We start from the raw sequence: 576,716 nt of genomic DNA, 5'->3' as shown, positions 1-576,716 counted from the left end.
TGTAAACAGCTCATCACACATCTATTGTGCCACAACATGAGGAGACATGTGCCACATCACTGCCTGACACACCTAGGCCCTGCACATGAAGGACTGCACTGACAATGACTTGATGTACAGCTTTGTGCGAGTCTGACACCTCCATTCCTTTCGTGTGTGCCTCCTATCACCAGTAAGCAGTGAAACGCAGTACACATGCTCTGAGGGCGTGTGTAGGGCCCGTACTCACGCGTGTACGGGCCCTACACCTGTGAGTACGTGCCGTTTCGCTCGGGCCTACGGTACCCCCAACGATAGTGATAGGCACGTACTCACGCGTGTATGGCCCGAAAACGCGTGAGTACGTGCCGTATCACTAGGGCCTATGGTACCCCCAACCATAGTGATAGGCACGTACTCACGTGTGTACGGCCCGTACAAGCGTGAGTACGCGCCGTACCACTGGGGCCTACGGTACCCCAACCATAGTGATAGGGACGTACTCACGCGTGTACGGCCCGTACACTTGTGAGTACGTGCCGTATCCCTAGGGCCTACGGTACCCCCAACGATAGTGATAGGCACGTACTCACGCGTGTACGGCCCGTACACACGTGAGTATGTGCCTATCACTATCGTTGGGGGTACCGTAGGCCCCAGTGATACGGGCCATACACTCGTGAGTATGGCCCGTATCACCTTAGTGATGGTGCCCTAGGGGTACGTGTGAAAAGCGCCGTACCTGTGTGGGGATTTAAGATTTACAATGGGGAGACATGAGGGACAAGTATTAGGGCCTAAATGCATGCTGGTTGTCATGGATACCGAGTTTCAAGTTCAAATTTTTACACCATGTGATCTGGAAAAATCAGTTGGCCACATTTAACAATGTTGCAAAGTGGTTGTTGACTTGACATGATGCTGCTAAATCGAAAGATGCAAAGGCTGTCACTGGTGTATGTTTAAAGGGATTGGAGGAAACGTAGGATGCAAATGAGTCTGACCAATCACTCTGTACTCCTGTATATGAAATAGGCCAGCAAGGCAGATATAAGGCAGGCAGAACCCATGAGAGGGCACTTGCCTGCACAGCATCTCAGTCGATACCACTGCTGCTGTATTGTCTCCCTCTGGCACCATGTCAAGGACTGTGGAGAGGGCCCAGCCTTTCACCCAGGAGGAGAACGAGGCCCTGCTGGATGTGATCCTCCCACAGTACCCCATGCTGTATGGTCGACCAGGGGAGCAGGTGAGTGCTGACTCCAGTACCTTTGCCTGTGCACCTTTATTGTGTCTGTCACTTCTGGCATTGTGGCCAGGTGTGACAGACATGCAATGTTGGGTGGAGTGGGTCCCAGGGGGGGTGGAATGGCTTATGTCTCTCATGCAGGGCTTGATGTAGTTCATGTGTGCACTCCTCACTCGCATTGTGCTTACTGTGACATTCACTGCATAGTGCATGGCACATTCCGCCAGTCAAATCCTCTTGGGCATTCTTGTTCTGTTGTCCTGCGTTGATTCAGTGGTCACCCCAGTGTGACAGGTGACTGCACCCACAGAAGTGTGTGAGAGTTGAGCGGAGCTGTGGTGAGAGTGTCCAAATGATGTGTACGCCCCCTGGACATTGATGTGTGTGAATGTTTCTTGTCATGTGGATGAGTGTCTATGTGGAGTGTTGCACCACAGCTGCATGGAGGAGGCAACTGCTCAATCCATCTGATGTGTGAAGTACGCCGTGCTGTGTGTCTGACTTGCTGACCTAGCCCCACACCTGTGACCCCCCCCTGGCAAGTGGCACATGTGCAGAGTGAGGTTTGCATCCGCTGTTGCCAATGGCAGGTGATTGATGTGTGCCTGTGTGTGTCTGTGTACTCTGCTGAGGTTTCGTCAGTGGCCTGGCGCATGTGACTGCTTAGCATTGCTGTCCATCAGCCTTGTGTTGCTTGGGATGCACAGTGTGTGCCATGATCAGGGATTGGTTCGCACCCCTCATGCCACCTGTGTACTTACTATGCCATGTAGTGCATTGCTGCGTCCCCAGTGGAAAAAGTCCCTATGACTGAGGTGCTATTACATGCCAGCATACTATGCCCTGGTCCACAAATCTAAGATGTTCAACTGTGTGTCTCTGTGACATGGTGCAGGTGTAGTGATGTTGTCCCACTTTGTCATCCACACAGGTATCCCCCTACCACAAGGGGAAGATCTGGAAGGACGCCGTCAAGGCCGTGCAATCGGTGGAGGGTCGCAGTCAGCGCCTGCCACAAATGAGGAAGAGATGGCAGGACATCCGGTGCTGGACCCGGAGGATCGCCCGGGTCATGCTGAAGGAGGAGGCTCCTCGCAAGCATGGCGGGCGCCGGCGCCTGACCCACTAGATGCGGCGTGTCCTGGCGGTGGTCTTCCCTGACCTGGATAGGCGGATACGGGAGTTACAGCAGCAGGAAGGGGGCAGGTACATGTGTGTTTGTTGTGTGTCGACAGCTTTTGATGCTGCTCAGTCGCCTGGAGACACTGCCAGGGTATATATATCCTGTTCCCCCAAAGTCAACCTGTGCTGTTCTTCCTCCCATCCCCTCCTTGACATGTGTTACCTGGTCTGTGTGTGATCACTATTGCACATGGTTGTTGGACTTGACCCTTTTTGCAGGGTCATCCCTAAACTTTTTGCCTTCCTCCTGTATTTTTTCTGACCTGGTGTTGGCTGTTTTATGACTCTGGGCACCTTACCACTGCTGACCAGTGCTAAGGTGCATATGCTCTCCCTATGGTAAAATGTATTATGTGAATTGACTTCCATGTTTGGCTTATTTGGTTTACTATCAGTCCTTAGTAGAGTGCACCAGGGGTGCCAAGGGCTTGTATATCCAAATGCTGCTAGTGGGCTTGCAGCACTGGTTGTGCCACCCACAGAAGCAGCGGGGTAAAATGTGTCTAAGGTCTGCCATTGCAGAACCTGCATGCAGTCTGGTACTGTCATGCTGACTGGGCAAGTGTCCCCACTTGCCAGTCCCTAAACCTTCCCTTACCTTCATATTAGTCACCTCTATGTTAGGCCCTAGGGCAGGGTGCATTGTAAGGATAAGGTAGGACATTCCCTGAGGTGTGTGGCATGTCCTAATAGTGAATTACAGCCATTTTCGTTTTTCACTATTGTAAGGCTACCTGCTCTCCATAGGCCAGAATGGGCTGCTAGATTATAACACTCTATAATCCTAGAAGGCTCAGGAAATTCGTGTTTAGTATGCCTGAACTCAGAATAATAAAATACATCTTTTAGTAAAGTTTATTTTAATATCCTGTGTTTGCAAATGCTACTTTTAGAAAGTTAGCATTTGCTTACTTAACCATTTCAGTCCGCCTCTGGAGGGGAGGGCTATCTTCTTTGTGTGTAGCTTGAGTGACAGGGCTGGGAAGTTCCAGAAGACAGGCTGGGGCTGCCAGGTGGTGAATAGAAGGATTACACCAGAATGGGTGGGAGGAGTGCACCTTGACTCTGAATAGGACAGTGCTCTGCCTCCACAATGCTGGCTCCACCCCCTGGGGAACATCTGACGTCTCTGCCCTGCCTGCTGAAAGAAGAAACCAGAGTCTCAACAACAAAGTGCTCCTCACTGAAAAGAACTGGACTGGGATTATGCAAAGGCCCCCCTGGCCTGTAAAGACAAAAGAAACTGAGTATAAATGTAGGAGCCCTGCTCCTAAGAAATCAGATCCTGATTGAACCACAAAGGAACTCTGCCTGACTAGAAGACCTGGAAGAAGCTGAAGGAGGGGTAACTTTCCCTGACCTGGGGGATTGGCCTGCAGTTGGTGCCTTGCTGAGAAAGGAGAGGAAAAGACTGAAAGAGACTTTGCAATTTGTTTTTCAACTATCTCCAAGGGCTTGGAAGAAAAGCTTGCCCCCTGAACTGAGTCCCAGGACCATTGGACTCATCTGCCTTCTAAAATTGAGTTGCCTGGACGATCTGTGCTTGTTTCCCACTGGATTTGGCCCCAGTACACCTCGTACTACATCCGCCGCGAAGCCGTGTCTTTGCCGCCCGGCACCGTGCGTCTACGCTGATCCAAAAGCGTTAGTTCGCACCGTATCCCTCCCGGCTGCATTGCACCTAACCTTCCCCGCCGATTCAAGACGTATAACCCTGGCTGCCGAACCCTGTACGTCAGACCCAAGCTCCATCGTCCCGCAGGTACGGTCCGTACGCTGCTAACGTACTGCACCGTGCCGTACTCAGAGCCGAGAAGCCGCAGTGTGCTGATCCTCCCCGTACGCTGTACGGCGCCGAGAAGTGTTGCCGCCGGACCGCACCGAAGGTACGGCCCGCACGCCGACGCCACGGACTCTGCAAGCTGATCCGGATCATCCGCACGTATCCCTGAAGGTCCCGTACCAACGCCGCGTCCCGACGCCGTGACCGGACCAGACCGAGTACGCTGCCAAACTACGACCCGGACCCATCAACTTGTCCTGCACTGTCCGTCGCGGACCCCATGAACTAAAGGTACTTTGTTCAGTTCGCACCGCAGTGTGCACGTCCCGGACACCGGAGTACGCACCGATTGTTTGACTCGTACTTTCTTTGTTTTAATGCTGACGAGTCGTACACCCAGGGACGAACCATACAAGGCCTGAAAAGAAGCAGAATTGAGTAAAAGAAGCCTATTTTTGCATTTTAAGCCTTTTTACAAGAACATTGAACTTTGAAATAATACTGTGGTCATTTCTAAACGTTATTCTGGTCTTGTGCTAAGCCATATATAAAGAAAACTATTTTTGATACAACCTTGACTGGTGTCCATTTGTGGTGTGTCATTGCATTACTGTATGTGTTCCCAAATGCTTAACCTATAGCGCCCTGAGAATAGTCTTGACTGCTTGCGCCACACTACCTAAAGGGTGAGCAGGGGTTATTTGAAAGGGTGATCCCCTTATCCTGACTTAGAATTGAGAGTCCCTGCTTGTCACAAGTGTATACCTGTGCCAACTAGAGACCCCCATTTCTAACAATGGTCATCTAGGCTTCCAATTTATCAAGGTGCACACTGCTTTTAGCATCATGTGTGGGGGTGGTCTGCCTGTGCCCTGTCCTGTACAGTCATTAGGGGGTGCATATTTGTTGCCACTGATGCTGAGTCCCAACACAGGAGTGTGAGGTTTCAAATGAACAGACTTGCTGCATGCATTACCAATGTTGTGGCCTCAGACATGATGTGCATGAGTGGGATATATGCATAGTGCCGGGACGGTTGCTCCTGTAACAGTCAGCTCATTCCAGGACCATGGTGCAGTGTGCACACTACAGTCCCCTGTCACAGCCTGCCTTCCTACTCATGTGTGTCATCCAACACTGTGCACATTCACTGTGGGTTCATAATGGCTCTGCCTCTGTGGCATTGTTCCCTGGCCTGGGTAGTAGTTTTCACATTTGTGATACATTTGCCCACTGGACAAGGATACAGCAGTTTGCTTGTGCATGCTCACACTGGGCAGTGCCTGTGTGGCTATTCACAACAATCTGTTGATGTTTGTTTGTGACCAATATGTTTTTGCAGCCCTACAAGGTGATGTCGTGTTAATGAAGCTAGTTTTCAAGCACAGTTATTGTAACCCTGAATAAGAGCTCTCACTTCTTGATTGGTATCAGTCACATTGACTCAGGTATGGGTGGGTGTGCGCGGGAGGGGCGTACATGTTCAACCCTGATGTTTCATTGCCAGTTCTGACTTGTGTGTGATGATTCGCAGTACAGAAAGTCATCGTGCAGTGCCCCCGTGATGTTGGCCAGTGCTTGCTGTTGGTGCTTCATTGCCTGTGTCAGTTCTTTGCAATCATGTATCCTGCTTGGACATTTTTGGCACCCGTTGTGGTTCAGATTCTACACAGTTGTGACTTTGTGTGCTGACATCTGTGGGTACATTCTGGCTTGCCATCTGGGGGAACCCACAGTACAGCTAGGCTTTTTTGCTAAACAATTGCAGGCACATTGGCTCATGCATTGTCCTGGGTGTGGACATGTGTGCCACTCCAGATGACAGTCAGTAGGTCATATGTGTAGCCATTACCAACTGTGTGATCAGGTGATGGATAGCCATGTGACAAATGACAATATTCAAGTTGTTACTCTGGGAAACTGTCCATTGGCACTCACTACACCTGTCAACAAGTCTCAATGTTTCATATGCTTGACCTTGTTGTTTGGTTGTGAAGGACAATGATGTGCCTGCATGACAGATGTCTCCCAGGGAAGTGCACAAGACACCACCTTTACACTTTCCAGGGACACGCTGGCACATTTAAAAGTAATGCACAGTTTGGACAACACTTGTTTGGAGTTCATACATATACATGTTCCCACAGTGTGCTAGCATTTGGGTTAGTCCTTAGTTGTTGCTGATACAAGTGTCAAGTAATCCAGCCACCCTGGTGCCATGTATATGTACTTACTGCTACACGATTTCTTCCTAACAGTGGCTGATTTGAATGAGTCTGGCAGCTCAGACAATTACCGTGTACATGTAGTTTGGTGTGCACCTCCTTGTGTGACTTCTGCTATACAGACACATGTGTGTTGTGTTCACAGAGTGCCATATTCACACATGCTAGACATGTCCATTTTGGAAAGGGTTGTGATTCTCCAGGAGTCACAATGTATTTCTTTGGGGTGTCAAAAGTACTCACAGGTCTCTGAGTCTGTGGACACCTTCTGCATTGGCATGTGGTATTTGGCCTTGGGTGCGACAATACTGTTTGTTTCCCAGTGAACAATAGGTGGCATGCCTTCATAGTCTTGCTGTGCTCAACTGATCCCAGACACTAGCTTCTCATGATCTTGAGAATTCAAGTCATTTGCTGTTGTGTCCTAATTTTCATTGTTTGCAAGTGGCATGGTACGTCAACCAACTGGGGAGTGCAGGGCTTACATATGTGGGGAGTATCCTAGATGTTACTCCTGATGCCTTTCCTGATATGCACTGTTGACTATTTTGTTTGGACTCATGTGTCAGATGTACACAGGTGACTGATTTTTTCCTGTCTCTTCACCTTGCCCACAGCATCATCGGAGGACACCGAGGGAGACACCGGCACGGACGTGGAGGAGGGATCGAGCAGTGGTGCCACCACTGCTGAGGAGTCGGCGGAACCAAGTGGCACGGAGGGCGAGGGGAGTGAGGCGGAGGACCTGCCCAGTACCAACACAGACTACGAGGCAGACGGGTCTGAGGCTGAGCTCCCAGAGGGGGCGGAGGCTGCTCCCAGAGCTGAAAGCAGCAGTACATCTCTCGCCGCCCCCTCCATTCCCATCACCGCCCTCCCACTTGCTCGGGTCCCTTCTGCCCGTGCTAGGCCACACCATGTCTCCTTCGTGCTAGGCACCACACCCCCTGCCCCTGTCCCCCCTGCTGCCCTCGCTGCAGAGTCTGTGGACATTCAGTGGCAGTTGCAAGTTGGGCAGACATCGATCCTGACTGTCCTCCATGGCCACACCAGACTGCTGACCCAGATGGTGTCGTACATGGAGGGCATGTCATCAGCGATGTCTGACCAACGGATGTTGCTGAGGTCCCTGGACTCGTCACTGATGGCAGTAGCAAGTCACCTGCAGCGCTGCCTCCCCCCCTACCCCTGGCCCATCCACAAGTCCAACACCCATGCCTGTCCCAAGCACACCCAGACATCCACACACACGCACCCCACCAGACACAAACTGCACACCACCATGTAAGGGCAAGCACACACCTCCTGACATGCACAATCAGGGGGTAGCAAGCACACCCATTGGTTCTGGGGCACACAGGCAGGCACGCAGCCACAGTCCTCGTCCACATGACTCACTCCCCAGTCCCTCCGATGTCACTCCCCTTGACTCCCCTGCCCCAGATTCTGAGAAGGAGGCCTACTTTGCTGGGCTGGGCCTCAGCCCCACTAGTTCACCTGGACGCAAACGGTCAAGGCACTCCACGGGTAGGGGAGTTAAGTCCCCCAGCCCGTCCACCACCTCCCCCAGTAGCACTGCAACCCATCCCTCCGACACCCCCCCCCCCCTCCTTGGGGCCTGTTGTTTCTCCGGGTGCAGGGGAGACGCTTGAAGAACTGGCAAAAGTGTGCAGCGCCGAGCTCGCCTCCACCTTTGGTGCTGCCCCACCCCCTGTGATGGAGTCGTCCGTCTCTGCACCCACCACACCTACCCTTCCCCCTCCTGTCCCTGCGGTGCCTGGTCCTTCCCCACATGATGCCCCCCCCTCCAGTCGATGAAACACTCTTGTGATGTGCAGGTAAGCTAGGGGAGACGCATGGCCATGTGTCCCCCCCCAAGGACTGCTGATATGGACTGGCCATTGGCCTTTGTTTACACATTATTATAATCATGCTGAATAAAGCATTTTCTTTTTCTTTGTAAAAGTCTTACATTTCAGGTATTGATGTTGATGCTGATGCTACAGGAGTTGGGGTTGTGGGCATGTGTTATGTTTCAGGGATATGTTGTGGTCTGCTGCTCATGGGGTGGAACCTGGTATCTGCGTGCCATCACGCGATCTCTGCAAAGATTCTTTGTCGTGTATGCTCTTTGTGTTTGGAGACATTGTCCCAAGGGGTGTTTCTTCCTCTGTGGCACCTGACATCTCCCCTGCAGAGAGTTGCACAATTGTTGTGTTGCCCTGTGTCTACATGTCCTTTGTTGGTGAAGGATCCCTTCAACTCTGGGCATGCCTGCTCAGCAATGTGTCCGCCTGCATTGTCTGTGCCATCCTTGGTACTCACTTACTTGAGTATTTTGCCATGCCTTCATGGATAAATGGTCCCTTTTCTGCACAATGCATGTGTGTAATCCCAGCCTAGTACACATATGGTACTTGTTCTGCTGGGTATTTGAACACCTGACTCACAATTGTGGGCATTTTGTCTGTGGGAACTCCACACTGTTCCTTCCATGACAGACAACATCTTGGTGGCTAGCCCAGCACCTGAACATTCCTATCAGTCCTGGGATGTGCGTGACAGTTTGTGTTCTCTTTGGCTCTCTTAGTTTGTTAGGCAGTGACATGACTATACAGTCTTGTGGCATGATCTCAGTGTGTGTATTGTGCTGCATCTGCCAGGGGTGGGTATGCATGTGTTATTTGTCCTCACACCCACATGTGGTGTGTCATGCAGTGGGGGTTAGACCTCCTTCCTCCTGGGAGTGGGACAATGCTGTCAGTTATGTGTTGTTATGGCACTATCCTCATTGTCCTAAGTTAGGGATACGTACATTCACCCATGGAGCTGTGGTCATCTGATTATGATGTACACCCCCCATGTCTCTGTCCACTGCTGGGAGTCCTCTGCACCCACCCCTCACATGTCTGGGCACTGCTGGGAGTGATAGGCACCCACCCCTCATATGTCTGGGCACTGCTGGGAGTGATAGGCACCCACCCCTCACATGTCTGGGCACTGCTGGGAGTGATAGGCACCCACCCCTCATATGTCTGGGCACTGCTGGGAGTGATAAGCACCCACCCCTCACATGTCTGGGCACTGCTGGGAGTCCTCTGCACCCACCCCTCACATGTCTGGGCACTGCTGGGAGTGATAGGCACCCGCCCCTCATATGTCTGGGCACTGCTGGGAGTGATAGGCACCCACCCCTCACATGTCTGGGCACTGCTTGGAGTGATAGGCACCCACCCCCATGTCTCTGGGCAATGCTGGGAGTCCTCTGCACCCACCCCTCACATGTATGGGCACTGCCGGGAGTGATGGGCACCCACCCCTCACATGTCCCTGTCCACTGCTGGTATTCCTCTGCACCCACCCACCCACCCACTTGCGCCCTTGCTGTGGTACACTGCTGTCCTGGGCATACACCACCCCCAATTTACAGCTGATGTGCTGCAACAAGCCGTACACCTACATCCGTGGCGTGTATACGCCTTGTATCCATCATGTGTTGGGGCTGTAGGGATACGCGTGTACAGGCCGTACCCACGCTCTGGGTGCGTGGGTACGGTCCATACACGCGTACCCCTACCTCACCACTGCAATGGTGGTACGGCCCGTACCCACGCTCTGGGGGCGTGGGTACGGTCCGTACACGCGTACCCCTACCTCACCACTGCAATGGTGGTACGGCCCGTACCCACACTCTGGGGGCGTGGGTATGGTCTGTACACGCGTACCCCTACCTCACCACTGCAATGGTGGTACGGCCCGTACCCATGCTCTGGGGGCGTGGGTACGGGCCGTACCACCATTGTGGCGGTGACGTAGGGGTACGCGTGTACGGCCCGTACCCACGCTCTGGGGAACGTGGGTACGGGCCGTACCACCATTGTGGCGGTGATGTAGGGGTACACGTGTACGGCCCGTACCCACGCTTTGGGGAACGTGGGTGTGGGCCGTACCACCATTGTGGCGGTGACATAGGGGTACGCGTGTACGGCCCATACCCACGCTCTGGGGAACTTGGGTACGGGCCGTACCACCATTGTGGCGGAGACGTAGGGGTAAGAGTGTACGGCCCGTACCCACGCTCTGGGGAACGTGGGTACAGGCCGTACCACCATTGTGGCGGTGACGTAGGGGTACGCGTGTACGGCCCGTACCCACGCTCTGGGGAACGTGGGTACGGGCCTTACTACCATTGTGGCGGTGATGTAGGGGTATGCGTGGTACGGCCAGTACCCATGCTCTGGGGGGCGTGGGTACATCAAGTACCACCATTGTGGTGGTGACGGGTACGCGTCCCCGTCCACTTCCGTTGTGGCGGGACGTGGGATTGGTGGACACGCCCCCCGAAGTGACCAGACCATGGAGGTAATGAATGTGCAGGATGGATTAGTAATTTGTGGGGTGTGGGTTATGTTTCCTGCCCCTTGCACCCCCCTCTTTGCCCCTGGGGGTTGTTCTGACCTTCTGCGGCGTCTGCGTCGGTTTCTGTACACGAGGTGGTAGGCTATGAGGGCCAGGATGACGCGTAGGTTGGGGTCCATCGCTGTCCGTCGCGTGCCGGGGCTCCTTATTCGCATCGTCCTCAATTTCCCGGCAGTTTTTGGCTCCCATAAAAAATGCTGCGTGCGGAGTGACGTCGGCACGAATCGTACTTGCTGGTCCGTAGAACGCTGCCTGACTCCGTCCGGACGTCGCATATGCGCCGTCCAGATTCAGATTTGTATGTATTTTTTTGCCGGTCGGTGTTTTTTACGACTCGTACGGAAATGGTATTTCAGTGCGAATCGTACTTGCGAGTTTGTAAGCTGTTTTTCCCGGGTACGAGTCGGACGGAAAAATCGCTCCATACGACCATTCGTACCCGGGTTTTACCGGATCGGAATCGGCACCTAAATGTAACGTTCCTGAACCCTATGGTTTTTTTAGTGAATTCCTATGTTTTTTAAATGCTAATTTCTAACTATAACGTACTTGAAACCTATGGTTTTTTAGTGAATTTCTATGGTTTTTTAAATCCTAATTTCTAACTATAATGTGCCTGAAACCTTTGGTTTTTTCAGTGAATTTCAAAGGTTTTTTAAATGATAATTTGTAAGTCTAATGTGCCTCAATCCCATGTTTTTTTTATTTTCTATACATATATATATATATATATATATATATATATATTTAAAAAAATAGTGAATAATTTTTAGTTAGGAAAACCATATTCTTTTTTGTTTTTTGGAAGATTATACAGAAGTCGCGCCACCCTTCGCACATCCTACACAATGGCTGCTCGCATTCCGGTAGCCATTTTGAAAAGTCACGCTGTGGTCGCGACGTTGGCATAGTTTGTAAAGTATGAAATATCTTTAAATTAATATAAATAAGAGTTTTCTTTTAAGTGATTGTCTAAATTTATTAATAAAAGTATTCTTAAAGTATTATTTTTAATATAATTTCGACGAAAGTAAATTTGCAAAATGCGCGGTTTAGCTGCTTAATGTGCACAACATCCCCCACGCGTATTTCCGGGGTCGTGCCATGATCGTGCTGAGATCAAGCCAAAGTCGACACTTCGGCGTACTTTTAAAGTTGAAAAATGACTATAGAAGTTTTGAATATGATATTAGACTGAACAGTTTTGCTAATATACTTATTAAAAGTTTATAGAATTTTTTATTTATAGTGTATATTGATATATATGATTTTCGCAGGTGCGCGAAGGGTGCGTGACGAGTGTGTGCACCCTACGCGACTTCATGTCAGCAAAAAAGAAAGGGAATCTGATTGGTTGAAATTAATTTTATTGAGAAAGAGGGAGGATCCATCCTTCTGATATTTCCCTTTCATTTTGTACTTGATAGAGAGAAGACCTGTTTCTTGCTTCTCTTTATATTGATATACCTTTGTTGTGTGTTTGTTTATTTTCAATACAACTATGGCTTCTAGTTTTGCCGAAGTTGATCCACTTGCAGTAGAGGATAAAGAACAGGTGGTGCAGCAGAAGAAGAAAAGAAAGTAAAGCATCATTTGGTGCTTTTTTAGTGTACAAAAGGACCTGCGATAGATGTCGCTTCAGCCTCCCGTAACCTAGAATGGCACAGTACGATCAAACTGAGGTGGGACGCACACTCGTTGACCTCTCATGGCACTGTTCCACACTTCGGGGAAGATGCTTTCCGTTAGCTGTGTTTTCTAATGGCGTGTTGTGCCAGCCCCGTCCAACAACAGAACTCCTTTAGATTGAAACAGACTCTTCCACTCTCTCACCGGAAGTGAAACCAGGCCACGCGGACACTATAACAATACAACAGCCAGGAATGCACTTTTCAGTAAAAAAACACATTCTTTCCTCCTAATCAAATAAAAGACTCACTGAAGAACAGGGGCCAGCTTCGATAGGTAAACAGCTGTTACAATGACTTTTTTACTTCGCAATACCCTTACAACGCATGCATTACCATGCATGCGTTGTACATCGCAAAGTCATTAGTACACATTTTTTTACAACGCATGATCATTTACCACACATGCCTTTACAACGAATTTCTTTGTAAAAGTATGTATGGTAAATGACCAAGCGTTCTAAAAAAATGTAGACGATTCACGTCGTTGTAAGGAAACATAGGCTGTTCCGTTTCCTCACAACAACATGCCCCGCCCCTCAGAGACGATGTGAAGCAGGAACCATGAGGGGTGACAGGTAAGGGGGATTGGGCATGCGGTGGGGGTTACTTTTCCGGGGTTTAAGGTAGTGCAGTGGTGTTTGGGTAATGTAGGGGGTCGTGGTGAGGGTAGTGTTTTAGGGTTGGGGTAGTGCAGTAGTGTTTTTGTAGTGTAGGGGGTCGTGCTGGGGGTAGTGTTTTATCGTTTAGGGTAGTGCAGTGGTGTTTGTGTAGTGTAGGGGGTCATGCTGGGGGTAGTGTTTTAGGGTTTAGGGTAGCGCAGTGGTGTTTGGGTAGTGTAGGGGATCATGCTGGGGGTAGTGTTTTAGGGTGTAGGATAGTGCAGTGATGTTTGGGTAGTGAAGGAGGTTGTGCTGGGGTAGTATTTTAGGGTTTAGGGTAGTGCAGTGGTGTTTGTGCAGTGTAGGGGGTCATGCTGGGGGTAGTGTTTTAGGGTTTAGGGTAGCGCAGTGGTGGTTGCGTAGTGTAGGGGATCGTGCTGGGGTAGTGTTTTAGGGTTTAGGGTAGCACAGTGGTGTTTGGGTAGTCTAGGAGATCATGCTGGGGGTAGTGTTTTAGGGTTTAGGATAGTGCAGTGATGTTTGGGTAGTGAAGGAGGTTGTGCTGGGGTAGTATTTTAGGGTTTAGGGTAGTGCAGTGGTGTTTGTGCAGTGTAGGGGGTCATGCTGGGGGCAGTGTTTTAGGGTTTAGGGTAGCGCAGTGGTGGTTGCGTAGTGTAGGGGATCGTGCTGGGGTAGTGTTTTAGGGTTTAGGGTAGCACAGTGGTGTTTGGGTAGTCTAGGAGATCATGCTGGGGGTAGTGTTTTAGGGTTTAGGATAGTGCAGTGGTGTTTGGGTAGTGAAGGAGGTTGTGCTGGGGTAGTGTTTTAGGGTTTAGGGTAGTGCAGTGGTGTTTGGGTATTGTAGGAGGTCATGCTGGGGGCAGTGTTTTAGGGTTTAGGGTAGTACAGTGGTGTTTGGGTAGTGTAGGGGGTCGTGCTGGGGGTAGTGTTTTAGGGATTAGGGTAGCAAAGTGGTGTTTGGGTAGTGTAGGGGATCATGCTGGGGGTTGTGTTTTAGGGTTAAGGATAGTGTAGTGGTGTTTGGGAAGTAAAGGAGGTTGTGCTGGGGGTAGTGTTTTAGGGTTTAGGGTAGTGCAGTGTTGTTTGTGTAGTGTAGGGGGTCGTGCTAGGAGTAGTGTTTTAGGTTTTAGGGTTTAGGGTAGTGCAGTGGTGTTTGTGTAGTGTAGGGGGTTGTGCTGGGAGCAGTGTTTTAGGGTTTAGGGTAGTGCAGCGGTGTTTGGGTAGTGTAGGGGATCATGCTGGGGGTAGTGTTTTAGGGTTAAGGATAGTGCAGTAGTGTTTGGGTAGTGAAGGAGGTTGTGCTGGGGGTAGTGCTTTAGGGTTTAGGGTAGTGCAGTGTTGTTTGTGTAGTGTAGGGGGTCGTGCTAGGTGTAGTGTTTTAGGTTTTAGGGTTTAGGGTAGTGCAGTGGTGTTTGTGTAGTGTAGGGGGTTGTGCTGGGGCAGTGTCTTAGAGTTTATGGTAGTGAAGCGGTGTTTGGGTAGTGTAGGGGATCATGCGGGGGGTAGTGTTATAGGGTTTAGGATAGTGCAGTGGTGTTTGGGTAGTGAAGGAGGTTGTGCTGGGGGTAGTGTTTTAGGGTTTAGGGTAGTGCAGTGTTGTTTGTGTAGTGTAGGGGGTCGTGCTAGGTGTAGTGGTTTAGGGTTTAGGGTTTAGGGTAGTGCAGTGGTGTTTGTGTAGTGTAGGGGGTTGTGCTGGGGCAGTGTTTTAGGGTTTATGGTAGTGCAGTAGTGTTTGGGTAGTGTAGGAGGTCATGCTGGGAGTAGTGTTTTAGGGTTTAGGGCAGTGCATTGGTGTATGTGTAGTGTAGGGGGTTGTGCTGGGGGTGGTGTTTTAAGGGTTTAGGGCAGTGCAGTGGAGTTTGGGTAGTGTAAGGGGTTATGCTGGGGGTAAATGTAGGATTTAGGATAGTGCAGTGGTGTTTGGGTAGTGTAGGGTTTCGTGCTGGGGTAGATTTAGGGTTTAGGGTAGTGCAGTGGTATTTGGGTAGTGTTTGAGGGTTTATGCTGGGGTAGTGTTTTAGGGTTGAGGGTAGTGCAGTGGTGTTTGTGTAGTGTAGGGGGTCATACTGAGGGTTTAGGGTAGTAGATTTAGGGTAGTACAGTGGTGTCTGTGTAGTGTAGGGGGTATTGTTTTACGGTTTAGGGTAGTGCAGTGGTGTTTTTGTAGTGTAGGGGTCATGCTGGGGGCATTGTGTTATGGGTAAGGGTAGTGCAATGGTGTTTGTGGAGTGTAGGGGGTCATGTGTTATGGTTTAGGGTAGTGCAGTGGTGTTTGGGTAGTGTAGGGGGTCATGCTGGGGGTAGATTAAGGGTTTAGGGTAGTGCAGTGGTGTTTGGGTAGTGTAGGGGGTCTTGCTGGGGTAGTGTTTTAGGGTAGTGCAGTGGTGTTTGTGTAGTGTAGGGGGTCGTGCTGGGGGTAGTGTTTTAGTGATTAGGGTAGTACAGTGGTGTTTGGGTAGTATAGGGAGTCGTGATGGGGATAGATTTAGGGTTTAGGGTAGTGCAGTGGTGTTTGTGTGGTGTAGGGGGTCGTGCTGGGGGTAGTGTTTCAGGGTTTAGGGTAGTGCAGTGGTGTTTGGGTAGTGTAGGGGGTCGTGCTGGGGTAGTGTTTTAGGGTGTAAGGTAGCGCAATGGTTTTGGTGTAGTGTATGGGGTCGTGCTAGGGATAGTGTTTTAGAGTTTAGGGTAGCGCAGTGGTGTTTGGGTAGTGTAGGGTGTTGTGCTGGGGGTAGTGTTTTAGGGTTTAGGGTAGCGCAGTGATGTTTGCATAGTATAGGGGGTCGTGCTGGGGGTAGTGATTTAGGGCTTAGGGTACCGCAGTGATGTTTGGGTAGTGGAGGATGTCGTGGTAGGGTAGTGTTTTAGGGTTTAGGGTACCGCAGTGGTGTTTGGGTAACGTAGGGGGTCATGCTGGGGGTAGTGTTTTAGGGTTTAGGGTACTGCAGTGATGTTTGTGAAGTATAGGGTGTCGTGTTGGGGGCAGTGTTTTAGGGTTTAGGGTAGCCAACTTGTGTTTGGGTAATATAGGGTGTCGTGCTGGGGGTTGTGTTTTAGGGTTTAGGGTAGTGCAGTGGTGTTTGTGTAGTGTAGAGGGTCATGCTGGGGGTAGATTTAGGATTTAGGGTAGGTCAGTGGTGTTTGGGTAGTGTAGGGGGTCATGCTGGGGGTAGATTTAGGGTTTAGGGTAGTGCAGTGGTGTTTGGGTAGTGTTTAGGGGGTTCGTGTTGGCGGTAGTGTTTTAAAGTTTAGGGTAGTGCAGTGGTGTTTATGTAGTGTGGGGGGTCGTTCTGTGGGTAGTGTTTTAGGGTTTAGGGTAGTGCAATGGTGTCTGTGTAGTGTAGGGGTAGAGTTTTAGGGTTTACGGTAGCACAGTGGTGTTTGTGTAGTGTAGGGGTCATGCTGGGGGCATTGTGTTATGGGTAAGGGTAGTGCAATGGTGTTTGTGGAGTGTAGGGGGTTATGTGTTATGGTTTAGGGTAGTGCAGTAGTGTTTGGGTAGTGTAGGGGGTCATGCTGGGGGTAGATTAAGGGTTTAGGGTAGTGCAGTGGTGTTTGGGTAGTGTAGGGGGTCTTGCTGGGGTAGTGTTTTAGGGTAGTGCAGTGGTGTTTGTGTAGTGTAGGGGGTCGTGCTGGGGGTAGTGTTTAGTGATTAGGGTAGTACAGTGGTGTTTGGGTAGTATAGGGAGTCGTGATGGGGATAGATTTAGGGTTTAGGGTAGTGCAGTGGTGTTTGTGTAGTGTAGGGGGTCGTGCTGGGGGTAGTGTTTCAGGGTTTAGGGTAGTGCAGTGGTGTTTGGGTAGTGTAGGGGGTCGTGCTGGGGTAGTGTTTTAAGAGGTAAGGTAGCGCAGTGGTTTTGGTGTAGTGTATGGGGTCGTGCTAGGGATAGTGTTTTAGAGTTTAGGGTAGCGCATTGGTGTTTGGGTAGTGTAGGGTGTTGTGCTGGGGGTAGTTTTTTAGGGTTTAGGGTAGCGCAGTGATGTTTGCATAGTATAGGGGGTCGTGCTGGGGGTAGTGATTTAGGGCTTAGGGTACCGCAGTGATGTTTGGGTAGTGGAGGGTGTCGTGGTAGGGTAGTGTTTTAGGGTTTAGGGTACCGCAGTGGTGTTTGGGTAATGTAGGGGGTCATGCTGGGGGTAGTGTTTTAGGATTTAGGGTACTGCAGTGATGTTTGTGAAGTATAGGGTGTCGTGTTGGGGGCAGTGTTTTAGGGTTTAGGGTAGCCCACTTGTGTTTGGGTAATATAGGGTGTCGTGCTGGGGGTTGTGTTTTAGGGTTTAGGGTAGTGCAGTGGTGTTTGTGTAGTGTAGAGGGTCATGCTGGGGGTAGATTTAGGGTTTAGGGTAGGTCAGTGGTGTTTGGGTAGTGTAGGGGGTCATGCTGGGGGTAGATTTAGGGTTTAGGGTAGTGCAGTGGTGTTTGGGTAGTGTTTAGGGGGTTCGTGTTGGCGGTACTGTTTACAGCTTAGGGTAGTGCAGTGGTGTTTATGTAGTGTGGGGGTCGTTCTGTGGGTAGTGTTTTGGGTTTAGGGTAGTGCAATGGTGTCTGTGTAGTGTAGGGGTAGAGTTTTAGGGTTTAGGGTAGCACAGTGGTGTTTGTGTAGTGTAGGGGGTTGTGCTGGGGGTAGTGTTTTGGGGTTAAGGGTAGTGCTGTGGTGTTTGTGTATTGTAGGGGGTCGTGCTGGTGTAGTGTTTTATGGATTATGGAAGTGCAGTGGAGTTTGTGTAGTGTAGGGGGTCGTGCTGGGGTAGTGTTTTATGGCTTAGGGCAGTGCAGTGGTGTTTGTGTAGTGTAGAGCTTGTGCTGGGGGTGGTGTTTCAGAGTTTAGGGTAGTGCAGTGGTGTTTGGTCAGTGTAAGGGGTCATGCTTGGGTAAATATAGGATTTAGGGTAGCGCAGTGGTGTTTGGGTAGTGTTTGGGGGTTCGTGCTGGGGTAGTGTTTTAGGGTTGAGGGTAGTGCAGTGGTGTTTGTGTAGTGTAGGGGGTCATGCTGAGGGTAGTGTTTTAGGGTTTAGGGTAGTGCAGTGTTGTCTGTGTAGTGTAGGGGTAGGGTTTTAGGGTTTAGGGTAGTGCAGTGGTGTTTGGGTAGTGTAGGGGGCCATGCTGGGGGTAGATGTAGGGTTTAGGGTAGTACAGTGATGTTTGGGTAGTGTAGGGGGTCATGCTGGGGTAGTGTTTTAGGGTTTAGGGTAGTGCAGTGGAGTTTGTGTTGTGTAGGCGATCGTGCTGGGGGTAGTGTTTTAGGGTTTAGGGTAGTGCAGTGGTGTTTGTGTAGTGTAGGGGGTCGTGCTGGGGTAGTGTTTTAGGGTAGTGCATTGGTGTTTGGGTAGTATAGCGAGTTGTGCTGGGGGTAGATTTAGGGTTTTGGGTAGTGCAGTGGTGTTTGTGTAGTGTAGGGGTCGTGCTGAGGGTAGTGTATTAGGGTTTAGGGTAGTACAGTGGTGTTTGGGTAGTATAGGGGGTCGTGCTGGTGTAGTGTTTTAGGGTTTAGGGTAGTGCAGTGGGGTTTGTGTAGTGTAGGGGGTCATGCTGGTGGCAGTGTTTTATGAGAAAGGGTAGTGCAGTGGTGTTTGTGGAGTGTAGGGGGTTATGTGTTATGGTTTAGGGTAGTGCATTGGTGTTTGGGTAGTGTAGGGGGTCATGCTGGGGGTAGACTAAGGGTTTAGGGTAGTGCAGTGGTGTTTGGGTAGTGTAGGGGGTCGTGCTGGGGTAGTGTTTTAGGGTAGTGCAGTGGTGTTTGTGTAGTGTAGGGGGTTGTGCTGGGGTAGTGTTTTAGGGAGTAGGGTAGTGCAGTGGTGTTTGGGTAGTATAGGGAGTCGTGATGGGGTATATTTAGGGTTTAGGGTAGTTCAGTGGTGTTTGTGTAGTGTAGGGTGTCATGCTGGGGGTAGTGTTTTAGGGTTTAGGGTAGTGCAGTGGTGCTTGGGTAGAGTAGAGGGTCATGCTGGGGTAGTGTTTTAGGGTATAGGGTAGCGCAGTGGTTTTGGTGTAGTGTATGGGGTCGTGCTAGGGATAGTGTTTTAGGGTTTAGGGTAGCACAGTGGTGTTTGGGTAGTGTAGGGTGCCGTGCTGGGGGTAGTGTTTTAGGGTTTAGGGTAGCGCAGTGGTGTTTGGTGTAGTGTAGGCTGTTGTGCTGGGGTAGTGTTTTAGTTTTTTGGGTACCGCAGTGATGTTTGCATAGTGTAGGGGGTCATGCTGGGGGTAGTGATTTAGGGTACTGCAGTGATGTTTGTGTAGTGGAGGTTGTCGTGGTGGGGTAGTGTTTTAGGGTTTAGGGTACCGCAGTGGTGTTTGGGTAGCGCAGGGGTTCATGCTGGGGGTAGTGTTTTAGGGTTTAGGTTACTGCAGTGATGTTTGTGAAGTGTAGGGTGTCGTGCGGGGGCAGTGTTTTAGGGTTTAGGGTAGCCCACTTGTGTTTGGGTTATATAGGGTGTTGTGCTGGGGGTAGTGTTTTAGGGTATAGGGTAGTGCAGTGGTGTTTGTGTAGTGTAGGGGGTCGTGCTGGGGGTATATTAAGGGTTTAGGGTAGGTGAGTGGTGTTTGGGTGGTGTAGGGGGTCATGCTGGGGATAGATTTAGGGTTTAGGGTAGTGCAGTGGTGTTTGGGTACTGTTTAGAGAGTTCGTGTTGCGTGTAGTGTTTTACAGTTTTGTGTAGTGCAGTGGGTCATGCTGAGTGTAGTGGTTTAGGGTTTAGGGTAGTGCAATGGTGTCTGTGTAGTGTAGGGGTAGTGTTTTGGGGTTTAGGGTAGCACAGTGGTGTTTATGTAGTGTAGGGGGTTGTGCTGGGGGTAGTGTTTTGGGGTTAAGGGTAGTGCCGTGGTGTTTGTGTAGTGTAGGGGGTTGTGCTGGTGTAGTGTTTTATGGATTAGGGCAGTGCAGTGGTGTTTGTGTGGTGTAGGGGGTCATGCTGGGGTAGTGTTTTAGGGATTAGGGCAGTGCAGTGGTGTTTGTGTTGTGTAGGGGGTTGTGCTGGGGTGGTGTTTTAGGGTTTAGGGCAGTGCAGTGGTGTTTGGGTAGTGTAGGGGGTCTTGCTGGGGTAGTGTTTTAGGGTAGTGCAGTGTTGTTTGTGTAGTGTAGGGGGTCGTACTGGGGGTTGTGTTTTAGGGATTAGGGTAGTGCAGTGGTGTTTGGGTAGTATAGGGAGTCGTGATGGGGATAGATTTAGGGTTTAGGGTAGTGCAGTGGTGTTTGTGTAGTGTAGAGGGTCATGCTGGGGGTAGTGTTTCAGGGTTTAGGGTAGTGCAGTGGTGTTTGGGTAGTGTAGGGGGTCGTGCTAGGTGTAGTGTTTTAGGTTTTAGGGTTTAGGGTAGTGCAGTGGTGTTTGTGTAGTGTAGGGGGTTGTGCTGGGGGCAGTGTTTTAGAGTTTATGGTAGTGCAGCGGTGTTTGGGAAGTGTAGGGGATCATGCTGGGGGTAGTGTTTTAGGGTTTAGGATAGTGCAGTGGTGTTTGGGTAGTGAAGGAAGTTGTGCTGGGGGTAGTGTTTTAGGGTTTAGGGTAGTGCAGTGTTGTTTGTGTAGTGTAGGGGGTCGTGCTAGGTATAGTGTTTTAGGGTTTAGGGTTTAGGGTAGTGCAGTGGTGTTTGTGTAGTGTAGGGGGTTGTGCTGGGGGCAGTGTTTTAGGGTTTAGGGTAGTGCAGTGGTGTTTGGGTAGTGTAGGAGGTCGTGCTGGGGGTAGTGTTTTAGGGTTTAGGGCAGTGCAGGGGTGTATGTGTAGTGTAGGGGGTTGTGCTGGGGGTGGTGTTTTAAGGGTTTAGGGCAGTGCAGTGGTGTTTGGTTAGTGTAAGGGGTTATGCTGGGGGTAGATTTAGGGTTTAGGGTAGTGCAGTGGTATTTGGGTAGTGTTTGAGGGTTTATGCTGGGGTAGTGTTTTAGGGTTGATGGTAGTGCAGTGGTGTTTGTGTAGTGTAGGATGTCATACTGAGGGTTTAGGGTAGTACAGTGGTGTCTGTGTAGTGTAGGGGGTATTGTTTTAGGGTTTAGGGTAGTGCAGTGGTGTTTGTGTAGTGTAGGGGTCATGCTGGGGGCATTGTGTTATGGGTAAGGGTAGTGCAATGGTGTTTGTGGAGTGTAGGGGGGCATGTGTTATGGTTTAGGGTAGTGCAGTGGTGTTTGGGTAGTGTAGGGGGTCATGCTGGGGGTAGATTAAGGGTTTAGGGTAGTGCAGTGGTGTTTGGTTAGTGTAAGGGGTTATGCTGGGGGTAGATTTAGGGTTTAGGGTAGTGCAGTGGTATTTGGGTAGTGTTTGAGGGTTTATGCTGGGGTAGTGTTTTAGGGTTGATGGTAGTGCAGTGGTGTTTGTGTAGTGTAGGATGTCATACTGAGGGTTTAGGGTAGTACAGTGGTGTCTGTGTAGTGTAGGGGGTATTGTTTTAGGGTTTAGGGTAGTGCAGTGGTGTTTGTGTAGTGTAGGGGTCATGCTGGGGGCATTGTGTTATGGGTAAGGGTAGTGCAATGGTGTTTGTGGAGTGTAGGGGGTCATGTGTTATGGTTTAGGGTAGTGCAGTGGTGTTTGGGTAGTGTAGGGGGTCATGCTGGGGGTAGATTAAGGGTTTAGGGTAGTGCAGTGGTGTTTGGGTAGTGTAGGGGGTCTTGCTGGGCTAGTATTTTAGGGTAGTGCAGTGGTGTTTGTGTAGTGTAGGGGGTCGTGCTCGGGGTAGTGTTTTAGTGATTAGGGTAGTGCAGTGGTGTTTGGGTAGTATAGGGAGTCGTGATGGGGATAGATTTAGGGTTTAGGGTAGTGCAGTGGTGTTTGTGTAGTGTAGGGGGTCGTGCTGGGGGTAGTGTTTCAGGGTTTAGGGTAGTGCAGTGGTGTTTGGGTAGTGTAGGGGGTCGTGCTGGGGTAGTGTTTTAGGGTGTAGGGTAGCGCAGTGGTTTTGGTGTAGTGTATGGGGTCGTGCTAGGGATAGTGTTTTAGAGTTTAGGGTAGCACAGTGGTGTTTGGGTAGTGTAGGGTGTTGTGCTGGGGGTAGTGTTTTAGGGTTTAGGGTAGCGCAGTGATGTTTGCATAGTGTAGGGAGTCGTGCTGGGGGTAGTGGTTTAGGGCTTAGAGTACCGCAGTGATGTTTGGGTAGTGGAGGGTGTCGTGGTAGGGTAGTGTTTTAGGGTTTAGGGTACCGCAGTGGTGTTTGGGTAACGTAGGGGGTCATGCTGGGGGTAGTGTTTTAGGGTTTAGGGTACTGCAGTGATGTTTGTGAAGTATAGGGTGTCGTGTTGGGGGCAGTGTTTTAGGGTTTAGGGTAGCCCACTTGTGTTTGGGTAGTGTAGGTGGTCATGCTGGCGGTAGATTAAGGGTTTAGGGTAGTGCAGTGGTGTTTGGGTAGTGTAGGGGGTCTTGCTGGGGTAGTGTTTTAGGGTAGTGCAGTGGTGTTTGTGTAGTGTAGGATGTCATACTGAGGGTTTAGGGTAGTACAGTGGTGTCTGTGTAGTGTAGGGGGTATTGTTTTAGGGTTTAGGGTAGTGCAGTGGTGTTTGTGTAGTGTAGGGGTCATGCTGGGGGCATTGTGTTATGGGTAAGGGTAGTGCAATGGTGTTTGTGGAGTGTAGGGGGTCATGTGTTATGGTTTAGGGTAGTGCAGTGGTGTTTGGGTAGTGTAGGGGGTCATGCTGGGGGTAGATTAAGGGTTTAGGGTAGTGCAGGGTGTTTGGGTAGTGTAGGGGGTCTTGCTGGGGTAGTGTTTTAGGGTAGTGCAGTGGTGTTTGTGTAGTGTAGGGGGTTGTGCTGGGGGTAGTGTTTTAGGGATTAGGGTAGTGCAGTGGTGTTTGGGTAGTATAGGGAGTCGTGATGGGGTATATTTAGGGTTTAGGGTAGTGCAGTGGTGTTTGTGTAGTGTAGGGGGTCATGCTGGGGGTAGTGTTTTAGGGTTTAGGGAAGTGCAGTGGTGTTTGGGTAGAGTAGGGGGGTCATGCTGGGGTAGTGTTTTAGGGTGTAGGGTAGAGCAGTGGTTTTGTGTAGTGTATGGGGTTGTGCTAGGGATAGTGTTTTAGGGTTTAGGGTAGCGCAGTGGTGTTTGGGTAGTGTAGGGTGCCATGCTGGGGGTAGTGTTTTAGGGTTTAGGGTAGCGCAGTGGTGTTTGGTGTAGTGTAGGCTGTTGTGCTGGGGGTAGTGTTTTAGTTTTTTGGGTACCGCAGTGATGTTTGCATAGTGTAGGGGGTCATGCTGGGGGTAGTGATTTAGGGTACCGCAGTGATGTTTGTGTAGTGGAGGGTGTCGTGGTGGGTTAGTGTTTTAGGGTTTAGGGTACCGCAGTGATGTTTGGGTAGCGCAGGGGGTCATGCTGGGGGTAGTGTTTTAGGGTTTAGGTTACTGCAGTGATGTTTGTGAAGTGTAGGGTGTCGTGCGGGGGGCAGTGTTTTAAGGTTGAGGGTAGCCCACTTGTGTTTGGGTAATATAGGGTGTTGTGCTGGGGGTAGTGTTTTAGAGTTTAGGGTAGTGCAGTGGTGGTTGTGTAGTGTAGGGGTCGTGCTGGGGGTAGTGTTTTAGGGTTTAGGGTTTAGGGTAGTGCAGTGGTGTTTGTGTAGTGTAGGGGGTCGTGCTGGGGTAGTGTTTTAGGGTAGTGCATTGGTGTTTGGGTAGTATAGCGAGTTGTGCTGGGGGTAGATTTAGGGTTTTGGGTAGTGCAGTGGTGTTTGTGTAGTGTAGGGGTCGTGCTGAGGGTAGTGTATTAGGGTTTAGGGTAGTACAGTGGTGTTTGGGTAGTATAGGGGGTCGTGCTGGTGTAGTGTTTTAGGGTTTAGGGTAGTGCAGTGGGGTTTGTGTAGTGTAGGGGGTCATGCTGGTGGCAGTGTTTTATGAGAAAGGGTAGTGCAGTGGTGTTTGTGGAGTGTAGGGGGTTATGTGTTATGGTTTAGGGTAGTGCATTGGTGTTTGGGTAGTGTAGGGGGTCATGCTGGGGGTAGACTAAGGGTTTAGGGTAGTGCAGTGGTGTTTGGGTAGTGTAGGGGGTCGTGCTGGGGTAGTGTTTTAGGGTAGTGCAGTGGTGTTTGTGTAGTGCAGGGGGTTGTGCTGGGGGTAGTGTTTTAGGGATTAGGGTAGTGCAGTGGTGTTTGGGTAGTATAGGGAGTCATGATGGGGTATATTTAGGGTTTAGGGTAGTTCAGTGGTGTTTGTGTAGTGTAGGGTGTCATGCTGGGGGTAGTGTTTTAGGGTTTAGGGTAGTGCAGTGGTGCTTGGGTAGAGTAGAGGGTCATGCTGGGGTAGTGTTTTAGGGTATAGGGTAGCGCAGTGGTTTTGGTGTAGTGTATGGGGTCGTGCTAGGGATAGTGTTTTAGGGTTTAGGGTAGCACAGTGGTGTTTGGGTAGTGTAGGGTGCCGTGCTGGGGGTAGTGTTTTAGGGTTTAGGGTAGCGCAGTGGTGTTTGGTGTAGTGTAGGCTGTTGTGCTGGGGGTAGTGTTTTAGTTTTTTGGGTACCGCAGTGATGTTTGCATAGTGTAGGGGGTCATGCTGGGGGTAGTGATTTAGGGTACCGCAGTGATGTTTGTGTAGTGGAGGTTGTCGTGGTGGGGTAGTGTTTTAGGGTTTAGGGTACCGCAGTGGTGTTTGGGTAGCGCAGGGGTTCATGCTGGGGGTAGTGTTTTAGGGTTTAGGTTACTGCAGTTGATGAATACCGGCCCCAGCTAGGCCCGCAGGACACAAGGGTTCGCTCTCCTGTAATGGAATCTATAAGGAAGTTGGCACGGAAACTGCAAAGTACAAAGACAGCATTTATTAACCCTTAATGGTGGTCCTACAATCCACACAACACTCTTCAGTATTGCATAGAGTAGCACAAAGAACTTACGTACATGGTCCCCTTTTATACACAATAGAGGGGCTCATAAGTGGGTGGATACAACATGAGGCCGAAGAACATTACCATTTATGGTCATTTTCGATACTGAATCAATATGTGGGCGGAGCTAACACACTCCTTGAGCCCGCGAAAACATGGTCAAGCAAGGCTAACTGATAACAGATGTGGTCAAGTCTGGGCATGCGCCAGATGGACAAAGGAGCTATTTATAGACTGTTACTAGGCAGATTACAAGAGCAACTAACACAGAGGTTGGACTCTTCTCGTGGGAAACACGTGGAAGCATAACAATACAAAATGGAGTCCGAACTTCGGTCAACATAACAGAGAAAACATGATCTCAGTGAGGGAATTAATGTCTTTAGTAAATGCTTAATCACATCGTTGTTTCAGTTTACAACAGACGACCCTTTCAGCATTTACTGAAGACATCCGGTTTGTTAGGATAATCATCATATATATCAATTGTCATCATTTCTTCGACTTCTTTAGCTAAACGTTTCTGATGAGCCACATTGGCAATAGCTTTCTTATCAGGGATACAAAATGATACACATACAGAACAGAGCAAGGGACCACACTGAACACAGATACAGCACGAGAACAGAACTGCTACAATAATACAGAGACCAGTTAAAACCTTCCATCCCCAGGCAGTAATTAACGCCCAAAACCATCCAGAAAAGGACCAAGTGCCGTTTTCTGTATGGATTTCAGCTGCGATTTTATGCAGTTTATTGATGGCATTATAAACTGATGGCGTATGATCAGGGATAAACACACAACAGCTACTTCCAATAATTTTACATGCTCCTCCTCTGTCAGCTAGCATAACGTCTAATACCATACGATTCTGCAAGGCAACAATTCTAGTAATCTGCAATTCCTCCGTAAGATTCCCAAGAGCAGCAGCAGTCTGATTTGTCACAGCCTCTACCACTCTTGTTAATCTTCGGATCTTCCTACTGTTCAGGGCAGCTCCAACAAAGAAAAACAGTCCTAAGTTAAAATCAATATACTGTTGCAGACTGGTATCAGTCTGATCTACATCATCAATTGATAAAGTACGTTTATACCTATTTACAGTCACATTATTCAATAATTTCAGATCCTTATGATAAGATGCGGGTGCTAGGAATACAGGAGGTAATAGGAATGATACATAGCATACCCCAGACCACCCAGCCGGCAGACGGTAATAACCTTTATTTCCACACACAAAGTACGTATTATGGGAGGCTAAAAAGGTACTATTGTTCAACCCATCAATGTTCAGAACAGTAATACAATCACTAACACCAACAGGAATAAAACCCACACTCTGGACACCCAGGTCCGCTTGAGCTTGTGCTACTTGAATCACAAATTTGTCCTTTCCCACAGTGTCTCTTGTGTTCGTGAAGATGTAGGGAATGGATTCATTGTCTGGTCGGTACTCTTCCCACTCCCAAATTGTCCCATTCGCTTGCGGATACCCATTCTTATCTTGGTGGCATTCTTTATTGAGTCTGAAGAGCAATCGTCCCACTGTCGGTTTCCGAGTGGCAAAAAGCAAAGTATACCATGCTCTACAAGAGCCATTATGAGAGAAAGGAAGTGGTATAAATGGCGTTCCTCCTTTCTTCTGATGGGCTGGCATCATCCCACATATCCAACAGTTTGTAGCGTTCGTGGCAACGTGGGTATGATGCAGCATCTGGATGAAAGTGTTATTCAAATAAGACTGTCGATGCTTCAACTCTTGATACGGTAATGTATAAAAGTAGTGCTCCTCAGGCACCGGAGTTGTCAACACAAGTATTTTCCGAGCGGGAGTTACATCCTCCACAAACCATGTGGTTATCCCAACAATGGCTACTGTCAACATGAACCCTAATGCACAAAGGATTTTCTTTTTCTCCATGTCAAAAATAAAAACCCAATATCTTCCTGAAACTAAAAGTCTGTCAGAACTCTTCCCCTTGGGCAGCGGTCGATTTCTTCACCAGCGGGCCAAGACGGGTGTCGCTACACTAATGCAGGGCTGATCCCCCCCCCTTGCCTCATCGGCTCTCCGTTTCACTAACCCAAGGGCCGTTCTGACAGTATGTCCCGGTACTGGAGAACTCACTTCCTTGGCCGGAGATGATATCGCCTTCCTCCAGGAGTTGCGTGGTCCGGAAAGAGCTCCTCAGTGGCGTTTGGCTCCGCAGCACGGCCTGTCTCTACAGCCAAAATTTCTCGTTGATCGGTCAGCACGGCAGGTTCCACCAATCCGGGCGGCACCTTCCTACAGTGCAGGGAATGGATCCAATTCTTTCGGTTGGAGACTCGCACAGCCGTCCTCGTTGCGAGGAGGACCTGCTCAGGACCCACCCATCTCGGTTCCAAGCTGTTTGTTCTGTCAAATATTTTCACCATCACGTGGTCACCAGGTCGGAGACCATGTCCTTCACCGGTGGACCGATCAGGGAGCGCCTCTCGGACCTGTTGATGAATAGAAACCAAGTTATCCGTTAACTGTGCCAGATAATCGTTCATCATTACACAAGGTACATCATACACAGTTTTAGGTTTTGGTGGACCCCAAATATTCATTGGGCGTCCAAAGACAATCTCATACGGTGTAAGGCCAGTTCGAGTGTGTGGTACCGATCTAATTGACAATAACGCCAGCGGTAGAGCATCTGGCCAAGTCAAAGACGTCGAAACTTGAATTTTAGCGATCTTGAGCTTCAGTGTACCATTATACTTCTCGACTAGTCCCGCAGACTGAGGGTGGAATACCGCGTGAAACTTCTGGGTGATGCCCAGGCCCTTCAAGACATACTTTATAACATCCGCTACAAAGTGAGGCCCATTATCACTCCACAGAAGTCTACAGACGCCATATCGAGGGAAGAACTCTTTCAGCAGCAGCTTCGCAGTAGTCATTGCAGTATTGTCTTTCGTAGGGTAGGCCTCAACCCATTTGCTAAAGGCACACACCACTACTAGGACATACTTCAAATTGTTACAACGCTCGAGCTGGATGTAATCCATCTGCAAAACCTCAAAGGGTGCAGTAGGCGTTACGAACCCTCCTGCTGGGGTCCGAGTCCCCTTTCCTGGGTTGTACCTCAGGCAAATCATACAGGTCTGTACCACCCTCTTTGCCGTGCTAGCAATCTCTGGATGCTCCCAAACTTGGGTAAGCAATTTTACAATTGCGGAAGCTCCAACATGTGCTAGCCCATGTGCCATCTGAACCATAGGTTGTACAAAAGCTGTGGGTAATTTCCATCTATCCATCTGCTTATTTCTCCAGCAGCCCTCATCATCCAATTCTCCCTCACTGGACCATTGCTCCCGTTCTTTGTCAGAAGCGGTCCTCTGTATTTCTCGCACTTCTTCCTTCGCATCATGCCATCTTTCTACTTGTGACTTCACTACATACATGGCAGTAGTACCGGGCTGCATCGCAGTCTCTCGTGCTACTCGATCTGCTAACGCATTCCCTTCTCCAACTTTGTCAACTACTTTCCTATGGGCGCTACACTTAACAATGGCAATTTTCTTCGGATATGTCAATGCAGTTAAAAGATTATGAACTAACTCCCCATGCATTATTTGTACTCCATGCGACGTTAAAAACCCTCTCTCCTTCCAGAGTAGGCCGAAGTCATGCGCTACTCCAAAGGCATAGCGGCTATCTGTATAAACATTCACACATAATCCTGTACTGAGCTCACATGCTCGTGTTAATGCTATCAGTTCCGCTGCTTGAGCTGATTTCTGTGGTATGCGTGCAGTCTCCACTATCGTTTGCAACGTGGTAATTGCATACGCTGCTGAAGTCGTACCATCTGGTAGCTTCAGACATGATCCGTCCACCCACAGTTCTCCATCTACATCTGGAAAGGGCGTATCCTGGAGATCAATACGACCCTTTGTTTGTTCCTCAGTCACGAGAATACAATCATGTGTTCTCCGCGCCTCAGGCTGGGTTTCGGGGTATGGCAACAATGTTGCCGGGTTTAACGTTACGCACCTTTTCAACGTAATATGAGGAGCCAAAAGCGTCAACTCATATCCCGTTAAGCGGGCACTGGTCAAATGCTGCGTCTTTGTTTGATTAAGAAGGGCATCGACAGCATGGGGGACTAATACCAACAACTTATGAGATAACACAATTCCCTCACTTTGGCGTATTGACACAGCTGTCGCCGCAACCGAGCGAAAACACCCTGGTAATGCTCGGGCGACAGGATCAAGTACAGCCGAAAAGTATGCACAAGGGCGCTGCTTGTCGCCGTGCATCTGCACTAAAACTGACAATGCACATCCATCTTTCTCATGCACATACAACGAAAAGGGTTTTGCATAATCAGGGGTCCCTAACACTGGTGCTGAACAAAGGGCCTGTCGTAGTTGCTGAAAAGCAGTATCACACTCATCTGACCAAGGGATTGGGATAGGCGTGTCCTTTGTCAAGAGGGCTAACAATGGCTTAGCTATGTGTGAAAACCCCAATATCCACTGTCTACAAAAAGAAACAAGGCCCAAAAATGCACGCACATCCTTCTGTGTGGACGGTCTCGGTGTGTCCAAAATTACTTGGATACGATCCGGTGTGAGTGCACGCCCCTCCTTAGACAAAAGGTGACCCAAATAAGTCACCTTTGGTCTACAGAATTGCAATTTCTTCCTAGATACCTTATGATTGTGGGATGCTAAAAAGGAAAGTAAGGATAACGTACTTTTTTCACACAACTCCAGGGTGTCAGCCGCCAGCAAGATGTCATCGACATATTGAATGAGGTCGACCCCCTCGAGCAGAACAAAGGAATCCAATTGTCTTTTCAAAGCCTGACTATAAATGCTAGGGCTTTCTGTGTAGCCCTGGGGGATCCTACAAAAACGATAAGATCTATTATTTAAGGTAAACCCGAAAAGATATCGGCTATCAGGGTGAATGGGAATGGAAAAGAAGGCATTCTTCAAATCGATCACTGAGAACATAGTCGTAGGCGGAACCAAAGTAAGCAACGTCGTGATATCGGAAACCACTGGGTACTGAGGTATCACAATCTTGTTTACTTCTCTCAAATCAATTATAAACCGATAAACTCTGGCATCCGTATCCTTTTTCAGTATGGGAAGAATCGGACTGTTACAGATGTTGTAGGGAACTTCCTCCACTACCCCTACCGCAATCAAATCCTGCACTATCTGTATGAGAGCCTCCTCGCCCTCCTGGGAAATACGGTACTGTGGGAGGCGTGGTAACACCGCCCCCTCCTGGACACTAATGTGGACCGGTGGGATCACCATTTGTCCCACATCAGTATCCGACGTTGCCCACAAAGCACGAGGGAGGGTAGCTAACAGCGCATCCTCTGACATCACACACATCCGTGCAGATCGGGGGTAATTGTCATTCAATATTACCCGCACACCAGCAGGGGAGCAGCGGATCGTAGCCCTAAAATGCTTTAACATATCAAGGCCCATAATGTTGTCCGGTGTGTACGGGGCAAGCAGAAACGGACAGGGTGCAGAAAAAGAATCAACCTTAAACATGAGGGGCTGCGAAAGAGGGCTTCGGGAGAGTGTACCGTCAAACCCTACCGATGTGACCATTAAGCCGGATGGGGGAGCCCCCGGAACCAATTGCTTAGACAGCGCACTACGTGTCGCTCCTGTATCCACTAGGAACTGATCAGTAGAGCCCAAAACCTCAGCCGATACATAAGGACCCTTCTGATCGACCGGCACCTCAACTGATTCTAACCCCCATCCAACGCATTCCTATGCATGCTGAGAGTCATGGTACCCCGATCGGTCAATCCCCGACACTTGATACTGATGCTGGCGATCGAAAACATTTGATCTATCTCGGTGCTGCCCAGCAGAGTCAAAACGAGCCTGTTCGTTAGAATTCCCTCTAAAGTTCGAGAAACCCCCTCTACCTCGCGGGCCACCCTGAGTATGCCCCTGACGCGATGCATGCAACACCGGGCAGTCCCTAGCCCAATGACCCGATTGCTTACAATACGCACATTGGTTCCTATTCAAATCAGATCGGCCCGAGGGAGGACCATAAGATCCTCCCCTACCTCTATTACTACCCCTTTGGGGCGGGCCATATACTTGTGCCAACATCACCTTTGTTTTTAAATCTTTCGATTTCTTTTCCTCCTGGCCCTTTGCTTCTTGCTCCTGACGCTCATAATACTGGGCGATAGTCAGGAGGGCCGTCGGTGTTGCGGAAGACCAAGAACTTTCGCTCGCTTTTAAACGGGCCGCAACTGCCGGCAGCAGATTAGCCACATATTTATCCGCAAAGAGGTGGCGACCCGTATCATCAGTAAGCGACTGGCCACTAAAATCATGAAACGTCTCCTCAAAACGCGTAAAGAAGTCCGCAACTGACTCGTCAACTTTCTGTTTACATGAAGCTAACATATTCCAATCAATCTTTTTAGGGGGGATAATTGTCTTCAACTTAGTCAGAATAGCAGTAGGGAGGTCTAAGATACTCTGGGGTGGTTTCTGCGCGGGCTTCCGTTCCCTATCCTCATCCTCAAGTTCAGACCACCGAGCCTTAAAGGCAACTATATCATCTACCTTGCGGACAGATCGCCACATATCCGGTGGTAGAATAAGGCCAAAGAACAGGTCTATATCTGCTAAGGTCATAACGCAAGAATTCAAGGCCCCCTCGACTTCTTCGTAGAAAGCCGCTGGATTCTTGCGGGGATCAGGCAACGCATTCTTTAATGCCATGACGTCAGCCCTGTGCCAAGGAGTATAAACCCAATTATACACAAAATATCCCTTAGCATCGGCGGAGGTAATATCCGAGCTAGTCCCCGCTCCTTTAGGAGGAACATACAAAGGCGCCGCCTCGCGCATTGGTTTAGCATGCACTGGATCGCTCTTATCTGATTGCGAGGTGGATGAATGGCCGCCTCCAGTACGCAAATCCGACCGCTTTTCCTCCTCAAGATGTTGGCGCGCTTTCTCTTTAAGGTCTGCTGCCTCATCCCGCAACGCAAACAGTCGTCGAACCGCCTCAGGCGCCTTAGAGGGAGAGAAAACACCATTACGCAATGCTTTAGAATCTGATACCACATCAGCAGGTTCAAAGACACTGGAATATTTCCGAAAGGCAGTAATCACTTCATCAGAAAAGTGTCCCAAGAAATACAACCTTTCCCTATCCTGCCACGACTCCCAAGAAGCCAACAGTTCATTAAAGGATAACTTGCCCTTACATGCACGATAGGAAAACTGTCGAAGCTCACCCATTCGCTCGGCCGATAACATGGACCGCGTGTCTACCTTACTCGAACCCGATCCAGAATCTTGTGGCCTCGGGGCAGACGCGCCGACATAAGGAGGCGGAGAACGATCTAATAAATAAAAATCATTGTCATGATTATTAAGGACAGGATAGAGTGGCTGACGAACAGCATATTGACCCGAGACTTGTAACCTATGTTCTTTCTCTTGCTTCTCCGCCTGTTCTTTGTCCTCCCGACGCCTCGCTTCCTGTGCTCGCACATGATCATTCTTCCGTTGTTCTTTATCGAACAGCGCTCTCTCACGCTTCTCTCGCTCACGCACCTCCTTCACCCACAACCGCACACACTCAAACATATCCTGACGAGCACGCCGCTTACACATACACTGTTCCACATACTCAATCTTACGTATATCAAACGATCCATACAAAGGCCATCGTAACTCAGGATCTTTTTTTGTATATTTCCTCCATACTGTGCTGTACATTATGGAAGAAAGACCATGCTTCACATACATATCCCTATTAGGAGTCCCCTCTGGGGGAGCCGGAGCAGATTCCTCGAGGTTCAACCGGTTTCCAAAGCAGCAACACCACTTACGGAGTGCGCTAAAAGCAGGCATGCTCAGAAATAATGCAAAATATGCAATATTATAAAGAAAATGGCACTTAATCGTTGCGCCGTTCAAGGTTACACAGCTCCGGAGAAATCTCTCCACATTACCTGCCTATATGTGTTGCAACGCATATATTTTCACAAAGACAAATACAAAATATGACTAGTCATCACAAATCAAACTCAAATAGCCAGACCAGGCTTCAAAAACTCGGAGCAAGTACCGTACAACGGTTCTTACCAATCAAGAGTCCAGATTCCAACTGCCAAGCTCCAAAATCGCCCAAACGGCTTTCACGGCAGGACCGACAGAAGAGGTCTCAGTCGAGGACCGGCGCCACCCAGACGGTCAGCTCGGAAGGGAAGGAAGAAAAACCTCGGGATGCCAGGGCTAAGACGCCGCTGGCAGTGATCACGTCCCTGGCCAAATTCCTCACCTTCGTCGCGACCAGTCCTTCGAGCATCCGAGTCGCCGAAGAGCCCCACGTTGGGCGCCAATTGATGAATACCGGCCCCAGCTAGGCCCGCAGGACACAAGGGTTCGCTCTCCTGTAATGGAATCTATAAGGAAGTTGGCACGGAAACTGCAAAGTACAAAGACAGCATTTATTAACCCTTAAGGGTGGTCCTACAATCCACACAACACTCTTCAGTATTGCATAGAGTAGCACAAAGAACTTACGTACATGGTCCCCTTTTATACACAATAGAGGGGCTCATAAGTGGGTGGATACAACATGAGGCCGAAGAACATTACCATTTATGGTCATTTTCGATACTGAATCAATATGTGGGCGGAGCTAACACACTCCTTGAGCCCGCGAAAACATGGTCAAGCAAGGCTAACTGATAACAGATGTGGTCAAGTCTGGGCATGCGCCAGATGGACAAAGGAGCTATTTATAGACTGTTACTAGGCAGATTACAAGAGCAACTAACACAGAGGTTGGACTCTTCTCGTGGGGAACACGTGGAAGCATAACAATACAAAATGGAGTCCGAACTTCGGTCAACATAACAGAGAAAAAATGATCTAAGTGAGGGAATTAATGTCTTTAGTAAATGCTTAATCACATCGTTGTTTCAGTTTACAACACAGTGATGTTTGTGAAGTGTAGGGTGTCGTGCGGGGGCAGTGTTTTAGGGTTTAGGGTAGCCCACTTGTGTTTGGGTAATATAGGGTGTTGTGCTGGGGGTAGTGTTTTAGGGTATAGGGTAGTGCAGTGGTGTTTGTGTAGTGTAGGGGGTCGTGCTGGGGGTATATTAAGGGTTTAGGGTAGGTCAGTGGTGTTTGGGTAGTGTAGGGGGTCATGCTGGGGATAGATTTAGGGTTTAGGGTAGTGCAGTGTTGTTTGGGTACTGTTTAGAGAGTTCGTGTTGCGTGTAGTGTTTTACAGTTTTGTGTAGTGCAGTGGGTCATGCTGAGTGTAGTGGTTTAGGGTTTAGGGTAGTGCAATGGTGTCTGTGTAGTGTAGGGGTAGTGTTTTGGGGTTTAGGGTAGCACAGTGGTGTTTATGTAGTGTAGGGGGTTGTGCTGGGGGTAGTGTTTTGGGGTTAAGTGTAGTGCCGTGGTGTTTGTGTAGCGTAGGGGGTTGTGCTGGTGTAGTGTTTTATGGATTAGGGCAGTGCAGTGGTGTTTGTGTAGTGTAGGGGGTCATGCTGGGGTAGTGTTTTAGGGATTAGGGCAGTGCAGTGGTGTTTGGGTAGTGTAGGGGGTCTTGCTGGGGTAGTGTTTTAGGGTAGTGCAGTGTTGTTTGTGTAGTGTAGGGGGTCGTACTGGGGGTTGTGTTTTAGGGATTAGGGTAGTGCAGTGGTGTTTGGGTAGTATAGGGAGTCGTGATGGGGATAGATTTAGGGTTTAGGGTAGTGCAGTGGTGTTTGTGTAGTGTAGAGGGTCATGCTGGGGGTAGTGTTTCAGGGTTTAGGGTAGTGCAGTGGTGTTTGGGTAGTGTAGGGGGTCGTGCTAGGTGTAGTGTTTTAGGTTTTAGGGTTTAGGGTAGTGCAGTGGTGTTTGTGTAGTGTAGGGGGTTGTGCTGGGGGCAGTGTTTTAGAGTTTATGGTAGTGCAGCGGTGTTTGGGAAGTGTAGGGGATCATGCTGGGGGTAGTGTTTTAGGGTTTAGGATAGTGCAGTGGTGTTTGGGTAGTGAAGGAAGTTGTGCTGGGGGTAGTGTTTTAGGGTTTAGGGTAGTGCAGTGTTGTTTGTGTAGTGTAGGGGGTCGTGCTAGGTATAGTGTTTTAGGGTTTAGGGTTTAGGGTAGTGCAGTGGTGTTTGTGTAGTGTAGGGGGTTGTGCTGGGGGCAGTGTTTTAGGGTTTAGGGTAGTGCAGTGGTGTTTGGGTAGTGTAGGAGGTCGTGCTGGGGGTAGTGTTTTAGGGTTTAGGGCAGTTCAGGGGTGTATGTGTAGTGTAGGGGGTTGTGCTGGGGGTGGTGTTTTAAGGGTTTAGGGCAGTGCAGTGGTGTTTGGTTAGTGTAAGGGGTTATGCTGGGGGTAGATTTAGGGTTTAGGGTAGTGCAGTGGTATTTGGGTAGTGTTTGAGGGTTTATGCTGGGGTAGTGTTTTAGGGTTGATGGTAGTGCAGTGGTGTTTGTGTAGTGTAGGATGTCATACTGAGGGTTTAGGGTAGTGCAGTGGTGTTTGTGTAGTGTAGGGGTCATGCTGGGGGCATTGTGTTATGGGTAAGGGTAGTGCAATGGTGTTTGTGGAGTGTAGGGGGTCATGTGTTATGGTTTAGGGTAGTGCAGTGGTGTTTGGGTAGTGTAGGGGGTCATGCTGGGGGTAGATTAAGGGTTTAGGGTAGTGCAGTGGTGTTTGGGTAGTGTAGGGGGTCTTGCTGGGCTAGTATTTTAGGGTAGTGCAGTGGTGTTTGTGTAGTGTAGGGGGTCGTGCTCGGGGTAGTGTTTTAGTGATTAGGGTAGTGCAGTGGTGTTTGGGTAGTATAGGGAGTCGTGATGGGGATAGATTTAGGGTTTAGGGTAGTGCAGTGGTGTTTGTGTAGTGTAGGGGGTCGTGCTGGGGGTAGTGTTTCAGGGTTTAGGGTAGTGCAGTGGTGTTTGGGTAGTGTAGGGGGTCGTGCTGGGGTAGTGTTTTAGGGTGTAGGGTAGCGCTGTGGTTTTGGTGTAGTGTATGGGGTCGTGCTAGGGATAGTGTTTTAGAGTTTAGGGTAGCACAGTGGTGTTTGGGTAGTGTAGGGAGTCGTGCTGGGGGTAGTGGTTTAGGGCTTAGAGTACCGCAGTGATGTTTGGGTAGTGGAGGGTGTCGTGGTAGGGTAGTGTTTTAGGGTTTAGGGTAGCCCACTTGTGTTTGGGTAGTGTAGGAGGTCATGCTGGCGGTAGATTAAGGGTTTAGGGTAGTGCAGTGATGTTGGGGTAGTGTAGGGGGTCTTGCTGGGGTAGTGTTTTAGGGTAGTGCAGTGGTGTTTGTGTAGTGTAGGGGGTTGTGCTGGGGGTAGTGTTTTAAGGATTAGGGTAGTGCAGTGGTGTTTGGGTAGTATAGGGAGTCGTGATGGGGTATATTTAGGGTTTAGGGTAGTGCAGTGGTGTTTGTGTAGTGTAGGGGGTCATGCTGGGGGTAGTGTTTTAGGGTTTAGGGAAGTGCAGTGGTGTTTGGGTAGAGTAGGGGGTCATGCTGGGGTAGTGTTTTAGGGTGTAGGGTAGAGCAGTGGTTTTGTGTAGTGTATGGGGTTGTGCTAGGGATAGTGTTTTAGGGTTTAGGGTAGCGCAGTGGTGTTTGGGTAGTGTAGGGTGCCATGCTGGGGGTAGTGTTTTAGGGTTTAGGGTAGCGCAGTGGTGTTTGGTGTAGTGTAGGCTGTTGTGCTGGGGGTAGTGTTTTAGTTTTTTGGGTACCGCAGTGATGTTTGCATAGTGTAGGGGGTCATGCTGAGGGTAGTGATTTAGGGTACCGCAGTGATGTTTGTGTAGTGGAGGGTGTCGTGGTGGGGTAGTGTTTTAGGGTTTAGGGTACCGCAGTGGTGTTTGTGAAGTGTAGGGTGTCGTGCGGGGGCAGTGTTTTAGGGTTTAGGGTAGCCCACTTGTGTTTGGGTAATATAGGGTGTTGTGCTGGGGGTAGTGTTTTAGGGTATAGGGTAGTGCAGTGGTGTTTGTGTAGTGTAGGGGGTCGTGCTGGGGGTATATTAAGGGTTTAGGGTAGGTCAGTGGTGTTTGGGTAGTGTAGGGGGTCATGCTGGGGATAGATTTAGGGTTTAGGGTAGTGCAGTGGTGTTTGTGTAGTGTAGGGGGTCATGCTGGGGTAGTGTTTTAGGGATTAGGGCAGTGCAGTGGTGTTTGTGTAGTGTAGGGGGTTGTGCTGGGGTGGTGTTTTAGGGTTTAGGGCAGTTCAGTGGTGTTTGGGTAGTGTAGGGGGTCTTGCTGGGGTAGTGTTTTAGGGTAGTGGAGTGTTGTTTGTGTAGTGTAGGGGGTCGTGCTGGGGGTATTGTTTTAGGGATTAGGGTAGTGCAGTGGTGTTTGGGTAGTATAGGGAGTCGTGATGGGGATAGATTTAGGGTTTAGGGTAGTGCAGTGGTGTTTGTGTAGTGTAGGGGGTCGTGCTGGGGGTAGTGTTTCAGGGTTTAGGGTAGTGCAGTGGTGTTTGGGTAGTGTAGGGGGTCGTGCTGGGGTAGTGTTTTAGACTTTAGGGTAGTGCAGTGGTGTTTGTGTAGTGTAGGCGATCGTGCTGGGGGTAGTGTTTTAGGGTTTAGGGTAGTGCAGTGGTGTTTGTGTAGTGTAGGGGGTCGTGCTGGGGTAGTGTTTTAGGGTATAGGGTAGTGCTTTGGTGTTTGGGTAGTATAGCGAGTTGAGCTGGAGGTAGATTTAGGGTTTAGGGTAGTGCAGTGGTACTTGTGTAGTGTAGGGTTCATGCTGAGGGTAGTGTATTAGGGCTTAGGTTACCACAGTGGTGTTTGGGTAGCGCAGGGGGTCATGCTGGGGGTAGTGTTTTAGGGTTTAGGTTACTGCAGTGATGTTTGTGAAGTGTAGGGTGTTGTGCTGGGGGCAGTGTTTTAGGGTTTAGGGTAGCCCACTTGTGTTTGAGTAATATAGGGTGTTGTGCTGGGGGTAGTGATTTAGGGTTTAGGGTAGTGCAGTGGTGTTTGTGTAGTGTAGGGGGTCGTGCTGGGGGTAGATTTAGGGTTTAGGGTAGTGCAGTGGTGTTTGGGTAGTGTTTAGGGGGTTCGTGTTGCGGGTAGTGTTTTACAGTTTAGGGTAGTGCAGTGGTGTTTATGTAGTGTAGGGGGTCATGCTGAGGGTAGTGTTTTAGGGTTTAGGGTAGTGCAATGGTGTCTGTGTAGTGTAGGGGTACTGTTTTAGGGTTTAGGGTAGCGCAGTGGTGTTTGTGTAGTGTAGGGGGTCGTGCTGGGGTTAGTGTTTTGGGGTTAAGGGTAGTGCCGTGGTGTTTGTGTAGTGTAGGGGGTTGTGCTGGTGTAGTGTTTTATGGATTAGGGCAGTGCAGTGGTGTTTGTGTAGTGTAGGGGGTCATGCTGGGGTAGTGTTTTAGGGCTTAGGGCAGTGCAGTGGTGTTTGTGTAGTGTAGGGGGTTGTGCTGGGGTGGTGTTTTAGGGTTTAGGGCAGTGCAGTGGTGTTTGGTCAGTGTAAGGGGTCATGCTGGGGTAAATGTAGGATTTAGGGTAGTGCAGAGGTGTTTGGGTAGTGTTTGGGGGTTTGTGCTCGTGTAGTGTTTTAGGGTTGAGGGTAGTGCAGTGGAGTTTGTGTAGTGTATGGGGCCATGCTGAGGGTAGTGTTTTAGGGTTAAGGGAAGTGTAGTGGTGTTTGGGTAGTGTAGGGGGTCATGCTGGGGGTAGATTTAGGGTTTAGGGTAGTGCAGTGGTTTTTGGGTAGTGTAGGGGGTCGTGCTGGGGTAGTGTTTTAGGGTTTAGGGTAGTGCAGTGGTGTTTGTGTAGTGTAGGCGATCGTGCTGGGGTAGTGTTTTAGGGTTTAGGGTAGTGAAGTGGTGTTTGTGTAGTGTAGGGGGTCGTGCTGGGGTAGTGTTTTAGGGTTTAGGGTAGTGCTTTGGTATTTGGATAGTATAGCGAGTTGAGCTAGGGGTAGATTTAGGGTTTAGGGTAGTGCAGTGGTGTTTGTGTAGTGTAGGGGTCGTGCTGAGGGTAGTGTATTAGGGCTTAGGGTAGTACAGTGGTGTTTGGGTAGTATAGGGGGTCGTGCTGGTGTAGTGTTTTAGGGTTTAGGATAGCGCAGTGGTTTTTGTGTAGTGTATGGGGTCGTGCTGGGGACTGTGTTTTAGGGTTTAGGGTAGCAGAGTGGTGTTTGGGTAGTGTAGGGTGTCATGCTGGGGGTAGTCTTTTAGGGTTTAGGGTAGTGCGGTGGTGTTTGGGTAGTGTAGGGGCTCGTGCTAGGGGTAGTGTTTTAGGGTTTAGGGTACCGCAGTGATCTTTGCGTAGTGTAGGGGGTCATGCTGGGGGTAGTGTTCTAGGGTTTATGGTACCGCAGTGATGTTTGGGTAGCGTAGGGTGTCGTGGTGGGTTAGTATTTTAGGGTTTAGGATACCGCAGTGGTGTTTGGGTAGTATAGGGGGTCATGCTGGGGGTAGTGTTTTAGGTTTTAGGGTACTGCAGTGGTGTTTGGGTAGTGTAGGGGGTGATGCTGGGGGTAGATTTAGGGTTTAGAGTTGGTCAGTGGTGTTTGGGTAGTGTAGGGGGTCGTGCTGGGGGTAGTGTTTTACAGTTTAGGGTAGTGCAGTGGTGTTTGTGTAGTGTGGGGGGTTGGTCTGTGGGTAGTGTTTTAGGGTTTAGGATAATTCAGTGGTGTCTGTGTAGTGTAGGGGTAGTATTTTAGGGTTTAGGGTAGTGCTGTGGTGTTTGTGTAGTGTAGGGGGTTGTGCTGGGGTAGTGTTTTTCGGATAAGGGTAGTGCAGTGGAGTTTGTGTAGTATAGGGGGTCGTGTTTTAGGGTTAATGGTGGTGCAGTGGTGTTTGGGTAGTGTAGGGGGTCGTGCTGGGCGTAGATTTATTGTTTAGGGTAGTGCAGTGATGTTTGGGTAGTGTAGGGGGTCTTGCTGGGGTAGTCTTTTAAGGGCTAAGGGTAGTGCAGTGGTGTTTGGGTAGTATAGAGGGTCGTGCTGGAGTAGTGTTTTTGGGTTTAGGGTAGCGCGGGGGTGATCGGGCAATGTAGTGGGTTGTGCTGGGGGTAGTATTTTAGGATTTAGGGTAGCGTAGTGGTGTTTGGGTAGTGTAGGGGGGCATGCTGGGGGTGGTTTTTTAGATTTTGGGTAGCGCAGTGGTGTTTGGGTAGTGTAGGGGGTCATGCTGGGTGTGATGTTTTGGGTTTTTGTGTAGCGCAGTGGTGTTTGGGTAGTGTAGGGTGTCGTGCTGGTGGTAGCGTTTTAGGGTTTAGGGTAGCGCATTGGTGTTTGGGTAGTGTAGGTGGGCATGCTGGGGGTTGTGTTTTAGGGTTTTGTGTAGCGCAGTGGTGTTTAGGTAGAGTTGGGGGCATGCTGGGGGTGGTGTTTTGGGGTTTAGGGTATGGCTTTGATATTTGGGTAGTGTAGGGGTCGTTCTGGGGGTAGTGTTTTAGGGTTTAGGGTAGCGCAGTGGTGTTTGGGTAGTGTAGGGGGTTGTGCTGGGGTAATGTTTTAGTTTAGCACAGTGCTGTTTGGGTAGTGGAGGGGACATGATGGGTGTAGTGTTTTAGGGTTTAGGGTAGTGCAGTGGTGTTTGGGTAGTATAGGGAGTCGCGCTGGGGGTAGGTTTAGGGTTTAGTGTAGTGCAGTGGGGTTTGTGTAGTGAAGGGGTTTCGTGCTGGGGGCTATGTTTTAGGGTTTAGGTTAGTGCAGTGATGTTTGGGTAGTGTAGGGGGTCCTGCTGGGATAGATTTAGGTTTTAGGTAGTGTAATGGTGTTTTTGTATTATAGGGGGTTGGCTTGGGGTAGTGTTTTAGGGTTGAGGGTAGCACAGTGGTGTTTGTGTAGTGTAGGGGGTCATGCTGAGGGTAGATTTAGGGTTTAGGGTAGTGCAGTGGTGTTTAGGTACTGTTTAGAGGGTTTGTGTTGCGTGTAGTGTTTTACAGTTTGGGGTAGTGCAGTGGTGTTTGTGTAGTGGTGGGGGTCATGCTGAGTGTAGTGGTTTATGGTTTAGGGTAGTGCAATGGTGTCTGTGTAGTGTAAGGGTAGTGTTTTGGGGTTTAGGGTAGCACAGTGGTGTTTATGTAGTGCAGGGCGTCATGCTGGGGGTAGTGTTTTGGGGTTAAGGGTAGTGCCGTGGTGTTTGTGTAGTGTAGGGGGTTGTGCTGTTGTAGTGTTTTATGGATTAGGGCAGTGCAGTGGTGTTTGTGTAGTTTAGGGGGTCATGCTGGGGTAGTGTTTTAGGGATTAGGGCAGTGCAGTGGTGTTTGTGTAGTGTAGGGGGTCATGCTGGGGTAGTGTTTTAGGAATTAGGGCAGTGCAGTGGTGTTTGTGTTGTGTAGGGGGTTGTGCTGGGGTGGTGTTTTAGGGTTTAGGGCAGTTCAGTGGTGTTTGGGTAGTGTAGGGGGTCTTGCTGGGGTAGTGTTTTAGGGTAGTGGAGTGTTGTTTGTGTAGTGTAGGGGGTCGTGCTGGGGTTAGTGTTTTAGGGATTAGGGTAGTGCAGTGGTGTTTGGGTAGTATAGGGAGTCGTGATGGGGATAGATTTAGGGTTTAGGGTAGTGCAGTGGTGTTTGTGTAGTGTAGGGGGTCGTGCTGGGGGTAGTGTTTCAGGGTTTAGGGTAGTGCAGTGGTGTTTGGGTAGTGTAGGGGGTCGTGCTGGGGTAGTGTTTTAGACTTTAGGGTAGTGCAGTGGTGTTTGTGTAGTGTAGGCGATCGTGCTGGGGTAGTGTTTTAGGGTTTAGGGTAGTGCAGTGGTGTTTGTGTAGTGTAGGGGGTCGTGCTGGGGTAGTGTTTTAGGGTATAGGGTAGTGCTTTGGTGTTTGGGTAGTATAGCGAGTTGAGCTGGAGGTAGATTTAGGGTTTAGGGTAGTGCAGTGGTACTTGTGTAGTGTAGGGTTCATGCTGAGGGTAGTGTATTAGGGCTTAGGTTACCACAGTGGTGTTTGGGTAGCGCAGGGGGTCATGCTGGGGGTAGTGTTTTAGGGTTTAGGTTACTGCAGTGATGTTTGTGAAGTGTAGGGTGTTGTGCTGGGGGCAGTGTTTTAGGGTTTAGGGTAGCCCACTTGTGTTTGAGTAATATAGGGTGTTGTGCTGGGGGTAGTGTTTTAGGGTTTAGGGTAGTGCAGTGGTGTTTGTGTAGTGTAGGGGGTCGTGCTGGGGGTAGATTTAGGGTTTAGGGTGGTGCAGTGGTGTTTGGGTAGTGTTTAGGGGGTTCGTGTTGCGGGTAGTGTTTTACAGTTTAGGGTAGTGCAGTGGTGTTTGTGTAGTGTAGGGGGTCATGCTGAGGGTAGTGTTTTAGGGTTTAGGGTAGTGCAATGGTGTCTGTGTAGTGTAGGGGTACTGTTTTAGGGTTTAGGGTAGCGCAGTGGTGTTTGTGTAGTGTAGGGGGTTGTGCTGGTGTAGTGTTTTATGGATTAGGGCAGTGCAGTGGTGTTTGTGTAGTGTAGGGGGTCATGCTGGGGTAGTGTTTTAGGGCTTAGGGCAGTGCAGTGGTGTTTGTGTAGTGTAGGGGGTTGTGCTGGGGTGGTGTTTTAGGGTTTAGGGCAGTGCAGTGGTGTTTGGTCAGTGTAAGGGGTCATGCTGGGGTAAATGTAGGATTTAGGGTAGTGCAGAGGTGTTTGGGTAGTGTTTGGGGGTTTGTGCTCGTGTAGTGTTTTAGGGTTGAGGGTAGTGCAGTGGAGTTTGTGTAGTGTATGGGGTCATGCTGAGGGTAGTGTTTTAGGGTTAAGGGAAGTGTAGTGGTGTTTGGGTAGTGTAGGGGGTCATGCTGGGGGTAGATTTAGGGTTTAGGGTAGTGCAGTGGTTTTTGGGTAGTGTAGGGGGTCGTGCTGGGGTAGTGTTTTTAGGGTTTAGGGTAGTGCAGTGGTGTTTGTGTAGTGTAGGGGTCGTGCTGAGGGTAGTGTATTAGGGCTTAGGGTAGTACAGTGGTGTTTGTGTAGTGTAGGCGATCGTGCTGGGGTAGTGTTTTAGGGTTTAGGGTAGTGAAGTGGTGTTTGTGTAGTGTGGGGGGTCGTGCTGGGGTAGTGTTTTAGGGTTTAGGGTAGTGCTTTGGTATTTGGATAGTATAGCGAGTTGAGCTAGGGGTAGATTTAGGGTTTAGGGTAGTGCAGTGGTGTTTGTGTAGTGTAGGGGTCGTGCTGAGGGTAGTGTATTAGGGCTTAGGGTAGTACAGTGGTGTTTGGGTAGTATAGGGGGTCGTGCTGGTGTAGTGTTTTAGGGTTTAGGATAGCGCAGTGGTTTTTGTGTAGTGTATGGGGTCGTGCTGGGGACTGTGTTTTAGGGTTTAGGGTAGCAGAGTGGTGTTTGGGTAGTGTAGGGTGTCATGCTGGGGGTAGTCTTTTAGGGTTTAGGGTAGTGCGGTGGTGTTTGGGTAGTGTAGGGGCTCGTGCTGGGGGTAGTGTTTTAGGGTTTAGGGTACCGCAGTGATCTTTGCGTAGTGTAGGGGGTCGTGCTGGGGGTAGTGATTTAGGGTACCGCAGTGATGTTTGTGTAGTGGAGGTTGTCGTGGTGGGGTAGTGTTTTAGGGTTTAGGGTACCGCAGTGGTGTTTGGGTAGCGCAGGGGTTCATGCTGGGGGTAGTGTTTTAGGGTTTAGGTTACTGCAGTGATGTTTGTGAAGTGTAGGGTGTCGTGCGGGGGCAGTGTTTTAGGGTTTAGGGTAGCCCACTTGTGTTTGGGTAATATAGGGTGTTGTGCTGGGGGTAGTGTTTTAGGGTATAGGGTAGTGCAGTGGTGTTTGTGTAGTGTAGGGGGTCATGCTGGGGGTATATTAAGGGTTTAGGGTAGGTCAGTGGTGTTTGGGTAGTGTAGGGGGTCATGCTGGGGATAGATTTAGGGTTTAGGGTAGTGCAGTGGTGTTTGGGTACTGTTTAGAGAGTTTGTGTTGCGTGTAGTGTTTTACAGTTTTGTGTAGTGCAGTGGGTCATGCTGAGTGTAGTGGTTTAGGGTTTAGGGTAGTGCAATGGTGTCTGTGTAGTGTAGGGGTAGTGTTTTGGGGTTTAGGGTAGCACAGTGGTGTTTATGTAGTGTAGGGGGTTGTGCTGGGGGTAGTGTTTTGGGGTTAAGGGTAGTGCCGTGGTGTTTGTGTAGTGTAGGGGGTTGTGCTGGTGTAGTGTTTTATGGATTAGGGCAGTGCAGTGGTGTTTGTGTAGTGTAGGGGGTCATGCTGGGGTAGTGTTTTAGGGATTAGGGCAGTGCAGTGGTGTTTGTGTTGTGTAGGGGGTTGTGCTGGGGTGGTGTTTTAGGGTTTAGGGCAGTGCAGTGGTGTTTGGGTAGTGTAGGGGTTCTTTCTGGGGTAGTGTTTTAGGGTAGTGCAGTGTTGTTTGTGTAGTGTAGGGGGTCGTACTGGGGGTTGTGTTTTAGGGATTAGGGTAGTGCAGTGGTGTTTGGGTAGTATAGGGAGTCGTGATGGGGATAGATTTAGGGTTTAGGGTAGTGCAGTGGTGTTTGTGTAGTGTAGAGGGTCATGCTGGGGGTAGTGTTTCAGGGTTTAGGGTAGTGCAGTGGTATTTGGGTAGTGTAGGGGGTCGTGCTAGGTGTAGTGTTTTAGGTTTTAGGGTTTAGGGTAGTGCAGTGGTGTTTGTGTAGTGTAGGGGGTTGTGCTGAGGGCAGTGTTTTAGAGTTTATGGTAGTGCAGCAGTGTTTGGGAAGTGTAGGGGATCATGCTGGGGGTAGTGTTTTAGGGTTTAGGATAGTGCAGTGGTGTTTGGGTAGTGAAGGAAGTTGTGCTGGGGGTAGTGTTTTAGGGTTTAGGGTAGTGCAGTGTTGTTTGTGTAGTGTAGGGGGTCGTGCTAGGTGTAGTGTTTTAGGGTTTAGGGTTTAGGGTAGTGCAGTGGTGTTTGTGTAGTGTAGGGGGTTGTGCTGGGGGCAGTGTTTTAGGGTTTAGGGTCGTGCAGTGGTGTTTGGGTAGTGTAGGAGGTCGTGCTGGGGGTAGTGTTTTAGGGTTTAGGGCAGTGCAGGGGTGTATGTGTAGTGTAGGGGGTTGTGCTGGGGGTGGTGTTTTAAGGGTTTAGGGCAGTGCAGTGGTGTTTGGTTAGTGTAAGGGGTTATGCTGGGGGTAGATTTAGGGTTTAGGGTAGTGCAGTGGTATTTGGGTAGTGTTTGAGGGTTTATGCTGGGGTAGTGTTTTAGGGTTGATGGTAGTGCAGTGGTGTTTGTGTAGTGTAGGATGTCATACTGAGGGTTTAGGGTAGTACAGTTGTGTCTGTGTAGTGTAGGGGGTATTGTTTTAGGGTTTAGGGTAGTGCAGTGGTGTTTGTGTAGTGTAGGGGTCATGCTGGGGGCATTGTGTTATGGGTAAGGGTAGTGCAATGGTGTTTGTGGAGTGTAGGGGGTCATGTTTTAGGGTTTAGGGTACCGCAGTGGTGTTTGGGTAACGTAGGGGGTCATGCTGGGGGTAGTGTTTTAGGGTTTAGGGTACTGCAGTGATGTTTGTGAAGTATAGGGTGTCGTGTTGGGGGCAGTGTTTTAGGGTTTAGGGTAGCCCACTTGTGTTTGGGTAGTGTAGGGGGTCATGCTGGCGGTAGATTAAGGGTTTAGGGTAGTGCAGTGGTGTTTGGGTAGTGTAGGGGGTCTTGCTGGGGTAGTGTTTTAGGGTAGTGCAGTGGTGTTTGTGTAGTGTAGGGGGTTGTGCTGGGGGTAGTGTTTTAGGGATTAGGGTAGTGCAGTGGTGTTTGGGTAGTATAGGGAGTCGTGATGGGGTATATTTAGGGTTTAGGGTAGTGCAGTGGTGTTTGTGTAGTGTAGGGGGTCATGCTGGGGGTAGTGTTTTAGGGTTTAGGGAAGTGCAGTGGTGTTTGGGTAGAGTAGGGGGTCATGCTGGGGTAGTGTTTTAGGGTGTAGGGTAGAGCAGTGGTTTTGTGTAGTGTATGGGGTTGTGCTAGGGATAGTGTTTTAGGGTTTAGGGTAGCGCAGTGGTGTTTGGGTAGTGTAGGGTGCCATGCTGGGGGTAGTGTTTTGGGGTTTAGGGTAGCACAGTGGTGTTTATGTAGTGTAGGGGGTTGTGCTAGGGGTAGTGTTTTGGGGTTAAGGGTAGTGCCGTGGTGTTTGTGTAGTGTAGGGGGTTGTGCTGGTGTAGTGTTTTATGGATTAGGGCAGTGCAGTGGTGTTTGTGTAGTGTAGGGGGTCATGCTGGGGTAGTGTTTTAGGGATTAGGGCAGTGCAGTGGTGTTTGTGTTGTGTAGGGGGTTGTGCTGGGGTGGTGTTTTAGGGTTTAGGGCAGTGCAGTGGTGTTTGGGTAGTGTAGGGGGTCTTGCTGGGGTAGTGTTTTAGGGTAGTGCAGTGTTGTTTGTGTAGTGTAGGGGGTCGTACTGGGGGTTGTGTTTTAGGGATTAGGGTAGTGCAGTGGTGTTTGGGTAGTATAGGGAGTCGTGATGGGGATAGATTTAGGGTTTAGGGTAGTGCAGTGGTGTTTGTGTAGTGTAGAGGGTCATGCTGGGGGTAGTGTTTCAGGGTTTAGGGTAGTGCAGTGGTGTTTGGGTAGTGTAGGGGGTCGTGCTAGGTGTAGTGTTTTAGGTTTTAGGGTTTAGGGTAGTGCAGTGGTGTTTGTGTAGTGTAGGGGGTTGTGCTGGGGGCAGTGTTTTAGAGTTTATGGTAGTGCAGCGGTGTTTGGGAAGTGTAGGGGATCATGCTGGGGGTAGTGTTTTAGGGTTTAGGATAGTGCAGTGGTGTTTGGGTAGTGAAGGAAGTTGTGCTGGGGGTAGTGTTTTAGGGTTTAGGGTAGTGCAGTGTTGTTTGTGTAGTGTAGGGGGTCGTGCTAGGTGTAGTGTTTTAGGGTTTAGGGTTTAGGGTAGTGCAGTGGTGTTTGTGTAGTGTAGGGGGTTGTGCTGGGGGCAGTGTTTTAGGGTTTAGGGTAGTGCAGTGGTGTTTGTGTAGTGTAGGAGGTCGTGCTGGGGGTAGTGTTTTAGGGTTTAGGGCAGTGCAGGGGTGTATGTGTAGTGTAGGGGGTTGTGCTGGGGGTGGTGTTTTAAGGGTTTAGGGCAGTGCAGTGGTGTTTGGTTAGTGTAAGGGGTTATGCTGGGGGTAGATTTAGGGTTTAGGGTAGTGCAGTGGTATTTGGGTAGTGTTTGAGGGTTTATGCTGGGGTAGTGTTTTAGGGTTGATGGTAGTGCAGTGGTGTTTGTGTAGTGTAGGATGTCATACTGAGGGTTTAGGGTAGTACAGTGGTGTCTGTGTAGTGTAGGGGGTATTGTTTTAGGGTTTAGGGTAGTGCAGTGGTGTTTGTGTAGTGTAGGGGTCATGCTGGGGGCATTGTGTTATGGGTAAGGGTAGTGCAATGGTGTTTGTGGAGTGTAGGGGGTCATGTGTTATGGTTTAGGGTAGTGCAGTGGTGTTTGGGTAGTGTAGGGGGTCATGCTGGGGGTAGATTAAGGGTTTAGGGTAGTGCAGTGGTGTTTGGGTAGTGTAGGGGGTCTTGCTGGGCTAGTATTGTAGGGTAGTGCAGTGGTGTTTGTGTAGTGTAGGGGGTCGTGCTCGGGGTAGTGTTTTAGTGATTAGGGTAGTGCAGTGGTGTTTGGGTAGTATAGGGAGTCGTGATGGGGATAGATTTAGGGATTAGGGTAGTGCAGTGGTGTTTGTGTAGTGTAGGGGGTCGTGCTGGGGGTAGTGTTTCAGGGTTTAGGGTAGTGCAGTGGTGTTTGGGTAGTGTAGGGGGTCGTGCTGGGGTAGTGTTTTAGGGTGTAGGGTAGCGCAGTGGTTTTGGTGTAGTGTATGGGGTCGTGCTAGGGATAGTGTTTTAGAGTTTAGGGTAGCACAGTGGTGTTTGGGTAGTGTAGGGTGTTGTGCTGGGGGTAGTGTTTTAGGGTTTAGGGTAGCGCAGTGATGTTTGCATAGTGTAGGGAGTCGTGCTGGGGTAGTGGTTTAGGGCTTAGAGTACCGCAGTGATGTTTGGGTAGTGGAGGGTGTCGTGGTAGGGTAGTGTTTTAGGGTTTAGGGTACCGCAGTGGTGTTTGGGTAACGTAGGGGGTCATGCTGGGGGTAGTGTTTTAGGGTTTAGGGTACTGCAGTGATGTTTGTGAAGTATAGGGTGTCGTGTTGGGGGCAGTGTTTTAGGGTTTAGGGTAGCCCACTTGTGTTTGGGTAGTGTAGGGGGTCATGCTGGCGGTAGATTAAGGGTTTAGGGTAGTGCAGTGGTGTTTGGGTAGTGTAGGGGGTCTTGCTGGGGTAGTGTTTTAGGGTAGTGCAGTGGTGTTTGTGTAGTGTAGGGGGTTGTGCTGGGGGTAGTGTTTTAGGGATTAGGGTAGTGCAGTGGTGTTTGGGTAGTATAGGGAGTCGTGATGGGGTATATTTAGGGTTTAGGGTAGTGCAGTGGTGTTTGTGTAGTGTAGGGGGTCATGCTGGGGGTAGTGTTTTAGGGTTTAGGGAAGTGCAGTGGTGTTTGGGTAGAGTAGGGGGTCATGCTGGGGTAGTGTTTTAGGGTGTAGGGTAGAGCAGTGGTTTTGTGTAGTGTATGGGGTTGTGCTAGGGATAGTGTTTAAGGGTTTAGGGTAGCGCAGTGGTGTTTGGGTAGTGTAGGGTGCCATGCTGGGGGTAGTGTTTTGGGGTTTAGGGTAGCACAGTGGTGTTTATGTAGTGTAGGGGGTTGTGCTAGGGGTAGTGTTTTGGGGTTAAGGGTAGTGCCGTGGTGTTTGTGTAGTGTAGGGGGTTGTGCTGGTGTAGTGTTTTATGGATTAGGGCAGTGCAGTGGTGTTTGTGTAGTGTAGGGGGTCATGCTGGGGTAGTGTTTTAGGGATTAGGGCAGTGCAGTGGTGTTTGTGTTGTGTAGGGGGTTGTGCTGGGGTGGTGTTTTAGGGTTTAGGGCAGTGCAGTGGTGTTTGGGTAGTGTAGGGGGTCTTGCTGGGGTAGTGTTTTAGGGTAGTGCAGTGTTGTTTGTGTAGTGTAGGGGGTCGTACTGGGGGTTGTGTTTTAGGGATTAGGGTAGTGCAGTGGTGTTTGGGTAGTATAGGGAGTCGTGATGGGGATAGATTTAGGGTTTAGGGTAGTGCAGTGGTGTTTGTGTAGTGTAGAGGGTCATGCTGGGGGTAGTGTTTCAGGGTTTAGGGTAGTGCAGTGGTGTTTGGGTAGTGTAGGGGGTCGTGCTAGGTGTAGTGTTTTAGGTTTTAGGGTTTAGGGTAGTGCAGTGGTGTTTGTGTAGTGTAGGGGGTTGTGCTGGGGGCAGTGTTTTAGAGTTTATGGTAGTGCAGCGGTGTTTGGGAAGTGTAGGGGATCATGCTGGGGGTAGTGTTTTAGGGTTTAGGATAGTGCAGTGGTGTTTGGGTAGTGAAGGAAGTTGTGCTGGGGGTAGTGTTTTAGGGTTTAGGGTAGTGCAGTGTTGTTTGTGTAGTGTAGGGGGTCGTGCTAGGTGTAGTGTTTTAGGGTTTAGGGTTTAGGGTAGTGCAGTGGTGTTTGTGTAGTGTAGGGGGTTGTGCTGGGGGCAGTGTTTTAGGGTTTAGGGTAGTGCAGTGGTGTTTGGGTAGTGTAGGAGGTCGTGCTGGGGGTAGTGTTTTAGGGTTTAGGGCAGTGCAGGGGTGTATGTGTAGTGTAGGGGGTTGTGCTGGGGGTGGTGTTTTAAGGGTTTAGGGCAGTGCAGTGGTGTTTGGTTAGTGTAAGGGGTTATGCTGGGGGTAGATTTAGGGTTTAGGGTAGTGCAGTGGTATTTGGGTAGTGTTTGAGGGTTTATGCTGGGGTAGTGTTTTAGGGTTGATGGTAGTGCAGTGGTGTTTGTGTAGTGTAGGATGTCATACTGAGGGTTTAGGGTAGTACAGTGGTGTCTGTGTAGTGTAGGGGGTATTGTTTTAGGGTTTAGGGTAGTGCAGTGGTGTTTGTGTAGTGTAGGGGTCATGCTGGGGGCATTGTGTTATGGGTAAGGGTAGTGCAATGGTGTTTGTGGAGTGTAGGGGGTCATGTGTTATGGTTTAGGGTAGTGCAGTGGTGTTTGGGTAGTGTAGGGGGTCATGCTGGGGGTAGATTAAGGGTTTAGGGTAGTGCAGTGGTGTTTGGGTAGTGTAGGGGGTCTTGCTGGGCTAGTATTGTAGGGTAGTGCAGTGGTGTTTGTGTAGTGTAGGGGGTCGTGCTCGGGGTAGTGTTTTAGTGATTAGGGTAGTGCAGTGGTGTTTGGGTAGTATAGGGAGTCGTGATGGGGATAGATTTAGGGATTAGGGTAGTGCAGTGGTGTTTGTGTAGTGTAGGGGGTCGTGCTGGGGGTAGTGTTTCAGGGTTTAGGGTAGTGCAGTGGTGTTTGGGTAGTGTAGGGGGTCGTGCTGGGGTAGTGTTTTAGGGTGTAGGGTAGCGCAGTGGTTTTGGTGTAGTGTATGGGGTCGTGCTAGGGATAGTGTTTTAGAGTTTAGGGTAGCACAGTGGTGTTTGGGTAGTGTAGGGTGTTGTGCTGGGGGTAGTGTTTTAGGGTTTAGGGTAGCGCAGTGATGTTTGCATAGTGTAGGGAGTCGTGCTGGGGTAGTGGTTTAGGGCTTAGAGTACCGCAGTGATGTTTGGGTAGTGGAGGGTGTCGTGGTAGGGTAGTGTTTTAGGGTTTAGGGTACCGCAGTGGTGTTTGGGTAACGTAGGGGGTCATGCTGGGGGTAGTGTTTTAGGGTTTAGGGTACTGCAGTGATGTTTGTGAAGTATAGGGTGTCGTGTTGGGGGCAGTGTTTTAGGGTTTAGGGTAGCCCACTTGTGTTTGGGTAGTGTAGGGGGTCATGCTGGCGGTAGATTAAGGGTTTAGGGTAGTGCAGTGGTGTTTGGGTAGTGTAGGGGGTCTTGCTGGGGTAGTGTTTTAGGGTAGTGCAGTGGTGTTTGTGTAGTGTAGGGGGTTGTGCTGGGGGTAGTGTTTTAGGGATTAGGGTAGTGCAGTGGTATTTGGGTAGTGTTTGAGGGTTTGGGTAGTATAGGGAGTCGTGATGGGGTATATTTAGGGTTTAGGGTAGTGCAGTGGTGTTTGTGTAGTGTAGGGGGTCATGCTGGGGGTAGTGTTTTAGGGTTTAGGGAAGGGCAGTGGTGTTTGGGTAGAGTAGGGGGTCATGCTGGGGTAGTGTTTTAGGGTGTAGGGTAGAGCAGTGGTTTTGTGTAGTGTATGGGGTTGTGCTAGGGATAGTGTTTTAGGGTTTAGGGTAGCGCAGTGGTGTTTGGGTAGTGTAGGGTGCCATGCTGGGGGTAGTGTTTTAGGGTTTAGGGTAGCGCAGTGGTGTTTGGTGTAGTGTTGGCTGTTGTGCTGGGGGTAGTGTTTTAGTTTTTTGGGTACCGCAGTGATGTTTGCATAGTGTAGGGGGTCATGCTGGGGGTAGTGATTTAGGGTACCGCAGTGATGTTTGTGTAGTGGAGGGTGTCGTGGTGGGGTAGTGTTTTAGGGTTTAGGGTACCGCAGTGGTGTTTGGGTAGCGCAGGGGGTCATGCTGGGGGTAGTGTTTTAGGGTTTAGGTTACTGCAGTGATGTTTGTGAAGTGTAGGGTGTCGTGCGGGGGGCAGTGTTTTAAGGTTGAGGGTAGCCCACTTGTGTTTGGGTAATATAGGGTGTTGTGCTGGGGGTAGTGTTTTAGAGTTTAGGGTCGTGCAGTGGTGTTTGTGTAGTGTAGGGGGTCGTGCTGGGGGTAGATTTAGGGTAGGTCAGCGGTGTTTGGGTAGTGTAGGGGGTCATGCTGGGGATAGATTTAGGGTTTAGGGTAGTGCAGTGGTGTTTAGGTACTGTTTAGAGGGTTCGTGTTGCGTGTAGTGTTTTACAGTTTGGGGTAGTGCAGTGGTGTTTTTGTAGTGGAGGGGGTCATGCTGAGTGTAGTGGTTTAGGGTTTAGGGTAGTGCAATGGTGTCTGTGTAGTGTAAGGGTAGTGTTTTGGGGTTTAGGGTAGCACAGTGGTGTTTATGTAGTGTAGGGGGTCATGCTGGGGGTAGTGTTTTGGGGTTAAGGGTAGTGCCGTGGTGTTTGTGTAGTGTAGGGGGTTGTGCTGGTGTAGTGTTTTATGGATTAGGGCAGTGCAGTGGTGTTTGTGTAGTGTAGGGGGTCATGCTGGGGTAGTGTTTTAGGGATTAGGGCAGTGCAGTGGTGTTTGTGTAGTGTAGGGGGTTGTGCTGGGGTGGTGTTTTAGGGTTTAGGGCAGTTCAGTGGTGTTTGGGTAGTGTAGGGGGTCTTGCTGGGGTAGTGTTTTAGGGTAGTGGAGTGTTGTTTGTGTAGTGTAGGGGGTCGTGCTGGGGGTAGTGTTTTAGGGATTAGGGTAGTGCAGTGGTGTTTGGGTAGTATAGGGAGTCGTGATGGGGATAGATTTAGGGTTTAGGGTAGTGCAGTGGTGTTTGTGTAGTGTAGGGGGTCGTGCTGGGGGTAGTGTTTCAGGGTTTAGGGTAGTGCAGTGGTGTTTGGGTAGTGTAGGGGGTCGTGCTGGGGTAGTGTTTTAGACTTTAGGGTAGTGTAGTGGTGTTTGTGTAGTGTAGGCGATCGTGCTGGGGGTAGTGTTTTAGGGTTTAGGGTAGTGCAGTGGTGTTTGTGTAGTGTAGGGGGTCGTGCTGGGGTAGTGTTTTAGGGTATAGGGTAGTGCTTTGGTGTTTGGGTAGTATAGCGAGTTGAGCTGGAGGTAGATTTAGGGTTTAGGGTAGTGCAGTGGTACTTGTGTAGTGTAGGGTTCATGCTGAGGGTAGTGTATTAGGGCTTAGGTTACCACAGTGGTGTTTGGGTAGCGCAGGGGGTCATGCTGGGGGTAGTGTTTTAGGGTTTAGGTTACTGCAGTGATGTTTGTGAAGTGTAGGGTGTTGTGCTGGGGGCAGTGTTTTAGGGTTTAGGGTAGCCCACTTGTGTTTGAGTAATATAGGGTGTTGTGCTGGGGTAGTGTTTTAGGGTTTAGGGTAGTGCAGTGGTGTTTGTGTAGTGTAGGGGGTCGTGCTGGGGGTAGATTTAGGGTTTAGGGTAGTGCAGTGGTGTTTGGGTAGTGTTTAGGGGGTTCGTGTTGCGGGTAGTGTTTTACAGTTTAGGGTAGTGCAGTGGTGTTTGTGTAGTGTAGGGGGTCATGCTGAGGGTAGTGTTTTAGGGTTTAGGGTTGTGCAATGGTGTCTGTGTAGTGTAGGGGTACTGTTTTAGGGTTTAGGGTAGCGCAGTGGTGTTTGTGTAGTGTAGGGGGTCGTGCTGGGGTTAGTGTTTTGGGGTTAAGGTTGTGCCGTGGTGTTTGTGTAGTGTAGGGGGTTGTGCTGGTGTAGTGTTTTATGGATTAGGGCAGTGCAGTGGTGTTTGTGTAGTGTAGGGGGTCATGCTGGGGTAGTGTTTTAGGGCTTAGGGCAGTGCAGTGGTGTTTGTGTAGTGTAGGGGGTTGTGCTGGGGTGGTGTTTTAGGGTTTAGGGCAGTGCAGTGGTGTTTGGTCAGTGTAAGGGGTCATGCTGGGGTAAATGTAGGATTTAGGGTAGTGCAGAGGTGTTTGGGTAGTGTTTGGGGGTTTGTGCTCGTGTAGTGTTTTAGGGTTGAGGGTAGTGCAGTGGAGTTTGTGTAGTGTATGGGGTCATGCTGAGGGTAGTGTTTTAGGGTTAAGGGAAGTGTAGTGGTGTTTTGGGTAGTGTAGGGGGTCATGCTGGGGGTAGATTTAGGGTTTAGGGTAGTGCAGTGGTTTTTGGGTAGTGTAGGGGGTCGTGCTGGGGTAGTGTTTTAGGGTTTAGGGTAGTGCAGTGGTGTTTGTGTAGTGTAGGCGATCGTGCTGGGGTAGTGTTTTAGGGTTTAGGGTAGTGAAGTGGTGTTTGTGTAGTGTAGGGGGTCATGCTGGGGTAGTGTTTTAGGGTTTAGGGTAGTGCTTTGGTATTTGGATAGTATAGCGAGTTGAGCTAGGGGTAGATTTAGGGTTTAGGGTAGTGCAGTGGTGTTTGTGTAGTGTAGGGGTCGTGCTGAGGGTAGTGTATTAGGGCTTAGGGTAGTACAGTGGTGTTTGGGTAGTATAGGGGGTTGTGCTGGTGTAGTGTTTTAGGGTTTAGGATAGCGCAGTGGTTTTTGTGTAGTGTATGGGGTCGTGCTGGGGACTGTGTTTTAGGGTTTAGGGTAGCAGAGTGGTGTTTGGGTAGTGTAGGGTGTCATGCTGGGGGTAGTCTTTTAGGGTTTAGGGTAGTGCGGTGGTGTTTGGGTAGTGTAGGGGCTCGTGCTGGGGGTAGTGTTTTAGGGTTTAGGGTACCGCAGTGATCTTTGCGTAGTGTAGGGGGTCGTGCTGGGGGTAGTGTTCTAGGGTTTATGGTACCGCAGTGATGTTTGGGTAGCGTAGGGTGTCGTGGTGGGTTAGTATTTTAGGGTTTAGGATACCGCAGTGGTGTTTGGGTAGTATAGGGGGTCATGCTGGGGGTAGTGTTTTAGGTTTTAGGGTACTGCAGTGGTGTTTGGGTAGTGTAGGGGGTGATGCTGGGGGTAGATTTAGGGTTTAGAGTTGGTCAGTGGTGTTTGGGTAGTGTAGGGGGTCGTGCTGGGGGTAGTATTTTATAGTTTAGGGTAGTGCAGTGGTGTTTGTGTAGTGTGGGGGGTTGGTCTGTGGGTAGTGTTTTAGGGTTTAGGATAATTCAGTGGTGTCTGTGTAGTGTAGGGGTAGTATTTTAGGGTTTAGGGTAGTGCTGTGGTGTTTGTGTAGTGTAGGGGGTTGTGCTGGGGGTAGTGTTTTTCGGATAAGGGTAGTGCAGTGGAGTTTGTGTAGTATAGGGGGTCGTGTTTTAGGGTTAATGGTGGTGCAGTGGTGTTTGGGTAGTGTAGGGGGTCGTGCTGGGCGTAGATTTATTGTTTAGGGTAGTGCAGTGATGTTTGGGTAGTGTAGGGGTTCTTGCTGGGGTAGTCTTTTAAGGGCTAAGTGTAGTGCAGTGGTGTTTGGGTAGTATAGAGGGTCGTGCTGGAGTAGTGTTTTTGGGTTTAGGGTAGCGCGGGGGTGATCGGTCAATGTAGTGGGTTGTGCTGGGGGTAGTATTTTAGGATTTAGGGTAGCGTAGTGGTGTTTGGGTAGTGTAGGGGGGCATGCTGGGGGTGGTTTTGTAGATTTTGGGTAGCGCAGTGGTGTTTGGGTAGTGTAGGGGGTCATGCTGGGTGTGATGTTTTGGGTTTTTGTGTAGCGCAGTGGTGTTTGGGTAGTGTAGGGTGTCGTGCTGGTGGTAGCGTTTTAGGGTTTAGGGTAGCGCATTGGTGTTTGGGTAGTGTAGGTGGGCATGCTGGGGGTGGTGTTTTAGGGTTTTGGGTAGCGCAGTGGTGTTTAGGTAGAGTTGGGGGCATGCTGGGGGTGGTGTTTTGGGGTTTAGGGTATGGCTTTGATATTTGGGTAGTGTAGGGGTCGTTCTGGGGGTAGTGTTTTAGGGTTTAGGGTAGCGCAGTGGTGTTTGGGTAGTGTAGGGGGTTGTGCTGGGGTAATGTTTTAGTTTAGCACAGTGCTGTTTGGGTAGTGGAGGGGACATGATGGGTGTAGTGTTTTAGGGTTTAGGGTAGTGCAGTGGTGTTTGGGTAGTATAGGGAGTCGCGCTGGGGGTAGGTTTAGGGTTTAGTGTAGTGCAGTGGGGTTTGTGTAGTGAAGGGGTTTCGTGCTGGGGGCTATGTTTTAGGGTTTAGGTTAGTGCAGTGATGTTTGGGTAGTGTAGGGGGTCCTGCTGGGATAGATTTAGGTTTTAGGTAGTGTAATGGTGTTTTTGTATTATAGGGGGTTGGCTTGGGGTAGTGTTTTAGGGTTTAGGGTAGCACAGTGGTGTTTGTGTAGTGTAGGGGGTCATGCTGAGGGTAGTGTTTTAGGTTTTAGGTAGGGCAATGGTGTTTGTGTATTGTAGGGGGTTGTGCTGTGGGTAGTATTTTAGGGTTTAGGGTAGCGCAGTGGTGTTTGTGTAGTATAGGGGTCATGCTGGGGGTAGTGTTTTAGGGTAGTGCAGTGGTGGTTGTGTAGTGTAGGTGGTCGTGTTTTAGGGTTTAGGGTAGTCCAGCAGTGTTTTGGTAGTGTAGGGGGTCATGCTGGGGGTAGTGTTTTAGGGTTTAGGGTAGTGCAGTAGTGGTTGGGTAGTGTAGGGGGTTTTGCTGGGGGTAGTGTTTTAGAGCTTAGGGTAGTGCAGTGGTGTTTGGGTAGTGTAGGGGATCATGCTCTAGGTATATTTAGATTTGTGGGGTTGAGGGTAGTGCAGTGGAGTTTGTGGAGTGTATGGGGTCATGCTGAGGGTAGTGTTTTAGGGTTAAGGGAAGTGCAGTGGTGTTTGGGTAGTGTAGGGGGTCATGCTGGGGGTAGATTTAGGGTTTAGGGTAGTGCAGTGGTTTTTGGGTAGTGTAGGGGGTCGTGCTGGGGTAGTGTTTTAGGGTTTAGGGTAGTGCAGTGGTGTTTGTGTAGTGTAGGCGTTCGTGCTGGGGGTAGTGTTTTAGGGTTTAGGGTAGTGCAGTGGTGTTTGTGTAGTGTAGGGGGTCGTGCTGGGGTAGTGTTTTAGGGTTTAGGGTAGTGCTTTGGTATTTGGGTAGTATAGCGAGTTGAGCTAGGGGTAGATTTAGGGTTTAGGGTAGTGCAGTGGTGTTTGTGTAGTGTAGGGGTCGTGCTGAGGGTAGTGTATTAGGGCTTAGGGTAGTACAGTGGTGTTTGGGTAGTATAGGGGGTGGTGCTGGTGTAGTGTTTTAGGGTTTAGGATAGCGCAGTGGTTTTTGTGTAGTGTATGGGGTCGTGCTGGGGACTGTGTTTTAGGGTTTAGGGTAGCAGAGTGGTGTTTGGGTAGTGTAGGGTGTCATGCTGGGGGTAGTCTTTTAGGGTTTAGGGTAGTGCAGTGGTGTTTGGGTAGTGTAGGGGCTCGTGCTGGGGGTAGTGTTTTAGGGTTTAGGGTACCGCAGTGATCTTTGCGTAGTGTAGTGGGTCGTGCTGGGGGTAGTGTTCTAGGGTTTATGGAACCGCAGTGATGTTTGGGTAGCGTAGGGTGTCGTGGTGGGTTAGTATTTTAGGGTTTAGGGTACCGCAGTGGTGTTTGGGTAGTATAGGGGGTCATGCTGGGGGTAGTGTTTTAGGTTTTAGGGTACTGCAGTGGTGTTTGGGTAGTGTAGGGGGTGATGCTGGGGATAGATTTAGGGTTTAGAGTAGGTCAGTGGTGTTTGGGTAGTGTAGGGGGGTCGTGCTGGGGGTGGATTTAGGGTTTAGGGTAGTGCAGTGGTGTTTGGGTAGGGTTTGGGGGTTCATGCTGGGGGTAGTGTTTTACAGGTTAGGGTAGTGCAATGGTGTTTGTGTAGTGTGGGGGGTCGTTCTGTGGGTAGTGTTTTAGGGTTTAGGATAATTCAGTGCTGTCTGTGTAGTGTAGGGGTAGTATTTTAAGGTTTAGGGTAGTGCTGTGGTGTTTGTGTAGTGTAGGGTGTCGTGCTGGGGGTAGTCTTTTAAATGCTAAGGGTAGTGCAGTGGTGTTTGGGTAGTATAGGGGGTCGTGTTTTAGGGTTAATGGTGGTGCAGTGGTGTTTGGGTAGTGTAGGGGGACGTGCTGGGCGTAGATTTAATGTTTAGGGTAGTGCAGTGGTGTTTGGGTAGTGTAGGGGGTCTTGCTGGGGTAGTCTTTTAAGGGCTAAGGGTAATGCAGTGGTGTTTGGGTAGTATAGAGGGTCATGCTGGAGTAGTGTTTTTGGGTTTAGGGTAGCGCGGGGTGATTGGGCAATGTAGTGGGTTGTGCTGGGGGTAGTATTTTAGGATTTAGGGTAGCGCAGTGGTGTTTGGGTAGTGTAAGGGGGCATGCTGGGGGTGGTTTTTTAGATTTTGGGTAGCGCAGTGGTGTTTGGGTAGTGTAGGGGGTCATGCTGGGTGTGATGTTTTGGGTTTTTGTGTAGCGCAGTGGTGTTTGGGTAGTGTAGGGTGTCGTGCTGGTGGTAGTGTTTTAGGGTTTAGGGTAGCGCATTGGTGTTTGGGTAGTGTAGGTGGGCATGCTGGGGGTGGAGTTTTAGGGTTTTGGGTAGCGCAGTGGTGTTTAGGTAGAGTTGGGGGCATGCTGGGGGTGGTGTTTTGGGGTTTAGGGTACGTCTTTGATATTTGGGTAGTGTAGGGGGTCGTTCTGGGGGTAGTGTTTTAGGGTTTAGGGTAGCGCAGTGGTGTTTGGGTAGTGTAGGGGGTTGTGCTGGGGGTAATGTTTTAGTTTAGCACAGTGCTGTTTGGGAAGTGGAGGGGACATGCTGGGGGTAGTGTTTTAGGGTTTAGGGTAGTGCAGTGGTGTTTGGGTAGTATAGGGAGTCGCGCTGGGGGTAGGTTTAGGGTTTAGTGTAGTGCAGTGGTGTTTGTGTAGTGAAGGGGTTTCGTGCTGGGGGCAGTGTTTTAGGGTTTAGGTTAGTGCAGTGATGTTTGGGTAGTGTAGGGGGTCCTGCTGGGGTAGATTTAGGTTTTAGGTAGTGTAATGGTGTTTTTGTATTTTAGGGGGTTGTGCTGGGGGTAGTGTTTTAGGGTTTAGGGTAGCGCAGTGGTGTTTGTGTAGTGTAGGGGGTCATGCTGGGGGTAGTGTTTTAGGTTTTAGGTAGGGCAATGGTGTTTGTGTATTGTACGGGGTTGTGCTGTGGGTAGTATTTTAGGGTTTAGGGTAGCGCAGTGGTGTTTGTGTAGTATAGGGGTCATGCTGGGGGTAGTGTTTTAGGGTAGTGCAGTGGTTGTTGTCTAGTGTAGGTGGTCGTGTTTTAGGGTTTAGGGTAGTCCAGCGGTGTTTTGGTAGTGTAGGGGGTCATCCTGGGGGTAGTGTTTTAGGGGCTGATTCACAGAACTAACTTAAGACAAAATCCTAAACTTCCTACTTTTGGTATTCACAGAAGTTAGGATTTTGTCTTAAGTTTGTCTTAAGACAAACTTAAGACAGACTTAAGACAGACTTAAGACAAACTTAAGACAAACTTAAGACTGACTTAAGACAGACTTAAGACAAACTTAAGACAGACTTAAGACAAACTTAAGACAAAATCCTAACATCTGTAAATACCAAAAGTAGTAAGTTTAGTATGTTGTCTTAAGTTAGTTCTGTGAATCGGGCCCTCTGGGTTTAGGGTAGTGCAGTAGTGTTTGGGTAGTGTAGGGGGTCGTGCTGGGCGTAGATTTATTGTTTAGGGTAGTGCATTGGTGTTTGGGTAGTGTAGGGGGTCTTGCTGGGGTAGTCTTTTAAGGGCTAAGGGTAGTGCAGTGGTGTTTGTGTAGTGTAGGGGGTCGTGCTGGGGTTAGTGTTTTAAGGTTTAGGGTAGCGCAGTGGTGTTTGTGTAGCGTGGGGGTAGTGTTTTAAGGTTTTGGGGAGCGCAGTGTTGTTTGGGTAGCATAGGGGGTCGTGCTGTGGATAGTGTTTTAGGGTTTAGGGTAGCGCAGTGGTGTTTGGGTAGCATAGGGGGTCGTGCTGGGGGTAGTGTTTTAGGGTGTAGGGTAGCGCAGTGGTGTTTGGTTAGTGTACAGGCTTGTCCTGGGGAAGTGTTTTAGGGTTTAGGGTACTGCAGTGGTGTTTGGGTAGCTTAGGGGGTCATGCTGGGGGTAGTGTTTTAGGGTTTAGGGTAGCGCAGTGGTGTTAGGGTAATGTAAGGGGTCATGCAGGGGTAGATTTAGGGTTTAGGGTAGCGCAGTGGTGATTGGGTTGTGTAGATGGTCATGCTGGGGGTAGTGTTTTAGGTTTTAGGGTAGCGCACTGGTGTTTGGGTAGTGTAGGGGGTCGTGCTGGGGGTAGTGTTTTAGGGTTTAAGGTAGCCCAGTGGTGTTTGGGTAGTGTAGGGGGTAGTGCTTGGGATAGTGTTTTAGGGTTTAGGGTAGCGCAGTAGTGTTTGTTTAGTGTTGGGGTAGTGCTGGGGGTAGTGTTTTAGGGTTTAGGGTAGAGCAGTGGTGTTTGTGTAGTAGAGGAGGTCATACTGGGGGTAGTGTTTTAGGGTTTAGCGTAGTGCAGTGGTGTTTGGGTAGTGTAGGGGGTCGTGCTGGGTGTAGATTTAGGGTTTAGGGTAGCGCAGTGGTGTTTGTGTAGTTTAAGCGATCATGCTGGAGGTAGTCCTTTTGGGTTTAGGGTAGCGCAGTGGTGTTTGGGTAGTGTAGGGGATCGTGCTGGGGGTACTGTTTTAGGGTTTAGGGTAGCGCAGTGGTGTTTGGGTTGTTTAGGGGGTCATGCTGGGGTAGTGTGTTAGGGTTTAGGGTAGCGCAGTGGTGTTTGTGTGGTGTAGGGGGTCGTGCTGGGGATAGTGTTTTAAGGTTTAGGGTAGCGCAGTGGTGTTTGTGTAGCATAGGGGGTAGTGTTTTAAGGTTTAGGGGAGCACAGTGTTGTTTGGGTAGCGAAGGGGGTCGTGCTGGGGGTAGTGTTTTAGGGTTTAGGGTAGCGCAGTGGTGTTTGGGTAGCATAGGGGGTCGTGCTGGGGGTTGTGTTTTAGGGTTTAGGGTAGCGCAGTGGTGTTTGGTTATTGTACGGGGTCATCCTGGGGGTAGTGCTTTAGGGTTTAGGTTACCGCAGTGGTATTTGGGTAGCGTAGCGGGTCGTGCTGGGGGTAGTGTTTTAGGGTTTAGGGTAGTGCAGTGGTGTTAGGGTAGTGTAGGGGGTCATGCGGGGTAGATTCAGGGTTTGGGGTAGCGCAGTGGTGTTTGGGTTGTGTAGATGGTCATGCTGGGGGTAGTGTTTTAGGTTTTAGGGTAGCACAGTGGTTTTTGGGTAGTGTAGGGGGTCGTGCTGGGGGTAGTGTTTTAGGGTTTAAGGTAGCCCAGTGGTGTTTGGAAAGTGTATGGGTAGTGCTTAGGGTAGTGTTTTAGGGTTTAGGGTAGAGCAGTGGTGTTTGTGTAGTGGAGGTGGTCATACTGGGATAGTGTTTTAGGGTTTATCGTAGTGCAGTGGTGTTTTGGTAGTGTAGGGGGTCGTGCTGGGTGTAGATTTAGGGTTTAGGGTAGTGCAGTGGTGTTTGTGTAGTGTAGTGGGTCGTGCTGGGGTAGTGTTTTAGGGTTTAGGGTAGTGCACTGGTGTTTGTGTAGTGCAGGGATTCGTGCTGGGGTAGTGTTTTAGGGTTTAGTGTAGTGCAGTGGTGTTTATATAGTGTAGGGGGTAGTGTTTTAGGGTTTAGGGTAGTAAAGTGGTGTTTGTGTAGTGTAAGGGGTCATGCTGGGGATAGCGTTTTAGATTTTAGGGTAGTGCAGTGGTGTTTTTGTAGTGTAGGGGGTCGTGCTGGGGGTAGTGTTTTTCGGTTAAGGGTAGTGCAGTGGAGTTTGTGTAGTATAGGGGGGTCGTGTTTTAGGGTTAAGGGTGGTGCAGTGGTGTTTGGGTAGTGTAGGGGGTAGTGCTGGGGGTAGATTTATTGTTTAGGGTAGTGCAGTGGTGTTTGGGTAGTGTAGGGGGTCGTGCTGGAGTAGTGTTTTAAGGGCTAAGGGTAGTGCAGTGGTGTTTTAGTAGTGTAGGGTGTCGTGCTGGGGTTAGTGTTTTAAGGTTTAGGGTAGCGCAGTGGTGTTTGTGTAGCGTAGGGGGTAGTGTTTTAAGGTTTAGGGGAGCGCAGTGTTGTTTGGGTAGCATAGGGGGTCATGCTGTGGATAGTGTTTTAGGGTTTAGGGTAGCGCAGTGGTGTTTGGGTAGCATAGGGGGTCATCCTGGGGGTAGTGTTTTAGGGTGTAGGGTAGCACAGTGGTGTTTGGTTAGTGTACGGGGTTGTCCTGGGGGAAGTGTTTTAGGGTTTAGGTTACTGCAGTGGTGTTTGGGTAGCTTAGGGGGTCGTGCTGGGGGTAGTGTTTTAGGGTTTAAGGTAGCGCAGTGGTGTTAGGGTAGTGTAAGGGGTCATGCGGGGCTAGATTTAGGGTTTAGGGTAGCGCAGTGGTGATTGGGTTGTGTAGATGGTCATGCTGGGGGTAGTGTTTAAGGTTTTAGGGTAGGGCACTGGTGTTTGGGTAGTGTAGGGGGTCGTGCTGGGGGTAGTGTTTTAGGGTTTAAGGTAGCCCAGTGGTGTTTGGGTAGTGTAGGGGGTAGTGCTTGGGGTAGTGTTTTAGGGTTTAGGGTAGAGCAGTAGTGTTTGTTTAGTGTTGGGGTAGTGCTGGGGGTAGTGTTTTAAGGTTTAGGGTAGAGCAGTGGTGTTTGTGTAGTAGAGGAGGTCATACTGAGGGTAGTGTTTTAGGGTTTAGCGTAGTGCAGTGGTGTTTGGGTAGTGTAGGGGGTCGTGCTGGGTGTAGATTTAGGGTTTAGGGTAGCGCAGTGGTGTTTGTGTAGTTTAAGCGGTCATGCTGGAGGTAGTCCTTTTGAGTTTAGGGTAGCGCAGTGGTGTTTGGGTAGTGTAGGGGATCGTGCTGGGGTAGTGTTTTAGGGTTTAGGGTAGCGCAGTGGTGTTTGGGTTGTTTAGGGGGTCATGCTGGGGTAGTGTTTTAGGGTTTAGGTTAGCGCAGTGGTGTTTGTGTGGTGTAGGGGGTCGTGCTGGGGATAGTGTTTTAAGGTTTAGGGTAGCGCAGTGGTGTTTGTGTAGCATAGGGGGTAGTGTTTTGAGGTTTAGGGGAGCACAGTGGTGTTTGGGTAGCATAGGGGGTCGTGCTGGGGGTTGTGTTTTAGGGTTTAGGGTAGCGCAGTGATGTTTGCTTATTGTACGGGGTCATCCTGGGGGTAGTGTTTTAGGGTTTAGGTTACTGCAGTGGTGTTTGGGTAGCGTAGCGGGTCGTGCTGGGGGTAGTGTTTTAGGGTTTAGGGTAGCGCAGTGGTGTTAGGGTAGTGTAGGGTGTCATGCGGGGTAGATTCAGGGTTTATGGTAGCACAGTGGTGTTTGGGTTGTGTAGATGATCATAACATAACATAACACGTGTATTTGTAAAGCGCACGTTCACCACTACGGGTATCTTGGCGCTGAATAACAGATGTTTATTGGTACCCAACTCAATGGTACTCATTTTATCGACCTCAGATGGATGAAAGGCTGAGTGGACCCGCCGGGATTTGAACCTGTGACCATGAGGTCGAACACAGGCCCCTGCAGCAGACGCATTAGTCCACTGAGCCACCAGACCCGGATCATGCTGGGGTTAGTGTTTTAGGTTTTAGGGTAGCGCAGTGGTGTTTGGGTAGTGTAGGGGGTCCTGCTGGGGGTAGTGTCTTAGGGTTTAAGGTAGCCCAGTGGTGTTTGGGTAGTGCTGGGGTAGTGTTTTAGGGTTTAGTGTAGTGCAGTGGTGTTTATATAGTGTAGGGGGTAGTGTTTTAGGGTTTAGGGTAGTAAAGTCGTGTTTGTGTAGTGTGAGGGGTCATGCTGGGGGTAGCGTTTTAGATTTTAGGGTAGTGCAGTGGTGTTTTTGTAGTGTAGGGGGTAGTGCTTGGGGTAGTGTTTTAGGGTTTAGGGTAGCGCAGTAGTGTTTGTTTAGTGTTGGGGTAGTGCTGAGGGTAGTGTTTTACGGTTTAGGGTAGAGCAGTGGTGTTTGTGTAGTGGAGGTGGTCATACTGGGGTAGTGTTTTAGGGTTTAGCGTAGTGCAGTGGTGTTTTGGTAGTGTAGGAGGTCATGCTGAGTGTAGATTTAGCGTTTAGGGTAGTGCAGTGGTGTTTGTGTAGTGTAGTGGGTCATGCTAGAGTAGTTTTTTAGGGTTTAGGGTAGTGCACTGGTGTTTGTGTAGTGCAGGGGTTCGTGCTGGGGTAGTGTTTTAGGGTTTAGTGTAGTGCAGTGGTGTTTATATAGTGTAGGGGGTAGTGTTTTAGGGTTTAGGGTAGTAAAGTGGTGTTTGTGTAGTGTGAGGGGTCATGCTGGGGGTAGCGTTTTAGATTTTAGGGTAGTGCAGTGGTGTTTTTGTAGTGTAGGGGGTCGTGCTGGGGGTAGTGTTTTTCGGTTAAGGGTAGTGCAGTGGAGTTTGTGTAGTATAGGGGGTCGTGTTTTAGGGTTAAGGGTGGTGCAGTGGTGTTTGGGTAGTGTAGGGGGTAGTGCTGGGGGTAGATTTATTGTTTAGGGTAGTGCAGTGGTTTTTGGGTAGTGTAGGGGGTCGTGCTGGAGTACTGTTTTAAGGGCTAAGGGTAATGCAGTGGTGTTTTAGTAGTGTAGAGGGTCGTGCTGGGGTAGTGTTTTTGGGTTTAGGGAGCGCAGTGGTGATTGGGTAATGCAGGGGTTGTGCTGGGGGTAGTAATTTAGGGTTTATTGTAGCGCAGTGGTGTTTGGGTAGTGTAGGGGGGCATGATGGGGGTGGTTTTTTATGGTTTTGGGTAGCGCAGAGGTGTTTGGGTAGTTTAGGGTGTCGTGTTGGTGGTAGTGTTTTAGGATTTAGGGTAGCGAAGTGGTGTTTAGGTAGTGTAGGGGGTCATGCTGGGGTGGTGTTTTGGGGTTTAGGGTACCGCTTTGATATTTGAGTAGTGTAGGGGGTCGTTCTGGAGGTAGTATTTTAGGGTTTAGGGTAGCGCAGTGGTGTTTGGGTAGTGTTAGACCTGACATCCTTGGCGTGGGTTTTCCCCTATCTTTTGCCTCTGCTACCTGGATTTTTTATGCTGTGCTGGATTTCGTTTTTGCTGGTTTAGATGCTTTGGACACTCTGCCACTGCTAATCAGTGCCAGAGTGTAAGTGCTCCCTGTATAAAAATATCATATTGATTGGATATACCTGATTGGCATATCTGTATCACCACGAAGTCCCTAGTAAAGTGCACTGTGTGTGCCAGGGCTGGTGATGACAGATGCTACTAGTGGGTCTGCAGCGCTGATTGCGCCACCCACCTGTGTAGCCCTAAAATGGTGTCTCAGGCCTGCCACCGCAGGCCTGCCTGCAGTCCCCGGACTGCCATGTCCTCCTGGCCAGTGTCCACACTGACCGGGCCTAACCCTTCCCTTTTTATACACGTCAGTCATCCCTATGGAAGGCCCAAGGTACCCCCCTGGGCAGGGTGCAGTGTATGTAAAAGGTAGAGCATGTACTAGTGCAGGTAACATGTTCTGGTAGTGAACAACGGCCATTTTGTGTGTTCACTGCTGCAAGGTTATCTTGCTCCATAGGCTAACATGGGGGAGGCTGGTGCCAATGGCCATCCGCCTATCTTCTCATAGGAACAAGATAAGACATGAGTGTTTGATATCCCTGAGCTCAGCATTTAATAACACATCTTTTAGGAGAGGTTGTTTTTAAATCCTGAGTTGGAGAATAGTACTTTTTAGAGAGTAGCTGTTCTCTTGTCTGACCCTTCTGTGTGCCTGGGCATGCTTGTGGATTGACTGTCTGGCTTGAGAGTGACAGGGGCTGGGGATCCCCCAGGAGGTTGGCTGTGTCAGCCCTCTGCTGAATGGCGACATTTGCAAGGAGAGTGGAGGGAGGAGATAGCACCTGGGAGTGAATAGGGCTGTGCCTGCCTGCCACACTGCTGGCTCCACCTCCTGCTGGGCGGCTGACCACTCTGCCCCTCACTCTGAAAAGAAAGCAGAAGCCAGGAAAACAAAGTGCTCCAGCAACACCCAGAACTGGATCAGACCGGGCTCAGGACCCACTTGCACAAAGACTTCAAAGACTTTTAGGGGTATAAGTACAAGACCCCTGACAACAGATTGGTAGATTCTACCATCAAGAGGAACCTCTGCTGAAAGACGGACCGCTGAAGAACTAAAGGAAGATTGCCTTGCTGTGTGCTCTAAGGGCTGACCTGTTCTGCTGTACAACTGAAGCTGAGGAGGAGAAGGGGTCTTGCTGTGTGCTGACCCTACCCTCTTGACCAAACAAGACTTTGCTGTGTGCTGTGTCTTAAACCGAATCTCCAAGGGCCTGAGAAGAGCTGGCCTCCTGTTTCGCAACCCAGGGATAGAAAGGTTGCCAAGAACTCAAGACCCTGCGGTGTACCCCCTGCGCTGCTGTGTGCTGCAGGGACCGGGGACTGTTCTACCAAGCTTCTCAACATCTGCCTGTGAAGTGGGCCGGCTGCTCTCTGTCTTGCTGGAGAGTTCCGCGCTGACCCGGGCCTGACACCGGTTGCCGCATCAAGAAGACCGACGTGCTCATCGGCACGTGCCTTGCCGCGACCCGGAGGCCTGAAGCAGATCGAGAGTCATACTTCCCTGCTCTACGAAGCCGCGCTGTGAGTGGCTGACTCCGGTGACGTCGACATTGTCACTGGGGGCTCGTCGAGGGAGTTGTGGAAAGCTTGCACCGAACAGCCCGAGGAGCGCTTTTACAACGAGTGCAGCGACACCGCCGGAGCAACGTAGCTGCCTAAACATCAAGAGCCTACAAACTGATTCATTCTCAGTGAGTATCGAATCAGACAAGAGACTAGAGACTATCGTCTTACGATCCCGACCAACCAAGAAAGCGAATATTGTGTAAACCTGTGATGCTTGATTTCAACTGCGGAAACTAGATAAAGATATATTAATTTTGATATAACTCACCTGTGTGGTCTAAGTTTGTGATGTACGGAGGGGGGATCATTGTGGTGTCCACGTGCAAATACCTTACACATTGCCTTGGGGATAAGCCTGTCTGCTCGAGCCGAGCTACCTAGAGGGTGAGCAGGGGTTATCTACCGTGAGTGTCCCTGTACCCTGACTAGAAGCAAGGGTCCCTATTTGGTCTAAGGTGTATACCTCTGCCAACTTGAGACCCCCAGATCTAACAGGTAGCATAGGGGGTCGTGCTGGGGGTTGTGTTTTAGGGTTTAGGGTAGCGCAGTGGTGTTTGGTTATTGTACGGGGTCATCCTGGGGGTAGTGTTTAGGGTTTAGGTTACCGCAGTGGTGTTTGGGTAGCGTAGCGGGTCGTGCTGGGGGTAGTGTTTTAGGGTTTAGGGTAGCGCAGTGGTGTTAGGGTAGTGTAGGGAGTCATGCGGGGTAGATTCAGGGTTTATGGTAGCGCAGTGGTGTTTGGGTTGTGTAGATGGTCATGCTGGGGGTAGTGTTTTAGGTTTTAGGGTAGTGCAGTGGTGTTTGGGTAGTGTAGGGGGTCGTGCTGGGGGTAGTGTTTTAGGGTTTAAGGTAGCCCAGTGGTGTTTGGGTAGTGTAGGGGGTAGTGCTTGGGGTAGTGTTTTAGGGTTTAGGGTAGCGCAGTAGTGTTTGTTTAGTGTTGCGGTAGTGCTGGGGGTAGTGTTTTACGGTTTAGGGTAGAGCAGTGGTGTTTGTGTAGTGGAGGTGGTCATACTGGGGTAGTGTTTTACATTTTAGCGTAGTGCAGTGGTGTTTGGTAGTGTAGGGGGTCGTGCTGGGTGTAGATTTAGGGTTTAGGGTAGTGCAGTGGTGTTTGTGTAGTGTAGTGGGTCATGCTGGGGTAGTGTTTTAGGGTTTAGGGTAGTGCACTGGTGTTTGTGTAGTGCAGGGGTTCGTGCTGGGGTAGTGTTTTAGGGTTTAGTGTAGTGCAGTGGTGTTTATATAGTGTAGGGGGTAGTGTTTTAGGGTTTAGGGTAGTAAAGTGGTGTTTGTGTAGTGTGAGGGGTCATGCTGGGGGTAGCGTTTTAGATTTTAGGGTAGTGCAGTGGTGTTTTTGTAGTGTAGGGGGTCATGCTGGGGGTAGTGTTTTTTGGTTAAGGGTAGTGCAGTGGAGTTTGTGGAGTATAGGGGTCGTGTTTTAGGGTTAAGGGTGGTGCAGTGGTGTTTGGGTAGTGTAGGGGGTAGTGCTGGGGGTAGATTTATTGTTTAGGGTAGTGCAGTGGTGTTTGGGTAGTGTAGGGGGTCGTGCTGGAGTAGTGTTTTAAGGGCTAAGGGTAGTACAGTGGTGTTTTAGTAGTGTAGAGGGTCGTGCTGGGGTAGTGTTTTTGGGTTTAGGGAGCACAGTGGTGATTGGGTAATGCAGGGGTTGTGCTGGGGGTAGTAATTTAGGGTTTATTGTAGCACAGTGGTGTTTGGGTAGTGTAGGGGGCATGCTGGGGGTGGTTTTTTAGGGTTTTGGGTAGCGCAGTGGTGTTTGGGTAGTGTAGGGGGTCATGCTAGGTGTGGTGTTTTGGGTTTTTGTGTGGCGCAGTGGTGTTTAGGTAGTGTAGGGTGTCGTGCTGGTGGTAGTGTTTTAGGGTTTAGGGTAGCGAAGTGGTGTTTAGGTAGTGTAGGGGGTCATGCTGGGGGTGGTGTTTTGGGGTTTAGGGTACCGCTTTGATATTTGGGTAGTGTAGGGGGTCGTTCTGGGGGTAGTATTTTAGGGTTTAGGGTAGCGCAGTGGTGTTTGTGTAGTGTAGGGGGTCATGCTGGGGGTAGTGTTTTTGGTTTTAGCTAGGGCAATGGTGTTTATGTATTGTAGGGGGTTGTGCTGTGGGTGGTATTTTAGGGTTTAGGGTAGCGCAGTGGTGTTTGTGTAGTATAGGGGGTCATGCTGGGGGTAGTGTTTTAGAGTAGTGCAGTGGTGGTTGTGTAGTGTAGTGGGTCGTGTTTTAGGGTTTAGGGTAGTCCAGCGGTGTTTTGGTAGTGTAGGGGGTCATGCTGGGGGTAGTGTTTTAGGGTTTATGGTAGTGCAGTGGTGTTTGGGTAGTGTAGGGGGTCGTGCTGGGGGTAGTGTTTTAGGGTTTAAGGTAGCCCAGTGGTGTTTGGGTAGTGTAGGGGGTAGTGCTTGGGGTAGTGTTTTAGGGTTTAGGGTAGCGCAGTAGTGTTTGTTTAGTGTTGGGGTAGAGCTGGGGGTAGTGTTTTACGGTTTAGCGTAGAGCAGTGGTGTTTGTGTAGTGGAGGTGGTCATACTGGGGTAGTGTTTTAGGGTTTAGCGTAGTGCAGTGGTGTTTTCGTAGTGTAGGGGGTCGTGCTGGGTGTAGATTTAGGGTTTAGGGTAGTGCAGTGGTGTTTGTGTAGTGTAGTGGGTCGTGCTGGGGTAGTGTTTTAGGGTTTAGGGTAGTGCACTGGTGTTTGTGTAGTGCAGGGGTTCGTGCTGGGGTAGTGTTGTAGGGTTTAGTGTAGTGCAGTGGTGTTTATATAGTGTAGGGGGTAGTGTTTTAGGGTTTAGGGTAGTAAAGTGGTGTTTGTGTAGTGTGAGGTGTCATGCTGGGGGTAGCGTTTTAGATTTTAGGGTAGTGCAGTGTTGTTTTTGTAGTGTAGGGGGTCGTGCTGGGGATAGTGTTTTTCGGTTAAGGGTAGTGCAGTGGAGTTTGTGTAGTATAGGGGGTCGTGTTTTAGGGTTAAGGGTGGTGCAGTGGTGTTTGGGTAGTGTAGGGGGTAGTGCTGGGGGTAGATTCATTGTTTAGGGTAGTGCAGTGGTGTTTGGGTAGTGTAGGGGGTCGTGCTGGAGTAGTGTTTTAAGGGCTAAGGGTAGTGCAGTGGTGTTTTAGTAGTGTAGAGGGTCATGCTGGGGTAGTGTTTTTGGGTTTAGGGAGCGTAGTGGTGATTGGGTAATGCAGGGGTTGTGCTGGGGGTAGTAATTTAGGGTTTATTGTAGTGCAGTGGTGTTTGGGTAGTGTAGGGGGGCATGCTGGGGGATGTTTTTTAGGGTTTTGGGTAGCGCAGTGGTGTTTGGGTAGTGTAGGGGGTCATGCTGGGTGTGGTGTTTTGGGTTTTTGTGTAACGCAGTGGTGTTTGGGTAGTGTAGGGGGTCATGCTAGGTGTGGTGTTTTGGGTTTTTGTGTAGCGCAGTGGTGTTTAGGTAGTGTAGGGTGTCGTGCTGGTGGTAGTGTTTTAGGGTTTAGGGTAGCGAAGTGGTGTTTAGGTAGTGTAGGGGGTCATGCTGGGGGTGGTGTTTTGGGGTTTAGGATACCGCTTTGATATTTGGGTAGTGTAGGGGGTCGTTCTGGGGGTAGTATTTTAGGGTTTAGGGTAGCGCAGTGGTGTTTGGGTAGTGTAGGGGGTTGAGCTGGGGGTAATGTTTTAGTTTAGCACAGTGCTGTTTGGGTAGTTGAGGGGGTCATGCTGGGGGTAGTGTTTTAGGGTTTGGGTAGTGCAGTGGTGTTTGGGTAGTATAGGGAGTCATGCTGGGGGTAGATTTAGGGTTTAGTGTAGTGCAGTGGTGTTTGTGTAGTGAAGGGGTTTCCTGCTGGGGGCAGTGTTTTAGGGTTTAGGTTAGTGCAGTGATGTTTGCGTAGTGTAGGGGGTCATACTGGGGTAAATTTAGGTTGTAGGTAGTGCAATGATGTTTTTGTATTGTAGGGGGTTGCGCTGGGGGTAGTGTTTTAGGGTTTAGGGTAGTGCAGTGGTGTTTGTGTAGTGTAGGGGGTCGTGCTGGGGTAGTGTTTTAGGGTTTAGGGTAGTGCACTGGTGTTTGTGTAGTGCAGGGGTTCGTGCTGGGGTAGTGTTTTAGGGTTTAGTGTAGTGCAGTGGTGTTTATATAGTGTAGGGGGTAGTGTTTTAGGGTTTAGGGTAGTAAAGTGGTGTTTTTGTAGTGTGAGGTGTCATGCTGGGGGTAGCGTTTTAGATTTTAGGGTAGTGCAGTGTTGTTTTTGTAGTGTAGGGGGTCGTGCTGGGGATAGTGTTTTTCGGTTAAGGGTAGTGCAGTGGAGTTTGTGTAGTATAGGGGGTCGTGTTTTAGGGTTAAGGGTGGTGCAGTGGTGTTTGGGTAGTGTAGGGGGTAGTGCTGGGGGTAGATTCATTGTTTAGGGTAGTGCAGTGGTGTTTGGGTAGTGTAGGGGGTCGTGCTAGAGTAGTGTTTTAAGGGCTAAGGGTAGTGCAGTGGTGTTTTAGTAGTGTAGAGGGTCATGCTGGGGTAGTGTTTTTGGGTTTAGGGAGCGCAGTGGTGATTGGGTAATGCAGGGGTTGTGCTGGGGGTAGTAATTTAGGGTTTATTGTAGTGCAGTGGTGTTTGGGTAGTGTAGGGGGGCATGCTGGGGGATGTTTTTTAGGGTTTTGGGTAGCGCAGTGGTGTTTGGGTAGTGTAGGGGGTCATGCTGGGTGTGGTGTTTTGGGTTTTTGTGTAACGCAGTGGTGTTTGGGTAGTGTAGGGGGTCATGCTAGGTGTGGTGTTTTGGGTTTTTGTGTAGCGCAGTGGTGTTTAGGTAGTGTAGGGTGTCGTGCTGGTGGTAGTGTTTTAGGGTTTAGGGTAGCGAAGTGGTGTTTAGGTAGTGTAGGGGGTCATGCTGGGGGTGGTGTTTTGGGGTTTAGGATACCGCTTTGATATTTGGGTAGTGTAGGGGGTCGTTCTGGGGGTAGTATTTTAGTGTTTAGGGTAGCGCAGTGGTGTTTGGGTAGTGTAGGGGGTTGAGCTGGGGGTAATGTTTTAGTTTAGCACAGTGCTGTTTGGGTAGTTGAGGGGGTCATGCTGGGGGTAGTGTTTTAGGGTTTAGGGTAGTGCAGTGGTGTTTGGGTAGTATAGGGAGTCATGCTGGGGGTAGATTTAGGGTTTAGTGTAGTGCAGTGGTGTTTGTGTAGTGAAGGGGTTTCCTGCTGGGGGCAGTGTTTTAGGGTTTAGGTTAGTGCAGTGATGTTTGCGTAGTGTAGGGGGTCATACTGGGGTAAATTTAAGTTGTAGGTAGTGCAATGATGTTTTTGTATTGTAGGGGGTTGCGCTGGGGGTAGTGTTTTAGGGTTTAGGGTAGTGCAGTGGTGTTTGTGTAGTGTAGGGGGTCATGCTGGGGGTAGTGTTTTAGGTTTTAGGTAGGGCAATGGTGTTTATGTATTGTAGGGGGTTGTGCTGTGGGTAGTATTTTAGGGTTTAGGGTAGCGCAGTGGTGTTTGTGTAGTATAGGGGGTCATGCTGGGGGTAGTGTTTTAGAGTAGTGCAGTGGTGGTTGTGTAGTGTAGTGGGTTGTGTTTAGGGTTTAGGGTAGTCCAGCAGTGTTTTGGTGGTGTAGGGGGTCATGCTGGGGGTAGTGTTTTAGGGTTTATGGTAGTGCATTGGTGTTTGGGTAGTGTAGGGGGTTGTGCTGGGGGTAGTGTTTTAGTGTTTAGGGTAGTGCAGTGGTGTTTGGGTCGTGTAGGGGGTCATGCTGGGGGAAGTGTTTAAGGGTTTAGGGTAGTGAAGTGGTGTTTGGGTTGTGTAGGGGGTCGTGTTGGTGGTAATGTTTTAGTGTTTAGGGTAGTGCAGTGGTGTTTGGGTAGTGTAGGGGGTCATGCTGTGGGTATATTTAGATGTTAGGGTAGTGCAGTGGTGTTTTGGTAGTGTAGGGGATTATGCTGGGGGTAGATTTAGGGTTAAGGGTAGTGCAGTGGTTTTCATGTACTTTAGGGGGTCATGCTGGGGGTAGTGTTTTAGGATTTAGGGTAGGGCAGTGGTGTTCGGGTAGTGTAGGTGGGCATGCTCGGGGTAGTGTTTTAGTGTTTATTGTAGAGCAGTGGTGTATGGATAGTGTAGGGGGTCATGCTGGGGGTAGTGTTTAGGGTAGCGCAGTGGTGTTAGGGTAGTGTAAGCAGTCATGCTGGAGGCAGTCTTTTTGGGTTTAGGGTAGCGCAGTGGTGTTTGGGTAGTGTAGGGGGTCGTGCTGGGCGTAGATTTAGGGTTTAGGGTAGCACAGTGGTGTTTGGGTTGTGTAGATCGTCATGCTGGGGGTAGTGTTTTAGGTTTTTGGGTAGCGCACTAGTGTTTGGGTAGTGTAGGGGGTCGTGCTGGGGGTATTTTTTTAGGGTTTAGGGTAGCGCAGTGGTGTTCGTGTAGTGTAAGCGGTCATGCTGGAGGTAGTCTTTTTGGGTTTAGGGCAGCGCAGTGGTGTTATGGTAATGTATGGGGTCATGCGGGGGTAGATTTAGGGTTTAGGGTAGCGCAGTGGTGTTTGGGTTGTGTAGATGGTCATGCTGGGGGTAGTGTTTTAGGTTTTAGGGTAGCGCATTGGTGTTTGGGTAGTGTAGGGGGTCGTGCTGGGAGTAGTGTTTTAGGGTAGCGCAGTAGTGTTTGTTTAGTGTTGGGGTAGTGCTGGGGGTAGCTTCAGAAGGACCACGACTCACCATCACCCGCAGCCAGTCCCCTGTAGGAGCTGGAACAAGATCACCTCTGACCAGCTCTCCACATCCCTGAACCAGAATCCTCCCGCCAGCTCAACGGACCCCAATCAAGCAGCCAACAACCTCACACAGTGGATCACCAACTGCGCTGATGACCTCGCACCCCTGAAAAACCATCCCAGCAGGCCCGGCAGCAAGAAGGCTTCCTGGTTCAACGACGATCTCAAGAACTCCAAGAAGAACTGCCGCACCATCGAGAAAGCCTGGCGCAAAGACCCGACTACAGACAACATGACGGCCCTCAAGCACGCCACCCGCAAACCCCACCAGCTGATCCACACCACCAAGAAGACAGCATTCAAGGAACGACTAGACAACAACTCATACAACAGCAAGGAACTCTTCAGCATCGTCAAAGAGCTCTCCAACCCCAGCGCCGAAACCACCGCCATCACCCCCTCGCAAGAACTCTGCGACTCACTCGCCTCGTTCTTCCACAGCAAGATCGCCGACATACACAACAGCTTCGGCACACAGCCCACGCACCCAACCACCGAACCGACACACCCCACCACCACCCTCCGCGCCTGGAACCCGGTCAGCACCGAAGACACCATCCACACAATGAACACCATCTACTCCGGATCACCAACCGACCCATGCCCCCACCACGTCTTCAACAAGGCCGCCTCCGTCATCGCACCCCAACTCCGAGACATCATCAACTGCTCCTTCAACACCGCCACCTTCCTGAAGAGCTGGAAGCACGCAGAACTCAGCGCCCTCCTGAAGAAACCTTCAGCAGACCCCACCGACCTCAAGAACTACCGCCCCATCTCGCTCCTCCCTTTTCCTGCCAAAGTCATCGAGAAGACCGTCAACCGACAGCTTGCCGCCTTCCTCGAGACGAACGGATCCCTCGACCCCTCGCAGTCCGGCTTCCGTGCCAATCACAGCACCGAGACCGCCCTCATCGCAGCCACTGATGACATCCGAGCCCTGCTTGACAACGGGGAAACAGCGGCCCTCATCCTCCTGGATCTCTCTGCAGCGTTCGACACTGTCTGCCACCGCACCCTAGTACAACGCCTCAGCAACGTCGGAATCCAAGAGAAGGCTCTGGAGTGGATCATCTCGTTCCTCGCCGGAAGACCCCAGAGAGTTCACCTCCCCCCGTTCAGATCCGAGGCCACCAAAGTCATCTGCGGCGTACCACAAGGATCTTCACTCAGCCCCACCCTCTTCAACATCTACATGAGCCCTCTCGCGGCCATTGCACACCAACACAACCTCAACATCATCTCCTACGCCGACGACACTCAGCTGATCCTCTCCCTCACCAACGACCCAGCCACCGCCAGAACTAACTTACACGAAGGGATGAAAGACGTAGCCGAGTGGATGCAGAACAGCCGCCTGAAACTGAACTCAGACAAGACGGAAGTCCTCATCCTGGGACCATCTTCCTCCGCCTGGGATGACTCCTGGTGGCCCCCTGCCCTGGGCAGCGCACCCAAACCATCAGACCACGCACGCAACCTGGGCTTCATCCTGGACTCCTCTCTCTCGATGACCAGACAAGTCAACGCCATCTCATCTTCATGCTTCAACATCCTACGCATGCTCCGTAAGATCTTCCGATGGATCCCCACCGAAACCAGGAAGACGGTCATCCAGGCACTCGTCACCAGCCGACTGGACTACAGAAACACCCTCTACACCGGAACCACAGCCAAACTACAGAAGAGACTCCAACGCATCCAGAACGCCTCCGCATGACTCATCCTGGACATCCCCCGTCACAGCCACATCTCCAGACACCTGAGAGACCTGCACTGGCTCCCCGTCAACAAGAGAATCACGTTCCGACTCCTCACCCACACACACAAGACTCTCCACGACCTGGGCCCCAGGTACCTCAACAACCGCCTGACCTTCTACACTCCCACCCGCCAGCTTCGATCGACCAGCCACGCCCTCGCCGCCGTTCCACGCATCCGAAGAACCACCATGGGAGGAAGATCCTTCTCCTACCTGGCAGCCAAGACTTGGAACTCCCTCCCCATCCACCTCCGCCAGACCCAAGACAACCTCTCCTTCAGGAAACAACTCAAGACCTGGTTGTTCGAGCAGTAGCAGACCCCCACCCCCCCAAGCGCCTTGAGACCCTCCGGGTGAGTAGCGCGCTTTATAAATTTCTTGATTGATTGATTGTACTGTTTTAGGGTTTAGCGTAGTGCAGTGGTGTTTGGGTAGTGTAGGGGGTCGTGCTGGGTGTAGATTAAGGGTTTAGGGTAGCGCAGTGGTGTTCGTGTAGTTTAAGCAGTCATGCTGGAGGTAGTCTTTTTGGGTTTAGGGTAGCGCAGAGGTGTTTGGGTAGTGTAGGGGGTCGTGCTTCGGGTAGTGTTTTAGGGTTTAGGGTAGTGCAGTGGTGTTTGGGTAGTGTAGGGGGTCATGCGGGGGTAGTGAATTTAGGGTTTAAGGTAGCACAGTGGTGTTTGTGTAGTGTAGGGGGTCATGCTGGGGATAGTGTTTTAAGGTTTAGGGTAGCGCAGTGGTGTTTGTATAGCGTAGGGGGTAGTGTTTTAAGGTTTAGGGGAGCGCAGTGTTGTTTGGGTAGCGTAGGGGTCGTGCTGGGGGTAGTGTTTTAGGGTTTAGGGTTGCACAGTGGTGTTTGGGTAGCATAGGGGGTCGTTCTGGGGTTAGTGTTTTAGGGTTTAGGGTAGCGCAGTGGTGTTTGGTTATTGTACGGGGTCGTCCTGGGGGGTAGTGTTTTAGGGTTTAGGTTACCGCAGTGGTGTTTGGGTAGCGTAGGGGGTCGTGCTGGGGTAGTGTTTTAGGGTTTAGGGTAGCGCAGTGGTGTTAGGGTAGTGTAGGGGTTCATGCGGGGTAGATTCAGGGTTTATGGTAGCGCAGTGGTGTTTGGATTGTGTAGATGGTCATGCTGGGGGTAGTGTTTTAGGTTTTAGGGTAGCGCAGTGGTGTTTGGGTAGTGTAGGGGGTCGTGCTGGGGGTAGTGTTTTAGGGTTTAAGGTAGCCCAGTGGTGTTTGGGTAGTGTAGGGGGTCATGCGGGGTAGTGTTTTAGGGTTTAGGGTAGTGCAGTGGTGTTTGTGTAGTGTAGGGGGTCGTGCTGGGGATAGTGTTTTAAGGTTTAGGGTAGCGCAGTGGTGTTTGTGTAGCGTAGGGGGTAGTGTTTTAAGGTTTAGGGGAGCGCAGTGTTGTTTGGGTAGTGTAGGGGGTCATGCTGGGGGTAGTGTTTTAGGGTTTAGGGTAGCGCAGTGGTGTTTGGGTAGTGTAGGGGGTCATGCAGGATAGTGTTTTAGGGTTTAGGATAGTGCAGTGGTGTTTGTGTCGTGTACGGGTTCGTGCTGGGGATAGTGTTTTAAGGTTTAGGGTAGCGCAGTGGTGTTTGTGTAGCATAGGGGGTAGTGTTTTAAGGTTTAGGGGAGCGCAGTGTTGTTTGGGTAGCGTAGGGGGCCGTGTTGGGGGTAGTGTTTTAGGGTTTAGGGTAGCGCAGTGGTGTTTGGTTAGTGTTTGGGGTCATCCTGGGGGTAGTTTTTTAGGGTTTAGGGTACCGCAGTGGTGTTTGGGTTGCGTAGGGGGTCGTGCTGGGGGTAGTGTTTTAGGGTTTAGGGTAGCGCAGTGGTGTTTGGGTAGTGTAGGGGGTCGTGCTGGGTATAGTGTTTTAGGGTTTAAGGTAGCCCAGTGGTGTTTGGGTAGTGTAGGGGGTAGTGCTTGGGGTAGTGTTTTAGGGTTTAGGGTAGCGCAGTAGTGTTTGTTTAGTGTTGGGGTAGTGCTGGGGGTAGTGTTTTAGGGTTTAGGGTAGAGCAGTGGTGTTTGTGTAGTGGAGGGTGTCATACTGGGGGTAGTGTTTTAGGGTTTAGCGAAGAGCAGTGGTGTTTGGGTAGTGTAGGGGGTCGTGCTGGAGGTAGTCTTTTGGGGTTTAGGGTAGCGCAGTGGTGTTTGGGTAGTGTAGGGGGTCGAGCTGGGGGTAGTGTTTTAGGGTTTAGGGTAGCGCAGTGGTGTTTGGGTAGTGTAGGGGGTCATGCGGGGGTAGTGTTTTAGGGTTTAGGGTAGCACAGTGGGGTTTGTGTAGTGTAGGGGGTCGTGCTGGGGATAGTGTTTTAAGGTTTAGGGTAGCGCAGTGGTGTTTGTGTAGCGTAGGGGGTAGTGTTTTAAGGTTTAGGGGAGCGCAGTGTTGTTTGAATAGCGTAGGGGGTCGTGCTGGGGTTAGTGTTTTAGGGTTTAGGGTAGCGCAGTGGTGTTTGGGTAGCATAGGGGTTCGTGCTAGTGGTAGTGTTTTAGGGTTTAGGGTAGCGCAGTGGTGTTAGGGTAGTGTAGGGGGTCATGCGGGGGTAGATTTAGGGTTTAGGGTAGCGCAGTGGTGTTTGGGTTGTGTAGATGGTCATGCTGGGGGTAGTGTTTTAGGTTTTAGGGTAGCACAGTGGTGTTTGGGTAGTGTAGGGGGTCGTGCTGGGGGTAGTGTTTTAGGGTTTAAGGTAGCCCAGTGGTGTGTGGGTAGTGTAGGGGGTAGTGCTTGGGGTAGTGTTTTAGGGTTTAGGGTAGCGCAGTAGTGTTTGTTTAGTGTTGGGGTAATGCTATGGGTAGTGTTTTAGGGTTAAGGGTAGAGCAGTGGTGTTTGTGTAGTGGAGGGGGTCATACTGGGGTAGTGTTTTAGGGTTTAGCGTAGTGCAGTGGTGTTTGATAGTGTAGGGGGTCGTGCTGGGTGTAGATTTAGTGTTTAGGGTAGTGCAGTGGTGTTTGTGTAGTGTAGTGGGTCGTGCTGGGGGTAGTGTTTTAGGGTTTAGGGTAGCGCAGTGGTGTTTGGGTAGTGTAGGGGGTCATGCGGGGGTAGTGAATTTAGGGTTTAAGGTAGCGCAGTGGTGTTTGTGTAGTGTAGGGGGTCCGGCTGGGGATAGTGTTTTAAGGTTTAGGGTAGCGCAGTGGTGTTTGTGTAGCGTAGGGGGTAGTGTTTTAAGGTTTAGGGGAGTGCAGTTTTGTTTGGGTAGCGTAGGGGTCATGCTGGGGGTAGTGTTTTAGGGTTTAGGGTTGCACAGTGGTGTTTGGGTAGCATAGGGGTCGTGCTGGGGGTAGTGTTTTAGGGTTTAGGGTAGCGCAGTGGTGTTTGGTTATTGTACGGGGTCGTCCTGGGGGTAGTGTTTTAGGGTTTAGGTTACCGCAGTGGTGTTTGGGTAGTGTAGGGGGTCGTGCTGGGGCAGTGTTTTAGGGTTTAGGGTAGCGCAGTGGTGTTAGGGTAGTGTAGGGGGTCATGCGGGGTAGATTCAGGGTTTATGGTAGCGCAGTGGTGTTTGGGTTGTGTAGATGGTCATGCTGGGGGTAGTGTTTTAGGTTTTAGGGTAGCGCAGTGGTGTTTGGTTAGTGTATGGGGTCATCCTGGGGGTAGTTTTTTAGGGTTTAGGGTACCGCAGTGGTGTTTGGGTTGCGTAGGGGGTCGTGCTGGGGGTAGTGTTTTAGGGTTTAGGGTAGCGCAGTGGTGTTTGGGTAGTGTAGGGGGTCGTGTTGGGGGTAGTGTTTTAGGGTTTAAGGTAGCCCAGTGGTGTTTGGGTAGTGTAGGGGGTAGTGCTTGGGGTAGTGTTTTAGGGTTTAGGGTAGCGCATTAGTGTTTGTTTAGTGTTGGGGTAGTGCTGGGGGTAGTGTTTTAGGGTTTAGGGTAGAGCAGTGGTGTTTGTGTAGTGGAGGGTGTCATACTGGGGGTAGTGTTTTAGGGTTTAGCGAAGAGCAGTGGTGTTTGGGTAGTGTAGGGGGTCGTGCTGGGTGTAGATTTAGGGTTAAGGTAGCGCAGTGGTGTTCGTGTAGTTTAAGCGGTCATGCTGGAGGTAGTCTTTTTGGGTTTAGGGTAGCGCAGTGGTGTTTGGGTAGTGTAGGGGGTCGAGCTGGGGGTACTGTTTTAGGGTTTAGGGTAGTGCAGTGGTGTTTGGGTAGTGTAGGGGGTCATGCGGGGGTAGTGTTTTAGGGTTTAGGGTAGCACAGTGGGGTTTGTGTAGTGTAGGGGGTCGTGCTGGGGATAGTGCTTTAAGGTTTAGGGTAGCGCAGTGGTGTTTGTGTAGCGTAGGGGGTAGTGTTTTAAGGTTTAGGGGAGCGCAGTGTTGTTTGAATAGCGTAGGGGGTCGTGCTGGGGGTAGTGTTTTAGGGTTTAGGGTAGCGCAGTGGTGTTTGGGTAGCATAGGGGTTCGTGCTAGTGGTAGTGTTTTAGGGTTTAGGGTTTACGGTAGCGCAGCGGTGTTTGGTTAGTGTACGGAGTCTTCCTGGGGGTAGTGTTTTAGGGTTTAGGGTACCGCAGTGGTATTTGGGTAACGTAGGGGGTCATGCTGGGGGTAGTGTTTTAGGGTTTAGGGTAGCGCAGTGGTGTTAGGGTAGTGTAGGGGGTCATGCGGGGGTAGATTTGGGGTTTAGGGTAGCGCAGTGGTGTTTGGGTTGTGTAGATGGTCATGCTGGGGGTAGTGTTTTAGGTTTTAGGGTAGCACAGTGGTGTTTGGGTAGTGTAGGGGGTCGTGCTGGGGGTAGTGTTTTAGGGTTTAAGGTAGCCCAGTGGTGTTTGGGTAGTGTAGGGGGTAGTGCTTGGGGTAGTGTTTTAGGGTTTAGGGTAGCGCAGTAGTGTTTGTTTAGTGTTGGGGTAATGCTATGGGTAGTGTTTTAGGGTTAAGGGTAGAGCAGTGGTGTTTGTGTAGTGGAGGGGGTCATACTGGGGGTAGTGTTTTAGGGTTTAGCGTAGTGCAGTGGTGTTTGTGTAGTGTAGTGGGTCGTGCTGGGGGTAGTGTTTTAGGGTTTAGGGTAGCGCAGTGGTGTTTGGGTAGTGTAGGGGGTCATGCGGGGGTAGTGAATTTAGGGTTTAAGGTAGCACAGTGGTGTTTGTGTAGTGTAGGGGGTCATGCTGGGGATACTGTTTTAAGGTTTAGGGTAGCGCAGTGGTGTTTGTGTAGCGTAGGGGGTAGTGTTTTAAGGTTTAGGGTAGCGCAGTGTTGTTTGGGTAGGGTAGGGGTCGTGCTGGGGGTAGTGTTTTAGGGTTTAGGGTTGCACAGTGGTGTTTGGGTAGCATAGGGGGTCAAGCTGGGGGTAGTGTTTTAGGGTTTAGGGTAGCGCAGTGGTGTTTGGTTATTGTACGGGGTCGTCCTGGGGGGTAGTGTTTTAGGGTTTAGGTTACCGCAGTGGTGTTTGGGTAGCGTAGGGGGTCGTGCTGGGGTAGTGTTTTAGGGTTTAGGGTAGCGCAGTGGTGTTAGGGTAGTGTAGGGGGTCATGCGGGGTAGATTCAGGGTTTATGGTAGCGCAGTGGTGTTTGGGTTGTGTAGATGGTCATGCTGGGGGTAGTGTTTTAGGTTTTAGGGTAGCGCAGTGGTGTTTGGGTAGTGTAGGGGGTCGTGCTGGGGGTAGTGTTTTAGGGTTTAAGGTAGCCCAGTGGTGTTTGGGTAGTGTAGGGGGTCATGCGGGGTAGTGTTTTAGGGTTTAGGGTAGTGCAGTGGTGTTTGTGTAGTTTAGGGGGTCGTGCTGGGGATAGTGTTTTAAGGTTTAGGGTAGCGCAGTGGTGTTTGTGTAGCGTAGGGGGTAGTGTTTTAAGGTTTAGTGGAGCGTAGTGTTGTTTGGGTGGTGTAGGGGGTCGTGCTGGGGGTAGTGTTTTAGGGTTTAGGGTAGCGCAGTGGTGTTTGGGTAGTGTAGGGGGTCATGCTGGGTAGTGTTTTAGGGTTTAGGATAGTGCAGTGGTGTTTGGGTTGTGTAGATGGTCATGCTGGGGGTAGTGTTTTAGGTTTTAGGGTAGCGCAGTGGTGTTTGGGTAGTGTAGGGGTTCGTGCTGGGGGTAGTGTTTTAGGGTTTAAGGTAGCCCAGTGGTGTTTGGGTAGTGTAGGGGGTCATGCTGGGTAGTGTTTTAGGGTTTAGGATAGTGCAGTGGTGTTTGTGTAGTGTAGGGGGTCGTGCTGGGGATAGTGTTTTAAGGTTTAGGGTAGCGCAGTGGTGTTTGTGTAGCGTAGGGGGTAGTGTTTTAAGGTTTAGGGGAGCGCAGTGTTGTTTGGGTAGTGTAGGGGGTCGTGCTGGGGGTAGTGTTTTAGGGTTTAGGGTAGCGCAATGGTGTTTGGGTAGTGTAGGGGGTCATGCGGGATAGTGTTTTAGGGTTTAGGATAGTGCAGTGGTGTTTGTTTAGTGTAGGGGGTCGTGCTGGGGATAGTGTTTTAAGGTTTAGGGTAGCGCAGTGGTGTTTGTGTAGCATAGGGGGTAGTGTTTTAAGGTTTAGGGGAGCGCAGTGTTGTTTGGGTAGCGTAGGGGGTCATGTTGGGGGTAGTTTTTTAGGGTTTAGGGTAGCGCAGTGGTGTTTGGGTAGCATAGGGGGTCGTGCTGGGGGTAGTGTTTAGAGTTTAGGGTAGCGCAGTGGTGTTTGGTTAGTGTATGGGGTCATCCTGGGGGTAGTTTTTTAGGGTTTAGGGTACCGCAGTGGTGTTTGGGTTGTGTAGGGGGTCGTGCTGGGGGTAGTGTTTTAGGGTTTAGGGTAGCGCAGTGGTGTTTGGGTAGTGTAGGGGGTCGTGCTGGGGGTAGTGGTTTAGGGTTTAAGGTAGCCCAGTGGTGTTTGGGTAGTGTAGGGGGTAGTGCTTGGGGTAGTGTTTTAGGGTTTAGGGTAGCGCAGTAGTGTTTGTTTAGTGTTGGGGTAGTGCTGGGGGTAGTGTTTTAGGGTTTAGGGTAGAGCAGTGGTGTTTGTGTAGTGGAGGGTGTCATACTGGGGGTAGTGTTTTAGGGTTTAGGGTAGCGCAGTGGGGTTTGTGTAGTGTAGGGGGTCGTGCTGGGGATAGTGTTTTAAGGTTTAGGGTAGCGCAGTGGTGTTTGTGTAGCGTAGGGGGTAGTGTTTTAAGGTTTAGGGGAGCGCAGTGTTGTTTGAATAGCGTAGGGGGTCGTGCTGGGGTAGTGTTTTAGGGTTTAGGGTAGCGCAGTGGTGTTTGGGTAGCATAGGGGTTCGTGCTAGTGGTAGTGTTTTAGGGTTTAGGGTAGCGCAGTGGTGTTTGGTTAGTGTACGGGGTCTTCCTGGGGGTAGTGTTTTAGGGTTTAGGGTACCGCAGTGGTATTTGGGTAGCATAGGGGGTCATGCTGGGGGTAGTGTTTTAGGGTTTAGGGTAGCGCAGTGGTGTTAGGGTAGTGTAGGGGGTCATGCGGGGGTAGATTTAGGGTTTAGGGTAGCACAGAGGTGTTTGGGTTGTGTAGATGGTCATGCTGTGGGTAGTGTTTTAGGTTTTAGGGTAGCACAGTGGTGTTTGGGTAGTGTAGGGGGTCGTGCTGGGGGTAGTGTTTTAGGGTTTAAGGTAGCCCAGTGGTGTTTGGGTAGTGTAGGGGGTCATGCGGGGTAGTGTTTTAGGGTTTAGGGTAGTGCAGTGGTGTTTGTGTAGTTTAGGGGGTCGTGCTGGGGATAGTGTTTTAAGGTTTAGGGTAGCGCAGTGGTGTTTGTGTAGCATAGGGGGTAGTGTTTTAAGGTTTAGTGGAGCGTAGTGTTGTTTGGGTGGTGTAGGGGGTCGTGCTGGGGGTAGTGTTTTAGGGTTTAGGGTAGCGCAGTGGTGTTTGGGTAGTGTAGGGGGTCATGCTGGGTAGTGTTTTAGGGTTTAGGATAGTGCAGTGGTGTTTGGGTTGTGTAGATGGTCATGCTGGGGGTAGTGTTTTAGGTTTTAGGGTAGCGCAGTGGTGTTTGGGTAGTGTAGGGGGTCGTGCTGGGGGTAGTGTTTTAGGGTTTAAGGTAGCCCAGTGGTGTTTGGGTAGTGTAGGGGGTCATGCTGGGTAGTGTTTTAGGGTTTAGGATAGTGCAGTGGTGTTTGTGTAGTGTAGGGGGTCGTGCTGGGGATAGTGTTTTAAGGTTTAGGGTAGCGCAGTGGTGTTTGTGTAGCGTAGGGGGTAGTGTTTTAAGGTTTAGGGGAGCGCAGTGTTGTTTGGGTAGTGTAGGGGGTCGTGCTGGGGGTAGTGTTTTAGGGTTTAGGGTAGCGCAATGGTGTTTGGGTAGTGTAGGGGGTCATGCGGGATAGTGTTTTAGGGTTTAGGATAGTGCAGTGGTGTTTGTTTAGTGTAGGGGGTCGTGCTGGGGATAGTGTTTTAAGGTTTAGGGTAGCGCAGTGGTGTTTGTGTAGCATAGGGGGTAGTGTTTTAAGGTTTAGGGGAGCGCAGTGTTGTTTGGGTAGCGTAGGGGGTCATGTTGGGGGTAGTTTTTTAGGGTTTAGGGTAGCGCAGTGGTGTTTGGGTAGCATAGGGGGTCGTGCTGGGGGTAGTGTTTAGAGTTTAGGGTAGCGCAGTGGTGTTTGGTTAGTGTATGGGGTCATCCTGGGGGTAGTTTTTTAGGGTTTAGGGTACCGCAGTGGTGTTTGGGTTGCGTAGGGGGTCGTGCTGGGGGTAGTGTTTTAGGGCTTAGGGTAGCGCAGTGGTGTTTGGGTAGTGTAGGGGGTCGTGCTGGGGGTAGTGGTTTAGGGTTTAAGGTAGCCCAGTGGTGTTTGGGTAGTGTAGGGGGTAGTGCTTGGGGTAGTGTTTTAGGGTTTAGGGTAGCGCAGTAGTGTTTGTTTAGTGTTGGGGTAGTGCTGGGGGTAGTGTTTTAGGGTTTAGGGTAGAGCAGTGGTGTTTGTGTAGTGGAGGGTGTCATACTGGGGGTAGTGTTTTAGGGTTTAGGGTAGCGCAGTGGGGTTTGTGTAGTGTAGGGGGTCGTGCTGGGGATAGTGTTTTAAGGTTTAGGGTAGCGCAGTGGTGTTTGTGTAGCGTAGGGGGTAGTGTTTTAAGGTTTAGGGGAGCGCAGTGTTGTTTGAATAGCGTAGGGGGTCGTGCTGGGGTAGTGTTTTAGGGTTTAGGGTAGCGCAGTGGTGTTTGGGTAGCATAGGGGTTCGTGCTAGTGGTAGTGTTTTAGGGTTTAGGGTAGCGCAGTGGTGTTTGGTTAGTTTACGGGGTCTTCCTGGGGGTAGTGTTTTAGGGTTTAGGGTACCGCAGTGGTATTTGGGTAGCATAGGGGGTCATGCTGGGGGTAGTGTTTTAGGGTTTAGGGTAGCGCAGTGGTGTTAGGGTAGTGTAGGGGGTCATGCGGGGGTAGATTTAGGGTTTAGGGTAGCACAGAGGTGTTTGGGTTGTGTAGATGGTCATGCTGTGGGTAGTGTTTTAGGTTTTAGGGTAGCACAGTGGTGTTTGGGTAGTGTAGGGGGTCGTGCTGGGGGTAGTGTTTTAGGGTTTAAGGTAGCCCAGTGGTGTTTGGGTAGTGTAGGGGGTAGTGCTTGGGGTAGTGTTTTAGGGTTTAGGGTAGCGCAGTAGTGTTTGTTTAGTTTTGGGGTAATGCTATGGGTAGTGTTTTAGGGTTAAGGGTAGAGCAGTGGTGTTTGTGTAGTGGAGGGGGTCATACTGGGGGTAGTGTTTTAGGGTTTAGCGTAGTGCAGTGGTGTTTGGTAGTGTAGGGGGTCGTGCTGGGTGTAGATTTAGTGTTTAGGGTAGTGCAGTGGTGTTTGTGTAGTGTAGTGGGTCGTGCTGGGGGTAGTGTTTTAGGGTTTAGGGTAGTGCAGTTGTGTTTGTGTAGTGCAGGGGTTCGTGCTGGGGTAGTGTTTTAGGGTTTAGTGTAGTGCAGTGGTGTTTATGTAGTGTAGGGGGTAGTGTTTTAGGGTTTAGGGTAGTAAAGTGGTGTTTGTGTAGTGTCAGGGGTCATGGTGGGGGTAGCGTTTTAGATTTTAGGGTAGTGCAGTGGTGTTTTTGTAGTGTAGGGGTTCATGTTTTAGGGTTTAAGGTAGCCCAGTGGTGTTTGGGTAGTGTAGGGGGTAGTGCTTGGGGTAGTGTTTTAGGGTTTAGGGTAGCCAGTAGTGTTTGTTTAGTTTTGGGGTAATGCTATGGGTAGTGTTTTAGGGTTAAGGGTAGAGCAGTGGTGTTTGTGTAGTGGAGGGGGTCATACTGGGGGTAGTGTTTTAGTGTTTAGCGTAGTGCAGTGGTGTTTGGTAGTGTAGGGGGTCGTGCTGGGTGTAGATTTAGTGTTTAGGGTAGTGCAGTGGTGTTTGTGTAGTGTAGTGGGTTGTGCTGGGGGTAGTGTTTTAGGGTTTAGGGTAGTGCAGTTGTGTTTGTGTAGTGCAGGGGTTCGTGCTGGGGTAGTGTTTTAGGGTTTAGTGTAGTGCAGTGGTGTTTATGTAGTGTAGGGGGTAGTGTTTTAGGGTTTAGGGTAGTAAAGTGGTGTTTGTGTAGTGTGAGGGGTCATGGTGGGGGTAGCGTTTTAGATTTTATGGTAGTGCAGTGGTGTTTTTGTAGTGTAGGGGGTCGTGTTTTAGGGTTTAGGGTAGTGCAGTGGTGTTTGGGTTGTGTTTGGGTCGTTATGGTGGTAGTGTTTTAGGGTTTAGGGTAGTGCAGTGTGTTTGTGTAGTGTAGGGAGTAGTGTTTTAGGGTTTAGGGTAGTGCAGTGGTGTTTGTGTAGTGTAGGGGGTCATGCTGGGGATAGTGTGTTAGGCATTGGTGTAGTGCAGTTTTGTTTGTGTAGTATAGGGGTCGTGTTTTAGAGTTTAGGGTGGTGCAATTGTGTTTGGGTAGTGTAGGGGTCATGCTGGGGGTAGTGTTTTCGGGGTTAGGGTAGTGCAGTGGTGTTTGGGTAGTGTGGGGGGTTGTGCTGGTGGTAGTGTTTTAGGGTTTAGGGTAGTGCAGTGGTTTTTATGTAGTGTAGGGCGTCATGCTGGGGGTAGATTTAGGGTTTAGGGTAGTGCAATTGTGTTTGGGTAGTTTAGGGGTCATGCTGGGGGTAGTGTGTTAGGGTTTAAGGTAGTGCAGTGGTGTTTGGTTAGTGTAGGGAGTCATGCTGGGGGTAGTGTTTTAGGGTTTAGGGTAGTGCAGTGGTGTTTGGGTAGTGTAGGGGATTGTCATGCTGGGGGTAGTGTTTTTGGGTTTAGGGTAGTGCAGTGATGTTTGGGTAGTGTAGGGGGTCCTGCTGGGGTAGTGTTTTAGGGTTTAGGGTAGTACAGTAGTGTTCGTGTAGTGTAGGGGATCATGCTGGGGTATTGTTTTAGTGTTTAGGGTAGTGCAGTGGTGTTGGTGTAGTGTTCAGCGCATGCGCTGTGTCACTAGGCGAGACCTAAAAAGCATTGCACCAAGATGGCTGCCAACACTTCCTGGATTGAAGTATTGGCAGCCAATTAGAGCCAAGCTTGTGTAGTTAGGACCCGCCCAGATATATAAAGATATTTTTTCTTTAATATCTCAAAAACTACTGAACTGATTTACACCATTTTAAAAAAGGATGCTTTCTGAACCAAGCACTACCTTTTTGCCAAATTTGGTGTAATTCCGTTCAGCAGTTCGAGCAGTAGCCGTTTCTAAATTTTCCTATGGGAAATGCATTTTTCTACTTCTTTTTTTATATTTTCTCAGGAACTAGTGAACGGATTTACACCATTTAACAAAAAGGTCTCTTTCTGAACCAATGGCTACCTTTTTGCCAAATTTGGTGCAATTCCGTTCAGTAGTTCGAGCTGTAGCCGTGTCTAAAGTGTCTTAAGGAAAATACCATGGAAAAAACACGTTTTGGGACCCCCTTTTTTCTCGGCCCCTGCTTTGCAAATCACCCCGAAACTTTCAGGGTAGGAGCTGACCAGAGCCGGCCATAAGTTTTGAAAATTTCGCGAAGATTCGTCAACCGGCGTCAAAGTTATTGGGAAACAAATAATGCTTTTCCTATGAAAACTCGGACCTAACTATAACTATCTACTGGCGAAAGGGGGTATGGTAGGAACATGCTGACCCCCTAGGACTGCTTACGTGGTCAAAAAAGCATTTGTTTTAAAAAATTTGGTGTGATTCGCGTTGGATCCACGATTCCAGCCAAATTTGTTTTTAAAATGAAGTGCGGGCTTCGGCGCTTCATTTTCTTTTAGCCCCCAGATGGGCTAGGTCATGGGGGCAATGATTAAAATAGATTAAAGAAACTCCCCAGGACTATGTATATCAAATGCGGGGGGAGCACGCGGGCCCCACGCAGCATCGGGGACTGCCACCTCCTTAGGGCTAATTTATTGTAAGGTGGGGGCTATGCAGCCACCCCGCAGCCCGGGGACTGCCACCTCCATGGGGCACAAATTAGGTAAAGGCGTGGGTCCGTTGTTGACCTCCAGCCCCACAGTCCACCACCTCCCAGGGGCTACAATGTGGATGGGAGGGGACCGCGTGGTCCTCCTCAATGAGCCGTTTATGGTCCTGGGGACCGCCTCCCCCCATGATCGGCTCCAGCATTGTCACAGGGTGCCCACCCCCGGGACTTTGCAGTTTGCTATGGTTTGGCAGGAGCACTACTCCCGCCAAGCCCTAGAAAACTCTACTTCACTTCATGGAAGCGAGAGCAGGAAAAATGCTCTTGCTTCCATGAAGTGAAGCAAAATTACTTTTGGGCAGAGGGAGATGCATGTTTCCAGCTCCCTCTGCACAAAAGCAATGTCGACTCCCGCAGGTGGTGGAGAGCCGGCAGGGACCGCAGGGACCTTGAGACTCCCCCTGTAGTCCCTAAGGACCTGGCCATGCCCCAGCAGATGGGGTCCACATGACTATATCAGCCTGGGTAGGGGGTCTTGAAGGCCCCGCTACCCAATTTTCTTTTTTTTAAAGGATAAGGCCTGGCCTCGGGTGATGGGTCCCGGGCCGAAAATGGCCTGGGGGAGGGAGGCCGATCGGCCCACCTCCCTTAAAACAACATTAAAAACTTGACCAGGCCCGGGTGATGGGGTCCCTGGGGGCCGAAAATAGACTGGGGGAGGAGGACCGATCATCCCACCTCCCTTCAAAAAAATTAAAAACTTGACCAGGCCCGGGTGATGGGGTCCCTGGGGGCCGAAAATAGACTGGGGGAGGAGGACCGATCGTCCCACCTCCCTTCAAAAAAATTCATTAATAAATTGGCTGGGCCTCTGGAGGGGGGGCACACAGGCATTTTTCCTATATTAAAAAAAATTAAGCTGCCAACTCACTGGAGGCCCTGACCCCTTTCTGCACTACTCTTTAAATGCACCTAAAGGTGCTCTCTTGGTTGGGGGATGAAGTCCCCTTCACTGCTGAGGGTTCTTAGGGGCCAACTAGCCTCCCTGGTGCCTCCAGTAAGCCCCACACAGTGGGATTGCTGAGAGGTGGTTGAAGGCCATGCCCCTTTTTACAACACTCTGCAGACGCGAATCTTGGTGCACTGCTGGTGGGTGGATGTGGTCCCCTTGTGTCCTGAGTGCACTTCATCCCCCAATTAGCAGTGCATCAGGAGGCGCATTTGCAGAGTGGTGGAGAAAGGGGGTGTGGTCACTGACTACCTCTCAGCAATCCAGCTGTGTGGGGCTTACTGGATGTAACAGGAGGGCTAGTTGGCCACCAGGGACCCTCAAGAGGCAAGGGGACTTCATTCCCCAACCAAGAGCATGCCCGGAGGCATATTTGAAGAGTGGTGGAGAAAGGGGGTGTGGCCTGTGATCACCTCTAAGCAATACCACTGTGTGGGGCTTATTGGAGGTAACAGGTAGACTAGTTGGCCCCCAGGGACCCTCAAGAGGCAAGGGGACTTCATTCCCCAACCAATAGCACACCAGGAGACACATTTTCCGGGTGGTGGAGAAAGAGGGCATGGCCTGCGACCACCTCTCAGCAATTCCACAGTGTGGGGCCTACTGGAGGTAACAGGTAGGCCCTAAGGACCCCCAGCAGGGAAGGGGACTTCATCCCCCAACCAAAAGCTTGCCAGGGAGCAGAGTGGTGGACAAAGAAGGTGTGGTCACCTATCAGAACTAAGCAATCCCGCTGTATGGGACTGGCGGTAATAGAAGGGGTAGTTGTCTTCCAAGGATGTCCTTGGGGGCCAGCTACCCCTCCTGGTACCTCCAGTAAATTCCATACAGTGGGAATGCTAAGAAGTCTTTGGAGGCCACACAACCATTGTCCACCATTCTACAAACGCACCTCCTGGCACACTACTGGTCGGGGGATAAAGTCCACTTAACTCCAGGGGGACCTTGGGGGTCAAGAAGCCCTCCTGGTACCTCCTGTAACTCCTATGCAATGGAATTCCTGAGGGCTGGTCGGAGGCCCAGACCCCTTTCTCCACCACTCTGCAAACATGACTGCTAGTTAACAAACCTTGGAAATTCATTGGAAAAAAACACAGGGTTCAGGGATATTATGTTAGAAATTAGCATTTAAAAAACCTCAGAAATCACTGAAAAAAACGAGGTTTCAGGGACGTTATTATAGTTAGAAATTAGCATTTAAAAACCCTAAAAACTCTCAGAAAAATCTGAAGATTACAAGGATGTTATAGTTAGGCTAACATTTCACTCATACAAAACCAAAGAAATTCAGCCGTTATAGTTAGCCGAGTTAACTATAACTTGAGCCCCCGCAATGCATTGCTTATGACATCACATATTACATCACTCATCACATGGTCAGTGACATCACTGATGACATTACTCGTGACATTTCAAATGACATCACTGATGACATTAGTGATGACATCATCCACTGACTTTGAGTGTTTATTAAAAGTTTATGAGTGTTTAATATATATATATCAAGGTGTATTGGTGAATCAGTGAGTGTATAAGTGACTGTATGGGTGACTCAGTGGGTGCGTGACATAATGAATAAGTGTGTGATTAGTTGTCTCAGTGAATCTATGGGTGAGTGACTGGTTGTGTGAATGTGTGTACCTGTGAGTTGATGTCTAAGTGGGTGTATGAGTATGTTAGTGAATACGTGAATGGCTATATGGGTGATATATTGCGTGTCTGACTATGCCTATGGTTGTCTGGGTGTCTGTGTTTGTGGGTGAGGAGGTGTGTGACTGCCTTTATGGTTTAGTGAGTGGGTGAGTGGGTGAGTCAGTGGCTGTATGGGGTACTGTTGCATGTTTGAGAAGTTGCATGGGTGAGTGAGTGTTCGTATGGCTGTGTCAGTGACTGAGTTCATGTGTCAGTATGGTTGAGTAACTGAGAATGTGAAAGGCAGTATACATGAGTGACTGGCTATATAAGTAATTGTATGCATGAGTGAGTAAATGTGAGAGTGGCTATATAGATGAGTGCATGATTCTGTCAGTGACCATATAGTTGTGTGAGTATGTGTTACTATTTATATGAGTAAGTAAGTGGGCGGGTGTTTAACTGGGTGAGTAGGTGGCTGTGTGATTGACTGTATGGGAGAGAGTCTAGGTGTGTGAGTAGTTCTATGGGTGACTCACTCAGTGTGTGAGTGCCTGTATGGCTATATGAGTGGATATGTCAATGGCTGTATTAGTTAGTAGATGGGCCTATGAGTGGCAGTATGGATGGCGAACACCCATTACAATGATGTGCTCTCATCGCGGTGGCATTACAATGCAAATGTTACTTCTCGGGAACGTTTACATAGTATGCCTCTACAACGCATGCTCTTACATCGCATGGTTTGGCACATTGTATTCTATTACAACGCAGGTTTGGAATACGTGGGGTTGCCAAATAAATATAAAAAGGGAATATAAAAATAAGATAAATACACACAGCTGTGACGTATAGTGACGTAACCTAAATAAATATAAATCTCAATGGTACTGAGAAGCTGCACGGACTGCTAAGTTAAGGCAGGGGGGGCACACTTTCTAATGCATATCGTGGTGTGGATTGTTTGAATACTAAGTGTGATTTTAGGTTTATGGCCATTGCGTGAATAATAACATTGGTAGAATACATGTGCTTCGTGCAACAGTAAAGCAAATGTGCGCTTGTAGTATCGACATCTGCGATGTTAAGGCAGGACACTTTGTAATACATATGTGGGGGTAGGACACTTTCTAATGCATATCATGGTGTGGATGTTGTTGGATGGACATTGCTTTGAATTATTTGCACACGATTATGTTTATGGGCATTGCTTGAATACTAAATGTGATTTTAGTTTTATGGGCATTTCGTGATTAATAATATTAGTAGAATACATGTCTCATGTATTTAAGATGGCATTATGGACAGTGCGTTTTTTTATATGAGATCGAACAGTACAACACAGCATGGGATCTCATACTCCTACACTTTCCTCGGGGTCTTCTCATTACGTTACCGGACTACTTTATTGTTTAGCTGATTTACAGAATGTTGACATTTGTTGTGTGTGTGCTTTGTGCAGCAGTAAAGCAAATGTGCACTTATAGTATCGACATTGCATTATTTTATGTTTATAAGTAATATTCTGACAAGAAATGAGTCAATTATTGCATATTGCTTTATGGATATTGCGCTTTTGCATCTTTATGGACATTGCGTTTTGGGAGGTTATTTCCGGTTTTTATGACAATCCTTTTTAATTTTCACACATAGCAGTGACATTCAATACAGTAATATTAAAATCTGCAGATTATGAGGCAGACTGTAGATTATGAGGCAAATGTGGGAAATCTACAACAACGCGAAAAATGGCTGGAGCCGCACAATCACATCATTCAAGTGATACTGGCCATAACTAATATGCGCAATGTATCATCGAAAAACAAATCAGGACCAAGCCTACTCCTGTGGCTAGACCTAAAAAAAACGCCCTTCTCTCCCTCGTCCTGAGCCTGGCTCCAACACTGCCTATTCGCCTTTCCCTTTCTCACAGATAGACAGGACAGATGCAGCCCTAATGAATTGTGTACATTATTCAAGAAACTGCTTTTTATTTTAGACACAAATGCAGATAGAAAGCCAGCCTCTCTCTGTCCATTATAATACTCCTAGAAAGGCTGCCGCCTCGCGGGCAAGCCGCTCCAGCCACGGCACTCATTAATTGACACAGGTGGGCTCTCGCGCACGTGGGCCTGTGCACTTGAACAGTTGTGCAGTAATGTGGAAAGGCTTTGGCGCAGTAATGGACAGATGCTACGGCACAGTGAACGCCACTTCTACTTCCTGCCTCTTCCATGCAAAGTCTCCGCGTTGTAATGGTCGCGCAATGTATTTGTATACGTGGTAATGCTTTGTTCCATGGGGGAAACATATTGGCATTGAAACGACATGCGGCGAAAAAACACGCGATGTAATAGTAATTGCGATGTAGAAACAGTGTGGTAAAAGCACACGTTGTAACCGTTTGCGATGTCGGATCATACATCCATATCGGTGAGCAAGTGGACGTGTGTATTGATCAATGAATCAGTGAGTAGGGGTGTAAGTACTGTTATGGCTCTGTGAATGGGTTTGTGAATGGTTGTGTGGGAGTGGCAATGGGTGTATAAAAGATTCTATAGGGGTGTGAGTGGGTGCTTCAGAGACGCTATGGATGATGTCATCACTGATGTCGTCAGTGATGTCATTTGAGAAGTCATCAGTGATGTCACTGACCATGTCATGAGTGATGTAATATGTGAGGTCATAAGCCGCGCATTGCAGGGCAAAAGTTATAGCTAGCTCAGGTAACAATAACTGCTGAATTTCTCTCGCTTTGTAAGAGTGAAATGTGAGCCTAACTATAATGTTCCTGTAACCTTTGTTTTTTCATTGAATTTCTAAGGTTGTTTTTCATTCTATTTCCTAACTAAAACGTCCCTGTACCTTTGGATTTTTTCAGTGAATTTTGATGATTTTTTAAATTTAATTTCCTAACTATAACCATCTGGCTCAACTTGTGATTCTCTTGGACCCTCGAGCCCAAAACGAGCTGTACTTTCACGTGGCTCTGCCTGCTACCAATGCGCTAAGAATTAAAGCCAAAGCATTAACACTTTAAGTGCGCCCGTCGGCCAACGGCCGTCGCGAGCACTACCTCGGTAGTGCTGTGCACGTCCTTTGGCCGACGCAGCCCTGCCCACTCAATGGAATGCCCAGCTCCGCGGTGGAATTTCCGCCACGATTAAGGTGTTAACCTTTGATGGAAAACAGGAGCGAGAGAAATAAACCTGGTTTTCCTGCTTGGCCAGATTGTGTGATCCTAGGCAAATAATTAATTTCATAGGGCCTCCTTATTCTTCACCATTGCACATTAGAGCACCTTGAAATGTGTGAGTTCAGTATGTGCACTAAACAAAAACCTGTCTTGTATGTATTTTAATATAACCTTAGAGCTTGACGCAGTGGCCTCTACCCGCCATTAAATGTGCGCTCCAGCATTAAAGACCTATGGCAAGGGCCTTTAACAAGGGAGCAGGCCTTTAATGGTTGGAAACGCCTGCTAAGGAGGGCTCTAAGGCTATAGGAGAATGGGGCAGAATGTTCTAATTTGTAAAACCAAGGCCTCACAGAGCCCGAGGAGGTTGAAATCCCCTCTGGCTCTGTGAGGCCTTTGTTACACATTGGAATTTGGATACTCCGGGCTTCAACAGGCCATTAGAAACCCGGAGAACTCCATTGTTTTCAGTGTGCTCAACATTCCAATGTTCTAATAGACCATAATGTTCCTCTCTGTATAATAAGAATCAAGGTCATGCATAGAGTGCACATGAGAACTGACTTGGCTCTGTGCACTTAGGGCATTGTTGTCAGGGCGGGGGTTGAGGCAGGAATGTTGAACTCATGTTTAAAAACTTTTAATAAATACCTCTCAAAACAGTGCTATAATCTGATGCACTAAGGCGTAACGCTTGTGCAATGTAACGGAACACTTTTTTGAATTTTGAAGAGTAGTTGTCATATTATTATATGCTGTTTGCTGCTGGCTGTTCCTGTTAACTTGCTGTCGCGCCCACCTGTACTTTAAGGACTGTTTGATGGTATTGCTTTTCAAATGGCACAAAAAGAAGCGAGAAAGCTAAGTGAAATAATTCTGTGAGCAGCCGTGCCTCCCACCTGCGTAGCACCCTGCCTTCCTTCTGCCTTGTTGGGCTGGCATACGTAGCTCGTGGGCAGTGTGAGGTGGGAGGGAGGATAGCGGAACAGATAGAGTTGCCGCGTTAGCCTCGAGAGCAGGTTTCCCAATCACCAGTGCGCCTCCTGCACTTCCCTCCCCTTTCCCTCCTCTGCCGGACTCTTCTCTGCCGTGCTTGACGGGAATCCGACCCGAGAGTCCCACAGGTACGAAAGGTGGGACCGTTTCCTGGTTTGGGCTCCATGGTTCCAGATTTCTTGGTGGATTTCAGTTGCTTTCTGTTTTTTGGGCTCCTCCGACACTGCATCCATTGCCTTGTAACCCATCGCCCTGTGCCCCCTGTCCTAGATGTCTGTGGAATGTGCTGGTGAGGGGGATGTTGTCGGCCGGCAGGGGCTGCTACTGGGCTGAGACTTCAGCGGAACGGACCACTTCACGCCGGCGGGGGACCTTCACATAGACTCCGCGGTGGCAGAGCCAGAAGGCCACTCGGTAAGACTTTTTGACCCAAATACATTTTTATAAAGCAAAAAAGAGTGCGTTTTGGTGTGCCATTCGTGCGTCAGAAGTTTGACAAAGGGTTGAATGTCTTCAGTGTCAGAAGGGCTGGTAAAGAGACAGACACTTCTGAGAAATGATAATGCACGCACTCGTGCTGAAATCAAACTCTCAAAGTATCTCCCAACTTCCTTCATAGCAATGCTGCGTCTGGGCTTTCCCTCATTGTCTAAATAGAAACTACAAGAGGAACTGAAAACCAGTGATTTCCGGAATAGTTGCTTTTGTCCACTCGGATATCCAATCTAGGGCAAAGTAATCTGACAAGTGAAAGCGTTGAAACGTTAAACCAACTGCGGACAATGCTGGATTTGTTAGGAAATGTGGGTTCTTTAAAGTAGAGAGAATATTGGTGGAGTTGGGACTCTAATGCACGGACTAATGTACAGTAATGTACTAATGTACATGTAATACAATGTCCTGTAATGCAATGTACTAATGAAACTGTATAGCGATATTATAAATGACCTCCGAGTTCTGGGCCTTACAAGGCACGGGTCGCAGGAAAACGTCTTCACCTGGGCCCGGATTTCGAAAGACTTGCTTTTGCGAGCAGGGCTGGCTTTTGCTCTGGTGGCGCCCTGTGCGAGAATCTATTTTGACGCCCCCAATAACATCCTTCTTCGGATTCCCTCACTACAACCCTCCAACAGCGCTCTGTCTCTCCATAGCCCTTATTTCGCATGCATTTCTTTTGTTTTAAAGCACTACTCACACAACTGTAAGGCATGGAGGACTTAACATCATACAAACAGTATGTATACACAGACAAAGAATCGTACACGTAAATAAGTCTATACAAAATGTTATGTAAGATAGTGAGGGTTGCAAGATGTAGGAATCACAGTATACCTTTCAGTTTGCATGCAGCGCTTTGATGACAGTTCATAGGTCACTGCGCTATTTTAGGAGTGTAACCTGTGAACTGCAAGTAACAAAAGGATCTCTGCGACAAAAGCAGTAACCCACTGTGCTATCCTCATAAAATACAACTACATGATGTGCATGGTATAAATTCTTTGCTGCAGGCATATTAGCCCCCTGCACTACCTTGTGATGACTCAAAACTGCCACTAGACCAAACCCCTATCTCTCTTCAGCAGGAACATGAATCTCCATAGATATCTTGACATTTTTACTGTTTCTGAAATCTACTGGACATACAAGGAACTCCGCAGCAGGCGTTTTTAAACGCATAAGTTATTTCTACACACAGCGCCCCCCAGGATGGCACCAGGTGCGGCTGTGCCGGTTGCACCGCCCTAAAGCTGGCTTTGTTTGCGAGGTACAGGTGCTTGTGGTGTGGTGTACTAGGGGATTAGCTTTGCCTAAATGTTTATGTAATGTCCCTTAGGAGGTGTGTGGAATTTTATAAAATATCTACTTGTCCATAGGACAAGATGCTTCAATAGTGCACTTGTCTTGTAATGCAATCCCCTTGTCCCTTTAGATGCCATGCATTAATGTGAGAAATTATGCAGGTGTTCTCATTATATCAGAACTCTGGTAACAGCCTCTTTGGTTATGCCAGGGCTCACACTGCATCAGGTATTGGATTCTAGCAAGGCTCTGATTTTGCCAGCTTTCTGAAAGTTTATAAGGAAGGGAAGGAAGTAATCAGAAGGCATTAGATCCATGCCTGGAATGTCCTGTGAATCTGCGCAGTGGAATGCCCGTGAGTTTGAGCACAGCTGCAGACTTACATGTTTACCAAATCCTCTAAAATCTCCTCCACACTGGAAAAGGTCGAAACCTACTCTTGACAAATCCAGGAGTACATTTTTTGTCAGGGTGAGAGAAAAAAGGTGTGAGTGTATGGAAAAGAGTTTCTCCGTGGGGGAAAATATTTCTTCCTGGAAAAAAATATTTTTTAAAAATAGTTCTGCAGAGCCTTAGCAGAATTTTGTATGAAGAAATATAGGCATCTGATTTCACATTTCTTTATTCATTTACAACTTGTAATCCAGGTTTACAACACATTCGCTGAAAATATTCCAAGTGTGAAATCTGGAGCATTAACAACTATTATTCCAACATCCATACAGTATTCAAGCCAAGTTGCTCCAAGGATGTAACCATCGACAATAAACCTCATGGGAAAAGGAAAGGATGGGCGAATTAAATGAAGAGGAAGGAAGAGAGAAAAGAGCACCCTACAACTATGGATCATAAAAAACCTGTTTCCAATCCTGCTCAGCCCAACAGTCGTGGCACCCGTATTACTGGGGGCTTCACCAACCCTATGCACCCCGTATGCCAATCATCAGACAGTAGGAACTGAGACAGTGCATTATGCCAAGATAAAGATGATCAGATAAGTTTCACATGACAGACTATAGACTCCAGGAGCCCACACTGTGAAATAAAGTGCCAAAAAGGCTCCTGTTAGAGGTTGGGAATGTGATATCCTCGTTTGCGTTGCACTTCTCTATTAATTTAAATTAATAATCCAGGTATACCACAAGTAATGTCCTCAATGTCGAAAAAATATGTTCTTGTGTGAAAAAGGAATTCAGAAAAGGTGCTCCCAGGACTATTTGTGTAAACTCTTCTGATTTCCCGAAAGTCACACATTTGCACCAGTTGAAGGCCTTAGGCCTAAGGACTTTTCAAGATGTCCATAATGGTTTTACACTGATTCTTGAAAACGAATCTTTTTTTTTAGTATTCTCATAGATATAACATAGTTTTCTTAAACATTACCTTAGAGAAATGGTATTTCAAGTTGCATAGGTTTATCATTTTTTCTTCAAATTGCTATTTATTATATACATTTTTTTAAATGGCTTCAAATTGTTACATTTTGCAAAAGTGTACACTTTTAAATTGGAGCAACTGTCAGTCATGCAAGCTGAGCTTACAGCTCATTGGATATCTTGAGAGGCCTCGCCCATATAGGGTTTGCATTAATGAATCACATATATAAATAGGAATTCTTATCTATGTGGATATACATTTTCTCTTAGTGGTGGACGATTCTCTTTCTCACAACATTCTGTGGTACTATAAACTGGTAGCCAAAGTGCTTGTACTAGAGATGGTCGAGGCTGACCTACTTGTCCACTGGACAAAGTAAATATGGAAACTTGGGGGCAGATTTATGTTCCCTGGAGCATCCCTGCAAATCAGCATGGATGCGCCAGGGAAGATGCGTCACGCAAGTTTGCCCTTGCGCCACCGCAGATGCGCCACATTTACAATGCGGTGCATCGTGGCGCAAGGACAAGCAGATACGTGACGCATCTGCCGGCGTAAGGTTGGCGCAGTGCTGAAGTTGCGTCGCAAGCGCGACGCAACTCCAGCACTGTTCCAACCTACCCTATCCCTAACATGGTGCGTCAAGCCTTACGCCTGCTTCAAGCAGGCGCAGGGTTTTGATGCATCAGCGTTGGGAAAGTGACTCAGTGAAATCTTATAGATTTCACTGAGTCACTTTTCAGGGGCGTTCCTACGACGGAACGCCCCCCCTGAGTAGAAACGCCCACATGAAACCTGATGCAGGTTTCATGTGGCGCAGGGCTTTACACCGTGACGCATCTCCATAGATGCGTCACGATGTAAATGAGGCGCAACATGGCGCAGGGTTTACGCCGCCGCTGCGTCACAAAAGTGATGCAACGGCAGCGTAAAAGGGGCGCCTGTCTGATATAAATCTGCCCTTTGTTGTCCATAACCCTAAACTACATGTTCCGGTTAACGGGCTAGAGGAACTCCTTCCTAAGAGTGAAAGAAGTTCAAGGTTTAGTATTGTTTTCTTTGACAGTACATAAAGACGATACAGCGATGATGGGACTCGCATGTGGATTTGGCGATGTGGTAGTGAGGGTTCTGCTTTGAGTGTAGTGTCATAAAAATCAAAAGACTTTCCAGTGCATTCAGTTTATTCAAATAAAACAATTTTGATTTGGAATGATATCTTCATGAGCAGTGTATCATGTTACCTATCTCAAGATATTTTATCAAAAGGCTTAAACACTGAGTAGGACCTGCCAGGACTGCGCAGCATCAACATCTCAGTATTTACTCACAGTGCTTTATGCTTCTTCCCACCACGTATATATAATCTTACCATGACACTGAAGGAATTGACTCCGTCATGTACACATTTTTGTTGGTTTACTCACTAGCTGCTGTGATTCCTTCCCGGATCACACTGTCAAGCACCAAAGTGAATATAAATGTCAATATTTTATAATGGCCTTAATGCAAGATTTTGTCTCTATATCCATTAATATTAGGCAGATGAGATGAATGAAGAAAATAGAGAGGGAGATGTTTCCAGGATAACATGTTTGGGTGTAATAGGGAATCCTATATTACAAGTCTAACTGTATTGTGACCCTTCCAACGTTATTTGCAATATTACTAAATTAGATATAACTTTGAATTGATGGATCAGGCCCCAGCAGGTGCTTCCATCATAGCATTCTTGGAATTTAGTGGGGTGATATCTGCAGCAATTCCAAAACCTGATCTATAGTGAAACCAAGGAGGGAAATTCACTATTATGGATTGAATATTACATGGACTAAGAACTGTGAGTCTATGTTTAAAAGGCACATTCCAAATCTATGAATTTCCCTTTGCAGGTTTTACAAAATCTTTGTTTTTCAAATGTGGAATCTGCGACAAATTCAAGAAGTATTGAATTTTTTAAAGTGAGAAGGGGTAAAAAGTCGAGCAAAAAGTTTATTTTGTTGGTAAAAAAACTTACAAGACCTGCTTGTAGACGAGTTTCCAGCAAAATTATTTTTGAGATAGAAACTCTGGCCCACATGAAGTTTTTCAAAGATAACAAACTTCACTGCTTAGACTATCGTTTAGATAGCTTGTAAAGAGTTCAAAGTGTTTTATAGTGGGGTGAAAGGACTACTGATGTAAGTATGCTTTATGTACTTATGTATGTGTATTTGTATAGTGCAAACCTACCTTTGAAGGAGAGTAACATTGTAAAATGGACCAGAGTCCAGTGTAACAATTAATGGTTGTTACAGCAAGCTAGGTGACAGATGGGTGCCTATTTTGTTTGAGAATAGTGTTGTAACAAACCTGACTTTTCTGCAGTGTCACCCCAGTTTTTTCACATTTTCACATTTTGCTGAATCCTATTTCTGCTGGACTTAGTATTCTGTGTACTTTATGCCTGCCAAAGAGGAGTAAAGTGCCTGCATGGTTAAATTGGCTTACCCCGATTGACATATTTAACTTGCCTATAAACCCTACTATATGGTGTAGAAAAGGCACTCTGGACCTGGCCGTTAGATGCCACCTGTGGACTGCAGCACCTACTGTGCCATAACCAGGTTTGGCCTGTTAAAAATGGATTTTGGTCTACCATGTGTAGCCTACCTGCAGCAGCTTAATAGCCTGCTGTCAAACCTGTCAAAACAGCCTTTTTTGACAAGTGAGAAACCCTGTAAATGTTAAGTCACACCTATGATTACCTACTTGTCCACAAAATCTGGTCTATACCATTTAAATATAGAACATGTGCAGAATTAAAGTTCACATGTTCATACAGTGACAAGCTCCCAAGAGCTATTTTACTGGCAGAGTTGAAGCTGGATCCTAGAAAATGTCAAAGTAATGATCATAAACTCAAAGCTATAACCTTTGACAGGAAGCAGCTAGAATAGTAATTCAAAGACTGTCTTTCATATGTATTAAAAATCAAATTCATGTGTGAAGTTGGATTAAAAAAATATATTTTGTTTTCCTGCTTACATTTTTGTTGTCTGAAGGTCCTGGACGCTGATTTGCATTAACCTGGCAACAACTGCCCAGCCAGTGCTTTGTCCTTGATGAGGTGTGGACATTTCCTAGCCCTGATGACAGGATGAACTGAGTGTGAGGCATGTGGTCCCTAGCATCTCAGGAAGGAGAGCTGGGGAGGTTCTAGGAACTTCATTAACTTGAAAGGGACAGAAGTGAGGTCTTTCTGTTCATTGTTTAATATATAGTGAGCCCTGGAGAAGGGAAAACCATTATTCCCCAGACACACACTAGCCACAACAAGTTAGAAGCAGACACAGGGGAGAGAACTGTTATTTCCGTCCCATTCCTCTAGGTGGACAAAAGGGCTTTGCACAAGGGAGGAAGGGTGCCCCCGTTTTGTATTTCAGGAGTAAGGAGCACTGTGGGTTTGTTTGCAGCAGGACAAACAGGAACCACTGAAAAGTGACCAGGTATACCCCTGGGAACTTTTACCTTATAGGTTAGGAGAGGCGAGGAGTCACCCCACACACTGGTTAGTGCAAACACTAAATATGGCACCCCAAGAAACCCTCCTGAGAACACTTACTTGACATGTGGAAGATTTGAAGAGGACTGAACCCTGTTTGCTGTAACATGAGAGGAGCTCTGAAGGACTGGACCTTGTCCCTCTTAAACCCAGGACAAAGATGTGGACGTCAAGGGTCAGTTGGCTGACCTACTATATCGCTACAGGAGCTGCAAGAGGTATTTTTCCCTGTAGTGACCAGTTGATCATTACCAAGTAGACCAGGATTGGACCCTGCTGGGGACCTTTGCTGGAGTGAGTCCTGGGCTCTAAGTGCTAACCCTAAGGTCCTGGGAGACATACAAGTGACCCAGAGGAACTGCTCCAGAAACCCCAAAAAGTTTAAACGTTGAAAATGTTTGAACTTCCTAGACCTCCAGAGATTCATGACAAAGCCATTCAATTAATATACAACTTTAACAGGAACAGCTTCAGGCAGGCTTGCCCCTTTAATAGATGTGGAGGTTTATATAAAAAAAACAAGTAAGAAGGCAAAATCTTAGACTGGGATGAACTTGCTTGGTTTATCAGACTATGTTTAGCACCTTTTGCTTTTTGGGGCTATTTTTACTTCAAATTTAAAAAAATGAATAGCTCCATTTCTCCTTCTCGGATTTTAATTGTTTTTGTATCATTCTTTTTGTTGAAATGTGTTCTATCTTTCTAATTTAGTTTGGGATTTTCATCACTTGGTGTTTTGACATTTATTACTGTTTTGGTATTGCAAAAATGCTTTAGTCATTGCCCTAAGTTAAGCTTGTCTGACCTGTACCACAGCTTCCAGGTGGTTGAGCTCAGGTTAATTTAGTGACTTTTGGATGAGCACCCACCCTATATCACAATCCACTTTCTTAAAATTATGCTTTGAAGTGATGTGTTTTCCATTTCCTTATGAAAGGCAGGAGGAACGGTGCGTTCTGCTGTTGGAGGGAAGGCTATTCCATATCTGAGGAGGATAGACAGACATGTCACGCCTTATGGTTTTCTCTTTCATTCAGACTCACATTTTCATTTCCAGCCTGGTCCAGTGTTTGCTGCTGGTATGGTGCTACATTGTTGGTTAGATTTCAGTCTAGGCAGGTAGGGCTGTTGTTTTAATTAGTTTTGTAAGTGATGTAGCTGCTGTTAAAAAGTGATGCAGGCTTAGAGAGGGCTATTAAGTTCTTTCAGCATTTAGGTTAAGTGGTCTAATGTCTTTAAGCCCTTGATGAGATATTCTGGAGTGTTTAGGTTGTCTTTGAGGGTTGACAGAGTGATGTTGAGTACCCAATGGACCAGAAGGTTACTTTTGTCCTCATTTAAGACAACCAGGGTTTGCACTGCAGTTTTGAAAGTTTTCTGAAAGGCAGAGTTTCACTTTTTTCAGGACGGAGAACCGGTACAAAGTTATCAATGTTTTATTGATAATGGATTGTGTGAAGTGACGTCTGCATTTAGTGTGTATTATATTAATTTGACAAAGGTTTGTTTTAGCATTCGGTTGAACACTGTGTGACAGAGTAAAAGAGGGGTTTTATTTCACTGGGTAAGGTTCATAATTAAACTGTATTTAAAATGTGGACTGACTCATTCTTTCGTTATTCAGAAGTTGGCCAATTGAGTCCCATTAGATGAGGTAATGGTAATCCCTGTTAGTTGGACGTTTAGAATCAGAAGTATGATATGAAATGCAATATTAGAACATTATCATTATATAGAAAAGACTACAAACTAAATTACATTCAAAGCCTAAATAGTTGCTTTTTATTACCCATTTGAAATACACCATATTCATGACCCTTGGAAAATGAAAGGCTAAGTGGGCTCTGTTGGGTATTATCTTGTGGCCTGCTTCTGAATGTACTATTCAGGTCAATTCTGTGCAGGTAAGTGTGCCTCCTTTTATTTGTAAAACATATCAAACGTTTTCGAACCACCTACCTTTGCACTGCATGCCCTGTGCCCTCCAAGGTACAACGGACACCTTTTCCTGCAGCCATTAAAAAACTATTGCTCCCACTTCTCCATCCACTTGTCTACTCATTCTGGGCAGTGGGAGATGCACCGTAGACCATGCTAGGGAGCTAATATTTTGTAGGCTGCAAGATTTTAAAGACAGTTTAATGGAACAATGGGTTTTTATTAAGCCTTGGCAAATGAAGGCAAAGCCTGCGGTGTCTCTAGAGGGGGTGAGATGGGGCCCCAACCCCAGGTATACTTAATCGGTGGCCCCACCAGTTTTATTTGTGGTCCAATGTGTGCCCTGCCTAAAATTCCCTTCTAGAGATGCCACTGTGCAAAGCAGTTGGAACAAGGAGATGCTCTGGGGAGGTGGCGAGGGGTGGAGAGGAGTTGCTCTCCTGTTTACACAGGGTGAAGCAGGACTTTGGCCCATCTGTCTGTATTTGCACAGTGACAATTTTTCTTTTTAACGTTTCATGGCTGTACGAAATAAGAGGCCTCACTTTTGTGTGTGTATCTGTGCAGAAGACATTTGCTCTTATAGGAGCACTGACCAGAAGCAACATGTGTCTACACACATGCATGTGGACAGTGTATGTGATTGTGTACCCACGTGTATGTTTGTTGCAGTGGTCTCCAACCAGTAGCTCATGAGCTACTGCTGCTTTCCAGCCACCTCTGGGTAGTTCACCTGTGTGAAGCCCAGCTTATTAAATTAGAAAGCTTTTGCTTGGTTGAATTAATATGCATATAAAAATTCACCGTTTTAAGCAGCATAAGGAGGCAACAATTACCCTCTTTCACCGCACCTTAGCGCGTGCGACACTCAAACAAGTCAAGTACAACACACTTTGTCTTCACAAGCATACTATCACATAGGTCCTGAAGAAAGCCAGCATACGTAGTAGCCTGGCTGAAACATGTAGACCTGACCTTTTTAATATAGGATATTAAGAGAGATAACCTAGACACATATCCTACTCCTGCACCATTTTTTAACACTGCCAAAGGGCCCACCATTAAGCATGAAGCATGACACCAACTAGGTTGGTGGGTGAGGGTTTTCATAAAAAACCGAATGGTTTTTCCACACATAGATATTCTAGTTCCTAAATTTGTGAGCCAATTCTTCTAGATAAAATAGACCCCCATCTCAAAACAGACACCCAAGACTATATGGTAGTATCAGCCTGCTTCTTCCATGTGCAAAATGTAATTCCCATTCATCCCCCCTATTTTATTAGGCAGAAAAGTAATGATGTCTGCATTGATTGGCTCAATATTCAACTACTGCAATGCCCTCCACTACAGCATTAATAAATATTCTATCCAACATCTTTATATTACTCAAAATTATTTGTCAAGACTTGGGTGGCCAGTACTTTACTTTTTGTGGCAATAAAAATATATGGCCCGATTCACAACAGTAATCTTAGACAAAATCATAACCTTACGAATTTCGGAATTCACAAATGGCATTTACGAGAAGTAAAGTTGGGAATCCTAACTTTACTACTCCTAAATGCCCTTTGGGAATATTGAAAGTCGTAAAGTTAGGATTTTGCCTCAGATTACTTTTGTGAATCGGGCCCATAGTTTCCTGTTACAGTCAGAGAAACTAAAAAGGGGTTTATCCAGCTGTTCTAAGTGCACATGCCAGGTAGGAAGGATCCAAACAATTAAAATTGTGTAAATTGATATTTTTTAAAATTAAAATTGTTGTTGCAAGCACATAGCACCATATTTAGTCTGTACGTTTCTTCCTTTTTATTTGTTAGCATATCCTTGCAATAATACAAAATTAAACATCTCTCTAGCTTCCCAAGACCGGACCTATTGCCTTTGCCAATGCTGTATTTCAAGTATTCACAACAATAAAACATGAAAACAAGTTTTGTATTCTTAAAATTGTTTCATTTTATGATATATTCAAAAGAGTGCTACACTGATGAATGCATTTATTTCACCAAACAGAAAGTTGTATGTCCCAGTGGGACCTGCAGAACGAAAGCATTGTTCATCAGACAACTGTACACCTTCAGTTCTCGACGCTGCTATTGTCACCCTTCAGCCAAAGGGATGCAAAGGCAGAGTTAGGGGTTGCAAGAGGCAAGCCAGCTGGTGCAACTGTGACCCCTGGTCACATCTAATTGAGAACCTTGGGGCATATTATCAAGAAACGGCATTAAAATTATCGCCGCTTTAGCGGCAGAAAACTGCAGCTAAAGCGGCGATAATGGGCTTGATATAGGCTCTTGAGAATTCCCATAGAAGCCCATGTTCTGGTGTCAACATGGGCTTCTATTGGAATTCTCTGCGGCATATTATCAAGCCCATTAACGCCGCATTAGCGGCAGTTTCTTCCGCTAAAGTGGCGATAATTTTAACGCCATGCTTGATAATATGCCCCCACGTTACTTCTCTTAAACATTTGGAGCTACAAACCACAGCAATTCTACCAAACTTAAACCAAATTCTGACATAACATACCACCATTCAGCAAATCTCTTTTTGGGGCAAGATCATCTTTTTTACGTACTGGAATACACTACCCCAACACATTAAAATCTTCACCTTTCATACTTTATTTAGCTGAAGATCCTTCTTTTTACCAAAATGTACCTTTTGCTGTATTTTAGTTCCCGGTGCAGGAGCTCTTTATAAGTTCTCTTTAGCATAACATATAAAGATATAAAAACAATGTGTGGTAATATCTAGAATGCTATGATGTAGCTATGATGCAGAAGAACTGCATCACAGCTGAGATTCTAAATGTAACCAGTATCAGACTGTATGCTGAAGGTTGGTGCAGCTATATTTGTAACTCCAATAAAGTTACTTCAAGATTATATTGGACTCATTTATCCTGATTACTACAAATTTTGGCGACGAGAAATTGCGCAAAGGGCATCTGAAAAGCACAACCTTCACCTCTGGAATGCCGCTAAAAATAAATTAGCGCTATTGAAGAAGAAGAAAATTCCAGAATGTGTTTTTAATTCACCTAACTGTAAGTGTTTACCTTCTGCTATTTATATATATAATAGCTATTTTAGTTTGGTTTTGGAAATCTTAACCAAAATTTACAAACTATAAAAAGTCTAGCACGTGGCCAGTAGGTTTTAATGATCTACTCTATTTGTTTGACCATTACTCATAGAAATGTAATTCAACAAACAGCATTCTTTGTATTAAAGACTGCGTGTTAAGCAAGCTAAAGATTTGTCTGCTTAAGAATTCACTCGCATTTATAAAAGACTGTTGCAGGCATCTTCTGAATGTGTCATCAACCTGCATTGCTGTATTTTAATTGAATACTATTTTCAAGCGTGAATCACACCAAGCGCGAAGGCTTATTTTTAGAATAAACAAACCCTGCTGAACACGTTAAACGAAGTACGCGGTCATTTCTAAAGTGAATATTGTTTTTTGAACGCGTCTCGAGTGAAACGCGAAGGAAAGCTTGCTGCCGCTTCAAAAGTAAACAATACGCGCGTGAAGTCAAGCTCGAGAAAACAGTAATGTGTTAATGGGCATTTGAAAGATAAACAAACCCTGCTGAGCGCGCTAAATGAAGTACGCGGTCACTTCTAAAGTGAATACTGTTCTTTGAACGTGTCTTGAGCAAAACACGAAGGAAAGCTTGCTGCCGCCTCAAAAATAAACAATGCACGTGTGAAGTCAAGCGAGAGGATTGCTGCCGCTTCAAAAGTAAACAATGCACGCGTGAAGTCAATGGGCTCATTTGAAAGATAAACAAACCCTGCTCAGCCGTCTCGTTTTAGACGCTGAATGACAATCAATGCTTCGCTTTTCATAATAAAAAACCATACGAGAGTGAAGTGAAAGCAATAAAGAAAATGCACTGAAGGGGACTTTCACATGAATAAATAGTGCTTGTTCTATTTACCTATTTTCCCCTGTTTTAGGCGAAGCTGAAGGTTAAACACATCTTTCAAAGGGTAAACACATTTTTGGAGTATAAATTATTGATTCTACCATTAGTCACAGTTTTAAAGAAAAATAAGAATGAATTACCGTTTCACTTGGATTTTCCTCAAATACTCTCACTGGAATCAATTCTCAATCTGACTGAAGATAAGGAAATAGAGAAAGGACTATTAAAATAACCTCAAGCTTCCTCTTTAGGAAATAAAGAACAGACTATTCAAAAACCATCTACTAAGGAACTAAATTTAATTATTTTAACTAATTATTTTAGATTGTTATTTAAGTATATTACATTAGGTAATTGTGTTAGTTAATTAGTTTAGATCTTTATTTTAGTTTCTTGTTTGAGTTTTTAATTGCAGGTATGACTTATGAATCTATGTCTGCACCTCCAAAATGTTTACCTGTTCTGGGAGAACCTTCTATTCCATGGAAACATTGGAAAATATATTATTTACAAATTTATTAGCAATTGGAGGAGACAAGTATGGTCCAGTAAGGAGACAAGCCATACTATTGCACCATCTTGGAGTGGAAGGAAGGAGGATATATGACGACTTACCCGAGATATTATTGGGTATGGGGGATGATCAACCAGTGAATATCTATGAGATGTCTTTACAAATGTTAGAGAAACATTTTACCCCAAAAGTGAATATTGTTTTTGAAAGGCATACATTTTTTTTCACAGTACAAAAAAGTGATGAAAAAATTATGTCATATGTAGCATCCTTACGTGGTTTAGCTGTTACTTGTGAATTTCAGGGGTTGTGTGATTCTTTAATAAGGGATCAAATTGTAAGGTGCACCAACAACAAAAGGGTCAGAGAAAAGTTATTATCTAAGGACTCAACTTTAGAACAGGCCATTCAAATTGCTAGAAGCATGGAGAACACTGATCATTGGATCAAAGAGATTGACAAAGGAAAAAGTACAAGTGAAAGTCCAATGGTGGTTAGTGGGAAGGAATTTCCTACGGAGGTCAAAGAAGTAAAGAGAGAAATATTCAAGAAAGTAACAAATAAAAGTAATGGGAATGTAGCCATTAAAATTGGAGTAAGACGACCCATTATTTGTTATAGGTGTGGTTGCCCTGGCCATGTAAGTTCAAGCTTTGCATGTGGTGCGAGGAATGCTAGGTGCAGAGCTTGTGGGAAGAAAGGTCATCTAGCAAAAGCATGTAGATCAAAAGGTAGTAGTCAAATTACTAGTGTCAAGGAAGTAGAAAATAAGGATGAAGAGGGTGATGAATTGTTTCTAACCATAGATGGAGTGGAATTACATACATCTCAAGGGAGAGAAACTCTAGAAAACTGTGATTCTGACTTTGTGGAGAATGTGGATAGTAATTGTATAAATCTAAAAAGAGAGAGTACAGAAAAGTTGGAGAAACCACATTGCGAGATAAGATTAGGAAAGAGAACAGTAAGGTTGTTGCCAGATTCTGGGAGTCTTTTTACTCTTGTTTCAAAAGAAACTTTCCAAGGAAAAATGAAGGAACTATTACAAGCTGATGTAAGAGCAGTTGGGTATGGTGGATCTAAAATTAATATTTTAGGAATGCAATGGGTGTATATCATCTTCAAGAATAATGGAGTTTACGGAAGAGTATATGTGACACAAGAAGGATCAGATTTACTAGGGTGGCGACACCAGAAAGATCTGAACATTATACTCAATCCTAATGCTGTGGAACCAGTTATGGTTGTTGAACCAAATGTAGAAAATTTATCCAAAAATGTTGAAGTGGACAAGGGGTGGGGAAAGACACTAATGGAGAAATATTCTCAAGTTTTCTCTGATGATTTAGGAATGTTGAAAGGGTTTGCTCATTGTATTATTCTAAAGAAAAATGCCAAAGCTATAGTGCATAAAGTCAGAGCAATACCGCATATGATGAAAGAACTACTTTGTAAGGAATTAGAGAAACTGCTGGAAGCAAAGGTCATAGATCCTATAGAATCATCAGAGTGGTTATCTCCGATGTCGTTGCTCCAAAGGATGATAATAAAATCCATGTATGCATTGACTTGAGAGATCTTAATAAAAACATTTGGGTGGATAGACAACCCCTACCGAACATTGGAGAGATGTTGGGCAGTATGGGTGGGGGGGTGTTTTTAGTGTATTAGACATGTCCTCAGCCTATCATCAGATAAATCTACATCCTGAATCACGTCACTTAACCACATTTGTGACACCATTAGGTGCATTTAGGTATTGTAGAATGCCTTTTGGATTGGCATCAGCTTCTGCTGTATTTCAGCGAGTCATGCAGAACATATTCAATGGAATGGAAAGAGTGTTATGTTTTCAAGATGACATAATGATTGTAGGGAGATCTTTTGATGAACATGATAAACTTATAGAAGAAGTTCTAGAAAGGATTTCTAAATATGAGTTGACAATCAAAAAAGAAAAGTGTCAATTAAGGTTGAGTGAAGTTAACTATTTGGGTCAGCAAATGGAATAAAACCAAAAGGTAGTATTGTGAAAGCTGTCAAGGACGCACCTTGTCCAACTAATAAGGACCAGTTGAAGTCCTTTTTAGGTCTCACCGAGTACTGTTCAAAATTTGTTCCTAAGTTTGCAGACTTAGTAGAACCAATGAGACTTTTGTTAAAGAAAGGGGCTGTATTTGAGTGGAATTCTGAATGTGACAATGCATTTAATAAGGTGAAAATGTGTCTTTCCAGTGCTCTGTCATTAGGTCACTTTGATACTAAAAAGAAATCTATATTGGTCACGGATGCGAGCAATGTTGGAATTGGAGGTGTTTTATTGCAAGTGTCTAATGGATACGAAACAATTAATGGTTTTGCTTCACGCAGATTACAGGGTGCAGAGAAAACATATTCTACTATTGAAAAAGAAGCCCTGGCATGTTGTTTGGGGATGGCACATTTTAGGTACTATTTATGGGGTATACCTTTTGTGGTCAAAATGGATCATAAACCTTTGATCCATATCTTTAAAGGTGGACGTGGATTAGATGAAAGTGTGACTCCTCGCATATCAAGGTGGTTACTGTCTGTCTTGGATTATAACTTTGTAGTTGAGTATGTACGTGGAAAGAAGAATGTCATTGCTGACTGTCTTTCCAGGATGCCAATTGTGGATGATTCTTGTGTGGAAACTTTAGAGGATTTAATTGTAAATATTGATAGTGAATTCGCTATCAATCAGGAGGAATGGAGGGAAGCAATAGAAACAGATAATGAGTATAAGAAGCTGAAGGAGCTCATTATGAATTGCTGGAATAGTTCTATTGGAGTGGAATCGCATAAGAATTATTTGGCAGTAAAATATGAGCTTAGTGTGCAAGGAGATAAGGTTTTGAGAAGGAATAGGATAATTCCTCCGGTACAGTTGAGGGGAAAGTTGCTGAGGATCGTACATGAAGGACACTTAGGTAGAAGCTTGACTAAGAGAAGATTGAGAGAGTCTTTCTGGTGGCCTGAAATGGACAGGAATGTTGAGGGTTTGATGAAGGATTGTCACGCACGTAGCAATAGTGATAAGGTCAAAATTACAAGAGAACCACCTTTGAAATATGTAGAATTACCAATGAGACCATGGGAGAAATTGTCATTAGATGTGTTAGGTCCAATTGATAAACTAGGAAGTAGTAATCAATTTTTGGTTGTACTAGTGGATTATCATAGCAAGTGGTTTACATGTAAGTCTATGGGTCAGGTCACAACTACTAATGTGATAACATTTCTTAAAGAGGTCTTTCTGGAAGAAGGTGTACCAAAAAAACTAGTGACAGACAATGGAGTTCAGTTAATCTCTTCTGAAATTAGTAGTTTTCTTGACAGTCTTGGAATTTCTCATGACAGAGTTGCTTTATTCCATCCACAAGCAAATGGACTTGTGTAGAGGGTAAACCGTATTGTCATGGAGTGCATTCAACTTTCGCTATCCAATGGTTTATCTTGGAAAGATGAGTTACAGAGAATGATGTGGGCCCACAGGATTACGCCACATTCAATGACAGGAATCTCTCCTTTTATTGCTTTAAAGGGAAGAGAACCAGGCACTAAGGAATCTCCCATGTGGTTGAAAGAGAAGAATCAGGTTTGGGTCGATAGAGATAAGATGAAGTCAAGGGCTGCTGAGTGTCAGCGGCGCAATAAGACAGCTTTTGACAATAGAAAAGGTGTTAAGGAGTTGGTATTTGTGGAAGGTGATTGGGTTGTGATAAAGAGATTTGGATTTGTGAAGAAGGGAGAGAGTAAGTTTTCTCAACCACATAAAGTGATATCTGTCAAGGGTTCTGTGGCTAAGTTGGATGATGGGAAGAACTGGAGTTTTGGAAACTTATGTAAAGTCTCTCATTTATGAAAGGTTTGAAAAATTTGTGTAAAGTATACCATTAATGAAATGTTTTGTTCTTCAATTTGTGATATACAAAATTGTTAATGGTTTTATTATCAATGTTTACATTTCACAGTTTGCACGTTTATAATTTGTTCTTCTTTTTATTCTTTGTATTCTATAAGGTGGGAGATATGTGGTAATATCTAGAATGCTATGATGTAGCTATGATGCAGAAGAACTGCATCACAGCTGAGATTCTAAATGTAACCAGTATCAGACTGTATGCTGAAGGTTGTTGCAGCTATATTTGTAACTCCAATAAAGTTACTTCAAGATTATATTGGACTCATTTATCCTGATTACTACACAATGTCCTGGGTCTCTCTTGGCATCTTGAGGATGTCTGTAAGAAAGCATATGGGCATCTTCATACAACATCCTACAACCATACATATCCTCTATCACACTACCTTTGACACATGACTACATGACTGCACCCTCTTATACTTAGGACTTCTTGGTGGATTGTCACTGCAAGACGGGATAAATACCTGCTTGCAGGTTTGTCCTTACTCGCTATACAAAGCCTTGTCCCTATAGCAGTGTCTGGTGAAAGCATTGAGGCAATGGTAACCTGACTAAAGCCAGAGATTCCTTTAATAGGGGCCTGGATAGAAGACTCCTTTGCATTCATAATAAGCATTCTGGAAGGCCATATTGCAGATTACATGTTTCCAATGGCACCCTCTTGGTGACAAAGAATTATTGACTCTGAGGTTTGCAAAACACACTAGAGGGCTAAGGGCAATTTTTCATGATAAATTATTAAAGATGATAAACAAGCTTTGGATTCTTCCACTGGATAAATGAGATACTATACAAAAACAAGGAATACCATAGGGTACCTACTGGAAATTATGTGAGGTGTACTCCCAGAATTTTGCCTCAACTATATTTTCTGGCTGTAGAAGTCTCTGCACTTTATCCCAGCTAACCAAAGTTAAAGTGCCTATGCGCCCCCTTTCAACATGATGAAATTGACATACCACTAATTGGCATATCTAATTTACCTATAAGTCTCTATTATATGGTTCAAGGTATATCCTCTCCCTGTAAGTTAAATGTCACAAGTGGAATGCAGTCCCCATTGAGCCATCCGCTACAGAGTAAACATGACTGCAGGCCTACCTTCTGTAGCCTAGCTATGCAGTTTTAAGACTGAAAATTCAACCTGACAAAATAACCCCTTTTTACATGCCTAAGCCTTCCTTTTAAATATTATTAAGTCACACCTAAGTAGGACTTACTATACGCAAGGCAGGGTTCATGGTATAAAAAATTAGGGCATGTAAAAGTTTAATGTTGAACATATCCTTACAGTGAAAAGGACCCAAAGCTATTTTCATTGTAGCATGGTTGTTCAATAGGACATCATTGGGATACAATATTAAATATAATAATGTTGTCACCTGCTCAGAAGCAGCTACATATTTAATTCTTGGTGTCTGAAATATTTAATAAAATCCCAATTCACTGGTGAAGTTGGATTTACAATAAATGCTTAGAAAAGATACTTTCAGCAAGTTATCTTTTCCCTGTCTAACATCTTTGGTGGCCCATTTGCACGAGCAGCAGGATATAAAGTTACTCTGCTAAAGAGGGTAGTATCCCCCCAGCAAACTTTGACCCTGTTGGATGGTGAGTGGCCAGGACTTTTACCCTATTCACAGGCTGGTGCCAGGCAAACATGTGGTAACTCCAGTCTCCTTCTTAGAACACTTTATGGACATGTGGAAGAGCAGAAAAGGACTGAACCTGCTGTCAGTGACAATAGAGGAGCCTAGGAGACTGGACTGTGCAAATGATTCAGGTTGCTCACGCTCAAAACATTTCCACAACAGCAAATCCAGTTCGTTTGGACCTCATGCAGAAGGTATCAGGCCCCATGGAGCCCCCTTTGACTACAGCCTGAACTATTGCCCCGTTTAAGAATCTGAATTTTAAACAAGTGACTAAGTCTGAAGGTAGAAATCTTCACTGGGTGAAGGTGCCAAAATTATCCAGCTGGTGGAGTACTTTCTTTGGGCATGAAATGTATGTTTCTCTTACTCTAAGATTTCCCGACAAACATCAGCGTGTTCACCTAGACTTCTTTCAGTGGCTCTCTGATAAAGTGGAGTCCTCTTTGGCCACAGTTCCCCTGAAGATTTTTGAGTTCTATTTCAGAGGTTAAATCTGAAGGTAAAGTTTGCGAACAGGTCGAGCTTGGTGTCTGTATTTAACCTGCACTACACCGCGGTCAGTTTTAACTTGTGTCTAGGTACCAGTCAAGTGCAACCAGATCACCATGTTTGCGCCTAATGCTTTTGAGCTATATTTTTAAAGTACATTTTAACAATTTATATCTCCAGTTACATTTATTTGTTTTTTGTTGTTTTGATGTCATTTAATTCATTACAATTTACTCTATCTTCCTAACTTGGTTTAGGATTTTTCTTGTGTCTTGTTTTGATTCTATTACTGTTTTGAAACTGAATAAATGCATTACACATTATCTCTGTGTAAGTGTTGGAAATGGGGGTCTACAGTTGGCAGAGGTAGGTATCTTTGTCCAAATAGAGACCCTTGCTTCTAGTCAGGGTAAGGGGGATACAGACTTTAGATAACCCCTGCTCACCTCCTTGGTAGCTTGGCACGAGCAGACAGGCTTATCCCAAAGGCAATGTGTAAAGTTTTTGGACCAACACTCACAGTAACACAGTGAAAACATCACAAAAGGACACCACACCAGTTTAGAAAAATAAAATACCTTTATCTAAACTAAACAAGACCAAAACAACAAAAATCGAACCTATACCGTTAAAAATATGACTTTCAAAAGGTTTCAAGGACTTGTACCATAGGAAACTATTAATGCATGACTTTTCACCAAAGTACCTGTAGTTGCATCAAAGTTCACCAAACCAAACATCTGCAGCATCGGAAAATAAAGAGATGCGACACTCCTGAGACCCTGAGGAGGCGATGCGACAGTCCTGCTGCATGAAGAGGAAGGGTTGTGTCGATTCCTGTCTGTATGGGGAGTGATGTGTTGATTCTTCGTGCCAGCTCTGGTCCACAGGTGATGCGTCGGGAAAGCGTGTCGCACAGGTACAATGCTTGGATCTTCGGAATGCGTTGGCGATCGCTTCAGCGGCATTGCGCTGCACTGTGCTGCATCGGTCCTCTTCAGCCGCGATCCCTCGGTGCATCGATTCTTGCAGCGATGACGGGCACTCCAACGGTTTTCGCAGGGGCATGGCGATACGTGGAAATTCTTCTCGTGCCACGAAGATGCGTCGGAAAAACAGCGGCAAGAAGAGCGATGCTTCGATTTCTGTAGTTCTTTGAGTTTCTTCTCTCTTCCAGCTCCCAAACAGCAGCAACAACCTCCAGAGGCCCAAAACTGGCACAGGGACCTCAAGGCAGGTTAGAACTCACAATAGCAGAGTTCAGGGGGCTAGGGGTGAAGTCTTTGTGTCCCTGAGACTTCTGAACAGGAGGCCAGCTCACTTAAGGCCCTTGGAGATCTCCTTCAAGCAGGGTACACAGCACACAGCAAAGTCCTTTTCCTTTCCTTGGCAAAAACAGCAACTGCAGGCCAACCCCAGACACACAGCAAGGGCAGTACTTCTCCTCAGTCTCTCCAGATCTTCTCTTTGGCAAAGGTTCCTATTGAATTCCAGGAATGATCTAAAGTGTGGGGTTTTAGGTCTGATACATATACCCCAAAATGTCTTTGTTCTCTTTGTGCAAGGGGCTCTGAGCCCAGTTCAAACCAGTTCTGGGGGGTACTCTGCAAGTGCACAACAACATCCATTGTCAGTGTGAGCCTTGGCTACAGATACACCACTGGGGGGTAGAGCCAGCATTGTGAAAGGCAGGCCCAGCCCTATTCAGGTACAGGTGCTACTCCTCCCACCACTCCAAAAGCAGATCAGTCCTATTCAGCCTAGTTCTGACTCATCCAGACTCCTGGAACCACGGCACCTCCCCAGCCCCTGTCACTCCAAAGCCAGACAGTCAATCCACAAACAGGCAGAGGCACACAGCAAGGTTGAATAAGAAAATAGCCACTTTCTAAAAGTGCTATGTTCACACACATAATTTAAAAACCATCTTTACTAAAAGATGCGTTATTAAATTCTGAGTTCAGGGGTACTAAACTCCATTTTTCTATCTTATCCCTACATAGACTTTTAATCGTGAAAAATGTTCAGTATTTCACTATCAGGACATGTTACACACACCAGTACATGTCCTACCTTTCACATACACTGCACCCTGCCCGGGGGGTACCTTGGGCCTACCATAGGGTTGCCCTAAATATAAGAAAAGGGGTGGTTAGGGCCTGGCAAGTGGGTGCACTTGCCAAGTCAAAATGGCAGTTAACAAACTGCTCACAAGCACTGCAGTGGCAGGCCTGAGACATCTTTTCAGGGCTACTAATGTGGGTGGCACAATCAGTGCTGTCAGCTCACTAGTAGCATTTGATTTACCAGCCCTGGCACACTCAGTGCACTTTACTAGGGACCTACTGGTAAAACAAATATGCCAATCAGGGAGAACAAATCACAATATCAAATTTACACAGGGAGCATATGCACTTTAGCGCTGATCAGCAGTGGTAAAGAATCCAGAGTCCTATAGCCAACAACAACAGGTTAGGAACAAAATAGGAGGAAGAAGCAAAGAGGTTGGGGATAACCCTGTAAAAAGGGCCATTTCCAACAGTCAGCAGGTCATAACCTTTTGACTTCTGTGAACCCCCACTTAATCATTTCTGGAACCACGAGATCCCCACTGAATCATCATAGGAATCCCAAGTAACCCACTAAGTCATTAGAGGACGCCAGGGACCCTAGATTTTTGATGATTTGAATCGCAAAACAATAAATAAAAATTACAGAAACTAGCATTCATCAAACAGATTCACCAATGATTAAGCATTTTATGTAATTTGCAAACAAAAAAAACAATATTTACATTTTCATAGGGAGGTTGGAGCTTTTCTAAATTCAATTAAGGCCTCTCAGTGTCAATACTGTATTCTGTTTGAGGCACTTGCTCTGCTCCTACAAATAAATCTGAGAATACTAATTTAATTTTTAGCCTCCAATTTCAAATTCTTACACATTTACGGAATGTTTAAAAAAATTCAGTTGTACATTTTGCCTATTTATTTATATAAACTTTATTAATCTTTTAGTGTTATGTAATTTTCTAAGCATTCATGGACCCCCTAAGTAGGCTTCTTGTAACCCTTTTTTGATTTCCATTTATAAATTGATACATGGGGGATCTTTATTGTCATTACATATTTTCTAAACCTCTTGAGGATGTGTCACACATTTGTTTTAGAACTTTCCTTGACAATTTCAGATTAACAAATAAATCTCTTTCAACTCATAATTTATTCACACATTCTCAAATTCTTCATCAAGTCTGCTCAAGTTATCAATCATGTAGGGTATGGGAGAGAATTGCAATACTCCTAACATTCCCATCTTATCTGAGTATGTTTTAATATTCGTTAAGTCCCTAATAAATGCTTGTTATATGGGTATGTCCTCTTGATGACCCACATTTTTTTTCTTCTGGACAAAGCATTGACATTAAATCAAGTGGACTATCATGACAGAGAAAGCCATTGATTGGCTGTCATCCAGATCAATTGTTATTAAATGGCTACACATATATTTTTCTGTCTGCCAGTTGTGTGTAAGTTCACATCTTGTACTATATCACCACTTTTCTGCACACACATTTACTGAGCTCAAAGCCAACAATTCACATTATGATGTCCCAGATGTGCTTCATTATTTAATATATTGTATATAAAGAAGATGTGTATTCTGGAAAATACCATCTTTGGCATGGACATTAAATGGCACCTGTGGACTGGAGTACCTATTGTGACATCCACTGAGTGGGCCTGAAAAAAACATGAATTTAGGCCTACCATGTGTAGCCTGACTATAACAGCCTAATAACCTGGTGTAAAACATATCAAAACAACCTATTTAAAAGAAGATCATGAGTGAAATTAAAGTTGGCATGTTCCTCCTGTGAATTGCCTTCAAAAGCTATTTTACTGGCAGCGCTGCAGTTTCATACAAGAAATGTCAAATATAGATTGTAAACTTTAATCTGTAACTTTTGACAGGAAACAACTAGACTTTTCACTCAAATACTATTTTCTTATTTATGAAAAATCCAACTGATTAATAAAGTTACATTTTTAGGAAAAGTAGTAAGTTACCCTTTACCTGCTTGAAGCTTCTGGAGACTAATTTGCCTGCTTGACTTGAATGAGGTGTGGAAACTTCTCACAGAGCAGGAAAATGGCTTAGACCTGGTGACAAGATGTTCTGGGTTTGCACTGCTCCAATTGGATAATGCAGGCTATTGTGTGCTTCCTAGTTAAAGGTTAACACTCTTTGGTAACAAAAAAATGTACAAACTAAAGCTATTTTTCTTAATTTTCCTTGTTTAAATTACTTTAGATTCATCTTCCTTTAAATGTTGTGATGTTTGGACTGTTTTGTTCTTTAAACTCTTAGGGGCCAGATGCACTACCATTCTGTTTGGCAGGCCGCAAATTGCGATTTTTTGCCACTCGCAATTTGCGACTCGCAAAACGGAATGTACTAATGTGTCTTAGACACATTTTGTGATTACCAATGGTGTCACAAATGACCTGCCTCATTAATATTCATAAGGCAGGTCGCAATTTGCGATCCATTGTGAATGGCCAATAACACAGGAATGGTGGCCTGCTGAGGACAGCAGACCACCATGTCTGTGTTTGCCTTTTTACATAAAGCAACTTTTTTTTTCAAATGCAGCCCATTTTCCTTAAAGGAAAATGGGATGCGTTTAAAAGTTTAAAAGAAAAAACATTAAATTTTTCTTTTTTTTTTAAGGGCAGGCAGTGGTCCCTAGGACCACTGACTGCTCTTAAAAAATATTTTGCTTCACTTTACTACTGGATCCTGGGACCGCCATAGAGAACTGGAAGGAGGATCCCCTTGACCCACACTCCCTCCCTGTTTGTCCATCTCACCTGGGGACCCCATTCCCTGAGCAGAATTATGCTTAAGGGGGCTGGGAACCCGTCGGACCCCGAGCGATTTCCCGAAGTTCTGAAGATGCTCTTCCTGCATGAGGCAGAAGCAGCCCGGAACCCCATCCCAGGACCCCGTACCTATAGCGAGGATGGGAGAGTGCCGCCCCACCCCCCCATGTGGTCCGCTCTCCCTGCCCTTGCCTGGTAGGGCTGGAGGCAGCCACACACTATACATGTTTCCTGCAGGAGTGGGCAAACACAAATGGAGGCTGCCGGCTCCTGCGGCAGCATGCGATCGTGCTGCTGATGGAGGGAGCTGGCGAGTGTAGCTGGGGGTGGGCTCCTCGAGCTGCCCTCCAATGACAGCAGCGCATGGGGTGGCTGGGTGGGACTAGGCTCCCTGGTCCAGGAAGAAAACGTGTTGCAAGGCTGCTAACAAAACATGAAAACAATAGGGAAATCCTAATGCAGTTCCCTCCAGCACAGCGGAAGAGCCACTCTTCTGATATTCACTTCTTCAAGAGAAATTGCCCCATAATGCTTTGTGGGACCTTTTGATTTGAAACACATTTTAGCCCTTTTCTCTGCTTGTGGTAGTCCCAGGATGACAGGACCACCACCAAATCACTCACCGCAATGCAGTCCTTCTTTGAAGGTTAGTTTTTGAGTCCTCACTCAAAGCTGTGTGGACCTCCAAAATTATCACCTCCCCTGGATTGTCAATACCTTTTCAAGTATTCTCATGGTTGGAGCTTTTACTCTACAGCAATGTGCATGGTAACATTTAGTAAGGCCTAAAAGTACACAACTATAATGTCCATGTTGGTATATCTTCTAGCTGACTGTATGGTTGCAATGTAATGGTGATGCTCCCTAGGGGCTGTTTCTACAATTGTAGTTTAATGAAAAACACGCAAAGAATGCACAAACAGAAGGTTTATTCCTGATAAATATTTTATTAGTTAAGCACTAAAATGGGGTCTTTGGTTCCCAGTTAGGGCAATTGTGGACTTCTAATTTTTGTTGTCCATACAACCAATAGCCCAATTTCCAGCACCAGTGCTGAGCAGTGGGAAACATGGTATCCCAGTGTAGGAAGCTGACTTTCTATATAATGTGCTAAAATGAATTACACTGTGCAGAGAGTCCAGTGGATCCCAATAGGTGTGCAGAGGAAAATGATCTTTTTGTGGTAGTGTAGACGAGTAGTTAGGCTTATCAGATGGTAGTGAAATGAATTGTTGTCACACACACAGGCGATAATTGAGACACACACTCAAGAATAAATCTGAGACCAATTGATATAAATAAAGTCGTACATTTACAAATATTTTTAGAAACCCGGTTCTTCGTTCAACAGTGAATAAATGCGTTATATGTCAATTTTTAACCAATTGCAGTTCAAGACACACATGCTTACAAATTTTAAGCAACAGCGGTCACTACCATCAGGCAGAGACCATCGTGGTCAAGGAGAAGAAAAGGTTTAGTTTGCGGAGTACCACCAACACATTTACCATCGCGGTTGATGGAAGCACCACTTTGTCATGGAAATTTGGGGGACAACGGTCACCCCGGAGTTCAGGGAAATTTCTACTCCAGGGGAGTCAGAGTTTTGGAAGTCCCAGGGCTTGGGCACAGCAGGAGGTCCTGAGTTACCTGGGTTGGAGGTGCCAGAGGTCTTGATGATGTAGAATTTGTTCTTCACCTGTAGTATTTGGCTAAAAGGTGTGGAGAGGGCAGTCTGTTATGGTTGAAGCGGTCATGCTTAAGTTGCTGATTTTACTCAGTTGGTGCCACTAGAAAGAGGGGTACAGGCTCACAGGAGCAGAACTGTGTCCAGTGTCTGTCGCAGGTAATGTGAGGATCCCTCTGGCTGGTGGATGTATTAAAGGGGTTGGTTACCGGACTGGTGATCAACAAGCCTTGGCTGATGCAACTTTTGATTGACAAGGTGAATCGCGTTGACACAGTCTGTGCCTTTCTTCACCATTTGGCGGTACTTAGCGGTGGTGTGCCAGGGACTAGTACCACTGGTCCAAAGGGGGGTCCCAGTCAATTGGCTAAGCCTTGCAGGGCTCCACGGGTTCTTGGAGGCTCAACAGGTTTCAAGTAAGGACGACAGGCCACAGTTTTCGAGTTTTGCAATTGGCAGGGTTTTGCACCGGTTTCTTCTGCAGCAGGGTTCAGTTCCTGGATCAGCAGTACATTTCTTTCCTTTGTTTTCTTTAGGTCCATGGAATCTGAGGTTCAGGTTTTAGGGAGCCACCTAAAAACCGAATTTAGGGGTGTTACAAGGGGACACAAGTAATAGCTAATTGGCTACTTATCTTTAGGGTGTCTACACCCTCTAATGACCACTTCCTGTGGGAAGAGGCCCTACTCTATCCCTGATTGGAGGTTTTCTCACCATCTCAAGATGGTGGACTTTTTGGAGAGGGGTTCACCTCACCTGCCCCACCCTAGGGATTGTATAGCCTGAGCGGGACACTCCTCTGAATCTAACACATTTTCCCGCGTTTCCTCCCATCAAAAGTGGAGCAGGAAAGAGGGATGGCCTCCCACACTATCTGGATGTTCCTGGTTCAGATTACAAAGGTGACATTGCCTTTGAATCTTCTGGCCTGGTAAGACCATCCTGTCCTGGAGGAGGTGTTAAACACTTCCGCCTAGTGCAGGTACTATTTCTGTCCTCTGAGAGCGCTGGCTCTCACTCCATGAGGTCAGAAACGTGGTGGTTGCCGGCTGGTGAAAACCAGCCAGAGACCCTGTTAGTTTTTGGTTATGTTTCAAAGGACCTTCTACAAGCATCTCCTGTGTGGATTTATTAATAAATCCAACACTGGCATCAGAGAGGATTTATTAAGACAAGATATTTGTTAGCAAACATCTTAGAAATCGGTGAAGCCATCATGGGGCTAGGTAACTTATGTTGACAAGTGTCCAACCCAGAAAGGACTGGACATTATAGGGGCATATCTGTTCATGCATATATGCCCACACATTGGATATAGTGCACCCTACCTTAGGGTTAAAGACCTGCAGTAGGGGTGACTTACCTGCTTCTTATGCAGTGTATGGGTGGCATGGCTCACAGGGCTGTGTACCATGTCGACTCTTTGGATTGTCCTGCACCAAGATACACAGCCTGTAATGGCAGAGTGTATAACCTTGGTCAGGCGTCCCTGGGGTGGCACAACCAGAGGACCCTCTGTAGTATCTGGAGGGTGGACTATAGCACCGAACATAAGGCTGCCTACAATATAGCACACCAATCCTACAAAGAGGCCATTATAAAAGCTAAAGATATATACCATACTACTAGAATTGAGGCAGCTAAGAACTCCTCTAAGGAGCTTTTTAAAACTGTTCGAGTGCTATCCCAACCCCAACAGGTTAGTATTTTTAAACCCGACCAAGCCTTTTGTGACAAACTGGTGAATTTCTTTCAGGCCAAGGTGCAATTAATTTATGACGATCTCCACAATAAATTGCAGCCTGCTGGAATTGACCATAATTTGGTAGAGGAAGAAATAGCACCTCAGTGCCAACTAGCAATTTTCAGTCCATTTACATCTATAGAAGTCAATAAAATGTTACTGGATATTAAATCTGGTTCCCCGCAAGACCCGCCCGTGTCCACCTATGGTCTTGCACCTAGCTGCTGGGTTAATCAGTACACACTTAACCCCTCTTTAAAACCAAGTGCTTGACTCCAGGATATACCCAATGGCTTGGAAAACTGCCTGCATAAGACCAATCTTAAAAAAGCCTACTCTCGATCCTTTGGAGGTAAAGAATTACCGACCCATCTCCTGTCTGCCAGTTACAGCTAAAATCCTCAAAAGGGCAGTGAATCAGGAGCTTATGCAATATCTAGATATCAATAATCAACTTGACTCTAGTCAGCATGGCTTCCGGTCATGTCACTCGACCGAGACTGCCCTGATTAGGGCAACGGAGGAAATTCACAGACAGGTGGATGGAGGGGGCAGAGCCATTCTCATTCTCCTGGACCTCTCGGCGGCATTTGACACCGTGAACCACATGGTGTTAGTAAGGCGGCTGAGGGCGGTAGGGCTTGGGGGGGTTGGCTCATCTCTCCTCATTCTTGGCCTCAAGGCAGCAGAGTATACATTTGGACAATTTGCAGTCCAAGGCTTTTTGCACTCCATGTGGAGTGCCACAGGGATCTGCACTGTCACCTACATTGTTCAATGTATACGTTGCTCCACTTGCTGCACTCATCAGAGAGTATGGTTTTTAGTTGGTATCTTATGCAGATGATTCACAAATTGTAATTTCTGTATCCAAACAGTCTGAGGCCGTGGCTGCCAGCTTACATGCCTGCATGACTCACATCATGAGATGGATGAGCTGCAACTATCTTAAAATTAACACCGATAAGACCGAGGTGATGGAATTTGGCAAAGGTCCATCACTATGGAATTCCACATGGTGGCCGACAGAGGCGGGTCAATGTCCGGTTCCGTCTAATAAATTTAAGAACCTTGGGGTTCTCTTTGAAGATCAGCTTAACTTTTCGGGCCAGATCAATAGCGTAACCTCCGCCTGCTTCTATATATTAAAGCTTCTTAGGAAGATCTTCCCTTTCATCCCCAGGATCTGAAGAAATCAGTGGTTGTTGCCCTTGTTCTTTCGAGGCTTGACTATTGTAATGCACTGTATATAGGCATCGACAAAGCCCAGAGGTTAAAATGACAGTCGATACAAAACGCTGCTGCCCAGCTATTGTTAAATATTCCTAGGGGACATCCCACTTCTGTGGCTATTAGGTCATTTCACTGGCTCCCCATCCAGCAAAGGACTGAGTTCAAAGCCTTATGCCTAATTCACAAGACACTATTCGGCGGAGGAGCTGGTGACCTTCGGAATATCTTCTCCCGGTACACTCCTATTAGAAACATTAGATCTACTGATGCAGGTTTCATTTGTATCTCCAAAATTTGCAAGGACAGATGGGGAGGCAGAAGTCTGTCACATTGTGCAGCTAAACTGTGGAATCAATTGCCCATTTCTATGAGATTAATGTCTGGTAGGCTTCTTTTTAGGAAGGCATTAAAAACACGCCTCTTTCCACCTTCTTAAATCAGCTATAGGTGCTATGATCCCCTATCTCACCTTATAGCGCCAAGACACCTCGGCATTCGAGCTCTTTATAAAACTATATCATATCATATCATATCATAGTATCCATGCCCTAGGTAGCAGGGGCACCATTTACCATGGACATACAGGGTAGCTCTAGTTGTGCCAATCATGGTACAGTGTTTTGTGAAAAGAGATCTGCATTGGAAACTTGGTCAGCAGGGACAAAGTGCACTTTCAGTTCACAATCACATCAGGTATCAGGCAAAAAGTGGAGGCTAACCATGCAAAAAGAGGCACTTTCTGACACCCAGTCCCTGCACGCATTGATAAAATTAGATAAGTCTTCCATCGGGCCCCTGACATCCTGGGCTGCCAGTCCTCAGCCAGGTGCAGAAGGCGGTTCTGCCTGCAGTGACTCAGCGGTAGGTGAGGTGGGGCCTATCTTAAGTGAAGAGAACCTGTGCTTCGGACTTGGGTGGTATATTCACTTCTGTCTTGGACTGTGACTTTGGCCTGTCAAACGGGCAGCTGTCGAGGACTGCGCCTGTCAGATGTCTATTGGGTGCACTTAAGGTGTGCCGCAGGAGTGAATGCCCCTGGTGAGGGTGTGCAGGAGGTCCTGATGGAACAGGCCCCTGCCTGGGGCATTTTGGGATGTTAGCCTCAGGGTGGATGCGCTAGGGCCCCTCGAAGTTCTGGTTAACCATGCAAGGGCTCAGTATGAGGGGACAAACCCTCTGCTGAATGTGGTGAAAGGAGCCTCAAAGTGGCCTCAAAGTGACCTGTTGAATCTTTCACGGAGTCCTCCGTTGGTCTTCATGGTTGGAGCATGGAAGCTGGGAGGAAGCTTCCGTGGGGCATGATCCACACATTGTCCTACAGCACTACTGTTCACCCAGTGGGGCTGGAGGGAGCTCACAGGTGAGGGATTCCGGTGGTAGGAAATGCCTTGGGGTGACTCTTATCTATGAGCACTCCGTGATTGGGCTAAAGTCCCCTTAGGGGGAACAGTCATCCCGACAGGGTGGTGGCAGCATAGACCCCAGAGTAAATACTGAGGTTGAGGGTCAGCAGCTTGTTCAAGAGGCTTGTGTAACTCAGTTGAGTGAGGGTACTGGATTGTGTGTTCTCCGGAAGGGGGGATCAACCAGTGACCCTGGGGACAGGTTTTAGACCTGTCGGTTGTGTTGCAGTCAGTACAGAGGCCCTGGACCCTTGCCAGGAACAGTCTGGAGGCCACAGCGTTGCGGAACCCTGGAAAAGGGTGAGCTTGGACCTGCTGAGTCCATATAGGTGGTTAGTGTCCTGGATGCATCTGATCTAGAACCAGAGGGTTTATTAGGGCAGTATGGGTTCGCTGTAGGGATCTGCAACCACGGGGTTGAGTTAGGTGGGTGGTCTTAGCATAGGAGAGCCAGTGGAAGTTCTTATTATTGGGGTACAGGGTGTGTGGAAGGAAAGACTGTATGAGGTCAGTTGTTTTCTAGCACAGAAAATTTAAACACACATAAATTAACTTAACAAAATATATCAGCAGTTTTGTAATTCTGAAATGTGATGAACACAATGATTTTAATAGTATCAACACAAATCAAGACCCATTCCTTCATGATGTACAAATGGTAAATATTTGCTGAAACCCAAACCCCACACTTTATCCTTGGTGAGCTATATAGCTTTATCAGTAAAAGTGCATGTAAGTGTAAATTGTTTTGTCATTCAATAGAAATACAGTGCACTGCAACACCATTCTTGAAAAATATATTTGCGCCAATGCGCTGCAAACTGCACCATTCACTACATACCATACCCAACCCACTTTCCTGCTGAAGGCATTTGCTACTGTTGACTAGGCCTGGGCGGTAAATTCTGTTCCGCTCGCGGAATTTGCAGAATTTGGTTAAATTTGCAGTTCCGTGGAGAACGCGGAATTGCCTTAAATTCTGTGCTCCGCGGCTTCGCAGAATTTTTTGCTTGTTCGCATTCTCAAAATGCGTGTTTGTGAGATATTTCCCCCGAGCACACAAACAGCGCATGCGAACAGGAAAAAAACATTCTACATACACAGTGAGAACAGTGTCAGGGTATAAGATGCTGCACCAATTACTTGTGTTCTTGTACAATATCTAATACATATTAATTATTTCAACCAGTAGTGGTCCAACAAATGCCCACCTCCCGAAACCAGCCACCAATTTGGTTTCAAATATAAAACAGATATACAGAAAGAAGGGAGAGGCAATGCTATAATGACCAAACAGTTAATCTATTTCAATCATCACAGACGATGACAGAATAAATGATTTCTGTAGCTGGAAATGTTCTTAGTCTTTTTTTATTTCAGTTTTGTATGTATAGCAGCAAAACAGCCAACGCGTTTCACCCTTTCAGGCTTCTTCAGGGCAACTATAATGTTTCGCAGAGTCTTCGGCTCGGAGTTTCCCGATACTCATTCTAGACACTTTCAAATTTTAGGATATCCACTTTTATAATTTAGTATGAAAGTTACTGTAGGTACATATTCTGGTCCACGTTCCTCTTTCCAATTCAGCGGGTCCTACTACCACACCAATAAGTGAATGCGCTCAATCGCCCAATCTTTCAAAATCAAAAAGTTGTCCTTCTTTGTGTTTGAGTCCACACCCATGGTAAGTCCAAGGACCTCGAGTAATAGACAGTAATGGCAGCGCTCAATCGCTACCCCTATTCAACGTGGAGACTCGCGTTATCGTGACTACACAAATTCCGCCCACCTCTATAGTGTTGACCTTATGGGTCCCCAAGGGACCTCAAACCCTTTGTGCCACTTTGAGGTGGGTCTGAATTGACTGGAAGATTGTATTGACCCAAGCTCCCCTCCTTTTATGGGTTAACATTTGTTCCACACTCCAATAAAAATGTTGTGATTGTCTGTCTCTATGTAACTTTGAGTAAATCCCATGGTTATGTTATGTCAAACGTGTTTTCGGTGACCTGAGCAGTATCGACTTTTTTTAATAATCCAGCTCACATCCCACCCATGGCCAAAGCCCAAAATAAGGATGTTTATTTGGAAAGGGCATTGACCAGACTTCAGAGTTCAATCTCTTGGCATTCCAGCCTGTACATCAGTCCTGGTCATGACCCCCTTACTCCAGTGATGCAATTTTATTGAGCTTATATTTTAAAACCGCAGTATAGGTTCTATTTGACGAGATTTTGTTTGGGCACCACGCACATTCTAGGGGCTTTTCCTACTCAAGGAGGGTGGCTGAAAGATCTTCGTCCATGCCCATGTGAAAATATCGCAAAAAAACCTACAGTGCACTTTCAATTTTTTTTGTGGACATTATTATCATGTAAGAAGAAATTTTATACTCCCTTTGTTGAGATCCCATAGACCTATCTCATTATAGAATGGTTGTAGACTTTTTTATTCACTTGAATCATATGAAACATTCCATTAGGAAACTTTATGGCTTATGATGTTCAAAGTTCTATTGGCTGATCATCCAATGCATTACTGTGACTGTTAACCGTCAATATGTACGACACACTTTTCTTACATTGATTGTTGCCAACATTTCAAGGAAATTTTTTTGGTCTCTGGTTTAATTTATTTTTATCTTAATATTCATGTTGTTATGTATCTATGTATGTGTCTGCTTTTATGATTTATCAAATTGCTTGCAAATGTTGTGTAAATAAATTCCAAGATCCCTGTTCTGACGTTCCCTCTCTTAGCACATTTTAATCATTGATTCCAAACTGGGCCCTAAAACCTTAAATATGCATGAGTGGCAAATATTTAAAAAAGATGATTATATAAGTACGCAATCTAAAGAAGCTGGTGCAAATCTGTTAGACATTAGCAAGGACATATTACATGACTATAAGCAGGACAATTTCCCCTAGCCAGCTCATTCAATTTCCTCCACATCACAACTGTTGATGACTCTGAAGTTTGAGTTTTCCATTTTACAATCTCCCTAAAACCGCTGTCGTACTGCATACTGGTACTGGGTTCTAGACAACAGCTTTCTTTCAGGGATTTATTTCAGGAAACAAATAAAAATATGACTGCAAGTTTCATCTAAAAAAGGAGGAGTAACCCTATTGTTCAAAGTAGGGACTGGGTGATGAAAGCAAGGAAGTAAAACAAGTCCCTAGCCAAGAATGTGGATCTATCTATCTGGAATAACTCCCTCAGAACGGGCTGTTTCCCTGCCAAATGGAAACATGCCTCCTTAGTCCCCATCCTTAAAAAACCCAACTTGGATCCAGACAACCCCAGTAACTACAGGCCTATTTCTCTCCTGCCTGCTCCAGCCAAGATCCTGGAAAAACTGGTACACTCGCAGTTGTCGAATTACATTGAAACCAATGGGCTTCTCCATGACTCCCAGCACGGTTTCAGGTCGGGCCACAGCACCGAGTCGGCCCTAATCGAAATGGCTGACTCGGTGAGGTGGACGCTTGACCAAGGATCGAGGGCGGTGTTGGTGCTGCTGGATCTCTCGGCAGCATTCGACACCGTCTCTCATAAAATCCTGCTGGAAAGACTGGAGGACCTTGGGCTGGGTGGCGCTGTTCTGAAATGGCTCTCATCTTACCTTTCGGACCGCACACAGCAGGTCTTCACTCCTCCATTCACCTCTTCTGCCAGACCACTCAAATGGGGAGTCCCTCAGGGTTCTTCCCTAAGCCCGCTCCTTTTTAATGTGTATTTCACCCCCCTGGCCAAGCTGATTGCACAGACGGGGATTAAATCTACCTCCTATGCTGATGACATCCAGCTTCTTTTCACCTTTGACTCCCCCTCCGCCTCAGCTTTTGATCCACTTAAATCCTGCCTTAGGGACATTTCGAGCTGGATGGATGCTAATTCCCTCCGACTCAATGCTGGAAAAACAGATATCCTCTTTTTCAACACACCATCCCCTCTGGACTCCAGTATATGGTGGCCAGAAGACCTGAGCCTAGCCCCCACCCCCAAAGATTCAGTGAGAAATCTTGGAGTTCGCTGGGACAATCAACTTAGCTTTAACAATCAGGTGCAAACAGTTGCATCCTCCTGCTTTGCTAAGATCCGCACCATAAAACGCCTCATTAACTTCTTGCCGGCGGACTGCCGTAAAACTGTGATCCAGGCATTGATCATTTCACACCTCGATTATGCCAATGCCCTCTACCTTGGTATCACAGCAGGCCTCTGCCATAAACTTCAGACGGTCCAAAATGCCGCCGCCCGGCTGGTGGAGAGCATTCCTGCTAGACACCATATCACTCCACACCTCCGCAAACTCCATTGGCTGCCCATAGCCAAAAGATGTGTGTTCAAGGCCATGACATTGGCCTACCGAGCATCAAAAGGCAGTGGATCGGCACATCTGAAAAACACTCTGCGACCCTATGCCAACTCCAGGACTTTACGATCCAATACCCTCCACTTCCTGGAAACTCCCCGATTTAAACGCTCTCGGGCAGGTGGAAAAACCTTTGAGGTCTGTACCTCTCAGCGCTGGAACAAGCTCCCACTAGCCTTACGCACTTGTCAGTCAGAATCAGCCTTTCGTAAATCCCTGAAAACACATCTATTCTCCTCTTAAACAGTGGAATTCTGACCCCTGACCTCTATTTTTCAGAGTTCTCAGCGCCGGGACGCCCCGTTGGGGCCGCTGCGCGCTTTACAAAATACTCAAATAATAATAATAATAATCATGTGTTGCTCTGTAGTCATATACAATATCAATGGGGTTAAAACACATACAATGATTTAAAGAAACAGTAATTGCGAAATATCACATTAACATATAGTGATTCCAAAGAATTGCAGTGGCATATAGATGTAGTAGAGACAGTAATGCAAAAAACAACGTTTTTAAAAATTACAATTCAGTTTTTATTCATCATTATATTTAGAATAGACACAGATTAAAAAACATATTAGGAAACAATCCATTGTTACAACACACTTGTGTTGATAATTAAAACAAGAAAACTACACAAGAGCCGACGTGGCGTTTCGGTGAGATTAGGATCAACCACCTTCTTCAGGACAGGGTTTTCTAAAAATGTAATATTCAACAATACAATAATGTATTAGTTTATACATCCAAAAACAGTGTTGAATTGTTATTAAAAAAGCATTAGTGTCTATCGACAACCAAACTTGAGACAGAATAGTGCACACTGTACATTATTACATCTCCCCAACTCAAATGAGTAACAGCAATGAGTAAAGACAACACATGATCCTTCCTTATAATGACCTTGCTGCAGATCGGCGCATATAAAATCTCCCTACTTCTACGGACAGAGTAAATCCACAGTCGCACGCACATACACTCATCATACGCTAGGGCCCATCACACTGACATTCATTCTATTACTCTATCCACACTGAATATAAGAGAGAAAACCTAAACCAATCTGCATCTAAAGCGAGGTCAATGCGACCATAAAGAAATTGTCCTGAGTCATGATTTTTAACATAGGAAATACATTTGAAACTCAATAAATGACAAAGAAATAACCACCCGACACTGGAATTCAAACAAATGGTCGTTTATCTAAATTAGTTCAAATGAATGTCAATCAATAGCAAAATCATTATTCTCATAGTTACCTATTCTAGCTAAATGGGTCAGGACAGGTCTCTCAGTAAAGTCTCCCGAGTCGCCGTCCTCACGATCAGCATCGATCCTCATGAACATAGGTTCAGGAAGAAGTGGCCTTAGACCCTCCCTAGTCTAACATTATTTATAATAAAACTTGCAAAATAAAAGTAACAAACAAACTCTGAATGTCCTTTGAGCCGTTGAGCAGAGCGAGCAGGAAAGGATGTCGTTTGGCAACATTTAGAAAACCTCCGCTCAGAAAAAACACAAAAATAAAAACACGGAAGAAGGAAACTCGAGCTGAGGGAACGATACATTTATGAATGCTCTTCCTTGGTACCATAGTGAAGCCACCGCAAGTTATCTCAGTTCATTGTGGCTTTATTCTTTTCCAAGGGCAAATGGAGGCAAGCCCGGGGCTGCTGTCCTCACGGAAACTTTTAATTCAGACAGAGGCTGTGGTCAGGTGACTTCCAACCATGTTCAGCAAGGCCTCTTGTCAAATCTCAGTCACTCGAGTGCAGGCTGTAAATAGCGGCCATCTTGGTTTAGGCCAAAACGGACCATCTTAATTAAAAGAAACACAAAACAACGTTACCACATCGTAATGATTATACAGAGTTAATCCCCACTAATACCCTTATGTGTATGTATTTATCTAGCTGTCTGCAACACAAAGAAGCATTAGAGCACGTTATTTAAAAGCGCAATCACGAAACAAATAGCACCTTTGCGACACTCATTTAATTAATTTGCTCACCAATTTAGTTCACGTATTAATAAAGCAACATATATGCATTCCCGCGTGTAATTTTCTCTTCATTAGTAATGTTGGTTAATCAAGACTTCTAACAAAATTAATAATTAATGATTATAAATTAGTAATTTTAATCATGACATATAACATAAACTGGAGCTTGAATCTCAATAAATTTTCAATAGAAAACCCTGCTCCAGCAACCTACCTATTAAAATGTATCAGATAAATGAATCCCCTGTATGATTCAGATAGGAAACATTCTTCCAGATGATTTTATGAGTAAAATAAGGAATGTCCTAAAATAAAATCAATCATATTTAAATCAAAAATCATGGCATTTAAACAGATGTGGCAGTTTCAGGGCAAGATGTGAAGACATGAACTACATTAGCACCAGCCAACTCGCAGTGAAAACACCGGTCATCCAGCCATAGCTTCATAATAAAGAGACGATGTAAAGTAATCTACCAGTTATTAATACATTTAAGGTGGTGTACCTTGATCCGAGATATATTCAAACTAAATGGGACATTATATTGCTACACCAGAGATCAGCCCGGTGACTTCCGAGTCAAGCCAAGAACTCCACTTATTGGCCCTCTGCTGAGAACCATCCTCAACCATCCTCAACTAGATTATGTGAAGTTGTATACATTGATTTGTAAACAAACCCAATATTTCTCTTACAAGGAGTTTTCCTAATAAGATGCAAGCCCAAATTATCAATGCAGTTCAGGTCCTCTTCCTTAAGGCTAAAAATAAAATGCAGCAACTGTAAATATCTAAAAAAAAAAAAACCCAGACGGAAGGGGAACCTTCTGCGGTAAACTACTAAAAGAAAAGGCATTACCCTCAAAGAGTTGATCTAAGGTCAGAAGAGTGGCCCTTTCCATACTTCTCAGAACCCATCATGAATGTCCTTAGGAAAATTGGTACATAAGTGAATTAAACAGGACAAAACCCATAAATATTCTCCTAAAAGAGCACCAGACCTGATGGAAAACGTTTAAAGTCTTAAATTGAGTATGTTTGAAGTACATTGTGTCAACAATACCGGACATGGGGACAATCAGTACACCCAATGGGAAAACAAAGAAGAAAAAATTACCTTTATTTGATTTGGTTTAAATCACAAAAGGGCAGCACGACTGCAAATGCACATCAAATTCAAAAGCAAATATACCGGTTTGTTGGTTGATTTGAATCTCATTTGAAATTTACAATAAAAACAAGTTAAGACAATATACAATGGTTTCCTACAGTCTTGTTGGTAGCCAGCCATGCTATAAAAGGCAGACTTCTTGTGAGGTGTTGCTTAAGCTATGCACGGCCTGGCTGGGTACATGATCTCTCAGAGAAGCCCTAGGGCAATAGGCAAATATAGTTAACGGTGTTCATTTCATTCAAAATATATGGTTCTAGAAGACAAGGTCTTTGTATCTATATTTCTTTTATAAAGTGCTGTGGCTAAAAACAAGTACAACTTGGTGATCTAAGATGAAGTGCTGATACAGTTGATGATTTCCTTTTATTTCTCCGAGGTAAAGTGCATCATGCTGTAAACAAGTGGACTGCAGAGTGTTCAATTGCACTTTACCACCCTGCATACCCGACCGGCTGTCTGTCGCTCTCTTCTAGTTCATTTGCTGTTAAGCTCAGAAACTTTATTGAGTTGCATGTCAATTGTATTGTCGAGCCTCCTAAGCATTTTATTACTGCAGATCTGCAAGCCCTTATTTGTTCTCTTTTGAGTGTTGGCAGTAGGAGAACTTTCCGTATGGATAAATATGCCGGACAAATGCATAATAGATGGAGCAATGACTCATCTCCTTGTCCACAAAGGCGGCAATCCATTGAGGGCCAGGCCTGTTTCCATTTTGGGAGCAAGACCACTGACTCATTGTCAGTGAAATTGCTCTCCCTCCCTCGCAGCTCCACCATTAAGTGAGGCCTTCCCCCGAACCCCTGCACTCTTGAGTGTTGGTGTTTGAGGCCCTCCTCCACCCGCAGGTTTCACCTGCGCCTCATCACTGGTGGTCCAGTGGACCTCTGTCTCCATTCTCTCGCTCCGCTTTTTCTCTCCTTTTTCACTTGTTTTTTCCCTCACTTCTATCTCCCCCCTTCACTCTTCTTCTGGGTCTTTCCTCCATTTTCTAATGTTTTCCCCTCATTTCTAGCTCCCCTTCACTCTCCTTCTGTGTCTTTCCTCTGTTTTTCACTTGTTTTTTTACCCTCATCTCAATTTCCCCTTTCACTCTCCTTCTGTGTCCTCTGTGTCTTTCCTCTACACTTTCTTGCACTTTTGCTGCCTTATTTGCACTTTTCGCCTTTTTCCTTTTGCCTTTTTCAGACCGTTTTTCCCCGCCACTGCTGCCCCCGTGACCCCTCCCCCCCAGCACGACCAGTGCGACCGGCCCAATCCAGCTCTCCTCCCCACCTCCCAGCTGTCCCGCCACCTAACCCTACTTAATGGCGGCCGCTGCACGACCACGCAGCGTCTGTGCCACCGGCATGCTAAAGGCAAGCCCGATCGCACCCGTCCGCGACCCGACTGTGACCAGCGCCAGGATCCCTGGATCTCTGCACCGCCAACACCATGACCCAGCGGCACTCCACGCTCTCAACTCAGGCCGCAACAACAACTGCAAGCTAGCATCACCAGCCGACACCCACGGAACCTTCAGCTGTCACCGCTGCCGGCACACCTGCAGCACTGCCAAGACCACGGACCCAGTGCAACCTGCCCGCAAGAACACAACCAAACCTAAGACCCTGCAATGCATCTTCCTCAACTTCCGATCCCTCCACAAACACACCCCCGAAATCTGGGACCTCCTCGACAGCACCACCCTGGACAAAGCATTCTTTACCGAAACCTGGACCAACACCACCTCGGGACCGGACATCGCCATCGCCATTCTCCAAGGATACAAGATCTCCAGGAAGGACCGCCCGGTAGGAGGAATCGCCATCGTCCACAAATCCACCCTCCGCCTGAGCACACTCCCCGACAAGCCTACAGACCTGATGGAACACCTTCACTTCAAGATACTGGCCAGCCCTACCTCCACCCTCTGAGGGACCCTCTTCTACCGACCCCCTGGACCCCGTGGACTTTTCGCCAACTCCATCACAGACATCATCTCCCCGCATTCCATCGCGTCCACCAACTACACCCTACTGGGAGACCGTAACTTCCACCTCGACAACCAACTGGACCCCAGCACCACATCCCTCCTGGACAACCTCCAAAACATTGGACTCTGCAAGATCGTGACTGAACCCACGCACTCAGCAGGACACACACTCGACCCCCCTCTTCACAACAGGAAACTCCATCACCTTCAGCCACACCACGAACTCCCATGGACTGACCATTGATGCGTCCACTTCACCTTTAGAACACCCACCATCCACAGACACCAGCACCTGCTCCACAAAAAAACTGGACCAGAATCACCGACGACCAGCTAACCTTATCACTCAGCAACTCCACCCCAACCATCGCGGAAAAGGACGACCCCAACACCGCAGCCCAAACTCTGCACAGATGGATCTCTGACAGCGCCAACACCATAGTCCCTCTCAAGAAAAACAACAACACCCACGCTAAGAAAGCTAGATGGTTCACCACCAAACTTCGAGAGTCCAGACGCACTTGCCGCCGCCTCGAAAAGGCCTGGAGGAATACCAAATCCACAGAATCCCACAAATACTTCAGAGCAGCCACCAACGCCCAGCACCAACTCATCAGAAAAACAAGGAAAAAAACGGTTGAAGACAGACTCTCCACTCATGCACACAACATCAAAGAACTCTTCAACATCATCAAGGAGTTCACCCAACCCACCAGCAAGTCCACTGACATCCCTCCCTCACAAGACCTCTGCGACAAACTTAGCACCTTTCTCCACCACAAAATCAGGAGCATCTATGACAACTTCGACGAAGACAACCAACACACTGAACCCTCACCAACCACGCACGACTCCCCGAAGCCAGCAATCGACAACTAGACAGCCATCACCACCGAAGACACACTGAAGATAATGAAGTCAATCCACTCCGGGGCCCCCATGGACCCCTGCCCCCACCACATTTGCAACAGAGCCGCCGACACCATCGCACCCATGCTCTGCCACACCATCAACCGCTTCCTGGCAACCGCCTCATTCCCTGATGACCGGAAACACGCTGAGATCAACCCCCTCCTGAAGAAACCCTCAGTGGACCCCACCGACCTCAAAAACTACAGACCAATCTCCCTGCTCCTGTTTCCAGGGAAAGTCATCGAGAAAGCCATCAACAGCCAACTCGCCGCATTCATCGAAGAGCACAACATCCTCGACTCCTCCCAATCCGGCTTCAGAAAAAAACACAGTACGGCCCTCCTCTCTGCAACAGATGACATCCGTACCTTACTGGACAAAGGAGAAACAGCAGCCCTCATCCTATTCGACCTCTCAGCGATGTTCGACACAGTCTCTCACCGCACCCTAATACGCAGACTCCACGACGCAGGGATCCAAGACAAGGCACTTGACTGGATCCGCTCCTTCCTCTCTGGCAGAACGCAGCGGGTCAGACTCCCCCTTTCCTCTCGGACCCTTCACCTACCACCTGCGAAGTCCCCCAGGCGTCCTCCCTCAGCCCTACACTCTTCAACGTCTACATAGCTCCGTTCGCCCCCATCGTCAGAACCTACGGACTCAACATTGTGTCATACGCAGATGACACCCAATTCATCCTCTCCCTTTTCAACGAACTCAACACTGCCAGACACAACTTTTGAGAAGGCATGGAAGCCGTCGCCAAATGGATGAAAAACAGCTGCCTACAACTAAACACCAGACACACAATTGATGGACGGAATGCAGAACAAATCAAAACATTCACCCCCAGTCAAGAGCTCTGGGTTAAATCCATCATTCTTTTGCTCACCATGCCACCCCAGTTTAGACCTGGCTATATGCAAATCAGTCTTGACCCAGTGCCTCATGGGAACAGTCCAGCCCGAACTGCCAAGCCAGGTCCTCCCTGGACCAGAAACAAGCATTTTAGGACCGGTTTCGGGGTTTCACCCCTCTTCAGCCAGGATAGCTTGATTCCAGTGGCACAGTGAGCCCAGGACCCATGTCTGGGCATACCTGGCGCACTTAGAGCGAGAAACCAAAAGACACACAATTGATGGACGGAATGCAGAACAAATCAAAACATTCACCCCGAGTCAAGAGATCTGAGTTAAACACCAACAAACCGGAAATACTCATCATGGGCCCAAACCCCGATGCCTGGAACGACACCTGGTGACCCCCCGCCCTCGAAAGCCCGCCCAGCCCCACGGACCACGCACGTTACCTGGGAATCATCCTGGACTCAGAGCTCAAAATGGACCGCCAGATCAACTCCGTCTCATCCTCCTGCTTCCACACCCTCTGCCTCCTACGTAGGACCTTCAAATGGATCCCCCTCGAACACAGAAAGACCGTCACTCACGTCCTGGTCACCAGCCGGCTCGACTACGGCAACGCACTCTATGCCGGAATATAGAAAAACCTCACCCACAAGCTACAGAACATCCAAAATGCCGCCGCAAGACTGGTCCTCAACCTGCCAAGACTCTGCCACATCTCCAGCACCTGCGCACACTCCACTGGCTCCCCATCGAAGCTAGAGTTACCTTCAAGATGCTAACCCCCTCTCACAAGGCCCTCCACAACACCGGACCAGCATACCTTACAGCCGACTCAAATTCCACGCACCCCAAAGGACCCTACGATCAGCCCAGCTCTCCTACGCCGTGGTCCCCCGCACCAGAAAGACCAGATCAGGAGGCCGCTCCTTCTCCTTCCGTGCGGCCAGAGCTAGGAACGACCTTCTGCTCCACCTCAGGCAGATAACATCGCTCCCCATCTTCGCAGGAAACCTCAAAACCTGGCTCTTCGACAGACCCCCTCCTTAATGGACTGGAACCTGCGATCCCCTCACCCCCCAGCGCCTTGAGACCCTTACGGGTGAGTAGTTGCACTTAACAAACGCCTGATTGATTGATTGATTGGGATAAGATCTTTCAATGGATAAACTCCCAGTCTCAATAAAATCAGTTTCCGCTTTTTGCGAGTTGCAAAATGTTGTGACAGGTATGGTTGAGGTTTTAGCGTTTTATATGTTGGCATCACCATCCATTCGTTGGTCTTTGAGGTCAAAGAGGCTTTATCCATTTCCTGGGATTGTTGCTTGATGGTTTTATTGACTATTCATTTAAACCAAGGATAAAATGATATTGTGTGCCAAGCTTCCTCTAGCTTTGGAGCTGCAATAGATTGATTTAAGAATGAGTAAACGGAGTTGCTTAATCTAGATTGCCTTTCAACCTCCAGCCAGCACTAGCATGCCAGGGAGTCTTTATCCACTGCCCTCATTTTCCAAAAGTATTTAGCAAGGGCCCCTTGTCTTGTTGGGATCTGGTTTTTTGGCCCTAATTCCAATCTAATCAGGGCTTGTGAAATGTGTCGTGGAATTGAAAATAGATTCTTGAAGAGACTAGTTTGCGCAGTATTCAAGATTGTTGAGTCCTTTGTGTTCAGGAGTTCCGATCCATACGTGATTGATGGCAAGAATTTTGCTGCCACGACCTTAAGTAAATATGTTTTCGAGCAGTCACTAAGTTTATTTTGCCAGATTTTAAATGCAAATAGTAGCTGCTTTGCTTTGACTTTCCGCAGTTCTAAATATTGCTTATTGTTAAGATGTTGATATAGTAGTACACCCAAATATTTATCTGTTCCCACCTGGTCCAAGGGGTTACTGTTAATCGTCCAGGTAAATTTCAGTTGTTTTTTATGTGAGCTAGAAAAACACATAACCATAGATTATTTGAAGTTCATAACTAGTTGAGCTGAGGCTGTATATTCTGCTAATTGGTTTATCAATAGATGTAGGCTTCGAGGCGTTTGAGGGTCAACACAATGTTGTCAGAATATTGCAGGCTTGATATTCTGACATTTCCCAATTTTGGAGGGTCCCCTAGTATTAGACGGAGGTTATCAGCTAGGTCAGCTGTATAGATGTTGAATAAACAGGGGGCCAGAACACACCCCTGTTTTAAGCCGTTTGTGGGAATAATTTTGTTTGTTAGGCTTTGACGGTCCCCCATTTTTCTTTGGAACCATGTTTTTTAGTAAAGATTGGTTATTGCTTCTAGTAATTTTGGTTGAGCTCCCCAGGATTTCATTTTTGCCCATAACAAGGATCTAGGGACCTTGTTGAAGGCTGCTTTGAGGTCTACAATATGGGCGTGCAAAACTTTTGAGTTAGTAATATCTTGGTTGGCCAGGAGCGTGACAGCGGATAAGTTCGTTAAAGTGCCCATCCCGGCTCGAAAGGCTGTTTGTGTGTTGGGGATCAGTTTTGTGCTATCGACCCAGTCCTCTAGCTGACTGAGACCTTTCTTGGATGTTAGTTAGTATTAAGAATTGAGGATGATGGTCACTGTCTGCTCATATTTTTCATTTTCATTTTTCATTCATTCATTCATTTTATTCATTCCAATGGGAGAAACTCTGAAACCATGCCAGCCAGAGGTCAAGGTGACCACCCCAGCACCAATCAGAATTGTGTAAAGAATGACACCAATAAGTAATACTTAATAATTGGAAGGGATACCAGGTCACTTCAGATACCCCCTCATCTTCCTTGGTTTGCTGTAAAAACTGAATCCTGCATTGACATTTACGGTAGGCCCAGATAAACCCCTGCCATAATGCCTCCACTGTAACAAAGAAAAGCCGCTGAAAGAAAGAGTTGGATACAGCTAAACAAACAGGATAGTCATCAAAATAAGATAACAACTGTAAGCCCTAATTGCAAATGGTTTCACTTAAGAACGACCACCGCTGAGTGCTGATACAGCTTCCTATAATTCCGCTACAAAATATCAGGTTAATTAATTGTTAAACCGACCCCAAAGTAAACCAGGAACTGCACCCACTTCTGATCCTGGACAGGTGGGGCTACATTAGAAAAAATCTGAGTCTTTTAAGATTTCAACGTGCAGCCAGTAACCTCCCCAAATGATTGGGCTGCTGCCACCACTGTCTTTAAACCCCCAATTGGAGATGGTATCAAAACCGCAATGTCATCTGTGTACACAACAATTTTAACTTCATATCATTGAAGCCTCAAGGGTTGCATCCCCTCCTTCCTTTAAGAGATTGAATTAACGGTTCAACATATACTGCAAACAACTACAGGGAGAGAGGGCATCCGTGCCTGGTACCATGGAGAAAAGCAATAGGGTCTAATAGAAAGCCTACGTTGTGAACTCTTGCCTTAAGACCAAGGTAAAGACGCTGAACCCTAGAAACAAATATGGAACCCAAACCAGCAGACTCCATAACCTCCCAAAGGAAGGGCCACGAGACGCGATCAAAGGCTTTCTCAGCATCCAGACAAATCACACCAATAGAGCTACCTGACATAGCGGCCACCTCCAAAGCCGAAATTGCCATATCCCGGCCCAGAATATTACCATGCTGGTTTGGGTTCACCAATTGCAAGATAATTGCTGATAGCCGATTAGTAAGAATGCAGGCCTAGATTTTAGAATTGAAATTAATTAGAGAAAGAGGATGGTATGACCCACAGTGAGCAGCAGGTCGAGCAGATATTTGATAGGGCCCCTGCTAGTGTTACCAGTGATGTTTTTTCTGGGTGGCCTGTCGATAATGAGGCCGTCCCGACCTCCCTTGTAAACTCTCTAAAGGATGAGTTAGGTGTGCTGACATCCCTAGTATCCTCTCTGTCTGCCACAGTTTACCTGCTTTTAGTCCAAAGCAGGCTTCCAGCAACACTCATTTCCCAACAGCTTCAACAATTTACATTCCTGACTGAGTCTTTACCAATCGTGCAGACGTCACCCTTGAATTTCAAACTGCTTCCCTTGGAAAGCTCAGCACCTAGATTAAAGGCTATGAAGGCTGACATGCCAACCAAACATACATCTGTGCATCGTGGACACTAAATATTCATGTACTAGGGAACATGCATCAAACCCAGTACACGCACACCCACATAGAGCTCCCAAGAGAAGATATATGAGAAGCACTACACAACTCGGCATGGGGAATTCACCAACTTTGGTCATGTCGTAATGACCAATGAACCATTTTTAACTAAAAGTTATGCCATGGAGATTGAGGAATCCCTTCTAAATAAGAACATACACTGGATACGCCATGATTGAGGCTGTCTCTCACTTATCCGATAGAACATCTTTGGTGTAACAAGAATAGCAAATAGATTTTCGGGGCTCGATAATGTTGAGTGAACTTTGTGTTCTCTCGTATTGGCTGACAACTTGGTCACGCTAGACGCAAGAACAGCTCTGCCAGGTCTCTCTAAAATGCAGTTTAAATACATGAACTACCATGCTTGTACAAGTACAGTAGGCTCCACTTCTCTCCTCAGTCGTATCGATTGCCTTAAGAAGGCACCCCTTGTACACACAAAGCTTTCCCAGTCTTTGCCATTTAGAATAACTGGTGTACTACCTAGGGAGGATATTGGTGAGACGCGCTCTAATCCCAGCCCCTCCTTAATACACTTTTTTGCCTGCATTACTTCAAAGCTATTCGGAGATACTGCAATGATTGCTTACAAGCCCTCATCTGGCACCTCCGACCTTATAAACTGTCTTCTTCTTATTGCTATAAATAGACCTGCAATTGCCAACTCAACTGACATAGCCTCTACGAATGCCCGTTCTAATCCCATTGTCTTGGAATGGAAGGATCCTGTATGCTCCACAGAAGATGGCACTCCCAAACTTGAATTAACACACCAGTCTGACTTGCCATCCTCAATGAATCATATTCCATTGAATAATTTAGAGAACCCTCTGACACTTATCTCATGGAACATTGCAGGGTTAAAGACTAAATTATATGATGTGGTTTGGGGACTGTATATAGATAATTTCGATATGTGTCTATTAAAGGAAGCATGGGTTACTTCAGATATCTTCAGGCAATGTTTTACTTCATAGAGCAACCATGCCCTTAAACGTATGACAGATAGACTGATGGGGGTATTTATTATATGGTTAAGACTTTAATCGGACTGCACTGTAAAAAGATGATATATTGATTCCCCTGACATATTAGCTCTCAGTTTAATGTCCAAGAGCAGGCCCCTTATTTGGTAATAATTATTTACAACAGAACTACCCCTTTCACACAGGCATCTAATACCCTACAAATCCTAAATGCTTTTCTGGCAGAACAGCCCTCTTTTCAGTGAGTATTCAGTGCAGGCGACTTCAACGTGTGCTTTAAGCCCCATCCACCATACCTAGATCTTAATAAGGAAGAGGACCATCAATGGGGTATTCCATCCCTCAATTGCACATGTAGACAACCCAAAAATAAGTGCAGCAGGATCTCAGATTCCATATATTATGTTTATGCATGGTCTAAGCAAGGGTACGGATGATTTCCCTCAGATCAAGCTGCAAGGCCCACCTTTACTAGAGGGAATTATAAAGTCACATTGACTACATTCTGCTGGACCTAAGAATATGGCATGAGATATCCGACCTGGCAGTTTGTGTTCACCATACAGTAGCCATTTTCAAATTTCTTTTACTCTGGGATAGGATGGCAAGTAAGGGGAGAGGGGTTGTAGAAGATCTTGATGTCTCAAATCCGGTGGTGATTATTAGTAAAAAACAAGTGGTCAAATGGGAGGTCTTCCTCAATTCCGAGGAATTGTTAGGTAATTTATATATACTCATACTAAATGAATTCACTGCACTATTGCAAAATGAGCTGGAGCTGACCACCGTCCCGATAGTGGCACCTCATAATAATTTTTTAGCAGATTAGGCTTACATTTTGTTAAAATGTGCAAGGGGAAAAAGGGCCCGATCTTTGTAAGATCCAACAAATGGTTTGATCATATGTGTAGATCTGGTAAGGGTGTTCTTCTTAAGGCCCTAAAATGCAAGGACAAATTGCAGATTGGTTTAACCAGGAGGGAGTTTGACAGCAGCATAAGGGCAAGCAAAGCCTCATGGAAAGAGGGATTCTGGGAACATTTATTGATGGCAGCATGTACCAAAGACAGCAAAAGCTTTTGGCTGCTCGTATCCCAAAATGGGCATACCGATAAAATGAGGCCTGATTGCCACCTCCCTCCAAAATAATGGGTTCTACATTGTGGGGTTCTTTAAAAGTCAAGTACTCTATTAGTCGATAGTGAAGTGGACACATTAACATCCACCGTAGATCATGGGGGTGAAGATTACGAGGAAGTTTAGCTCGAAGAAACCACACTAGCTATATTAGAGCAGAAGTTAGGGAAAGCACTAGGCCTAGGCAAAATCCTGCTTGACCTTTACGGAAGCGAACAATAGATCTGGGCCCAATATATAAACTTTTTGTCTAATGCTGTGATGACTGGGGGTTGGGTCCCTTATTCTTGCATAGGTGCAATAATAGCACCAATCCATAAAAAGGGAGATAGAGCTATCCCGAGCAACTATAGACTCATAAGCTTAATTGACAATATTTAAAAAAAAAATGTTCCCAGATACTCAATAGGTTATGGGATTGGATTGTGCAAGATAAGACGCTATTTCATTTACACGCTGGTTTTAGGCATACAATTAGCACAACAGAGCAAATCATACGCTTTTTTAGCCATCAAGTGGAGGACTATAGATCTAGAAAATGGGACATTATACTTGGCCTTCATGGACCGTCGATTTGCATTTGTCCTTGTTTCAAGGCCAAAACTATTGGAAACCCTTTGTAGGATAGGGGTTCCAAGAGGCCTGTTGACCCTAATCCTGGCTCTATGCACAGAAAATTTTGCCAGGGACCTGCAAGAGAACTGACAGATGAAATACTAATTCTGATCGATGTGGGCCAACGGTGCGTATTGGCCCCCATGCGCTTCCTCTTATATATCAATGAGTGCTTGGTATTATTGCTGTGAGCAGACCAGATGGCTCTCAAATATTCACCCACACAAACTATTGCATTTCAAGTATTTTCTCTGATTCTACACCACTCCCCATTTAATGGCCAAATTTGGTTCGACCAAATCGCAATTTTGCCCTTGATGCGCAGCAGATCATGCTGACTTCATACACCTAGCCTAGATGGCGCACCTATACTTGTTTATTGGGAAGAAGTGTTCCATACCCTCTCACAAATGATCAAAACCAAACTTGACCCAACTCCCCTGATGGCACTACTGGGTTTTGTTTGATCACTACCGCCTCGGTTCAGGCCCTTTGCTGCCATTGCGCTTGTCCTAGCTAAAAGCCAGGTATCCTTACACCGTGGGACTACATCCAACCCCTACGGTCAAGGGATGTATTTGAGATCTGGTGAACTGCGACCACATAAGTGATACTTATGTAACCCTCCAGCTACCCACGTACAGGCCTAAAAACATATGGCAACCACTGCGTTCCTATTTACAACTATTTCCGCTTGATGACCATGGCCATGATGCTGATTGAAGCATATTGCACTGCACTGACCTGATAGCAAAGAACAGCAAAGTACAGAACAAAATTCGAAGGAAAAAAAGGAAAGGGAGGAAAAAGCTCATATCAAACGCCAACCTTCCCACCAAAAAACAGCTCAACCCACAGCAAGAAGAAAGCATAAGTTTTATAGAAGCAACGGAAATGGAGCCATGCCCACGCACACTGCAACAAGAGGCACAAGAGAGATTACAAGAACAGCTAATCAACTCCTTTCACGCCATAGCTCAAAAGACAACTAGAAGCCCAACCAAGAAACTTCAACCGGAAAAAAAAAAAACAATTACTTGACCAAAAAAACTGGGAACCAAGAAAGATCGACGACCCAATAGCCAAGCTTAACTTTATACAAAAAACTATGCCTATCACAAAGTTCCTTAACAATACAGAATCTACTCAATCATCAAACAGCACAACTAACAGTAACATAACCGAAACAAGAGACGACTCCACACTAAAAGCCCAATCAAATAACCCAACCACGAGCAGTCCAAGCCGTCAACCCCAGTCCAATCAAAACAGTCACGCGTGTCTCCAATCAAATCCCAAAAATACCACCAATCAAGCAAACTCTACTGTCATCCTCTTCGTACCAGAATATACGTCCCTTGGCAGGGATGACATATTGAACAGGGGTAACATCCTTAAACTCCTTCACTCAATAACAAGCCTAGAGAACATCTACTCTTCAGACCTGCTTCAAATCGAATGCATCCCCAGCAATGACACCTGCCACCAAGAGACGACAAAAACAACTTGGAACACTCCCGAGACAGTAAAAAAGATAATGGAAGAAAAACCAATCTTTAAACATTGGGGGATCGACTTACGACTTGCAAAACAACCTCGATACCCGGCACCCTTCCTATTTCCGCCCAGATCACCGGCGCGAAAAAAGACCAACTCTGTGCTAAAAGGAGCAAGGAGTTTCTCGCCGATAGCACATCCCAAACCCGGGACAACAATGGTTAATGGACAGGAACTCATGCAAAACGACCAAAATCTGCCAATTATCACTCAGAAGTGGACATCGATCCAACGAACCATCAACACAGCCGACATTCCAAATTGACAAAGGGGACTGAACACTGAGAGCATTATAGATAAAGCCAAACAAATAAACATTTGCATTTGGAATATCAACGGTCTGGCAAGTAAAAGACACGACCCTGAATTCTTACAGTATCTAAACTCATTTGACCTTCTGCTGCTCCAAGAAACCTGGGAGGAAGAATCATTTGAAATTCAAGGGTTTACATCATGCTTCCTCCCATCCAGCAAAAACTCTACCTTCGGACGCAGATCAGGAGGTCTTGCTATTCTGGCATCCATAGCCACAATAGGAACAATAAGAACCACAGAGTTTTATATAACCCCCCAAGTGGAATCTTGACGGTAAAAATCCAGTTAACATTACAACAATACACTCAAGAGGTCATAATAATAAATACTTATCTCCATCCAACACAAAAACGAAAGGCAGCAAATGAACTGATAAAGGTACTGAAAAAAATCTCTGAAGGAGACCTGTCCGACCAGATCATAGTCGGTGGTGACTTGAATATGTTCCTTATTAACACAGAATATGATAATAACATTCAGCAAGAACTTAGCACCACGTGGGGCGTACCAAGACAACGCATGGCTAAAATCGATAAATCAACAACCAACTCAAAAAAACTACTTCGACAACTAGAAGATCTCAACCTAAGGGCACTGAATGGGCGTTTTGCTGGCGACAACCCACCGGCCCCAACGTTTCATTCTAATAAACATTCTTCCCATCTGGACTACACCTTTACATCCTTAAACATGTTCCCAATGATAACAACATTTAGGATAGTGGTAAACGACCTTAGTGATCACCTCCCCCAAGAAGTCTCTATAAATGCAAGAGCATTACTAAACGTAGAGCCATATACAGGTCTTGTGATAGATACAACATCAAACTTAAGGCGACTCCGATGCAACTCCAACAACATCACTACCATAAGTCTCGACGTAAAATCCATACACACTCAAACAGTAAAGTGCCTAAACACACCATCAGAAGAATGGCAAAATTTCATCCAAAAAGTTACTGTCAAATTATCAAAAGGATCGTCAAAGAAGCTTTCCAACGGAAAGGGGAACCCAATCAAAACATCACTCTCTCCAGGAATGAAGATCCAAAAATGAATAATAAATCATACACTGAGAAAGATACGGAAAGATCCAGATAACAAAGACTTGCAGATAACCCTGAGGGAAGCTAAAAAATCACTAAAACAGAAGAAATGGGAGAAACAGAAAAATAAAAACGATCAACTATGGGCAAAATTATTCCACGAAGCGAATCAAAAAAACAGCTCTAAATTCTGGAGAATGATTAAGGAAATAAAAAATCCAGACCATCGTGGCATAGACTCAAACATCACAGAAGAAGCGTGGACAAACTACCTAGCTAGGCACTTCAATAGTGAGGATACAACCAAAGAGGAAGTGCCAAAAAGCTTGAGAATGGACGACGTGGCGGAAGGATCAGGCTATCATCAAAGAGAAAAAAACAACAAATGTAGTACCCTCCTCTCGAAAACGAACGACTCAAAGAATGACGTAGACATCTCTACAGATTCGGACCCACAGGAATCGACTATTGGGACAGATGACATCAGAAGACAAATAGCGAAAGGAAGACCAACAGGAGCTCCTGGACCCAACGGCATACCACCAGTGTTGTACAAAAACGGTGTAGAGTTCTGGAGCGTCGCCTTAACACCTTTATTCAATTACGCAAAAACAACTCAGATACTACCCGAGTCATGGCATGATTCAATAATTAGTCCAATTTATAAACACTCGAACAAAAAAGACCCCAAAAACTACCGTCTGATTGCGTTAATTGATGTAGAAGCAAAATACTTTGCAGGGAACATACTAGAGGAATTAACCTCATGGGCCACAGAAAACTCAGTAATCCCGAACACCCAAACCGGATTCCGTCAGGGTCAAGGAACAATCATAAACATCATGGCCCTGACTCTACTGATGGAATCAGCAAGAGAAAACAATAAATCTTTATATCTCTCTTTCATCGACTACACTGCTGCGTTCGATCATGTAGATCGCAACATGTTATGGCAAAAACTGGTCAAATGGGGTATACCTGCTCACCTTTTAAATGTATTGATAGCACTACACTCTAGCACCTGGATTAAAATCAAACTAGGTGCAGGCACACACCTCTCAAAACCTATAAAAACAACAAAGGGCCTAAAACAAGGCTGTGTCTTAGCTCCAACGCTATTCAACCTCTTCCTTGCTGACCTACCTGGCGAACTAGACAAAAGCTTCTGCCATGCACTAAAGCTAGGGAAGACCACACTATCCAATCTGCTGTACGTAGATGACCTGGTGCTTATCAGCCAGACACCCATAGGTCTCCAGCACCTGCTAAATACTACATAGGCCTTTTCAAATAAAAACGCTCTGCAAATAAACTTCAATAAATCTAAAATAATGGCAGTAAATTACAAAAAGAAAAGGGAATACAACTGGCACATAAATGGAGAACGAATGGAAAATGTAACAACCTACAAATACTTGGGTGTAATACTGGACTCGAAGATCACCTTCAAACCTCAGCTGGACTCCCTGCGAGGTAAGGGAATGGCAACCTCCCTTGCCTTAAAATCCTTAAAGACAAAACTCCCAGATCTGACCTTTTACCCGTTCCTTCAAGTACTTCGTGCAAAACTACAACCAACACTTACCTACGGGAGCGAACCCCTTCAAGGGAAAGATGGCACCCTCTTGGACATAGTCATATCGAACTCCTACAGGCTCATCTTTAACCTGCCAAAACAAGTTTCCTCTGCACAAATACAACTGGAATTTGGCATCACGAAACAAACTCTAGAAAGATGGTGTGCATACGTTGTTGCCTGGCACAAGATACGCAATGCCGATAAAGATTCCCTAAACTTTAACATCTGGGAAGAGACTCTTCGGTACCAAAAATCATCAGCGAGGAAGTACTTAATTGACTCTCTTGAAGTGCTGGGCCTATCCGACTTGTGGGGAAGCCCAACAGACCATGTGACGTTTAAAAAAACAGCCAAAAAAGTAGTAAGACTTATTTCCACAGTTGAAGATAAGGAGGCCCTGACAAAAAAAGTACACTGCTGGATAATCCTTAATGACTATGGATCAATGCAACCACAGGCATACCTTAATGTTGGCATGAACCTAAGAAAGAAAGAAACATTTTTAAAACTGCGCCTGGGCGTAATCCCTGTATACCCTCACTTACCACCCTGGATAAGGAAAAATCTTCAACCACAATGCCGCCTTTGCAAAGTCGGAAAGGAAGACATTGTCCACGCAGTGTGCATCTGCCCCAAATTGAAAGATCTGAGATGCAAATTCCTGCGAGACTCCTTCAAAACTCACGGGATCCGGACATGTAGACAGGCAGTCAAACTTTGCTTCAACCCCAGCAAAATAAAATTAAACTGTCAGGTCGTAAAAAATTTTGAACTTGCTGGGGCCAGATACATGAGAGCCTGAGGACTGTTGGTTTCAATAATGGTAAACTACAATCTGAATCACATTGGCAAATTCACAGGACAGAGAGAACTTTTAAACATTTTCTGGTTAATTGTCCTTGCTATTTTTAATTTCCTTTTATAACGTTTTTATTCGATTTGTAAAGATTTTAATTAATCATGTACAAATAAATACTTACTTACTGACTTACTCACTGCGATGCAAATAACTATAATCGTATACATAATAGTTGCATTTTCATACCCAACAAGCCAACACCACAGCCCACAAAACTTGCACCCCTGAGGCTGCTTCACTTTCTAAGTGTAATCTGCTCCCGCCTGATGCATCACACATTCTCTTTTGCATTACTTACCTCCCCACTCTCCGGCTGACATTCCTGTCACCATTTCTCTCCTTCCAAGGCACTTTTCGCAATGGACCCCATGTTCTTTCCCTTTCATTTCTTTTTCTCAGTGCTATCTCATCAGAATACGCAATGAACTGATAACCATTTGATGGAAATTGACCCTCCCTTGCACTTGTATACATTTCCATTATTGTTTTGAGAACGATTCCCCCAAGATCACAGATACAAAGACAACATGTTAATTATTTGCTGACGACACCCTGTTATTGTCTAAAAGTCCCCGGGGCTTATCCATATTGCCTGAGAGGTTTTCCCTATACTGTAGAGACTATGGGAGATTTTAAGGGCAAAATATGAAGAACTTTATTATTAAATGGGGAAACCTTTGAGAGGGTCTCTGAGCTTGATAATCTGGGTGTTCGTCTGGAAGACTCACATAGTTGGCCATCTCAGTTGAGGAAGAGCACCCTGTCCCTAAAACAGTCCGCAGGGTCTATTGTAAGGTTTGTGAATAGCGATCCTTCTTTTCCCATTTCTGCTCCTTTAGAAATCTATAGAAGCCAAGCTTGTGGGGCAGCCCTTTACGGAGCAGACATCTGGGGCCACTGTAACTTGGAGATGCTGGAAATTGCAAAGAACAGTTTCCTCAAATCTCTGCTAAAAATGCCCCCAAGCAGTCCCACACTCCCCATTTGTATGGATCTAAATCTGAGACCCAATTCTGGTATTGCAGCATTGAGACCAATCCAGTATTGGTTATGGGTGAGGGTCACAGAAGAACTAGAGCCCCATAGGTAATGGCTACAAGGCTTATTAGAGGGTTTGTGTGTCGATAGGATCCCTTTGTGTGCTTACATAAAGTTCTGGTTACATAAGCTCGTAGTAGGGGGCTTTGGTTAAACCCCCAAGATTTACCATGCAACGCCATTGAGAAGTTCAAAGTTGCCTATTGGGACTATGTGCTGGGAGACAACATTTCCTAGACTTTTTTGGGTAGCCTGACTAACGCTTTTCTCTCATTTAAATGTGTCTTCGAGTTTGACATGTATTTAGATATGGTTACCAAACCCTTTACACAAGCACTTTTGATCAAGTTTAGAATTGGCACACTACCGATGGCTTTGTTCATCTGTCTTTGGAAGAAAAGGTCTGGCATACCAAACATGTGTCCTATGGGATGCGAGGTTCCAGGGTCTACTGAACACATCTTATTTCTTCTGCACGGCATACAAAAAGCAACACACACGCTGGATCAGGCCTATGGGCAAATTTATGGGCTTTAATGATAGTAAACAGCACTGAGAGTATGCAGAATGAATATGAGTGGTCCGGTTGTCTTTTCAATTGGTACTTTTTTAACAGCTACATGGTATCTGCAGTCAAAGAAAATTCTTCTCCAAGAAAGCACCTTAGGGATATTTTAAATTCCTCACATCTCTATGAAGAGAGCTGTAACTTGTTTTTAGCATTTTTTTATCTATAGATTTTTTATATGTGCATGTATGTATTTGGTTTTAGTCTGTTTTATTCATATATGATTGTATATTGTTGCCTTTTATGGTGTTTTTATGAGCCGAAATAAGGGAAATGGATGAATGGTCTCCCCCGGGGTCGAAATATACCTGGGGAGGGGGGCCATGCAGCCCCCTCCCTTATTTGTGCCCGAGTTGATGCTCCACTGCTGTAAAGTACTAATCATTATGGGGCCGATTCACAGAACTAACTTAAGACAAAATCCTAAACTTACTACTTTTGGTATTCACAGAAGTTAGGATTTTGTCTTAAGTTTGTCTTAAGACAAACTTAAGACAGTCTTAAGACAGACTTAAGACAGACTTAAGACAAACATAAGACAGACTTAAGACAGACTTAAGACAAACCTAAGACAGACTTAAGACAGACTTAAGACAAACTTAAGACAAAATCCTAACTTAAGTCTGTCTTAAGTCTGTCTTAAGTCTGTTTTAAGTCTGTCTTAAGTTTGTCTTAAGTCTGTCTTAAGTCTGTCTTAAGTTTGTCTTAAGTCTGTCTTAAGTCTGTCTTAAGTTTGTCTTAAGACAAACTTAAGACAAAATCCTAACTTCTGTGAATACCAAAAGTAGTAAGTTTAGGATTTTGTCTTAAGTTAGTTCTGTGAATCGGGCCCCCTGACTTTGTGCGCATGGCCAATGCAAAGCAAGTGTGTTTTCTCTGCATTTCCACAGTGAAAAGTTATCTGTAATCAGTGATGGAGGTATTTGCATCCTTGCCTTTCTCAAGTGCAATATTTCAAGTAGTGTTTGTGGTGAGGGGATTTCATGTGCTGCTGAGAGCAGGGTTGTGTTCTAAACTTTTAAAAACTAGAAGTATGTAAACTTGCCTAGAAACCCATAGCGGTATGCAATATGTTCCCGCCCTTTTCCCAGGATGATGGACAGCTTACTAATAGGCCCGAGCTTGTTTTCCGCCAATTTTGGAGACTGAGTCTTGATGCCTTTGGAATACGATCATATCTCGACCAAACAAAGAAGCACTTACTTCTGTAAAGTACAACTCATTTAAGTCTGTTTTCTCTGCAGTTCCACTTTATAAAGTTATCTGATGAAGACACTTGACAAACAATCACATTGGCAAAGTTACAGACATACAAGGTCATTGGAGACATTTCCTCTGTATCATTTATTCAGCTGTAGTGTAGGGGACCCACTATTCAGTTACCCAACGAGGTAGCACTTACTAATTAATTAGCAGAAAGTGCTTCTCTTGGGTAGAGGTTTTGCACAAAACGGTGGCCTCTTCTTGGATAAATGCGCAGGACAGGATTGATTCTTGCACAATGCTTATTTAGCTGATATGAAACCTTACAGATAAAAATAAAGCAGGTGCCTGAGTTGAAGCTCCACTTATGTAACATACTAATCATCCTAACTTTGTGCACATGCCCAAGGCAAAGCAAGTGTGCTTTCTCTGCATTTCCACTGTATAAAATTATCTGTAATCCATGATGCAAGTATTTCCATCCTTGACTTCTTCGAGCGCAGTATTACACCTATTGACTGTGATGAGGGGGTTCTTTCTTGTCTTCTGCTGCTGAGAGCAGAGTCCATCGTTCTCCCTTTTAAATGCCTTTAAGTGATGCTCACAATCCATAGCACTTATCACACACCCATTCACAGACACACATACACTCATACACCCACTCACAGATCTATAGCATCACTCACGGACCCAGTCATAGACCAATACAACCACTCTCAGACCCACACAGGCACTCTCAGCCCCATTTACAGACTCACACCCCACTCATAAAACCACACAGGCACTCACACACCCACTCATAGAGCCACTCACAGACCCACTCCCTCTCTCATAGACCCACTCACAGACCCACTCAGACACTCACACACCCACTAACGGACCCACACAAATTCTCACATACCCACCCACAGACCCACACAGGCACTCAAATGCCCACTCGCAAAGGTTACAGGTAACAATTAGGAAATGCAATTGAAAAAACTTAACAATTCACTGGAAAAAACAAAGGTTACAGGGACATTATAGCTAAGAAATAGAACATTAAAAAACCTTAAAACTTCACTGAAAAAACAAAGGTTACAGGGACATTGTGGTTAGGAAATAGAATTTAAAAAAACATAGAAAATCACTGATGTTATATATTTAGGCTCACATTTCACTCATACAAAACCTGAGAAATGCAGCAGTTTGTTAGCTGAGCTATCTATAGCTTATGCCCCCGCAATGCACTGCTTACTACCTCACATATTACATAATTCATGAAATGATCAGTGACATCACTGATGACATCTCAAATGACATCACTGATGAAATCATCATGTAATTGTGAGAGTTTTCAAAAAGTTAATATTAAACATATATACTAAGGTAAGTGGGTGTGAGTGCCTATATAGGTGAATGAGTGGTGCATAGAAGAGTGGGTGGGCAGGTGAGAGACTTTTTATACAGGAGGAGGGTGGGTGCACACTGCCTCACATCACAGCACTCAGTTTGCATCGATACATTATAGTAAATTCAGTGCATTATAACACCTACTTCGGTGACAGGCTTTAGTTGTTCACCCTTGTTAGTGCAGCCAGTGCTGTGTATCTCTAGACATGTGTTTCAGGATAGTTGTCCTTCTTCAGTAGAGAGCAACACATTATTTTTGGGGGTGCTGGAAATTCTGCCTAAAGTCTTCTCAGGTCTCTGTACCACTCGCTGGGTGCAGGTGCATCAACAAGAGCTTGTCAGCTCATATGCTCAAGGGAGCCTTTTCAAACAGGTGGAGGTTGGACATTTTGACCACAATTGAATTTGTGCGCAACCTTTCATGACTGGAGTAGACTCTGGACAGTTTCATATGAGGTACATTAAAGGCAATATACATTATTATAAAAAGGAGCTTTGAACTTCATTTTGGCCATTAGGCCCGAGATCAGAAGGAGGCACAGCTGTTTGAGACAGCTGTTTAGTGTGCTCCGTTATTCAAAAGACTCATGCTAAGGATATTTTCATGTTTGCAGTTTATAAATGTTTTTTATATTGCATCATTCATATGGATGAAATCCAGACATTAACAGGATCTCCTGCTCCCACCACTCAGCCAAGCCTCCGGGGTGCCCAGCTCCAAACATTCTTCACCTCAGCACAAGCCTTCTCTGGCATGCTTTGTGTTTGGGGGCGCGCCTGCCTTAATACTGCCTGCAGTTTGTGGCTTTGCTGGCATACATCTGAATGCTGGTGGTGATTTGAAATTACCCCACCACTAGCGCCAGTAAACACTAAACAGCCACAAATCCCATCTGAGAACGAGTCAGCACTCAAAAGCAGGATATAATTCACAAAGCAAGACACATTTCGGATGAATACCAGCCTTTCTCAATCTAAAAAGTGACATTTTGTCTCGCTCTCAGATGGAGTTTGAGACTGTTTAGTGTTTCCTGTTGCTAGCGGTGGCGTAATTTCGTAGCACCATCAGCGTCCAGGTGCACGCCACAAAGAGTGGCAAAAAGTGCATAATAAAGGCACTGCGCTGTAATTTCTGTGTTGTAAAGGCTGTTTTCCATATGGAGACAGCAAAATATAAACAGTTTAATGCACTACAGGAAAGAATGCAAGGAATGCTCTCAGCAATCAAATGATCCAGCTTCTGTCTAGATGTTCACCCTGTGGTCAGTTCATACGTCCCTAGTACCCACTATTGTGCCTACTTTGTTCTGATGGTAATCTTCACAGTGCCCTGGGGTGCCCATTTTCTCCATGAGCCCCAGTGGTAGTGTCACATCTAGATCACTGTACAGGTTTCTTTAGAACATATAGGACAGCATCAACTTGCCGCTCCCTGGTTATTGCACCTTCGCCACCAGGCCTCACCTCTTTCCAGACACCTCTGTGGACTGCAGACTGGTCCTGGTCAGGCCTAGTTGCTGTTGCAGATCTTCTCAGAGTTTTCATATGACTGGATAAACCTACCACCTAAACAATGAGCGATTCTAGGTGTGTATTTTAGCACAAATTGATACTATACAGAAAGGTGACTTGAAGTGTGAAATAAATTTAAAACAGTTATATAAAGGCCAACGATGATCTTATACTTACTGGCCAGCTTTAGAAAAAAGGAACCCATTGATAAGCAGACATACTTTTTATTTATCTCAACATAAGTAAAAAACCATCAGCGGACCCCACCGAACTCAAAGACTACCGCCCCATCTCGCTCCTCCCGTTTCCGGCCAAAGTCATCGAGAAGACCGTCAACAAGCAGCTGGCCACCTTCCTCGAGACGAACGGATCATGCGACCTCTCGCAGTCTGGCTTCCGGGCCAACCACAGCACCGAGACCGCCCTCATCGCAGCCACCGATGACATCCGAGCCCTGCTCGACAACGGAGAAACTGCGGCCCTCATCCTCCTGGACCTCTCCACGGCATTCGACACTGTCTGCCACCGCACCCTAGTGCAGCGCCTCAGCAACGTCGGAATCCAAGAGAAGGACACAGAGAGTCCGCCTCCCCCCGTTCAGATCAGAAGCCACCGAAGTCATCTGCGGCGTTCCTCCAGGCTCCTCGCTCAGCCCCACCCTCTTCAATGTCTATATGAGCCCCCTTGAGGCCATCGCACGCCAACACAACCTCAACATCATCTCTTACGCCGACGACACCCAGATGATCCTCTCCCTCACCAACGACCCCGCCAGAGCCAACCTACACGAAGGGATGACAGACGTAGCCGAATGGATGATGAACAGCCATCTGAAACTGAACTCGGACAAGACGGAAGTCCTCATCCTGGGCTCTTCACCCTCCACCTGGGATGACTCCTGGTGGCCCCCCGCCCTGGGCAGCGCACCCAAACCAACAGACCACGCACGCAACCTGGGATTCATCCTGGACTCCTCCCTCTCCATGACCAGACAAGTCAACGCCGTCTCCTCGTCGTGCTTCAACATCCTGCGCATGCTTCGTAAGATCTTCCGGTGGATCCCCACCGAGACCAGGAAGACGGTCACCCAGGCCCTCGTCACCAGCCGACTAGACTACGGCAGCTCCCTCTACTCCAGAACCACTGCCAAACTCCAGAAGAGACTCCAGCGGATCCAGAACGCCTCTGCGAGACTCATCCTCAACATCCCCCGACACAGCCACATCTCCGGACACCTGAGAGACCTGCACTGGCTCCCGGTCAACAAGAGAATCACCTTCTGTCTCCTCACCCACGGACACAAAGCCCTACACAACCAAGGCCCGAGATACCTCAACAGCCGCCTCAACTTCTACACTCCCACACGCCAGCTCCGATCAACCAGCCACGCCCTCGCCGCCGTCCCCCGCATCCAAAGAGCCACCACAGGAGGAAGGTCCTTCTCCTACCTGGCCGCCAAGACTTGGAACTCCCTCCCAACCCACCTCTGCCTGACCCAAGACCACCTCGCCTTCAGGAAGCAGCTCTAGACCTGGCTGTTCGAGCAGTAGCGGACCCCCTCTCCCCAAGCGCCTTGAGACCCTCCGGGTGAGTAGTGCGCTATATAAGTGCATTGATTGATTGATTGATTGATTGAGTAATTATCTAGAATAGACTACTTTTTGGCTTCTAGAGCTGTATTGAATATTAATGTAGATAAAGATATAGCATGATGACACTAGCCTGACTATTCCATGTTATCATTAACATTATGCTAAAAAACCCAGAGTATGTTTCATGTGTAAGAAACATTACATTATTAGAAATACAAACACAGCTCTTATCATTGATGTACAGGATGGATTAAAGCACATTTAGGAAATGTAGAAAAGAAAGAAAAGCTATAGAAATACTTTAAAAAAAATCAGTATTCAAAAGAATTTATTACCAGGAATCCAGAATAATGAAAATATATCTCTTAGCCTAAAAAGTGCTAAAAAAGCAGAAAATAGGATTAAGTGCATCAAACAAGAAGGAAACACATTACCCAATCAACTTAAGAGAACTTAGCAATAATACTAATGGAAATTACATCAAGATATTAAGAACATGAAGTTGGTACCACAGTCAGATACCACCTCCTTGGGGAAACCCACACAGGTAAAGATCCCCATCAGTGCCCTGATCACTGCAGGTGCAGTCACAGTCATTAAAGGGATAGCCTTCAGGTACCGGGTGGCATGGTCCACTAAGACTAGGAGGAAGATGTTGCCCATGGTTGTCTGGGGGTCCAGAGGCCCAACAATGTTGATGCCCACCCTTTGACAGGGGGTACAGGAAAAGGTTGCAGGGGGGCTTGAAATTTCACACTGACTTGTCACTGGCCTGGCAGGTAGGCCTTCCTCATCTGATATTTGGATAACAAGCCTGTCAAAGGTCTTGTCCTGCCCCAAATGATCTGCTAAGGGTCCATCATGAGCCAGCTCATTAGGAAGGCCCAATTGAACTGGGGAACCACCAACACACAGGTTGCACCATATTCAGGAGCCTTAGGCTCGCTATACAGGAGACAACTCTCCCAGTATACCAGGTGATTACCGGAGGCATCACCAGCTGCCTAGGCCTCGGTCTGATGCCGTAGACCCACAAGAGTAGGGCATTCCACCTGTGCCTTGCAGAACTCCTCCCTGTTGAAACCCCCTTCCTGCAGCCAGTTGGCCAGCTCAGACAGGTTCTGCAGTTAGGCCACATACTCCCCCTGTAGGCTCCAGGGCTTCTCCCTCTGGGTCAGCCTCCTCCCTGACTGTGGGAGTCTCAGGAGCAGGGTTCCCTCATCCCTTGTAATTCCTCTTCTTGGCAGGCACCAGGGAAATTCTTCCAGAATCCAGGTCCTCGTGACTACCCTATTGGGCTGCCATGGACTGTGTGATCAGGCACACCATCTCAGGCCACCCAAACATCTCAAAGTGGGACCTGGGCACCACATCCCTCCAGGCGGTGTGCTCTAGGTCACTGCCAAGCAGACAATGCGCAGGCACAGATGGGCTCACTGCTGCCCTGAAGAAACCTGCCCCCCCATTCAAGGGAAACCAGAGCCACTGAGTAATGACTCTCACAGTTGTCAGCTGTAACAACTTGGCAGAATACACTAGGGACTACCTACTTGACAACTGTTGCCATGCTGGCTCCAGTGTCATTCAGAGCCTCCACCCTCTGACCATTGATGGAGACCCACTCTCAGTATTTCCTAGTATTACTAGGCATGTGAGTTATCTGCACTATCAGTCTCGTACAGAGAGACACGAGGGTAACCTCTACTCTGTCTCCCACACTATCTGGGACAATCTGCTCCCCAAGCACTACACTAGCCAATCCCAGTGACTGCCAACTGGTGGGGGGCTGTGCTCATTTGGGGCACTTAGTATCCCCATTGAAGTGCCCTTTCTGCTGGCACTGATAGCACTTAGGGGGTGCCTTCCCTGAAGACCTACAACAGGACACCATTACCTCTTCTTTTCAGTTGGGGAATGGGAGTCCTGACCCAAGACACTAGTTTGGGGCCCTCTAGAGAACTCCTTGCTTTTGTTTTTCAGCTCCATTTCCTTCTGATAGGGACCCTGCCCACCCGTGTTGTGATAACCCCCAGTACCTCTTATGGAGCCTGGTGCTGACCTAGCGGTCCACCTCCTTTAGCAAGCTCCCTGGGGTTTCAAAGCTCACTGTCAATCAAGTGTTGACACAGATCTGCAAAACAAAGACTGAACATGTGCTCCAGTGCAATCACATTATACAGCCCATGATAATCTTTTATTTCACTGCCCTTCACCCAACCATATAGTGCCTTGAAAAAAGAATCAACACAACCCATCCAGATCTGTTGGACCAGCTTCTAACTATCCCTTAACTTCTGCCTATACCTTTCTTGGGAAAAAAACATATTTTCTGATAAGGGCCTCTTTCATGGTAGGAGTCCTCATCCTGTCCTCCTTCTCCATGGCCAATACAGTGTCCCTCCCCTCATGAGGTATATGCTTCCACAGACTAGCTCTTCAATCCTCCCTGGGGATTCTGTGCATCCATAAGGCAATCTCATAAGCCCCAATCCACTAATCAACATCATCCCGAGTCAGAAAAAACATCATATGCAATTCAGAAAAGAACTGAAGACCAGGCTTTTTATCCAAGATTACAGTTAGACACGGACTTTCTAAACTGGTGACTCCAAAACAAAACTCAGCGCGAAGAGACCTGTTGGTGAATGTTCACTCTACAAATTTCCAATAAAAAAACATAACATAACATTTGCCACAGGAAAGCCATTTACCAGATCTTTAGGAATGTGGACCCTCTTGTCTCCAAAGGACACTGAAGAATTGCTTCCACTATTACCACTGAACTCCACTTGCTTAGCTCCGATGCCCAGTTCTTTAACACGTAGTTCATTGGCCATACTTATTTACACCATGACTAATTTGTCTTCCTCTAAGGCTCTCTCAGCTTTGTTCTTTTCCAAATTTAACTTGGCCAGCTCCAACTGGAGCTTTCTCTCTTCCATCCTGTCCTCCAGCTTCTCTGGGTACAGGCCTCTGGAAGACACACTGCTCTCTCTCCAGGAAAGGCTGTCCATTCCTGGAAGTAGCTCACCCCGTCCTCAACAGACTGCCTTTCAAGATCCTCCTGCTGGTCCTGCTCCAATTCCTCCTCATCATCCAGTCTTCATCATCTGTTGGGGTCTGGTGGGCCTCTGCTCATGCCCTCAAAGCATTTTGAGTCTCCGCCTTTTGAGTGCTCCTCTTAGTGGGCTGCCCCCTCTCCTAACAAAACTCCTTGAACTGGTCCATGGTGTAGCTCTCCAGGTAGGCCAGCTCAAATTCCATCTTTGCAGATGAGGTCACAGACACAACAGCCAGGTAGAGAGAGAATACATTTGGAAAAATAAAAAAAGGCTAATCAGGAAGAATTTACTCAAATTGTTCCTAGATATGGGCTGGTGGTGTACACCAAATCTTTGTACGGCACTGCACAAACGCAAGTCCTATCCTCATCGCTGATCACCAATGTTAGATATTGGATGACTTGGGGTGTGAACCCTGGGAGGCAGTAATGACAATCCTAATCAGGGTAAGGCGCCAGCAATCCCCAATTTAACGTGTGCTCACATTCTGGTAGCTTAGCACAGAGCAGTCATGCTTAAATTGAAGGCAATGTGTAAAGTATTTGAGCGCCACTTCATACAGTAAAAACTGTGAAAATACCACACACAGAGATCATCCCACACCATTTTAGACCAATACGACAAAATTCTAATCAGGGAAACTGAAGATATTGCATTTTAAAGATTTAGGATAAAGTAGCGCCAAGAAGCACAAAGCACCAAGAAGGAAAATCTGGTTGCACCGGACCAGGACAAAGTCATCTGCGATGGAGCGCGGGGCATGGGGCATGAACAGCAGAATATTTTATTCTACTGTTCATCTCTGCTAGGAGTGAGGGTTAGTCCACTCTAAAATATACAGTCAGTGTGTTTATTTTGATAGCACTTGTGTTTTTGGCAAAATAATTGCCTTTCTCAATGCTTTGAACTCGAAAAGCACACAGCATTCTGGGTTCATAAAAATCTTCAGAAGCATGTTTTCACTGGTAGGTTTACTTACGTAATAATAGAAGAAAGACTTCATTAGTTTCACTGACATCACGATTGCCGCAGCAATAAAAAAACATGTGTAACATATATCATGCAGTTTTTAAAACTTAGATACCACTAATAAACTCACCCCGATTGGTAAGTGTTGTAATTTGCTATGCCTTTAAGCCCACCAGCTCATGCCTAGAATGTTGGGGTCCCCATGGGAGTTCTGGAGAATGGTTATTGTGGCAGGGCTGGCGAGCAATGCAGTCAGTCAGTGGTGTTGATGCTAAAATAAATTCTTTGGAAAGCAACCTGAAACTGCATCTTAATACTGGTGATGATTGCCTGTATGGTGACAGGCGTTTTCCACCACTGATTACACTATCGGACCCACGGTATAAGGAAGCAAGAACAGAAAAGAAGAATCCTCTTCACGACCCTAGAAAAGCAAATGTCTATTTAAGTGTCACAATAGAGGAGGTGAGAGCACATCCAAGCAGCGCTTGTATTCGTTGCCTTACTTTAGCCTATTTTAAGTGGGAGATAAGCTGCTTGACCATTACTCAAGCACCCACTCACCCCATACCTCACGCTTGCTTGAGAATCTCCATTGTCTTCGTGTGATCTTCACCATATATCAGCACCGGCTCTGCTCAGCGCGCATCCTTGTCTCATCACGGTGCTCCGACGGCCGACGCACGGTGTAATGATATCATAGCGGAGTGCCGCCATCTTAGATTTTGTGGAAATTGCTTGCACTAACTCCGGAGCCGACATCGATGTAATACCTTATAGAAGAGCAGCTTTACAAGACCTGTGGTAAGATTGATATTTTATAACTCAAAGAATTTTCCCTTTTGTGGACAATTGTGTTTGTTGCCTTACGTAGATTGCAGTAGAACTAATTATAATATTAAAAAGAAAACAAACATCTCCATAGCAACAATGGCAACCACCACCAGCATGTCACAGCCCCCTGCTTTCCTCTCAGAGAAGGGTGAACCAATTCTGCCTTGGAAAAGATGGAGGAACCTATTCGAATCATACATCGTGGCCATTGGAGGAGAAATATTCTCTGCTTTCAGAAAGCAAGCCAATCTCCTGCACAATCTGGGTGTTGAAGGGAGAAACATCTATGACAGTATTGGTGAGATCCCTGTTTGTAGTGGTGACTGGGTGCCTTCGGATGTATACAAAATGTCCCTGACTATGCCTGAACAATATTTCGGACCTCGCATTAATGTGGTGCTAGAGTTTCACAGATTCTTTACAAGAGTGCAAGAGCCTAACTGAAAGGGTGGGCAGCTATGTTGTGTCTTTGAAGACATTAGCATGTACGTGTGCATTTGGAGAATTATCTCACTCTTTAGTTAGAGATCATTTGGTCACGTGTACCATACAGTGCCAGAGTACAAGAAAAACTGTTGTCAAAGAATCCATCACTGGCAGAAGCTATAGCCATTGTTGAAGAGGTGGAGAATACATCCAGTTGGGTGAAAGAAATTAGGAAAAACTCTGAAGATAAGAAAGATGCACAAAGGGGTATTCCTGCAGTGGCAGATGCTGATTCATGCCAAGCTTGTGGTGATAACAATGCCAAAATTTTCTCCGATGCCAAGGGGAGGAGTCCTGAACGTGATGCACAGCCACATGGTCCTGAACATGATACGCAATCACGTGATCCTGAATGTGACGTTCAAGAGCGTGGTAGTTCAGATTCCCGGAGAATCAGATGTTACAGATGCGGAAGCTTTTTATACTTATCCAATAGTCCAAACTGTTATGCCAAGGGGTCAGTGTGTAAGAAGTGTGGTATTAAGGAACACTATGCTTATGTTGTAGATCAACCAAGTGATGGAGAATACATCAACCAAGTGATGGAGAATACATCTGAGGTGATACACACCATCATTTTGAATGTGAAGGATAGGAATGTGGAAGTGAATTCAGGGAAGATAATAATGCCTGAGTGTGTCATTGAGGTGGATGGCAGAGTTTTTGTGGTATTGGCTGACTCGGGTTCGACTTTCACTATGATTAGGAATAAACAGTGGGATGAAAAATATAACAAGGGTAATGTCAAACTCTTGCCACCGGACATCAACCCAGTCAGCTATAGAGGGACACGTATCAAAGTGCTGGGGTATGTGGTTGCTAACATTGAGTTCAAGGGCAGACAAACTGTTGGAAAGGTATGTGTGGCAGAAAGGGGTCACAATCTTTTGGGGTGGAGACAACAACGTGACTTGGGAATCATCTTAAATCCCAGCACTAGCAACCCAAAAGACCAAGCTATGTTGGTTGACACTATGGGAAGTGGTGAACGATTTTTTAAGGATTATACGGTAGTTTTGGTGATGGGTTGTGACTTCTCAAGGGTTTTGAATATCGGATCCTTCTGAAGAAGGGGGCTAAGCCTTGTGTACATAAGGTGCGCAAAGTACCCAACATTATGGTTGAGTCATTAAAAATGGAGCTTAAAAGGCTTTATGGATTTCTTATAGAAGAAATTTGAGCCTCGGAGGGGTTGGCCCCAGTGATTTTTGAGCTCAAGGATGGTGGCACTAGTGTCAGGATGTGTGTTGATTTGCGAGGGTTGAATGAATGGATTTAGGTGGACCGCCAACCACTTCCAAACATCTCTCATTCCATCAGTGTGTTGAAGGGTGCAAAGGTTTTCAGTATTTTAGACCTTTCATAGGCATACCACCAAGCCACCAAGTGATGATATACCGAGATTCTAGGCACCTAACTTCCTTGGTAACTCCCTTGGGAGCTTATCGTTTTGCAGGAATGTCTTTTGGTCTGGCCTCGGCGGCAGCCTGCTTTCAGAGGATTATGAAGATGTTGCTTGACGATTTGAGTAATGTCCTCTTTATCCAGGGTGACATTCTGGTCTACGGTAATGTGCTGAGGCGTGTGTTGGAGAGGTTGAGCGAAAGGGAGCTCACGGTGAAGAATCAAAAATTCAAGATTGGGGTGACATCTGTTACATACCCTGGCCATGTCATATCAGATGAGGGTATACGACCGAAGTTTGAACTAGCAGACAGTTTACTGAAAGCTCCTACTCCCAGAGACAAGGAGCAAGTTAGATCGTTTAAGGGGCTTGCCGAGTTTTACTTTAAATTTGTCATTTGTCATGGAGTTTGCTAGTGTGCTTGAGTTCATTTGAGTATTGCTGAAGAAAGGAGAGCAATTTAACTGGTCTCAAGAGTGTGAGCAAGCTTTTACAACTATCAAGTCTGAGATTGCAAGGATGCCAACGGTGGGACATTTTAACACTAAGGTCCAAACTATTCTGACCACTGATGCCAGTCTCAAGGGTTTGGTGCTCTCACAGGTTGTTGAAGGAGAAGAGAGGGTGGTCGCCTTCGCGTCTAGAGCACTTAGGGATGCAGAGGTACACTATTCTTGCTTTGAAAGGGAGGCTTTGAGTGTTTTCTTGGTGGTCAGAGATTTCAAATTGTATCTGTGGGGCATTCCTTTCTTAGTGAGGTCTGATCACTGGCCATTAGTGCAAGTTTTCACTTGCCATCATAGTGATCATATGATTTCCAGACTCAAACGTTGGAGTGAAGGTCTCCAGGAGTTTAATTTTCGTGTTCAGTATTTTCCTGAATTGGCCAATAAATCTGCAGACTGTTTGTCACGGTTGCCTTTGTAATGTGAACAGTGTGATGAGGAGGTTGAATGTGTGAATTGGGTCATGGAACCAACCTTGTTGAAGGAAGAGTGGTCGAATAGCATTGATGAGGACAAGGTGTTTTCTGCCCTCAAGTTCTTTATTACCAAGGGATGGCCTGAATAAAAGACCCTGGATCAGGAGTTGAAGCCCTTTTGGTCGATAAGGGACGATTTGACCTTTTGTTAAGGGAATCTCATGAGAGTGGACAGAGTGGTTCCAGATTGTGATTTGAGGGACAGAGTGGTAAATATTGCTCATGAGGGGCATCTTAGTAGGAGCCTCACCAAAGCTCATGTGAGAGAGAGATATTGGTGGCCTGGCATGGACTACATGATTGAGAGGGTGGTTAAAGAGTGTCATCTCTGAGCAACCAATGACAAATCTCATGTCGCCAATCATGCTCCACTGTCTCCAGTTGAAGTTCCTGAGATAGCATACTCTAAATTGTGTTTGGACATAATAGGTCATTTTGAACTTATGCCTTCGAGTGAAAGGTTTGTGCTTCTCATGGTGGATTACACCTCTAAGTGAGTTGTGACAAAGTGTGTGAGTGTTGTCAGCACTAGAATGGTGATTGAGATGTTTTTGTGAGTGAGGGTGTCCCAAAGTACTTAGTCACTGACAGTGGTGTGCAATTTGTGACATAGGAGATGCAAGTTTTCCTCAAGGACTTTGGAATTGTCCACCAGAAGATGGCTCTCAATACACCACAGGGCAATGGTCTGACTGAAATGATGAACAGGGTGGTTAAGAGTTGTGCACACAGTGTTGGAATCTGGCATATCATTTAATTGTGTTGAGGGAAACGTGGTGGGCTCATCGAACTACGCCCAATGTTTTCATGCAGAAGTCTCCTTTTGAGTCTTTAAGGGGAAGGATGGCTAACTCCAAGTTAAATCCGGTATAGTTACCTGCCAAAAGCAAGTGTGGTATTGGTGACGAGTTGAGGAGAACCAGACTTTTGGATTATCAAAAAAAGTATAAACGTAGATATGATGCTAAGATGTCTGCATATGCACTTGAACAACAATGAATATAATTGGGTAAAGACACATCTTCACCCAATTATATTCAATGTTGTTCAAGTGCATATGCAGACTTCTTAGCATCATATCTACGTTTACACTGGCTTATCGTGAACAAGGTCTCGGGTGAGACCGAAATTCTTCGGTAAAGCTTTCGGTCCAATGTATAAAGGAATAAAGAGGAAATTTGAAAACCTTCCTTGAGTGCAACCCGCTTTCTTTTCTTCGGAAAGGTTGTATGGATGTATTAAGGCTGGGCAACTGCTGGGAGCGTAGTGCACCGCATAGAGCGCTGGAAAAACAGTGAAATTGAGCCGTTCAGTGGAGGATATATAGATATATATATATATATATATTATAATACAAAATTTGGGTTACAGGTAAATTGCCCGGCGCTCCACTGTCTCAGACACTGGTCCCCACCATGTTATTCAAATATATCCAACACCAACAAATCTGAGAACTGTATATATTCACAATCTCAATAATACAAGGAGATTCATCACAGTAATGCCAACATGTGTTTCGCGCCCACTGCGCTTCTTCAGGGCTGTCAAATAAACAAAAATTGATATGCTTAAAATCATACAAAAGGTTCAAACAGTTCTTGTTATTTAACATATACATGTTATTATTATGTTCCTGTAGTTTTAAACAAATTATTCCAAAACAAATAATGTTTTATACATGAAGACAAATGGGCTTGCATATTTATGATACATATGGTCTTTGGTTAGACTAACCTTTACATAATTATACTTCAGTTGTTACATAATTCCAATATAAATTTACAATTTTCAATTTTTGCTTAGGACTGGAGCATAGTTTACCTCAAGATCACTTGTCAATCCCATTTGTAGATATATTTCTCAAAGAAAATCCTCCGTAAAGATGTTGGTTCCCCTTGTTTGAAAAAGAGTTCCTATAATGACATATACTTATTTTAAGTTTGTTTGACTATATATTTATCCAAAGTTATTCTCTAATAATATTTTCACCATTAGAATTTTATTGTAGTCTCACCTTAGTATTTATGTATATTCCAAAGATTAGGCTTGTCATCAAAGTAATAATTTGTTTCTGATTTAGTATTTCGGCTAGCGTTCCTTGATGAGATCTGAAAATAATTCAAGATCCAATATTTACACAGTATTCACAGATCAAGTGAGAACATTATTGTGATTAGATTATAAATATTTAAATTTTTAAGTTTGTGATTATCATAAACATATTACTGCTAGATACTGCCTTCAAGTTAAATTGATGTTGGTCATAAGGATCCGATTACGGATCATTTCTCCGAGCTAGATATTAAGACCACATCTACTATACTTCCCTGTTTTCGTAGTGAAGATAATCTCTAAGTATGAATTCTAAAATACGACTAATATTCTCAGAACTATTAAGCTATTGAACAAAGATTCTAACAGAACCAAAATCTAAGTATTGCGGCCTACTTCTTACCGCTAGGCTGTCAGCGTCCTGCAATCGTTATCTCCGTCAAGTTTCGCGGGTAACGCAATGTTGTTTATTTCCGCTTTTTATACTCCTCCCCTAATTGACGTATTCAAATTAAAGGCGGGAAAACGGGAGCATTGTCTAAAATCTATGTGGTTTGTCGTAAATTGAAAAGTCTACTTCTAAATTTATGTGATAAATCTCTTACATAAAAAACCAAATATAAGATTCAAGTTGTTCTAAATTATCCTTAGTGAAAATTGAACGGTTGCAAAGAAAAAATTAAAGAATATTTCGGTATTTAGGTTTTTGTCTCCATACTAGAGCCGAACCCCTAACAAACTCCTTGGTAATACTCAGTTTTAATGCAGTGAGCTATCTTATTTGACGGGCAAGTCTGTTTCATCAACATATTTCTAATCCAATAAAATACTAATTGGTTGACTACCAGCAGTTTTTTTGACTTTAAACATAACAATTAAAGTTGTTGTCAAAATTACATCATTCAAAGAAATAAACAATAAAGATAATACTATACGAATGATTACAAAATATATTTAAGTATTTAGTTTTGGTATTCGCTTCTTGATCTCCATGATCGAAACCGAACCACCAACATTAAGTCCTCGGTATGTGTCCGTTTTAATGCGGTGAGCTATCTAATTTGACAAGTGAAACCCATTCTCCTTAGTAGTAAAATACAAAGCGCTACCCCTATTGACCAGTAAGTCTATTACATCAACACATTTTTCTATTGCAATAAATTACACATTGCACATTACTCATTTGTTAGCTTGATAGCAGCTGTTCTTATACTAAAAAATAGTCTCCAACTTATCACTCAATCAGGGAAATGTACCTTCAGAGTTATCATTATGTTATGATTGTTTCTTAAATACAGTGATTTATTAGACTTTTATACTGTATTAGAACTTCAGTTGTAATTAGAACGCTGTGCCTACTTGTATTCATCACTGTTCTAATTCTACAGGAGGTCGTGATCTATACAGGGTTTTGGATATTCCATGACAAAAATATATGGTAAAAAAGGATGAAAATGTGTTGCATGTTCAATCTATCTAGAGACACCTACAGTCATACTTAACCTAACAATGTATATATTTCACGATCCACATTTAACCCAAATTGTACAGCCTGTAGTTTATTGATCCAATAGGTTTCCCTAGATCTTAGTTTGGCTTCTAGGTCTCCACCTCTTCTATCTGTGGTAACTTGTTCTATGCCCATAAATTGAATATCTCCTAATTCATTCCGTTTATGTTCTTCTTTAAAATGAACAGCCATTGGATATTTCGGATCACTGTTTTTAATTGCTCTAAGATGTTCCATCCACCTAGTTTTTAACTTCCTCATAGAAGAACCCACATATATCTTACTACATAGACATGTCATTAGGTATATACAGTGACTTGTGTTACAATTAATGAAGGACTTAATTTCATATGTATTCCTGTTGGTATGGTCATTAAATATTTGAGTTTTATCTATGACGTATTTACAACAGATACATTGGTTGCATCTATATGATCCTGGTGTTATTTTATTTCTGACCCTTATCTGTTGTTCATTATCTTTATTCTGTACAATGAATGTACGAGTATCACTAGGACTTAAAATATTCCTAAGTGTTGGTGCTTTTTTGTAAACCATTTTAGGTTTATTGCCTAAAAGTTCTGAAATTTCTTTATCTAAGGTTAGTATATCCCAATGTTTACAAAGAGAACTGATCACCCTGTTGTTTCCTTCACTGTATGTGGTAATGTATCTAATCACTTCTTTTTTGTCCCCTTTAGGTCTAGGTCTGTCATTCAGTAATACTTCTCTTGTCACTTTCTGCGCTCTAATTCTGGCTTTATCTACAATTCTTTTTTCATATCCTCTGTTAAGGAATCTTTCTGTTATGTCTTGACTTATGCTTTGGTACTCTTTGTCTTCACTACAGTTTCTTTTGGCTCTTAAAAATTCCCCATATGTAATGTTATCAATCTGCCTTTTTAAATGCCCAGATCTGGCATGTAATATCGAATTCGTCGATGTAGGTTTCCAACAAATATATTACCTACTGGCAGTCACCAGTAGGTAGTTATAGTTAGGACCATTTTCCATAGGAGATCCGCAACATTCTATTCCCAATAAGTCTGGCGCCGGTTGACGAATCCTCGCAAAATTTTCCAAACTTTTGGCCAGCTCCGCTCCGCTCCTACCCTGAAAGTTTTGTGGTGATTCGTCAAGCAGGGGCCGAGAACAAAGGGGGGGTCCCAAAACACGTTTTCCCCATGCAATTTCCCATAGGATCTGTTGTCGCAGCTACAGCCTGAACCGCTGAACGGAATGACACCAAATTTGGCAAAGAGGTAGTCCTGAGTTCAGACGCGTGCCTTTTGCATAAATGGTGTGAATCCGTTCAGTACTTCCTGAGAAAATTAGAGTTAAAAGTACATAAATATCTATGGCCGCGGAGGATCCGCGGACCTTACACGTACCGTACGCGCACCCTCCCCGAACCGAGCACGCACCCTCCCGATTGCGCGCTGAATGCTAATTGGCTGTCGAGTGTCTCTCTACATTCTAAACCAGGACCTGTTGGCGCCCATTTTCTGCCTCGGTAGAAGCGAGGCTGAAGAAGCAAGGGGAATTAGTGTGTAAAAGATATAAAGGGGGCAGAGTGGAAATACTCTGACCCTCTAGAGGTGCTTAGGGGGCCCAATTTTTTTTAAAAAAACAGCAAAATGCGCGCACAGTGCGCACATCCTATCGCATTGGGTACGCGGATCCACAGATTTTTTTAAATAAAAGACAAGAAATCATTGGTTGTATGACTACTTTGTACACTGAAAGGTAATGTGTATATTTCTGTTTTTTAAAGGTATGATTTTTATTGGTTAACAAAAACAGATTGTAAGGAACATTATATATGATTAGCTGATATGTTGAGAAGTGAAGCACACTTCCTCTCTTGTGTAGGAACATTGTGTGCTGAACTTCTGACCTGTGTGCTTAGTGCAGTGTTCCATGACCTGTTTCTATGGTAACAGGCAGAAGGCAGATTGGGAGAAGGGTTGAAATGTCTTTCAGTTGGAAAGGGTTGAAATGTTTAACCAATAGAAATGTGTGTTTGCTTTTTAGTTTATGTGTGAAGGATTGTGATTTGATGTTTACATGTATATGTGTAGAAAATGAAAGGGAAACATTTCCATTCTTTGTTTTTGCTGAGAGGTGCACAGTGCAGAGATTCTGTAAAAGAAAATATGGTGAGTGACTGATATACTTCTTAATCTACAAAAGAACTTGAAAAATGAGTTATTTAATTGTGAGGGGATGTATGTAGACCATTTTGATTTTAATCAGACTAATGTATTTCTCCTGCTAAAGTGTAGGGAGTACTTTTTTCTCTTATTGACAGTGTGTGTGCATGTAGAAACCATTCTGTGATAAGCATTTGTGTTTTTCATGTGTTTGCAGACAGATAACTGTGCTGTTTTTATATTTTGGTAGAATTAGAAACCAGTCATTGTTTATGAATTTGTGAAATGAGTTATGTTATGTTTCTATACTAAAATGTAGTACTACTTCTAGATGAAGAAATGTGTTTTGGTATAGTGCAAGGGATGGTGTTGTTTGTCTAGAATCACACAGTGAGTCTGTGTGCATTTGGGAACCACTGTGAGAGAAGTATTTGGTAACATTGTGTATTTGCTGACAGATAACTGTTTTAACCTGTCATGTTGTGAAGTTTTTGTAGCATTAGAAGACAGTTATGGCTTATGATTTGATTAAATGAGTCAGGCTTTGACAGAAAAGTGCAGTCCTGAAATATGTAGATTGTGTGCAGTTCCCTTACCACTTGCACTGTAGTGAATGAGTTTTGGTAAACTCCTAGGGATAGTGGTGCTTGTCTAAAATCACACTGTGAGTCTGTGTGCATTTGAGAACCACTGTGAGAGAAGCGTTTGGTAACATTGTGTATTTGCTGACAGATATCTGTTTTAAAACCTGTCATATTGTCAAGTTTTAGTAGCATTAGAAGCCAGTCTTTGCTTATGCGTTGATTAAATGAGTCAGGCTTTGACACAACAGTGCACTTTTGAAATATACACATTGTGTGCAGTTCCATTACCACTTCCATAGTAGTAAATACGTTTTGGTAAACTCCTAGGGATAGTGGTTGTTGTCTAGAATCACACTGTGAGTCTGTGTGCATTTGGGAACCAATGTGAGAGAAGCATTTGGTAACATCGTGTATTTGCTGAGAGATAACTTTTTTAAAACCTGTCATGTTGTGAAGTTTTAGTAGCATTAGAATCCAGTCTTTGCTTATGCATTGATTACATGAGTCATGCTTTGACTCTGATGTGCTGTACTTAAATATGTAGATTGTGTTCAGTTCCATTAACTCTTCTAGACTAGTGAATGAGTTTCGGTAAACTCCTCGGATAGTGTTGATTGTCTAAAATCACACTGTGAGTCTGTGTGCATTTGGGTAAGGATTGTGAAAGAAGCATTTGGTAACATCGTGTATTTGCTGACAGATAACTGTTTTAAAACCGGTCATGTTGTGAAGTTTTAGTAGCATTAGAAGCCAGTCTTTGCTTATGCTTTGATTAAATGAGTCAGGCTTTGACACAAAAGTGCAGTCCTGAAATATGAAGATTGTGTGCAGTTCCCTTACCACTTCCACAGTAGTGAATGCTTTTTGGTAAACTCCTAGGTATAGTGGTTGTTGTCTAGAATCGCACTGTGAGTCTGTGTGCATTTGGGAAACACTGTGAGAGAAGCATTTGGTAACATTGTGTATTTTTTAGCAGATAACTCTTTTAAAACCTGTCATGTTGTCAAGTTTTAGTAGCATTAGAAGCTAGTCTTTGCTTATGCATTGATAAAATGAGTCAGGGTTTGACACTAAGGTGCAGTGCCATGTACTATTCTGTTCACTGTGGTAGAACTGAACATTTAAAAGTTTTACCTAAGCACTGTCCTAGAAGTAGTCTGATTATTTAGTCAGTTTCTAAGTACCAAATAGATTGCTTCAAATGTCTATGCAGTATGCATGTAGTGTTCTAACATACTATACACTTGTCTTTTACACCTTCAATTCCCTAGTCAGAATCCATACACTTCCAGGAAACACCCTGTCACTCCCTATGCAGTCCTCTAGTGACCCATTCAACACCATGTACTAATCCATTCAGTGTGCCAAAACCCAAACACTTATAAATTCACCAAGACACTCTCTTTTCAGTACTCTAATGATTCAGTCACTGCCTAAGTATTCATGCACTGAGCCAGGCCTTAGCACACGGACTTCTTCAAACCCCTATCCACTATGCATGCTGTCCTCTAACCACCTATACACTTGTGTTTCACACCTTCAATTCCCCAGTCAGTATCCATAAACTTCCAGCAAACACCCTGTCACTCCCCTTGCACTCCTCTAGTGACCTTATTAAGCATCATGTACTAATCCATTCACTGCGCCAAACACTAATAAATTCACCCTGGCACTCACCTTGCAGTACTCTAATCATTCAGTCAGTACCCAAGTACTCATCCAGATACCCAGGCCTTAGTATATGGACTGCTTCAAACCCCTATCCACTATGCATACAGTCAGTGATGTCATTTGAGATGTCATCAGTGATGTCATCAGTGATGTCACTGACCATGTCATGAGTGATGTAATATGTGACGTCATCAGCAGTGCATTGCCGGGACGCGAGTTATAGTTAGCTGAACTAACTATAACAGGGGAATTTCTAGGGTTTTGTACGAGGGAAATGTCCAGCTAACTTTAACGCCCCTAAAACCTATGGTTTTTTCAGTGAATTTCTAAGGTTTTTTAAATGCTAATTCCTAACTATAACGTGCCTGAAACCTATGGTTTATTCAGTGAATATATATATATATATATATATATTACCTACTGGCGGTCGCCAGTAGGTAGTTATAGTTAGGACCCCTTTTCCATAGGAAAACCTCAACATTCTATTTTGAATAACTTTGGCGCCGGTCGATGAATCCTCGCGAATTTCTCAAAATAGGTGGGGCGCTACGCTCCGCTCCTACCCTGAAAGTCTCGGGGGGATTCGTCAAGCGGGGGCTGAGATAAAAGGGGGGTCCCAAAACGCGTTTTTCCCATGCATTTTTCCATAGGACCTTTAGAACGAGCTACAGCCCGAACGGCTGAACAGAATTACTAGAAATTTGGCAGAGAGGTAATCCCTAGGTCAAGGAAGTGCCTTTTGTAGGTTTGGTGTAAATCTGTTCAGTAGATTCTGAGAAAATAGCCTTTAAATCAATATATATATCTGAGCCCGCTTACGGTACGCTTACCGTACGCTTACCGTAAGCGTACGGTGGCGTGCGCGAGCGCGATTCTGATTGGCTCTTAGATCTTAGTAAACATTCGAATCGGCCGAAACCAGGAAGCGGCGGCCGCCATTTTGTCTCTCGCACTGAGTGTTGTTTATCAAACAAGATGGCCAAAAACATGTTACGGGGCTGTTTTGACAACTCCCTCCCACATAGTCATGTTGAGGGAGTCCCCAAACATCCCCCAAGAGCAAAAACGGTTTTATTTTTTTTTCGGCAATTTCGCCGAGTACGCTTACCGTATGCTTACCGTAAGCGTACGGTAAAAAAAAAAAAAAAAAAAAAACACTATCCACACTTACCCCACCCCCTGTGCTTTTGGTGGCCGTAGGCCACCAAATGTACAGGGCTTATTAATAGGTAAAAAAAACTACATTTTGGCAACATGAAATTATAAAATCGAAATAAAAAAAACACTATCCACATTGACCCCACCCCCTGTGCTTTTGGTGGCCGAAGGCCACCAAATGTACAGGGCTTATTAAAGTTGCTAAAAACCGTGCACGGAACGAACTGCGTTAAGTGGGCGCGCACGCCTCGAATGGCGTAAAGTAACTTAGCATTTAAAAAAACGTACAAATTCACTGAAAAAACCATAGGTTTCACACACGTTATAGTTAAGAATTAGCATTTAAAAAACCTTGCAAATTCACTGAAAAAACCATAGGTTTCACACATGTTATAGTTAGCGGAAATTTTACTGATAAAAAACCAGTGAAATTGCCCCGTTATAGTTAGTGCTGGCAACTATAACTCACGCGACCGCAATCTTCTGCTGATGACATATGTGTCTTTGTGAAAAAAAAATATTTGTAATATATGTATAGCTAAAAATGTATGGAAGAAGACATGGGCAAATAAGTGTCTAAATACAGTATTAGCATCAGCAGAGGATTGCGGTCGCGTGAGTTATAGTTGCCAGCACTAACTATAACGGGGCAATTTCACTGGTTTTTTATCAGTAAAATTTCCGCTAACTATAACATGTGTGAAACCTATGGTTTTTTCAGTGAATATATATATATATATATATATATATATATATGTATATATATATATATATATACATACATATATATATACATACATATATATATACATACATATATATATATACATACATATATATATATTACCTACTGGCGGTCGCCAGTAGGTAGTTATAGTTAGGACCACGTTTCCATAGGAAATCCGCAACATTCTATTTTGAATAACTTTGGCGCCGGTCGACGAATCCTCGCGAATTTTTCAAAATAGGTGGGGCGCTACGCTCCGCTCCTACCCTGAAAGTCTCGGGGGGATTCGTCAAGCGGGGGCTGAGATAAAAGGGGGGTCCCAAAACGCGTTTTTCCCATGCATTTTTCCATAGGACCTTTAGACAGGGCTACAGCCCGAACGGCTGATCAGAATTACTAGAAATTTGGCAGAGAGGTAGTCCTCAGGTCAAGGAAGTGCCTTTTGTAGGTTTGGTGTAAATCTGTTCAGTAGATTCTGAGAAAATAGCCTTTAAATCAATATATATATCTGAGCCAGCTTACGGTGCGCTTACGGTACGCTTACCGTACGCGTACGGTGGCGTGCGCGAGCGTGATTCTGATTGGCTCTTAGATCTTAGTAAACATTCGAATCGGCCGAAACCAGGAAGCGGCGGCCGCCATTTTCTCTCTCGCACTGAGAGAGATGTTTAAAATATAAAGCACAAAAACATGTAAAGGGGCTGTTTAGACAGTTCCCACACACATAGCAATGTTGAGGGAGTCCCCAAAGATCCCCCAAGGCCAAAAACGGAATTTTTATTTTTTCGCTAATTTCGCCAATTACGCTTACCGTACGCGTACGGTAAAAAATTATTAAAAAAAAAAAATTATCCACACTCTCCCCACCCCGTGTGAAATTGGTGCCCGAAGCGCACCAATTGTGCATGGCTTATTAAACTTGAGTTAAACTAAAATATTAAAAAAAATAATAATAAAAAAAAAAATTATCCACACTCTCTCCACCCCGTGTGCAAATGGTGCCCGAAGGGCACCATTTGTGCATGGCTTATAACATATATGAAAAATTAAAATATTACCTTTCAAAACGAAGTGCATCATATGTCCTCCATGTGCGCACGGTGCGCGAAGCGCATCGTGCGTACATGGCCCATCTAGCGTAACGTGGGCACGCCACTAACTGCGTAAAGTGGGCGTGCGGTGCGCGAAGCGCACCGCGTGCTCACTGTGCGCGCACGGTGCACGGTGCACGAAGCTTTTGAACTGGTGGAGATATTGTTTTCCTCATGCAATGTATTTGCCCTCTGGGATGTCCACACTATTGAAAGGTGGATCCTCAATCAAAAAATGTGTTGTTTGGACAGTAGCGTATTTTTGCTTTATGTATATAGGGTTTGTTTTGTAAAATATATGTCTTTTGTATATGCTCAGCAAAAAATGAAAAATGAGATGTGAATTCATACACATATGAAAGGATAATTAAAAGTGTCCTTATTCAAAAATATTGCTTTATTTGTTCCTCCATACCATTTTCTTTACATTGCAAAGAGAGAGTAAAGCAAGGGCGCGAAGCTTGTAGATCCCGTGGGCATGTTTGTGAGCTTGGTTTGGGGGAGATTGGTGGGGGTGGACACTGATATTACTCCTGACCACCTTAGCATAACTGGACAGCGAACAATTAAAAGTGGTTATAACTCTGTAAGGATTGGTATTATTAGCTCAGCAAACCAGACTGCCTAGGATTCTGGCTCCACCTACTGCCGAAGGCCCATATTCTGAAGTTCATTCAGAGTGTGGAATTGGGAAACAAAGCGGAGGCATTTGTCCAAGGGAGCTAATAGTTCACCCCTTCGCTCTGGCTATTCAGGAAGGACTCAATACCTGGGTCTTCAAATGAACAGATCACCACAAAGCAGCTAGCAAATAGCGCCTTGAGTCCCTTACAAGAGATGATATGCTGTACTTTATAAATCCGTTACTGATTGATTGATAGTGTTATTGCCCAATAGCTGCAAGCAATTTACATTGTTAACTGTCATACCTCTAATGATGCATTCTCAACTCCGGCTCTGTGCTTCGTTGCTTCCTGTCTTAGGTTGCACTATACATCACCATTTACATGGTTACACATGTCTGGTCCATAAATGTGTGGTGCACGCTAAGTTATGTCTAATGCCCTCTATATTGGTTGTTAGTATGCCTGGGTGGAGTTTACGGAGTTCTGCGCAGTGACCAAAAACTCTGCTGCACTACGCAGAGTTCAGCAAGCACGCAGAGTGAGTTAGGTCACGCCGTTCGAGTTGATTTTTAGTGCCAGTGTTTGTCTCACACTGGAAAATCAGCACGAACAGCACATGTGCAGCGCAAGCCGGCACTGCTTCTTTCTGTCGCTTGAGTAAATATTCTACTAGAGTGGCAGCTTGCTTAATGCGAACAGATGGTTTCTCAACACGAGTGGACGGGACCATTTGCACCCGCCCGCGTTGAGAAATCTCGCTGGGAGGTGGTCTAGCGTTGGATTTTCCACACTTGCCCTCGGCAGCTTAACGTTGGCGAGTGTGAGCGAGGAAAAAACTCAGCATCAGTTTTTCGGAACTCCGTGTGCTCTGTGGAGCACAGAGTGCGGAAAACCCCTCAAACTCTAAGAATGGAGCGGAATTCACTTCCCAGGCATTGTTGTTAGTCACTGCTGCCATCAGTTGAGGGAAACAACTCTAAATTAACCTCCTTTGATTACCACCTGTATAGGTGAAAATGTCTCATGGGATGTTTGTGTTCCAGTGTAAATGTTGCATTACCTCTTATTGCCTTAGAAATGGGCAAGGTCTTCAAGACTCAAGGTCATTACCACAAGGGAGATCTTACAAATATTAATATTAATTTACCAGCGGCTCGGTAACACAAGACAGATACTGTATTGCTGTGTGCTGGCAAAGGCCGAACCTACAGCCAGACGAAGCACAGGAAAACAACATTTAATTTTCTGTCAATATGTGTTTAAAAGTAACATAAATGTAGTAGAAAATAAAATATGCAAATTTAATAAAGCCAATATGGCTAGGTAAACCCATTTATGCCTGATTGTTGTCTTATTTTAACAGTGCATCTGGGTGATAGGTGGTGTTCACAGTGTATCTGGGCAACAGGGGATGTTCACAGTGCATATGCATGATCGGTGATGTTCGCGGTGCATCTGGGTGATAGGTGATGTTCTCAGTGTATGTGGGTGATGGGTGATGTTCTAAGTGCTTCTGGTTATGTGCATTAAAGTGCATATAGGGCATCTGGGAAGTAGATGGTGTCCACAGTGCATCTAGGTGATAGGTGATGTTTACAGTACATTTGGGTGATAGGCAGTGTTCACAGTGCATCTGAGTTATAGACGCTGTTCACAGTGCATCTGGGTGATAGGTGCTGTTCACAGTACATCTGGGTGATAGGCGGTGTTCACAGTGCATCTGAGTGATAGGTGCTGTTCACAATGCATCTAGGTGATAGGCAGTGTTTGTAGCGCATGTGGGTGATAGGTGGTGTACACTTTGATTGTGGGCAATAGGCATTGTTCACAGTATATCTAGTGGTAGGGAGTGTTCACAGTGAATTTGGTGCAGCTGGGCGATAGGTAGTGTACACAGTGCACAAATAGGGCGATACAGTGTATTCTTGTATCGTGGTGATAGGCAGTGTACATAAACAGAAGCACTAGGGCTGGGACAGCTATCCAGACCCCAGTCCTTAGTGACAGGACGCTAACATTTGTATTCTAAATGCTTGTCTATTGCCAGGTAGGTTGTGTTAGTTTAGGCCTAAAAGAAAGTGCTAACCTTATTACCATACCAACTATATTGTTCTGGTGCTGTGTTGTGTCTGTGAGGGTGTGGATGAAGTGTGTAATGTTTTCTGTTGTATTTTTTGTGTAGGTATGCACAAGAAGAGTATAGTACTGTTATGGATCATCAATTTTCTTTAAACGGATGTTTAATTTTTTCACGTAAGGGTCTCACTGTTAGTGTGAATGATGATTGTTTGAGTAGTGTGTTGTACTGATTTGGTGCAGTAGCTTGTCAACTATATGCCTTCAGTGCATGTTTAACAATCACAAAATCTCATAATTGAAATATGTTTAACAGTCATAATTCATTCAATGTCTCTCAGCGCTTTCCATTAATCAAACACTTGCATTTTGCAATCATATTTAAGAATTACATATCAGCTTTTGGAGATATGTCAATGTCAAACATCAGTTTTACAACTCTACATCTTAGACAGATGTCCTATAATCACTGACTGTTGGACTTGTCAGCCTTAGGGAGGTCGTCCCCCAAACCTTTTGCCTTACTCCTCCTGTGGCTGAACTTGTTTTTGTTGGCCTTAGGGCTCTTAGCACTTTAGCACTTTTAACCAATGCTCAAGTGCTTGTGCTCTCTTCTTTCAACATGGTGAACATGGCTTACACTCACATGGCACATTTATTTACCTTGTAAGTCCATAGTAAAGTGGTACTAAATGTACCCAGGGCCTGTAAATAAAATCCCACTAGTGCGCCTGCAGCATTGACTATGCCACCCACTTATGCGGCCCCTCAAACATGTCTCAGGTCTGCCAGTGCAGCTTTTGGTTTTAAATTGCCATTTTAACCTGGCAAACTAAACCTTGTGTAATGTTAAAACCATCTTAATTAATACATTTAAGTCATCCTTAGGGAAGACCCTTAACAGGTCCATAGTACAGGATGTGTTCTATTGAAAAAGTTGGACAAGTTCTTTTAAGTTTTACATGTCCTAGTAATGAAAAATGTCTCAAATTCAATTTTCACTGTTGCAAGTCCTACCTCTCCTTTAGGATAACATTGGGTTACCTTATTACATTTAATACATGGTAACTTTTGCTTAGGAGCAGGTAGGAAAGTCATGTTTGTTGTCTGAGGAATTATAATTTAAAACCCTCACAGTATTGAAATTGCATTTAGAAAGTTTTCATTCTCTTGTCCTAACCCAGTCCTGCACCCTGTTCCTGGGCCACTGACTAGGTGTAGTTAGCAGTTGGCCTGTGTGCATTCCTCTCAGACAGCATCGCAATAGGAGGACTAGGTTAGGGTAGGATGGAGCATCACTAGCAGGATGGGGGTCAGAGCTTTGACTAACCACACTTGCACCACAAAGGGACTGCCTTAGACCGCTCACAAACTATTTCACACTAGTCTGTTCTGGTCCCAGAGAATATGTATCCAGGACAGGAAGGAAGTAAATTCCAGACATCTGTAGGGGAAGAACTCTAGAAGATTCTCCCACGTGAAAATGGGCACCTGGGTGTAAATATTGAACCCAACTGTTCAGATCACTTCTGGACCTATGGACTCTACAGAAGTAGGACTGCCCAGCTGTGTGTATTCAGCCGTGCTGACCAAATACTGCTCTGCTGCCCAAGGCCTGCTTTGTTGCTCAAGGACTCTTCTGCTGCTGTAGACTGCCCTGCTAAAACCATCCGGAATGTTTGGACCCAGAACTTCCAGAGTGTCTCCAATAGTCAGTTGACTTACCTTCTGTTCTGAGCTACAGTGACATAACAGGCTCCTTGGCACTCACGTAACTTAACACAGGACCACGCATCCTAATTTCTGTTCAGTGGCTTCACAAGGCCCAACCGAGCGTGATGCATCTTGATGCCGACAACTGGCCCAGCGTGACTCATTTCAACCCATCTCAATGCAGGACTTCGTTCTGCGCCTTTTGTTTTCCAGATTAGAAAACATGGTCCCAGAGTAATACATCTCGATCCCAACAACAAGCCCAGCTCGATGCATATTGACATAACTCCTCACAGCACCAGTGGCTTCATAGGCTTTGACACATCGCAGTTACTGTTTGGGAGCTTCACCAGCACTGAACCAGTGCAAAGCATCTTGATGCAGGACCTCACAACGCAGCTTCCGTTGATGGCATCTAGATGCCAACGCAGTGTAGCCCAACAAAGAACTTCACATCTTGAGGCCCAGGACACAAAATACTTTTAATAGCGAACTGAACTCAGTCTTGTACCTGGCCTGTGCTCCATTCTTAATGTAAATTTTCTTCAAAACCTTTAAGATTGCTTTTCTCTGGTTCTTCTGATTTTTGTCATTTTGGAGTAAAGTAATTTATTAAAAGTTTCTCTATTTTTCTAAATTTGTGTGTTTTTTTCTTGTGTTGGGTTTTTATTTTATAGCTGTTTGTGTGCTGCATAAATCCTTTACACATTGCTTCTAAGTTAAGCCTCACTGCTTTGTGCCAATGTGCCAGAAGATTAAGCATAGGTTACTTTAGTGATTTATGTGGATTTCCCTGACCAGTGATGTTACCGTCTCCCTCAACTAATAACCAACTTCTTACAGTGTGTAAAATTGTTTTATTGCTGCAATTGAAATCTTTAGATCTAGCACATGTGCGGAGGAAGTTTGGATGAAAGCTAGCAAGTATAACGAGGTACACAAAATGTAAAGATCTTCACACATAAAGGCTGTCTGAAAGAGAAAAGTGTACCTCCTCGTCTTCAACCTTTTATCAAAATAGCAGATGAGTTAATTATGGAGATCATATTGTATTGAGAGGTGAGAAACTAATACACCCATCCAGTACTCACAAAGATTTGATGCCTAATGCTCATTAGGGTCCGTTTGAGTCCACTATGACTAAGAAGAGAATTAGAGCTGCATTGCCCTGCCATTGATAAGGAAACTAAATCGTTGGTTAAGGGTTCTGTCATTTTTAATTACTCAGAGAAGAAATTCAAGGTGTGTACTCCACCTTTAAACCTAATTGATTTTCCTACTAGACCTTGGAATAAAATAGGGAATACACTGGAAATAAGAATACATTGGAGTGGTTACCCTATTTAATTTTCTTTCTCCACAATACCACTATGCTTTTTTATTGATGGACTATTATAGTAGGTGGCCAGAAATATGTTTTGCATCTGAGCTGACTTCTGAAAAGGCTGCTAATTTTTAAAAGATGTCATTTCAAGAAAAAGCTTCCAGGGAATTCTTAGCTTTAGACAACAGTGTTCAATTTGTGGGTTCAGGTATGCAGAGCTTTCTGACTGATTCTGGTGTGATACATCTTAGATCTGCCTTTACCATCCACAAATTAATAGCCTGGTTGAGCGAATAAATTAACTGAATGACTGTATTATGTGGGTCAGAAATATTGGTTGCGTGATTGATAGGTCAATCAGGTCAATGTGGTGGTTTTACCACACCACCCCTCGTTCAATAACAATGGTTTCTCCTTTGAATTGTTAAGGGCTCACAAGCCAATACCAGTCTTGTTTCTATCATGGATGGCCAAATGGTCTAGAAGATGGAATTAGGAGTCTAGTTTGAATGGTCTTGTGCAGAAGAGAGGTATTGAGTTACAGGATAACCAAATAATTAAATGCAATGCCAGAACAGACAATATGTAGGTTTCCTTTTCTGTGGGAGACATTGTGTGCATCAAGTAATCTGGTATTGTTAGTTAAAAGGAAATGTCTTATGATTACCCCATTACTATAGAAAAGGTGTGTGGCAATACAGGTAGAGTCTGGCGTAGTCAGTGGTGGAATGGGGAAAGAGTCATAAAAGTGTCTTCGAATGAAAATGTTCAAGCAGAGAGTGAACATACGGTGGTTCATGTAGAAAGCGTGCTCCGTAGATCTTCTTGGGTGATTCGTATACCTTGGAAGTTTAGATTATATTACTAGCACAAAGGGATGTGTCTCATATTCCTTATTCACTTAAATAGGGTGTATTATTTTGTATGCCTGCTTTTCCATGAAAGGTTTACCTGGTGTTACATTTTGCGTTCCCATATTTTCTTTGCTCTCTCATGGTTTAGTTGTTGTATTTATTTTTTGTGTTGGTTCCTTGGTTAGGTTTTCTTGTTTCCAATTTAATTCATGTTAAAGTATGCCTTTTGTTTTCCGTGTCAAAAAGGAGATAATGTTGTATGCTAGCTTTGTATTTCACCTCTGTTTTAAAATTAAAAGGTTCTTACTCTATAATTCCATGTATTTGTTTGCAATGTTGTTTGAGCATGTACTGCAGTGGTCACTTGAGAGTTGTTGAAATGCTGAGAAGAACCACAGTGACTCTTCTATTAATACTGGAAACCAATCAATCTTTTCAGGCAACTTCCTTTGTTCTGGCAATGTTACTTGCCATAACAATGTGTTGGTCCTGTGAGTGGAGTCTTATTTGTTGAACGCTGTGCCTTGAATATTGATTGGTGGTTATGTTGCAAAGAAGGAGATGTGTTATATGCTGTCTTTGTAGATTGGATACATTTCCGAACTGTGTTCTTGAATTGTTTTCATTTTGCTGGGCTTCTGAAATGATAGAGGTTTGTTGTCATCAATTGGAATTTGGGTTAAACTGGGGCAGTTTTATTTTTGTGTGGCTACAATGAAGGTCAATTCTTCACATTTACTCTGGACTTAGGGCCTAATTTATATCTTGGTGGTATAAATACTCCATCACAATGGCGGGGCTTACACATACTCCCAAGATAATGGTCTGGTCCCCAAATGTAAAAGTGGGTGGATCTTAGGTCTAATCACTGCAAAGACTGCTTCTTCTCTGCTATGATTAAACCTCTCTGACTGACCAGCAGAGTAAGGGCCATCGGAGGCATATCTCTAATTCTGCCCACCTTATTTGGATGTGTAGATTTAGAGGTCAGTTTTCATTGCCTGTCGCCACCCGAAATCCCTGGAAGTAAGGGGCAGTGAAAACTGCTAAATGACTCCCATGTCGAAGATACCATTTTCCCACAGCAGAGGGAAGATTTTATTTTTTATTTTCCAAAATAAAATCATGCTTTGGGATTTCCTTTTTTGAATCAAACAAGAAAACAGTTTGGTGCACAGCCCCACATGTTGATGGCGTCCCTGCACCAAACTATAAACCGCATTGAAAGGAACCGCCATGATGGCAATTCCTGATAATGCTTTAGAAATGACCTCCAGCTTAGAGGTCATTTCTAAATTTGGCGGGTGGCACCTCAGTCAGAGCGATGGAGTAATTTCTTTGTTGTGTCCCTGATGGAGAAACGGGCCACCCACTGTTATATAAATTGGGCCCTTAGTAACTATATTTAACCAGGCATAGTTCTATGGTAACTACAAGAGATTACAAATTGGCTCTGTAGCCCTCATCAAGGGGCGATGGAAAACAACAGTGCCTTGCAGCTGACATTGGAGCCTCTCTAAAACAATCTATAGGTCTTTCTGTCTCAGAAATTTTTGATTGCAGTCGGCATTTATTGATGAACTGGATACCCAGGGTTCCTTTTTGTTATTATACTTTGAAAAGGTTGGACACAAATAAACGTTTTTAAGCAGCATCATTAAGCCAAACTTACAAACACATTTTAACTCAGAATGCCTAGGACCCTCCCGAAAGGCCTCTCATTGACTGATTTGGTAGTTTGTTTCTTTATGGGAATGGCCCTGTGCAACCACATCTAGGGGAGCTAATGGCTATAGCACCAAGAAACCTAGAAATTATTGAGCATGTGCAAGTACTTTACCTACATCCATATAGAGTATTCAGAAGTTGTTAAAGGGGAGCACTTGCCTCTGAATGTTGACAGGTACACAGTTGTACATGCTTTTGAATACCTCCACTGTCAGGTCGATTAACCAACAGTTGATCAAACCTAGTATTCCTTTTCAGTTGGGATAATTACACTTAAACCAACATTGTTTCTTAGAGTAGATTTCTTTTTCCTTAACTTAGTAAAACATTGACACCTGGTGCCAGATGGGCAGTTGCAGCTTCTCCTGCACTAACAGGGGGTACAAGAAAGATAGCAGCATTGTAGCATTCTGTCTCCTAAACTGAACAAGTACAGCACAGGTAGCATTAAAGCAAGATTATCACAGGTACAACCAGTTCAGTCTAAGTGCAGTCAGAAGCAATACAAGCCTCCCCAATACACACAAACAATAGACATATCATATATGTAATGACAGTTACAGCAAAGGCAGCAAACGTGGCAAGGTACCATCAACCACACAGAACAGGTAAAACATGCATTGCAGTAGTCCAAGATTCTCCCGCACACAAATATGTACAAGCAGTCAGTAAGAGTGCAAGCTTCCCATGTCTTTGAGAAGCTTGCAATTCTTACATTGAATTAACTCAAAGTGGGTAAGCAGTATGACAAGAGTAAAATCAAGAAGTGAAGTGAAAAATGAAAGCAGTGGAAACCCGTGGTTTACAGAGTCTACTTCATTGAGTAGTCCTGGAGTACACTCCTCAGAAATAAAGGCAAAATCTAGATTGCCATATTCAGACCAGCAGCTCTTATCTACTTTGTTTATCTTCTACTTGGTGATAACCATTCTGTTCTGTTGGTATTCCAGCAGAACATCAACTACAGAATATTCTGAGGCAAACATATTGAGGCCAAAGTATCAAAGAAAAAAATATTGTAACAGTAATTAAATATAGGTAAGTATAGATTTTCTATTTTTAAGATTACATCTATGTACCTTGGTGTCTTAAAGATACATAAATATGAAGATGAGAATAGTAAATATTTGGTTACCAAATGCACTTACCTTAATTATATTTTGTTCTTCACGAGTAGGCCTTGATACTTTGGCCCCATGACATTTTTGGCCTTGATTTTCTTACGTACATACCTACTTTGTCAGGTTCTGGGTCCCATCGCTACCTATTTCTTCCAGTTTTGGGGCACCTGTGACATTGTGTGGCTAGTTCTGAAGATCACAAGTGAAGTTCTGTGTTAAGTTCTGAAGCTAACACATGCTTTCACTGTACATTGTACACATTACTGATAATGCCTCATTGGGAGTATCTTCTCACGTTCTGGAGGCGTTCACTTGTGGCATTTTGTCTCCAGTTGATATCTCATCTGAAATACTACCTGGAAAGCTGAGCAACATTGTGTCCATATCTATCATCTTCATGTGGAGTTCAGAATGAAACAGTTTTAAATTTGACATCTGGAGATTTGCTAATTATTGCAAAATCTTGATTCAGTATCCAATTCTTGAGGCCTCAGTTTGGGAACTATCTCAACCTTTAGTGGGGCCAATCATTGATATCACTGTGTCCATTTTGTGCTCAGTTATGGAGACTACCTCTGGCATTTGGGCCCTGCTCTGGATGTCACTTCTACCATGGTGTATTCAGATTAGAGTTTTGCTAAGTTATCAAGTCTGCTGACTTTAATTCTTTTTCACAAAGGATGTCAAGTTTACAAATAGGGGGTAACAGTTCCTTTAGTGGTCATAAATGTAGCAGAAAATAATTCCATGTCTGTGAGAGGCTGGCTCAGTATATGATGTACAGTTATGTAAGCAGGCACCTTGCACTGATCCAGGCAACCCTTATGGCGATTTTAGTGGTCTTATACGACCTTAGAAAGCTCGCAAAGTGGTAGCTGTGGAGAGCAGCCTTCAGGCTTAGTCCAGAAGGAGTGTAAATAGCTTGTTTTACCAGAACATAATCTCATAGGCATAGATTAAGCAAAAAAGAACCACACAGTGTAATTATAAAAATTAGTATTTATTATCAGACACTCACTAACACATGTAAATATCTCTTAGCCAGAGATATACGCAATACACACAATACTTTGCAATAGAAACAGGTAAGTAGCACAGAATACACAGTGGTCCCCAGGGGGGGGACCAAACCATATACTAAAATAGTGGTATGCGAACCACGACTTGAGTCAAGACAAAGGTCGGAGGACGTAGAAGTACTGGCACCCAAGGAACCACCCAAGGTGAGTATCTAGGAGCCACACGGAGGTTGTGTGCAGTGTAGGAACACAATTGCATTCTCCATACAAATCAACGTGTAAGTCGCAGTTGCAATCTTAAAGAAAGAGGACCCTTCTCAGTGAATCCTGAAGAAACCCTGTGGAACACAAGTGGTTGGAGAGCCAAACACCCGTGAATGCCTTAAGAGCCAGGATACCTGCACCAGGGAAGCCGGATGCATAGGTGTGAAGTGGCATCGGAAAACTTTGACGAACTCTATGGGAGACTTCAGAAAGATGCCGCTGCTGGAGAAGGTGAGAGTGTCCAACTCAAAGGTGGATTCAAGGTGAAGAGTACCTGCAAGCTGGGGGGCCAGACTTTATGACACTCAGGAGTGACCAGGAGGCACGGAAGACGAATGCCCACCGATGTCAGGTGTTGCAGGAGAGCTGACGGTGACCTTGGAACGGCAGCTGTGTGGACAAGGCGATGCTGTGGAAGACCATGAGCCGTACATGAGCTGTCCCATGTTAAATGTCGAGAGTTGAGGGGTCGGTCTCCCGCGGGACCACCAATAAGTCTTGGCAACTGCAACCAACATGGAAGTTGAAGTCGGTGCAATGTTGGGATCAGCAAGGTCCAGGAAACTCACCACAAGCAGGGAAGTCAGCGCAGGCCCCGAGCAATCAGGGGATCCCAAAGAATTCAAAGATGTCCCTCAAGAGGAACCACAGGCCGGGGGCACTGGAGTCGTGAGAGGACCTCGAGCAGCTTACCAAAGAAGCAGGTCCACAGGCAAGTAAAGTGGTGGGGATGAAGATCTTGGTCACTGGAGATGCTTGAAGTAGGGGCTACTTGGAGTCCGGAGATCTTGGTGGAAGGAAGCCAACAAGCCTTTGCAACGGCAAGGCGATGCGCTGTACAGGGGTTCGGTTCCTGCAGCTCTGATGAGGGATACTGGCCTCAAACTTGGTGAGAGGACAGGGAAGGCCTTAACGGATGTGAAGAACGACTACCTGTGTTGCTGAGCCTTTCGGAGTCCATAGGAGCCCAGGATCCGCAGACTGGTAAGCTTAGGTGCTGTGGCTGCAGATGCAGGGAAGTGACTTCTTCACTTCAAGAGAGATTCCTTCAGGTGTCTTGGATGTCCAAGGCCCTGGACGGGTCCCTATATGGAGCACAGTCACAGATGTTGCAGCAGACGAGCAGGGCGAGGAGATGAGGAGCAGCAGTAGTCTTCCTGGTTGCAGCCTTGATGCCCAGAGCGAGGTCCATGTGAAGTCCAGAGTGCTCAGACGGTCGAAGTTGAAGTGGTGCCTGAATTGTATTGTGTCCCATGAGGAATCTAGGGACCCACCCACAGGTACGCCCTTAAATACCCTAAGGAAATGGTTGGGACGATAAAGGGGTCCCTCCCTAAGGAGGGCTGGACAAGAGGGAGGAAACTTCCATGTCCTTTGTCCAGTTTCACACCAGAGTGGACTATGTGGTGCTAGCAAGTGCTCCCACAATACACTAAACCCTGTCTAGGAGATGGTCACACCTCACAGTGACAGGATGATTATTATTCTGTCTTCCCCTGCTTGAGATAGGCTCAGCAGCAGGACGGCAGAATTGTGTCTCTGGTCTGCAGCAGCCATACTGTGCTGTCCAGCTATAGAAGACTTGTACCGGGAGCACTGAGGGCCTAACGGAGGGCCTTTACAGTGCTTGGAATCATACCTCCCACACCGTTTATGGATTTGGGGGTATGATACCAACATGTTTGATACCAAACACGAAAGGGTTGTTACAACCAGTTTCAAGATGGTCATTGCGTAATGACGCTGTGAACCTCTATATGTTATATGACTGTCTCACTTACATCCTGGGAGAATGGGCCCCGAAGGCTGTAGGGTTGTCCTGCTCATGCAGGGGCACCCTCACACTTAGAACTGAGCACCCTGCCATCAGGATTGGGAAGGCCTTTTGTAGGGGTGACTTATAGCTTTTATGTGCAGTGACATTAGATATAGGGAAAACTATCTCTTTCGTTAGTGGTGCTTCCACCAGCTTACACATGCTGCAATTACAGGCCTGTAGAGATAGTTTGAATGGGCTTGCATAGGTGGCATAATACATTCTTCAGCCTATGGGGGACCTCTGGGGTACCCATGCCCTAGGTACCTTAGTACAATACACTAGGGACTTATAAGGGTACCTCAGTATCTAATGTGGGATGTACCTAAGTACTTACCATTACAATTTAGGGTAGAAAGCAGAGAGACTGGTGTCCTGATTAGCAGGATTCCAGTCCATAAACAGCATTGCATCAAGCAAAAAGAGGGGGTAACCATGGAAGCAGATCCTACCTTCCTACACAACCCCCCTCCAACCCCCCCCCAATGTAAGGAGATGAGACTAACCTTTACCCAGTTGAGTCTTCATTTTGTAAGTGGAAATATCTGGAGAGTCCATCAGCATTGGCATGGTTACTCCCAGGTCTATGTTCCACTGTATAGTCCATCCCCTGTAGGGAAATGGAACACCTCAAGGTTTGGGATTTTCACCCTTCATCGGTTTAAGCCATAAGAGAGGCTTGTGGTCTGTCTGACCATTGAAGTGAGTGCCAAACAGCTATGGTCTCAACTTCTTCAGGGCCCAGACCACAGCAAAGGCTTCCCTCTCAATGGCTGACCAAAGTTTCTCCCTGTGGTCAACCATATGCAGATAAAATCTAGCGGTTGATCCTGGCCCTCTGCATTAAGTTTTGATAACACAGCTCCTACCCCTATCTCAAATGCATCTGTCTAGACTATGAAAGTTTTGCAGTAGTCAGGACTTTGCAGGATGGGAGCAGTGCACATGGCCTGCTTTAGGTCATCAAATGCCTTTTGACATCTTACTGTCCACTGAACTTTCTTGGGCATTCTTTTTGATGTCAGATCATTCAAGGGAGTCACTATGGACCAATATCCCTTCACAAATCTTCAGTAGTACCCAGTCAGGCCTAAGAACGCTCTGACCTGAGTCTGGGTAGTGGGAGCAACCCAGCCCACAATGGTCTGGATTTTGCTCTCCAGTGGTTGAACCTGGCCTCCACTTACCAGGTGGCCCATGTACACAACCTTGCTGTGCCCTATCTGCCCTATCTGGCACTTAGTGGCCTTGGTAGTGAGGCATGCCTTTTGCAGCGCCTCCCGAGGTGGACCAGGTGATCTCCCCAGGTGGAGCTAAAAACAGCTATATCATCTAAATATGCTGCACTATATGCTTCCAGGCCTGCTAAGACTTTATTCACCAGCCTCCCAAAAAAGTGATAATGCCCACTAGGGGTTGAGAATGCTGTTTTTGGCTTGGCATTCTCAGCAAGTCTGATTTTCCAGTAGTCTGCTGTCAGGTCAAATGTACTCAGAAACGTGGCTGAGGCCAAAGTATCTATGAGCTCATCTTCCCTGGGAATTGGATGAGCATCAGTCCTAGTGACTGCATTGAGGCCTTGGTAGTCTACACAAAACCTCATCCCTCTTTTTCCACCATTGGTGGGAAGATTTGGCACAAGGACTACTGGACTAGCCCAGGGTCTATCTGAAGGCTCAATTACCCCCAATTCTAGCATCTTTTGTACCTCTGTCCTGATGCAATCCCTGAAATGGTCAGGCTGTCTGTAGATTTTATTCTTCACAGGCAGGCTGTCACCAGTGTTTACTTCATGGGTACACTAGGAGGTTTGACTTGGTGTCAGGGAGAACATGTCTGTACTGATTGAGGACTTGCCTGCAATCAGTCTGCTGTTGATCAGTGTGGCTGCCGGCCAAAAGCTACTCCATCTACTGAACCATCGTCAGGGTTCTGAGAGAGGAGATGAGGGAGAGGGTCACTCTCTTCCTCCTGTCCCTCACCAGTTGACATGAGCAAGCCCATGTCAGCCCTGTGAACAAATGTTTTCAGGCGGTTTACATGACATACCCTATGGGGATTTCTTGGAGTACCTAGGTCCACCAAGTAGGTGACCTCACCTTTTTGTTCAAGGACGATGTGGGGTCCACTCCACTTATCTTGGACAGCTGCTGGGGCCAAAGTCTACAACATCCATACTTTCTGGCCTGGCTTGTAAACAGTCAAGACAGCCTTTTGGTCATGCCAAGCTGTTTGAAGATCTTGGCTGGCTCCAGGTTTTTGCTGGCCTTCTTCATGCACTCAGCCATGCGTTCACCCAGGCCAAGGACATGGTCCACAATGTCTTGTTTAAGAGGTTTGAGAGGTACCCACATTCCTGCTTGTGCTTCCTGGACGCCTCTGGGTCTTCGCTGGGACTCTAAATCCCGACCTCCACTGAGTGCAAATGCGGACAAAAAGGCAACGCCGGCCCGCGGTGTGGGACGCACCAGGGCGAACCTCGTGTAGGCCCGTCCAAGCCCATCGGAGCCTGGAGGAGGCTTGGCTGGGCCCCACTCTAACATCTGGATCCCGGGTTTTTCGAGTTCTCTTCCTGAAGGTATTGTCCCATTGTTATTAACTATTTAAGGCATCTTAAGACATACTTTATAACCATTATGATCAAACCTAAGGGCTGTGCTGAGCTCCCGGAGTGTGGAGTAGATGGAACACGTGACGCTTTCATAATGAGGGCTGAGTCTGTCCATACCCAAGAGATTGAGTTAACGGAGCGGCGGCTCTCTTTGGACTCCTTGTTTTCACAGAAGCGCTCCTCCCTTGGCACCAACACTAAGGACAACTCCCCTTTAGTTGCACCCAAACTTCACCTGCCCTACACCTGGCACCACTCTCAAATGTGTCCCCTTCTCCCGTTATATCGAATGGGCCCAAAATAGTTGCCAGGGGCCAGGTTGTAAAATCTCAGCCAAACGATAACATTAGTGAGAAGAAGAAGGGGTGGTGGACTGCCAAAACAAAAGCCTCTGAAAGCATCTTGAACTGGCAAATTAAGAGGGAATGTAGAAGCTGAACCTTGGCTAATCCCTATATTGAAGTCTACTGAACCTGCCAATCTGTCTCCCCGGGCGTATGACGATGATTTCTGGAAAAGAGTTGAGACTTTGGTTACCGTGCTGCTAAACTCTCTTTTACTTAAACTTAGTCAATTCGAGGAGAGACTTTGTTGCATCAATGGCATGGGCTTCAGCAATCCCCCCCCCTCCCCAATGTACAAGTCCCAGCATAGGCTCGGGCCCACTAGTCCACTCGGAGGCGGGGGTTTGCCTAACAGAATCCAATACTGTGAGGAGCCACTCATCTCAGACACCCCATCCAATTAACAACATGAGAACTCTCAAGCCCTCTGCAAGCTTCATCTGCCCTCACGGCCAGAAGCCCCCCTTACAACCCACTGAGTACTCTTCTAATTTGAGGGAACCCACAAACACTTCTCACTTACATGCCAGCACCATTATAAATGGTTCGGTAACCACCTTACAAGCAAAGAAATCGGGGGATGAAGGAAGCGATGACCTTCTAAGGCAGAAAGTACCCATTCAGAGACAGCCTGCTATCACATATCAGTCTCTGCACCTTCCACCGGCTGCATATCCTCTTGAATTGGTCCTGGGCAGTGTCCCTATTTTGAGGGAGGGGCAGGTTGAATCAAAAACCCAATTAATGGATAAAGCCCTCCACTGGTTGTCTCATCATACAACCGGAATGGTCAGGGGGGTGCCCGTCTGGCGGGTCAATTAATAATGGCTAGGAGGGTAGGGTGGTTAGGCTCGTCTTAAAAATGAATGGAGGGTGATTGCGTTGTAATACATTTTAACAATCCTCTTGCATCAAGATCCCTTTTAGTGCAATTACACAGAGCTCCACCTAAGGGCACACAGATTACAGCGCTTCCTCTGGACCACATCTACAGGCCCCTCTCATCGTCAACCACAGAATCCATGGCTTACTCAAGGGGAGTTCCACCGAGGCCTAGTATTGCGGACAATTTTGCATTACCTCTTGGGAACAGAGTTGCTCCACTTTCTGATCTGGAATTCTGTGACTTACTACAGACACAGGCCAGTGAGGGGATGGCCATATTGGGAGCCCCACAGCTGGATACTCAAGTAGCCACCAAAAACAATGAGGTGAAGAAGGGGCATGTCAATACCTTTAAAATAACATCTTGGAATATGGTGGGTATCACAAGTAAATTGGGCGGTCAACAAGGCAAAAACCTTGACAGGATCAAGATATCTCCTGTCTGCAGGAGACATGGGCAACGGAACCCATTTTCATAAATGGGTATTGTTCCTTTCAGACAAGGGCGCCCCGTTAGCATCAGGTAGGGCAAAGGGGGGCCTTCTAACTAGGGGTGGGCAGAATTTGCGAAATCCACTTTCGCAAATTATCGCAAAAATGTTAAAAATTATCGCAAACACGCGGAAATATCGCGCAGATGCAGAAGTTTTTTCCCGCATGTTCGCGAGATTTTCTGCATGGTTGCGGCTCGCCAACTTACCCATGTGGTTGCTCGCGGGCGCGGCCATATTATTTTCAGTTGTCTCGCGGTGCATGATCGCGAGAAGAGAGACGTGATCGCGCGATGCATGACGTCACTGCGGGCGCGAACTGTCGCGAGACAGCACAAATGACTAAAAACAATACAACATCTCATGTAGAACGCGACCGGATCAAGAAAACTTGTCGGCGAACGCAGGGATTCAGGTAAGGCGATCGCGCACACGCGAGAATGTATTATTTTACAGCGCGAGTAAGAAACAAATTATCGCCAAGCTGCGGAATGCGGAAATTTTGACATTTTCGCGCTTTCCGCAGAACGCGAAAATGTCAAATTATCGCAATTTCCGCGAACGGAACAACATTTTAGCCCAGGCCTACTTCTAACCCTGATCCCTAACACAGCAGCAATGAAAGTGAAGAAGTTTGCAGGGAAGAGCCCCTACTTCCATCTGCTCATTCTTAATCTGGCCAGTCAAGGCTCCTGGTTGTTAATAAATTAGTATAACAACATCTTTGGGGCAAACATGCATTTTGCTGTAGATGAGGTTAATAGGACAATCGATGAGGCTATAAAGACAACAAGGAAAAATGAGGCCTTAAATATTTTTTGGTTGGGGGATTTTAATATACACCCATGTAAGTTCAACCAAGACCGAGGTTACGGACTGGAGGACCTGATGTGGAATCCGGTTTACCATTTTTCCCACAGTACCTATGGAAATAGTCTAAATAGGACACTATTTACCAGGAATATGGAATTAATCAGTGATGTGTCTACCATATCGGACTCCCCCCAAAAAACGTCGAGAATCCCAGGAATCAACAATAGACTTTATATTGGTTTTGAATCCTCTTAGTGATAGCTGTAATTATGTATACGCACAATTTCCGAGTTTTAGCGACAATACTATTTTAACTTGTGAGGTACTTCTGACTCCTAGGGAAGTGATTAAGCAGCAGGAAATAGGACTTCCACTGTTAACAAGGAGAAATGGCTACCAATTAAAGTGGTCCCAAATTGACAAGCTCAAATTGATCCCCGAAATAATAAGGATTTCCCATGACAATATTAGAAATTGTCTGGAATTAGGAAATTCCCCCTTAGCCCTGGTATCATCCTTTAGAGAACTGCTAAAACAAATAAAGGTGGCACTTATCCAGAACAAAGCAGATAAAAGTGTAAAGGGCAGGGGTTGGTTTGATTTACCCTGCTTGAAAACCCGGAAGGCCCTCCTTGAAGCCCTGAGAGTACAACCTAGAAATGCATCCCTAATCATCTCACTTTGCAGTGAAAACAAATGGTCAAGAAGGAATAGGGTGAGGGTTATGCGGGAGGAGACCTGGGCTAAATTTGAGCACGCAACAAGCATGTGTAAAGTAGAGGGTTCTGGGACATAATTAATGCACCCTATTTTAAGACTCAAATGGACCCTACTCTAGATACTAACTTGGGAGAGGAAGAATGGGTGGCACATTTTGCAAACATCTTCTCGCCCAGTGCTTCCCCGTTCTACTCCCATAACCATACACCCCACTACCCAGGACAACTTATCATTCTCGCAGACAGAAGTGAGGAGCAGGTTAGAGGCCTGTAGTATTGGGAAGGCACTGGGCCCGATGGGGTGCCAATAGATTTTTTCCATGAGAATAAAGATTTGTGGGTCCTCTTATTGACTAATGTTTTTAACAAGATAGTGATAGTAGGCCCCCCTTCTCCTGTACAACCAGCCTAATAGTTCTGATCCATAAAAAGGGTGACAAGGGAAACCCCCAGAACTACAGGCCTATCTCGCTCATAGATACAATAGCTACACTTATGTCTCCTTTTATCTAGGCTGGAGATTTGGGCGCAGGATAGGAATATTCTAATGCAGACAGAATATGAGTTCCAGTGAGGAAACGGCACCGTAGATCAGTGCCTGAATCTTTCACTAAGCGGTACAAAAGGGGGTGGTGATGGACGGAGTATCAGAACCAATCAAACACTCACACCCAGTCAACAGATCTGTGTTTGATCCATCACCGTTCTTTAGCCCACTCTGCCACCCCAGTTCAGACATGGCCATATGCAAATCAGTCTGACCCTGTGCCTCATGGGAACAGTCCAGCCCGAACTGCCAAGCCATGCCTTCCCTGGACCGGAAACAAGCTTCCCAGGACCGGTTTTTGGCATTTCAGCCGTCTTCAGCCAGGCTTGCTTGAATCCAGTGGCAAAGTGAGCAAGGGACTCACGTCTGAGCATACCCTGCCAACTTATGGCGTACAAAGCGGCACCAAAGGGGGTGGTGATGGACGGAGTATCAGAACCAATCAAACACTCACACCCAGTCAACAGATCTGGGTTTGATCCATCACCGTTCTTTAGCCCACTCTGCCACCCCAGTTCAGACATGGCCATATGCAAATCAGTCTGACCCTGTGCCTCGTGGGAACAGTCCAGCCCGAACTGCCAAGCCATGCCTTCCCTGGACCGGAAACAAGCTTCCTAGGACCGGTTTCTGGCATTTCAGCCGCCTTCAGCCAGGCTTGCTTGAATCCAGTGGCAAAGTGAGCAAGGGACTCACGTCTGAGCATACCCTGCCAACTTATGGCGTACAAAGCGGTACAAAAGGGGGTGGTGATGGATGGAGTTCGGGCTGGACAGTTCCCATGAGGCACAGGGTCAGACTGATTTGCATATGGCCATATCTGAACTGGGGTGGCAGAGTGGGCTAAAGAACGGTGATGGATCAAATCCAGATCTGTTGACTGGGTGTGAGTGTTTGATTGGTTCTGATGCTCCGTCCATCACCACCCCCTTTTGTACCGCTTTGAATCTTTCACTAATCATGGCTAAATATACTAGAGCAAAGGGTGGGAAAATCTATCTATCTTTGGTATTTAATTGAAGGTACGGGGATCGATCAGGCTATAATTGACTTTATTCGCCAATTGTATTCTGACGCTTCCAATCCATTATGGGAAAAACGGAGAATGCACCCGCCCTTTCAAAATCTCAAGCGGGGTAAGGCAAGGTTGTGTCCTCGCTCCGTTCCTATTCTCCATTTACACGAACGGAGTCGAAACAGCCCTTGGGGAGTCAACCCTGGATATCCCTGTGTCTGATTCCCACCGGCTGCCAATTCTGGCCCATGCTGATGATGCAGTCCTGATGACCTGAACGGGGCTAGGTGTCCAATGCCTCATATCGCTTACGCTGCTTTTATGCAATCGCTTAATTTAAAAGATAACCAGTCAAAATAATTTGCAATAATTGCAGGGGTGGGTAAAAGAGAGCAAGCACCACACCTCCTTATGGATTCAGTGAAAATTGATGTGGTCGAGTTGTTCCCTTATTTAGGGGTACTTTTGGCAAAAAACAATTATGGTCACAGCTGGTCAAAGGAAGGCCTATGGGAATGGGGAGGAGTCTAGCGGCGATAAAAGCCTTTTCTACGAAGTTGGGTGCACAGCCTTAGTCCCTATTAAAAAGATTTACCACGCCAAGGCAAAGTCTGCAGCAATCTATGGGGCTGGAGTATGGGATATGGCAACTACTGACTCATCGCAAACTATTGAGAACAGATTTTCTAAATCATTGGTTTCCCTCCCGCAATCTTATTCAAATGATGTATCTCGCATGGAATTGGGCCTGCGTATATCACTGATTCTATTAGATTAGCCACGCTCCTACTGTGGCTCTCTATAAGTCATAGGGATACGGTGACCCTAACTCAAAACATAATAAGAGACAGCCTAAAAATGGAGATCCACAGCAGGATCAGGTGGCTGAACTATGTAGAAGTGGAGCTCACCACTATGCAGTCGAAATACCTTTTTAAGAACCCAACTGACTGCAGAAAGATGTCTAGACAGAGGCTGGGCGATACATTTATGCTGCAGGCCCAACATATCCATAGAGAGAGGAACTACGTAAACAGTTGGTCCTCATGCACCATTTAATTCCACCTATGCTAGAGGGTGGCTACTTTTACCTAGCAGATATTCCCATTTCTCAGCATAAATTAATTTTATTAAGATTACGTTTGAATTTGTGATATGCAATCCCCTCAAAATTATCTCCATTTACTATTTTTCTGTGGTTTTTATCAGAAGGAATGAAAGGAATTCATTGTTCCGATTTTAAAACAGTATAATTTTAAACAATGTCAGGTTGCATTATATTGTTTAAAATCTTTCTGATCCTTTGGGTTTTTTTCATTAGCGTCTTTCTTATGAGCATGCAGGAAAAAAAGGAAACAAATGGGCCCATAATTAGGATGTGGATTTTTTTACCCTTCATCTTGATTTAACTCGAGAATTGGTAACTGCTATTTTAATATACAATATAAATGATCATAAGTGTACATGTTTGTGGAATTTACAATGGATTTTTATTCGGGCACTCTTGTACCAACATGAATTGGGATTGTATACTGATTGTTGCTGCTTTTGTAGTTATGTTTTATGCATTTTTATGATCTTAATTGGAAAAGATTGAATAACTTTTCTAAAGTAAGAGAGGTTGCTTACAACCTTCTTTTCCTAGACTCAATTGACCCCTAACTGGAAGTTCAAATGGACTCTAACCAAAAACCTTCTGGAGAACCTCCCTGTAGGCAAAGAGAAGGCAGGGTAGTAAGGCATCCCGTTTTTACCTAAGCTTTACTGGGAGTCCCATGATCATACCTTTTAGGGTCTTGTTGGACCTTTCAACAAGCCCATTGCATTGTGGAAGGTAGGGTGTGGTAAACTTATAGTTAACTCTAACTCTTTCCATATTGCAGTGATGTAACTTGACATGAAGTTGTTACCTCTCTCAGTTAAGACCTCCTTAGGAAAGCCATCACTGGAAAAGATTCACAGGAGGGCCCTGGCCACTACAGGAGCTGTGGTTCTACGGGGAATGGCCTCTGGGTATCTAGTGGCATGGTCCACCACCACTAGTAGGTAACTGTGCCAAGATGCAGTTGGAGGGTACAAGGGACGCACAATGTCAATCCCTACCCTCTCAAAGGGGACCCCAACCACTGGAAGTGGAATTAAGGGGGCCTTTGTGGTAACACCAGACTTACCACTAGCTTGACAAGTGGCACAGGAGTGACAAAACCCCTTTGTGTCTTCAGAAATACAGGGCCAGTGAAAGTGAGAGACACGCCTGTCCCAAGTCTTGCTTTGCCCTAAGTCTCCTGCAAGAGGAATATCATGTGCTAGGGAGAGTTGGAAACCTCTGAACTTCTGAGGAATTACCAACCGCCTGGTGGCACCAGGCTTGGGGTCCCTATCCTCAGATTATAAGAGTCTATCCTCCCAATAGATCATATGGGACTCACTGGTATTCCCTGCTCCCTCAGCAACAGCTTGCTGTCTGAAGGTTCCAAGAGAGGGGCAGGACTGCTGCTCAAAAATCAAATCTGCCCTGGAAGGGCCCCCTGCCCCCAAGAACTCTCCTGCTCAGGCCCAAGCTCCTATTGGACAGTTCCTTCATAGGGGCGAAGATCATATCCCTCGTGAGACTGATCGTCACTGAGAGTTTGTGAGGAGGGCAATTACTTACACTTCCTGCTCCTTCTGTTAGGTAGCACCTGGTTCATTGCTCCAGGATCCAGTACTTATTCAGTGGTGAGCTGTTTGGCCTGAGCCCTGGTGACAGCAAACACACTGGTAGAGATGCCCATCATCTCTGCATGAGTCCTGAACTCCACTTCAGACCAGGCTAAACTTTCTAGATCATTGCCCAACAAACAATATACAGGTAGGTCTGGAGATACCACAACCCTCTTAGGTGCAGTTACCCCTCCCCAGCTGAGATGCACAACTGCCAAGGAATAGTCAGTCCCGACATTGCTAGCATTGGTGACTTGGTGCACTTGTCCAAGTATGACCTGTTGTTCTGCTTGGGTCTTCGGATCAGATAGAACCCGCTCAGCAGAGCCTCTCTAACCCAGCCAGAACGTTACCCCCTCCCTAGGGCCTATTCACAACAAGTAACCACGTGTATATACCACCTAAGGACAGGAAATTCCTACTATATATATATATATATATATATATATATCCACTCCAACGGTTCCTGGTTACCGAGTATTTTGCAGCGCTCCTCGTGGGTGCGTATCCCTGCGGCCGAACCACGCCGCTAAATATTCTCCAACAATCCCTCCAGCCTGGAAGAAATTGGGACGCACTCTCAACAACTTGATTTTACGCATTTAATTCTCTTAGCTTCAAAAGGGAACAGGCATACAAAGATCTACGCGTTTCGGTATCGCAGATACCTTGCTCACGATCAACTGTTGCTTTGGGTCCACCCCCTATAAGTTCAAATGTTGTTACATCATTTCCTGTTTGTGACCCAAGCTCCCTAGGCATTGTGGAGAATGTAGTGTTCGTGAATTCACACAATTACTTCAATTAACATGTTTATATTGCAAAACATTATGTAGTGCACTATTTACAAAAACAAATGTATTATGTCCTTTGAAAGTCTCTGGCATGAAGCCCTTGTAATGTTTAAGTTCACATTGTCGCCCCTTCGGTGGGGTTTGTTCCCAAATAAAGTTTTAAATCAAATCAAAAATTTTTTTGGGCCAAAATCATTCGCATTGTTTATGCTTTCTTTGCGTTGTTGCCCCTCCAGTGGGGAGACTGAAACTGTTACCTCTTTTGGAAAGCAAAAAAATTGTGAACATCTTAAGAAAAAATTGGAAGATTCTACAACTAGATACAACTGTGAAAGAATTAGTAGGAAAGCATCCCACAGTGACCTACAGGAGGGCGAAAAATTTGAAAGATCATCTAATTCATAGTCATTTCAAAGGAAAGAAGAAGGAAACCACCTGGCTGAAAACAAAAGGCTTCATAAAATGTCACATGTGCAAAGCTTGCCAAATTGCCAAACAAACCAAAGAAATCAAATTGGCGAACAACAAAACATGGGAGATCCGACAACTGATAACCTGCAAAACAGAATACACCATTTATGTTTTGGAATGTCCGTGCCCATTAAAGTATGTTGGGAGTACAACATTTGAATTAAAAAAAGAGGATATTGGAGCATATCCGGGCAACAATACACAAGGACAGATCCAACGCAGTAGCTAAACACATGGAGCAATGTCATCAGGGAGACTGGAAACAGCTAAAATTCTTTGGAATTGAAACCATCCCCAAAAAAGAACGTGGGGGAGATCGGGAAAAACAATTGCGCCGCAATGAATCAAGGTACATTCTCAAATTACGAACATTACAACCGCACGGTCTTAACCAATCAGAAGAGCTTTACATACATCTTTGAATAATTAGATTTTTTTAAACTTCGTAAAGTAAAGGGATATGAAAGCAAACCAATTTATGAAATAATCAACACATTGTAAGCCACCGAACAACACACAGCAACAACATTTGAAATAATACATAATCATGTGATGAAACATTAAAGAAGAAGAATTTGTAAATTACCAACTTGTGGAATAAAGATACACCAAAAAAAGAGGTAACAGTTTCAGTCTCCCCACTGGAGGGGCAACAACGCAAAGAAAGCATAAACAATGCGAATGATTTTGGCCAAAAAAATTTTTTGATTTGATTTAAAACTTTATTTGGGAACAAACCCCACCGAAGGGGCGACAATGTGAACTTAAACATTACAAGGGCTTCATGCCAGAGACTTTCAAAGGACATAATACATTTGTTTTTGTAAATAGTGCACTACATAATGTTTTGCAATATAAACATGTTAATTGAAGTAATTGTGTGAATTCACGAACACTACATTCTCCACAATGCCTAGGGAGCTTGGGTCACAAACAGGAAATGATGTAACAACATTTGAACTTATAGGGGGTGGACCCAAAGCAACAGTTGATCGTGAGCAAGGTATCTGCGATACCGAAACGCGTAGATCTTTGTATGCCTGTTTCCTTTTGAAGCTAAGAGAATTAAATGCGTAAAATCAAGTTGTTGAGAGTGCGTCCCAATTTCTTCCAGGCTGGAGGGATTGTTGGAGAATATATATATATATATATATATCAAGACCTCTTATAATACAAGTGGCGGCCTCGCGATCCCAGACGGACCCAGGACTTCCTACCCAGACGGCAGCCTCAGCCTCGCCGTCCCAAACGGACCCAGGACTTCCTACCCAGACGGCAGCCTCAGCCTCGCGGTCCCAAACTGACCCAGGACTTCCTACCCAGACGGCAGCCTCAGCCTCGCGGTCCCAAACGGACCCAGGACTTCCTACCCAGACGGCAGCCTCAGCCTCGCGGTCCCAAACGGACCCAGGACTTCCTACCCAGACGGCAGCCTCAGCCTCGCGGTCCCAAACGGACCCAGGACTTCCTACCCAGACGGCAGCCTCAGCCTCGCGGTCCCAAACGGACCCAGGACTTCCTACCCAGACGGCAGCCTCAGCCTCGCGGTCCCAAACTGACCCAGGACTTCCTACCCAGACTGCAGCCTCAGCCTCGCGGTCCCAAACGGACCCAGGACTTCCTACCCAGACGGCAGCCTCAGCCTCGCGGTCCCAAACGGACCCAGGACTTCCTACCCAGACGGCAGCCTCAGCCCAAGTTCATCCTATGATTACCATAACATACAACTATTTATCAGATCACACAAGAACTGCCAGTTTTAGCATAACCTGTTCTCTGGTTCGAGGGGCTCCTCTCTCCCTTATTCAGTTACCACTTACCTGATCAGGGTTAACATCGGTTCATGTCAAGTCACAGCTGACTAGAAGAATAGGCTACCCTCTTATACAAGAACACGCAGCACATGTTGATTCACTACAAACTGGGTACTTTATTACTCATTACATACGCAATCACATAACATTACTATGTAACACATAACCTGCAAAGAAAAGTGAAAGATTAGGTTGTACACTCTAATAAGAAAGGGGTCGACATCACCTTAGTCGTGTGTAGCCTGCACTCAATGGTCATCTAGGTTCCCTTCTCGTCTGTGCCTCGGCTCGCCTGGAAGTCACACCTCCGCAGTCACGGATCTGTTCCCTTCTCCCTTCTCCGAGTCACTGGGACCTCTTCCTCATCGGCTACTCTCTCCTCTCTGGCTATTCTGCTAGAAGAGTATCTGTCTCTCGGTTTTTCTCCGCCTTCAAGTTTGTCATCTGTCTTCCCTGGAATAAGTAGTAGCTTTACTGCTAACGGCTAGATGCCGCCTACGGACTGAAGTAAGTGCCAGTATCTGCCTCAGACTTTCACTAATATAGAGGTGCATTTCCTCATGGAAAATTCCGGCCCGTAACCTGCCGCCCACCAAATTCTTGTACCTCCCCGTACCAAGGACACGTTCCCAGCCGGCCGGCCTGATGTAGTGTCTTCGGCATGAAGAAAAATACAATCCTTCGATAAGGGCCGGCCTGAACCGGTTCTCTCCAAGCGAATAACACCTCATAACTAAAACATTACCCTTAACCTAGAAGCATCTCAAGCTGCCGGAGCAGAAAGAAAGATGGAGTCTCTCCCGTTTGAGGCCTACCAGGCCTGAATTCAGCACGGCTCCATGAAATACCCTCACTACAGGACAGGTTATCCCTAATACTAACGAATCTATCCCCTAGGATATGTGTGCAAGCCCTGATCTATGGGGAAGAACACAGGATCATGTCGAAGTGCCTAGTAAATAGGCTCCATTCACTACTCTAACCCTTAGACTTGGATGGTAAGAGACTGAAGTCACACTAGTCACCCTTTAACACAAAAAGGCCGGGAAAATCGAGCAGTACATTTCACCCTTGACTTCAGTCTATTATACATTCATTAAACAGAACTAACATCGGTGGAAGAATAATATGAAACAAAACTAACTGATCTATGTCTAGTACCAAGTGTGCAGAATTGAAGTAGTGAAGGAATACACTGAATAAAGCAACAGATAGAAATCAAAACAGCGATAGTAATCAGAATATCTCCTAATATTTGACGTAACATATGCAAATCAGGTAACCAATTAAAGAGCCAGTCAAACCAGCCCTGGTCAATGTGTTTTCTAACTTCTTCCGTCAAGTCATGTAACTTGTCAATATGAGCGCGAATGGATTGTGTATGATCAGACAAGTTAAAACAACAAAGACCCTCAAAATCAGAACAATCGTGTCCATGTTTAAGCAAAAGATAATCAATGGCCGCTCAATTTTGCAAGATAGCTCTACGTTCACCCTGGGCGTCTAATAGCATGTCCGACAGGACTGTAGAAGTATGATTAATGGATTTCACCATCCAGCAGGCCATTTTCCCAATAGATTTGGCATTATAAACTGCCAAAGCAGGAACACCAATAATTGAAATAGCCAGGCTAAGGTATTCAGACTTGGAATATAAATGCAAAGACGAGTCACAATCCTCCTGTAACATCACTGCATCTCGAATCACACGAGAATTGGCATTCGGATGTGACGAGAACATCAGTAAACTGAGTCTCGTAATGGCACAAGGGCCTCCAGAAATATTTGCGGGGACATATGGCCAGGAAGTTTTACCACATGAGAAAAGCCATCCGGCAGGTAGTAACATCGTGCGATAATGACTGGGGGTAACTACCAAACTCTTGCAAGTCATATTGTTCTGGACAGAAGCACATGTTTTCGGTGTCCTTTGAAAGCACAAAGTTCGCTCATGAAGGGTAAAGGAAGTAGCACCTTTCAATTTTAGACGCAGACATTCAGAAATTGCACTAGGATTACACGTAAGGAAAAAACACAAATCTCCTTGTGTGATATTATAGGTAACTATTTGGGACTGGATGGGGGTATCTGGTCTGGTATTTCAGTACACAAGGGGCAATACATATGGGTAGCAAAATCGCCCAGAAGAACATTGGGGCGAGCCTTTGAAATATTGAAAATATGAGTCAAAGTTTCTAGCGAAGCAGGGACAGCAACCAGACAGGTTGCCAAGATGTCGTGCACAGATCTCATCGGTGTCAAACAGAAGTGAGGGGCATCAGTCACCCTTTTTGCCAGTAAGGTCCAAAAGTTCGATGACGAATCCCACGCAGCGAAGGAGCGCGACACTCGGGTGCGTAAATCATCCCGGGTTGACGGGATCCCTCCTCTCTCGTCGAACCAACCCAAAAATAGTCCGACGCCGACACATCCTGCAGCAACAGTCCAAAGAATGATCTGAAAGAGAATCAAATACAGGCATTATTCATTCTCGTAAGTAACATTTGTCAGCCGGGACCGCTTCCCAGCTATCTTTCCCTGGTCTCATAACTAAAATGGTATTGTCGTGACCGGTGGCAATGACCTCTGCTTGTTCAGGGGGATTCTTAGGCGACTGCACCCAAACCCTGGCCCCAGGGTTATCTGTGGAGCCAAAACCTTTCTGGCCTCGTACAGTTAGCAACGTTGGGGCAGTGCTTTTAGTCATCTCACCACTGAAAACAGGCATTATTAGCAATTGAGCCACTCGGTCAATTTGATGTATCAGTAAGTCAACCTCACTGCTATTCAGCAGGAGCACCTTAATCTCTCCCTGATAATCACTGTCAATGATTCCTCCAAGCACCTGAATGCCTTTTACAGCCAGCCCCGATCTAGGGGCGATTAATCCGAAATTCCCGGCTGGTATATGAACACCAACACCGGTTGCAATGATGACCCGATCTTTACTTTTTATAACGGTGTCATCCATGGCATGCAAGTCTAAACCTGCCGACCCTGGGGTCGCTCTACATGGAGCCAAAGCTCCGGGAGTAATTTCCCAGTACATCACAGTCTCTCTGATTTCATTAGGTTGAGCATTAACGTTCGGAGGAAACAAACGCATAAGTGGAGATTCAGCATTCGGTTATTCAAAATCAATAGCGCTTGGGGCAAAAAGTCTCGCCAATTCTTATACTTGTCATCTGTTAATTTGCGCAGTTGGTCCTTCAGCAAGCCATTCAACCACTCCACAAGACCCGAGGCCTGTGGATAATACGGTATATGGAACACCCATTCAATATCGTTTTCCACACAGAATTCCTGTACCAATCTTCCACGAAAATGGGATGCATTATCAGATTCAATTTGGAATGGCACACCATAATACATCATAATCAATTCCAAGGTTTTAATGGTATTCAATTGGGTAGCTTGCTTACAGGGAAGGGCCACCAACAGGCCACTGTACGTGTCAACAATAGTGCAAACATATTGACAATTCCTACTCATAGGAAGTGGACCGATGTAATCAATCTGCCAAATTTGAGCGGGCAGTTTCCCGCGATGTAAATGACCTTTAACAATTTGGGGCACTTTGCGCTGTCTGATATGCTGACAAACGGGACAATGTAAAATAACATTTTTGATTAAATCTAGGGGAATATAAATTCCTCGATCAGCAGCCCACCTGCTAGTGGCTTTCTCTCCAAAATGTCCTGCCTTCTGGTGGGCCCATTTCGCCAATCCCGCAATATCAGAATCTTGCCTGTCCACCACTGCCTCAGCAATTTTAGATTTCTCATCTGCAATGTTATGAAAAAATTTGTCAAGAGAATCTATCGGGGTGTGAGCATCCACATGGAAGATTGTAACAGTACTCTGTGGGAGCATCTCCCAAATCTCCTGCCATAATTCTTTTCCCCACAATTCTTTTGAATGCAATTTCCAATTATGGGAATGCCAAGTCGGTAACCAAACTGCCAGTCCATTGGCAGTAGACCAAGAATCGGTGAAAATATGACATGTGCCAGGTAACTCTTGTTTCAAAACTTGATAAACAGCATAAAGTTCAGCAAATTGACTGCTCTTACCTTCACCAGTTGTGCTCAGCAGTTTTTGTGTGATCGGATTATAGGACACCGCCTTCCAGTGCCGTTTCGTCCCTATGAACCTTGCTGAACCATCCGTAAACCAGACATGGTTTCAGTCCTCTGCGGACAAATCATCAAAAGGTCTACCCCACTTGACAGGAGACTCCTGTACTAAAGGTACGGAACATTCACTCTCAGTCTCAGTCGATGGCGCTCGCGCCACCTGCTCATGTAAAGATGCAACTCCTTTTTGTCCCACACGCGCCCTGTCTTGTATATACCATTTCCATTTAATCACACTTGCCTCTTGAGCATGTCCAATTCGGTGAGTTTTCGGCGAACTCATAACCCACTGCATGATAGGAATTTCAGGTCGCAAAACTATATCATGTCCCAAAGTCAATTGCTCGGTATCCACCAGAGCCCAATAACATGCAAGTAACTGTTTTTCAAAAGGTGTATAACGCTCACCAGCATCAGGTAACTTTTTGGTCCAGAAACCTAACGGTACTCTACTCCTGCCTTGCTTATGCCACAAACTCCAATTCACATAAAGGCCCTGTACAGACACATTTAAATCCACATCACCATCACGTACGGGCCATAAATCCAAAGCATGCTGAATTGCCTCTTTTGCTAGGTTGAACGCATCTTGCTGTGGTTTATCCCATTCAAATGCATTCTTTTTACGAGTGACACGGTACAAGGGGGCTAATATTTGACTCAAATGAGGAATATGCTGACGCCAAAAACCAAACAAACCAATGAAGCTTTGGGCTTCTTTCCTATTCCTCGGAACTGCAAAATCAAGAATCTTCTGTTTAACCTGAGGGATCACTTCACGGTGCCCTTCATGCCAATTAATACCCAAAAATTTTACAGCCTGGGACGGGCCTTGTAATTTATCCGGGTTGATTTCCCAACCTTTCTCACGCAGGCACTCAATGACTCTGTCCAATTGGGTCTGAACTTCCTCTTGTGTTTCGCCTTGGATCAAAACATCATCAATATAATGACACATCTGAATTTGTGGATGAACCGGTACCTCAGCCAAATGCTCTGCCACCAGCCGGTGACATATCGTAGGACTATGCACATAGCCCTGAGGAAGACTTCTAAACGTCATCTGACGCCCATTCCACGTAAAACTGAACTGTTCCTGACACTCAGGAGCAATCGGAATCGAAAAGAAAGCATTAGCAATATCAATGGACGCATACCATGTACCTGGATGTTTTTGTATTCTTTCAATTAAAGTAATGACATCCGGTACTGCAACAGTAAAAGAGGGTGTGTGTTTGTTCAATTCTCGATAATCAACAGTCATGCGCCAAGAATTATCACTCTTACGTACAGGCCAAACAGGATTATTCCAAGCAGAAGTAACTGGGTTTATAACACCTGCATCCACCAACTCCTGAATAGTGGTACTAATCTCCTCATGACCACCTGGAATACGATACGGCTTCTGACAAACCACTTTTGTCGCCTGAGGAACTTTTATGGGGGGCATTCTTAAACGACCAACCCGTATAGGCCTAGACGATATATAATGCGTAGTTCCAAATTGGTAACATCCATCATCTAAATGCAAAGTCATTCCTTTCAAAATATCAATTCCAATTATGAATTCTAAGAGTGGCACCACTAGTACAGAGTATTCTTTTCTAGGGATTCTACCTATTCTCATTTCAAGTAAAGTTTGAACTGCAGGAGTTTCCTTCCCACCTAATCCGGTAATTGTAAAAGGCTGACCTGTAAACTTCTTTGATTTTCCATGAATAAGAGTGGCCTCCGCTCCTGTATCTACCAATGCTCGGGCCCCTTGGATATTACGATGTCTCCAATAAATATCAATATCTACATAGGGTCTATTATCTCTGTGAGCCCATCTGTGTACTGGAGCTTGACCTATTTCTTAGTCATGCTTACTGCATTCTGTGTACCAGGATAAATCAGGATAAAGACTTTCACGTTTCTTAGGTATCGGTACCTCCTGTTCATATCCATTCCCAGTACGAAATGGATTCGGGTCTTCTGCATTGTACTGCGGGTATCGATCGGCCAAACTATGACAATCCTCTCTCCTCCTCAACTCAGGGGATTGATCCCTATCATCTCTACGTCTGCTGTAAACATAATCATTTCTCCCCCTTTCTCTTACCTCCTCTCTCTCTCCGTCTCTCTCACGACGGGGGGACATATCACGTACATAACGTCGATCATCACGACGAACAGAGCGCCCACGGCGGCCGTCATCACCGCTACCGTCAGAACCACCACGATCACACTCAGTCGTCCGAACACGCCGGGCACCCTCCTTCCGATCCAAGCCACGTTTGCGAAACAACTCCCACAAATGAGCAGTAGTCTCACCGTCAATGTCCTCCCTCCGCACACCATCGGCCAGAAGACCAGAAAATATATCACGTCTAGTAAGTTTATTGTCACCAGGAGTACGAGTGTCAGGCCGGGACTGACGTTCAGGTTTAAACCACTCACCCAACTCACCGAGTTGGCGTACCGATTCCAGTACCGTAGATAACACGTTACCAGTCTGATTAATCAATAAAGTCATCATGACCTGCTTATAGGCAACAGGGGAAGAACGAATGATACGATTCCGCACAGAAGATGTCAACAAACCATCAAGCAACCTGTCAGCAGTACCCAGAAAAATTGCCGTTTTCATCACCTCCTCTTTGAGACGTTGTGCAGCGTCGCGCAAAGTATACCACGGTTTGTCATTCACAGGCCAATCAGACTCAGTAGGATACTTCTGATTACAACCCTCAGTCGCCAATTGAAGTAAAGAAATTTGACCACCACCATTATAGTTACGAAAATGATCCTGTACAGTAGAATCCGAACTCAAGGAACAAAACTTCAAACAATCGCCATTATCTAACATAATGCCAGCAGCGCCCAGTTCATAAAGGCGCACCATCCATGTGAGCAAGGTCTCACCAGCTCGCTGCTGAAATCGCTGCAAAATATCACTAATTTCTTGTTGAGTAAAGTCCTCTAAAGAGTCTAAAGAAACACCCTGCGGAGCAGCGGGAGACTGCTGCAACTTCCGACGAAAAACTGGATGCACTGAGACCGTGGGACGAGCATCACAAGGAGCCCGATCAGTACTCGTAAAGGGACAATCAGTGTACGAGGCATCGACCCCACTCGAAGAACGAGCGCAATCACGGGGTGCACCATCAGAGGTGCGAGAAGCAGGCTTACAATCATGGCGGGAGCGAGAGGACTCGCGCTTGACAAACTCCTCACCCGAGGAACAAGAATCACTCGAGTTCCAGATATTACCATCCCATTCATCAGGATTCCAATCCAGTCCGGCTTTCGCCACGACAAGACGCACCTTTCGCGTCGAAACCCGACCACGCCGATTCTTGTATTTATAACGAGCAATTCGCACAGCCGCCCTCTCGGCAATAGTTTGGTACGTCTCAAGTTTGTCAGCAAGCAACTTATTTTGACACCGCAACAAAGTATGAGAATTCTGAATCTCAACAAAGTGCGCTTCCACATCCTTAAGAGATATCTGTAACTTCAACAACCTCTCATGCAGAATCCTGTACGCAGACAGAACAATCCAACCTCTGCGCCCCAAAATGGGAATCTCCTCACCCTTCGAGACGGGTGCCTTCTGTAAACAAGTAATCACGTTAGCCGGCTCCGCCAGCTCCAAAGAAGAATTCCAATTCTCACTCAAACCAGTAGAATCAGCCCACTCACGGGCTAAGGCTTCATAAGGCGTTGAATCCCATCCGGGAATATCAACGGGCAACTTAAAAGTAGATTTAGATTTTCTAGAAAACATCGTGAAAAAGAAAGAAGAAAAGAAAGAAAAAGAAAAGAAAGAAGAAGAAAAGCTAGACACACAAGTATACCACAAAGAATATACAAACAAAACCACGCACACGCCGAAAGCAAACACGATACAACACGAGGCACACAGGTTTCGAAAACGGTTCGTGACGCCAAATGTTCTGCTTGGGTCTTCGGATCAGATAGAACCCGCTCAGCAGAGCCTCTCTAACCCAGCCAGAACGTTACCCCCTCCCTAGGGCCTATTCACAACAAGTAACCACGTGTATATACCACCTAAGGACAGGAAATTCCTACTATATATATATATATATATATATATATATATATATATATATATATATATATATATATATCAAGACCTCTTATAATACAAGTGGCGGCCTCGCGATCCCAGACGGACCCAGGACTTCCTACCCAGACGGCAGCCTCAGCCTCGCGGTCCCAAACGGACCCAGGACTTCCTACCCAGACGGCAGCCTCAGCCTCGCGGTCCCAAACTGACCCAGGACTTCCTACCCAGACGGCAGCCTCAGCCTCGCGGTCCCAAACGGACCCAGGACTTCCTACCCAGACGGCAGCCTCAGCCTCGCGGTCCCAAACGGACCCAGGACTTCCTACCCAGACGGCAGCCTCAGCCTCGCGGTCCCAAACGGACCCAGGACTTCCTACCCAGACGGCAGCCTCGCGGTCCCAAACGGACCCAGGACTTCCTACCCAGACGGCAGCCTCAGCCTCGCGGTCCCAAACTGACCCAGGACTTCCTACCCAGACGGCAGCCTCAGCCTCGCGGTCCCAAACGGACCCAGGACTTCCTACCCAGACGGCAGCCTCAGCCTCGCGGTCCCAAACGGACCCAGGACTTCCTACCCAGACGGCAGCCTCAGCCCAAGTTCATCCTATGATTACCATAACATACAACTATTTATCAGATCACACAAGAACTGCCAGTTTGAGCACAACCTGTTCTCTGGTTCGAGGGGCTCCTCTCTCCCTTATTCAGTTACCACTTACCTGATCAGGGTTAACATCGGTTCATGTCAAGTCACAGCTGACTAGAAGAATAGGCTACCCTCTTATACAAGAACACGCAGCACATGTTGATTCACTACAAACTGGGTACTTTATTACTCATTACATACGCAATCACATAACATTACTATGTAACACATAACCTGCAAAGAAAAGTGAAAGATTAGGTTGTACACTCTAATAAGAAAGGGGTCGACATCACCTTAGTCGTGTGTAGCCTGCACTCAATGGTCATCTAGGTTACCTTCTCGTCTGTGCCTCGGCTCGCCTGGAAGTCACACCTCCGCAGTCACGGATCTGTTCCCTTCTCCCTTCTCCGAGTCACTGGGACCTCTTCCTCATCGGCTACTCTCTCCTCTCTGGCTATTCTGCTAGAAGAGTATCTGTCTCTCGGTTTTTCTCCGCCTTCAAGTTTGTCATCTGTCTTCCCTGGAATAAGTAGTAGCTTTACTGCTAACGGCTAGATGCCGCCTACGGACTGAAGTAAGTGCCAGTATCTGCCTCAGACTTTCACTAATATAGAGGTGCATTTCCTCATGGAAAATTCCGGCCCGTAACCTGCCGCCCACCAAATTCTTGTACCTCCCCGTACCAAGGACACGTTCCCAGCCGGCCGGCCTGATGTAGTGTCTTCGGCATGAAGAAAAATACAATCCTTCGATAAGGGCCGGCCTGAACCGGTTCTCTCCAAGCGAATAACACCTCATAACTAAAACATTACCCTTAACCTAGAAGCATCTCAAGCTGCCGGAGCAGAAAGAAAGATGGAGTCTCTCCCGTTTGAGACCTACCAGGCCTGAATTCAGCACGGCTCCATGAAATACCCTCACTACAGGACAGGTTATCCCTAATACTAACGAATCTATCCCCTAGGATATGTGTGCAAGCCCTGATCTATGGGGAAGAACACAGGATCATGTCGAAGTGCCTAGTAAATAGGCTCCATTCACTACTCTAACCCTTAGACTTGGATGGTAAGAGACTGAAGTCACACTAGTCACCCTTTAACACAAAAAGGCCGGGAAAATCGAGCAGTACACCTGTTCAGCGGATTCAAGTTTCTCTGTCACCATAGTGACACTGGCCCCTGTATCCCTATAGGCCGTTGCCTCTTTTCTATTGATTAAAGGCTGTTGTCTGTACTTGCCCAAGTTAGTGGGACTGACTAGTAAGGTGGCAAAATCCATGCCACCATCACAGACTAAAACAGCCTGAGTTGGTGTTTTCACTGTGTCAGAACCCATCTCAGTACCCAAGGTTAACCTCACTAATCATCCCTTGTTTGCTATAATACCACTTGTACTAATGCTAGGGGGAGCAGGTGCCTTAGGGGCAGTGGTAGTAGAAGTAGTTTCCTTGGCCTTTCGACAATAAGCATCTTTTGTCCAATGGGTCTTAACTTTACAGAATTAACACCAAAGTTTCTTTTTGCCTTTCTTGGAATTTTGGGACACACCCCCTGATGCAGGATTTTAGGGCCCTTGAGAAGACTCTTTCTTATTTTTGGCTTTTTGGCGTTGCCCCCACCCTTATCCTTATATTTAGAAGAATCTTGCTTCTTCTTGTCACCTCCATTACCATAGTTTTTCTGCTTGACCCTGGTGTGAACACATTTGTCTGCCTTCGTTCCCAATTCTTGGGGAGAGGTCAGATCAGACTCCACCAAGTACTGATGTAAAAGCTGGTTCTGACAATTAGTAAGGATCTGCTCCCTCATAATCAAACTGTACAATCCTTGGTAGTCCTGTATCTTGCTTCCATGAAGCCAGCCTTTCAGAGCTTTAATAGCACTGTCTACAAAATCTACCCAGTCCTGGGTGTGTGTGTCGTCTGGGTGTCTCTGTACTTAATCCTATATGGTTCGGTGGTTAAGCCAAAACCATCGATGAGAGCATTCTTCAGTACTGAGTAATTGTCAGCATCCTCTTCTCTTCTCTAACAGTGAGGAGCTTATCTCTACCTTTGTTAGCAAAGGAGAGCCAAAGATAGCTTCCCACTGCTCTTAAGGGAACCTCTGAACTTTACAGGCCCTCATCAAAGCAGTGATCCCTTTATGATATCACCCCCCTCCTTATAAGGAGGAACTTTCTTGTTCAGGTTCCTATAGTCAAAATAAGTTTCTCTAAGGACACTGTTGCTTCCACCATTGGACTCTAGTCCCAATTTCTTCCAAGCTTTCTGGATTTCTAAAGACTCTTTGTAAAGGGGCCAACTGAACTTGCCTGAGCCTAAGTCTTGCTTTCTCAAGTTCAAGCAGTTGATACTCCCTGTCAAAAGATGTATCCGTCTTACTAGATGTAGAGGTCCCTATAGAATGTCCTAAAGCATTGAATTTTCTAGTGAAGGATCTAGACCTCCTTGGTCTCCTCTGAACCCTTCAAGGAGGAACAAAGGGAGACCTACTTTTGGGGAATCTGAGTTCTCCAGGTGGGAGTCGTGAGACTCCTCCTGGTCAGGGTCAGAATTAAGGTCAACAAGGGTGTTCCCTCCTGACCCATCTTCTGTCCCTGGCCCACCCACTCTGTCCTGTTCATCTGACCCACAATGTTTCTGTAGGTCATCCAAGAGTAATATCTCTAAGAGCTGTTGAGTATTAGGGCCTCTCCCTGTCTTAAGCTTCCTAGAGGAACACAGGGCCCTCAGTTCCTGGAACGCGAGGTCACTGTATCTAGAAGGCATCTCCTTTAGAAGACATACTAGGTGTAGTGAGGCGTTGCACCAACCTAACCTAACCCAGCACTCAACCGACGCACGCCACGACCGCAGGACCTCCACCCACCACCACCCTCCGCGCCTGGACCCCGGTCAACACCGAAGACACCGTCCACACGATGAACTCCGTCCACTCCGGATCTCCTACCGACCCCTGCCCTCACCACGTCTTCAACAAAGCCGACGTTGTCATCGCACCCCACCTGCGGGACATCATCAACACCTCATTCGACACCGCCACCTTCCCCGAGAGCTGGAAGCACGCCGAACTCAGCGCTCTACTGAAGAAACCTACAGCAGATCCTACCGAACTCAAGAATTACCGCCCCATCTCGCTCCTCCCGTTTCCAGCCAAAGTCATCGAGAAGACCGTCAACAAACAGCTGGCCGCCTTCCTCGAGACGAATGGATCCCTCGACCCATCACAGTCCGGTTTCCGTGCCAACCACAGCACCGAGACCGCCCTCATCGCCGCCACCGACGACATCCGAGCCCTGATGGACAACGGGGAAACAGCGGCCCTCATCCTCCTAGACCTCTCCGCGGCTTTCGACACAGTCTGCCACCGCACCCTAGTGCAGCGCCTCAGCAACGTCGGAATCCAGGAGAAGGCGCTGGAATGGATCGTCTCCTTTCTCGACGGAAGAACACAAAGAGTCCGCCTACCACCGTACAAGTCAGAGGCCACCAAAGTCATCTGCGGCGTCCCACAAGGATCCTCACTGAGCCCGACTCTCTTCAACGTCTACATGAGCCCCCTCGCGGCCATCGCACGCCAACACAACCTCAACATAATCTCCTACGCCGACGACACCCAGCTGATCCTCTCCCTGACCAACGAACCCGCCACCGCCAGAGCCAACCTGCACGAGGGGATGAGAGAGGTAGCCGAGTGGATGACGACGAGCCGCCTGAAACTGAACTCAGATAAGACGGAGGTCCTCATCCTGGGCTCCTCGCCCTCCGCCTGGGACGACTCCTGGTGGCCCCCCGCCCTGGGCACCGCACCCAAACCGACGGACCACGCACGCAACCTGGGTTTCATCTTGGACTCCTCCCTCTCCATGACCAAGCAAGTCAACGCCGTCTCCTCGTCATGCTTCAACATCCTGCGCATGCTGCGGAAGATCTTCTGGTGGATCCCCACAGAGACCAGGAAGACCGTCACCCAGGCCCTCGTCACCAGCCGACTGGACTACGGCAACGCACTCTATGCCGGAACCACCGCCAAGATCCAGAAGAGGCTCCAGCGCATCCAGAACGCCTCAGCCAGACTCATCCTCGACATCCCACGACACAGCCACATCTCCGGACACCTAAGAGACCTGCACTGGCTCCCGGTCAACAAGAGAATCACCTTCCGCCTCCTTACCCACGCACACAGAGCTCTCCACGACCAAGGCCCGAGCTACCTCAACAACCGAATCAACTTCTACGCTCCCAAACGCCACCTCCGATCCACCAGCCACGCCCTCGCCGCCGTCCCACGCATCCGCAGAGCCACCACAGGAGGAAGGTCCTTCTCCTACCTGGCCGCCAAGACCTGGAACTCCCTCCCGGCAGACCTGCGCCTGACCCAAGGCCACCTCTCCTTCAGGAAGAAGCTCAAGACCTGGCTGTTCGAGCAGTAGCGGCACCCCCTCCCCCCATAGCGCCTCGAGACCCTACGGGTAGGTAGCGCGCTCTATAAATGTCTTTGATTGATTGATTGGTGGGAACTAAACTGTCTGAGGTTGGAGAAAGGGTTGTGCTAGACCCTTAACTACCCAACCCTAAGTTCAGTAGAACTTGCTTATTCTAAGCTTATATTATGTGTGCCTAATATTAGTGATGGTTTTTAAATTAATCCACACCAAGATTATCTGGTAAAACAATGCAGGCTTGAATCTCAACTGTTGCTCACCAATGTGAGAGTCTGGCTCAGTATATGATGTACATTTATGTAAGTGGACACCTTGCACTGATCCAGGCAACCCTTATGGTGATTTTAGTGGTCTTAGACAACCTTAGAAAGCTCTCCAAGTGGTAGCTGTGTAGAGCAGCCTTCAGGCTTAGTCCAGAAGGAGTGTAAAGCAGCTTGTTTTACCAGAACATAATCTCATAGGTATAGATTAAGCAAAAAAGAACCACACAGTGTATTTATAAAAATATGTATTTATTATAAGACACTCACTAACACATATAAATATCTCCTAGCCGGAGATATACACAATATACACAACACTTTGCAATAGAAACAGGTAAGTAGCACAGTATACACAGTGGTCCTCACGGGGAGACCAAACCATATACTAAAATAGTGGTATACGGACCAGAACTCTAGTCAAGACAATGGTGAGAGGACATAGAAATGCCGGTGACAAAAGGAACCACCCAGGGTGAGTATCTAGGAGGCCTACAGAGGTTGTGTGCAGTGTAGGAATACGACCACGTTCTCCATACAGATCAATGTGTAAGTCCCAGTGGACCCTGAAGAAACCCAGTGGAAGACAAGAGGTTGGAGAGCCCCCCCAACTGTGGATACCTTTGAAACCAGGATAACTGCACCAGGGAAACCGGGTGCATAGGTGTGAAGTGGCATCGGAAACCGTCGTCAAACTCTATGGGAGAATTCAGAAAGATGGCGCTGCTGGAGAAAGTGAAAGTGTCCGGTGGAACCCTAAGGTGGATTCGAGGTAAAGAGTACCTGCAATCAGAGGGGACAGAGTCTATGCCACTCAGGAGTGACCAGGAGGCACGGAAGATAAACGCCCACTGATGTCGGGTGTTGCAGGAGAGCTGACAGTGACCTTGGAACTGCAGCTATGTGGACCAGGCGATGCTGTGGAAGATCAGGAGCCGTATACGAGCTGTCCCACGTCGGATGTCGAGAGTTGAGTGGTCGGTGTCCGGCGGGAGCACCAAAAAGCCTTGGCAACTGCAACCAATGTGGAAGTTGAAGAAGGTGCAATGTTAGGACCAGCAAGGTCCAGGAGACTCACCACAAGCAGGAAGCAATTGAAAGATGACATTCAAGAGGACTCACAGGCCGGGGGTACTGGAGGCATGAGATGACATCGAGCAGCTCACCAAAGAAGCAGGCCCTGATGTGGTGGGGACAAAGATCTTAGTCAATGGAGATGCTTGAGGTGGGGACTACTTTGAGCCTGACGATCTTGGTGAAAGGAAGCCAAGAAGCCTTAGCAACAGCAAGGTAAAGTGGTGGACAGGGCTTTGGTTCCTGCGGCTCTGACAAGGGATACGGGCCTCAAACTTGTTGAGAGCACAGGGCAGGCCTCGAGGGATCTGAAGAACCTCCAACTCTGTTGCTGAGCCTTTCAGAGTCTGTAGGAGCCCAGAATCAGCAGACTGGTCAGCTTAGCTGCAGTACCTGAAGATGCAGAGAAGTGAATCCATCACTTTAAGGAAGATTCCTTCAGGTGTCTTGGATGTCCACAGGCCCTGGACGGGTTCCTGTATGGAGCACAGGCACAGATGTTGCAGCAAACAAGCAAGGGCGAGGAGATCAGGAGCAGCATGAGTCTTCCCAGGCTGCAGCTTTGATGCCCAGAGCGAAGTCCAGCGAAGGCCAGAGTGCCACTGATGGTCAAAGTTGAAGTGGTGTCTGAATTGTATTGTGCCCCTCGATGAATCTAGGGACCCACCCACAGGTAAGCCCTTAAATAGCCTAAAGAAAGGGTTGGGGCGATACAGGGGTCCCTCCCTAAGAAGGGCTGGACAATGGGGAGGATACTCCCCTGTCCTTTGTCCAGTTTCACGTATGAGCGGGAGCCAATGGCTCCCTGAACTGGTTTGAGCTGGACTATCCATGGGGGGCACCAAATGTGCCCTGCACGCAGACTACGTGGCACTGGCAAGCGCTCCGAACCTGCCCCAATAAACTAGGCCTGGGCAAAATTTCCGTTCCGTTTGCGGAATTTGCGATAATTTGGCATTTCCGCGTTCCGCGGAGAGCGCGGAAATGTCAAAATTTCCGCATTCCGCAGCTTTGCGATAATTTGGTTCTTGCTCGCTCTGTAAAATAATACATTCTCGCGTGCGCGCGATCGCCTTACCTGAATCCCCGCGTTCGCCGACAAGTTTTCCCGATCCGGTCGCGTTCTCCATGAGATGTTGTATTGTTTTAGCCATTTGCGCTGTCTCGCGACAGTTCACGTCCGCAGTGACGTCATGCGTCGCACGATCACGTCTTTTCTCTCGCGATCATGCACCGCGAGACAACTGAAAACAAGATGGCCTCGCCCGCGAGCAACCGCAGGGGTAAGTTAGCGATCCGCAACCATGCAAAAAATACCGCGAACGGGCGGGAAAAAAACTTCCGCATCTTCGCGATATTTCCGCTTGTTTGCGGAGATTTTTAACATTTTCGCGATAATTTGCGAAAGTCGCTTTCGCAAATTCCGCCCACCCCTACAATAAACTAAACAATGTCTGGGAGTTGGTCAGACTTCCCTGTGACAGGATGCCTATTGTTCTGCCTTCCCATGCTCGCGCTTTGCTCAGCATCAGGAGGGCAGAATCATGTCTCTGGTCGACAGCAGCTATATTGTGCTGTCTGGTTCTAGAGGACTGGTACGGGGAGCACTGATGGCCTAACGGAGGGCCTTTACAGTGCTTGGAATCATACCTCCCACACTGTTTAGAGTGTGAGAGTATGATTCCAACATGTTTGATACCAAACACGACAGGGTTCGTTACAGCCAGTTTCGAGATTGTCTTCACATAATGAAGCAGTGCCCCTCTATATGTTATATGGCTGTCTCATTTACAACCCGAGAGAATGGTCTCTGAAGGCTGTAGGGGTGTCTTGCTCATACAGGGGCACCCTCACACTTAGAACAGAGCACCCTGCCTTCAGGATTGAAAAGGCCTGCTGTAGGGGTGACTTATATGTTTTAAGTGCAGTGAACTTAGATATAGGGACACCTATATCTTTCGTAAGTGGTGGTAGCACCAGCTTACACATGCTGCAATGGCAGGCCTGTAGAGATAGTTTGAATGGTCTCCCATAGGTGGCATAGTACAAGCTTCAGCCTATGGGGGACTTCTGGGGTACCTCAGTACCATATATTATGGACTGATGAGGGTACCCCAGAATCCAATCTGGGATGTACCTAAGTACTTACCATTAAGGGTGGGTGTAGTTCGCGAAGTAGCACTTCGCGAAGCTATGCAAAGTGAAGTTCGCACTACGCGAGCTACGCGTAGCACTTCACGAACTGCGTAGTAACATGTTCGCACTGTGCAAGATGATGTTTTCAATGATTGCACAGTGCGGACAAGCAACGGGCACTGTGCAATCATTGAAAATGGCATCTTGCACAGTGTGAGCTGTAGTTTTCTGCTGCTCGAGTAGATTTTTACTCGAGCGGCAGCTTTCTCAACGCGAACTGGTAGTTTCTCATCGCGAGCGGTCGCGAGCATACGCAACCCCTCGCAATGAGAAACCTGACCTCCTCGCGTTGGGAATCTCGCCGGGAGGTTTATTTTCCATGCTCGCGATCGCCAACTTGATGTTGCTGATCGCGAACAAGGAAAAAGTCTCGCCGGGATGTCATTTTGCTTGCTCGCGGTCGCCAACTTGACGTTGAGGACCGCGAGCAAGCAAAAAATGACCGCAGCACTACGCAACACTACGCTACGCGTGTTCGCACTGTGCTACGTGCAGTTCGTGTAGTGCGAAGTAGCGCGAACTTCGCAAACTACGCGAGCGTAGCGTAGTGCTTCACCCAGGCTTACTTACCATTACAATTTAGGGGAGAAAGCAGAGAGACTGGGGTCCTGATTAGCAGCATCCCAGTTAGACTAGTCATAAACAGCATTGCATCAAGCAAAAAGTGGGGTTAACCATAGATGCAGATCCTACTTTCCTACACAGTCAGGGCTATATGTGGCAGAGGTTAAATGCAGCAGCGGAGACAGATTTTGATTATCCCTGGGCATAGTTGCTCAGCTATGCAAATTGTATAGTGTGCATAGCTGTTGGCACTATGTGCTTGTCTGCTCTCTGCAATAATTGCAAACAGCATCTATCACAGTGCACGTTATAATAAAATAAGTATCTCTGCCTTTATATGCTAAAATGCATATAGTAATTTCACAAAAGTGAAAATGATAAATTTGCAAGCAGTGAGAGATGTTGATGATTTTGGGATCCTCCCTAACCTAGGGAGAGAACCAAGCAGATGCCTTGAAAACAAAAAGCACATCTTGTTGAACGATTCGGTGGTGGTCCCATCCACTTATGACCACCCCAAGCACAGCTATTGGCAAAAATACAATCCCAACCAAAGGTCCTGCAAAGCATTATGGGACGAGATTAGAGGTGGGTAGTAAATATTATAATATCATAATAATACTACAAAGAGCTGCAGTTCAACTAATCGTTACTAGATGTCCCTCACGAGTCAAATGGAAAAGCTTAATGAAAGGGTTTCAATGCTTTTGCATTTGACTCGTGACGGACATCTAGTAATGACTAGTGGAACTGCAACTTGATGTAATAATAATTTCAATGCTTTTGGATTTGACTCGTGAGGAACATATAGTAACGGCTAGTTGAACTGCAGCTCTTTGTAGAATTATTTTGATATTGGACACTATAATATTCACTGCCCACTGCTAATCTCGTCCCATAATACTTTGCAGGGCCTTTGGTTGGGATTGTATTTTTGCCCATAACTGTGCTTGTGATGGTCCTAGGAGGAAAGTACCACCACTGAATCGTTCACCAGCATGATATGTTCTTTGTGTTCAAGGCATCTGCTTGGTCCTCCCCTAGGTTAGGGGGGGCCCCAAAATCATCACCTCTCTCATTGTAATAGTTTCATTCTCAAAGTTCACTTTTGTGAATTGGTTACATGCATTTTAGCATGTAAAAGTGCTTAATCAAAGCATTTGTGGATGTTGTTCAATTTACTACTATGCTACATGTTGTCGCACAGTTTTTGCTCTGTGCTACATGCATTTTGTGTAGTAGTGCAAACTACACATGTTTCTGAGCATAGCATAGTACTACACCCAGGGTTAGTTTTGATGCCAGAGGGGGCTTAAGGTGCTTTAGTGGGTCATCATTCAGGATCCTTTCTCTCCTTTCAGAAACGATGCATACGTAAGTTTAATGATCACTAAAATAGAAACTATTTCAAATTCTTATGAATTGGGTACACTGTTTTTGAGTATGACACTGCCTAGAGACTTGGCCATGTCCCAAAAGAGCAGTGTCTCTTCAATTCTGATTGGGCTGGGACTGCCATTTATACGTGATGGCCCAATACAAGGATGGCTGAGGGCTTTCACCTGGGTAAAGCTACCTGTTGATTACTGAATGGTTTTTTCGAGAACAAATAGAGACAGGGCTTTAGTCCAGTGAATGAAGAGGCCAGGAGATGCAGTCCAGTAATATCAGTGACCTGTTTAATATGTAAGCCATATTAATTAATTCATTCATTCATTAAAAGGAAAGGAAATTGTGAGGGACATTTAGAACTTGCTTGCTTGGATGCATGGCCTTTTTCTGTGATGAAAGCACAAATGTTCCCTCTCACTGCTGTACAGATTTGTATAGTCCCATCCTTTCACTATTGCCACAGGCACAGAGACTAGTGTTCCTACTTTTCCCTCCACCTATAACCTGCCTGCCACTCATATCTGCCCCAGTTCATTTCCTTTCCTCTGGCTCCTCTCTTCATCCCACCATGCCTGCAGTGGAGAGACAGGCTTCAAGGTCACAGGAAAAAATGCAAATTTTACCATATTTTTATCAGGCAAATGTGGGAAACCCTCAGGCTCCAATTTTGATAGAGTCTTTATGGTGCATTAAACAGAAGCGTGGACAGTAGAAGCTCTAGAACTGCACAGCAGATGTCAAGAAACAATAATATTTATCACCATTACTGTCCCAGCAGGCAGGCAGAGTAGGAAGGTTAATGTTGAATAATTTGGTACTGCACTTGCCTTCAATTCACAGTGCCTGTTATCTCGTAACCATCTTTGGAGCACAGCAAGAGCGCATGTGACGGGCTGAAGAAGTGAGAAGAAGTACTCTCTAAATCATGCATACTCTGCAATACATTTTCCAAGACTTGTGTGGGCCACACACACAGACGGTATGTAGAGGCAAAGTTTTTACTTCCCCAAAGACTGCAAAGAATCCAAAATAATGCAGCTTGACTATTCCTACACTGTTGCCTAACTGACCATATTAGACCAGCTCTTCAAGTGCTTCACTTCCTGCCCATGTACAGGAGCTCTGCTTTGATGGCAGTCCACAGGGGCACCTAAGGCTCGGGTCAAACTTTCATCAAGGTAAAGCTATTCACAGAACTGATGTCCCTCCTGTGGACAACACTATTTGCTAATCACTGTGCCCTACATGAGGCAATGCATCAGTAGAACCTTCTTGAAGCCGGATAGTGAATTTATGGAACTTTATTCCATCATACCACATTCAAGACCACCTAAAAAACATGGCTCTTCCCCAGATAACATATAATAAATGATTGCAAGAGCCAATATAACCTTAATCCTACATTGTCCAGCAGTATAAATTCCACAGGATGCAGTATCATACCCACCATAGAACTTGAACAAAAGTTTCTGCAAGGATGGTAGTTACAACCATAGATGAAGCAATCTTTGACTTATCTTTGCTCCACTCCATGCATAAGTGCAGCTACACATTTGCAGCAACATAAGAACAAACATTTCCAATCATTAAACACACCAATACACTTCCCAAATTCGTCGCTCTCACATTGCCACACTCTTCCAACCAGGCACAGCAAAACCTGATGACCTTAAGCCTCCTATCTTTCATTCCATATCTACTGCACATCATATTTTAAAACAAGAAATCGATACTTGAAAACGGTTACTATTGTGATCTCTTCTACAGTTTATTATCAAAGAGCAGCAGTAAGCCTTTGGGTTTTCTCTTGGGACCACAGTGGTTGACAGGAATAGATCAGTTCAATCAAGATTATTCAGAAAGAGAACAGTGGCCTAAGCCAGGCAGCAGTGATTTGTGATCTACTACAAGAGCCCTGGCTGAGACACAGAAAGGGACTGAACTACTAACTTAACTACTAACTGAACAAGCATTGGCAAAGCCATTAGGTCTTGCCTACTAGAGCTATTGACTTTGTCAATGTTTTTTAGTCATTCTGTACAGCAGTGCAGATGTTTTGTAGTGTCGCTAAAACTAATTTTAATAAAGAGCTATGACGCAGACAGGGCTAATACATTTTTTTTGCATTAGTGCTGGTTCATTATATTTCTTTTCTTTATTACTATTATTTTTAGCCATGCTGCACAGCAGACATGCTGCTATATAGCCTTTCAGTGTGGGGGTAGTTCTGAGCTCTGCTGGCCTGCAGGAGTCAGTCTACAGACCGGTATGTTTGCGGAAGATCAGAACTTCAGTATTGTCCATGTTGAGTTTAAGACAGTTGTCTTTCATCCATGTCACAACATTCTTCATGCAGTTGTGGAAGTTGGTCTTTTTCAGAGATGGGGTTTTCTCAGAGTAATAGGACAAGCTGGGTGTCGTCGGCATAGTAGATAATATAGATGTTGTTCGATCTGATGATGTCTGTGAGTGGTGTCATGTAGATGTTGAAGAGGGTAGGGCTGAGGGATGAGCCTTGGACCCAGTCTGTGGCCAACCCACCTGGAGGCAGCTAACCCCATGCTGTGCATAGCCTGTTGTTGTGTGTAGCATGGGGTTGGCCAGTGGGCTTGGCTTGCAGCCAGACCTTGTGCCCAACTCCCTGCAGGCAGCCACCCAGAGGCAGCCAAAGTCACTCACAGCCTTTGGTTGTGTGTGGTGTGGTGTGGTGTGGTTTGGGGTTAGCCTCAGGGCCTGTGCTGCAGCCAGGCCCTTCCTCCAGCTCCCCGCAAGCACCCAATCATACGCTGTGCACAGCCTTTTGCTATGCCCAGCGAGGGGTTGGTCACAGAGCGTGGCCTGCCCCCAAGCCCTGTGGTCAAAAGCTTACCAGACCACCAACCCCACACTGCACACAGGTTTTGGCATGCGCAGCGTAGGGTTGGCCGTTAGGACCCAGGGAGCCCATTCCCTTCAGCCAAAACATATATATTGAGGGGAGGTTATGTTATACCATTTATAGAGCGTCACGCTGCCCCCTATCCAACACTTAATTCACCCTGGGACCCCATCCCTGGGGCCAAATTCTATTAAACAGGGGAGGAGGGCATACAGCCCTCCTCTCCAAACCTTATTAGGCTCCAGGGACAACATCCTCCTAGGCCAAATACAATAAAAAATGTGAGGGGTGCCATGTGACACCCCTTTCTAAGCCTTCTTGGGTCCCGAAACATCATACCTGCAGGATCAAATATAACACAAATTGAGAGGTAGACCACAACTGTATGACCCCCCCCGAGCCTATTCAGGCCCTGTAAACCCCTATACCCTGGGCCGTGTTTTCTTTTAAAGGGGAGAGGTGCTGTGTGCCCCCCTCCCCGGGCCTCATTAGGTCCTGGGACCCCACACCCCCAAGGCTGTATCTATTTTGAATGGGGAGGGAGCCCGCACTGCCCCCTCCCTAAGTCTTATATGGCCCTGGGGACCCCAACCCCTGGGCCATATCTATATTAAAATTTATATTAAAATGTGAGGGAGGCTGCGTGGCCCCCTCCCCAAGCCTCATTAGGTCCTGGAAATATATATATATATATATATATATATATATATATATATTCACTGAAAAAACCATAGGTTTCACACATGTTATAGTTAGCGGAAATTTTACTGATAAAAAACCAATGAAATTGCCCCGTTATAGTTAGTGCTGGCAACTATAACTCACGCGACCGCAATCCTCTGCTGATGCTAATACTGTATTTAGACACTTATTTGCCCATGTCTTCTTCCATACATTTTTAGCTATACATATATTACAAATATGTTTTTTTATAAAGACACATATGTCATCAGCAGAAGATTGCGGTCGCGTGAGTTATAGTTGCCAGCACTAACTATAACGGGGCAATTTCATTGGTTTTTTATCAGTAAAATTTCCGCTAACTATAACATGTGTGAAACCTATGGTTTTTTCAGTGAATTTGCAAGGTTTTTTAAATGCTAATTCCTAACTATAACGTGTGTGAAACCTATGGTTTTTTCAGTGAATTTGTACGGTTTTTTAAATGCTAAGTTACTTTACGCCATTTGTGGCGTGCACGCCCACTTAACGCAGTTCGTTCCGTGCGCGCACGGTGCGCTTCGCGCACCGTGCGCGCACAGTGAGCACGCGGTGCGCTTCGCGCACCGCGCGCCCACTTTACGCAGTTAGTGCCGTGCACGCACGGTGGGCACGCGGTGCGATGACAAAGCAAGAAAGCACGTCAACAAATCTGTTTCTGCTTTCCTCCGTGACTATGGTATGGGTGCCATTTACCACAACAACTTGCGTTATGACATGCAAGACATTTATAGAGGAGATGGTGTGCACTTCAATGATGAAGGGAACAGAGTCTTCCTCTTGAACCTTAGACTCTGCATCGGTACTTACTTGTAGGTACCACTAAAAAAATGACTTCATAAACACAACAGCTCTTTTTAGAGCTCCCTAATATCTAAACTCTTAAATCTGCTTTTCATTTATTTATTTTTTTTTTTTTACCGTACGCTTACCGTAAGCTTACCGTACGCGTACCCCGTGATTTTTTTTAAAATCAATAAATGTTTTTTTTGTACTTTTCTGTCCTTCTTTGACCCCCTTACAAATGTTAGGGGGTCTGTAACTCTCCTCATTGCCCCCTTTCCTTGTTTTCACTCTTTTTTTTCAGAGTGAAATACACAAAATGGCGGCCGCCGCTTCCTGGTTTCGACCGATTCGAATGTTTACTAAGATCTAAGAGCCAATCAGAATCGCGCTCGCGCACGCCACCGTACGCTTACCGTAAGCGTACGGTAAGCGTACCGTAAGCGGGCTCAGATATATATATTGATTTAAAGGCTATTTTCTCAGAATCTACTGAACAGATTTACACCAAACCTACAAAAGGCACTTCCTTGACCTAGGGACTACCTCTCTGCCAAATTTTGAGTAATTCTGTTCAGCCGTTCGGGCTGTAGCTCGTTCTAAAGGTCCTATGGAAAAATGCATGGGAAAAACGCGTTTTGGGACCCCCCTTTTATCTCAGCCCCCGCTTGACGGATCCCCCCGAGACTTTCGGGGTAGGAGCGTAGCGTAGCGCCCCACCTATTTTGAGAAATTCGCGAGGATTCGTCGACCGGCGCCAAAGTTATTCAAAATAGAATGTTGAGGTTTTCCTATGGAAACGTGGTCCTAACTATAACTACCTACTGGCGACCGCCAGTAGGTAATATATATATATATATATATATATATATATATATATATATATATATATATATAAATATATATATATTGCGTGGGTTGTGAGTTGCAATAAATATCCTACCTGAAGTCCAGCGGGGTCTGAGTTTCCTTCTTCGCCGCCGCTGAGTGGAAGTAGTAGGAATTGGAACTTTTGATATATATATATATATATATTCACTGAAAAAAAACCATAGGTTTCACACACGTTATAGTTAGGAATTAGCATTTAAAAAACCTTGCAAATTCAGTGAAAAAACCATAGGTTTCACACATGTTATAGTTAGCTGGAAATTTTACTGATAAAAAACCAATGAAATTCCCCCGTTATAGTTAGTGCAGGCAACTATAACTCACGCGACCGCAATCCTCTGCTGATGACATATGTGTCTTTATGAAAAAAAAATATTTGTAATATATGTATAGCTAAAATTTAATGGAAGAAGATATGGGCAAATAAGTGTCTAAATACAGTATTAGCATCAGCAGAAGATTGCGGTCGCGTGAGTTATAGTTGCCTGCACTAACTATAACGGGGGAATTTCATTGGTTTTTTATCAGTAAAATTTCCAGCTAACTATAACATGTGTGAAACCTATGGTTTTTTCACTGAATTTGCAAGGTTTTTTAAATGCTAATTCCTAACTATAACGTGTGTGAAACCTATGGTTTTTTCAGTGAATTTGTACAGTTTTTTAAATGCTAAGTTACTTTACGCCATTCGTGGCGTGCGCGCCCACTTAACGCAGTTCGTTCCATGCGCGCACGGTGCGCTTCGCGAACCGTGCGCGCACAGTGAGCACGCGGTGCGCTTCGCGCACCGCGCGCCCACTTTACGCAGTTAGTGCCGTGCACTCACGGTGGGCACGCGGTGCGCTACGCGCACCGCGTGCCCACGTTACGCTAGATGGGCCATGTACGCACGATGCGCTTCGCGCACCGTGCGCACATGGAGGACATATGATGCGCTTCGTTGTGAAAGGTAATATTTTAATATTTCATTATTGTGTGACATGCCATTCACAAATGTTGCCCTTCGGGCACCATTTGCACATGGGGTGGGGAGAGTATGGATATTTTTTTTTTTTTATTAATTTTTTCCGTACGCGTACAGTAAGCGTAATCGGCGAAATTATCGAAAAAATTAAAATTTCGTTTTTGGCCTTGGGGGATCTTTGAGGACTCCCTCAACATGGCTATGTGTTTAGGAGCTGTCTAAACAGCCCCTTTACATATTTTCGGCCTTTGTTTTTTATCCCCCTCTCAGACTGCGAGAGAGAAAATGGCGGCCGCCGCTTCCTGGTTTCGACCGATTCGAATGTTTACTAGGATCTAACAGCCAATCAGAATCGCGCTCGCGCATGGCGGCGTGCGCGTACGGTAAGCGCACCGTAAGCGCACCGTAAGCTGCCACAGATATATATATTGATTTAAATGCTATTTTCTCAGGAACTACTGAACAGATTTACACCAACCCTACAAAAGGCACTTCCTTGACCTGTAGACTACCTCTCTGCCAAATTTCAAGGAACTCTGTTCAGCCGTTCGGGCTGTAGCTGTGTCTAAAGGTCCTATGGAAAAATGCATGGGAAAAACGCGTTTTGGGACCCCCCCCTTTTATCTCAGCCCCTGCTTGACGAATCCCCCCGAGACTTTCAGGGTAGGAGCGGAGCGTAGCGCCCCACCTATTTTGAAAATTTCGCGAGGATTCATCGACCGGCGCCAAAGTTATTCCAAATAGAATGTTGCGGTTTTCCTATGGAAACAGGGTCCTAACTATAACTACCTACTGGCGACCGCCAGTAGGTAATATATATATATACATATATAACCCATATAGACACTCATGTAGGTAGCTACTCACCAACCCATGCAGCCGCTTACACACCAACTGAGAGACTAATACAGACTTTCACACAGTTTAGTCACTAACCCATGCATTCAGTAAGACACGTTCAACCACTCACTTATACAGTCAGTCGCACACCTACTAAATAATCCAATCAGGCACTTGTAAATCCGCTCATTCTTCACTACACCTTGGCATAGATATATATGAAAAATATGTAAACTTTACAGAAACACACATTCACTGGATGATGTCATCAGTGATTCAGTGATGGGGCGTGGCTTGGATGCCGAAGGGAATGGCGGCGTGAGCTCTGAGCTCCGCTCCCGATCCCCATCAACATCCTGAAAGGAGTGAGGAATCCAGCGATCACTGAGTCCCTGTGGCGGCGCTGGGTGCGCAGCGGGTAGCAGGGACCCGCAGGACACCAGCTGGTGCTCATCCGGAGACAATTGACTGGAGCGGGCGAGCGCCGGCCGGACGAGCGACGGAGCCCAAAATGACGGCCGCGACTCCGGCCCCGAGCAGTTAGCGGCGGCCGAGGTTGCAGAGACCCGGTAAGGCCGGAGGAGGCGTGAGGAGGACCCACCCGGGCTGCCTGGACTGTAGCCTGGGGGCTGCGACCCTGGGCCCCGCTGGCGAGCGCTGAACGGGCGGCAGATCGGCCGTATTGGGGAGAGGGGCGGGGATCGCCCCGGCGACCGTTCCGAGAGCTGCGACCTCCTGGTGCGGCGAATTGAGGACGCGGAGGCTGCCCCCAAGCGAGCGCAAAGATTGGCTTGCTCCGCCTGTGGCCCCTGACAAGGATTGCTGGCCTAGTCGATTGAGAGGCGGAGAAGCCGGTGGAGCTGGCGAGAGGGGGTCGGCGATCGAGTGGCTGAGGAGGCGGCTGGAGCCTAGGAAGGCGTGCCGAAGGTGAGCGACCGGGGGGTCTCCAACGCTGAGCTCCCTCGCGCCGAGGGGACCCTGAGGCCCGGAGGAGGGCGCTACTAGCTGGCAGCTCGAGCGGAGACGCGCCCTGGAGGGCGCTGGCGCTGCTGCGGCCCCTGGACCGGCGCGAACGCGGCTGAAGACGGGGACGAGGAGGGGATGCCAGATTGCGTCTCCTGTGAGTGGCGGGGCCCCCGGCAACTGCGGAGGAAGTCGGCCGCGTGGCGCCGAGCGCCCTAGAGGTGGAGCACCGCGCCCAGCGGAGTGAGGGAAGAGACGTTCACCGGAACACGGTCTCTGAGGGGGAAAGCGGGGATGCGCCACGCTGGTCCACGCGCTTGGGTAGTGCCCTGCCCGGGAGCGCTGGCGGCTGGAGGGCGCAGCGGCGGCCCCCCTGGAACCGGAATGGGCCTGCAGGTAGGCGGTGAGCGCCCGTGAGGCCCCCCTCTGGCACGCATAGAGCGAGACCCACCTGGAGAAGGCGCCCCACTGGGAGAGCAACGCGACTGGCAGAAGACCCTGCGCCATGGGAAAGCCAAAGGTTAAAGGCGGTGACGCGGCACCAGAATCGGAGTCGAGAGATGGAGCCACCCAGAGCCCTGCGGATCTACAGCAGATGCGCGATTGCATTCTGGAGGCCATAGCGGCCACAAAAGACGCCTTGCAACAGGACATTGCACAAGTGGCATCTGGCCTGGGACTCCTGCGAGCCGACCACGGCAAGCTGAGGGACAGGGTCGTGGCCGTGGAAGATACGCTACAGGAGCTGGCACCGGCGCACAAATCTGTGGAGGAGAGGCTGGTATAGGCGATGGACCGCATACAAGTCCTAGAGCGGCGGGCGGAGGATGTAGAAAACTGCAGCAGGCGTAACAACGTCCGCCTGGTGGGCTTGCCGGAGAAAACGGAAGGGGACGACATGGTGCAGTACCTGGACGCCTGGCTGCGAACGGAGGTGGCTCCGGACGGACTCTCGTCCTTCTTCACGCTGGAGCGGGCGCACCGGGTGCCGGCCAGACCCCCCAGACCAGGCCAACCACCGCGCCCAGTAGTGATAAAGCTGCTGCATTACAAAGACAGGGACTGGCTACTGCAGCGGGCACGAGATGTGGGACCATTCCGAGTGGCTGACAGCAACGTTACACTGTTCCCGGACTATACCTTCGAAACTCAGAAGCTGCGCGCCTCCTTCTTGCCGCTCAAGCGCGAGCTGCGCGCTGCGGGGCTCCAGTACTCGCTCCTCTTCCCGGCAAAACTGCGAGTGGTGGCCAACAATAAGTCGCTGTTTTTCCCCACAGCGGAAGACGCCTGGGCGTGGTGGGAAGAGTACAAGGCGAGAACGAACGGTGCGGCACCCCGGGAGGCGGAGGAGCAACGATTCCAACCCGTGCGGAAATCGCGGAGGCTCCGGCAGAGGAAGCGAAGAGACGGACGGCCCACGCTCTCGCAAACTGAGGAAGAGAGGAAGGCGGCCCTGCAGGCAGTGGTGGCCTTGTCGGGCACGGCGGCGACCCAATCGACCCGAGGGTCGGGCTCGGAAAGCCGTGTCACCAGCTCGGACTCGGACCACTCTGAACTCACTGGGGCCAGGGGCCCGGTGGTGACTCCGCAGACCTCGGGTGAAATAATTGAAGGATGAAGGAGAGACCCTCCCGCATGACTGGGGTGAAGGGGTCGGAAGGTCCGGCTGCCCCTGAGGAGGAATCTGGCTGCCGCAATGTCTGGATTCTCGTGAGTGACACTGGGGGGATTGGGGGCGGGGGGACGTGATTGTGACTGCCGCCCTTGGTGCCGGGTCGCACCCTAGAGGCCCTTAAGGCCGCCGCAGTGTCGACTGTGGCTTCGGTGGGAGGTCGAGCGAGGTTGCTCTTCCTTACAGTTTGGATGGGAGCTGCTTTTTCGAAGTTAGGTCCTGTTCTGGGGGGGGTGGGGCCGAGAGTAGTTGGGGGGACTCGAGGCGGGGGAGTTGTTGGGGGGGCACGGGGATTTCTTAGGGGAGGGAGGGATAGTGCTACGGACTGCGACTGGACTTGGAGGGGCATGGCGCCCTGGCTCTGGACATGGGACTATGGCTAACACTGGGATGGTGAAATGTGTGACATGGAATGTACGGGGGCTGCACACAATGGCACGACGACATAAGATACACGCTTACTTGCTGCGCAGGGGGGTTCAGATAGCGTTCTTGCAGGAGACGCACTTAACAAAGCAAGAGGGCGTGGCGCTGCAGCGTAGGTGGCGAGGACAGTTATTCAGTACCACGTACTCAACGTTCGCGAGGGGCACTCTGATTTGGATTCGAGCGGGGACCCCCTTCCAGGTCACCAGGCACACGATAGACCCCGAGGGCAGATATGTGGCGGTTGAGGGCACACTTAGGGGCCGAGACATAGTGCTATGCAGCGTGTATGTACCTAACGTGGACCAGGGACCATACTTAGCGAGGCTCTCCGGAGTGCTGGCCAGCTACCTAACGGGTCCTCTCCTACTGGGGGGAGACTTTAACTCCATAGCGGACCCCGTACTAGACAGATCCCACCCGCCCCTGGAGACATCCCCGGTGCACCGGCTGGCGAAGCGCAGGCTTGAATGGCAGGGGAGGTGGGGCCTGGAGGATGCCTGGAGAGCGCGGCACCCGACACTGAGGGACTACTCCTATTATTCATCACTGCATGACCTTCATGTTAGGCTGGACACCTTTCTGGGATCCCCAACTGTACTACCATCCGTTGCACACGCAGAATATTTAAACCGTACACTCTCCGACCATAACCCCTTGCTACTGACGCTAGACTGGATGACCGAGATCTCGCGGGTCCCGACTTGGCAGCTAAGGCCTGAAACACTAGATGACCCACCTTACCGGGCGGCACTGGATGACAGGATTACCCACTACTTTACTGAGAACACTGGGTCAACGGCGCTCAGAGCAACGGAGTGGGACGCTTTCAAAGTCGCGGTTAGAGGGCATTGCATAGGGAAATACGCCGGGGTGAGACGAACTCTGTTGGAGGACTTAGATAAGGCGGAAGGGACATTGAGGGCGGCGGAGTTGGCGCGGCCTGGCCATCCCGAGCTCCAAGAAGCGGTGAATGAGGCGAGGGAGGCGGTGGCAGTAGAGGTGGAGAGGCTCCGCAGCTTCGACCATAAGAACTACGTGGTGAGGGCGCACGCGGAGGGGGACAAGGCGGGAACGCTGCTGGCTTGGTTGGCCAACCCCAACAAACGTGGTCAACCGATCGTGGCCTTAGACAGGGAGGGTGGCGGAGTGGTCACGGCCCAGATGGATATCGTGGAGAGGTTTGGCTCGTACTACGAGACACTCTACACAAGCGAGCCGGAGGGACGGGAGGGGGACATCGACGATTTCCTAGAAGGATTACAACTCCCGAGCCTTGACCGGGAAGACGCTGAGGCCCTAGGCGGTGATATTGACCTCGGGGAGATCAGAGGGGCAGTATCCCGGATGGCCCGCAACAAGACCCCGGGCCTGGACGGCCTGCCAATAGAATTTTATGATAGATACTTGGACAAGCTGGCCCCGCGGCTTCAGGAGGTCTATAAGGAGGCCAAATTGAGAGGTAGGCTGCCCCGATCCATGTGTGAGGCCCTGATGATCCCACTTCTGAAGCCGGGGAGAGAAGGACAAGACCCCGCTTCTTATAGGCCATTGTCGATGTTGACGACGGACTATAAAATACTGAGCACCATACTGGCGGCTAGGTTGTTGCGGCACATGCCGAGACTGATACACAGGGACCAGTCGGGGTTCATCCTCGCGCGAAGCACCACGGCTAACATCCGACGCCTTATTCGCCTGATGGGAGAGCCGCAGGAGAACGCTCGAACGCCGCTCGTCTTATCTGTAGACATTGAGAAGGCCTTCGATAGCCTAGAGTGGGGATATTTATACAAAGCCATGCGGCGATTCGGCCTTGGCGAAGGGTACATCGGGTAGACGAAGGTCCTATACGCCTCGGCGGTGGCAAGGGTGCGGGTGGGACCCCTAGTGTCGCGCCAGTTCCGCGTGGGCCGAGGCACCAGGCAGGGATGCTCGCTCTCCCCACTATTGTTCGCACTAGCAGTGGAACCCCTCGCAGAGGAGGCCAGGACAGGTCGCTACTACAGGGGATTGGATTACAGAGGGGCCCCGCAACTCATCTCCTTGTATGCAGATGATCTGCTCCTGTTCCTGGAGAACGCAGCGGAGGCACTGGACTGAGCGACTCCTTGCGCGATTCGGCGGGCTCTCTGGACTGCGGGTGAACTGGTCCAAAACCTGCTTCTACCCGTTGCGACGCGGCGAGCCACGCCCGGTGCACCGGCCACTGCTTAAATGGGAGCCTGACTGCCTGCAATACCTCGGAGTACACATATACCACTCTGCAGCGGATATGCTGGATGGCAATGTGGGGCGGTGTATCAGAGCACTGAGGGGCAACATGTCCTTCTGGTCCACCCTCCCGCTCTCGGTAGCGGGGCGTATCTCGCTGCTAAAAATGATTGCACTACCGCGGCTTCTGTATTATTTTTGCACGCTCCCAGTGTGGATTCCGTGCTCTGTCTTCCGACAGTTGCGTTCACTGGTGGTCTCTTTCTTGTGGGGCACGGGGCGGCGCAGGGTGGCGCTGGCGACCTTGACCCGGCCGAAGGACGATGGAGGCCTGGCGGTGCCTGACTTCGAACTTTATTACCTAGCAGCGCAGTTGCAGATTTTCACGCAGGAGGTGGCGCGAGTATACCGGGGGCCAGAGCAGGACAGGGAGGGGGGCACCCCTCGCCATGTACTGGCGTATATTACGCTGCAACAGCGGCTGGTTATCGGGGACCTCTCTCTGGAGGAGCGGACGTTCCGGCAATGCTGGAACCGATCGCAACGACGAGCCGGGGTGCGGCGTCCGTATGCGCCAGAGATCCCATTGGGAATGGTGACGGCGCTCCCGCATGGCGGAGACTGGTCGGGACTGCAGATGTGGGAAGAGGCGGGCCTCCAAATGCTGGGTGACTTATACGAAGAGGGAGCGCTAATCCCTTACCGTGTGCTGCAGGAGCGCTTCGACCTCCCGCGGGGAGATTACCTGATGCATGCGGCAGTGACAAGTGCGATGCAGGCGCATTGGGGAGCGGGGCTCCTGGAACCCGCCACATCCGCGGCCTGCCAATACACCATGATGTCTGCTGGTACTTATAAGGCGGTGACTTGTCTGTACTCCAGAATGTTGCGCGAGACTCTGCGGCCGCTCACGGCACTGAAGGAGAAATGGGAGCTGGAAGTGCAGACTGAGATCCCTGACGCTACATGGGCGGGACTGGTGCGGCGCGCTCGGAAAAGTACCAGGAATGCGCGCTTCCAGCTGATACACTTCTATATTCTCCACAGGGCCTACCTTACACCCAGTAACCTTGGGAAGTACTTTGGGGTGGCAGACGCGGCGTGCCCATGATGTGGAATGGCGGGAGTGGAGCTGGGGCATATGCTGTGGGACTGCCCTCACCTACAGGACTACTGGAGGGCAGTTGGGGAAACGCTGACCGAGGTGACGGACAGAGACTTACAATACACTAAGGCGGTTTGTGTCCTACACTGGTTTCCTCACACACCCAAGAACAAAAATACAAGTAGATTCATAGACATGGGCCTCCTATTAGCTAAACGAGAGGTGACAATACTCTGGAAGTCAAAAGCGGGCCCCACGCACGGGAGGTGGGCCAAGGAGCTACAGAAATGGGCGGCGAGCGAAAGCACGCTTCGATACCAATTGGCAACCCGCAAGGCTGATGACAGGGCGCTAGAGGCGGCCGCGGCATGGGAGGGACTGGTGCAAGCCCTGCGAAATAGTATGCTGGAGGAGGACGGGACGCCATCCGAGCCCGAAGGGGCCCCCCAGAGCAATCCAGCCACACAAACACAGTGAATAGCTCTGTACTTCTGAGCGGCACCCAGTCTACAAATAGGAGCCGCGATAAGTCGCAGTTGCGGGAGTGAGCACGGGAGGTGGGGAGGGAGGGAGGGGATCGGGGAGTGGGATGGGGGAGGGGCAGTGTTGGGGGCGAGGGACAGGGAGGGGGGGGAAAACTCTAAAGCGGAACGTAGTTACCCTACCCTGTTAGCAGCAAACGTAAAGCTCGCACTACAGTTCAGTCTGATGATCCCTGACCATCGCTGCCCGGCCTCCGGGATGTGGGCTCATGAGCTGTGTACGGCTGTCTGAATGGCCACAGGATCTGTGGCATTGGTATCAGTGATGCAGGCAAAGTACTAATGTATGCTGCTGCTATTATTGTTCTGCAATAAAAACGGTTTTACAAAAAAAAAAAAAAATCAGTGATTCAGTGATGTCATTTGAGATGTCATGAGTGACGTCATCAGTGATGTCACTGACCATGTCATGAGTGATGTAATATGTGACGTCATCACCAGTGCATTGCGGGTGTGCGAGTTATAGTTAGCTCAACTAACTATAACAGGCGAATTTCTCTGGTTTTATATGAGTCAAATGTCCAACTAACTATAACGTCCCTGAAACCTATGGTTTTTTGAGTAAATTTCAAAGGTTTTTTAAATGCTAATTCCTAACTATATCATCTGTAAAACCTATGGTTTTTTCAGTGAATTTCGAAGGTTTTTTAAATGTTAATTTCATATTTTAATATTTATAAAACCTATATTTTTTCTATTTAAAAAATATATATATTGGAACTCTATTATCCTTTTTTTATTTGAAAAATTATGTAATTTTTAATATCTTCCCCCAAAAGTATGTATATCTTTTTTTTTTTTTTGAGAAAACTGTACCAAGCTCCATCAGCACGCAAATCCTATCCGCTATATTGCAAAACTCATAAAGGATGCGCATTTCGTATCCGACGGCTTCGTAGCACCGCATCCCGCCTAACATCATATACGTATAAGGTCGCGCCAGCTGCTAGTTTGGTATGCGAAGGGTGCGTGGACCAAGCCGTGGTTTATGTCATATACGTATGGGGTCGCTCTGGCTGCGCGTTCCGTATGCGATGAGTGCACGCTGCCAGGCCCTGTGTTACGTCATAGACATATGGTATCGCGCCAGGTACGCCATTCCGTCATTTTTTTAAATGTCATTTTAGTCAATCTATCAATCAAAATTACTTTATTCGATTTCATCACAAGGAAATCATAAAAGTTCAGAATAACATCATGTACATAGGCATATTAACAGTAATCAGGTACAAACACTTCATCGCAATGTTCTATTTACAAATACCCACTAAAAGAGTTAAAATATTAAAATGTGTTAAAAAAAACAATTTACCAGAGTTACATTGTAGCCCATGACCTAATAATTGCTTTCAAATACGTTTTGACCGCCAAGGTCGTGTCCGGTGTTTTCAGCATCTGTAATCTCAGAAATGCTACCCTGCAGTATCTTATGTTCCAACTTTTAAGGATCGGTCTAAGATACCGCTGCCTGGGTATAGAAAAGTATTTACAGAATAAAGTGCAGTGCATTGTTGATTGTTGTGACACATCATCACAAGGGCATACAGAAACTTGAGATGACCAGACATTTATCACCGGAAATAAAACCATTCTGTAAAAAGAACCAAGTCGAAAACGGGCCAAGAGCGTACGGCTAAAGCTATCTTGAACTAGCAACAAATATTGTTGAAGACCCGGGCCGTTCAAGATCAGGTGATTTGCCATAACAGAATACTTTACACTCTCTTGGGACCATCTTTGTTCTTCAAAATATTTCATGCAAAGTATCTTCAAATCTTTCCTGGAAATATCCACCAAGGTGCTAGGGTCTGTAAAATATGCAGGATGCCCCATGGCGTAAGTTATCGTTTTTATATAATTAAGCCACGCCATATCTTTAGCTCTCTCCAATTTAAGGCAATCCATGATTACTTCTCTATTAAAACCTGTCTCATCTGTAACCCACACCTTATGCCACAATAATAGTGGCGCTATCTTGATAGTATCTGATATATAGGAGAGTCCCAATTCCTGATGGCAACTGTACGTGGCAGAAGAAATAAGGACTCCCAAAAGATAGCGGATAAAACCATTTTCACAAATTTGTATAGTGTCTGGTTCTTCAATGCCCCTTAGACCGGCCCCATACAACCCCGTGGAAACACATTTGGCCTTGTAGACTTTCAAGAGTTCTGGGACAGGTCTTCCTCCTATTTTTTTAGCAAAATTAATAACTGCCCCCAGAGCTCTACTAAAATTAAATTTTCTAGCTTTGATAGCTGATTTCCATGTTCCCTTTTTATCAAAGGTAATACCTAAGTAACAGAAGGAGCCGATATTTTCTACCTTTCTGTTATCAATAAAAATATTACATGTCATGCCTCTGCTAAAGCCACAAACCATAGTGAATGTCTTTGTTATGTTCACTCTTAGGCCCCTCTCTCTCATGTAAATAACAAAGCTGTTTACCGCTCTTTGGAGGCCTAGTTGAGTCCTTGACATAATCACCGCGTCATCGGCATAGAGTAAAACAGGGACGGGCTTACCCCCAATAGTCGGATAATCATTTTGATCTCTGTTGAGATATTGTCCCAGACTATTGATATAAAGTGTAAAAAGAAAAGGGGCCAGTATACACCCCTGTCTGACACCCTTTTCAATTGGGAATTTTTCCGAACACTCCCCCTTTTTCCCGTAGCGCACCCTTGCCCCCGCATTCCTGTACATTTTTTTTATAAACAGTATTAAAACCCTGTCTGCTTTAAGATCTGTTCCACAACATACCATGATCAACCCCATCGAAAGCTGAACTCAGGTCAACGAAGGTAAGAAAAAGTTTCCCCCTCTTCGCTTTAGTATATTTGTCTATGATCAGAGCTAGATTCAATCCCTGTTCAATGGTTCCCATGCCTGAACGAAAGCCATATTGTAGTTTTGTTAAGAAACCTGCCTCAATCGCCCAGGTTTGAAGTCTATTAAGAATTATTCTCCCAGCAATTTTCAATAAGACATCCAGGAGTGAAATGGGCCGATAGCAACTAGGCTCGTTCCTGTTCCCCTTCTTAAAAATGGGTACCACTATCGCTTTTGACCACGTAGGGATAAGTTTAAAAGTAGAACAACTATTTAAAACCATTGTTAGTAGTGGAGGCCACAGGTCAATATTTGATCTGTAGACATCCACAGGTACCCCATCCGGGCATGGAGCCTCCCCTGCCGCACTCTCCCTAATTGCCCTTATCACCTCCTCCAGGGTAAAATTCAGACACAGAGGAAAAACATCCTGTGCGTCCGCAACTGGGTTATCCAAAATAGCTCCTGTGGATTTATAAAAATCCCCAAAGAATTCCACCCACCTTTCACCTGTAATCGCCACGTCTATAGCATCTTCCTCTCTATCTTGGTAGAAAGGAGCGTTTACAGCCTTCCAGAAGCTAGTGTTGTCCCTCCTTAGACTGGCCTGGTGTAGTTCTTCCCAGGCTTCTTTCTTTAGCTGGCTTTTACGCTTATTCCGGGCTAGGTGATAAGCATTCCTCGCCTTTCTTATGCTCTCCTTACATTTGGGTACTATGTGTAGGGTCCTTTTAAGGTGGGTATGAGATCTTGAGCAATCACTATCAAACCAGCTCTTTGCGTTCAATCTCCCACAATTATTTTCCCTCCATAGGAGTCTGTGGGCTTCCTCTGATATCTTTAAAAAAGCAGAATAGCCATCTGTAGCGGCACTCCCCTGTGTAAGGCATATATCCCATTCAGCCTGAGTTTTAATAATTAAAGAGTGCAAAAATGCATCAGATTCTACTCTCTCCCATTTTAGGGAATACCCATTTTTTGTCGCCAGACGCACCCCGTGATCATATTGTGCCTGGATCTTACTCTTTATACAATTTGTCTGAGCAGACAACCTTAGGGTTATAGGATAGTGGTCACTCATAGAAATTTCCTCTGTGATGCATTCCAGGATACTAGAAGCATATCGCTTGGAGAACACGACAAAGTCAATCGTTGAGGAACAACCTCTCCCATTAAAAGTTGCACAGAAAGGTGTAGAATTAGAACATAGCTCATTGGCGAAACCTACGTCGAATTGATATAATATATCATTAAACATCTCCCCGCTTTTATTATGCATAAAATATGAGGGATTATCCTCTTTATCTTCCCCCGGGCCACAAATACTCAGTTCACTGTGCACACAAAGAGGACAGTTAAAGTCCCTACCCATAGCAGGGGCATATCCCCTATCATAACATCATCTATGTTTTTTAAAATATTGCTTAGTTCCCTGAAGATGATCTGTTTGCGGTCTGTTGGGACATTATTGTAAAAATTCACTAGAGCCACCTCCTTATTTCACTTTAACCTCAAAGTCAAAATCTGAAAGAACTCAGAAGAATACCTAATCCTCACGTTAGATGCCCCGGCCTCAACTGAAATATAAATACACAGCCCTCCCTTGTTACGACTAAAATTTGTGACAACTGCTGGAGTGTGAAATGTACTAAAACCCTGAATATGGGTTTCCCTCTCCAGCCATGTCGCTTGTAAACATATTATATCATACTTTTCAATATAGAGTATCCAGTCAGTATCATGTATTTTAGATTCTAAGCCTTCTATATTCCAGCTCAGAATATTACAAGAGCTTACTTCTTCCATCTGCCTCATATTTTCCTTATTCAGGTCCATTTGGGATGTACTTAGCTGACCAATATTAACTGTATTAGCAAAGGTACCTAAGTAGTTCTCAATGACCACATTATCACAGTGGGTGCTATCTGTCTCCAGTGATGTCCCTTCAGTATCCTGGGTATTACCAGTTTTCGGATCCCTAATAGCACTGCCAACCTCCCACCATCTATGGGTCACACAACTCGCATGGATTTCTTTTTTCCTCTCCTGATTATCGAGCTGTCAATCCTGATCATCCAACCGTGACAAGAGTTCATAACGATTAGGTTGTAGCCAGTTTGTAGTGGGGTCACTACTTACTCTCCTCCCAGTGGGGGCATTGTCGGCAATGCTCATTGCACTATTTAGTCCTATCTTATCTAATGGATAAAAGGAGCCTAGTGGTAAAATAGCAATTTCTGTGTCAACCTGGCAGTTGATCCCTGCCCTGTACAGGATCTCCCTTGTCAATCTAGGGTCACTAAAGGTCAGAACTATGCAATCCCCATTAAGTTCCTTTCTGCCATTCCCAACCCATGGAACACGTCTGGCCATTTTAAAATGCCAATAATAAATAATAATTATTATTATTATTAAAATGCCTAAATAGAGGGTCACACAGGCCGACCCAATTTCCCAGCCAGTGCAACAACTTGTTACGTAATTCCCTCCATGTTTCCTGGTCGGGTTGGGCCAGCTCTGGGACATTTGCTAGTATGACCACATAAGGGTCGGCTGCCGGGGGTAAATTAAGGCAGGGTTGCCCTCTTGTGTAGCGTTCTTGGGTCCTGCATGTAACTATATTATTATCAGTAAATACCTTTTATTCCTTCACGCTCTTGCCTTCTTCCCCCTCTCCACCCATACCTTGCGCCAATAATTTATTATTGGGAACTCTAGGCACACAGTCTAGGTTTATTAAATTTACGAGAGTATTTGTAATACAATCCTGCCGACTCCCTCCGTTATTGTGTAGCACCTCTGTGCACTTTCCTGAGGGAGCTTTTATACTAGTTTCAATAGCCACCATTCTGACTGATAATGCACCCATACCATCTATAAGGTGGGTTTGAAGGATAGCTATTATATTCTGTAGACTTTCCATTATACTTTTCTGACCCTCCAATATTGCCATGATCGAGTTATTACCCACATTGTGGTTCATTCTAGACACCTTAGGTTTAAAAACCGTTTTTCTCTGTACATTTTTCTCTTTTTTCCCCCTTTATCAATCTGTCCAGTGTCCGTGTCTTGATCAACTACTTCACTTGACTGGCAGCCTTCTAAACGTATAGATGTCTTGCTACGCTTTGGGGGGGGGTATGAGTCCTCACCCATCCCGCTGTGTTCACTTAGAGTTATTAAGTCATCTGTGGTCTTTATACAACCGTTATACAAAGTCCCTTGAGTACCCTCCTTTCGTATAGCTTTGGGGCAGGTGGTATTCCCTTTCTCCATAGTAATTACATCCCCCCCCATTAGTTATTGTTTCTTCCACCATGTGAATCTGTTCTTCAATTTGTCCTATAGCCCCTGTGAGGTATGTCAAAAGTGATTGCTGGCCAGCCCCCTTTTGTTTCGGTATTACGCTGTTCCCTTTCCGTTTAGACATTCTATGGAGTTGTAATCACTATAAACGGTACTCACACTACCAAACCGATCTTAGCGACTACTTCCCAAGCATCACGACTCAAGGGGGGAGCCCTGTCCAGCCTCTTCTGGCCACTGACGGCCAAGGACGGGCCCACCGTTGGCCCGGGCTTTGCCCGGGTGAGCCTGCACGTGTCCCGTGTCGCGGGATGCCCCTCTGCTATTTAAGCGCTGGATGGTGCCCTAAGTGCATGGTTCCTCTCGCAGGGCCCCCTGGGCAATGTAGTCCACTCCAGGCTGTTCGGGCGGTTCAACAAAGATGCAGCAAGGCACTGTGTCCGGGCGTCCCGCAGCGCAGGATGCCCCTCTGCTATTTAAGCGCTGGATGGCGTGCTAAGTGCGTGGTTCCTCTCGCAGGGCCCCCTGGGCAATGTAGTCCACTCCAGGTGGTTCGGGCAGTTCAACAAAGATGCAGGCAGGTACTGTGTCCAGACGTCCCGCAGCGCGGGATTCCCCTCTGGTATTTAAGCGCTGGATGGCGCGCTAAGTGCGTGGTTCCTCTCGCAGGGCCCCCTGGGTAATGTAGTCCACTGCAGGCGGTTCGGGCGGTTCAACAAAGATGCAGGCAGGCACTGTGTCCGGGCGTCCCCATTTTAGTCATTCTCTTTACAGCGTTTGATGAAGGAGACACCTCTTCTGCTTAGAGAGCTTTTTTGAAAAGTTTTTTGCTGTGTATACATATCTTAGAGTACACACAACATGCAATGATCATCTTGATCAATATTCATGCTCTTTACAGTAGCCTTCCACGTTTGATGGCCATGCATCTGAAACGTTACATCAAAAAAACAAATGTGTGTTACACGATGCCCCTGGTGTGTGTGTGTGTGGTGCGCATTATTGTGCTGCCTTTCGGCCTAGTTATTGGTGGCTCGAAGTGGTATCATCAGCCATGGGCAGAATGCACATCCTAGATCACATGTGACAATAAGTAAAGAGTAATGTGGAGATTTGTGTTGCAGTATGCTCTGTTGTCAGGCTTTACCAGTATAGTAGTGTGTCATATGTGAGACTTTCAGATTCATGTTTGACATGCATTGCTTGACTGTAATGAGCATTATCACTGTGTATGACGTAGCCTCACTGCTGATTCTCCCTCCATCCAAGCACATTCACATGTGTGCGCTTCGCGATAGCAACACTTTCAATAATACCGCACACCATTGACGTGCGTGTCTGCGCATATCCAAAAGCTTGACAACGACATGTGATGTTGTCCATTCAATGTTTTCGAACAGCATCTCATTAGCAATAGTTGCCATCCTCCGGTACATGCTACATTAATGTAAAATGCGGATTGTGCGACGTCAAAACTGCAACAGGGACACACACATAAGTACACTTCTTCCCCAGGCAGGAACTGAACAACGCCCAGGTCCCCAGAATAATTATTCACACCCCTACGCTGGCCTGGCGTACGCAAGACCAGCCCACTTTGCGTACGTATAAATAGCATAACAACGACACCACATGTCCCAGTTCTTCCACACTGCCTCAGGTGATATGGCCGCATCCACCTCGCATATCACAATGCGCAATAAAAAAAGGGGATCCATGAGGTCTACACCATCCTGGCAATCAAAACTAGATCTGAATTGTGAACCCTGCTGGCCGTCGTGTTTGGACACACACCAATGACAGCAGGTGAGCAATGGGGACTGGGTGCACAGGGGCTGCAATTGAGCACGGTGCGGCAGGAGGGGTGGGGTGCAACAGCCTGGGTGTGCAGGTGCAAACAAGCGATGTTGCCGTGCGTAATGATGTGATCTCTGACCTCATTCAGTCACATCTCTGTCTCATTTTAAGGACCTGCTGGACCGTACTGTAGGCCTGAGCCAGCGGGCAGCGCTGCCCTACAGACACGTAGCGTTGGCTTTTGGGGCACTGTAGTGAGCTAAGTGTACATGCACACAGGCTTCTCCCACTGCATTGCACGTGTACATTATGCTTCTAGCATGCCCTCCGTTCCTTTGTATGTGAACGTTGGCATTACATATTATTATTAAACCTTGTGTATTCTCGTGCACTCCAACTCCTCTTTGAATCACGATTACCACTAACAGTTGGTAGATTGTACTTCAAGAAGGAAGGATGCACTCAACTGGTGTTCTCTATTAGGCTTGAAATAAACCTTCATTTACCTCAAGACGTTTCCAGCATTATAATACTTTTCCCTTTTCAGACACTGAGTTAGTGGCACCATAATCGGCGGAGCGGATGCTCAGCCCGTAATGAGGCCCTGGACATTCTGACGCCTTCCATCATGGTATCAAGACACCGTCCCCGACCGGAGACCTGCTGTGCCACCCTGAGAGCGGCAACCCGGAGTTGGAGCTCGCACCAGCACGTCGTTGGACACACCAATTGTGGCAGGTGAGCAGTGAAGCCTTGGTACACAGGAGCTGCAATTGAGCACAGTGCGGGGGAAGGGGCTGGGGTGCAGCAGCCTGGGTGCACAGGTGCAGGAAAGCGATGTTGCCGTAGATAATAATGTAATCTTTGGCCTCATTCATATCTCTGTTTCATTTTAAAGACTTGCAGAACCGCACTCTTTCTCGCGGACCCCAGCGTCCCAGACACACGGGTGACAGGAGGTGAACAGTGAGGGCTGGGTGCAGTTGGCCGATGCTCTGTCTCCTCCTCCCTCTGTTCTTTTGACTCTCCCTCCCCTTCTCCCTTCCACCCACTCACTCTCTGTCCCATTCTCAATCTCTTCCTTTCATTCTGACTACCTTTCTTTTTCTCTTGGCCATGGCACACATACTTATGTTTCTTTTTTGTCTCACATGTTTTGTACGCTGCTTCCGGAGGAGTCCCACCCACTTATTTCATGGTTTACTGTTGTTTGTTCGAATAAAGTTGCGTTTCCATTTATTTGTGTTGTTTTAATAAAAGTTATTTTTTTTACCAATAAATAAGTGAGTGTATGGGTCTTCTTTTTCTGACAACACTTGTCTGTAGTTTATTGTGAAAATCGGCGGTTGATAGGAGGTTATGAGGGAAAACATTTTAATTTTGTGGTGCCCCTACCAAATATAAACCAACAGACTATTATATAAATGAAGCCTAGGTAATTCTACAAGTACAAGGGTTCTATGAGTGTATCACTTTATAACACCATGAGTACTGCCCATGTGATTACAGAACCAATAAGGCACTGCCTAGGGCCACCGAGGCTTCAGGGATTATCGATGCCCGCTCTGCAAATTTAAGTGAAGTCCCGAAGGGTGGCGATCCCCAGACTTGAGTTGGCCTCGAAGCCCCCCGACCAATTACTATACAATACTCGGGGAGGGGGCGATCCCCTAGGCTGCGAAACTTCTCTGTGCCCTCCCCCGCCTAATTTAAATGTGAGATTCAGGTCCCCAGTGCTGCAGAGATCCTGTAATATAATAATAGGATAGGCCCTGGAACATTACCCACCAGGGGTCTCATTTAATTGAACAGGTGAGACCCTACTTCATTTTTTTCCCCCATTTTTACCATCCAGATCTGCTTTATTGAAGCGATACGAGGTTTTCCTCCTCTCGCTTCAACGAGGCAAACAAGGATTTGCTATCACAGAGTGGAAGCCATGCTCCTGCCCTGTAATAGCAAACATAAATGTCCCGTGGATGCACACCCCGGGACATAGTATAGGCTGTGCCTAGGACGTGGCGCTCCATAGGGCCATGATGCATTGGTTACTGCATAACTACAGAATTAGTATAAACGCATACTAACACTACTTGCACATGTGTTGTACAGCGACCAGAGTGTAGTGAAGAGGCAGATGAAGCCCAAAATCCAAACATTTTAATCCTGCCAGAGGTTGGAGGGCATAGCTCAATGAGCCGACGACCCTGGGATGAGTAGAAACAGCTTCACCAAGAAAACGGGTCTTCAGCAGAACGCAAGGAAGCTCAAAATATTGGTGAGTGCTGTCTTCTTTTTACCTTCTCCCGCTCGTCACCAAATTGATGTAGTGAAGAGGAAGACAGCAGTGGATCCGATAAGTAGATTTATTGAAGGAAAAGAAGACAGCTTAAACAGCCACCAACAGGAGCAGACAGCAAGGCAACCGTCTTCTCCAGCACCGTGTACAAACTCCCCAAGATTCCTCTCATGACAGCCCTACATTCTAACATTACATACTTACATTCTAGTAGCATTACATACTAACATTTTACTATCACTTACATTAGAATACTACAAAGAGCACATGACTTTACAGCAATGAGCTCATGGTTTCCTCCACGAGTCTTGAGACCGGTAGGGGTGAGTAGTTCGCTTCCCACTCCCTGTATTGTATAAAGGCAAACTAACACTACTTCCACAGGTATGCTACAGCGCCCAGAGCACATCACTTTATAGCAATGAGCTCACGGTTTAATACCCGAGTCTTCAGACCTGTAGGGGTGAGTAGTTCGCTTCCCACTCACTATATAGTATAAACGCATACTAACACTACTTACACAGGTATGCTACAAAGACCAGAGCACATCACTTTACAGCAATGAGCTCACGGTTTCAAACCCGAGTGTAGCAGCATCTCATCTCAGCACCATATCACTCTGAGCACTCCCCCACAGAGGTTACAGTGCTCCTATCCTCCTGTTTCCTACTCTTTTCGCCCTTTTTTCCCCTTACTCGTTTCAACGGAATCACAAAATGGCTGCCAACCCTTCCTAGTTGCAACACCTCACAGCCAATACGCAGCAAGCTCGTGCTCATAACGCCTCAGCAATAAGATGGCAGAATTCCCAAATATCGATATCTGCAAATTTCGATATTTCTCCAAAACTACTGAAGGGATTTACACCAAATAAACAAAAGCGTGCTTTCTAGACCAAAACCTTCTCCCTGCCAAATTTGGGGTAGTACCGTTCAGCCGTTTGACCTGTAGCCTTGTCTAAAGTTTCCTATGGAAATTGCATGAAAAAACACATGTTGTGGGACCCCCCTTTTTTCTTGGCCCCCCCTTGACAAATCACCCCCATACTTTGAACATAGGAGCTGATATGAACAAAGAATTAGTTTGGAAAATTTAATGAAGATTCATCCAATGACGCCAAAGTTATGAGCAAAACAAAAAATGTTCTTCCTATGGAAACTTGGTCCTAACTATAACTACCTACTGTCGACTGCCAGTAGGTAACATATTTACATATATATATATATATATATATATACACACATTACCTACTGGCGGTCGCCAGTAGGTAGTTATAGTTAGGACCGTGTTTCCATAGGAAATCTCAAAATTCTATTTTGAATAACTTTGGCGCCGGTTGACGAATCCTCGCGAAATTTTCAAACCTAATGGGGCGCTCCGCTCCGCTCCTACCCTAAAAATTTCGGGGTGATTCGTCAAGCGGGGGCCGAGAAAAAAGGGGGGTCCCAAAACGTGTTTTCCCCATGCATTTTTCCATAGGGACTTTAGTCGCAGCTACAGCCTGAACGGCTGAACAGAATTATGTGAAATTTGGCAGAGAGGTAGCCATAAGGTCCATGAAGTGCCTTTTGCAGGTTTGGTGTAAATCTGTTCAGTATTTCCTGAGAAATTAGCATTTAAATCAATATATATATCTGTACGCGCATACCGTGCGCGCACTGAGCAAGTCCTGTGCGCGCACCTTGCCGATCGCGAGCGCACTTCTGATTGGTTGTTAGATGTCAGTAAACATTCGAATCGGTGGGAATCAGGAAGCGGCGGCCGCCATTTTGTCTCTCGCGTAAAGAGGGGTTGATAAACAAAGGGGGAGAACTTGAAAAGGGGGCAGAGTGGGGAGATATTGACCCACTAGGCATTGTAAGGGGGTCACAGTAGGACCTTGTAGGGAAAAAAAAAAGATTTATATTTTTAAAAAAATATCGCCGAGTGCGCGCACCCAGCGCGCACCCGAAAAAAAACTTTTTAAAAAAAATAATAAAAAATCGCATCTAAGTGTTTAGATATAAGGTGGCTCTAAAAAGAGCCCTTGTGTTTATTGTGTGTTTTTTGGTACCTACAAGTAAGTACCGATGCAGAGTCTAAAGTTCAAGAGGAAGACTCTGTTGCCTTCATCAGTGAAGTGTACACCATCTCCTCTATAAATGTCTTGCATGTTGTAACGCAAGTTGTTGTGGTATATAGAACCCATACCATAGTCTCTGAGGAAAGCAGAAATAGATTTGTTGACGTGCTTCCTTGCTTTGTCAATCTGCGGACGAAATTGGTTGGACCAGTTCCACTTTTGCCTTTGGCATATGTTAGAATATACGAAGGCAGTTTGTGAAAAAAGTGACATCAATTGCACAAAGGTGTCCTTAATAAGCATTTCCAGACCTACCCCAGTTAAAGTGCCTAGGTCATTTCCACCACAGTGCACAATAATAAGGTTAGGCTGTGGGAGATGTAGAAAGGTTTTCACCAAAGGCATTAATTGGTGCCACTTTAACCCTCTCTGAGCAATCCATTTAATGTCTACATTTGGCAAAGCAAGGTCTCTCACCATACCTCTTTTTTCTGCAAATTTTTCACTCCAGAAGACATAGCTGTGACCTACAATCCACACTGTGAACATCTTCAAAGGAGATCTGGATGCACTCAGGAGGTGTCTTTCAGTAGAAAGGCAAAAAGAAATGAAAGACAGTTGAAAAATGGGGGCACACATACTTTTTTTTATAAAAAGAACTCATTGGCTGTTTCAAACCATTCTACACTAAAAACTAGGCTGTATGTTTAAATTTTATAAAGCATGTATTGTATTGGTTCAGAAAAATGTGTGAACAAAGAACATTAGTTTGGATTTGCTGTTAGGTTTGAAAAGTCAAGCACTCTTGCTCTTTGGAAATGAAACATTGTCTGCTGAACTTCTGACCTCTCTGCTCACACCTGTGTTCCATGACCTGTTGCTATGGTAGCAGGCAGAAGTCAAGTTGGGGGAAGGGTACATTTGGAAAGGGGTTGAAGTTTTCAACCAATAGAAATGTGTGATTTCATTTGAAAAAATGTGGGAAGCACTGAGATTTGAAATTTACATGTATATGTGTGAAAAAAGAGAGGGAAACTGTGCCATTAACTGGTTCTGCTGAGAGGAGAGAGGTGTTCAGCTCAGAGATTCTGGTCTGATAAACTGCTGTGTGACTGCCACATTTCTTTCACAACTAACTAATTTTAAAGGTGAGTTATGAGTTTGAGAGGGGGTGTTTGTGGTTAATTTAGATATAAAAAAAAGAATTGTGATTATTTGTTTAAAGTTGTGATTTACATTTTCTGTTTTGGGAGATATTTAACTGTTTTGAATATGTAAAATATTATGGAGTATGTTTTCACCATAAGTTAATGTATACTGGTAACAATGAGGAATACTGTTTTGTGCCTACCATCAAACCATGAGTCTGTGTGCAGAGAAGAATTGTTGACAGAGATTTAATTTGTGTTGCTGTTGAAAAGTAAGACTTGCAGTTGAAAGAAAAGGACAGCTTCTTTTTAATTGTGATGGTTAGCATTTAGCAGAAATCACTTTGAAAGAAAAGAGAGGAAAATGGCAGCACATTTGAAAAAAGCATTAGTTCTGTTAGAATTGATAACCCAGGAAAGGGGCAGCCTGTGTTTTGTGCCTACCAACACAGCATGAGTCTGTGTGTATATAGGAATTGTTGTCTGAGATTTAATTTGTGAAGTTGTTGTTCAGTAAGAAATGCAGTCCCAGGAAAGGGGCAGCCTGTGTTATGCGCTTAAAATGATGGCATGAGTCTGTGTGCGCACAGGAATTGTGGGCAGAGATTTAATTTGTGAAGATGTTGTTCAGTAAGAAATGCGGTCCCAGGAAAGGGGCAGCCTGTGTTATGTGCCTAAAATGATGGCATGACTCTGTGTGCACACAGGAAATGTGGGCAGAGATTTAATATATGAAGTTGTTGTTCAGTAAGAAATGCAGTCCCAGGAAAGGGGCAGCCTGTGTTATGTGTGTAAAATGATGGCATGAGTCTGTGTGCGCACAGGAATTGTGGGCAGAGATTTAATTTGTGAAGATGGTGTTCAGTAAGAAATGCAGTCCCAGGAAAGGGGCAGCCTGTGTTCTGTGCGTAAAATGATGGCATGAGTCTGTGTGCGCACAGGAATTGTGGGCAGAGATTTAATTTGTGAAGATGTTGTTCAGTAGGAAATGCAGTCCCAGGAAAGGGGCAGCCTGTGTTATGTGCTTAAAATGATGGCATGAGTCTGTGTGCGCACAGGAATTGTGGGCAGAGATTTAATTTGTGAAGATGTTGTTCAGTAAGAAATGCAGTCCCAGGAAAGGGGCAGCCTGTGTTATGTGTGTAAAAGGATGGCATGAGTCTGTGTGCGCACAGGAATTGTGGGCAGAGATTTAATTTGTGAAGATGTTGTTCAGTAAGAAATGCAGTCCAAGGAAAGGGGCAGCCTGTTGTGTTTACACAAATTATGCCTTAGCAAACATGCACTGTTACATATATCCCTGCAGTCTTCATGCAGTTCTGGAAGTCTCTTTGCTCATCTGTCTTGCACCAGACAATACACAGTCTTCAGAAACACACTCTTGGTACACACACAGCAGCTTCTCCAACACTCCCATGTGTAGTACTCAGCTCTGTGTGCTGTTTCAGATAGCACTGTGTAATGTAAACACATTCAACGTCACCAAGGCCTCATTTAAATTGATCTAGTCTAATCACTCACCCTGTAACACATGGTCATGGTCTTAAGGAGCTGTTAGGACATGTGCTGTTTTTTGCTTCTGTAAATGATAAGGGAAATGTGTCAGGCGGTAACAGTAATTTGCTACTATTCAGGGACACTGTTTTGTTCCAAAAAACATAGCATGAGTCTGTGTGCGCACAGGAATTGTGGGCAGAGATTTAGTTTGTGAAGTTGTTGTTCAGTAAGAAATGCAGTCCCAGGAAAGGGGCAGCCTGTTGTGTTTACACAAATTATCCCTTAGCACACATGCACTGTTACGTACATCCCTGCAGTCTTCATGCAGTTGTGGAAATCTCCTTGCTCATGTCTCTTGCAGCTGACAATACATAGTCTGCAGAAACACAATCTTGGGACACACGCAGCAGCTTCTCCAACACTCCCATGCGTACTACTCAGGACTGTGTGTAATGCAAACACATTCAACGTCATCAAGGCCTCATTTTCTTTGCTCTACTCTAAACACTCACCCAGGTTGCAGATACTTATGGTATGAAGTAGCTGTTAGGAAATGTGCTCTTTTCTGCCTCTGTGATTTTCCAGGTAAAATGTGTAAGGCTGTAACAGCAATTATCACTTGATCTATCAGAGTAGTAAATGTGCTTTGAATTTGCAAATCAAATTCAGTTTTCTGCTTAGAAGCACACCATGAGGCTGTGTGCGCACAGGAATTGTGGCCACAGATATAATTTGTGTTGCAGTTGTTCTGTTAAAAAATGCACTTGCAGGAAAGGGGCAGCTTGTTTTTTTTCAACTGTGGTGGTTAGCACTGTGCACAAATTAGTAAATCACAAATGAGAGACAAATGGAAAAACATTTGAAATAAATGAAAAGTAAAAAAAAAATATTTTAATGAATTATAATTACAAAAAGGAATTTTTTTTAGTTCCTTGCAGGTATTGCTGAGCAACAGTGAAAAAAAATGCCTTTAAGGACAAGAAAGAGGAAAGAAAAGCAACAACAAGTATATCTGGACAAAACTGGGAAAAAAAAATAGCAGGAGAAGCTGGTGATGGTAAAAAGAAAAAGTCTACTGGTAAGCAGAGCAGAGATTTCTTAAAAAAGATTTTCAAAAAACAAAAAAATGACAAAAATAACTGAGTTTTATGTACAAAGCAACAACACAGTCAACAGCAAAAAAAAAAGCTAATGTACAATCAGAAGTATGTCAAACTGATTTAACACGAAAATTAGATTTTAAAAACATTCGTCGAAAAATGTTTCATAGAAGAGTGATGTTAAATTTGCTAAAGGATGTGAAAAAATATAGGAAAAAAACAAAATTTTTTAAGAAAAAAAAATTTATAGAAAATATTGTAAGTAAGGCTTTGGAAATAAAAAGAAAACTTTTTATTCTAATTTTGAATAGGATGCGTAGATTAGATAAATTAGTGAATGCAATGAAGTCACAAAGCAAAAGGAAAAGAGAAGTGAAAAAAAGTAACTTTTGTAAAGTGTTCTTGGGAGAATGGAAACACAGTTCAAGTACTGAACCATTTTTTAATGAAGAGAGTTATCTTCAAAGTAATAGTTTGTTGCCTGCAGTTGACACCAAAGGTAGAGCATATAAAGTTAAGGATGGTTGTGTGATGCAAAAAGAGAAAATGGTCCCAAGAAATGAGGAAGTAATGGCTGCTGAGGCTATGGGGAGACGTCCAAAAGCCCCAGTGTACACTTGGAACTGTAGTAGTATTTGTACTGTGCGTCAGGAATCTATTGATAAATTACGTGACTTTCTAAGAGAATATAGTAAAAAGAGTGTAAAACAGAAGATGAAGGTGCTTCAAACACTAGATCCATGCAGAGTGAGAGAAAATACTGGTTTGCAGGGACATTCTCTGGCTTGTCTATCTAGAAAAGTGTGTAAAAGTGTTTTTCATCATTTTAGGATGCTGGCTGTTCATCATACTGAAATGAGAAAGTTTGTGAGAACATTGTATTTTGCTAAAAGTCCAGCAGTAAAGTTGAATGAGTTGAATAATGCTCTGTTCCGTGGATCTGTATCAGATGTAGTAAAGGTTACTGATGAGATTCCGTTTTGTTACTTTGGTCCAGAACAAGAAAGTGCAGAAAAGGACACAGTAAATGAGGAAAATGAGGAAAAGAATGTAGAACTCATTATTACTAAAAATTTTGAGGATGAAATGACAAACTTTACTATCACCTCTAATGAAAGACCAAATATTACTTGTATTTGTTGCCGCAGAAGTCATTATAAAATTCAAACAAGGAATGTTGATCTGTATAAAAAAAGTGAAAATGAAGATAATTATAAGTGGAAGGATTTTGCAACATATATATTTCTTGAAAATTGTTTTGAATTGGGTGAAGATCAGCGTATTTGTAAATACTGTTATAATAAGTTAGAAGAAAATAGAATGCCGACCAGAGCTGTACATAATAATTTAGAATTGGATGCTATTCCTGCTGAACTTTCTGAATTAAATACATATGAGTCTATACTTATTCAATGTGTTCATCCGTTCCAGACCATAGTACGTATGGAGCTCAAAACTAGTAAATTACCTCCTTCTGATTTACTGAGAGGTTTAAAAGGAAGAGTGGTGTATTTGCCCTTGGATTTGAAAAAAAATATGGAAACTATTGATGCAGATACTTTGGAAACTGAACCATTAGTAATTCTGGTTAATGGTGTACCTACAAAGAATAAGAAGATTTGGCAGGAGCTGGTGGATGTACGAAAAGTACAAAGAGCAAATTTGTGTTTGAAAAAAAATAATAAATGGTATGAATCAATTTATATAGAAGAAGAAGAAGAAGATTTACAAGAAGACACAGAAACACCAACTGGTCAAATTGAAAAAGTGGACAAGTCAAAGGAAGAAGAAATTCATGAACATTTTAGCATACATCCTCTTCATTCAAAAGAAGTTATGGGAGACACTATTGATCTGTTTCAGATGAAGAAAGCAAAAGGAACTCCCGTGAGTGTATGGGAGGAGAGCTTGGAAGCTCGATGTTTTCCCCAGCTGTTTCCTACAGGAAAAGGAGGACGATACGATGAACGTCCAGAACAGATTCCAGCTTCTGAGTATCGGACTACGAGACTATATGCAGAAGATCCAAGATTTTGTCAAAGTATTCCTTATTTGTTCCATCTTTTATTTGAAAGCGACTTGTCTGCATTATCTTATGCAGTAAATCACATTTTAAAAAGTGGAGTACATTTACAAAATGTGTTGCTAAGGATTTTATGGAGAAAGTGCAGCACCGAGATGATCATTTGGAAACACAACTGATCAATCTGATGGCTTGTCAGCGTGGGACAAATGAATATTGGTACCGACGCCATGGTGAATTAAAATGCATGTTACGGAATTTAGGAACTCCTACATGGTTTCTAATCCTAAGCTGTGCCGAGTACGCTTGGGATGATTTACTGGATTTTCTACGAGAGGCAAATTCAAACATTAAAAACATTGAATACAAGACAGCTGGAGAACTGTGCTCATTGGATCCAGTTAATGTTTGCAGATATTTCAATCATAGATTTGAGGCTATGATGTCCTTCATCTGCAATAAAAAAAATCCACCTCTTGGAGAAGTAGTGGATTTCTTTTGGAGAAAAGAGTACCAGGCAAGAGGTGCTCCTCATATTCATATGCTGTTGTGGATCAAGGATGCCCCAAAGTTTGGAACAGATACTGATGAAGCAGTGTTATCTTTCATTGATGAATATGCAACATGTGCTATACCTAAAAGCACAGAAGAGAAAAAGTTAAAAGAACAAGTTTTACGTTTCCAAAGTCATCGGTGTGGAAAATACTGTCGACGGAAGTACAAGACGAAAGATAAATTCTACACAAAGTGTCGATTTGGATTTCCTAGACCTGTTCTTTCAAAAGGAAGAGTCAACAGTTTTATGTCAGCTGTGCGACATACTATAACCAGAAAATCTCCCAAAAATACCTACAACCTAAAAAGAAATGAAGAGTCAAAATTTATAAATGACTACAACCCAGTCATTTTATCCATGTGGAATGCTAACATGGATATTCAGTATGTGGCAGATAATTCTATTGCTGTTGCTCGGTATGTGACATCTTACATCACTAAATCTGAGAAAACAGAATTGAAGGAAATGTGGGAAGAGATTTCTCACGAGAAGACTGTCAGTTAGAAGCTGTAATGTTTCAGTTTAAAGATGTTATCGCATCGAGAAATTGGATCCTACAAATGCTCAGATAGGTTATCATCTGCAAGTCTTTACTCGAAATCCAGAAGAATAATTTGGGTAAGCTTAGGCCTTGCAGGAGTGAGAAATCGGGTACTGAAATCTGTTGGAGAAATTTAATATTTGGCCGAGAATGACCCAGAAAGTACAGATATTTTGAAATCAAACATGTTGGACACATATTACCCAAAGAGAAGTCATCATCTTGAGAACACGTGTCTCTATGAAGTGCTGCAGAACTACATTTTTTCACGGAAAGCCACAGAAGACATCAACAATGGAAAATATAAAGTCATTGGTGAGGAAGGATGTTTGGTGAAGCAAACAAAAGGAAGTTTGATAAATCACAGGAAGCTGAGTTGCGACACTCCTGACAAAAAGGAATTTTACTATTTGGCTCTTTTACAGCTGTTTAAACCATGGCGTTCAGAGGACGAACTACTGGGAGAATTTCAAAGCTATGAAGATTCTTTTAATGCCCGCAAAGACAGTATAGAATGCAGTACTTTCACAACTTATGTCCAAATGTTAAATGAAGAAAATGAACAGGAAGCAAAAATTGCAGCTGAAGTAGCTAGAGACAGTTCTCAAGACAGCCAAAGTTCAGGAACACTTAGTCAAGATCCCCTAGGACAACCAATCATAGAAAATGAAGCTGCAGTAGCCATGACTAAAGTAGAAACGGCTATGAATCAAGCACAGGAAGATTCAATCGACTTACTAAATCTGGAACAACAACTGAATGAAGAACAAAAAGAAATTTATGAAGAAGTCATCAAAAAAATTGATCATGGATTACTACATGAAAAGAAAGAGTGCTCATGCACATCATTTGAACCATTTCATTTCATTTTCATTAGTCTTTATTGTCGATGCATTTCATCATAAAAGACATTTACAAAGCATTAAAAAATAAAAGTACATATTTTCAAAGATACAAATTTTTTTAAAAACACGATTTTAAAAGGAAACATAATCAAAATGTTTAAAAATGGGTCAATGTCTTAATGCCTCTTGTTTCTAATAAACCAAACCCAAGCCAAGAACTTAGCAACAGCAATAGCAACATATTCACTGGGCTCAAATCTCAACATTTCTAGGGCTTCTGACCCTTGCCTAGTGCCCAATGTTCGACATAAGGGCTTGAGCCATTTAGCTCGGGGTGCGGCATAGGCGGGACATGCAAAGAAAATATGACCAACAGAATCAATGCAGTCAGGGCAACTTTTACATGAGTCATTAGACATACCCTTCCACTTTTTAGTGAAAAGGTTAGTCTGAAGTGTGCCTACCCTGAATTGATGATAAAGTTTTCTGTCACAAGGTCTAGTGATGGTATCCCAGTATGCCTCGAGGAATGGAGTTCTTTTTTGGGCCAGGAACCTTCCCGTCAAGGACTCTGCAGTAACTGAATTAAAATGTTTCTGCTGCACCATAGACCAGTAGAGACTCTTGAAGTCTTTCTTAGAGGGAAAGGGGTTATTAACCGGGTCGGTCCATAAGTTGCCCAATCCCATAGATTCCAGGAGCTGCCTGGTCTGTTTGAACCATGGTATGTTGCCAGCCCCTAGAATAGAGCGTACATCAAGGAAGGCCTTTGCATAGAGGGCCAGCTCAGGGACAGTCCATAAACGCCTCCAGAAGGCCAGTGGCTTAAACCTCGCAATGTCATCAAACGAATGACAGCCCAGATCCAGCAGGAGAGGTTTAACTGGAGTAGAACATGGAAGGCCCGTGAGTAATCTAAAAAATTTATATTGTGCCTTTACCAAAGGAGAAAGATCTGCAAAGCCCCAGAGCTCAGCACCATAGAGGATTGCAGAGTTTATCCTCGCATTAAAAATTTTAATGGGGGGGCCCATCATTCTCGACTTTGATTGCTTATGTTCTTTAACTAGGCAACCAGAAAGCTGGGCAAATTTTAGAGATAAAACATCAATTTGCGGCCTCCAGTCCAGCTTATTTTCGAAAACTACCCCTAGATAGGTCATAACGTGTGTACGCTCAAGCAGAGCTTTGTCCATAAAAACATGTCCCTTTATGCCTCTCCCTTTATTAAAAACCATATACTTGGTTTTGGACACGTTGACCGCCAGGTCAAAATCGGAACAAAAATGTGTAAAAACATTAAGTGCCGCCTGTAGTCCAGATAGAGTCTGAGAGAGAAGTAGGGTGTCATCAGCGAACATAAGGAGTGGGATTTTAATACCTCCAAGCGTGGGAGCGTCCGTCGATGTATTGGAGTAGTACTTAACAACACTGTTAATGAACAATAAAAACAATGTGGGAGCAAGTACACACCCCTGCCTGACACCCCGATTGACCCTGAACCGTCCAGTAACCTGGCCCTGTTTTCCCCAGCGGACTTGTGCGTAGTTGTTGTCATGGAGCCTAATGATGATATTCAAAAGGGCTGGGGGAAGCCCAAGCTCCGCCAGTACGCTCCAAAGTTTAGTTCTATTGACTAGGTCAAATGCTGACCGAAGATCTACAAAGGCAGCATATAAAGTACCGCCACACAAATAGACCGTTTTCCAGACAATCAGTTGGAATTTGAATGCCTGATCGATGGTACTAGTACACGGTCTAAAACCGGCTTGGAGAGGAGAGATAATATCCTCCTGCTCAATCCAAGCCTGGATTCGTGCCAAGATCATTCTGGCGATAATTTTCTGGACCGAGTCAATAAGACTAATTGGGCGGTAGTTCCCCGGGCGTGAACGGTCACCTTTTTTAAAAATGGGGAGAATCTCGGCCCCCCCCCAAGAATCGGGAATATCTGCCCCTCTGGCTACGGCATTGGCAAAGTGTGCGATGTAGGGCACCCAGTTCACTGTGTCAGATTTAAAGAGATCTGCGGGAACGCAGTCCATGCCCGGCGCCTTGCCACTTGAAACCTTGCTCAAAGCCTGTTTGACCTCAGCGCAGTCAAAAGTTAAAGTTATGGGGAGGAAAGGGTCCCCCGTTATAACTGGGGCAGGCCCCTCGACAACTGTGGGATCTGAAAATTGGGATTCAAAGTGGGTCACCCAGGCTTCCGGGGGAACATGATTAGAGGGGACCTGACTATTCTGGCTGTTACCCCACTTAATAGTATGCCAGAAGAGGGATAGGTTCCGGTGCTTACTAGCAGCCAAGAGGTTGTTCCAGTGATCGTTATCCCACTCCTGTTTGGCCTTGGCCTTTGCCTTTTTATAATTTATCCTGGCCAATCTAACGTTATCTGGTTCTTTATTAGCAATGGCAGATTTTAATTTGCTAAAAGATTCTCGACAAGTTTTATTGTACCAGGACAATGGTTTTGGAGCTATGGATTTCTTGGCCTTACAAGGTTTTAAAAAAAGGGATTTAAGGCCAGAGAAAAGATGATCATGTATGCATGTTGCTTTACCTGTCACATCCTCGGTGTACTGAAGGGACTGAATGTCCGCCAGAGCACCGGATACCATGGAGCTAATCCTGAACAATAATTCAGCATCCATTGCAACTTTGTCCCAACGTACCCGCCGTTGGTCATTAGTTAAGACGGCTTCCGCAGTGACTAATTCTGTTGGTTTGGCTCTCTGGGCTGAGCAGAGTAAGAGACTTAAAACCAGCGGGTTGTGGTCACTCTCCGGGCGGTCTAATATCGCCATATCACTTAGAGTGAACCAGAACTCGATTTTAACTAGAGCATAATCAATTCTGCTGCTACAACGACGGCCGTCTGAGAACGTCATCTTTCCACCCCTGTCAGAGGCAGTCCTCCCGTTGGCGGCCCTGAATCCCCGCTCCAAACATAGTCCCATCCACTGAGTGGCTGACTCTGTCCACCTCTCAATAGGTGGGAGATCGAGGGAAGGAATATTTAAAATTGCGTCTACTTCCCAGGTTAATGAGTCTAGAGTAGAGAGCAGAGGTTCAAAACAACAGTTTAGATCACCCACAATCAGAACATTTGTATACATGTCAATAGTGTCCAGAAACCCGTCTAATAGTAAAAAGGTATTGGTGCCACGTCCCCCAGGGAGGCCTCTATTATAGACGTTAACAATTAGGACTACAGGATCATTGTCATGTTGCAAGGAAATAATTAGTAGGTCAGGGCTATCAATAGCTATTTCCTTGATTGAATACCCAAGGGATTGCTTAACCCAGATACAAAGGCCACCAGACGGGCGGCCCCTAGTGCCACGAATAGCCCCCTTGAAAAAATTCACAAACCCTGGGAGATAGATCGGGTCCACAGCCCATGTCTCCTGGAAAACCAGGATATCATGGGTGTCGACCCAGCCTACCCATTCTTCAGAGGATACCCTGGTACCAAGGCCCGCAACATTCCACGAAACCAGGGTCAGGGGCATAGAACTAGATGGCATTGTGCATGGTACTACAGATGTCGGGGTGATATCGGTATTAATGGGGCCCCTAGTCTCGCTGTCAGTTAGGGAAGGGTCAATGGGGGGGAGAGACTGGCCAGTAGGGTGGGAAAACAGAGTACTGGAAGACATATTTACCAAGCCAACTCGGGCACCCCGGGAACACCCACTCCTTACTTGCACTGGGTTAACTAAACTAAAACAGACTTCCCCCAAGTTATTCGAATCTACCAGGTGGGGTGACTGTCAGTCAACCCCATCTAATGAACTCAAGGGTGTGTAGAAGTTTGACAAGGGGAGATGGAAATCCGGCCTTAACTGGTGATATGAAGACCTTTGTACCCTTTCCCAGACATAGGACGTATCACGTGTAGTGACAGCGGGTTTGTGTGGAAAAAAATATGACAAATCCACTGTAGAAATGCCAGTCCCTTTCAAGGTATTGGAAAAGGAGCAGATATGCCTGACAGCTCTCGGGTCGCGAAAATTTATAATCACACAATCACCCTGCACCTGTTTAACTCTAGTGCCCAACCAACTTACCCTGCGGACGGTCAATATTTCAGTCCGCAGACCAATAGGTAATGGCCTGTTGGTATTTAGCCAATGTGAGACTTTATTCTTTAAGTCACTATGGCACTCGGACTTTGACTGTGGAAGCCGGGGTACATCCAGCAGTATGATGGTATATGGCTGCGACTCAGGTGGGAGATTGATAGACGGAAAGTATTGGTATAAAACAGCTGCCTCTGGGTTGGTATTACAAACAGTTTCTCTCGGGGCTTCAGTGTTAGCCTGAGGACATGGAACGTCTACCTCCTGGACATTGTGTGTCGGAATGCTGGGTATTACTCCATCCAAGGGTGGATGGGCAGTGGAGGCAAGCCTAGAATTATCGACAATGTCGTTGTTAGAGGAGGGTGCATGACCAATAGAAGACACTGCAATCTTTTCTAGCAGGGACGTGTTAGCAGATACCATACCCTCTAGCTTCTCAAGTGCAGAGGCTAGACGCGTAACTCGCTCTAATAATGGGAGGAGTAATGATTTAAATAACTTCTCTATAGGCTTGAGAAGATCGAAGGTAGAAGAGTCTGCGTTAGATTGAACAGGGGGAGGGAACGGGGACTTCAATGCACCAGACGCCAAATGTAAACTAGCAGACATAGCAGGATTTAGGACTTCGCTAGTGGGTACAGATTTGTGTGGATTGGACGCTTTGGGGATTTTGGCTCGTTTCCCCTTAGGGGGTGCTCCCATACGTTTCCTTTTACTTGGAATATGCCTGGGCCTAGGGACCTGGGTCATTGTTCCTGTAATTTGCTGGACAGTGGTAGGTTGCGGGATATCAGTACTGTCAGTGGTTTGGTCGCTACTAGTATCAGGGATACTAGTTATCTCCTGAATATCCACCAACGGGCAATGGTCAAGAGTGTCTGGTAGTACATTTAAAGTATCACCAGACAAAATAGAAGGAATTTGAGGTTGGCTGTTTTCAGGCGAGACAGCCAACATGATATTGCCAAGGGATGAACTTTTGGCAGAAAGTTCTAGGGACAGTCTTTTTTCCGTTAACAAAATTTCGTGTTCGAGAACACGAGCAGCTCTAGTAATAAAATTGTCAAGGGTCCCTGTAACCTGACCCCCAACGCTATTTCTAGCCACCTTCCTGCCAGACCTTAAGGAGGTCATGATTTGGGGAATGAACAAACAGGCGATCAAGCTCACAGAATAGGAAACAGAAGAACCACCGTTTATAACAGGAGGATAAATATCAATAAAAATGTCCAACACACACTACAATGTTTGTACTCAAGAAATGGGCGGCCAATGTTATGTGAGCAGGACACCGGTTGGCAAGGGTGCATGTACTCACAGTACCAGCTGAGTATGTAGCCTGTTCCAGTCAGCTCGAATTAGGGAGGGGGCCCGCCCCGACCACAGCCGCCCACGAACGGCCACAAACGGCCCGCTCTTTGTCCGGTCTTAGCCCGGGCTGCGTCCCGCGCTGCGGGAGTAGAATGATGTTATCAAGCCTCAGGAGGGCGGAAGGGGGGCGGGGCAGCAGGGAGAGCGGACCGGAAGCTCGTTGACGGTCTGGCAGGGACTTCTGGGCAATGAAGTCCCCGCACGCTCGCAGCCCCGCTGCAACCACGCACCAGCCGCAGGTTTCCCGCCTCCGGACTCCTCCCAATCGTTGTCTGTGAACCGCTCCTCAAGAACGGGCGAAGGGGCACCCGCGAAGCGGGTGCGCCGAGTAGTTGATGGGCGACAGGTAAGCTCCTCCGTGAATATCCCTTTGTGCAAAACAGCAAGATGACCCACTTGATTTCGTGGCAATGAGGTGTTTTTAAGCCTCAGGAGGGCGGAAGGGGGGCGGGGCAGCAGGGAGAGCGGACCGGAAGCTCGTTGACGGTCTGGCAGGGACTTCTGGGCAATGAAGTCCCCGCACGCTCGCAGCCCCGCTGCAACCACGCACCAGCCGCAGGTTTCCCGCCTCCGGACTCCTCCCAATCGTTGTCTGTGAACCGCTCCTCAAGAACGGGCGAAGGGGCACCCGCGAAGCGGGTGCGCCGAGTAGTTGATGGGCGACAGGTAAGCTCCTCCGTGAATATCCCTTTGTGCAAAACAGCAAGATGAACCACCATTTGAACCAATCAGGATGTATGTGAGTGGACAAGCTGGAACTGGTAAAAGTTTCTTAATAAAAGTCATCAGAAGCTACCTACAGCAAAAAACAGCTTCAAATTTGTCTTGTGTGGTAACTGCTCCAACTGGGTTAGCAGCCTATAACATAAAAGGAATTACCTTACATCGCTTGCTAATGTTACCAGTGGAGCATGAGAACAAAATAGAATACCACAAGCTAACTGGCAAAGCATGCCTCGAAGTTTCAAGAGTGTTGAAGAAGATGCAAGTTGATGAGGTGAGCATGGTTTCAAATTTAATGGTTGCCTTTGTGCATTTAAGAATGCAACAAATTCTTAAGAGAGACTATGACGTGTTATTTGGAGGTAAACACGTCATAGTTTTTGGAGATCTTTTACAGCTCACTCCAGTTAAAGGACAACCAGTGTTTAATACTGTGACACATGAAGACACGAAGAAGTCATTAGGAAGCATTGGTAATGCGAATATTTGGTCATTCTTTGAGAACAAAGAACTCACTACCAATATGAGACAAGCAAACGACGAAGATTATGCAAATATTCTGAAAGATATTAGAATTGGACTACTCACAGAAGTTGGCAAAAAAGCATTACAGAGTCGGTTGCTACATAATTTATTTCCAAATGAAGAAATAGTTGCAGAGAAAATATACCAGAACATTGCAGAAAAAAATACTGTAATCTGCTTAATGCCAACACTACGTGAGTGCTCAATATTCAATGAGGAACTTTTGAAATTGGAAAAGGAAGAGATTAAGAAAATGGAAGCAGAGGACAAAATTCAGCATGAAAGAATTACTTTTACATTAACAGGCAAACTGAAAAATAAATTGGATTCACTAGAGAAGAACATTTCCAAAACAGCTGGATTAGAAAATAATCTATATGTTTGCATGAATCGTCGAGTGATTTTAAGGAGAAATTTGGATGTAGAAAAAGGTTTAGTGAATGGAGCTATGGGAAGAGTTCTGGGTTTTATTAATTATCAGAAAAAAGAAGGAATTGAATGTTTAAAAATAAAATTTGATCAGATAGAAGAAGTTAAAGACATTTGTCGTTGTTCAGTTCGTTTCATGCTTGTGAAAGACTTATATGTACGTAGGAAGCAGTTTCCGTTTTCTCTAGCATATGCTGTAACTATTCACAAGTCTCAAGGATTGACTGTAGATAGTGCTTTTGTAAACATTGGCTCTACTGTGTTCAAAGAAGGTATGGCATATGTTGCTTTGTCACGAGTGAAAACATTATCTGGTTTATTTATGATAGACTTTGATGACTCAAAAGTTAGTGCTGATACAAACTGTGTAAAGGAGTATAATAGATTAAGAAGAACCTATGCTCCTCATTTAGGTCAGTATCCTGTGATTGAAAAACATGTTGTTTGTCGGAAAAGGAGATTTGAGAATATCTGTAATGTGGATGAACAGAACAAAAAAAAAAGGACAGTGATGTGATAGCAAGGAAAAAGAAAAAGGACAGTGTTGAAGAGGTTGTTGGTTGCCATTTTGAAAATAGCTCTGGTGTCAACTGCTATGCAAATGTAGTGCTGAATGTTGTATTTTATCTTGAAAGTTGCTACAACAGATAATAGTAAATCATGGAAAAAGATTGTGTTCTCTGCTGAGTCTCCTTTATGAGAAGCTGAGTAATGATAAAACTGAAATAGAAAGTGCTACTGATGTTAGAAATCTTTTAGATGTATGTTCTGGTTCTACACAGTTTAAAGAAAATGTCCAGCAAGATGCTCAGTAATTCTTAATATATATTTTGAGTGTACTAGAAGATGAAGGAGTAGAAGTAGAAAACTTATTTGGTGTCTCTTACAAATGGGAACATTGCTGTGAAAACTGTATGAACACATGTAGTAGTAATGTTGATTCAGAAAGGTTCATATTTTTACCATTACCAGAAAGTAAATCAGTGACTTTTAGTAAATTAGTTAAAGATGCCAATCACAACATGGAATGTTCTGGATGTAAATCAGACATGTTTTCCACATTATTTTTACAGAAATATGGTCAGTATGTAATTTTAATGATGCAACGATGTAGAGCTGATGGTTCAAAATTGGACACTTTAATAAAGAAGTTTACAGGACAGCAATTATCAATTTCTGGAAAAACTTTTGTAACAGTTGCAATAATTTTTCATGAAGGACCTACTGTAACATCTGGGCATTACACAGTTTATCTTAAATGTGAAAAAGGCTGGACACTGTGTAATGATTCCCAATTGATTTTCAAGCAACGTTTGTCTTATGATTTACCCAATTCTTACTTAATTTTTCTGAAACCTAAATTTTGAAAACTAAAAACTGCATCTGAAGAAAGCATTTTTTGTAATTTTAAAGGATTATAATTGAAGATATCACTTAAAAAGGATTTTGAAATTACTATTTGGCCTAAAGGAAAAGTAATAAAAACAATTGTGGACTCCTTTGACAGAAATTATTTTGGCATGTGTGCTTTTGCGACAAGGTTTAAAGACGGTTTGTCTAGAAAATTTTTATTCATCTAGAGAAGTACTTGTAATATATATGTAATATTTCTAACAAGGTATATTTTAGTGAGGAAAGTTTTAGGGCTTTTTTTAAACAATCTTTCAGATTGTTTTTTTTTTTGCCCGCTGTTAAATGATGAATACAATTGTTTTCACTATTTTAAGTGAAAAATAAAAAATTCTGAAAACAGAAAAAAAGGGCAAAAAATTGCTTTGTAAAATATGTAAAAACATGTAATGCTTTTTGTAATGTTTGATTGAATATTAATACTTTTTTCTTTTTTTGCAGAACTGGAAAGAAAAAGTAAAAATAAAATTCTGTTCCCTTGCAAAATACTTTTAAAATTTTTTTTTTGAAAAAATTGATTTTTTAAAAAAAATAAGTGAAAAATATTAGTATTATTCAATCCTCCCTTTTCATGCTTCCATTTCTTCACCTCTTTTTGTACATTAAATATATTAAAAAAAAAAATTAAAAAAAAAAACCTTGGGTCCCCTAAAAAAAATTTTGGGGTTTAGTTTATAAGTGGCTCTTAAAAAAACCTTGAGTTAATGGAGGGAAACAGGAAGAGAAAAACGAAAAAAAAGAAAAAACATCTATGGCCTACTGCACTCATGGGCATCAAATTTTCTCTGAATGAGATCAAGACTGGTCTCACACACAGAAATAAGTTTACCGCAATCAGTGCAGTGTGTGGACAACCTAGCAAAACAAGGTGGTCCAAAACGAGGTGTGGAAGAAGGCAAAGGCACCACTGCAGAAGAAGTGCTCGGCTGAGCTGCCGAAGATGTGCTCGGCTGAGCTGCTGCAGATGTCGTCGGTAGAGCAGGTGGAGGGTTTGCTCCAGAAGCTCGACGAAAAGTCACTGGATGCATTTTGTCAACATGCCTCAACATAGTGTGAATGCTAAAAGAATATTTCTTGTTAGGATTCCCACGTGACAAGACTTTTTGACAAAGTACACATGTAACTTTAGGTGCATTTACCTTTTTTTGTCCCTCTGGAAAAGTGAAAATCTGCCATATAAAGCTGTCTTTCTGCTTCCTGCTCCTCTGCCTCTCAAGAGTGTCCTGGTCACTGTCTGAAGATGGTTGCTGTTCCGCCATTGTCTCTCAACAACAGAATAGCTCCTTCTCCAAAGGAATCAGAACTAATAATGAGGGGAGTAGGTGTGGTTTGGGAAGAATCTGGAACTGAAAGTACTTTAAACCAATCAAAAGTGATGATTCTTGATCACATGACTTGTCATGAGGGGATTGGGTGTGGTGTTGAAACAATTAGAAACTGAAAGTAATGATAACCAATAAGAAGTGCTGTTTTATTATGCATAAACCCGAGGTGCGCGCACTGCGCAAGCTCCGAGCGCGCACCTCGTGATTACGTATGCGCGAACGCGTAGGAGCGCATGTGCATACGTCACATGCGCGTACGTAGCGCGCATACGTTGAACACGCGTATACGCGACCGTTATTGCGCGTAATTTTAGCGTATGCGGAAGTAAACCGTCACATATTACATCACTCATGACATGGTCAGTGACATCACTCATGACATCACTGATGACATCTCAAATGACATCACTGATGACATCATCCTTGTGACAGAGTGGCAGACCTCCTCTCACCCTAATATAACCTTTGATACACACATTCAAAAATAGAGACAAAAATTTTCCAAAAAATGGACATACCAATACCAGTTACAACAACCTCTTGAGTAATTCTAAGAACCACATACACATCCACTCATTCACCAAAAGTCCTGTACAGTCACTCATACATGATGTAATAAGTGATGTAATATGTGACGTCATCAGCAGTGCATTGCGGGGGCGCGAGTTATAGTTAGCTGAACTAACTATAACGGGGGAATTTCATTGGTTTTTCACGAGTGAAATGTCCAGCTAACTATAACATGTGTGAAACCTATGGTTTTTTCAGTGAATTTGCAAGGTTTTTTAAATGCTAATTCCTAACTATAACGTGTGTGAAACCTTCGGTTTTTTCAGTGAATATATATATATATATATATATATATATATATATATATATTACCTACTGGCGGTCGCCAGTAGGTAGTTATAGTTAGGACCACGTTTCCATAGGAAAACCTCAACATTCTATTTTGAATAACTTTGGCGCCGGTCGACGAATCCTCGCGAATTTCTCAAAATAGGTGGGGCGCTATGCTCCGCTCCTACCCTGAAAGTCTCGGGGGGATCCGTCAAGCGGGGGCTGAGATAAAAGGGGGGTCCCAAAACGCGTTTTTCCCATGCATTTTTCCATAGGACCTTTAGAACGAGCTACAGCCCGAACGGCTGAACAGAATTACTCAAAATTTGGCAGAGAGGTAGTCCCTAGGTCAAGGAAGTGCCTTTTGTAGGTTTGGTGTAAATCTGTTCAGTAGATTCTGAGAAAATAGCCTTTAAATCAATATATATATCTGAGCCCGCTTACGGTACGCTTACCGTACGCTTACGGTAAGCGTACGGTGGCGTGCGCGAGCGCAATTCTGATTGGCTCTTAGATCTTAGTAAACATTCGAATCGGCCGAAACCAGGAAGCGGCGGCCGCCATTTTGTGTATTTCACTCTGAAAAAAAAGAGTGAAAACAAGGAAAGGGGGCAATGAGGAGAGTTACAGACCCCCTTACATTTGTGAGGGGGTCAAAGAAGGACTGTAAAGTACAAAGAAAACATTTATTGATTTTAAAAAAAATCACGGGGTACGCGTACGGTAAGCTTACGGTAAGCGTACGGTAGAAAAAAAAAAAAAAAATGAAAATCAGATTTAAGTGTTTAGATATTAGGGGGCTCTAAAAAGAGCCGTTGTGTTTATGAAATGATTTTTTAGTGGTACCTACAAGTAAGTACAGATTTGTTGACGTGCTTTCTTGCTTTGTCATCGCACCTCGTGCCCACCGTGCGTGCACGGCACTAACTGCGTAAAGTGGGCACGCGGTGCGCGAAGCGCACCGCGTGCTCACTGTGCGCGCACGGTGCGCGAAGCGCACCGTGCGCGCACGGAACAAACTGCGTTACGTGGGCGCGCACGCCACGAATGGCGTAAAGTAACTTAGCATTTAAAAAACCGTACAAATTCACTGAAAAAACCATAGGTTTCACACACGTTATAGTTAGGAATTAGCATTTAAAAAACCTTGCAAATTCACTGAAAAAACCATAGGTTTCACACATGTTATAGTTAGCGGAAATTTTACTGATAAAAAACCAATGAAATTCCCCCGTTATAGTTAGTGCAGGCAACTATAACTCACGCGACCGCAATCTTCTGCTGATGACATATGTGTCTTTATGAAAAAAAAATATTTGTAATATATGTATAGCTAAAAATGTATGGAAGAAGACATGGGCAAATAAGTGTCTAAATACAGTATTAGCATCAGCAGAGGATTGCGGTCGCGTGAGTTATAGTTGCCTGCACTAACTATAACGGGGGAATTTCATTGGTTTTTTATCAGTAAAATTTCCGCTAACTATAACATGTGTGAAACCTATGGTTTTTTCAGTGAATATATATATATATATATATATATATATATATATATATAATTTCAAAGGTTGCCCTGCCCAGAGCCAGCCCACCTGGGGGCAGGTAATTATTTAAATGTGGGGCTTGTAAAGAGGACGTAATCTCTGCCAGTAACCAGCCGGTCCGTGATCAAGAGGCATGAGCCTTGAAACGCGTAGGACCCTTTTGAATACTCTGAAACGAAAGCCGGTTTTGCAACTAAATAAAGGACCTTTTTGAAATGGAAAGGGGTCCTGCTTTGTTCTTTGAGTGCAACTCCAAGCAAGTGGCAACACAATTTGGATATATATATATATATATATATATATATATATATATATATATATATATATATATATATATATATATATATATATATATATATATATATATATATATATTATCTAGTCGCTTCACAAGAGGATTCGTTTCGGGGATCCATATCCCATTGTCAGGTGGCGTGTTGCACTCGGCCAATCCCACCGCCGAGTTAGAGTCAATAAAGTTTTCTGCTACGATAAGCAAAACACGCTCTCAGAAAGGTACAGCTAGTGGGAGTTTATTCACAAGGTAACGCTACGCGTTTCAGCACAAAAGTGCCTTGATCACACGTTAACCACAAACCAATCAGGAACATCTTATGTACAAACACCAATGAACACCATGTGTAATCAACATAGTGGAAGGACACTGACATTCAAGAAAATGCGTCGGCCATTTTTGACTAGTTCTTTTGTGTTGAATCTCTATTACATCATAGAGATTTAGAAATCAGAACAGTGAGTTCAATTAATACATATGAGAAACCTGAACTCCATCTCATATTGAGTATATAAGAATAACGTATTGTTACGCGCCTAGGTCGTAGCATCGCATATATACAAACATACAATATATACAAAAGAAACAAATTGCACTCGGTCTAGTGCCCGAAAGGAGTCAATTTTAGATTAGATGAGTGATCAGGCTAAATCTCATAGTATCTAGAGTATCCATCCTCCAGTGAGGTGATCAATTAGGTTCTACTAGTGATGTTCCAACAAGGTAAACAGAGTGCATCTAGATCCAAGGATCAAGAAAAGTCAAGAGGGGGGGTTTAAAATAACAAAAGTGAAGGTGTGTATCTTAGCTTATCGTGGTGAGGTGACAGTCTTCTATTCAGTTCAGACATGTGAAGGTCAGTGCAGTGCTCAGGTTTTCTAAGGAGTGACGTGCCCCCGGCTGACTCCTAGAAAGAGGTAACAAGAACAAATAATTAAAAAAGATTAAAAACATCATCATCAATCAGTTTGCAAGAACACTCAGATTACATGTTAAACATCAGGACACAATAAGAATATAATGGACCAATTTAGGAGGCAGCTATGTATAATTACTCCGTGTGCAAATGGGTTGCAAGTTCCTCGTCCAAATTATGTCCCCCAGGAAATTTGGTCTCCAATTCTAATATCCATTTGGATTCTCTAGTTCTGAGGGCATGATGGGGTAAAAAACAGATTTGGGTCTAAAACTAGTACATGCAGCCCTATTCATATTAGTTTCCCTCACACCTATAATAGAATCATCAGGTTGGCTATCTGATGATGTGCCACCCAGTACATACATGTCTAGTAGTAGATCTTGATCATAAATGTTGAGTTCAGGTATATCTGCTACTACAGTGGATTGAGGAGTATCTTTTATAGGTCTTAGTGAATGCCATTTCTGAAGTTTTAGTTTCCTGCCGAATTTGTACATATCTATTCGGGTATCAGAGTGACGATCCAAGATGGCAAACTTATTTCCAAACTCCACAGAAAGGACACCGCAGGCAACAGCCTTCTACATGCCCTCAGCTCCCACCCTGAACCACTCAAATGGAGCATCCCTTATGGGGAGCTCTTGAGAGCCAAAAGAAATTGCACTCAAGAAGCGGATTTTATACTCGAGAGTAGCAACATACTCCAACGGTTCCGTGATAGGGGATATCCCGAGTGGGTACTGACTAAAGCCCTTTCTAAAGCCTCGATTATCCAGAGATCAGAGACCCTGAATCCTACGCCCAAACTTATTGTCTCCTCACAACTTCCCAGAATAATAACTACCTATAACCAAAAGTCCAAACAAGTACAAAAAATAGTGGCTGATAATTGGAAAATTCTAAAATCTGATTCCATCATAGGCCCCAAATTGACCAACAGACCACTCATAACGTACAGAAGAGGTCGCAACTTAAGGGATATGTTGGTGAAAAGTGACATCTCTGATAAAAAGGGCCAACATATCCAAGGACTTAGTGGATTCTACCCTTGTGGGCATTGCAGGGCCTGCCGGTCAAGTGTGATGGTTAAAGAATTTGCAATACCAGGGACCAATACCAAAAAACAAATCAAACAATTTTTGACTTGTAGTTCCACCTATGTGATCTATATTTTGGAATGTCCATGTCACAAAAAATATGTGGGCAGCACGTCGTGCATGGCTAAGAAAAGAGTCCAGGAACATTTGAGGGCTATTAACAACAAAGACCCCAAATATCCCATTGCAAGACATTTCCAAACCGCACACCAATCAAACAATGACCTCTTGAGATACTATGCGATTGAACAGGTGAATGTTGGTAAGCGGGGTGGGAATCGTGAACTTGCCCTCAGAACTAGAGAATCCAAATGGATATTAGAATTGGAGACCAAATTTCCTGGGGGACATAATTTGGACGAGGAACTTGCAACCCATTTGCACACGGAGTAATTATACATAGCTGCCTCCTAAATTGGTCCATTATATTCTTATTGTGTCCTGATGTTTAACATGTAATCTGAGTGTTCTTGCAAACTGATTGATGATGATGTTTTTAATCTTTTTTAATCATTTGTTCTTGTTACCTCTTTCTAGGAGTCAGCCGGGGGCACGTCACTCCTTAGAAAACCTGAGCACTGCACTGACCTTCACATGTCTGAACTGAATAGAAGACTGTCACCTCACCATGATAAGCTAAGATACACACCTTCACTTTTGTTATTTTAAACCCCCCCTCTTGACTTTTCTTGATCCTTGGATCTAGATGCACTCTGTTTACCTTGTTGGAACATCACTAGTAGAACCTAATTGATCACCTCACTGGAGGATGGATACTCTAGATACTATGAGATTTAGCCTGATCACTCATCTAATCTAAAATTGACTCCTTTCGGGCACTAGACCGAGTGCAATTTGTTTCTTTTGTATATATTGTATGTTTGTATATATGCGATGCTACGACCTAGGCGCGTAACAATACGTTATTCTTATATACTCAATATGAGATGGAGTTCAGGTTTCTCATATGTATTAATTGAACTCACTGTTTTGATTCCTAAATCTCTATGATGTAATAGAGATTCAACACAAAAGAACTAGTCAAAAATGGCCGACGCATTTTCTTGAATGTCAGTGTCCTTCCACTATGTTGATTACACATGGTGTTCATTGGTGTTTGTACATAAGATATTCCTGATTGGTTTGTGGTTAACGTGTGATCAAGGCACTTTTGTGCTGAAACGCGTAGCGTTACCTTGTGAATAAACTCCCACTAGCTGTACCTTTCTGAGAGCGTGTTTTGCTTATCGTAGCAGAAAACTTTATATATATTATCTACTGGCGGTCGCCAGAAGATAGTTATAGTTACAACCTAGTTTCCATAGGAAATCTCAAAATTCTATTTTGAATAACTTTGGCGCCGGTTGACGAATTCTGATTGGTTGTTAGATGTCGGTAAACATTCGAATCGGTCGAAACCAGGAAGTGTCGGCCACCATTTTGTCTCTCGCAGTGTGAGGGGGTGAAAAAAAAAGGTGAAAAACCTTAAAAAAAAAAAAAAAAATACATAACTTAGCATTTAAAAAAACGTACAAATTCACTGAAAAAACCATAGGTTTCACACACGTTATAGTTACAAATTAGCATTTAAAAAACCTTGCAAATTCACTTAAAAAACCATAGGAGAACCTGGCTTGGCAGTGCGGGCTGGACTGTTCCCACAAGGAACAGGTTTAAGACTGATTTGCATATGGCTTGGTCCAAACTGGTATTGTATGGTTAGGAAAACTATGATGGATTAAACCAAGACCCTTGTGACTCTGGGTGAATGCGTGCATTGTCCAGCATTCCGTCCATCAATAGTTTCTTTTGCATATGTCACCCTAAGTGGGAAGGGTATCCCCAGACGTGGGTCCCTTGCTCACCACACCACTGGATTCAAGCTAGCCTGGCTGATAAATGGTGATGCTCTGAAACCGGTCCCAGGATGCTTGTTTCCGGTCCAGGGAGGACCTAACTTGGTAGTTCGGGTTGGTCTGTTCCCATAAGGAACAGGGTCAAGACTGATTTGCATATGGTCCAAACTGGAGTGTTGAGGTGAGCAAAAGAATCATGGATTAAACCCAGAATCTTGTGTCTGGGGTGAATGTTTGCACTGTCCAGCATTCCGTCCATCAATTGTTTCTTTTGCATATGTCGCCCTAAGTGGGAAGGGTAGGCCCAGACGTAGGGCTCGTGCTCACCACAGCACTGGATTCAAGCTAGCCTGGCTGATGAAGGGTGATGCTCTGAAATCGGTCCCAGGATGCTTGTTTCCAGTACAGGGAGGACCTGGTTTGGCTGTTTGGCTTGACTATTCCCACAAGGGACAGGGTCAAGACTGATTTGCATATGGCTGGGTCCAAACTGGGGTCGTGTGGTGAGCAAAAGAATGATGGATTAAACCCAGATCCTTGTGACTGGGGGTGAATGTTTGCATTGTGCAGCATTCCATCCATCAAGTGTTTCTTTTAAATAGACAGACACCTCCCCTGGGCTTAATCAATTATGCACGGGGCCCTCCGCAGCCCCGGGGACTGCTGCCTACCCGGGGCTTTTAATTTTAATAAAATGTGGGGGGGCTCCTGCCCCCCATGCTGCCCCTGGGACCGCCACCTCCCCGGGGCATTCAGATATTAGGGGGCCTGCAGCCCCCATAAGCCTCAGGGACTGCCACCACCCCTGGGCTTTACTTAATTATGTGTGGGGGACCTCACAAGCCCCCCAAGCCATGGGGACTGCCACCTCCCCAGGGCTACATACATGATGGGAGGCGGGCCACAAGGCTTCCCTCCTGTAGCCCTCTGCGGTCCTGGGGATAGCCACCCCCCCTGGGCGGGCTCCAACAATGTCCCAGGCATGGCTCCTGCACTGTCATTGCAAACTTCTGCTTTGCTTCGTGGAACCGCGAGCAGGAAACCTGCTCTCGCTTCCACTAAGAAAAGCAGTATTGCTTTTGAACAAGGGGAGCTGCATGTTTGCAGCTCCCCTTGTCCAAAAGCAATGTCAGCTCTCGCAGGAGGCAGGGAAATGGCTGGGACTGCAGGGGCATTGGGGCTCCCGGGGATGGGGTACTCGGGGGCAATAGTGGCCCAAGGAAGGGGGACCACGCGGCCCCCCACCCAGTTGTGAATTATTAATATTTTTTTTTTAAAATAAGGCCGGGCCCCGGGCATCGGGTCCCTGGGGCCCAAATTGGCCACAGGAGGGGGACCACACAGGCCCCTCCAAAATTAATAATAAAAAAGCAGGGTAGGCCTCGGGGATGGGGTCCCCGAGGCCAAAAGTGGCTCAGGGAAAGGGGGCCAAATGGCCCCCCTCCCATAATAAAATAAAATAAAAAATTGAGAAACAGCCCGGGGATGGAGTCCCAGGGGCCGAAAAAGGCTTGGGAGAGCCCCTTCTCCGTTTTTTTAATTTTTGTTTTTTTTAATGGATCAGACCCTGGGGGATGGGGTCCCCATGGCAACACAGCCCCCCTTCTAATAAAAAAAAAGGAGAAGCCAGCATCTCTATGGAGGCCATACCCCCTCCCTGCACCACTGTGCAAACACGCTTCCAGGCGTGTTGTGGATTAGGGGATTAAGTCCCCTTGAATTCGAAGGGTTCTTAGGGGCCAACTAGCCCACTAGGTACCTCCTGTAAGCCCCGCATAGTGGGATTGCTGCAAGATGGTCTGAGGCCACGCCCCTTTTTACAACACTCTGCAAATGCGCCTCTTGGCACACTGCTGGTGGGGCGATGAGGTCCTCTTGTGTCCTGAGGACCTCAGGACTGAAGTGGACTTCAACCCCTGAGCAGCAGTGCCCCAGGCAGTGCGTTTGCAGAGTGGTGTAACAAGGGGGTGTGGCCTTGGACCACTCTCAGCAATCCAGCTGTGTGGGGCTTACTGGAGGTAACAGGAGGGCTAATTGGCCCCCAGGGACCCTCAGGAGGCAAGTGGACTTCATACCCCAACCAAGAGCGCACCAGGAGGCGTGTTTGCAGAGTGATGGAAAAAGAGGGCATGGCCTGTGTCCATCTCTCAGAAATCCCACTGCGTGAAGCTTACTGGAGGTAACAGGTAGACTAGGCGGCCCCTAACCACCCCCAGCAGCATAGGGGACATTAATCCCCATCGAAGAGCATGCTAGGGTGTGCATTTGCAGACTGGTGGTCAAAGGGAGCGTGGCCTGCTATGAGAACGTATCAGTGTTTCTGTGTGGGACTTACTGGAGGTAATAGGAGGGGAAGTTGGCCAACTACCCCTCCTGTTACCTCCAGTAAGTCCCACACAGTGGGATTGCTAAGAGATCTTTGAAGGTCATGCCCCTCTTTCTCCACCACTCTGCAAACATCCCTCCTGGCACACTACGGGTTAGGGGATGAAGTCCTCTTTTCTCCTGAGGGACTTTGGGGGCCAAGAAGCCCTCCTGGTACCTCCTGTAAGTCCCACGTAGTGGAATTCCTGAGCGTTGGTTGGATTCCCAGAGCCCTTTTTCCACCTCTCTGCAAACGCAACTACTAGTTAAAGAAGCATTTGCAATGTCATAGGTTTCGCATTTGTGAGAATTAGAGCTATAGGTGATGTAAATGTACAAGTGTTTTATTAATTTTCCTGGAGTGGAGTGGATGTAGGTTGTATGTAGCGGAATTATGTGGTATGTTGTGCAGTGAAATTATGTGGATAGAAAGTATGTGGTATTTAGTAGATAGGAATTCTGTAGAATGGGATTATGTGTTATGCAGAGTAATTGTGTGGTATGATAGTCTGTTTTGTGGAGTGGTAACCTCAGGTTTAGTCTTCTTCGTTTCCATAGCAGCTAAACTCTGAACTCAATGAGACAAAAAAAGAAGGAACCACTGAGGAGCACTTCTGGACCTTTTCAGAGGTATGAACAGGGCCACTGGAATTATGTGACTGTTTGGCTGCACCCACATTTGCACAATTATACATTTTACGCATTTGCCACATAATCCATCATCTGCTGCATAATCTGCAGATTTGAACAAATAAAAACCTTGTTACTAGCTCAAACAGCGTGGTGGAAGGCCCTTTGCAAACCTAGAATGGTCACCTGTTACTTATTGCTAAAGGTGGGTATTAAATTCAGACTAATGGTGTGCAACCCACTCTTGCTTCTTTCTGCACTTCTTTAGCCTCTTTCTGCTCATCTCTTCCACTTTCTGTACCTCTCTTGCCTCTTTGTGTACCTCTGTTGCCTCTTTCTGCACCTCACTTGCTTCTTTCTGTACCCCTCTTGCCTCTTTCTGCACCCTTCTTCCCTCTTTCTGCACATCTTTTCCCTCTTTCTGTACCCCTGTTCCCTCTTTCTGCACCTCTCCTGCCTGTTTCTCTACCTCCCTTGCCTCTTTCTGCACTTCTCTCGCTTCTTTCTGCACCTCTGTTGCTTCTTTCTGCAGTTCTGTTGCCTCTTTCTGCACCCCTCTTGCCTCTTTCTGCACCTCTCTTCCCTATTTCTGTTCCCCTCTTGCCTCTTTGTGCACCTCTGTTCCTTCTATCTGTACTTCTCTTGTCTCTTTCTGCACCCCTCTTGCCTCTTTCAGCACGTCTGTTGGTTCTTTTGCACTGCTCTTGCTTCTTTCTGCAGGTCTCTTGCCATTTTCTGCACCTCTCTTGACTCTTTCTGCACCTCACTTGCTTCTTTATGCACTTCTCTTGCTTCTGTCTATACCGCTGTTCCTTCCTTCAGCAATTATCTTGCCTCTTTATACACTTCTCTTGCTTGTTTCTGCACCCGTCTTGCGTCTTTCTGCACAGCTGTTGCCTCTTTCCTCACCTCACTTGCTTTTTTCTGCACCCGTCCTGCCTCTTTCTGCACCCCTCTTACCTTTTTCTACACCTCTCTTGCCTCTTTCTGCACCCCTGTTCTCTCTTTCTGTACTTCTCTTGCCTCTTTCTGAACCCTTTGTGCCTCTTTCAGCACCTCTGTTGCTTCTTTCTGTACTTTTCTTCCTTCTTTCTGAACTCCTCATGCCTCTTTCTGTACCCTTCTTGCCTCTTTGTGCACATCTCCTACCTCTTTCTGCACCCCTCTTGCCTCTTTTTGCACCTCTGTTGATTCTTTCTGCACTGCTCTTGCTTCTTTTTACACCTCTTTTACACAGTTCTGCAACTCTCATGCCTCTTTCTGCATCCCCCTTCTCTATTTCTCCACTTCTCCTGCATCTTTCTGCACTGCTCTTGCTTCTTTCTGCACCTCTCTTGCAATTTTCTGTATCCCTCTTACATCATTCTGCACCCCTGTTCCTTCTTTATTTACCTTTCTTGACTGTTTCTGTACCTCTCTTGCCTCTTTTGGCACCTCTGTTGCTTCTTTCAGTACCTCTCTTGCTTCTTTCTGTACCTCTCTTGCCTCTTTCTGCATCCTTCTTCCCTCTTTCTACACCTCTCTTGTCTCTTGCTGTACCCATGTTCCCTCTTTCTGCACCTTTCCTGCCTGTTTCTGCACTTCTCTTGCCTCTTTATGCACCCTTCTCGCCTCTTTCAGCAGCACCTCTGTTGCTACTTTCTGCAATTCTCTTCCTTCCTTCTGCACCCCTTTTTGCACCTCTGTTAGTTCTGTCTGCATGGCTCCTGCTTCTTTCTGCACCTCTTTTGCATATTTCTGTATCTCTTTTACCTCTTTCTGCACCCCTGTTCACTCGTTCTGTACCTTTCTTGAATGTTTCTGCACCTCTCGTGCCTCTTTCTGCACCTCTGTTGCTTCTTTCTGCACTTCTCTTGCCCTTTTCTGCACCTCTCTTGCCTCTTTCAGCACCTCTATTGCTTTTTTCTGCACTTGTCTTGCTTCTTTCTACACACTTCTTGCCTCTTTCTGCACCTCTTTTGCTTCTTTCAGCACATCTCTTGGTTCTTTTTTGCACTGCTATTGCCTCTTGCTTTAACCCCCTTGCCAATTTCTGCATGCCTCTTGGTTTTTGCTGCACTGCTCTAGCTTCTTTCTGCACCTCTGATGTACATTTCTGCATCCCTCTTGCCTGTTTCTGTACTCCTCTTCCCTGTTTCATCACCTCTCTTGCCTCTATCTGCACACCTGTTCCCTTTTTTGGTACCTCTTTTGCCTGTTTCTGAAACTTTCTTGCCTCTTTCTGCAGTTCTCTTGCCTCCTTCTGCACCTCACTTGCCTCTTTCTGCACTTCTCTTGCTTCTTTCCGCACCCTTCTTTCCTTTTTCTGCTTATCTCTTGCCTCTTTCTGCACATCTCGTGCCTCTTTCTGCACATATCGTGGTTCTTTCTGCCCTGCTTTTGCCTCTTTCAGCACCCCTCTTGCCTCTTTCTGCACCTCTTTTGCTTCTTTTTGCACTTCTCTCTCCTCTTTTTGTACTCCTCTTGCCTATTTCTGTACCTCTGTTGCTTCTTTCTGTACTTCTTTTGCCTGTTTCTGTACTTCTCTTGCTTCTTTCTGCACTCCTGTTGTCTCTTTCTGTACTCGTCTACCCTCTTTCTGCACCCCTCTGGCTTCTTTCTGCACCTCTGTTGGTTCTTTCTGCACTGCTCTTGCACATTTCTGCATCCATCTTACCTCTTTCTGCGCTTCACTTGTGTGGGTGTCCACCCCTGTTCCCTTTTTCTGCACCTCTTTTGCCTGTTTCTGTAACACTCTTGCCTCTTTCTGTAGTTCTCTTTCCTCCTTCTGCTCCTCTGTTGCCTCTTTCTTCACCCCTCTTGCCTCTTTCTGCAAAGCTGCTGCTTTATTCTGCCTTTCTCTTGCTTTTTTTCTGCACCTCTCTTGCTTCTTTCTGCACCCCTCTTGCCTCTTTCTGCAAGCTTCTTTCTTCTTTGTGCAGCTCTCTTGCCTCATTCTGTACCTCTCTTGCCTCTTTCTGCATCCCTCTAGCCTCTTTCTGTACCTCTCTTGCTTCTTTTTGTACCCTTCTTCCATTTTCCTGTACCTGTCTTGCTTTTTTCTGCACCTTTGTTGCCTATTTCTCCAGTTCTCTTGCCTCTTTCGGTACCGTCTTCCCTCTTTCTGTACCTCCTTTGCTTGTTTCTGCACTGCTATTGCTGCTTTCTGCACCCCTCTTGCCTCTTACTGCACCTCTCTTAGTTCTTTCTGCACCGCTCTTGCTTCTTTCTGCACCTCTGTTGCAAATATCTGCACCCCTCTTGCATCCTTCTGCACATCTCTTCCTGTAATTCACATGCCTCCGTCTGCACCCCTCTTGCCTCTTTCAGCACCTCTGTTGGTTCTTTCTTCACTGCTCTTGCACATTTCTGCACCTCTCATCCCTCTTTCTGTACTTCACTTGTATGTGTCTCTATCCCTGTTCCCTCTTTTTGCACCTCTTTTGCCTGTTTCTGCAACACTCTTGCCTCTTTCTCTAGTTCTCTTGCCTCCTTCTACTCCTCTGTTGTCTCTTTCTTAACCCCTCTTGAATCTTGCTGCACACCTGCTGCCTTATTCTGCACTTCTCTTGCTTCTGTATGCACCTCTCTTGCTTCTTTCTACACCCCTCTTGTCTCTCTCTGCATGCTTCTTCCTTCTTTGTGTATCACTCTTGCCTCTTTCTGTACCTCTCTTGCCTCTTTCTGCACCCCTCTTGCCTCTTTCTGTACCTCTCTTGCTTCTTTCTGCACCCTTCTTGCCTTTTCCTGTACCTGTCTTGCCTCTTTCTGTACCTTTGTTGCCTCTTTCTGCAGTTCTCTTGCTTCTTTATACACCCCTCTTGCCTATTTCTGTACCCCTTTTGCGCACCTCTCCTGCCTCTTTCTGTACCTCTGTTGCTTCTTGCTGTACTTCTTTTGCCTCTTTCTGCAACCCTCTTGCTTCTTTCTGCACCCCTGTTGTCTCTTTCTGTACTCTTCTTCCCTCTTTCTGTACCTCTCTTGCTTCTTTCTTCACCTCTCTTGATTCTTTCTGCACCCTTCTTCCTTTTTTGCATCCTCTTGCCTCTTTCTGCAGTTTTTTTGCCATTTTCTGTACCTCTCTTGCCTCTTTCTGCACTTCTATTGCTGCTTTCTACGCCTCTGTTGCTTTTTTCATCAATTCTCTTGCCTCTTTCTGCACTCCCCTTGCTTGTTTCTGCACCTCTATTGTGTCTTTCTGCACCTCACTTGCTTCTTTCTGCACCCTTCTTGCCTCTTTCTGTACCCCTCTTCCTTATTTCTGCACCTCTCTTGCCTCTTTCTGCACCTCAATTCCCTCTTTCTGCACCTTTCCTGCCTGTTTCTGCATCTCGCCTGCCTCTTTCTGCACCTCTGTTGCTTCTTTCTGCACTTCTGTACCTTCTTTCTGCATCCCTCCTGCCTCTTTCTGTACCTCTCTTGCTTCTTTGTGCACCTCTCCTACCTCTTTTTGCACCCCTCTTGCCTCTTTTTGCACCTGTTAGTTCTTTCTGCACTGCTCTTGCTTCTTTCAGCACCTCTTTTGTAAATTTCTGCATCCCTCTTGCCTCTTTCTGCACACCTCTTCCCTATTTCTCTACCTCTTGCAGTTTTATGCACTTCTCTTGCTTCTTTCTGCACTGCTCTTGCTTCTTTCTGTACCTCTCTTGCAAATTTCTGTATCTCTGTTACCTATTTCCGCACCCCTGTTCGCTCTTTCTGCACCTTTCTTGCCTGTTTCTGCACCGCTCTAGCTTCTTTTGGCACCTCTGTTGCTTCTTTCTGTACTTCTCTTGCTTCTTTCTGCACATCTTGCCTCTTTCTGCACCTCTTTTGCTTCTTTCTGCACAAATCTAGCCTCTTTCTGTACCCGTCTTGCCTCTTTCTGCATATCTGTTGGTTCTTTCTGCACTGCTCTTGCTCCTTTCTGCACCACTGTTTCAAATTTCTGCATCCCTCCTGCCTCTTTCTCTACCCCTCTTCCCTGTTTCTGAACCTTTCATGCCTCTGTCTGAACACTTGTTCCCTCTTTCTGAATCCTTTTGCCTGTTTCTGCAACTCTCTCGCCTCTTTCTGCAGTTCCTCCTTCTGCACATCACTTGCCTCTTCTGCACTTCTCTTGCTTCATTCAGCACCTTTCTTCCATTTTTCTGCATATCTCTTGCCTCTTTCTGCACCGCTCTTGCATATTTCTGAATATATCTTGGTTCTTTCTGCACTGCTCTTGCCTCTTTCTGCACCCCTCTTGCCTCTTTCTGCACCTTTTGCTTCTTTCTGCACTTCTATCTCTTCTTTATGTGCTCCTCTTGCCTCTTTCTGCACCTCTGTTGGTTCTTTTTGCATATTTCTGTACCCATCTTCCCTCTTTCTGAATTTATCTTGCCTCTGTCTCCATCCCTGTTTACTCTTTCTGCACCTCTTTTGCCTGTTTCTGCAACATTCTTGCCCCTTACTGCAGTTCTCTTGCCTCCTTCTGATCCTCTGTTGCTTTTTTATTCATCCCTCTTGCCTCTTTCTGCACCCCTGTCCTCTTTCTGCACCTCTGTTGCTTCATTCTGCACTTCTCTTGCTTCTATCTGCACCTCTCTTGCTTCTTTCTGCACATTTCTTGCCTCCTTCTGTACTCTTCTTGCCTCTTTCTGCATATCTGTTGGTTCTTTCTGCACCCCTGTTGCAAACTTCTGCATCCCACTTGCATCTTTCTGTACCTCTCTTCCCTGTTTCTGTACCTTTCGGGCCTCTGTCTGCACACTTGTTCCCTCTTTCTGAACCCTTTTGCCTGTTTCTGCAACTCTCTTGCCTCTTTCTGCAGTTCTCATGCCTCCTTATGCACATCATGTGCCTCTTTCTGCACTTCTCGCTTTTTTCTGGACCTTTCTGCCATTTTTCTGCTTATCCCTAGCCTCTTTCTGCACTGCTCTTGCCTCTTTCTGCACCCTTCTTGCATCTTTCTGCACCTCTTTTGCTTCTTTCTGCACTTCTATCTCCTCTTTATGTACTCCTCTTGCTTCTTTCTGCACTTATTTTGCCTCTTTCTGTACCTCTCCTGCTTTTCTTGCACCCCTGGTGTCTTTTTCTCTACTTTTCTTCCCTCTTTCTGCACCCTTTTTGCCTCTTTCTGCACCTCTGTTAGTTCTTTCTGTACCCCTCTTCCCTCTTTCTGCACTTCTCTTGCCTCTGTCTCCCCCCTGTTCCCTCTTTCTGTATCTCTTTGGCCTGTTTCTGCAACACTCTTGCCTCTTTCTGCAGTTCTCTTGCCTCCTTCTGCTCCTCTGTTGCCTTTTTCTTCACCCCTCTGGCCCCTTTCTGTACCCCTTTCCTCTTGTTGCACCCCTGTTTCTTTATTCTGCACTTCTCTTGCTTCTTTGTGCACCTCTCTTGCTTCTTTCTGCACCCCTCTTTCCTCTTTATGCACACTTCTTCCCTCTTTGGGCATCTCTCTTGCCTCTTTCTGCACCTCTCTTGCCTCTTTCTACAAACCTCTTGCCTCTTTCTGTATCTATCTTGCTTCTTTGCACCCTTCTTCCTGTACCTGTCTTGCCTCTTTCTGTACCTTTGTTGCTTCTTTCTGCAGTTCTCTTGCCTCTTTATGCACAGTCTTCCCACTTTCTGTACCTCTTTTGCTTCTTTTTGCACTTCTCTTGCCTCTTTCTGGGCCCCTCTTGCCTCTTTCTGCACCCCCTGGTTCTTTCTGCACTGCTCTTGCTTATTTCTGCACCTCTCCTGCAAATTTCTGCACCCCTCTTGCCTCTTTCTGAACCCCTCTTCCCTCTTTCTTCAATTCTCTTGCAATTCTCTTGCCTCTGTCTGCACCCCTCTTCCCTCGTTCTACACCTCTTTTTCCTGTTTCTGCACACCTCTTGCCTCTTTCTGCACCCCTGTTTCTTCATTCTGCACTTCTCTTGCTTCTCTCTGCACCCCTATTGCCTGCTTCTGCACCATTCTTCCCTCTTTCTGTTCATCTAGTAGGTTAAAAAGTGGGTAGCTTCTTCTGTAGGTGGTTAAATGTTCTTAGTTCTGCTCTGTCATTCAGTTGCACAGGCAGACATGTCTAATGTATATAGGTGTTATAGATCACCTTAAATATACTATTGAATATCCATGTGCCTTGTATTATGAGCAGAAAGAGATACATACACCTTTTTGTACACATATTGACAGAGTATGCTGTTTGAAACACAGTTATTCAAGTATTTGTATGTTTATTTGTATGTAACGGGTCACTAGGTAAAAGCAGAGACACACGCATGCATACCTTCACAAACTTGGTCAGACTTAAAACTGTGATATGCTTAGGATTGCTGTTTTCAATGTGATAGGCCTAACATTCTGAGCGTTCAATGAATATTGAACCTTCAAGAGAAAAGTGAGGTTTAAGACATCTTGGGAGACGGTTTAGTGATTATGCTACTTTTTATGAGTCTGTTGTAAGGTACAGTCAAAGTCGGACTCTTTCTGCACCTCTGTTGGTTCTTTCTTCACATCTCTTGCTTCTTTCTGCACCTATCTTCCTCTTTCTGGACTTCTGTTGCCTCTTTCTGCACTTCTCTTGCTTCTGTCAGCGTTGTTCTTCCTCTTTCTGCATACGTCCTACCTATGTAGGCACAGTTAGAAATTAGCATTTAAAAAACCTTATACATTCACTGAAAAAAGAGAGGTTTCAAGGAAGTTATAGTTAGTGATTAGCATCTTAAAAACCTTAGAAATTCAATGAAAAAACCCACAGGTTTCAGGGACGTTATAGTTAGAAATTAGCATTTAAAAAACCTTAGAAATTCCCTGAAAAAAACATGGGTTTCAAGAACGTTGTAGGTAAAAATTAGCATTTATAAAACCTTTGAAATTCACTGAAAAATCCATAGGTTTCAAGGACATTATAGTTAGAAATTAGCATTTTAAAAACTTTTGAAAACCACTGAAAAAAAAACATAGGTTTCAGGGACGATATAGTTAGAAATTAGCATTTAAAAAACCATCGAAATTCACGGAAAAAACTATAGGTTTCAGGGACCTTATAGTTAGTTGGACATTTCACTCGTACAAAACCAGAGAAATTCGGCCGTTATAGTTAGTTGAGCTAACTATAACTCGCGCCCCTGAAATGCACTGATGACATCACATATTACATCAATCATTACATAGTCAGTGACATCACTGATGACATCACTCATAACATCTCAAATAACATCACTGATGACATCATCCACATGAACATCTGATACATCTCCTCACACCCTAATATAAACTTTGATACACCCCCTCTAAAATACAGGCTACCATTCTAAATGCTAATTTCTAACTATAACTTCCTTGAAACCTATGGTTTTATCAGTGAATTTAAAAAGTTTTTTAAATGCTAATTTCTACTTATAACGTCCCTGAAACCTATGTTTTTTTCCAGTGAATTTCTAAGGTTTTTTAAATAAATTTTTTTAACTATAACATCCCTGAAAGCTGTGCTTTTTTCAGTGTATTTCTAAAGTTTTTTACATGCTAATCCCTAACTATAACTTCCTTGAACCTTCTGTTTTTTCAGTGAATATATATATATGCATGCATATACATATACATTATCTACTGGCGGTCAACAGTAGATAGTTATACTTAGGACCTAGTTTCCATAGGAAAAGCGTTTTTTGTTTTCCCAATAACTTTGGTGCCGGTTGATGAATCTTCACGAATATTTCAAAACTTATGGCCCGCTCCGGTCAACTCCTATCCTGAAAGATTTGGGGTGATTTGCAAAGCAGGGGCCGAGAAAAAAGGGGGGTCCCAAAACGTGTTTTTTCCATAGGAAACTTTAGATACAGCTACAGATCGAACTGCTGAACGGAATTACACCAAATTTGGCAAAAAGGTAGCCCTTGGTTCAGAAAGAGACCTTTTTGTTAAATGGTGTAAATCTGTTCTGTAGTTCCTGAGAACTTTTTTTAAAAAGAGGTAGAAAAATGCATTTCCCATAGGAAACTTTAGACACGGCTACAGCTCAAATTGCTGAATGGAATTACACCAAATTTGGCAAAAAGGTAGTGCTTGGTTCTGAAAGTGTCCTATTTTTTAAAGGGTGTAAATCCGTTAAGTAGTTTTTGAGATAATAAAAAAAAAAATCTTTACATATCTGGGCGGGACCTAACTACACAAGCACAAGCTTGGCTCCAATTGGCTGCCAACACTTCAATCCAGAAACTGTTGGCAGCCATCTTGGTGCAATGCTTTTTACGTCTCACCTAGCGATGTAGCGCATGGGATGCCTACAACACAAACACCACTGCACTACCCTAAACACTAAAACAATACCCCAGCATGACCCCCTATACTACCCAAACACTACTGTACTACCCTTAACCCTAAAACAGTACCACAGCATGACACTCTATACTACCCAAATAACACTGCACTACCCTAAAACACTACCCCCAGCATGACGATACCCTACACTACCCAAACACCACTGCACTGCCCTAAACCCTAAACAACTACCCCCAGTATGACCCCTACACTAACCAAACACCACTGCACTACCCTAAACCATAACACACTATCCCAAGCATGACCCCCTACACTACCCAAACACAACTGCACTACCCTAAACCCTACATCTACCCCCAGCATAGCCCCCTACACTACACAACCACCACTGTACTATCCTAAACCCTAAAACACTACCACCAGCACTACCCCTACACTACCCAAACGCCACTGCGCTACCCTAAACCATAAAAACCTACCCCCAGCACGACCCCCTACACTACAAAAAACACCACTGCACTACCCTAAAATCTAAAACACTACCCCCAGCATGACCCACTACACTACCCAAACACCTCTGCACTACCCTAAACTAGGCCTGGGCTAAAATTTTGTTCCGTTCGCGGAAATTGCGATAATTTGACATTTTCGCGTTCCGCGGAAAGCGCGAAAATGTCAAAATTTCCGCATTCCGCAGCTTGGCGATAATTTGTTTCTTGCTCGCGCTGTAAAATAATACATTCTCGCGCGATCACCTTACCTGACTCCCTGCGTTCGCCGACAAGTTTTCTTGATCTGGTCGCGTTCTCCATGAGATGTTGTATTGTTTTTAGCCATTTGCGCTGTCTCGCGACAGTTCGCGCCCGCAGTGACATCATGCGTCGCGCGATCACGTCTTTCTTCTCGCGATCATGCACCGTGAGACAACTGAAAACAAGATGGCCGTGCCAGCGAGCAACCACATGGGTAAGTTGGCGAGCCGCAACCATGCAGAAAATCTCGCGAACATGCGGGAAAAAAACGTCCGCATCTTCGCGATATTTCCGCGTGTTTGCGATAATTTTTAACATTTTCGCGATAATTTGCGAAAGTGGATTTCGCAAATTCCGCCCACCCCTACCCTAAACCCTAAAACACTACCCCTACATGACCCAAACACAACTGCACTACCTTAAACCCTAAAACACAACCCCTACACTACAAAGACACCACTGCACTACCCTAAAATTTAAAACACTACACCCAGCATGACCCCTACACTACACAAACACCAGTGCACTACACTAAACCCTAAAACACTACCCCCAGCACCCACCCCTACACTACATAAACACCACTGCAGTACCCTAAACCCTAAAACACTACCCCAAGCATGACCCCCTACGCTACACAAACCCCAGTGCACTACCCTAAACCCTAAATCTACCCCCAGCATGACCCCCTACACTACCTAAACACCACTGCGCTACCCTAAAACTTAAAACACTACCCCCAGCACTACCCCTACACTACAAAAACACCACTGCACTACCCTAAACCCTAAAACACTACTCCCAGCACTACCCCCTACACTACCCAAACACCCCTGCGCTACCCAAAACCCTAAAACTCTACCCCAGCACGACCCCCTGCACAACCCAAACACCACTGAGCTACCCTAAACCCTAAAACACTACCCCAGCACGACCCCCTACACTACCCAAACACCACTGTGCTACCCTAAACCCTAAATCTACCCCCTGCCCGACCCCCTACGCTACCCAAACACCATGCGCTACCCTAAACCCTAAAATACTACCCCCAGCACGACCCCTACGCTACCCAAACACCACTGCACTACCCTAAATCCTAAAACTCTACCCCCAGCATGACCCCCTATGCTACCCAAACACAACTGCGCTACCCTAACCCCAAAACACTACCCAAGCACGACCCCATACACTACCAAAACACCACTGCGCTACCCTAAATCACTAGCCCCAGCACAAACCCCTACACTACCCAAACACCACTGTGCTACCCTAAACCTTAAAACACAACCCCAGCATGACACCCTTCACTACACAAACACCACTGCGATACCCTAAATGCTAGAGCACTACCCCCAGCATGACCCCTACACCACACAAACACCACTGCGCTAGCATAAACCCTAAAACACTACCCGCTACCCTAAACGCTAAAACACTACCCCCATAATGACCCCCTACACTACCCAAACACCACTGCGCTACCCTAAACCCTAAATCACTATCTCCAGCATGACCCCCTACACTACCCAAACACCACTGCGCTACCCTAAACCCTAAAACACTACCCCCAGCACGACCGCCTACACTACTCAAACATCAGTGCGCTACCCTAAACCCTAAAACACTACCCCCAGCACAACCCCCTACACTACCCAAACACCACTGCACTACCCTCAACCCTAAAACACAACCCCCTACACAACCCAAACACCACTGCACTACCATAAACCCTAATATCTACCCCCAGCATGACCCCCTATGCTACACAAACACCAGTGCACTACCCTAAACCCTAAATCTACCCCCAGCATGACCCCCTACACTACGTAAACACCACTGCGCTACCCTAAAACTTAAAACACTACCCCCAGCACTTCCCCTACACTACAAAAACACCCCTGCACTACCCTAAACCCTAAAACACTACTCCCAGCACTACCCCCTACACTAACCAAACACCACTGCGCTACCCAAAACCCTAAAACTCTACCCCAGCAGGACCCGCTACACTACCCAAACACCACTGTGCTACCCTAAACCCTAAATCTACCCCCTGCCTGACCCCCTACGCTACCCAAACACCACTGCGCTACCCTAAACCCTAAAATACTACCCCCAGCACGACACCCTATGCTACCCAAACACCACTGCGCTACCCTAAATCCTAAAACTCTACCCCCAGCACGACCCCCTATGCTACCCAAACACCACTGCGCTACCCTAAACCCTAAAACACTACCCGAGCACGACCCCATACACTACCCAAACACCACTGCACTACCATAAACGCTAAATCACTAGCCCCAGCACGACACCCTTCACCACACAAACACCACTGCGATACCCTAAATGCTAAAGCACTACCCCCAGCATGACCCCTACACCACACAAACACCACTGCACTATCATAAACCCTAAAACACTACCCGCTACCTTAAACCCTAAACACTACCCCCAGCATGACCCCCTACACTACCCAAACACCACTGCACTACCCTAAACCCTAAAACACTACCCCAGCACTACCTGAACACTACTCAAACACCACTGCGCTACCCTAAACCCTAAAACACTACCCCCACCACGACCCCCTACACTACCTGAACACCACTGCACTACCCTAAACCCTAAATCTACCCCCAGCACGACCCCCTACACTCCTCAAACACCACTGCACTACCCTCAACCCTAAAACACGACCCCCTACACTATCCAAACACCACTGCACTACTCTAAACCCTAAATCTTCCCCCAGCACGACCCCCTACATTACCCAAACACATCTGCACTACCCTCAACCCTAAAACACGAACCCTACACTACCCAAACATCACTGCACTACCCTAAACCCTAAAACATGCCCCCCTACACTACACAAACAGCTCTGCACTACCCAAAACCCTAAATCACTAGCCCCAGCACTACTCCCTACACTACACATTCACCACTGCACTACCCTAAACCCTAAATCTACCCCAGCACGACCCCCTACACTACCAAACATGACTGCACTACCCTAAACTCTAGAACACGACCCACTACAGAAACACAACTGCACTACCCTAAACTCTAAAACACTACCCCCAGCACTACCCCCTACACTTCACAAACACCACTGCACTACCCTAAACCCTAAAACACTACCCCCAGCACGACCCCCTACACCACACAAACACCACTGCGCTACCACAAACCCTAAAATACTACCCGCTACCCTAAACCCTAAAACACTACCCCCAGCATGACCCCCTGCACTACCCAAACACCACTGTGCTACCCTAAACCCTAAATCACTATCTCCAGCATGACCCCCTACACTACCCAAACACCACTGCGCTACCCTAAACCCTAAAACACTACCCCCAGCACAACCCCCTACACTATCCAAACACCAGTGCACTACCCTCATCCCTAAAACACAACCCCCTACAGTACCCAAACACCACTGCACTACCCTAAACCCTACATCTACCCCCAGCATGACCCCCTACACTACTCAAACACCACTGCACTACCCTCAACCCTAAAACACGACCCCCTATACTACCCAAACACCACTGCACTACCCTAAACCCTAAAACACGACCCCCTACACTACACCAACACCTCTGCACTACCCAAAACCCTAAAACACTACCCCCAGCACTACCCCCTACACTACACATTCACCACTGCACTACCCTAAACCCTAAATCTACCCCCAGCACGACCCCCTACACTACCCAAACACATCTGCACTACCCTCAACCCTAAAACACGAACCCTACACTACCCAAACATCACTGCACTACCCTAAACCCTAAAACATGTCCCCTACACTACACAAACAGCTCTGCACTACCCAAAACCCTAAATCACTAGCCCCAGCACTACTCCCTACACTACACATTCACCACTGCACTACCCTAAACCCTAAATCTACCCCCAGCACGACCCCCTACACTACCAAACATGACTGCACTACCCTAAACTCTAGAACACGACCCACTACACTACAGAAACACAACTGCACTACCCTAAACTCTAAAACACTACCCCCAGCACTACCCCCTACACTACACAAACACCACTGCACTACCCTAAACCCTAAAACACTACCCCCAGCACGACCCCCTACACCACACAAACACCACTGCGCTACCATAAACCCTAAAACACTACCCGCTACCCTAAACCCTAAAACACTACCCCCAGCATGACCCCCTGCACTACCCAAACACCACTGCGCTACCCTAAACCCTAAATCACTATCTCCAGCATGACCCCCTACACTACCCAAACACCACTGTGCTACCCTAAACCGTAAAACACTACCCCCAGCACGACCGCCTACACTACTCAAACAGCACTGTGCTACCCTAAACCCTAAAACACTACCCCCAGCACAACCCCCTACACTATCCAAACACCAGTGCACTACCCTCATCCCTAAAACACAACCCCCTACAGTACCCAAACACCACTGCACTACCCTAAACCCTACATCTACCCCCAGCACGACCCCCTACACTACTCAAACACCACTGCACTACCCTCAACCCTAAAACACGACCCCCTATACTACCCAAACACCACTGCACTACCCTAAACCCTAAAACACGACCCCCTACACTACACCAACACCTCTGCACTACCCAAAACCCTAAAACACTACCCCCAGCACTACCCCCTACACTACACATACACCACTGCACTACCCTAAACCCTAAATCTACCCCCAGCACGACCCCCTACACTACCAAACACCACTGTACTACCCTAAACCCTAAAACATGACCCACTGCACCACAGAAACACCACTGCACTACCCTAAACTCTAAAACACTACCCCCAGCACTACCCCTATACTACACAAACACCACTGCACTATCCTAAACCCTAAATCTACCTGCAGCATCACTCCCTACACTACCCATCCACCACTGCGCTACCCTAAACCCTAAAACACAACCCCAGCACTACCACCTACACTACTCAAACACCACTGCGCTACCCTAAACCCTAAGGGCCCGATTCACAGAACTAACTTAAGACAAAATCCTAAACTTACTACCATTTTGGTATTCACAGAAGGCACTTACTCATTTTGGTATTCACAGAAGGCACTTACTCATTTCGGTATTCACAGAAGTTAGGAGTCCTAACTTTAGGACTCCTAAATGCCTTCTGTGAATACCGAAATTCTTAAAATTAGGAGTTTTCTCAGTTTAGTAGTAGTATAGTTATGACTCTTAACTTTAGGACTCCTAAATGCCTTCTGTGAATACCGAAAGTCTTAAAATAAGGATTTTTCTCAATTTAGCAGTAGTAAAGTTAGGAGTCCTAACTTTAGGACTCCTAAACTGAGAAAAATCCTAATTTTAAGACTTTCGCTATTCACAGAAGGCATTTAGGAGTCCTAAAGTTAGGACTCCTAACTTCTGTGAATGCCGAAGTGAGTAAGTGTCTTCTGTGAATACCAAATTGAGTAACTGCCTTTTGTGTATACGAAAATGGTAGTAAGTTTAGGATTTTGTCTTAAGTTAGTTCTGTGAATCGGGCCCTATAACACTACCCCCAGCACGACCCCCTACACTACCCGAACACCACTGCACTACCCTAAACCCTAAATCTATCCCCAGCACGACCCCCTACACTCCTCAAACATCACTGCACTACCCTCAACCCTAAAACACGACCCCCTACACTACCCAAACACTACTGCACTACTCTAAACCCTAAATCTTTCCCCAGCACGACCCCCTACACTACCCAAAAACCACTGCACTACCCTCAACCCTAAAACACAACCCCTACACTACCCAAACATCACTGCACTACCCTAAACCCTAAAACACGACCCCCTACACTACACAAACAGCTCTGCACTACCCAAAACCCTAAATCACTACCCCCAGCACTACTCCCTGCACTCCACATTCACCACTGCACTACCCTAAACCCTAAATCTACCACCAGCATGTTCCCCTACACTACCAAACACCACTGCACTACCCTAAACCCTAGAACACGACCCCCTACACTACAGAAACACCACTGCACTTCCCTAAACTCTAAAACACTACCTCCAGCACTACCCCCTACACTACACAAACACCACTGCACTACCCTAAACCCTAAAACACTACCCCCAGCATGACCCCCTACACCACCCAAACACCACTGTGCTACCATAAACCCTAAAACACTACCCGCTATCCTAAACCCTAAAACACTACCCCCATCTTGACCCCCTACACTACCCAAACACCACTGCGCTACCCTAAACCCTAAATCACTATCTCCAGCATGACCCCCTACACTACCCAAACACCACTGCACTACCCTCAACCCTAAAACACAACCCCCTACACAACCCAAACACCACTGCACTACCCTAAACCCTACATCTACCCCCAGCATGACCCCCTACACTACTCAAACACCACTGCACTACCCTCAACCCTAAAACACGACCCCCTATACTACCCAAACACCACTGCACTACCCTAACCCTAAAACACGACCCCCTACACTACACAAACACCTCTGCACTACCCAACACCCTAAAACACTACCCCCAGCACTACCCACTACACTACCCAAACACCACTGCACTACCCTCAACCCTAAAACACAACCCCCTACACAACCCAAACACCACTGCACTACCCTAAACCCTAAACCTACCCCCAGCATGACCCCCTACACTACTCAAACACCAGTGCACTACCCTCAACCCTAAAACACGACCCCCTATACTACCCAAACACCACTGCACTACCCTAACCCTAAAACACGACCCCCTACACTACACAAACACCTCTGCACTACCCAAAAACCCTAAAACACTACCCCCAGCACTACCCACTACCCTACACATTCACCACTGCACTACCCTAAACCCTAAATCTACCCCCAGCACGACCCCCTACACTACCAAACACCACTGTACTACCCTAAACCCTAAAACACAACCCCCTGCACCACAGAAACACCACTGCACTACCCTAAACTGTAAAACACTACCCCCAGCACTACCCCTATACTACACAAACACCACTGCACTATCCTAAACCCTAATTCTACCTGCAGCATCACTCCCTACACTACCCAACCACCACTGCACTACCTTAAACCCTAAAACACTACCCCCAGCCCGACCCCCTATACTACAAAAACACCACTGCACTACCCTAAACCCTAAAACACTAGCCCCAGCATGACCCCCTACACTACACAAACACCATTGCACTACCCTAAACCCTAAAACACTACCCCTCACACTACACAAACACCACTGCACTACTCTAAACCCTAAAACACTACCCCCAGCATGACCCCATACACTACACAAACACTACTGCACTACCCAAAACCCTAAAACACTACCCCCAGCACAACCCCCTACAATACACAAACACCATTGCACTACTTAAACTCTAAATCTACCCCCAGCATAACCCCCTACACTACCCAAACACCACTGTACTACCCTAAACCCTAAAACACTACCCCGAACATGACCCCCTACACTGCACAAACACCACTGCACTACCCGCAACCCTAAAACACCTCTTACACTAAAAAACCCTAGAAAAGTAACCCCCACCCCATGCCTAATCCCCCTTACCTGTTACTCCTCGTTGTTCCTGCTTCATGTCGTCTCTGATTGGCGGTGCATGTCATTGTGAGGAAACGGAACAGCCTATGTTTCCTTACAATGACGTGGATCGTCTACATTTTTTTAGAACGCATCGTCATTTACCATACATACCTTTACATAAATTTGTTGTAAAATGTGTGTAGTAATGACTTCGCGATGAACAATGCATGCATGGTAATGCATGCGTTGTAATGGTATTGCGAAGTAAAAAAGTCATTGTAACAGCTGTTTACCGTTCAAAGCTGCTGTTCTTCAGTGAGTCTTTTATTTGATTAGGAGGAAGGAATGTGCTTTTTTCCGAAAAGTGCATTCCCGGCTGTTGTATTGTGAAAGTGTCCACGTGGCCTGGTTTCACTTCCGGTGAAAGAGTGGAAGAGTCGGTTTCGATCTAAAGGAGTTCTGTTGTTGGATGGGGCCAGTGCGACACGTGATCAGAAAACACAGCTAATGGAAAGCGTCCACCCCAAAGTGTGGAGCAGTGCCATGAGAGGTCAACGAGTGTGCGTCCCCCCGCAGTTTGATCATACTGTGCTGTTCTAGGTTACGGGAGGCAGAAGCGGCATCCATCTACAGGTCCTCTTTTACACTAAAAAAGGACCAAATGATGCTTTACTTTCTTTTCTTCTTCTGCTGCACCATCTGTTCTTCCTCCTCTAATACAAGTGGATCAACTTCGGCAAAACTAGAAGCCATAGTTGTATTAAAAATAAACAAAAACACAAAAAGGTATATCAATATAAAGAGAAGCAAGAAACAGGTCTTCTCTCTATCAAGGACAAAAAGTAAGGGAAATATCAGAAGGATGGATCCTCCCTCTTTCACAATGAAATTGATTTCAACCAATCAGATTCTTTTTTTCTTTTGCTTGATGAAATCGCGTAGGGTGCACGCACTCGTCACGCACCCTTCGCGCACCCCCGAAAATCATATGTATCATTATACACTATAAATAAAAATTTCTATATACTTTTAATAAGTATATTAGCAAAACTCTTCAGTCTAATATCATATTCAAACTTTCTATAGTCATTTTTTCAACTTTAAAAGTACGCCGAAGTCTCGACTTCGGCTCGATCTCAGCGCGATCACGGTACGACTCCGGAAATACAAGTGGGGAGATGTTGCGCACATTAAGCGGCTACACCATGAATTTCATAACTTTACTTTCGTCGAAATTATATTGAATATAATACTTTAAAAATACTTTTATTAATACATTTAGACAAACACTTAAAGGAAAAGTTTTATTTATAATTCATTTAAAGATATTTCATACTTTACAAATTACGCCAAAGTCACAACCCAAGTGTGACTTTTCAAAATGTCTACCGGAATGCGCACAGCCATCGTGTAGGATGCGCAAAGGGTTCGCGATTTCTGTATAATATTACAAAAATAAAGAATGAATATAGTTTTCCTAAATAAAAATTATTCACAATTTTTTTAAATATATATATATATGTATAGGAAAAAAATAGGATTGAGGTACATTAGACTTACAGATCAAATTTTCATTTAAAAAATCTTTGAAATTTACTGAAAAAACCATAGGTTTTAGGCACGTTATGGTTAGAAATTAGCTAGGTTTTTTCAGTGAATTTCTAAGGTTTTTAAATGCTAATTTCTAAATATAACGTGCCTGAAACCTATGTTTTTTTTAGTGAATATATATATATATTCATTAAAAAAAACATAGATTTCAGGCATGTTATAGTTAGAAATTAGCGTTTAAAAAAACATAGAAATTCACAGAAAAACCATAGAAGACTTCTCAAGACCTGGCTCTTTGAACAGTAGCAGCTTCCCCCCCAGCGCCTTGAGACCCTCACGGGTATGTAGTGTGCTTTACAAATGCCATGATTGATTGATTGATTGATAGGTTTCAGGAACGTTATAGATAGTTGGACATTTCACTCGTACAAAACCAGAGAAATTCCCCCTTTATAGTTAGTTCAGCTAACTATATCTTGCGCCCCCGCAATGCACTGCTGATGATGTCACATATTACATCACTCATGACATGGTCAGTGACATCACAGATGACATCACATATGACATCTCAAGTTTTTTTCTGTGAATTTCTAAAGTTTTTTAAATGCCAAATTCTAACTATAAAGTGCCTGAAACCTATGTTTTTTTCAGGGAATTATATATATATATATATATATATATATATATATATATATATATATATATATATATATTCACTGAAAAAACCATAGGTTTCACACACGTTATAGTTAGGAATTAGCATTTAAAAAACCTTGCAAATTCACTGAAAAAACCATGGGTTTCACACACGTTATAGTTAGGAATTAGCATTTAAAAAACCTTAGAAATTCAGTGAAAAAACCATAGGTTTCACACACGTTATAGTTAGGAATTAGCATTTAAAAAACCTTAGAAATTCAGTGAAAAAACCATAGCTTTCACACATGTTATAGTTAGCTGGACATTTTACTCGTAAAAAACCAATGAAATTGCCCCGTTATAGTTAGTTCAGCTAACTATAACTCGCGCGCCCGCAATGCACTGCTGATGACGTCACATATTACATCACTCATGACATGGTCAGTGACATCACTCATGACATCACTGATGACATCTCAAATGACATCACTGATGACATCACTGATGACATCATCCTTGTGATAGAGTGGCAGACCTCCTCTTCCCCTAATATAACCTTTGACACACACATTCAAAAATAGAGACTAAAATTTACAAAACAATGGACATACCAATAACAGTTACAACAACCTCTTCAGTAATTCTAAGATCCGCATACACATCCACTCATTCACCAACAGTCCAATACAGTCACTCATACATGTACTCACTCATCATATGTACTCATACACCTATACATCCTGTTACACAATGCCACTCATCCATAGAGCAACTCACACACATAGTCACTCATGCTAATAAAGAATCAAACATACATTTACTTGCATATACAGTTATACACACACCACCACACTTACTTTTACGGAAACTTACACATACTTAGTCTTTTAAACAATCACTTATAGAAACACATACTTATTCATACAGGAACTCTTTCAATCTCTCACATATACTCACATATATACACCAATAGTCACATATACTAGTTTTAAACATATGTAGTTACTCATAAAGACACTATTGAGACAGTCATTCACTCACTAACACACCCATACACACACTCATCCACCCATGCAGTCCTGCACACATGCTCTGTTCAACACATACAAACAGTGAGTCACTCATTCATGCACCTATGCACTACGTAATACCCCCCACCGAACCATGCAGACACTCAGACTGATACTCAAACAACCAACTAATAACCTATATAGACACCCCTGTAGCTACTCACCAACCCATGCAGCCACTTATACACAAAGTGAGAGACTGATACAGATATTTACATATTTAAACATTACTCACTAAGCCATGTATTCACTAAGATACACTTAATCAGTCAGTTATACAATCAATTTTTCAAAAACAAATCATCCATTTAGACACTTATATACCCATTTATTCTTCCATCGTCCTTGAGATATACATATATAAAACATATTTAATTTTCAGAAAAATACACATTCACTGGATGATGTCATCAGTGATGTCATTTGAGATGTCATCAGTGATGTCATGAGTGATGTCACTGACCATGTCATGAGTGATGTAATATGTGACGTCATCAGCAGTGCATTGCGGGCGCGCGAGTTATAGTTAGCTGAACTAACTATAACGGGGCAATTTCATTGGTTTTTTACGAGTAAAATGTCCAGCTAACTATAACATGTGTGAAACCTATGGTTTTTTCACTGAATTTCTAAGGTTTTTTAAATGCTAATTCCTAACTATAACGTGTGTGAAACCTATGGTTTTTTCACTGAATTTCTAAGGTTTTTTAAATGCTAATTCCTAACTATAACGTGTGTGAAACCCATGGTTTTTTCAGTGAATTTGCAAGGTTTTTTAAATGCTAATTCCTAACTATAACGTGTGTGAAACCTATGGTTTTTTCAGTGAATTTGCAAGGTTTTTTAAATGCTAAGTTACTTTACGCCATTCGTGGCGTGCGCGCCCACTTAACGCCACCAAAAGCACAGGGGGTGGGGTCAATGTGGATAGTGGTTTTTTATTTCGATTTTATAATTTTATTATAATTTAATGCAATTTTTTTAATAATTTATGTACTATATCCTGCATTATCGAAAGGTTTTTTTTTATGCATTTTTTTCCGTGCGCGTACGGTAAGCTGACGCTACGCGCTTGTAAAATACGCGTACGGTAAGCTGACGCTACGCGCTCTGGACGTAATTAGTGCAGCGCGCCTACGTGATACGTGCGTGCTGTACGCGTATACCCGGAAGCAACGTCGCGGTTACGCAGGGGCGTGTAATGCGCATGCGCGATACGTGATACGTGCGTGCCGTACGCGTACACCCGGAAGCAACGTCGCGGTTACGCAGGGGCGTGTAATGCGCATGCGCGATACGTGATACGTGCGTGCCGTACGCGTACACCCGGAAGCAACGTCGCGGTTACGCAGGGGCGTGTAATGCGCATGCGCGAAAGTGACGTAAGCGCTGCGTAAGCGCACCGTAAGCGTCACGTGCGCGCACGGTAGGTCATGTGACTTACAAAGAACACTTTTTATTGGTTGAAATTACTTTCACTTCCAGAAACTTCCCACACCACACCCCTTCCCCTCTTTACTGCTTGTAAGAACACTTTTCATTGGTTGATACTACTTTCAGTTCCAGATTCTTCCCACACCACACCCATTCCCCTCATTTCTGCTTGTGATTCTCTAGGAGCAGGAGCTGGATTGACATTGGGATACAATGGCAGAACAGCACATCTCTTCTGAGAGTGAGGCCAGCAGCACCACCATGATCCAGAGAAGGAGGAAACAAAAGACTTCTTTTGTATGGGAGTATTTCACTTTTCCAGAGGGGGAGAAAAAGGTCAATGCTCCAAAGGTCACTTGCATACTTTGTGATCGTGTTTTATCAAGAGGAAATCCAAGTAGGAAATATTCCTTTGGAAATCACTCTATGATGAGACACCTTCAGGACAAACACCCAAGGACCTTTGCTCAACATACTGGAGAAAACTCTTCAGTAAGTCACCAGAGCCCAGCCTCAGATGCTCAGCCGAGTACATCATCGGCAGCTCAGCTGAGCCCTCCTTCGGTTGTTGGAGCATCACCTTCTTCTTTTCCTTTGGACATCAACCCTCGATTTGCGAGTGTTGAAATGAGGTGTACAAAATGTGGTGGTCTTATTGTTTTTGGGGAGGTCAGTCTTCCCCTTATTAACAATAAGATAGACCAGCATGTTTGTAGACGCTCATAATACTCCCATTCTTTCTTTCCTCCATCCCTGTATGAACCCAACGGCTCTTATAAGAGCCAACCTTACCTCACAATTTTTTTTATTTTTTTTTAAGCTTCCCTTTTCGCAAAAAATTTTTTTCCGCGTAATTCCGCAGGTCGCCGTGCGCGTACGCTACGCGCATATGGCGATTTTTCGAAAAAATTTTTTTTTTTATTTTTGCCCTTGAGGGTCCTTCTGGGACCCCCTGACCAAGGCTAGGGGGTCAGGAACTGTCGAGCCTGCCCCCTTTTCACATTATCCACCTTTTTTATTCACCCCCCTGACAGTTCGAGAGAGAAAATGGCGGCCGCCGCTTCCTGGTTTCGACCGATTCGAATGTTTACTAAGATCTAACAGCCAATCAGAATCGCGCTCGCGCACGCCACCGTACGCGTACCGTAAGCTTACCGTAAGCTTACCGTAAGCGCACGGTAAGCGCACCGTAAGCTTCCACAGATATATATATTGATTTAAAGGCTATTTTCTCAGGATCTACTGAACAGATTTACACCAAACCTACAAAAGGCACTTCCTTGACCTGAGGACTACCTCTCTGCCAAATTTCTAGTAATTCTGTTCAGCCGTTCGGGCTGTAGCTCGTTCTAAAGGTCCTATGGAAAAATGCATGGGAAAAACGCGTTTTGGGACCCCCCTTTTATCTCAGCCCCCGCTTGACGAATCCCCCCGAGACTTTCAGGGTAGGAGCGGAGCGTAGCGCCCCACCTATTTTGAGAAATTCGCGAGGATTCGTCGACCGGCGCCAAAGTTATTCAAAATAGAATGTTGAGGTTTTCCTATGGAAAAGGGGTCCTAACTATAACTACCTACTGGCGACCGCCAGTGGGTAATATATGTATATATATTTAATTAAAGCGGAGGGGGCTGCCTGGCCCCACTCCCCGAGCCTATTATGCCATCAGTGCAGGCAGGGAAACAGATTAAAAGTCTAGTCCCAGCTGGTGGGAGCATTTTTAAAGCTTCCGCCGGCTGGGAGCAGGCTTCGTGTTTGCTCCCGTTTGGCAGGAGATAAAAAAATGCTCCTGCCAGATAGGAACAAACACATGTTTTCCTGCTCAAGCTGGCAGGGAAACTACAGTGTGCAGGTTTTTCAGGACACAGCAAGACAGCCAGCCCCAGGGGAAATGGTCCCCAGGCCCATTAAAGGCACAGGGTTGCCGTGTCCCCCTCCCCTTACTTAAGCATTACGGCCCTGGGCTGCCATTTTGTTTTTGTTTTTTCTTTTAGTTCTTATTTTGGCCCATCGATTAATTATAATGTCACTTTAACGTTATTTTTTTTTTCTGAATCTGTATTTTTAAAATGGATATCAATTTATGTTTATCATACCTAATTATAACATCACTTTAACCTTTACTTTTCATCATATTCTAAATTTAGCATCTATAAAACTTTTTTCAGGCAGGCAATCTCATTGCGAATGACCTTGTGTACCACAAGTACAGCATTAAAACTGCTGTATTGTATCCGGGTATCATTGTTTAAAATGTTGAAATCACCGGGATTCTCTAGGCACCCCTTCCCACTATACCCACATGAGGGTGGATAAAGTATGTACTCACCATGCCCTGTAATATGCCTTTGGCGATTATTTTCCAGGACTCCTGTATCAAATCCAGGAGTCCTATAATGACAGCTACAACATTTCATCCCTATATTGTAGCCATGTAATCAAACACTCCTGTACCGTGGTTCCTACTTGTGAATACTGTACCGAATTGGACGATGGAAGAAAAAGCTCCCTCAGCTAATCAGGTTTGATAATTTTTTGTATAATGGAACAGTGGTACTGATACCCCAGTATTCCCACTAATGAATACTAACTCTTTCTGAGTGGTAGCCCTTCTTTCCCAGTCCAAACCCCATTTTAAATGCTTATTTGCTGAAAACGGTTAACCACACTTACACCAGATCATAAAAAGCACGGTTTCTGAGTAAGGTTCTAATTTGATGTCATTTAGTTCTTTTGTTTTTTTCTTTATCAAAGAAATAACGTTCCTCTGGAATTATATAAATTAAAATAAAACAAAAATGTACAAGTGTAAATCTTTTCAAAAAGGAGCCAGAGCAGTGCTTAATTTGAGCCAGTGGTTTCCGGTGCTCAGCACCGACAGTTAATCATCAAACCAACGCTTTTCATGCGTACCAGTTAAGGACACTTTCATTTCTGCCATGCACGGGGTGATTAAATGATTTCTCCCAGATGCTGAGCTGACGCCCAGACTTGAACCTGATTCCCTAGCTCCGAAGTCAGCTGCTGAAGCCATTATGCCCCTAATCCTCAAGTTGGTTCTGTTTTAGCCAGTGCTCGCAGAAGAATTGGGCTGGTGCAAACTGCCTCCTGACAAGAGCCCGGCACTTCTTTCTTTACAAATTAACCACTGAGCTGCCAGAAGGAATTAAATTTGTAGTGAAAGTTTTGTGCATAATCGTCAAATGACGCCATAGCTATTAGGAAAACAAAAAATGCCTTTCCTGTAGAATTTTCAACTAACTATAACCACACTTAGCTAGTATTCTATTTTTTTGTCACTCATTTTGCTGTTTTATATTTCAGCTTCTCTTTACTTAGCTTAAACTTGTTCTTGTAATTTTCTTTATGTGAGAATATCATGAATGTTAATATGGGACTGAAGAATATTATAGCCAAAATATCAATTATCAGAATATTGTCAGTGTAGGTATGTATAAGTAATTATAAATGTTTTATTCTTAACTCCACATCTATATATGTTGACCATTAATGACACATTGAGGATATACACATCGTCAACATACATAGATGTGGATTTAAGAATTGCAAGCAATATTTACTTATATATGCTTACCATGATAATATTTTTGTGGTCGATGTTGTGGCTACATTATTTTTGCTGTACTGTATTACATTTAAAATATGTAGTACCAAACTCTGAAATTATCTACTGAAACATTCAGCTCAGATAAGGTGTTAGAATTCACAATTTTGCCGAGGAAGTTGTGTGAAGGTACTTATTGCAGGAAATTCACAGAATTTCTGTTAAAAGTTTAGAAAGAACATTTGTCACAAAATAGAACATTTGCCGGTAATTTCTTCTGCACAGACTACTTTTTAAGGTATTTTTTCATGAAAATATATATGGTATTTTTAAACAAATAACACCAAGTTAATTAAGTTTCTGAAATTGAGTATATTGAAATAAAATGCTTCCAAAAACTGACAGAAGCTACGTATGCAAACTCTGTACGCCCCATGTTACAAGTGCAAACTTGCATTATTGCACATGAATATTGTATGGGTTTTCTTTTTCGTAAGTCCGAACACTCAATAGAGTTCCAGTAGTATCAGGACGTGGTCAAAATTTTTCCAAGGCTGGAATGTCAGCTCTTGGATGCTGCTGTCACTCACTACCGTCTTTGTTGATATTAGCTGGCAAGGGGCTTGATGACTAAGCATTTTGGAAGTGGACCTTTGGATGGCACTTAAACAAGATGAAAAATGCTTAACGTGTTATTTGGAACAGATTTATATTTTAGTTTCACAACATTGACTATGCTTGGAGTTTTGAGGCTGTTCTCCATTCCATTAAACATGTTTTTATAGTTATTTTTTTCAATTGTGTGAATGCTTCAAATATAGCATAAATCCTCCTGTCTCTGACAATATTTATTCAGTTAGTAAGGGAGAAGCTATAAGGGCAGTGGCGGTGGGCATGTACTGAGGGTGGTGTGGCGGGTGACACAGAAAAAAGAAATACACTAACCCTCCTGCGTGACATGACGTCCTCCTCCTTCGGTCTTTTCACATGGCAGGCTCCAACGTGGGACCAGTCAACTCCCCTAACCATTACTGGTGCTGCTCTCACCAGCATGAGAGCAGTGCCAGAACTGAAGGTAGTGGACTCACACAGTGCTCTCAAGAGCTTTGGGGGTCTGAGCCTTCTCTAACCCAGCTGTCTAAGACAGCTGGGTTAGAGAAGTTTAAAATGCTCATGTTTGGCCGGCTGTCGCAAGACAGATAGCCAAAGTGACATGCACATTTTAAACTTTAGTGAACAGCTCCCTGTTGCCATTCGTCAGCACTGGCCTCCGCCCTGACCTGTGACTTAGTTTGGGACCGGTGGGTTGCTATAAAAAGAAAATGGTAATAAATAAACTTTATTACCATTTAATACTTCAGCTCTGGCCTGGGCCTATTTTTTTGTGGGTGGACGCTCCACCACTCAAACGGAGGAGCCACTCCTTTAAAAGGGGACTGATTTCACTGTTGGTAGAGGGGCTGTTAATATGTAAGAGCATGCTGCACATTGAAAGCAAAAGTTTCATTTGAAAACAGGAATGTACAATGAAGACTACCATTACCAGCCACTATTTATCTTCTGCCACGTCATTGCCTATGAAGGAGCTCCCATCATACCAGTATTCTACTTTAAGGCTATAGCAATTCTAAATGCCTTTTCCTGGACTTGGGCCTATAACAGGAAAGAAGATATTAAATGACTGATTGCTATTCAAACTAACACTCACACAGAGAAGGAATTAATCTAATGTTTCCAATGTTTGTACACATCTGCTGCTGTGAACAAAGGCCTCATGGAGCCAGAGGGGATTTCAACCCCCTCAGACTCCGTGAGATTTTTGATTTACAAATTAGAACATTCTGCCCTCTAGGGGAGGAATGTTTTAGTAGCCTTCGAGCCCTCCGCAGCGGGCTCTACCAGCCATTAAAGGTCCACTCCCTTGTTAAAGACCCGAGCCACATGGAGCGGGTCTTTAATGGCCGGTCGACCCTGCTACGTGGGACTCTAAGGCTATAATATAGCATTCAATGCTAAATCCTTTATCATTGTCATGGCCATCTCTCAGAAATATAGACCCCAATGACCTTTAACAAATGGAATAGCCAAAGGAGGAATGGGTATAATGCTGTTTGACCATTTTACTTATGATGAGTTAAGGCCTTCTGTTAATTCTTTGAAGAGAGAGAGATTGGTATCCCCCTTCTGCCAAAGTCTTGCCACACAGGCACTGTGATTGAAAACAGTTGTTAGACCTGGCATTCTTGGTGTTGTTTTCCCCTGTATTTTTGCCTCAGCCTCCTGTGTTTTTGCTGTGTGCTGGACTTTGTTATTGCTGGTCTACATGCTTTGGGCACTTTGCCACTGCTGTTCAGTGCCAAATTGCAAGTGCTCCTTCTGCAAATTGTTATTATGGATAGGTGTTTCCATAATAGCATAAAAGCGTATCTGACTTACTACTAAGTCCCTAGTATAGGGCACTGCATGTGCCCAGGGCCTGTAAGGAAAATGCTGCTAGTGAGCCTGCAGCACTAATTGTGCCACCCACACAAGCAGTCCTTTAAAAACCGGTCTCAGACTTGCCACTGCAGTGTCTGCATGGAGTTTTTACTGCCATGTCGACCTGGTAAGTGCACCCACTTGCCAGGCCCTAACCTTCTCTATTATTACATGTAAGTCACCCCTAGGGTAGGGCCACGGTATCCCTGTGGGCAGGGTGCAGTGTACATGAAAGGTAGGACATGTACTGATGTGTGTAACATGTCCTGATAGTGAACTACAGTGAATTTTGTTTTTCACTGTTGAAAGGCTATCTGTCTCTTAGGATAGAATGGGAGTTTATTTATAACATCTTATTAATATATCTCTCCTGTGTGTCTGTGTTGGGTTGTGTATTGATTGTCTGGTTTTTGAGTGACAGGGGTTGGAGATGTGCATTCACTGCAGACTGCCACTTGGGGTGTTTCCAGGTGTGTTCTGCCTTGCCTGGATGTGTCAGGGCTGGGCTGAATTGACCAGGGATGCATTTTAAGTTGGGGGAGGAGATCTCCTTTCACCTTAATGGGCCTGGTCTTCCTTACACAATGCTGTCTCGGCTTCTCTGCCACCAGAGAACAAAATAAATTGTAATATAAATGTTGGGGCCCAGACCCCGGACTTTAGATTACTTCTGGACTCAAGAGGACCCTCTGCCAAGGAGAAGTACTACCCCTTTGCTATGTGCTGTCTGGTGTTGGCCTGCAGAAGCTGTTTCTGCCAAGGAGAGGAACTGTGTGTGTATCCTGCTTGAAGGGCGTCTCCAAGGGCTTAGAAGTAGAGCTTGCCACCTGTTCAAGAAGTCTCAGGAACAGCAAAGATTTCACCATCCTTCTGGGCACAATCTCTGGAACAGGGGATTTCAGTTGTCACAGAGGAGAAGAGCAGCAAACTCTGTCACCGAGTCCATCGCTGGATTCATGTCCTGCAGACAGCACAGAAGGCAATGCTGCACTTCGCACCACAACCTTGGTCTCACCATCACCTTTGGACGACCATCTGTGAGCCACTGCTTGCCCCACATCCTGTGGGCACTGCACTCCACAACGCCTCCCTTCACTCTACCATCAGGATCTCACGGACACCGTCGCTGCCTGCTGGAACATCGATCCGCTCCGTCGCCTGCACTGTGACCTGCCAGCACCGCCTCACTCCACATCACAGCCCTGGTCTCACCAACACCGTTCGACAACCGTCACTGAGCCACTGTCAGCACCGCCCCTTGAGGGCACCGCATGCTGCACTGCTTCACTTCGCATCGCAACTACAACGGTTGCCCCGACCGACTCTAACCAATGGGATTGGGCACAATGAAAAAGGTACTGTCTACCAGTCTGTTGACACTGCAGCTGACCTGTTAGACTGTGCCATTTGCAGCATTGCGGTAGCCCCGGACAGAGTTACCGACTCGGAAGAACTGTGTTTTTGAGATATTTCTGCAATTTTAAGGTTATCTTGCTCAGTACCTATTTATAAGTACTGTATGTTGGACTTTTGTCGTTTTTGGTCTTGGCTGGTTTAGATAAAGATTACTTATTTTTCTAAACTGATGTGGTGTCCATTTGTAGTGTTTTCACTGCATTACTGTATGTGCCCAAATGCTTTACACACTGCCGCTGAGATAATCCTGTCTGCTCGTGCCAAGCTACCAAGAGGATGAGCATGGGTTATTTTAGAAGTGTATCCCCCTTACCCTGGCTAGGAAGAAGGGTTCCTACTTAGGCAAAGGTGCAAACCATTGCCAACTAGAGACCCCCATTTCTAACAATAGCTTATTAGTCAAGTAAAACCATAAACATTGCAAAAATCATACATTATAAAATGTTTAGCTAAAAGAATCTTAAAAAACTATTAAGTATCAAAGCAACCTTTGCACTTTTTAACTGGAAGACACTATCACTATTTGCTGCCTTTCGTGGTATAAAAGTGAAAGTACCAGCATAAAAAAGGCTAGCTGGGATCAGATAAGGCACACCAAGAAAAACACCTACCTATAAATCTAAAAGAAATTCCTCATAAGGTAACTTTTTCCCTGATTAACAAGACTATATATACTTGACTGTGATGTTAATGGTAAATCTACCGATAAAGTGGCAGTGTGCAAAGCTATAGGTGTGAAGGCCAATGTGCAGTTCTACATATCGGGTAAAGTGCCCATGTGAAATAAATAACTGCTTCATAGGCAGATATGACCATGTCTTGATGGGATAGGGAACATCTTCTATCGCTTTCCCTAGCAGCCCACCCTTATACGCCAATTTACCCCTTCAAGATTATTAGTAGGGGTGGGCGGAATTTGCAAAATCCACTTTCGCAAATTATCGCGAAAATGTTAAAAATTATCGCAAACACGCGGAAATATCGCGAAGATGCGGAAGTTTTTTTCCCGCATGTTCGCGAGATTTTCTGCATGGTTGCGGCTCGCCAACTTACCCATGTGGTTGCTCGTGGGAGCGGCCATCTTGTTTTCAGTTGTCTCGTGGTGCATGATCGCGAGTAGAAAGACGTGATCGCGCGACGCATGACGTCACTGCGGGCGCGAACTGTCGCGAGACAGCGCAAATGGCTAAAAACAATACAACATCTCATGGAGAACGCGACCGGATCAAGAAAACTTGTCGGTGAACGCAGGGATTCAGGTAAGGAGATCGCGCGCGCGCAAGAATGTATTATTTTACAGCGCGAGCAAAAACCAAATTATCGCTAAGCTGTGGAATGAGGAAATTTTGACATTTTCGCGCTTTCCGCGGAACGCGAAAATGTCAAATTATCGCAATTTCCGCGAACGGAACAAAATTTTCGCCCAGGCCTAATTATTAGCAAGAGCTGACTGGATTAACCAAGCATTTTCATTGCTTTCACCACTACCAGTAACATGCTAAAACCCCACCATGACTAAAGCAGCAGTGGTGCGCACCAGCTCTTAATTGTCTGCTCCAACCCCTTCTTGGCATCAGGACCTGCCATTGCATCCCCCACAGTCCCTACGCAGCCCTGGGAGTGTATGATGATTACATACAATGATAAAGGAGAGAGAGGAAAACAAAGCCCTGCAAATACCTCCTCCCTAATATACTAGTACACACAAAGTGGTATAGCTAGGCTGCAGATATCAAAAGTTTGGCTTGTTACTGCTGTATGCTAGACACAATGATTAATTGTGAAAAGCAGTTTGTGGCATTCATCTTTGCTATGTCTGCTTCCCAACAACAGTCATGTCAGTAAGGGCTCAACCACTCAATGTGAGAGGATCAGATGTAGCAGTTCTAAAGGAAAATAAGATTGTCTTGAAATAAATGTCAATGATGTATTGCTTCTAGGTTTTTCAGAAAAGATTAAAAGATCATGAGCGATTGGAAGAGGGAAATTAGTAACCCACCGTCCTGACTTTAGTTGACATGTTTCCGCCATCGTAGTAACCACTAAAGTTGAAGAGGCTATCATCAGAACTATGAAGATATCTACGTGTCTCAAATATCAGTGAGCTTGGGGTGTAGTTGACCCATACAGTGACAAACAAGCAAGTAGCAGCCTAAACGCGAATAGCAGTGAAATTGTTCATTAGATGAATTTGTGACTTCAAGGAGATAATCTGTCTCTCCACCCCATGAGGTCTCTTGCTCTTAATATCAGCAAAAACCCTGAGATTTGAGCAAGTATCCGTGCTTGTTCTTTTTTCGTCTTTCATTATTGTTTCCTAGTATCCAAGTAGTCTGTTTTACCAAACAAGCTCCTTTGCCATGAATAGCAAAAGATGGATTTACTAGACTGGCCGACCATACATATTTGGCAGCGGAATGTAACAGAAGTCTCTTTTCTTAGAACATCAGCCCATCTTTATTCCTCTTGTAGAGCAAATACAGATCATAACCACAAGTTGTTCCAACAAACATGTTTGGTGGACCTTTCAAACAGACATGTGCCATGAACTGCAGATCCTGTTACACAGGTCAATTAAATACAAATCAACATAGAAGGTAGTGTGTACAGAAAGCACCATGACACACAGACCATGGTTAAAACTAGAGAGACCTTTTAAAACACCCTAGGCCACCAACAATCAAAGCCCATGTTAATTATAGTGATCTTTATTTGTAATGCAGGTCCATAAAACAAGGCCATAACTGAACACATCAACAATCTATGTTTTGTAGGCAAGTCAGGGAAACACAGACGGCAGTAGCCTGAGACTAATAGACATGTTGAACAAATAGTCATTTGTTGCTTGTGACCTCTATTTCTCTTCATTCTTCTGGGCACCTGTTTTTATAGTCATCCACCGTTCAATATATGTCAGCCATTTGCCCTCGTCTGAAGTGACTTCCATGTGATGTACTGACCATCTGAACTGATTCCAGAACAGTTGCCAACACTTTCACCCAACTCTGAAAAACACTATTCCAGTATGGAAGATCTCATGAACAAGTCCATGTTGACAGTCTTACACTGACAGGTGCATATAGTGACTGGAGATTCTTACATATTACCCCAATATGTTCCTGAGAACTGGAATGTGGTTACAGTCAATGTCTTCCCACTTCTGGCGGACATTCCCAGTGCCCATATATGAGAGAGGAAGCTACACTATACACTCCTGCCAAGTATCCCTGCTCTAACGTGACAACCATTTTTGTTGAAACTTACCTGCAACCTTATTTGTTTCCTTCATTATAGTGGAATTTCCGCAATAGATTTGGGGAGGTGCTACCTCCATTTGCTTTGGATGATGATGATTCTACATTGGGAACCCAATACTGTTCCCTTAGCTATTTCATCAGACTTTGTTTCATTTTCCCATTGACTTTCACTCAATTGCATATTTAGTCATGAGTCGAATGTTACAAGTAGTTACAAGTTGAAAATGTTTGGTGAAAATTTACTGTCTAATGCAGGGTTCTCCAAAGTCAGTCCTAGAGGGATGGATCAATGCCGGATATTTAAGATAAATACATTTATCTAAAATGGGTATATGCTGAAAATCTGGCATGGATCCGGCCCTCCAGGACGACTTTGGAGAACCCAGTTCTAAGTAATTGAAGGACAAAAAAGGCCAGGCCAAAGTAAGGAGAATTAAGGGAAGAGCCAGACACCCAAATTATGTACTTTTACAACATAGAGGTGGCATTATCCAAACAAAGATTATGTATAATATTGAGTGGTTTCCCATCAGGAATCTGTACCTGTTTGATTAAAGACCTTGTAGCACATGCATATTACCTTGTAAGCTATCCTTTGCATGACTTGGAGGCAATCTATATATTATTAAATGGCCAGAGAAATGGTATCCATTCCCAAGGGTTTTCAATGTGCATATCGCGCAGATACAATGTACCAACGTAGTGAAATTGAGGTATTTCTCCTTTTGCGCCTCCCTTACGCCTCGGAGGCATAGGAATCTGACAAATTCCCAAGTCTACAAAATCTTGTAAATCAAGGAAGCCGTCAGGTTCCACAGAGGTTGCATGGGAACATCCACAGCAGCCCTCATGGTACACCCCTTTCACGCAGAGTAATGTGTGAAAGGGGTCCATATTTACAAGGCGCAGAAAAGCCACTCAAGGTGGCTTAATGTGGCCTTGTAAATATAGGTAGGCACACTGCGCCACCGGTACATCAAAAAAAGTGACGCACCGGCGTCACAATGGACTTCTAAATAAGCCCCTTAATATTTGATATTCATTAGGTTTTTAGATTGAGCCTAGAACAGCGCATGCGCTGTTGCTCGAATTTTTTGATTTGGGACCGTATTAAAATGTCCGTTGCTCTATGTGACCTATTAGTACACAGGTTGCATCGCAAATTGAAGGGTGAAATTTGCAAGTACTGTTTGCAACCTCTGTGTGCATACAATAACTATGTGTCTAGTTATTACAAACATCGCTACAACTACAAAAAGAGAGCCACATTTTTTTCTTGCAGCACCAATTTAATAAAGTGATTTTTAAAATAGTCATTTAGCACAATCATCAATTCTAATTTATTGTTAAAAAGTCGAGACTCAAGTAATTAGGTTATCAGCCTAGTGCTTATACAAAGGGTTCCTTGCATGCGTCTTTGACTGGAATGAAACTGACGGCTTCTCTTTTTTTTGTCTTTAGAGGTTCATGTGACAGGGTAAGGCAGGATGTCCAAGCCTATTATGGTTTAAAAAACAATTTAACAGCCTTTGTGTTTAATAAGACATACTTTATTGTCTTTACCGAGAGGCTCGGGGGTCGATTCCGATCCTGGAGAAATATTCCCCGTACGAATCGTATCCGGATTTTTTTACGTACGAATCGTACAAGTCCCGTACAAACTGGCAAGTACGATTCGTATGTAAAAAACACCATATGAATGGCATTGGGAATATACCCCGACACGTCCTCGGGTCGGAAAAAGTGTCCGACACATCCCCGGACATTTTTACGTACGACTCGGCAAACCGACGTCCGAACGCGCAAGTACGATCCGTCCCGTCCGTCCGAATCCACAACCGTATGGTAAAAACACCGTGCGGAGCGGACCTCCACAGCAACCATGGAGACGTCCAAACATGTGCCCGCATACGCGCCGAACACCCCCCATGTCCACGACGTCCCCCCAGCCCCCCCGTATGTACACGACGTCCCCCCAGCCCCCCGTATGTACGAGACGTCCCCCCAGCCCCCCGTATGTACGCGATGTCCCCCAGCCCCCCGTATGTACGCGACGTCCCCCCAGCCCCCCGTATGTACGGTGCGGACCCCCACCCCCGTATGTACGGTGCGGACACCCACCCCACCCCTGTATGTATGGTGTGGACCCACACCCCACCCCCCGTATGTAAGGTGCGGACCCCCACCCCACCCCCGTATGTACGGTGCGGACCCCCACCCCACCCCGCACCGTAGATACGGGGGAGGGGTGGGGGTCCGCACCAGACATACAGGGGGGTGGGGGTCCGCACCGTACATACGGGGGGTGGGGGTCCGCACCGTACATACGGGGGGGCTGGGGGGATGTTGCGTACATACGGGGGAGGCTGGGGGGACTTCGCGGACATACGGGGGGCTGGGGGGACGTCACGGACATACGGGGGTTCTGGGGGGGTGTCCGGCACGTACCGGGCCCCCTTTTCCTCACGCTTCGCAGCGTACTTAGCTTTACCGGTACTTTTTGTGTGCCGTAAAAATATAGCCGTCCGGAGTGCTGTCGGTACGAATCATACTTGCTGGTACGTAAAAAGCTGCCTAACTCCGGCCGCATGTCGCGTACGCGCTGTTCCGGATCACATTTGTATGTGTTTTTGTGTCGTCGGTGTTTTGTACGATTCGTACAGAAATGGTGTTTCCGTGCAAATCGTACTTGCATGTTTGTATGGTGTTTTTACCGGGTACAAGTCGGACGGAGAAAACGCTCAGACCGACGGTTCGTACCCGGTTTCTCCAGGATCGGAATCGACCCCTAAGTAGGTAAATTGTGGTAAAATACACTTTAAAACTATCACATTTTTTCAGACAAATGGCAGAAACATATCTTTTCTTTCACACAAAAAAAGCTAATGGAATCTTTTATAAACACACCTCGCCAATAGCTCAACAATTGAAAAAAAGGGTTTTGTGCCAAAAATATATTCGAATATGACAAAAGAATTGATTCTAGGAGAAAAACATATTTCTCACAAACTAAAATCGATGCTTAAAATATACTTATTCCCTGCAACTTTCAGATACATCGGAACACTTTTCAGATTTTAGCCATGTACACGCTAAGTTATTTGTGTGCCTTGATTAAAATATTGAACATCTCAGTTTACAGTGATTTTACAATTTCTTAAAAATTCCTCCTGTAATGCAACACGAAAAATGCATCCCCTTGTTCCAGTGCTCGACCTAGCCCTAGCTGGACATTAGCTCCCTGGGCTGGTACGATTATGCCTCATAGGTGCTGTACAATACGTTTTAAAGTGATGTCAAACAACCAAAGCTATATCTCCACTTTTTTCAATCCACTTGTCACCCACTGAGGTATTTATTTATTATGCATGATTTGTTTATGCCAAACCCATTTGTAGTGGATTCTGCGACCACTCATTTGCAGATATTTTCAAAGGAGAAGCACATACAAATACGTGTGAATGATTTTCCTGTTCTAACACAATTTAAAATTCGCGGTTACCAATGAAACAATAAACGTGTACTGTCATATTAAAGCATAAATAAATACAAATATAGACCTTGAGATCATCCTTTTGAGAAGTGATGACAAGGGAACAGGGCAAAGAACAATCAGTGCTGGCAGAGCGTTCCCACACTGCCCTTTTGCTCATTAACCAGTTTGTTACACTGACGTCAACCCTGGTTCCAGAACAACTACGTTGTCACGGTCCAAGAATTGCCAAGTTTCTAGCAAACCTCCTTAATAAAGTGGTGTTACAACATAAACACATGGATAGATTCTGAGCCTACAGCTTTGGTGCATGGGAATGACACATAATCTTGTCTCTCTTTCTTTTAAGAGTGTTGTCCAAATTCAACATCACGATACCCTGATTCCGGATCGCGACGTCTGCTTCTGGACTCCAGGTGGATCATTAACTTTTACCCAGCAGAAATGGCAGCAAAGGACGGTGAGTAAAGCAAACAGACGGCTGGTGGGGTTCCCAGGACAGGACAATATGTCTCCTCTTTGGCAGGGTTGGCATTAAACATTAACTTGATGTGGGATGATGGACAAGTAGCCTTCCTCCCATGACATGTCCAAGAGGTGATGGAGAGAAGTGGAATTTCCCGAGAGCACAGAACTGGTCCTTCCAATCCCCTGGAACCCAAATGTCTTTCCCGTGGGATAGTAATGTCAGTGTTTAATAAAAACATCCCCTCTGAACATTTCCCTGAAGATAGACAATAATTGTGCATAATATAGTTTGACAAGAATTGAAAGGTTTCCCCAAACACTTGTGTTAGGTCAGTGTGTCCACACTAAATGTCCTGTTTAGAATCCGAGCATGTTTCAGAAAGTGTGTTTCAAAGGCTGGTCAGTAGCAGCATCCGCAGGTGAGACATCATGCAAGCGAATCCTAGACCTGGCGGATATACTCCTTTAGGAGAGTTTGGAGGGTTACATTGGTGCCTTGGGTTTAAGGTTGTCTCACACACACCTATGAAGACACATCATATAAGTCCAAACCGTCATTTCTCCCAACCAGCCTAGATCTCACAGAGAAAACAGACAAGATTAAGATCTTGAGACTGGAGCTCCAAGAGAGATTGTTGTGTATTATATATAAATAGTACTTTCCTACCCCTAATGAAGACCCAGGATTTCGCAGGATGATTCTGCTTTGTTTGCTATGATTGGTGTGAATATTGTTCGGTCAGCAGTGACCAGTGAATAAAATAGTTTGGTCTCTTGCATAAGATCTGGAGGTGAGCTCAAATCATATTGCAGCAGACATGTACCAATGCATTACTGCATAAGCTGAGATATAAAAAAGTGTGAGAGACAAAATCACATATTTAATTTACAAACATACACAGTTTGTGTACTCAGATCAGTTGAAATCATGTTTTATAGAACAGCCAGGTTTTTATTGCTTGTATGATTTCTAGGTGATTGCTGATTGCCATTACTTTCTTCAAGAGGGTGTTCCAGTGCTTGTTTTTCTATACATTAAAATAGCTCCCACCAGTGCAGATCAACAGCGGGCCATTTTGGGTCCTATTCTGGTTGTAGAACCTGAGCTTAGATTGTAGAAAGTCCATTGATAGCTTATTCAGCAATGCAGAGAGCTTTGAATGACATTGATCTTGCAACTGGTAGTCAGATGTCAGCTGAGGTTTAGAACTTGTTTTGCACCGTGTTTTATTGTCCTGAATTCATAATGCTCTAATGATTCTTTGGTGTGGAGTCCATTATAGAGCCCACTGACATAGTAAAGATGTGATAGCACAATAGAACTATTGAGGTCTAGACTGTTTGACAGAAATGAAGTCAGGAAAGATAAAGCCTTGTCTTCTCATGGTATCAAGAACACCTTTGGTCACTAGTTTGCTCAACGTTTGAGTAAGAGATTGTTGGTTTATATCACACAGAAATTCTTTTAATTTGTTAAGTTGATTGGGGACAGTCCAATCTCCTTAGGCCATGAGGTGAAGACTCATATTTGTCCCATGATCCACTAGTGATGATTTATGTTTTTGAGGACTTTAACTTTATGTGATTCTGTAGCATTCAATGTTCTCCTGTCTGAAGTTATCGTCTGAGTCCTCAGGGGTCAAGGTCTGAGGAGGTTTTCAATTTTAGGATGATATGCCTCTCATCAGCATTGATGTAATGAATCATTTTGAAAGAAGTGGTCACCTTTGGTATTTGTGACTGAAATAAATTGAATAGGGATAATCATCAAGGACACATAAAAATGCAGTGAATTCTGCTGAGACGAAAGGAGGAAGTATGACATGTTTAGCTCTTTGCATTAAATATAATTTGATCCGTTTAAGAGCTGAAGCCTGTATTCAGTGTTGCTTAGTCTTAGGAGTAGTAGATGGTTGTTAAGTAGGTATATGGCAACAACTACATTAGAGTCAACATACTTAAGACCATCCTAAATTGCAACCACACCAGAATCACTGCACTTCTGGTTGGCATCCTTTCTGTCCGAGTGCTATTTATTTTTATTGGAGCAAATCAGATAGCCGAGAAGAATGCTGAATTTTCAACAAGCTTACCCAGAAGCAATCTGTTGGTTATACGTTTCTGGTTTGCTGAACCCAATAGTCCAATCCTTGTTTCTTTGGAGCAGTGCTTGATGTAAAATGTTCTGTATTACTGGGAAGCTGTAGTAATGGAAGGGACGAATTATTGACCATTCTTTCAGGTATGATGGCAGAACATGCTCAGATGATTTTTTTGAATATATTTGGGTGTCAGGGGTCTATTGGTGAACCAGTCACACTGATAGCCTTGATTTGTTCATTAGTTTATTTTATCAAAGGCAAGTTGAATACACAGAGTGTTAATTGTGTGATGGGGTTGTATATGTTCCTACTTGGAATCTCAACGAAAGGTCATGTATGGTATTCTGTACTTTTAACATAATTTCTTGTCAAATCCAGTTACTTATTCTCTATTTAAAACCACTTTCTATTGTATGGAATACATTCCTTGTTATTCCTGCTCTAGGGTTTACAGTTATTTCAAATATCGAAATTGATTGATGTACTATTTCTAGAAAATGACAGTCTAAGTAGAGATACATTTATCAAGATGAGGCTGTGTTTGACATGCCATCACAAACACTTTGGGCCTGTTTACCTATCCTCCTATCTGGTGTGCTTTGTTTTTTACATTCCCATGGCGCTGCCCTGAAAGTGGAAACCGCAATGGGAACGTCAAAAACAGTTCCTGCAAAGCATGGAGTGTACTGTCCATGCTGTGCAGGAACTGGAGTGCATGCACACCAGGGGGCGGAGCACATGTTGTGCCCTCCTTTGTGCATTCAAAGGGCATGAGGCACCGGGGGGGCCTGTAGGGCCCCCTTTGTTTCATCTCCACCATGGTTTTCATGGCAGTGGAACCACCATGAAAACTGTGGCAGAAAGGAAACTTGAAATATGCTTGGTGAGAACGCCGAAGTCCCGACAAGCATACTACTGCCTCCTGACCATGACAACACTGCTTTCTGGTGGCTGCAGCAGGGCAAAGGTAGTACGACTTTCCTTGTTGTACAAGGGTAGTCGGGAGACCGCTACCGCATCACCCCCACAGGTCTGGTGGTCCTTGGACCGCCAGACATGTTACCAAGGCCTCTAGTCTAGTAGCCAGCTTACTCCTAAATGTGCACTTAATAGAATACTACCTGGCCTGAGGCTGCAAGTGACACTCAGGATATTTGGACAAAATATCGATTTGAAAATATCGGGAGACAGAAATATCGGAAATTAAATATTGTGACACATACTTATCGGGATGCACAAATATCATTGACAAGAATTTCGTATTTTGAGGTAAGTAATATAATTGTAAATAATGTTGTTAATATCTTTTTTTCAAATATAGTGGTTAACACTATCTTTTTTTTATTATTTTAATGTGATTTAGTTGATATATTAATTTTATGTGTTAATATTGTTTATATACATGTTACTGTGTTTAAAATATAGCTCGTGATTTTAAGTGATTTAGAATTTTTCAATAATTTTAATTAATAATTTATAGTGTCGTAGCAGATTGTTCGGTTTGTAGCGGGATAGTGTGGAAAAGTAATTGGGTAATAATTAAGAAAGAATTGTTTAATACATTTTATTTAATGATATGGTTAATATTTATTGTGTGATTTCTGTAATACAGTTTTATCATGTTATATGTTATATGTGGGCTGTTAGGTTTATAGGGGTATATGGTAGGAAGTAAATCAACTAATTAATTAACAATTAATTATTAATTGTTAATTATTTATTTGATTTTTCATTATGTAAAGAATTGAATACTGATTTATTTTTCATATATTTTAGTTGTGGGATGTATAGTTTGCAGTGTATAGAGCAGAAAGCTAATTAAGTAATATTTCACAATTATTGATTGTTAATTATTTAATTTCTTTAAAATATGTAAGGTATGGAATAGTTTAGTTATTTTTTAGTTGTGGGCTGCTAGGTTTGTAGGAGTAGAGGGTGGAAAAGTAATTAATCAATAATTGACTGATTATCTATTGATTGATAATGTTTAATCATAGTTATGTAAATTATTTGTTTTTACTTGTTTAATACATAGAAATATATATTTTATGTTAATTATTATTCTTTCTACATTGATGTAGTTACTCATATATGTAATGTGTTTGAATTGAAGTATTTTCCCTACTTGCTAAGACTGCAGTAGGAATACTAAAATGAATCTCTTCGCAGTTAACACTGTCTATATTGTTGCGCTGTTTGGAGTAGGAATAGTACATTTCACTCCTCCAAAATCCAACGCCTTCTCTACTGTTCTATAGACTGGAGTGGTGATAATACATTTTACTTCTCCAAAGTTCAGCACTTTCTCTACAATTTGAACATGTTCTTCGTGTATGGGTACCGCCTTTGAACTGTTAATCATCAGTACAAATGTATGAGTGTAATACAATTAAGCACTAGTGGACTGGCACTTCTAGATGCTGTAAATCCATACCATTTTGTAGCCTGCATAACCACATACTTGCTGATGAAATACCAGGTAATTAAGTGAAAGAAACTGCTTACCCTGAACAATATTTGAAACAGTGTCTTCCAATCAATTTACATTGTTTAACATATTACTATCAAGGCCTGAGAGAGTCAATCCTGCGTCTTCCAGTGCCATACGCCATGCACATTCTAAGTTAAGTAGAAAAGTGTATTCTAACTAGGGCCATATTACCATTGTTTGGTGTGTATATAATTATATGCACACAATCTCATTATAATCCAGTGCGTCCTTGTCAGTACATGTAAGAAGTCTATCACATGTGATACACTTTGACAAACTGATCATCTGATCACGCCTGCAATAATGTCCCCGTGAGATGTGTAATCAAATCCATCGTCTATGTCTAAAAAAATAAAGCTTCAATGACCAACCATCAAATCTTATGACCACAATGATAAACAAAAAAAACTAGAAAACACTAAATATAAACCAAACCAAATACGCCATGCTAGCTCTCAGGTGTCATGGCGTGGGAAGAATTGTATACTCATTTGCATATGAGGGGATTAATTGTTCATCTACATAGAAATGCCTTCAGGATTTGTCTCTGTAAAAAACCTATGTACAAAATCTGGTTAAAAAAGAAATATACACTTGTGGTCTAAAAGAAAGCGGGTAGGAATGCGCATGTAGTTGTACGTGCATATACATTTCTTAGGCAATATTCAAACCAAATGGTTCTTTACTGTCCATCTATAATATGTATCTTGATTCCAACTTTCTCAACAACCTTTCTCTGAAACCTCCTCTCACATTCTTGGGCATGCTATAAATGACACTGTATGTGAGTAATCTGTAGTCCATTCCATGCACCTGCTGAAAATGTTGGCAACTAGTTAGATAACATCTCTGCTCTGTATAGCCCATAGCTGCTGAAGCATACACTTGTGTACCTGTAGAATACTGCTCCCTATGTACACTTTGGAGCATGAGCAAGATAGTGCATATACTGCAAAATCTGTTTTGCAAGTTAATGTCTTCTTCATCTTCAGTGTTATTCAAAACGATGTATTCAGTTCAGGGATTTCTTCCCTTTAATGAAGCTTTTGTATTTCAAGCCTGTTTTGAAACCCAGACTACTTTTAAGCCAGGTTTTAGTCTCTGTGGTTACCTCACGTTTGACAAGGATGTCCTTCATAGAGTGTATTTTCCTGAATGTAATCTGTGGTTTCTTGAGTAATGCACTCCCCTGTCACTGGATCATTTTTGATGATATGCCAATATGTGAGTGCCTTCCTCATGCTGGGATGCTTGTCCTGGAATGTAGTGATAAATCTGATGTTTTGCTCAGTAGTATTTCTGTTTTTCACTTGCTACCACTAAAAAGTACATCTACCCTTTTATGTTTGGAAAATTTGAACTGTGCTGCACTCATTATCATCTCTGAGAAGTCTCTTTGATGTAACTTACTCACCATATCTTTTAGTGTGGTCTCAAAATAGTCTGGATTACTTCATATGCATCGGGCTCACAACAGTTAAAACTGAATGTGTATAATGTTGAATACCAAATCTGTGTTATATGCATGTATATATTAACAAGCCCTTCCAAAATGTCACTGGTATATGCCTGACAGGCTATTGTCCTTTCATTATGATTGTGTAAAGGCAAGTACAGTTTGACTGTTTAAATGCACTAAACTTCTGATCGCCAGCGTCTTGACATAGGTTTGCATATACCGAAACGCGCTGATGTTAGATCGTCCACTAAGAAAATAAACTACAAAAATAACCTCTTTCTCTGGAGTGTTGATGATTTCTTGAAAAAGAGTGAGCAATACAGAATATACTTATATGTATATTTATATATATATATATTCACTGAAAAAACCATAGGTTTCTGGGACGTTATAGTTAGAAATTAGCATTTAAAAAACCTTAGAAATTCACTGAAAAAAACACAGGCTTCAGGGACATTTAGTTAGACATTTCACTCATACAAAACCAGAGAAATTCAGGCCGTTATAGTTAGTTTAGCTAACTATAACCCGCGCCCCCGCAATGCACTGCTGATGATGTGACATATTACATCTTTCATGACATGGTCAGTGACATCACTGATGACATCACTAATGACATCTCAAATGACATCACTGATGACGTCATCCACGTGATAATCTGATGTACCTCCTCATACCCTAATATAATCTTTGATACACCCACTCTAAAATACAGACTGCCATTTTCGAAAACCATAGATACACCAATACCAGTTAGTACATACCAATTCACTAATTTGTGTGGCCCCCCTTCCGAGGCCATTTTCTGCCCCGGGGACACCATCCCTCTGTGCTTGGCCAGTTTTTTTTGTTGAGAGGGCCGCGTGGCCCCCTCCTCAGGTCATTTATGGCCCCGGGGACCCCATCCCCTGGGGGCGACCTTTCCTTAATACATTTTTAAAAAATGTATTTCTTTAGGGGGTCTGCACGGCCCCCTTTCTGGCCCCGGGGACCCCATCCCCCGGGGCTGGCCCTTTCCATTGGGGACCGTGGGGGGAGCCCCAATTCCCCAAGTACCCACCGGCTCCCCGCCTCCTGTGAGAGCCCGAATTGCTTTTACACATGGGGAGCTGCTATCATGCAGCTCCCCTTGTGGAAAAGCAATCTGGTTTGGATTTGGTCTGGTTTGGATTTTGTAAGCGAGAGCAGGAAACCTGCTCTCGCTTACAAAATCCAAACCAGTGTTTGCAATGACAGGGCGGGAGCCGCACGGCTCCCGCCCTTCCTCAGCAAATAGCAGTGTCCTGAGGGTGGGCACTGCAGGAGCCGGCCCAGGGGGGTGGCGGTCCCCAGGGCCAAAAAGGGCTCCAGGAGGGGGGCCACAAGGCCCCCCTCCCAATGTGTGCAAAGCCCTGGGGAGGTGGTAGTCCTCGGGGCTTTGGAGGCCGTAATGGTCCCCCGCTTTTACATTTTTAGTACCCCGGGGAGGTGGCGGTCTCTGGGGCGTGGGGGGATTTCGAGCCCCCCACACAGGTTTTATTGTTACAAAAAAGCCCCGGGGAGGTGGCGGTCCCCGGGGCAGCAGGGGGGCCGTGTGCCCCTGCGAATATTTAAGAAAATCCCTAGGGAGGTGGCTGTCCCCAGGGCTGCAGGAGGGCTGCGTGCCTTCCCGCATATACTTTACATAGCCCCGGGGAGGTGGTGGTCCCCTGGGCTGCACTGGTCCCCACGAGCCCCTGCAATTATGAATTGGGCATTGCCCCCAGGACCTGGCCCACCCGGGGGCCACCTTGAATGAAGCGTGGGAGCCTGTACTTCAATTTTTTTAATAATTTCGGCGGGATTCACGAATCCATCACGAATTCCACCGAAATTATAAAAAAACATGATTTGTTGGGCCCTGGGGGTCCTTGTGGAACACCCTGAGCAGGCGTAGGGGGTCAGGGTGTTTCTACCCTACCCCTTTTCTCGTTTTTTATCTTTACTTTACTGTTTTCTTGTGACTCGTTTCTACTGAGTCACAAGATGGCTACCAACACTCGCTGGTTTGGAGTGTTGGAAAGCAATCACAGTGAAGCTTGTGTTTGGGAGGGTTTGCGAACCAACCGCTGCCCTAGATATCGAAACTTTTTCTTTTTCAAATATCTATCGAACTACTGAACGGATTTACACCATTTAACAAAAAGGACTCTTTCTGAACCAAGACCTACCTTTTTGCCAAATTTGGTGTAATGCCTTTCAGCAGTTCGGGCTGTAGCTTTGTCTAAAGTTTCCTATGGAAAAATACATGAGTAAAACAAGTTTTGGGACCCCCTGTTTTTTTCGGCCCCCTCTTGGCAAATCACCCCAAAACTTTCAAGACAGGAGCTGACTGGAGCTGATCAGTAGTTTTGAAAATTTTGCGTAGAATCATCAAACGACGCCAAAGTTATTGGGGAAAAAAACGCTTTTCCTATGGATGCTATGTCCTAACTATAACTACCACCAGTAGGTAATATATATATATATATATATATATATATATATATATATATATATATATGTATATATATATATATATATATATATATATATATATATATATATATATATATACATATATATATATATATAACAAAAGGACTCCATCTTCACAGTCAGAGGTTAGCTTCTAAATCATTTTTTATGGGTTTTTCCCATCTACTTAAAGTGACATGTGCAATGTCTTCGTAAGGTAACAATGGATATTGAAAACATGCTGTTCACATAAGTCAGTTCCAGTTTAAATAACATCCTGGTATAAATACCTTTAAAATTCATTTGATAACACAAATTGTTCAACCATAAAACCTTTACAAATTGCGTGTAATCATTTTAGCACATTTAAAACTTTACATTTGTTTTGGCATCAAGCAACAATAGAAACTGACAACATGCTGCTGATTTAGATCAATAGGTCTTGGTTAATGCAGCGTCCAGGTATAAATACCTCAAACTTCCTGTTAAGAATTTTAGACTATAAAACTGTAAAATATTGCCTAAAAAGAATTTTGTTAAAACCCATTCAAAATATCTAAACATTGCTGCTAAAACCTGCTCATATGTATTTCACCCCCTTGCATGATTTTTAGCGCCTTACTGGCTTTTTAGAGGTGAATTGACTGATAGTGTGGGCATGATTAAAATGCTAGTGCCTAAGTAATTAATAGAATGTAAACATCAATTTTGTAAACCTGAGGTTTTTAACATAACAAGTGCTGGTGCAAATTCTAATTACTAAAACAAAGTGCTGTGTGCAAATTTCACCTTAGTGTAAAAAGCTAAAATTCTATTAAAAAGAACTGTGTTGGTAATAAACAGGGGTGTTAAGCGGTTTCAGTATACCCTGCCAGTTTGACTTTGGGGGACCTGTTGTTATCGATCTCTAACTTTAGATGTGTGCATGTGTGAACATCTCCTCTATATCCAAGTTCTATCTAGAGGCACGTGTACAAGTCCTCAGTGGCATTAAGGTCCCCAGGTTGCTTAGAATCCAGATCTAGTACGTAGCGTGTTTCTAATCTCCTTAGGGCCTTTTCCCTGTTTCCTCCTCTCTTGTTGGGGGGGACGGCATCAATCAGGAAGTATTTCAGATCTTTGGGATCTTTGGGATCTGCTCTATGGGAGTCTTATAGGATGTCCTGTTGACCCCAAATTGACATGCTTTACAAAGCCTGCATTTGAAGAATCCTTTTCTCTCTGATAGCCATGTACCCTTTGATTGGCTGCTAGGATAATTGTGGACAAGTGTGTCCTTCATTGAAGGTGCTTCACTGTATGTAATGGCCACTCTATTGGATAGGCAGTGGCCTATAACCAGGTTGCTTCGGACCAAAGGCCAATTTTTCTTGATAATCTTTTTGATGGCCTTTTTTTGTTTGTTGTATCTCAGGATGATTCTAAATGTTTCCTCCTATTCAGATCTAATCCCTTCTAATGATGTAGCTTGGTCGAGGAGAGATTCTCTCCTTACTGTATTGCTCCTAGCAATAGCAGCGGTGATGCACTTCCTAGAGTATCCTCTTTCTAAAAACCTATTATGACTGGCTAATTGTGCTGTCTTTAAATCATCCTCACAGCTGCATATACATTTGAGCCGGAGCATCTCACAATATGGAATACTCTGTATTTGGTGGTGAGGGTGAGAACTGCTTGCGTGCAAGGTTGAATTGCCAGCCGTAGGCTTTTGGTGCAATTTTGGTGCCAGCTTGCCTTCCCTGATGTATATCTGTACATCAAGGAAATAGACACTCTCAGTGCTCAAAGAGGCCGTTAAATGTAGATTAAGGCTATTGATGTTCAAAACCTCTTGAATTTTTCCACTTCTATTCGTGTCCCCTGCCAGATTTTAGGTTATGTTATGTTTATCACTATCGTTACCATCAATTGAGGGAACCTGAACTGGCTGGCGCTCAGTTTTTGGTATTAGTATTTCTTCCATGGATTTTTCGTTAGCTTTACTCAGGGCTTGAACTAGCATGGACCTTTTATACCCTGAACTTAAAAAACGTTCAAAGGCATCCTGCTGACACTCATTTAGGTGAGTATTTAAATTACAAATATGGCAAATTCGCAAGAACTCCCCATACGGTATGCTCTGAATTAAGTAACGGGGATGAGAACTCTGCACATGCAAAATGAAATTGCCCAGGTTTTTTTTTGCAGTGCCCCTCACTGATGTATACAAGCACGTCCAAAAATTCTACACTCGTGTCACTTATAGTAGCAGTGAATCTTAGATTTTGCGAGTTAATATTGATTGCTGTTACAAAATTAATGGCCTCCTCTTTACTGCCTATATATATATGTATACGCACATATAAATCCAAACAAATATCAATCAATCAATCAACCAATCAGTAATCTTATGAAGTGCGACTACTCACCCCTGAGGGTCTCTATGAGCTGAGTTGGGGTATGGGGGTCTGCAGTTCAGTCAAAGAGCCAAGTCTTGAGGTCCTTCCTGAATTGCGGCAGCGATGGTGATTGCCTGTGGTGCAGAGGCAGGAAATTCCTGGTCTTCTTCCAAGGTAGGAGAAGTATCTTCCTTCAACCATGGTCTTGAGGATCTGTGCAATGGTGGCCAGAGCCACATGGGCAGAGCAGAGATGTTTTGTGGGAGTGTAGAAGGAGAGGCGATGGTTGAGGTATGCAGATCTGGCATTGTGGAGGGTTTTGTAGGTTTGTGTGAGAAGTTAGAAGGGGATTCTTTTGACGACAGGTAGCTTGTGAAGGTCTCTCAGGTGTCCGGTGATGTGTTTTCAGCGTGGGATGTTCAGGATGAGTCTGGAAGAGGCGTTGTGGATGGTGTGCAGTTTTTTAGGGGGGTTTCAGGGTGGTGCTGATGTAGAGTGAGTTGCTTTAGTCGAGTCTGCTATTGATGAACGCATTGGTGACCATTTTTCTGGTCTACGTGTGGATCCACTTGAAGATCTTATAAAGGAGGCAGAGTGTGTGAAAGCTGCTACACGAAACAGCATTGATTTGGAAGTTTATTGAGAGTGAGTAGTCCATTATGATACTGAGGTTTCATGCATGGTCCTTGGGAGTGGGGGATTCCGAGTGCTGCGGACCACTAAGAGTTGTTCCGTGCAGAGGGGGCAGTTTTGTCTGAGTTAAGCTTGAGACAGCTGTCCTTCATTCAGGTTCCCAACTGCCTTCATCCTGTTGTGGAAGTTGCTCTTGGCTGCTGTGAGTTTATCTGTGAGGGAGAGAATCAGCTGGGTGTCGTTGGGGTTGGAGACAATGTTGAGTCCGTGACTTCTGACGATCGCTGCAAGCTGGGCCATGAGGATGTTGAAGAGGGTGGGGCTCAGGGTGGATCACTGCGGCACTCCGCAGCGGACCACTGTGGGTTCTGAGTTGAACGGTGGAAGTCTGACTCTCTGCGTTCAGCCGATAATGAGAGAGAGGATCCATTCTAGGGCTTTGTTGCAGAGGCCGGCGTCAAGAGGACTTGTGCAGAGGGTGTGGTGGGAGACGGTGTTGAAGGTAGGGTTGGGCGGAATTTGCGTAGTCGCGCTACGCAAAACTCCGCAAAACTGTAAAAATCTCAGCGAGCACACAAAGTTCCGCGAACACGTGGAATTGCTTGTTCCGCCCGTTTGCAATGCATTTCCCCTGTTCTGGAACGCTGTTTGCATGCTCAGGGGGAAATATCTCGCAAATACGCAATTTGAAAGTGCTAACAAGCAAAAAATTCCGCGGAACGCAAAATTACACAAATTCCGCGAGCGGAATGGAATTTACCGCCCAGGCCTAGTTGAAGCTGGCTGAGAGATCTGAGAGGATGAGGGCAGCAGTCTTGCCTTGGTCAAGGAGGGTGCTGATGTCATCTGTAGTGGTGAGGAGAGCAGTCCCGGTGCTGTGTTTGCTTCTGAATACTGATTGGGAGAGGTCCAGGATGTTTTTCATTTGGATGAACTCCAAGCGACACATATATGTAGCTTTGTGTGTTTATATAAGTATATATTTATACATAATATTGAATAGTAGAAGAATATATTTAATTTATGTTTAATTAAATTTATATATTACAATATTTAACATTGACTGCAATAGCCACTATTGATATTATCATAAACCAATATTTTTGTCTATTTTTTCATTATAATAATGTCAACAATATGGTTTTTCTGATATTTTTGTACTCAGCATTATAAGTATAGGATCACAATATTGTGGTAAATTATATTTTCGATACAATATTTTTGTCAACGACATTGTGATCCTACATTCAGATCATTGTCACCATAGCAGTCAAGGCATCTAATCCACAAGCCAATTTTCAAGATTTTATGAGAAAGGTTGTGGTGGACTGCATTCTAGCTACCTCCATCTTAAATTCTGATAAAACAGAAGTATGTTTCTTTGGGAAGCAGGTAGGTAGCTGTCTCTTGCACACACTTACAGTGAGGAACTTGGGCATGGTTATCAATCAGGCTCTTAGTTCACTATGTTGAAGAGAACGTGGGGCACAAGAGAATTTGCAGCACATATAGTGGGACAGTTAATTTGAAAAATAGTAAAACTACAAATTACTAACCAGCCATCATTAAGACCTTTTTTTGGATGGGAGATTAGTGAGAAAATGGTGACCAGTTACCAGGATTTATTCCAGAGCACAACCTCCCAGATAGCAAATGGTGAAATAATTTATCTACTCTACAAAAATCTCACCTGCCTCCATTTTTCACTTTTTGTCCATTCAGTTCAGCCCATTGAATTCTTGTAACCTCTAAATATCCCTTTCACACTGGGTTTCCCGGTTGCTTCAGCTTCAGCCTTCCTCTCCTTGGCCTCCTACTTGAGCATGGTCATTTAAAACCTAAACGCCTTTTCAGCCTTCTTGTCCTTCAGCTACTCTGGGAGAGGCTGTTGGAAGATGTACAGCTCCCTGACCTGGGAGGGGGCACCACTCCTGTGGGCATATTTCCTCCCCCTTCCAAGTTCTGCAAGTTAAGACCTGTGTCCAGGTCCTCTCCTTGCCCTTCCCTATCCTCCTCATCATCCTGGTCACCTGCTGTTGCTAGTACTTGGTGAGCCTTCAACCATGCCCTCAGGATCTTCTGGAGTTCCAGTTTCCTGGTATTCCTCTTGACTAGATGTGCCATCTTCTTACAGAACTCCTGAGCTCAGCCACAGTGCAGACATCTTTGTTTGAAGCTCAAACGTCATCATTACAGGTATGGTCCCAGGGTCCGACAGTCAGGTAGATCGAAGCTGAATTTGACAAAAAGCAAAAGAGACAGTCAAAGAAAATTAAAAAGAAAACTCAAATGGATATCAAATTATTTATCTGGGATTTTTAGTGCTAGAAGAAATCACTAAATGGCACTGCACAAAGACTGCTGAACACAATGTAGGAAAGTGGGTTACTGGTTGAGGAGGTGAACCCCAAATTAACCTGTGCTTAACTCTCTGGTATCTTGGCAGAAAGAAGTCAGGCTTATCTTAAAGGCAATGTGTAAAATATGTATGCAGCACTTCAAACAGTAATACAGTGAAAGGACAGCAAAAGAAAAATCCCACACCAATTTACAGCATTAGAGTAAAATATCATAAATAAGTTGGGACCAAATTTGTAAAAATCCAATTATTAGAATATGTGATATGCAATTTTATAAACGTAAGTATAAAAAGTGCTTAAAAGCACAAAGAGCCAACTGGGGTAATCTGGTCGCTGTTAGAACCGGGATTCTCTATTTGGCTCAGGTAGGTACCAATCCAATGATGGCACCACAAATGGACTCCACACAAGTTTCATAAAAAAACAATGATATGTCTATGTAAAACGATATACGATGAGACCACACGATAAGAATCCAACATATGCATATTTGTAATATTTCACCTGGCCGGTTATTAGGCCAGCCAGCCCTTGTAGGCTCTGGCGGTATTAATGGGCAATTCTAGATGATCCAATGCAGTCCTAATGCAATGCTATGCAGTTCATAATGCAAGAATCAGGCACTTCGCAATGTAAAGATAATGCAGTTCCTTATGCAACAATCAACCAGTTCATAATGCCAAAATAATGCAATGCGTAATGCAACAATCAGGTAGTTCGTTATGCAAACTAATACAATGTGTAATCCAACAATCAGGTAGTTTGTTACGCAAAAATAATGCAATGAGTAATGCAACAATCAGGCAGTTCGTAATGCAGAAATAATGCAATGCGTAACGCAACAATCTGGCAGTTCATAATGAAAAATAAAGCAAGGCGTAATGCAACAATCTTGCAGTTCGTAATGCAAAGATAATGCAATGCGTAATGCAACAATCAGGCAGATCGTAATGCAAAAATAATGCAATGCGTAATGCACTCCAACACCGGTTACGGTGCTTCAGACAAGTCTCTATGCCACTCGTACTGACTCACGGTCAGCCTCTGCCAACATATGCCCCCAACACAGGTAGGGTCTAAACCAAAGTGCAGCTCTGCACTCCGGTCCCGGTACTGCCACTCCTCGGCAAGTACGGGCTGCGATACGAGCTTGAGCAGAGGCTCGTGCTGTAAGAATGGGAAAGGCCGAGAGCATCTCTTCCTGAGCCCGCACCCCACCCCAGGCGGCGACACACGTTACCTGGGGGGCGCGACCTCACTCTCCTCTCCTTCTCGCGACTTGGGTCTCCGATGCAACTTTGTTGATTCTGGGCAGTGGAACTCGGACCCTCCCCCGACAGGGTTGGTTCGTGGTTCCGCTCTGGCAACGGCAGGCTTGTGCCAGTGGCACAACTCCTCTGGGGATGCCGGTCTGGGCCGATGGCGATAACGAAGAACTCAGGCTGGAACAGGGCACATGCACACAGCGTCGCTGAGACTCACTTGAGCTTTGGGTGTGCACGATCATAGGGCGATCCTCACAAAGGTCTCAGGCTGCACGAAGCACACGCACACAGCCTCGCTGAGACTCACTTGAGCCCCGGGTACACACAATCACAGGGCAATTCTCACGAAGGTCTCAGTCTGCACAAAGCATATGCACACAGTGTCGTTGAGACTCACTTGGACTCTGGGTGTGCACCATCACAGGGCAATCCTCACGAAGGTCGCAGGCTGCACAAAGCACACGCACACAGCGTCGCTGAGACTCACTTGGACTCCAGGTGTGCACAATCACAGGGCAATCCTTACGTAGGTCTCAGGCTGCACAAAGCACATGCACACAGCATCGCTGAGACTCACTTGGACTCCAGGTGCCCACGATCACAGGGCAATTCTTACGCGGGTCGCAGGCTGCAAAAAGCACACACACACAGCATCGCTGAGACACCCCTGGAAACCTTTGTGTTCCTGAGTTTCCACAATAGGGAGCCAGCTCTCCTCGGGCCCTTGGGGATAAGTTACTTTAGGACACAGCACACAGCAAAGTCCTTTCCAGCTGGGGGACACAGCACACAGCAAAGTCCCTTTAGCTTCTCCTTGGTTAAATAGGCAAACTGCAAGCCAGCCCCAGAACACACAGGAAGGGTCAGTCCTTTCCTTCAATCTCTTCAGCTGTTTCCTTCTTGCCAGAGATTCCTCTTGACCATGAAGTAGTTTCAATCCTTTACAGTCTTGAACAGTCCAATTCCATTTCATTCCATTCCAAATTCCAGGGGTTTCAGCTCTCATAGTTATACCCCTAAATGTCTTTGAAGTGTTTGTGTTCAGGGGGGCAATGACCCCTGCCCAAACCAGTTCTAGGTGTCTCCCTGCCAGTGACAACTTCTTGCTTTGATAGTGGGGGTCTGGATCCTAAATCACTCAGCAGGAGATGGAGCTATTGTTATATGGTGGCAGCCCAGGCCACTTCACCTCCAGGGGCTACTCCTCCCCCCTGCACTCCAGATGAAGGTCAGCCTGTTGTTGTCTCACCTCCTCCCCTGGGTCAAGACATTTCCCAGATCCGATCACTTTCAGATCCAGACAGTCAATCCAAAACCAGGCAGAGACACACAGAAATGTTAGAGCACAAAAACCCAGCCACTTCTAAAAGAGTGGTTTCTAAACACATAATGCAAAAACCACCTTCACAAAAAGATGTGTTATTAAATTGTGAGTTCAGGCACACTAAACTTCACCACTCCATCTTGAACCTTTGGGAAGATTGGCTGGAAACATATTACACAGCCTCCCCATTCTGTCCTATGGGCGAGTAGCCTTTCAACAGTGAAAACATCAAAATGAAGAGTATTTCACTGTTAAGACATGGTACACACCTCAGTACATGTCCTACCTTTCACATACACTGCACCCTGCCCAGGGCCTACCTTGGACCTATCATAGGGGTGTCTGGTATGCATAGAAAGGGAAGGGGAAGGCCTGGCAAGTGGGTGTACTTGTCAGTCAACATGGTAGTTTAACAAACTGCGCGCAAGCATTGCAGTGGCAGGCCTCAGTTCTCTCTTTAAGGCTGCGTGTGTTGATGGCACTATTAGTGCTGCAGGCCCACTAGTAGCATTTGCATTACCAGCACTGGCACACATAGTGCACTTTACTAGGGACTTTACTAGTGAGGCAAACATACCAATCATGGACAACCAATTATCATTACACTTTATACAGGGAGCACTTGCACTTTGACACTGATCAGCAGTGGCAAAGTGCCCAAAGCATCTAAATTGGCAACACCATGTCAGAAAAAAAGGTCTAGGGGGGAAAGCAAAACGTTTAGGTAACTTTAGCCAAAAAGGGCCAAGTCCGACGCAACCCCCTCTCAGCCTAACGCCAGGGTAGACCAATACACTATCTTGATGGACTTCCCTGCTTGGGGTGATAGAACACGCAGGACCGCTACTGCAGGGACACCCTCCTGTTATATGCCTTCCTGACCCCAGGGGGTTCTTTTGGTCACTACTTCCTGGGCCAACTATGCTGCTCCATGGGTACTTCCTGGCAGTCGGGGGCCCTCCAGGGGTCCTGGACCCTTGTGAACTCCCACCTAGAGCAGTATCCCTGGAAGACCCATTGGTCAGGACACTGTCTCCAGTTATCCTGCCCTCCAGGTTGGAGGTGGGTTTACCCTGATCACTTCTAGGGGACCTAGCCCGACTGGCTGGGCACTGTCCCACGGGTTTTCCCACTGGGGAACATTTCCCTCTCTTAACCTTCCATTTGGATTTTTGTGCTTGCCATTTAGGAATGGCACCCACAAACATCAGGACTGTGGGAGCTCTGGTTACAGATGTCCCATGCCCTCCTGATGCTAGGTGGTGTTCCTCACACAGCTGGCAAGTAGGCGCTAGGCCTCCTACCTTTTGCTCCTCTATGGAACCCTGAAGTCTCTGGGATGGGGTGGTGAACCCCTGGGGATGCTGCTCACACTCCTTCCCCCTCCTTTGAGGCAGGACACTAGCCCACATGCCCCCCAACTACTCTGGGACCTAACTACTCTACTTTGCTTCTCTTCCCTTTCTAATGCCTCCTCAGACCCTTGGACCCATGACCAGGGGTTGGGCTCTTGTGCCAGCTCCAGGGAATCAAAGAGCTCGCAACCTAACAAGGGTTGGTGCAATCCTGGAAAACAATTACTGAGCCTAGGCTCCCTGGGGGCCAAATTGAGCAACCCCTTCAAATTGGCCATGCTAACCAACACTCAATCATCCAGTGCATGCTTGTACTCATCCACACTTGGCACTGGCTGTGAAATGTCACCATTTGAACTGGACTCCCCGTTTAGCCTTAATGTCCAGTTCCCTCATGCTTAACTCATGAGCCAAGAGAATCTTCTTCTCTTCCAAGGCGAGACCGTTCCTGCCCTCCTCTGCTCGGTTTTCACTTTCAATGAGCAGCTTTTTCTCTTCTGCTTGAGTGTTAATTTTTAAAACCTCCGACTCATGCTCTCTGACCCTTTGGTTTTCCGCCAGCTCCTCTGGGGAAAAACTCCTCTCTGAATGGTTACTACAAGCCCCTGAGGCTGGTGCTTCCACTGGTAAATCCTGTGGACCAAATCCATTCCCTGGGTCATCCTCATCCACCTCAACATCACCTTTTTCCTGAGCCCCTTTGGCTTCCCACCAGGCCCTCAAGGCCACTTGCAGGCCCTCCTTCTTGGCGTTACTTTTCATGGGACATCCCAAATCTCTGCAGAATTGCCTCAATTGATCAACTTTGTAGGTAAGCAATGCCTCAATGTCGAACTCTAATTCTGCAGCCTCATTGGCTTCTTGACTCCTCTGAGACATGATGTGTGGCTTAAAGGTCGCTCAAAAATAGAACCAGAAATCAAAACACAATATGTGGGTGCATCGTGGTCTGCGCTAAACTAGTGATGTACACCAATTATTGTGAGTGAATTTGCAAATACACGTTCAAATCCCAAAGCGCTGACGACCAATGTTAGAACTGGGATTCTCTAGTTGGCTGAGATAGGTACCTTAGGCCAAATAGGGACCCTTGCTTCTAAGTCAGGGAAAGGAAGGACACCTTCTCAGATAGCCCCTGCTCACCACCTCGGTAGCTTGGCACGAGCAGCCAAGCTTATCTTCAAGGCAAGTGTGCAAAGTATTTGCCACCACGCTTTCAGCAATCTAATGATGACACCACAAATGGACTCCACACAAGTTTCATACAAAAACAATAATATGTTTATATAAAACGATATATGATGGGACCACACAATAAACATCCAACATATGCATATTTGTAATATTCCACCTGGCCATATATTATGAGGCCAGCTGGCCCTTGTAGGTTCTGGCGGTATTAATGAGAAATTCTAGCTGATCCAATGCAGTCCTAATGCAATGCTAGTCAGTTCGTAATGCAAGAATTAGGCACTTCGCAAAGATAATGCAGTTCCTTATGCAACAATAAAGCAGTTTGTAATGCCAAACTAATACAATGCGTAATGCAACAATCAGGTAGTTCGTTATGCAAAAATAATGCAATGCGTAATGCAACAATCAGGCAGTTCGTAATGCAGATATAATACAATGCGTAACGCAACAATCCGGCAGTTCGTAATGCGAAAATAAAGCAATGCATAATGCAACAATCAGGCAGTTCGTAATGTAAAATTATTCAATCGGAATGCAGCAATCAGGCAGTTCATTATGCAAAAATAATGCAATGCGTAAAGCACTCCAGCACCAGTCATGGTGCTTCAGATGGTCTCTATGCCTCTCGTACTGACTCGCGGTCAGCCTCCGCCAACATATGCCCCCAACACAGATAGGGTGTAAACCACAGTGCAACTTCGCACTCCGGCCCCGGTACTGCCACTCCTCTGTATTGAGGATATGGAGACACCTGAGGACGTTGATAAGTTAGCATAAGTTAGTATAGGCTTGGCTGCCATTTTGCCGCTTTTGCTCACGTTACTACATGTCACATTTATCATAATCACTTTCCTTGCTCGCTTTCACATGAGAGCTGTCTGTATTTCATATATTTAGTTGAACTCTCTGCTCCTCATCTGCACAGCATGTTGAAGGTAAAAAAACAATGAGCTATGTTGAATTGCTTTGGTCAGTCTCACGTCTCTAGCCATAACATAGAACGCAGCTGCAACCCTGGAAATCTGGTGTTTTTAATATTGCTGTGCATGCATGCTAACACACTTGGAGAAAACGCTTTCCAGGATAATAGAGCTGGGCTTGTCCGGAGATGTAAATTCCTGCATCTGAACTCGGAGGTATGGGGTCCCCCTGACAAAGCCTGGAGGTCTTCTATAATTATAGTAAACTAGCTTCTAGCACGGGGAGGGTGGCAAGGCGCTATAGTCCTGTTTCCACTATCATTATAATATGATTTCTCCTTTTGTTCTATATGGAATTGTAACTATGCTGATTTGTTTGATCTTATTCATTTTGCTGCTAGTATTGGCTCGTGTACTGCATTATAGAGCACGTTAGTTAAAATAAACATTTTAAACTATACTTCAACTCTATTTACTCATGTTGTGGACAAGTAGGAGAGTTTGAACGAAAGAGTGTGCTTGTTCCCATGTATCCTGAGAGGAACGGAGTAGCATGTTCTATGATGTCTAATCATTGGTAGCTTCGCTGTAGCATGGAAAACGAATGAGACACTATAGCTAGTCGGATAGGGGATCTGGGTACCGAGGTGGGTATTTTGATACACCACTACACACTGAGGTCCTGGTTTCCTGCACCTAGTTCTGTATATGTGCAGAATCCCTGCAACAAGGCGTACCTAATGTTTGGTCTGGTTCTTACTTACGAGACTCTTTAGTAGTGCTTGTGCTAGTCCATAATACCCTCGCTTCTGTTTTCCGGTAAACAGCTGTGACAGCATAACCTACCTATATTGATATTTTTATAGGTTTTGTCTTCAAGCTTGATACATTAAAAGGTTTTATTGCTCTTTTTGAGTTACCTACCCATTACGCTGCCACGCATTAAGTTGTTCTTCTTTTTCTCAATATGGCAGAGGTAGATATTGCCGCACATAGCCGCAGGGTGCGCCATCATCATTTGGCTGCTTATGGAGTGCCCAACGTGGGTGTCTCACTCATTTTTGTGGTAGGAGCTGATCCGGCTCACCACTTTGAGGTGTTTTATTCTTGGGTTACGTTTCCAGCAGTGGATGGAGATGATGAATTGTTCCATAAATACTCTCCCACTGCAACCCCATAAGCGTATCGGCCATACACCACACTAGAGGTTCCGATTTCAGCATGGCAATACTGTATTTGGTTTAATGGCACCCTACCCCACATCAGGACCCCGGTCCGGTTTGCTCCTTTGTCTATTCCGGGGGCCACATGGCCAGTTTTGGACGGGTATACACCACATCCATGTTATCTAGCGGTCACAGTAGACGAGTTGCTCGTCTTACACACCTCCTTGATTGAGGTGCACAGGGCTCTAGTACATTACGTCTCATGCAATCTTCAGGCAGGAGCAACCAGCTGGACCTGTTGGACTAACTATTAGTCCCTTTATGGTTAGTTTGGTTATGTGCAAGCGTCCACAGAATAAGGAAGATTTGCCGTATTGGCGTGCAGAGAAATTTGACCAGCTGGATTCGGTATTTCCAAATACAACTCCTGTGGAGAAACACAGGATTCTTACTATTAGTTTGCAGAAAGACTTAATACCACAAGTAACTGATTGTGAAAAGTGGGGTAAATTGTTCGCGGCAGTTTATGCAACATGTTTCGGCACACCATCTATGATGGTGCTCCCCTCTGTGATTAAGCGTGTTCAGGTTGGACACAGACCGGAGGCGGCTGTGGAGTTAGGGATGAGGTTGGTCGGAGTGTTTGACATCGTTGCTGATCTGATCCTTGCGAATGTCAAGGGAGATGCAGTTAACTTTCAAATGTCTAATGCTTTGCGCCTTGTCTGGGATGAGGAGAAACCCCGCAAATTAACAAAAATTATTACAGAAACTTATAGAACAATTGGGCACAATAGTTTGGGTGTTAAGCCTTTCGCTAGAATACTAGCACAACAGCAGACACAGACGGCTCAGTCTGCTAAAGATGACAGTCCTAATTTTCCTAAAAAGAATTGGAAGAATAAGAAACATTGGAAGCAACAACAGTCACAGAGGTAGCATGCTGATTCACCAGTTCCCGAACATTCTGAGTGCACTTATGCTTTGCGCGAGTGTGTGAGAATTAGGTCTCCTGACAGGTTTTAGGTTCCTGAACAGCGTTCTCCTCGTTCTTCACAGGCAACATCGGGCTCACAAGCCGGTGGAGGGGAACGCCAGGATCGCTGCAGAGGTTGAGGTGCCCCGCAAGGACGTGAGCAGCCTTGTCAATCTGACAGCAAAGGGAAGAGATGTGGCGCCACGGCTGACTCCGGAATCTGGGGATCACGGTTCGATCCTCGGCGCTGGCGGCAGATTAGCCTAGCACCATGGGTAAAAGCTTCCTTAATCATCCCGACGGCCGCCAGCGCATTACGGGTGATTGTTCGCGATTTACAAATGTGGATTATTATTATTATTATTATTAAGGGAAACAAGCAGATTTTCCTCGTCAACGCCCGCCCTTTCAGAAAAAGGTTGCTGCTTTTACAGCGAGTTATGCCACAGACGGTTAGAACCCCGCTCTGGAACTTAACATGGCCAGTAACGCTGCTAGTGAAGTTACCATACTGCGTCTATTTCTGGAGGCGACAGCAACTGAAACTTTCATCACAGTTGAGACAGCTGACACCCGAGTAGCTCCCCCTGACAGATTATATGACATAGTTATTCTCATTAAGGGAGACATACAACGTGTAATAAAAGGGATTTTTTGGGAAAATCTAACTTCCTCGTATGACATACTTTTGGCGAAAAAGATTGTCCACAGCCTTTTGTTCTAGCCGCTCCCCGTGGAGAGGAGTTAATACTCCCCAGTTTTTCACAAAACCTGTCCAAGGAGCAAGCAAAAGCTTTTGCTGAGGAGTGGGCTTTGGTGCTTGCACCGGCTGTGTACCAAAATCAGGTGGGCTGGAATAAAGATTCTCTCCCGCATGAGATACCATTAGGGTCTATTCCATAGCCACAACCCCAATATCCCCTCCGGTGGGAGGCAAAGGCTCCCGTAGCAGATATTCTGGATCAACTGGAGTATCAGGGAGTACTTGAGACATGTGTGTCACCAATGAATAACCCTCTATTTACAGTAGCAAAACCCGATGGGTCGAACCGCTTGGTTTTGGATTACCGACATTTGAACTCACATTGTTGGACTTGTGCGGTGCAGAATACTCATAGTTCAGCGTTAGTCGACAGTCTTGTTCGTAAAAAATATAAGACAACACTTGACATTTCCAACGGCTTTTACACGCACAATCTATCCCCTGAAAGCAGTCAATGGACTCCCTACACTGCGGGCGGAAAACAAAAAAAAGTTTGTGTTTGGCAATGGGCTACAAAATAGACCTGGTGTTTTTGCCGCCCGTATTGTCTCCTCGTTAGACAGCATGGACGAAGACGCTTACTCATACATTGATGATATCTATCTAACAGACGACGAGTTATGGCCGCATCTTTGTAATGTGGATCGCATCTTAGTATTGTTTGTGGACCACGGTTACAAGTTTAACTTTGGTAAATCACACATTGCAGAGTACACAGTGTTGTTTTTGGGCTACGAGCTCAATAATGAATGAAGAGGCTTGGCGCCTCACTTCTTGGAAAAATGCACATGTTTGCGCCCTCCGTCTACACTGAAAAAATTACAATCTTTACTGTGTTTTTTGAATTTCGGTAGGACTTACATCACCGATTATGCCCAGCATATCAAGCCCTTGTATGCTTTGATACAACCCTCTTTTTCAAAGTCTTGCTGGCTTCTGGAACATTCTGCTATACTGCAATCTTTGCAGTCTGATCTTATTGAATCAAAATTCTTGTTGACTCGTGATAACCATACTATCCTGTTGATACGCATCGTCCCAGGCCATGTGGGTTTCACATACTTGACGTTTAATGAAGGAGACACAGTGCCTATTTTACAAGTCACATTTGTACACCTCAACAGAATTGAGATTTTCTAATATTGAAAAAGTTTTAACAGCTGTCCAGATGGCGATCCTAAAGGAACGTGCACTGGCACAAGGGAAACGGATTTTGGTTGTAACACCATGTCCCGTGCTTGAAGCAGTGACAAAGGCAAGTGTACCAAACTCAAAGGCTTTACATCCCCATTGGATACAATGGGCCACATCGTTGACCTCTCCGAATGTCACGTTTATTTTTGACTCTTCATTGCGGACGCAGAACTTTTTACAGTATGAATTTGTTCATCCTCCTCCTCTGTTGATGCACCCACTTGAGCAGTACCAATGTATCATTTACACTAACTGTTCAGCACAACCAGCAACCGGGTCTAAACATTCTTACTCGGCGGCCTGTGCTATAGTAGCAGGTGCCATAGTGAACGGAGAGTTTAAGTCCAATGTTGTCCAGACACAGGCACTAGGTGACTGTACCGCCCATTTAGCCGAGTTGGCGCTTTGGTTCTTGCTCTGGAGTTTGCAGATCCAAAAGTGACTACTCTAATTGTAAGCGATTCTTACTACTATGTTCAGTCATTCAATGACAACTTGTTCTTTTGGTCTCAAAATGACTATCGTGATTCTAAGTGCAGCGCAGTTAAACATAAAATGCTTTGGGTTGAGTCGCAGATCTTAAAGACCGTCTGTCGCTCACACAATTAATTCATACTGTAGGTCATCAGCGAGTAGGAGTACACGCAGTTGGCAACAGTTTGGCAGACGAAGCTGCCAAATCAGCAGTAGCCACGTGTTCAGTTGCAGCAGTTACAAGATCCATGAATAAGATTGATAATGGCATTTTGGCAGTAAAAGCTGCTACAAGGGTGATAATTATCCGCAGGGTTTCCCTTCCAAATATTCTTATCATTTAAGTCCTGATAATGTTCCTTATGTGATATTAAACGACGTTGGTGACAGGTTGATTCCCAACGCAGACCGCAGGCCTGCACTGATAACAGCCGCACACGAAGTAATGGCCTCGGCGCATGCTGGAGTGCCTGGGCCTGTTTCTATCTTGGAGCAGCGTTACTGGTGGCACGGGTTATATAAACAAACCCGTAATTACGTGCTTTCTTGTGACATTTGTCAGCAGATTAAACCGTCTGCGGCAACGCGACTACCTCAAACACAGCTATGCATTTCTAATAAACCTTTAGGTTGTGTTTATTTAGATCACTGCGGTCCTTTTTCTTCAGATACTGCCTATAAATTCATCTTCGTTGCAGTTGATTCGGGCACACGCTTTCTTTGGGTTTGGCCACAACGCAGTGCTGACGCCAAACTGTCATAAGGGATTTGCGTGTCTTTGTGGGAATGTTTGCACGTGGCACCTTCCATTCGGACCAAGGTCCTGCGTTTGCCTCCTAGGCGTATAAGGATACCATGCGGTCTTTGGGGGTGCAGGTCGAATTTTCGTCTCCATACAGGCCTGAGGGAAATTTGGTTGTGGAACAAATGAACCGTGACTTAAAGCAATCCTTGACAGCTAGGGTCATAGGGACAGGCAGGAACTGGTTTTCCCATTAGTATAGCGTACAATATGCACTAAATAATCTCCCTAGAAGATCTCCTGGTGGGGGGACCCAATACGAAATGCTCTTCGGCCTGAAAATGTTTTTGCCCGACCTCGATGGTCTAAAAATGGTGGCGTCTGCCGCATCCTTTGACGTAGATAATCATTGTGCTGTATTACACACACTACAAGAGACCCTTGACAGCCTTCCAAAGGAACATTTGCCCTCACCGACCGGTAGTTGGCTGGCTACCAAAAATTGGAGAAGTGGTCCGAGAGAAGGTGTAGAACAAGAAAGAGTTTGGACCCTCTTATCGTGCACTTGTCCCAGTGCTTGGAGTGCAGGGTACTCGTACAGTCATTTTACCACCACTTCCTGGTCGAAAAGACAACTAATACATCTCAGTTGACAATTTCAAGCTACAACATCTGGCCGATCCTGAATAGCATCACACCAGCGGTGTCTACAACAACAGTATCTAGAGATCCAGGTTTGTCCGCTTCTAACACCACGCAGGATGACACTGCCATTGAGATGGATTCTGTTAACAATCCTTTGCTATTACCGCTTGCTTCAACAAATAATGAAGAAACTGAATATGCATATCACACTACAGTGTGATTTCCTGGCTTGCGACCTGAGGCCATAAATTCCACATCATCACAGGCCCCTTCCAAATGTTTCGATTTTTGTCGCCTGGTTAAAACGCACTTATTTGGTTCCACCTTGGACTTACATCTGGTTGTTGCTCATCACATTTTTTTGTTCATGTCCATTGGTTTTGTGACATTTCTTTTCCTTCTGATCAATGGCCACTCCCGCAATGCTTTGCTGTTAAACTGGTTGATGGAACTTTGACTCTGCACTCTTCTTCGCATATCATGAAAAGAGCAAGGGTGGGCGTAGTGGGCGTAGTGGAGCTACGTGAAGCAGCGCGTAGTGTGCCCAAATCTACGCACACTCGCTCGCTCCACGTTGCCCCACTACGCGCCGCCCGCCTCCCGCCCACCCTCCTTTTAAATTAATACCCTGCATGGTAAATAATTAAAAGTAAAGAGACTTGCCTGAAGCGTGGCGTCTCCGGGGCTCCCTCTTCCTTGTTTCAACTTCTAGTGACAAATGCGCATGCGCGGACGCCCATGCGCATTTGTCACTAGAAGTTGAAATGACGAAGAGGGAGCCCCGGAGACGCCGCGCTTCAGGTAAGTCTCTTTACTTTAAATTATTTACCATGTAGGGTATTAATTTAAAAGGAGGGTGGGCGGGAGGCGGGCGGCAGGCAGCTACGCTTCACCCTGGCGTGTGCGTAGCGCTGCCTGCTTCGCCTACTTCGAAAATTGCGAAGCAGGCAGCACTACGTACACTACTTGGGCGAAGCGTAGTGTTACGCCCAGGGTTAGAAAAGAGACCTGACTTTTGTCAACGTCACTGCCTGGCCAGTTGTCGACGGCATAGTTTGGGATGCTGTAGATTTTCAAATCCATGGCCCTACATATATAATTAATGTCCTAAATGTACTTTGTGTTTCAATGGGTGATGTCGTGAAACATAACATAAGATCTGATGATTGGGATGTACAACCCGTCCAATCCTTGTTCTCAGATTTGAAATGCTATGCTGCCTTTGATGCTGAAGATTTGTATTTGAATACTGCAAATTATGCCGATTTGTTTTGCTATCAGCACTATGGTCTTATTTTACAGAACAAGGGAACCCAAAGGAATTAAGACAGGGACCTTGGGCAATTTCATGTTATAGAGAACAGTGGTCCCTATTCAGGAGGAATACAGTGTGATAGATAACCATACACTTAGAATAGAATGTATGTCTTTTGTCCAGCCGGACAATTATTTATTTTCATAGTATTTTTCAAAAGTAGTATCAAATCAAACATTCAAATGACAAGTGGGCACAGCCGTGACCAACAGAACACAAGACAGAACAATGAACACAGAATTGGACAAAGGGCAAGCCAAAATGGGTCTGTACAGTTGTTCTCAGTATAGACAGACACAAATTAATCATTTAACACCGTTGCACAATGTGTTATATCTTGAGTCTAGTGCATAGGGTGTTTGGGTTTTGACGACGTTTCGATGCCACATTGAGTATAGGGCATCATCTTCAGGACAAACAAATAATGCACTGCTGTCTTGATAATATATTACACCTTTTTTTAACAATTCTAAGGTGGCAGAGAGTCGACGGTTCATTATAGGCGCAGGAGCGCTCAACATCTGGACTTTGGGGGTTGCTGACACCGGCGGGATCAATTCTGTTTGCTTTATGGCAGAAAGTCCTGTTGGGTGCTGTGTGCCAGCTGTTGGAGAATGCGCGATCGCATTACTTCAGTGAGTGTGGGCAGTATCGCCGCATCTGCTTCGGAGTTTCAATGGAGACTGCCACTATGGTCATCATTATCTGCATGAAGCTAATACATTTAGAATTTTTTTTAATTACACACAATGGGAACATTACCCGGCTCCTTTGGGAGGCAGCTCTAAAATGTTTTTGAAAAAATTCCCCTATTTTACAGATTTTGACACATCAAACCCTGGGTCATTCTATTTTAAATTAAATGTTTCTTCTAAATCTAAAGTGATGCTCACCCTCACAAAATGATTATATTCTTAATACGTTATAGATGATTTAACAGTTGGGGGCTATGAGCTGTGGAAGTCAACAAGAGATCTCTGTCTGGGGTTCTAAATCTTGGCAGTTGCGAGGCCAGATGCGTTACACCATGCCTGCCTCATCCCAACACAGATTTTATTTTTAAATTACTCAATTTATGAAACTACCTGTTTTGGTTTGGCAACCTCTAAACAAATGAATGCCCCTGCTATCCCTGCTCTGGCTGCGTATCAGAACTGGAGCGTTTTACTAATTATTCCATGGATTAATTACAATCACTTTTCAAAAATGACACATTTAATCTGTCTAGTCTGGACCCCCTAGGTTGGTTAGTTTGGCAGACTAGTTCAGATGCTTGCCAACTTCATTTCTACACCAAGGCTTCTGGTTACACACAGGATAGGCCTGATCCTCGTTTTTCTAACACCCATTCAGTTATTACATATTCCGTTGGAAAACTTTGTCAAAGTTGGTTACAACACTCTACACTAGCTTCAGTTAAAAAAACATTTGCTGTTATTATCAGGTGACATTGATTTGACAGATTTTATAAAGGGACCTGCTGGTCCTAGATCAAAAAGATTTATTTATGCAGCTTCCAATGAAATCTGGATCTATCCCAAATTGAAGCAGCTTCACGTTTAAGGGCAGTAGATCAGGCTAATCTTGAAAAAGTGCTTGCTGTTGTTGATAATAGTATTAACACACTTTCTTCCTGCATTTACACATTGGACAATATTGTTTTGTCTGTTGTTGACATCGTACAAGAGGATTTTTTTGTTTTGTATCATGGTCAGAATCATTTGCGTTTAGTTATGCAAATTTGCATGGACTTTAGACACTCTGAAGATGGGGAAAGTTCCATGGGATTATTTGAATGCGTCATTGTTATTTTTGCCATTTAACTTGACAACAAAACAACAATTAATGTCCATGTAAGATGCTACTTATTCGCTTTTGCATATTGAGAGGTTAGACCCGTTACCATTCTCTATAGCGGAAACAGACTCAGCTGTCTGGCTCATCCATGGGGTGATAACTCTCCCATTTTCCTTGTTTAAATTTATCTCATGTATGAAACACTATCTGCTAGGCTGCTTTGAACCATTATGCAGTGCATTTCTACACCAAGTTTGGTCATTACCTTTCACATACAGATGCCTTAGGGATGACAAAGAAGTATACCGTACTGGGGAATCATGTAACACCACAATAGGTCATTCCCTTGTTTGTAAAAACATCCAATTGCATGGCGCGTGTAACCTAATGGCCCCGAATTTTGCATGTGTTCTGAGAGGTATGCCCGTGCCTTCTATAACACCTACTTTCAATCTGCTTGCAAACGGTAGTTATTTGCTTTTAAATACTGAAGAATGCTGCGGCATGTTAGTCAGCATCCCTTACATAGTAACGGTTTCTCAGCGTGTGGTTTGCTGTAAAAATGTTCTATTCCACCCCCACACAGGAGACTCGATAACTTGATTTGGCCTTCCATTCTGACCTTGAAGGCAGACTTCAACAAATTGAGCAGAATAAGAGCATTGTTATCCCAAAAAGAAGTTTCTCTCACATCTGCCTGTGAGACATTCATCCTTCACGTGGCTAACACCCATACGGAGGTGGAAGCCCTTCTTAATACTGACCTCCCACTACATTTCGGTGCGTTAATTCACACTATCTTCAATGCTTCTACCACTACTGGCAATGCCCATTTTTTTAAAGCTGTGGGCTCTAGCCTTGTGACCTCTTTCCAAACTATATTTGGTGTGATTCCAACTTTTATTCATTCTATTTCTTCCAGCGCCTTTGGTGGCTTGCCTTTATTATTTGCTTTAGCCGCTGGGGTCTTGCTGTTGATTTGCCTGCTACGAAATGGATGCGCTTTCTGTGGCTCTATACGGCGAACTCAGGCTGCAGATACTCCGTACCCGTATGCTTGAATGCTATGGTGCTCTGCCCCTAGCCACACTAAGCGTGGCTTATTGATTGTCTTTTCGTGCTGCCTACTTCACTTGCGTGCAACCTGTCTTGAACTGCTTGGATTGTCCCTTTCAATGGGCATTGGATCACTGCCTCTCCAATACAGCATTTACTCCACCTGATTTCGAATTGCTAATGAGTACCTTAGTGGCCCATGAGCAGGAATGTCCTGGTGTTGGGATTATGGCCTGCGCAGCGGCGCTGGGAGTTCTGGCTGAATGGGATATATTTACAGCAGCACAGGATTTCCTACAATGTAGCTCCATTGAGTATCACGCAAGTTGTCCTTTAATGGTGCTGGAAGCGCCCGTGATTGAAGAACATATATGTTCATTCAATCTACTCAATTGGATGCCAGCGCTTTTTTCTGCCGAGAACAATGACTTCCTTTTGGAGACTATTGCGACATTCTGTTCGTACACCCTGCTGGATTGAATCAGCCACTGTATCCATGTTGGATTTTTCTTTTTGTGCCTTTTTGGACACAAACTATTTTTTTCTTTTCTCTATTCACTATCTTTCTCTTTCCGAATATTCCCCGCAAATCAAAGATATCACTTATACAAATGCTCTAGATTCCTGCTCAGACTTTTGAAAGCTGTGTTCTCTCTCAGACCACTGTCCCATGGACTGACCAAGGAGAGGGTGTAGTGAGGATATGGACACACCTGAGGACGTTGCTAAGTTAGCATAAGTTAGTATATTCTTGGCCGCCATTTTGCTGCTTTTGCTCACGTTACTACACGGCACATTTCTCGTAAACACTTTCCTTGCTCGCTTTCACATGAAAACTGTCTGTATTTCATATATTTAGTTGAACACTTTGCTCCTCATCTGCACAGCGTGTTCAAGGTCAAAAACAATGAGCTCTGTTGAATTGCGTTGGTCACTCTCACGTCCCTAGCCATAACATAGAACACAGCTGCAACCCTGGAAATTTGGTGCTTTAAATATTGCTGTGCATGCATGCTAACCCACTTGGAGAAAACGCTTTCCAGGATAATAACTGAACTTGGAGGTATGAGGTCCCCCTGACAAAGCCTGGAGTTCTTTTATAATTATAATAAACTAGCTTTTAGCACGGGGAGGTGGCAAGGCGCCATAGTCCTGTTCCCACTATCATTATAATATGATTTCCCTTTTTGTTCTATATAGAATTGTAACTATGCTGATCTGGTTGATCTTATGCATTTTGCTGCTAGTATTGGCTCCTGTACTGCATTATAAAGCACGTTAGTTAAAATAAACATTTTAAACTATACTTTGACTCTATTTACTCATGATGTGGACAAATACGAGAGTTTGAACGAAAGAGTGTTCTTGTTCCCACGTATTCTGAGAGGAACGGAGTAGCATGTTCTAGGATATCTAATCATTGGTAGCTTCGCTGTAGCATGGAGAATGCATGAGACACTATAGCTAGTCAGATAGGGGATCTGAGTAACGAGGTGGGTATTTTGGTACACCACTACACACTGAGGTCCTGGTTTCCTGCGCATAGTTCTGTATATGTACAGAATCCCTGCAACACCTTGGCAAGTACGGGCCGCGATACGAGCTTGAGTAGAGGCTTGCGCTGCAAGAATGCACCCCGCCCCTGGCGGCGACACACGTTACCTGGGGGTTACGTCTTGTGACTTGGGCCTCCGATGCGACTTTGTTGATTCCGGGCAGTGGAACTCGGGCCCTCCCCTGACGGAGTTGGTTCGAGGTTCTGCTCTGGCAACGGATGGCTCGGGCCGGCGGCACAGCTCCTCTGGGGATGCCGGTCCGAGCCGATGGTGCTAAGGAAGATCTCAGGCTGCAACAGGGCACACGCACACAGCATCACTGAGACTCACTTGATCTTTGGGTGTGCACGATCATAGGGTGATCCTCACGAAGGTCTCAGGCTGCACGAAGCACACGCACGCAGCGTCGCTTAGACTCACTTGAGTTTCGGGTGCACACGATCACAGGGCAGTTCTCACGAAGGTCTCGGCTGCACAAAGCACACACACAGAGTGTCACTGAGACTCACTTGGACTCCGGGTGTGAATGATCACAGGGCAATCCTTACGAAGGTCTCAGGCTGCACATAGCACAAGCACACAGCGTCGCTGAGACTCACTTGGACTCCGGGTGTGCACGATCACAGGGCAATCCTCACGAAGGTCTCAGGCTGCAAAAAGCACATGCACACAGCATCACTGAGGCACACCTGGAAACTTTTCTGGTCCTGAGTTTCCACAACAGGGAGCCAGCTCACCTCAGGCCCTTGGGGATATGTTACTTCAGGACACAGCACACAGCAAAGTCCTTTTAGCCTCTCCTTGGTTAAATCAGCAAACTGTAGGCCAGGCCCAGAACACACAGCAAGGGTCAGTCCTTTCCTTCTGTCTCTTCAGCTGTTTCTTTCTTGCCAGAGGTTCATCTTGACCACAAAGCAAAGTAGTTGCAATCCTTTGCAGTCTTAAACAGTCCAATTCCATTCCATTCCATTCCAAAGTCCAGGGGTTTCAGCTCTCATAGTTATACCCCTCAATGTCTTTGAAGTCTTTGTGTTCAGGGGGCACTGACCTCTGTCCAAACCAGTTCTGGGTGTCTCCCTGCCAGTGACACCTTCTTCCTTTGATAGTGGGGGTCTGGATCCTTAATCACTCAGCAGGACATGGAGCCATTGTTTTATGGTGGCAGCCCAGGCCTCATCACCTTCAGCGGCTACTCCTCCGCCCTACATTCCAGATGCAGGTCAGCCTGGTACTGTCTCACCTCTGCCCCTGGGTCAAGACATTTCCAAGATCCTATCACTTTCAGATCCTGACCGTCAGTCCATAACCAGGCAGAGACACACAGAATTGTTAGAGCACATAAACCCAGCCACTTCTAAAAGAGTGGTTTCTAAACACACAATGCAAAAAACACCTTCACAAAAAGATGTGTTATTAAATTGTGAGTTTAGGCAAACTAAACTTCACCTATCCATATTAAGCCTTTGGGAAGATAGGCTGGAAACATATTATACATCCTCCCCATTCTGTCCTATGGGCAACATGGCCTTTCAACAGTGAAAAACGAAATGGAGAGTATTTCACTGTTAGGACATGATACACAGCTCAGTACATGTCCTACCTTTCACATACACTGTACATTGCTCAGGGGGTACCTTGGACATACCATAGGGGTGTCTGATGTCCATAGAAAGGGAGGGGTAAGGCCTGGCAAGGGGGTGCACTTGTCAGGACAACATGGCAGTTTAACAAACTGCGCGGAGGCACTGCAGTGGCAGGCCTCAGTTCTCTCTTTAAGTCTACTTGTGTGGGTGGCACAATTAGTGCTGCAGGCCCACTAGTAGCATTTGCATTACCAGCCCTGGCACATAGTGCACTTCACTAGGGACTTTACTAGTAAGGCAAACATACGAATCATGGACAACCAATTGCCATTACACTTTATACATGGAGCACTTGCACTTTGACACTGATCAGCAGTGGCAAAGTGCCCAAAGCATCTATGTTGGCAACACCATGTCAGAAAAATGTCTCGGGGGAAAGCAAAACGTTTAGGGAACTTTAGCAAAAAAGGGCCAAGTCCAACAGTCGCCCTGGCCCAAAACAAAGTCATAAATTCTGGCTGACCATGATGGAGTGCAGGCCGGATACAAGGCATGCTGAACAAAGTACTTTCAATTCTGGTTGCGGAAAATTGCAAGATCCCATATAGAGGACGGGCCACACAGTGGTGCTTCTGATGACCTGTGCTGTAAGGTCCTACATCAAGGATGCGTCTTGCAGAGGCGATTACGAGAAGTTGTAGGGCTGTGACTGGAGATACTGCATCAAGAAGACACTGCAGAAAGCATTTCCGAGGAGCTGCAGGATCCTGCATTGGGGATGCGGCACGCAGCATGGTTCTGATGCAGAGATGCATCACACTATGCTGGCTTTGCTTGGACCACAACTTGTCTGGCAGAGCACCTTCAGACCCTCTTTCAAGGGAGCAGGACTGGGGTGGCACCACTTGAAGGTCAAAACTCACAGTAGACAGAATCTATGTTCTTGGGTTCAAGGTGTTTGGAGCCTTTTTGGTCCCTGAGGCTCCGATCAGGAAGCCAGCTAACTCGCCCTTGGAATCACTCTGATGGTTGTGGGTTCAAGATGCAGGTCTAGTTCAGGCAGAATGGCAAGAGAGTAGCAGTGCAACAGAGTACCAGTTCTTCATGCACCACAACAGTTCTTCTGAGTGTTCCACAGTTCCAGAAGTGTGCAGAAGAGTTGGCTCTGAGGGTCCAATATTTATCTGGAGGTTTCCAACCCCAAAGGTGTTTGGAATTTCTTCCTGCCCTGGCCCCAGCTTGACTGGAGGCACAAAAGACACCACAAATCCTTTGTGAGTGTGCTCAAATGCTTTGTGATGTTGAAGTGCGGTAGCTGACAGCTTCTCCCCCTCATTAGGCGTATCCTACCAAACACCTATTCCCTCTTTGCACCACAGTCTAGGAACAATATACAAAGATCAACTGCCAACTACACCTAGGCAAGTGACTGGGAATACAGGCTGCAGGCACCAAATGGTTAGGACAAAAAAACGTCACATTTCAAAACGTGGCTGCGCTACATAGATGATATTTTGTGTATGGAGTGGGTCCAAGCAAGAGTTGGAAAGCTTTTATGGTTGGCTGAACACGTGCCATGAGGACATAAAATTCAGCTTGAACACCAGCAGGACGAGCCTGACTTTCCTTGACGTGAAGGTGTCCCCCAATGAGAAAAGATTGACAACCACTCTACTGATAAGAATACTATTCTACATCACAGAAGTGCTCACCCAAGGAGCCTGAAAGAAAAGTTGCCGTATGGTCAATTGTTGCGGATATGGCGAAACTGCTCAAGAAAATCTGATTATGAACAGAATGCAGAAATTTTCAAGGAACAGATGATCTTGCGAGGATATCCTAAGAAACTACTCAAGCATGCAATAAAAAGAGCGTGGTACACACCTAGAGAAGATTTGCTACAAAAGAAAATCAAACCACCATTGGAAAGATTGGTTTGTGTTACAACTTTTAGTTAAGATACCAACAAATTCAGACAAATTGCAGATTGAGTTCTCACATAAAGACATTAAATGGCATCATTCTGATTCACGAATTGAAAATCTAAGGACATTATTTATGCGATAATTTGCCCCTGTGAGAAATTATATATTGGCAAGACAAATCAGCAGATCAACCAGCGCATCACGCAACATCGTTCCAGGATCAAAAAGAAGGTGGTTACTGCACCAATGGTGCAACACTTCATTGATAACTTGCAGAGTGCAAGAGACTTCAAGTGGACAGTGGCATTTTCAGAATTGTGACTTAAAATCCAACTTTACCATTAAAATCCAATGTTACTATTACCATTCTTTTAAACAAGAAACTCAACGGTCATACTTGCTTATAATTGAAAGTTATTACTTGTTAAATGTAATAAGGTAACCCAATGGTATTCTATGGGAGAGGTAGGCCTTGTAGTAATGAAAACAAATGTAAGAGTTTTTCACTACCAAGACATGTAAAACTTAAAAGTGCATGTCCCACTTTTTGATACAATGCACCCTGCCCTATGGGATGTTTAGGGCCTACCCTGGGAGTGACATATGTATTAAATAGGAAGATTTAGACTTGGTAAAAGGTTTATCTGGCCAGGTCAAAATGGCAGTTTAAAACTGCACACAGGCTGCAAAGGCATGTAGATATATGTTTAACAAGGCTACTTGGACTTTGTTCACCCACAAGGTGGAAAGAGTAAACACAATCTCTCTATTAGAGATATTACAATTGTATTCATAGCATAGCTATGTTGAATGGGTAGTGTCTTTTTTCTAGCAAAGAAATGGTACAGCTATGAAAAATTGTTATTCCTAAATCCGATATGGAATTCAGTTACAGAAATCATGAATGGCAAGAGGGCCTCATTACTTATATGAAATGATATCCTTGTACTCTGGAAGGAAGAGTAAATAAAGAAAAATTGAAAATGAAAATCAAGAATTCAAAACAAAAACAAACACAATATAGTTGTTGTATAAGCAATAAAAATGTATACCCTTCATGGATCTAAGGAGTGGAATCACATACTACAAAATACTAGCAAGCTATAAAATCAATCTTTACCATTTTTTAAGCTCAGCCATTAAAAGGTCATGTACCATACTCCCAACTTGTTTGACTTAAAAGAATAACATCTCAACAGTTGTTATATAAAAAAAGAACTACATCTTGTAAAGATTGATGGTGAGAGGATCCCCTTGGAAGTTACTGAAGACGTAAAAATTGGGTGATGACGAAAACCTGAAATAAATTACTAATATCCACCTAGTTGTTTTTGTGTCAAAATATGCCACCACAAGTCAAAGAATGACAAGCATTTGAAATGAAAAAGGTTTTGCATTCATTAAATGAAGAGCTATTGGCTTTTCAAAAGAGAAATACTGTGGACAAACAACTTTTTTTTAAATGTATTCACTTTTTCAACAATGGCGGCACGCTGCAGGGCGTGCCGCCATTACTAGAAAAGTCCATAAATAAAAAATAAATACAGTAAAAAAAAGTTGTTTGCCCGCTGTATTACTTTTCCATTTGCAAAGCCAATAGCTGTGCATTTAACTAATGCACGACCTATTGCATTGCAAATGATTGTGTGAAAGTATGTGGGTGATTGGGGAAGACGTCAAAGGCAATAACAACAAATACAAACCATCAATGGGGAATAAGAACATTCAAATGTCACCAGATGTAAACTAAAAACAGTTAAACGAGGATAATACCAGAAGCCAAGAGTTCTCAAGCTCACAGACAATGGTAATGCTCCTCAGAATACATACCAGAGAGCAGCTTGCCATAATTAATGACAGCAGGCTAGAGTTGAGCCGGTATGAAGCTGCAACATATATCATCCTCCCCATCAGTCACCACTCCTCCCATGGCCCTCTGCGCAGAGACCTCTGTAAAAATGGCTTGCACGCCTCAGACTGAAATATTAGCTCTACCATAACAAGGCAAGAATAAAAAAAGCATGCAGACAAATATTTAAAGGCACACTGTGAGCACTGCTGAATGCTGTTTGGGAGATTGAGGGGTGTTATTTGAAGTCAAGGCAAGAAAAAAATCATAAGAGCGCTGTTAATAAATAAATAAAGGCATATGGCGAGAGCTGCTGGATGCTGTGTTGGTGGTGTGAGGGGTGCTTTTGAGGCAAGGCAAGAAAAAAAAGCATACGGGCGCCATATTGAATAAATAAATAAAGGCCATGGCGATCTCTGCTAGTTGCTGATTGGGAGATGGGAGGGGTGTTCTTTGCAGGCAAGCAAAGAAAAGAGTAAACCATCTGACACTGTTAATAAATAAAGAAAGATAGATAAGAGGAAGATGTACAGTCTTGTTTACAACAGAGCTCTGTAAATCACAAGCACTGGTCTTGAGTGATCCATCTTAGAGAAGAAAATAGTGCTTACAAACTGAATAACAACAGATGTAACAGAGGTGTTTCAGAGATTCTGCACAGACACAGAACCATGCGTAGGATTATAGGACCTTAGTATATAGGAACTGAGTCATCCTACCACCTTAGTACCCATGAGCCCAGTACCGACTAGCGATAGTGTCTCACTTGCCATCCTACTCACTCACGGAGAAACAAGCGGTTAGACACCCCAGAACACAACACTCCTGACTCTCTCTGGAATTGCAGTTACAAAACACACCCTTTTGCTCACACTCTTGTACTTGTCCACAATTAGATCTGACATAGACACAAACAAGTTTAAAATATTTTTTTAACTGACTTTCTCTAATATGCAGAATACGTGCCACAATAAGCAGAAAAATGCATAACACAAATACGGTCAGCAAAGCAAGTAGTCCATAAATCATAAAAGGAACTGTCATAGTGAGAGACAGCATAGCCTAACCTCCCTCCCCTTTGACAGAAGCAGGATGATTATATATTAGAAGATCTCTGGGTATTATCTGCAGACCCCGTACCTGTCTATAGATGGTAGATGTTACAAATGGGTGTCTCTAGTTGGCAATGGTTTGCACCTTTGGTCAAGTAGGGACCCTTCCTTCTAGTCAGGATGATCAGTTACACTCCTTACATAACCCCTACTCAACCCCTTAGTAGCTTGGCACTAGCAGTCAGGTTTATCTCAGATCATTTTTATCATAAAGGTGGTCCCTATAGGGGAAGTGTAGCCCTTGAATTTGACAGCAAAGTGTCAAGACGGGGAAACAAACACCTCTAAAACAAATAACTTAGCATTACATATTTATCTTTTTTTTTGTAAACACATTTTATTTGTTAAAACATCACATATGATGCAGAGCTCTGTGACCCAGAAGCTTCTGCCACATCAGTATACATCAATTGAATTTGACCATTTTCATGTATTTTCAGGAGAAAATGAAGAGCAATACAAATAAGATCTGACCCCGAAAACTGTAACACCCCTAACCCACCCCCCAGCACACTGTCGACCATTCCAGAGCAACACATCATATCGCTGACTGCAATTTTACAATTGTACCATATCAGTATGTACGAGGCAGCTATCTTGCCGAGCATCCGTAGGAAAGAAGATAAAAAGAACACAGGAGAAAAAGAAAGCAATAACGACAACTGGGGAGGTCATTCTGGGTCTCGTGCCGGTCCACCTGTGGCGGCTCAAGCTCCAGGCCGCGATAGTCTGCCCAGCGCTTCCAGATCTTAAAATGCTTTCTGGGGCACCCCTTGCCACAAAGATTGGGGTCTCTAGACCCATACAGAAATCCAGACCATTTTTCCAGGCAGAAACAGAGGGTGCTACCGCTGCCTTCCAAGCCCTAGCAATATCCCTTTTCACCAGGGTAAATCCCAGAAGCATGAGATGGTGCTTGTAAATGTTGACCCCGATCCCTTCAATAACATGCAGGAGGACCAGCTTCGGTGAGTTTGGAAGGTCCCACACCAACACTTCAGAGAGGCAGGTTGGCACCACACTCCAGAATCGCGTTAATGAGGAGCAGTGCTAGACAGTATGCAAGAGGGTTCCCTCCTCATGTTCACATCAGAGACACACTAGGGAGGCCACCAAACCCACCCTTCAAAGCCTAACCCTGGTATAATATACCCAGTGCAGGTACTTGAACTGGATAAGTCGTAGGCTCATTGCGATGGCCGCCCCTCACGGAGAGGCCAAAGCCTCGGTCCAGTCGTCCTCCTCCATCTGACCAACATTGCCCTCCCAAGTCTTCCTCAGGTGCTGAAGTGACCGGGAACAGTGTGTGACTAGGGACTGATACATTTTAGAGATCTTGTGGTCATGGAGGTCCCCCCTGAATACCTTGGCCTCCACCCGACTGAACTATGCCAGTGTCTCCAACCCCTCCAAGCTAGGGGAAATAGCATGTCGGAACTGTAGATACTTACAAAATTGGGTTTGCGGCATCTGTAAGTCTTTCTGGATATCCTGGAAGGATTTCAAAACCAGTCCCCGCATGACTTCACCCAGGGTAGAGATCCCAATGGTATCCCAGTCGCAGAATCCTGGCAGATCAGTCTGTTCCACCAACCCATCCTCCGTAACGCCTGCCTCCAGATCTGGAAAACAGTCCGCGTGGCAGAAGGTAGGGAGCATCTCAACGGGGCAGAGTAGAGAACCGTATGTAAGGTGTGTTCCCCCATGCACTGACGTTCAACAGCGTATGGCAGATATGCCCTGTCCCCATACCACCATTCATTCAGGGCGAGCAAGTGTGAGGCCATATAGTAGGACAAAATATCTGAGGTCGCCAATACCCCGCAGTACGTAGACAGAAAACAAGTCCATAGCACCACCTTCACCGCTCCACCATCCCAGGGGAAACTGACCCAGTGCTGCATTGACCTGACAGAACCATCTGGTGGAAATCGGCTACGGATGATTCTGCAGTTGATACAGTAGGCGCGGGAGCGAAACCATCCTAAAAATGGCCGACCGGCCATAAATAGACAAGGGCATGTGAGACCAGGTCTTGATGTCTTCACACACACAATCCCATACAGGCACCAAGTTCTGATCCCAGGATGTGGTGGGAGAATCCGACAGGAATACTCCCAGACATTTCATTCCCCCATGAACCACCTGCACTGAAGATGCCCAGGAGCCGAGCTCGCTCCCTCTACCCAAGACCCAAAGGGTGGACTTTCGAGGGTTCATGTATAGGCCCGAGGTTTCCCCAAAGACCTGCATTATGTGCAGCAGCCGTGGTCCCGTCCTATCCAAATTAGTGAGGACGAACAGTACATCATCGGCATATAATGCAATACGATCGGACAGTCCGTTTGCCCATTCGAGACCGGTCACTTGAGCATCAATCCGCACCCAGGTGGCTAGGGGCTCCATTGCCAGCGCGAACAAATAGGGGGACAGCGGACACCTCTGTCTGATGCCCCGTTCAATAGATAATGTAGAGGAGATGGAGCCCACCACACACACGGATGCAGTTAGCTCTGTATACAGCAGGGTTAGATACAAAAAAAACGAGGTCCTATGTTCACTACGCAACAGTGCAAATAAATACACCCAGCTCAGGTAGTCAAATGCCCTGTCCATATCCATTAGCAAGAGCGCAACCTGTTCCCCCAGTCCCTGAATGGTCGCAACCGCAACATACACACGTCGAATGTTGTGGCGGGTCGCCCTTTGGGGTATAAACCCAGCCTAATCCGGATGTACTAACAAAGTTTATATGGGGTCGGAGACGATTTGCCAATGCCTTGGCCAGAACCTTGGCCTCGACATTCAGAAGGGAGATAGGGCGATACGAGGCATGGTGTTCAGGAGCTCTTCCGGGCTTGTGAAATACTTCCACTTCTGCATGCCTCCAATCACTAGGCAGGCAATCCTGTTCTCTGGCCTCCTCCACCACCTTATGATAGTGGGGACACAGCTGCAGGAAATAACGTGTGAAGAATTTGTTTGGGAAACCATTTGGACCAGGGGCCTTGCCGGGATTCAACTCCTCCAGGGCAGCTCCCAGTTCGTCTTCCATGAGCGGGCGATCTAATTACAAACGTACTTCATCAGAAACAGCCTTACTTCCGCTGATAAGCATTCCTTGGGGGCATAGAGCTCGGCAAAATACATAGCAAAGGTCTCAGCAATAGCTGATGAATCGGAGATAGGTGTCCCTTCTTGTCACACAATGCCCAGAAGGGCCTGGCAGTGAAGTGCCCCCTGACATAGTCTATGCAGCAGCTTGCTGGATTTATCCCCCCACTGATAGATCGTGCTACGGGTTGCCAGCCACACCTGATGGGCCTCATCTAGGAGAAGATGCAAATAGTCCTGCTGCGCCAGAAGCAACTGGCGGCAAACCTGTCACCCCCCCTCTTCTCTGCTGCGCGCCTCTAGCCTGAGGATGTCAGCCTCTGCCCGCACGGGGCCTCCCTACGCGATTTGTGGGTCGCTGCACAGAAAGAAATATCTACGCCACAAATGGTGGGCTTCATTGCTTCCCACTTTGCCCCTTGAACCAAGCCAACATTAAGTGCCAAATACTGATCAATGGCATCCTCCATCCAGTCCCTGTAGTCCTCCTTCTGGAGATTCCAAGCCGAGAGATGCCACCTGCAGGTCCCATGGGCCCTTCTAGTCCGTATAGTGAGGGCCACCGGTGAGTGATCTGAAAGCCCCCGTGGGAGAATGTCAGCCTCCACAACCCTGCTTTCGACCGCCCGAGGGACAAATAAGTAGTCAAGGCGGGAGTATGAGTCGTGTACTGCCGAGAGGTATGTGTAACCCTGCGTTGTGCCATGTAGTCTGCGCCAGGGGTCAACCCAGTCAAGACTCGTCACTAGGGAGCAAAGTTTAGTAGGGTGTCAGACCTCCAGTGGACCCCCTGTCCTCCACCTATCCCTGGCCATATCCATCACATTGTTTCAATCACCGCCCACGACTGCCAAGCCCTCAGGTATATCTGCCCACAAGGTCATAATTCTCTCCCCCAACCCCCAAGACAGAGACGGGGGGCATATACACTCCCCAGAACCACAGTATCACCACCCACTGTGCCCTGCACAAGCTGGTATCTACCCTGAGTGTCTACCCATGTCTTGACATGAGAGTAGGCAACCCGACGATGGATCTGAATTGCAACCCCCGAGGACCCCCTCACAAACCCTGAGTGGAAGACCTGAACACAAACAAATTGCTGAAAACACAGCGCCTTCGTCCCCATGAGGTGTGTCTCCTGCAACATTAGAATATCAGCGTGGACTCACTTAGCCTGTTTCAGAATAGCCCCATGTCTGATCTTATCAAGCGCCCCTCTAACATTCCAGCTGAGTACCCGGAGGGACCCAGAGACATCTCGCAGACTATCCGACATTGCTACCCTGTAAAGGCCCCATGCAGGTCAGTGACGTCATTGACAAATTACAATACACACAAGCAGACTCTGGAATACTGTAAGACAATGCAGCTATGAAACAAAAACCCCCAAAACACAACCCAACAATCCCCTCCACCCTGTACCTCAAGAACAGTGAAGTTCCTGTCACGGCAGGCAGAGCAGGCTGACCCCAACAGGAGGTCCCACCCCTCACCCACCAATGGATCCCCAACTCACAGGCCATAGTCAGCTGGCCCTCTCTGTTTGTAGAACCCAACTGAGAGACCGGCCTTCCTCGGTTCTTCTCCGGTCGAAGCCAGATATTCAGGACCACAGGATTATGTGTTAAACCTAGGGCTAGTCTGCTGACGCATGCTGTCGTGAGGCCGACCCAGCCCTCACAGAGGCACCACATGACTGGGAGTGGCGCCTGGACCTTGAGCGCCTGCCACCTCTCCCCCTTGGCTTGAGCTGATTTCGGGCCTTCCCACTTGAGAAAGAGTCCGACTCCCTCCTGGCGGTGAGTGGGGGCGCAACTGCACCGTCTCATCCGTCCACAGGAATACTTCCTCTGCTGAATCAAAGAAATGAGTTTGGGAACGATATACCACACGCAACCTAGCGGGATAAATCAAGGTATAGGGGAGTTTAAGCTCCCGAAGGTGGGCTTTGGCCGCCAGGAAAGACTGCTGCCTCTGCTGCACCTGTTTCGTATAGTCCGGAAAGGTCAATATGCGGGCATTGTCGAATAGCAGCGGTTCTTTAGCCCGAGCCTGCTTCAGGTTAGCGTCCCAATCATGGTAATTAAGAAGCTGGGCAATAATGGGCCTAGGTCGAGCTCCCGGCGAGGGCCTCTCCATCAAGGCCCTATGTACGCGTTCCACTACAAAGCATTTGCACAGCACCCCAGGGGGAAGCCAGCCCTCCAATCACTCAGTAAGGAACCGCTCCATGTTACCACTTTCACAGCCCTCCGGGAATCCAACAAAGCGCAGGTTGTTGCGCCGATTTCTCCCTTCAGCGTCCTCCACGCACGATGCAAGGCCCCAATGCATGGTCTCCAGAGACGTCACTCGTTGCAGCAAAGTGGTGACAACATCTTCCACTCCCGAAATCCTTGGCTCCGTCTCCGTGATGCATGCGACTGCATTCCGCAAGTCCTGTCACAGCAGCATAACATCTGAGCCAACTGCCCCAATCTTGGCATCCAAGGCGTCTCTGGACTGAGTGATGGTGGCCATGAGGGCGGTATTGTCCGGCACAGCACTCTGCGACACTCCGGGTGCCGTGGCAGAGGCCCCCTGGCCTGTAAATTTGTCGATCGTGCTCTGCTTGGTTGATCCCCCCCCGGTTTGTCCCTCGTCATGATGGACCACTCACCACCTTATGCCCCGGACCAGGGCCTGCTGACGATCAGTGTACCTCCTTTCTGGTGTGCAAGGCAGTCCCAATTAGGCAGGAGTAACCATCACAAGAGATCACAGCTCCAATAATCCCACTGGCACCAGCAATGGGAAGACGTACCACAGTCCGGGAGGAAGCTAAAGGCCCCCCTCCAAGCGGCACCAGGGATCCAAATGCACTCCAAAAAAGCACAGTAGCCCAGGTCCGCGGCTAGGAGCCCTTAAGAAGGTCTGTGCGGCCCGATAGACTGCTGATAGAGGCCCTCCGTGTATGGGGCGAGGGATGGAGCACAAGGCCCACCCACACCTAGCAGCAGGATACGGTGGGGGGCACAACCAACAGCCCCCAATATAGCGCGTCCTCTTCACTGCACCCCCAGTGGGCAACCCCCATGGTCCGATGAGACTGCAGACTCACCCGGTGGGAACCAGTAGGCGCAACCTGCCCCCAGCGGGATTCAACCACGAGGTCTGACTGACCACTGATGCGCACTACTCAGGGATCGAGGGGATGGAGGGAAAAGGCACCACGATCAAACCCTGCTCAACAACGGCTCATGTGGGTGATCACCTCCCTCGCCTGCTGGCTGCGCTCACCCACCTCAAAGCACCCCCACGGTGCACCCCCTGTGGCCTGATGAGACCGGAGAACTCCCTTCCAATGTGTGCATGGGGGAGATGGAGAAGTGCAGGAGCACCCAGTGGATGGGGGAGCAGGCATATATCGGGCCCCACGTCCCGCAGGTGCGGAAGTGCACGCGTGCCACGGCCAGCCGCCGGGACAAGGAGGGTGCCGGATAGTGAGGGGAACACTCCTGTCTTGAAAAGCTCAGCTGGACCCCCAGGGGTCAAGAAAGTGGCTCAGGATCGGCCGCCTGCTAACCCCGCCGCGCTCACTCAAGGCACGTTGCTGCAGCGGCCCAACACGGTTGCCGATCTACTTGGCCCCCTACCGGAGTCTGCAGTCATGAGGGGGCAGCAACCCCTGGGAAGAGGCACCTAGTCTGGGGGCACTTACCGGAATTCCAGCCACTGCAGCTGCGCAGCGCACCAGCTCCGCTGCAGCAGCGACGTCACTCCCAGCCGGCAGAAGACCCAGGCGACACCCCGGCTGCACACAAGGCCGCGTCTCAGCAGGCCTCGTCTTCTTTTAGCACCGCACAGCTGCCACAGCCACTCCACAAAGCCGAGAGCGGTCCAGGTAAAAAACAGCAGTCTCCTTATATCAACGGAGCAGCCCTGGGGCTCAGGATGTGACCGGAGAAACAGGATAGTGAAGGATAGATATTAGGCTGGACGGAGCGCTGTCAACACACATCCACCATGTTGGCTTGCCAAACCCTTTTTATTTTATTTTAACACCTTTTGATGCAAAATGGAAGTGGTGCAGGGTGCGGTGCCCTCACGATGCGGTGCAGGCAGCGGCTCAGTGATGATCATCCAAACGGCTGGCAGATTGCGGTGCAGGTGACAGAGTCCATTAGTTGGAGCTGGCGTCGGTCGGCCCAGACTGCTGTGTGGGATGAGGTGGTGCATCATGAAACTTATGAGCGGTGCCCCCAGCTACAATGCGGTCACGGGTGTCAAAGTCAGCAGGCACCAACAGCATCGGTGAGACCATGGTGGTGAAGTGAAGCAAGGTCATGCGGAGTGCCGAGCCCACAGTTTACGGTGCAAGCAGAGGCTCGGTGGCGGCGGCATCAGTTCTCATCATCGGTGAGACCAGGGTTGGGGTGCGAGATGCGGCTGTGCCTTCTGTGGTGCCGCCAGGACACACAGCCAGCGACGGAGTCAGTTGCTTTTCTTTTCTCTGTGGCAACTGAAACAGCGGTTCCAGAAGCGGTACCCAGAAGTTGGTGAAGTCTTTGCAGTCCCCGAGACTTCAGAACAGGAGGCAAGCTCTACTTCAAGCCCTTGGAGATACTCAGTACAAATAAAGAAAGTTCAGTCCAGTCCTTTCACTGTCCAAGGCAAAAGCAGCAACTGCAGGCCAACTCAACAAAGCAACAACACAGCAAAAGGGCAGTACTCCTCCTGGCAGCTCTTCCAGTGCTTCTTCTTGGTATATTCCTTGATCCCAGAGAGTACTGTAATGCAGCCCAGGTCTATTCAGCCCAACCCTGTCTTATCCAGGAAAGGCAGGACACACCTTGAACCCCCCAACGGCTGTATGAAGAGAATGCACACCCCCAGCCCCTGCAACTTTTTAATAAAATATGCATTTTAACATTTTGAGTTCAGGCATACTCAACTCAATTTCCCTGTCTTGTCCCAATGAGAAGTTATGCTTATAAGATAGTATAAGCAACACTCCCATTCTACCCTATGGGACAGATAGCCTTTCCATAGTGAAAAATGAAATAAACTGTAATCCACTACCAGGACATGCCACACACATTAGTACATGTCCTACCTTTAACATACACACCCTCAGGTGTACCTTGGGCCTACCTTAGGGGTGACTTACATGTAAGAAAAGGGACAATTAGGGCCTAGCAAGTGGGTGCACTTGCCAGGTCAACATGGCAGTTACAAACTGTGCGCAGACCTGCATTGGCAGGTCTGAGATACCTTTCCAGTGCTACTCATATGGGTGGCACAATCAGTGCTGCAGGCCCAATAGTAGCATTTGAGTTATAGGCCCTGGCACATTCAGTGCAATTTACTAGGGGCTTACCAGTAAATCAAATATGCCAATCATGGAAACACTAGACAATTTACAACAGGAGCACTTGCACTTTGACACTGAACAGAAGTGTGAAAGTGTGTAGAGACACTAAACCAGCAAACACCGAGTCAAAACCAGGAGGTCAGAAAGCAAAAAGACAGGGAAAACACACCAAAAGATGCCAGGTCCAACAGTAGATCTACATAATATGTGCTGTCATGCTCTTCTCCCTGGAAAGGTCCATCTCTAAGTGTCTGCTACCTATCCATGTATTCCTATTAGACCAAATAATATATTCCCAAACAACAGCTGCATCTGTATGTTTTGTCTGTTAGGGCATGACCAGAACAAAATTACAAGCAGCATTGTTATTCGACCTTGTTCACGATGTTCAGACTAAAAACCAGGAACATGCAAAGCATGGACACAGCAATAGGTTCTCATGTGAAAATATTGAAAAGGCTTTTGCAAAATAAACTTGTGCAGTAACGAGCGCAGAGCAGCAGACAGTTTGAAGCGTGCTCACGACAATGTCCACATGGGCCACGTGACACCCTCCCCATGGTCAGGTCGGTAGCCCTGGACTAATACAGAAGTCAGAGATAAGCAGAACCAAAGCTTCTCCATCAGAGGACAAAGTGAATTCAAAGTGCCAAATCAGGACTTTAATAGGAAGGAAAAAATAAAAAATAAACATTGTGTATGAAAAATACATCCAAATACAGCTCATCCTCTGGGCCAAAAACTTTGTGAGACAAGTGGAATGCCATGAGCTCCTTTAAGGCATCAGAACCTTGTAGTGTGAAAAGCGATGCCATCCAGTTAAGCAATTCAAAGGAACAGACATGCTCCTCATATCCAGAGGCAGCAAGGAGCATTCCCGGGCAACCTGTATCGATCTCAATGAAACTCCGATCCAGGAGTCGCTGTGCATGGGCACAGTTACTACCTTCGGCCGCCGGCCCTATTGAAAAATCATACACAAGACTCATAACCACGGAACAGCCCTGCCTATGGGACATCAACGGACCCATCAACAGTTCATAATCCAGGGCAGCTGGTGACGTAGTGGACAGGCAGACATCCATGGCCCATTGAAAAGGGCACCACATGCAATAGAACACAGGTTGCACACAGGTGAAGTACGCATAACGGAAGGTTAGCCTATAGTCAATGCCATGCACTTCCCGTGGCAATAAACCAAAACATTACCACATCGGATCACTGTACAGCTGCAAATGTGCCTGGCTGGGCAGTTCCACAGACTGAACAGCCATTGTGAAACAGCAAAAGAAGGACAAGAAAACCACTAACCAGGATTAGTAGAAGGGGAAACCCTCAGAATACGCTGGAATAAATTGACTTAATAAAAGCACATATTATTCCAAGTATAGTCTGAAACGATGTGACAAGGCCAGATCCCATGACTTTAAAAAAGTGAGCTAGGCCTGCAGTATCAGAAGCATGAAAGATTTGCTGATTTAAAAAAGTGTAGGGGAAGATTTGTGTTTAGCAAAGACTGGATTTCACAAGATGTTCTTGCCTCCTGCAAATCGAAGGTCTCACAAGCTGACATGAGAGCCACTTCTTGTTGAAACAATAGCGCTTTGAGTCTGCTTAGCTTACTGAAATCTGTTTTCAATGTAGTAATGGAAGGCCACAGTGAACTATCTACACTCCCATGTGGGGAGGAAACAGGACATTGCTGCAACAAGTAACTCATTGTGAAACTGTGACTATGTACGGGATGCCTGCCCATAAACCGCAGAAGTTCTGATTGTTGAGAAAGAGATAACTCCCATTGGAAAGAAAAGTGAGAGTGGGAATAATAGTAGGAACCAGGGTTCTTTTTAAAAAACAATCCAGATTAGGTGCTGAAACATTGCAGGCTTTATTTGCTTACACACATGGGAGTGACCGATTGTAGAGTCAAAATTCTCCCCTGTAAGGAAAACTTCCTTTTCAGCACATTGATGGCGGAAAGCAAATGGCTTAATTCACGTATAAAACTGCTCCCACAAGGTTCTTATCTAGCTCTGGAAAAGTGAGTAAGTGGGTCTTTTTATACTAGTTTTGTGAAGAATCTGATTGCCATAATGATGGTAACAACATACATCTGAATGCTTTGTTGAATCTAAATATGGATTTCCGTATCAAAAACAGTATAATATTGTAAATCAGAAAAAAAGAATTAACAGCACTGACATCCCAATCATCTGAATGCACTACAGGTAAAACAACATCTCCCAAGGAAATACAGAAAACATATGGAATTTGTAGGGTATCCGTAGGACCATATACATCAAATGCCACTTTGTCCCAAATAATGCCATCAAGACTGCGGAAATATTAACAAGGGTTTGGTCTCTTTTCATTTTATGTGAAGAAGTATGCCCGCCAGTACTCCATCAACCAGATCCACTGCTGAGTGTTCACGCAGGTAGTAGCCCTTAATCAAAAAGAAAAAGACAGTTACAAAACCAATCCACATAATAAGGAACACCATCAACAACACGACCCAGATGTAAGTGCATGATGGAACTGGGTAAGTTCTTTTCAACCACATGATGAAAAATCAAATCCGTGTACGAGGCACTTCTATAGAGGAAGACAACAAAGATGTATCCAAAGAACAGTTATTTTGGTCCATATAGTAACCGCTGAAGCTGAGTTGAAACAACGGCAGTTGATCCTTATTGGGAGCAGCATGCATCACAGATTCTTGGTTATGAACTGTAAGTTTAACAGGTGGGAAGTATATTCTTTTACTATTGTTGTAGACGTCGAAGGCAAAACAGGTGACAAATCTATGGAGGTCTCAGTCTCTCTTTTTTGATGAAGGGGAGACTCAGGAGAAACAGAGTCCATTTGATGGAGTGAAGCATCCCGATGTGGAATGCTTGTAGTGCACAAAGAATTAGTCACAGTGGAAATTGTTCACAAGATAACAACATCACATTCATGATTAGAATACCAGAAAGGATTAGGACAACACCAAGGGCCATATGTAGGTAACATACTATTTACCGATTCATAAATACCGAAGTTTACCGAATCGGTATTTATGAATTGGTAAATAGTATGTAGGTAAACATTTGGTATAAATTACCGAATCGGTAAAATTCGGTAAATGAATACCGAATCCACAATAACGGCCGGAATCATGAAGCGGTAAATACCGAATCGGATTTTACCGAATCGGTAATTCAAATATACATCACTTGAGAAATCAGCCAATCCTGTGCAAGGCCAACCCCACCCAATCAGGAAGTGGCCACACCCAGGCAGGTGCACACAATCAACAGACTCTGGAGAGGCTGGTAGTGCTGAGCAGAGCAACAGAGCCAGTGCCTGATTGTGAACAACAAACTGACACAATATCCAGCCAGAAGACAGAGAGAGATGGAGGTGAAAGGAGGAGAAAACAGAAATTCAGCCCAAAGGAACTGCAGGTACTAGTGGAGGAGGTGGTCAAGCAGCACCAGAAGCTGTTTGGAAAGCAGTCCCTGCAAGTACCTGAGTCGGAGAAAAGGAAAATCTGGCTGGGAATCCAGGCGCAGGTCAATGGAATAGGAGTGACCCCCCGGGACATAGACGTGCTGAAGAAGCGGTGGTACGACCTCCGTATCGTCACAAAGAGGAAGATGGGGGAACTGCAGAAAGAGGCCAGCCGGACAGGAGGGGGAAGGAACAGGGCACCTGCCCTGACAGAACTTGAGGAGCTGGTGGAGTCAACAATTGAGCCAGAGAGTGTCGTGGGGATTGGGGATGCAGACAGCTCTGCCAGAGCCGCCACCAAACAAGGTAAGACGCATGCACAGCAATGTGGCCCCCCCTACCCCTATGCCAACTCCCCAATTGGGCAATGAGAATCCCACTCCAGTACAGGTGTTAGTGCATAGTAGCAATGCATTATGGAAGATGTAGTCACTGAAACCCCAAACATGAGAAGAATAGCACAGGACAACAAGGCATGTTACACACATTAGCGTAAAGCAAGCAGAGGACAATGAGAAAGTGTTTCAGAAATGTATAGTGATGTTAGCAATGCAGGGCTTCAGGTACACTGAGCTGATGTTGCATTTCTGTCCACAGACGATACTTTGCGCAGGACTGCACATGAGAAGGGAGAGAGGGCACCCCGGAGGGACAGCTCAGAGAAGGCCACCACAAGTTCTGGGCAGAGATCAGCACCATAGCCAGCCTCACCACCACAGCCAGCCTCACCACCACAGCCAGCCTCACCACCACAGCCAGCATCGCCACCCCAGCCAGCATCGCCACTCCTGCTGGAATCACCGGCATCAACACCACCTGCATTGCTCAGGTCGAGGAGGCGTGCTGCTTGCAGGTTAAATGTCTCAGAGTCCTCATCTGAAGACTCGAGGGGTGCGGAAACATCCACTGTGCCCCTGGATGGTAGCCATGCCAGTGTGCCCTCCGCCTCTGAGGGAGCACACACAGGTGCCAGACGTCGCCGCAGGGCTCGGGTGCAAAGTCCACCTCCACAGGGTGAGAGCCATGGAGTATTCTCAGGGCTGGAGGCCACCATGGTCAAGATACAGCGCCTACAAGCAAAGGCAATAATGTCAGTACAGCGCCAAATGCGGGGCCTCAATGATACCTTGGGCAATATTGACAGGGGCATAAGCGCTATGGCTGAGGGAATGAGTGAGATGGCTGCAGGCATGCGGGACATGTCCCAGTCTGCCATGCTGCTGTGCACAAAGATTGATGAGGACAGAGCAGCACGGCGCCGGGAACGGCAGAAAAAAGAGCATCACACAAGGGCAGTGAACCGGCTGGCAACTGCCACTTCGCTGCTCCGCAGGCGCTCTGTGGCAATGCAGGAGGGGCTTGCGCACTGCAGCAATGACGTGTCAAGGGGGATGGTGAGGGTCACCAGTGCACTTGAGGTGCTGCTAACAAGCCAGTCTGCCACAACTGGTGCTGTGGATGCTGGGGACAGCGAAGAAACCACCAGCAGGAGCAGCATTACCCCCCCTGTCCCAGACACACGGAGGAGCAGCAGGCGGCATGGGGCTGCCACTGGTCCCACAGCCAGTGAGGACGCACAATCAATGGCATCCCGCACTGTAGTGCGTGGGCGCAGACCCTGATGCTGCACACAATTGCATGAGACTATTGGGTGAAGTAACCCTTGACTTACAACTAGTGATTGCACAATATTGATAGGACAGTTTTTCCTTTGTATTGTGGCGTAGTGCCGCTTGATTAAACTACGTCATGGCATCCAACTACTGGCTGTGTCCCCTTACTTACTCAGAAATAGTTGCATGTGATCTCTGCCCATCTCACTCTCCCATCTGTTGCTGTTGCCACTCCTGCTGCGTTGGCCTCTGGCTGTGCAGACTCATCATCATTGTCCTCAAAATCAGTTATTTCCACCTCTGTACCTCTCTTCGTGGCAAGGTTGTGCAGCATTGCACAAGTGGCAATGATCTTGCAGCAGATGATGGGTGTGTACTGGCGTGCGCCTCCACTTTTGTGGAGGCAGCGGAACCTGCTTTTCAATAGTCCAAACGTGCGCTCCACCACGTTGCGTGTTGATTTGTGTGCCACATTATATCGTCTCTCACTCAGGGTTGATGGGTGTAGGTAGGGAGTGAGGATGAATGACCGCACGGCATATGCACTGTCGCCTAGGTGAGTAAGAGAGTACCATCAGTCACATGCCTCAATACACAATCATTTACGTTAAGTATTAGGGAGCGTCACAGTGATTTACCTAGCAGGTATCCTTCTCCAAATTCTCCGTCAACCAGTCGTGTGTAGATCCCACTGTTCTGGAAGATGAAGGAGTCGTGTGTGCTCCCAGGAAACTTAGCTACGATATCAGTGATTATGTTCCCTGCATCGCAGATTACCTGCACATTTATGGAGTGGGTGGACTTTCGTTTCCTGTAGATGTGCTCAGTGGCTGTTGGTGGGCAGATTGGAATGTGTGTGCCATCAATACAGCCTATGACATGCGGGAACTAGGTCATCTGATAAAAGTCTGTCATGGTTTTCTGCAGTTCAGCCTGTGTGTTTGGGAAGCTGATGTAGTGTTGCATTCTCAGCATCATGGCATCCAGGAACTTCCTGAAGAAACGGGACAGGCAACTCTGGGATACACCGCCTACCGCAGCTATCACCCCCTGGTAACTGCCAGATGCAAGTAGATTAAGGCTACAGAGAACCTGCACATGTGGTGGTATGGCATGCGCCCTTCTTGTTGGCTGGTCCAGGAGTGGGTGCAGGTCCCTTATCAGGTCCATGATGGTTTGGGGGTGTAGCCTGTACCTTTCATGTATCTCAGCCTCAGTCTGTTGAAAGAGTGTGATGCGCTGTCTGTAAATGCGTTCCTCCCGTCTCCAAATCCTCAGACCTGCTGCCTGTAGACGTAGGCGCCTTGCAATCACATACAGGGCGGCCATGGTGTTCACGCTGTTGCATTTTGGGATTGCTTATATGCACTGTTGCTGATTACCACCTGCTTTCAATCTGTGTTAATTACCGACTCTTAAATACCGAATTTCAGGGATTTCTTAAATACCGAATTTACCTACATCTCTTTTCTCGTTTTACCACTTCATATTTACCGATTCGTAAAATATGTATTCGATAAATATGAATCGGTAATTTAGAATTCGGTAAATATGAATCGGTATTTACCGATTCATATTTACCGAATCCTTCTTTTTGGCCTCCTACATCTCAATTGGCTAAATACCGGTCGGTAACGGGATATTTACCGAATTTTGGCCGTTACCGACCGGTATTTAGCTACCTACATATGGCCCCAAATCTTGTCATACAATCAAAGAGATTAATTTGAATCAATTTATCGTCAAAAGATCAAAGATTCACAGATACATCTCTATTATGCATTTTGCAACTTTCAAAATGTAGGTGCAGTAGGGGTGATAAGTGCTAAAGGTGGGATTAGTGCAAGTGATATTGCAAGGGAAAGGTTGTGCATAAATATACATCAATATACAATTGAACGAAACCTAACCAGCCACATAATTGGCACAGACAATAAATGAAAAATCATAAACAACTGCCGCAGTTAATTAATCACTGTCATCCAGGTATTGATACATAATGAAAGAAAAGTCAACGTTTTGACCCCTTCATGGTCCAGCCAACTGAAAGTCTTGGAGGTGGGGTCTTCTTCAGGATGGGTGAGTAAGTGTCGGGGATGTGGGAGCACCTAGAGGTAAAGTTGGAGAATTACTGCGGTGTGTCAAGGGGAGGGAGCAAATCCAAGGGGTATGTAACAAGAAGTATAATTTACTAGCAACAGCAGGGGTCACTCCTGCCGGAGATTAACACTGTGGGCCTGATGGGCTCCTACATGGTTGGGGAGACAGAAAAGGGACAAAATGCTAGGGTCTAAGTTCCACTAGGCATAAAGGAGTACACTAAAAAGGGAAAGCCTATATACTCACTAAGTTGGATTAAAGATGTGGCACATAGAGTCTGAGTCAACTATGAGAGACTGAATTTAGCAGTATTAAGGCCATATGTTCAACAGTAACCTATACCTAAAGGGGAAAGGGAAGAAAAGAGAAACAGAAACGGAGAAACCACATTAAAACCACATGATACAATGTTGGTTAACCACGCACGAATAATCTGAGTAATTAATATGAGCGGTATGGGTTGAAACCTGGATGGTTATAACCGTCCAGAAAAGTGACGCGCTAACAAATAGCTAACTAAAAAAGTTACAGTCAAGGACGGTAACAGAGACTTTTGCGCCGTGTGTTACCGAGTAGTGGCAGAGCCGGATCGGCGGCATGCAAGATGTACTTCCAAAGTATGTTATTAAAATGTTAATAAAAGGTTACGTGCAGATTGGCCATGCGGGCTCGATGAATAAAAACAACCGCGAGTGTTAAGAGTGATATATAACATCCAGGTGGGCAGTGAGCCTAATGGAACAGTATGCGTAATTACTAATTAATGGTGTTGAAAAACTTCAACAAATAGCAATTAGTCAAAGCCAATTGACAGAGACGGACTAACCGTATATACACAAAGCCAACAAACGTCGTGTTCAAGGCAGTGGCGTACAGGTTGAAAATCAACAGAGAGTGGCGCGCGTATGTCAAATACACGGTCAAACAAGTTGTCAGAGATGTGATCGTCCGTATGTGACCTAGGGAAACGCTACACAGAAGAATGTATCGTGTACGTTAAAAGCTACGAGTGCGCGAGAGCGTGCGAAGTTAGTATCTGCACAAACGTGATGATTAGCATGGGAAACAAAAGACGTGACATACCTCTCGGGGAAGCGTCGAAGAATCTGACAGCTAACCCTGGTTGGAGTCACGTGAGCACTTGAATAGATTTGCATACAAGGCGTTTGTAGCAGGGGGACCTTGTTGCTCAGGAGATCGATCACAAGGGGCAGTACATCGATCCCAGAGCTTGGAGAGGTGATGTATCAGCACTATAGTTGAGGTTAAAAACCAAGGCGGTGATGACTTGGAATTGACAAGATCATGAAGGTTAAAATCCCTAGTGCATTGATCTTAATAATACAGCCTGTCTGACCAGGTAATTCACATTCTGGTTTATCTCGTTTGAAGAAACGTGCATTATGGCCACACACATGTGTCATATGGACGTGCAAAATGAACCAAGTTGGATGATGGGACTCCGCTTGTAATGTATAGCTACAATAACTGGCTACATAAAGGTAGCGCACAATCTACTGGTTGATAGTACCAGATATTGAGATGCATCTAATAACTAATTGTGTGTAAATTAAAGGCCTGTTTGACCTGGTAAAATCACCTTCTAATATGCATCGTGTAAACATTGTGATTAAACGCTGCACGCTGGCTACTAAAGGTAGCGCACAATCTGTTGCTTGCTACCACCGGATACTGGGATTGCATCTAATATCTCATTGTGCATTAATAAAAGAGCCTGTCTAACCTAGTTAGTTCACAATCTAGTATTCATCGTGTAAGCTTTACAATCAACAGTGGACGCCAGCCTTGTGTGAGCATGTAAGATCTACAACAAATGAATGGTGTAATTACATTTGGAACGTATGACCATAACAGCTGTCTACTGTGGGTAGCGCACAATCTGTTAGTAGGTACCTCTACATAAGGAAATCACACTTATTAAAATGTGGAAGAAGAAATTGCGCATCATGGCATGGTATATTACAGAACAAGGAGATTATCCAGGTTAAACTCTTCAGCGGTGCCTGCAAAGGAAAGGAGGAAGTTACGGGCCACTTAATAAAGAGAGCTGGGCGTATGAGGACTCTAATTCATTTAGGCCATCCTGTACAGACTTGAGATGGTCCATCCATTTACATTCTCTGGAGTTAAGTATTAGTCCCAGATCCCCACCCCGTGTTCCCAAGGAAACTGTTTCAATTATCAGCCACTTCAAGGAATCTGGGGGATGGTTAGATGTTTGGAAATGATCGACCATGGGGGCGCCCACGGTTCCACATCTTATCCTGCTACAATGCTGCAGGATTCGGCATTTTGCCTTTTGGGTTGTTTATCCTACGTAGATCTTATCGCAAGGACATATGATCGCATAGATGACATTTTTTGTATTGCAATTCGTGTGAGTTCTTAGATCTACTGTGCAGTTGCCGTGACAGAACTTTTTGGTTTCCTATTGTGAGGTGACAGGCCTTGCATTTCCCACACTTGAAACGTCCCACTACTTCGGGAAGATGCCACATTGATTGTATAGTCGGCTGTGGCGGTATTTCCAAGAAGAATTTGACCTCGTGGTCACGGATATTCTTGCCCTTCTTAAATGAGTGCATAGGAGGTTCTGGAAGTTGTAGCTCTCCTGCAACTAAGTGCCAGTGTTTATTGACAATCTGACGAATCTCGCTACTCCGTGTGTTAAATGTAATTACACAAATCATCCTGTCTGTGTGTTGAGGGCGGATCTTGGGGATAAGGAGCATCTCCCTGTGATTATGCCATGCTCGCTTTCTGGCCCTTTTGACCAGCCGTTTGGGGTAGCCACGTTCAACCAGTCGATGGATTAATTTGTCTGATTCCTTGAAGAAATCATCCTTCTGGGTGCAATTTCTCCTGATCCTTAGGAACTGGCCAAATGGTAAGTTATCACATAGTGCCCTGGGGTGATGGCTAGCATACCTCAGCAGTGTGTTTCTTTCCGCAGGTTTACGGTATAAGGTAGTGTACAAGCAATCACTGGTGGCTTTGATGGATATATCCAGAAAATCAATGGTGGATTTGTCCTGATAAATAGTAAACCGGATATCCATCGATCTCGGATTTAGCAAATCGAAGAAATTTCCGAGTTCAACGGAACTCCCAGACCAGACCATGAACACGTCATCTATGTAACATTTCCAGCAGGCCATATGATTTCTAAAGGGATTCAAGATGTTGAAGATGTAATTTTGTTCAAAATCATCAATGTAGAGGATGGCTAAGTCAGGAGCAAAGCTTGCACCCATAGCCACGCCTTTGGTCTGCATGTAGTACTCACTTTGAAAAAAGAAGAAGTTTTGAGTCATGGCTATCTCTAGTAGTTGAATAATGAATTCAGTTGGGACCCGTACGGGTGATGTCCTCATATTCAAGTATTTGGCCATCACTTGAAGTGCATGTTGCTGTGGAATGCTGGTGTACAGCGAGACGATATCCATAGTGACAAGGATTTGCATGCTCGGGTCAAAGGGCATGCCATCAACAAGATTGATTACTTGCATGGTATCCCGGAGGTAAGATTCAATCTGCTCAGCCAGTGGTTTAGGAAAAAATCAACATATTTACACAATGGTTCCAAAACCGATCCACATCCTGAGACAATCGGTCGACCTGGTGGTTGTTCCATATTTTTATGGACCTTGGGTAGGGTATAGATAGTTGGTAGACGTGGTTGTTTCTGGCCAGATCAATGCACTAGGGATTTTAACCTTCATGATCTTGTCAATTCCAAATCATCAACGCCTTGGTTTTTAACCTCAACTATAGTGCTGATACATCACCTCTCCAAGCTCTGGGATCGATGTACTGCCCCTTGTGATCGATCTCCTGAGCAACAAGGTCCCCCTGCTACAAATGCCTTGTATGCAAATCTATTTAAGTGCTCACGTGACTCCAACCAGGGTTAGCTGTCAGATTCTTCGACGCTTCCCCGAGAGGTATGTCACGTCACCATGCTAATCATCACGTTTGTGCAGATACTAACTTCGCACGCTCTCACGCACTCGTGGCTTTTAACGTACACGATACATTCTTCTGTGTAGCATTTCCCTAGGTCACATACGGACGATCACATCTCTGACAACTTGTTTGACCGTGTAATTGACATACGCGCGCCACTCTCTGTTGATTTTCAACCTGTACGCCGCTGCCTTGAACACGTTTCTTGGCTTTGTGTATATAAGGTTAGTCCGTCTCTGACAATTGGCTTTGACTAATTGCTATTTGTTAAATTTTTTCAACACCATTAATTAGTAATTACGCATACTATTCCATTAGGCTCACTGCCCACCCGGATGTTATATCACTCTTAACACTCGCGGTTGTTTTTATTCATCGAGCCCGCATGGCCAATCTGCACGTAACCTTTTATTAACATTTTAATATCATACTTTGGAAGTACATCTTACATGCCGCCGATCCGGCTCTGCCACTACTCGGTAAAGCACAGTGCAAAAGTCTCTGTTACCGTCCTTGACTGTAACTTTTTTAGTTAGCTATCTGTTAGCGCGTCACTTTTCTGGACGGTTATAACCATTCAGGTTTCAACCCATACCGCTCACATTAATTACTCGGATTATTCATGCGTGGTTAACCAACATTGTATCATGTGGTTTTAATGTGGTTTCTCCATTTCTGTTTCTCTTTTCTTCCCTTTCCCCTTTAGGTATAGGTTACTGTTGAACCTATGGCCTTATTACTGCTAAATTCAGTCTCTCATAGTTGACTCAGACTCTATGTGCCACATCTTTAATCCGACTTAGTGAGTATATAGGCTTTCCCTTTTTAGTGTACCCCTTTATGCCTAGTAGAACTTAGATCCTAGCATTTTGTCCCTTTTCTGTCTCCCCAACCATGTAGGAGCCCATCAGGCCCACAGTGTTAATCTCCGGCAGGAGTGACCCCTGCTGTTGCTGGTAAATTATACTTCTTGTTACATACCCCTTGGATTCGCTCCCTACCCTTGACACACCTCAGTCACCCACCTTTAGCACTTGTCACCCCTACTGCACCTACATTTTGAAAGTTGCAAAATGCATAATAGAGATGTATCTGTGAATCTTTGATCTATTGACGATCAATTGATTAAAATTAATCTATTTGATTGTATGACAAGATTTGGTGGTGTCCTAATCCTTTCTGGTATTCTAATCATGAATGTGATGTTGTTATCTTGTGATCAATTTCCACTGTGACTAATTCTTTGTGCACCCCTATTAACCCGAGTCCAGTGGTCTATCGGGTCACCCCTTTGATACTTAACTCGTGGAATGCTTGTAGGCACACTATTGAGTATCAGCCTTATGGTGTAACTTGACATGTTCAATTGAAACTAATTTATTGTCTTTGCAACCAGGCAGAGGAGGTACGAGCACAGTGTTGGTGCCTTTTAGACCAAGGACTGGAACCGGAGCACGGTATATGTGACCAAATTCTTTCTTGTTCACCACATTTTTTCCCAAACCAGATCACCAAATTTAGGAAGCCAGACAGAAACCGGGACCATTATTGCTGTATCCGTTGGTGAGGGCAAATTGGTTTATGCTAGATCATCCTGATTATTTTGTGAATCCTGTAACATAGCACAATGGTTATCTATGTCAAATGTTGTGGCCAACATTTTAATGCCATAGAGCATTTTGTATGGGGTCCGCCCACACAGAGGTCTTCTAGGGAGGTTATTTAGTGCATGTTGAACCCCATAGGGATGAGTCAACCAGCCCCAGCCTGTACCTAGTACCCTAGCTGTTAAAGATTTCTTTGAGTCACGGTTCATCTGCTCCACAACAGAGTTGCCCACAGGCAGATATGGAGATGAGAAATGCATCTGCACTACTACTGACTTCAATGAATCCCGATAAGCCTTAGAGGCAAAAGCCAGACCTTGGTTAGAATGGAATGTGCCACAGAATTAAGTCCAGACAAAGACATGCAAATCTTTTATAACAGTACGAGCATCACACAGCACGGCGGCCAAACCCAGAGTAACCTAGTGCACGAATACACTGCAACCAAAATATATTTGAAAGCATTTTCTGATGTCAAAGGACTTCAGTGATCAAGATAAATTCAACCAAAATTTTGACTGGAAACTAAAACTGAGTATGTGGTGGATGGGAAATAGTGGAAGGTTTAATTTGTTGATAAATGTCACAGGAAAGAACATATTGACTAGTTTGTTGATATAATCCTCACCACCAATACCTTTGCTGTATAAAAGAAATTGTGACCGACACCGCCGCATGCTCGGAGGCTATTCCTTCATGGATGGCCACAATCAATGAAAGTCTGCGGTCCTCGTTGGGAATCAAGCGATCACCAACTGAGGGAATAGTCACAAACGGAACCAGATCAGTGGTTAAATGAAAAGAATAACGTGAAGGAGAACCCTGGGGAAACATTGTTCCCTCCTTCGTCACAGTAAAAACTGTTAAAATATCATCATCATATTTAGTCATGGACTTTGTAACAGCTACTACGGCGCATGTGGCTATTGCAGATTTGGCTGTCTCATCAACCATAGATTTGCCAATAGTGCGTGCTCCCACACGCTGATGGCCTATCGTATGAATAACATGTGTGAGTGGCAAACGGTCTTTAAAAGCTGCCACTTGGACCCAAAACTTTTTATTCTTTATTGCACTACCTTTGGAATCACGGAAATCATTCTGTTTCCAAACTAACAAGTTCTCAATAAAAAATTGTACACAGTAGAAGGAATCACACACTACAAGTGTAGACACACCAGGGTCAGCAAACTCAAGGGCTAACAATAAAGCTTGTAACTCGGCCAATTGTGCCGTGCAATCCCCAAGTGATTGTGTGCGAACCAGGGAGGATTTAAAATCACTGCCCACTATTTTGCTAGCCACAATAGAGCATACTGCAGAATAAGCATGTTTAGAACCAATAGCTGGCTGTGCAGACCCATCAGTGTAAATGATACATTTGCACTGGTCAAGAGAGAGTAGGGACATAGGAAGAGGAGGAACCTGTTCATATTGCAAAAACTCTTGTGTCTGCAAAGAAGGATCAAAGATGAAACCGACGTCAATGAACTAGCCCATTGTATCCAACGAGGATGCAGAGCTTTAGAATATGGTTCACTAGCCCTTTTGACAGCTTCTAAGGCGGGTACAGGCAAAAACTGTGCCAGAGAGTGTTTCTTTAGAATCGCCATCTGCACCGCTGTTAAAAAATATAAAATGCGATTTATAGGCTATGGGAACTGTGCCCACTTCATTAAAAGTCACGCAGGTGAATCCTAATGTTCCTGTAATTGAGCACATTTCTCCAAAAAGTGGGGTGCTACTCCCCTGCCCTCATTAGTCAATCTGTAACCAATAAAAATAACTGCCAAAAAGGCAATATGTGATTAAGAAAAAATTAATTTGTAACCTGAAGTTGCAAAATCCGTAATAATGCGATCCACATGCTTGAGATGTAGATTTAGGTCATCATCAGTCAAGTAAATGTCATCGATGTTTGAAAAGCCATCAGGCTCAAGGTCGTGTAAAATCGACACAATGCATGCCACAAGAATCCCGGGACAATTCTTTTACCCCATAGGCAATCTCGCATAACATCTCTGATTGCTGAGAGTGCTGAATGCGGTCTTGTCACGGCTTTCAGGATCCAAAGAGTGGCTGTAATAAAACATTGGACATATCCAATATAGTTTTGAACTTCTTTCAGACAATGTTGTTTACCAGAGCAGAGCTATGTGTATTCTGTACTGCAAAGGTGAACATGACTGTTCAGATATCTGTAGTCTAAAAATATGCTATATGAACCATCTGGTTTGAATATTCGAAAAAGAGGATTATTCATAGCAGAGACACGGGTTCAATTACACACTGATATTCCAATTAGGGTGAGTTTCACTAACAGACTCTTTAGCATCTCGTTTCATGGGATATTGCTATTGGGGCTGAGGTGAAGATCGTAAAGGGATAACATGCAACGGTGAATGCTTATCCCATCCCGCTTGATTTTGATATAGGAGCAGGAGCTAAGGCTAAAGCCCACTCCGAAGCACAGGCTTGTTTAGTCTCCTCTGGGACATCTTGTGAAAAAGATGGTAGGATTACATCCTCGCCCCTAGAGGAAGCTAAGACAACAGGTGGAGGCCAAGCAACCTCGCAAGCAAAATGTCATAGGAAGACGTCAAATTGTCCCAAAAGACTGCCTTTATAGTGCATTCAATGTCACCTTCAATTTGAATGTTCACATCATAGAGTCTATTGCTTGGGGCAACGCAGGTGCTCGCAGTTTCAACAGCTATAAAAGTGTCATTTGCTTTCGCCTCCAGAACCTGGTGGAGTGTCTTCCAAACTATGGTGACCTCCGCTGCGCTGTTGAGAGGGTTCTCACCGTCTGGGGCATACTCTACAGTCAAAGCAGTAACTTTTTTCTTCTGAAATCGGGCACGATATTGAGGTGGTTCCTCCCATTTGACTTTCATGTCAAACTGGTTCTGTGGGTCTTGCCTTTGTTGCGTGGACTCACCCTGTCTACGATCCTGTAGTCCCCCTTCACCAAACTGTTGATCCGATGATTCCTGATAGGAACGAGGAGAACAGGGATAAGGAACCTGGAATCTCTCAGGGGTATTAATTTTAGAGCGGTCATGTAAATCATATAAACGCTCGGAAACATCGAATGGTGGTGAATCAGCACAAGACCTAGGTTTCTGCATAATTTTTTCCATTGCCTTTTCTGAAAGATTGGACGCCCCTGCTTGTCAGGAGAGGATTTACTATTAAATTGTCTGACTCCCAAATTATTGTGTCCCAGATATGTATAGACATTTGCAATAATAATCAGCAACTGTTGCTAACAATCAGTGTTAGCCACTGCCGCAAGGTGTTGGCAGACCTGACAGCAAACTGTTTCACCTTTGATGTAGACAGAATCATATTGGAGACAATAGGGAAAATTCCCACTAATTTCATCCTCAAATCAAGGGCTGGACCAGCCCTGTGTTCATCCTGTACGTGTTTCAAAACACTTGGCAGAACGCTCATGGAGCAAAAACAGTCCCCCAGGTGTTGCAGTTCACTAAACGAGGAATCAGGCGATTTGGCAAAGACATTGTAAGGACTCTATGTTTTTCAACAGGACTAGTGTGTGGGAAACAGCATCAAGCTGTTCAATTTTATGAATTACCCAAAGTGGTAGGTCCTCTTGATTTTGAGCATGTTTGCCCATCACTGAATTAATCATGACGGGACTAATCACAAGGCCTCCGCCATGCACAGGTGCCGGAGGCGCAGCTCCAGACAGAGTTACTGAGAAAAAACAAGAAACAAATTGCCATACCAGTCTATAGAGTTACATTACTTGTAGATATAGCAAACAAAGCTCAACCACAGTAACATTCAAATTGCTAGCATGTGGTGTGAAACCAGCCAAAACCGGCCGAGTGACCCCATCTATAATTAAGGGGCCCATATGAACAAGAGAGACAGGGTGAGGAAGGGCACCATTAAACCAAATAGTATGCTCCAAGGACATCAACAGAACTTCAAGTATTGCATCAGGAAGATTAGCTGCTGGAGGAGCAGCTACCGCGTAAGCATGAAAAAAATTATAATTAGCATCAACTGCTGGAAAGGTAACCCATGAATATAACAGTACGCTGGATCCGCCTCGACCACGAAGATAGTGGTAGCCCCCACATTGGGGACCCCATGCTTTGTCAAATGGTGTGTAACCGCCACCCGGCTATGTGCCGGAATAGCGACCGGTTGTGCCATGTCGTAAGTAAACAATAAACAAAAATGATAGCACGAAGAGGGTCTAAAAACCATTTAAAATTCAAGTTTGAAGAACCCAAAGAAATAGGAATACCCTCCAACTGCCGGAGGCAAAGCCCTCCCACCACAGATGTCTCCGTGAACCAGTGAGAGGGTAACATGGACAAGCAAAAGCGCTACTCAGGGGGTCTTGTGATTAAGTACCAGACCATACGTTGGTGGCGCCATGTTGCAGGGATTCTGTGCACCCACAGAACTATGCATAGGATTATAGGACCTTATTATATAGGGACTGAGTCATTCTACCACCTTAGTACCCATGAACCTAGGACCGACTAGTTATAGTGTCTTACTTGCCCTCCTACTCACTCACAAAGGAACAAGTGATTAGACACCCCAGAACACAACACTCCAGACTCTCTCAGGAATCATGGTTACAAGACACACCCTTTCACTCACACTCTTGTACTTGTCCACAGTAAGATCTGACAGAGACACAAACAAGTTTAAATATTTATTTTAACTAACGTGCTCTAATATGCAGTATACGTGCCACAATAAGCCGAAAAATGGCTATTCCCAATCCATTGAGTGCAATAGTAGGGAAAGTGTTGGATAGCAGAGGGCTAAAAATGACTATTTCCACTCCAGTGAGTGCAACAGTAGGGAAAGTGTTGGATAGCGGAGGGGTAAAAAGTTACTATTCCCACTCCAGTTAGTGCAACAGTAGGGAAAGTGTTGGATAGCGAAGGAATACAAATTAATATTCCCACTCCAGTGTGTGCAACAGCAGGGAAAGTGTTGGATAGGGGAGGGGTAAAACTGACTATTCCCACTCCAGTGAGTGTAACAGTAGGGAAATTGTTGGATAGCAGAGTCGTAAGAATTACTATTTCCACTCCAGTGAGTGCAACAGTAGGGAAAGTGTTGGATAGCGGAGGGGTAGCAAATATTATTCCCACTCCAGTTAGTGCAACACTAAGGAAAGAGTTGGATAGCGGAGGGGTAAAAAATACTATTCCCACACCAGTAAGTGCAAAAATAGGGAAAGTGTTGGATAGCGGAGGGGTAAAAATTTAAATTTCCACTCCAGTAACTTCAAAAATTAAAAACAAACAAAAATAGAAACATATCATAATGTTAAATAGAAATGACAAATACCTAGAAATGTTATATTAAATACATTTGAATAACAAATAACAATTTTTTATGAGAAATTATTTACAAACAAAAACGTTATTTAATACATAAATGTAATCTTTTTTATTGCCTACCTTATAACACTGCACAATTCACAACACACATCTATATTTAAAAAAATGTACCTCCATAATTAACATAACTACCTATCAATTAAAAAAATACTATTATTTAAAAAACAAATTAGAACAGATGAAAATTAATTAACTCCCCACACATTATCTCTATAAAACCAAAACTCTGACACACAACAAAACAGTTATCCTAATTAATTATTATTTGATAAATTAATATAACTCCTTAATAATGAATTAAAAAGAACTTACTTCCCACCCTTTACCACTAAAAACCCCACAACTCACACCTAAAATTAATAATGCATAACACGAATACGGTCAGCATAACAAGTAGTCTGTAATTCATAAAAGTAGCTGTCATAGTGAGAAATAGCGTAGCCTAACCTCCCTTCCCTTTCACAGTAGCAGGATGAATATATATATTAGAAGATCTCTGGGTGTTATTTGCAGACCTGTACCTCAGTCTATAGATGGTAGATCTACATCATAGGTGCTGGTATGCTCTTCTCCCTGGAAAGGTCCCTCTCCAGGTGTCTGCTACCTATCCATGTATTCCGATATGACCAAAGTACGTATTACCAAACAACAGCTGCTTCTGTATGTTTGTCTAGGTGCTAGGGCTTGCCCAGAACAGAGTAACAAGGGGCATTGCTGTTCGACCTTATTCACGATTTTCACGCTAAATCCCAGGAACACGCAAAGCGTAAACACACCAATAGTTTCCCATGTGAAAATATCAAAAAGGGATTTGCAAAATAAACTTGTGTAGTAATGTGCGCAAAGCAGCAGACAGTCTGCAACATGCTCACACCAACTTAGGGAAGACAACAATGTCCCCATGGGCCACGTGATGGTGGCAGTCCTTGAAAATTGGCTGAGCATTTAACGCCCATATCCTGAATAGAGCATGTCTCGCAGAGATAGCGCAAGCGCAGACTTGGCAAGACCTAAAGAAGATGGTTCATACACACTGGGTATATTATGTCTAAAACCAGATTTCTAACATATTTTTTCAACACTCTGTGCATACAAAGTTTTCATAAACATAAAGGAGATGGTGACAGCCAATAGTGCTAAACAATTGTGGCAAACTCAAACTCAAAGCACACATTCTTGCCTTGAGTTCATTGTAGTAATATTAAGCAAAGGTTAATACGCTATACATCCATAGAGTAGCAAAAAAAATGAAACTAAAAGATTATATTAACTAGGAAATTAAGAACTGAATCTATACACTGAAATGACCATATGGGGTACTATGAGTATGCAAAATTGGATATCAAAATGTTAATCATACTCTCGGAGCACTATAAGAACTAGGGGCCCGATTCACAGAACTAACTTAAGACCAAATCCTAAACTTACTACCATTTTCGTATTCACAGAAGGCACTTACTCATTTTGGTATTCACAGAAGACACTTACTCACTTCGGTATTCACAGAAGTTAGGAGTCCTAACTTTAGGACTCCTAAATGCCTTCTGTGAATACCGAAAGTCTTAAAATTAGGATTTTTCTCAGTTTAGGAGTCCTAAAGTTAGGACTCCTAACTTTACTACTACTAAACTGAGAAAAATCCTAATTTTAAGGCTTTCGGTATTCACAGAAGGCATTTAGGAGTCCTAAAGTTAGGAGTCCTAACTTTACTACTACTAAATTGAGAAAAATCCTTATTTTAAGACTTTTGGTATTCACAAAAAGCATTTAGAAGTGCTAAAGTTAAGAGTCCTAATTATACTACTACTAAACTGAGAAAAATCCTAATTTTAACGCTTTCGGTATTCACAGAAGGCATTTAGGAGTCCCAAAGTTAGGAATCCTAACTTCTGTGAATACCGAAATGAGTAAGTGCCTTCTGTGAATACCAAAATGAGTAAGTGCCTTCTGTGAATACCAAAATGGTAGTAAGTTTAGGATTTTGCCTTCAGTTAGTTCTGTTTTCCGGGCCCCAGAAATATCAAGCTTCTAAGTTAGTCCTTTTAGAAGATGAAAAACGTAATATAAGCCAGCTGTAAATCCAGAACTTAAAGTTGTGAATACAAGTGCTGACATCAACATAAGAAAATGTTTTTTGCAAAATGAACTGTATAGGATTCAAAACAATGGGCAGCTTACAATCAAGGGGCCTAAATGATACAATAGAAATGGCTTGCTTTTTAACTGTTGGTTGTGATACATTGGTAGCATTTTAATCTTTTTCAGCATTGCCTTTTAGATTACCCTTGCCATCTAGCTGTGCTGTTCTCTCCATACAGATTTGTGGCAGTTTACTTTAGTTATTATTGATGTGTACTCTTACTACATGGGTCTCATGGACATTCTTTCTCTCTCACCTGGTTTTTAAAATAGCTTTAGGTTTATTCACTTTTTATATTCACTTTTACTTGGGTTGTTGTTCTCTCCCATCTTCATACATAGCTAATTTTAAACTGAGATAGAATCCATTCAACAAACTCTTGTGATGTGCCTTTCCTTCTCTTTCATAGAGTTGGCAGTATATTCGGGTACTTGAATGGAAAGACTTCCATCAAATTGAGAGTATATTACTTATAACGTTAATAACAATGTCCAGTTTCTGACAGTGCTGAGTAGCTAGGAATACTTCAGTCCTTTCATTTTTCAAAGCCCGGAAATATGTATCCCCGTTTTACAGGGATTTTCACTTTCACTTCTCCCCTTTTCTAATTTGGAGCATGAGGATGGGGAACAGTAACATTTCCTGCAGTTCCTCATTTGCTTCCCATAGATTGAAAAAATTAAACTTCACTCATCCATAGATTTTGAAGGCCAGCTAAAAAATCACTAACCTCTTCAGATACACCTCGTTGGAAAATGATGGCTTGAGCACATTTTACAGAACAAGTGTACTTGTCTTCTAAACGTTTGCTTTTATACATTGCCAAAACCAATAGTTTACTTTTCACCCTATTTTCACAGATCCCTAAACATTCAGCAGAACCAACCTTAGCAGCTATCCGAGCTCACCACGAGCACGATATACTGATGTCACAGGCACACCTTCAAGAGGAACCACAGTTTACAAGATGGCCGCCCCCGGAAAGCATGGAAAAAGGTAATATGATGTGGATTCACTTTTAGCTAACATTTCAATTTTCAAATAACATTTCAAAATATATAAAGGGAAGACATACACTTACTTACTGCAACAAGTTATGGTGACCTTAGAAATAAATAGGACCATGTAATCTGAAAAGGGAGCCATCTCACTGCTCATAAATTAAGATAATAAATACTTGATGTTTTTAAGCAGCATGCATCCTATTAAAAACTGTAATCAAGGGGTTAAGATATTTCTCACCTACATATGTGAATGATGAAAGGGATAAACCATTTTTTAAAAGTCTTGAGTGTGATGCTTTAATGACACGTGCTATAAAATGATTTTCAAAGGTGAGGTTTTGGTTTATAAAATATGCTTGATGCAGAGACTTATGCTCAGATTGAAGTCTTTCACACTGATCACTAGTCTAAAAAACAGTATATGCCACTAACATGCATGAAAAGGGTGTATGTGCATGAGACATAGGTGACTGTATGAACCTAATGCCAAAAGTAGCAAGTGTGTCAGGGTTGAGGCAGAAATAAAACCCTTGTTCTGAGCTGTGACAGCATTTGATCCCGGTCCCAAGTTCTCCAGTTCCGGACCTTTAAAGAGGTTCAGCAAATTAGAGAGGTTCACTGATAGAATATCAACGCCCCCAAAATATCCCCATACACAAGTATCGAGTTTTAAATATCAATGTCAAAAATATCAACATCCTATATTTATGATTGCAAGTACAAAAATACCGGAAAAAAATATTGATGTAAAAAATATAGTTGTACAAAATATTGATTGTAATATATATATATATATATAAAAAATAATAATAAATATATTAAAGAATAAAATTAACCCAAAAAAATTAATTAGATTTAAGATACAATTTAACAAATGTAACAAATAAATGTAATTGAAAAAATAAACATACACATATAAAATGTAATAGATACATATATTTACTTTAAAACAATTATTAAACTATTTATTTTATAATTGTTTATTTAAACATTTACAAATAAATATAGATATATACATACACCAATAAAATAAAATAAAAAACATCATAGTATAAATTAAAACATTAAACTATTTAAAAGTCTTTAAACTTAAATTTTCCAACATAGGTAAAGTGTTGGATAGCGGAGGCGTAAAAATTACTATTCTCACTCCAGTGAGTGCAACAGTAGGGAAAGTGTTGGATAGCAGAGGAGTAAAAAATACAATTCCCACTCCAGTGAGTGTAGCAATAGGGAAAGTGTTGGATAGCGGAGGGGTAATCATTATTATTCCCACTCCAGAGAGTGCAACAGGAGGGAAAGTGTTGGATATCAGAAGGGTAAAAATTACTATTCCCACTCCAGTTAGTGCAACAGTAGGGAAAGTGTTGGATAGGGGAGGTGTAAAACATACTATTCCCACTCCAGTTAGTGCAACAGTAGGGAAAGTATTGGATAGCGGAGGGGTAAAACTGGCTATTCTCAATCCATTGAGTGCAATAATAGGGAAAGTGTTGAATAGCAGAGGGGTAAAAATGACTATTTCCACTCCAGTGAGTGCAACAGTAGGGAAAGGGTTGGATAGCGGAGGGGTAAAAAGTTACTATTCTCACTCCAGTTAGTGCAACAGTAGGGAAAGTGTTGGATAGCGAAGGAATAAAAATTAATATTCCCACTCCAGTGTGTGCAACAGCAGGGAAAGTGTTGGATAGGGGAGGGGTAAAACTGACTATTCCCACTCCAGTGAGTGTAACAGTAGGGAAATTGTTGGATAGCAGAGTCGTAAAAATTACTATTTCCACTCCAGTGAGTGCAACAGTAGGGAAATTGTTGGATAGCGGAGGGGTAGCAAATATTATTCCCACTCCAGTTAGTGCAACAATAAGGAAAGAGTTGGATAGCGCAGGGGTAAAAAATACTATTCCCACACCAGTAAGTGCAAAAATAGGGAAAGTGTTGGATAGCGGATGGGTAAAAATTAAAATTCCCACTCCAGTTACTTCAAAATTGACAACAAACAAAAATAGAAACATATCATAATGTTTGATAGAAATGACAAATACCTAGAAATGTTATATTAAATACATTTGAATAACAAATAACAATTTTTAATGAGTAATTATTTACAAACAAAAATGTTATTTAATACATAAATGTAATCTTTGTTATTGCCTACCTTATAACACAGCAAAACCAAAGGAAATCGCCATAAGTTGGCAGGGTATGCTCAGACGTGAGTCCCTTGCTCACTTTGCCACTGGATTCAAGCAAGCCTGGCTGAAGACGGCTGAAATGCCAGAAACCGGTCCTAGGAAGCTTGTTTCCGGTCCAGGGAAGACATGGCTTGGCAGTTCGGGCTGGACTGTTCCCATGAGGCACAGGGTCAGACTGATTTGCATATGGCCATGTCTGAACTGGGGTGGCAGAGTGGGCTAAAGAACGGTGATGGATTAAACTCAGATCAGTTGACTGGGGGTGAGTGCTTGCAATGTTCAACACTCCGTCCATCATTTCCTTTGGTTTTTGCTTTGTTCGCCATAAGTTGGCAGGGTATGCTCAGACGTGGGTCCCTTGCTCACTTTGCCACTGGACTCAAGCAAGCCTGGCTGAAGACAGCTGAAATGCCAGAAACCGGTCCTAGGAAGCTTGTTTCCGGTCCAGGGAAGACATGGCTTGGCAGTTCGGGCTGGACTGTTCCCATGAGGCACAGGGTCAGACTGATTTGCATATGGCCATGTCTGAACTGGGGTGGCAGAGTGGGCTAAAGAACGGTGATGGATTAAACTCAGATCAGTTGACTGGGGGTGAGTGCTTGCAATGTTCAACACTCCGTCCATCATTTCCTTTGGTTTTTACCTTATAACACTGCACAATTCACAACACACATCTAAATTTTAAAAAATTACTCCTCCATAATTAACATAACTACCTATCAATTAAAAAATACTATTATTTAAAAAACAAATTAAAACTGATGAAAATCAATTAACTCCCCACACATTACCTCTATAAAACCAAAACTCTGACACACAAAAAACAGTTATCCTAATTAATTATTATTTGATAAATTAATATAACTCCTTAATAATGAATTAAAAAGAACTTGCTTCCCACCCTTTACCACTAAAAACCCCACAACTCACATCTAAAATTAATAACACAATTGCCATGTTTACATTTTAAATAATTAATTAGCATTAATTAACAAATAATTATTAATTAATTAAAAATAAATGACTTTCCACCCTTTATTCCTATAAACCCCACAACCCACTCCTAAAACAATGACACAATTAATATAATTATTTACCAATTAATTAATTAATAATATTTCACAACCATTTAATAATTACTAAATATTAAAATTACTTTCTACAATTAGCACTATCAATCAATCAATCAATCATTTGCAAAGCGCACTACATACCCTCGAGGGTCTCAAGGCGCTGGGGGGCGGGGGGGCGCTACTGATCGAACAGCCAGGTCTTGAGTATCCTCCTGAAGGTCAGCAGGTCTTGGGTCTGTCGTAGGCTCAGTGGGAGGGTGTTCCATGTCTTTGCGGCGAGGTGGGAGAAGGATCTCCCGCTGGTGGTTGTTCTTCGAATGCGCGGGATAGTGGCGAGTGAGAGGTCGGCGGAGTGTAGCTGGCGGTTGGGATGTAGAAGGAGAGCCGTCTGTTGAGGTAGGCTGGGCCGGTCTTGTGGAGTGCTTTGTGTGTGTGGATGAGAAGCTTGATGGATATCCTCTTCTTGACGGGGAGCCAGTGCAGGTTTCTCAAGTGGGGGGTGATGTGGCCGTGTCGTGGCACGTCGAGGATCAGTCGTGCCGAGGCGTTTTGGATGCGTTGTAGTCGTTCGATGAGCTTGGTCGGGGCTCCTGCATAGAGGGCGTTTCCGTAGTCGAGTCTGCTGCTGACGAGGGCCTGGGTGACTGTCTTTCTTGAATCTGTCGGGATCCATCTGTAGATCTTGCAGAGCATGCGGAGAGTGTTGAAGCAGGAGGAGGAGACGGCGTTGACTTGCTTGGTCATTGAGAGAGTTGAGTCGAGGATGATTCTCAGGTTGCGTGCGTGGTCGGTATAAAATCTAAATTAAAGGAATATTAATACATTTTAAAAAATCATTAATTTATGATAATTAAATTACTCCCCACCCTTAACCCCTATAAACGCAACAACCCAATACTAAAAAAAAATTCAATTACCATAATTAATTACCAATTAATTAATATTATTTAACAACCAATTAATAATTAATTAATTAATAATAAATTACTTCCCACAATTAACACTATAAAATCTAAATTAAATAAATATTACTAAACAAAAAATAATCATTAATTTATTATAAATAAATTACTTCCCACCCTATTCCCCCATAAACCCACAGCCCAATACAGAACTAAAAAACGCAAAATGTAATTAAAAAAAATTGATAACTATTAAAAATTAAACACTACTTATACAAAAATAATAGATCGCATACATTTAAAATATATACTAAAATATATGACACTAGTTAAAAAATTGATATTTAAAATAACTATAGTTTTTAAAACGATATTAAGGACTTCAACATTTTTAAAAATACTATTTCTTACCTTAAAGTCTATATTCTTGACTACGATACTCTTGCTGTCGATATTTCTGTATGCTACAGAGAACAGTGGTACCATACAAGTTAAATAGGTACAATATCACAATTTAGTAATCATAAATTGGAATTACAGTTAGTGTCAATGCATAGTATGATTTTTAATTCACAATTGAGTGCAGCGCAAGGATAATATACAAAGGGGTGAGTGAGCAGGACGTTACAGGATAGAGGGAAATCAGACGATTTCCTTACCACAGGCAAGTGACTTTAAAAAGTGACTTTTCAATATGTGTGAATGTCAATAAGCATAACGTCACAATAAGGATAAATCTCATACTCCACAATTGGATACAAATAGAGTATAGAGTTGAAGATGTAGGGGTCAATATTTCTGTATCACGATATTTCCAACTCAATATTTGTGTAAGTTGACATTTCTAACTTGATATTCTGTCTGCATACCAATTATGGATATGAGGCAGAGACCTAGGTGGAGCAGAGTGTGTAGCACTGTTTGTTGCCTTTCCCTGCAATGCTTTCTGCAGGCTTTGATGTGTTCATCTTTTCATGATCAGGAGCCCATGGCTTGTACCCTGAATTGCACATACCTGGGCGTTGGTGCTCAGTCTGAGTGGACAGAGATTTGCAGCTCTGTTTCTTGAGCCTTGGTGAGGACAACACCTCACAATGTGCTTGAAGGACTATACATTCCGATGTCTGTGCTGTGTGACTGCCATGCCTGCCTGTGTGCTTAGTGGAGCTGAATGACTGAATAACGGTGCCATGAGGCTATAGAACCTTTTGAGACATAATATGCGGAAATGTCAACAAGGGATGCATGCTGTCACTGATACGTTTGCTGAAGGCTGTGTTTATATAGAATACAGAAACTACTTGCAAGGCCAATTTATGATTCTATGATCCACAGATTGTTGGTGATCCCACAGACATCAATTTGATGTATTTTTAAACTTTCTGTTGTTGTGGTGAAAGGGCCGTGCTTGTGCTACTAGTCATCCATCTCTCCCTTTCATGCATCTCCACTTATGTAATTTCTGAGCCATTCATCTTCCAACAAGTTCTTGCAATGATAGCAGCCAGCAGGCACTCTCTGTGTGACCATCTGCCTTTTCATCTCCCTCTCTCACTTCACTGGCAAAACCTCTGGTGTTTTCTTCCACGGATCTTCTAGCAGTAGGAAGGGTGACTGGGCTCAATAGAAGCAGACTAACTGATATTTCACCACCTTCTTAAATCTTTCTCCATGTACGTGTTCATTCATCGCCCAACAACTGGTGTCGATATTCCTAAAAGTTGTATATTTATTAATTATTTGAAAAGTTTTATATAGCGCTGGCTAGACCCGGAGGGATTGGAGCGCTTTATAAGAGGATCAGCAAGTTACAGGTTACATAGTTACATCGATTAAATCAAAGAATCACGAATGGAGGAGAAGGGGGAGGGAAGGAAACACAACGGGGAAAAAAGGAAAACAATGTCAGATGACCAGCTGGGTAGGTGGCAGCCGAGGGGGTGAAACCAGGGCCAGACAACTCTATAGCTGCATATGACGGCTCCACCGGGCATTGGCCAAGGTTGCTCATGCAGCGAGGTAAGTACAAACAGTTTTGATATCCGCCCCGGGGGCATCGCCAAAGGTCCATTGAAAGTTCCATCAAAGTTCCACCGGGCGAGGGCCCTGTTGATCCGGCTCGTGGTGTGTACAAAGTTCAAGGTTTCAGAAGATCAGCGTGTTACGGGTTACATAGTTACATCAATTAAATCAAAGAATCACGGAGGGAGCAGGAGGGGGAGGGAAGGAAATACAACGGGGGAACGAGGAAAACAGTGTCAGATGACCGGCTGGGTAGGTGACGGCCGAGGGGGTGAAACCAGGGCCAGACTCCTCTATAGCTGCATATGACAGCACCACCAGGTATCGGCCAGGGTTGCTCGTGCACCGAGGTAAGTACAAACAGTTTTGGTATCAGCCCAGGGGGCATCGTCAAACGTCCATCGAAATTTCCATCAAAGTTCCACCGGGCATGGGCCCTGTTGATCCTGCTCCGTGGTGTGTACAATGCTCAAGGTTCCAGTCCGAGGGGCATCGTCATAGATCCAATTGGTAGCACCCATCCTGGAGTTACTGGGAGATCAAGACTTACTGTAAGTTTGGTATGCACTCTATAGCAATGCTTCCAGGGGGCAGGCCAGGACAACCATCTTAAGGTCAGGCATATAGAGTGTGTGGGACTGGGGTTGTGGGGCACTCAGCTTTTCTCTCAGTGTGAGTGAGTCTGATGTAGGACTAAGTGTAAAAAAACAGCCATGTTCTAAGTGCCTGCTCTATAATTCTCTGGTGAGGAGCAGTGTTAGTCGGTGCCTCACTTGAAATAAACTGTAGTCCTTCTTCTTTTTCCCTAAAAAATGTCCCGGTTTTTGGTTTTACAATTTTTGGTCCCCCTTGCGCCTTCTGATGATATTGAAGGCAGATTGTTTCATGCTTTCTCTGCTTGACGCTTGACCATAAGAGCCTGTGTGCTGCTTGCATTGAACATCAGTAGCCCTGCAGCCCTCTGCAGTTTTCATTCAAATGTGGTAGTGATACTTAACATTTTTCAAACTCGAGCCAAGGCGGTGCTCGGCACTTCATAGGTGGCTCAGTTCAGTTCCTTGTGCCCGTCCAAACATCCAGGATCAGGGCAGCTTGAGGGGGGGGGCGTCACCCTGAGATCAGCCACAAAAACAGGGCATGCTTTGGAGGCGGTCCGAACCTTCAAGCACAGTCCCCTGTCTGGGATCAGGCAGCGGAGGTGGGGGGAACACCCTGAAAGCCCAGCGATCAGCCTCTGGAGCACTGAGAGCCCTGGGTGTGCTGCAAGGGAAACCGACTCATCTATTAGTACTGCTGAACTGCAATAATGTGGTGAAAAGATGTATCGGCAAGCTTTGCTATACACCCTCACAATCAGAAAGATTCTGAGGCCTGAGGTATGAACCTCCACAAATGGCCTAACCCAACACAGTTATCAGCTGTCCTCCAGCTTTTGTAGGTGCACTCAATTCGGAGTCAATTAGGTAAAAGTCCTTTTATTCAATAATGCTGTTCAGAAACTGGCACACAGCCAACGCGTTTCGTTCCCATTAAACTGCCAGTGGGAACTTCGTCAGGGCTGCAATAATATAAAATTACATAAACGACGACATAAATATAACGTAACATAACAATTCACAATACAAATATGAATAAATACCACAAAAATATAACATAAATATCATACATATAGATGGCCCAACCAGAAAACACAGCACAAAAAACAATTTTGTATCTTATATCTGTAGAATCGAATAGTATGTGTAACTTCTTAAAACAAAGCATATAAGACAAACATATAACAAGCGACAAACAAAGAATAAATCAAACCAATTTACAATCATATTTACATAGAGACAAGGACATAAACAATTAATTCAAGAGAGTTGATATGTGCTCATATGTAAGCAATCTGACCAATTCAAACAATATTAAGTAATATAACATGCTCTAAATACCATGTGGGACAAAACTCAAAACAACATGAAGTATTCTAAAAGCAATTATTAGATTCCATATCACCAGCAGTGGACAACAAGTAAAAAAGGGGGGGGGGGAGGAGGGGGGGAGAGGAAATAACTCTTAAATTTGCCTAAGGTTCATTAGGTTATGTCAAAGGGTTCTCACCTCAATGGAGGATTTAAATCCAAGGTTGGTATCGAATGCAGAGCAAAAAATATATAAGCCAACTGTTTCCAAATAGACAAATCCCATACAAATTATATATGTTGACCTAGTAATTCTCCATAGTATGGGAGGCCAAATATCTAAAACCAGGAAACAAATATAAACCATAAGACACTAAATAATTTGGTGAAGAGTGGTTTTTTCTAAAATAAAAACATAGGATCACTAATAAGAGGCCCATATTCTCACCTATTACGTCCTAGGTCCGCAATTAATATAGTAAGTTTTCAGTCTGGGAAGATGTAGTCGGAATAAATAAGAATAACCCACTTATATTGGGTGAGAAAGAGAATCTAAAAAAAGAGAAAAGAAAATATACACCAACCACATTGAGCATATAGAGAAATGTATCTGTACTTATTGGCAAGCACAATATACCAAACATAATAACATAAATTGGTTAAATACATCAAAATGGGCACTCCCAAGTCTGACATATCGAAGAATGTGTCTACAGAAAACAGTAATTCTATATACTAGACTGACAAGTTGTATATGAAAAAAGCGTATACAACGAGTGGTGTAAACTAACTACAAGTATTTATCAAAGGCCCTAAGATAGTCATTCATAATAATAATATATCCTCGACTAACACATTAGTTTCTAAAGTTGACGAACATGCAGGTGATACATCTAAATTAAGAAACCAATGGCCTGTATATAATGGTTTAAAAAGAAGAGCATAGTAAACAGGAGGCATAATAGAACAGAGCGTGTACTTCAAGAAATGCCAGGCTATCATTAACCTAGCTCTAAACTTAATACCAAGAAATATATTTCAGTTCCTAACTATCACATAAGTAACTGGAAGTTGATGGACACAATACGTCAGCCATAGTGCTTAGTAGCAAGCCTAAATAATTCTCACATGAGTAGCCCGGTAATAACGGGCATATTACATCTGCCATAGTACTTCGTAACAAGGAAAAAGACCATTGGATACTCGTAAAGATATAGAGCTATATGTTCCTGAGACATTGAATACTCATAAAAATATAAAGCGATATGTTTCTGAGACATTGAATAACAGAAAGCAGATGGATGTCTCAAGTATAGCAAACTAATAAACAATAACCCATCAAGTAAAAAATCGAAGGGAATATTGAGAAGCGAATAAAGAAACATAACGTTTAAAACCATCAAAAGAAAAGAAAAGTAAAAAGTAAAAATACGCGAGTCATCGTAAAGGCGGCCAATAAATACTGAGACGTTAACTAAACATATAATGAAATATCATATTGCGAAATATCATATTACCTGTGGCAACTGGTAGTTCAAAACGGCATGATAACCGGCAGTAACGAGTGTGAGAGAACGCGCTCTTCTTTTAAACCCAAGAATTGTGTTAGACTACAAACAACGAGTCACGTGGGTAAAAACAGACCAATCAGTGAAATGCTGCCAAAATAGAGGTAGCCTAAGCCCGATAACGTCGCGGCCATCTTAAGATGGTCGGTAAATATATATTTTACCGAAAATATAACTGTAACCAAGAATAGGTTACCGTTTACAATTACTCATTAAGACAGCCTGATAACCGACCAAAGTAAAAAGAAAGCGACGCGCTCTAATGTAAGACCTGGTATTAATATCGGGCCGTGGTCAATGAGTCACATGGTCTATAAACAGACCAATAGATACAATGCTGCCAAAATATAGGCAGCTTTTACAATGATGCGGCCACGGCCATCTTAGAATGGCTAAGTGTAGTTGTAACCATAGTAAAAATGACAATAGAAAATGCCTAGGAATTAAAAATGAGATACATATATAAATGATCAAGTATAAAAGGATATTTTAAATAAGAAGAGTTCGATGTCATGATGATTTTCATAACCATTGGGTAGAGGGTAGGGGAAGCATAGCACTTCATGTTAAGAAAGTTACAACGGTAAACAGGGAAGATATGGATGTCATCCCTGTAACGGATACATGTAAGGTAACCAATCACAGTAAAGAGAAGGAAATGGATATTGATCACTCTAGAAAATAGTGCAATTCATTATCAGTATTATGGCCCATTGTAGTTGTTCGAAGACGGCAAATCCATTTGGCTTCTCTTTGCCTGACCATGATGCAGATTCTAATCCGCCATGCTAGGGACAAAGGTGAAAAACTGCAAGAAGAAATTGAAAGCTTAGAAAAAGAAATTAATGCACTGGAACAGAAGGATTTGATCAGTAAGAATTATGTAATTTTAAAAAAAGTAATGGATGAGTATCAGCTCTACCTTAAGGATAAAAAAATGAGAAAAGTTCGTAGAGACGATAGGGACTACAGAGATGGTCGCGTGTATACTTTTGCCAAAAAGTTTGATAATGTCCAAGCCAATGAAGATAAAAAAAGATCTAGAGAGGAAAGGGAGGAGACGGATGAGGACTTATCCACAAGTGGCGCCTCCTCAACATCTTTAAATAGTACAGCCTCAAATTCAGTTCAGGATTCCCCTTTACTGGAGGGAGCTTCTTCTTTTCAGAAGGAGCTCGCAAAACTAAGGATAAGCAGCCGATTACAGCAGAAAAGAGAACAGCCAAAACCCGCAGGGGTGGTAGGAGGGGCAAAGGTCGGTACAGTAACAGGTCGAGGACCAACGAACAAGGGGAATACTGGGGCAAAAATGAAATAACTGATGTAATTACAACAGCTGCTATCTCTACATGTATTAACCCGAGGGATGATATGGATTTAAAGATAATTAATTTGTCTAATAAAGTGCTTGATGAAGATGAAATGTCTGTCTTGGGTAAAGGATTGAATTTCTGTCCCACCCAGAGTGGGGATTTAACAAATGTACACATCGACTTATACAAATTTGTTAGGTTGTTGAAATTGAGGGATTATTTTTCGCTACATGCCCCAGCCAGTACTAAACCCTCTGACGGAATAGACTATACCAACCAAACAATTGGAGAAATTCGTAATGTACAACTCCTGTTAAATCTGGATGGGGAAGATAAATTTGAAATGTCGACTCTCCTTAGAGAGCTGGACATTGAACAGGAACCACATAGTGGTAGCAATCTTAAACCTAAGTCAAAATTTGTACCTTCTCATAACTATCATCCGAACATAGATGTTTTCTATGAGAAGGTTACCAACGATCTCTACAAAATGGAGACTACCAACAGGTATTCTAACTCCATTAACCACAACATTACCGCAAAGGAAAGATCGGCCCTTAATAGATTAAGATCAGACAAGAACATTGTGATTAGGGAAGCCGACAAAGGCGGTAATGTTGTGGTTATGAACTTATCTGATTACATGTCAGAAATAGATCGGCAACTGAATGATCAGCTTTGCTATCGAAAAATTAACAAGAATCCCACCCAGGATCTCACCCAACGCATTAACATCAAGCTAAGTGAGTGGAAAGAGTCAGGTCTACTCACAGACGAGGAATTTGGGTATCTCAGAGTACAGTGTCCTACCTATCCCTGTATTTATATTTTGCCAAAAGTTCCCAAAGGGGGGCCCTTCCCCCCTGGACGTCCTATCATCTCAGGGGTTGGGTCCCCCACTGAAAAGATCTCTGAATTCGTGGATATTCGACTCCAGAGACATGTAACCAACTTGCCATCATTTATCCGAGACAGTAAAGACATTTTGGTCAAACTGGAGGGCTTTCAATGGTCGGATGAACTCACATTCGTGACATTCGACGTTGTGGGTCTTTATACATGCATCCTTAGGGACTTTGGAACCCTCGCAGTAAGATCATTCCTAGATACTCACAGTGCTAACCTTTATGGATTTAATGAGATGATCATGGATATGATCAATCTCATTCTTGAAAATAACTTTTTTCTCCATGACAATTGCTGGTTTCAGCAAATACTGGGGACCGCGATGGGATCCAGGTTTGCTCCTTCTTACGCCTGCCTCTTTATGGGTTGGTTCGAGAGGGAGCATGCCTGGGGCCGATGTGCCTCCCCCTGGACTGAGCACATCGTTTTTTGGGGGAGGTACATAGACGATGTCATCTGTCTGTGGGCTGGCTCCAATGAATCACTTTTGGAATATTTTGAGTTTTTGAATGCCAACGAATACAATGTGAAGTTCACTATGACTAGTGATAAAATTAGTATTAACTTTTTGGATATTCACTTTTACATTAAAGATCAGGTAATTGCAAGCACATTGTATAGGAAGGATACAGCGTGTAATAGTGTTCTTCACGCCACAAGTGCCCATGCGCGTTCGGTGATCAACAACATTCCCTTTGGAGAAATAACACGTATCCGCAGAAACTGCAGTGAAGAGGACACCTATTATAAGAACTTGCAGGCTTGTGAGAATAGATTCCTCAAGAGGGGTTACAGGAGAGACATTGTTAGCAAAGCTCTGGATAAGGCAAAATCCCTTAATAGGGAGTACACACTTAGAGAGACTACCAGCAAGTCGAAACTCCCTACTATGGATAGAAAGGTCTCTCTGGTAACACAGTTTAATACCAATAGTGTTAAGGTTCGAAACATTATCAAAAAGAACTGGGGCCTTTTGCTAGATGTGCCTGGCCTTAAAAGCTGTATTTCAGAGGTTCCGTTGATTACTTACCGCAGAGGAAAAAACCTACGCGACAATTTGTGCCCCAGTTATGTGACGAACAAACAATTGGGTGACACTTGGTTGCCGCCCAAACCCTTAGGTTTCTACACATGCACCTCGTGTAATATTTGCCCATATGGACGCAACAAGACAACTGAGTTCATCTATAATAACTCTTGTTCCTATAAAATATCAGAATTTATAAATTGCAATACCACACATGTGATTTATGTATTGGGCTGTGACTGTGGAACCATTTATATTGGGAGCACTATCCGTCCCCTTAAAGTGCGGATCCAAGAACATCGCAGGGCGATATTGAAATCAGATAGTCGTTATCCACTTACAACCCATTATAAAGAAAAACATCCTGGTAATACCAATTTCTGGTTTCATGGTATTGAACACGTAACTGCAAGAACCAGGGGTGGCAATCATGAGCTTATGGTCAGGCAAAGAGAAGCCAAATGGATTTGCCGTCTTCGAACAACTACAATGGGCCATAATACTGATAATGAATTGCACTATTTTCTAGAGTGATCAATATCCATTTCCTTCTCTTTACTGTGATTGGTTACCTTACATGTATCCGTTACAGGGATGACATCCATATCTTCCCTGTTTACCGTTGTAACTTTCTTAACATGAAGTGCTATGCTTCCCCTACCCTCTACCCAATGGTCATGAAAATCATCATGACATCGAACTCTTCTTATTTAAAATATCCTTTTATACTTGATCATTTATATATGTATCTCATTTTTAATTCCTAGGCATTTTCTATTGTCATTTTTACTATGGTTACAACTACACTTAGCCATTCTAAGATGGCCGTGGCCGCATCATTGTAAAAGCTGCCTATATTTTGGCAGCATTGTATCTATTGGTCTGTTTATAGACCATGTGACTCATTGACCACGGCCCGATATTAATACCAGGTCTTACATTAGAGCGCGTCGCTTTCTTTTTACTTTGGTCGGTTATCAGGCTGTCTTAATGAGTAATTGTAAACGGTAACCTATTCTTGGTTACAGTTATATTTTCGGTAAAATATATATTTACCGACCATCTTAAGATGGCCGCGACGTTATCGGGCTTAGGCTACCTCTATTTTGGCAGCATTTCACTGATTGGTCTGTTTTTACCCACGTGACTCGTTGTTTGTAGTCTAACACGATTCTTGGGTTTAAAAGAAGAGCGCGTTCTCTCACACTCGTTACTGCCGGTTATCATGCCGTTTTGAACTACCAGTTGCCACAGGTAATATGATATTTCGCAATATGATATTTCATTATATGTTTAGTTAACGTCTCAGTATTTATTGGCCGCCTTTACGATGACTCGCGTATTTTTACTTTTTACTTTTCTTTTCTTTTGATGGTTTTAAACGTTATGTTTCTTTATTCGCTTCTCAATATTCCCTTCGATTTTTTACTTGATGGGTTATTGTTTATTAGTTTGCTATACTTGAGAACATCCATCTGCTTTCTGTTATTCAATGTCTCAGAAACATATCGCTTTATATTTTTATGAGTATTCAATGTTTCAGGAACATATAGCTCTATATCTTTACGAGTATCCAATGGTCTTTTTCCTTGTTACGAAGTACTATGGCAGATGTAATATGCCCGTTATTACCGGGCTACTCATGTGAGAATTATTTAGGCTTGCTACTAAGCACTATGGCTGACGTATTGTGTCCATCAACTTCCAGTTACTTATGTGATAGTTAGGAACTGAAATATATTTCTTGGTATTAAGTTTAGAGCTAGGTTAATGATAGCCTGGCATTTCTTGAAGTACACGCTATGTTCTATTATGCCTCCTGTTTACTATGCTCTTCTTTTTAAACCATTATATACAGGCCATTGGTTTCTTAATTTAGATGTATCACCTGCATGTTCGTCAACTTTAGAAACTAATGTGTTAGTCGAGGATATATTATTATTATGAATGACTATCTTAGGGCCTTTGATAAATACTTGTAGTTAGTTTACGCCACTCGTTGTATACGCTTTTTTCATATACAACTTGTCAGTCTAGTATATAGAATTACTGTTTTCTGTAGACACATTCTTCGATATGTCAGACTTGGGAGTGCCCATTTTGATGTATTTAACCAATTTATGTTATTATGTTTGGTATATTGTGCTTGCCAATAAGTACAGATACATTTCTCTATATGCTCAATGTGGTTGGTGTATATTTTCTTTTCTCTTTTTTTAGATTCTCTTTCTCACCCAATATAAGTGGGTTATTCTTATTTATTCCGACTACATCTTCCCAGACTGAAAATTTACTATATTAATTGCGGACCTAGGACGTAATAGGTGAGAATATGGGCCTCTTATTAGTGATCCTATGTTTTTATTTTAGAAAAAACCACTCTTCACCAAATTATTTAGTGTCTTATGGTTTATATTTGTTTCCTGGTTTTAGATATTTGGCCTCCCATACTATGGAGAATTACTAGGTCAACATATATAATTTGTATGGGATTTTTCTATTTGGAAACAGTTGGCTTATATATTTTTTGCTCTGCATTCGATACCAACCTTGGATTTAAATCCTCCATTGAGGTGAGAACCCTTTGACATAACCTAATGAACCTTAGGCAAATTTAAGAGTTATTTCCTCTCCCCCCCTCCTCCCCCCCCCTTTTTTACTTGTTGTCCACTGCTGGTGATATGGAATCTAATAATTGCTTTTAGAATACTTCATGTTGTTTTGAGTTTTGTCCCACATGGTATTTAGAGCATGTTATATTACTTAATATTGTTTGAATTGGTCAGATTGCTTACATATGAGCACATATCAACTCTCTTGAATTAATTGTTTATGTCCTTGTCTCTATGTAAATATGATTGTAAATTGGTTTGATTTATTCTTTGTTTGTCGCTTGTTATATGTTTGTCTTATATGCTTTGTTTTAAGAAGTTACACATACTATTCGATTCTACAGATATAAGATACAAAATTGTTTTTTGTGCTGTGTTTTCTGGTTGGGCCATCTATATGTATGATATTTATGTTATATTTTTGTGGTATTTATTCATATTTGTATTGTGAATTGTTATGTTACGTTATATTTATGTCGTCGTTTATGTAATTTTATATTATTGCAGCCCTGACGAAGTTCCCACTGGCAGTTTAATGGGAACGAAACGCGTTGGCTGTGTGCCAGTTTCTGAACAGCATTATTGAATAAAAGGACTTTTACCTAATTGACTCCGAATTGAGTGCACCTTCCAATTTTCCTTTCCTTGGTCTCTATATAACACCCTTGGACGGCGGGTGTGTGAAGAGTTTGCACCACTTCATAAAACATAACGTTACACGGACTGGAAGTGCTTGACCTTGGTTTGCCGTTTGTTCTTTTCTGTGTCCTCCAGCTTTTGTGTTCATACCATTTTTATGCCTTCTTATGCCTTTAAGCCACCAAATTCTATATACTTGTGTTCTTCCTCTGTTGTTCTAGGTAGCCCCAGAGTGAGATACTGGTCAAAGCCAAGGATCTGTTGCCTGTTGGTCTGCATTTGTGTCATTCTTGCTGGCATTGGCAGCACTGCTTGGGCTGTAGGTAAGCTTTGAAAATATGGTATGTGCCACATTCCTTCTCTATAAACTTGCATCTACTAATGTGATTTTTGCACCAGTCTTAAGCCTGCCCATCTGTTTTAGCTTCAAATACTTTAAACACATAGCACCAGAATGACCAATATTAGAGTCTGTAATAATTTAATAAGCTTTTGGGATTTCCATGGAATCCTACTATTAGGGTAGTGAGGCAGTGTCATTAGGAAATAGTTAGAACCTTGGGACCACCAATAGTTCCTGTTTTCTGAGATACCATGAATGGGCTTGAGTTAGGAATAGTGTTTTAGATGATTTATTATTTTATCTGTAACCTGATGCCCAGAGCTTGTATACGATTTTTAACTTAATAATTTCTGGTAAACTCAAAAATTTAATATGTGGACAGTTAACCAAATGCTGCTTGCTAGGAATTGTGAAGGTAGATACGAGGGACCCAGTACCTATTTGTGTTATCCTCCTACAAAGCATTTGGTCACACCGATACTTACTATTGAGGAGCTCTTATTGGTGAAAACGTTACTGTAGTAAATTGAAAATTAGTTTATTAAATTAGTGATATTTTGAACTGCCAAGTTCCCCAAAAGTGGTCTCTTGACACTGAGCCTAAGAAGACATTTAGACTAGATCCAGAAGAGCAGGTAGAATGTTTTTGAATGGAATAGCATGGGGTTTAGGGCCTATGAGAAAGGTATATTTTTGAGAATGTTGTCTATTTAGTAAGAGAGAAGGGTCCATAATCAACTACAGGATCATCATATATTAATGATGGATGGAAAGGAAAGAATGTGAGGATGCTACATATTTTTCTGGTGGCATTTTATTATGATGAATATTGAAAAGCATGGTTAGTGATACATAGTCCAGCAGGGACAGTCAAAGTGTCTGGCATGTCTTGTTCATATGCCTTTGGGATGACACACAATAATGCAGATTGTATACATGTATAAGGAATAATATGATAGCTTTTACTTCAACACCATGATTTGATTTGTTTTATTTCCTTTCAAGCAAAATGTATGCCAACACCAAATTCTTGGCACTGGAGAACTGACAAAAACTACAAGCCCCAGGGTCCTTAGGATCTCATTGTGAGATCCTTTTTAATTGCGATGGGGCCGGTGGCAAAAGTTAGTGGCCCCTTCACAACTATAGGATCCACCGGTACACCACAACTCTGTTTACTTCAACTGGAGATATCAGCTGCTGTAATCCGTAGCAAATGAAGCAAATGAGTAGTTACCCGGTCAATTGGACCCACAATTACAGATTCCAACAGAGCGTTTATGGCATGGGCAAAGTGGGCAACTGCACATGGCCCTCACATTCCAAGTCCCCTTCTGGGAAAGGAAACATTCTTCCTATGTTGATCACGTTTTTTTCTCTCAACTTCTCTTTGTCTCTCTGCCTATGTCTACCTTTGACTCTGTCTCTCTGTGACCAGTGTCATCTAAAGGATTTGTGAGTTTCTGGGAAACATATTTCAACCTGTTTCGGGTGAACACTTTTTCCAAAAGGTTGTTTGGCTTTGTGTGGGCATCAATTAGGTGAACATGCATAATAGTATTCAAAGTCATTACTAACATGGGCCTCAAAATATGTCTTGCCCGGGCACTCAAAAATCCTTAAGAGGACACTTCATAATCCCCTGGAAATTCCTAATTTCCAAAAATAAGGAATTAACCAATCTATCTCAGTTTCATGGCAATGTATTCCAGTGTTTTGGACCTAAAAACATAATTGAACTACTTCTCATGCTTATATGTTTTACACTGGGATTCTGTAGTAGCAGCGGGGTTTCAGATAGAAGAGTTATTGCAGGTATGTAAGAGAGGAGTAAGTGATTGATGTGTGAATTAGCAGGGAGTTGGCACAGTTAAAATGGACTCTCCACTTTAGTGCCACTAGTGTGTGGTATTGCATACCTGAAAAACCTGGTCAAACCTCTTCTAGTGCCAGATGCAACGCATTGCTATTTTCTTGGCCAGCTGAAGTTTCACAAAGCAAGGGCTGGAAAGCAAAGATATAGCTGTTACCATACACTTGTGGAAACAATTGAAGATTACAACTGTTTTTTTATTTTTATGTCCTCATTTATAGGTTAGTGAGAAGTTTATAGGCAAACCAAACCAAAGGTTTATTCGCTGATCCTCTCGGTAAGCTAACATTACCATCTTAGGTGGTTAGGAGATCCGACGAAACCGACTGCCATGATCCTATAGGAAAGGTATGGACACAATACTACGTCTCATCCCAAATCTCACTTATAGCATAATCATTGGTCCTTATAGGTTTTATTTATTTACTGGATAGTCTAGGGTCAAGTTATTAACCTAATTAACCCATGTCTCCCACATTCTAATTCTTTTCCTTGAAGAACTCGCAAGATCCAGTCTATGGATGCGTTTCACCGAGGAAACCCAGGGCCTGATTCACAGAATTAACTTAAGACAAAATCCTAAACTTACTACTTTTGGTATTCACAGAATGCACTTACTACTTTTGGTATTCACAGAATGCACTTACTACTTTTGGTATTCACAGAATGGATTTACGACTACTAATATTACGTCCGCACTCGGGCCGGAAATTCCGGCCCGGAGGCGGAGCTTCCGGCCCGGAGGTGGGGATTCCGGCTCGGAGGTGGGGATTCCGGCTCGTTGCGGAGATTTAGCCATGGCCGAAATCTCCACCTCCGGGCCGGAAGCCCCGCCTCCGGGCCGGAAGCCTCGCCTCCGGGCTGGAAGCTCCGCCTCCAGGCCGGAATTTCCGGCCCGAGTGCAGACGTAAAGTTAGTAGTCGTAAATCCATTCTGTGAATACCAAAAGTAGTAAGTGCATTCTGTGAATACCAAAAGTAGTAAGGGCATTCTGTGAATACCAAAAGTAGTAAGTTTAGGATTTTGTCTTAAGTTAATTCTGTGAATCAGGCCCTAAGAGTCTTACCGACATTATACCAAAAGCCCTGGATAGAGGAGCACTGCCAGAACATATGTAGATCGTCAGCATCATCGAAGGCGTACTTTAGGCAGACCTTCTGCCGATCTCCTCCCAATTTTGAAAGTTTCTTCGGGGTCCAATATGCCCTATGGAGTGTGAACATATGGTTTATCTTAAGATGGGCAGGTTTAACCACATTCCATAAAGTGTGCATCAATACTTGCCATAAATATGTTAAGTTGGTCAAAGGCAGGACTTTTCTCCAGGGTTCTTCCAGAGGTAGTAACAGTGGCTCCCCCTTAACCAAAAGCAAATACCATTTGAAGACCTCTTTACATTGATGAAGGGGTCCCCGTAGAATCGTCTCATGCAATTCATTTATCTCTTCCTCTTTATCTAATTTGGCAGCCCAACTCGATGTCTGATAGAACTTAAATCTTGAGTCTTTGATGTGTAGTGTTAGAAAGTACATCCTATGGAAGAAGTTTGTTATCTTGTAGGAGTTGACACCAATTCAATATACCTTCTTCCAATAATGGAGTTGACAGGCTATCTTTTAGACAAGTTGGAGTCCCTAGGGAATTCCAAATAGGCGCCCCTGAACTATAATATGGAATATTTAGGATCTTCCTTATATAATACCAGACTTTGCAAGCAGATCTTAACACCTTGAGTTTAATTTTTGTAAAATATTTGGGGTGTCCACACTTGAACAAACAACCGTCACCACCATGGGGAATATGTTTGGCCATTGCTTGAAACATTGGGGAGAAACAGGAAGCATTAAACAAAAGGGGCCTTAAAATCTTTAATTGGAAGGCATAACAGTAATATTGAAGGTCAGGACCAGCATACCCCCCTCCAACTTAGTGCACCGTAACTTCCTCCATGCAATCTTAACCCTTTTGTTAGACCAAAGAAAGCTATTTATAAGCCCTTGTAGATCTTTCAGGGAAAAAAGATTAAACTGTAAAGGAATTGAATCAAAAGTAAAAGTAAACTTTGGCAAGATGGACATTTTGAACAAATTAGAGCGGTGTAGTATAGTCAATGGAAGACCACCCCAAGATCTTAGTAATGTGGTCATCTCTTTCTTTTTAGAATAGAGGTTTACTTGTGCTAACTCAGAGATCTTACATGGGATTTGTATACCTAGGTATCAAATTTGCTGTTTGGTTGTCACAGAACTACTTAGTGTATTCCAAGTCCTAATCTCTGATTTTTGGACGTTAATTAAGTAACCAGAGACCCTCCCAAAGTTTATCAAGATTTCCTCTAAACAAGGTAAGCAGGGGAGTCCCTGGAAAACACCATTAAGTCATCCACATATAAAGCGACTTTCTTTTCCCATCCTTCCAACTCAAATGGAGCAAAGGTATCACTAGCTCTAATACTACAGGCTAAAGGCACTATATTAAGATCAAACAATAGGGTGGAAGGGGACACCCCTGTCTCGTCCCCCTCTCAAACCTAATTGATTTTGAAAGATTACCATTAACTATGAGGGGAGCAGTAGCGGTTTTATAGATGTTACTAATTGCTCTAACAAAATGATATCCTAGTCCAAACTTTCGAGTCATATAGGTTAAAAAAGGCAAATGTACCCAATCGAATGCCTTTGTAGCATCGAAAGCTAAGGTCGTAAGAGGTAAATTATTAGTGGAAGCAATATCAATCGCACCAATCAATTCATGGGTTAAGTCATGAAGTTGACTACCCCTAATGAACGCCTGCTGGTCTAAGTGATTCAGAGAGCTCATTACCAGGTTCAACCTCCCTGCTAGAATTTGCGCAAAGCTTTTATAGTCGCAATTCAGCAGGGAGATGGGCCTGTACGGCTCACATTTTCTTGGGTCTTTATTCGGTTTTAAAATCAAAGACACAGCTGCCTGGACCCAAGACCTAGAGTTTACACAGCTATCTGAAAAGATCCCATCCAGCAAAGTGACAAGTACAGGGGTAATCGCCTCTATCAACGCTATATAATATTCATTAGGCATACAATCAGTACCCACTGCCCGGCACTTTTTTAAGTGTTTCATTACAGACTTAAGTTCTATCAGGGAGATATTCTGATTTAGAAGGCTGGTTTGATTTTCTGAAAGGGATGGTAACGATATATCCACAATATATTTTTCAATTTTGTGAATCTGAAACTACTAGGTCTTCTGTATATATGTATATAAGTCCTATAAGAAAACTTCAAAAACCTGTTCTATTTTGGAGTTGTTTGAAGAGACCTCACCCGAATCCGACAAAATTACCTCTTTAATTAAATTCCTGGTCTGATTTATCTGAGACTTCCAGGCGAGGAGTTTCCCACATCCTTCACCACGTTCGTAATTGGCTAACTTACACACTTCCCACTTTTTCCCAGTGATATCATCTAGGTGGTCTATTAGGAGTTGTCTTTTAGCTAAAACCTCTCTACTTACTTCACTACCTGATTTCATATCTGTGTGGGTTTTGCTTTTATTCCTTGCTCTAAAGATATCATCATCCAATCTCTGAATTGCCTTTCTGCCCTCCTTAAATTTCTTGGCTGCCAAGCTTATTACACAACCTCTTGTAGAGGCCTTGTAGGTGTCCCAAATTACATTCAATACGGTTGAGTCTTTATTAGCTTCATAAAAAGACACTGTTTCTTCCTTCAACCGCAGTATTATTAGGGGATCTAAAAGTAGAGTTTAATCAAAAGTCCACCTTTTAGTAGGCACACCTCTAAACATTTGTAGCTGTAAGACTACAGCCGAATGATCAGAGAGCTGCTCCGGGACATGTGTTACAGATATTATGCGATTCAGGAATCTTATATCTGCCAGGAGAAGTCTATCTGGGAGAAGTGCCCATGTTTTTTTGTTATGAAATGTAAAATCCAGAGGACTTTCCGATCCCTTATACTTTTTTCTCCAGATATCTATCAGGTCTAAGTCCTTCATCAGAACTTTAACAAAGGAACCCATCTTTGTAGAAACCACTCTACCCCCATTAGATCTATCCAAGAAGGGATTTAAAGACTATTAAAATCACTCCCAATAATAATGGGAAGGTTTGATTGAATTAAATGGCTGTATAGCGGTCAGCGGTCCCTCATCATCAATATTTGGACCATAGTAGCCAACAAGAGTAGACCATTAATTTTGGATTTTAATATCACCAATGATCCATCACCCCTTATGATCTGCCATAATATCCCCTAGAGTTGCTTTAGCTGAGTACTTAAAAATTAAAGCCACTCCTTTAGTATAACAAGTTTGTGGGGTATGAATAGACAATTCCATCCATCTCTGCTTAACCCAAATCAACTACCATTCATCAAAGGTTAAGTGGGTTTCCTGGAGAATAACTATACATACTGTGATTGACTCAGATGTTGGAAGAGTCTCCTCTGTCTACTCAGAACCCTAAGGCCTTTAACGTTCCATGTTAATATTTTAATAGGAACTACAGAAGAGATTAAAGTTATATGTGAACCACCATGCAAGATTTGAAATTGTCATAGACAGCCAGCAAAACAGTTGGTCTAAAACCACTCTATGTTCATTTACAATATCCTGTGCATTAAAAAAATGAGGACTTCTTTTCTCTTTTTTTCCCTATTATGCTCCCCACCCAGTGAAATTCAAAAATAACTTCCTCTAATTGTGCCCCCCCCAGGGAACCCTCCCAAAAACTAGTCTGGGCCTGATAATGATCACCCAGTAAAGCGTACCCACCCCCCCTCTGGAATTACCTACACAAAAGAAAGAACAACAAGTTATCACTGGGCCTTACTTTGCTCTATAAAGGGGCCAACCTCCTTAGGTTCTATGAAATTGAACATTTTGTACTTCCACATTACTTTTAGTAGATTGGGAAACCTCAATTGTACTTTTGCACCTAAAGATCTTTGTGTTGGAATAAACTTCACCAGTTCACTGTCTTGTGTTATTTTAGAGAGATCTGATCTGATCCAAAACGACCAATCTCCCTTAGTAAAAGAACCAGCCTTGAGTGCAATGGATAGGACACATTCCTTCAAAAGATAGGTTTTAAAATTCACAAAGATTCTTCTGGGAGTTTTCCTGTTTGGGTTTTTTGAAAAAGGATCTCTATGGATTCTCTGAATGTCATTTTAAAGGTCTAAGGGGTCAATAGTCGGAATAAACTATTTCAACAGATCTATAAAAAAGGTCTTGATGTTCTCACCCTCCAACCCCCCTGGTACGTTGAGAACTTTAATGTTGTTTCGTCTACAATTCTTCTCAAGGGCTTCTATTTTATCCAACATAAATTTCTCTCAAGCTTTTAGTGTTTGAATCCAAGCCCAGTTGATCTCTACTTCCTTATTCAGGCCCTCAACAGAGGCTTCCATCAAGCAAATCCTTTCTGTAGTAGCAGACATTTTAACCTCTAAGGCTTCACAAGTGTCCTGAATTTTAGCCTGGTACCTTTCTGATATAGCAAACTTATTCCTAATCTCCTTGGATAACCCCTCTAACATCCTCATCAGATCAGATTGATCGGCACTATTAGGTCTCATGGGGGCATTGAGAAATGATCGCAAGGACTCATCAGGGAATCCAACGGGGTCAACAGGGTCAGTGTCACAGTCCTTCAACACCTGGAACCTATTAACAGTAGGAAGATAAGTATAGGTCACCTGTACGGCCAGCACATTGTCACATATATAGAGTCCACCCTTGTTTCATGCATTTTTTCCAAGGGAGTCACGACATGGGAGGGGAACTCTTCCATTTCTGAGCGTGGTGTATTTATTTGCTGACTTTTTTGGTGTACCTTAAAATACAATCTGAGGGACTGAGTTGTTCTCAGTTGAGATACTTCTTTCAGCTGTCGTATAGGAGGGGGTAGATATTTTTCAAGGCTGGAAGAGATCTTACTAACAGCTTTGCTACCAGATTTTTTTGGCACAGCTCTGCTCGACCCCAAAGCCAAAGGAGCAGCAATGGCATTGCTTGTGGACTTAGAAAAATCAAATAATGTATTCCTTAAAGCATATCTATTAGTGGCCTGGCCCCCTTTCATAATTATTATACTGGTGGATCCCGTAGACACAGCCGCGGTGCCAGTGGATTCAGCTGCAGGAATAATGTAAGAGACCTCCAGCCTCTCTTGAACGCTTTTTCATACCCCTGTCTTCAGGGAGATCTGCTGAGATGGAGTCAATTCACTACTGGGCATACCTTTAATACATCTATGGCTCATGTAGTAGATGGGAAAAGAAACAACTTTGAGTAACCAACAAATATTGTTTAATAAGGTCAGCAGTTGCATCACCCCTCAAGAATCCATATGGGAGAGAAGAAAATACCTTGTGGCAGGGGACAGCCTCTTTTATATTGCACACCGTCAGGCCAGTTAAGATGTATAATTGTGGTACTAGGCAGCAACAAGCTCTGCCTGGAGTGCCCCGAAAAGAAATCCTGGCCGCCCTCCGTTTCTCAGCAGCTACGCTACCGGCCACCGGATACAGCTGACCCCCAGCAGAGCAAGGGGGCGGCTCCTGCAAACCACGGGCCAGGCTGCCACACAGGAAGAACCAACAAAAGAATTCTTCCAACTCCTCAATTTCTCTAAAAAACTCAGAGACCCAGAAACCCCAGCAAGACCCCACAAAACACAGCACCTGGGACACCAAGGGCAGCAAGGACAGCAAAATAAACAACAGGCAGGCAAGAAACTAAAACGCCTCACCGGAGATCTCCACTGGATGCCAACAGGCCGGCACAGGGTCTCCACCCGATCTCATCGGGTCAGGAAAAGAAACCTCACCCCTGCAACGTCTTCATGGAAACCGGCTGAGAGAAGCCAAGGAAAATTCCTTAAAACACCAAGAGGTGGCAACAGAACCCCACCGGGTAAGGAGGATAAAAACCTCTTTCAAACCTCTTTCAAAATAGAATTATTTTAGATGGCCCAGGGGCAATCCGAAGGAGCGTGAGAAAGCCTACGGCAGGACTAACCTGCCAACATGTTCCCTCAACGATTACAACTATTTAAGAAGAGAATGAAGTTCCCATCTTAACAACCTCAGAGTTTTAAAGCTAAAAGTGCACATTCCGTGGATTTGGGCATACCATGTTGCTGTGTCTTTCCTCCCTTGACTTACCATTAGGCCGCAACCACCACCAACTTCAATCAGTAGGTAATCAGCTTGAGATTTCTTAGAAGTGGCACATAGTGATTTGACTTCTGTTAAACAGGGCAAGGCAGCTAAGCTTCAAAGGATGTGAATTCTTCTTTTTAGCCCTAATTGCTGCTCTTTGCAAACTTTGGAGTCTTTTGATGGGGAAGGATGATATAGACGTTGTTATTGCAGTTGACGTTAGGTAAAATGAGAGCCTTAACAATAGTTACTTTATTTTAGGGAAAGCAAATTAGAAAAAAATATAAACTTGACAACTTTAATTCCATGAATTTTATTAGGAGCATTCTGCTGCAGAGTTAAAGTCACCATTGGAGATGTGAAAAAGATGTATCGGTCTCTTGGAGAACTGCCCAGAAACACATCAATGCCTAAACTGCTGATTATTCCTGACTATAAAAGAAAAGTCAGAATCCATAGGGAGACCATAAGTCTGAAAAAGGAGGCAAAGTGTGATTGATGGAATTTCCTTTGGTGGCTACAATTCTATGGTTTGACAACTGTAAACCTTTTGTCATCAAGTCCAAAACTCCACCAGTATTGCAAAAAAGTGCATCGTATCTTGTGGTACAATGCTCAGCCACACCTCTTAAACTTGCCCTGCTAAAGTTTGTTACATTTCATACAAATGAGAAAGTCTGAAGTTGAAAGTCTTCACTGGAAGCACAGCAGCACCTTGCACATAGATCTTGGTCATTCTAAATTCTTGACCATGAAGAATGAACAGCGAGAACCAACAGCGTATATCCAGCCTCATTCCATAAGTGGTTGTCCTCGATGATTGCCTATGTCGCAGTCAAATGTGACCCCTTAGCTTCCATTTTACGTCCTATTGTTTTTATGTAACAGTTTTATTTTATTTGTATAATTCTTAAACTCAAATCCTATTTTATTAATGCGAGTACCATAGGTCTCATAACGCATTATTTCTCTTAACTTCAGTGGTTTCAGAATTTTAGCTTGCTGTAAAGTTGTTTCAGTGTTGATGTTCTACCAATTGCATTTAGTTTTTTGTCAGAGGGCTGTCTGCTTGTGCCAAGCAAGGAAGTTTTAAGCTTGGACTCACTGAAATCTGTTTACCTATTGTGAATTGGATAAGTTGGGCTCTATGGAACCTGAGCCTCAAATCATATAGAGACTCAAGCCTCTCTCACCTTAGTGTTTTAGAAATCCACATTCCTACAGTCAATATCCCATAGAAGACCACAACTTTAACCTAGATAATGTAGTGCCTACAGAAGACGAAGATGGAGACTGTAAATAGACCCAGTACATTTTAGCACCACTAAAGGATAGGTACCGCTAAAGGAAGTTTATTTTATATATTTTTAAGGATAAAACTGATAGATCCTTCAGGCTCATAAATTAGTTCCGAAATAAAAAGGTCACAATTATTGAAATCCAAATGTGCCACATCACACAAATTACAGTACATCCTCTGTACTGGAAGAGTCCTGAACATAGAGTTCAAGTAGGGATATATTTAAAATGTTTATTTTTATGCTGATCTTCTTTTCTAAAACATTTTGTGCAAATTGCTGTAGATAACTGAACTTCTGTTGAACACCAATTTGTTGCCAGAAGCATACGATCAATGAACAATCCCAAATATCTAGGGGCAGATTTATGACGACTGGCGCATCCTTGCAAATCAGCAGGGATGCACCAGGTAAGATGCGTCACGCAAGTTTACCCTTGTGCCACCTCAGATGCGCCACATTTACTATGCGACACATCGTGGCGCAAGGATAAACAGATGCATTACGCATCTCCCGTCGGAAGGATGGCGCATTGCTGGAGTTGTGTTGCAAGTGCGACGCAACTCCAGCAATGCTCGTGGCCTGCCCTTACATAACGTGGTGCATCACGCCTTATGCCTGTTTCAAGCAGGCACAAGGTTTTGACGGAGTGGCATCGGAAAAGTGACTGAGTGGAATCTTGTAGATTTCACTCAGGCACTTTTCCGAGGCTTTACTGCGCCAGAACGCCCCCCCTGCGCCAGAACACCCACATGAAACCTGCCGCCCTAGATGCGTCACGTTGTAAATAGGGAGCAACATGGCGCATGGTTTACGCCGCTGCTACGTCACAGAAGTGACACAATGGCGGCACAAAAGTGGCACAAGGGGCTTGTAAATCTGCCCCATAATATTTGAACATTTATTATTTGAATCTATAAAAGTTTGTGGAAAACCCAACATGGCCAGACACAGATAAAGAAGGATTCCAGGTTGACAAATATTATTTAATACCCTACATATAGATCTCCAGTAATGTTTTTACTCTGGATATAACCATAATGCACACCCCCAATCTCCAATGCAGGTAAGCATAGTACACCTTTATTTAAATATTAGTCCAAGAACTAAAACAGTCTGTCAGGTGTAGAATAGAGCTGATATTTAGAAAAATGTTAGATTATTCATTAATTCGAGCTGGTCAGAGGAGACTGCATTAAGGGGGTAATCTGATTCCATTCTTCACCAGTAAATTGAACCCGAATGTCATCAGCCCAGCATTTGAGAATTTTAGTTTTCGAGTGGGCAAGACTAATCTTTGTGTGTAGCACGCACATCAGATATATTATGCCCCTGCAGAGAGGACTAAGGGATGCTTCATAAAAGATCTTGAAAGGTATTCCCCCATCTGACCCTTGAAACTGGGTGCTCCAATGAAGATAGCTGTAACCATTTCACAGAGATTCAAGATGAAATTTATCTTCCACCTCCTTAAAAGAGTTAATCACTCACTACCAATATAACTGAGCTAATTATATTGCCACCTTATTTTCCCATTCCCTTGGGTTTGTGAAAGATTCTCCAGCAGTTGAGGGTTTCTCCAAAGAGGAGGTATTGCATAGCTTGCATTGCCACATATCCTAATTTTGACAAATAACCTGTAAAGAAATTAACTTAAATTCACGATTACATTTTTACAGGTGAAATTTAAACAAAACAAAATAGAATGTGTCATCTTCCACCACGCTGCCTCCTGCCATCTTCAACATCAACGTTGACCCACTCGGTGCCCTATTCGCACATAACAGCATAGAGTTTCACCAAATAGGAGAATGATACACAACTGAAAATGTATGCCTTATCTTCATCAGATATCCAGCACCTCAAAACGTGCCTGCTCTTCATCCAGACCTCAGTCTTAACCCACCCAAATCAGAATTCCTGTTTATTGCCACGAACAGCAAACAATAAACAGAGCAAACCTGGCTCAATTACATTCCCAAACTAACAGTGAGAGTGAAATAAGGGATCCTAGGGTCCTCACAATTACTCAAGAACATACCAAAAACCTCTATCGCCCAAACAGCACCCTGATATTCCTTTAATGTACTTTTTATTATCTATTCCATACATATGACATAGTCCTGACAAAGGTGAAAATGCTAAAAATATTCATTGTCATGAGTCAACATTTTATAATGTCCATTGTTGTTTCCCTACAAAGGAGAATTCTCAAATATGACTGATATCTTCTATGTTATGTTATGAAGACTGTTGCTATATAACAGGGACCTTGTCTTTATCAAGAAAACATTTACTTTTTGGGAAAAGGTTACTATTATTGAGGGGGATATTTTGAATTCTTTTGATTTACTCAAATTTAAGTTTGTATAGGTAATTGAAGAAGATCAATTAAATATATATTTTGGATTCCTAGACACAATTAGGTAATTATATTAGTTATCAGACTTACATTACATAATCTTAAGTAAAAAAAGCACATTTTATGAATATTAGAAAGCTGTTTGGAGTAAGAAGGTTTTTTGATTTGTTCCAAAACTTGTTGGCTCTATGGTGATATCCTTGACAATCTCCAAACCTCAACTTTCACCGAGTGGCAAGTCACCTGGATTCACCTTGGAAGCCAGCCTAGCCCTCAAGGTTCACATTGCAAAAAAGTTAACTATATCTGATGTTTCCACAGTACACCTGTATTTGGAACAGCATCGGACTGCAGACTAAGGAGCGTAAAAAAGAAAAAACAAGGCAGAAGGCCTTTTTTATCCATGCACTCAGGATCTGGAACATCCCCATATCCATCAGGACTGCCCAAATGTTACTCCACTTTTTAACACAAATCTTATTGCCATTTTCTTAAAAACATACATATTGCCATTGTTCAGTACATTAAATAGTTTACACATTAGCACAGGCAACAATTCGATAAACTATAATAGTTAACAGGAAAAAAGCTGTGAGGTTTCTTAACGGGAACAATTTGCACCCTCCCTCCCCACTTTAACTAGACATAATCATTTAGGAACTAACACGTCGTTCACGTAATAGCTGTCATTTTAGTAATATGATGTTGGAACTACTCCAGAAAGGGTCCAGGAGTGATTTGTGGAACAAAGTACAACAGGGACGGAACCTGTTCATCATCTACAATGGGGGTAGGATAAGCCAGCCTAAGGATCTATCCAGGGTCTTTGAAGGACTGGAGCATGGCATCCCATTCCATTGCAATAGGCCTCCTATGTAAACCCTGGTATTCATCTAGCAGTAGTGCACCACGCTCAGCAAGATCCCACTCCTTAATCTCCATTGGGAGACTAATGGCACAGAGTGGGACTTCCACCGCTTTGTTAGCACTCGCAGGTGCTCAGTCAGCAGTATTGCCAGGTCAACAAAACACATTCTGGCATTTTTCGGTCTGGGGATTAGCCCAAGTATGCATTTGAGATCTGAAATGATGGCTATGACCTGAGCCCAGTAAGAACGCTGTTCCAATTCAAGAAAGAGTTAAAGACTCACCTCTTTAAAGATTACTTCATCGCAAAGCATTAACCATCCATATGAGAAACTGAGTTGTTGGTTGAAGGGGTTATGTGCCCTTCTCAAGAAACAGCCATACTTCTTGTCAGGGTATCAAGCATGTACCCAAGCACACGTAAATTTCAATTTAGAGTTTTCAAATTCGATCACACATAAAACACAATAAATGAATCTATAGTTTCTTTCTTTTTTCTTTCTTCTTTTTAATTGATCTCAAAGTTTTCCGTTTAGAAATAGTTACCAAGCCAAAAAGTGTTTCGTCGCCTCAGTATGATTGTACATGTGACTTGTTCACGGCTGAACACATTCGCTATATTAAGGTTTATAGGGAGGCGGTAATTCCAAGCCACACTAATCCTGTGGCATGAGGGGAATTCCTAATATGGGCTGTAAAGTCGATTTCATGATAAATTCATAGCTTTGCAATCATAGTCTTAAATCTGTAGACTGTATCATAAGCGTGCTGCTGAAAAACTAAGCCTTCTCCTCACGCCGGACTCCAAATGCGACTTCTTGTCAGGGTAAACCACAAAAAAATCACTGGATTAACCTTTGCTTATCTCTCTGGTAGGTTGGATAAATAGCAGTAATTTCTAGAGGGACGGTGTAATGTATTTATGCAGCACTTGAATAGTAATTAAGTAAAAAAACAACATTAGAAAATTCCACAGCAATTTACAAAAGTAGAGTACATTTAATAAATGTTTTGATTTCAAATCAACAAAAATTCAATCAGTAAAACTAGAGTTACTCATTTTTAAAGTTTAAAGTGTAAAATAGGACTTATACAATCAAAACGCCAACCATGAGCATTCAGTCATGCAAGACTGGGGCAAAGTTAAAAGTTATGGCACACCGCTATGGAGGGTGGTTTGAATACACAAAGTGGATAGGGCTCGTTCTCTGCTTACCTTCTTACTTAAAAAAATCTTTAAAGAAAAATGTTTGAGAAGTTAAAGTTCAGCAGGGGAGTCCAAATAGTAGGTATTGTCATTGAGGAGTCATTGGACAGAGTTTCAGTGAACTTTTTTGCATTCAGGATTAGTCGAAAATCTCCAGTAGGAAGAATTGGGCTGTAGCCGACAAGGGCTCCACCAGGCCGGATGCCCCTTCTGCATGGAGCAACTGAACAGGATTTGATGCTGCGGAGAAGTACGTAGTGGATGGTGCAGTAAAGTCAGTCTAACTGGTGATGCAACTTGGGTGGATCGGAAATAGGTCAGATCCGGTCTCCGCTTGGTTCTCAGAGCACTATATGGATGAACATTTTTAAAGTTTCAAGTTTTGGTATTGGGCTATCTAGGCACCATTAGCACCACCTCTAAGGGTCCAGGACTGGAGGGGAACAACTTGCAGGTTCAAGGCTCAGGCTGCGTCTAGCTGCAGGTTCAAAATAGTTAGAGCGTTTTCTGTCCCTGAGGCTCTGATCAGGAGGCCGGCCAACTAGCTCTTGGAGTCACTCTGGAAATCCTTGAGCAGCAAGGTAGTCCTCTGGGGGCACAAGGCAGGCTTCAGGCAGCAGGGCGAGCCTCTTGGCGCAGCAGAGCAGTCCTTTAAAGTACACAGCAGGCCACAGGCGGCGTGGCAGTCCTCGGCGAGTCCTCTGCAGGTCCTGAAGTGACATGAAGAGTGAGTCTGAGTGTCCTCATTTTAATCCTGGTGCCAGCTTTGAAGTGGAAGAAGCTTCTAGAGTTTCCCACCCAAAGATGGTATTGGAATTTCCATCCTCCCTGCCCCAGTTTCACAACGCTAGTGTGAACTGATCTCAGGTTATGCTCAGGCAACTCCTCTGCAGTTTAAGTGGGACTGTGCACAAACCCCCCCAACTCTGGTCAGGATGACCCATCAGCCCAAGTACACATATTGTGTGGCTGTCTGGGGGCATTACACAAAGGCCAAGTGAACCTAGTAATGTGATATGGGAAGTAGGCTGCAGGCATCAAATGGTTAGGACAAGAAAATGTAAACTTTCTAAAAGTAGTATTTTTCTGGATTGTTAATAAAGAGAATTTTTTAATTGCAATTCCTTAGACACCAAACATGACATTTCTACCTTTCCCGAAACACACATTTTCACTTGTAAATGTAATAAGGTAACCCAATGTTAAATTATAGGAGAGGTAGGCCTCACTGTAGTGAAAAATGAATTTGTGAGTTTTTCATTACCAATTCATTTTAAACTTAAACGTATATGTCCATTTTTTTTAATACAATGTGCCCTTCTGAATAGCCTATTTAGAGCCTACTGTAGGGGTGACATGTATTAAAAAGGGAGTTTTAGGCTTTGTAAAAGTTTGATTTTGCCAAGTCGAATAAGCAGTTTAAAGCTGCACACAGGCTGCCGTGGCAGGCCTGCGACATCTTTTAAGGGACAAATAAAGTGGATGGCACAATAAGTGCTGCAGGCCGACTAGCAGCATTTTATTTACTGGCCCTGAGTACATGGTATCCCACTTTACTAGGGACTTATAAGTAAGTTAAATATGCCAGTCAGGTGTAATCCAATTTTACCCTGTTTTAGGGAGTGAGTGCACAATCCTAAACACTGTTAAACAGTGGTAAGGTGCACAGATTCTTATAAGCCAACACAAATGGGTTCAGAAAACAGGAGGGGCAAAGGCAAAAAAAATCTAGGGAAGACCCTGCAGAGAGTAACACTTGTTGACTTTATACTTGTCTTTCACCTTATGCACCACCCCTTTGCCTTTTGGCCTTGGTTCACGCTATAGAAATACCATGCACATGTATACATACATTATGCATATAGTGACAGTTCAATCCCTCATTCATCGAACTCTGGTAGCTATGTTGAAATAGCTCTTCATTTAGTAAACATATTTCAAAAAGAGCTGCTGTCTCTCCATATTAATTTGTAGGGAAAAAGAAGGAATAGTCAGGATAGGCTGGAGGTGTTTTTTTCTTTTTTCTCACCTTTTATCTTGCTTCCATCTTTCTATTATGGATCAAAGCAAAGCAAAGCAGCACCTCTGCCCTCTGCAGGCTCCAGGTCTAATAGCATTAGACAGGCTCCACAGCATTTGGCTTCTGATTCCATCATCGTAACTTCTCTCTCTTCTTTTTGCAGTGACGTATGTCTTGAAGAGCGACAATCAAGGTCTGTACTATGGTAAGGGACATGTCTAATTTTTAGTAGAATAGGTTTATCGTTCATTGGTGTCGAAAGTGTGGTAAAGCATTCTTGTGTCACCTTTTTCAATCAAAAAGAGAGCAATGATCTGATGTACACCTTCACCTATGATGAATTTGAGCATCTGGTGTGAGAAAACTCTCCATTTAGAATACATGCCGGAGATAAGTGTGGTAATAATTTACTCCATGTAGATTAACATGGCATATGCACCAACATACAGTTAACTTTCATTGGTTAAACTCAGTGCTTTATTTGTAAAATATGAAGTCCAGGTGCTCACATTTTTGTAGGATGCCACACCCACTCTCCCGCCTCCATCCATATCCTCAACGGGCTCCACCCTCTTACTCTGTTTGTCGCAGACACATTAATATTACTCGGGCAGAACAGCAATCAGGATTGTGCTACAGGCCATTTACAAAATAACAGACGTGGGCAACAAATGAGGGGTGCACTTTTCCAGGGACGTAGCTCAACCATTAAACAACATACTTCGCTTCGCACCACAGTACTAGCGTGTATTAAAATTAAATCATTACATACTTTTCCTTTTGGTTTTAATTAGAGGCTTGCAGCTGCGTGAGTCAGGGCGACACACGCTGCTTGCTTCCTGAGTTGACTCGACTGACTAGCGCTGCTGCAGTTGCACAGTACTCTTGAGCGGGTGAAAAGTGGGGACATTGTTCTGATCTGCATTGGTCCAACTCCTCAAGAGGAAAGATGATTCAACACCAAGGAGGAACAGACGGCGCCGCGTGCTCCCATTCCCTAGCAGAGTAGCTGCTAATCTTCCTTGGGTAGAGTGGCACCACAGAGGAGGATTCCAGTTTTGTGTTAATCTATGGAATAACATTTTAAAATCCTGGTGACCTGAGCCTCTCGCCTCGCTCTGGCAAGCTACCTTCATCAACCCCAAGCTTATCTTTGGCTTACCTATGCCAAGGCTAGTCAGGCAGTAATCGCTTTCCTTTTTTGCTTAAAAGTTGACAACACTTGCATCTTCTGCGCTAACTGGCCATTTGTTGGTATTTGGCAAGCAAGGCCTGCGGCATACATAAGATTTATGAGAGATGAATAATATCTCTAAGCTTTCTTAACACGAATGGGACATAGCTAAGTGCCCATCCCAAAACTGCCCCAAAATTATTGTCATATATTCATTGTTATGTTATTTGCCTTTATCTATTCAAGCCCACACACCTGTTGATGCAAATTGATTTAACATATCAGAAAAATTCTTTCCGAAAATGCTGACCAATTGGTTACAAAACCAAATCTTTTTGAGACAAAATAAATCTGTGTGGAAAAACACATCTTAACACTGTAATGAAAATCAAATTGCAATAACGCCCAAATAATTTGCAATGACCAACAAAAAAGACATGATAAAAAATAAATAAATTATGAGCAAAACACAGATTTCTAGCACGAATGCATCATTTAGTGGCAAAAAAGACACTTTGCTCCCTGACTCACTCGGGTTTGTGACAAATATATGTTGGCTTCTATCCGAAACGATGGGAATATAAAGAGTCCAGCGTGGCATAAAACCCGGATGCCTCTGCATGTTACATGGGTCAACACAGTGCACCAGGACACAGTCCGGGAGAGTCCCTGCAGTTAGCTGGAAACCCGGCGATGTCATAAGACAGATGGAGCTTTATAATTTGTGAACTACTATTAATGTGTGACCTTCCTGTATCTGAGGCGTACTTGGAGGGCTGGAAGGTGCTGTATAATGTGTGCCGTGCATGTAAAGTGCTGTGCGGTGTCATGGTAGGTGCTATCTGTGTAACATGATTGAAAAGCGCTGTGCGGTATGAGGGAAGAAAGTACTGTGTAATGTGTACCCTGTTAAAAGCAGTGTGAGATATGAGTACAGAAAGTCTACTGTATGTAAATTATGGTGTCGTCTATGGTAAGACGGTGCTACAGAATGTGTAAACTGTGCTTAGAGCGCTGCGAAGACTGATAAGTTATACTGTAAATCAGCCAAACAATTTGGATTTACCCTGCGCCCATCCAGCGCCTTAAAGTCGTTATGTGGCGTCTGATGGAAGTGGAAAGGTCGGTCCCTTCCTCCTTACCCGCCCTCAGACGAGTGTTACTCAGATGCAAATACAGCCCGTGGACTATCAATCAATCAATCAATCAGTGAATTTGTAAAGTGCGCTACTCACCCGTAGGGTCAAAAGGCGCTGGGGGGAGGGGGATCCGCTACTGCTCGAAGAACCAGGTCTTGAGCTGTTTCCTGAAGGAGAGATGGTTCTGGGTCAGTCGTAGGTGGGTGCGGAGGGAGTTCCATGTCTTGGCCACCAGGTAGGAGAAGGATCTTCCTCCGGCGGTGGTCTTGCGGATGCGCGGGACGGTGGCGAGGGTGAGGCTGGCGGAGCGGAGGTGGCAGGTGGGCGTGTAGAATGTGAGGCGGTTGTGGAGGTATGTGGGTCCCATGTCGTGGAGAGCCTTGTGTGTGTGGGTGAGGAGTCTGAACGTGATCCTCTTGCTGATGGGGAGCCAGTGCATGTCTCTCAGCTGGGGAGAGATGTGGCTGAAGCGGGGGGTGTCCAGGATAAGTCGTGCAGAGGCGTTCTGTATGCGCTGGAGTCTTTTTTGTAGTTTGGCTGTGGTTCCAGTGTAGAGGGTGTTTCTGTAGTCTAGTCGGCTGGTGACGAGGGCCTGGGTGACCGTCTTCCTGGTGTCGGTAGGGATCCACCGGAAGATCTTTCGGAGCATGCGCAGGGTGTTGAAGCAGGATGACGAGACGGCGTTGACTTGCTTGGTCATCGTGAGGGAGGATTCCAGGAGGAAGCCCAGGTTGCGAGCATGGTCCGTTGGCTTTGGAGTGGAGCCCAGGGCAGGGGGCCACCAGGAGTCGTCCCAGGTGGAGGGGGATGTTCCCAGGATGAGGACTTCCATCTTATCTGAGTTCAGTTTCAGCCGGCTGAGCTTCATCCATTCCGCGACATCTTTCATTCCTTCCTGGAGGTTGGCTCTGGCGGTGGCGGGGTCGTTGGTGAGGGAGAGTATCAGCTGGGTGTCGTCAGCGTAGGAGATGATGTTGAGGTTGTGTTGGCGTGCGATGGCTGCGAGGGGGCTCATGTAGACATTGAAGAGGGTGGGGCTGAGCGAGGATCCTTGCGGGATGCCGCAGATGACTTCGGTGGCCGCGGACCGGAACGGGGGAAGGCGGACTCTCTGGGTTCTGCCGGCGAGGAACAAGATGATCCATTCCAAGGACTTTCCTTGGATTCCGATGTTGCTGAGGCGCTGTATCAGGGTGCGGTGGCATACGGTGTCGAAGGCTGCTGAGAGGTCCAGGAGGATGAGGTCAGCTGTTTCCCAGTTGTCGAGCAGGGACCTGATGTCGTCGGTGGCTGCGATGAGGGCGGTCTCGGTGCTGTGGTTTGCTCGGAAGACGGACTGCGAGGGGTCGAGGGATCCGTTGGTTTCGAGGAGGGCGGAGAGTTGTTTGTTGACGATCTTCTCGATGACTTTGGCCGGGGAGGAGCGAGATGGGGCGGAATTCTTGAGGTCCGTGGGGTCCGCGGTGGGTTTCTTCAGGAGGGCGCTGAGCTCGGCGTGTTTACAGCTCTCTGGGAAGGTGGCGGATGCGAAGGAGCTGTTGATGATGTTCCGGAGTTGGGGTGCGATGATGGAGTCGGCTTTGTTGAAGATGTGGTCGGGGCAGGGGTTGGTTGGGGAGCCGGAATGGATGGTGTTCATCGTGTGGGTGGTATCTTCGGTGCTGAACGTCGTCCAGGTGCGGAGGGTGGTGGTGGGGGGCACCGGATCGGTGGTAGGGTGCGCGGTCTGTGCGCCAAAACTGTTGTGTATGTCGGCAATCTTGCGGTGAAAGAACGAGGCGAGTGAGTCGCAGAGGTCCTGCGAGGGTGTGATGTCGTTGTTGCAGGCGCTGGGGCTGGAGAGCTCTTTGACGATGCTGAAGAGTTCCTTGCCGTTGTGGGAGTTGTTGTCCAGTCGTTCTTTGAATGTGGTCCTTTTGGTGGTGCGGATCAGTTGGTGGTGTTTGCGGGTGGCATTCTTGAGGGCTGTCATGTTTTCTGTAGTCTGGTCATGGCGCCAAGCTTTCTCGAGGGTACGGCAGGTTTTCTTGGAGTTTTTGAGGTCATTGGTGAACCAGGAGGCTTTCTTGCTGCCGTGTCTGCTGGGGGGGGTTCTTCAGTGGTGCGAGGTCATCGGTGCAGTTGGTGAGCCACTGTGTGAGGTTGCGGGCTGCTTCGTTGGGGTCTGTCGTGTTGGTGGGGGGTTCTGGCTGAGGGAGGTGGTGAGCTGGTCGGCGGTGATCTTGCTCCAGCTTCTGCGGGGAACCTGTTGAGGGTGGTTGTGGGTCGTGGTTCTCCTGAAGTTGAAGTGGACGCAGCTGTGGTCTGTCCAGTGCAGTCCGGTGGAGTGGCTGAAGGAGATGTGCTTGCTAGAGGAGAAGATGGGGTCAAGCGTATGGCCGGTGATGTGGGTGGGGGTGTTCACCAGTTGCTTGAGTCCGAGGTTGGCGAGGTTGTCCAGCAGGGTGGCGGTGTTGCTGTCATTGTTGTTCTCCAGGTCAAAGTTGAGGTGTCCTAGGAGGATGTAGTCTGAGGAGGTAAGGGCATGCGGGCTGACGAAGTCTGCGATGGCTTCGCGAATTGTGTGCGTGGTCCTGGGGGTCTGTAGACGAGGGTGCCTCTGAGGGTGGTCTTGGGGTCGGTGTGTATCTGGAAGTGAAGGTGTTCGGCGGCGGTGAGGGTGTCGTTGGAGTTGGTCGTGATGCGGATGGTGTTTCTGTGGACGATGGCGATGCCTCATCTGGCTTGGTTGAAGCTGTCCTTCCGGGCGATCTTGTAGCCATCCGGGATGGCTATGGCGATGTCGGGAGCTGAGGAGGCGTTCATCCATGTTTCTGTGAGGAAGACGACGTCTGGTGATGTTGTGTCGAGAAGGTTCCAGAGTTCGACGGCGTGCCTGTGGACGGAGCGGGTGTTGAGCAAGATGCACTTAAGGTGGTCGTTGCTGGAGCCTGGCTTGGTGGGTGCGGTGCAGGATCGGGTGCAGGTGAAGTTGCAGGCGTGGCAGGTGAATGCTCCGTAGGTGCGTTTCGGGTTGGCTTGGTAGAAGGCTGGCTGTTGGCCGGTGTTGAGTGCGTGGAGGGTGGCGTCTTCGTATCTCTGTCGGGTTGGCTGGCTCCGGCGGGGTCCAGGGGTTCTGGCGCTGGGCACGGTCCAGGCGTAGACAGGCTTGCCTTTGGCGTGCCTTCGGTGCGCAATCCGCGTGCCCGCCTCGCGCGCCCGCTCCGCTGGGTATTGGTATTCTGGTGAAAGAATGTTTTTACATATATCCAATGACCACTGCGCCTTCCGGCCTGGTCACCCCCATGCTCCTGTGCCTGTGCCTGCTCCCGCAGCCCCAGCCTCCCGAGGGCCACCGAGCCCACACCAGCCTCCCGCAGCCCCAGCCTCCGGAGGGCCGCCGAGCCCACACCAGCCTCCCGCAGCCCCAGCCACCCGAGGGCCGCCAAGCCCGCTCCAGCTTTCCCGCCGCCCCAGCCCGTGGCCCCGCCCCCCCGCCAGCCGATTGGCTCGCGCTCCCGCCTCCCCGCAGACCCTCCCGACTGGCTCCCTTCTTATGACGTCCCCAGAGCGACCGTGCAGCGGACGCGCGCAGCGGGAGCACCGATTGAGCGCCGAAGGTGCGCCAAAGGTAAGCCCGTCTATGCCCGTCCGCGCCTGGACCACGCCCAGCGCCAGGACCCCTGGCCCCCGCAGACCCCAGCCCACCCGCCGGACGTACGACGCCGCCACCCTCAACGCACTCAATGCCGGCCAAAGCCCAGGATGCTACCGAGCCACCCCGAGACGCACCCACGGACCCTTCTGCTGCAACTCCTGCAAGTTCACCTGCATCCGGACCTGCGCTACTCCAGCACCAACCAAGACCAAGACGAGCAACAGCAGCAGCCACCTTAAATGCATCCTGCTCAACACCCGCTCCGTCCACAGACACGCCGTCGAGCTCTGGAACCTGCTCGACACCGCAGCCCCAGACGTCGCCTTCCTCACGGAAACCTGGATGAACGCCTCCTCAACGCCCGACATTGCCATCGCCATCCCAGATGGCTACAAGATCATCCGAAGGGACCGCATCAACCACACCGGAGGAGGCCTCGCCATCATCCACAGGAACACCATCCGCATCACGACCAACACCGACGACACCCTCGCACCCGCCGAGCACCTGCACTTCCAGGTCCACATCAACCCCAAGACCACCCTCAGAGGCACCCTCATCTACAGACCCCCGGGACCACGCACACAATTCAGCGAAGACATCGCTGACTTCATCAGCCCGCACGCCCTCCCCTCCGCTGACTACATCCTCCTCGGGGACCTCAACTTCCACCTGGAGAACAACAACGACCGCAACACCACCACCCTGCTGGACAACCTCGCCAACCTCGGACTCAAGCAGCTGGTCACCACCCCCACCCACTACGCCGGACACACACTCGACCCCGTCTTCTCATCCAGCAAGGACATCGCCTTCAGCCACGCCACCGGACTCCACTGGACGGACCACAGCTGCGTCCACTTCAGCTTCAGAAGGACCACGATCCACCACCACCAGCAACAGGTTGCACGCAGAAGCTGGAACAAGATCACAGCCGACCAGCTCGCGACCGCCCTGAGCAAGAACCCACCCACCAGCGCAACGAACCCCAGCCAAGCGGCCACCAACCTCACGAAGTGGATCAGCGACTGCGCAGACGACCTCGCCCCTCTGAAGACCCCGACTAGCAGACCCGGTAGCAAGAAAGCCCCATAGTTCACCGACGAACTCAAGAGCTCCAAGAAGAACTGCCGAGCCCTCAAGAGAACCTGGCGCAGAGACCCAACACCGGACAACATGACTGCCCTCAAGCTCGCCACCCGAAAACACCACCAACTCATCCACGCCACCAAGAAAACCGCATTCAAGGAACGACTGGACAACAACGCACACAACAGCAAGGAACTCTTCAACATCGTCAAAGAGCTCTCCAACCCCATCGCCGGTAACAACGACATCACCCCTTCACAAGACCTCTGCAACTCCCTCGCCTCCTACTTCCACAACAAGATCGCGGACATACACAACAGCTTCAGCACTCAACCGACACACGCCACGACCGAACCACCGCCCCCCACCACCACCCTCCGCGCCTGGACCCAGATCAGCACCGAAGACACCATCCGCACGATGAACTCCATCCACTCCGGATCTCCTACCGACCTCTGCCCTCACCACGTCTTCAACAAGGCCGACGCTGTCATCGCACCCCACCTGCGAGACATCATCAACACCTCCTTCGACACCGCTACCTTCCCGGAGAGCTGGAAGCACGCCGAACTCAGCGCTCTAGCCATCAGCCGACCCCACCGACCTCAAGAACTACCGCCCCATCTCGCTGCTCCCGTTTCCTGCAAAAGTCATCGAGAAGACCATCAACAAGCAGCTGGCCGCCTTCCTTGAGACGAACGGATCCCTCGACCTCTCGCAGTTTGGCTTCCGGGCCAACCACAGCACCGAGACCGCCCTGATCGCAGCCACCGATGACATCCGAGCTCTGCTTGACAACGGAGAAACAGCGGCCCTCATCCTCCTAGACCTCTCCGCGGCCTTCGACACTGTCTACCACCGTACACTAGTGCAGCGACTCAGCAACGTCAGAATCCAGGAGAAGGCACTGGAGTGGATCATCTCCTTCCTCGCCGGAAGGACACAGAGAGCCCGCCTCCCCCCGTTCAGATCTGAAGCCACCGAAGTCATCTGCAGCGTTCCTCAAGGCTCCTCGCTCAGTCCAACCCTCTTCAACGTGTACATGAGCCCCCTCGCAGACATCGCACGCCAGCACAACCTCAACATCATCTCCTACGCCGACGACACCCAGCTGATTCTCTCCCTCACCAACGACCCCGCCACCGCCAGAGCCAACCTCCACGAAGGGATGAAAGAGGTAGCCGAATGGATGAAGAACAGCCGCCTGAAACTGAACTCGGACAAGACGGAAGTCCTCATCCTGGGATCCTCACCCTCCGCCTGGGACGACTCCTGGTGGCCCCCCGCCCTAGGCAGCGCACCCAAACCAACAGACCACGCACGCAACCTGGGCTTCATCCTGGACTCCACTCTCTCCATGACCAGACAAGTCAACGCAGTCTCCTCGTCGTGCTTCAACATCCTGCGCATGCTACGAAAGATCTTCCGGTGGATCCCCACCGAGACCAGGAAGACGGTCACCCAGGCCCTCGTCACCAGCCGTCTGGACTACGGCAACTCCCTCTATGCCGGAACCACCGCCAAACTCCAGAAAAGACTTCAGCGGATCCAGAACGCCTCAGCACGACTCATCTTGGACATCCCCCGTCGCAGCCACATCTCCGGACACCTGAGAGACCTGCACTGGCTCCCGGTCACCAAGAGAATCACCTTCCGTCTCCTCACCCACGCACACAAAGCCCTACACAACCAAGGCCCAGGATACCTCAACAGCCGCCTCAACTTCTACGCTCCCAAACGCCAGCTTCGATCGACCGGCCACGCCCTCGCCACTGTCCCCCGCATCCGAAGAGCCACCACAGGGGGACGGTCCTTCTCCTTCCTCGCCGCCAGGACGTGGAACTCCCTCCCGACCCACCTCCGCCTGACCCAGGACCACCTCGCCTTCAGGAAGCAACTCAAGACCTGGCTGTTCGAGCAGTAGCGGACCCCCCTCCCCTAGCGCCTTGAGACCCTCTGGGTGAGTAGTGCGCTATATAAATGCTTTGATTGATTGAATGTAGCATTAGCTCTCTGTGTTTGCTAATGTGACGTGCAGAGGAGATAGGTCCACAATAAATTCTTGCCTAGGCTACTGGTGTCGCAAACACATGGTTATTACTCGAGTAGCCCGGCAATCGGGATTGTACGGCCGTTCATTTATATGAATACAAGAGAGCGCAACAAACGAAAGGTGCCCTTTTCCCTGCACGCTGCTTCATACTACAGTACTAGCGCATGTTAAAGAAATGAGTACTTACTTTCCCTTTTGGTTTTAATTAGAGGCCTGCTGCTTGCTCGAGTCATCGCGACACACGCTGCTTGCTTCCTGAGTTGACTCGACTGACTAGCGTTGCTGCAGCTGCGCAGTACGCTCTGGCGGGCAAAAATTGGAGACATTGGTCTGATTTGCGTTGGTCCGTCTCCGAGAGGAAAGATGATTCAATGCTAAGGAGGCACGGAAGGGGCCGGGCTAATAACTCATTTTTCAATTGTTGGGGCCTCACAAAGGCAGTTTAGGGCGAGAGGCCACGGCTCCAAATGTAAATATTTTAGGCACAAATCCATATTGCGTGTAGACCCGGCCCTATGAAATAAGTGGCGGTGCTAAGCACCGGAAAGCACCGGCACAAATTAAGCACTGGTTAAACTGCTGATCTTGGAACCTTGGGACGTGATTTCTAATCATGGCTTCAGCATTTGACCAAAGATGACGTTTTTCTGGGCAACATGTGTTATGGCCCTGGACCTTATAAATGTATTTTTTTTAATTATCTATAGTATAATCTATAGTATAATAAATATGTGTCCAGTTTCAAACCCATGATGCCCTAATTTCTGTAGTCTGATTTCGTCTGAACCCCATGTGTCATATTCAAGCATTGCTTCATTGATATTCATTGTAGATGTTTTTAAGCTCATGAAAAGCCAAAACACCTATATAAATATTAGCCAGAATAATCAATGGCATCCATAGGTGAAGCATTAGAGGTATATTTAAACTGGCAGACATTGATCGCTTCCCATTTGATGGTTGCCTGTCTAGCTTCACTGTGCCCTGATTGAGATTCTTGTAAATCTCTCTAGATACTCTGCCTTATGTGGTCTGTTCTATGTGAAATGCCTTAAATAACAAAATGTGGAATGCCAAGAGTGTATGACTTTTGAAACAAGTAATATGTGATTGCACTTGTGTTTACTAGTATGAATTACCTAGCTGTTGCATAATACATATCCTAAATCCCATATGCATCTGAGTTTGTGGTATGATCCATGGAATCTCTAGTCGCTGCCTGCAGTTTAACCAGAGATGCAAAGCCAAAACAGCAACTTATGCAGCACATTCTCTGTCAGTATAATTTGGATCCATTTGATATAGAAATATCATTATTGATGAAATGTGTGGATTTTGCTAACTATGTGGTAAACAGTACAGCCACAAAATTACCTAAATCTACTGATTCTCATGATTGCCCATTGTTTTATTAACAATTTATTCAAGAAAGGTAAACACAGCCTCAACATTTGTTAGCTGCACTTTGAAGAAAAGTGGGTTTACAAGCTTACAGCCCCAAAATAAACATGTAATATAAAAAGTACATAACTTGTACTATGCCGAATGTGGTCATATATTGCCGTGTCAGGGTTCTGGTGACATTTGCAAACCAGTCAGCCTTCAGCCTCATTGTTTATGATGTTACCAGAACCCTGGGATGGCAATGTTACACCATAGTACACAGTTACCCTTTATGTATTTTGTATATGATACATTTATATAATGACCTTTATTTTTCATCAACGATCTTCCATTATATATTAACCCTATTACCATGTACTCCTCCAGTTTGCTAAGACGTCCAATGGGCTCATTACTGTTGTCATGTTTATGTGCAAATAATTAAATTTTAAATAGACTTAATGACAACACATGATTAAATATCAACATGTGACCATGTAATGGATTTTCCTGTGATTACTGGCAGTGTTACAGTAACACAATCGCTCTGTGCCCATGGGTGTCGATTCCCCAAAGTGATATGAGTAGTGGAAGTGGCATCACATACCCTTTGAACATAATGACTTAACAGGGAGTACAATCATGTGATCATTGACCCAGATTATTCCAGTAAGGCATGTCACATGACCCTAACATCACATTCATACTCGCTTACATCCACTTGCACTCATTCTTATTCATTCTTACTCACTCATGTGCATTCACTCTTAATCATACGAATACTCACTTATACTTAATGACGCGCAGGCTCGGGTTTACAAATGCTTTGCACATTGCTTGCATCACTTATGTAATGCAAACCCGATACCAACTGTTGAGGTGCGGTTACAAAGCAAATTCTGATTGGCCTTTGATAGTATCCCAAAGTAACACAAAATTGCACTATGCACTGCGCGGAGTTATTTTGTATCAAGTAGGCATTCAATGGATGCTGCATAAGTGTTTCCGTGCGACCATCCATGGGTTTTGACAAACATTTCAATCCACAAGAATTGTTAAGAGAGGGATTTGTTCCAAAGTATTATAACTTCTTGAGGCAGGCTTATGAAAACAATTCTCCTCTTGTTGCAAACTTTGTAGTTAGTGTGCAGCACATAATCAAAATTGAGAAAAACGTTGACGCATAATTTTTTTGCTGGAATGGATGCTCTCCATTAAAAAAACGAATGCTTTAGATAACGCACATACCGTAGCACTATGATGCAAGGTATGTGCATTGTCACATGGCTGCCAAAAGTGCACCAGCGCACAGGACGGAAACATTGCACCACATTAGTCGATGTGTTGCTTTTTTTCTCTCTCTCTTTTACATGAGAGAGCCCGGCACCTTTTGTGCGGTATTGCCTTGTGTCACATAATAGTACATTTGGGCCTAAATCGCTAATTTTCACTCACACACACAGATGCTTACAAAGAAAGGCACATGCTCACCAAAGATCCTGTTCCAGCCAAGACTGCTCCTTTTTTCATTACACTAATAGTGAATAATAGATTATTATTCACTATTAGTATAAAGAAAAGCGGGACAAAACAAACTAATACGGCGGAGCCTCTCCTGTTTTCCTGGCACTAATTTTGCCACTTCTGTGGCCAGGGGTCGCAAAGTCAGTGGCAGGAGTCACAAGCAGCATGTGCGACCCCAGCTGACCCCTAAATGATGCCATGCCTGTTCCTTGCTGGCATTACCATATGTTCCGTATGAAAAAGCTTAGCATTTGCAGATGTGTCCTGTTAAGTCTGCAGTGGCACTTGTGACCATCGCTTTGGTGGATTAACCCAAACTTCGAATCCTGCCGTGACTGCACAGCACTTGAGATGGGTCCAAGTGATCCTGGGGCTGAATGTCATGTGAACTGGAATCATTCATAGACGTTATTGCACCCACAATAGATTTTTCTTAGGATCTATAGTCTTTTAAGTTCAAAAGTTAGTTTATTGAGGAAGAATAAAAGAATAATATAAAGAACATTATAACAATGAAAAGATGTATATGATAAAGTAATCTAAAATTGAGAAGCAAAGAAAATGAATGCGTAAGTCAGTTAGCATACAAATGAGAATAACAGTGATATACACGTAGTCGTTGAACAAAATATAACTACAGTATATGTCGAAATTATGATATAAAATGAGACATGACATTACAATATGATATGAGTATGAGGTAAGTCATGGAGGTTTAGAGAATTCTTGTTGTGAGGGGTTCAAAGACAGAGAACAAAGAACACTAGCATCAATAAACAATGTAACAGGTAACCATAAATTTAAACGTTTCGATGCCATATGTATCGGATATACAAAAGTTGTGTCTAGCCTATGATTATAGCCTTATAGCCCGCCGTAGCGGGCTATACCGGCTATTAAAGGCCCGCTGCAGCGTTAAAGGCCCGAGCCGAAGGCGAGGGACTTTAACTAACGCAGAGGGACTTTAATAGCGGTATAGCCCTGCTACGAAGGGCTATAAGGCTATTAGAACATTCTGCCACTAGAGGGCAGAATGTTCTTACAAAACGAAGCCTTCAGGGAGCGCGAGGGGATTCAAATCCCCTCCGGCTCCCTGAAGTCTTTGTTCACAGCCAGAGCTGTGAACAAAGACACATTGGAATGTTGGTGCTTCGGGCTTATACCAGCCATTATAAGCCCGGAGCACTCCATTGTTTTCAATGGAGCTCCCAACATTCCAATGTTCTAATATGTTATGTTATGTTACGAAAATTTATAGAGTGCACATATACCCGGGGGTGTCTTGGCGCTAGACATAACAGTGACACAAGACTACCTTGCCCCTAATGCTGAAAGAGCCAAGTTTTCAGTTGTTTCCTAAAAATCGTCAAGGAGCTAGCATTTCTGAGGGAAAAAGGAAGGGTGTTCCACAATTTAGAAGCTCCATAAAAGAAACTGCGTCCACCCCAGTGGGCTTTGAAGATTCTTGGAACAGCAAGTAATCGAGCTCCAGTGGAACGCAGCTGTCTGGTGGGACGGTACCAAGAAAAATGATCCCGCAAAAAAGACGGACCAATACCATGCAAGGCCTTGAAGACAATGCACAGGGCTTTGAAATCGATACGCTGGGGTACTGGAAGCCAGTGAAGATTGCGGATTCCATTAGAGACAGAATGACGTTTAGGGATATCCAGTATGAGACGAGCTGCCGAGTTCTGAATCATCTGTAGTTTATGCAGATGTTGCTTCTGGGCGTTAAGGAAGAGACCATTGCAATAGTACAACCTGGATGAAATAAGGCAAGAAACTACTGTTCTCTTGGTGTGATTGGGGATGTAAGGAAAGATTTTCCTAATTTTTTTAATAAGAAAATGCGATGCCGATACTACCGCATTTGTGTGGTGATGGATAGTGAGTTTAGCATCCATAAGCACACCCAAGTTCTTTGCCTTGACCACCGGATTGGGCGGGGAGCCCAACTCGACAGGCCACCACAGATCATTCCACGGGGGCTGAATACTGCCGAAGATAAGAACTTCCGTTTTACTGGAGTTGAGCCTCAGGGACTGTGCTGGCATCCACCTATTAATTGCGCTCATACAATTCCTGAACTGCGGAGCCGGGGACTGTTGAGATTTGGAGGCTGCCACCACAATCTGAGTGTCATCGGCATAGGTGGTCAGGCTGAAACCAAAATCCCGAATAAGGGGTGCTAGTTCAGAGACATATATGTTAAAAAGTGTGGGTCTCAAAGAGCTACCTTGCGGGACACCACATGGAAGGGTGTAGGGATTTGAGTTAAAACCATCCATGGATACGGTGGATCTTCGATCAGCGAGAAAGGAGGCTATAAGTGCTCGTGCTGAATCTCCTAGTCCTAGCTTTACCAAACATCTCTGCAGGAGACGGTGATCCACCGTATCAAATGCAGCAGAAAGGTCGAGGAGCACCAGAGCTGTTGCACCTCCACCATCCATAACTGCCCTGATCTCCTCAGAGGCTTTAATCAATGCCAACTCCATGCTATGGTCCTTGCGAAAGCCAAATTGGGTGTGATCCAATAGGCCATTGGCAGTGATAAATAGGGACAATTGGTTGTTCATTATTTTGTCCACTATCTTTGCTGGCAGCGGCAATCTGGCAATGGGCCGATAGTTGGTGGGATTAGTCGCATAAAGCGTAGGTTTTTTTAATAAAGGTAGAATAGATGTCGCAGCAGCCGTGACGGAACGGGGCGGCCCCAACACCAGCAAACAGAAGACAATACAACAGTAAGTAAAATAATAGCTAAGAACACGTTAAAAATTCAATAAAAGTACAATACAAAGATGCTGTTCGTAACCCCAAACAGAACGGTCCCCCAAGCTAAATGAAGGTGCAAAATGTCAAGTGCAAAATGGCAGTGAAATAGCAGCGTAATTGGGCTTAGATATTAATAGCATTAAAAGGCGCGTAGTACGTACAACATATATAACATACAGTGTACCGCCATGCTTGATAAGATAGTTTGTTGCAATCCTTCCAATTCTTGGTTATTTGCTGAAAGGCAACTGCTAGCAACAAGTCTATTATCCTTACATTAGATTCAGAGTCCGACCAAATAGGAGACAAACTTCCTAAGAAAACATGTGAAGTGGAGAAAGGGCAACTGGAATCGAAGATCAAATTGATTTGAGACCATACCTTTTCCCAAAAATTGTGAACAGATGCACATGTAAAAAGTAGATGATATAAATCAGCATGTGGTGAGGATTAAGTCCAACAAATGTCTGAGAGGTCAGCATGTCTTGCATTTAGTGGGGAGAGTAGGAGTCTACTATATACAAAAAAGAATGTTTGTGTGGTGATCGCTGCTCTAGATGACTTCCTGATTTTGACCCAAATCCTGTTCCATACTTCTATGGACCAACAGATTTCTAAATCTATTTCCCAATAGAGCTCTACTTTAGTCTTTTCTCTTGAGATGGGTGAACTGTGTAAATAGTTATATATAACAGAGGCTCTAGAATTATTGATTAGAAGAGCACGTAATTTATTAACAGGAGGAACCAACGGGTCAGCGGAAGCATGTGAATTTGTGTAATGGGTACCGGCATTCTGAATAGTGTGTGATAGGAGAGAATATTTACAGCAGAAAGGCAAAGGCATGTCAAAAGAACTACTAGTGTGCAAAAAAATACATTATTTCATTGTGGACATATAACTGATGTACCCAAATTAGACCTCGTTGCCGCCAGGATTTCCAATCTAGAGGTTTATTTTGTATTAATATGTGGTTGTTATGCCATGTGGTGGAATTGAGAAAAGAGTTCCAATCCATGGGGTCTGAAGAGGAGACAGATGGTATTATTTTAGAAGTATAATTAATTATAGGAGTGGATAAAGATTGTGGCTTACGTGTGAAGGATAAGTATTCTTGAAATGAAAAGGGGGAGATGAAAGACTGTTCAAGCTTAGCCCAAAGAGGACAATCCACAAGAGACTCGGATTGCCATCTCGATGATTGGCGGAGTAAAAAAAAATTGTGATAAGTAGGGAAGTCAGGAAAATGAACCCCACCCTCCGATTTTGGCTGAATCAATTGTGATATGGACATACGTGATTTTTTATTACTCCATAGAAAAGAGGATAAAATAGAATTCCATTTCCTAAATTTTTGGAGCGAATAGAGAATGGAATATTGGAAATTGTATTTAGGATTATGCGGGATAGCTTCTTCTTTATAGTGTCTAGGCGGCCCCACCACAATAGGTATAGAGGATGCCACTTTGTGGTTAGAGAGGACAACCTTTGGGTACAATTTTCCATACATCATGATATTGTTCCTGAAATAGAGGGAGTGAATTGTAAGCCTAGATATTTAATATATTTGGGACTCCATGTGAAACCTGAGATGGTGAAGTCAGCTTTGAAGGAATAATTTGTTAGGGGTAAGATTTCACATTTATCTTTGTTCAATTTATAACCAGAAATAGTTGGAAAAGAATCAACTTCTTTCAAAAAAGTGGGGAGAGAGGATTGAGGTTGCAGGAGGAATAACAAAACATCATCAGCATAAGCTGCCATTTTGATTTGGGTCCCCTTGAAATCAAAACCATAAATGTTATCATTTTGATGAATGTTTTACAAAAAAGGATCTAAAGCTAGATTAAAAAGAAATGGAGAGAGTGGACAACCTTGTCGAACACCTCTACCTAACTGGAAATAAAAGGACATATCACCATTTGCACATACTGCCGCTCGCGGATTGGAGTATAAAATAGATATTAAAGAAATAATTTTTGGGCCAAAATCAAACCATTTAAGTGTTTGAAAAAGATATGGCCATTCCTCTCTGTCAAATGCTTTCACCGCATCAAGAGCTGTTGCAGTTAAGGAGTGTGGGATATGTGAAGCTTTGGATAGGATGTCAAAAAATAAATGAGTATTATCTGTGATAAGGCGTCCTTTAACAAAGCCAGATTGTTCCTAACCTAAAAGGTCAGGCAAGTGAGATTCTAAACATTGAGCTAAGGCTTTTGAATAAATGTTATAATCAGTATTGACCAGAGAGATAGGCCGATAATTTTTACAATATTTTGGTTCTTTGCCATCCTTAGGAATAAGACAAATTAGGGCATCTGAGAAGGAACCAGAAGATTCACCTTATTGTAAAAAAGTATTTATGAGAGTGTGTAATTTGGGGAGTAATAAATGTGCAAAATGAGTAAAAAACTGAACAGTAAAGTCATCTGGACCGGGAGCTTTATCTTTCTTGAGTGTCTGTAAGGCAGTGAGAAGCTCCTGCTGTGTGAAGTCAAGTTCTAAAAGTGAGAGGTCTGGTCGTGAAGCGGGAGAGTATTGAATGTAGGATAAGAACTGAGATATAGAATGGTCAGAAGAAGGAATTTCTGACATATATAATGTTTTGTAAAATTGGAGAAATTCACTTAAAATATCATCATCCTTAAGTTTCAATGTATTATGTATATCTATAACAGATTCTATATTGAGTTTGTTCTGCTTAACCTTCAGATAATTATCTAAAACTTTTCCAACTTTATTCTGGCCACCATAAACTTTTGTGCTAGACTTTAGTAAATAAGTAGAAGCATTATTAGTTGTTTCCTTATTAAACTGAAATTTAGCATCTATAAGTTCTGATAAACAAGTGTTCGATTTAGAAGAATAATAAGAATGCTCCAATCTCTTTATCTTGGCTAGAAGGATTTTGGAGTGTTCTTGTGACTTTTTACGCTTTTTAGAGATACATCTGATAACAAAATCTCTAGCTGATGCTTTAAAAGCATCCAAAACCACATGAAAAGGTAAAGTATCAGATTGATTCAAGATAAAATATTCGTGGAAGAAAGAAACAAAGGCTGATGTAATCGTTGAGTCCAAAAACAAAGCGTTATTAAAACGCCATTTTCGAGTTTAACTGGGTTTCTTCAAAATGTCCAATTGGATAGTTATGGGAGCGTGATCAGATATTACAATAGATCCAATATCTGCTGCTAACAACGATCGAGATACATTATGTGATATAAAGAAATAATCGTGATTGGGTGTGGTGTGTCGGGGAATAATAAGTATATTCTCTTAATGTGGGATTGCAGAGTCTCCACGTATCTATAATTTTTTGTTGTTTAATGGTTTGTGTGAAACGTTTATGGGTTTTGTGCGGAATAAAGCATACTACTGAATTACGGTCCAAAAAAGGGTCAAAAATTGGATTACAATCACCTGTGAGAATAAAATTATCATCAACACAAAGTGTAATTTGTTGGGCTAAGGATCTCCAAAAGAAGGGGTCACCAGCATTAGGTGTGTGAATATTAAGTAAAGAGATCGGAGCATTATCCACCAACAATTTAACAAACAGCCATCTACCATCCTTATCAGCACATTGCAAAATCATTTTAACAGGGAGTGATTTCCGGCAAAGAGTGAGAACTCCATTTCGTTTACCATCGCCTGGAGAGAAAAAGACCTCCCCCACCCAACCTCTCTTTAATTTTAGAGACTCCTCAGCCGTCAAATGTGATTCTTGTAAACAAGCTATATCTGCCCCCAACTTGGCTAAATGTGTCAGAACTCTCTGTCTTTTAATTCTCGAATGTAAACCTCCGACGAACCACGGAATAATTTTTAAAGACATAGAACAAAAATGTAAAAAAGAAAAAATTAACACCAATCAAAACAAATCATTGAACAACATAGAATATACTCAGGAATAAACCGACTATACATAAATTGGAATAAGTGAAGTGAAGCAGAAAAGAAAGAAGAGGAATGATCAAAGTGACAAAATGGGAAGATAGCAAGATAAAACTATAGGAAAGAAGAAGATATGGGTGAAAATGAGAACAATGCATAAGTGAAAAAAGAGAGACAAATCTAAAGACTTACAAGTAATCCAAGACATATGAAGAGTGGGGGGAGGTGAGGCCACAAGGAACAATGACGTATCCAGACCCCATGTGGGAAAGCGGGAAGGAAGGCAGAACTGCCGAATAATGAAATATAAAGGATGTGAAACATGGAGACGTAACCTGTGAGGAAGAAAAGAGGAGATTAATTCTAGAATCAAGAAATATCAATAAGATCAGGCAATATCCGCAAACAAGTAACATTTTTAACAAACTAAATCATAGAACAAATATGAATGCATTTCAAAGTCCAAAACGTCTATCACATGTGTGAGGGAGAATTAACCATAAGAATAACGTGATAGAATGAAGGAAACTTTAAAGGAAAAACAGTCAGGTCAACTATTTATTGTGCGGTACAGAAGTGTCCATGGAGTTGCATGGTAAGAATTGAGAAATCTTCTAAGTTTTACAGGATCTTCGTATGTAGTAGTCTTGTTGTTGATGGTCACTTTAAACATGCATGGGTGGAAGAGGCCATAACGCTCCCCCATTGAATGAAGAGTCTGCCTCATTGATAGGAATTCTCTACGCCTGTCTGTGATAGGTTTTGAGTAATCTTGAGAAAAAAACAAAGGATTACCTGACCATATGATACTAGTGATCACTCTGGCAGCTGGTAGAATCCAAATTAGGTCAGTATATTCCAAAAAATGCAAGATTATCCCTCTCGGTTTCCTCACAGCTGATGAAGACAATGGAGGTGGAGGGCCTAACCTGTGAACCCTTTGGATGTTGAGCTGAGTGTCCTTCAGCAATTTAAGGATTTTTGGAATAAAGGATTTGAAGAAAGTGATTGGATCCAAGCCCTCTGAACCTTTCGGTAGTCCATATCTGTGAATATTATTTCTTCTATTTCTGTTTTTAAGATTTTCGACTTGTTTTTGTAGCGCCGTTACTTGAGTATGTAGCGTCTCCACTTTGGTGTTGGAAGAGCTCAGAGATTCTATATGTTGCACCACCGTAGTAACTCTGGGGCATATTATCAAATTATTGCCGCTTTAGCAGCAGAAAACTGCCGCTATAGCGATGATAATGGGCTTGATAATATGCTCTGGAGAATTCCAATAGAAGACCATGTTCTGATGTGAACATGAGCTTCTATTGGAATTCTCAACGGCATATTATCAAGCCCATTATCGCCACTTTAGTGGCAGTTTTCTGCCGCTATAGCGGTGATAATTTTAACGCCGTGCTTGATAATATGCCCCCCTATCCTCTTGGCTTGACCACCTATCTGTTAGAGTTTGCAATTTAGAATTCGTTTTTTCCACAAAAGGACGTAGAGCTCTAATTTCCTCCTGCAGAAGGTCCAACGAGACTGTAGAGGGTTGCTTAGGAGGTGAAGGAGGATCTTTTTTCAGCGATTTGCTCAGTGTCTTATTAGTGCCCTTAGGCGATATATTTGTTGCATCATCCATTGATAAATAGCGAGAGTTAGGATTGCGACGGGTAGAAAATTTACGTGGTGGAATTGCCGAGCGTGACAATACTTTAATTAATTTGCACATGCACCTAGGCACTTATGCAACAGATGTAGATATTACAGTGACCAAAGGTTCTGTTTCTACTACACCTTCCACCAGTGATCATACAACACCTCGGTATACTGGAACTGAGTATGCGTTTGAAGTAGAGGCTCAGATTAACAGAACCTTTATAAAATGCTGAAGAGAAAACAATAAATGAGTTATCCTATAAGAAAGGGCAGTGTAAACACAGGCATTAATATGTCCTTCACATGACTTACACATGACATTCATAAACATGAATATAATCTGAAAAAGGAAGAAGGTCCCACATGTAAGCAGAGGGGAAGAACTGATGCAAGCTGAAAAAACATGCCCTTATTTTTTAAAGATGAGAAAAAACAAATGAGCATCCATGAAGCTTCTAAAACAAGCTGTTCCTCATTAGGAGTGAAATGATGGTATGTGAGAAAAAATGTCTTCGCTATGCACAGTCATTCAGAAAAGAGCAGCTGTTTGATAAATAGTACTCATACTGCACTCATTGAAGCAGAAATCAATTGGCTGCGTGTAAATAGTCCATTTACCGGTCAAACTTCGTTGCACACCGAGATACTTCAGGATGTAAGATGGTGGCCGCTCCATCAGAGAGCCGCGTTGCAGTGCGGCTGAATGAAAAAAAACTGCTAAAGGGCACCGCGAGGGATGAAAGTCGGCTCCCTCGATGCTATGATGCCTACGGTTCCACAACCGCTACTCTGGAGGCTCCATAAGCAGTATGTGCTGCGTCAGACCTGTTCCTCGCACCGCCGACCCAGGAGAGTCACGGACTAGCCACCATCTTCCTCGAACACTAGCCACGCCCCCAAGGGTCTCTAATCTTCATTGCAATAAATTGATTATTGACTAACCTTTTACTGCATGACGCCTGCACTGAACATATCCTTTGAATGTTTAGCATTTTCTACCTGTCCTTGTAATTAATGAATAGATTTTTATATAGTGGCTCGCATGTACTATTCAATTTGCCAACATGGAAGGCTTAAGGGCTGAATCTGCCTTGCTGGAATTCCAAATGTTTGCGTTCAGATCACCCAGATGGCAGTGTCAAGCATTACGTCTGACCCATGCTGCTGGAATAATTAGGTAGCATGTGCCCTCCCATTCTCAACAGTGCATGAACCTTATGTTTGAATCCCTATAAGTGCATAGAAACTAACCTGGAAGTCTCATTCCAGTGTGAAAAGGGAGCTTACCATAAAATTCCAATCAGTGCCAGGAGCATACCATGAAAGCAGAGATTAGCATCAAAAACCCATGGAGTAAGTGGAACCTAGAATGCATTCAATATATTGTGTGTAACATTTAATCCCCATCTATTCTTTCAAATTCTCAGCAATAAATGGAACTGAACACAGACCTCTTACCCCCTTAACTGCCTGGAGCTTAGGAAGAGTATATGGCGCTCACCATATATGCCCCTGTAATGCATGACATGTTTCTGGAAATCCCCAGTTCTACAAAGAAAGCCTACCATTAAATCCTTCTTCCAATATATGTATAATCTTTATTTCCTTATGTCATCTGCTGTCATGTGTATGCTTGGGATACACCACAGAAATGTGACTGAAAGGTGCTGAGTAAGTATTGATTCTTCTTACCAGGAAGCCCTTCAGTCACTGCCTGTGAGGTTTTCTTTTTTGCCCTCCCTGCAACATCTTTCCATATACTAGTGTCACTTGTGTTGCCCTCTGTCACAATCTCCTACATAACCCTTAAGGTTCAATATTCCAGTCGTGCCATTACCCTTAAAAACATCTTTTCTTTCACATTTTATGTGTATTTCTTTCACAGTCCAGGTTAGTTCTGCAGACTCCAGACTGACTGTCTATGATGAGACGGAGGGGAAATGGCGGCTGGTCTGTGCTACAAGCTCAAACTCCTTGGTTGCCACATTGAGCTGTGAAGAGATGGGCTTCATCAGGTAGGAATGGGAATGTCATGGGGGTATGTGTGCAGTCTTGGCGCGCTTGACACTATCCAGTATTATTCTTAGCATGAAATATATGTTTCAATCCAAGCACCAGTGTGAAATTTCCCTCGTCTCCACTGGGCTTTGACTGTTATCAACAATTCACTTTGCATACCGCTTTCCTATTCATTTAATGGAATACTGACATGCCTTTTCTTCCACCTAACCAGTGCCATACTCTGACTAGCAACCCCATCTGCATCAGCACCTGCAACGGCAGCTCCTACGTAGGAGCGGAGGACCGTTGCTCCACTTAGATGACCCCGGGATGAAAAATAAAATGGTAATTCATTACCATTAAATTTTTTATTCCCCATCCCGAACAGAGCGTCAGGATGGGGGCAGGCTGCTGAGTGACAGCAGCAGGGAGGAGGGTGGGTCCGCTGTGTATACACTATTTAAAGTGCGCATGTCTTTTTGTCCGGCTGTTTTGTGACAGCCAGTTACACATGCGCACTTTGAACAGCTCTAACCCAGCTGTCTGCAGCATTGACGAGAATATCTGGATCTAGAAGGTCCTTTTGAGTAAGGTAAGTGTTTTATTTTTTGTTATTTTTTCTAACGGTGCGCACCTGCCCCCTCTCACCTCCCTGTAGATTCCAGCCGCCACTGAGCACCTGTCCTAATGGTCTAAGGGATGTGGATACTGGTGAATACCCTATACTTCGCCTTTGCAGATGCCATAGACTGGCATCACTTTTCCATCAAATCAAATCAGTGTCAGTTTCTCCATACTGAATAATACTGCTTGAAGTATATTATTGGCAAATTCCATACTTTAACATCCCACCATTTTGAGCAAGAATATTTATATTAAAAATTTTACAAAGATCAAACACATTAGTGGTACATAAGAATATCAGCAGAAACATTTAGACCTTCATTTTGAGTCAGCAATTTATTTTTAATTCCTGCTCATACACTTGTTTGCACAGTGTAAATAATTGGAGTATTACTTGGTGGGGTGGTGAGAATCCACCTCAAACAATAATCACAATCCTTGTCTCGCTGAGCCACAACCGTCACTAAATAAATCTGTGCTTAATCCTCGGGTAGCTTGGCAGTGGCCCACAAAACAGTCAGGCTTCACTTGGAGGCATTGTGTTAAGTATTGCTACAGAACGCAAACAGCAATAAAGTGAAAATACAACACAAGACTATTATTAAACCAATTTGGAAAAATAAAGGGAAATTGTAATAAATAAAATGACAAAAAAATGGCTTGAATTCAATCCATTACATTTTAGAATGTTTAAGCTTCAAAAAAGTGCCAAATGGTGCAAAGCACCTACTGCGGGTATCTTGTCATGCCAGACCGGAACAAAGTCACAAGTTCAGGTCTGCCTGCAATGGAGCACAGTCCATATACAGCTCCAGGTTCATCCCCTGTTTTACCTTCTGACTTTGATGGAAGGACAGTGCGGTGTGACTTTTTGGGGCTCTGCATCATTCTGTGTTGGATCCGATGAAGCTTTCAGTTGGGGGCAGGCGGCTCTGCCGGGCTGTGTGTTGCTCGGGTATCAGATGCCTTGGGTGAAAAGCTCTGGGGTTTGGCGACATTCTGCATCAAATCAGGTGAGATCTTTGGTGAGTGACTCAATACTATGGGGTTCTGTGTCACTCCGTGTACCCCTGCTTTTTATCCAGTGGAACAGTCAGTTAGGAAGGGAGAAGTTCAATCAGATTCCGGACAAGGGATCAGGACCTTTAGGGCAAAACTTGATAGGTCAGGACTGACCCTGGCAGCCACTTCTGGGGTCACCGGTTCAAGGCTAGTAGCTCCAGTCTTGCTTCAGGTTTGAAACTGCAGGGCGGTCCTTCTTCTGATGTTCACAGGTCCAGGAGTGTTCTGACTCTAGGTTAGTACTGCCTAGTACCAACCTATGGGTGGGGGATACCCCTTTGTCTAACTCTAAATCTGGTTCTGGTTAGTTCCTCCCTTTCCTCTGGGTTTGGCTCCAGCCTGACTAGTGAAACAAAGGGCAGGCAGGTCCAGGTGTTAGCTGCCTCTTCCAGTGACAGGGCAGGGCTTTGTCTGATGTCAGGAATGGGTTGGGTACAGTCCCCAGACTACCCTTGGAAGTGCAATCGGGGCAGGGGCACAGCTCCTCTCCAGCCACCCTGTCAGGTAGCCCCACATCTCACCACAGCCAGGTCCTGTGTTTACCCTCTGGGAGTTATACACATTACACCACTGGAGAGCCAATAACAACCAGGGGACCTTTGAAACCAACAGAAATGCACATTTGACTTAGGCAGGAAAATGCCAACTTCTAAAAGTGGCATTTCCAAAACAGTAAGGTAAAATCTGACTTTACCATTACGTTGAGTTTTATACTCTTATTACAATGAGTCCGTGAATAATTTTGTAGCTAGTCCAAAACTGAAGTTATGCTTTGTAAGGAATTATAATGTAACCCAGTGCTTTTCTAAGGGAGAACCAGCCTTTCTGACATGAAAAACGACTTTGGAGGTTTTTCACTGCCAAGACACGTAAAACTTAAGCATACATGTCCTACTTTTTAAATGCCATGCACCCCACACTATGAGCATATGGGGTCTACTTTATGGGTGACTTATAAGTATTAAAAAGAAAGTTTTAGGCCAGGTAAAAGGTTTATTTTCCCAGGTCAGACTAGCAGTTTAAAACTGCGTACACTGGCTGCAGTCTGTTGACATGTTTTACGGTGCTCCTTGAGTGGATTGCACAAAGAGTGCGGCAGCCCACTTGTAGCATTTAATTAATAGGCCTTAGATACATATAGTATAAAATGTTATGGACTTAAGTAAATTCAATGAGTCAATTGGAGTATGCTCATTTTACTGTGTTTAAAAGGGAGAGCACTTCAACACAGTTTAGCAGGAGAAAAGTGTGCAAAGTCCTATGTCCAAATAAAACGGATTCAGCTAAAGAATGCAAAACATGTGGGAATACCATGTAAAGTATGGTCATTTCCAACACACAGGGATTGGAATGATATGTTTTGCAGTAATTACTGCATCCTCACAATTTTCCCCAGGTGAATTCCAGAATGCCAAATATAGTGACCTCTAGTGAGGGAAAATGCCCAGTAAAAACCAGGACATGCAGATTTTGGCACCATTGGGAATATTACATCATGCCCCATTTTAAAAGGTAAAAGCAAAAGGAACAAATGATGGATGGAATGCTGAAAAATTCAAACATTCACCCCCAGTCACAAAGATCTGGGTTTAATCCATCATTCTTTTGCTTACCACGCCATCACAGTTTGGACCCGCCATATGTAAATCAGTATTGACCCTGTTCCGCATAGAATCAGTCCTCCATGGACCAGAAAGAAGCATCCTGGAATCGGTTTCGGGGCATCACCCCTCATTAGCCGGATTAGCTTGAACCCAGTGGCGCAGTGTGCACAAGACCCACGTCTGGGCATACCCTTCCCACTTAGGGTGACAAAAGCAAAAGGATGAATTGATGGATGGAATGCTGAACAATTCAAAGATTCAACCCTAGTCACAAGGATCTGGGTTTAATCCATCATTCTGTTGCTCACCACGCCACAGCAGTTTAGACCCAGCCATATGCAAATCATTCTTGACCCTGTTCCTAATGCGAACAGTCCAGCCCGAGCTGCCAAGCCAGGTCCTCCATGGACCGCAAACAAGCATCATGAGACCGGTGTCTGGCTGATGCCCCAAAACCGGTCCCAGGATGCTTGTTTTCGGTCCAGGGAGGACTTGGCTTGGGTGGAGGGAGGCTTGGGGCCACGATGTCTGCAGAGTGTAAGCAATTGACTTTCTGGATATCAGTTGCAGGGCAGTAGGGTGCTGAGTGTGTACATATGCCAGTGCATTCATTCAGACTTGTATGATATCTGTGCACTGCGTAGCGTTGCAGAGTGAGTGTGAGTGTGGGAGTGACAGTAGGAAACACCCGTGGTTCAAGATGCTGGACAGCGGTTGCATGATATGTTGATAGAAAAGCATTACATTTGACATTGGTTTTATCCATATGGCCTCGGGCCGCAGAGCTTCTAAAAAGTGGTACAATTGTGTGTATGTGCATATTTTTGATATCCCGGGATACACCCTCAAACTGTTTGTTATTGAATTATGTGAATTACTAGAGTGAGACTGGGGTGGACAATGTGTGGCACTACATAATGGTGGTAGGGGGGTATTGATTAGGATAACTTCCAAGTGTGCATATTGCTGATGTTGTTTAAACAGGGCTTGGCCTAGTGCTGCTAGTAATAATTATGAATGTGATTTATGCCCAGAAATTCATAATGTTTGTGCTGTATTAAGAATTATATTTGTTGAATACAAACGTTATATTTCCATGCATCATGTGTGATGTCTCTTTTGTGACGCTCAATGGGTTTATCGTGAAGGTGTGCTGTACCAATGCTTTACACATTACCTCTATGGTAATCCTGACTGCTCAGTGCCAAGCTACCCGAGGGTGAGTGCAGGATATACTGACAGGAGTTGTAGTTCCGCCTGGCTGAGGTACTGCCTCAAGCCAACCAGAAAGTACCAGTTCCAACAGCTTGATTCACCAAGCCTTAGTATTTATTGGCAACCTCTGGTAATGTTTACTAAGTGCTTGATTACGAAGACGGTCAGATCAGCTTCTGTGGTCCTGTCAGAGGCGGTCCAACTGCTGCAGTCTCATCGGAAGTGGTCAGTCCAGTCACTGGATTATGATGCTTGCATTGTGTACTCCGATTGACTGCTGAAAGACCACCACCTCCAACAAGCTTTCTCCGACCTCCAAGAGGTTGATCGGAGAAAAACAGCATCCATAGGGCAGTGCAGGGATCCACGACCACCACCTGGATTACAAAGTGGGTTTCTGATGATCCAACCATGGCATTTCGACTGTCTGACTCGAGTTGTCGGAAATTATGGGTGTGGGTGCATACTCACTGAAACCAGCTTCTCCCCCACAGACTCTGGCATGGATCTCTTTCTCCAGGTCCACCCTACACCGCGGCAGCTGAACCCCAAAGACTACAACCCTGTGAGTGCCAGAATGCAGGTAAGTCCGTAGGTTGCATGTATCCCCATTGACTGGACTGTGCACAGATCGCCACACTCCAGCAATGGAGTACAGGGTGCACAGGGCATATCCCCTCATATGTCATGCATGTGTGTACATATCACATATTTCCTGTGATTTTGCATGCACTTGCAGAAACATATTCAGGGGTATGTCTACCGCCGCAGATGAGATGCCGAGGGAGCAGTGGTTGCATCATAATATGGCGGGGGTAACTTTCCCATCCTCAGTGGTCAGAGTCAGGCCGCCGCGGTTTGACGGTCGGTCTGACAGGCATCGTAATCATCCCTTAAGTTCTAAAACACTAACATGATAGAGGACAATGCAAATGGGATAACAAGAACAAAATACAGAAACATGGCTTCTTTGTTTCCTTCAGACCGGAAGTCAGTACTTCATGGTTCCGCATCCCCTGCAACAACTGGTTTGTGTGCCTGACACAAACCCCTCACCAGTACTTTTATATACCTTCCTTAAGCATGGTGTTCAGTAGAGTGAGGAGGAATCAGTTCATGCTGGGTTCCTGTTTCATTACATAGAATAATTAAACCATGCTTCTTGTTCACAAAGTTTATGCGGAAACCCATGGATACTTTCTCTTGCTTCTTCTCAAAGGACAGAACACACAAGGTCACCCTGTCTTATAGCTATCTTTCTGCTATGTGTTTACCAAAAAATGTGTGCACGAGAGAATATAAATTTTGCTTCTCAATCCTGTTAGCATGAGTTAAACAAAAACCTGGCAGTCCAAGTATGCACGCATTAGCTGCACAAACCAAAATTGACAGGTAAGCCTTTTTTCTTGGGTCCATGTCTGCACCTCATACTCTAGTACCTTAAATGCACACAAACAATGGCAATGGCAACATAAATCAGTTCTGTTATCTGTAACTTCAAGAAACACACAAGGTTGTACTTTGCATGTCAGTAGGAAGATGGTTGAAAGAACTCACACCAGTGACTATATCTGGCATTCCAGGGAAAAGACACGTGCAGGGAGAGAGACATGTGTAAGTAATTGATCGGACCTCCACCTGGAGAGCGAAGGCTGCACTGGGACATGGCGCAGAGAACACTACAGCAGACAGAAGACATAAGAATGGCAAGGAAGAAACCAAGTACAGAGTACAGTTCATAAGAGAAAAGGATACAGGTAGAATGGTTTGTATATAGGAGTGAATCTGATGGCACCAGGAACCATGATAGTAAACAGGTTTCCACCTCCAGGATGTGATCTGGGCAGGGTTACATGAACAGGAATGCATCAGTATAGTATTGTAATCACATGGACTGGTGTGAAAAGTGGAGTGAAGGTAGGACCTAACATGGTCCTTGGTGTTAAGAGGGTAGAATCATGGCAGTATGTAAACTTAGCCTATTTATTAAAATGGACTGGATAAGTAGTCTTTTTCTCATTCATACACTAAGCACCTTATTTTGAATTGGATATCTTCAAAGGACATACACCACAAGACATTATAGTGCTAGTAGGGCAACAGAATGTCTTTGAAACAGCAGCAAACAGATCCTTGTAATATGAGAGCAGAACTAGAATCTAAAGGAAGTTCCAAGGCAAGCCTATCTATAGCCTCTACCATGAGTTGCAACATATACGTAGAGGGTCTGTCCCCGATGACAAGCACATTGTAGAGGCTATTTTGGCCCACCTAAATTGACGGAGGTATACATCTATACATCAACAAGAAGTGGACATTTACTATCTGGCTTTAAGCATTTTCTATGCAGATTCTTACAGCTAAAAGAACCCAGGTTGTTGTCAGGCTTAACCAGTGATATAACCTATATGGATACATAGCAACATCTACTGGTTTGAGGAGTGGGCAATCTAGATTCCCTAATTTTTGGAAAGGAGTCAGTATATAAAGAGAAAAGAATAAATTTGTTGGGAGATATTGTTTTTTCCTGAGGAAGGTGGTCGAGAAACCAATGAACTTTCAGCCAAATGTGAATATAAGGCAGCAAGGAGGAAATTTCATAGTATGAAGCGTAAGCTCATTAAGGATTACGTTGCAAAGCAGATTAAGGACTCAGGCAATTCCCCAAAAGAAATCTTTAAGATAGTCCGAGGCTTTATGAAACCAAAAGCCTTGAAGAGCACTATCCCCCCATCTTTGGCTCTCTGTGAAAAATTAGCTACTTTGTTCCAGAATAACATTTTAACTATTTATTCCTCTTTTCCTTTATCAGGATCATCCGATATAGCAACTCCTTCCACATCAGATAAATGGTCGGCTTTTTACCCGATTGAGATGGAGGTGTCACTGGGGGAACTAATTAAAATAATATCAGGCTCCCCACTGGACCCCTGTCCAGCCAGATTTCTTAAGCTATTAGCCCCTTGGCTTAATGACATTTTGAATCCGATTTGGAACTCCTCACTGGAGACTGGGGTTTTTCCAACTAGCTGGAAAAAAGCCTATGTTCAGCCTATCCTCAAGAAAGAGGATGCTGATCCAGCAGAGCAAAAAAAATTTAGGCCTATTTCTCTTCTCCCAGCCCCGGCCAAAATTCTAGAAAAAGAAGTCCAGAAACAACTCTCAGACTTCCTAGAATCAAATAACCATCTTCATGATTCTCAGTCTGGATTTAGGTCAGGTTACAGTACGGAGACAGCCTAACTTGAGGTGGCCGAATCGATCCGTTAAACCTTAGACCAGGGAAGCTGTGCAATGTTGGTGCTGCTGGATTTGTCCGCAGACTTTGACACGGTTTCCCACAGGATCCTTCTGAATAGACTCCACTATTAGGAGTAACAGGAACTGTCTTGGCATGGTTTCGTTCATTTCTTGAGGGTCGTTCGCAACAAGTGTTTCTTCATCCCCATGTCTCCAGCTCTTGCCCCATGTTATGTGGTGTTCCTCGGGGCTCTGCTCTAAGCCCCACTCTTTTTAATGTTTACCTGACTCCCCTTCCGGCAATTGCTGAAAAATGTGGGGTGAAGGTTGTCTCGTATGCAGATGATACACAACTGGTGTTCTCTTTTAAAGAACACAACGAGACAGCCTTCGACAATTTTAGACAGTGTCTCCTAAATATCTCATCATGGATGACGGACAGCTCCCTAAAATTGAATACTGATAAGACGGAGGTCTTATTTTGTAACCAACCTACTCCACCCTGCTCTTCGCTGTGGTGGCCAACTGAGTTAGACCCATCTTCGCTACCAGTTTCCTCTGCCAGGAATTTGGGTTTCAAGTTTGACTCCCAACTCACTGGCAAGGCACAAATTGCTCATGCCTCTTCTCGGTGCTTTTGGAAACTTAAGGCCTTGCGCAGATTTCTCCACTTCCTGCCGATGGATTGCAGGAAGTCAATAGTGCATGCTCTAGTCACTTCACAACTTGACTATGCCAATAGTCTTTATATTGGTCTTCCTTAGTACTTGCTGAGGAGACTACAGCTTATACAAAATGCGGCAGCCAGGCTGATCAGGAATGTGCCTCTGCGACATCACATTACCCCCCATTTACGCAGCCTACATTGGCTCCCAGTTAGGAGAAGAGTGCAGTTTAAAGCTCTGGTACTCGGACATAGAGCAATCAGAGGGACCGGACCTCAATATCTAAAGCGGAGACTTCAGAAATATAACCAAACTAGGGCACTTAGATCTAATAGTCGGAATTTTTTGGTCATTCCTCGTTTTGTGAAGGCAATGACCGGTGGCCGTGCTTTTCTGTAAAAGCTGCTACCCTGTGGAATACTATGCCTAACCATCTGAGAAAAATAGACGCGGAAATCCTGTTCAGGAGAGCATTGAAGACATGGCTTTCCGGCATGCCCTGGAGGCGATGGTCTATTCTGGTCTCTTCTCCCCTTAGGTAGGATGCTAGCGCCGGGACAGTTCCGTTGGAGTTAGCCGTGCGCTCTACAAGCTTAAAAAAAAAAAAACACCGAAACACGTTGATGCTATGAAAATGTGTACACTAGATGACCTAAACATTTGATTGAACTAAAAAATTAGGATAAAAGAACCTCATTTTAATAAGGGTTTGGTTCAACTGATGATTTTTTGGTGATAGGTGTCTTTCTAATGACGTAATTTATTGTCTATAATACTCTCTCGCTAGGTATTAATGTTTTGCTCATGAATGTTTGTATGAATGTTTTTATTCTCTTTCTCATGGAATGATCAGTGTGATCTTTTAAATGTTAAATATGATTGGATTATTACAATATTCCATGCATAGTGTTATTCACCAATGTACAACAAATTGTCTATAGAAATAAATAGTTTTATATATTTATATTTATGTGTGTATATATATATATATATATATATATATATATATATATACATATATACATATATATATTCACTGAAAAAAACATAGGTTTCAGGGGTGTTATAGTTAGCTGGACATTTCCCACGTACAAAACCCTAGAAATTCCCCTGTTATAGTTAGTTCAGCTAACTATAACTCGCGCCCCCGCAATGCACTTCTGATGACGTCACATATTACATCACTCATGACATGGTCAGTGACATCACTGATGACATCACTGATGACATCATCCATTGAGTATGTGTTTATGAACAGTTTTCATATGTTTAATATGTATAGGGAAAGGCCTGTTGAAGAATGAGTGGGTGTACAAGTGTGTGAATGGATGATTTTCTAGGTGCGTAACTGACTCTATAAGTGAGTCATTAAATGTATCTTACTGCAGACTAGTGACTAAACTGTGTGAATGTCTGTATGTGTCTGTGTGTTGGTGTATAAGTGGCTTCATGGTTTTGTGAATAGCTATATGAGTGTCTATATGGGTTATTGATTGGTTGTCTGAGTATCTGTATGGGTGCCTGAGTGTTTGTGTGGGTAGGGTGTGTGTGACTCTGTGCATAGATGTGTGAGTGGGTGATTCAGTGGGTGCATGGTTTTAAGAGTGCATCTGTGATGGACTGTATGGTTGGGTGACTGTATGTAAGGGTGTGTTAGTGATTGAATGAATATCTCAGTTGTACATGTGTCAGTAACTACATATGTGAAATGCAGTGTATATGTGTGTAAGAGTATATAACTATCTATATGTGAGAGTGTGTGATTTTGTGAGTGGCTGTATGGATGAGTGTGTGCTTGTGTCAGTCTTATCTTATCTTAAGCAACATTTATAAAGCGCACTGACACCATAAGTTTCCTGGTGCTAGCAGAGTACAGAGTTTGTAGCGAGATAGGCTAACCGGAGGTGGTGAAGAGCAGGGTTTTTAGGGATTTCCTAAAGTTGAGTAAGGAGCCGCAGGTCTTGATCGACAGTGGAAGGGGGTTCCATAGCTTGGGAGCCAGGTGGGCAAATCTGCGTCCGCCCAGTTTTTTTTGTTTAAAGGTTGGGGCGGCCAGCAGATGGAGATGGGCCGACTGAAGGTTGCGAGCTGGAAGGTGCTTCGTAATAAGAGCTTTAATGAAGTCTGGGCTGTTGCCATGGAGGGCTTTAAAAGTCAGGCAGCCGGCCTTGAAGGCTGCCCTCTGTGCAATAGGTAGCCAATGCAGTTTGTGCAGCAGAGGCTTTGCGGATTGCCACTTCGGGGTTTTATAGATAAGTCTCGCTGCCTGGTTCTGCACCATTTGGAGGCGGCGAAGCAACACTATAGGTAAGCCGAGGTAGAGGGAATTGAAAAAGTCGAGGCGGGATAGTACCAGCGAGATCACAACTTGTACCAACGCTGCATGTGACAGCAGATGGGAAATTTTGCGGATTTTACGTAGCTGGAACATGCTGGAAGAGACCACAGCGTCTACCTGAGATTTGAGGGAGAGGTCGGAGTCAATAAGCACTCCTAGGCTCTTAATCGAGCTAGCAGGCATAGGGGCAGAACCCAGCTCACTTGGCCATAACTGGGGGCCCCAGTGTGCTAAGCTCTTTCCTGGCAGAATAAGCTCAGTTTTCCCGGGGTTTAGCTTTAGTTGGTTCTGGTTCATCCACAGCTGTATGTGAAGCATTACTGCTTGGAGTACAGCAGCGGAGTCTGGGGAATCCAAGGGAAAAATGATCTGCAGGTCATCCGCGTAGTTGAAGACGGTGATCTTCCACCTCTTTAGCGAGTGAATTAGAGGGCGGAGGTATAGGTTCAACAGTAAGGGGGAAAGGGAAGAGCCCTGTGGGACCCCGCAAACTGTGGGTGCCCTGGGTGCAGCATAAGGGCCCAGGCGAACCGCCTGTCCTCTGCCCGTGAGGAAGGATTTAACCCAGTCAAGGGCGAGGTCATGAATGCCGGCCTGCTCAACACGGTGGAGAAGAATGTTATGATCCACCGTGTCAAACGCTGCCGACAAGTCCAGGAGCACAAGTGCCTGCGTGATTCCTCTGTCTGCATTCCCTTTCAAAACGTCCATCACCACCAGAATGACGGACTCGGTCGAATGAGCCAGCCTAAAACCAGCTTGGTTAAGTTCCAAGTAGCTGGAGCTCTCAACAAATTTCGAGAGACAGGTGGTTACATGGGCCTCAAGGATCTTAGACAGATATGGCAAGAGGGAGATAGGACGGTAATTAGAGAGGGTAGCAGGGTCCGCTCCTGTTTTTTTTAGGAGGGGGACCATTATAGCCTCCTTGAAGGCATTGGGGACCGTGCCAGAGTTAAGGGAGGCATTCAGAAAGGAGAGGATGCTATCTGGTAGGGAAAGACAGATTTCCATAAAAACAGAGGGAGGGCAGCAGTCGTTGGGGGACCCCGACTTAATGCGGGTAGAGAGCTCGGAGAGGGTACTAAGGGTAAGGACCGAAAAGTGGGTAAGGGACAGAGGGTTAGAGACGGGGACATCCAGCAACCCACTAGGCATAGGGGGCGGGATGGTGTTCTTGATGTTCACAATTTTCTCAATGAAAAAGGTATTTAATGCATTGCAGGTCTCTTGGGTGGGAAGCTGAGTAGGCAGAATTCTGTCATCAGAGGTGAAGTCATTCATTATTTTGAAGATTTCTTTTGGTTTATTATGGGCCAAAAGGATCCTGTCAGAGGCATATGCAGCTTTGGCTTTAGATATCGCACCTTTATACTCTTTACGGGCTGCTATATAGAGCAGTCTGTCAGGGTTCAAGTAATCACGTCTCCAATTACGTTCTAACTGGCAGAGCTTCAATTTCTGAACCTTGAGGTCACTTGAGAACCATCTTTGCGCGTTGCCATGCCTGGTGTGTGCAAATTTGGTGAGAGGGGCGAACCGGTCACTGGCTATCTGTAGCCAATTGGTGATGTCGCCCTCCATCACGTCAATACTAGAGTCAGAATGAAGAATAGGAGAGGTGCTAGTCAGAAAATCCATGAAACCTTTGCGATCATAGGAGCTCCATTTACGCAATATCCCACCTGCCAGAGTGGGGGCTTTGACCCTGCCTTTAACTATGATGGTAATGTCGATCAGGTGGTGGTCCGACCAGATGCAGGGGGAAATGACTAGGTTGGTTAGGGCTACATCATGTGTTCAGATATGGTCGAGGGTATGACCTTTCGAGTGAGTGGAATCGGTGACATGTTGAGTCAGATTGAGACTAGAAAGGGCTTCAAATAATTCTCTGGCATGTGGTCCGGCTCGAACATCATTGAACCAATAGTTGAAGTCCCCAAATAGAGCGACTCTGGTATGGTGCATCAGCAAGTTTGCCATTTGTTCGCTTAAGGAGATAGGAAACATGAGCATTGGGTAAGGGGGACGATAAATGAGTATAAGCGAGAGTGCACCTGTCTCAGTTTCAAGATGAATGACCAAGTTGTCTACATCTGGCAAGACTAACGAGGCAGTGGCAATAATTTTGAATTGCTTCTGTATGATGGCTGCTAACCCACCCCCCGGGCAGCTAGACGGGCGATTAGCGTTAAGAATGTAGTAGTCTGGGGGGAGAGCTGCAAGGATGTCTAGGAGGGAGTCAGCGGTGAGCCAGGTTTCCGTGACTAATAGCACATCAGGCCTTTCAGTAGTCAGTAAGATAAAAATGTCTAACTGATGTTTCACCATAGATCGTGTGTTGAGGTATATCACCCGGAGCGGGGTGTCGTTCCTCGGGGCTAGTGGACAATGGTCGTGGGAGGAAGAAGGAACTTCATGCTCCCTCTCGCCAGAGGAACAGTGAGAGATATCTGCCCCAGGGCTTGTTTGACCGTGCCGGGGGATGGTGGTATGACCGGGAATTGTAGCTGTCTCAGGGTTTTTCCTGAGTAGAAAAGCAGCTGGGCAGCGCTCATGGCCCCTGGTCCCGACCTGGCGTGGACGGGCACAGACGGGCTTGCCTTTGGCGTGCCATCGGCGCGCCCGCTGCACCCGTCCGCTGCGCTCCCGTGGGAGATGTTGCATTTGGCCCTTGTGCCCCGCCTTCAGTCTCCACCCCTAGAAGGCCGATTGGCTGAGGCCTGAGGGGAGAGAGCAGGGGGACAACTGGATCTGCTCGTGGATCGCGGTTCGAGTATGAAGGTAGTTTTTCAGGTATTTTAAAATATAACACAATGTGGAAGCACACAACAATTTCCTCAATCTGTTAAAATATGCGCGCTTTCTTAATCAAAGCAGCGCGGTGGCGACACCAGCTCTAACAACACATACAAAACGTACAATTGCCGGTTTGCTGCAGGGAAGGAGCTTTTAACCAGTGCCCCACCTCCAGTCTCCACCCCTAGAAGGCCGATTGGCTGAGGCCTGAGGGGAGAGAGCAGGGGGACAACTGGATCTGCTCGTGGATCGCGGTTCGAGTATGGAGGTAGTTTTTCAGGTATTTTAAAATATGACACAATGTGGAAGCACACAACAATTTCCTCAAACTGTTAAAATCCGCGCGCGTTCGTAATCAAAGCAGCGCGGTGGCGACAGCAGCTCTAACAACACATACAAAACGTACAATTGCCAGTTTGCTGCAGGGAAGGAGCTTTTAACCAGTGCCCCACCTCCAGTCTCCACCCCTAGAAGGCCGATTGGCTGAGGCCTGAGGGGAGAGAGCAGGGGACAACTGGATCTGCTCGTGGATCGCGGTTCGAGTATGGAGGAAGATTTTCAGGTATTTTAAAATATAACACAATGTGGAAGCACACAACAATTTCCTCAATCTGTTAAAATACGCGCGCTTTCTTAATCAAAGCAGCGCGGTAGTGACAGCAGCTCTAACAACACATAAAAAACGTACAATTGCCGGTTTGCTGCAGGGAAGGAGCTTTTAACCAGTGCCCCACCTCCAGTCTCCACCCCTAGAAGGCCGATTGGCTGAGGCCTGCGGGGAGAGAGCAGGGGGACAACTGGATCTGCTCGAGGATCGCGGTTCGAGTATGGAGGTCGTTTTTCAGGTATTTTAAAATTGTAATTGTATAAGAGCGTCAGAATTTGTTAGTATTTTTATGAGTAAGTGAACTTGAGTGTGTTTAACTGTATAGGTGAGTAAATTGGACTGTGATTAATTATTTGCATGACTGACTAGATGTGTCAGTACCTCAATGGATGATTGGCGGTGTGTGAGTGTCTATATAGGTGTATAAATGCATATGATAGTCCTGTACAGAGTGACTGTAAGTATGAGTGACTGTACAGGTGAGTGAGTGGACATGTATGTAGACCTAAGAGTCAATGAGTGGGTGTGTAGTTATTGGTATTGGAGTATCTATGGTTGTCAAAATAGGCGTCTGAAATTTTGAGTCGGTGTATCAAAGGTTATATTAGGGTGTGAGAAGATGCACTAATTTATCACATGGATGACGTCATCAGTAATGTCATTTGAGATATCATCAGTGATGTCATCAGTGATGTCACTGACCATGTCATGAGTGATGTAATATGTGACGTCATCAGCAGTGCATTGCAGAGGCGCGAGTTATAGTTAGCTAAACTAACTACAACAGGGGAATTTCTAGGGTTTTGTATGATGGAAATGTTCAGCTAACTATATTTCCCCTGAAACCTATGGTTTTTTCAGTGAATTTCTAAGGTTTTTTAAATCCCAATTTCTAACTATAACGCCCCTGAAACCTTTGGTTTTTTCAGTGAATTTCAAAGGTTTTTTAAATGCCAATTTCTAACTATAACGCCCCTGAAACCTTTGGTTTTTTCAGTGAATTTCAAAGGTTTTTTAAATGCTAATTCCTATCTATAACTTATCTCTAAAGATATCATGTTTAATGATTTTCATTGGATTTCTATATTTTTCAAATTCAGTCTGTCAATTTCATTAATTATGTTTTTTTGAAACTCTTTTTTATCACCATTTTTTAAATGTATTTGTTTAATTAATTCTTTTAAAAATTAAAAAATATTATTTGTTTTATTGGGGTTTTCAAACATATTTTTTTATATTTTTAAAAATATTTCTTTAACTATATGTTCAAAACTTTATTTTATATATTATTCATACAGGAACTCTTTCAATCTCTCACTCTCACATATACTCACTTATATACACCAATAGTCACATATACTAGTTTAAAACATATGTAGTTACTCATAAAGACACTATTGAGACAGTCATTCACTCACTAACACACCCATGCACACACTCATCCACCCATACAGTCCTGCACGCATGCTGTCTTCAACACATACAAACAGTGAGTCACTCATCCATGCACTTATGCACTACGTAATACCCCCACCGAACCATACAGACACTCAGACACTCATATTGATACTCAAAAAAACAACTAATAACCTATATAGACACTCATTTAGCTACTCACCAACCCATGCAGCCACTTATACACAAAGTGAGAGACTGATACAGATATTTACATATTTAAACATTACTCACTAAGCCATGTATTCACTAAGATACACTTAATCAGTCAGTTATACAATCAATTTTTCAAAAACAAATCATCCATTTAGACACTTATATACCCATTTATTCTTCCATCGACCTTGAGATATACATATATAAAACATATGTAATTTTCAGAAAAACACACATTCACTGGATGATGTCATCAGTGATGTCATCAGTGATGTCATTTGAGATGTCATCAGTGATCTCATGAGTGATGTCACTGACCATGTCATGAGTGATGTAATATGTGACTTCATCAGCAGTGCATTGCGGGCACGCGAGTTATAGTTAGCTTAACTAACTATAACGGGGGAATTTCAATGGTTTTGTACGAGTGAAAAGTCCAGCTAACTATAACGCCCTTGAACACTATGGTTTTTTCAGTGAATTTCTAAGGTTTTTTAAATGCCAATTCCTAACTATAACGCCCCTGAAACCTTTGGTTTTTTTCAGTGAATTTCAAAGGTTTTTTAAATGCCAATTTCTAACTATAACGCCCCTGAAACCTTTCTTTTTTCAGTGAATTTCAAAGGTTTTTTAAATGCTAATTCCTATCTATAACTTATCTCTAAAGATATCATGTTTAATGATTTTCATTGGATTTCTATATTTTTCAAATTCAGTGTGTCAATTTCATTAATTATGTTTTTTTGAAATTCTTTTTATCACCATTTTTTAAATGTATTTGTTTAATTAATTCTTTTAAAAATTAAAAAATATTATCTGTTTTTATTGGGTTTTTCAAACATATTTTTTTTATATTTTTAAAAATATTTCTTTAACTATATGTTCAAAACTTTATTTTATATATATTTTTTCCATGTTTTTGGATCCGCGCACCCTATGCGCACCGCTCTCCATCCCTACGCGTTAGCAACCGCGCATGGTATGCGTTGGGTACGTGTTTAGTGCGCGATCGCAATGCGACAGGTACGCGACTCCCAGCCTATACGCGACACGTTCGATGTACGTAACGCGACGTTTACGCGCTTCCGCGATGCGTCTTCTGCGTCTATGACGCGGTAGGTGCGCGGATCCCACGAAATATTTAACATTTTAAAAAACATATATATATGTATTTCATGTGAATATTAATTGAAGACAAACTCTAAACTGTGGGGTGTTTATGGTGTGCTATAGAGGGGGTGCAAAGCAAACTACTCATACCTACCGGTCTGAAAGTGCTGGGTACGGAAATTAACTGAGGTATTGCATAGAGTCTGATGCTGCTAAGGTGAGCTGCTGCGAGAGTCGGGGATGAAAGCGTGAGCCTAAACTGTGTGTCTTATGGTGTGAAGTCATGTGCCCTGGCCGCTGCAGCACACCTGTGGAAGTAGTGTCAGCATGTGTTTATACCTACTAGGACGATCTACTGACTCCTACTGGTTTGAAAATCCGGGGGTACGGAAAATATGTGAGGTATTGTCTAGAGTCTCATGGTGCTAAGCTGAGGTGCTGCCGGAGTCGGGGATGAAAGCGTGAGTCCAAACTGTGTGCCATATGCTGTGAAGTCATGTGCTTTGGCCGCTGTGCCACATCTGTCAAGTAGTGTCAGCATGTAGTTATACCTACCCAGAGGACCTTTTGTTTCCAACATTGTAACTTGTGTATGGTGCTTAGGGGGTGTTATACAGGGAGTGGGAAGGTAAATTTGCGCATATCAAATCAATACGGTATTAGTAAAACGCAAACTACTCATCCCTATGGGTCTGAAGGCCCTCGAGGCCAGCGTAGAAATTATGTGAGCTATTAAGGGAGCTATTGCCCAGAGTCACATGGTGCTGAGCTGAGGTGTCCAAAGGTGTCCTTCATAAGCATTTCCAAACCTACCCCAGTCAATGTGCCTAGGTCATTTCCACCACAATGCACAATCATGAGGTCAGGGTGTGGAAGATGCAAAGGGGTTTTAACCAAAGGTAGCAATTGGTGCCACTTCAATCTTCTCTGTGCATACCATTTAATGTCCACATTTTGCAAACCTAGGTCTAAGTCAATACGTCTGTGTTCTGCATACCTCTTGCACCAGAAAATATAGCTATGTCCTACGATCCATACTAGCATTTTGAAGGTATGGCTGGAAGGTATGGAAAGATGTCTGTAGCTCATGCAGTTCCTTGGTAGAATAAGAGATATGTATAGAGATGGGGAACTACTTTTCTTTGCCATACAAAACGATACGTGATTGGAAGATGAAAAGCATTCTTTTTTAAAAGTAGGGTGCACATTAGTTCTGTGGAAAAGCATCTTTGTGATTGGTTAAGAAAAAGCAGTTTCAATGTGGAGTACATATCATAGGATAACATTTGCTCAGCTCAACCACACCTGCAACTTGCATTTGGAAGGCACTGTTCGAACTTAAAACAATCGTGAACTTTTAACCTGCACGTGTCGTTAAATGTTCAAGAAAATGTTGCAAAAAAATATCGTTAAGTTTTTAAAAATTGATAAACTTTTAACCTGCACGTGTTGTAGAATGTTCTAGAAAGTGTGTTGATAGAATACGTTACGCTTCTGACTTCTATGTGTTGTTGAATATTTAAAAAACAGTTTATATGGAAAATGAAAAAGAAACCAATAGAGAGAAGTTTTGAAACCTAAAAGAATCAAGGAACTATTCTAATTTATTCTTTACATGTATTTATGTGTGGAGCAACAAAATTATAGACACAACAGCACTAGGAAGAGGAAGAAGCAGGGAGTGGGGGAGGGGGAAGATGGGCAGAATGGCACACATTCACAATTAAGTACAACACACGTATAGACTAATAATGGCCAAAATGACACACACCAACAAGGAGCACAAGTCACACAACCCGCCAACATCACACCACTGAACGAGCAGAGAAGTGAAAACCACGGTGCATTCATACAGGATGTGTACAAAGGCCAGTCGTTGGTGTTGTGGGATGTCTGCGACCGTGGTCATCATGAATGAGTTGGCCAGCATGTGGCACATGGTCGAGTTCACTGTGTGTTATGTTGCCAAACAGCTGCTCCTCCCTCCCACGAGCTGCCACACTTTTGTACGGTGCGCTGTTGTATCTCATGCACTCGTACGGCACACCATTGTAATGCCTATTTGCGCTTGTCCTGCTACATTCCAACTACACCATCACAGTGCCGTTTGGAGGTGGTGCATGTCACTTTACAACACCGACTGCTGCGGTTCTTGTGGCTGGTCACACCAGAACACAGAGACACACTTACCGCACTTCCTGTACACGGACATGTCGAAGACACCCCGTTCCCCTTGCCGGATAGGCACACCCCTGCACTGACCTGTGAACCCCAGACCAGCACACGCCAGTTATGCATGCAGGAGGATGTGTGCGTAGGTACATGTCCAGGCTCACTGCCAATGCTGAGGTGACAGCACACTGTGATGTTGCATGGCTCGTGCCTATCATGCTAAGACAATGACCACAGGGACACACTTGCTAAGATGTGGGTTTGGGGGGCGTTGGCGGTCCTGGAGTTGTTGTGATGAGTCTTCTGGCCCACATGGGTATCCCTGTATCATGCTCATTGACTCTATGGCACCTGTGGGTGTTCTGTTGTGGCTCCTGGCTGTGTTCCCTTTCATGGTGCAGATAGTTGTCCAGCTTAACACCAGCAGAAAGCAGGTGTAAAATCCCTGGTGCTAACGTGTTTTATCGCCGTAATTTGTTTCGCATTGCAATTGGTGTGAAAGTTGTGATGTGATTTTTTTCGTGTGCAGAACAATATACGAACTGAGCAGTGTATCCAGCACCTGACACACTATTCCCAATCAATATAAATACAATGAGATTTCTTAATAGATTTTGTGTGTACACTGTAAGTGCAGCCAATACCTCAGTGCAAATCATTACAGGATTTTAGTATTTAGAATAAATCAGAAAGGTGCACCTCGTGTCTTTTTGCACGGGAACGGCTAGTCTGCATTTCATTATCAGCACTTTAACTGAAGTAAAGTTGAGATAAATCTAACACACTATTCAGAAGTTGGTGCAAACTGCAGATATCACCAGTATTCCAGCGATAAGTGCTGCAAAATGTAACACCATGGTGTACTCCATCACATAACAGTAATAAGAACAAGAAAGAGTCACACAGCAGTTAAGAGAACAACCAAAAACATTATTTTTTTTTCAAATATGTAAACGATAAACTATTTTCAAACTTTATTTTTTTTATTAACATATATATGAACGATAAACTAATGAACAAAATGTATAAAAAATAATACAAAACAACAAGGCGGAACACTCCTCTGAGGACCATGGATGTCGACGACAGAGCCTGGAAAATCAGAAAGATTGTTAAAAAAAAAACAACATGATATTCTCAACAAAATACCACAAGAAACAAATCACAGATATATAAAATGAATACAGCTAACAAAATGTTATAAGTTTAACTTACAAAAACTGTAAATGTTGCCGCTTTCAAATATTCACCGAATCTGAGGAATTTTTTTTGCAGAAGGCACCACGCCCACAATGTTTTTCTTCAGTGGTGAGGACATTTTTTACTTTTCCCAAGGGGCAAACAAAGACCAATGCCACCTTGGTCACGTGCAAGAATTGCAAAAGAGTTCTGTCACGAGGGGATCCTAACAAGAAATACTCGTACGGCATGGAAAGTATGATGAAACACCTTCATCCGAACAATCTTGCACGAGGAGAGTGAAAACAGATGAGAAACACTCCTGCCACTGCGCCTTTCTGAGTTTCTTTTCTTTTTCTTTTTTTTCTAGCATGATTTCTCTATTTTTACGTTGAAAAACAGTATCTGTAAAAAAAATCACAAATAAATGTATATTAATAACTTTCAAATATATACTATTCCATTACTGTCCAAACACATTTTATATAAAAACTGACTAAGAAACTATAGCCCTGAACCACAAGTGTGACAATGGTTAAAACACTACATACATAGTGCATACTACTTTGAAGCAGTTCATGCCCTAAAGCCTACCTCACTACGGGCCTCATGTAGGTAGCCGAATACCGGTCGGTAACGGCCGATTTTCGGTAATTATACCGTTACCGACCGGTATTTTGGCTTTTGAGATGTAGGGGGCTCATTTCTGCATTCGGTAATTTACCGAATCGGTAAAATTACCGAATCGGTAATTTTACCGATTCGGTAAATTCCGAATACAGAAATGAGATGTAGGGGGAGTGTGTGTGTGTGTTTTGGAGTCGGTATTTACCACCAACTAATAGTTGGTGGTAAATAATGAATGGATGTGTTTAAGCGTTTTAAAGCGCTTAGACGTGTGCAATGTGGCAGACATACATGCCCTTAGGGCATGTATGTGTGCCACATGTGCACACATGGCCGTCTCAGGGGTGCAACAGGGTGTCAATGTGACACCCTGCCACCCTTGCATGTGTTCCCCTAATTACCGAATCGGTATTTACCGATTCGGTAATGAGGCATACCTTCCCATCAATGGGAAGGTATGCCTCATTACCGAATCGGTAAATACCGATTCGGTAATTACCGACTTTTACCGAATCGGTAAATAATACCGACTCATTACCTACATATCATTTACCACTTCATAAATACCGAATCGGTAAAATTCGGTATTTATGAAGTGGTAAATGGGTCCCTACCTACATATGGCCCTAAAAGACTACATGCTAACTGACTGAATGATTACACTACTATAAGGAGACACACTGGGTGAGTAACAGGGTGTTTGCTAGAATTGTATGAATACTGATTGGGGAATTGAAGGTGTAAAAGACAACTGTGTAGGTGATTAGAGGACTGCATTCATAGTGAATAGGCATTTGAAGCAGTCTATGTGATAAGGCCTGGCTCACTGCATGAGTACTTGGGTACTGACTGAATGATTAGAGTACAGCAAGGAGAGTGCCTGGGTGAATTTATAAGTGGTTGGCTTTTGGCGCAGTGAATGGATTAGTACTTGGTACTGAATGGGTTACTAGAGAAGTGCAAAGGGAGTGACAGCATGTTTGCTGGACTGTATGGATACTGACTAGGGAATTGAAGGTGTGAAAGACAAGTGTATAGTATGTTAGAAGACTGCATGCATACTGCATAGACATTTGAAGCAGTGTATGTGGTAATGTATGGTTCACAACATGAGTACTTGGAAACTGACTAAATCATCAGACTACTGCTAGGACAGTGCCTGGGTAAAACTTTTTAATTTTCAGTTCTGGCACAGTGAAGAGAATATTACATGGTACTGCACTTTAGTGTGGAACCCTGACTCATTTAATCAATCCATAAGCAAAGAATAGCTTCCAAAGCTACTAAAACTTGACAACATGACCGGTTTTCAAACAGTTATCTGTCAGCAAATACACGATATACCAAATGTTTCTATCACAATCCTTACCCAAATGCACACAGACTCACAGTGTGATTTTAGACAAGCAACACTATCCTAGGAGTTTACCAAAACTCACTCACTAATCTAGAAGAGGTAAGGGTACTGCACACAATCTACATATTTAAGTACAGCACATTAGTCTCAAAGCATGACTCATTTAATCAACGCATAAGCAAAGACTGGCTTCTAATGCTACTAAAACTTGACAACATGACAGGTTTTAAAATAGTTAGCTGCCAGAACATACACGATGTTACCAAATGCTTCTCTCACAGTGGTTCCCAAATGCACACAGACTCACAGTGTGATTCTAGACAACAACCACTATACCTAGGAGTTTACCAACAATCATTCACTACTGTGGAAGTGGTAAGGGAGCTGCACACAATCAACATATTTCATGACTGCACTTTTGTGTCAAAGCCTAACTTATTTAATCAACGCATAAGCAAAGACTGGCTTCTAATGATACGAAAACTTGCCAACATGACAGGTTTTAAAAGAGTTATCTTCCAGAAAATACACGATATTACCAAATGCTTCTCTCACAGTGGTTCCCAAATGCACACAGACTCACAGTGTTATTCTAGACAAGCACCACTATCCCTAGGAGTTTACCAAAACTCATTCACTACAATGGAATTGATAAGGGAACTGCACACAATCTACATATTTCAGGACTGCACTTTTGTGTCAAAGCCTGACTCATTTTATCAATACATAAGCAAACACTGGCTTCTAATACTACTAAAACTTGACCACATGACAGGTTTTAAAACATGTATCTGTCAGCAAATACACGATGTTACCAAATGCTTCTCTCACAGTGGTTCCCAAATGCACACAGACTCACAGTGTGATTCTAGACAAGCAACACTATCCCTAGCAGCTTACAAAAACTCATTCACTACTGTGCAAGGGGTAAGGAGACTACACACAATCTACATATTAAAGTACAGAACATTAGTGTCAAAGCATGACTCATTTTATCAATGCATAAGCAAACACTGGCTTCTAATACTACTAAAATTTGACAAAATGACAGGTTTTAAAACATTTATCTGTCAGCAAATGCACGATGTTACCAAATGCTTCTCTCACAATGGTTCCCAAATGCACACAGACTCACAGTGTCATTCTAGACAAGCACCACTATCCCTAGGAGTTTACCAAAACTCATTCACTACAGTGGAAGTGATAAGGGAACTGCACACAATCTACATATTTCAGGACTGCACTTTTGTGTCAAAGCCTGACTCATTTAATCAAAGCATAGGCAAACACTGCCTTCTAATGCTACTAAAACTAGACTACAAGACAGGTTTTAAAACAGTTATCTATCAGCAAATACACAATGTTACCAAATACTTCTCTCACAGTGGTTCCCAAATGCACACAGACTCACAGTGTGATTCTAGACAAGCAACACTATCCCTAGCAGCTTACAAAAACTAATTCACTACTGCGCAAGGGGTAAGGAGACTACACACAATCTACATATTAAATTACAGCACATTAGTGTCAAAGCATGACTCATTTTATCAATGCATAAGCAAACACTGGCTTCTAATACTACTAAAATTTGACAACATGACAGGTTTTAAAACATTTATCTGTCAGTAAATACACAATGTTACCAAATGCTTCTCTCACAGTGGTTCCCAAATGCACACAGACTCACAGTGTAATTCTAGACAAGCACCACTATCCCTAGGAGTTTACCAAAACTCGTTCACTACAGTGGAAGTGATAAGGGAACTGCACACAATCTACATATTTCAGGACTGCACTTTTGTGTCAAAGCCTGACTCATTTAATCAAAGCATAAGCAAACACTGGCTTCTAATACTACTAAAACTTGACAACATGACAGGTTTTTAAACATTTATCTGTCAGCAAATACACAATGTTACCAAATGCTTCTCTCAAAGTGGTTCCCAAATGCACACATACTCACTGTGTGATTCTAGACAAACAACACTATCCCTTGCACTATACCAAAACACATTTCTTCATCTAGAAGGAGTACTATATTTTAGTATAGAAACATAAATCATTTCACAAATTCATAAACAATGACTGCTTTCTAATTCTACCAAAATATAAACACAGCACAGTTATCTGTCTGCAAACACTTGAAAAACACAAATGCTTTACACAGAATGGTTTCTACATGCACACACACTGTCAATAAGATTGTAGAGAAAAAAGTACTCTCTACACTTTAGCAGGAGAAATACATTAGTCTGATTAAAATCAAAATAGTCTACATACATCCCCATACAATTAAATAACTCACCTTTCAAGTTGTTTTGTAGTTCAAGAAGTATATCAGTCACACACCAGATATCACTCACACACCAGATTTTCTTATACAGAATCTCTGCACTGTGCACCTCTCAGATTTAACAAAGAATGGCAAAGTTTCCCTTTCATTTTCCACACATATACATGTAAACATCAATTCAAAATCCTTGACCCATAAATTCAAAAGCAAACACTCATTTCTATTGGTTAAACATTTCAACCCTTTCCAAATGAAATACATTTCAACCCTTCCCCCAATCTGCCTTCTGCCTATTACCATAGAAACAGGTCATGGAACACTGTACTGAACACACAGGTCACAAGTTCAACACACAATGTTGCTAAACAAGACAGCAAGTGTGCTTGACTTTTCAACATATCAGCTTATCATATATAATGCTCCTTACAATCAGTTTTTGTTAACCAATAAGAATCATGCGTTTAAAAAACAGAAATATACATCCTACCTTTCAGTGTAGAAAGTTGTCATACAACCAATGATTTCTTGTCTTTTTTCAATATTTATTTCCGTGGATCCGCGCACCCAACGCGAGAGAATCCGTGCACCCAACGTGATAGGATGCACACACCCTGCACGCATTTCGCCGTTTTCTTTTTTTTTTTTAAAGGGGGCCCCAGGGGGTCCTTCTGGGACCCCCTAAGCACCTCTAGAGGGTCAGAGTATTTCCACTCTGCCCCCTTTATATGTTTTACACACTTATTCCCCTTGCTTCTTCTGCCTCGCTTCTACCGAGGCAGAAAATGGCCGCCAAGAGTTCCTGGTTTCGAATGTAATCAGACACTCGACAGCCAATTAGCATTCAGCGCGCGATCGGGAGGGTGCGCGCTCGGTTCGGGGAGGGTGCGCTTATGGTGCGGTGAGGGTGCGCGGATCCTCCCCGCCCATAGATATATATGTACTTTTAACTCTATTTTTCTCAGGAACTACTGAACAGATTTACACCATTTATGCAAAAGGCATGAGTCTGAACTGAGGACTACCTCTTTGCCAAATTTGGTGTCATTACGTTCAGCGGTTCGGGCTGTAGCTGCAACAACAGATCCTATGGGAAATTGCATGGGGAAAACGTGTTTTGGGACCCCCCTTTTTTCGCTTTACGAATCACCACAACACTTTCAGTTTAGGAGCGGAGAGGAGCTGGCCAAATGTTTGGAAAATTTCACGAAGATTCGTCAACCGGCGCCAAAGCTATTCCCAATAGAAATTTACAGATTTCCTATGGAAAATAGGTCTTAACTATAACTATCTACTGGCGGTCGCCAGTAGATAATATATATATGTATATATATATATATATATATATATATATATATATATATATATATATATATATATATATATATATATATATATGGTATAGAAAAATCAAACTTAGAAAATTCTTTCAACTGAATAAAAAAGCCCCTGGACCCAATATCACTCCTGTGAATAGAATAGCTGGCGAGCCCCTGCAAGTCAATGATGTTCCATTGCTTCAAACATTATTTCACCTCTCTGACTCTGATTCTACTAATGATGAAGCTATGGCGACTCAAGACCAACTGCTCAACATGGGCATCATCAGTAACCAACTTGCCCCTAGACCTTTTCGCCCCCCTTCCACTTTTTTACCTCTTATGCAAAAAGATGCAATTGACATTTTTAGTGAGAAAGTTATCGAAGAGCTGAAACAACTAAATCGAGGTATTAACTCTAGAACTAGAAGTAATAATTTCAAGAGTGTTCAATACTTTACTTTGATCAACAAATTGAAGCAAAAATGTGATATTATAATCAACAAAGCAGATAAAGGTGGCAATGTTGTCCTCTGGCATAAAGATCAATATTGTGCAGAAGCAATGCGCCATCTGAGTGATATCACTTGCTACCGCAAATCTTCACGACAAGAGTTACGACTTGTTCAAGAAACTATCACTAAACATCTATCACAATGGAAAAGACAAGGTTTATTAACCAAGGATGAATTTACTTACTTAAAAGTAGACTTCCCAGTGATTTCTGTCTTATATTTTCTGCCTAAAGTTCACAAAAATATTGATCCTGTGCCTGGGAGACCTATAATATCAGCGCAGAAAAGTCTACTTGAAAAGATGTCCAAGTATGTGGATTATTTTCTTCAGCCCTTTGTTTTTGCCCTTCCTTCTTTTATCAAAGACACTCCTGATTTTCTTAACAAAATCAAGAATATTTCATGGGAGCCAGATTACTTGCTAGTCGTGATGGATATTGAATCCTTATATACTAGTATCAACCATTTTTTTTTTTTTTTTTTTTTTTTTTTCTGCATTTCCAGTTTAATAAAAGTGGGTTGTTCCAGATCCATTTTTTTTTTTTTTTGAGAACTTTTATTAACCATAGTTGCATCGATTGGCAATGTACAATTCTGCGACAGAGCACCAGGTCAGCAATGTTCGGGTACATACAGTCAAATGTTTAAACACAGCCGTTTAGCCGACAACCCGGAGGTCCGGCGGCGGAGCTCAGTTGTACCTAGATAGAGGATTCAGGTATGTACATTGCGTGTAAGCGAATCGGTGGCGTTTTTCTGATATGTGTCGCGTTGTTTCTCAGCTAAAGCGCATTGTCCGCGTGTGAGGGGGGCGCTTCGTATCCGCCCGCTGCGCATCATTGTCAGCTAGCTCCTGGGCTCGCAGAAGGATGTGTGCTGGGTGCTGGGTTGTCCGTCAAGCGCCCTGATGTGTGGACATCGGAGTCCCGGTGGCCCGCGTGTAGGGTGGGGTGAAGCGCGTCAAGGAGGTTGCAGCGTAGTTCGCAAGGGTGCGCGTGGCGGCCGTTGTTATAATGGAACACATGTTTTGCTAGGGAGCGTAGTCAGTCGCCGAGTTGTGCCCCGGGTGTGCAACGTAAACTTTAGGGATCAAGGTCAGGGTCGAGAACTCGGGTAGTGGCCAGAAGTAGAAGGGTGAGGGGGGGGGGGGAAAAAGGAGATCCGCATGCAGCAATGTGTGAGGAGAGAGGGGCTGTCCAGCAGGGCGTAGCCGGTCGCCCGGGGAGCGCGTTGAGTGGCCGATCGCGAGGGAGGGGAGAGGGGGGGGGGGGGAGGAGAAGAGGGGGGGGGGTCGTCATTGTGCGTGCCCTCCCAGGTAGCAGCGGCAGTAAGTCCCGCGCGTGCGCCAGAGCACAGCGCAAGAAGTATCTGTCAGTAGTAGCCTGTCGCGCGGTATGTGAGATGTGTCAGGGGAATATGCAGGTCGAGGGGGCCAGGAGCTAACCGCACCGGGGTCTCAGACATGTTGCCAGCGATCTAGTAGTGTATCAGTGTCCGCCTAGTGTTTAGGTTATCCCACGGGTTCGGCAGGCCGTCTGAAAGGTGGCGAGGAGGCCATCCCAAAGGTGAGCGATGGGGTACTGCCTGAGTCCCGCAGTTTCCTCACGGAGGAGCACTGCGCTTTCCGCCTGCGCCCAGTTGACGAAGGATGCCCTCCAGTGCCTGATGTGCGGAGGGGCCGTCGCCTTCCAGTGCTTGGTGAGCAAGCGTTTGGCTGTAACAAGTCCCATGTCCCAAAAGCGCGCCTGTACTCTGTTCGCTTTTGTGCGCTTGTACAGGCCCAGGAGACACGCTTCCCACGTGCGTGGCAGTCGTCCATCCGCGCCGCGCTCGATCAGTGACAGCACGTCGCTCCAATACGTCTGCACGTCAGCGCAGTGCCAGAGCATGTGCAAAAGGTCCGCTCCTGGTGACAAGCACCGCGGGCAGGCGGCATCCGTGCGCAGGAAATATTTATTGATCTTCTCCGGGGTGAGATACGCTCGCTGCAATATGTAATATTGTATGAGCTTGAAGCGGGGGTTGCGTGGAACGTTAACCAGGCTGGCCAGTATCATCGCCCATTCTTTATCTGTCCAGTCTCTGCCCCTGTCCGTCGCCCAGCGTTCTCTTAATGTCGAGGTGGTCAGTCGTGAGTGTGCGAGGAGTGCCTGCACCAGCCAGTGTATGACGTGTGCGCCACTGCCCATAATATGCAGATATTGGATGAAGGTATGCGTCGGCAGCTCCGTCGTCATGTCGCCCCAAGAGGCCGAGAGCGTCTGCATGAGGGAGGCATGCAGGAGAAACTGCCCTGCCGGGAGCGCCGTGCCGTCCGTCAGGGCAGCAAACGTCAGCAAGTCGCCGTCCTCATACAGGTCACCTAGCGTATCTACACCTGCCTGTTCCCACCCTGCCAAATGGGCCTCCGTGAGGGGTCCCGTCGGGCTAGGCATGCCCAGTAGTGGTAACTCCGGAGCGTACGGTGTGGTCGCGCGGGTGAGGCGAAGGCACCTCTGGAAACACCTGCGCGCTACCGCCAGGTAAATCTGGGAGGGGCAGGGCGCACGAGTCAGCGGATGGAACAGCGTGTGGACTTGCGTCCGCGTCCAAGCAACCGCGTGTGAGGCAGTGTCCTCTAGCTGCTTGCCACTCAGCCACCCCGCCACCCACTGCATCTGCGCTGCAAGATAATATAGCTCCAGATTGGGGACCGCTAGTCCCCCAGAGTCAGCAGGCATGTGCAGTTTGGCCAGTGCTACCCGCGGCCTTCCCTTGTTCCAGATGAGGGTGCGCAGCAATACCTCCAGGTCGCGGAATATCCTGACGGGCACATACAAGGGCAGGTTTGCAAAGTAGTACAAGAGGCGGGGCAGCACTATCATTTTGGTCAGTGCTACCCTGCTAGGCACGCTGAGGGGCAGGGTGTTCCAGTAGCTAACCTGCGTGCGCACGGATGTGATTGCTCTGAGGAGATTCCCATCTAGGACGTCCATCGGGGACCTGTAGATCCGTATCCCCAGGTAGCGGAAGGTGGTGGGGTACCACCGCAGCCTGTCTCCTCCCAGTCGGACGTCGCACTCAGGTGTCTCCGAGCCAAAGGGGTAGGCTCCCGACTTGGCCCAGTTAACCCTCAGGCCCGACAGTGCTTCGAAGGTGCGGAAAACGTCAGCGAGGGAAGCAGGGATGGCGGTCATGTCTCTGACGTATAGCAGCAGGTCATCTGCATATAGGGACACCGTGTGTAGGCCGTCCGGCAATGGGATTCCCCATTCCAGTCCGTGCGCTCGGAGCGTCGCAGCCAGGGGTTCCATTGCCAGTGCAAATAGCAACGGCGACAACGGGCAACCCTGGCGGGTGCCTCTGCGGACTCGGATGGCGGCCGAGAGGATGCGACCCGTGCGGACCCGGACGGTCGGCTCACTGTAAAGCAGGGCGATCATGGCGTTATAGCCGCCCCCCAATTGGTACTTCTCCGCAACCGCCCTTAGGTATGGCCACTCGACGGAGTCGAAGGCTTTCTCCAAGTCCAGTATCAGGCATCCCGCCCTGGGCCACTGCCGCGTGGCGTATTCCTGTACCCGGAAGAGCCTGCGGATGTTGTGGGAGGTATGGCGTGTGGGGACGAACCCATTTTGGTCCCGGTGTACAAGAGTGGGTACGTGAGGGGCCAGCCTCCTAGCCAGTGCAGAAGCAAGAATCTTATAGTCTGTGTTTAGAAGAGCCAGTGGGCGGTAAGAGCCCACCCGCGTGCCGTCCCTGTCCGGCTTAAGTATAGAGACCAGCGTGGCTTCGTTCAATGTTGGGGGCAGGGCAGCGCCCTCCGCCGCCGCCGCGTACATGCGCAGGAGCTCCGGGATTAAGATATCCGAGCCAGCCTTGTAGAATTCAGCCGGTAGCCCGTCCGGGCCCGGAGTTTTCCCGTTGGAGAGCTGAAAGATGGCCTCTCTAAGCTCGTCCGCCTCCAGTGGAGCGCCGAGTTCGTCTTGCTGAGCGATAGTCAATTGCGGCATCAGCAGAGGGGAGAGATAGTCTGCAATAGCAGCGTAGGGAACCGCGAGCCGGGAGCGGTACAATGCGGTATAGTGGGCAGTAAAAGTGTCATGGATGCCAGCTTGCGTGTACTCCAGTTCCCCACCCTCGCCCAGTATGGCCGTTACCGGCTTGATACTAGTATCAACCATGCAGATGGTTTAGCAGCAGTGCAGTATTTTCTTGCGCAAAGAGATATTATTATGTGTGACCATAACAAAATGCTGCTAAAGATGATCGAACTATGCCTCTGCAATAATTTCTTTTTGTTTGGTACTGAGGTGTACCAGCAGCTGCGAGGTGTGGCTATGGGGGCTTGCTTCTCCCCCAGCTACTCATGTTTACATGTGGGCTGGTGGGAGGAGCATGTCCTCAGATTGCATAATCAAGCCACATGGACTGCTAATGTGATGTACTTCTGGCGTTACATCGATGATATTTGTATGATTTGGAAGGGTGACAGAAATAGTGCACTAGAATTTGTTGATTCCATCAATGTCAATAACTTAAATCTTAAATTCACTGCTACCATTGATAATGCTAAAGTGGAATTTCTGGATATGATTCTTTACGTTAGCAATGGCCAACTTCACACTAGACTACATCGGAAAACCACCGCAGGGAATTCCATTCTTCATGCGGATAGTGCTCATCCCCATCACACTATTCGTAGTATTCCCTATAGCGAATTCCTCAGGATTCGCCGAATCTGTAGTGAGGAATCAGAATGCCAAACTTGCCAATCAGAAGCCTATGCTCGTTTCCTCACTCGTGGTTATTCCAAAATAATTTTGGATTCTGCGCTTACCAAGTCCAATCTGTTACCTAGGGTAGATCTCCTTATTGTTAAAAAAGCACAAGTGACACCTTCTCCACAATCTAACGGTGAGGCTGATTTAACCAACATCAGATTTGTTACCACTTACAGCCAGCAAGATAAACAAATTCGCAAAATGATCTATACACAGTGGCCTATTGTGCTCACTGACATGACACTTAAATCTATTTTGCCAGAATTGCCCGCGATTACTTTTAGACGGGCGCCCTCTATGAGGGATGCCCTTGTCAAATCCAGTCCTGAAGTCTCCCTCAAAAAAACTTGGTTGACTAAAAAAGGTTTTTATAAATGCAATTCCTGTCGTGCATGCACCTTTGCCACTAACAGCATTGACTATACTACTGCATTTGACAACAAGAAAGTACCAATTCGCGACTATCTCACATGTCGTACAGAGTTTGCGATTTATAAATTACGCTGTACTTGTGGCCTTGAGTACATTGGAAGCACGAAGCTCCCAGTACATAAACGGATTCTACAACATGTCAGGGCTATTGTTAATTCAGACCCAAACTATCCTGTGGCGAGACATTTTAAAATGGTCCACGACAACAAACTTAAGGATCTAAAATACACTGTGTTAGGGGCTGTTCCTAATTCGGTGAGAGGAGGCAACCGTGAGAAAACACTCCGCCAATTAGAGACCCATTTTATCATGTCCCTCGACACTAAGATGCCTTATGGCCTTAATAATAGTGAGGACTTACATAATTTTCTGTAATATGCCTCACCTTAGTCTACCCTGTCTGGACTCTTGCCCTGTCCTGTTTTAATTACGCTGTAGCTATTTTAAACTAGGTACTACAGCTCACTTGTGCTAACTGTGTCATTCATTTTAACATTTTTATCTACCCTTTGTAATTTACTGAGAACTTTCCCTATGTACTCTGTGTTAGGTTCTTAACATCTACCTCCGTATATTTGTTCAGGCTTGAACAAATTTTGCTTATTGCCTTATTCTAACTATGTTAGCTATTAGCTTTTTATATTTTGCACATTGCACTTTTGTTGACTCCTTGGTGGCTTTTTTTGCCAGTTTGATAGACTTGACAGTTTCCTTTGTGAGAATCATTTCTCTATATTGCTGCTTCTATACCTATTTCTGTATATCAGATTCAGATTGGCAATGTCTATCTTTAGTACTGTATATGATATGTTCATAGGTATACCATTATGATATTCTCTCATGTTATATGAGTTTCACCTGTCATTTTTCTAACAATATGCTCATTTGCACAGTGTCTTAGAATTTCTATTGTTAATTTTATTGCTATATGTCAATTGTTATTGTCCATTGTGTTCATATTTATGTCCCTTTGGCACTAGGCACTTGCCTTTAACTTAGCAGTATTTGCACATTTATTCTGATTTTTGGCACTGGCCATAGATTCAGCGATATTTGCACAATATTTTTGACTCTTTGCACTTGCATCTTTTACACTCATAACAGCTACTTTGCTGATTTGACTACATTTCTGATGAAACTTGTTTGTGAGTTTTAATGGTATTTTACAAAGTGCTATCTACTATGTTTGTAAACAATATTTGCCATAATTATCTGTATCATTTTAGCAGCTTCAAAGTATTGGATTCCATTTAGTTGCAACTAACTACCAATACGGTGTCTTTGGACTGTCGGTAGTTTCAAGGCTTGACACCAATTGTATCAGGAGTCTGTTGTTTAGTTTCACGCACACTAAGGTTTATTTTTAAAGGAATTTGTGCTTGTGTGTTAATTTATGCACGATTGTTCCCGAGCGCGTCATGTGATCAAGCTCGCGGATGCGAGCGAAACGCGTCATGGTGGACACTATGTCCGACGATTGCAATGGACTCACACTTGCCTTTGCTTAAATAAATGAATTCTTGCACCGATTCCGGATTCCTGCCTATACTTATCAGCGTGAGCACATCGTAGAGGTCCCTGCCAGCGTTCTTCCCGCCTGTTGGCTGTCAGTCAGGCGGTGCTGGATTGGTTTTGTGATATATATATATATATATAGATATATATATATATAAATTCCAAACGCTGTCTGCCAATTCCTGGCAGCGAGGAAGAAAGCACACGGACACCAGCTCGTGCTATGATATTTGTTCATAAGGTTTTATTCAATGTCAGCACCCACACAGCACGCCATTACGCGTTTCGGCCACAAGATGGCCTTGATCACATATTACCTACTGGCGGTCGCCAGTAGGTAGTTATAGTTAGGACCACGTTTCCATAGGAAAACCTCAACATTCTATTTTGAATAACTTTGGCGCCGGTCGACGAATCCTCGCGAATTTCTCAAAATAGGTGGGGCGCTACGCTCCGCTCCTACCCTGAAAGTCTCGGGGGGATTCGTCAAGCGGGGGCTGAGATAAAAGGGGGGTCCCAAAACGCGTTTTTCCCATGCATTTTTCCATAGGACCTTTAGAACGAGCTACAGCCCGAACGGCTGAACAGAATTACTAGAAATTTGGCAGAGAGGTAGTCCCTAGGTCAAGGAAGTGCCTTATGTAGGTTTGGTGTAAATCTGTTCAGTAGATTCTGAGAAAATAGCCTTTAAATCAATATATATATCTGAGCCCGCTTACGGTACGCTTACCGTACGCTTACCGTAAGCTTACGGTGGCGTGCGCGAGCGCGATTCTGATTGGCTCTTAGATCTTAGTAAACATTCGAATCGGCCGAAACCAGGAAGCGGCGTCCGCCATTTTGTCTCTCGCACTGAGTGTTGTTTATCAAACATGATGGCCAAAAACATGTTACGGGGCTGTTTTGACAACTCCCTCCCACATAGTCATGTTGAGGGAGTCCCCAAACATCCCCCAAGAGCAAAAACGGTTTTATTTTTTTTTCGGCAATTTCGCGGGGTACGCTTACCGTACGCTTACCGTACGCTTACCGTAAGCTTACCGTACGCTTACGGTAAAAAAATAAAAATAAAAAAAACACTATCCACACTTACCCCACCCCCTGTGCTTTTGGTGGCCGCAGGCCACCAAATGTGCAGGGCTTATTAATAGAGAAAAAAACGTAATTTTGGCAACAAGAAATTATAAAATCGAAATAAAAAAAACACTATCCACATTGACCTCACCCCCTGTGCTTTTGGTGGCCGAAGGCCACCAAATGTACAGGGCTTATTAAAGTTGATAAAAACCGTGCACGGAACGAACTGCGTTAAGTGGGCGCGCACGCCACAAATGGCGTAAAGTAACTTAGCATTTAAAAAACCGTACAAATTCACTGAAAAAACCATAGGTTTCACACACGTTATAGTTAGGAAATAGCATTTAAAAAACCTTGCTAATTCACTGAAAAAACCATAGGTTTCACACATGTTATAGTTAGCTGGACATTTTACTGATAAAAAACCAATGAAATTCCCCCGTTATAGTTACTGTAGGCAACTATAACTCACGCGACCGTAATCCTCTGCTGATGACATATGTGTCTTTATGAAAAAAAAATATTTGTAATATATGTATAGCTAAAATTTAATGGAAGAAGATATGGGCAAATAAGTGTCTAAATACAGTATTAGCATCAGCAGAGGATTGCGGTCGCGTGAGTTATAGTTGCCTACAGTAACTATAACGGGGGAATTTCATTGGTTTTTTATCAGTAAAATGTCCAGCTAACTATAACATGTGTGAAACCTATGGTTTTTTCAGTGAATATATATATATATATATATATATATGATCAAGGCCATCTTGTGGCCGAAACGCGTAATGGCGTGCTGTGTGGGTGCTGACATTGATTAAAACCTTATGAACAAATATCTCCCAGAAATAAAATCTGATATATATATATATATTAGATTTTATTTTTGGGAGATATTGGTTGGTCCCTGGTATGAATGATTGAAAGTTGGTTTGTGAAGTTGCCCAAGGGGGAATTACTTTTTTTGCCTATTATTTTAAAGACCTGAACCCGAGTTATAGTGAGGGAGAGGGCATGTATTAACCTGTACCGCCCAAGAAAGAAGGGTTATAAGGATATTAGAATATTTCACCCACTGAGAGAGGAATGTTCTAAGTTAAATGGATAGATGCAGAAAGACAAACCTTGGAATGTTGGAAGAGAAGGCTTATTCCAGGTATTATTAGCCCTAAGCCACTTCATTGTCTTTAGTGGAGCCCCCACAGATAGCAGCTGTGACTCCTAAGTTAAGCTCACGTCTCACTTCTGTATTTGTATTTATTGATCTGGGAGCTCTCCTACAACATACCTCTCTCTGGTCTGTCACAGGGCCATGCATCACTCAGAGCTAGATGTAAAGACTGCCGGAGTTAACGGAACCTTGGGGTATTTCTGCGTGGATGAGAAGCAGCTTCCCAGTGCCAAGCGGCTGACTGATCTCCTTTCACCATGGTAAGGTGGTAGCTTGTGTGTAAAGGAATCATCACAAGCCACTTTCTATCACACTTTGCAATTTTGGTAAATGTCAGTGTTGTGTCAGTTCATCGCTCTGCAAAGACATGTGGTCTCCTGTACGAAGGAAAGAAGTAAACAGTGTTTTCCAAAATTGCCAAGAATCATTTTATTATTTCAGTTTTTTTTTTAATAAATAACAATTTTAACAATGTCAAATTATAGGAGAAATCTAAGGAAGAGGAGATGAGTGTTCCCCAAGACGGCCTTTTCCAAGATAGGATGTTGTTGTGTTGGAAAGTAATTTCAATGCGGGACAAATAATGTCTGTAAAATGGGTGGCCTGGGAATACATTTAGGGGGTCTAGTGGAGTCAGACCAGTGTAGCAGAATTGGTAAAGTTTATTTTGAAAAGAATCAGCAAAAGGTAATATATGTAACAGAAGCTGGGAAGGGCTGCATTTAAGTTTGTAGATGTAATCTCAGAGACCTAATCTGAATATTTGAAAAAGTTCACAATTGTGCAACTCAACCAAGCACACATAGTTTTAAATGTATTCTCAAAACTCAAAAAGAAGAAGTCCATCTGCTCCTAACAAGGGTAACTTGACTATTTCCTCATCGAACAGGAAATGTAAGAGGTTGAAATGCACCAAACATCTTAACACTTTGAAGCTGCCTCGGTGCTTGTTTCTCAGAATGTGGTCCTACGTTGCATTGTAACATCTCTTTGATAGTTATTTTTTCCCTTTTTCAGTGAGTGCCCAAAAGGAAAGTTCCTTGCCATCCAGTGCCAAGGTAGGAAAGACAGAATTGAAGTTTGTCAAGGTTTTGGAGTACTGTTAGTAGTGTGCATCTGCACACCTCATAGTATCCTATTTTATATGACTTGGATTGAGATCGGAAGTGTATTAAACATAGGGGGTAGAGAATGTTGTCTCTCTCTTAAATTCTGATGACTGTACTTAGATATAAGTATCATACTTCCTAGATCTTTGTTATGTTTCTGTTCCAGTTTACATTGTACATCTTGTGCATAGAATCCCCCCTCTTTCATGCATGGGGTCTTTGTCCTTCTCGACTCATGTCCTATATTCTGGTCTATGGTACATCTTTCTTCTTCAGCTGTTTCTGTGTCTGGATTAATGAGGAATTTACCTGGGATGAAACATCTCTTGGCTGTCAAACAGTGCCAGGGCTGGCAATATGAGGGAGGGGTCAGCTCTTTTTGCAAGCAAGACACATTCCAAACTACACATGAAGTAACAAAAAGTCACAATGAATTTTAGTCTAGACAAGATTTGTTGTTGAACTGTGATGAAGCATGATTGGGCAAATGTTGTTTGTTCATCATCCTCTTACGTAGGAAAAAATGTATTATAAATGCAAAGAATGCTCAGTAGAAAGTGGTTGGAAGAGGAGCCAACTGGTGTTCCACATGGATACCTGGGGCCCGATTCACAGAACTAACTTAAGACAAGATCCTAAACTTACTACCATTTTGATATTCACAGAAGGCACATACTCATTTTGGTGTTCACAGAAGGCACTTACTCATTTTGGTATTCACAGAAGTTAGGAGTCCTAACTTTAGAACTCCTAAATGCCATCTGTGAATACTGAAAGTGTTAAAGTTAGGATTTTTTTCAGTTTAGGAGTAGTAAAGTTAGGACTCCTAACTTTAGGACTCCTAAATGCCTTATTTAAATACCGAAAGTCTTAAAGTTAGGATTTTTCTCAGTTTAGGAGTAGTAAAGTTAGGACTCCTAACTTTAGGACTCGTAAAGGCTTTCTGTGAATACCGAAAGTCTTAAAGTTAGGATTTTTCTCAGTTTAGGAGTCGTAAAGTTAGGACTCCTAACTTTAGGACTCCTAAATGCCTTCTGTGAATACCGAAAGTCTTAAAGTTAGGATTTTTCTGAGTTTAGGAGTAGTAAAGTTAAGACTCCTAACTTTACTACTGCTAAACTGAGAAAAATCCTAACTTTAAGACTTTCGGTATTCACAGACAGCATTTAGGAGTCCTAAAGTTAGGACTCCTAACTTCTGTGAATACCAAAATAAGTAAGTGCCTTTTGTGAATACCAAGATGAGTAAGTGCCTTCTGTGAATACCAAAATGGTAGTAAGTTTAGGATTTTGTCTTAAGTTAGTTCTGTGAATCGGGCCCATAGTTCGATTTTGGAATCACACTGATCAATCATTTGTAAACGCTGACTTTTAGACAAAAATCTAAAAATTCTATCCTTGTGGTCCCTATCCGGCCAATGTTTAATAAAAGCTCCTGAGATTCCAATGAATCCATGCAAATTATATCAAGCCTTCCCAAAATTCCAATTCAAGTCCACAGCAAAATGTCTACTTACAACTGTTGCCTAGAATTCACCTGGAGTGGCACCAACTCCGTGGGTTCACAAAGCCTTCTTCAGTCACTACACAGACACAGAGGAAAAGTTTTACATATTTTGATGGGTGGACTCACCAAGAAAAACTATTTTGCTGGTTTTTCTCTCTGCACTCTCCAGTTTATTCAGAGTTGCACATGTTAAACTATTGCTACTGCTCGTGACTGTACCCCTATGTCCTTGAAGGCCAGTAAGAAAATTATGATGCTAGGACTGTAGGAAAGTTACGTTCTAGAGATTCAAATCCAGAGCTAGAGAGACCTCTTTCCAGGTTGTATGCGGGCAGGTAGGCAGACCTGGTGTTTCAAGTGTGTTTGGGTTATATCATCTGTAACAGACAGTACTGTCCTGTGAGTGGGTTGCACAGGACTAAAATTCTTGGTCTCTTGGACAAGAATTCTTCGACTGTCACCATCCTTAAATGTTGGCCAAGGTGGTCCAGTTTGTATTTTATAGATATTGTTTTTGACAAAAGCTATTCCAGAATCATTTGAACTACAAAAGTGAAATATTGCACAAGCATGGCTTCCTTCTATTCACCTTTCTCTCTCTGCAGGCTACTCCAAATAGGGAGCCAATGTCTTCAGACAAAGCGTCACAGAAAGTTTCCAGCTCAAAGGTCCTACCTGTTTTTTAGGTCGAGCATCTGAGACCTATTGTAACTTCTCTTGTGGGGTTAAAGCCATCCCCCTGTGGGCCAATTTCTTTGTTTCAGTGTCCTGTACAAATCCTCTCTTACTAGTGGTCAATCCTTCTCTTTGTCCCTCCTGTTTGTCTTTATGTTTCTCCCACACAGCAGGGACTAAGTATTGCATTATTATGTTTTAGATGTTTATTTGTAGTTTGTGGCCTTTTTTTCTCCTTTCCTGCTCGTGTTAGTGTTTGGCTGTGTTCAGATCAGCGCCCGTAACTGCTCGCATTTTAATGGAACTTTCCTCCATCCCATGTGGCTGCATGCCCGTGCCACTCCCCCTTGTTCCTAGTGCTGCCTTCCCGTCCCTCACCCCTCCTGCTACGTTACTTGCTTCTTTTTACGGTCCATTGATGCTAAAGTGCAATGGAAGGCATGCCTCTTTGCCCTTGCCCTGTGTCTAGTTTTGGCAACACTTTAAGTCATCTGGGGACTGCCCGGAAGTTGTGGGCTGGGCTGTGGTTGGCTCCGACGTGGGATAAGACAACGCAAGCACCTGAGCCTAATTTTTTAACAAAGCACACCAGCTAAGCAGAGAGAATCCAAATTTATTAAATATTATGAATTCTCTGTGGTGCTGTTGCGTGAACTGCTGATGCAACATCTATGTTGGTGTTTTCTAACTATTGTGGGGACAGAGTAAGTAGTAGCTGTCTCCGTGTCTGAGTGCTGCCTGCTCGGAACCTCCTGCTCATTGGTGGGCTCAAAGGCCCCCCCCCACATCCCCCCATCATGTGTGCCAGCCCAGGCTGAGACAGCTTCCCCGGCACACACACAGACAGTTTTTGAGCTGCCAGCTGCACCTGAGTACTTCACAGGTCTTTAAAAGACCATTCACTTGCTAACAAGGCTTTGTTGCTTTTCACCTCTTCATAGAGCCCCTGCATCTCCACTCTGCCTATGGCTAGAAGAATTAAGCCCCCCACCACCCCGAAATCTTTATCAGCCCCCCCCCCCTGAAATTTGGCTCTAGTTGCGTCTCTGATGAGGATAATAAACTCCCCAGATTTGTTTGTTAAAATATCCTGCTTTGCAGGTCTAAAATGTTGGCATGCATGAAAATGTCACTTTTGTTAAACATTTGAAAATCTGCCCCAGCTCGTTTTGTTATTATCTTATTGCCAAAACCACTCAATTCTGATATACGAATAGACCACACTTCCTAAAGCGTGCCACTGGTGTGACTGACAGTGGAGACACACTCGAGTTATAAATAAAAATTGCCTCAGTCCGGTTTACGCAGACGGTCGGTTTTTAGGGTGACCCACAAGATCAAATCTTCTCTGAACCAGTATGGTGAATGAGATTAAATCTGTTGTCATTGATTAGTTATTTAAAGCATGTTCCCTGCCTCGTAATTGCAGTGAGCAAGGTCAGAGTTTGGTGCACCCAGGACCTCACAACCTATCAGGTAAGCCTATTTATTACATTGGCACCCGTCCTCTCTTTATAATTGTCTGTTCTGTGAACACGGCCTCATGCCTACCTTGGACTTTTTGTGACCTCTGCCCAGCTGCAAACTCTTACTTCCCTTCCCGGTCTTCCCTTTTCTCACTGTGTTGTCAAAGCCCTCTCCTTACCTGTACTTTCTCCTCGCCCTCTTTGGCACCCCGGAATAGTGGCAGGTGATTTCAAAGTTAACTGGTAAGTTTTATTTGCTCGATATTAATCATACCTAGGAACTCATCTGGTTACAACCGCCTTTTCGGAGCAATCTCCTGAAGGAGACTGGTTTGGATCTACTTAGATGGTATAGCAAGTCTATCTAGTGGATAGAATAAGATGGCACTCTTACTAAAAATAAAATTCTTTTCTAAGACCTGATCATATTTATAGCTCAAAGAACATTGGATCAAATCCAGTGTAGTATTGCCCCGCACACTAGTGTAAAGTAATTTCATCGCCCACCCACCCCCCGTAAGGACCAACCTATTTTCCTATACTTATTCTATAAAATGTTAAGTTGTGGAAGCAAGCTAAATATAGATTTTTTTAACACGCCGTCTAACAGATGTAGAAAACAAGCATTTGCAAGGCAATAGGTCTCGGGTTCACGCGAGTTTGAGCTATTGACACTGTAAATGACAATGCCTTTTATTTTTGTTTACGTTTTTAAAACATAAATAAAAGGCATTCTCATTTACAATGCCAATAGCTTAAACTCGCATAAATGTGAGACCTATTGCATTGCAAATGCTTGTCTTTTCTGTTCTAGGTGCATGCATTATGATGGAGGACCACTTTTACTAACTAGCGACTTTATGTACTATACATTTACAGGAGAACATGAAACCTCCTTTCTCATTAACATGTATCATACAGGAGGCAGTTTGCAGCCGCTTGTGAATACCTGCCTCTTTCCTGCATTTTCATTCGATGACAGCAAACTCTTATTTTTTTAAAGCACCCATGTCCCTTGGCTTGTGTTCAGGCACTGCTTTCTTGAAAACAAAACAAAGGTAAGCAGCCAGAGAATGACACTGCAGTGACCATTACGCCACCAACCCACAGGGACAGCTTCCACTTTGCAATCTATGGCTATTCCATGTCGGTTGTGGGTAATCATTTAGTTGTTTGATATCGCATCTGCTCAAGACAGTTACAGGCAGGGAACAGCAAAAAAATTTGAAATCCTGCATGAATAGTATATCTGTTAAAAATCTATTGGTTCAATTGAATTAGTCATACTGATTTACCTTCTGAATTTGAGGGTTAAAGTTTATAGCATCATTATAAAACGTAATAGCTTAGGGATGTATGTTCATGGTATTTTTATCCCATTTAAAACATCCCTTTGAAATTTGCTGCAGGAACCATGAGGTTTCTAATCACGTTATGTTTTTTTAAGTTTTTGTTGTCACATTATGTCATTTACTCTCCACCATAATTGAACTTTGTGCAACTGCATGACACAGTTGGCTACAATCAATCAAACTGGCTTGAAGAATTTTCGAAACTAGTGGGGCGCTCCAGTCAGCTCCTGTCTTGAAAGTTTCAGGGTGAATCCTCAAGCGGGGGGTCTAGAAAAAAGGGGGGTACCAAAACGCGTTTTCTCCATGTTATTTTCCATAGGAAACTTTAGACAAAGCTGCAGCCCAAACTGCTTAACGGAATTACACCAAAATTGGCAAAAAGGTAGGTCTTGGGTCAGAAAGAGACCTTAAATGGTGTAAATCCGTTCAGTAGTTCCTGAGAAATTTAAAAAAGAAAAAGTTTCAAAATCTAGGGCAGTGGTGGGTTCGCGAACCCTCCCAAGCACGAGCTTCACTGAGATTGGCTGCCAACACTCCAAACCAGGAAGTGTTGGCAGCCATCTTGAGACTCGGAAGAACCGAGTCACAAAAAAACTGTGGAAACTAATGTTTAAAAACAAGAAAAGGGGGCAGGGTAGTAATACCCTGACCCCCTAGGCCTGCTCACGGGGTCCCACAAGGACCCCAGGGCCTGAAAAATAATTTTTTTAAATAATTTCGGCAGAAATCGTGTGGGGGTCAGGAATCCCATGCTTCATTTAAACCACCCCCCCGGGTGGGCCAGGTAAAAAATAATGGCCAAGCCCCGGGCGATGGAGTCCCCTGGACCGAAATTGGCCTCGGGAGGGGGACCACATGGCCCTCCTCCCTCAATAATTTTTTTTTTAAAAGTAGGCTCAACACAAGGGTACCTCATCGCCCCACCAGCAGTGCCCCAGAAGCCACGTTTGCAGCGTGGTGTAAAAAGGGGTGTGGCCTAGGAACACCTCTCTGCAACGCAGCTCTGTGGCGCTTACTTGAGGTACCTGGTGGGCTACTTGGCCACCAGGGACCTTTAGGATTCAAGTGGACTTGATAGGGATGTTATTGTTAGAAATTAGGATTTATAAATCCTTAGGAATTCACTGAAAAACCCATAGGATTGAGGCACATTATAATTAGAAATTTTCGTTTAAAAAATCATTGAAATTCACTGAAAAAACCATAGGTTTTAGGGACGTTATAGTTAGAAATTAGCATTTTAAAAACCTTAGAAATTCACTGAAAAAAACTGGTTTCAGACACATTATAGTTAGTGGACATTTCACTCATACAAAACCATAGAAATTCCGCCGTTATAGTTAGTTCAGCTAACTATAACTTGCGCCCCCAAAAATGCACTGCTGATGACGCCACATATTACATCATTCATGACATGGTCAGTGACATCACTGATGCCATCACTGATGACATCATCCATGTGAAAATCTGATGCACCTCCTCACACTCTAATATAACCTTTGATACACCCACTGTAAAATATAGACTACCATGTTCCAAACCATTGACATACCAATACCAGTTACTACATATGCACTCACTGATTCCTAGGTCTACACACACATTCACTCATTCACCCATACAATCACTCATACATGCAGTCAATCATCAATACAACACTGTGATAGGCACCCATACACTTATACAGACACTCAGACATCACCACTCATCCAGAGTTACTTACATACCTAGTCAGTCATGCAAAGAATCAATCACACTTCCATTTACTGACCTACACAGTTATACACATACCACATCACTTATTCAAACAGAAAAAAATGCATACTTACTCTCTTATATAATCACTGATACAAGTAAACACTCATCCATACAGCCACTCTCGCAATCACTGACTCTCACGTATATTCATTTATATACTCCAACTCTCCATTACACTGCCTTTTCCATATGTAGTTACTTGGACATGTACCACTGAGACATCCATTCAATCACCAACACACCCACACACACACTCACCCATCCATACAGCTGTTTCCACATGCAGTCAAAGACCTCCCACCCACCCACTAACACACTCAGGCACCCATACAAATACTCAGGCAACCAATCGATAACCCATATAGACACTCATGTAGCTACTGACCAACCCACGCAGCAGCTTATACAACATACTAATCAATCAATATGCTTTATTCGATAGAAAAATATATCATAAAAGCAGAATCAATCCTTAAACAGTACAAAAAAGCAATTTGACATAGACCTAACAGTGACAATTCATTACAGTTTGATAGTTAAAAGATAAAATTCATTTTATAAAACAAATAAAAGAAAAATGGGAAAAACAACTAAAATTTGAGTATCATAAAAAGTGATACACAACAGTGTAGTACAAAACAGTTAATATAGGCCTAATCCATATTATTTGGTGTCAAAAAGCTTCGAACGTAGCACCCATGCACATCCCAGGTATTTGGCCACCCCACAGATCACAGTGAGGGAGGAAGTATCTGTCCCGAGGACACATAGAACAGACAGATAGTTTCTTGAGCCCAACAATGCACAGACAGGTTTTAACCACTTGCTTCCTATATGTCTGTATCCGGGGCAGGCGAACATAAAGTGAGCAATGGACTCAGTGTGAGCTCCACATCCTGGGCATGGCGCTGCTGCTGTTGATAACGCAGATCGATCGATCCCCCTCTAGCTCACTATTAAATCATTAATGGGGAGGGTTCTGATTCTCAGTTTCATATACAAGGACCTATCTCTGGGGGTTTGGATAAAATTGAGATAAGCTTCCAGCTTCCGAACAGGCTTGTCTTCCATGAACCGCTCAGTGAGGGTTCCCCTGTCTGCATTGGTCTCCTGAACCGTCTCCATCCAATTCCAATAAGCTTTTTTTTTAACCTGTTTGGGAGGCGGGGTCTGGGTAACCCATGCCTCTCCTAGACCTTTGTCGAATAGTAGATGCCTAAGATTTGAAATCCATTTAACCCTCTGGCCTATATCCGCTTGAATGATATCGCTAAAAGCTGCTGCATAATAAGACAGCTCTGGGGTCGATCTAATACGGGCCCAAAAACGTAGAGGTCGGAGGCGTACAATATCTTTGATTGAGTGTCTGCCTATATCTAAATACAGGGGCTTTAATGGGGTAGAGATTGAGAGGGAAACCAGACCTCTAAAAAACTTGTTCTCCGATCTCACTAGGTCAATGATATTCTCAAAACCCCATAGTTCCGCCCCATACAGGGCTGAGGGGAGTGCTTTACCTTCATAAACCACAAGGGCCGGTGATATTGGTTTACTTACAGAGAGTTGTTGTTCTATTAAAATCGCCCCGGATTCCTGCTTGTGGTTTAGAAGCATTTTTGTCAGATGAGAACTCCACTTCATTTTGCCAGTAACCGGAATACCCAAATAGTCAAAGGACTCAACTAAATCTAGTGGTTTTCCTTGAAGGGTGATGATATTTCTAAACCGCTTCGAAGGGGATATGGTCATCAATCTTGTTTTGACAGTATTGATAATTAGGCCTCGACCGGAGCCAAAACAACAGACAGACTGATACAGACATTCACACAGTTTAGTAACTAACCCATTTATTCAGTAAGACAAATGTAATCACTCACTTAAACAGTCAGTCATGCACCTACTAAATCCTCCATCCAGACACTTATACACCCACTCATTCTTCAATACACCTTGGCATATATATAAAACATTTAAACTTTACAGAAACATACATTCACTAGATGATGTCATCAGTGATGTCATCAGTGATATCATTTGAGATGTCATCAGTGATGTCATCAGTGATACCACTGACCATGTCATGAATGATGCAAAATGTGACGTCATCAGCAGTTCATTGCGGGGGCACGAGTTATAGTTAGCTGAATTAACTATAATGGCGGATTATATATATATACATATATATATATATATTCACTGAAAAAACCATAGGTTTCACACATGTTATAGTTAGCTGGAAATTTTACTGATAAAAAAACCAATTAAATTCCCCCGTTATAGTTACTGTAAGCAACTATAACTCACGCGACCGTAATCCTCTGTTGATGCTAATACTGTATTTAGACACTTATTTGCCCATGTCTTCTTCCATTAAATTTTAGCTATACATATATTACAATTTTTTTTTTTTCATAAAGACACATATGTCATCAGCAGAGGTTTACGGTCGCGTGAGTTATAGTTGCTTACAGTAACTATAACGGGGGAATTTCATTGGTTTTTTATCAGTAAAATTTCCAGCTAACTATAACATGTGTGAAACCTATGGTTTTTTCAGTGAATTAGCAAGGTTTTTTAAATGCTAATTCCTCTCTATAACGTGTGTGAAACCTATGGTTTTTTCAGTGAATTTGTACGGTTTTTTAAATGCTAAGTTACTTTACGCCATTCGTGGCGTGCGCGCCCACTTAACGCAGTTCGTTCCGTGCGCGAACGGTGCGCTTCGCGCACCGTGCGCGCACAGTGAGCATGCGGTGCGCTTCGCGCACCGCGCGCCCACTTTACGCAGTTAGTGCCGTACACGCAAGGTGGGCACGCAGTGCGCTACGCGCACCGCGTGCCCACGTAACGCACCGTGCGCACATCGAGGACATATTATGCGCTTCCTTGTGATAGGTAATCTGTTAAATTTAATTTGTAAGTGATGACAATAATATGCCATGCACAGAGAGTGTGTTTTTTTTTTATATATATTTTTTAGCGTAAGCGCACGGTACGCGTACGGTAAGCGTAATCGGCGAAATTTTCAAAAAATAAAAATTTACCGTTTTTGGCCTTGGGGGATCTTTGAGGACTCAACTAACATGGCTATGTGCATGGGCGCTGTCTAAACAGCCCCTTTATATGTTTTTTCCCTTTGTTTACAGCCCCTCCCTCACAGTGCGAGAGAGAAAATGGCGGCCGCCGCTTCCTGGTTTCGACCGATTCGAATGTTTACTTAGATGTAACAGCCAATCAGAATCGCGCTCGCGCACGTCACCGTACGCGTACGGTAAGCGTACCGTAAGCGCACCGTAAGCTGGCTCAGATATATATATTGATTTAAAGGCTATTTTCTCAGAATCTACTGAACAGATTTACACCAAACCAACAAAAGGCACTTCCTTGACCTGAGGACTACCTCTCTGCCAAATTTCAAGTAATTCTGTTCAGCCGTTCGGGCTGTAGCCCTGTCTAAAGGTCCTATGGAAAAATGCATGGGAAAAACGCGTTTTGGGACCCCCCTTTTATCTCAGCCCCCGCTTGACGAATCCCCCCGAGACTTTCAGGGTAGGAGCGGAGCGTAGCGTCCCACCTATTTTGAAAAATTCGCGAGGATTCGTCAACCGGCGCCAAAGTTATTCAAAATAGAATATTGAGGATTTCCTATGGAAACGTGGTCCTAACTATAACTACCTACCGGCGACCGCCAGTAGGTAATATATATATATATATATATATATATATATATATATATATATATCCAACTTAGCAGGAAACCCATTTGAAAAAGGCCACAGGAAGATGCAAATAATCTCTCTGATTTTTATGGCAGCATGCAAGCAGATGACTGGACAGCATCATACATCCAAAATAGTTCTTAAGCCAGACGCGTTTCGGGAATCTCGTCAGTCCCTTCTTCTGTGGCAATGTTCTGAGAAGATGAAAGCACTACTGCATTGCGCACGTTTACATTAAGTACACCTGCCCCAGTGGGCGTGGCCGCTTGCACGGCCTTCTGGGTGTTGTAGTGCGGTGCCTGTAATCCCCAGTGGGCGTGCTGTTCATTTTCACAAAAATACGCAAAGTAAAATCCCAAGTGGGTAGGTGCATGTGGCGGCCGACATCTGCCCCGCTTTGTTGCTGTCATGCTGAGTAGGCGGCCCCCGCCCTGCCCTGTTATTGTGGCACTTCAAAGACCAGCAGGCTCTGGGTGAGCCAACGCCCACTGGGGCAGGTGATAATCATTATAAAATGCCGGTGCTCTTTGCAATGTTAAAAGAAGCCTCTGAAGAAATGCTCGTGGAGCATGAAACGCGTCAGGCAACAAATTCTTTTGGACTCTGTTTTCATTGCCCTGCGCTGTTTTCCTGCACATTAAAACGAAGATTTACCTACCTGTAAGCTGGCTCTTCTAAGTGGGAAACTTTTGATGTTGGATATATTACGGCTGGTCCCGGTCGGGGAAGAGCCCTGCCACAGAGGTGTGGACCGAGCTGCAGGTATTTTGCAAGCAGCACTGAGGGCAGGAAGGTCGTGATGCAGGTCAGAGGGCAGCGCAGAGACTTTGAGACATTTTCCATACCCACTGTGGTGTTTTATTTTAATGAAAACTGACATTGCATTTGAGCAGCTCACTGTAGCGTTATTGTGGCACTTCAAAGACCAGCAGGCTCTGGGTGAGCCAACGCCCACTGGGGCAGGTGATAATCATTATAAAATGCCGGTGCTCTTTGCAATGTTAAAAGAAGCCTCTGAAGAAATGCTCGTGGAGCATGAAACGCGTCAGGCAACAAATTCTTTTGGACTCTGTTTTCATTGCCCTGCGCTGTTTTCCTGCACATTAAAACGAAGATTTACCTACCTGTAAGCTGGCTCTTCTAAGTGGGAAACTTTTGATGTTGGATATATTACGGCTGGTCCCGGTCGGGGAAGAGCCCTGCCACAGAGGTGTGGACCGAGCTGCAGGTATTTTGCAAGCAGCACTGAGGGCAGGAAGGTCGTGATGCAGGTCAGAGGGCAGCGCAGAGACTTTGAGACATTTTCCATACCCACTGTGGTGTTTTATTTTAATGAAAACTGACATTGCATTTGAGCAGCTCACTGTAGCGTTATTGTGGCACTTCAAAGACCAGCAGGCTCTGGGTGAGCCAACGCCCACTGGGGCAGGTGATAATCATTATAAAATGCCGGTGCTCTTTGCAATGTTAAAAGAAGCCTCTGAAGAAATGCTCGTGGAGCATGAAACGCGTCAGGCAACAAATTCTTTTGGACTCTGTTTTCATTGCCCTGCGCTGTTTTCCTGCACATTAAAACGAAGATTTACCTACCTGTAAGCTGGCTCTTCTAAGTGGGAAACTTTTGATGTTGGATATATATATATATATATATATATATATATATATATATATATATATATATATATGTATATTATCTACTGGCGGTCGCCAGTAGATAGTTATAGTTAGGACCGAGTTCCCATATCTGAAAATTCTATTTTGAATAACTTTGGCGCCGGTAGACTTATCTTTGTGAAATTTTCCACACTAATGGGGCGCTCCGCTCAGCTCCTACCCTGAAAGTCTCGGGGTGATTCGTCAAGCGGGGGCTGAGAAAAAAGGGGGGTCCCTAAACGCGTTTTCCCCATGCATTTTCCCATAGGACCTTTAGTCGAATGTACAGCCCGAACGGCTGAACAGAATTACTTGAAATTTGGCAAAGAGGTAGTCCTCAGATCAGGCATGTGCCTTTTGCATATATGGTATAAATCCATTCAGTAGTTCCTGAGAAAATCACAAGTAAAATCACATATATATCTGGGCGGAGAATAACCACATATCTCATCGTGAGATCTGATTGGCTGTCAGCACTTCATCCAAGAAGTGTTGGCAGCCATCTTGGGACCAATATACATGATAGCACCTCATTAAAAAGCCCTGCAGTTAATAGAAGGTTTTAAGACTTTAGTTACATTATAAATCATTTGTTGATGGTACCATACTCATTTTAGGAATTGTGGTGTGTTCTAAGGTGATTTTACCATGTGTAAAAGCCTTCTGCTGTGATATCATGAATCATGTTTGAGAGAAAACTATTTTCTCATGCTTTTCCCACAGAGGTTTGGAAGGTGATCTATAAGCTAAACTGAGAGCATATTTTCTGTAAATTCACATTATCTTTCTCAGTCATGGGAGAATGAAGTCTGACATTCTCAGTAAAACATGTGCATCCAACAAGGGCAGAGACTGTCAGTTGATTCCTTTGTGTTCTACTGTAGCTTCCCAAAGTGTTCTACAGAACAACTAGAGCGCTAACAGTCCTACTTATGACAAAAGTATGGCGCACCTGAAGCCATCTTGGTTGGAATAAAGTGGTAACTCTTAAAACATTTAATTTAAAAAGGAACAAAATGAGGGGGTTCATTTTGCCATAGAAAGTATGATTAGTGCTGCAGAAAGAGAAATTAGGGCACAATTTGAATGACTTCTATTTCATTAAAAAATTCTGACATGCAGACTGAAACATGCACTTTCAATACCAGCAGCAGACTTCCCTGGTGAGCAATAGCTTTACTACAGTGATCTAATGAGCAACTAGAGTGCTAACATTCAGAATTTATGGCAAATGTGTGACACATCTGAATGCCTTCTTGATGGAACCAAACTAAAACACTGAAAGTATTTCTTACTGAGGAGACTGCAGTAAATGAGGAAATTAGTAAACTTCATAACAAATAAATCTCCCAAGATGGCCACCAGAGACAAAAGAGCCCAAATGTAGCACAAATATCACCCAGATGTAGCCCAAGTATAGCCCAATGACAGAAAGTCCCAGAGTGTTCTAACAAACAACTAGAGCGCTAACAGTCTTACTTATGACAAAAGTATGGCACACCTGAAGCCATCTTGATTGGAATAAAGTGGTAACACTTAAAACATTTAATTTACAATGGAACATAATGAGGGGGTTCATTTTCCCATAGAAAGTATGAATAGTTCTGAAGAAAGAAAAAAATAGGGCACATTTTGACTTCTCAAATTCTCTTCTATTTCATAAAAGTATTCTGACCTGCAGACTGAAACATACCAGCAGCAGACTTCCGTGGTGAGCAGCAGCTTTACTACAGTGATCTAATGAGCAAAGTAAAAAACTGAAAGCATTTCCTACTGAGGAGACTGCAATAAATGAGGAAATTAGGAAACTTCATAACAAATAAAACTCCCAAGATGGCCACCAGAGACAAAAGAGCCCAAATGCAGAACAAATATCACCCAGATGTAGCCCACATGTAGCCCAATGACAGAAGTGTGCAAAACAATTATTTTTTGTGTATTTGCAGTTTTATATAGTGCAGACTTGTCAGGTATTGGAGTGCTTTACATGAGCATTGGTTACATCACACAAGATCAAATTCATTTTGGTTGTAGACATGGGGAGATTAAGTGATTTGACCAGAATCACAGAATGTTGAGCTGAAGCATAAACTCCAACCTGGCTCCCCAGTTGCAAAGTCTGTAGCTCTGGAAGTAACACCACATCCTCTCCCCTAGGTGCAACATTTAATCAAGTGGTCAACTGGATAAAAAAAATAAAGATTACAAATAATTTAAAAGTTCTTTGTCGCTATTTGAAAACTCAGAAAATATGTCCTCATTTTAGCTTTTTAGAGCACTGACCATAATTTTGATGCAAATAAGACCCTCTCATATATGTAATTCATAAAGGAAATACTCTAGGTATTACAGTTTTGATTACATCAAGATGACGTCAGGCGTTCCACACTTTTGTAATAAATATAGAATGTTAGCAATCTAGTTGTTCATTGGGATACTGTTGAGAGGCAGAGGCCAGGGGCACGGACTCTGAAAATTGAAGGCAGGTAGGAGAGTGCAGAGGCAACAATTTGACCACACTGGGCAGGCAGGAAGGGCAGTGGCAGCACAACAGACTATGGAGGGCAGTGGAAAGGGGGGCAGGGGCAACAAACCAACAATACAGGACTGGCAAGAGAGGCTGTGGCAATATAATAGACCATTGTGGGCAGAAGGAAGAGGCAGTGGTAGAACAACCATACATGCCATCAGACCCGTTTCAGCCAGGAAACGTCCAATGTTTTTAAGCTCAAATGGGCTTTACTTGATCTGTCTCCTGTCTACAATCTCCTCTTTTTTAATGTAACTCAAAGGGGAAAATCAATACCCCAGTTTTTTTTCAAAATCTCCCTCTTACCAAGTTCAAAATGTTTGCAAGTATGGTACATTGGATCATGGTAGGCAGGAGGAATTGGGGTAGGGACATAGACTCGGATAACAGAGGACAGGAGCGACATGGAGAGGTGCACCAAACTGACCCTACAGGGCAGGCATCAGGGAGTGCAGCACAACAATCCATGGAAAGCAATAGGGAGGAGACGAGACCATGCACATGGACAACAGAGAACAGAGGGGAAAGAGGCAATGGTAGCTAGCTAACCATAATGGACAGACAGAAGAGAAAGCTGCAGCATAACAGAACATAAAGGGCAGGAGGGACGGATCAGGGGCATTACAATGGAACAGGCAAGCCAGGAGGGAGGGAATAGTGGTCTGCACATGGAAACAGAGGGCTGGGGGCAAGGGGGCAGGGCAGGAGCAGCAAGATGACCATGAAGGTCCGGCAGGATGGGCACTAGAAACAAGACACACCATGGAGAGCAACAATGAGACTATGATGTGATACACACAGACCATGGAGGGAAGGTGGGAGGGGGTCAGGGGTAGCTAGCTGACCACACAGGGAAGGTGGGAGGGGCCATGGCAGCACAGAAGACCATGCATGGCAAGCAGGAGGGTTAGTGGCAGCACAATGGCTATGATGGGCAAGAAGGAGGGTGCAGGGGCATGCACAAAGGACCATGGAGGATAGAAGGGAGGGTCAGGACCTGGGCACAGACAGGAGAGTTCAGGGGAAGGGGCCTCACAACAGACCGCACGGGGAAGGCAGGAGGAGCAGTTGCAGCACAAGAGACCAGGGAGGACAGAAGGGTGTGGCAGTAAAATGGACCATGGAGGACAGGAGGAAGGGGATAGGGGCATGGCATGTGGACAGGCAGGGTGGAGGTGGCAGGGACAGGTTACAGTCATCTGACAATGCTAGGCAGGTGGGAGGGAAGTGGAAGCTCAACAGAACACTCAGAGTAGATAGGAGTGGCAGGTCCATGGAACATGGTGGGCAAAAAGGATGGAGCAGGGGCATGCACAAAGACATCGGAGGGCACTGGGAAGGAGAATAGGGTCAGCAAGCTAAGCACAGAGGCTAAGCAGGAGGTCAATGATGGGCCATAGAATTGGGCAATGGAGGGCAGGAGGAGTGGACTGGTACATCATGCTAAATGGAGGGTAGTGGCAGCACATCAGACCATGCATGGCAGGAGGGAGGAGGCTAGTCCATGGATTCAGACAACAGAGGATAGGGAGGAGGTGGATGGGGCAGCAAGCTAACTGTTCAGAGAAGGTGGGTATTAGGAACTTTATTGTTTTTAAAATGTCTGTGCGAACTACTTAAAATATGAACAAGTATGCAGCATAATCTCAGTTTTATTCAGGAAGAAGAGGACGTTTGTGACTGTGACTCCGGGGTCACTTGGCAGAAACACCCCCTGACCCTCCACCCCCATCACAAAATGTAATGTCCGTGAAAAGGGTAGGTGGACGCAGTGTTATATAGAACATAGTCCTGAGAGCACGATTGAAAATGAAAACTAGATATAGCATATGGTATAAACTATGCACCAAAAAGTGTGATATAAGATGAACCGGGTCATGAAATATAATATGCAATACATTGTGCGCAATGACAGATTCATTGGAGAGCGCGAGATAGCACAGGCACTAGCTCATGCTAGGCGATATGCACCTTGGAGTGTAATATGCACAGGACAGTGTTGTGTAACCTAAATAGTCTCTAAAGTTGTAATATAAAATATGTGCTGGGGAGTGTAACGTTGCATATGCACTGTGACAAAGATATGGATCCCAGATTGTAATATGTATGGCATAGCGCTGTGCGTTATAACATAGGCATCGAGGAAGGCACGTTAGATGGGGCCATATAACCCGTGCGAAGGCAAGTGTGGCACGACATATTCACGGGGTGGTGTTACAGTGCACATGGGCTAGAGAGTGTCATAGCATACGCACTAGCTGGTGGAATACAACATAGAGGTGTGAGGCACTCGGCGGGCACTGGTGGGTGTAACACAGCATTGGGCTCAGCCAGGAGCACGCTGTGACTCTCAAGTGAGGTTTGTCTCCTTTCCAGAGAGTAAAATAAAAAGTATTACACATCCGGCGGTGGATGTGTGTTTTATTAACCGTGAGGGGGGTTTCTTGCATAGTTTGGTCGAATTTTTGTTGAATCCCCTTTGAATGGCTTGGTGTGCATGTATAATAAATGTGCCCGTCAATAGCTACCCATGTTTGTATAAATAAACGACAAGGGTGTCTACTTGGAGAGTACCCACCAGCGGGGGCACCGGGATTAGGCACGGTAGGGCGTCAGACACGTCAGAGCTTCACTAGCGGTGTAAATACATTCCATGTGGATTCATTCTATGCATAGTTGCCTTTTAATGATTATCACGCAAATCGTCATGGTGATAGGTACATACGGTTTGTCCAGCATGTCCTAAGTGTTTCTATAAATATATATTTTTTTAAAATAATAAAAAACAAAGGCCGGCCCCGGGGGATGGGGTCCTCGGGTCATAAGTGGCCTGAGGAGGGGGGCAATGCAGCCCCCTCCTAAAGAATAAAAAAAAAAAGGCCATGACCCGGGGGTTGGGGTCCCCGGGGCCGATTAAAGCCTTGGGAGGGCCAAATTGTTTTTTTTTTTAACAAAAAAATGAGGGTGTAGGCCCTGGGGGATGGGGTCCCCAGGGCCAGTAAATTAGAAAAAGAAGGGGGGCCACACAGCCCTCCTTTTAAAAAAAAAATAAATAAATAAAAGACCGGCATCCCCTTCAATACTGCGGGTCCCTGAGGGCCAACTAGCCCAACAGGTATCTTCAGTATGCGCCAGGGAGCTGCGTTGAAGACAGGTGTTCTGAGGCCACACCCCTTTTTACATCTCTATGCAACGCAGCTCTGTGGCGCTTACTGGAGGTACCTAGTGGGCTAGTTTGACCCTAGGGACCCTTAGGATTCAAGGGGACTTAATCTCTCAACTTAGAACGGCCACAGGGCGCGTTTACACAGTGGTGAACGGAGGGGACGGGGCCTGAGGTGACATGTGCAAACACGCCCTGTGGCACGTTTTAAGTTGGGAAAATAATTCCCTTTCAATCCTGAGGGACCCTGGGGGCCAACTAGCCCACCAGGGTCTTCCAGTAAGCGCCACTGCTCTGCGTTGCAGAGAGGTGGTGCAGGCCGTGCCCCTTTTTACACCACTCTGCAATGGCGCTTACTGGACGTACCTAGTGGGCTATTTTGCCCCTAGGGATCCTCAGGATTCAAGGGGACTTCATCTCCCAACTTAAAAAACTGCCACAGGGCGTGTTTACACAATGGGGAAGGGAGGGGATGGGGCCTGAGGTGACGTGTGTAAACACGCCCTATGGTGCGTTTTAAGTTGGGGAAATAATTCCCCTTCAATCCTGAGGGCCCCTGGGGGCTAACTAGCTCACCAGGTGCTTCCAGTAAGCGCCACTGAGCTGCGTTGCAGAGAGGTGGTTCAGGTCGTGCCTCTTTTTACACCTCTCTGCAATGCAGCTCTGTGGCGCTTACTGGAGGTACCTAGTGGGCTAGTTGGACCCTAGGGACACTCAGGATTCAAATGAACTTAATCTCCCAACTAAAAACGGCCACAGGGCGTGTTTACTAAGGGTGGGCGTAGTGGGCGTAGTGGGGCTACGTGAAGCAGCACGTAGTGTGCCCAAATCTACGCACACTACGCGCTTCGCGTAGCCCCACTACGTGCCACCCACCTCCCACCCGCCATTCTTTTAAATATTATAAGCAATGAAAAATAAAGTAAAAGTAAGTCGACTTACCCGTAAGCGCGGCGTCTCCGGGGCTCCCTCTTTCAGTTTCTAATTTCTTCTGGCAAATGCGCATGCGCGGACGCCCGCGCATGCGCATTTCTTGCGAGAAATGCGCATGCGCGGGTGTCCGCGCATGCGCATTTGCCAGAAGAAATTAGAAACTGAAAGAGGGAGCCCCGGAGACGCCGCGCTTACGGGTAAGTCGACTTACTTTACTTTATTTTTCATTGCTCATATATTTAAAAGAAGGGCGGGCGGGAGGTGGGTGGCGGGTGGCAAGCAGCTACGCTTCGCCCTCGGCGTGTGCGTAGCGCTGCCCTGCTTCGCCTACTTCGGAAAGTGCGAAGCAGGCAGCGATACGTACACTACGTGGGCGAAGCGTAGTGCTACGCCCGGGGTTAGTGTTTACACAGTGGTGAAGGGAGGGGACAGGGCCTGATTTAACGTGTGCAAACAAGCCCTGTGGCGCGTTTTAAGTTGGGGAAATAATTCCCCTTCAATCCTGAGGTACCCTGGGGGCCACCTAGCCCACCAGGTGCTTCCAGTAAGCGCAACTGCGCTGCGTTACAGAGAGGTGGTCTAGGCCGTGCCCCTTTTTACATCTCTCTGCAACGCAGCTCTGTGGCGCTTACTGGAGGTACCTAGTGGTCTAGTTGGACCCTAGGGACCCTCAGGATTCAAGGGGACTTAATCTCCCAACTTAAAACGGCCACAGGGCGTGTTTACACAGTGGGGAAGTAAGGGGACGTGTGGCGCGTTTTAAGAGGTAGTTTTAATCACCTGCCCTATTATATACTAGGGGCTTACAGAGGAGGTCATGCTGATCACAGGGGGACCCCAACGCATAGTGTTCCCTATTGTATGTAGGTGTATTCACTGTATTCTGAGTGTCTTTTAACATAGCACTGGCTCTAGGACTGGTTAGTCAGACTCAGTTAACACCAGTATCCGTCTGAAAAAGTTGAGGGTACAGGATGATTTTGCAACAAGGTTTCTTTCTGTTCTTCTGTTTGATCTTTCTGCACGTTATCCTTCTTCCTGCACTTTTCTTCGTGTTTGAGGACTTCTGTTGCTTCTTTCTGCATTTCTTTTTTTTCTTTCTGTGCATTTTTTCTTCTTTCTTCACATGTCCTATCTCTGTATCCATAGTTAGAAATTAGCATTTAAAAAACCTTTGAAATTCACTCAACAAAACATAGGTATTAGGCACGTTATAGTTAGGAATTAGCATTTAAAAAACCTTAGAAATTCACTGAAAAAACCATAGTGTTCAGGGGCGTTATAGTTAGCTGGACTTTTCACTCGTACAAAACCATTGAAATTCCCCCGTTATAGTTAGTTCAGCTAACTATAACTCGCGCGCCCGCAATGCACTGCTGATGACGTCACATATTACATCACTGATGACATCACTGATGACATCACTGATGACATCATCCAGTGAATGTGTGTTTTTCTGAAAATTACATATGTTTTATATATGGATATCTCAAGGTCGATGGAAGAATAAATGGGTATATAAGTGTCTAAATGGATGATTTGTTTTTGAAAAATTGATTGTATAACTGACTGATTAAGTGTATCTTAGTGAATACATGGCTTAGTGAGTAATGTTTAAATATGTAAATATCTGTATCAGTCTCTCACTTTGTGTATAAGTGGCTGCATGGGTTGGTGAGTAGCTACATGAGTGTCTATATAGGTTATTAGTTGGTTTTTTGAGTATCAGTATGAGTGTCTGAGTGTCTGTATGGTTCGGTGGGGGGTATTACGTAGTGCATAAGTGCATGAATGAGTGACTCACTGTTTGTATGTGTTGAAGACAGCAGGTGTGCAGGACAGTATGGGTGGATGAGTGTGTGCATTGGTGTGTTAGTGAGTGAATGACTGTCTCAATAGTGTCTTTATGAGTAACTACATATGTTTTAAACTAGTATATGTGACTATTGGTGTATATAAGTGAGTATATATGAGAGTGAGAGATTGAAAGAGTTCCTGTATGAATAAGTATGTGTTTCTATAAGTGATTGTTTAAACGACTAAGTATGTGTAAGTTTCTGTAGAAGTAAGTGTGGTGGTGTGTGTATAACTGTATATGCGAGTAAATGGATGTTTGATTCTTTATTGGCATGAGTGACTATGTGTGTGAGTAACTCTATGGATGAGTGGTGTTGTGTAATAGGATGTATAGGTGTATGAGTACATATGATGAGTGAGTACATGTATGAGTGACTGTATAGGACTGTTGGTGAATGAGTGGATGTGTATGTGGATCTTAGAATTACTGAATAGGTTGTTGTAACTGATATTGGTATGTCCATTGTTTTGAAAATTTTAGTTTCTATTTTTGAATGTGTGTATCAAAGGTTATATTAGGGGGAGAGGAGGTCTGCCACTCTATCACAAAGATGATGTCATCAGTGATGTCATTTGAGATGTCATCAGTGATGTCATGAGTGATGTCACTGACCATGCCATGAGTGATGTAATATGTGACGTCATCAGCAGTGCATTGCGGGCGCGCGAGTTATAGTTAGCTGAACTAACTATAACGGGGGAATTTCAATCGTTTTGTACGAGTGAAAACTCCAGCTAACTATAACGCCCCTGAAACCTATGGTTTTTTCAGTGAATATATATATATATATAACACCCCATATGGTGTACGTGTTCTTTGTGTCATGGCAGCCCAGTTTAACAGGTGTGATGTACTCTGTTTGTTTAGTGCTTCACGTATTTGAGGGCCTCTCCTGGGGCAGATGAGCCTGTTCTGATTAGAGGTGGTAGACCTGTCATGACAAAGAAGCAGTTAGCAGAAACAGCACATACAGTTTCCTGATGCACACCTATGCTGTAATGTGTATGCTGCCCCCCTATGCTTTCCTTATAGATCTTGTTGTGGTTTGAGTGTACTGTCACTAATATTGTCGGGGGTAGGCAGAAATGTTTTTGGGACAGAACTCTGTATTAACGAGCAAAGCAGCTGAATAATTATTTTATGGAAACCCACCTTCTAGCTGTCATATTAGTGCAAGCTTGCAGTATTCCAATGCATTTCCAATCCTCTTTGATATTCAAATTGTGCTATAATATTTTGTACAAAATGCATTATGTGCATCAATGTGTACTTTTTGGTGTCTCTAAAGTTCAAGTTACCATATTTTGCAGACTGTGGTCGGAGGAAGCTACCAGTCGATCGGATTGTCGGAGGACAAGATGCTAGTCTAGGAAAATGGCCATGGCAAGTCAGTCTCCACTATGATGACACACACCTTTGTGGAGGATCCCTCATTTCTTATGAGTGGGTTCTGACTGCTGCACACTGCTTTCCTGAGTGAGTACTGTTAGGATTGGTAATTCGATGTACAGATCTAACATTAGCTTGACTACCCTTGGACCCAGGTCATATCTGTCATTCACTTCCTGTGACTGTCATTTGTGTTGCATTACAAACATAACTATACAGCAAATTGTAACAACACATTCTGTTAGTTGGCTCCCTCTTATGAAGAGTCATTCATGTTGACTCACGGTGCATTCACTCACTCATTCATTGCAATCCTCAGTGATACCCATGTCTGCACACATAGCTAGATAGTGTAGAAATGTTCACCAAAGAAACAGTGTGCCCTTGACCCTTAAGGTGAAAGTGAAGTTATGGTTAGTATTGGATATAACACCTAAAAAGTATATTAAAAAAACTGAGAAATCCATCTAGGAAAAGCAGAGTTAATGTGTAGTTATGTTTAGAAGTTACATCTGAAAGATTTGTGAAATACCCAAGCTCTGGTTAAAAGCACAATCCATATCTCGCACAAAAGCTGTGCAAACATATGTTGCACACCAAATTCAATGCTGACGACCTCACCCTTAAATAAACAGATGCATTTACAAATGTGTAAATCGTTATACAGATGAGATCATATACTATTTTACCCTATTAAATTGCTTTGAATATGTGTTGTTGTTTAATTACATTTCACTTTCAGGTTTTTATATTTATTATTATAAATATTATTAGCTTATGAACTAAAACGTAACTGTAATAGACAGCCAAAGTGGCATTAAACAGGTTCAGATATCTGAAAAGGCAACCTAGCCACATTGCTCATTTTAATATCAGTTGTCCAAGATGGATACTCATAATATTTAACCGGAGGGAATGATCGGTTTTATAGGCTTTCTGGCTAAGGGGATAGGTTCCGTAAATCACATGGCCAACTACCTGACACTGCTCCAGATTGTAGTTTACATATGCATAAGTTAACCTTGAAAAAGGCAAATGAAACAGACATCCCTCCTCTGGACAAGTCAAGAAGAGAAAGGACAATCAATTAAATTAACTGAGGCACAAACATTGAGGGTAACGTTGAAAGTCTGGGATAGTTGATCACTGTGGGCAGACCAGGCATAAATGATGACAGCCCCTTTGTTACAGTCAATAATAAGCAGCCAAAGTTCTAAATTGAGTGCTTTAATAAAAATATGAAATGGACAGTAATATTTTCAAAATTGTTACAGGGTGTGGACTAGAGGGAAAAAGGAAGAGCCAGTAAATGACCAAGCTTGTCATATATTAGTTAGCAACCAAACACCAGGAACATGACTATTGTTGAAAGAAAAATCAGTACGATCTTCCAAAGGCATATGTTAGACTAAAGTGCAGACCAAAGCATTGCAATATGTAATTGTTCAAGGTTGTATTCAGAATCATTCTCACAATAATTTTATGTAATGAATTCCTCTAGGACCCAGTGTTGGAGGGTGTAGAGAAATAAGGTATATGAGTTTATGCTGGATTGTCCACCTTAGGTACTGCCGAGTTGAATGTGGACAATCCAGAATGCACTAAGACAGCTACTAGTAATGGCAGGAATCAAAAACAGAACTAGAGGTAGCCATCAACAACATGCTTATTCAATAGTCGGTCACCACTTCTGGAGTCCAGATCGATGTAGGTACAATTGGTATGCTTAATGGGGCTTTACTACAATACACATCGGCGACTAATAAACTAAATATTTGTAAATGTAGTATGTTGGACAACTGTCAGTGCACAAGACAATAGATGGAAGGTGGATATACAGGCAGTTCATGAGAACTCTTCATTGAATCTAAGGGCCCTAGTGGTGCTGGGACCGGCCGCCACGGGTGCGGCAGTCCCGCACCACCAATTAGGATACGACCGCCACCCTGGCAGTCGCATCCCGCATCTTTATCATTGCGGCGGGTGCTGCTGTAAGCAGCACTCACCACAATGCCAAAGAGGCATGTTGTGCATTGTCATGCACAACGTGACAGGCACTGCACTGTGCCTACCACCTTGTGCATGGCAATGAAGGGGACACCATTGGTACCCCCCAAGTGCAGCCCCCCCGGGGGCCTGCAACGGGCCCCCACAGCAATTCCCGCCTGCCTTTCCAGTGCTGCCATGGAAAGGCCTGAACCACCAGGCATCATAATATGGATTCCTTCCAGGCACCGTCACCATATTGTGCCCGAGTTCCACCCGGCCGGCAATCATGGCGATTGCGCCCGACACAGTACCCCCCGCCATGGTAATATAGCGGGGGGTAAATGTGGTTGTGATGGAGGTGGATCACCGGCCGGGCGGAGGCGATCTGCCCGCCATCATAATGGGGCACATAGTGCATGTCCCTTCATGACGGGGGGTGTAAAACCTAACTGTAAACAGACGAAGATGAAAGATTTTGTGGACTTGACCACTTTACAGCCCATAAAGTGTATCAAAGAGTTGACTGGCACATTTTGGGGTTCTTAGAGTGTTCATGACATATTATCCAGAGGGAGCTTAAAAATATTCTTAAATACATTACCAGGATTTGATGTAATAAAATCTAACTATGTAACTTTTGTAAATTTTTTATAAGCTAAGGAGTAGCTGCAAAGGGAAAAGATTGAATAACGTGTGGCAACTTTTAGCTCTGTAAGCTGACGCTCTCAAAAATAAATGTTTTATCATAGATGGGGATAAGTGTCAAAGAAATGAAGCCTATGTTATCGTCTTCAAATTTATTGCTAGTTGGCTCTAAAAATTTGGACACACATTTTAGACACATTGGTTACTTAAATTCAAACATACTTAATCAGAAATTTGGAGCCTTGACTAAATCTTTGGGGGATTGGAATTGAGAACACTAGGAACACATTTTAGTAAAATTAAAAAGCAATACCTTCCCTATTTTTGAAGAAAAGTATCCTGGCATGGCAAATAATACAGAACAAAGCACTTGCAGAAATATGAAGGATGGATGGAGTGAATTGTCAGAGGTCTAGGCAGAGCACAGAACTTCCACAAAGGAGGCCTGGACAAGAAAGATTGATGGGGCATTTCATCTAATTTAGTAGAGGCTCGCAACTTTAAGGATAGGGAGGGGATATTGACATTTTAACACACCAAGTAACAAAAAGCATATTAGGATTTACATTGGCAGTCCTTTCAGGGAACATCGCCATTCTGTTCAGACAATTGAGGAGCCGGCCAGATATCAATAGTGATTTTGATCAATTGGACTTTAGGCATGGGTAACCAAATATACAGAAAAGGGTAGCTATCACAGGCAAAAGGGGTTGGTAGATTTTAAGCTCTCTAAATACTGATATGTAGATTCTAGTGTGTTTCCTATTAAGGTGCCGATTCCGATCCGGTAAAACCTGTGTACGAATCGTCGTACGGAGCGTTTTCTCTGTACGACTCGTACCCGGTAAATAACCCGTACAAACTAGCAAGTACGATTCGTACGGAAACCTGTTTCCGTACGAATCGTAGAAAAGACCGGACGGCTAAAAAACACGTACAAATGTGATCCGGGACAGCGCGAACGCGACATTCGCACGGAGTCAGGCAGCGTTTTACGGACCAGCAAATACGATTCGTACCCACAGCACTCCGCACGGCAATATTTTTACGGGAGACAAAAAGTGCCGGAAAATCTAAGTACGTCACGATGCATGAGGAAAAGGGGGCCCGGTACGCACCGTACCCCAGCGCTACATGTACGCACCGTACCCCCAGCCCCCCCACCGCATGTACGCACCGTACCCCCCACCACATGTACGCACAGTACCCCCCCACCGCATGTACGCACCGTACCCCAGCACCGCATGTATGCACCGTACCCCCAGCGCGTAACCCCAGCGCATAGCGCTGGGGGTACGGTACGTACATGCGGTGCTGGGGTACGGTGCGTACATGCGGTGGGGGGTACGGTGCGTACATGCGGTGCTGGGGTACGGTGCGTACATGCGGTGGGGGTGTACGGTGCGTACATGCGGTGCTGGGGTACAGTGCGTACATGCGGTGGGGGTGTACGGTGCGTACATGCGGTGGAGGGGTACGGTGCGTACATGCAGTGCTGGGGTACGGTGCATACATGCGGTGGGGGGTACGGTGCGGACATACGCGGGAGGGGTGGGAGGCTGGGGGCGGCCGTACGACTCGTACCCCTTGCCCAGGAGTACCCGGGGTAGGGGTGGTACACAGTTCACTCCGTACGGGATGTTTTACATACAAATGTGTCTTCGGAACGACGGTACGGATCGTACTTGTGCGCTCGGACTTGAGTTTTACGAATCATACGTAAAACTGTCCGGGGACGTGTCGTAGACTTTTCCCGAGGTCATTCGTATGTATTTTTACGGTACAAATCGTACTTGGCCGTTTGTACGGGACTTGTACGATTCGTACGTAACAAAATACAGATACGAATCATACTTGGCCGTTCGTACGGGACTTGTACGATTCGTACGTAAAAATATACGGATACGAGTCGTACGGGATATTTTTTTAACGGATCGGAATCGGCACCTAAATATTATATGCTAGTAGTTTTATTTACCTAGACTGGGGATTCACTGAGTGAAACATTGATCATTATCTGCATTTTCAAAAAAATACTGATTGGAATTTGTGGCATAGCTTGTGTCTGCATTCATTAAAGAATGGTTTCTACGCTATAAGGACTGGATGTAGTAAATGGGCAAAGGTAACCACCAGTGCCCAGAACTCAAAGTGCACAGACAAATATTCTACCAAGCTGCTTCTCAGTGCATAGTTTCTGATCTCATGGGATGGTTGAAGGCTGAAGTCCCACTAATGCACCCAGCTTGCCCTAAATACTCGATGTCTAATACTATATATTGTGTTTAACTGGACATTTGAGGACGTTCTGCAGCAACAGTTTTGGGAGACATCAGATTAAGTCTAGGATATTCTTATTTCCCCAATGTTGCTGCTAATCCAATGGGTTGCATGACGTTACAAGCATGCCTATACCCTGCATGCCATTGTAATGCAAATCTTTACTCCGACTTGCTGTCGGGGCTGCACTGGAAGTTGGAATAGTAAATTTTACTATTCCAACTCCAGTGTGTGCATCAGTAGGGAAGCTATTGGAGTTAAATCCAACACCTTCTACCCCCTGCTACACACCTTCCATGTTGCAACGGCATGCGGAGTAATGGCATGCGTTGTAACGCTTGCGGTGAAAAGGCTCTTTCCCAATCGAATGAAATCAGCGTGGATGATGACTTGAGGAAGTGAACCTGCCTTAGAATCCTAATGATCTTCAGCACAACTGACTGTTTCTGGGAATTGCAACAAACAGAAGGTTGGAACACTTCTCATTCTCTGGTGATTTCTCAAATGATACACGGATCCTTCAAAAAACTTCCTTTCTCTGCCTCCCCAACTTCCATGTTAAGGGATCATATACGGCCTCTTGGACCCAACAATGACGTTGGTAACCATCAGTGACAAGACTCATGAGTATTGTTATCTGCGATCAGTGACATTGCCACTAGCCGACATCCAAATGGATGGAATGAAATCACCAGCGAGTGTAGGCACCCTGAGCTTGACTCGTTAGACAGATGATTTACCAACTAAACTTGTGCTCTTGGACTCCCAGGAACATAGAGCTTGGCATCATCACAGGGACAAATATCACAAGTAACCCACCCCTTCAGAGACAGATAAATCACACTCACCCCTTAAGGTCTAGAACTGGGACCACATAAAAGGACAATAATTTACTAACTTGGAATAGAATGGTGTACAGACATAATATCGTTTTTTTTATCGATATACATTAATATTGAGTTTTTAATATCGTAGGGACAGAATATTGATGTCAAGAATATCGTCGACCAGAATATCGAATTTAAGGTCAGAAATATCGAAGTACATAATATCAAAGTTATTAATATTGACACAAAAATATCGATGTTAATAATATTGATGTTTATATTACTATGTATTTTATATGTATGTATTATATGTTTTTTCATTTCATTTATTTCATTTTTATATGTTTTTTGTTAAGTATTGTATTTTTTTTACATATATGTATAAATTTTTTTAATTTAGTATTTTCTTTTAAAGTAAATTATGCGTTTTAGTACCGTAGCGGGTTGTGGGTTTACAGGGGAATAGGGTGGGATGTAATTTAATTATAGTTAATTAAATAATATTTTTTAGGAATGATTAATTATTTGTAATTACATTTTGCGTTTTAGTTCCGTAGCGGGTTGCGGGTTGATAGGGGAATAGGGTGGGAAGTAATTTAATTGTAATTAAGTTATAATTATTTTTGGTTTATTAGTATTGATAATTAATTGATTGTTAATTAATTATGAATTGGTTATTAATTTTTATTAATTGGTCATTATGTTAATCCTATTAATTAATTTTTGGAGCGGGATGTGGGTTTATAGGGGAATAAGGTGGGAAGTAATTTATTTGTAATTATTAATTATAATGTATTGGTGTAGTTAATTAATGTATTGTTTATTAATATTAATTGGTAATTAAGTATTTATTAATGTATTAACTGATGAATATGTTAATTGTCTTACATTTCATGTGGAGATAGTTGTGTTTTTATTTGGAAATAGGGTGGGAAGTAAATTAATGTTGTTTAAGTAATTCACATGTTGTATTTATTGGTATTTTTAATTAATTTATTGATAATTTAATAATCCATTAATATTTTAATTAAAAAAAATTGACATTTATAAATATTTCATTTTTAATCCCTACGCTTTCAATGTTTTCCCTCTGTTGCACTCTCTGGAGTGGGAATAGTAATTTTTACCCCTACGCTATCCAATGCTTTCCCTACTGTTGCACTCACTGGAGTGGGAATAGTAATTTTTATCCCATATGCTATCCAACGCTTTCCCTTCTGTTGCACACACTAGAGTGGGAATAGTAATTTTTACCCCTACGCTATCCAACGCTTTCCCTAGTGTTGCTTTTTAGAGACTAACTATATAAATTATATTGATTAATTTATTTGAACATTATATTTGTTAGTTATTATTTTTAAATGCTTTTAAATATTTTTAACTATGTTTACTTTTTTTATATATATTGGTTACTATATTTTACATTAATTTTTTTACATTTAAAAAGAACAATATTTTTTAAATCAATATTTTTTTCGATATTTTTGTACTCACGATGTTGTAGTTAGGAAGTCAATATTCCTGATGTTGATATTCTGGCGTCGATATTTTGCTACCTCGATTTTTTGTCGGTCGATATTCTGTCAGTGATCCGAATTGAACATACAGCATTTACCCACTCTACTGCAATGTCACCTTCGAAACACTTTGATTGCCATTGATGGCCAATATTACTGAGTAATTTGTGGCTGTGTTCCATGGCTGTTGCAGGGAATTGCTCACCCGTATAAATTTAATTAAGGATTAAAGTGTTGACTCAGGCAGTACCGTTCTCTTTTTCAGGGCATTGCCGTGGAATGGCAAAAGGACCGTCCACCTGCACAAGTTCAACTTGCAGTGAGGCTTTGGCTCTGCTGCACTGGTGGAGAGCCAGAGCAAGAGCGCCAAAGTCGTAATCGGCCCTTAATGCTCATGAACAAAAAATGGGAACGGCGCATGTGAGGCACATGAAGGAGTGACACAAATTAGTGGATTTATGGATTCTTGCACTTAACATGCTTCTGTAAAATTGTCTTCTCCAGCATTCATGTTTTGTACCATTTTAAATTAATGCCCTCTTTTTGTTTTTGTTTTGAAGTTTTGTGTAGCGCAAATTAGACCTGAAGATATCACAGCACTTTACACGAGCACCAGTTTTGTTACAGATAGACACTTTCATTTTTTCTAGGTAGGGGGAGATTAAGTGATGTTTACCAGAATCACAGGCTGTTGAGCATCCCTGCCGAGACTCAAACCCGGTTCCCCACCTTCGAGGTCGACCACACTAGCCATTGGGCCACATCCTCTCTCCTCTCGCTGTTACTTTGCCTCCCTAATGTGCTGCACATGCGCCGGTCACATTTTTCATTCACGAGCACTATGTGTCCACTGTATTAATCTATTGCACATCCATAGAGTAATATTATTGCTATCCTACTTTATTCTTATACTTACTTATGAACATAGACTACAATAATCAATCCTTGGTATTACTCTTCTTTACTATGTAATTACTTTACTTTATGCAAATCATTTCTTAATTATTACCTTTTGAGACATTGCTGTATGCTACTAAACCCGTTCTGGATAAAGCAGAGTTCTTGGCCAAACTCAATGGAATATTGACAGAAACTGGGAGCCTGAAGATGATAATTGGAGAAGACTGAAACTTAGCAATGTATCTGCTTTTTGATTGTTCTGGCAATAGGCCACAGTTATAGGCATTCTTCAAGACCTTATGACAGACCACTAGTTGATAGACCTGTGGTAGCTTCTGCATTCTGTAATACACTTTCTTCTCCTGTACCCATGGGACAGAAACTAGGATTGATTACTTCCTGGCAGCTGCTGACATTCTTCCTAAGATTACAACATGCGGTATAGAAATCCAAAGCATATGAGACCATGCTCCAACTACCCTAGAACTCCATCTTCAACTGCAGGTACCTAAGTGCAAAACCTGCAGGATGGCTAAACTGAGATTGTAACTCACAGAGGAGAAAAGGAAGTTAGTGGACTATTCCAAAGAATACTTGATCTTGAATGAACACTCTCTGACATCCCCCCACACCTTCTGGGCTGCAGGGAAGACCTAGTTCAGAGGTCTATTGATGAGAAATTCTGCACACACCCGGCACACCCAGCAGCAGTGAGAAAACTATCACTTGAGTCAGAACTAGCGTACAAACCCCAAGGATGCTTCACTTCAATCTCTCACAGAGAAGAAACAAGAACTCAACACCATTATTACGACATGGACAGAAAATGCTCAACAACGGATCCAAGAACCACATAATGAACACAGCAAAAAGGGCGTGTAACTTCTGGCATTCCAACTGAAACAACAGGCAGCAGCGTCTAGTACCCTTGCCATTTACAATACTGCTAAGGTGTTGTCAACAAACCCAGTAGATATTACAGGAGCATTTGCTGCCTTCTATGCAACATTGTGCACATCAGAAGTCCCTGCTGCTGACATAATTCAACAGCGATTTGTAGATGCCTTACCTCTTCCACAGTTATCACAAGATCACCTGTTATATGGTGGCCTCAGATATAGCAGGATTGTGTATTAGGCCAACACGGACCTCATAATATACTTAGTCCACAAATAGTATCGTGAGTGTTGGTGGGTTTCAGACTAGATCGCAGTACCACATTTGACCCCTAAGACAACCATGGTAACAGATGTTGTTGGCGACCTTGAACATGCTCCTGTCACAGAGTTCTAGCACGGAAGCTGTTAATATAATAAAACAGAGCAGCTCGTTAGGTTTCGTCTAGCTAAAATTAAGGGATGTATGACGTTACAACGCATACTATTACAACGCATACCTTTACAACACATTTTTTACAACGCACAATCCATTACAACGCATGACATTACAACGCAGTACACTACAACGCATTTTTAAAAACTACCTTTACAACGCATATCCATTACAACGCATACTACCTTTACAACGCATACCATTACAACGCATAATATTAAATTGCATTTAAGGTAAGTATTAGATAGTATAGGGTTAAAAACTTACTATTCTAACTCCAGGGGGTGCAACAGTAGGGTAAGTGTTGGATAGTATAGGGGTAAAAATTACTATTCTAACTCCAGGGGGTGCAACAGTAGGGAAAGTGTTGGATAGTATAGGGGTAAAAATTACTATTCTAACTCCAGGGGGTGCAACAGTAGGGTAAGTGTTGGATAGTATAGGGGTAAAAATTACTATTCTAACTCCAGGGGGTGCAACAGTAGGGTAAGTGTTGGATAGTATAGGGGTAAAAATTACTATTCTAACTCCAGGGGGTGCAACAGTAGGGTAAGTGTTGGATAGTATAGGGGTAAAAATTACTATTCTAACTCCAGGGGGTGCAACAGTAGGGTAAGTGTTGGATAGTATAGGGGTAAAAATTACTATTCTAACTCCAGGGGGTGCAACAGTAGGGAAAGTGTTGGATAGTATAGGGGTAAAAATTACTATTCTAACTCCAGGGGGTGCAACAGTAGGGTAAGTGTTGGATAGTATAGGGGTAAAAATTACTATTCTAACTCCAGGGGGTGCAACAGTAGGGTAAGTGTTGGATAGTATAGGGGTAAAAATTACTATTCTAACTCCAGGGGGTGCAACAGTAGGGTAAGTGTTGGATAGTATAGGGGTAAAAATTACTATTCTAACTCCAGGGGGTGCATCAGTAGGGTAAGTGTTGGATAGTATAGGGGTAAAAATTACTATTCTAACTCCAGGGGGTGCAACAGTAGGGTAAGTGTTGGATAGTATATTACTATATTATGCGTTGTAATGGTATGCGTTGTAATGGTAGTATGCGTTGTAATGGAATGCGTTGTAAAGGTAGTATTTAGAAATGCGTTGTAGTGTCCTGCGTTGTAATGTCATGCGTTGTAATGGATTGTGCGTTGTAAAAAATGCGTTGTAAAGGTAGTGCGTTGTAAAAGTTGCGTTGTAAAGGTTGTTCCCCAAAATTAAGTGTTCTACATTTTTGACCCTGGAATTAACTGTACAAACTACATGGCATCTGTGCCTATCAGAGATGCACATACAGCAAAGTCACGCATTAGCAGAAAATGTGGCAAAGGGCACCACGAGAAACAGATGTCAAATTAAAAAGTTGAATCTAAAACGCAGAATCCATGAGATCTGCGCCACACACAAAAGCTCTTGATGAAGACATGTCACATGAGAAGGTTGCAGATGCCATCAAAAACATACCAAAGGATAAAGCACCTGGGAAGGATGGGTTCCCAATAGGAATCTACAAAATCACAACACACCAGATTGTCCCTCTCTTGGGGAAGCTGTTAAGGGAATCCATCCACATTGGAGGACATTCAGCAAAAATGAATAGGGCCTTCGTTTCATTGATCTATAAATCGGGCAGAGGCCCTCTCAATTCTGAGAACTACCGGCAAATCTCATTTATTAATAATGGCATCAAAATTGTAGCGAACAGCCTGGCAACCAGATTGCAAAAGGTAATGCTATCCCTATTACACAAGAACCAGGTAGGATTTGTTAACGTGCACTCCTCTTGCAACCACCTGCTCCCACTTTCACATGCAGCTGATGAACGAGTTACCCTTTCCTAGATGCAGAGAAAGCATTTGAACAAGTTGATTCGAGCTACCTCTTCTGACTGAAGTCCAGTATAATGGTAAATACAGAAAGCCTTACTTATATAGGATCAACTTCAACTATCCATGTGGGGGTGAATTCAAATAATGGTTGTATAATTTTTAAATTATTTTTAACATTTTAGTGTGCTACCAAATCCAACACCAGTGGTGCCACATGGCTCTTTTGACCACAAAACTAAATTCGATATATGGCAGGGGAAATCTCCCATCCCAACTTGTAAAACTATCATGCAGCTCAACATTTATCACAACTAACTTGCCACTTCCACATGGAGTTAGAAAGGCACAGCAATTATTTACCAGAAACCTCTTTCTCAAAGGGCTACAAAAACATAATGACAGGGACCATTAAGATGTAGGTGACAAGCCACAAAGCCCCATGACAACATTTCATCTTACACTCAAAGGCACTCCTATGGCACAACTTAAAACTCCAGCTTGATGGGAAGTCGATAAGCATGGGTGCGGCATTACATTAATAACTTACAACACATTAAAGTGAACAAGTCTCACAAAACACTCACAGATTTTATTGAAGGATTTCAGCTTGAACAAAAGCACTTTTTGATCTACATGCAATTCAAGGCATGCCTGACTAACATACTGTGCACTAATAAAAAAATAGGAACACAGTCCACCATTTTTGATTACCTAGTAAAATGGTGCACATACAAACTTCATAGGGATAAACTCACTGTAAATGCACAGGGCTAGAGTTGCCATTATGCGCGAGGGGTCATAATGCACATTTTATGGTCTTGCCCAACACTGCATCCTTACTGAATAGCTATATAGGAACGCCAGAAGACACAGGTGAACTTTCAATCCCATTCTCATCTGATGTAGCCATTGTTCATGGCAAGTGGGATGTAGTTTGAATTACAAACCACAAAAAGCTTTGGTTAGAGTCTGCCCTAGGAGTGGCAAAACTCTGCATACTACATCACTGGTGAACCCCAGCACCCCCCACAGTGCTGAAATAGTTAGAAGCAATGGCAACAATGGCTTCCCACGAATATGTGAATTATAAACTCAACATCAGCTTCACAAATTCAGTGAAATCTGGGGGTGGGGAGGCATATCTGCAATGAAATGTGAGATGGAACATCATGTTTCCTTTTGGACATCACATAATTCTATCAAACATACCCTCAAAAGACCACCTGTGAGATTTAAGTATCCTATTTATACTCCCCTTTTCTCCTTCTTCCCTTAATCTTGTCTACAGATTAAGCAATACTGTGATTAGGTTAATACATGTATTACCCATATATGATATTCACAACTGTCTGCTATAAGCTTCTCAACTAGATGTGTTATAGCTCTACAGATTGTATTGTTACATGTATACCTACTGTGTTACAAGTGAAAATGTTACATTGAAAACACATTAAAACAGATAAGGACCAGGCTATGTTTTCATATCAGGTGTTTTGAAGGAGTTGAGTATTTTAAAATTGTTACTACCTAGGATAGGATGGAAACTTCCTCTGCATGGTAATGAACGTCCACCCGTGCACTGTGTGCCCAACTATACTGATGTGTGACATACTGTTGTCAGGGTTCCTACTGCTGATTTATGTTGTTATAGGCAAACACAGAGCATGTGTGTGCACCATGACTTAGGCCTGTCTCACTGATTGCAGTCTTGTCAGACCAGGAGGGACACCCGAAACATTCAACTTATAGTGGTGGGAGGCATGTTGAATGCAAGTTGCTGGGTGTATGTTTACCTGTTACTCTGCAGTCAGTAGCTGCATGTTGAATGCAAGTTGCTGGGTGTATGTGTACCTGTTATTCTGCAGTAGGTAGGTGCATGTTGAATGCAAGTTGCTGGGTGTATGTGTACTTGTGAGTGGTACAATACATGAAGGGTACAATGTGTGCATGTTGAATGCATATCATGGGTGTATGTGTACCTATGACTGGTACAGTACAGGGCAGACTATGTGTTCCATTTTGGAGGGAGGACCTGGCTTGGCAGTCCAGGTATGCCTAGACGTAGGTCATGGGCTCACTGCCACTGGATTCAAGCTGTCCTGGCTGAAGAGGGGTAAAACCCCGAAACCGGTCCTAGAATGCTTGTTTCCAGTCCAGGGAGGACCTGGCTTGGCAGTTCCGGCTGGACTGTTCCCATGAGGCACAGGGTCAAGACTGATTTGCATATGGCCAGGTCTAAACTGGGGTGGCATTGTGAGCAAAATAATTATGGATTTCACTAAGATCTCTTGACTGGGGGAGAATGTTTTGATTTGTTCTGCATTCCGTCCATCAATTATTTGTCTTTTGCTTCCATTTTGGGAGTCCCAGGCCTGCATGCTGAAACATGAGGAGATAGAGGAATCCCTCCAGACAGATTTGTATATTGCTGCCTTCCTGTAAGCTGGGCGGGATACACTGGAGAAGGGAGAGCCAGGCTTTCCCCGTACTTTTCAAAGAGTGCTCTTTGACTCCGAGAGAGGTCACAAGGGAGGGAACTGGGCACATCTCAGGAAGGAGATGGGGCTTGTAAGAGAGTCATAAAGAGTAGAGCTGGGGCTCTGACCTAAGCTTTTGATAAACATATCACGGTGGCAGGTCTGAACTCTAGTCACTCCCATAAACATGGTTATGGGGCTGTCAGCTTTAGAGTCATTCTTGTTGTGACAGACTATATTCAGGAGCTAGAAGAGAGCAGAAAAGTGAGCAACTGAAAAAAAGCAGACCCCCAACTTAAAAGTCAAAGACTCAGTCTCTAAATCACATTTGTTTTCTGGAAATGAACTATAAGAAGGAGAGCATGAGACCTCATAAACTGTCATCTGCAAGCCGTCTACCTGTGACCAGGACTGGGGGCCAAGACACGCTAGTCTTCATTCTAGGTGAGGGGACATCACACAGGGAATCAAAGATCTCCTGCCTGAAACCTGGAGCACCAGAGTCTGTCTGCTTACCGACAGCAGTGTGCCCAGTAAGGAAGATGAGAGACTTGGAGGGAGAAAGGAAGGACCAGAGGGGAGCTCTGTTGAGTGGACTTCCTTTGTGAGGTGTGAGGAAATGGTTGCTGCACAGATCAGGTCATTGCCCATTTGTAGGACAAAGTCAGCAACCCTCATATGCTAGAGGAGGCCTGCCACAAACTAAGCCACGTGCATCACTTTGCCATTTGGGCTAGATCCTGTGAGTAGTGAGAAGCCACAACCCCATATGCCAGAAGGGGCTACTGTGCAAAGATTGCCAAGTGGGGAGGGCTATAACTCTTGTGCTTCAGTGAGCTGCAACCCTGTATACCAGGAGAGGCCGCCATCAAAGACTTTTCTGTGCCAAATGGGCCAGAGCACTCTCTAGGGAAGGTACAGTGACACTGTATGCCAGAAGGGGTCACTGGGAACAACAAGATGCGTGACCTGATATATAACTCCTCCTGGGGTAATGAGATTGCTGTGGGAGCACCGATACCATCAGCAAGGCAAGGGACCTGCTTAAGGACTGTTGCATTACCCCTCCCCTCGCACACAGTGGGATGAATTGGACACTTACACTGCAAAGAGGAGCTGCAAAGAACCCCACTGACCAGGTGTGAAGAACACTGCACCTGCTGAGCACGGACCACATACACTGTGTGCACCAAAACTTAACTGATTCAGCTGCTGCAGCTCCAAGTGCCAGTAGAAAGGGGCATTTGGGAACCCAATATGGTCCAATCCTGTATGTGTAGGCAAGTCTGATTTCTGGCCATTCAGCCCAGGGGGTACTTGCTTGCTAGTTAGCACTGCACCACTGGACACTTACGGGCCTATTAGGATGGCAGGCGGACTTTCGTCTGCCCGCCACCCTAGCGGTGCTGGGACCGGCCGCCAGTGGTGCGGCAGTCCCGCACCGGCATTTAGGATGCCACCGCCACCGTGGCAGTGGCATCCTCTATTCCCAGCATTGTGGCGGGCGGTGCTCACAGCACCGCTCACCACAATGCTGGGAATGCACATTGTGCATTGGCATGCACAAGGTGACAGGCACAGCACGGTGCCTGCCACTTTGTCTGTGCTAATGCAGGGGTTACCAAAGGTACCCCCCATGTGCACCCCCACGCCCCCAACATCCTGGGGGCCAGCATCAGGCCCCCAACATTGCCGCCATGGAAAGGCTGATCCCTGCATTCATAGTAATATGGATGGCGGTGTCTAATAGACACCGCCACCATATTTAACCCTTTTCCACCCGGTCGACTCATCGACTGGGAGGAAAAGCGGCAGACGGTCTTCACATCCGCCGTTGTACCCCCTGCCAACATAATCAGGCAGGGGCTAAATTGCATGCGGGCAGAGAGTAATGGCGGGCGGATCGCTACCGCCATACGGGTGGTGGTGATCCGCCTGCCATTATAATAGACCCCTTAGACTCTGACTACTAGTGGAGCTTGCCCTGGATGTTGTCTACAGTGAATGGGGAGTAAACACTAGGGGCGAGAAGGGAGTTTGGCCCAGGGAACTGCCTAAAGAAACACAAGAGCCCTGACCTCAGGGGGACTGTGTAGTTGTTTATTAATGTTGTATTTTTCCTTTTTTCCTTTGTGTTGCCAAAAGCAGAAATAAAATACTTCTCTTTTTTCATAAAAGTGAGTATTGATTATTGATGGCTGCACACACTTTGAGTTGTGAGTCTGTGTTCCCATTCCTGTATCCACCTCCCTCCGAACACACCTGGAGCTTTAGACAGCATGACCATGTTACTACTGAGAGTCAAGTATAGAAAGAGTACTTGGCCCATTTGCTCATAATCCATAGTAAGTCGTGCCCTGTGACATTAGAAGTAAAAGGCCTCAACCACCAATTTTGGGCACAGTAGCTCCTGCTTACCCCATGGCCATTTGAAAAGGGCCCTGACAGCCCTGTAATCATTTGCTGACTTAGAAAAAAAAAGATAAGCTGCTGGGGACAGAGTTAGGATTTTGATAGCAGACTATTATAATTTGCCAGCACGTCAATATTTTTCTGGCAGTTGCTCATTAGCTTTTTGTCCCCATCAGATTTCTGTCGCCTGCAATTTTAGGTATTCATTCTTTAGCCATCAGCAATTTCCCTGCAGTTAGATTCTCACTTCTCTCTTGGTTTCTCCTGGAATTGTATTAGAATATATATCTTTTCTAAATTTAGTGCTAGGTGATAGGTAACTCTTGTGAAAGTTCAAACACATGTTGCTAAGCTCAGGAATCATGGATAGGCAGTAATACACCTTGTTTGTTTAAGGTCCTGAAATTATATATAAGACATAATAATTAGAGACCGTACTCTTTTGTGGTATGGCACAGTTTACATTTATTATGAAATATCTATTGCAATGGAAGTGTGTCAAAGCATTGGCAGTTTACATAGTGTGTGAAATAGCATATTCTGATCAACTGAACATAGGTATCTGACACTTTTATCTTCAATGGTGTACCTGGGGCTTAAAGAAATAAACAGTATAGCTTTGCAGATCTGCTCACTGGCAACTATTCACTTAGAGGACCTTCTGGTGTATAATGGATGTTTTGAAAATATTAAAAGTACTTATCGCTAACAGATGTACATTGTACATGGAACAGTTATTTAACAGTTGAACCTCAATGTACTTGTGCAGCAACACGTGTTTTCCAATTTGCCCTGAGCCAGTCAGTGTATTCCACTGATACAGTGCCTTGCCCTAATTCTCTAAACACCTCTCTCATTTCTAGTAGTGTCTCGCTCACACCCCTTTAATTTCATTGTGTTGAACCTCATAGTGTAATGCTATGTTCCATCTTCTCAGACTTGATCCTAGGCAGGTCTCACTTTCTCCTCGATTGTTACTTCTCATGAATTTCCTCAAGTTTCTGTTCACTTCTTAGATTTGATTTTATCTTATCTTTCTATCTTCTGGTATTTCTTTCTTCCTCATATAATGTCATTCTCATTGTGCTGCCAACATACTTCACATCAGTGTGGGTAACAGTCTCCCCCATTCATAGTCTTCTCTTTACAGTTGAGATTATGACTTGCTCCTCATACCCATGTTTCTTTCAACTGCAGAAGGAATCGTATTGTCAGCCGATGGCGGGTGTTCACTGGGGCTGTCTCTCAGAAGTCCAATAATGCTCTACGCCTGTCTGTGAAGGGCATCATATACCATGCCGGATACCTGCCCTTTAGGGATCCCAATAATGAGGAGAACAGCAATGACATTGCTCTAATGCATCTTGCCACACCTCTAGGATTTACAGGTGAGCGTTGAGATAATTTACTCTATTTTTATACAACATTGTTTAACTATGTCAGATACCGTTGAGATCTGGTGTATCAGGTCTGAGCACTATTAAAGACAGACGGTAGATAATGCCAGGGGACCTTAAGCCCAAGGCATCTCTAGCTGTGTAAAATATAATTCTGATCATATGTGCTTCAGGAATTCCCATGAGTCACAAGTTTCCATTCAAGTGGAAGATACCTTGAGTGGCTAACTCAAATTTTTGCTGCTAATTTTTGTTAGATGAGGCACCATAACTCAAATAATTTGCATCTTAATGGCTATTGGATCCTAGGTTGAAACCAGAGAAGATGGGTAATGGTTAGACATTAGAGACACTAGTTAGAATTTATTCTAAGTATTGAACATGCAAAGAAGATGCCTCTTGAGGTTTAGAAAGGATAATGCCCGTGTATTTGATATGTGAGACTTTGTTCTGATTGTCAGACCAAGTTTAGTCACATTTTGTTCCTTAGGGAGGACAGTTTAGTTTCTTTAAGGAGGGAAGGTATGGATAGAATTGCAATTGTCAATTCTAATACAATTCACACATGGATGAAAGTACTTATGTACATAGTATCCAGGTAAAAAAGTATTTTCCTGTCTAGCATAGTATAAAAAATGCCATTATGCACTTATTTGTTATAGATGTGTATCTTGAGAGCAATTATCAGCAAAATATTTATTTAGAATTTTTTATCTATCAGTCATGTTGAAGTGAATTGTAAAACAGTCATAAAAATATGGAGATGGCATAAGGTGTCTTGTCTACATGGTTTTGATTTGTTTATATTTAATTGCAGACTGTAGTCAACCCCCCATTCCTGGATAGCTAAAACTCTGGCTGTGATCATATGTGTTGGTTCTGTACAAGTTGCTGCCATCCTAATTTTTCACATCTTCCACAAACGTCCTATATACCTTTGCTTGTGTTGTTTTAGTAGTCATACTATGGTTCTGGCTAGTCTGAGCCAGTAAAATCATATATGAGTTAAAAAGAAGGTGTGCTGAGGAATTTGTAATAGAATGAGTATTGGTGCCCCAAGCTCTGCACCATCACAGCTATTTAAATCCAGCTTGCCAAATACCAAGGTTGCTTTGTATAGAATTCTCCTCAGGGCTATTTAAACCATTACCAGATCCAGATCCTGCTGTCCCTTTATCTCAGCCTTGCCAATCTATTATTTCTCTCTTTGCAACAGTTGTTCAATCTTTCTCTTCCTCTTTCTTTCCCGTTTTGTGTATTTTCACCACTCTTGTATACTGTCAATATCCACTGAGGGCAAATAAGTGCTGGTCACCAAACATGAGTTTCTACTGGACACCACTGGTAGCCACTAGCTCAGATTAAGCACTGCGAGGCCCAGAATCTTGAGATTCACTACTAATTTGTTTAAAATGTTTCGATTCACTTGCCACCTGCATACTAATCCGAAAGAACATAAGCATGCCAGCATTATTTCTGATGCCCCAAGCCATGGGGCCATTATGTCTCTATGGTCTGAAATTAAGTACTTACATTCATAAACATCCATTTGAGGCCAATGTTCCTTGGCTGACATTAACTATGGTATGACTACCTCAAATATTACATTTAATGGTACCCTGAATAATCAAATCATTAGTGAGCTCTCTACCAAGCTATTTATGTATTTATATATCTCTTTTATATAATGCAGACATGACCCAGGGCTGGCGGAGCATTTTACTAATTAACAGGTTGCCCAAATACAGTGATTAATATGAGGATGTTCTCATTGTCTGACAAAGAACTCAAAGTTGCTTAGATTCAAATGACCAAACGTTACAGGACAAATTGAGAGACAGAAGTAAACAGTTGAGCAATGTGTAACTGTAAGACCAAAAGAGTAAAAGTCCTATGAGGATCAAGGAACAGCCAGCTTCCTCTGGAAGGGAGATTTGGTCAGAAGTGCTTGTATTTGACACATAATTCACTGGGGGATGAGACGGGTAGACCGATTCAAGAATCTTTGGTTTACGACACACAGTGTTGAGCCTTTTGCATTGTTGCTTTTAGGTATAATGAAAGAGTTTGCTCTGATGGTTGGGAGTATAGAATTTTAGAGTTTAAGCACACTCCCTGAGAAGGACTGGTTGACTGCCCTCTTTTTCCTGCTGATTGGTAGCCCAAGTATGAGAGTGTATGCGCTTCACAACTTCCAGTGCCCACCTGAGATTCCTAGTTTTTTTTTAGAAGTCATTTGAGGATTCCGAGCAAATGGATTTGTGGATGATTCAGGATAGGTTCAGAATATTTCTTGCTTCAATCAGAAATTATTTCAATGAGGTTAAGAGTGGAGTGAAATCGTCCAGTTTCCTGGAGCTAGGGGCCAATGTGGCTGCTGCACTGAGAGATGTATTTAGAGGGGTGAGGTGAATTTTTGGTGTACCACTACTAGGGAGTCATCTAACCAGATAAACCAGGATTTTTACCATTACTTTGAAAGGCTTCATTAGGTATAAAGTGTTTCATGCCCACCACCAGCCTATTGTAGAATTGTGCTCTTTTTGCCAATCTTGTTAATGTGCGACTGGAGATTGAGATTCTTGTCAAGAATAACACATAGTGATTTGGTACCTTCAGTGATACAAAATTGACAGATTAATATGGAGGGTGTTTGGTCATGATTGTGCTAGTTTTGAGCAGTTGGGGGGTAGACTTCAGTAAGAGACTCAGGGCCTGATTTTGATTTTGGCTGTCCTGGGACCGCCGTACTGGTGGATGGCAGTCCCGCCCGATCACGACAGCGACGATGCTGCAACAAGACTGCCACCAGGATCCTGCATCGGTGAGGAAAGCAGGTGGGAATTGCGGCAGTGTTGATAGCAGCACCACAAAGCAGATTCTGACTGGCCTTTCCTCCAAGCATTTCATGGCGGAGACCCTGCCATGAAATATTGGTGGAAAGGAATGTAAAGGGGCCCCAACAGGGCCCCCAGGCACATCTGCCCATGGAGGTGCATCCGGGGGGCACATGTTTTGCCCACCCCAAAATTGCCTGGTCATCCGTGCACTGTGTTGCATGCACAACATGTTGCATGCCACGATGGGCATGGACATGCTGGAGATGCTGTCATGGTGGGGGGATGCTCTTTAGGCTCTCCTATGAACCAAACATTCCTGCTGCAATGACACTGCCACTGCCGCACCACCTGCCCTGGATTACTGTTGCAATCTGGCGGGTGGGACTGCAGACAGCTTGGCCGCCATCTTCAGACCACCACTGCGCCATTCCAGCAGGAAGACAGCCAAGATCAAAATCAGGCTCCATGTTTCATTTGGAAGGTGTCAGCCAAGATAAGATTTTTTCCAGGATCTGTACCATGAGATATCTTAAGGGGGAAATATTTTCTTCTAAAGCATAGATGTCACATGAAATACCAGGTTGACTTTAGACATGAACCAAGTTGTTTCATGAACAAATTGGGTGGGCGAGAAAAAACAACCTAGTGGCGCACCTTGTTGAAGTGAGGACAGGTTGGAGTAGGGGGTTTGCAATATTTACATGTTGAAGCAATTGTTCACGAATGAGGAGAATAAGCTGAGATCAATTCCTTTGCCCCCCATTCTATCTTAGAGGATTTTCAACAGTGTGGGATGGTTAACCGTGTCAGACACTACTGGGAGATCAAAAAAAGTGAGGAAGCAGGAGTACTTTTGTGGAGGATGAGAAGAGCCTTATCAGCAATGTGAAGCATTACAGTCTTAGTTCTGTACCCAGCTCTAACGCCTGACAGGTGATTATCAAAGAGGTTGTTTTCTATGTTGCATTGGTTGCATTTGTTTTCAAAGCTGCTTCCAATCATTTTGGTAAGAAAGAGTATGTTTGACACGTCTGGAACTATTCTGATCTTGAGGATCAGCTTCAGGTTTTTTAAGAAGGGAATAGCCTTGTCCGATCTTTAGGAAGTCTGCTACAATACGTTGAGAAAGAGAAGCAACATTTAAGTTGACCCAGAATGGTATTTGGGATTAGCTACTTTTTCTGATGATAGCAGTAGGAATGGGGTTAGTAATAGTGGGAGAGGGGGCAAAGCGTGGGGATGCTTTTTCTCAGTTGACATTGTGAGTTTTCTCTGAATACACACCAAGAGGAGCTGTTTTTGTAAGTTTTATTTGCTCTTACATGAGCTGTGAGAGTTTGTGTGACTGACTGGCCTTTCTTTTTGATTTTCCAGCAAGTTGAATATTATCAGTTTTCTTTTTCTGGCTTTTCAGTAAGTTGGTGGATAGATGTTTATTTAATGGGTTTCCATATCAGAACTTTTTGGTTAATTTTTCAAAGCTTACCTCTCAGTGAACAAAGGAGGACTAGGTATCTCGGATAGGTGTCTCATAGTTTTTCTTTTGTGTGGAGTCTATTAGAGTTCTCTCCTGTTAAAATGTCATTTTGGTTCCAACTTTTTGAGTACTTTTCAGTCCTGGTTGAGTGTTTTGAGAAGCAATATGAGGATGATTTGTTTTTTTTTGCTGCTTACAATAACTGAGGTCATCTTCATCCATGATCGCTTTTATGGTTTCTTCATACAGATCAGCCATTATTTTGATTCCTGAATTAGTTGCAATGCATTGAAGAGGTGTATTGATTTTGTTTGTGGAAGTGTTGAATTTGATACTTGCAATAATAAGGTAAAGAGTCAATCCTTTAGTAGTGGTGGTTATGCTTTGCGTGAGGTCATTGCTTGGTAAGAATAACAACAACTGTGCAAAGATTGAGCAGGTATAGTCTTTTAAATTGAGTAAGATGGGGCTGTTTGATGAGGACTGATTTTCCACAATTAGTTGGATGACCTTTACAGTAAAGATTTGGTTCACTCGGGAAGAGCGATAAATGAGATCCAGTTTGGTTGCAATGTGTCTTTCATTTGCAATCTAATGGAATTACATTACAAAGAGTAGAAACCCTTTGTTCCCAATTCAACAGAAAGACATTGGAAGGATTAAAAACTCTTGTTTGCCAGCCTGTTTACAATTAATTGAGTTTTATTCATCATTGCCACCCACAAACTATTTTCCAAATAGTTCATACAGACGTTAGAGTAGTGGGAGCAATGAGGAAGTCTAAGACTAATTGCAAGTTGTCTCTGGGTGAACTCTCCATAAAAAAATAAAGAATATTGTTTACAGTCTCTTTTTGGTGGTTTACACCAAATCTGCAGTTGTGAAGGAGGCAGTTGTAGGGTTGTTGTCCTACATTGTTTTAGTGATCTTTGCTCAGTTTTCAATGAGATTGCTCAGGATGCTTCCTAGTGTGTTTGATGTGGCATCCTATTGCCCACAATGCATCTGATTGTAGAATGCTACTGGATGGAGACTGTCGCATCATAATCCAAAATATTTCTTATGTCTAATTTTAATAGACTAGATTGGGTCTTGAGATATTTCTGGGTTGAGAGGTGGACCAATGTCCCATCTCTTTTAAAAGACTTGAGAGGACAAATAGCTATGGAATGTAAAATAGAATTGATGAGGGGATAGAGATGACATTATCTCCTTCAGGGTGACCAAGAGAGGATAATCCTGTGGCATAGGAAGTATATCTTGATATGCTACGTTTTTCCAGAACTTTCCTATTTCTCTGGCACAGCTAAGGCTTTAAAAAATATACACAGACGCGTTTTGCTCATTTTAAATGCTTTATTGAGTTAATAATGTTGATAATGATACACCTGAATATTATTATTGATGATTGCATTAGCAAAAGCACAAAGTGATGTTTTTTACATGTGGTTTGTTTATCTTGAACCTTTAATCAAGCTAATAGACATCTCATACATCGCATGCACTACAACACATGCAATTACAGCACAGTTGTTACAATGACCGCGTTGTTACAATGCAATCCATTACATCGAAATTTGTTTCTAAAACTTCCTGTAGGGGGTGCGCTAAACTAAGGAATAGTTTAATTTACTATTCCAGCACCTTCTCTACGCGCTGGAGTTGGAATAGTAAATTATACTATTCCTACGTCCATAATGTGGAAACCATAATCAGAGAGCAAGAAGATATCACAGAAACATGGCTTTCATGAAAAAACTAGAAAAATCAATTTGCTGTTTGTTCGCCGCCTCCCATTTCATTTTTGATCCAAGCCAGACAGAAGAGGAATAGGGATATTTTGCAGATTTGTGCTGCAATCAGTATCCACTTCCCATGGAATGGAAAAAAAAAACATTTTAGCCCAGCTCTGACGCTGAGGATATGACTTCAGTCTCATGCACAGTGGAATTCTTCAAATGACACCAGTTGACTGCCCAATCCTGGGTACAACAAATCACTTCGTTTCTCGGTATTTCATAATGTACAATGTGCACAATGATACCCTTCTCCTGTACTGGCTTTAATAGGACCTGCCTCTTCTCCACTGACCACAGAGTATGTGCAGCCAGCTTGTCTTCCTGCCATGGGGCAAGAGCTGATTGATGGCAAGGTGTGCTCGGTGACCGGCTGGGGTAATACTGAATATTACGGTAAGCATACCTGAGCTCAATGGGCATTCTTTCATATGTTGTTCTAACAAGCAGTCTCTGAATGCCTGTACCACAGATATTTGTGAATGTGAGTTTTGTGTTACTGATGCTGACAAGTGAGTTAAAATCTAACTAACAGCACCCTTTGTCTGCTTTATTGATTTATAATATTAGAAGGCTCTGGGCCTGATTTACAAAGGTAACCATAAAAAGAAAGGACCGTCCCATCATTTTATGTGCACAGTTTCACCGATGAGTGCAGAGACTCCACAGTCGTAAAGGTACAACTCAGAAAGTACCTTGTGAAGAGGCAGAAAATTCAAACTTCCATAAAAGTGTAAGTTTACCTACGTGAATCGGGCCCAGGATTGCTATCTGTGTGGTGCTGGAAGCCACTGAATATGAAAACAAGTAAAAAGATGTACCATGTACATTTTCCAGTTTCGATCTAAGGGTTTTATCAATGCTGTATTAATTGAAGAAACTATGGTTTTTGTTCTCAGTATGAAATCTTGAGGAATACCAATATCAACTCTACTAATTAGGTGAATCAGTACATGTTTAGTGGGACGCTTTTCACATACACTTTATTCTGCCTCTCACATGCATGATTTGAACTGCAATTATAACAGTAGAAAGAAATATACAGCACACCCTTATATTTATCTCAAAAGTCCTTAACTATCTGATAGCTTCATGTGTAGTGCACCAATGATCATATACTGGTTCTTTAACACTATTGAATCATCCAATTCCTTCAACATCCTTCCTTAACGAGACACGGAAATTATGGCCGCGGTTTAGGTTGGAACTTATCAGGGTTCGGCTGTCTCTCTTATTACTGCTGGTCAAACTACCTTGATGCATTTGTAAGGGGAACTTTGAAATTTTGAGGTGGCAATAAATAGACGCGTCATTTTTTATCTTTGATACCGCGAGGTGGTGAAGCCATCAAAAAAAGTTGCGAGGACTAATCTTGGTAGTGGTATGAGAAACCACTCCAACTGCCTAAGGGACACACGATTTGATCAAGAAACAGTTTGCCTTTTGCCTTGACAAAGTCTAAGGAAAGACGAAACACGTGTTGGCAGTTTTGTTTTGGGATGCATCATCAAGGAATAATAAAAAGAATCACGTCTTGAAGAAAATCCAGTGATGTGGACTCTGCTTTTTTAATACAATTGAAGGAATTGGATGATTCAATAGTGTTAAAGAACCAGTATATGATCATTGGTGCACTACACATGAAGCTATCAAATATTTCCTACACGTAGTTAAGGACTTTTGAGACAAATATAAGGGTGTGCTGTATATTTCTTTCTACTGTTATAATTGTGTTTACCCAGGCTTTTGGTTGAGTTGTTGGCACCTCTTGGCAGTAGGTGCAAGGAAGAATGGAAAAGCACCCCGTAAAGAATATAGATACATGTGTAAATAACCTCACACTAAAATTGTAAATGTAAAATGATTAATGATTGGGCGGTTCCAATCCTTTGAGAGGATACACTACTGCCTAAACTTTGTCAATATGATTTGAACTGCTACTGCTGCTGCTGACTGAGAACTGCCTGATGATGAAGAGGCCATACCCCTGTGCTCCCAGTACAATATGTTTTTTTAAGCAAAAGATCAACAGCATTTGGTCTACTGGTTAATTTGCAGAATATGCTAAACAAGAACATTCAGGAAATCACTCAAATTAGGGCAATAATAGGATTGTTGACGAAACTGGATATATGGCCCTCCCACCTTCCTCTCGGTTCTGTTCCCTTTCATTAGACGTCAGAGAATATCTTTTTGTCTCCACTGTAAGTAAAACTCTTGCAACTGAGTGAAGGTGGGGGAAGTGCCAGAAACGCTGTCAGATATTAGGTGTTTTACTCAGGTAAGGTCTTCCACCAGGTTTGAAGGACCTGCCCATGTCATAGTATTTGCCTCAATAAAAACACCCATTTCATCTTTAGGCTCCATTCCTAACAGGTGGCACCCAACATGATATCTGCATTCCCAGATCCTATTTCCTATTAGATAAAATCTTTAAACTGTCATTTAATATTAGATTGCTATTAGTTAGCATTACAAACCTATTGATAGCTACTGCTGCCTATTTATTAGGTACATTATTAACTATTAAGTGAATAAATAAAAAATACTTCTTTCTAGGTAACCTTTTTCTGTGTAATTTCTGATAATATGACCATGGAAACAAGAAACTCATATTGTGTTATGTAGCAAATGTACCTGAGAAATTTAAAATCGGTTCTTACACAAGAGACGGTAAAGATTTCCATGGCTACACTTAGAAAGAAAATATTTCAATACCGCTCATTGAACTTAGGATAAGAGTCAGTGAGTCCCAGAGCCTCTTCGGGGCTACAGGTGTGGTCACACACTTTCTGTGCCTGTGGTACACTGCGGTATTACAGAAGTCCCCATAGACCCTTGTGCTGTCTCTTCTGTAACACAGAGAGTGCTGGCGCACTTATTGCCAGGGCTATTCTAAAGGGGCGTTACCCCATGTGCCTGGGGGCGTGGTCCAATGCAAAAGAGGGCAACACTATGCCTGTATGACTGTACCATGTTATGGACGTGGGCACAGGGTCAAAGAGGCCATGACGAAGTGCACTAAGCGTGTGTCTCAAAAGGGTGGCACACTGTCAGTTGGCTTCATGAGAGCAGCCCTATGGAAGGGGGAAGGGAGTCACACCGACCCCGAGACATCATCCTGCAGGCAGATCCCTGGCTCCCTTTTGAAGTATAGGATAGTGCAATCTAAACAGTGAAAGAATGAGCAGCTGCTTCAATTGGCCAGTCCATCTTTCACTAATACCCATCCCCGCGGGCAGCCGCCGTGCAGTGCAACAATGAGGCTGCTGTATGGGCAGTAGTAGAGAGCACTGCCCCTGTTTGCACTGGTGCATCATTATGACGTTGTATCATGGAACTATTTGTAATAAGACCTCAGGTCCTTTTGTAGGATGCAGTCCTTTAGTAAAGCTTTTCTACAGGAATATGATTTGTAGAGTAGCTTCTTGGAATTGAATTCTAAGGTCTTGGGATTGTCTGTTCCTAATGATAAAAACCTTAGAGGAGTTACATGAACTCCAGCTGTAGCTGGTTTCCCAGTTACTAGTGCCAATGACACTTTAAAAAGGAGAATTTTTTAGTGGTCTCCCGTATATCCTCTTATATTTTAGCCATTGTCTATCTGGAATACTACATCAAGTAGTTTCATTTTTATTTTTAGTGAGAACTTTTTAGATTTTTGGTGCACATTGGCTTATCCTAATACTGTGCCGTATTTCTAATAAGCAAAACACACAAGATGATGGACGGAATGTTGCACATTGGCAAAACATTCACCCCCAGTCACAGATCTGTGTTTAATCCATCGTTATTTTGCTCACCACGCCACCCCAGTTCAGACATGGCCATATGCAAATCAGTCTTGACCCTGTGCCTCATGGGAACAGTCCAGCCCGATCTGCCAAGCCATGTCTTCCCTGGACCGGAATCAAGCATCCTAGGACCGGTTTCGTGGTTTCACCCCTCTTCAGCCAGGATAGCTTGACTCCAGTGGCGTAGTGAGCACGGGACCCAGGTCTGGGCATACCCTTCTCACGTAGGGTGAACAGAAAAACACAAAAGATGATGGACGGAATGTTGCACATTGGCAAAACATTAACCCCCAGTCACAGATCTGGGTTTAATCCATCATTATTTTGCTCACCACGCCACCCCAGTTCAGATATGGCGATATGCAAATCAGTCTTGACCCTGTGCCTCATGGGAACACTCCAGCCCAATCTGCCAAGCCATGTCTTCCCTGGACAGGAATCAAGCATCCTAGGACCGGTTTCGGAGTTTCACCCCTCTTCAGCCAGGATAGCTTGACTCCAGTGGCGTAGTGAGCATGGGACCCACGTCTGGGCATACCCTTCCCACATAGGGTGAACAGCATTTGTTTTTGCATTCGTATTTCTAATAAGGCCACAAGTACGTTTGTACGATACAGCCTAGTGCAACATGGTCAATGTATGGAGGACTAACAGTTTCATCAGAATATGATTTCTAGAATAGCATCTTAAAATTTTATTTTTCTCATGTTGAGCCTGTTGGTTCCTAAAGAAGACAAACGTAGAGAAGATACATGAACCCCAGCAGAAACCTTTTTCCTAGTTACTGCAGCAATTGACACATTAAAGGGTGATTTGTATTTAAAAGTCACCCTGATGCCCTCTCTTATTTTCACCATCTCCTATAGAGGATACTACAAGAGACGGTTGCATTTCTTTTTGTTTTAGGAGAAGCCTTTTACATTGTTGGCACACTGAGGCTTATGGTAGTAGCACATAGTTTATTCTATTTTTCTAAGACTTTTTCCATTCTCAAACTTGAGTGAAAGCATGCATACCTTCAACCAGTTTTTTTTCCAACTCTTCTTGTCTGACATAGGCCAGCCATCAGACATGCTGCAGGAGGCCAGCGTCCCCATCATGAGCACCAGCATGTGCAACGGTCCAGACTTTTATGACAACCAGATAACTGCTAAGATGTTCTGCGCCGGATACACTGAAGGCGGTATTGATGCTTGTCAGGTAAGGGCCTAAATTGTTCAAACTAGGAGGCGGTGTATGGATTTATCCAGAATCACACAATATTTTGGTCAAGTGCTAATGGTCGTATTAAAAACCATAGGTAACTACTAGATCAACTTCAGAATTACAACATATCCCAACAAGCATTGGCATAGCATCTTTAGGACCTTATAAGTGTTTAGCCAGATCGATTGGCTTTGCCAATATCTTTAATCTATGTTTTAGAGTATTGTGTCTGCTGTGCAACATGTTGAGAACTTATGATAAAAAAAAGTGTTATAAGATTTTGATATATGGTTAGTACTCAAGACTTAATAATAGCTTATTTTATATAGTTTCTATTTCTGAGATGTTGTAAATAACAGCTGTTACCCAATGCAATGGCACTCAGTTTAATAATTAATTAATTTTTAGTAGGATTTTGTGATGTGGAATTGTGTGGTGTGGAGCGGATTTGTGGAGTGGAATTATGTGGCATGATGAGAAGTTGAATTATGTGGATAGTAATTATGTGGTAAAGGCTGTACTGGAATTATGTGGAGTGGGATCGTGTCATGGAGTGTAATTATGTGGAATGGTATTTTGTATTGTTGAGTGGTATGTAGTGGATTTTAATTATGTGATGTTCTGTTAAATTTTGTGGCATGACGTGGAATTCTGTGGTGTGGATTGGATGTATGCGGTGTGTTGTGCAATTGTGTTTTTGAGTTGAATTAATAACTACACACATTTATTAATGGGTGCCACACCCCAAACACCCACCTAGAGTTATGCTCCTGCTTTTATTTTGCATATGGGTGGTCATGGATCTGAAAGATAAAACATGCACTTGGCAGTGTTTTTGGTAACATTTAACAAATGCTCAGTGCACCGTTAAATTGAGGAACATTAAAACAGATTAAATACAACTCTGTGAGGCAGTTAAACAACATAATTTAAAAAACTAACAACCCTGATGATGACTGAAATAACACTAAGGCCAAATGAGCAGCTGTGTACTTAATGAAAAAGGTCAGGACTAAGTTATGTCAGCGGGTCAGAGCAGCCTGGCATCCATGACAGTGCTTAATTTGAGCCGGTGCTTTCCGGTGCTAAGCACCGGCACTTAATTGGTTTCCGGTGCTCGGCACCGGCACCTAATTGTCAACTCCATACACAGAACAGTCTACCATATGGTGGCACTGCTCATCTAATTTAGAGATGAGCAGATCAACGGTTATTTAAGAATACAATATACATTATATTTGCTAATTACCTGCTCCCCCAGCCATTCCTTTAACTTTGGAGACCTGGAATAATCTGAACTGTCACATTTACATGTGAGAGAGATGGTTAGTATTTGTTTTGGCAGCGATGGCAAGGGCAATGGGTGGTGCAAGCTGCAGTGGCCTCCTTGTCAGAGCCCTGGCACTTAATATTTTACAAATTAAGTACTGCATTCCATTATAACACATCCCAACTGTGACTGCACTGAGATGATGTCATGCACTTATGACATGTATGTGGGTTAGGTGAATGCGATGAGGTTGCAGAGCAAGGAGGTGCCATAGCCGATGGCCAGGTACAGGGAGATGACAGTGATGACGGCTGTGGAGAAGAATGGATATGGGTTGACGTAAAAGGTTTATTTAGTTTTGCAATATGAGAATTGTGAATGGGGGTTGTCACTGAAATTGGTACGTGCAGCGTTTTAGTCATGTTCTCTACCAAAGCAGTATTCGTGCCCACCCTCCTCGCCGCTGGCTAGGAGGCTTCTTCAAAGTGCTTCCCAACCTTTCCTATATCACTTCCTCTTCCTGCCTCCCACACACACCGGGTTTGGCCCATTAAAGGCGGTGCTACCAGGCACCCTCTCCTCTGTGTACCCACCCCAGCCCTCTATGCACACAAAGTATGGTGTTACTGGGAGAAGCATTAAGGCCTCGGGACACGGGCACAGACTGGTGGGCTGGCTTTGTGCTGGCAAGCAGGTATGAGCGGGCAGCACAGAGCTGGTCCCCCATTCATTTCCCATTTCCACCAGGGAAATTCTGATAGACGTCTGCGTGCACCTGAGGCTTAATATCCGTGTTGTTAATGTAAAGTCAGGCACCACAATTGAAGAAGAATAACAAACAAGCCCTGGACAATACAATACTCTAGTCCCACTGATGGCTTACGGCACAAATTTGAAGAGACAGTGCCATTAAAGTTAACTGATATTGTACTCAAACCCCATCCCATCTAAACTTTCGGACCATGTTAAGGAAGTGGGCTCAATAGCCATACGGTATGAACTTGAAGTTCATACCATACGCAGATATTCCTCTACGTCCATACTTAACACGTAGGATGGGATATTTTAGGTCATTTATACAACCTTAAAGTCATAGTGAAAAGCATGAATCTTCTTTCAGGACTGAATCAAGTGTGCTTTTTGGGGGGCGGCATACTAAATGTGACAAACTAAATGCCTATGAAAGGCAGTATGTTAACCCCTCCACTTCAAACAAGACGCTCTGTGAGCTTTCTTGATGAAACCATGTCACCCGAGCTAATAGAACTTGTGGCCAATGTTAGTTTAGTAGCTGTGGGGTGAGCGTCGGCCCTGTACTAGTCAGCAGCTGTCAGGGAAGACTTGTCTTACCCTAGCCTACAATAGGCATCGAAGGCTAGCCTCTTGGCTAGCTAGATTAAGCACTCTCAGATAGCCAAATGTCACTGTACACTGACAACAGGCAGGGCAGGCTTGCGTTTGAGTGGTCAGCAGCATTTGGGACATGCACAGTTTGTCAGCGTCAGCAGCAATAAATGCAGATCTTGTTATAGTCTATTAAAACACCTTCATGAAACCTTTCCTAAGTAACAGCGCAGCGTAACTTGTCATGGTTAGTAGCACCCTTATCCTAGCTTTTAGCTGGTAGGACAATCTGGCTGTGGACATGAGCAATCAGGATACCTTCGCTTTACAACACAGCCAGAGTAGATTTAAAAGTAGCACACAGTGACTTGCGGGGCATCTTTTCCACTGCAATGTAACTCCTCTATTTACCCTTTTTTTTTCTCAATCTTCTCCAGCAAGTCAGTCATGAGGGAATGCTCGAACCTCTGCTTTATGGACACAGACATGGTAAAAGCTCCCCTTCTCCTCTACTTTTGCGAATGAGGCAGAACGATCACCAAACAAAGACCGCAATTAGGTGTTGTGGCCTGGCCTTGGGGAGGTGGGCCTGATCTATAATTTCCGTGCAGCTCTCAGTCCGTGAATTCAAGGGCATACCAAGAGGGCTGGACTCCACATGACTGTAGGGCAGGCCGCATGTGACGGCCATTTTGAAATGACCACCGCACAGAGACCAAGAGTTGGGCAAGAGGCACAGCATGTTAAATTGGTGAAAATTGATTATTTGCTCATTTAGTATCGCAGAAGTGTATGATTACTGCAACCACCATACTCAGCGGTTGCAGCTCAAAGACGTTATTAAAAGGATGCTGCATTGAAATGCTCCTTCTAATTGAGCACTACTACAAACCAGTTAAAAAACAAGAGATAAGTTGCGCAAGTAGTGGGAGGAGCCCGGAGGCAGGGCTTCAGCAGGAGAAGAAGAATGCGTTGTGATGACCAACCAAAAGCATCACTAGCCAAGTTTCCCAGGGGAGGTACAAGACCACGAGAAGGTGGGACATAGAAACAACTAACCCACTGAAAGGCAAGCTATTCTGAGTGACACTCTCCTCAACCAATCAGCAGCATTGGGATTAGTCAAACCCCACAAAGTACATACAACACATCATCCAGCAGCGAAAGTGCTGTACGCTTGACCTAAAAAGCAGGGAAGCATGTACTGATGAAAAGAATAAAACTGACCTGTTTCGAAATAACATTCTGTATTCCTGAGGGAGTGTAGGTTTTTTGTGTTCTAGATAACTAAGGTTCTAGGTTCCTCAAGTCAGTAATTGCACAGATGTTCCAGGTCTGACAAATTAAAGAGTTATCCGCTTGTCTGACTCCTTTTTCCCCAAAGGAGCACCTTGATGAATAGTAGAATTGTGGCAAAGGCCTGATAAGACAATACTTTGTTTCTGCAGATGAACGCCCAACAAATTGAGCTAATTTCCTATGCTGTGTCTCCCTGAACTTGAGGGTGGGCATACTGTCAGAAATCAGCCTACTGTACTTCATCTGAATATTGAATGTGCTCAGGGATCGACGATCTTGCATACTATGGAAACTCCCACATGCAAGGGCTAATTAAAGTAACACATTGTGAACTTAGATTGGCTGGCCTGCACTGGTAATGGTGACATGACTTCGTTGGGATGGCAGGTAAGTATTCCTGGCAGAGTTAGCAAGGAACTTCACTCATTTATGAAGTGGACAGTGGCGGCTCCCCCATAGGGGCGTGGGGGCGTTGCCCCACTGCTTTCTCGCCCTGCGAGAAGGCAGAAACATAAATGGTAATACCATTTTATGTTTCTGCCTTCTCGCACCGCGAGAAAGCAGAAGTGCCTGGTTGGGGGTGGGCGGTCTTGCTCGAAGGCAGGGAGGAGTGGCTTGCCCACAGTTGTGCGTACTGACTGTTTGGTCGGCCCCCAGGCCGACCAACTAGTCAGTACGCACAACATTGGGCAAGCCACTCCCCCCTGCCCTCAAGCAGGACCACCCACTCTCCCTTTTCCTCTATGTAGGCTGTGCATGCAGCAGCCTACAGAGAGAAAATGGCCCAGGTGGGGCGCGCTCTGCTGCGCCTCATCAATCACAACGTCGTTGTGATTGGTGGAGGCTGCCGTTCCTTGATGACGAAAGCTGCAGCCTGCAGGGCAGGAATTGAAAATCGCAGGATGGCGGGACCTGGAGTCGGGAGCCATTGAGAAGCGCGGGACGGTAAGTTTAAACATTTTCTTTAAATAAAGCCCTCCCTCCTCCCCCCCCCCTCGCGACGACCCCATTTTCACCCCCCCACCCGTCATGTCGGCCTCAAATTGGTGGAGCTATTCATCTAATAGTCGCCCCAATCACTTACCAGTAAGGCAGGTTGGTCACTGCCAAGAAATACAGGGAGATGTCAACAGAGACAAGCGGCTGGTCACCTGTAAGATTTAACTTCCAGCTGAGATGTGCACGCTCTATATAATCAAACCCAATCACAAAGACATTTTCGTCACTAAATCGACATGCAGACTGGGCCAAAAGTTGCAAAAAGTAATGCACCTATTCTTATGTACTGCTGGGTCAGGGTTACACCAACCAAGACTGCCAATGCACTATAGGTCAATAACTGCAGTGGTCTGTAACATGGCTTTGTAGTCTAGGACACCCCCCGCACCGCACGGCCACCAGCTGCTGCGTGTGCCTCCCCGCCTGCCTGCCTCTGAGCTCCGGCTGCCGCCGCGGGACCACGCCCCCTGCCATCGAGCGGCGTGGTCTGTGCTCGCTTCCTGAATTGTACCGCTGTTTTGCGTAATTGTATCTTGCTGTATATTGTTATTTTGTCCCCCCCTGTTGCCTATTTGCCGGATTTGTTCCTTGTCTGCCCCTGTCTCATCCCTCCCCGCTTCCCGCCACCGCCGCTGACCCCGCCCCTTTCTTCATTCTGTACCCTCCCCGCTCCCGCCTCCCAGCTGCTCCGCCCCCCCTCGCACTTGGCCATATATGGCGACCGTGCGACGCAGGTGAGTGTGACCTAGTCTAGGACACCCCCTGCGCCGCACGGCCACCAGCTGCTGCGTGTGCCTCCCCGCCTGCCTGCCTCTGAGCTCCGGCTGCCGCCGCGGGACCACGCCCCCTGCCATCGAGCGGCGTGGTCTGTGCTCGCTTCCTGAATTGTACCGCTGTTTTGTGTAATTGTATCTTGCTGTATATTGTTATTTTGTCCCCCCCTGTTGCCTATTTGCCGGATTTGTTCCTTGTCTGCCCTGTCTCATCCCTCCCCGCTTCCCCCCACCGCCGCTGACCCCGCCCCTTTCTTCATTCTGTACCCTCCCCGCTCCCGCCTCCCAGCTGCTCCGCCCCCCTCGCACTTCGCCATATATGGCGACCGTGCGAACGCGCAGCAGTCACGCGCAGCGGTCACGCGCAGCGGGCGCGCCGATGGTGCGCTGAAGGCGCGCCAAAGGCAAGCCCGTCTGCGCCCGTCCGCGCCTGGACTGCGCCCAGGGCTAGGACCCCTGGCCCTCGAGGACCCCGACCCACCCGCCTGACGTACACCGCCACCACCCTCAACGCACTCAACACCGGCCGATTCCCAGGATGCTACCGAGCCACCCCACGACGCACCCACGGACCCTTCAGCTGCCATGCCTGCAAGTTCTCCTACATCCGGACCTGCCCCGCACCAGCACCCGCCAAGCCGAACACCAGCAGCAACCACCTCAAGTGCATCCTGCTCAACACCCGCTCCATCCACAGACACGCCATCGAACTCTGGAACCTCCTCGACACCACAGCCCCTGACGTTGCCTTCCTCACGGAGACCTGGATGAACACCTCTTCAGCGCCCGACATTGCCATCGCCATCCCAGAGGGATACAAGATCACCCGGAGGGACCGCACCGCCAACCAGATGGGAGGAGGCATCGCCGTCATCCACAGGAACACCATCCGCATCACGACCAGCACCGACGACACCTTAACGACCGCCGAACACCTGCACTTCCAGATACACACCGACCCGAAGACCACCCTCAGAGGCACCCTGATCTACCGACCCCCGGGACCACGCACACAATTCAGCGAGGACATCGCCGACTTCATCAACCCGCACGCCCTCCCCTCCGCTGACTACATCCTCCTGGGGGACCTCAACTTCCACCTGGAGAACAACAACGACCGCAACACCACCACCCTGCTCGACAACCTCACCAACCTCGGACTCAAGCAACTGGTGTCCACCCCCACCCACCTCGCCGGACACACACTCGACGCCATCTTCTCATCCAGCAAAGACATCGCCTTCAGCCACGCCACAGGACTCCACTGGACGGACCACAGCTGCTTCCACTTCACCTTCAAAAGAACGACGATCCACCACCACCAGCGACAGGTTGCTCGTAGAAGCTGGAACAAGATCACAGCCGACCAGCTCGCCGCTTCCCTGAGCCAGCACCCGCCTACCAGCTCAGCGAACCCCAGCCAGGCCGCCGACAACCTCACGAAGTGGATCAGCAACTGCGCGGATGAACTCGCCCCTCTGAGGACCCCGCCCAGCAGACCCGCCAGCAAGAAAGCCCCATGGTTCACCGACGAACTCAAGAGCTCCAAGAAGAACTGCCGAGCCCTCAAAAAAGTCTGGAGAAAGGAACCAACACCAGACAACATGACCACCCTCAAGATTGCCACCCGGAAGCACCACCAACTGATCCGCGCCGCCAAGAAAACTGCATTCAAGGACCGGCTGGACAACAACGCACACAACTGCAAGGAACTCTTCAACATCGTGAAAGAGCTCTCCAACCCCAACGCCGGAAACAACGACATCACCCCATCGCAAGACCTCTGCAACTCCCTCGCCTCCTACTTCCACAACAAGATCGCGGACATACACAACAGCTTCAGCTGTCAACCGACGCACGCCACGACCACAGCAACGCCGCCCACCACCACCCTCCGCGCCTGGACTCCGATCAGCTCCGAAGACACCGTCCGCATGATGAACTCCGTCCACTCCGGATCTCCGACCGACCCCTGCCCTCACCACGTTTTCAACAAGGCCGACGCTGTCATCGCACCCCACCTGCGGGACATTATCAACACCTCCTTCGACACCGCCACCTTCCCTGAGAGCTGGAAGCACGCCGAACTCAGCGCTCTACTCAAGAAACCTACAGCGGACCCCACCGATCTCAAGAACTACCGCCCCATCTCGCTCCTCCCGTTTCCAGCCAAAGTCATCGAGAAGACCGTCAACAAACAGCTGGCCGCCTTCCTCGAGACGAATGGGTCCCTCGAGCCCTCATAGTCTGGCTTCCGAGCCAACCACAGCACAGAGACCGCCCTCATCGCCGCCACCGACGACATCCGAGCCCTGATGGACAACGGAGAAACAGCGGCCCTCATCCTCCTAGACCTCTCCGTGGCTTTCGACACGGTCTGCCACCGCACCCTAGTGCAGCGCCTCAGCAACATCGGAATCCAGGAGAAGGCACTGGATTGGATCGTCTCCTTCCTCGACGGAAGAACACAGAGAGTCCGCCTACCACCGTACAAGTCAGAGGCCACTGAAGTCATCTGCGGCGTCCCTCAAGGATCCTCGCTGAGCCCCACCCTCTTCAACGTCTACATGAGCCCCCTCGCGGCCATCGCACGCCAACACAACCTCAACATAATCTCCTACACCGACGACACCCAGCTGATCCTCTCCCTGACCAATGACCCCGCCGCCGCCAGAGCCAACCTGCACGATGGGATGAAAGATGTAGCCGAGTGGATGACGACCAGCCGCCTGAAACTGAACTCAGACAAGACGGAGGTCCTCATCCTGGGCTCCTCGCCCTCCGCATGGGACGACTCCTGGTGGCCCCCCGCCCTGGGCACCGCACCCAAACTGACGGACCACGCACGCAACCTGGGCTTCATCCTGGACTCCTCCCTCTCCATGACCAGACAAGTCAACGCCGTCTCCTCGTCGTGCTTCAACATCCTGCGCATGCTACGGAAGATCTTCTGGTGGATCCCCACGGAGACCAGGAAGACGGTCACCCAGGCCCTCGTCACCAGCCGACTGGACTACGGCAACGCCCTCTACGCCGGAACCACCGCCAAGCTCCAGCAGAGACTCCAGCGGATCCAGAACGCCTCAGCCAGACTCATCCTCGACATCCCACGTAACAGACACATCTCCGGACATCTGAGAGACCTGCATTGGCTCCCCGTCAACAAAAGAATCACCTTCCGTCTCCTCACCCACGCACACAAAGCCCTTCACGATCAAGGCCCGAGCTACCTCCACAACCGAGTCAACTTCTACGCTCCCAAACGCCACCTCCGATCAGCCAGCCACGCCCTCGCCGCCGTCCCCCGCATCCGAAGAGCGACAACAGGAGGAAGGTCCTTCTCCTACCTGGCCGCCAAGACCTGGAACTCCCTCCCGACCGACCTGCGCTTGACCCAAGACCACCTCTCCTTCAGGAAGAAGCTCAAGACCTGGCTGTTCGAGCAGTAACGGCACCCCACCCCACCCCCCAAAGCGCCTTGAGACCCTACGGGTAAGTAGTGCGCTCTATAAATGTCTTTGATTGATTGATTGATTGATTAAGCTCATCTTACACATTCCCGAATACATTTAACTATATAACAATGGTGCAAACAATCACTGAAATCATGGCAATGCAACAAGAAGCACAACAATATTTTTAATAACGCAGCACTGGTTGATCTTGGCAAAAAATTCCAAAGCGTGTGATAAAAGGGATTAACAATAAAAGGTGTCCACCTTTTAATGACAAACACGGCAGCAGATGAAAATGTGTACGGGCGGACACGGAAGGGAACAGCCTCGAGAAAGCCGATAGGCCTTGGCTGAGGAGTTAATAAAAGGAGAAGGTTAGTTTGGTTTTTGGAGCGTTGGTGGTTGTGCAATGGCTCACGCGATCTCCTGGCTCACTGTGGGGCAGGGAGGATTGGGGCTAGGTAGATGGACAACAGTGAGTGCAATTCACTCGCTCCAATCTGATCAACAGTCAGAGTGAAATACCAACTTCTAATCACTGCTGAGAAATTGCCTCGCATAGCCGTGCTGCACATCTGAACCCTTGCTGCAACAGGAAGTGGTGAAGGCAAGCAGCCAAAATAGAGAGCCCACCAGGTAGCAGGGGCGCACCAGGACCCAAGAACAGGCAAAGTAGGCAGTCTGCAGCTTCACCGAGAAGCCCCCGCTGCAGTGCTTAATTTGTGCCGGTGCTTTCCGGTGCTAAGCACCGGCACTTATTTCTCAGGGCCGGGTCTACTACACGGGGTGGCTACCTCACTAATAGTAAATAAAAGAAAAAGCCAGTTGCTTTTATGAAAGGCTCCGTGGTGCTTAGTTTCAGGCAGCGCGTAACCTGAAACTTGTTGTTTAGCACTGTGAAAGTGTATGAAGCTGCGTATATGTGAGCTTGGCCTAGAGTGTACTCACCCTCGAAGCCCAAGGAAGTATTGTGCCATCAGGAAGGTGGCACGACTGGATCGCTCTTGGACCCCCGGTTCTGGGCCCTTCCGAGGCCGCTGCTGTGCTATGTTCTCCAGGACTCTAAGGCCCACATCAGGCCTTGGCTGCCCGAGCTCTGCTCCATTTTCTGGGGCCGCCATGGCAGCTGGGGTGGGGGGGGGGGGCGGCTCCCACCTGACACTCCCGGGCTACTTTCACTTTCAGTTCTGGGCGTGGCCTCCACTTTGAGGCACGGACTGCAAGCTGCAAAGCCATGCTGAGGGGCCCTGGCCCCGATCCCCAGGACCAGCCATTTCTTCCCAAAGAAGCTGAAACTCCACCGGAACTGAAGGCACAGGTGCTGTGGCCGATGTCCGAGGCCCGCAGGGGGCACTACATGATGACCCTAGTGCTGAGTGAGGTGCTACGGAGGCGGAAGGAACTGGAGGCGGTGGAAGCTGATCGTGAGATGAGGAGGTGAACAGAACTGCACTGACTGGGGGCCTGAGGAGAGGGAGGGGAACCCGAGACAACCAAGAGATTTATTTACGAGCATTAGTTATGTGGGAGTGGGCAGGGTTGTCATTTAGGGGCGGGAGGCAGTGGGGGTCACCTAGCTGCTAATGTGTGCTCACGCCAGAGCCACAAAAGTGCCAGAGAACGGAACCAAGTTGTGGAGAAATACACTGCTTACATTAAAAACTGTAGGATAAAATATCTGTAACATAAGGTTATTTTGTTCCAGAAATGTTTCAGGCAAACAACATTACAGATGTAAACTATTCCCACTAAAAACGTTGTCTACCGAAGAGAACAATTTTGCAAAGTGCAAAAGTTGTCCGATTTCCGGCAGCGGTCACATTGTCAAAATTGTCATAAATAAAGGCAGAGCTCGAAAAGATGCGCGCTCTGGGCAATGTAACAAAAGTTTAACCAGTGTTGGAATAGAAAAAACATTACTCCTTGAAGCCATTAATTGAGATGGTCAAGGTGTGGCAACGAAAACGAGGTAGCTTCAAAAAGCATCCGGACCGGTCAGTTCATACATTTATTTTATTTTAAAATCTTCTTCCACAAAGGAATTGGAAAGAACATAAAATGTGCCAGAGAATGTGAGCACCATTAGTTCTCTCACAGCAGCCCCCTTGCATAGATGGTCACAAGTCTTTTAGCTTTCGATTAGTCAAAGCTCCGCTGAGAGGAATTGATGCCAATAGGTCTTGCGTATGCGGGATATATTGGCTTTGTTAATTTTTTTTTTTTTAGTTGTGTGTTGCATTGTGGTGTGGTATGCAATGGCCTGTCATTCTATAGTGTTGTATGGTATGGCCTGTCATTCTATAGTATAGTATGTGAGCAGTGTGCCTGTATGAATGCAAGTTGACTCGTGCCTGTATGAGTGCAGGGCGAGTGATGCGCCTGTATAACTGCTGGTTGACTTGTGTGCCTGTATGAGTGCAGGGTGAGTGATGTGCCTGTATGACTGCAGGTTGACTCGTGTACCTGTATTAGTGCATGGTGAGTGGTGTGCCTGTATGAGTGCAGGTTGACTTGTGTGCCTGTGTGAGTTCAGGGTAGTGATGTGCTTGTATGACTGCAGGCTGAGTGGGGTGCCTGTATGAGTGTCGGGTGAGCGGTGTGCCTCTTTGAATGCCAGGTGAGCACTGGGCCTGTATGATTTCAGGGTGAGCGGTGTGCCTGTATAAGTGCAGGGTAAGTGGTTTGCTTGTATGAGTGCAGGGTGAGTGGTGTGTCTGTATGAGTGCAGGGTGAGTGGCATGCCTGTATAATTGCAGGGGGACTTTCGTGCTGTATGATTGCAGGGTGAGCACTGTGCCTGTAAGAGTGACTCTTGTGCCTATATGAGTGCAGGGTGAGTGATGTGCCTCTATGCAGGCTGATTGGTGTGTCTTTATGAGTGCAGGGTGAGCACTGTGCCTGTATGAGTGCAGGGTAAGCAATGTGCCTGTATGAGTGCATGGTGAGCTGTATGAGTGCAGGGTGATCACTGTGCCTGTGTGAGTGCAGGGTGATCACTGTGCGTGTATGAGTGCAGGGTGAGTGGTGTGCGTGTATGTGTGCAGGGTGAGAGGTGTGTGTATGCAGGATGAGAGGTGTACCTGTATGAGTGATGGGTGAGCACTGTGCCTGTATAAGTGCGGGCTGAGCGGTGTACCTGTTTGAGTGCAGGGGGTGCACTGTGCCTGTAAGAGTGCAAGGGGAGCACTGTGCCTGTAAGAGTGCAGGGGGTGCGGTGCAGCTTTTGACTGCAGGCTGAGCGGTGAGCCTGTATGAGTGCAGGGTGAGGAATGTGCATTCATGAATGCAGGGTGGGGACTGTCCCTTTGTGAGTGAAGGGTGAGCATTGTGACTGTATGACTGCAGGCTGAGCGATGTGCCTGTATGACTGCAGGCAGAGCGGTGCGCCTTCAAGACTGCAGGGTGAGCACTCAGCCTGTATGAGTGCAGGGTGAGCACAGGGCCTGTGTGAATACAGTGTGAGTGGTCCAAACTGAAGCCTGCATAGATGGGCATTTCTGACTCGTGCAGTATGTGCAGTTTACAGAACTCCATTATTTGCGCTGTAATGCCGAAGTCATTTGCACATCTGATAAGTGCCATTTTCAGATACCACAGCATTACATACTGTGCATATTAAGGTTCTGCATTGTGTACTCTAGACATATTTTTGACATTGCATTGTACATGAGCCTATTTTATATGCACATTTTGGAGACCTGATATATGCATATAATCAGAGGTTTTAGATGGCCATAGTGGGCATATTACAGTATTGAATGATGTGCATAAATCAGTTACAGGTCTTGCATGTATGTGCCAGAGAGGTGCATATTGTGCATCTAGCAGTGTCCAATATATTCTTCATGTGCCAGATGCCTTCATATTGGGCTTGATCCTCTGAACTCTATCATGTCATATATCTGTTGGCAACAAAATGTACACACATCAATGGTGAATGCGCCAAATTCTCAGAGCAAAAGAATTGAGAAGCGTGTAAGGTGTGGTACTATCTTTTACTACTAGACTGGTCCGGGGCAGTTTAGAGTGGTATCTGAAAATCAAGCCTGGGGAGACACAAAATACAACAGAAGTAGATAGTCATTTCAGCATAACCATAGAGTCAGGCAATCATGGTCAGAAAGGTTCATTATGTTTGGTTCAAAAAGTCATTACATGCAGTCTCTTTTGCGGTGTTGCCTTGATTTTATTAAGATAGATTTCCAAGGTGCTGGAAAACCAACACGTGTTTCAATTCAACCATCATGTTGCCAAGGTAGAAATTCTGAGTATTACATCTCGCTTTCAGTGCCAGTCGAGGATGTGGGTGGAGCCAATTGAATAAGTGGGTGAAGCCACTGAAGGAAGTGGGTGGAACCAGGGAAAGTGGGTGTGGCCTCCTACAAAAATGTGAGCACCTGGACTTAAAATTTTACAAATTAAGCACTGCCCCGCTGTCTTTATTTTCCCCCCATTAAGACTTTTTGGCAGTTTTACTCAACAGTTCCCGAACTACTTCTCACCAGGTTGCAGTAACTCAAACTACAAAATGATCCTGTTTATTCGTAGCTCCGTTTGTTTTGCATCTGCTTTACTTACTTTGCACAGCCTCGACTTCTTTGAGTTCCTTTTTTTGGCTGCTCAGAATACATTGTGGCAGCCTGGGTTTGTGTGCCTCCTATGTGGTGGGCGATGGCTAAGGTAGTCTTTTATTACGTGAATACGTGTTACTATGTTGCTGTGGTGTTCAGTGTTTTTACCTAATTGTGTTGCTTTCTTTTGAACGTGCTCTCCCGTTGTTGTTGAGGCAATGGGACAGTTCAGGTCAGTGTTTAAAGACCATTTTCGAGAGGTTGTTCAGCGGAGTGGTTATTTTGCACTGCCTCCCTCTTTCCCACAGGTTTGGGGGTAAGTCTAACCTCGCAGTTGGGTTTTGTGATGGTCGCATTACTTTGTTTTGGAAGAGGGAGTATTGATTTTAAGAACGGTCGCTAATGAGAGCAGATGCCTTCTCGCTAGCGTGTCCCGGTGTACCTACATCTGCCCCCATCCTTGTTGAAAGATGCCCCGTCATTCCACCCTTTGCGATGGGAGTAGTTCAGCAGGAAGAGAGGAGAGTACGACACCGAGGAGCCTGAGCCAGGGGGATGAGGTGGGGGCTCCAGAGCCAGTGGCAGCTCCTTCATGGGGGCGTCAAAGATCTCTCTGTGGGACAACCACTGTAGGTGGTTCAGGCTCGCTTGCTACGCTCGCCGCAGTGAAGTACAACAATTGTTTTACGCCACCACTTTCAAATGTCACCAGCCGCCACTGGAAGTGGACTAGGGTCAAGGAAACACTCAGTTACTGAGTGGGTGATAAATGTCTGGTTTGGCCTCTTCCACACCCAACTATGGAATATAAACTCATCAGGATAATTATATAGCTGGGCTCCGAACAACAAGGAAAATTAAAGGTGTCTACCAAGTCTATCAAAGTTTAAACGACGTTCCAAATGTTACGAATGAAACAGTCCACGGATATAAACTGAATTAAGTAGCCACAGTAAAGCATTGGACCGGCACCTATCGTTTTACATTAGCTGAGTTTTAAGATTCTCTTCAACTGTCACATCATGACTGAGCTGGAAAATTTTGTTATTCCAAACTCCAATTTTAATCAGTATATCTGTAATATCCTTTAATTACTTTATTCTACTAAATTCACATATTTGTTTAATGCTGCATATATTGCAGACACATTGCTATTGTTTGAATGTGCACCATGGTGATAGAACCTGGTGTAGTGATGCCTCTGCTGCTTGCTGTAAGTTGCACCTGACATCTTCTGCTGGATGGATGGGATAACTTTGCTGGAATAAACTTAACAACTACATTTCACTTTATGGAGTTTCCTCTTCTTCATTGAATCTTGAATTTTACATATTCCAAAACGACAGTCAGTGAACTTCCACCTCCCAAGAGAGAAAACTGTGGGAACTATGGCTCTCTGCATGTATCGTGAACGCTTTCTGGTAGGAGTACCATCTGCTCGATGTAATGCTGAAATTTTAAAAAACTGTCATCAATCTGTGAGTGTGAAAGAGGAGCTGTGTATCAAGTGTGCGCCTACAACCTTGTAACTGGAATTTGTTTGTAACACTTTATCGCATTCCCAATCTTTTGTACCACATTCATCCACATGGTGGACCAGGGCAAGAAAAAAGCCGACGGATTTGGTGTCAGAAGAGCTACCCTGTGGCATCGGAGGGGAGCCCTTAAAAGGATGACTCCCAATGCCATTTCTAACAACATCTGCATCATGCAATTGTTTTCCCAAGAGCAGAGACGCAAATTACAACACTATAAGAAAACCACATTCCCTGCTCTCTAAATCAGATTAGGTGAAGAGAATATATATGCTCACTATGTCTACTTGATCACTGATTATGGTGGGGTGTTGGTGTTTGCTGCCACTGAGACCTTTTGTTGGAAAAATGTAAATCATCTTGACCCTAAATTGGGAAGGAATAGTGTAGGCAATGAAATGGTGTCCCTTTTGAAAAGTTGCATTTCCAAGATATATTGAAGAACACTTGGTACCCTAGTACAATGTCACCTGACATCACAGCTTTAGGTCCGACCGCCATATTAGGATGATGGTGTCGGAATGAAACCTGCAGGGGGATTTTGGAATGAAGACATTGGAAAACCAAGCACACTCGGTCAGTTTGTAGATGGACAAATGTACCAGCAGTTGCCGAGCGGGAGCAATTCTTGTATTGAGTCTTAGGAGGGTGCCTTTATTACAGCCCCAACACTCCAAGTAACAAATCTAGAACATGCACACAAGTTAATTATTGTGTCAGGGCTGTAACAATAATGTATCCCTTGATATGTTAAGTACTTTTCATAACTCACTATTTATGTCCTCCTCCTTAAACTCTCCCACATGAGTAAACATTATCTATTCGTGTTTCAGTGCTCAATTCAATAATCTGCTAACATTGCAAATACAGTTCACTTATTGAACCACGAACCATCTAAATGGTAACTTGATTAATGGAGATTTGTTTTTTCAGGCTTCTTGGTAATCTAAGACTAAAATGAGATATATGCATTCCCTAAAGACACAAAAGCACAATTCAAACTTTTAGCTGTGCCAGTAATGGTACTTATATTTGTTCACATCTTCCTGAATAATCAGGAAAGACAGTCAGGCAAAGCCATATCACCATCCAGTAGGCTCATTAAATTTGCAATTCATTTTGACTCTTTAAAATTAGACAAAAGAAGAACTGTCTCAGATATGTGTGATGCGGACATTTCAGGGCCACCTCACTCAGTCATTCTTCGAGGTTGGATAGGATATGTTTTGGAACATTCATTCTGGGTGCCATTGGAATAGGTTATAGCATGAGGACTATTATTTCATGATAGTGACTATGCTTTCTTTGTTTTTTTTACAGGGGGACAGTGGTGGCCCCTTTGTGTGTGAAGACAGCATTTCCAAAACAACTCGCTGGCGGTTATGTGGGATTGTGAGCTGGGGTAGTGGCTGCGCTCTTGCCAAAAAACCAGGGGTATATACCAAAGTGAATGAATACCAGCTCTGGATCTACCAAACCATGAAGGTTGGTCATTCAAGAGCACCACATTCCTGTAGAATGATATTCATCTGTGTAGCCAGTGGAAGTGTTTTGTGTAACAGAGCACAGAAAGAAACATGCAAGTAAAAAATCACACCTATAAAAGGAGGTGTCAGTTGCAAATCAGTAAAGTTACACCCACTTCTTCTTCAGTAATACTGCAGCCCAACGAGGTTCATATCTACATCAGCCGAGCCTTGGAGTATGTCGCACATTTTACATTGCCAGTAAAGGGTACTGCTAAGGAATCACATAGAAATCAATGCAGGAAGGGTATAACACTACCAGACCAAATCACACCACCTTAGCAAATCAATAACAAATAGTAATAATGTTTGACGTTGTATAGACCATTATACATCAAATTGCAAAACGATGTATAAAAATATTAAAAGATTAATAAACAAATTCAAAAATAGTCTGTGAAATCTAATACTGTGAACATCCAGATAAAACACATTTTACAAATATAAACAGTTAATAAAAGATAAGAACTAAAACAACATAAAATTGATGTACAATTGTATGACTGTATACATTGCATACACCTAAACAAATCATATTCTAAAACAAAGAAATAAAATTAAACAAAATGTAGTTATTATTTACCACATTAAACTGGGATCATTTATGAAATATATATACAATCCATTTTAATATTGTAAACATAACATAGACAACTATGTAGATGATTACAAATATGCAAATAGTTAATGAATTGTAAAGACATATGACCCATCTCACATCTAATACTTCTATGCACACTAAAAGAGACGTCATAACACGTTTCATGTTCCAAACTCAGATATGGAGAAGTAGTTGAGGGAGGGTTACACACACACACACACACACATGGAGGAGTAGCTAAGGAGGATTTTTGAGGGGAAAATGTTTTCACCATTGGGAAAAAGAATACCACTGCACTTCATACTTTCCCGGTGTGGAATTGTGCTGTGTGTGGATTTCTGCTGTATGGCAATACTTACACCTGAAAAAGTCACATGCCTTTTGAAATCAGTTTAGTGCACAGCTTCCATGGAACATCTCTTTAAAGAGATATACCTTGTTAAAAGCTAAAAGTACATTCAAATGCAGGTATAAATCTCTTCATCAACCTTTTTTTATTTTTCATGAATTTTACCTTTTGTTTTTGGTCTAACTTGTCTTCTACTTTCACTATCAACATTGGAATCTGCTTTCTTCTTTCCTCTTGATAATATTTCATACTATTTCTTCTATTTTCCTCTCTTGTCTCTGCTTGTCTTCATTCTTTCCTCTATAGCATAATTGTAATGTATTACTTTCCATTCCCTTTATTGCATTTTTTTGTTTTCTATCTTTTGACTTTTACTTCTGCTGTCTGTCTCTCTCATAGTTTTGCATTGTCTGTCTTTATCTCTCCAATCTCCAGTCTGCTCTTTGTTTCCATGATCCGCTTCCATTCCCCATACTCTTTGTCTTCTGTTTTTCACACTTAACTTATTGCATGTCTTTATTTGCTGTTTGTCTCTTCAGATTCACTCTCAGGTCAATGGGATTATCAGCATGAACTGATGATGAATATGATCCATGGAAGAAGACCTCTTCATTCCCTCCCGCTGGGGATTCTGACAGTTTCAAAACCACCAGCACCAAAGTCAGCAGTGCCTACAGCTATCCCAAGCACTGCCAACTCAGATCTTGTGTGGGGTCAAAAGGGGTTGTTCACACGGTATGCTTGATCTTATGAGGGATTCTGTATGCAAGATTAACCATATTATCATTTACACTGACCTTTAATGGTTCCTGCATACAACGTGGACAGACAGGAATGCCTTATCATCCTCAAAGGAACAACTCTAAAGGCTGCCCTTTTTTTCTTCTTGAACCAAACTGTCTTCATACAGGGTGAATAACGTATGCAATTGTCTAATCACATGTACAAGAGAATACATCACAGCTTAAAACACAAGTATGTAATGAAGTGTGCCAACATAATAACATAATCCATCGATAAAAAGAAAAAGTAACCTGAATGCTTAACTAACCATTTTGATATCAGTTTAGACTGTGATGATAGAATACTCCTTGTAGTACTTTTAAAAGGAGAGCAAAGAAAAGTGGAACTTGATAATTGATGCCATTTTTAATAATCTATGAGCATGGTAGATAATTATTACTCAGCAGACAGTGGAGAAGCAAAGGTGGGCATGACAGGGTTCACAATTTTGGGTAGACATAAAAATGGCCGACCAGTATGCGCACTGTAAAACGGGGGAATGATATGTTGTACCTTATTCTTGCACAACCATTGCTGGACAAGGAATGGTCTTGTCTTATTAGCTCACTGTCATCAGTAATGCATTTAATTGTTGTCTAAAGGCTCACTAGCCTGAGGACAAGCGCTCTCCCAAAACCTCTAGCTTTATTCTACTTATATCTGCCTATGATGCTGACTGTATTTAACAAATATAAACAAAGATGAAAGCATATTATGGGATTAACAGAAAATCCTATCCATCTTTGATATGTTTCAGTTAGTAAACCGACCCCCTGTATCAGTGAAGTCAACAGAAAAGTTTTATTTTTCTTGAATTGGCTGCTCGCAATGCGATCAATGTTGAGCCTATTTCGTGAGAATGAACCTACCATGGAAGATAGTATCCTAAAATATGCAGCATTGGCTCATTTATTCCTACATTATTCAGCAGCGACTGGCAGGTAATGAGGGTGGAGGAGTTGGGGAAGAGGGGTGGCTGGACAAAATAAAAAATTCTAAATTTACCACTTACCTCTTCCATCGGCCACGTCTCTTCTCTTTTTCTCCAGTGAGTCACCGAACCAGGAAGCACCCAGGCTCCCCATAGCCAATCACAATGCTACAAAGCAGAATTGTGATTGGTCTGAGAGCTGTGGATCAATGTTCAGATATGGATTTTGGACCTGGGCATCTTCCCCACCAGGCTGTGTAATGCAGCCTGGTGGGGAACATGCAAAGTGTGCATGACTGTTTGATTGGCCCTAGATGGTCGGCCAAGAAGTCATGTCCACTCCTCCCCTGTGCCTTTAGCCTCACCCTGCACTAACTCCGCCCTGAACCTGCAAAAAATAAAATGAATTTTATTTTTCTTGCTCAAAGAGCAGTGGGGCGATGCTCCTTGACCTTAGCTGAGGAGAAGCCCCTGAAATTTTTTTCAAGCATAGGACTTGAGGATTGCTTCATCTCTTGCAAATTGGACATCACTGTTGTGGGAGCAATATACTCATAAATGTATATTTATGTTGAATGTAGAAGCTTATACATAAAGGTGAAATATTCAATCTGAAGAATATAGGAGTTATTAAGAAAGGCAAAAAGTTGTCAAATTGTATGCTTGTTTTTCCAGATATTTGTGTTGCACCTAAGTGATCATGAAGGAACTGTAGTCTATCGGTTAAGTAGCAGATTCTGAAACCAGATGATGTTGCTGCTAAACCAGGCTTCTTCACTTATTGAAAAGGCTGAGCTGGAAGAATGAACAAATATGTTCATGACTGAGGTTAAGCCCCCACAACATCCTGATTTCCATAATCAATCAATCAATCAGGGAATTTCGAAGCACGCTACTCAACTGTTAGGGTCTCAAGGCGCTGGGGGGTAAAGCAGCTCCAATCAGTCAAAGAGCCAGGTCTTGAGGGTCTTCCTGAAGATGTGAAGAGTGGGGGTGTGTCAGATGTTGCTCAAGAGCTCGTTCCCGGTCTTGGCCGTGATGTAGGAGAAGGTTCTTCCATACGTTCTTGCTCTGCAGATGCGCAGGGGTTCAGCAAGGGCGAGGTCTCCGGAACGGTGGTTTCTCTTGGGTATGTGGAAGGAGATTCTTTCATTGAGATATTAGGTTCCTGTGTCCCCTATTTCTCCTCCTTGTAATGTAGGCCAAAATTGAATTTTTCAACTTTGATAGCATTTATGGGTGGAGCAGTACAAATAGTGAGACATTTAAAAAGTAAAGAATATAATATTTATACCAATTTAGTTAAAAAAAAATGTTATGCGACAGAGACGAATGTAGTTTCTGACTGCCTGATGTCAGAACATGCTTTAACAAGAACAGTTTATAAGGAGGTGTTTAAATAAGGTCTCTTCAAATAGCCAGGTCTAAAACATGTTGAAGACAAAGTAAAACAATTAGTCTTTAGAGGGATAATTTTAATTTAGGTAACCCTATTTCATAGCCTTGAGTATAAAACAAAGGCTATCACATCCTTCCAGTACAAAGTACTATGCTTAGACATTCTTTAAAGCTTTTCTAGTTTGTTTGGTGTACCCTCAAAGGTGTATATGTTTGGTGAAAAGAAAATGTTTTTCGAACCTTTTACTTGCCTCGAGGAGGGGTACATTTTTGACACACAGCTCTGTCTACCCTTCTTAGTAGTCGGACTTTGTTTCCATGAAGGGTTGCATGGCAATTTCCATGTACCACCCATGGGATGCCCACTTCACGCAAACCACAAAACACTAGTGTGTATTACTTTGAGGCTACTTTCAAGCACGAATGAAGATTTGCCCTGGAAAGTTCATCTCATTTTAAGGTCCTGAACCAATTTGCATCACTTTCGGTGACACTACACTCCTGTAAAGACTTGGTAATTCTGACCTCTTGTTTCTTCGCTTGCTTTTGGATAAGACATTAGAGAAACTCACAAGGGGAAGGCAGACCAGAAGCAGGGTTTGATCCATTATAGCCGGTTTGATGCAAGCAAGCACAAATGAGTCCTCAGCTTATTGAATTTGAAATAGATCTTTCTAAGCAGATCCCAAATACGCAAATTTTTGTTTGGTGTTCTCAGCTTCATCAAGCGCATGCTAATATATTAAAAGCTCACTTAAAAATTGCTGTGGTTGTCCGCACTGTGGATGTATTCAGTGAACTGGTTGGACATTTTGTAGAATTGGTCACTGCAAAAAAAAATAAGATTCCAAAATATAATGTTAAAAATGAAATAGAATGTTCATGATTTTTAATACAAATACCCTTATATTGTATGAGAATTTAAGGATATATAGACATTCATTTCAAAGAAGTTGCCTTTAAATATAGGTGATTATTGACCCAGTTGTGTATCTATGCACTGGCAATAGCTAAAATATTGACAATAAAAAGGCACAGGTGGAAAAAGCATTCCTATTTCTATCATAGTGTCATACTGGAGCAGGCATCCCTCATACTTCACACGAGTGTACCCTTTATACGCCGACCTAGAGTAAGCCTCGCTCCTGTGTTCATGAGGGAAAGTTTTACCATTTGAACAGAAGTAGGTGAGAGCTGAGACAGGATGTATTGGTTGTGTTTCTAAATGGATTAATGTTTAGGTTTTCACCACACTGCTTGAACATAATTCTGTGAATTAGCTTGATCTTTTTCTGCCTCAGTTCCCATATCTATCTGTAGCATTAACGTCATAAATGTACTCAAACATGGCTCTCGCTAGAAAAATGTCAGCTGTGAAAAAACAAAATAATCCATTATGCCTCTCTCTTTGATCTGGTGCCAGGAGTAATGTATGTGAACATGAGTATATGATGATCCAAAATATTAGTGTATGCGATGAATCTCTATCACCTGGAGAATATTCATGCTTTAACACGTTATTCTTTAAATATATGAATTATCAATTATAATTTTCTTTCTTTCATTTGAAATATTTTGTGACATTTTTAAATAGTGCAATCGTTATGATGAACATTTCATTCATAGTAACCATCTTACATTACTAATTGATTGGAATAAATTGCACTTTTTTAATTTTGCCCACCTAATGGATTGGCCATTTATCAGGTAAGAAGTACTGTGCCCGTTAATTACTGATAATGCAGGATGTACTAGATGCAAGGTCAGAATGAGGATAACCACGGCCACCTATTTCTGTACATTTTGCCTCATCCCAATCACTTTTCCCTAGTGAAAAATGTTCAGGGAAAGTATCTTTGGTAGTTTGTGGTAATCTTGTAATTTTATTTTAGCAATTCTAAACACAGTCTCTTTGTCCTTGAGTGAGACTGTTTAGTTTTTTACTGTTTTGCAGCCACTCTACAAATCTTATGGATTGTGTCCCTACAAACTGTGAAGTGTTCATCAAAATGTGGAAAAATTGTCTTTAATTGTATAATTATTTTCAAAACTATTGTTCCAAAGGGACCGTTTAATATTAATAAGCAAACATGGGAAACAAGGAAAATAATAACCAGATATCAACAAATCAGTTAGTCAGTCAAAGCACTTTATTCGATTAATTAAAATCATAAGAGCAAGGACAAACACGCAAAATTCCTAACAATTTGCAATTCATGGATGTGCAGCTTGTAAAAAGTTTAGTAAAGCATGTTCATTAAAACAAAAGTAGTACAAAGTCATTCTATATATAAAAACGTATTCATATGGAGGTCATAAAATACAAATCTAAAACCATAGACAATCATATGTGCAAATCAGCATTAAATAAAACCCTATTAAAAAGAAGCCTCAATCAGGGTCATCGAGGAAGGGCAATTTTTTGTTCTTTATCCTCATAGCTGCTACCAAAAAACTAGCCACGTGGAAATGTCGCGAGTGCTACTCAGCATCTGTAAGTAAATTAGGGCAGGTCTGACTTGGATAAACCCTTTCTCTCTTAGTAGGGGTAGCAAATATTTTTTTCTTATGTCGGAATAAAAACCACAGAACATGATAAAATGCAAAGTGTCTTGGGTTGAGAAATTGTCACACCTGCAGGGCATGCTATGTTCAGGTTTGGCCCACACAGGATAACTCCCCAAGGAAAAATTAATTAGGTTGAATCTAAACCTAATCAGTAAGAATCTGTGAAAAGGTTTAGTTACAAGTTGCAAGTATGGTTCCAGGGAGGGCGAGGTGACTAAAGCGTAGTACAGTCTCACTGCTGGTTTTTTAAGCTCCGTCTCCTCCCTGATCAGCCTTGCCCCTTCTAAAAAATTAGTCCTAATCCAGGGGACGTCCTTCTCATGGATGTTCTCTGGGGACGTGAAAAGCTCTGGGCGTCCTAGTTCAACAAAGGACTTTCTCACATACTCTACCCAGGGAATCCTCTTGGCATTTTCCATGGCAACAATATCGGTTAATATGGCGTGGTTCAACCTGATTTCCTTGTTTAGCCATGTTTTCGCCCAGCAAACCAGGGGGGCCATCCTCAACTTATCAGTAACATTTTCAATCCCTACCTCTGTATGAATAGAGAAAGTGGGGTGGATTGAGGGACCGACAGGAGGGATCTCAAAAACCTATTTTCTACTCTTTGCATCTGGACTTGGGCTACGTGGCCCCACAACGGGGCACCATACAGAGCAATGGACATGCATTTTGCATTATATACCTTTAGCAGGGCATCCATGGGCCTCGCCCCCAGCCTTTTCGAAAAGCCCATAAGGGCGTTGGTGGACCTTGCCATGGAAATACTTTTTAACTTGATTTGGGGTGCCCAAGATCCTTTGTTATCAAAAAGGACGCCTAAATATGGGAAGGTGCGAACCCTTGACACCTCTACCCCCTTGCAGTAAAAGGTTTTAGACTTGTGTCTGCAACTGCTTTTGCCCACAACCATGGCATGAGATTTAGTTATATTCACCTTCAGGTCTAGCTGCTCCATGAAGGAGGCAAAGGAGTCCAGCAACCTTTGCAGTCCCACCCCTGTGCGGGCCAATAGAACTGCATCGTCCGCGTATAGGAGCACCTGGATTGATAGATATCCTACACGCGGAACGTCTGCCTTAGTAGTGCCCAAAAAACTTTCCAGGGCATTAATATAAATAGTAAAAAGGAGGGGGGCCAGAGCGCAACCTTGTCTAACCCCCCTCCCTGAACTAAATTGTCGTGTGCATCTGCCCTCTTGGTTTACCCTAATGGAGGCAAAAAGCTTTTCGCGTAAGGCAGCTAGAAAGTTAATTAATGGGGGATCAATGCCAATATCATCTAAAATCCTCCATAACTTTTTCTTGTTCACCAAGTCGAAGGCCGAGGATAGGTCCATAAACGCCATGAATAGGGACCCATCCTTGGCCACCGTATATTTACTTATTAGGAGGTGTAAATTTAAGCATTGGTCCATGGTGCCTCTCTTTTCTCGGAAACCATATTGTAGGTTGGAGAGCACCCCTAGCCTCTCCACATTTTCCCTGAGTTTATATAGAAGGACTCTGCCCAAGATTTTAGTGGCCGAATCTAACAGGGAGATGGGCCTATAACAAGAGGGGTCCCTACGCTGGCCTTTTTTAAAAATCGGAACTATGACCGAGGTAGACCAGGAAGCTGGAAAGGGATTACAGGCAGATGCATTAACCCCTTCAGTGCCATGCCCTTTCCCCCTCCTGTGCCGGGCGTTGCACTAGTGGGTGGGGTTCATGACGAGATAGTCTCGTCATGGGCACAGCGCAACCGTGCTCCATGACGAGACTATCTCGTCATGGGCACTGAAGAGGTTAAAAACGTTAGTTAAAATTTTGGCCCAAAAAGCAGGAGCATTTAAGTATAGATCTGCGGGGACCCCGTCAGGACCCGGTGCCTTATTCTTTAGTGTTTCTCTAATTGCTCTCTCAACCTCCCCCAGGTTAAAAATTATCGGGGGCGTAGAACGGTTTACTGCTGGGGGGCTCTGGTTGCTCATGCCACCAGCTCCGTAGATCTCCTCAAAGTGGCGGAGCCAAGCATCGTCTTGAATGACACAATCCATATTGGAATTCTCTTGGCCAGAGAAGAAGGGGTCATTAATGGTAGCCCAGAACTTGCCACTATCCCACAGAACGTCTAATGACAGTAGCTTTTCCCAGGCCTCCCTTTTGATGGAATCCTTGCGCCCTTGAATTGCTAATTTATAGGCCTTACGTACATTAGCTATGTTCACCCTATCTTTAGGGCTCTCCTTTAATGCTTGGAGTAATGCCCGGTGTGCCTTAGAGCAACTACTATCAAACCACCTAGTGTCGGAGTTGCCACTATAATTTTTCGTGTTAGTGAGGTCCACTGCGATCTGGGAACAAATATCCTCAAAAGCGCTTATAATCTCTTTATCTGCTCGCTCGCTATCCAAACAAATGGACCACTGTCTTTCTACCTTAGAAGTTAAAATTTCCAAAAAAGTGTCGGGCACGACTCTCTTCCACTTTATTCTCCTACCCTGATCTTTTGTAGCTAGGGAAACCCCCACCCTATAGGGGCAGCTCTCAAGGGATGAGATGTCACCCAAATTCAACTTGAGGGATACTGGGTTATGGTCGCTAAAAATCGAAGGGACTACCCCATATGTCCCGACCAAGTGCAAAAGACCCATTGAGATGAAGAAATAGTCTATCACAGGGCCCGAGGTTGGTCCCTTAAAGGTGGGAATCCTGACCGCCCCTTCTGTGTGGTCGGATTCAAAGACGTTACAATTGGCTAGAAGTTCTTCAAGTGCCTCCCCCTGCTGGAGTGCTCAAAATGTGGTATCGCAGCTCCAGCCGGGCCTTCATACGCCCCCGCATAGCAACCCTCCCCACAGGGGTGAATGTTAAAATCACCCATTAAAATAAGCTCGTAGGCTGTGCTTTGGCTAAGACTGTATTCAGAAATAAAAGATCCCAGGGCGGCTATGTGTGTGTTTATGTTTTCCCTCTCCCTGAGATTATAAAAATTAATCAAAAGAACATTTCTAAGATTGGGTATAACTCATTCTACTATTAGAAAGTTGCAGGAACCAGAATCCAACTGCCTAAAGGAGCCCACAAGGTTTACAGAAAACAGAAATATAAGCCCACCCTTTGGTCTGCCCGCTGTTCCCATCGTGGCTGGGACCAAGAAGCTAGTGTATCCATCTAAATGAAAACTTAGTGAGGTGTCTCACGTTTCCTGTGCCGCTATAATGTCGTGATTTTTTATGAAGTCAAACCAAATGGGATCAGACCTCTTTTGTCTGATGCCAGCGACATTCCAGCTAATGATTTTGCAGCCAGCCGGGCCGACTCCTATGATGGGATAAACTTCTGGGAGGCTGGCTATGGCCGTCCGTCAATCGTTAGAGTCTAAATTTGATAAGGGGCTAAAGCTGTTGCCTAGCAGCAAAGGTGGTGCCTGTGCCTGATTTATAAGTAATTGGGGGGCTGTGCTGCCTGTGTCATCCGAAATTTGGGCCCCCTTTGTCTCGTATCGGAGGTCATTTTGTTGTACTGGGTGGGAGCTGCGAGGTAACGGGGCCTTATGACGGGCAAAGTTGTTAATGGGGGGGCTGGTAATACCCTGGGGGAGTGATGAGAAGGGGTAAAAGAACTCTAAAGGAACGGGACGTATCCCCTCCTGTGCAAGTGTTGATCCATCCCAGAACATTTTATGTGCCATATTGGGATTATTAAAGTTAACTACAATACAGTCCCCCTTAATTGCCTTCGGCCGGTGCCCTAACCACCCCACCCTTCTAGCCATGATTATGCTTATGGCGATATCTTTCCCTCCACTACAATAATTCACGGACCAGGAACTGACCTTCCTCATCAGTGCTCCAGTTGATTCAGACTCCCCAGCCCGAAGTTGAGGGACTCCTACGAAAATTGCCACCAGGTGCGCTGCCTCTGGGGGCAAGTCGAGTCTAACAGGGCAATCAAGGGTCGAATTAACCAAACCATGAGGTTGTCGAGCAGACGAACTGCTCGGGATACGTTGCCCTTTACCATGGGAACCCCCCGGTAGGTTGGGCCCAACTGCATGATGAAAACACCATCCGTGCCTTGGTCAGGGATATGTATGCTGGTACTACAGCTTAGCAGGGGTTTAGGCTTGTGTACTTCAACAATATCCCCTGATGTGCTAACGGCAGTCGCAACCAATGTGTTCTGCACCCTAAACTCTTTCATAAAGTCATCGATTTGGGCACATTTTTTTAAGAGTCCAGCAACGCAGGTATTCATGGTGTCCACAATGTCTTTAGCCAAGTCTGTGAGAATTGGCTCCAGTCGTGAGATGACCAATGACTCTATCACGTCCCCCAAAGTATCAGGCAGTACGGCAATACCGGGCATAAGCGATGCTTAGGCTTTAGTCTTCTTAGGTTTTTTCTCAGATCCCTTTGCTGGTCCCCGTATGTTCGTAATAGTGGGTTCCTGGCTGATGTTACTCGCTATCGAAAGTGCAGGCAGGTCACCGATACCAGGGGGATTAGCCACAGTCACCACTGGCTCCAAGGGGACGCTGGGGCCCTTATTAGTCGGGGATTCAGGCAAGATACAGGGTGAGGGGGTTGATTGTAAACCAAGTTCCAACTCCGCGTTTGCTATTTCCTTCGTCAAAACCCCCACTGCAGACGACAGATACGATATGATGGACTCCGACTTCCTGGGGACTTTGGCGTCTTTTCCCCCCTCTACAAGATTACCCTGCTTGCGCTTACCCATTAGGCGATGTTGGATGGGTGGCCCAGCCCGGCCTCCCTCGGCCCCTGACGGCCCGCCCTTTGCCCGGGCTTAGCCCGGCGATCACCCGAGTGCATCCCGCATGGAGGGAGAGAGGGTTTGTTGATAACGCCCCCAGTAATCAATGGGCGGGATCGCCTGGCCGGCGCTGCCCCTCAGGCTCCTGGGGCTTGTAGGCAGTGTCGCTGTGTCCGGTATGTCCCCCGGCTAGGATGCGCTGCGTCTCCCGCAGAGCGGGAGACGCGAGGTGTTTTTGAAGAAGGCCCGGTGGTCAATGGGCGGGATCGCCTGGCCGGCACTGCCCCTCAGGCTCCTGGGTCTTGTAGGCAGTGTTGCTGTGTCCGGTATGTCCCCCGGCTAGGATGCGCTACGTCTCCCACAGAGCGGGAGACGTGAGGTGTTTTTGAAGAACGCCCGGTGGTCAATGGGTGGGATCGCCTAGCCGGCGCTGCCCCTCAGGCTCCTGGGGCTTGTAGGCAGTGTTGCTGTGTCCGGTATGTCCCCCGGCTAGGATGCGCTGCGTCTCCCCAAATCAAATTGAGATACCTACAGGTGTAAAAGTATCCATTTTATCACAAGGAGGAAAGATGCAGGAAAACAACACTGAGAGTTGATTGTGAGATTAGATCCTGGACTAACCTATGGAAAAACCTATGAAATGCACACCTGTATCATGTTAGTCAGGGCTGTATCTGAATGAAGTAGAGGAAGAAAACTGCAAATTTCATAATTTCATATTCTATGAAACCTAAAGGGCTCAACTGACCAAATGAGAATGCCCTAACTAAGAGTACAATGCATGGCAAAGTATCCAATTGTTTACTCATGCTGTGGTAAATATAATTTTGAAAGTGCTATAATGCACAACACTGGTAAGCACCACTCACTACAAAAAACAGTACTGACCAAAAATTGTTACATGGTCCTTAGTAAAAGTAGGCAATCTGTTAATAGGAATAGTGAAGATAGAGGGTTGGCCAGCAAAACATTGGTTTAATAGAACTGTGGCCTCAGCTACAAATTCGGAGCGAAGTAATCAACAGACTGGATGAAGGAGGTTTTGAATACACTAATCTAATAATAAACCTAAATCATTATGATGAAATTATACTCTGAATTGACCACCTTACCTCATGAGAGATAGGTTTAACCTAATGCATAAGGCAGTGGTGGGAAGAAGTGCCACAACAGATGGGAAATTTGTTTCATGTGAGGTCAGAACCTGATTTGAGTAACCTCATTCTTATTCAGAATAGCACCAAAATGAAACAGCCTCTAGTCCTGTATGTCTCGGTCATCCTCCGAAAGAAAGCCATGCATAAAGCCATGCATAAAGCTAGAGGGATCTTTTTTACAAACAAAAATTACACAAAAACTCACAATACTGGTAACTGCTAATCATAAATCTGCAAAAGTAATAACGCTATATTAAAAACAGAAAGTCATAAAGATAGAAGAAACAAAGTCAGAAAGGAAGGTAAGTTAACGAGGTACGTCAACTTAATTTAGGCCAAGACATCTAAAGAAACAGACAATCCGGAGTTTTATGCAATATGTCAGGTATGAATAATCTTCAAATAAGGAGAGGGCATACAGTTTTGCATTAAATTTAAGGGCCAAGTAAGCTGCTTTTTTCCTGACTATGGATATACCCTAATAAAGTAAAGGCAGTGGTAATATACTTAGATCAGTATTTCTTTCTAACCAGCAGTCGGCATAGCTTGCATACTTTAATACACCATTACAAAAAGACCTGTCACAGTCTCTAACAATGTTTGTTACCTGTATTAAGCCCATTAGGGGAAATAGATTCCAGAAGATGGTCCTCTGATGGACTAACCAACTGCTTCTAATAACGTGTAAGCTCTTTTCTCGCCTTGTTCATTTGCCAGCATTCTTCTGAAATTGAGGACACATTAACTTTAATATGCTGTTGACATCTTCCGTCTTGGATCCTACTTCTTGGAAGATGAGATAGTTTTGGCTAAAATGATATTGTACTAGGTACTCATAACATATAACTGTTGATACACCTGAAGAAAATCAGCTTATTTCCATTTCCTACCTGCACATTGTCTTAAAACGTTCATTAAACATACAACTGTTTAGTGACAATCTCATAGTGTTGTTGAAATTTGTTTAAGTAACTTTTCTCTCTCTGTAGAATATTTTGACTGAAAATTGGAATCCATTACTGTCATGTCAGGCCTTATAAACTAATGTCACATATTTTGTGAAAATAATTAAATGCTCTATGTAAAAGTGATGATCTAGTTTAGGTTTTCATGAACACTGCCAACTTGCTTGCTTTCAACCTGTAGCATATGAAATGTTTTAAAAAGTTGTAAATATGCCAGTGTTTACGTGTTCTTCTGTTTCGGATAAAATGTTTTAAACTTATAATGTTTCCACATTTTTACCTTAATGATTTTCTATTTCTAAGGCTTTGTCATTTGCATTTTGTTATACTGTGAATTCAATAATCTTTAAGCATATGCTTTCGGCTGCCAGATCACATCGTTTAAGTCTTTCTTAAAATTGGAAAATTATTTGATGTACTTTTGGCATATTTCCCAACAAATCAAAAGGAAGACATTGTCAAAGAGACACATATGAAACCAGGGCAAATTTCTAGTAAAATGTAGTACATACATATTACAGAAATACATGTTTATGGTTTAAACTATACTAGTAATACATGTCAAAACGCATGCCCCAAATCAGTTTGTAGGCATTATCTATCTATGTGATAAGAAGCCTCTCTGCCTTGGGTTAACTAATTTGTATGTTCAGATAACCTCAAACTTCAGAGCCTTGTTGCTATTTGACTTTCACAGATCTCTTATTTTGCCATATACATTTGCTTTTTAAATGTACAACTTTCACTTTTTTGTCAGAGATGTCACTCTTAGACAGGTCATTGAAGATATGTATGTGAACATCACAGGAAATAGTGAAATAGGAACTCTCTTTACAGATGTTTTGTTCCAAATGTTTGTAAACTAGTGAACATTAAAAAATCATGTTGGATGTATTATTCATTTTCTCAACCATCCATTCCAGATTGTGATAGAATGCAACTCAATATTTACAACAGGCAATATACCACAGTAAATGGACTTTGTGGTTAGCCTCAACCAATACTTGTGTATTTCATTTAACCTCTTGGTGTATAAAGAGCAAAAATACTGCAAAACAAACCACTAAAATATTTATGAGTGGGGTTTGGTGGACGAATGTGAGTACTGGAAACCAACATATTGCCATAAAAGACTCTTTTTACATATTTGCTAGTTGTATGTGCTAATGCTGACCCACTGTGGAGGATTGATGGAGATGCCATTAATATATACAATTGTGGCTCATGCATAATTCTTCTACTCTAGACAGTCCTATATGCTGTATTTTTCACCTATAAAATCATAATTAATAGGTGAAAAATACACTATATTTAGAAGCTTTACAGAATTGCCAGATAAAACTTCAATTGTGTTAATGTTTGATCAGCCAAAGAAGCAAATTGCTAGACCAGGGGTGGTGTGTAACTTGGAGGGCATCTCCAGTCACATCAATAGATCCCTAGAAGTTAGGGCCATGCGATGATTACTCATAGTTGTTTGAGTAAAACTTATATAGAGCCTTTACCCATGCAAGTTGCATGCTTCATCACTTAGCCCCCACCTCATACCAATCGGATACGTTAGCTTGGATTGGGCTTCTGTAACCTTAAAAGCCCTTTTTGGAGAGAGCTATTAATCATGCACCCATGCCATTGTTGTCCGTCAACAAGAGGGTGTATAATATGAGTAGGCAAGTCCACTGTTCCTCCTCACAATTACAGTGTATGTCCCAGCACAAAATAACCTGAGAAGCTGCCAGATTAGTGTAGTAAAATAAACGTGTTAGCCAACCTAGTTATTGGGCTTGGCATGGATACCATAATAATTGCTCTTTTAAAAAAAAGCTTGTGAGGTTACCTTATCCCTCACTAAGTTAATTCCACCGCTTGTGTGAGGAATGAGCTCAATTATTATGCCTACTGCTTGAATGGATGAGGGCTATGCACCTTGTTTACTCTCAAGGACTGGAGGAATATGATTATGACCCAAATGACTAGGAATCTCTTGAGGTACTTACCACCAGTTCCAAGTTACTCACCTCATAGGATATAGCAATCTTGTTCTATTGCTTAAACCAGGGCTCTGGCCCATTTCTACATGGTTTGATGAAAAACCTCTGCTGGACTTGGTTCTCTCTGCAGAGTCACTACCAAACGATTTCCCTTTACACTCTACTTTTTGCTGAATTTGGTTTTGGTGGTCCTAGGACTCCCTGCATTTTGCCACTGTTAACCACTGCTAAAGTGTTTGTCCTGTGTCCATTAAACACGGTAACATTGGCTTACACATGATTGGTATACTTAATATACTTAACAATCCCTTGTGAAGTGGTATATCATATACCCATAGCCTGTAAATAAAAGGCTACTGCTGGACCTGCAGCACTTTGCCATCCACTTAAGTAACCCCATAAAATATGTCAATGTCTGCCACTGAAAGTAGTTGTAAACTGAACAATTCAATTTGGCAATATAACCCTGTACCGAATCTTAAACTCCCCTTTTATTGCATATAAGTCACCCCTAAGTAGGCCCACCCTAGGTGGTCCATAGGGCTGGGTGCATTGGAATTAAAGGTTTGGGCATGTACTTAGGTTTTCCATGTCCTGGTAGGGGACAACTCTTATATCTTTTTCATTACTGTGAGGCCTACCTCCCCCATGGGATACATTTTGGTTGCCTTAATATGTTTAATAAGTGCTAACTTTTGATTGGAAACAGGTAAGCATTTCATGTCTGGTGCCTGGTGTAATTAAAACTCCTCTTTAATGGTAAAGTCATATTTTAAGTTACAATTTGGAAAATGCCACTTTTAGAAAGTTGGCATTTTCCTAATAAATTATTTGGTGCCTACAACCTTTCCTGGGTCACATGACAGCGTGTAAATGGCAGTTGGACTTTGTTTATTCCTCCTATACAGCCACACAATAAAGGGATTTTCTGTGCCTGGATGGGTCATCATCTGGCAGGATGGGCAGGCAGAGCTGGCAAAAACCTCAGATGCAGTTGAATAGGCTGTGCTCTGCCTTCACACAAAGGATTGTCACCCCTGCATTGTTCATGCAGTCAGCTTGGAGCCAGTCCATAGGAGTGAGGAAACCTCAAGGACTTCAAAGGGAATTCTCTAGAAAGTTCACCTACTTCAAATAAGGCACCATGTATAAACAGGGGACCCAGAGACCCACTCTATAGTACACTCCTGGAACTGTGGATGCTGCAGAAGAAGGAATTCTGTGCTGCTTTGCTGACAGAAAGAATGCCACTCCTCTGCTCTGTTGCTTACTACTGTACTTTCTGAGAAGTAAAGCTGGGCCTGCACACTTCATTCCAGGCTGAAGTGTCCCCAAGGGTCAACCAGCTGACGTCCTGTTCTGAGCTATAGGGACACAACAAGACGAAGAGGTGCTTTGCAACTGCCCAGCTGACCTGCTGCCTAGACCTGCACTGGATCTGCCCCAGCCCTGCTGGCCTCTGCTAGAGTGTGTTCCTGACACAAACATGGTTCTCCTAGGTCCTGGACCCTTGGTGGGGCCTCGGACAAGCTTTCCCGAGGTTTTGAGCTCTTCTTTATGAACACAAATGAGCCCATTTGTGCCAAAGCTCTTGGCGTCTGTAGGAGAGTAGGATCTGCCTCTTATGTTGCCCCCACTTTTTTCTGATGTTAAGACTGGTTTCTGGCTATAGTCTGGCTGGGACCCTACTAATCAGGGCTCCAGCCTCTCTGTTCTCTCTAAACAACATGGAGTGCATATTAGGTGCACTAGTGATTGGATACTGTGGTACCTTATGAGCCCCTAGTATATGGTACCTTAGGTTCCAAGGGCATAGGTACTTCACAGGTCTCCCAGAGGATGAAGCATGTATTATGCCACCCCTGGGAAGCAGACTAAATCTGACACCACAGGCCTGCTACTGCAGCCTGAGTGAGGTAGTGTTAGCACTCCTCACTGAGATATAGGTTCACTATATCTCATCCTGCACACACATATAAACCTATCAGTCACCCCTAAGGCAGGCTCTATCAATCCTGAGGGCAGGGTGCTTGGTTTCCATGTGAGGGGGTGCCTCTGCTTGAGCAGGGCCCCTCTGCAGCTCTCAGAGTCCATTCTCTGGGGCAGTTTGTGAATGCGGTCAAACCATATACTCTTAAGTGCATTATAACCTCGCAGTAAATGCTAACTCTGGGATGGCTGCATCAAAACATGTCGTGTTTGGTGTCAAACGCTTTGGAATCATACCCCCACACCAGTAACTGGTGTGGGAGTATGATCCCACCCTTCTAGAGGGATAGACATGTACCCACTGGGGAAACACGATAGAATCCTGAAGAGCCCTGGCCTCACAAAATGGATGCCACCAGTCACCGACACTGAGCTGCCCTCCTGCTGCTGACTGAAACTCGCAGTGGAGGAGGCCCAACAATAGGCATCCTGTCACAGGGAGGTGTGACCACCTCCCAGACAGGGTTTAGTGTATTGGGGCTGGGTGGCTGCACTCCTAGAGTGCTTTGAAGTCCTGCACTGGGGGTGCAGTAGGCTCCTCTGTGCATACACCAGTTCAAACCGGCTCAGGGGCTACCTCCCCTGCTCTGGCGTGAAACTGGACAAAGGGAAGTGGGTGTAGCCGCCCACTCCCTTGACCCTCCCATAGGAGGGGTCATAGAGCTAGTCCCTCCCTTCCTTGTAGTATAAGTTAGGGAATCCTTGCCATTGCAAACTAGATATCCCTGGACGATGCTCTGAAGAAGAATCATGGACCTTCAACATTCCATTACCTCTGGAAGACGGAAGAATCTCCCTTGGAGTCAAGGAGTGACTCTCCTGCTTGGCAGGCACCCAATCTTGCAATCCACGGTCGCAAAATTTCCCGCTCCCGCCGGAGTCCGAAGTCCCTGCAGCCCCGGAAGTGGATTTTCTGACTTCTCCAAGGCCATCGTGAGTCCCCAGCGATGCTGAGGCAAGTGGACCCCACAAGTGACGAGGAACCGCAATACCTGGGTACTGGGCATTATTTTTGAGTGCAACCCCTTCACGACTTTCTACGAACTTGTGCATTGTACCACGTATGGTCCAGGCCTCCAGCAGGATTTCCTCTGAAGATCAGAGGCCTACCTTGTCCTGAGTAACCGTGGGCTCCTGGTGAGTGAGTCCTCCCGAGGCGTCTTTGCGATCTCTTGACGTTTGGCTTGTGGGTCCCCAGAAGACTTTTCTACAGTTTCAAAGGGCTCCCCTGGTTGCTCCAGGCCAGCCCTGACTTACCTTTGCTGGGTGAGTCCCGCAGACCTTGCTGGTCTGTACCGCTGACTTTTTTTCCTTTCCACAAGACTTGCTGTTACCAAGGCTTGTTGGCTCCAATCTGGTCACCGATATGACAGTAAGCTGCAGACTTTGTGGGACACACTGAATCCAGCTCCTGGTTGTCGTCAATGCCATCTGAACCTCGTGGCTGAAGAGTGAAGACCCCGGTGATCACCTGAAATCACCCAACGACTGTGGGCATCCATCTTCTTTGCCCCGGGTCACTGCCAAGTGATTTTGAACACTGTCCCTTCTGCTTTCAGGTCTTCCTTCTTCTGAATCCAGCCTTGGATTCCACCGGACACTTCTCCTGTCTTCACTAGCAGCAAGTCTTCTTTGGCTCCCATTGAAAATGACGCCGCGACCCGACACCAAAAGACACCTATGCACCCGGTTTCCCTGGGTGAGGTAACTCCAGCACTACGGTGCTCCTGTGGGTGTTGGCTCTAAAACTACTTACCCTGTAAGTGACTTGCTTATAGACTCTCCCGAAGTATCCTTAAATTCTAAATTTCCAATTGCGACTTGCTCCATTGAACTTTATTGGGATCCGCGGCAGTGTTCTCACACTGCATGTGTCTCCCGTGGGTCCTTTACTTACCTGCCTTGGGTGGATTAGTGAGGTCCCAGCGCTGCTGAAGGCCCTAGGCTTGTCCCTTCTCAAGTCGTTATTCTTAAGTCTCTTTTTTAGTATATGGTCTGGTACGCCCCTAGGGCCCCAGCCATATTTGTGCTTAACTTGTTGTGAAATGTTGATTTGTGCATATGTTCCTGACTTCTAATCTCATAAAGAGATTAGCAGAGAGTTGTTAGTAATAAATACATATATATTTTATATATATACCTGTGTGGTGTCCTTTCATTTAGTAATTCAAGCGATTATAAGGTTAAACAGGCTGCTTTACATTCCTCTCAAGACTTAGCCTGAAGGCTGCTCTCCACAGCTACCACAAGGATAGCTTTCTTTAAAAGGTTGTCTTAAACCTATCTACCATAAGAGTCGAATTGTACTTTAACTAGTGACCAGCATATACCAGGCCAACTTCTCACAGCGTCTATGCCGCCCCCATTGCAAAGTTCTGGTGAACCCGACTCTTTGCCAAAGCGACCACCAGCAACGCTTGGCAGTGTGAGATCTGCACTTCATGCTACAGTATAGACAGCTCGCGATGACCGCCAATGCGAGCTCCAGCATGACCATCGTTGCTGCCCAAAAGGATCTTCTTCACACTATAGCAATGACCATCCGTGACACTGAGCTTGGTCCTCACGCTACATCGGTGACCATCTGCCATGTTCTCCCAGGCCCTCGTGGCGCCTTTCACTGTGAACCGAACTCTTCACGCTGGACTCTTTCAGCAAGACTAGCCTGGTCCCTGTATCTGGCCCGTGCTCCATTGCAATCGGCCTGAACTTTTTACCGAGTCTCGCACTACCAGAGAACCGTGAGTGGGGCTTTGGGATTATAAGCGCTTTACCTACCTGACATCTTTAAAATTCTACTGATTGGATTCTTGTGGATTATTGTAATCTTGATGCCAAATAATGCATCAACATTTTATTTTTCGAAATTGGTGTGGAATTTGTCTTGTGTTGTGTTTTTACTTTGTAGCTGTTTGTGTGCTGCATATATCCTTTTTTTTTGTCAAAATGTGCTTATTGAAATATTTAGTACATAGTACAAACAGAGCTTAGTAATTGCATGTCACAATGCATTTCAAGGACAAAGAATACAATTTCCCAGCGGGTACAATTACCATGCTATAGGCAGCTAAAATAAAGAGCACAGTTTCTAAATATCTCAGTAAGCTTGCCCCACGCCTTAGTGCCCTGTGAGTCTGTGCATTATAACACAAACAAACATCAGTAGGCCCGGAAACTGCCAGAGCCACCGGGTCCAGGTCTTCATCTGGCGCCATTCGGGAGTGTGTCCAAGAGAGATGCGAAAAGCACATCGAATGCAAACATGCTGGATGCCCGCTGCAAACAGCTTCTGGTTTATAGTGAAACGTAGAACATGTAGGAAGAACAAAAAGAAAAGTAAGAATAAACAACCGGAAAGAAAGAGAGAAGAGCAGACGAACTGTGGTGATACCCAGGGAAGTTGGTGCCGTAGTAATATAGGCTCTAAGGGGGAGGGGGGAGAGAAGGCCACATCCAGATGAAGGCCCCACATCGTCAAGACAGACCATTGTCACTGTCAGGCCTTTTAACACTGCATGTAAGTTAAGCCTGACTGCTTTTGTGCCAAGTTACCACAGGGTAAGGCACAGGTTAATTTGGCGTTTGCTTGTGTAACACCCTGTCAAAGATTGTGGTTGCTGCTTCAGTAGGGTTTCACCCCCTAACCAGTAACCTAATTCACCAAACTCTCTGATTCAGTGATCAATTCATGGGGTTTTTATTAAGCCTGGGCAAAGCACTACACTACGCTCGCGTAGTTTGCGAAGTTTGCCCTTCTTCGCACTACGCAAATTGCACGTAGCACAGTGCAAACACGCGTAGCGTAGTGTTGTGTACTGCAGCGGTCATTTTTTGCTTGCTCACGGTCCTCAACGTCAAGTTGGCGACAGCGAGCAAGCTAAATGACATCCCGGCGAGACTTTTTCCTCGTTCGCGATCAGCAACATCAAGTTGGCAATCGCAAGCATGGAAAATAAACCTCCCGGCGAGATTCTCAACGCGAGGAGGTCAGGTTTCTCATTGCGAGTGGTCGCAATGAGAAACTACCAGTTCGCGTTGAGAAAGCTGCTGCTCGAGTAAAAATCTACTCGAGCGGCAGAAAACTACAGCTCGCACTGTGCAAGATGCCGTTTTCAATGATTGCACAGTGCCGGTTGCTTGTCCGCACTGCGCAATCATTGAAAACGACATCTTGCACAGTGCGGACAGGGTACTACGCAGTTCGCGAAGTGCTACGCGTAGCTCGCGTAGTGCGAACTGCACTTTGCGTAGCTTCGCGTAGTGCTACTTCGCGAACTACGCCCAGGGTTAGTTTTTATACGGTTGATCACTGACTTTCACCCTGCATTGTGGGAGTTTACACTTTGCCTAAGACACAACCAGTATGGTGAAAATATGTAAATTCAAACTACGTATTTATTTGGTATGCTCACTGCGAGACCTTGAAATGTAGATCTCAGGGAACTTGTAGCAGACTTGTCTCATCATAGGTGCTGGTAAAGTAATTGTTTGGATGAACTGACACTTAGATGGGTTCTGAGAAAGATAATGACATGCAGCATATGATGTAGATAATGAAGAGCAGGGTCAAGACTAATTTGCATATGGCTCGGTCTGTCGTTTAGTTTCTCTAGTACCCACGCAGGACCTACGCGTTTCGAGAACATAAACCATGGCATTGGTGGCAGACTGGTTCCGTGCACCCCCACAGAGATATGTTAGCCTGTTTGCATTAGCTAGCTCACAGTGCCACTAGAGTCTTCTCTTATCGGGGAGAGAATAGTTTCTGGCAACCTTAGAACATGACAACCCTGATCCCTCAGGATCACGAAAACAAAGTAATACTTTTCGCTCAGTCACTCGTGCTCACTTAGTTTGTCTCAGAGATACACATAATAAATAGTCTAGGCGTTTCAATAAGGATTTATTGAACAGTTGTTATTCTCGTGTAGAATATATGAGCTGCAACAACCATTAGACACTAGCAAAGATATATGATTAGCAGTACAGTGACTATAAAAGGATAGTACAGTTCTACCATCTTGCAATCAGCATGAAGAAATACATGAATATAAAATGCAGGATAAAAGTGCGCGTACTCCTACGACGCCTGTCTAGATGTACCTAAGTAAACCTAGCATGTTGGGTAGGTGTGAAGCCATGAATCCCTCTTGGATTTAGTTAAACCCCATAACCTGTAGTGTGAGAATGTAGGAGCCCATCCTGATCTCGAGTTGGACATCCCACGAGGGATGTTTAGACCACTGTCAGCTGGAGCATCTTCATGCAGGAGCCTCAATGTCTCTGGCCAGTGTGTCGGCCTGGAAGTCTTGGTTCCCTCTCACCAATGTTAGCAAGAGGTGCTATATTTATACAGAAAGTATCTAGGGTTCCTTTGTCCCTTGTTTCTTGCATTAGCCATTGTTGGATCTGAGGATGATGTATGGGATGAACCGTGTACTTGGATATGGGGAAGAAGGTGTTGTAGCTCCAGCCTGGTTTCCAAGAACCCTAATTAATATTCATTCATACTGTGTGAGTCTATTGATGGAGTTATAGGACTCTGTTGTTTAGGAGAAACCGTCCTTCTGCACCCAAGACTAGAACTAGGTGAAGGTTCAATCCGAAAAGGTGTGTTACAGTGTAATGTAGGGGAGGTAATGTAGGTGAAAGGGTATGATGTTACCCGGGCCTATATTAGGGTACCTATATGAAACATAACAGGTTCAAACGGAGATGGCAGAGTGAACAAAAGAATGATGTTGCCAGTGGTTAGACTTATTGTAAGTATCTTCCCATCACCTTTTGTGTGCCTCATGTGCTGCCCTTCGTGGCAAGGGTATCCCAAGATGAGGGTCCCAGGCTCACTGTGTCAACTGGAACCAGGATATACCCAGCTGATGTGCCCATAACTAGGACAAAATCGGTCCTGTGTTGCTTATGTTCTGGTTCAGGGAGGACCTGGTTTGGGATTTTGGGTTGAACTGTTCCCATAGAGGCATGGTCAAGGCTGATTAGCATGTGGCTGGGTCCAAACTGAGGTGGCATAGTAAGCAAAGAACGATGGTCTGCTGTGCTACCATGATTTATTGTAAGTAGACTCTCATCACCTTTTGTATGTTTCATTTACTGCCCTTAGTGGAATAGGTATGCCCAGATGTGGGCTCCCTGCTCACTGTGTCACTGGAACCAAGCTGCACCCAGCTGATGAGACCATAACTAGGGCTAAACCAGTCCTCGCTTGCTTATGTTCCGGTTTATGGAGGACCTGGCTGGGCAGTTTGGGCTGGACTGTTCCCATGAGGAGCAGGGTAAAGATGTATTTCCATATGGCTGGATCCAAACTGAGGTGGCATGGTGAGCAAAGGAACGATGGGTTGGAGTGCTACCCTGAGCCAGAGGTTAGACTTATTGGAAGCAGTCTCCCATCACCATTTGTTGTGTTTTATTTGGAATCTTATTGACATTCCCTGCTTGTATATCTGAGTATGATGTAATTGAGTCAAATGTATAGGTATGACATCACTTTTTTTTAGGGATTCTATTTTACAGGAGGAACCCACAAAAAACAACAAATACTAAGTAAAATCCATGCTCTCAGGATGAAAACATAAAACATCATAGCTAAAATTAATTAATAAAGTCAGTAGAAACCGCATAAAATAAATAAATGTAATATAGCATAAAATTATGTAATTAAGCTTGGCATTAATATTTCTTTTAAGCCGTGCATGCTTCGATTAGTAAGATAAAACATCTTATGTTATCTTCTATAAGATTATATCATACAGCTATTAGGAAGAAATGTGTTTTGATAATTGAGTAGACTGAACACAATATTGAATATGCCAAATTGGAAAACAATAATGTATCTTGGAAAGAATGGCACTGAAAAAATGAAAAATAGACCATAGAGAACTCCTCTTGTTCATGACACAGTCTTTGTAGAGTACAAAAGGATTTTGTTTTTTGTCACATTAGGGGACAACTGTTCCTAGTCATCAGCTGAGGATTCTTCCAGAATAGCGGGCTCTCAGGGCGCATATGAGTGAACAATGAGATGGATTGGTAATGAAGGCATATGACTGGATGTTTATGAGGTGGATGAACCAGATGACTGGAACAGAAGTTGTGGGTGCAAAGCACCCAGAGATGGTGAAAGTGTGCCAATCAATAGCTAAAATGGCATCAGAGCTGTGAGCCACGCCTCAAGAATCTCTTCAAAGGGTGATGCTTCTCCGTCATAGTGATACAAAAAGGGTTGGTGATGGATGGAGCATCAGAACCAATCAAACACTCACACCCAGTCAACAGATCCGGGTTTGATCCATTACCGTTCTTTAGCCCACTCTGCCACCCCAGTTCAGACATGGCCATATGCAAATCAGTCTGACCCTGTGCCTCATGGGAACAGTCCATCCCGAAATGCCAAGCCATGCCTTCCCTGGACCGGAAACAAGCTTCCTAGGACCGGTTTCTGGCATTTCAGCCGTCTTCAGCCAGGCTTGCTTGAATCCAGTGGCAAAGTGAGCAAGGGACTCACGTCTGAGCATGCCCTGCCAACTTTTGGCGAACAAAGCGATACAAAAAGGGTTGGTGATGGGCGGAGCATCAGAACCAATCAAACACTCACACCCAGTCAACAGATCCGGGTTTGATCCATCACCGTTCTTTAGCCCACTTTGTTCGCCATAATTTAGCAGGGTATGCTCAGACGTTGAGTCCCTTGCTCACTTTGCCACTGGATTCAAGCAAGCCTGGCTGAAGACGGCTGAAATGCCAGAAACCGGTCCTAGGAAGCTTGTTTCCGGTCCAGGGAAGGCAAGGCTTGGCAGTTCGGGCTGGACTGTTCCCGTGAGGCACAGGGTCAGACTGATTTGCATATGGCCATGTCTGAACTGGGGTGGCAGAGTGGGCTAAAGAACGGTGATGGATCAAACCCGGATCTGTTGACTGGGTGTGAGTGTTTGATTGGTTCTGATGCTCCGTCCATCACCTCCCCCTTTTGTACCGCTTTGTTCGCCATAATTTGGCAGGGTATGCTCAGATGTTGAGTCCCTTGCTCACTTTGCCACTGGATTCAAGCAAGCCTGGCTGAAGACGGCTGAAATGCCAGAAACCGGTCCTAGGAAGCTTGTTTACGGTCCAGGGAAGGCATGGCTTGGCAGTTCGGGCTGGACTGTTCCCATGAGGCACAGGGTCAGACTGATTTGCATATGGCCATGTCTGAACTGGGGTGGCAGAGTGGGCTAAAGAACGGTGATGGATCAAACCCAGATCTGTTGACTGGGTGTGAGTGTTTGATTGGTTCTGATGCTCCGTCCATCACCACCCCCTTTTGTACCGCTTTGTTCGCCATAATTTGGCAGGGTATGCTCAGACGTTGAGTCCCTTGCTCACTTTGCCACTGGATTCAAGCAAGCCTGGCTGAAGACGGCTGAAATGCCAGAAACCGGTCCTAGGAAGCTTGTTTCCGGTCCAGGGAAGGCATGGCTTGGCAGTTCGGGCTGGACTGTTCCCATGAGGCACAGGGTCAGACTGATTTGCATATGGCCATGTCTGAACTGGGGTGGCAGAGTGGGCTAAAGAACGGTGATGGATCAAACCCAGATCTGTTGACTGGGTGTGAGTGTTTGATTGGTTCTGATGCTCCGTCCATCACCACCCCCTTTTGTACCGCTTTGTTCGCCATAATTTGGCAGGGTATGCTCAGACGTTGAGTCCCTTGCTCACTTTGCCACTGGATTCAAGCAAGCCTGGCTGAAGACGGCTGAAATGCCAGAAACCGGTCCTAGGAAGCTTGTTTCCGGTCCAGGGAAGGCATGGCTTGGCAGTTCGGGCTGGACTGTTCCCATGAGGCACAGGGTCAGACTGATTTGCATATGGCCATGTCTGAACTGGGGTGGCAGAGTGGGCTAAAGAACGGTGATGGATCAAACCCAGATCTGTTGACTGGGTGTGAGTGTTTGATTGGTTCTGATGCTCCGTCCATCACCACCCCCTTTTTTACCTCTCCGTCATAGTGAGCATGGGCAGGTGCATTGCTCGATACTGCTTCTGGTGAGACTGAAGTGGTTGCAGGAGCACTTCCATATCTAAGAAAGCCATGGAGGGCTGCTTCAAATGTAGTTTTAGCATTAATTCAGTTGTACAGTTCATACTCCAAAAGACAGGTTTCAATCGTAGAGTGTCCATTTTGCAAAAGGACAAAATCCAGCACTCACTGAGCTCAGAAAGTCATTTATATCCCAGATAGTGCATTAGGGTTTCTCAGCACGTTTGAACCGCTGGATGATTGTACTCTATGTTGCTGATATCCTCATTGGATCAGGAGGAAGATAACAACACCACATCAGTTAAATAGAAGGATGTTGGGAAATTGCCCGAGAATCCGGGGTAAAAAATGTTTGGAATAATTCTGAACACCACTTCCAGTCTATTTCCAAAACCAGATCTGATTTTATTGAAAAAGTGTATAATACGAGTCCTGGACATGTTAAAAATTGTTTGTGCGATATCAGCAAAATTAGCTGCATATTGTGTTTGTAACCGCCTCTATATTTTAGAAGCAGTTCTGACTGTCTGCAAGGCATAGGTTTCTGCTTCACAGGTCAACGGAACCATGTTTTGTAGTAGAGCTGTAACAAATTTACTAATTTCATCAAAATGCATGCTTTTCATATCAATTGAAGGCCAAGGGACATCTTTGATTACATGTTGAGGTGGTGGGTACAAGTTTCTTCCACAACACTTGATTATTTTAGAAACCATATCAACATAAAGTTGGCTGGGGTCCAACCTGCAGCAGCTGATGTTGGTTGAGCTTAAATAAGTAACATTATTTAAAAGTTCATGTGCACCACGATGGACAAAATAGGAGTTGCTGATAAAACAAATTCAATCAAGGCATCAAAGTGTTACACGTTCCATGAAAAATAAATCGAATCACACGTTTGTGTATGATCAAGTGCAGTGGTTCTTAACCAGTGGACTGGGACCTCTGGGGCTCACAAATCGTACACAGTGGTCTTTTAAAACTGGAAATGTATGTTGTTTTCCTCAGATTGACTCATGGGAATAATACAAATCTATCAAACAGAATATAGTATGGACAATGGTTGGCCTCAATTCAATTTAGAAAAGCTGAAACATTTCCATTCAAATTAAAAATGTAATTGTTTTAAATTTGTTGTTGAGTTTAAAAAAAAAAACTCATTTGTGTATTTTTTTGATCAGTGTTTGCTTCTGTTTATTTTGTGTATTGTTTAGCGGTTTAAACCATCGAGAATACATAGGCCAGGGCACCTCACTTCCAGTAATGACGCAATAATAATTCACTCTAGGTCCCAGTGTTCCAGTAATTATACAGTAGAGGTCAACAAAAGTCAAAAGGTTAAGAACCACTGACCTAGAGGATTTGTGCACCGATAAATACAGGATTGTCTTCATATAATCACACACAGGAAAAGGGAATTTCCACAAATGAAACAAATATGAATTGTACATTTTCTCTAAACAGACAAATATTTCTGCCAATCATGAAAATCATGAAATTGAAAAGTTGTAATTGGCAGACAAAAAACTTTGCCTATAAGGCATACTACAAGTAGATTTTTCACTAACAGAAAATGGGGTTCCCTCCAGTTGCTAAATGTTTATCAAGTTATAGGTGGATTAGTAATTGCTTTCTATGCCAATGTTAAATTGTCGGGCTCCAAAATAGCTCTTCCGTTTAGAAGTTGCCAGGGCACATAAGCTGATGTAAGAGATTGTAAAGCTCAGTGTTGTTCTAATATAGTGCTAAACCGAGCTCAGCCGTGTTGTAAAATCCCTATGTATCCTTTAATGGGGGTCTAATGCTGAAGACATGACTTTGTCCAATGAATACACTCTTTAGGAAAGTGTGTGCATTCCGTTGTCGATAATTGTAAAAAATGCATATCTTTATCTATCTGGTACATTTTCTCTGCAGCTTCTATCCTTGAGCATTTGTTCCATTCATTATAAATGGCATACATTCTAGTCACTATAAACCATTTAGTTCTCATGGGGCATGATCCCTGGAGAATTTGGGGCAGAGGCTTCTTCATAGGAGAATGGAAAGTGCTACAAACGTTGGTTTAGCTTACCCACACTGTATGCAGTAGTTTCTACAAATATGCACTTGTAATATCGGGGATCAGAACAATTTGCTTTTGGACCATGGTTCTTGAAAAGACACAGTAGGCTCAAATATAGGATTGGTTCTCAAGCTGGTAACATTACTGCACTCTACTAAGGGTATTTTGTCAGAGTGGAGCGAAGCTGAGAGGTTCTACTCTGAATCCTTCTTGATGTTCACAAATGTTTGCTGCACATAGATATTTTTAATTTTGTCAGTGGGCATCTGTCTGTTTTTCTTTGAACCAGTCAAAGGAGGCAGGATTAGAGCTTGTTCACCTTTTACCCCATAAACACACATGGGTGTTCTGTAGGCTGTCCCATACCCTTGCTTATCATGGATCCTTTCTCAAACTTGATCCTCTAATTGAGGGACCTAGTCATCAGTACCTTCTTTTTGCTGGTGATGGCTTCAGAATGCTTCAATTTAGGTAGATTGTCTCTGGCCTCTTGGATGTTCTGTGAGACATTTGAGGGTTGATCCAGGTCAACATTTTCCTCTTCTTTCACCTTCCCAGGATTACCTAGGCCAGGTACTTAAATAGTCACTCTGAAGAGTACTCCATATGGCGTGTGGTCTCCCAATACTAGTCTAGGCAAGTTATTTAATGCTCTTTGTACTCCATTCTGATGATGGTGCCTACTAAGACCTGAATCCTAGTACTCAGTGCTTGTTTAATGCTTGTTTAGCATATTAGCATACTTGATTAACCTGTTACTCTCCACTTGAAAAGGAATGCTGAATTGCAGATATACTCCCAAAGTCCCTAAGACTTGGAGGCGAACACAGGACCATTGTTTTAATGAAAGGTATGTACTGCTCCCATGGCTATAAGACACTGCAAGTCTTTTTCAACTGTTTGAGCTCCTGCATTTCTCTGAGGCCACCCCCCTAGGAATCAAGAACATGAATCAGCTGCCTCCAATATGCACTTTTATTGGTTAACAGAACGTATAGAATTCTAAACAGTATATTGGAGACGATGAGGGAGTCTGGTTTTATTCTCTAACAGTAGAAGCATTAATCTGTTGACATAATTGCTAACCTTTGTATATAAACATGGCCACCAGTAGAGCTTCTGTAGCATTGCAGCTGTTGCATCTATCGCATCATGAGCAGAAGCTAACCCCTCATGGGCTGCTTTGATTAAGTCTAATCTGGACAGTTTATTAGGAATTGAAAAACATTTATTTCAAAGTCTCATCCTCGTGTTTAGTATGTGAGTAATAACCACACGGAATATAATTAGAACTGCACTAATGCATGTCACTAACAGCGGGAATAATTTGAATATTTCAAACATGGTTGGAATGTTCCTGTCAGCCTTACACCCCAAAAACTATCAGCGCTGTTTGAAAGGTAATGACACAGTCAGGCCCGTGTCTAGAGATGTCATCTTCATCTTTATTTTGGCCTAGAAAGGTCATAAAAGAGCAACATAAATGCATAAGAGCAGAAATACAATAAAAACAAGATAAAAACACAAGGCATATAAAAAATCTGATTGAATATTTCATTATAAAAACCAGAATAAAATATGTTTTATGGAATGGAAATATTAAAAGGACAACAGCATTAAAAGGACACCTTTTTCTGTCTTAACCTCCACAGAGACATCAAATACCTTGTAATGGCAAAGACAAAGGACTGGCTTGTGTCGCTTCTGAATATTTTTAATAGGTGTCAAACTTTTTATTGTTTAGTTAATGAAAACCATAACAATCATTTATCGCAATAAAACATAATATATGGTAAATATTAATTCATTATCGCGAGAAACTGAACAATGTTAACCTTGTGCGGGAGTAGACCACACAATATGCAATTGTTTAAGTGACTTGAAGTTATAGTATTTGTGGCCTCCAGCCTAATTTTTAACAATGAGCAAAATTTTAAGCAGGGAACTAAAAGTTTAGTCTCAGATTGGTTCACTATCGGCAGTCTTTGAGTGTCTCTTTATCAGAACCTCGTGATGAATTTAGGTTAAAATTGTGTAATTATTTGATTAACCAGTCTAGTTGTTCTGTCCATTAGAATGTCTGGTACAAGCAGAAATGTTTCAACATTTTATACGTTTAAAATCTGTGCAAGTTTGACAATGTTCGGAGAAGGATGGTACTTGAGTTTTTCAATGTGCGGATAGTGGTATGTGCAAGCTTGTTTTAATATGCAGGTTTGTAGGTGTGCCGGTTTCAGTTTGCTGGGTTCTGTCATGCGGGACGGAGGGGGCTCCATAGAGCATTTTGTAGAATTGTCAGTTCCCCCTTGTTAGAACTAGGGTTCTCTAGTTGGCAGAGGTAGGTACCTTTGACCAAATAGGGAGCTTGCTTCTAGTCAGGGTTAGGGGGTACACTTCTAAAATAACTCCTGCTCACCCCCTTGGTAGCTTGGCACGAGCAGACAGGCTTATCTCAGAGGCAGTGTGTAAAGTATTTGTGAACAAATACAGTAATACAGTGAAAACACTACAAATGGACACCACACCAGTTTAGAAAAATAAGTAATCTTTACTAGACTTAACACAAGACCAAACAACAAAAATCCACAATACTGTAATCAAAAATAGCCTTTAAAATGGTAGCAATAGCTCAGTTCAATGTAGATGGTAAATGCAACACTTTACTCTCAAAGTACCTTGGATGCGTCACGCAATACAAACAAAAGGGTCGCAGGGAAGGAAATGCGGCAGTTCCTTGCTTCATGGGAGGTGATGCGTCAGTTCCTTACTGCCGCGAAGGGGAGGTGATGCATCGGTTCCTTACCGGACAGGAGGTGATGAGTCGGTTTCTTACTGTGATCCGGTGCAATGCGACAAGATGGCGCCTCGATGCTATGCAACAATCTGGTTCGATGCAACAAAATGGCGTGATTGATGTGATACGACCACGTGGATGCGATGCGTGCACGCCCACCGGGCGGGCAGCGAACTCGGTAACTTCTGAGCCGTGACAGGCCCTGCAACACGCTTCTCCGGTGATGTGATGGTGACCTCTGTGGCGGCAACATGCTTCTCCGGTGATGCAACGCTCTTCAACGATGATGCGATGGCGAACAGCTGCAGTGGTGGAACACTTTTTCAGTAATGCGACAGCATCTTTTGTGGCGGCGACACGCTTCTCTTTGTTGCGTGGCGCTTCCAGCTCCCAGCGACTCGCAGTCTTCTCAGAGAGGCCCAAACAACAGTAGGCACCTATCTGCAGGCAGAATACCTCAGCAGGGGAATTCATGGGAGCTGGGGGTGAAGTCTTGTATCCCTGAGACTTCAGGCAGGAGGCAAGCACAGTTCAGTGGAGATTCTTCTTCAAGATTACAAAAGTACACACAAAGTTCCTTTTCTCCTTTCCTTGGCAAATAAAGTAACCACTGCAGGCCAACCCCAACAGCACAGCACAGGGGCAGTCTCTCCTTCAGCTGCCTCGGTTCTTCTCCTTGGCAAAGGGTGGTCTTGATTCCCAGAAGTGATCTAAGATTCTGGGATCTAGGTCCCCCCTTTTTATACACAAAAATCCTTTGTCTCTGAAGGCAGAGAGTGTCTGTACCTAGTCCAAACCAGTTCTGGGTGCATTTTGCCAGTGCGCAACTTCTTCCTTTGTCAGTGTGGGCCAGGGTCATCAGACACACCACAGGAGGTGGAGCCAGCATTGTGGAAGGCAGGCACAGCCCATTCAGGCCCAGGTGCTACTCCTCCCACCACTCCTCATGCAGATAGGTTTATTCAGCCTTGTCTCATGGAGCCACCCCATCCCCTGTCACTCACAAACCATACATGGAATACACAACCAAGCAGAGGCAGGCTTGGATGGTTAGGCAAGAAAATACCTACTTTATAAAAGTGGTATTTTCAAACACAGAATGTTAAAACCAACTTCACTAAAAGATGTATTTTATCATTCTGAGTTCAGGCATTCTAAACTCGAATTTCTACCCAGTTCCCTGAGTCAGTTAGGATTATAAGATGTTATCGAACTGCCCATTCTGGCCTATGGGAACAGGCAGCCTTGCAATAGTGAAAAACTAAATTGGCTGTAATTCCCTATCAGGACATGCCACACACATCAGGGCATGTCATACCTTTTACATACAATGCACCCTGCCATTGGGCCTACCTTAGGGGTGACTAATATGTAGAAAAGGGAAGGTTTAGGGACTGTCAAGTAGGTGCACTTGCCAAGTCGACAGGCTGCACACAGGCTCTGCAATGGCAGGTCTGAGACACATTTTACAAGCGGGTGGCACAACCAGTGCTGCAAGCCCACCAGCAGCATTTGATTTACAGGCCCTGCGCACACGGTGCACTGTACTAGGGTCTGATAAGGAAATCAAATGAACCAATCATGGAGTCACTAATCCCAAAGAATACTTTACAATAGGGATCACTTGCACTTTGGCACTGAATCGCAGCGGCAAAGTGCCCAAAGCATCTAGACCAGCAAAACACATTGCAAAAATACAGGAGGCAACAGCAAAAAAATGGTAGGGAGACCCACACCAATGGTGTCAGGTCTAACACCCCTGATGATGATCCAGATTCTCATAGTATTCTGCCCGCTTCAGTGAAAACAATTCTGCTGTTACTTTTGTAGTGACAGATGTATATATGAGTAGTAGTGCCTCCTTACATGATCTTATCTCATGTTGCAAAAAGATAGGCCTCAGATACCTGCGTCTCTATTGTGCTAAGCTTACACAGCAACATACAATGTTGGCAACTGATTCAGAGTGGTAATTAGACAGCCTACATTGTTCCTGACCCATGTCCCAGTTGTTCTAATATACCCTGTACTCCCTGATGGGTGTGGTCAGAAGCCTAAATGATAAACTGTTCTTGAATGAATACTTTCCAATTGCTGCTCTCAGGTAAGGGTGGCAATGAGAGGCTTCATGGGATGTGACAAGCTCCTCCATGCCTCTGATGCTTCTTGCCTTGATTAAGTCCAACTCTCTCAAACCCTTCTTAGCGTGTGCCTTTACTTTGAGTTTTTGCTGTACTTAGCTGATTTGGAGAGCAGTCAGAAATATTGGATCCAATTTTAGTGTCGAAGCAGCTAGTTCCAGGTATTTTGCCCAGGCACTTTTCTTGTCCGAGAACATTGCCAAAAGGGCACCCAGCAAAGACTCAGTGTCGGCCCGGCTCACCTGGAGGTAGTTATTGATGATGGTTTTTTTGCATGCTACGTCCATGCTTGCGAGGATGGACTCCAAACATATTAAAGTGCGCAGAGTGTGCTTTGGCAGGCCAAATACCTATTTTTATGACAGTGTATGGTTTCGCTTTAGTGCCTCTGTTAGCCTTCCAGCAAAGGCAAGGTAGCCATAACTTTGTGTTGATACAAGTTTAGTCCTGATTACTCGTATTGCCTCAACAGAGTGGCTGAGATAGAGCGTACATGGTCTTTGCTGCTTTGGCTCCTATTGCCTTTGTCGGCAGTGTATGTTTCCCTGAGTCCATCAGCCAAACTCCAAGATAGTTCTCCTTGGAGTCCTTGTCAACCTTTAAAAGGCAGAGTTTCCTCTTGAGTTGGCGTTTTAGAGGGCATCGGCAAAAAATCAGGACTTTTGTTTTTATTATACTTGTCTGATATGTCTAAGCCCCTCCTCATTCCAGTGTGGGTCTGGTCCATCAAGACCAAGTCGTTTGTGTACTGTCTTATTGGGAATTTTTTCTGTCTTGCGATGGTGGAAAGGTTCTGCCTTTTAATAACTCGTCCTCAAAATCCGCTGTATATAGGTTGAATAAAGTCAGGGCAAGTACGCACCCCTGCTTTAAGCCTCTGTTTGTTGCGATCCGTCCGGTGCTGTGTGTTTGTGTCAACTTGATCCTCATCCGATATAAGGCTGCTATTGCTGCGAGTAGTTGTTTTGAATGCCCAATCCTGCCAGTTTTTCCACAGGATGTTGCGGTCAATGCCGTCAAAGGCCGCACAATAGTCAACATAGCTGGCATATAATGGTGGAGTGTTTTTTTCTCGCACCTTAGAGCCCAGGAGGTGAGAGCGATGATCTTGTCGAGAGTCGAAGAATTAGGCCTGAATCCTGTCAGTATGATTTTGTTGTCTGTTATCCATTGCTCTACTTCTTTTAGGAGAATTTTTGCAAAAGGTTTGCCATCTACATTGAGGAGGGCGATTAACCAGTAATTTTCTGGCAGAGATGGATCTCCCTTTTTAGGTCTCGCCTAGCGTTGCAGCGCGAAAGCGCTGCAATCGCTTTGCGAAGCATGCAGTATACACTATAGTGTGGAAGCTTTGTGGAAGCTCCGCCCACTCTCCAGTCCATCTTCTTCATTGGCTTAGGACAGGTTATAAATGCTGCCTTCCGATTGGTTTTAGGCTTGCTAGTCCCTCCCCATCACAGCCATGTCAGTCATTTGTATCCTTCCATGGCTACTGGCCCCTTCACAGCACAGACTACTTTCTTCCCCTGCCCCCCTCCTGCAGTCCATGTCTTCTCGCCGCCTCCCCTGGCCCCCCTCCGCAGTACGATGCCTTCTCACCGCCCCACTCCCCCCTCGTGCCTCTTCGCCAGCAGGCATTGCCATTTGCAATGCAATAGGTCAGTCTTGAGTAAATGGGAGGTTGAAGTGCCATTGACCAGGGACACAGGGTAGGGGAGATGCGTGGGCAGCCGGCGGGGTATTATTATAACAACTGAAGTGGGTAATAAAAGGCAAGACCGTTATGGGGCATTAATAAAGTGTTAAGTAAGTCTTTACATCATATATCTGAGTATTCATGTAACTCACCTTTCACCTATTTATTGGCCCGAGAGCGCATAGTTGCTCATCTAGCGGAGGTCCCCACCCAAGGCTAGATTTCCACCGTGTTTATTTTACTATTACTTGTCGGCACCAAAGGACAAGCAAGACTATTCAAAGATGGCCGCGTCCCGTGCAGTCTTCCGATCCCATCTACGGTGTCTGCGCGCGCAGCCGCAGTGTGGAGCGCAGAATAGATCCGTGTGCGTCTCGGCAACAAATGTTATTATTGTCGTCACCGGCCGTCCTGCTGCAGTGAGCGTGTGATGTTGTACAAGTGCTGCGGAGAAATCCCTAGTCGGGCCCTCACACCAAGACCATGGAGGTCTACCCAGAGGTCGGAGGCCAGACAGCTGCTGTGCCTGCCTTCATTGTCAATATCTGGAATCTGTTGGAGGAGCCCAGCAACAACCAGCTGATATGCTGGAGCTGCGTAAACGGGTATGGTTATATCTCATAATGGGGGTTGGGGTGTCTGTAGTACCGCAAAGTATCCCAATAGGAAGTGACAAGACGCGTTTTGCAATCTGTCAGAAAGTTTCTAAGACTTCCTGAGATACCCCGCTCAAACTTTTAGAATTTCGTTAAATTCCTTCTGGAGTGAGTGTGTGATGCTGTGCAAGTGCTGGGGAGGAATCCCACGTCTTGCCCTCACATCAAGACCATGGAGGTCTACCCAGAGGTCAGCGGTACCCGGCAGACAGCCGTTGCGACTTCCTGAGATACCCCGCTAAAACTTTTAGAACTTCTTTTAATTCTGGTTCTTGGACCTCTTTTGACTATTGCACAGGGACAGTAATTCTGCATGCTCTGTGTCCCTAGTCTTGAAATTGTTTATCAGCTGCACCTATAAGGCGTGATATGGTTGTCCTTCAGACTGTATGCACAAACCTCGACCCCCTACTTCACTTAACTCACATACTTTCATTTTCACTCATTCATTCGGTGTCGCTCTGCAGAAGCTAATGGAGAGGATGTGGCTTAATGTTCAGAGATTGCGACTTTGGAACCGGGGAAAGAGGATCGAGAGCCCACGTCGTCTCAACATTCCATGAACCTGAGTAAATCACTTAATCTCCGCGTGTCTTAAAAAAATAACAAGCATTTGCAATGCAATCGGTCTCGCATTTGTGAGCGTTAGAGATATTGGTGTTCCGAAACGTGCACACTATGTTATACTGTGGCTTGATTATTAGATGAAAGCATTTCAGAAAAGAATTCAGGGTAAGGTGGTATGCGTGCTGTTTATAAGCTGTGTATAAGCTTTGGTAACGTATCCGCAATATTCAGTTATTTTTTTTTTTAACCCCTTCCCACCATTTTTTTCCATTTCACATGACCTATCGATGCGGAGAGAATACATGCTACTCACACTGCCATTTGATCAAATCGTGAAGCAGACTACTGTTTGATTTATCCACTGAAGACCTGTAAAAGAAACCGAAAGTAGGCAAACTAGCAATGTGCTGCACTGCCCATTGGAACATGCTTTTGAGTCAAATTGGATTCGCCATAACAAGAACAAATTCTGGTAGACCAGGCTTTTATTGTGGAACGAGGTGACATTCCCGCCTACCACCTGGATCAACATATGTGTAAGCCACGACTGTCACATACTTGTCGTGAGTGTGTTCAACCTTGACCTGCAAGTAGCGGCGATGCTCACACTAACAACCACCAGGTGAATGGATGGCACAGATACCCTTCACATGAGTAAATATCATTCCACCGGGGCTTGCAAACTAAAGGAACAATAACACATATACAACGTGTGTATGTTACATGTTTGTTTATTATTATGTTACAGAGTTTTATATAGCGCGAACTTGACCCGAAGGTAACGGGTATTAGAGCGCTTGACACGAGCACCAGTTACATTACATGAAGACACATTTGTTTTTGTTGTATTTGTTGGCAACAGGGAGATTAAGTGGCCACATATAAGCGAGCCAATATTATCCCACAGCGTACTATATCACGTGATATTCACCTACAGGCCGCAATTGGTGTGGGATGCTTGCACTGCCACACGGCAGCTGAAATATGGCCAGGTTGCCATTAGAATGAACATAGAGGGGCAGGGGTGTAACGCAGGCCACTGCAGCGTAGGATGCCCAATCCTTCAAGGGCCCCTAAGCCTTTAGGGGGGCCTATTCAGATCAAGGAATATCTGTGAAATATGGGAGATTTGGACGCCTCTCTTCACAGTCTGCGCTCGGATGCCACATAATTTCGTGTTACGTCACTGTAAAGGGAACTGATTTGTGCTCCTGGAGGCACAATGTACGCATCACTCCCTGGCTGCACTTTCGGACTATGGGCTCTGGGTCATTAAATGAGGAGGGGCACAGCAGTAACAGGATCTCTTCCCTCCCAATAAACCTGACTCTTCTCACACAAAAAGAAACTTCATAGTCTGTTCTTGCTATTCATTTGACAGTGCTACAAAGGCAACTCAGAGGGAGGCTTGGTGGGGAAATGTTATGGTCCGGTGCTAGAACAGCAGAGGTGGGTTTATAAAAAAATATATATATATACTTCTGCCAGCGCCTGTAGGCTCCTTTAAAAGAACAAGCTGGGAACACGGCCAGTTGAGCGTGGATGTGGCTTAAGAGGAGAGCTGCGTGATTGGACCTGGGGAACTAGGTTCGAGCTTAGCATGCTGTGATTCTGGGCAAATTCCTTAAGCTCCCGTACCTACCAAAAACGAGTGTGTCCTTGTGTAATGTAACTGGTGCACATGTAAAGCGCTCTTATTGCTTCAGTTCGAGTTTGGGCTATATTACAAAACGAGTTTAAGCTATTGTCATTGTAAACGGCAATGCCTTTTATTTATGTTTTAAATTAAAAAATAAAAGGCATTGTTATTTACAATGTGAATAGCTCAAACTCGCGTATGAGAAGAATGTTCCTGTGCTAAGTTATCCAGGATCGTATAGGGAAATGGTTGAGAAGACGTTTTTGAGTCCCAAGGAGACTAGATGCCAATGGCCCACACACTTTTTAAGATCGGGTCGCTGGGCTCTAATTCAGACCCTATGGAAGAAGGTGCAAAACAAGCACGAGGATGTGCAGACACCTGCTGTATGTTAAACACGCCAAGCCCGCTCTGCTCAGAGAGCCATGCCGGTATGCTTAACTGATGTGGCAGCGAGCAGCGGCTTTGCATTCTAGTAGCCTGCTGCACACCTGCGCCTGCTCCTTGCGGTGAGACTGCTCCTCTGGCCCCGAGGAGGTGACGGCGGGAGCAGCCTGCCTTTCCCCTCTCTCTCTCAGTGGGTGATGCCCGTATTTATGTCTCCCTGTTGGCAGCATTCCCCCGTTGCTTTCCGCATCAACTGGTTAGTCTACCGTTTTTTTCACTCACACTGCAACTTCCTCCCTTAGCAGCGATGGCACTGGTCGCAAGCGTGGAGAGCAGCCCGTCCTGCTTCCTCCCTCTGTGTCAGAGGGTGCAGCTTTCCTTGAACTGCAGTTACCGGTCGCATTTAGCTTCAGAACTGTAACCGTGCTGCCTGCAGTTACCATTTTGTGCACCTCTCAGGACACCCATGCATGTAAGATGGCCGGGTGCCACTCGGACCTCAGACCCTGCCCTGCTCCGGTGTGTGTTTGTGGAAACTTGAGCACAAACTCCCGGTACGGTTGTGGGCCCCGGACCCTGCGCAGTCTAGGTGGCAGAGAGCGTGCCCCAAGTGCAGCAGCCATTGAGGTCCTGGTAATGGAGAGCGCTGCGAGCTCCTGCCTGTCGTCGGTAAAGCAGGATGCGCAATTGTATTACAGCCGCCATGCTTCCGCTTCTGGGTAATGGAGCAGCAGTGTGATTGAGGGACTGGACAGGTCAGTCAAAAAAGAGTGCAAATCCAGTCAGCCAATGAGAGGAGAAGACAAGCATTTACAAATGCATAAGGACTCGTATTTACGCGAGACCTATTGCATTGCAAATAAAACAGCAGTTGTACAAGAAGACAGGAACTGGAGTGGATGGGGGGTTGTGGTGGGCTGAGAAGTGACGAACTGCGGGAGGGGACGGGGGAGTCGGGGGAACAGAACTGTTTTGAAAGTAAAGGGGCTGATAGCCATGGAGGGATAAAAATTACGTCATGGCCGTGAGGAGGTGGGACTAACTTGCCGAACACCAATGAGAATGCAGTATTTACAATTTCGGCCAATTAAAAATATAGCCTGAAAGTGGGCGGAGCTTCCCCCACTATACTGTATACAGCATCTCTCAACGAGACAGCGCATGCGCTGCCTAGTCTGAGACCTAAAAAGTGAATGTGCTCTTGTGTAACATAACTAGTGCCCTTGTAAAGCAGGTGTATATAGCCCAAGTTGCGATGCCAAGACTCAAACTGGGATCACTCTCAAGTCCGCAGCTCTGTCTGCTGCACCACATCGCTCCACTCCCGTGGTACTTGTTTTTTGGGGGACTCAACTCGTATTTGGGCACTTAGGGCCAAGCCAGACTACTGGTTCTGCTCTACCCATACATTGTCTGCCTCTCTACTGCTTCCTTCAAGGTGCCCCTTTAACGAGCAGCGGACACGGCCTCACTGGAGAGGTTCAGTAAAGCCTATGGGATTTCTAGTACTGATTAGTTCCATCATCCCCCTGGCTCTGGGAGGTCTCCACCTTCGGGTGGTCAGACTTTGCAAACACGACCATTGTTCGCACTACTGCACAGTTAAGTCCTGTGATTTTTACTTTAAACTTTGTTGCTGAATAATGCGCATTTCTGACAAAGCAAAATGCAGATTGCTCAGAGATACAAAGGTAAAAATCATTCATTGAAAATATTTTCTTAGACACAATGAGCAGTGCCAGTGTCCACATTTTTCAGAAATACTATTTGTGGCTACTGAGTGCAAAAACTAACATAACAGTTTTCTGTTCTCTGGACACACACAAGTCCAGAGTCGAGGTCGTGGTTTTAACAGTTCTTTATTGGGTGTCTATTACTCCAATTCACCCTTGCTTCAATGATGCCAACACGTGTTTCGTCTGTTGCTGATACTCTGACAGCAGACTTAGTCAGGGTTATAGACCTAAAGATAATCATATTCTTATTTCAGGAGGAGCATCTAGAGTGTTTAAGAACCCATCAGTAGGTTCAGTGACCCTTAAGGCACGGAGTGTACTTGAACAATGCTGTTTTGACCATGACTTATTAGGCATTGTCCTTTCTAAGTGGTAATAAAGATACAATGATGCCAAGTAGAAAAAGTCTTGTCGTGGAATGTTAGTCAACAGATGTGAGAAAATCGTCACTAGGTATCATAGTGCATTCACTATATTGCAGTCCCCCAGTTTCATGCACATTAGGTGTCTCTAGTTCACATGTAATCTTCTGAAACAAATGCTAGTCGTCCAGAAGGTATAGCTCACATAGTTCCGCATAAGTATCGTTGGTGTGTTTGCTAAAATTCAGTAGATTTGAACAAAGTTCTAAAAACCCCATCGAATATCTGAAACATTAATATACCCTCTAAGTATCTAGTTCCAACAAATATGTAACTACTAGTAACCAGGATGAAAGTGTTAAAGTTTAGAAAAGTGTTACCTTCAATCTCCCCATTAACTTGTGTGGAGAATGGGACTCTGTATGAGATGTAGTGTTGATCGATCGGTAAATAAACATTTTAGAACAGTATTTTAATATCTGTATTAAATACTGTTACATGGTCATAAGTAGTCCACTTTACCCTTATGGAATAATGTCAATAAGAAAATAATCAATCCATGAGTCTGGTGATAGGGATTTAGCCTACTGCCTAGGCATAGTTCCTGGAACCCCGCTAGTCCAGTGACCCCTGAGCCAGCCTGAAAAATGTAGTTGTTGGCCATAGTGCAGGTACTCCGTGAAACAGGGGAGGCACGGGCTGTACCTGAGATCATACTGGTCACAGGCAAGAGTTTCTTGTGGACGTTTGAGTGACAGGATCAATAAAATAAGCAGTGTTTTAAAAACCTGGGAAAATCAGACCTCTTTTCCTGCACCATGTTGGCAAGTGTGACGATGGGATGGTATTAGTTGCGGAAAGCTGTACGTCAAACCA

At 44.8% G+C, this 576,716-nt stretch overlaps 1 protein-coding gene across 4 annotated transcripts; it reads left to right on the top strand.

The window, feature by feature from the left end:
- The first annotated feature begins 93,276 nt into the window (after nucleotides 1-93,276).
- Nucleotides 93,277-538,324, top strand: HPN (hepsin). 4 transcript variants are annotated; one of them, XM_085616008.1, is made up of 14 exons: nucleotides 93,277-93,669; nucleotides 307,708-307,818; nucleotides 375,613-375,748; nucleotides 392,139-392,240; nucleotides 409,220-409,261; nucleotides 431,269-431,398; nucleotides 466,811-466,933; nucleotides 467,691-467,731; nucleotides 489,706-489,871; nucleotides 507,184-507,374; nucleotides 513,797-513,892; nucleotides 518,348-518,490; nucleotides 535,063-535,227; nucleotides 536,758-538,324. In XM_085616008.1, the coding sequence occupies exons 3-14, from the start codon at nucleotides 375,679-375,681 to the stop codon at nucleotides 536,794-536,796; spliced, it is 1,308 nt and encodes a 435-aa protein (XP_085472134.1). In that variant the 5' UTR covers nucleotides 93,277-93,669; nucleotides 307,708-307,818; nucleotides 375,613-375,678; the 3' UTR covers nucleotides 536,797-538,324. The 4 variants fall into 4 exon arrangements, with proteins under 4 accessions (XP_085472134.1, XP_085472132.1, XP_085472135.1 ...); XM_085616006.1 differs by having other exon boundaries at nucleotides 513,770-513,892; XM_085616009.1 differs by lacking the exon at nucleotides 307,708-307,818.
- Nucleotides 538,325-576,716: the final 38,392 nt, after the last annotated feature.

The sequence above is a fragment of the Triturus cristatus genome, chromosome 7 (assembly GCF_964204655.1).
Source record: "Triturus cristatus chromosome 7, aTriCri1.1, whole genome shotgun sequence".
Taxonomy (NCBI): domain Eukaryota; kingdom Metazoa; phylum Chordata; class Amphibia; order Caudata; family Salamandridae; genus Triturus; species Triturus cristatus.
Note: the sequence above shows the minus strand (reverse complement) of the source record. Positions and strands in the feature narration are given on the sequence as shown.

What these genes read in the sequence shown, in the direction of transcription:
- HPN (XM_085616006.1), top strand. Translation starts at nt 375,679, where the DNA reads ATGTCACAGGCACACCTTCAAGAGGAACCACAGTTTACAAGATGGCCG. An exon ending in CCCGGAAAGCATGGAAAAAG is followed by an intron (nt 375,749 to 392,138) that starts GTAATATGATGT and finishes CTGTTGTTCTAG; the next exon opens with GTAGCCCCAGAGTGAGATAC. An exon ending in GAAGAGATGGGCTTCATCAG is followed by an intron (nt 431,399 to 466,810) that starts GTAGGAATGGGA and finishes GGTCTGTCACAG; the next exon opens with GGCCATGCATCACTCAGAGC.